Source organism: Orcinus orca, chromosome 18, assembly GCF_937001465.1.
Source record: "Orcinus orca chromosome 18, mOrcOrc1.1, whole genome shotgun sequence".
In the NCBI taxonomy this organism is placed as follows: Eukaryota; Metazoa; Chordata; class Mammalia; order Artiodactyla; family Delphinidae; genus Orcinus; species Orcinus orca.
The window spans coordinates 60,369,012-60,945,727 of record NC_064576.1 but is presented as its reverse complement, the minus strand read 5'-3'; the positions used below and the strand labels follow the sequence as shown (position 1 = coordinate 60,945,727).

At 40.0% G+C, this 576,716-nt stretch overlaps 8 protein-coding genes, 1 long non-coding RNA gene, 2 other non-coding genes and 2 pseudogenes across 46 annotated transcripts; 5 read left to right on the top strand and 8 right to left on the bottom strand.

The window, feature by feature from the left end:
• The first annotated feature begins 45,043 nt into the window (after window positions 1–45,043).
• On the top strand, window positions 45,044–136,714 carry KPNA3 (karyopherin subunit alpha 3). 4 transcript variants are annotated; one of them, XM_004274610.4, is made up of 17 exons: window positions 45,044–45,777; window positions 95,600–95,644; window positions 106,624–106,713; window positions 106,907–106,936; window positions 107,023–107,075; window positions 107,215–107,310; window positions 110,566–110,651; window positions 112,674–112,760; window positions 113,126–113,295; window positions 114,691–114,735; window positions 127,671–127,802; window positions 128,730–128,858; window positions 131,047–131,151; window positions 131,250–131,321; window positions 131,481–131,643; window positions 133,665–133,759; window positions 134,164–136,714. In XM_004274610.4, exons 1-17 carry the CDS (start codon window positions 45,709–45,711, stop codon window positions 134,260–134,262), a joined length of 1,566 nt encoding a protein of 521 aa, XP_004274658.1. In that variant the 5' UTR covers window positions 45,044–45,708; the 3' UTR covers window positions 134,263–136,714. The 4 variants fall into 4 exon arrangements, with proteins under 4 accessions (XP_004274658.1, XP_049557021.1, XP_033292767.1 ...); XM_049701064.1 differs by lacking the exon at window positions 45,044–45,777 and adding an exon at window positions 51,102–51,195; XM_033436876.2 differs by lacking the exon at window positions 45,044–45,777 and adding an exon at window positions 61,305–61,703.
• LOC117203134 (U6 spliceosomal RNA) lies at window positions 115,583–115,689 on the bottom strand. Its single transcript, XR_004485777.1, has one exon. It is a non-coding gene; the product is annotated as a U6 spliceosomal RNA (small nuclear RNA).
• Window positions 136,715–143,575: 6,861 nt separating the features above from the next.
• On the top strand, window positions 143,576–239,232 carry EBPL (EBP like). 5 transcript variants are annotated; one of them, XR_007473045.1, is made up of 12 exons: window positions 143,576–143,982; window positions 178,612–178,681; window positions 186,275–186,413; window positions 186,637–186,706; window positions 188,503–189,300; window positions 196,424–196,568; window positions 196,717–196,857; window positions 215,107–215,207; window positions 221,974–225,058; window positions 225,573–225,725; window positions 226,748–226,875; window positions 238,876–239,232. XR_007473045.1 is itself a non-coding variant. In XM_033436873.2 (5 exons), exons 1-4 carry the CDS (start codon window positions 143,812–143,814, stop codon window positions 186,674–186,676), a joined length of 420 nt encoding a protein of 139 aa, XP_033292764.1. In that variant the 5' UTR covers window positions 143,576–143,811; the 3' UTR covers window positions 186,677–186,706; window positions 187,695–187,832. The 5 variants fall into 5 exon arrangements, 2 of the variants coding, with proteins under 2 accessions (XP_033292764.1, XP_004274657.1); XR_007473046.1 differs by lacking the exon at window positions 186,637–186,706 and having other exon boundaries at window positions 143,577–143,982; window positions 238,876–239,139; XR_007473047.1 differs by lacking the exons at window positions 186,637–186,706; window positions 188,503–189,300 and having other exon boundaries at window positions 143,578–143,982; window positions 238,876–239,139.
• On the bottom strand, window positions 208,397–215,577 carry ARL11 (ADP ribosylation factor like GTPase 11). 2 transcript variants are annotated; one of them, XM_004274634.4, is made up of 2 exons: window positions 215,421–215,577; window positions 208,397–214,633 (listed from the first exon to the last, which is right to left on the bottom strand). In XM_004274634.4, exon 2 carries the CDS (start codon window positions 214,613–214,615, stop codon window positions 214,028–214,030), a length of 588 nt encoding a protein of 195 aa, XP_004274682.1. In that variant the 5' UTR covers window positions 214,616–214,633; window positions 215,421–215,577; the 3' UTR covers window positions 208,397–214,027. The 2 variants fall into 2 exon arrangements, with proteins under 2 accessions (XP_004274682.1, XP_033292762.1); XM_033436871.2 differs by lacking the exon at window positions 215,421–215,577 and adding an exon at window positions 215,279–215,410.
• Window positions 239,233–241,277: 2,045 nt separating the features above from the next.
• On the top strand, window positions 241,278–291,480 carry RCBTB1 (RCC1 and BTB domain containing protein 1). Of its 9 annotated transcripts, none has more exons than XM_049701057.1 (14): window positions 241,278–241,615; window positions 257,219–257,294; window positions 257,433–257,579; window positions 258,339–258,489; window positions 267,354–267,520; window positions 270,172–270,330; window positions 273,269–273,376; window positions 273,874–274,016; window positions 275,040–275,230; window positions 278,741–278,927; window positions 280,668–280,733; window positions 281,049–281,200; window positions 281,981–282,111; window positions 289,215–291,480. In XM_049701057.1, exons 3-14 carry the CDS (start codon window positions 257,454–257,456, stop codon window positions 289,353–289,355), a joined length of 1,722 nt encoding a protein of 573 aa, XP_049557014.1. In that variant the 5' UTR covers window positions 241,278–241,615; window positions 257,219–257,294; window positions 257,433–257,453; the 3' UTR covers window positions 289,356–291,480. The 9 variants fall into 9 exon arrangements, with proteins under 9 accessions (XP_049557014.1, XP_049557013.1, XP_049557011.1 ...); XM_049701054.1 differs by having other exon boundaries at window positions 241,283–241,615; window positions 257,413–257,579; XM_049701053.1 differs by having other exon boundaries at window positions 241,287–241,615; window positions 257,410–257,579.
• On the bottom strand, window positions 261,344–261,450 carry LOC117203136 (U6 spliceosomal RNA). Its single transcript, XR_004485778.2, has one exon. It is a non-coding gene; the product is annotated as a U6 spliceosomal RNA (small nuclear RNA).
• Window positions 291,481–298,010: 6,530 nt separating the features above from the next.
• Window positions 298,011–379,001, bottom strand: SETDB2 (SET domain bifurcated histone lysine methyltransferase 2). 8 transcript variants are annotated; one of them, XM_033436852.2, is made up of 22 exons: window positions 378,359–378,962; window positions 372,383–372,748; window positions 366,287–366,412; window positions 365,196–365,261; window positions 362,061–362,157; window positions 350,846–351,409; window positions 346,468–346,584; window positions 345,550–345,719; window positions 343,812–344,031; window positions 343,169–343,268; window positions 341,710–341,803; window positions 322,676–322,797; window positions 313,697–313,804; window positions 309,486–309,619; window positions 306,324–306,358; window positions 306,059–306,130; window positions 304,675–304,730; window positions 303,733–303,915; window positions 303,241–303,292; window positions 302,388–302,519; window positions 300,769–300,840; window positions 298,011–298,842 (listed from the first exon to the last, which is right to left on the bottom strand). In XM_033436852.2, exons 2-22 carry the CDS (start codon window positions 372,396–372,398, stop codon window positions 298,703–298,705), a joined length of 2,676 nt encoding a protein of 891 aa, XP_033292743.2. In that variant the 5' UTR covers window positions 372,399–372,748; window positions 378,359–378,962; the 3' UTR covers window positions 298,011–298,702. The 8 variants fall into 8 exon arrangements, with proteins under 8 accessions (XP_033292743.2, XP_033292742.1, XP_033292738.2 ...); XM_033436847.2 differs by lacking the exons at window positions 298,011–298,842; window positions 300,769–300,840; window positions 302,388–302,519; ... (6 more) ...; window positions 313,697–313,804; window positions 322,676–322,797 and adding exons at window positions 330,909–334,528; window positions 335,118–335,206; window positions 338,894–339,219; window positions 376,226–376,368 and having other exon boundaries at window positions 378,359–378,998; XM_049701050.1 differs by lacking the exons at window positions 298,011–298,842; window positions 300,769–300,840; window positions 302,388–302,519; ... (6 more) ...; window positions 313,697–313,804; window positions 322,676–322,797 and adding exons at window positions 330,909–334,928; window positions 335,118–335,206; window positions 338,894–339,219 and having other exon boundaries at window positions 378,359–379,001.
• Window positions 379,002–379,038: 37 nt separating this feature from the next.
• On the top strand, window positions 379,039–479,342 carry CAB39L (calcium binding protein 39 like). Of its 9 annotated transcripts, XM_033436853.2 has the most exons (13): window positions 379,042–379,168; window positions 393,183–393,330; window positions 393,945–394,020; window positions 418,490–418,688; window positions 429,143–429,249; window positions 430,936–431,076; window positions 435,737–435,901; window positions 441,187–441,305; window positions 454,590–454,758; window positions 458,723–458,782; window positions 462,334–462,399; window positions 469,249–469,392; window positions 477,878–479,342. In XM_033436853.2, the coding sequence occupies exons 6-13, from the start codon at window positions 430,975–430,977 to the stop codon at window positions 478,055–478,057; spliced, it is 1,005 nt and encodes a 334-aa protein (XP_033292744.2). In that variant the 5' UTR covers window positions 379,042–379,168; window positions 393,183–393,330; window positions 393,945–394,020; window positions 418,490–418,688; window positions 429,143–429,249; window positions 430,936–430,974; the 3' UTR covers window positions 478,058–479,342. The 9 variants fall into 9 exon arrangements, with proteins under 9 accessions (XP_033292750.2, XP_049557031.1, XP_033292744.2 ...); XM_033436859.2 differs by lacking the exon at window positions 429,143–429,249 and having other exon boundaries at window positions 379,039–379,168; XM_049701075.1 differs by lacking the exon at window positions 418,490–418,688 and having other exon boundaries at window positions 393,948–394,020.
• On the bottom strand, window positions 396,764–397,106 carry LOC117203122 (60S ribosomal protein L37-like; annotated as a pseudogene).
• On the bottom strand, window positions 401,456–402,478 carry LOC105748226 (protein ILRUN-like; annotated as a pseudogene).
• A 7,376-nt stretch (window positions 479,343–486,718) lies between the features above and the next one.
• Window positions 486,719–568,710, top strand: LOC117203105 (uncharacterized). 3 transcript variants are annotated; one of them, XR_007473049.1, is made up of 7 exons: window positions 486,719–491,163; window positions 527,821–528,081; window positions 554,255–555,651; window positions 558,115–558,377; window positions 558,634–558,726; window positions 561,878–564,450; window positions 567,611–568,710. It is a non-coding gene; the product is annotated as an uncharacterized LOC117203105 (long non-coding RNA). The 3 variants fall into 3 exon arrangements; XR_007473051.1 differs by lacking the exons at window positions 486,719–491,163; window positions 527,821–528,081 and adding an exon at window positions 539,945–540,030; XR_007473050.1 differs by lacking the exons at window positions 486,719–491,163; window positions 527,821–528,081 and adding an exon at window positions 540,039–544,016.
• Window positions 499,360–539,853, bottom strand: CDADC1 (cytidine and dCMP deaminase domain containing 1). 3 transcript variants are annotated; one of them, XM_004274604.3, is made up of 10 exons: window positions 539,721–539,853; window positions 538,891–538,988; window positions 532,170–532,244; window positions 528,363–528,540; window positions 524,435–525,004; window positions 518,458–518,507; window positions 515,041–515,210; window positions 513,156–513,345; window positions 508,893–508,953; window positions 499,360–502,799 (listed from the first exon to the last, which is right to left on the bottom strand). In XM_004274604.3, the coding sequence occupies exons 1-10, from the start codon at window positions 539,800–539,802 to the stop codon at window positions 502,726–502,728; spliced, it is 1,548 nt and encodes a 515-aa protein (XP_004274652.1). In that variant the 5' UTR covers window positions 539,803–539,853; the 3' UTR covers window positions 499,360–502,725. The 3 variants fall into 3 exon arrangements, with proteins under 3 accessions (XP_004274652.1, XP_033292734.1, XP_049557022.1); XM_033436843.2 differs by lacking the exon at window positions 532,170–532,244; XM_049701065.1 differs by lacking the exons at window positions 538,891–538,988; window positions 539,721–539,853 and adding an exon at window positions 531,230–531,336.
• Window positions 566,812–571,281, bottom strand: MLNR (motilin receptor). The gene is given in 4 exon segments (XM_004274632.3): window positions 566,812–569,370; window positions 569,372–569,483; window positions 570,276–570,590; window positions 570,593–571,281. Coding segments are annotated over 4 exon segments (1,320 nt in total). The 5' UTR covers window positions 571,173–571,281; the 3' UTR covers window positions 566,812–569,057.
• Window positions 571,282–576,716: the final 5,435 nt, after the last annotated feature.

Below are 576,716 nucleotides of genomic sequence, written 5' to 3'. Positions count from 1 at the left end.
TACTGAAACATTTAAATTCCTTTCTCGTTTCTTTTGTGTATATTCTTCAGCAATATTCTTTGTAGTTACCATGGAGATTACATTTAACATCCTAAAGTCATAACACTCTAATCTGAATTTATGCCAGCTTAACTTCAATAACATTAAAAAAAAACTCTGCTCCTTTACAGTTTCATCCCAAACCCTTTTGGTTCTGGATGTCACAAAATTACATCTTTATATACTGTGTGCCCCAAAACATAAACTAATATTTCTTTTAAATGATTTAGTCTCTTAAATTATATAGAAAACAAAGTGTAGAGTTACAAACCAAAGTTAAAATAATACTAGCTTTTAGACTAACAATTGTTTCATTAAAATGCATCAGTCTCAGGGTCCCTGGTGGTGCATTGGTTAAGAATCCTCCTGCCAATGCAGGGGACACAGTTTTGAGCCCTGGTCCAGGAAGATCCCACGTGCCATGAAGCAACTAAGCCCGTGCACCACAACTACTGAGCCTGTGCTCTAGAACCTGCGAGCCACAACTACTGAGCTGCATGCCACAACTACTGAAGCCTGTGCACCTAGAGCCTGTGCTCTGCAACAAGAGAAGCCACCTCAATGAGCAGCCCATGCACCACAACAAAGAGTAGCCCCCGCTTGCTACAACTAGAGAGAGTCTGCACACAGCAACGAAGACCCAACACAGCCAAAATTTTAAAATATATAAATGAATAAATAAAATTTAAAAAATTAATCAGTCTCTTAAATCACATAGAATACAAATAGTAGAGTTACAAACTGTCATTACAATAATACTAGCTTGTGTAACTGTCCATTTATTTACCTGTATTGAGGTCTTTATTTCTTCATATGACTTCAGGTTACTGTCTAGTGCCCTTTCATTTCACCCTGCAGGACCCCTTTGAGCATTTCTTGTAGGGCAAATCTGTTGGTAACAAAGTCTCTCAGCTTTTTGTTTATCTGGGAATGTCTTAATTTCTCCCTTATTTTGAAGGATAGTTTTGCTGCATATGATTCCTGGTTGGTTGACAGGTTTTGGGTGTTTTTTTCTTTTTTTCCCCATTTTAGCACTTTGAATATGTTGGCCTGCTGTTCTAGCCTCCAAATTTTCTGATGAGAAATATTCTCATAATCTTAATGAAGATCCCTGTACGTGACAAGTTGCTCCTCTCACTGTTTTCAAATTTTTATCTCTGTCTTTTGAAAGTTTGAATATAATGTGTGTTGGTTTCTTTGAATTCATCTTAATTTGAGTTCATTGAGCTTCTTCCATGCTTATATTCATATCATTCAGCAAATTTGGGAAGTTTTCCACCATTATTTCTTCACATATCCTCTTTGCCCCTTTTTCTGTCTCTTCTCTTTCTGGGACTTCCAGGATGTGTATGTTGGTCTGCTTCATGGTAAGCCACAGGTCCTTTAGGCTCTGTTCACTTTTCTTCTATCATTTTTCTTTCTGTTCTTCATCTCAATAATTTCCCTTGTCTTATTTTCAGGTTCACTGATTCTTTCTTCCACCTGCTCAAATCTATCTTTGTATCCCTCTAGTGAATTTCCCATTTCAGTTATTGTACTTTTCAACTCCATAATTTTTGTTTTATAGGTTTTCTCTTTACTAATATTTCCATTTTGTTCACAAATCATCTTCTAACTTTCTCCACATCTTCCTTTAGTTCCTTGAGCACGTTAAATACAGCTGTTTAAAGTCTTTGTCTAGGAGATCTGCCCATCAGTGCCATAAAGTTTTTTCAGGGACCGTTTCTGTTGTTGTTGTTGTTGTTGTTGTTTTAAGGGTTATACTTGCCTATTTCTTTGTATGCCATGTGCTTTTTTTTTTTTTTTCCCGTAAACTACACATTTGAATCTACTAATGTGGTAACTCTGGAAATAATATTTTTACATTTCCTTAGGGTTAGCTGTTTTGTGTTACTATTTTTGCTTATTTTTTATTGTTGTAGGGTGTCTCAGTGCCAAGAATCAGCTTGAGGTGTAAACTTGAGGTATTTTTAGGTCTTTGGTGAGCCTGCACCTTTCCCTGAGCATGTGGAGTCACTTTCTAATTTTCCCTGTATATGTAGTTGCTTTTCAATGTCCTAGTCTTTAATGTCTGTCTCCCAAAAGGGAAAAAGAAAACTGAAGGGGGGTGAGAAATGGTGCCAGTCCTTTAACTCCCCAGAAATCACTTCAGCGGGGTAGGGGGAGCTTACAACAGTGGGAAGAGGTCAGCAACAGTGACAGCCCGTCTCTTTACCTGCATCTCTGTGATGAGAAGCAGCAACCAGTGATCAGAGCACAGATCCCCAGTATTTGGAGATCAGGGTGCTTTTTGCCCACCTTGGCTCCCACAAGCTGTGTATAAGTTGCTCCAAGAACATGTGCACAGCTGCCTTCAAAGGTGCTGAGCAGTGGGAGATGGGTAGCTGCTACTGTGCTAAGAGCTTAAATTGACCAAAATTAATTGCATTTGATGACAATTACTGTCCAAGCCTTCCCTTGGAAGTTGCAAACCTTCAGTAGATTCCAGAATTACATCACATGGATTCTGCCAGTGCAATTGTTGTCTAAGAGGGGAGACAGGTTCCTGGTGATTCCTACTCCACCATCTTCCCAGAATCTTCTCCCCAATTTTGAATCTTATGCCACAAGTTTCACTGACCCTTAATGAGAATCTATGAGTGAAAAAAAAAAAAAATGAACACACTTGCTTAGAGAGTGCAAAGTGATTACCCTGTTCAGAGTGACAGGGAGAACATTAGTGAATATTCAAGTACTACTTATCATAATATTTAAGTTAAATATATATTCATTCTGTAGCTAACCATGATGTAGTTGGGTTTCTGATTATTTAAAATAGCATTCATGTCATAGTCAGAGTTTAATTTTAATAGTTCTCCTCCAAGGACTGTTGACTTGTAATCTTGAAACTGTGCATATTTGTTAGAGAAAATTGCACTTGTTAAAATCCTTGTGGTAAAGAATGTGATTGTTTACTTAAAATTATCACCACTATGGTTTTTTCAGAAAGTTGAATTTTCTCACCAGCTTCATCATAAATACCTGCGAGTAGTCCTTACTGATCTAGTTACAATTAATTCAACCAGTGTAAGTTCAACAGAAAACTGTCCATTTTCTTAATTAGACAGGGGAAGTATTTGAAAGTATCTTTCTTATCTGCAAAGGGAATTTTGCAGTGGTAAAAGTAAAGTAAGTCAGTGGTTCTAATAGATTATTTTTAAAGCACAAATCAAACTCTGATCCTTCTACATCTGTGTAGATAGTTTGTGTGAGATTGTTCAGGAAGAGTGGAGAATTAGAGCAAAAGAGGGCCTAGAGCAGAGCATGAGGAGCATTGGCTGTTAAAATGTAGAACTACCATACAACCCAGCAATCCCACTCCTGGGCATATACCCTGAGAAAACCGTAATTCAAAACGAGTCATGTACCACAATGTTCATTGCAGCACTATTTACAATAGCCAGGACATGGAAGCAACCTAAGTGTCCATCAACAGATAAATGGATAAAGAAAATGTGGCACATATATACAATGGAATATTACTCAGCCATAAAAAGAAACAGAATTGAGTTGTTTGTAGTGAGGTGGATGGACCTAGAGTCTGTCATACAGAGCGAAGGAAGTCAGAAAGAGAAAAACAAATACTATATGCTAACTCATATATATGAAATCTAAACAAAAATGGTTCTGATGAACCTAGGGGCAGGACAGGAATAAAGATCCAGACGTAGAGAATGGACTTGAGGACATGGGGAGGGGGAAGGGAAAGCTGGGACAAAGTGACATATATACACTACCAAATGTAAAATAGCTAGTGGGAAGCAGCTGCATAGCACAGGGAGATCATCTCGGTGCTTTGTGACCACCTAGAAGGGTGGGATTGAGAGGGTGGGAGGGAGATGCAAGAGGGCGGAGATATGGTGATATATGTATACATATAGTTGATTCTCTTTGTTATACAGCAGAAACTAACACAACACTGTAAAGTAATTATACTCCAATAAAGATGCTAAATAAAAAAAAAAATAAAGTTTTACATTAAACAAAAAACAACCAAAAAAAAAAGATCCAGACTTAGAGAATGGACTTGAGGACAGGGGGAGGGGGAAGGGTAAGCTGGGATGAAGTAAGAGAGTAGCACTGACATATATACACTACCAAATGTAAAATAGATAGCTAGTGGGAAGCAGCTGCACAGCACAGGAGATCAGCTCGATGCTTTGTGACCACCTAGGTGGGTGGGATAGGCAAGGTGGGAGGAAGATGCAAGAGGGAGGGGATATAGGGATATACGTATGCAAATAGCTGATTCACTTTGTTATACAGCAGAAACTAACACAACACTGTAAAGCAATTATACTCCAATGAAGATGTTAAAAAAAAAAGTATCAGTGTATCAGATGCCTCTGTGCCTGCCTCACATCCTCCTGGCCCACCTTTTTTTTTTCAAGTTTAGTCATTCCTGCAGCAAACAGGCACATATATCCCACCAGCCCCTCCCCTCAGCTGCCTATGGAATGTCTAGATTTCTGTTGGGGCGGAGGTGGGGACTTCTGTGCCACCACCCATGCCTGTGGGGACCTACTGAGCCATTCAGATATGTGTGAAAACTTGGAGGTACTAGGAGTTACCCACCTTTAGGCAACCTTTGAGCAATTGGAGGCAGCCTTACAATTCTGAAGTCCATTTTCCCTAGCAACTCGGCATCCCCAGTGGATTCAAGTCCCAGCTGCCCACAGCAGTGACTGGCTTCGTAGTACAGCTTTGGACTCATTCTCCCTCCCAAACCCCACTCCCATTCCTTGGAGCCACTTTATAAAAAACTACACACATATCTGTCTCAGGGTCCAACTAGTGAATTAGAAAGCACTGTGTATTTTATATTATTTTTATTTTGGCGATGCCACATAGCATGTGAGATCTTAGTTCCCTGACCAGGGATCAAACCCATCCCCCCCTGCAGTGGAAGTCTTAACCACTGGACTGCCAGAGAAGTCCCAGCACTGTGTATTTTAAACAGAAAGATTTATTCAGAGAAATGGTTGCATGTGTGATAAGAGAAGTTGAGATGCCCACCAGTGCAGGGTGGGGAGACAGACCACAGCCTGAAGTCACTGACACCTCTAGGTAGGAGGGACAAAGGACAGAGGTGATGTCAGCAGGGCCTAGAAGACAGAAGCAGCACAGTGGGCCTGTCCAGCAGGAGCTGGAGCCATAGAGGAGATACCTTTACTGCTGGAGGTGCTGCCCTCTGCCCGCTTCTGGCAGAACCCAGCCAGAAGCCAGCGGACGTGGGAGCCTAGGAAATGCAGCCTTCAGAGGTTAGCTCACTGCAGCAGGGAGTAGAGCAGGGGCAGGCAAGGAAGGGAGGGAGGACAAACTGGTCTGGACTGGCACAAAAGAACTGGCAGGGGATAGACATCAAAAGAGACTGAGAGTGAAGAGCCAGCCAGAAGTCTAAATTGTTCTGATTTTCTAAAACGTGCTTTTTAAGATTAAAACAATATTCCCAGTTAGGATATCCCCATGTTTCCTTGCTCTGTCAACTGAGGGGGCCTGGAAGCAACAACACTGCAGTAGCAGTGAGCACATCGAGTGCCCAGATCTTGGTTTACAGTACCATTCTTCAATGAAAGGAGCAAGGGGTCCTCAGAGAAATGGCTGATTCTAGGACTAGGCAAGAGACATATAAGATGAGCCTGGAGCATCTTGTAGGGCTAGAAAGTAACGTGTTAAACACAACAAAATAAAACAAATTGCATAATGGTGGAGGTGTGTGAAAGGGACAAAGGAGTCAAATAAAAGAGCTCCCAATGGCCAAATTTGGAACACTCAATCAACAAAATAAAGTAGTACTGGATTATAACCCAAAGTATAAAATAAATATCCAGGAGTCCATACTTATAGATGATTGAATAAATAATTACATGGGAGTGGATAGACACATCTCCCATGCAAAAGAATTCCAAACAATTTATGTAGACACCCAGCCCTCCAGGAGGTGGAACATAACTCCCACTCCTTCAAAGTGAGCTGCACATCTGACTTTCTTCCAAGGAGTACAGTGTGAGAAGGTAGGGGGGTGGGGGGATGAGTACCTTTAGAGTGGAGAAACCTGACAAACACCACCTTAGCCAGGTGATCAAGGTCAACATCAACACTGATAAATCACAATGATAGTCTGTACCCTTGATATGGTGTGATGAGAATGGCACTTTATCTCTCAGTCTTCTTCCCCGAAACCCATAACTCCTGTCTAATGAGAAAAAAAACATCAGGCAAATAACAATTGAGGGTCATCCTACAAAACAGCTGACCAGCACTCCTTTACAGTCAAGATCATTCAGTACAAAGAAAGTATGAGAAACTGTCACAGACAAGAGAAGCTTAGAGAGATAACAGCTACATGTAATGTCAGATCTTGGAACAGAAAAAAGGACATTAGGTAAAAAACAAAGAAAAATCGGAATGCAGTATGGACTTCAGTTAATGATAATGTATCAATATTTGTTCATTAATTGTGACAAAAGTACCATTTGTTAAAAAATTTATTTTATTTATTTATTTTTGGCTGCGTTGGGTCTTCGTTGCTGTGCGCGGGCTTTCTCTAGTTGTAGCGAGCGAGGGCTACTCTTCGTTGCGGTACACGGGCTTCTCATGGCAATGGCTTCTCTTGTTGCGGAGCACAGCCTCTAGGCACACAGCCTTCAGTAGTTATGGCACATGGGCTCAGTAGGTGTGGCTTGCAGGCTCTAGCGTGCAGGCTCAGTAGTTGTGGCATGTGGGCTCAGTAGTTGTGGCACATGGGCTTAGTTGCTCCATGCCATGTGGGATCTTCGGACCAGGGCTCGAACCCATGTCCCCACATTGGCAGGTGGATTCTTAACCACTGCGCCACCAGGGAAGCCCCAAAAGTACCATATTAATGTTAGATATTAATAATAAAGGACACTAGACACAGGTCATATGGGAGCTGTTTGTACTATCTTTAGAATATTTCTGTAAATCTGAAACAGTTCCAAATTTTAAAAATTAAATATAAGGGCTGCTCAAGTGTAAAACTGTGTATCAGTTAGTTCTACAGGCATTTATTGAATGCCCTGTCTAGGCAGACCTGGGCTATAGGATCTGAAAACACAACAGATTCCTGCCCTCAGTAAACACACAGCCTGGTATGATGCAGGTATGTACCAATAAATACCAAATATGCAATAATAGAAATATATACAAGGCACACAGCAATTTAGAGGAGGGAGTGATTGAATCAGAAGGAGAAAAATTGTTAACCCAAATAGGATTTGAGAAATGCATATGATTTTGCTTGAAAGATAAGAGAGAGGAGAGACTTCCCTGGAGGGTCCAGTGGTTAAGACTTCGTGCTTCCACTGCAGGGGGCATGGGTTCAATCCCTGGTCCCTGCTGCATGGTACAGCCAAAAAAAGAAAGGTAGGGGATATTGTCATCTAAGACTTGAACCTTGAACACTGAGAGGACAAGCATTCGACCTATATATACCTGAACATAAAAATGAATACACTTAAGTCCTCTCAGAGATCTGTAGCATACTGATCTCTGGTGCTCTAGTCCTAGAGTCAAAGTGTCTGGATTGAGATCATCTCTCCATCTCATACTGTTTGTGTATATCAGATGCATCTCCCAGCCTCACTTGTCTCTTCAGCCTCTTGTTTTGCCTCAGCTGCCATACATGGCCCACACAAGTCTACCACCTGCTACGTAACTAGAGTTATGGTTTCTCCCACCATTTCCAGGCTTTGATAAAGTACCAACCCACAAAGCTGGGATCTAGCTTCCCCAGTGACTGCTAAAGAGGCCCGGTGACACCCCGGAAGTGTCGGGTTATTGACTCCCCATGGGGCAAATTTTAGTCAGTAGGAGAAAGACAGGGGAGAGCTGACAGCAAACGCTCTCCTCTTGTCCTTCCACTGGACCCTTTGCGTTGTGGTTTTTCCATGCAGCCAGTGTGGAGGTCATTCCACGAGCCCAAGCAGCTGCTCCTGCTGCAAGACAAGTTGAATTGCTTCATGGCTCATGGTAAAGTAGTAGCCAGTGTGGTAACACATCACCTGGCATTTGCTTCCCGACTTTCCCTGCCTCACTTCTCTTTCCCCCCACTCTCGTTGCCCTGGAATTGTACCTCCCAAGAGCATTAGCTCTTGGCCTTGACTTAGATTCTGTGTTTTTCATAGGAAACTTCAGCAAGTTATAGTTTCTCTGGGCCTCAGTTTCCTCATCTGTAAAATGGAAGAAATAATAGTACCTACCTCATAGGGATAAAATGAAATAATTCACGAAAAGCACTTAGGTCAGTATTTAGCATATGGTAAGCACTTGATAGAGCTGAGCTATTGTTATCTAGAGCAAGCCCTCAGTTTTGCAGCTGTGGCTTATGAGGATTAGAGAGCTTGAGTAACTTGCCTCAAATCACTCAGTGATGAAAAGCAGAATTAGGGTGAGAACCTAAAGTGGTGTACCTGAGTGAACTCAAGAACATAATGCTGAATATTAATGTTTATAAACTAAACAACTAATTGACTTTATATTAATGAGCAGGTCTTGACCTTAGGCTACTGTCTCAACAGGAGCACAACAGACACATCAAGGTGTAGCATCCAGAGCCCTTCATCCAGGCATGCTCAGTAAGAGATCAGTATAATTTCAGGGAAACTGGGAAGGTTGTTACCCTCTAGAATCTTTTCTCATTCATTGTTTGCTACCTAAAATTCTACCTTCAGTATTTTTTTTTCCAAAAGGTCTTGACTCCTGTTTATGCAAGTTTAATAAGAAAAAATGGTACATTGAAGTTTTTATCTAATAGTTATCTAGCACAACTATTTATACATAAAAGGTCTTATGGAATAAATATTACTGAGTTAACAAATTTGTAAGAGTGCCTGTTTATACCCTGGTGAATATGTCATATAATAATGGTCCCACGGAGGATGGCTTATAAGAGATGAAGAGGCTCCAGAGTACTGAGAAATAGAGTTTGAGGGAGATTTAGGAGGTACTATCGGGCTTCCCTGGTGGCGCAGTGGTTGAGAGTCCGCCTGCTGGTGCAGGGGACACGGGGTCGTGCCCCAGTCCGGGAAGATCCCACATGCCGCGGAGTGGCTAGGCCCGTGAGCCAGGGCCGCTGAGCCTGCGCGTCCGGAGCCTGTGCTCTGCAACGGGAGAGGCCATAACAGTGAGAGGGCCATGTAGCGCGCAAAAAAAAAAAAAAAAAAGGAGGTACTATCAATGAAAAGGTGAAGATGGGTAAGCTGAGGGCCTGAAAATTAATGTTACTCTATAAATGTTTTCCTAGTGACAATAGCAAAATTTTCTATTGCAGTACAGCTCTTCTAGATGTTATAGATGTCCAGGAAAAAGGAAAAGGAATTTCAGAGGTAGACTTTCCAAGCATGAGGAAACTCCCCACAGTACAGGAAGGGAGCAGGAAGGCACATGAAGAGGCAGTGACAGACCAAAAGCAGGAGCAATAGATAATTCTGCTAACTGTTGCCAAGGAGGAAAAACAACAAAAAATCAATGATTAGTGGATATAATTTGGACAGATTGCAAAAGAGCACAAGATTTGGAGGCAGAGGCTTGGGGGATTTTAGGTAAAGGACTTATTCTCCTGAATACCAAGTTAAAATAAGGATGATGATGATGATACAATACTTAGCTTATTGGGTTACATGGATTCAAATCACCATCCTAATTTTTCTCGTCATCAGTCTCCAGTTTAGATATTGGAAACTCACTTTCCTTTGAAGTATCCTTTTTCTTGGGATACCCTTTGCTGAAGTTTGTGTAGGACTCCTACTTGTTCCAACCTCAGGGCTGGCTCTGTGGGTCAGGATGATGCAGACCACTGAGGATGCCCACCTTCCAGCAGAGGGCTAGAAGCACGTGGCCAATAACTGGACAGTGCTTTCATGTTATCTGATAAAAAATAGAAGGACACGTGATTGAGTAAATAAATGGGGGAGAGGAGACAAACTTCCCATCCAAATAATCTATGTAGATACTCCACCCTCAAGAATGTGGAACATGGACTTCCCTCGTGGTCCAGTGGTTAAGACTTCGCCTTCCAATGCAGGGGGTGTGGGTTCAATGCCTGGTCAGGGAGCTAAGATCCCACATGCCTCGTGGCCAAACAAAAAAACATAAAACAGAAGCAATATTGTAACAAATTCAATAAAGAGTTTAAAATGGTCCACATCAAAAACAAAAAACAATGTGGAACATAACTCCCCACTCCTAAGTGTGGGCTATGCATAGGGACTTTCTTCCAAAGAGTACAGTATGGAAAGGAGGGGTGATAGGGAGAGTAACTTTATTGTGGAGACACCTGACAAACAGCACCTTAGCCAGATGACCAAGGACAACATCAGTAGTCAAAAAGCATGTAGATAGTATGTACCCTTGATATGATGTGATAAAAATAGCATTTTGCATCTGTGATCTTATTCCCCCAAACGCATAACCCCAGTCTAATTACAAGAAAAAAAATCAGACAAATCCCATTAGAGGGCCATTCTACAAAATACCTGACCAGTATTTCTCAGTACTTTCCAATGTCATCAAAAATCAGGAAAGTCTAAGAAACTGTTACAGCCAAGAGGAGCCTAAGGAGACATGATGACTAAATATAATGTGGTATTCTAGACAGAATCCTGGAACAGAAAAAGGACATTAAGCAAAAACTAAGGAAATATGAATAAAGTATAGACGTTAGTTAATAATAATATACCAATACTGGTTCATTAAATGTAACAAATGTGCCATATTAAGTGAGATGTTAATCACAGGGCAAACCAGACGGGAGTTATGTGGGAAGTCTGCACTATGTTTGTAGTTTTTCTATAAATCTAAAACTGCCTAAAAAATAAAGGTTATTTTAAAAGTTTAAAAACAGGGACTTCCCTGCTGGCACATGGTTAAGAATCCACCTGCCAATGCAAGGGACATGGGTTCGAGCCCTGGTCCGGGAAGATCCCACATGGCACGGAGCAACTAAGCCCATGTGCCACAACTACTGAGCCCGCATGCTACAACTACTGAGCCTGCGCTCTAGAGCCTGCAAGCCACACCTACTGAGTGCATGTGCCACAACTACTGGAGCCTGTGTGCCTAGAGCCCATGCTCCGCAACAAGAGAAGCCACCGCAATGAGAAGCCCACGCACCGCAAGGAAGAGTATCCCTTGCTCACCATGGCTAGAGAAAGCCCGCGTGCAGCAACGAAGACCCAATGGAGCCAAAAATAAATAATAAATAAAATTTTTAAAAAAGAAAGGAGAACAAGTCAAAAAGAAAGAGATGTCCCAGTACAATATACAATTGACAAATTATAGGGATTATAGTTCTGAAAGTTCAGTGGAGGGAGAGAGATCACTTCAGGCTAGACTTGTCAAGGAGTATGTTATGGAAACAGTGGGTAAAAGACTGACAAGCTTCTGCTATTCAGACTAGTTTTAAGTAATTTGATTCTTTTTAAGCAGAGTAATTAGGGGGAGGGAGGAGAAACAGAACGTCCCATAAAGGAACTTTTGAAGCCTTTCAATATTTACTCTAACCCCTTAGCATCAACTCCTCCCTAAATGGTATATGTGTCGGGATTTGCAGCATTAATAATTGCAAGTAACTTGTATGTAAAGGATATGAGTAACTTACATTTCCGTTCCAAAAGCAGGGAATGCAGTTGTTACATTAGAGCTGCTCTGCCCCACTCACAGTATCTTGCTATTACCAACTAATGCCAAAAGAATGGTTTTGTAATAAAATGATAGATGTATTCTTAAAAAAAAAAAAGACAAGATGTTTACAAATATAAATTGAACCAATTTATTTTATGAGTAATTGTAATATCTTGATTAACTGATGAATTGTTCTTTAAGTCCAAAAGTAAGTAAAGTAAATAAACTTTAATATTATTACTAGTGAGTAATATATAAGTACTGACTTTATAAATCTTAAGGTCAGGCTTTGAATGCAAAGAGAAGTTCCTTGTTTGTGTTCTTTCTTAAAAATTTTTTTAATTTAAAAATAAAAAATGTAAAAAACCCTTGGACAAGCCTCTATCTAGATTTTCCATAAGCAGAAGAAGAGCAGTAGCTATTTCTCCAAATAGCAATTAGTAATGAAGTAATTCAGAATAATGGAAAGAGACAACATATGAAGCCGCATGAGGCTTGGCATATCTTTTGTTTTGTTTTTGTTTTGGGGTGGTTTTTTTTGGCATATCTTTGTACCTGCAGTGCCTAGCATAATATTCAACTCTCCTGGTTCAACCCTAATCTTTTTGACCCTTTCTTCTCAATCTCTTTTACTGCCTGCTCTTCCATCTGCTCAATTAGGAATCAAAAGTGATATAGAAGAGATATAGAGAACTATAAGAAAATCTGTGTAACACTCCAGCAATATATTTGAAAATATAGAGAAAAATCAATGGCTTCCTAGTAAAATATAACTTACCAAAATTGATCCCCAAAAAAGTAAGAAAATCTACACCAATCAAAACTCGTGGAAGAGATTAGAGGAGTGATTTCAATCTAACCTTTGAAAAAGCAGTGGGCCAGTAGATCTGGGTTCTATCTACGGTTTGATGCAGTGTTACTGCAAGTAGCCAGTGATGAAACTGTTACTGTCCTGCAAAGAGATAAGGAGCTTATGCCAGAACATACATCAACATACTACTCGTCAAGAAAGTCTTGCTAAAAACAAACAACTGATTTTATTAATGGTGTCCTGAAATGACCCCTTTGAATTGAGTAAGTCAACCTGGGGGTCCCAGGAAATATCAGAGAAGAGAACCTCTGGAGCAAAATGAACGTTTCGTATATTGGGATATATATTTTCAAATGAATATAGGCATATTCATTTGAATATTAAATGTGTTAAGGCCTTGTTATATTCTAAGCTGATGAGATTGGTGTATACAGCAGTTTTGTACTTTGTATTGATCTTGTTATAGGTTGGGGGGTAAAGGTAGTTTTTAAGAACAACTTTCATCTAGCCACTCAGAATTAAGCACTATTAGTATTTTGGGATATATACTTTGAGAAAATTTTCACATGTAAATGTACATGAGCCGACACGAGGCAGGGTTATTCTCCCCCAAATTAAATACTACACAAACTATTTTGCAATCTGCTTTTTTCACTTAAAAATGTGAAAGACCTCCCATATCAATTATAGATATACATTATTTATAATAATTGAATTATATTCTATTGGTTGGATGTATCATAATTTAAAAATCAGTTCCATGTCAATAATTTGAATGTCTTGGTTATTTTATTTTATTTTTTTTGGAACACACAGCTCGGCATGCAGGATCTACTTCCCCGCAACCAGGGATCGAATCTGTGCCCCGTGCAGTGGAAGCGCAGAGTCTTAACCACTGGACCACCAGGGAAGTCCCTTAAACTTTTATATATTGTAAATAGCATAATGGAGAACATCCATTATGACCATTCCAGTACCCCCCTCCTCATTAACTCTTCTAGAACTGTTGCAATGGCTTCATAAATAATATCATTTTGTCTGGCACACAAAAAAATAGGCTGAACTATAAACTGTACATTTAGTGACAAAGTTGATTTGCATTTTCGTGCCTGCAGATCACGTTTTGAGTAGCACTGCTTTAACAAAAAGATAATTGATGTGTTGTTTAAACTACAGTTAACCCTTGAACAACACAGGTTTGAACTGCAACTAAGTGCGGGGTGCAGTTATAGGTGGATTTTTAAAAATAAATTCATACTGTATTACCTGATTCAAGGTTGCTTGAATCTAAGGCTGCGGAACCGCGGATTTCAAACAACTGATGTGGGACTTGAGCAACCACGGATTTCAGTAACCATGGTGGGTCCTGGAACCAATTCTTCCGAAGATTCCCAGGGATAAGGTATCCTTATTTCAGGCCATAGGGGAAAAAAACCCCTAAAAATCTCTAAAACATGTATGAGGTTACCATAATCTTAAAATCCAATCAATATACTAACCCCCCCACCCCTGAAAAAAAGAAGCAGGAAAGGAAGGAAGAGAAGACCTCTAGGCGCGGGAGACCTAGTAGGAAACAAGGCAGAGGTCGGGCTCTGTAGCAGATCGCACTCTAGAGGAGGGGGATTGGCTGTAACATGGAAACAAAACACTGACAAATGCTAAGAAGATAAAGTAGAGCAATGTGGTGGAGAGTTCCAGGGGTGGGGTAAATCTGCTTTAACTGCTGTAACAGACCTTTTTTTTTTTTTCTGCAAATCTACACCCTTCTCTCTTTCCCTTGATCAATCCACAGCTTAGCACTTACCTCTCAGATTGTCACTGAGGCCCTTTTGTTATCGGAAAACTGGGTTTACCTCTTGGTGGGTGTTGAGCCAATAGACACAACCAAGCCAAAGAGCAGGAGAGGGAAGGATTTATTACTTGCAGCGAGGAAGGAGAACACTTTCCCAACACTGCTTCCCCAACCGCAAAATTGCAGAAGTTTTAAGCTAAGGGTACATGCATATTCACGAAGGAGCTTGAGCAGAGGAGAATTCAGCATAGAATTGGGGCAAAGGTTGACAGAGTCCAAGCGTTAGTTGACTGATTCGGAAGGGTCAACATCATTCCATCCTCCACCTGAGTGGGGGCCTTAATTCTTTCAGAACTTAAAGATTTATTGTTTTGTATATTCCTTGAAGAACCAGAACCCTGCCCCAAGGCTGCACTATTGTTTTCTTGTTTGTTCATCCCCTCCCTTAAGATCATTAATTACTGAGACCTGTTAAAGGGCAAGCATTGTGGCCAGGCTTAGATCACAAAATGGCTTAGGCCAAAATGGGCTCTCTTATGTCAAGAAAACCATTCCCGCTACTCTTTTTCTGGGGAGCCCCCCTAACCGATCTGCCTACACTTTAGCAAAAGGACTGGTTTATCCCTCTTCCCATCACATGATAGTTGCTAAAAAGAGATGCTGATTAAGTTGCACAAAGGGGGCTTCCCTGGTGGCACAGTGATTAAAAATCCGCCTGCCAATGCAGGGGTCACGGGTTCGAGCCCTGGTCCAGGAAGATTCCACATGCCGCGGAGCAACTAAGCCCGGGTGCCACAACTACTGAGCCTGTGAGCCTAGAACCTGTGCTCCACAACACAAGAAGCCACTGCAATGAGAAGCCCTTGCACTGCAACGAAGAGTAGGCCTCGCTCACCACAACTAGAGAAAGCCCGCACGCAGCAACGAAGACCCAACGCAGCCATAAATAAATAAATGTATATTAAAAAAAAAGTTGCACAAAGGCTCTCATTTGATTATAACACTGAAGTAGCCATTAGTGTCTTCCTTTACCAAGGAGGACACTGGTTCAATTTGCCCAGGGTTGTTGGACTAATAATAGAGTTGGGATGCTAACCTCGGTCTTTCCCACTCAGTAACTCCATCCAGGTCACTAGAAATGCTATTGATAGGAGGGGTAAATTGAAGGGCAATCCATAAACCATCAGTGATTTGGTTTTAACTAATATCTTTCCCTCCTTTTCTCTTTACCTCTCTTTCTCCACTCAAAGCTAATGGACAGCTTGGTTTTAACATGATTAAAGCAATTCTAGAACGAACAACCAGAAAGTAACAACTAGATTGAGGTTGCTTCCCAGAATAAGATTTTATTTGGATTAAATCCCAAATTCAGTCTGACCTGACGCTGTGGGTCAGCCCCAGGATAGTTCCCAAAGAATAAACCAAGTTCCTCTCTATTTCCCACTCCTCACCAAGATGGCAAGTACTGGAGATGAAATGTCACAGACTTGAGGATCCAAAGCCGCCAACTCCTCCTCTCTTTGCCTGGGCTCTGAACCTCTGTGCATTCTCCCCATTCCCCTTCAGGAAAAGACAAACAGCCTTTGTTGAAGATGTGCATGAAGTTGACACAACCCTTCAAGACTGCAGAGGAGACTCCTTGGACAATCTTCAGAACTGGAGGTAACTGCCCTAGGCTTTCTAAATCAGCTCATTCTCACCTCTATAATGGTATCACAGCTAGGGTGTAGTTTCCTAAGTGTCCGAGAGCTTAAGTACTTCACAAGTTCTTTCAAGTGCAATTGTCTCTGGGTGTGTGTTGACACCTTTTCCACTCTCCTTATCCCAAGCCTGCCCCCAGCTTTAAAACCTTTCCCTAGGAGATCAATGTATCCCTCTAAAAGCACTCCCTTATTCAATTCTTAACTACAAGTCCACCTTGGAAGGCCAAGATCAATCAATCACATGAATAGTATTGATTTCCTAAGTGCTTTCTTTAGTTTTTTTAAAATTAGTTTTTGAATAGATGATTTATGTACATTCTAATAATTGCAAAACAACAAAAAGGTATATAGTGAAATACAAGTCTCCTTTCTCTCTCTATACCAATCTGTCACAGATTCAGAAAAGTTCTGTGCCCTCTTTTTTTTTTGTTTGTTTCTTTTACACAAATGGTAACATAATAAATACTCTGCTTTTCACCTAATATGACTAGGGGATGGCTCCACGTCCATTCAGGTAGATTTGTGTAAAGGTTTTTGTGGCTGGAAATCATTGCATTTTATGGATCGACTTGTTACCAAACAAAGTTTGTGTCGCCAGGGCACAGTGAGGCCAAATAAACCAAAACATCTGAGTTTGGAGCAGAGAAAGGTTTATTTCAGGGCCAAGCAAGGAGAACAGGTGGCTCATGCTCAAAAACCCAGAACCTCCTTATGGTTTGGGGGGGAAAGTTTTTATAGGCAGAGTTTGGGGTGAGAGCTGCAGGGTGTATGACTTTCTTCTTTTTTTTGTATTTATTTTTTTGTATTTATTTATTTGGCTGCATTGGATCTCAGTTGTGGCACACGGGATGGATCTTCATTGCAGCACATGGATTTCTCACTAGTTGTGGTGCACAGGCTCTAGAGCAGATGGGCTCAGTAGTTGCTGAACACGGGCTCTAGAGCACGCGGGCTTAGTTGCCCCGCAGCATGTGGGATCTTAGTTCCCCAAGCAGTAATCAAACCCGCATTCCCTGCATTGGAAGGTGGATTCTTTTTTTTTTTTTTTTTTTTTTTTTTTGCGGTACGAGGGCCTCTCAGTGTTCTGGCCTCTCCTGTTGCAGAGCACAGGCTCCGGACGTGCAGGCTCAGCGGCCAAGGCTCATGGTCCCAGCCGCTCCGCAGCATGTGGGATCTTCCCGGACCGGGGCACGAACCCGTGTCCCCTGCATCGGCAGGCAGACTCTCAACCACTGAGCCACTAGGGAAGCCCTGGAAGGTGGATTCTCAAACACTGGACCACCAGGGAAGTCCCTGTATGATTTTCTAATGATTGGCTAGTGGTGAGGCAATAGGGCTGTGCTCCAGGAATTGTGCTCAGCACCAAGTTACATCCTCCACTGGGATGGGGCCTTAGTTCCTGCAGGTGAACTCAAAGATATTGTTATGTAAGTTCCTTGAGGAGGAACCAGGACTCTGCCCCAAGGCTGCACTATTGTTTCTTGACTGTTCCTCCCTTGTTTCTGCATCCCCTCCCTTCCCTGATTAGCAACTGTTTGAACCTGCCCTTTGGAACTCAGGCACAGATAGGATTTGTACCTGGGAGCCCAACAGGGTCCTGCTTGGTTTCAGACTAGGAAACTGAGGTCAGGGACTCTTCCCAAACCTGACTTCATATATTGCACTGTCTTGCAGTAGATTTGTGGGTGATACCTTAAGGGCAAAAATGTTTGATTAGAAACCATATAATCAGTTTTTTGATTATAAGAGGCTCAAGGAGATAGCTCTGGTGAAGGAATATGCTCTCCTTGTATTTGACATGAAACATTAGGCTAAGTGTCAGGGTCCCCTCATCCCCCTTCCCTACCTCCTTATAGTTTTGGAGGCTATAGGTACTTATGCCCAAGGGAAAGGGCCAGGTGGGGAATTAAATGTGTTCCACTAAAGGAGAGATTTGTCTCAGTCTTACCTGTATCAAAGTGATCATGGTTTTCCATTTTATTTATTTTTATTTTTTATTTTTTTGGCTGTGCAGGGCGTGTGGGAACTTAGTTCCCCACCCCCATCAGGGGTTAAACCCACGCCCCCTGCTGTGGAAGCTCAACGTCTTAACCACTGGACCACCAGGGAAGTCCCCATCATTGTTTTCAATTATCATGAATTTCCTTTAAGCTATTGACCTTTGTGTTCCCTGTGGAGAGGCTGAGGCAGTCAAAGCTTGGGGAAAAGTGGGGTGGAATGAAGATGTGAGGCGGAGGGCTCCCTGGTAAAGGCTGATAGGAAGGCTGCTAGTTCTGACGTGAAATAGGATGGGAAAGTGGGGAGAAGCGGATATTAGGTGCAGGCAGATTCCAGGTAGGGTGGCTAGGCCCCCCTCCCCCACCCCCACCCTCCCCCACCCCACCCCCACCCTCACCCCCCCCACCCACCCCACCCCCCCACCCCTCCCCCACCCCACCCCCACTCCCCCACCCCCGCAGGTACTGCCACGCCTCCACTTTTAAGGCAGCCCATTCGACCTCACCTGTCCCTCTGAAGCTGCCCTACCTCCCCTTAACACCCAGGTGAGGGGGGCATCTCCCCTGGAGTGGTGTTTCCCAGGAACGAAAGACACTTCTCTAACCCTGCCTAAGGGGATGCTCTGGTTTTCCAATGTCTGAGATGGCCTGAGTGTTACCCTGAAGATCAGAAACACCAGGCTGCATGCTCCCCACTCCGGTCTAGGTAAGATTGGGCCATATCGTTGCCCTCCATCCCATAAAATGTACCTGGAAAAACCTTGTCATATTGTTTATGATTTACTTTAAGATAAATCAGCGTGGGGAGTGGGGTATGTATTTGTGTGCTGGTTTTAATTTATCCCCTAGGGATGGTTAGTTACTATCTTTATTTTTTTATTTTTTATTTTTTTGGCTGTGTTGGGTCTTCGTTGCTGTGCGCGGGCTTTCTCTAGTTGCAACAAGCAGGGGCTACTCTTCGTTGCGGTGCACGGTCTTCTCATTGTGGCTTCTAGTGTTGCAGAGCATGGGCTCTAAGTGCGCTGGCTTCAGTAGTTGTGGCTCGTGGGCTCTGGAGTGCAGGCTCAGTAGTTGTGGTGCACGGGCTTAGTTGCTCCACAGCATGTGGGATCTTCCTGGAGCAGGGATCAAACCCGTGTCCCCTATGTTGGCAGGCGGATTCTTAACCACTGCGCCACCAGGGAAGCCCCAGTTACTATCTTTAATCCAGTGGTCATTTTACTTGACCTATCAGCAGCATTTAAGGCAGTTGCTCACTCCGTCCTCCTTGGAACAGTTTCAGAACAATGTGTTCTCCACAGTTTCTGGCCGCCTTCCAGGACAATCTTTCTCAGCCTCCTTTGCTGGTTCCTCCTCTTCCCCCGGACCTTAAAGTACCCAAGGATCAATCCTGAAACTTTGTCTCCATTCTATCTCCTCTCTTCTTGTTGTCTCAAGGGTTTAAGTGCCATCTCTGCACTGATGACTCCCAAATTTATCTACCCAGGCAGGACCTCGCCTCTGAACTGGAAACCCTTCTAATTGCCCAATTGACAGCTCCAATATCTCACTGGTCTGTCAAAACCAACAGGATTTGTCCCTCAAAACCTGCTTCTCTCATTTTCTTCCCCATTTTGGTAAATGGCAACACCACTCTAAAAGTTTTGGTTTTGGCTCCAAACCCCCCAGACAAATAAAAACAAAATAACACAACCCTGGAGAGTTGTCCTTGACTCCTGTCTTTCACACCTCCTGTCTTACTCAGCTTAAAAACCACAGTCCTTACAATGGCCCATGAGGCTAACAATTGTGGGTGTGACTGAATTTAGTCCCGTTTCCAGACTTGGTGAGATAATGGGGCAGGGTGAGCTTACATTCCCCACAGACCTCTCATTTTTGGAGGCTACAAATGTTTGCCAAAAGTGTCTAATAACTGAAAGACTGGATGGGCTAAGATCAGTCACAATAGCCTTATTTCCTTGCAATTAATTTCTTTTTTAAAAAAAAATTTTTTTAAGAAATTTATTTATTATTTATTTATTTTGGCTGCGTTGGGTCTTCATTGCTGCGCACAGGCTTTCTCTAGTTGTGGCAAGTGGTGGCTTCTCTTGATGTGGAGCACGGGCTCCAGGCACGCAGGCTTCAGTAGTTGTGACACGTGGGCTCAGTAGTTGTGGCTTGCAGGCTCTAAAGCACAGGCTCAGTAGTTGTGGCACTAGGGCTTAGTTGCTCCTTGGCATGTGGGATCTTCCCAGACCAAGGATAGAACTCATGTCCCCTAAATTGGTAGGTGAATTTATAACCACTGCACCACCAGGGATGTCCTGCAATTCATTTCTTTCTTTCTCTTTAAAATTAATTAATTAATTAATTTGGTTACACCGGGTCTTAGTTGTGGCACACGGGCTCAGTAGTTGTGGCACATGGGCTTAGTTGCTCCATTGCATGTGGAATCTTCCCGGACCAGGGCTTGAACCCGTGCCCTCTGCATTGGCAGGCAGATTCTTTATCCACTGCACCACCAGGGAAGTCCTGCAATTCATTTCTTCAACAGCTATTTAATAAGCAGCTACTCTGTGCCAGACCCTGTTCTAGATGCCAGGGATACAGCTCTGAACAAAACAGACAAAAGTCTCTGCCCTTTTGGACTGTACATTCTAGTGAGTAAATGGATGGCAGACAAAATAGCAACCAGTAAGTTACATAGTATTGTGCTGGGAGAAAGCTCAAGCAGGGGAGAGGGGTGAAGAATATTGGAGAGGGCAGGGGATCTGTGTTCTGTGTTGGATGAGGTGTTCAGGATGGTCTCACTGAGCAGGCAACATTTGAATAAAGGCCTGAAGGACACAAGGAGTGAGCAGCGGTGTTTGGAGGAGTGCATGACAGGCATGGGGAACAGCAAGGGCAATGACGTGACCCTCAGCAGGAGTTGCCTGTTCTCTTCCTTTTAGTGGCACAGTGAGCAAGGACGAGAGCGTGCTCGGAGTGAAGTCAATGAGGGCAGTAGGAGGAGATGAAGCAGAAGTGGGGCCAGTCTGGCTCTGGCCACTGAAAAGACCTACTCACATGGCAATGCCAGGAGCAAGAAATACCCCTGGCACCCAGAATATGGTCCCTCAATTCAATTGTGGTCACTAAAGGGAACCAGGGCTTCTGTGGATAATCACTGATTCCAGAGCTAGGGCAAGAAATGAGCATTTTGTCATACTAGAAAGCAAGGAAGCTTTCAGAGATGACTGTGTTATGTCCCAAAGACTCAAGTCAGGAGCCAATGTAAAGAGACTCTCAATGTTCAAAGATGGAATAATTTGAGCATCTCCAATGGATTGAAATTCATCAAATATATTAAAATCCATGAGTTTATAATTATACCAGAAAAAAAAACCTCCTCATAGGTCACCTTTACAGGTTGCTAGGGAACCAACTCATCACTCTAAAAACTGGTTTAAAAAGGGAAAGAATTGAGCATTTGTCTTGTCTTTTCTACATGAACTGTATCTCAGGATAGCTGAATTGTTGTTAAGGAAAAGTTCTTGTTTCAGAAGCTTTCCAGCTTGCAGATGAAGGAAGAATTGCAGAATTAGGATACCATACTTTTCTAATCCCTAATGAAATAATAGATCTAAACAATGATCATCAATGGCTATTTTTAAAATGTAGATTTATTTATTTAGTTAGTTAGTTGCACCAGGTCTTAGTTGCAGCAGGCATGCTCCTTAGTTGCAGCTCGTGGGCTCCTTAGTTGTGGCATGCATGTGGGATCTAGTTCCCTGACCAGGGATCGAACCCAGGCCCCCTGCATTGGGAGCACAGAGTCTTAACCACTGCGCCACCAGGGAGGTCCCATCAATGGCTATTAAAAACTATCGGGGAAAAGCTTATGGGGTACTTTTAAATGAATGGATCAGGCTGGAAATGCCTGAATTCACTAATCAATCCTAGCATCACAGAAGAGGAGACAATCAGACATCATGTGATGCTGATGTGATGCAGTAGGAGGTTCACAGCACCAGCTATGAAGTATCCTTGTCAAAAAATGGAACCTGAACTAATCAAGATCTAACCAATACCTTTCAGAAAATACAGGGCTTGAGGAAACATGTTGAATGATGCCACAGGGATGCAGTCAGGAAAATGCAGAATGTGGGAAACTACAGAACAGATAATCCAGTTTCTCCAACAAATAAAAGGAAAAAGAAAAAAAGGCAGGGGACCCTGTAAGTTAAAAAAGATGAAGAAGATATATTAACTGCAATGTATGGACCATAAAATACTAATTTTAAAAAACTTAATAAATAATGAGAAATTTGGAACGTTTGAACACTGACTATTTGATAATATTAAGACTTTTTAAGGTATGATAATGACATTATGGTTATGTTTTTTTTTAAGAGTCCTTATCTTTTAGAGACACAATACTAAAATATGTATCGATGAAATGATATGAAATCTGGGACTAATTTCAAAATAATCCAGTTAGGTGGAGGGAAATAGGATTTCCACACGTTAATAATTGTTGAGGCTTGGCAATTGTCCATTGCACTATTTTCTCTGTTTTGTACTGTTTGAAATGTTCCATAATATAAAGTATATTGAAAGGGGGCGGGGTGGGGGACCATGTACAGAGGAGTCATAAAGAAAGACTTACCATGACAAATGGGAATAATAATCCCTATTTTCTAACTGCAGGGCCAACAAATAAGTCATTTTTCAGTATAGGTTCTCCTTTAGTAACCAGTAACTTAGAGTAGACCCTAAAGAACTATTTCAAAGAAGATACGCTTCCTTTTGTGGAGGAAAGGGCTTAAAAGTCAGTCCTTTTGTTTTGGAATGTGATTAGTTGCAGTGTGGGTAGAATTTTCAGGTACCTCAGCAATAACAGGGCCAACGCTTGGCTGGAGGATGAAACCAGGAAAGAGGCATGGAGTGCTCTGCACCGCCCTCCTACTGCCCCTCTCAATTCTTCCTGCTGCTTTTGTATTGCTCTGCCACTCCCAGGAGCAGGGCTACTTTGTAAAGCTGGGCAGGCTGTGCACTGCACGACTCCAGGGAACTACAGAGCCTGTGTAAATGATGCCCTCTGCACTTCTGCAGCATGGCAGCTTCTGGCAGGAGCCTGGTCACCTCATGTCATCTCTGAGTTTAGACTCCTTAGTCCTAACTAGGGCTATTTCCTCAGGACCCTTCCTTTAGTCTCTGCTAAGGTCAATGGGTAATAATGGCGTAAGTCATATTAGCTCTTTAAAATTGGTATTTATCTGGTATTTCTACGAAGATCTTTTTTCCAGTGACAAAATCCCCATGTGTATTCATCAGGATAAGCTGACAAACAACTCCCAGATCTCAGTAATTTAACAAAGTTAAGGTTTATTTCTTGCTTCTATCACAGTCCAATATAGTGGTAGGAGAGAAAGGGGATCTGGCCTCTTGCTCTTTCAAGCTCCATCCATCCAGGGCCTCTGTCATCATCTCCAAAAAGTCCTTCACTGGGTCTGCTGCAAGGGAAGAAAGAGCATGAAAAGGCTTCTCCATCTGAATGTCCTCTGACCAGAGGCCACACATACAACCTTCACTCACATTCCATCAGTGAGAACAAGTTGAGGAGCAGAGTGCCAAGGAGGCAGTGCTGATGTTTGGGAATAACCAGCTAGTCTCAGCCACACTATGTGAGGTAGCAATGCCTTACTGCAGTTAAATTAAGAAGCCTGTACTACAGAATACTGTATAGTCCCTGGCCCCTCAGAGAGGTGAGGGAGAGGGAGATTTCTGGTGGGACACCTTCCTGATGCTTTTAAAACTTCATGTAGCTACATTCCTTAAGCCACCTACCAGGTGGTAATTGCTTTCAGGACAGGAAAATTTGGAAGAGGAATTATTCAGTTATATCCCTTTTAGTAGCTGGAGGCCCAGGAGGTTTTAATTTGAGAGAGGGAATCCATGATGTGCTTCAAAGATTTGGTGATTCCCTGGAGACCATAAGTAAAGCCTGTGTTTGCAGGGTTTTGGGGGAGGTTGGGGGGAAGGACCATAGTTTGGCACATAGAAGGCATTCGTTAAATATTCCTTCTAAAAACTCAAAGAGGACTCTGTATTACTCAGTGTTCTCCAGAGAAACAGAACCATTAGGATGTATAGATATAGAAATTTATTTTAAGGAACTGGCTTACACAAGTCCAGAACCTTCAGGGTGAGCTGGCAGGCTAGAGACCCAGGAAGAGTTGATACCATAGTTCAAGTCCAAAGGCTATTGGGCTGGAGAATTCCTTCATGCTCAGGGGAGGTCACTTTTGTTCTATTCAGGCCTTCAGCTGATTGGATGAGACCCACCCACATTACAGAGGCAATCTGCTTTACTCAAAGTCCACTTATTTAAATATTAATCTCATCTAAAAACACCTTCATAGAAACATCCAGAATAATGTTTGACCACATATCTGGGCGCTATGACTCAGCCAAGTTTAGGCATAAAATTAACCATCACAGGGTCCTTGAACCAAACAAAGGGTAGAGGTCAGGAACTACGGTTCTAAGAAATTTGCACCATTCTCCTTCCTTCCCTCTGGTCAGGCTTCAGTGCTCACCCCAGGTTCTGTGCCTAGCCCTAGAATAGGTTACTTATTTTGGCGGCATGTAGAAAATCCACCTAACAATTCCCTTCTAGCGGCTTCCTCCTATTCCACATTGAAAGAATTGGCTCAGGAATTCCCAATTAAGCTTTAGAAAATGTTAAATAATGTTAAAGAAAGCATTACTTGGGATTTCCCTGGCAGTCCAGTGGTTAAGCCTCTGTGCTTCCACTGCAGGGGGCACAGGTTCCATCCCTGGATGGGGAACAAAGATCCCACATGCCACGTAGCCCAGCCAAAAAATAAAATAAAAAAAAGAAAAGAAAACATTACTTTTCTCCTGGAAAAAAAAAAAGTTTTGACAAAACCTCCAGAAATGTTGCTTAAGGAAAACACTTTAGCTTTCCAACCCTGTATATGTCAATGATAGTATGTCAATGGCTACGGTATATATCTTTAATGCTTATATCTTACATCCCTGCTTCTAGTTAGTCATTGTTTGAATAAATCCTCCAGCAAAATGAAGTACCTCAAAATCACAGATTATTATTATTATTTTTTTTTTGTGTGTGTGTGTGGTACGCGGGCCTCTCACTGTTGTGCCCTCTCCCGTTGCGGAGCACAGGCTCTGGACCCGCAGGCTCAGCGGCCATGGCTCACGGGCCCAGCTGCTCCGCAGCATGTGGGATCTTCCCAGACCAGGGCACGAACCCGTGTCCCCTGCATCGGCAGGTGAACTGTCAACCACTGCGCCACCAGGGAAGCCCCAGATTATTTTTTATTCCTTTGCAGTTCTCTACAGTGTTGAAAATGCTACTGGCACAGGCAGGAACACCGATTAACGGGTGGTGTCGTCACGTTCTGTTTTATTTGACTCCACTCATGTTAAACCACCAGCTAGCCCTGGTAATAAAAATAGCCCAGGATTTATCTTCCAGGATTATCACCCAACTTTGACATCTCTACCATGCTTCCACAGAAAGAGCTTCACATAAAGAAAACTGAGGCAGGTTTGGGAGAAGAATCATCTTACTTTGTGGCTATTTCTTACCATAGGTAAAGTCTGGTGATTTAATGCAGGTATTTTCTCCCATCCTTCTCAACCTAACTTAAATTTCATCTGAAAGAGTCCAGTAGGTTCTGTCTGCAGGAAAAGGGCTCTTTCTACCCCTGCTTCTGCAATGGCCCCTACTTGTGCTGTAATGCAGTATGGCTGAGACCTCTATTCCTTGACCTGGGAAAGAAAGGATGTTCTGTTTTGTAAAGTACTGAGGGACCTAGATGGGTCAACACTGCTCTATTAATATAAAATGAGATTATTCACCAGCTGTTGTTTCACTGTTTTCAGCAGAGCCACTGAAACAGTTGCAAAATAGCAAAGGGTTCCAGATGGGAGCGGCCATTGTTCAAAATCCAGACAACCCAGTGGGCACGTCAGGTAATGGGCTTTGTGCCTGACCGGTGCAGAAATTCAGTAATACATCAAGGGTTTTGCATGATGGGTCTGTGCCATTGGGAAACCACAGCACCCTCCTTTTCCTTCCCACTGGCTTCTTTTTCCCCATTATTTTCCCCTTTTTCTTGTATGACCATAGATCTCCCTAAAAATCTGTTTGAGAGGAGTTACTAGATAAAGTAAAAACAAATCCAGTTAAGGAGATAGTAAATGTTGTTTTGACATAAACTTTGTCTTTTAGAGCCCATGATATGACCTACTGTGTGTTTGATTTTCATACACTCATAGAACATCATCCAAGATGGGAGGGAGGATGCCAGGGAAAGGGATCTATCTGGAGCAGCGCACTCCTCAAGCTTCATGTGCACATGAAGTAAGTGGCCATCCTGTGAAAATGCAGATTCTGATTCAGTAGGTCTGGAGAGGGACCTGAGAATCTACATTTCTGAAAAGCAGTCAGGGGATGGACAGCTCTGAATGGCAAAGGTCTTGATTCAGTGTTTTTCCCATTCACATTTTGCAGCACATCTTGCCCAAGATTTAGAAAATACAACCCAAACATATGATCAAGGTGGCAAAATTGTTCTCCTTAAAACTAAATTCCTGGGACTTCCCTGGTGGCGCAATGGTTAAGAATCAGCCTCCCAATGCAGGGGACACGGGTTCGATCCCTGGTCCGGGAAGATCCCACATGTCCACGGAGCAACTAAGCTCGTGCACCACAACTGCTGAGCCTGTGTGCCACGACTACTGAAGCCTGCATGCCTAGAGCCTGTGTGCCACAACAAGAGAAGCCACCACAATGAGAAGCCCACACACCACAATGAAGAGTAGCCCCCGCTCACCACAACTAGAGAAAGCCCCACGCAGAACGAAAACCCAGCACAGCCATAAATAAATAAATAAATACATAAAATTTTTAAAAAACTGAATTCCTTAATAAATACTTTGTTACAGAAATACATATGAGAATAGAGCATCATACAGTATCCATTTTTTAAAAAATGGTTCTCCTCCCCTTTCTACTGATGGATCATTCAACCTTGATCGTCACTTTTGTTAATTTTCTACTGAAGTTTAAGCACGGGATACCTATTCTCTATTTGGATACAGTTTACTAACCTAAAACTAACTTTCCCACGAAATAATGTGTTTTTTGAGAATGAATTTCCTAGATGGCATCTTGGTCGTGTGACAGGAAAGGTCAGAATCTGGCTCTGCCAATTAGGAACTGAGAGACTTTGGACAAATTGCTTAACCTCTCTGATCCTTAGTTTCTGCACCTAAAAGGATAAGTGAGGAGGGGAATTAAAAAATTAAAAAGAACATTTTTTAAGTGGGAAAATAGGACTATCTACCTCACAGGATTATTGTAAGCTTTAAAACAAGATAATGTACTCAAATTACTTACTACATTACATGAAGTAAGTACATAAGCCACGTGACGTGTTCCATAAACTGAGCTTCAAAACAAACAAAACCCTGAAATTTACATTTAGAATTGCTAAAATGTTTTCTTGTAAACCATTTTGGAAGGAAATCTTTCCAAAACATTTCTCACCCCCTACCTTGTGTACAGTGTATTCTGAATCTAATATAGTTCTTTCCTCATGACTCAGGGTCCTTGTTGTGGACATGAGTGACTGCACTGTCCTGGAACACAGCCATGACCTCAGTCAGGGCGATGATGATCTTGGTCTTTCTAACATCCACCCTCCTGCCCCTTCCCCGACTAGCACTCCCTCAGCCCTCTGTTCATACTTCCACAATAGCTCTTACCACACAGAGGCCAAAATTATGTTTACCCAGTTTTTTGGCCTCAGACCCCCTTTCTTGGGGCAGAGGCCAGGTCCTCAGTAAATGCTATTGAATAAAGATCTCCCCAGTCTCCACTTAAAGGGTTGGGTGTCAGGAACTCAGAAGCACGGCTTGTGTTCATTCATTCAGACACTTTAAAACGCCTCCATGTTCTCAGCAAAGTGCTAAAAGCACTGCTCTATTTTATCTTTTAAAGATAGCCAAAGACAGAAATTACATTCCTCCTTAGAATCTTGTAATGGTTTTTAATTATTGCAGGGCCAAGAAGTTATTTATCCTTCTGGTAAATTTTAAACCCATTCTTTTTTTGTTCTTTGTTCTTCTTTCACTGGCAGTAAGGTCATTGAAGCCAGGCAGCCCTGCATTCAAACATGGATCTACAATGTGATAGTTGTTTGACTCTGGGCAAGTCACTTCAAGACTCTGCTGCTCAGTTTCTAAATCTGTACAACGGGGTAATAACAGTCTGCAGAATTGCTGTGTATATGGAGATGGTAGTAAAGATATTTCCAAAAGTCCTCTTGGGGAGGCATTTTAACATCCTCTGCTTTGATAATCCCACTAGGGTTAAGGGTAGGGGTGGGTCTCTAAAGGTCCTCCCTGAGTAATACTAGATGGCTATGAACTAGACTTCCAGGGAGCATGGCCTGTTAACAGTCAGGCATTTTACTTTGCAGAGCACAGAAGTGAGCAGGATACCAAGCTGCTTTGTATGGCCAAGACTAGTGGATCACTTCTCAACAACCATTCTCTCCCCATACTTTGTCCTTGTTGCCAGAACCCACTTTCCAACTCTGGAGGCTAAAAACACCAATTAGTTACTACAAGCCTGTAACCCCACCCTAGTGGATGAGTTTAAAGATAAATCTTCTGAGATATTTCTGGGAAACACTTTCCTTTCTGATTTAGGGTGGGAGGTAGGGGACACGAAGAGAAATGCTCCTCTTTCTATCTTTAGATGTAGTTATCTGCAGATATAATTCCTGGAGCTATGGCAGCCATCTTGTGACCATGAGGGACAACTCAGAGGATTAAAAATCTACCTGCTGTGGATGGCAAAGGGAAAAGGCAGAAAGCACCTGGGTTGGGTGGTTGATGACATTGTTGTGCCTCTGAATTAACCAAACCTGGAAATGATACCTCCAGCAATAATGAACCTTATTGTTTAAGTGATATTTAAGCTATATTTATATTACATATTCTGTTACCTGTTACTTTATTAATATATTACTATATATATTATATTACTTTATTATACTTTACTATATATATTATATTACTTTAATATACTTTACTATATATAATATTTCTTTAATATACTTTATTATATTTATTATTTTTATTATATATTATATTTTATTTTATATTTTATTTTATATTTTATTTATTTTTTATTTTATTATATTTATATACTTTATTATATTTATTTATTATACTTTACTATATATATTACTTTATTATACTTTATTAATATATTACTATATATATTATATTACTTTATTAATATATATTTTATATATATTAAATTGAGGCGGCTGAGCCTTAGAAGTGGGAGAAAAAGGAGACCTGCTGGTAGCACAGCAGAAGAGGTGGTCAGAGAAAAGCCAGTTCTGTTGAGGATTTTGACTTCTACTGGATGTGCAGTGTAGAACTCTGTTCCACTCCTTTAGGGACGCATCAGTAAATTTCACATTGCTTGCGAATACTTTTGGTGCTAATGGATTGTATGAGGGACTTGAAGAAGGGTTGAAATCTACATCAAGAATGGTGCTTGATGGGGAATTCCCTGACAGTCCAGGGGTTAAGACTTGGCACTTTCATTGCCGGGGCACTGGGTTTGAGGGAACTAGGATCCTGCAGGCCCAGCGGCACAGCCAAAAAAAAAAAAAATGTGCCTGATGAAAACAGAGACACACCTGGAAATAGCAATACTTCTAGGTTATGTAAGGATTAGAGATCCTATCTGTCAGACATCTAGAATGATGCCTAGAATTTAGGACATATGCAATAAGTTATAGATGCTATTATTACCTTGTATTACCAGTAATTTTTATTTTTTTGGTCTCGCCTTGCGGCTTGTGGGATCTTAGTTCCCTGACCAGGGATTGAACCCAGGCCCTTGACAGTGAAAGCGGGAGTCCTAACCACTGGACCACCAGGGAATTCCCACCAGTATTATTATCTCAGCTCCTGATTTGCATCCAGAAAGGAGGAAGAAATTAGATGCTCATGGGTGGGGCTGTACTTGGGGGCAGACCCAGCAGTAGGCTTTGAGAAGAAGCTCTGTGACAAAGACTGTATGAAGACAAAAAGGAGCCAAGCATTGCTGGCAGGAGCCCTGGCAGGTGGGCAGGGAAGTCCAGCTGAGCTACTGTGACCCTACAGATGGGGCAAAAGGCTGGATCCAGAGGCTGGAGGGAGAGGGAAATGGGGAGTTATTGCTCAAAGGGTATAAAGTTTCAGTTATGCAAGATGAAGAAGTTTGGGAGACCTGTTCACAGCAAGGGCATATAACACTACAGTACTGTAAATTTAAAAATGGTTAAGATGATAAATTTCGTGTTTCTTACTACAGTTAAAAAAATAGGGAGGATCCCAGTTACTAGAACTAAGGCCTACAGTCAGAACAGGCTCAACAGAAGCCTGAGAATTGTTTGGACAGAGGCTTCCTGAATTTCCCCTGATTAGAAAATTACTGGAGATAGCCTCATCCACCAGAGGGCAGACAGCAGAAGGAAGAAGAACTACAATTCTGCAGCCTGTGGAAGGAAAACCACATTCACAAAAAGAGAGACAAAATGAAAAGGCAGAGAACTTTGTACCAGATGAAGGAACAAGATAAAACACCAGAAAAAACAACTAAATGAAGTGGAGATAGGCAACCTTCCAGAAAAAGGATTCAGAATAATGATAGTGAAGATGATCCAGGACCTCAGAAAAAGAATGGAGGTAAAGATCGAGAAGATGCAAGAAATGTTTAACAGAGACCTAGAAGAATAAAAGAACAAACAGAGATGAACAATACAATAACTGAAATGAAAAATATGCTAGAAGGAATCAATAGCAGAATAACTGAGGCAGAAGAATGGGTAAGTGACCTGGAAGACAGAATGGTGGAATTCACTGCCATGGAACAGAATTTTAAAAAAATGAAAAGAAATGAAGACAGCCTAAGAGACCTCTGGGACAACATTAAACACACCAACATTCACATTATAGGGGTCCCAGAAGGAGAAGAGAGAGAGAAAGGACCCAAGAAAATATTTGAAGAGATTATAGTCAAAAACTTCCCTAACATGGGGAAGGAAATATCCACCCAAGTCCAGGAAGTGCAGAGAGTCCCAGGCAGGATAAACCCAAGGAGAAACACGCCAAGACAAATGGTAATCAAATTGACAAAAGTTAAAGACAAAGAAAAATTATTGAAAGCAGCAAGGGAAAAAAGACAAATAACATACAAGGGAACTCCCATAAGGTTAACAGCTGACTTCTCAGCAGAAACTCTACAAGCCAGAAGGGAGTGGCATGATATATTTAAAGTGATGAAAGAGAAGAACCTACAACCAAGATTACTCTACCTGGCAAGGATCTCATTCAGATTTGACGGAGAAATCAAAAGCTTTACAGACAAGCAAAAACTAAGAGAATTCAGCACCACCAAACCAGCTCTACAACAAATGCTAAAGGAACTTCTCTAAGTGAGAAACACAAAAGAAGAAAAGGGCCTACAAAAACAAACCCATAACAATTAAGAAAATGGTAATACGAACATGCATATCAATAATTACCTTAAACGTGAATGGATTAAATGCTCCAACCAAAAGACACAGGCTCGCTGAATGGATACAAAAACAAGATCCATCTCTATGCTATCTACAAGAGACCCACTTCAGACCTAGGGACACATACAGACTGAAAGTGAGGGGATGGAAAAAGATATTCCATGCAAATAGAAATCAAAAGAAAGCTGGAGTAGCAATACTCATATCAGATAAAATAGACTTTAAAATAAAGAATGTTACAAGAGACAAGGAAGGACACTACATAATGTTCAAGGGATCAATCCAAGAAGAAGATATAACAATTATAAATATATATGCACCCAACATAGGAGCACCTCAATACATAAGGCAACTGCTAACAATTGTAAAAGAGGAAATCGACAGTAACACAATAATAGTGGGGGACTTTAACACCTCACTTACACCAATGGACAGATCATCCAGACAGAAAATTAATAAAGCAACACAAGCTTTAAATGACAGCACAGACCAGATAGATTTAATTGATATTTATAGGACATTCCATCCAAAAACAGCAGCTTACACTTTCCTCTCAAGTGCACATGGAACATTCTCCAGGATAGATCACATCTTGGGTCACAAATCAAGCCTCAGTAAATTTAAGAAAATTGAAAGCATATCAAGGATCTTTTCCGACCACAATGCTGTGAGATTAGATATCAATTACAGGGAAAAAAATGTAAAAAACACAAACACATGGAGGCTAAACAATATGTTACTAAATAACCAAGAGATCACTGAAGAAATCAAAGTGGAAATAAAAACATACCTAGAGACAAATTACAATGAAAACACGATGATCCAAAAGCTATGGGATGCAGCAAAAGCAGTTCTAAGAGGGAGTTTATAGCAATACAAGCCTACCTCAAGAAACAAGAAAAATCTCAAACAATCTAAACTTACACCTAAAAGAACTAGAGAAAGAAGAACAAACAAAACCCAAAGTTAGTAGAAGGAAGAAGTCATAAAGATCAGAGCAGAAATAAATGAAATAGAAACAAAGAAAACAGTAGCAAAGATCAATAAAACTAAAAGCTAGTTCTTTGAGAAGATGAACAAAATTGATAAACCATTAGCCAGACTCATCAAGAAAAAGAGGGAGAGGACTCAAATTAATAAAATTAGAAATGAAAAAGGAGAAGTTACAACGGACACCACAGAAATACAAAGCATCATTAGAGACTACTACAAGCAACTCTATGCCAATAAAATGGACAACCTGGAAGAAATGGACAAATTCTTAGAAAAGTATAACCTTCCAAGACTGAACCAGGAAGAAATAGAAAATATGAACAGACCAATCACAAGTAATGAAATCGAAACGGTGATTAAAAATCTTCCAACAAACAAAAGTTCAGGACCAGATGGCTTCACAGGTGAATTCTATCAAACATTTAAAGAAGAGCTAACACCTATCCTTCTCAAACTCTTCCAAAAAATTGCAGAGGAAGGAGCACTCCCAAACTCATTCTATGAGGCCACCATCACCCTGATACCAAAACCAGACAAAGATACTACAAAAATAGAAAATTACAGACCAGTATCACTGATGAATATAGATGCAAAAATTCTCAACAAAATACTATCAAACAGAATCCAGCAACACATTAAAAGGATCATACACCATGATCAAGTGGGATTTATCCCAGGGATGTAAGGATTCTTCAGTATATGCAAATCAATCAATGTGATGCACCATATAAACAAACTGAAGAATAAAAACCATATGATCATCTCAATAGATGCAGAAAAAGCTTTTGACAAAATTCAACACCCATTTAGGATAAAAACTCTCCAGAAAGTGGGCATAGAGGGAACCTACCTCAACACAGTAAAGGCCATATATGACAAACCCACAGCAAACATCATTCTCAATGGTGAAAAACTGAAAGCATTTCCTCTAAGATCAGGGACAAGACAAGGATGTCCACTCTCGCCACTATTATTCAACATAGTATTGGAAGTCCTAGCCATGGCAATCAGAGAAGAAAAGGAAACAAAAGGAATACAAATAGGAAAAGAAGAAGTAAAACTGTCACTGTTTGCAGATGACATGATACTATACACAGAGAATCCTAAAGATGTCACCAGAAAACTACTAGAGCTAATCAATGAATGTGGTAAAATTTCAGGATACAAAATTAACGCACAGAAATCTCTTGCATTCCTATACACTAACAACGAAAGGTCAGAAAGAGAAATTAAGGAAACAAACCCATTCACCATTGCAACAAAAAGAATAAAATACCTAGCAATAAACCTTCCTAAGGAGGTAAAAGACCTGTATGCAGAAAACTATAAGACACTGATGAAAGAAATCAAAGATGACAAAAACAGATGGAGAGATATACAGTGTTTGTGGATTGGAAGGATCAATACTGTGAAAATGACTATACTACCCAAAGCAATCTACAGATTCAGTGCAATCCCTATCAAATTACCAGTGGCATTTTTTACAGAACTAGAACAAAAAAATCTTACAATTTGTGTGGAGACAGAAAAGACCCCGAATAGCCAAAGCAGTCCTGAGGGAAAAAAAAAGGAGCTGGAGGAATCAGACTCCCTGACTTCAGATTATGCTACAAAGCTACAGTAATCAAGATAGTATGGTACTGGCACAAAAGGAGAAATATAGATCAATGGAACAGGATAGAAATCCCAGAAATAAACCCACACACCTATGGTCAGTTAATCTATGACAAAGGAGGCAAGGATATACAATGGAGAAAACACAGTCTCTTCAATAAGTGGTGCTGGGAAAACTGGACAGCTACATGTAAAAGAATGAAATTAGAAGACTCCCTAACACCACACACAAAAATAAACTCAAGAAGGATTAGAGACCTAAATGTAAGACTGGACACTATAAAACTCTTAGAGGAAAACATAGGAAGAACACTCTTTGACATAAATCACAGCAAGATCTTTTTTGATCCACCTCCTAGAGTAATGGAAATAAAAACAAAAATAAACAAATGGGACCTAATGAAAATTAAAAGCTTTTGCACAGCAAAGGAAACTACAAACAAGACAAAAAGACAACCCTCAAATGGGAGAAAATATTTGCAGACGAATCAGTGGACAAAGGATTAATCTCCAAAATATATAAACAACTCATGCAGCTCAATATTAAAAAAACAAACAACCCAATCCAAAAATGGGTAGAAGACATAAATAGACATTTCTCCAAAGAAGACATATGGATGGCCAGGAAGCACATGAAAAGCTGCTCAACATCACTAATTATTAGAAATATGCAAATCAAAACTACAGTGAGGTATCACCTCACACTGGTTAGAATGGGCATCATCAGAAAATCTACAAATAACAAATGCTGGAGAAGGTGTGGAGAAAAGGGAACCCTCTTGCACTGTTGGTGGGAATGTCAATTGATAGAGCCACTATGGAGAACAGTATGGAGGTTCCTTAAAAAACTAAAAATAGAATTACCATATGACCCAGCAATCCCACTATTGGGCATATACCCAGAGAAAACCATAATTCAGAAAGACATATGCACCCCAATGTTCATTGCAGCACTATTTACAATAGCCACGTCATGGAAGCATCCTAAATGCCCGTTGACATATGAATGGATAAAGATGTGCTACATACATACAGTGGAATATTACTCAGCCATAAAAAGGAACAAAATTGGGTCATTTGTAGAGATGTGGATGGATCTAGAGACCGTTATAGAGTGTGAAGTAAGTCAGAAAGAGAAAAACAAATGTCATATATTAACACATATATGTGGAACCTAGAAAAATGGTATAGATGAACCAGTTTGCAGGGCAGAAATAGAGACACAGATGTAGAGAACAAACGTATGGACACCAAGGGGGGAAAGTGGCGGGGCAGGGGTGGTGGTGGTGTGATGAATTGGGAGATTGGGATTGACATATATACACGGATATGTATAAAATAGATAACTAATAAGAACCTGATGTATAAAAAATAAATAAAGTTCAAAAATTCAAAAAAAAAAATAAAGAAAATTACTGGTTCCAGAGCTCAAGTTGAGGCTTACCCTCAACCTGCCATGTAGAAGTCAAGTTGCTTCAAGAGTGGTATAATACTTTAAGATTCCGTGCTTCCACTGTAGGTTATGTGGGTTCCATTGCTGGTCGAGGAGCTAAGTTCCCGCATGCTGCGTGATGAGGCCAAAAAAATAAAAAAGAAAGAGTGGTATAATACTATGTGTGTGTGTGTGTGTGTGTGTGTGTGTGTGTGTGTGTGTATACATATAAAATTTCCTCCTCTCTGTGCTTGTATGTGTGCAAGTATGTATCTCCTTACCTTACTTAACCTCTCAGAAGGGCCTTGGGTGTCAACCTAATTTATCCTGACGGCTATGAGGAGCCTTCAAAGCAAGGCACTTGCTTTGGTCAATGGGGTGTGAAAGGACATAGCACAGACACCATTTGAACTGAGGCTTTAAAGGCTATTGTGTATGTTTCCACCTATTTTCTTGCTCTTTGCTGTTCTGGCACAGGAATGGCATGTCTCAAATAAGAGCTACTCCTGCAGCTTTGGTCCCAGAATGTGAAAACACACGGAGCAGAAGCACAGCCTTCACCAATATGGTGGCAGACATGATAGCAGAATAAGGAGCACTGGTTGTTGCGAGCCCCTGGGAGTCAGGGAGTCATTTGTTAGTTTGCTAAAGCTAATACATCTGGAGAATCAGCTATTGCCAACACACAGAAGCAGGAAAAATAATAAATCGTTTTCAGCCACTGCATTTTAGGATCCTTGTAAGGCAAAAATAGATAACTGGAGCATCCTGTAAAGAAGTGATGCCAGCTTAATCCCAGGCAGGGTAGAAAGAGAGAAGATAAATTTGAGAAATATTAAAAGGGTGTATTTGAACTCTTTCAATCACTAATGATAGAATTCAAGCAAAAAATGGAATCTATTGGCTAAAGGCATTGAAAATGATTGAGGACTCAAATGATGTCCTTGTTGTTTCTCTCCATCTCTTGACTCTACCTTCCCTTGGTTGGGTTGGTACCCTGGACTCAGAACAGTGGATTCCAGCAACCTTGAGTACAGCATCTCCAGGCTCATGTCTTTCAAGGTTCAAGTTCAGTTTTCTACTGAGCTTCTTTTCTGGTCCTGCCCACAAAAGCCTGAGATCCACTCTGAATAGACTGGCTGAGGTCATAGCCCACCCCTGAGACAACCCCTACGGCGGGGGGGAGATGGCAGTGGCTGCAGAAGAGGATATGTATTGGTTATTGGGTCTTTCTTTTTTTTCTTCTTTTGGCCGCATTGCAAGGCTTGTGGGATCTTAGTTTCCTGACCAGGGATTGAACCCGGGCTCTCAGCAGTGAAAGCACAGAGTCCTAACCACTGGACCACCAGGGAATTCCCAGTTATGGGTCTTTCTGTTGAAACTCAACCAGGTTTTTTGAAAGGAAAATTTATTCAGTTATATAACTTTAAAAAAAATAGAAATTTTCATGAACTATTCCAACTTCAGGTGTAGTTTGATTTAGAGCCAAAACAATGTGACTAGGATTCACCTCTTGACTTTTAAAAATTACTGCCAGCTGAGATACTCTTCCTACTGAGGATTTTGAAAACCAAGGAGAATTGCGTTTGGTGAATAGACTACAATCAAGCGTTTGGGGTTTGGGGCTTCCCTGGTGGCACAGTGGTTAAGAATCTGCCTGCCAGTGCAGGGGGCACAGGTTCGAGCCCTGGTCTGGGAAGATCCCACATGCTGTGGAATAACTAAGCCCAGTGCACCACAACTACCGAGCCTGTGCTCTAGAGCCCGCAAGCCACAACTACTGAGCCCACGTGCCACAACTACTGAAGTCCGTGTGCTCTAGGGCCCGTGCTCCGCAACAAGAGAAGCCACGGCAATGAGAAGCCCACACACTGCAATGAAGAGTAGCCCCTGCTCGCCGCAACTAGAGAAAGACCATGTGCAGCAACAAAGACCCAACGCAGCCAAAAAAAAAAAAAATGTTTTGGGTTCTTTTTAACTGGTTTCTGCAAACATCCATAGCTATAAGATATCAGTTTTTTGTTTGTTTGTTTGTTTTTGCAGTACACGGGCCTCTCACTGTTGTGGCCTCTCCCGTTGCGGAGCACAGGCTCTGGACGCGCAGGCTCAGCGGACATGGCTCATGGGCCTAGCCGCTCTGCGGCATGTGGGATCTTCCCGGACGGGGACACGAACCCGTGTCCTCTGCGTCGGCAGGCGGACTCTCAACCACTGCGCCACCAGGGAAGCCCCAAGATATCAGTCTTGATGTATGATCATAGGTTTGTGAGTAGTAAGGAATTGTTCTTTGTTTAAGTTCATTATTGTTCCAGCTGCCCACAGAGGTAAGAGTGTGAAATGAATCCAGATCACCCAAGCTTAGATCCTGGCTCTCACACTGATTAACTGTGTGACCTAGGGCAAGTCATTTTAACTACTCTGTGCCTCAGTGGATCCATCTGTAAAATAGGAAATGGTATTATCTACCTACCTTGTAGGGTTGTTGTTAATAAGTGTGAATCACTTAGAACAGTGCTTAGAACATGTTAAGTAATTAATTATTCTCATTTCTACAGTAAACAAATGGCTACTAATGAAGACAGGTTTTCAGAATTATGGCTATTTCAAATGGCAGGGCGTGGCTTGGTTCAGATTTTGCTTTGGCAGTTAGTGACTGGAACTGTATTTGCTCATACTGTGGGTCAGAAAACATTCTTATGGTATTTTTCTATGTATTTTCAATGTATTCATTTGTCCCAGCCATGTTCCCATCAGTCACTGGGCTATAATCTTCTAAGAGAGATGACTCCCTTTATTGGGCTTCTTTGATATGAAAGAAAACCTGAGCAAAGCTCAACTAAATTCTAAGGAGAAACAAACTAAAGTTTTCTTTAATTAGAATATTTTGCAATCCAGCTTTGAATAGTAAGGACAGAGTATTGTCCTCTATCTTTTTATCATCTCATTGCATAATCTTGCTTCTCATTTTATTTTTCTTTGAGAAACTTAGAAAAACCAAAATTTCCAAATGAGTGTGACGTTAGCAGTTCATATCATGATGAGTTGTAAGTTACCCATAGCTTCTCCTGGTTATTTTTGTTTGGGTTGTTTTGTGATTCATTGAACAATTGTCCTATGAGTCTGGAATCTGGCTGATTGCATTCCTAACTGTAATGTGTCCCTCTGTGAGAGTGGCAGGGATTAAGCTCTGTGGGCACATTATCCACAGCTCACTCTTTCAGTTTGGGATGCTGTTATACAAGGCTCCAGATTGATCTGAAAGTGGGGAGAGTGGGAGGGGCTGGAGAGATGCTTAGATAAGTTGAAGTACTTTCAAAAGTCCTGAAGTGGGGCTTCCCTGGTGGCCCAGTGGTTGAGAGTCCGCCTGCCGATGCAGGGAACACGGGTTCGTGCCCTGGTCTGGGAAGATCCCACATGCCGCGGAGCGGCTGGGCACATGAGACATGGCCGCTGAGCCTGCGCGTCCGGAGCCTGTGCTCCGCAACGGGAGAGGCCACAACAGTGAGGGGCCCATGTATCACACACACACACACACACAAAAAGTCCTGGAGTGTGCAACTAGCATGGGTTTTATCTCCAAGCTAAAGGGTGGTGGGGAGGGGGGAGTGTGAATTTTGCCTCACTGCTCTGCAAGCCAGACTTAGATCACCAACAGACATCCTGTTCAAATGCAGACATTTGCTGGACATGTTCCTGAATTAAATTTTAGGGATGGTTTGGGAATCAGAAATCTCCTGGGTCAATTTATGGGTTTAAACAGCTACCCACACCTTAGGTTTCTCCAGGGCAATTCAACTTGTTGTTTTCCTATAGAAGTTTGATGTCATAAATGAAGAAACAAACATATGTGTATCCGGGGACTTCCATGGCAGTCCAGTGGTTAAGACTCCACGCTTCCAGTGTAGGAGACGCCGCAGGTTCCATTCCTGGTCTGGGAACTAAGATCTGGCATGCCGTGTGGCACAGCCAAAAATTTAAAAAAAAACAGACAAATAAACAAAAGTATCCTATGATGTTTTTAATTTTTTAAATCTTTTTGAGTGGCCAGCAAGATTTATTGAGTACTCATGGTATGAAGAAAATATTGGTGTCGAATATTTGAGTCTCAAAAGCTTGAATTTTTGATACCTAAGCATTAATAATAATAATAGCTTTATTAAGCAATTAAAATGTGCTGGGCATTAACTGACTACTTTACAGGTGTAGGTATTTCTAGCTGTACTTTATAATGTAAATAACTGAAGCTTTGAAAGTTTAAGAACTTCCTGTGGTCACAAATCTAGTAAAAGATGGGAATTAAACACAGGCCTGTCAGTTGCTAAATCTGTGTTCTTTCTAAGGCAGTGCTGTCTCATGGAACTTTCTGTGATAATGTTCTATATCTCTGTGGTCCAATATGGTAGACGCAGTATTGGTGGCTAATGAACACTTGAAATGACACTGTGTGACTGAGGAAATCAGTTTTAAATTTTATTTAATTTTAATTAAATTTAATAGCCGCATGTGGCTAATGGTTGCACAGCTGTAGGACATCACATTGCCTGGTCTATAAACACTCAGGCTACCGTGATTTCATGCATGGTGGATCTGGATATCGAAGAGAGCAAATGTGAACAAGTAGTTGGAGAAAAAGATAACCTTTTATCCGAATCAAAGTCATTTAAATTACAGATTTTAAAGGAAGGTAGACCTCAAAAGGCTCACAAAATTTAGGTAGGGAGAACTTCTTTTGGCAAGCTTCTATTGTATATTTTACTTAGGGATTATTAATATATCGACAATGTTGATTATAAGGGACATAGCAACTTGAAAACAGGAAAAAAGTTGTGCCTAGAACTGTAGTCTTACTGCAAGATTCAGTTCTTTAGGCGTTTTCCAATCTAGGAAATCACGAATAACCCAAGTAGTAAGGACAGAGGAGTGTGTTTACAATCAAACTAATTAACCAAGCTTTTTTGATTTCTATTTTCAGGAGTCTCCTGCCTCCAGTTATCCTGTTTTCCGTGAATGGTTTAGAGCTGAATATTTACAAACTGGAGCCTTTACTGCTCAATATTAATAAACAGACTAGGTCTCCTACGAAGGGTGATATGCAAATGAAACATAGGTGCCTACTTAATAGAAGTCTACATGATAGCCCCTTTTTTGTCTGACCTCTGGATTTACGGTTTGTCTGGATAGGTTCCAGCTCTGCTGACTGGATTGTAAAATCTCTTTTCACTAGAGACTAACTTTTCACACTTCTTTAATTCTTTCCTTGGTAACCAGTCTACCTAGACTTTTTTTTTTTCCTGACAATTGACTATAACTTCAGTGTCCTGTGGAAACCCTTTCATTTATACTCGATGAAGGCAGTGTCTCCATGTGTTGTGGGCCAGAACAAGGCACATGGCTCTCAGAGGCAAGGGTCCTGCAGGAGACGGGTAAGCTGGCCAGACCCTGCAGATGCCCCAGCTCCAGGCTGTGGAACTACTCCTGTCCCCATCTCTCTGTGCATCTACACTCAGAAAAACAAATTACCAACATGGGCCCTGGAATCAAATTGCCTAGACCCTGTTTCCTCGTGACCATGAAAGAGTTACTTGACGTTTTTTGATCTGACCATGGGGAAGGAGTCCATTCATTCACTTGTTAATTCATTTATTCATTCAGAAAATGCATGAGATCCAGTTATTCTCGGCTGGGGAACACAAATATGTACAAGCCATTTTAAGGGTTTCCAGGTGAGTGAGAGAGACAAGACTCAACACAAGTTGCAGCAATATGGAACAGTAGGTAAGCTCTTCTGAGGATCAGAGAAAGATATGGGTCCTGGTTGGAAAGAGAAATAACTAGGATGAACATAGCAATTTCAAAGCACTTCTGCATGCATTTTAGAACTTCTTACGAAAACCGACGATTCAGAATCCTCATTTGTAGATGAGAAGATGATTCAGGGAAGGTAAAGTGACTTGCCTGGCTTGCTCTGGTAGGTAGTCCGCCCTACGGTCTGAGTTTTCAGATTCTGAAGTTCTCTCCACTGTACCATGCTGGGAAAGCTTCAGGGAGAAGTGACCTCTTAGGCTGAGTCTTTAAAGAGGGACCAAATTTGACAGGCAGAGATAGGCCAGGGCCTTCTAGGTAAGTGAAAAAGCAAAGATGTGAAAGCTTGAAAGATTAAGACATACTTGGGAAAGGGTGAGTAGAACATGTTAGCTGAAGCATAAGCTATGTGTACGGGAGTCAGAGGAGAGAAAAGTATACTGCAGTATGACTGCATCACACGTGGTCTTAACCACTAGACTGAGGAGTTGAGCAATGATTTGACAGTCACAGAGGGAGTGGAGTGTACTGAATACTGGGAGAAGAGGTAAAATCAGGAAGATCTGGCAAGTGAGTCAGACTGTTGTGGAGAGGATGGGGGAGGCAGGGGAACCTGTTAGGAGGTATTGGGGGAGGAAGAGCTGGATTCAAGAAGTATTGAATGGTGAACTGACATGGTGACTAGGTGAGGGAGTTGAAAAAGGCAGGGAGTAAAGACGGTTAGCTTTGAGTGGAGTCCCTGAAAGAATGTTTATGCCATGAGCAGAGTTGGTGGATTTGCAGAAGGAGTTGCCCTAGGGGGAGAATCTTGAGCTCCTTCTTGGATCTGTTGTGTTTGTGTTGCCTTCTGTGGATTGTCACCTGACTGTCCACTGGGAAGGTGGGTAGTGAGTCAGAGGAAGAAGAAAAGTTTGACTGACTACCCAGGCAGAGGGGCCTTCCTTCCTGTCTCTGCTCTGCTCCCCACCCCCCTGCTCTTTAATGTAAGTGCCTGATGAATACAATGTTTGGTAGATGGTGGACACTCAAAGTATGTTTGGAAAAGAAATCCATTTGAAAGAAGAGTTGTCAGAAGTTTTGGGACAAAGGCAAAGACTAGAGTGAGGGAAAAGAGATGGTGGCTAACGGTGACAAGCCCCAAATTTGAGTCACTGGAGACAGTCATTTCCAAGAGATGAAGGACTTCAGAAGGCCTGGTGGGGTTTCAAGTGGTAGAAACCTGGTCTAGTTAAGAATGTGGAGGGACTCTGGGGTCAGGGTACTAAATGTGTGGATGTTGAAGTCACCAGGAATAATGGCAAAGAGTAAAATTGACTAAGTTAGACTTGGGCAAGAAGGGACCCTGCTCTGGACCCTGCCCTTTCTTTTTTTTTCCTGTGCTGCACAGCTTGTGGGATCTAGTTCCCCAACCAGGGATTGAACGCAGGCCCTTGGCAATGAAAGCTTGGAGTCCTAACCATTGGACCGCCAAGGAATTCACGACCCTGCCCTTTAGAGGACCTGACTCTGGCTCTCTTCTGCTGCACTCCTCCCCATGGGAAGTCCATGGAGCCAAGGGGTCATGCTCACTGGAACCTGTGCTCCTAGACCCAGCTCTGGGTACCAGGGCTCTGGGATTCCCTGTTCAAATGGCCAAGCCTGCTTCCAGGGCTTCTTCCCAGGCTTCTTTTCTGGGTCTGTTTTCCTGGGGGCACATGATGCCACAGTTTTGCACACTTTAGGCCTGAGCAATGGCCAAAGGGCATCTCTTGCGGAGCGTAGGGGGATGTGAATAGAGCTTTGGGGGTGAGTGGGTTGGAGCCAGGACAGGGAAGAGAAGGGGAACAGAAAGTGGGCTGGGGGCTGGCTTCCATCCTTCTTTGCACGGTCACATTCTGAAGCAGAAGTCCAAGAAGTCAAGAAATTTAAATTCAAACCCAGACTTCCAGGTTGTAAAGGAAGCGCATTTGTCAATATCAAAGGTTAGAAGACATTTTGAGTTTGTAAGCTTGATTTATAACTTTTAAATTTTAGATATGTGACATGTAGAACTCTATTTGGAATCTTGCCCTCACACATTAGGAATCAGCAGGTTATAAGGATCTTCATGCTGTGAGCCTTGACACCCATAACACGTTTGGGGTGATAACTTGTTTTATTGTCTGTCTACTCTGATAGATATGAAGTTGTGTGGAGGCAGGATACCAGGCTGCCTTGTTTACAAATATATCCCAGTGTTAGTACGACTAGCCCATGGTAAGTGCTCACTAAATATGCTTAAAATTCTAAAATGGTAACTTACATGATTGGTGATAGCAAGTGGGTGAAGAGAAGAGGTACAAAGGGGTAAAATAATCTGAAAAGAGAAGTTCTTGTTAAATTGTAATGGAGATTGAGCAACAGTCTGGAAGTTTCTCTTCAATCAGGAGGAGTGGCAAACATGCAACTTCTATCGCCTTAAGAACTAGAGTTGAAGTAATCTATTTATTCATTCTAACCTTTAGGTGTTTTTTCTCCCCATCAACTGAGTGTTTGGACCAGGATCACACAATGTGAGGGCCTGGAGTTCTTAAGTGACTGATTCCCTAAAGTCCAGTAAAAAATATAAATCGACATTTTTAAATGAAGAAAAAAGAACCCAGCTTTTTGGTTTCCCTTGAAAAATGGGACCTTTGTCAAGACCGGCCCACGGTCCAATATGGCAACAATGGTCTGAAGCCTTTAAATGAGCCTGTGTTTATCAACAAGCCACCACCCACCACTCACAAAAGTGGCCCAGACATAGCCAGGCCAGCAAAGGCCTCTTAATTCATGACCCCTGGACCTCGGGCTCTCTAAGTCCCCTTTGCTTTGAAAGAATATCTTCTTCAATCTCTTCATGGTTATATTTCTCCCAACCTTTGAATGACCTCAGTGTCATTTGAACTGTACTATAAGATCACTTGTATCTGCCAGAGATTCTGAAACTAAATTATTTCACATACATTCAGAGAAGCCCACCTGCTCCAGAAAGCAACTATTAGCGTTATGGATCCAAATTTCCCGTGATCATTCCTACGATGACCCTAAAAGGAGATGCTAGACTGGAGAGTCTGCGGATCAGGGCTTGACTACTTCCTGAAGGCTGAGAAGATTATATGTGGTGGCAGAACGGAGGTATTGAGGGTACATAAATGCAGGAACTGCCAGAGTGGAGGCTGCAGAACGGGGCTTGGGAGGATGATGAAGAAACAGACCCTAGAGCGCTAATCTGTTCAGGTATTTATTGATTATTCACGACGTGCCAGGCACTGTATTAACAGAGGGTTTCAGCAGTAGACCTACCAATGTCCCTACTTTAACTGAGCTAATTCCGATGCAGTAAGCCAGGTAACACGCACACATAAACACATATATCACATAACATACATATGTACATGTCAGGTGGAAATAAATGCTAATTATAAAACCAAAGCAGAGCAAGGGAACAGCGAATGAGGGTGGCTGCTATTTCAGGAGACTCCCCCCACCCCACCACCCCCACCCCCACCTCGACCCAAAGAAGCAAGGGAACAAAGCACGAACCATGGATTCGTTTCTAATTTTCTAGGCTACGGGGAGAGAGGTGCGCCTCCCAGGAAGCCCCGCCCCCTCCCTGTCAATGGGGCGCAAAGTACCAACTCCGGGGAAGCTCCTCCCACTCCACCCCGCCCAGAGGCGGCCTTGGGGGCGGAGTCTCGCGCCCAGGCGCTCAAAGCGCAGCGCGCAGAAAGCCGCGCGCTTAGGGTTCCCGACATTCTCCTGGTTCGGGAGAGTTATCCCCGCCGAAGAATGGCATGCTGGGAACTGTAGTTTCCTGCCGCAGCTCCGCGTCTCGGGGGCAGTAAAAGCGGGTAAGTCTGGCTCCATTGCTGGCACATGACTTGCAGCTCCGAGGGGTTGTGGGGAGTCCTTGCTGGGGGGCGGGCGTTGGCGGGGGTCATCCCGAGAACCATCGGGCACATCCAGCCGGCTAGCATCCAGGCCGGAGGCCGCCTGCGTCACGTGACTCAAGGCTCTGCAGGCGCCCGCGGTTCCTCAGCGCTGTTCCCGCCCCGCCCCTCCCGTCTGTCCGCCTGAGCCTCCCCCGGCGCTGCTGCCACCTCGCGCTCGGAGGCGTCACGGAACGTGCTCTCCTCTCCCCCTCCCCCTCCCTTCCCTCCGGCCCTCCCCCACCTCCCCCTCCCGCGCCGAGACTCGCCGCCGCAGCCGCCGGAGTAGCCGCCGCCGGAGCAGCGCGCAGCCATGGCCGAGAACCCCGGCTTAGAGAACCACCGCATCAAGAGCTTTAAGAATAAGGGCCGAGATGTAGAGGTGAGTGTGCTTCCGCGGCTGGGGCCCGCCCGGCTCGCCCGCCTGGCCGCGCCGGCCCCGAGGCGGCAGGGAGGGGCGGGGGGCCGGCGCCGGGCTGGTTCTTGCCGGCTCGCGGTGGGTCGGAGTTGGCCGCCGCCTCTCGTCATCGCGGCTAGGGGCTGGGCGGAGCGGGCGGCGGGACGCGGGCCGGGCTGCAGCCGCCCCCCGGAGCTGCCGGCGCAGAGACCTGGAAATACCGGGGTTTTCGGCCCCGTCACGCGGGCGCGGCCTGCTGTCGGCGAGGAAGAGGTGTGGAGCTGAGGCGGGGTCCGCGGGCCGGGGCCTCGCGGGCCGGGGATGCTGCCGCCCGGATCTGTCGACCGCCCCACCGAGGGGGCGGCCGCGGCTCACGCCCGCTCCCCATGCAGCCTTCCGCCCGGCGCAGCCCCCTCAGTGCCTCCCGCGCTGCCGCACATGGAGACTCGACTCTGCCGGTCCCCGCGCCTACCTTCTGCGAGCCGGGCCCAGGCGGGCGGTGGCGGCCCGCAGAGGGGGGTGGGGACCAGCCGGGTAACTGACTTGTCGGAGGGTGGTGGATGGGGGAGGGTAGGATGCGCCAGGACCGTTTTCTAATATTCCGGTGCGGTTCTCTGGAGCAGTCGTGCTGAGCTTTTCCAGCTCATACTCTCCTTACTGCTGGCATTTGGAGCAAGCTGAAGGTGGACAATAGTTTACCATCTATTGTGTGGAGGCTTTGGAAGAGACGTTGTTCCGACCTCCGCGCACAGGACCTGTTTTCTGAGCCTTTTCTTGTAGTGGGGGTGTGCATAGGGTGATCATTTCTTTGACACGTTTTACTGAAATAAATTGGATACGTACGTTCATACGGCCTTGTATATATTTCTTGCTCCAAACTGGTGGAATTTCCAAATGATTGCAAAACTGTAAACATTCATCGTGGTCACTCTGTTGCTACTCAGCATGTTGCCATTGTCTCATTAAGGTGACATTAGCAGGTACTATTTGCAAACTCGGCTTATCCAGGCAGCGCTAGAGGTCTCTGCAGCTACCAAAAGCAGTGTAGTTTAATGCACAAACTTCACTGGGACTCTCACCTCTGGATATGTTAGGGGGAAAGTGTTTCAAGTCCACAGCCTCCTTTTCTAATACTAGGTGACATGATTTGCAGTTTTGTCATTCTTGCTAAGGGGCCATTGTGACTAAGAAGTGTGCATTTTATCCTGTCCTAAAGAGAGAAGGTGGTGAGGGAAAATAATGCCAGTCAGCGTTCTGTTTTGTAGAAAAATAGAGAAAACACAGGCCATTTTTTGGAGCTATAAAATTACATACCAATTAGGAAATACTATGGAATTCCCATTTGATTGAGACAAATAAAGTTCATCTATCTCTGTCTTGGTCATGGCTAAATTTCTTTTGTGAGAAATATTGATACTTATAAGCAAAAGTGAAACCTAGGAATAGCAACAAGAAATTTTGTAACTGCCTCTTGTTTTTGGTCCACTTGATGATAGGAGTTAAGTTTGAATTTTGCCCATCAGTATTTGTTCTTGAAGCTAACCCCTATTATAAAACAAAAGTTAATGTAGTTTGAAAAAATACGTGTATTGTTTGTACAGAAAAACTAATTAACAGTCTTTCCTCTCTTGGATACTGGTACAAGTTTTTGTCTTATTTTTTGCCCCTATTGTTTCTGGCAGCTCAGTGATACATAGTAAGGACTTCTGCACATAATAGGCACACAGTAAATATCTGCTGATAATCAGAATGTAACCAGTGACTTCTGGATGCATGCTTGCTAAGCCTTTCAGCCTGAAAATATTGGTGACATTACAATTCCCAGGATTCAGGAGGGTAACTAAGGCATGAAATAGCAGACATTCAAATGGTAGTTCCATGTGTCAGACACTATACTAAGAGCTTCATGATACCTCTTTTAATCCTGTGACAACTTTATGAGCTAGGTGTAGCATTATCCACACTTTACAGGAGGAAAGTACTTTAGATGAGGAAACTCAAGACTGTGTGTACAGCGTGCACAAGGTCATGGAGTGGGTATGAGCATTCATTCATTAATTGTTTATTGGGTATCTAACATTGTTCAGTCTGTACCTCAAGGAGTTTACCTTTACAGTTCTGTAGGAGTGTAGGAAAGTAAACTGATAATTACAATGCAATACATCAGTAAGTGTATTCTGAGAATGTGTGAGAAAATCCTGACTTGGAGCTGAGCAGTCAAGGGAGATGTTCTGGTTGATTCCTAGTGGATGAATGGGAGTGAGCTGATCCTGGATGAAAGAAAGTTGGCCTGGGAGAGGGAGAGAGCAAGGAAGGGGCATTCCAGACATCAGGGAGTGGTAATTGAAGAGTCCTGAGAATGTAGGACTCTTCAGTTACTGCTGTAGTAGGACTGCTGAGAGAGAGGGATGCTAGAAATGTGACTAAAGGATGAACTGGGGTCAAATCTGATCAAGTGACTTTATTGTAGAATTTGGTATAACTGAGACTAGACACCATATCTAGTTTAGTCTTACCCATTTTAGAAACTATATTACACTAGAAACTTATGTTGCAGCTTAGCTCTGTGACTAAATAGCAGTGATTATCAGGCTATTTCAAAAACAGTGAGATGTACTTTGATGAGATAGCATTCCTACTTTTTCACACATAGGATAGATAAAAGATATAAATTATACAGCCAGCTGATACACAAATAAGATGCTAGGCGCAAGAATAAAATACATATTTTCTAAAAATAAAAGTGTGGGGTTATGCTAGGGAATTGTGAGTAGGGAGAGGGTTCAGGAAGAAAGTAGTTTCATAGTCATTCAGTTGGGAATAGCTTCATAGAAGAAAGGTTGGTGAATTTTATAGAAAGTATGGACTAAACTTGAACAGGGCACCTGACAAATTAGTGAATAAAGATCCAGGTGAAAAAGAAGAGATTAGATTAAGGAGTGAAGAGATGAGACTTCCAGGTGGCTTGTGGTGGTCTGAGAATATTTTTGTGGCAAAGAGTTGCTTGGAAACTTCTTGATATAGAGATCTGAAGGAATTTATTCTAGAGTAGAGTTAGGAGGTGTAGCATGATTACAGGAATGGAAAAAAGGTGACTGGCAGTAATATCTAGAATTAATTGTGGAGGAATGGTACTGTTATCCCATATGTAAGGAGGAATTTTCCCAAAAATTGAGATCGGGGATGGTCCTAACATGGAATGAGGATTTGAACCTCCTCCTCTTCCCTTGTTCTCTTCCTCTTCTGTGTGAAGCTCACAGGAGAGAAAAGGGATAACGCTTATCCTGAGGTTTATAGATGGAGGTAGGGGAGGGAGTAATTATCATGGACAGCAGTTCAAGGCTTGGGTAGGGTGAATGGATTTTGTAGCTACCACTAGGAAATACATAGTTCCATTTAGTAAATACTTAAAAATCAAACATGCAGGTAACTGCCATCCAGGTCAAGTTTTTCTTGCTCCTGTACACTTCAAAGATATGACATTTTCATCAGTGACAACTAATAATTATTTGAAAATTCTTAACACTTACTGAATGTTTACAGTCAACCTGTACCAAGTACTTTATATGGATTATTTATCTAGTCTTCACAGTCCTGTAAAGTATGTATGTATTATTATCCACATTTACTTCCAAGGAAATTTGAAGCCTGCGGTTCTGAACTTACTAGCCCCAAGTCCTAGGTGGTTTAAGTGGCAGAGCCGAGACTTAAAGTGCAGCAGCATGACACTAAAGCCAGAACTCGTGCTCACTGTGCTTTGCTGTCTCTTCACTGAGTGGAGCCTAAGACTTGGCTTGTATGGATGCACATCTGAAGGTTAATTAATGGGGAAAATATTTAATAAATCTTGACTATATCAGGGAAATTCCTATTTTGATATTTTAAAACCTTGCAAATAAAAACTTTTGTCATCCTATTTATCATTTGATTTATTTACCTTCTACTTTTTCACTTTTGCAAAGTTTCCTTATTAGTAAGAAGCCAGTTCATTGGTTTCACTGAAAAATAAGAACCCATATCTTTGGCCTTAACACTTAAACTTTAGGCTTCAATTTCTAATACTAGGGATAAATAAATATCTTCTCATTTGTAAATTCATCTAGCACTACCAAACTTGCTTCTCTCTTTGGAACCTTTGTTGGTAAGAAATACTACCTAACTGTTCAAGCTTCAAACCTTATCCTTGACTTTGACTCCCTTCTTCCCTTCCTTCACTTTTCTGTGTTAGTCATCTGATGAGCCCTCATATTTTTACCTTTGTTACCAACCTTACCACCCTGCCCTAGTTTAGGCCCCTATCACTGTCTCCTATACAGGTGTGATAGTGCACCTGGTTTCCCTGTATCTTCCCTCCCCGGTGAACTTATGGATTGATCTTTCTGAAACCTTTTTGTGTTACTTCCCTGGCAAATCATCCCATTGCATTCAGGATAAAATTAAAGGTCCTTAGCATGCCTCACATAATTTCATAAAAAGGTCTGCCTTGGGCTTCCCTTGTGGCACAGTGGTTGAGAGTCCGCCTGCCGATGCAGGAGACACGGGTTCGTGCCCCGGTCTGGGAGGATCCCACATGTTGTGGAGCGGGTGGGCCCGTGCGTCATGGCCGCTGAGCCTGCATGTCCGGAGCCTGTGCTCCACAACAGGAGAGGCCACAACAGTGAGAGGCCCGCGTACCGCAAAAAAAAAAAAAAACACCTTCAGAAATTCTCCACAGGGCCTTTCCTGACGAATAACATACTACAATCAGTCCCTATTTTTTCCCTTCTCTCTTTTTTTTTCTAAGTGAGTTTTCCTTTACCTCTTTGGGATAGGTTGCTGTGATGTACAACAAATTCTGTGTGTGTATTGCACTTGTTAAAGTATGTGGTCTGTCAAGAAGCCCACTCATGGTAGGGACCTTGGGTCATTTAGTGACCAGTATATAAAATTTAATAAATACTCTTTAAAAGAGACTAGATAATGTACTTGGGAGTGAAAGGTACAGTATTATTCTAAAATATTAATAATTTCTTTTGTTATTGACTTTATGGCATTGATACTGTTGCCTACAACCCTCCTTTGACAATCTCTTCTGCTATAATGTATTTATGTAACATAAACTCATTCTTGCTTGAATGATAAAGAGGAATGATGTTAGTTCATGCAGAATTCATGTTGGTTGATATTTGATTTTTACCAGCACATTAACTATTTAGCCCTCCCAAGTAGCAGCAGTTGAACACAAGTAGCTGAAGTACAGAAACAGTTGAAAATAGCAAGCCCAGGAGTATGCCTCTTGGCTCCAATTAACCATATGTTCTGTCTTAAAGGTGCTGATTGCTCCAACCGTCTTGATATATTTCCCTCTTTCTTCCTAATTTTGCAGAACATGAAGTTTTCAGGAATCTATACGTCATATAGCAGGTACACTTATAATTATCTTTTCTCAAATTCACTATCTGGACATACAATCTTTCCTGGTCCTTCTGCCTCATTGATTACTCTTCTTTGGTTGGCTTTGCTGGTTCTTCTTTCTTCCCATTGATTATAGGCATGCCTTGGGATTCTGTCCACAACTCACTTCTCTACTGGCTTTTTCTTACCCACATTAGCAGTTCCCTTAGTTTGAACGGTCACTTCAGTGTGGGGAACATAAATCTGTTTTAATCATCTGCTGGAAATTAATCACATGAGCATCACATCAGCTTCTCAAGCTCAAAGTGTTTAAAGCCTTTGTTTTTTCTTTTTTCTGTTTATGGCATCATCACTCTCACTGTGACCTGAACTTGAAATTTGAGAGGTTTCTTGGACTCCTTCCTCATCTTCCACATTCAGTCAGATGCCAGTCATGTAGCTTGAATCTCTGTGCTGTCTCTGGATTTGGGCCCTGCCTCTCTATTCCACTGCCTCCAGCCTACTTTCAGCCTTATTACTTATCATCTAGCAGTTTAAAAGTTGCCTCCAAAGTGGTGTTCTTCCTCCAGTTCATGAGATGTTTTAGTGAGCCTGATACCTGGTTATTTTTCAAGGTTCTGTGTCCATCCGCCACCCCCCATCCCGACACCTTTAAGCTCTAGCAACACTGAACTTCTTATATGCTTATACATAATCTGGAATCCGGCCCTCCCCTGCTTGCCAATTCTGTTTCTATTCTCAGGGTTATCCTGCTGACTGGAATATCCTTCCCTCCCTCCTGTTGCCTGGTTAATTCCTACCCCTCTTAAATACTCACCTCTGGATTTAGCTCTTCTGAGAAATCTTTCTGAATCTCCCCTCACCCCCCCAGGTTGTTAGGAAACTTTCTTCCCTCACTGTGGTTAGATAATATATTTTTATTATGTTTTATCTGTTTCTCCTATATGTACCTCCATTACCTAGTTCTTAGTACAGTGGCAGAGCAAAATAAGCACTAAAATATTTCTTAAATAAGTACCTTCATTGTAAGTACCACCAGCACAATAATTTTCCTAAAATATGCTTTTTAACTGAAACTTCTACTCTTCAGTGCCTTTTTTTTTTTTTTTTAACTGCTTCCCAAATCAAGTCCAGACTTTTTATTGTGATAGGTAAAATATTGGGAGATTAAGACACATTTATAGAGAAATAATTTTTAAAATTTTCTTATATGTCAGTCATGACAATTTACTCCTGAAGATTTACATACTTCTCTAAAAAATAAGAGTGCATTCTTAAATAAATACCACATCACCCTGACACAATTAATCATTTCCTAGTAACAGCTAATGTAATCTACATTTAAATTTCCCCAGTTGTCCTTTAACTTTTTTTTTAACTTTTGGTTGTTAGAACCATGATTACACAAGATCTGATCACATTTGGTTATGTTTCTTAAATCTCCTTTAAGAGACTCCTCCCACCATGGTTTTTTTTTTTAACATCTTTATTGGAGAATAATTGCTTTACATTGTTGTGTTAGTTTCTGCTGTATAACAGAGTGAATCAGCTGTATGTATACATATATCCCCATATCCCCTCCCTCTTGCGTCTCCCTCCCACCCTCTCTATCACACCCCTCTACGTGGTCACAAAGCACCGAGCTGATCTCTGTGTGCTATGCAGCTGCTTCCCACTAGCTACCTATTTTACCTTTGGTGGTATTTATAAGTCCATGCCACTCTCTCACTTCGTCCCAGCTTACCCTTGCCCCTCCCTGTGTCCTCAAGTCCATTTTCTACGTCGGTGTCTTTATTCCTGTCCTGCCCCTAGGTTCATGAGAACCCTTTTTTTTTTTTTTTTTTTAGATTCCATATATATGTGTTAGCATACAGTATTTTTCTCTTTTCTGACTTTCTTCACTCTGTATGACAGACTCTAGGTCCATCCACCTCACTACAAGTAACTCAATTTCGTTTCTTTTTATGGCTGAGTAATATTCCATTGTATATATGTGCCACATCTTCTTTATCCATTCATCTGTCGATGGGCACCTAGGTTGCTTCCATGTCCTAGCTATTGTAAATAGTGCTGCAGTGAACATTGTGGTACATGACTCTTTTTGAATTATGGTTTTCTCAGGATACATGCCCAGTAGTGGGATTGCTGGGTCATATGGTAGTTGTTTTTAGTTTTTTAAGGAACCTTCCTACTGTTCTCTATAGTGGCTGTATCAGTTTACATTCTCACCAAAAGTGCAACAGGGTTCCCTTTTTTCCACACCCTCTTCAGCATTTATTGTTTGTAGATTTTTTTTTTGAATTTTATTTATTTTTTTATACAGCAGGTTCTTATTAGTTATCTATTTTATACATATTAGTGCATACATGGCAATCCCAATCTCCCAGTTCATCCCACCACCACCGCCACCCCAATCCCTGCCACTTTCCCCTCTTGGTGTCCATACGTTTGTTCTCTACATCTGTGTCTCTATTTCTGCCCTGCAAACTGGTTCATCTGTACCATTTTCTAGGTTGTTTGTAGATTTTTTGATGATCGCCATTCTGACCGGTGTGGGGTGATTGTAGTTTTGATTTGCATTTCTCTAATGATAAGTGATGTTGAGCATGCTTTCATGTGTTTGTTGGCCATCTGTATATCTTCTTTGGAGAAATGTCTATTTAGATTTTCTGCCCATTTTTGTATTGGGTTTTTTGTTTTTTTGATATTGAGCTGCATGAGCTGCTTGTATGTTTTGCAGATTAATCCTTTGTCGGTTGCTTTGTTTGCAAATATTTTCTCCCATTCTGAGGGTTGTCTTTTCATCTTGTTTATGGTTTCCTTTGCTGTACAAAAGCTTTTAAGTTTCATTAGGTTCCATTTGTTTATTTTTGTTTTTAATCTCCATTTCTCTAGGACCACCATGTTTTTTATTGTGGTAAAGTATACATAATATAAAATGTACCATTTTAACCTTTTAAGTGTACCATTCTGTGGCATTAAATACATGCACATCATTGTGTAACCATTCCCACTATCTGTCTCCAGAACTTTTTCATCTTCCCCAACTGAAACTCTGTCTCCATTAAACTAACTACATTTCCACTCTCCCCAGCCCCTGGCAACCTCTCTTCTTTCTGTCCTTATGAATTTGACTCTTCTAGGAAGAGTAAGTAGAATCATACAATGTTTCTCCTTTTGTGACTGACTTATTTCACTTAGCGTAATATCTTCAAGGTTCATCCATGTTGCAGTGTGTGTCAAATTTTCCTTCCTTTTTATGACTGAATAATATTCCATTGTATGGATATACCACATTTGCTTATCCATTTATCCACTGATGGATCCTTGGGTTGCTTCCACCTTTCTGCTGTTTTTCCCCACCATTTAAAAAATGCTGTTAATTTTGTGAAGAAGAAATCAGGTAAGTTTCATGTGTGTGTGTATATATATATATATATTTTTTTTTTTTTGTATGCGGGTCTCTCACTGTTGTGGCCTTTCCCTTTGTGGAGCAGAGGCTGCGGACACGCAGGCTTAGCGGCCGTGGCTCACGGGCCCAGCTGCTCCACGGCATGTGGGATCTTCCCGGACCGGGGCACGAACCTGTGTCCCCTGCATTGGCAGGCGGACTCTCAACCACTGCGCCACCAGGGAAGCCCCAGTTTCCTTATATTAAGTCAAGCCACGTGAAATTGCCATTTTTGAGGTTCAAAACAGCCAAATATCAGCAGTTTCATATGGTTCAACCTATCAGACTGTCCTAATTACTGGATATGTCTTTCTCTTTGTGGTGTTGCTTAACTTGTTCCTCCTATTTCTTACGACCCTCTGAATTTTCTGTAAACTGGGGGTTAGTTTGAAAGGCTTAATTATCTTTAGTTTAAGTATTTTTGATTTAAATAAACCTTCAATTGGTGATGCTGTGTGCTTCAGAATATATCCCAATATTGATGTTAGACTGATCAGGCGGTTCAGATGATAAAGAGTAGTTTAATGTCATGATGTCAGAGTTACCATATTTGGTGAAATGAATTTTAGTTGTTTGGGTGAAATATGATAGACTTGAATAATATTCGAAGTGAAAAAGTCACCTGACTTCTTGCGATCCAGTAAAGGAGTTAGAAAGTGTATCTAGAAAATCTTTAACTTCAAAGTCAGTGATATTCTCTTTCCATGACTGATAGCATCCCTAAGTTGACTTTGTTTTCTTAGCATAAGGTTTGGCTATATTCTCATTTCCAAGTCTCTATTCCTTTACCTTCAAAGTAGAGCAGTATTAAATATGTAAGGAGGATGTAGCTATACTTCGTCATTTTGCCATTAAGAAAAAATTTGCCACAGCTTAGGATACGAACATTAACAATTAAAACATGGTAAAATGAATCATGACTATATTAACTTGGAATTAATCATTCTGAACTGTTGAGTTTTCTGGGTTATAAGTTTATTTGTTTACATACCAAGTTTTCTTTTATTTTGAAATGCCAGTGTTTCTAAAAATGTCCTATGCATGTCTCTGCCTTCTTAAGTAGAATATAATTTAGTTATTTTCTTGGTTCTTGAGAATCATCGTTATGCATATGGCTATTACTTTTTGCTCTTATGTAAGTGATGCCTTCGAGTTCTTAGGTTTGTCAGAATTTTGGCCTTAATTTCTGTGCTTATGGAGTTTTTGCTCTTCATAATTTTTTTTGCCTGTCATTCCCTTGCTCTTAGTCTGTCAGCTTTTTCTTTGATATTGTCAGCATGTTTACCTGTAGTAGCTCCTTTCTTTCCTTTTAGTTTGTTGCTTCATGTAGTTTTTATCCTAGTGACTTAGATAACAGATTTATTAAACACTTATGTAGCATTTGCTATGTGCCAGGGAGGCATTGTTAATTCCGAAGACTGTAAATACGAATAATGCTGTCCTTGCTCTAGGGAAGTTCAGTTTGGTGGGAGAGACCGATATCTAAGCATATGCTTAATGTGCAGTATGATAGTTCTGTGATATAGGTACATAATTTGCAAAGTACTATGAGAGCATGTAGAAAGGGAGTGACTATATCTGGGGGAATTGAGTAAGGTTACGCAGAAGATCACCCTTGAGCTAGGTCTTGAAGGAGGAGTTTGCCAAGACAGAAAGAAAAATAACATGAATAACAGTGACTAAAGTCATGGAGTGTTGAAAGCATAGCATGTTCAAGCAACAGTTGATATGGTGATCTTTTATCTGTTCCCCTTTCTTTTGGAAACAGCATTCTCATTTCGCCTTTGGAAGCTACTCTTCTTCCATTGGATACCTCTTGGTGGAATTTTTCATCTAAATGCTCCTGCTTTTTTTGGTTAATTAAAGTGCTTCACTTTTTCTGGATAGTACAAAATAGGCCCATCAGATGCTGTCCCCTGGCATTTAAATCTTGAGTGAGCTGATACTGGGACCTAAGTGATTCATCCTGGCAGAAGTACTGTGAAGAAATCTTCCATTAATTTCTGCCACCTAGATCTTTGGAGTTGCTTTCATCCTGATTTTTTCATAGATCTGATTCTTTAGCTTTTCCTTTGGTTCTTTGAATTGTGCTGTATTTTTCCAGTAATTCTCCTGTCTCCCTGCTTCCCGTTGTATCTTAAATTAACTCAAATCTGTTTTTTATTGTTTGCAACATATCTCTAATTTAAGGTGAAGACTGTCCTGGTTTGGTTAGGACTGAGGGAATTCTCAGGACACAGGACTTTTCAGTGTTCAGACCAGGAAAGTCCTGGGCAAACCTTAACAGATTGGGTACTCTAACTGAAACAGTTCGGAGTAAGGATAACAAGTTTTGGGAGCCAAACGTTGTTCAAATGGAAATATTCAGTATGCAGCTGAAAATAACGTGTGCAGAAATAGCTTGCTCCAGTTATTTTACTCAGAAGTTATCTGAATTCTGAACTAAGTGTGGGGGATAAAACAATGAAAATAATGATAATCAATGATTATCGATATCAATAATCAATGACTGTTGAGCACTTACTATGTACAAGGTACTCTGCTTATAAGAATAATCTTAAATAATCCTTACAAAATTGCCATTATACAGATGAAGAAAATGAGTTAAGTAATTTGCTTAACAATTTATTGACTGGAGATGTATTAACACGTCTTTTGTTATCCTAACTTTATCAACTGGAGATGTACCAATACCTTTTTAGAGAGTGATACAATTAACATCACCATGCAAAGTTTTTAGAACTTAAAATTGATCAAGGGTTCATTATACAACTTAATGATTGTTGTTATTCACATTTTGCTCCGTTAGGTTTTTGTTCCAACCTTGTGTATATTATAAATGCAATTTTCAAAAATGATGCATCGCGAAATTTTGAGTGAAGAAGAATTTTTCAGGTGAATTTTATGCAGGTACTTTCTCTGATTGTCTGAGCAACATATATACTGGTGTCTCAGAAGATGATAGTTCTTCAGAATATAGTTCTGATTCAGACAATGTGAATATTAGATGGAAAAAAGACAAAAAAACCTTAGTGATTGATTCTGATATGGAAAGTGAAAATGAAACTCATGGTGCTGGAGAATGCTCCTTTGTTTCTACAGAAGAGTGGATTGAAGACGACATTTCACGAAAATTAGAAGACTTTAATAGGCGTGTCAGGTATAGCTTTTTTTTTTTTTTTTTTTTTTTGCGGTACGTGGGCCTCTCACTGTTGTGGCCTCTCCCGTTGCAGAGCACAGGCTCCGGATGCGCAGGCTCAGTGGCCATGGCTCACGAGCCCAGGCGCTCCGCGGCATGTGGGATCTTCCCGGACTGGGGCACAAACCTGTGTCCCCTGCATCGGCAGGCGGACTCTCAACCACTACACCACCTGGGAAGCCCCTAGGTGTAGCTATTGAATGTAATAACCCTCAAAGTGTTAGTGAAATAGCAGAATTAATTTTTGGTAATGACTTTGTTGAGTTGGTCACTTCCCAAACAAACGTGTATCACCAACAGAATGAAAAATCATATAAAAAGTATGATAAGGCTTTTCAATGAACTGATGTAACCAATAGTGAAATGAAGAAGTTTCTTGGATTAATAATTTTGATGGGACAGATAAAGTCACACTGGAAAGAATATCCCGACTGATCCCTTACCTGAAACACCTATCTTTCCAAAGATTATGACAAGAAGAAGGTTCAAACAAATAATGACATTTCTTCACTTTAATGATAACTCGGAAACTCCACTTCTGCAGGCAGAATTTCAAAAGTTAAGCCTCTTCTGGATTATTTTCTACCAAAATTTCAATCGATTTATATACCCAAACAAGAGCTATCACTTGAGGAGGCAATGATAAAGTGGAGAGGATGACTCAGATTCAAAGCCTGTAATACGGGATAACTTACAAAATGTGGAATTTTGGTCAGGATGGTTAGCAAAAGTGAAACTGGATATATATGCAACCTTGAGATTTACACAATTGAAGGAAAGAAACTGCAAGAAACAGTATTATCAGTCCTACAATCTTATCTTGGTTTGTGGCACCATATTTACCAAGACAGTTATTACAATAGTATGTACACATCTGAAATATTGTTGAAAAATAAAATCAGTGTTTGTAGACTATAAAAGAGAATTGTGGTCTACCAAACCAGTTAAAGGAGAAATCTAAAAATCTACAGAGGGGAGAAATGACATTCTTACGGAAGGGAGAAGTGATTCTTCTTATATGGAAAGATGAGGCTAGTCTGCATGGTGACAACTATTCCTGAAGCCTCCGTAGCATCTACAGGAAAGGAAGACAGGAGGACTGGCCATCAGGTAACTAAGCCCACTTCTGTATTAGGGTGTAATAAATGTATGAAAGGAGTTGATCAATCTGATCAATATCTGGCAAACTTCAATATCCTCCAGAAAACTCGAAAATGGTATAAGAAAGTGGGTTTCTATCTGAGCAATTGTGGTTTATTCAATGCGTTTAAAATTTATTGTAGCCTTAATGCACAGAATAAAGTGACTTACAAGCAATTTTTGTTAGCAATAGCTAGAGAATGGGTAACTGACTGTTCTGGTGAATGTAGTGGTAGTCCCGCACCTGGTCCTTCTTGTGGCATTTCCAAAAGAACCCCCCACTGGGACTTCCCCGATGGTGCAGTGGATGGGACTCCTGCTCCCAATGCAGGGGACCTGGGTTCGATCCCTGGTCAGGGAACTAGATCCCACATGCATGCTGCAACTAAGTTCGCATGCCGCAACTAAGGAGCCCTGGAGCCACAACTAAGGAGCCCACGTGCTGCGACTAAGGAGCCAGCGCAACCAAATAAATACATAAGTAAATATTTAAAAATAAATAAAGAAATAAATACAAAAGAGCCCCCTACAGAGATCCACCTTGTCGACTATCAGGTAAAATAAAAGAACATATTTTAGAGGAAATAATATCCACAGGACTAAAAAAAAAAATGCCGTCAGAAAATGTAGAGTCTGTTCTTCCAGGGGAAAGTGCAGTGAAACACGGTATGTTGTAATAGATGTTCTGTTCCCCTGCACAGAGGTGCCTGCTATCACACTCTAACGAAGTATTAGGTGCCTGCCTATCACACTCTAACGAAGTATTAGAATGCTTTAGTAAGACATGGACAAAGTTGTTGCAAAAAGTTGTTTGCAAAGTTGCAAAAAAAGTTGTTGATATTTACTCAAACATGGGTGTTTCAGTATTCACTTACAGAACAAATCGCTGGCCGCAGGAGTTAGTTTCTGCAAAAATACCCTGGTCAGTAATTTGTTAAGAACGTATAGGCGAAACTGGCATTCAGTCCTAGATTTCCTACTTTAAAATCCTGTGCCCTGAATAACCATTCTCCTACTTTGCCTCAGGGTCCCTGCTCAAGGAAGATTAGTCTGGAAATGATGTAAAAGCAAACAAATAATTACTATAATGGAATTATGTAGAGAGTACAGTGGGCACATAGGGAAAGAGCGTGGGTGAGTCAGAAAAGGCTTCATGGAGATGATTGTGCCTAAGCTGAAGCTAGAAAAATGTGTAGTTATTTCTTTGGTAGTAAACCTTTGGTGGGCCTGGAAGTAAGAGACAGCATCATATGCTCTGGGGAACTAAATTCATTCAGTATTTCTTACAGGTGGAGTGATTAGAAAGTTGGAAAAGATAGGCTGGGGCCAGATTGTGAACAAGCTTTACTGTGGGGAAAATTTTAAATTGGGAAGTGGGTTTTGTGCATTGAGAACTATTGCTTTGGTTGTACTGTAGGAGATAGACTGGTGAGGGTGGGAAGAGAGCTTGGGAGGAACAGTTAGAAAACTCTCAGGGGTCTTAGAGATGGATGGTCTGACTAATAGCACTGGCATTGGGAGCCAAAGGCAGGAAGTTATCAGAACTATTTACTTGGTATGTTTTACCTTCTAGAACAGAGGTTAGCAAACTTCCTCTGTAAAGAGACATAATATTTTAGGCCTTGAGGGCTGTACAGTTTATGTTACAACTGTTCAACTCTGCTGTGAGCATGAAAGCAGCAAACACAATAGGGAAACAAAGCTTATTTAAAAAATCAGGTGGAGGGCTGGATTTGGCTCACAGGCCCTATTTTGCCTACCCCTGTTCTAGGATGATGTGACCAATGGTGAAGGTTGGGAAAATAGTTTAAACAGAAATTAGAGTGTTTAAGAGAATATAGATAAGGGCTCGTAGGGGTAAGAAGAAAAGAGGACTAGGAGGAAAGAACCCCAGGAACCACATCATTTTAGAGGACTAGTGAGTGCCACTGAAGAATGAGTCTGTAGGAAGCTTACAGCAAAGAGTCGCATCAGAACTTTAGGGGAGGAACTTCCCTGGTGGTGCTGTGGTTGGGAGTCCGCCTGCCAATGCAGGGGACACGGGTTTGATCCCTGGTCCGGGAAGATCCCACATGCTGCGGAGCAACTAAGCCCGGCACCACGACGACTGAGCCAGCGCGCCTAGAGCCTGTGCTCCGCAACAAGAGAAGCCATCACAGTGAGAAGCCTGCACACCACAACGAAGAGTAGCCCCCCACTCGCGGCAACTAGAGAAAGCCCGCGCGCAGCAATGAAGACCCAATGCAGCCAAAAAATAATACTAATAATTAAATTAAATTGAAAAAAGAACTTTAGGGGAGAAGAGTTTCCTGAAAAAGGGTTAACAGTTGCAGCATTAAATGCTGCAGAGGAGAGGTATGATGAGGACCTGAAATAAGCCGTTCATTGTGGTTGGGGGCTGGTGATTAAATGGAAAGCTCAGAGAGTGGTGGAGGCTGGGAGCTAGGTTATAATAGGGTGAGGAGTGAGTCAGAGTTGAGGTAGTAGATGGAACCAGTCAGTAGAAACTCAGTTTAAAAATTTGGTACTCATGGGAAGGAGGGACCACAGGTTAGCTTGAGGAGGAAGTATGCGTAAAAGAATTATTTTTGTTGTTTCTCGGTCGTTGAGAAGTATGGGATTGACTGCTGTTTGTGAAGAAACTGGAGCAAAACAGACTTAAGGACCTGGCTAGAAAAGGAATAAATGATTGAGCCTGGAATACTGGGGAGCTGTTACAGATGTGAAGTAAGAGATATATGTTGTGGTTAGGTTTTGAAGGGGCCTCAGTTGGAAAGGACTTGGAAGAAATAGAGATAGAAGTAAGGATGGGCTGCAGTAGGGTATGGAAACTGGAACAGATTATGCCTGATGGCTTCTGTTTTCTCTGACAAAGTTATCTCCAGAGAATAAAGAGTCTAAGAGAGGTAATACTTGAAGAAAAGGTGTTTGGGGGAATACGAAATATCTAGGAAAAAAAAAAAAAAAAGCTGAGATAAGTACAGTCATCCCTTGGTATTGGTTGGGAATTGGTTCCAGGAGCCCCCTTGGATACCAAAATCTGTGGATGCTCAAGTCCCTTTAAAAATGGTGTATGGGGCTTCCCTGGTGGCGCAGTGGTTGAGAGTCCGCCTGCCGATGCAGGGGACACGGGTTCGTGCCCCGGTCCGGGAAGATCCCACATGCCGCGGAACGGCTGGGCCCGTGAGCCATGGCCACTGAGCCTGCGTGTCCGGAGCCTGTGCTCCGCAACGGGAAAGGCCACAACAGTGAGAGGCCCACGTACAGCAAAAAAAAAAAAAAAAGTGCATGTAATACAGTGAATACAGTTGGCCCTTAGAATCCAAGCAGACTGACAGTACTATAGTGTTATTTTGGTAATGGCTTTGAACAGTTTTCAGTTCATTGCATCAAATTTAGCTATGAAAGCATCATGGATTATAGTTAGAATTGTTAAGCCAAATATAAAGTGTAGAAATCATACTCACTTGAATCATTAAAAGATTGAACTAGCAAGATGCAGAACTTTAGTCCAAACCCTTTTTCTCACAGATGGTGGAAACTGAAGGCGTAGAGAAATAATGAATATTGTCCACTCACCTAGTTGATAACCAGGTTTTCTGATTCTAGTACTTGGGTAACACAGCACACTTAAAAAGAAAAGCAATATTTTAGAAAACTTTGAAACATACAGTGGTAGAATAATACATGGAACTTCTGTATACCATTTTAAAATAGTTATAATTTTTGGCCAGTCTTGTTTCATTTCTTTTACTACCCACTATTACCCTTCCCTGGAATATTTGAAGCAAATTCCAGATATCCTGTTTTATATATCAGTATTTTAACATGTATGTCTAAAAGGTAAGTCTGATTCTGACAACAATTCCAGTGTGTGGATTTTTTTCCCCATACCAAGCAGTTCTCCGACACCAGCTGGGTTTCCTACAGTTCAGCTAAATTCTGATGCCACCTACCTGGAGATAGCCTCAGATTCCATGGGTTAAGGGTTCAGTCCTACAAGACTGCTCCCCACCCCCACCCCTGCCTGCCTTTGATCAACTGGCCATAAACCTCCTTGTGTTGGGTTACTTTGGCTCACAGACCCCGGGGAAACATTTTGCTTACTAGATTATCAGTTTGTTATGAAAAGATACAACTCAGAAACAGCCAAATGGAAGAGGTGCATAGGGCAAGGTATGGGGGAAAGGAGCAGACCTTTCATGTTCTCTCAGAGTGCACCAGTCTCCAGCATCTCAGCGTGTTCACCAACCTGGAAGCTGTCCAGACCCTCACCTTCTGAGTTTTTATGGAGGCATGATTGATTAAATCGTGGGCCATTGGTGGTAGAACTCAATCTCTAGCCCCTCTACCCTCCCCCGAGTTTGGGGGGTGGGGCTAAAAGTTCCAACCCTCTCATCACAGGTCTGGCATCCAGCCCCCAACCTTAGGTTACCCGAGGTGATCCCAAAGTTGCCTCATTAACATAACAAAAGACACCTTCACTGTGCTCTACACTTAGGAAATCCCAAGAGTTTTAGGAGCTCTGTACCAGGAACAGTGGACAAACACCAACTGTATATTTCATATTATAAATCACAATATTGAGGTCAGACATATGATATTATTATACTTAAACAAAAACCCAGACCAGTAATTGTCATGTCATTAAATACCCAGTTAAAAACACACTTTTGATATGAAATTTCAAAGTAAAAATACCCACTATTATACTGCACATTTATAGACCAAAAGGAACCTTCTCGGTCAGTTGTTTGGGGTTGGGATGTGACATAGGAAATTAATATTTTAAATAATTTTTTCCTCTCTCCAACTAAGAAGAGAAGTAAAAGAATAATCCTGTCTCTCTCAAAATAGTTGATGATAACAGGTAGTTAATTTGTAACTTCCAAAGATGGTATACAAATTATTATAGAATGAGGAGACTTTATGAAACTAAAGCCTTTTTGAAATGAAGATGACTCTAATAAATGCTATACTTTGTAAGAAAGTTGTTAAAACACTTTGTGTCTCTGAAACAGCTTGATGTATTCCAGTTTATTATACCTTGACTAAAAAAACACACAACAAAAAGTTTTCTTATTAAATGTAGAAGCGTTAAATTACAGAGAGACAAAGTGGGACACCAGTGAATTTGTGTTATAGACGCTTCCTTTGTTGAAATAGTGTATACTCTTTCTTTGCATTCCCTATCTTAGAATTGCGAAGGTAAATATCCAGTTTTCCAAACATCTTTGTGATGTTTTCAGAGGGTATTCAGGTAGACACTGTAGTCATTTTTCTTTATTTAAGATAACAGTAGAGAGACAGAGGTAGAAAGCTGAACAGAGAGAGTATGGAGGAAGGTAGCTGGACAGACATGGAAATAATTACATTGTGTAGTACATCTACATGTTCCTCTCAAAATTCAAATGTGCAAGAAAAAAGTAGGTAGCATGAAAAGGATGATCATGTTAACTAAGTATTGGGCTATATATATAGACGATAGAGATGCATACATAGATGATAAACAACCTAGCAGCTAGATGTTACACGGTATTAATCTGTGTAACAGAGTATCTTTGTAAATTTGAACTAATTTTGTTAATTTGAATCTAGTTCCATGAATATCATATATATGTATCTTGGTTTTGGAATAATGTATAATTAGGGACATTTATTGAGGCTTTTTTTCTTTTTAAACTTTGTAAAAATTTTTCATAACTTTAGCAACTGGTGTTTTAAACAAAAACATAGGCAGTAGATAGAATATTTGGGGAATGGTACTGCATGACATTAATTTGTATACTAATTCATATTAGTTAATTATTCACTTCTTAGTTATACTTCTATTTATTCTACTTACTATTAAAAATTAAATATTTTAAAGGGGAAGAGAAGATGAAAATACAAATCATGATTCTAAATAAGAAAATTTTAACATTCAGATATATTCACAAATTTGGGGGAGAAAGATTATAAACTGGTAATTCCAGTTAAGGCCCTCATATTGTTTAATGATAAAATGCAGATTTATTCTTGTATGAGAATAAATTCTCGTTGCCTAAAATCCTTTGGTAGGGGTGACAGTGATTTAAAATGCTTCCTTAATCCCCTTGGACAATTTAAAGTTACTGTTATGGACTGTGGCTGGTAGCAGCAGTGTTTTCAGTTTTGTGCTGAATTCTGGGAACATTGTTTTTGATTGGAATAAAGGAATTGATACTTGGATGTTAGAGTTCTGTAATGGCTGGACATTTTCTTTTGTTTTCTAAGTTTTGTGAACGTGGGGCTAATGCAAACTAACATTTTTGTGTATCCTTTGAAACATTGGGAAAGTGGAATATTTGAGAGTGTTGAGCTAAATCAAATTTTGGAATAGAGAGGGAGAAAGTACATGGTCTGTACAATGATTATGGTAAAATTCAAACAGCATTGTCGGTGAACATGACAACGCAACTTTAGATTTAACATTAGCTGTTCAAACTACCATTTTTTTGTTATTGTGGAGTAGAGGGAAATAAAAATGAATGAAACAAGATCTCTGCCTTCAAGGGGTATTTAATCTAACAAATAAATACAGCTATAGGTAACTATAAGAGAGATTGTGATTGTTTAATAAAAGTAAAGGTGGTTTGGGAACATAGAGGAGGGACTGGCCTTAAAGATTTGACAGAGCTTTATAGTGGAGATTACATGAACTGGGAATGTTTCATGGTTTGAACAAGAATTGTAGGTTTGATATATGTATAGCAGAAACAATTTTTTTATTAAGCTCATTTCTTGATGACAGTGTATCGATGACCTTCCCTCTGGTTTGCTGCAGTGACCCAGAGCATTAGCACGAGGGTCTGTTAGATCAGTGTTTCTCATCTCATGTGTTGCCCTAGGGGTGGCCAGCCAGGGATCTGAGTGGTGGAGCCCTTGCGGTCTTGTCCCTTAATCTCAGTCTGCTGTACAAATATTTGTGTGTGTGTGTGTGTGTGTGTGTGTGTGTGTGTGTGTGTGTATGTGCATGCGCTATGATGTGAAAGAGGCTGGGAAGCGCTATTTCAGATTACTTCACACTTCTCTTCTGGTAATAAGTTCTTTAGTATATTGTTTAGCTTTTGTGAAAAACAGCTAGAATATTTTCATAATAACACATTCTGGATAAATTGTATTAGGTACCAGTGCAGACAGAATCTTCTAGTAAACTAGACATTAGCTCCATGCAGTGATTAGGGGGCCCTACCAGGTTTTTTAATTCTCAGATTTGTATTTGTGAACATGATGGCATTAAGTGAGGATATGATGTTTGTGGTCATGACTACACTTTAAATATAATGTGACCAAAATATTCCTCTGTATGCTTTTCTTCTGGTAAACATAGTAGGTACTAGACCTATTTCTGAGAAAACTATACTCCTCTCCGCAGAACAGGTACTTGGGAGGAAGGGAAGTTGGGCAAATTTGCTTACAGTAGGAACAGCCTTGAAAGGAAGTCCAAAGGCCCCTCCCAGCAAGAGGCAGAAAAGGGAGAAGCAGAAGACAAACTTAGTTTATAAGTTCTGAGTTTATAACGCAGAAGAAACCAGGCATCTGGACACCCAGGCCTAGGTGTTACAGGAGTGCCCTAGTTGTGAATGCTGCCAACTGTTGAATTCAGGATATAGCTGTAGATTTGGGGGGCTAGTATGGCTTGAAATACCCTCCTCCCACCTCCCCCCCACCCCCATTGTACTGAAGAGGAGAAATAGGAATCCCAGCTTTCTTCTTAGTGAAGGGGACTAAGATGGTGGTAGCAAAGGGATAGTTTTGGTGCTACAGACTTTCGGAATATGGTTACTTTTTGTTTGTTTGTTGTGGTTTTTGTTAGTGAAGTAGAAGATATCTGGTGTCTTGGTATTATAGGATCTGAAGAAGGACTCAGCACCTTCCTACACTTCTTTTTCAGTTCCTCTGCCTAGTAAACTTCAATAATGTCATTTTGGCTATATAACAGTACTGTAAATAAAATCACTTTATATAAAATAAATAAGCATAGCATTAAGTGTCATATAAACATTAGTGTATGTTTTATTTATAACACTGTTGTGGGTTAGTTATTGACGGCTTATAAATTTTTTGAATTACAGGGAATATTTATCAACTGCTACAGTGGTGATAAGAAACAGATCCAGTGCACAATATAGTATTACTAGGAGAAAAAAATTAGACTGTTATTGGTAATTATATATTATAGAAAAGTAAATCTTTGAGGCAATTTAATTTAGGAAGGGTTTTAAATAATTTGAGTACTTCTCAGTAATGAACTGATTTTAAATTACAGGGGTAATACACATATTGATAATATAAATTCAAAGGAGAAAATGACACATGTCACCCACACCTGCCACCTCTCTTCCTGCAAGTAACAACTGCTTTTAATAAACTTTGCTTAGGTATATTTATCCATTTTAAGTGTTTAGCTTGATGAGTTTTGACAAATAATTACTCCCTTGTAAGCACCATCACAATCAAGATGCAGAATATTTCTGTCCCCCTCAAAAGTTCCCCCATGTCCCTTTTTTAAAAAAAATCAGTTAATTAATTTTTGGCTGTTTTGGGTCTTCATTGCTGCACGCCAGCTTTCTCTAGTTGCGTCGAGCAGGGGCCATCCTTCGTTCTGGTGCTCAGGCTTCTCATCGCGGTAGCTTGTTGCAGAGCATGGGCTGTAGGCGTGCGGGCTTCAGTAGTTGTGGCGCACGAGCTCAGTTGCCCTGCGGCATGTGGGATCTTCCCAGACCAGGGCTTGAACCCGTGTCTCCTGCATTGGCAGGTGGATTCCTAAACCACTGTGCCACCAGGGAAGCCCCCCCCGCCATGTCCCTTTGCAGTCAGTCCTCCTTTTCCCCCAGCTGCAGGCAAATACTAGTGTGCTTTCTGACATTATAGACTAGTTTGCCTTTGCAACAGTTTCATATAATGTAATCACAATACATACTCCTTTGTGTCTGGCTTTTTTGTTTGTTTAATATAACATTAATATCATTTTGTAAATCAAACTTCTTCTCAAGTGTGACTTAATACTGAGATATTGGGCTGGCCAAAAAGTTCGTTCGTTTTTTCCTGTCCACTGTTACAGAAAAACCTGAACGAACTTTTTGGCCAACCCAACATATTTATATTCCAAAATGCTAAAGGATGGTTTTCCTTCATTTCACACAACACTCCCCAATTCTTCTCTTAACGTCTCTGCCAGATGATCATCAAGTTTCTCCCATCAATGAGGGTCTCACAACCACAAGAGGCACTCATTTTGACAGTTCCAAATGATTTATAGTCCCTTTATGGATAAAACTGATACACAGTCTATTTGACATAAAATTCCTTCCCCACAACTTCCTCCTGGCATTTCCAAATACTGTACTCTGGATTTTCACATCATGAATCGGTTTTAATATCTACAAGGCAATTCCAAAAGCACCTTTAAAAAATAAAAATAAATCAAGCAGTTAATTTAAAAAAAACAAAAAAACCCCAGAACTAACAAACAAACAAAAAAATATTGGTTTGTTTACTTGGAGTTAATTCTTTTAAATTGCCGACCCATATTCCATTGTATGAATATATCACAATTTGTTTATCCATTCACTTGTTATTGGATATTTGGGTTCTTTCCAGTTTTGCACACTTATGAGTAAAACTGCTATGATATTTGTTTACAAGCCTGTGTGTGTGTGTTTTCTTTGGATAAAGACCTGGGAGTAAAATGGCTTGGTTATATGGTAAGTATGTCTTTAAATTTATAGGAAACTTTGAAACTCATTTCCAAAGTGGTTGTAGTATTTTACATTCATATCAGCAGTATATGAGTTCCAGTTGCTCCACATCCTCACCAGTATTTGCAGTCCTTTAAATTGTTGTCATTTTAGTGAGTGTATAGTGGTGTCTTGTTATGGTTTTAATTTACATTTTTCTCCTGTGTTTCCTTCTGAAATTTGTTAGTTTCACCTGTTACATTTAGGTTTATAATTCATTTTGAATTAATATTTGATATACTCTTAGATAGGGGTTGATGTTTTTCCAGCACTCATTGAATAACTTTGGTACTTTTGTTGAAAATCAGTTGATCGTATAGGTATGGATCTATTTCTGAACTCCATTCAGTTTTATTGATCTGTGTGTCTATCCTTATGTCATTACCTCACTGTCTATTACTGGAACTTTATAGTAAGTCTTGAAATCAGCTGATGTAAATCTTCTAACTTTGTTCCTCCTTTCAGGATTGTTTTGGCTACATAACAGACATCTGTATATCATTCATGCAACAGCAGCAGAATACACATTCTTCTCAAGTTCACATGGAATATTCTACAGGATAGATCATGTTACATTAGGCCATAAAAGAAGTCTCAATAAATTAAAAAAATATATTAAAATCATACTAAATATGTTCTCTGACCACAGTGGAATACAATTAGAAATCAATAACAAAGAAACTTGGAAAGTTCACAAATAATGTGGAAATTGAATAACACATTCTGAATAACCAGTGGGTCAAATAAATCGCAAGGGAATTAGAAAACACTTTGAGATGAATGAAAATGAAAACACAACATATCAAAATTTACTGGATGAAGCTAAAACAGTACTCAGGAAAATTTATAGCTGTAAATACTTACATTAAAATAAAAAGTATAGGGACTTTCCTCATGGCACAGTGGTTAAGAATCTGCCTGCCAATGCAGGGGACCACGGGTTCGATCCCTGGTTTGGGGAGATCCCATACATGCCGCGGAGCAACTAAACCCGTGTGCCACAACTACTGAGCCTGTGCGCCTAGAGCCTGTGCTCCGCAACAAGCCACTGCAATGAGAAGCCCACACACAGCAGCGAAGAGTAGCCCCCACTCGCCGCAACTAGAGAAAGCCCGTGCACAGAGACGCAGACCCAACGCAGCCAAACATAAATAATAAATGAATAAATAAAAATAATAAAAAAGTATAACTGAAATGAAATAGAAGAGAAAAACAATAGAGAAAATCAATGAAACCAAACGTTGTTTCTTTGAAAGTATCAACAAAATTCACAAACCTTTAGCTAGACTGATGAAAAAATTACCTTACAGAAATAAAACAGATACTAAGAATACTGTGAACAATTATAAGCCAGCAAACTACATAACCTAGATGAAATGGAAAAATATCTAGAAAGACACGTACTACCAAACTGACTCAAGGAAATAGAAAATCGGAATAGACTTTGTAGCAAGTAAAGAGATTCCATTCATAATCATAAAACTTCCCACAAAGAAAAGCCCAAGACCAGAAGGCTTCACCGGTGAATTCTACTAAATGTGGTATATCCATTCAGCAGCAAAAACAAGTACTGACATATGCTACAACATGGATGAATCTCAAAATCATTATGCTAAGTAAAGAAGCCAAACCAACAGAAGGGCCACATATTATGATTCCATTTATATGAAATGGCCAGGCAGTCAGATTCATAGATACAGAAAGTAGATTTGTGATTGCCAAGGGATATAGAGTAGGTGTATGGGGAATGAATGATAAAGGGTATGTGGGTTTTTTTGTGGTAGGAAAATGTTGATGGTTGCACAACTCTAAATATATTGAAACCCACTGAACTTACATTTCAAAGGTGAATTTTATGATATGTGAATTATATCTGAATAAAGCTATTACTAAAGAAAAAGGCAAATTATGCCTAATACTAGCACAAATTACCTTGCTTAATGAAGGCATTCAGAATGGAAAACTGCATGTAGTAATAAGAGTAACATGGCGTTCTGTCTTCCAGTAATGCTGCAGTACCTTAGAGTTATTGAACAACTATAAAGTCTGGACAAAATATATATATATATATATATATATATATATATATATATATATTTTTTTTTTTTTTTTTTTTTTTTTTTTTTGCGGTACACGGTTCTCTCACTGTTGTGGCCTCTCCCATTGCGGAGCACAGGCTCTGGATGCACAGGCTCAGCGGCCATGGCTCACGGGCCCAGCCGCTCCGCGGCATGTGGGATCTTTCCAGACTGGGGTACGAACCCGTGTCCCCTGCATCGGCAGGCGGACTCTCAACCACTGTGCCACCAGGGAAGCCCCCTGGACAAAATATATTAAAATTTTCACTTAAAGGTACTGATCAAAAGCAGGCAGAAACTGGAGGCGAGCCGCTTCTTAAAACATAACCATCTGATGAAATTTGTGAGTTAGTGGGTTTTAGTAAGAGGGTCACTCTATAATCGTCCCACTTCTTGGTGCAGAATACTACAGCCTTATTGGCTCAAAGTATAAGAGTACAGAGTTCCAGGCTGACAAAACAGCCAGAAATCCTGGAAGATCAGGAGCTATAAAGAGAGTGAGTCCTAAAATTTGATTGTAAGATCTGCCCAAATGCTTGGCAATCTGCTGTATTATGCATGCACATGTGGTGTGCACACGTGCACGCACGCACACACACATGCACAAATGCTGGGCCATTTAGTTTAAGTTGAGTAGTAGAACATTAATTCTATATAGATTGTTTAAAGTTAAAGATTCAAATTGTAATCCCTAGTGAGAAAACTAATAAAAAAATAAAAAGGCAAACCTAAAAGGCTAGTAGAGCAATCAAACAGAATACTAAAAAAAATTGATTAACCTAAAAGAAGGCAGGCACGTGGGAATAGAGAAACAGACAAAAAATAGATGAGACAATAGAAAACAAAAATAGGACAACAAATGCCTAATTTCAGCCCCATCAATAATTACATTAAATATAAATGAACTAAAGTACTCTAATTAAAAGGCAGAAATTGTCAGACTGGATTAAGAAGCAAGACCCAACTATATACTGCCCACAATAGCTGCATTTTATTTTTATTTATTTTTTGGCTGTGTTAAGTCTTCGTTGCTGTGTGTGGGCTTTCTCTAGTTGCAGTGAGCGAGGGCTACTATTTGTTGCGTGCACAGGCTTCTCATTGTGGTGGCTTCTCTTGTTGTGGAGCAGGGCTCTAGGCGCGCGGGCTTCAGTAGTTGTGGCTTGTGGGCTCTAGAGCACAGGCTCAGTAATTGTGGCTTGCGGGCTTAGTTGCTCCGTGGCGTGTGCGATCTTCCCGGACCAGGGCTCGACCTCATGTCCCCTGCATTGGCAGGTGGATTCTTAACCACTGTGCCACGAGGGAAGTCCCAATAGCTGCATTTTAAATATAAAGATACAAGTAGCTTGAAAGTAGAAAGATGAAAAATGATAATAGAGGTATGTACATTTTGGACCTTGATTTTGGTTATATATAAGGTAGATATGTTTGCTTTTAGTACTCACATTGATATTTGATGAGTTACTAAAGCATAAGTTTGAATGAATGGCTTATATATGTACACCTACTTTGTAGAGTAAATAACAAATCGTATTTCGTAGACATCATGAAGGACCATTTACTGCAAATACTTTCACTGTACTGTCCCAGGGAGATAGATCATGATATCTTCATTTCTTAAATAAGGAATCTGGAGTTCAGAGAGGTTAAGTAATGTGCTCAAGATCACATAACTAGTGGCACAACCATTCAGGTACTCTTTCCATTGCATCACTCTTGTAGCTTTAATACCTTAAAAAGGTACATAGAAATATGGTTTTTTAATAGTTTGAGTCATATTCACTAAGGCTTATTTTTTTAAAAGCAGCTCTTTGAGGTATAATTAACATACAATAAACCGCACATATTTAAAGTACACGTTTGATAAGCTTTGACATGTATATTCTCATGAACCCATCACCACAGTTAAGATATTGAATATATTCGTAATGTGTAACAATTCTCCTTTCTCTATTTTGGGTAGCATTCTTGCATTAAATTATTTCCTGGTATTGCTCTAAAATATAAAACTCTTTGAAACATAAAGACCTATCGTCTAGTCCTATCTTTCCAGCCCTCTTGTGTTAATCAGGAGAACTTATGTTTTAAAGGAATCCCATTGCAAAGTTATCTGTAAAGTGAAAAATTCGCTCAGTTTTTTAAAATGCCAGCTGAGTACTGGCACAAAAACAGAAATACAGATCAGTGGAACAAGATAGAAAGTCCAGAGATAAACCCACGCATATATGGTCACCTTATACTTTGATAAAGGAGGCAAGAATATACAATGGAGAAAAGACAGCCTCTTCAATAAGTGGTGCACAGCTACATGTAAAAGAATGAAATTAGAACATTCCCTAACACCATACACAAAAATAAACTCAAAATGGATTAAAGACCTAAATGTAAAGGTAGACACTATAAAACTCTTAGAGGAAAACATAGAATACTCTATGACATAAATCACAGCAAGATCCTTTTTGACCCACCTCCTAGAGAAATGGAAATAAAAACAAAAATAAACAAATGGGACCTAATGAAAATTAAAAGCTTTTGCACAGCAAAGGAAGCCATAAACAAGACAGAAAGACAACACTCAGAATGGGAGAAAATATTTTCAAACAAAGCAACTGACAAAGGATTAATCTCCAAAATATACAAGCAGCTCATGCAGCTCAATATCAAAAAAACAAATAACCCAATCCGAAAATGGGCAGAAGACCTAAATAGACATTTCTCCAAAGAAGATATACAGACTGCCAACAAACACATGAAAGGATGCTCAACATCACTAATCATTAGAGAAATGCAAATCAAAACTACAATGAGGTATCACCTCACAGTGGTCAGAATGGCCGTCATCAAAAAATCTACAAACAGGGGCTTCCCTGGTGGTGCAGTGGTTGAGAGTCCGCCTGCTGATGCAGGGGACACGGGTTCGTACCCCAGTCCGGGAAGATCCCACATGCCGCGGAGCGGCTGGGCCCGTGAGCCATGGCCACTGAGCCTGCGTGTCCGGAGCCTGTGCTCTGCAACGGGAAAGGCCCCAACAGTGAGAGGCCCGCGTACCACAAAAAAACAAAACAAAACAAAAAACCCAAAAACTCTATTATAGGTCATGTACAGATACCAAAAATATAGTCTTAAGTCTCCTAAGAAATTCAGTAATAGAGATATCAGAGAGTGACTATAAAATAAATATTTAATTTATTTAAAAAAATTAATTTGTTTTATTTATTTTTGGCTGTGTTGGGTCTTTGTTGTGCACAGGCTTTCTCTAGTTGCGGCAAGCAGGGGCTACTCTTCGCTGCACGGGCTTCTTATTGTGGTGGCTTCTCTCGTTGTGGAGCGCGGGCTCTAGGCACGTGGGCTTCAGTAGTTGCGGCACACGGGCTCAGTAGTTGTGGCTCATGGACTCTAGAGCACAGGCTCAGTAGTTGTGGCGCACAGGCTTAGTTGCTCCGCGGATATGAGATCTTCCCGGACCAGGGATTGAACCTGTGTCCCCTGCATTGGCAGGCAGATTCTCAACCACTGCGCCACCAGGGAAGCCCTAAAATAAATATTGTAAAATGATTGAACCATTGAAGGAGGAATCAGAAGCATTAGGGAAAAAACCAAGATACTACCAAAGTAGATTAGGAGTATTTGAAAAGGAATTTCAGCTAGAAATGAGAAATAAATCATTGACATTAAATACTCAGTGGACAGGAGAAGTGGTAGGATTAAAATTGGAAATGCTGATTACAACCTGTAGAAAAGGGAAATGAACATAGATGACTATACTTTGTGATACAAACTGTGCCAAGTTCTTTTGTAAGTATTCATTTTATCTAATTCTCAGAACCACTTTTTGAGTTTAATATCCCACTTTAAAAGAGTACTGTTGTCTACAGGTAGGGTAAAAACAGTAGGTGAAGCAAGATCAGTGAGGAAAATGATGAACTCAGTTTTGAATATGTTAAGGAACTTGTGGGATGTTTTGGGAAGTGATCCAGAAGACACTGCAGCTCAGGAGAGAGCTCTGGGCTTAAAGTTTTAAGGTGCTTAAATTCCGAAAGTTGTTGGACTAGCAGAATATATCAAAATTTGTGTATTTACAAATACAGTGGTTTATTTAAAGGATGCTGGCTAAAGGGAACTACAGTTGAAGGGATGATTCAAGCCTGACATCTGGAATTTACTGTCCATGTTGGCTGCCTTTTCATCTCAGAAATTAAGCCTCCTTACAGATAGTCCCTCCCTGTCCTCATCACACATTTTATTCATTTCTCATGAGTAGCGGCTTAAAAAAAATTTAGTTTTAATATAAACTATCATAAACTGGTAGGGATAATTCCTTTAACTTCATTTTAAACTAATTTGATATTGTCTTGGGGGATTATCCTTGAATGAGGTCTTCACATATGATTAGTAGTACTGTTTTAACAGTTTATCAGTCAAAAGTAATGGTTCGTTAATCAAGACTGTGTGGTACTGGTGTAAGGAAAGGCGTATAAATCAATGGAATATAATTAAGAATCCAGCAATGAACTTACATTTACAGTAAATTGATTTTTCAACAAGAGTGCCAGAGCAGTTCACCAGGGGGGAAAAATAGTCTTTTCAACAAAAGGTGTTGGGACAACTGAGCTGGACATCCTCATGTAAAGGAATGAAGTTAGGCCTCTACCTCACACTGTTAACTCAAATGGATCAAAGACCTAAATGTAAGATCTAACATATTAAAAACTGTAGAAGAAAAAAAGTAGGTGTAAATCTTTGTGACCTTGGACCAGGCATTAGTTTCTTAGGGACAACATCAAAAGCACAGGCAATCACATAAAAAATAGATAAACTGTACTTCATTAAAGTAAATATTTGTGCTTCAAGGGAGGTCATCAAGAAAGGGAAAGAGATCATCAAGAAAAGAAACCCACAGGGCTTCCCTGGTGGCGCGGTGGTTGAGAGTCCGCCTGCCGATGCAGGGGACACGGGTTTGTGCCCCGGTCCAGGAAGATCCCACATGCCGCGGAGCGGCTGGGCCCCCGAGCCATAGCCGCTGAGCCTGCGCATCTGGAGCCTGTGCTCCGCAACAAGAGAGGCCACAGCGTGAGAGGCCCGCGTACCGCAAAGAAAAGAAAAGAAAGGAAACCCACAGAACGCAGGAAAGTATTTGCAAATTATGTCTGATAAGGGACTTGTATCTAAAGTATATAAAGGACTCTTAAAACTCAATAGTAAAAGGCCAACCCAATTCAGAAATGGGCAATAGACTTGGATAGACATTTCTCCAAAAAAAATATACAGATGGCCAATAAGCTCATGAAAAGATGGTAAATATCATTGGTCACAATGAGATGCCACTTCACGAAACCTACTAGGATGGCTAAAATAATAACAGATAATTACAGATGTTGGTGAGAATGTGGCAAAACGAAAACCCTCATCATTGTTGGTGGGATTGTAAAAATGGTATAACCTCTTTGGAAAACAGTTTGGCAGCTTCAGAAGGTTAAACATTGAGTTACAATATGATGCAGCAATTCCATTCCCAGTTGTGTACCCCAAAGAAATAAAAACATTTCTCCACAAAACTTATTCATAATAGTAAAAAAGTAGAAATAATCCAAATGTCTGTCAGCTAACGAGTGGATAAATGTGGTATATCCTTACAATGGAGTATTATTCAGCAACAAAAGGAATGTAGTACTGATAAAAGGTAACAACATGAATGAACCTTGAAAACGTTATGCTAAGTGGAGAAACCAGTTACAAAAAAATATAATGTATGATTCTATTTATATGACTGTCCAGAAGAGGCAAATCTTTAGAGACAAAAAGTAGATAAATGTTGCATAGGGCTGAGGTGGGAGTTGGGTAGAATGGGGAGGTGACTGCTAAAGGAAATGAGGTTTCTTTTTGTAGTGATGAAAATACTCTAGGGACTTGCCTGGTGGTCCAGTGGTTAAGACTCCCTGCTTCCATTGCAGGGGGCAGGTGTTCGATCCCTGGCCTGGGAACTAAGATCTCGCGTGCCGTGCAGAGTGGCCAAAAATTTTTTTTTAAAAAGAAAAGAAAAAGAAAAAATACTCAAATTGATTTTGGTGGTGGTTGCACACTCTGTGAGTATACTAAAAACCATTGAATTTGTCCACTTTAAATGGCGCAGTTGTGTGGTTTGTGAATTTATATCTCAAAGCTGTTGTAACAACAGCAAGCAAAAGGAGCAATGGTTCCACTGTGATATATTGACTAATTGCAACCTAGACTCTACATAGGTAGGCAGAACACTATACTGTTTTAAACACCAGATAAAAATATTTCCCTATATTTAAAGATTAACTAAATGTTTCCTAATACATATGTTTATAACCTTACTGAAAAGTTGCACATCATTACGTTTCAGAATTCATCAGTAAACAAACCCAGATGATTCAATTATTAGTATGTAGTTGATAAGTGAAGCCATGGAAATATAATATTCTAGACAGAGTTTGTAGAGTGAGTAGATGAATGGCCTACAGGGTTATAGACAGAACATAAGGGAAGAACATCATGCATGGATGAAGAAGAAGGCCAAAGAGGATGGTATTATGGAAGTCAAGGAGGTAAGAATGAATGGTTAACAGTGTTCTCCTGCATAGATGCCACATAAGGACTGTGTTTCATGAATAGAAGATTGCTGATGATGTTAGCAAAAGCAGTGTAAATGGAATTTTATGGGAGCTGGCTAAGTGAATGGAAGTGAAGAAGTGGAAAACAGTGTAGACTATTCTTTAAAGAATTTTGGTTAAGGAAGACAGTAGTCAGAAGAAAATGTAGGTTGAGGAAGAGGTTTTTTTTTTTCTTTCTTTTTTAAAAAATATGAAAGAGACTTGAGTTGACTCATGATGTTGAGAAATAGAGGTTGAAAAATGGGAGAGGGGATATTTGATGAAGAAAGACCCTGTCGGGCTTCCCTGGTGGCGCAGTGGTTGAGAGTCCGCCTGCTGATGCAGGGGACACGGGTTCGTGCCCCGGTCCGGGAAGATCCCACATGCTGCGGAGCGCCTGGGCCCGTGAGCCATGGCCACTGAGCCTGCGCGTCCGGAGCCTGTACTCCGCAATGGGAGAGGCCACAACAGTGAGAGGCCCCGTGTACCGCAAAAAAAAAAAGAAAGATAGACCCTGTCACTGTGTTAGAATGAAAGGAAAGAAGGATGTTTGAAGATGCAGTTTATTGGGGATGGGATTGAGGAGGAAATGTGGAGGTGCAGTGCATGAAATGAAGTTGAGGGAATTGCTACTATCTAATGGTTTCTTTTTTCTTAATAAATAGAAGGCCTGACAAAAACAGAAATATTGATTAATAGAATAGGATGGAAAGCCCAGAGATAAACCCACACACCTTTGGTCAACTAGGAGGCAAGGATATACAATGGAGAAAAGACAGTCTGTTCAATAAGTGGTGCTGGGAAAACTGGACAGCTACACGTAAAAGAATGAAATTAGAACAGTCCCTAACACCATACATGAAAATAAACTCAAAATGGATTAAAGACCTAAATGTAAGACCAGACACTATAAAAGTCTTAGAGGAAAACAGGAAGAACGCACTTCCACATAAATCACAGCAAGATCTTTTTTGACCAACCTCCTAGAGTAATGGAAATAAATAAAATAATAAGTAAACAACTGGGACCTAATGAAACTTAAAGGCTTTTGCACAGCAAAGGAAACTATAAACAAAGCCAAAAGACAACTGTCAGAATGGGAGAAAATATTTGCAAACGAATCAATGGACAAAGGATTAATATCCGAAATATATAAACAGCTCATACAGCTCAATATTAAAAAAACAAACAATCCAATCAAAAAATAGGCAGAAGACCTAAATGGACATTTCTCCAAAGAGGACATACAGATGGCCAAGAGGCACATGAAAAGCTGCTCAACATCACTAATTATCAGAGACATGCAAATGAAAACTACAGTGAGGTATCACCTCACACCGGTCAGAATGGCCATCATCTTAAAATCTACAAACAATAAATACTGGAGAAGGTGTGGAGAAAAGGGAACCCTCTTACACTGTTGGTCGGAATGTAAACTGATACAGCCACTATGGAGAACAGTATGGAGCTTCCTTAACAAACTAATAGAACTACTGTGTATGACCCAGCAATCCCACCACTGGGCATATACCCTGAGAAAACTATAGTTCAAAATGGTGCATGTACCCCAGTGTTCATTTGCAGCACTATTTACAATAGCCAGGACATGGAAACAACCTAAATGTCCAACAACAGGTGAATGGATAAAGATGTGGTACATATATACAGTGGAATATCACTCAGCCATAAAAAGGAACGAAATTGGGGAATATCACTCAGCCATAAAAAGGAACAAAAATGGGTCATTTGTAGAGCTGTGGATAGACCTAGAGTCTGTTATACAGCGTGAAGTAAGTCAGAAAGAGAAAAACAAATATCGTATATTAACGCATATATATGTGGAATCTAGAAAAATGGTACAGATGAACCTATTTCTAGGGCAGGAATAGAGACGCAGACATAGAAAACAGACATGTGGATGCCAGGGGTGGTGGGGGAGGGAACGAATTGGGAGATTAGGATTGACATATATACACTGCCAAGTGTAAAATAGCTAGTTAGAACCTGCTGTATAGTATCGGGAGCTCAGCTTGGTGCTCTGTGATGACCTAGATGGGTGGGATTGGGGGGTGTGTGGGAGGGAGGGGGTATGTGTATACATATAGCTGATTCACTTAATTGTACAGCAGAAACTAACACAACATTGTAAAGCAGTTATACTCCAATAAAAATAAACAAACAGAAGGCCTGGTTTTCTGCAGAGAGGAAGGAGGGTATGGAAAAGGGGGCTTGAGAGCAGTAGCTTTTTGTACAAAACCTACCTAGGGAAGGCTGGTAAGATTTCCAAACAGCAAGCATTGAGAGTTTAATTGAGATTGGAGACCTATAGTTGATAATACCCATATTGGAGGTTGAGGTTTGTTTTTGTTTTCTCTTGCAACATTTAGCAGCCCAGCTTTTGCAGTGAGACTTGAAGTGACCCAAGGTTAGCTTTTTGCCAGGGCAACAAGATTGAAATACAAGGGGCAAAGGTGTTGAAGTATGAGGACTATGTGAGAATGAAGCAAAAACAGGAAGGGGTTAATAAATTGGGAGAAAGTCAAGGAGCTAAGAGACTAAAGTAATCTTTGTGGATCTAGATCAGTCTGTCAAATGGCTAATTAATGGGAAATTGTTTAATGCCTTAATTGGATGTAGGGAGAGTTTTGCCACTAGGGTCAGAGATTCTTCAAATTAGAGAACATTGTACATAGTGTTTAAGGGAAAGTCTACCCATTTCATATTAAAATGTTGACCGTTCCAGAGTTTTTGAATGAAATGTAAAACATCCAAAATTTATCCTGATTGGCCTGGCAGATCTCTGGCTGGTTCTTGATGAAAGGATTGCTGGAAACTTAGAAAAAAAGAAGAACCTGTACCTGGCCAGCCTGTTGAACTGGGCTGTTTGAAGTGTTGCTGAAGACACCAGGGATGTGGTCAGAACTTGGTTTGGAGAGGAAAACTAAGCCAGCTGCTAGTCGTTATTGATTATAAGGGCACTGGTGACAGAAATGAGAATGGGCACAAGGTGATATGGTTAAATGGTATAAACCTTTTCCACAGCTGGGTAGAAGCAGTGGTCTTGAAGTGGTATGGGGATAGATGCAACATTGATGCTGACACATGAGGAATATGGAAGCATCATTAATGATGATGAAGATAGCTAATATTCTTTGAGGGCTTTCTATGCCACGCACTGTTCCCATTATAAACATTTAACATGAATTTGACTCATTTGTTGCAATAATCCTATGAGGCACTGTTATTATTTCATAGAGAAAGAAGCTGAGGTAGAGAGACCAGTAACATTCCCAGAGTGTCATCAGCTTTGCGCGTGGGAGAGCCAGAATTTAACCCTAGACCGCTGACTCCAGAGCAAACGTTTCTAACCACTGTATTGTGCCATTGTAGGATAGTGCACTCATGTAATTTGTACAATATGTATTCAGTGTGTGTTGAATAATTTACATTAAACCTTAGAGGAAAATTGTTCAGTATAATTTTGGATACTTTCTAATTTAATGATAATTTTGTTGGATATTTTATGGAAGAAAATAAAACCTAGAGCAGTGATTAAGAGTGTGGTTCCTTGGGCCAGCAGCATCAACATCAGCATCGTCTGGGATCATTTTTATTTTATTTATTGATTGATTGATTGATTTTTGGCTGCGTTGGGTCTTCATTGCTATGCGCGGGCTTTCTCTAGTTGAGGCGAGCGGGGGCTACTCTTCGTTGCGGTACGCGGGCTTCTCATTGTGGTGGCTTCTCTTGTTGCGAAACACGGGCCCTAGTCACGTGGGCTTCAGTAGTTGTGGCACACGGGCTCAGTAGTTGTGGTGCACGAGCTTAGTTGCTCCACAGCATGTGGGATCTTCCCAGACCAGGGCTCGAGCCCGAATCCCCTGCATTGGCAGGTGGATTCTTAACCACTGCACCACCAGGGAAGTCCTCATCTGGGATCTTGTTTGAAACAAATTCTTAACCCTTACCCCAGACCTGTTGCTGAGAAATCTGGGAATGGAGCCCAGCAGTGTGTGTTTTAACAAAGCCAGTTTATTCTGATGCAGGCTAAAAATTTGAGAAGTACTAACCCAGAGCAAAGTGTAGTATGAGAAGGTGAATGAGAGTTTGAATTAGACTGGAGTGATACTGAGATTGTCAGTGTTTTCTGGATCACATTCTTAGGACTGAAATCTGATGGGGAATTATTAGTATTAGTTTACACTCTGCATGACTCCAGTTTGGTGTGTTGATGCTGCTGGTCACAAGTGAGATGGGAGGCAAAATGTCAATGGATCACAACTATTGACAACTCAAACGCATGGTTGTATATCAGTAGTGCTATTTTCTTTCTTTTAAACATTAAAAAAATTTTGTAACATTTGATATACAAAAATAGATAATGTAGATATAAGTTTTGAAGCAATAATAAAAGAGATATCCATGAATCCAGTACTCAATTTAAGAACTAGAACAAAAGCTATGTCTCTGATTCCCATCCCTAGCTTCCTAGTAATCCACGCCTAAGTAGTGACATTCTTGTTCAATTCTCCTGTCGCTGTACTGGCCATGGCAGGACTGGGGGACTTGTACCCTGGGGGTTGGGCCTCTGTGTTGTAGTGAAATTGCATGTGTGACTCCAGAGCCAGAGCATGTGTGATTTAATTCCACATATAAAAGAAAAAAAAAAAAGTAAGCCACTGTCATAAATATGTGTAAATCATTACTTTGCTTTTCCAGATTTACCATATATGTCTGTATCCTGAAATAACATAGCATTTAATTTTGCTTGCTTGTTTTTTTATATGAAATATTCATACTGTATTTGTAACAGGAAAAGATAAAAAAATTTTTTTAACATTTCTGGATTCATTTGTGTAGCTGTAGTTCATTCATCCTCGTTGCTGAGTAATTATTGTCTCACAATTCCATTTGTTTTCTTTTTAATGAACATTTGAGTTGTTTTCAAAATTTTTTGCCATTACAAACCAATGATGCCAGAAACCACTTATATATATCTCATGATGGGTATATGTAAGAATTTCTGTAGGATTTATATACCTTGGAGTAGAATTGTTGTGTACTTGGGTATTTTTCATCTTTACTATATTTTGCCAAATTTTCTCCCCAAAATGGTTGTACCAACTGACATCTCACCAGTTGCTCTACATCTTCATGAACACTCGGTGATGTTATACCTACTAATGTTTTGGCGATCTTGAGTGCAAAATGGTGTCTCACCGTGGTCTTAATTTGTATCTTCCTGAGTAATGAGGTTGACCACCTTTTCATGTTGGCATTATTGTTTTATCTTCTTTGAAATACCTTTTCTTGTCTTTCTCCTGTCTTCCCAGTGATGTATGAGTACTTTGTATATTCTGGATATTTATTAATTATTGTTCATGCTTCAAGTATTCTTCTGGTTTGGTTTCTTTTTTCACTTTCTGTGTGGCATCTTTCAAAGAACAGAAATTCTAAATTTTAATGAAGTTATTCTTCTGGTTTTAGCATTTTTGTATTCTGCTTTTAAGAAATCTTTCTCCACTTAGGGATCGTAAAGATATTTTTCTTTAAAAACTCACTGTTGCTTTTATAAATTTTCAAACCATCTGGAGTTGACTTTTCTGTATGGTGGTATAGTAGGTATCTAGATTCTTTTTTTCCCCCACATGGATAATTATTTGGCTCAGGACCATTTATTGAATGGCCTTTTTCCCAGTTGTCTGCAATGCCATCTCTATCATATCGAGTGTCCATGTATGTTTGGGTTTATTTGAGGGATATCTTCTATTGGTGAATTTATTTTCTACTCTAATCTGTATATACTTTATAATATATCTTTAAAAGTTAGTAATTTTTAAAATTACAGCTAAACATAATTAATAGTAGTAACTTAGTATTAAATATCCAGTGTTCAGATTTCCCCAGCTGTCTTTTATATATAACACACATGAACACGTGCTAATGTATGTATAAATCACATTATAGTTTGTTTGGATCAGTATCCAGATAAGGTCCATGTATTGTGATTGGTTGATATGTCTTTTAAATCTCTGTCAATCTATAGGTTCCTACTCCATTTCCCAAGCCACTCCCCCTTCCCCTTTTGCCTTGTTGCTTGTTGTTGTTAGAGAAATGGGGTTGTTTATCCTGAATTTTGCTGATTGCAACCTCTTGATGTTTAGTATGTCCTGTTCTTTTTATTTCCTGTAAATTGGTTGTTAAATTTAAAGGCTTTGTACCCTTCCTTCCTTCTTTCTTTCTTTCTTTCTTTCTTTTTCTTTCCTTCCTTCCTCCCTCCCTCCCTCCCTCCCTCCCTCCCTCCTTCCCTCGCTTCCTTCCTTCCTTCCTTCCTTTCTTCCTCGCTCCCTCCCTTCCCCAAGTCTGATTTGTATGTGGTATTATATACTATTAAAAAAACAAACATTTTGAGATATAATTCACATACATTTTCATATCTGCTCAGTATGCTTATTTTTAGCATATTCATACTAAATATGAGTTGTGCAACCATCACCATATCCAATTTTAGAATATTTTCATTACCACAAAAAGGAATGTTGCGTCCTTTAGGATTCATTCCCCATTCCCTCCTCCCCCCCCAACTAATCTTCCTCCCTTCCTTCCTTGCTCCCTTCCTTTCCGTGCAGCTAGGCATGTGGAATCAGGGATCAATACCTGTGCCCCCTGCAGTGGAAGCGTGGAGCCCTAACCACTGGACCACCAGGGAATTCCTTAATCTACTTTCTATCTCTATAGATTTGTCTATTCAGGACATTTATATAAATGGAATCATATAATATGTAGCCTTTTGTGACTGACTTCTTTCATTTAGCATAATGTTTTCAAGGTTCTTGCATGTTATTAGTATACGTTAGTACTTCATTCCTTTGTATTGCCGAATGAGTTTCCATTGTATGGATATACCACATTATATGTATGTATTCATCAGTTGATGGACATTTATTTCCACTTTTTGGCTATCGTGGATAGAGTTGCTATGAACATTCATGTACAGGTTTTTGTACAGGCATGTTTTCATGTCTCTTGGGTATATACTAGGAGTAGAGTTGCTAAATCATGTCATGACTCAATGTTTTTAACCTTTTGAGGAACACCCAGACTGTTTTTCAGTGGCTACACCATTTTGCAATCCCACCAGCAATGTATGAGAGTTTCCAGTTTCTCCACATTCTCACCAGTACTTAGCTGTCTTCTTTATTTTATCCATTTTAATGTGTGTCTCGTGATTTTGATTTCTGTTTCTCTGATTGCTAATTATGTTGAACATCTTTTCATGTGCTTATTGACCATTTGTTTATCTTCTTTGGAGAACTATCTATTCAGATCCTTTGTTCATTTTAAAATTGTATTGTCTTATTATTGAATGGTAAGGGTCCATTTATGTCATCTAGATACAAGTCCCTTATCAGATATATGATTTGCAAATCTTTTCTCATTCCATGGGTTGGCTTTTCACTTTCATGGGTAACATATAATTTTTATTAGGGGGTACATAATGTTGGGTTCTTTCTTTTTGTGATATTAGCAACCATTGATGAACATTGCCTAGATCCATTAATTTGTTAACTGTTGTAAAGTGGTGGTATTTAAATTCTACAACTCCTTCTTTATAAGAATTCTGAGTTTAAAGTTAATGTTCCTTCAGCACATTGAAGACTATCATTTCACTGCCCTGGGGCTTCCATTGCTTTTCAGAAGTCAGCTTTGGCATAAATACCTTGAAACATGAATGAACCAGTTGGTGGCAAATTTAGTTTTTATTGTCCCAGAGCTATTGTTTTCTAACTGTATCACCACTTGACAGGCCAATTTTATATCCTTATATAGCCTTCTACCTCCTTCTCCGCAAGTAAAATTTTTACATTTGCTTCAATTAGTGTATTTAGAAAAACAGACTGGGTAGCCCAAGGAACAAGTATATAAATATCTGTATTGTAGAGAATTTTAAAAACAGGGTTATTTAGGTATAGTTTATATATAGTATAATTTGCTCATTGTTAGTATAAAGTTTGAATTTTAGTAAATTTTTCAGTTGTGCAACCATCACCAAAATCCAGTTTTAGAATACTTCCATCACCCCAAAAAGTTCCTTCCTGTCCTTTTGTGAAATTATTTATTTATTTTTGTTATAGAGAGTCTTAACCTGGAGTTGATAGAGGCTTTCTGATGGCTCTAAAACCACATGAAATTATATGTAAACAATATGTTCTATAGGGCCTGTGTTTTTTGTTTTTTGTTGTTTTTTCTTTTGCGGTACGCGGGCCTCTCACTGTTGTGGCCTCTCCCGTTGCGGAGCACAGGCTCCGGACACGCAGGCTCAGCGGCCATGGCTCACGGGCCCAGCCGCTCCGTGGCATGTGGGATCTTCCTGGACCGGGGCACGAACCCACTTCCCCTGCATCGGCAGGCGGACTGTCAACCACTGCACCACCAGGGAAACCCAGGGCCTGTGTTTTGAAAAGGGCAAAATTTTAATAAAGTGTCAATTATACAAATGCAGGCTTCTCTTGTCTTTAGGGTTGACTGGGGATATACAGATTACTGTGTTGAAAAGTTACATAGGATAGTATGACTATGCTACCAACTGGATGCACATTTAGGTTCATAAATTTTTAAAAATTTTTATGGATTGCTTTTTCTTAAAGTTTAATTTTGTCATACACATATATAATTCATTTTCGTACAGTTCTAAAGTCAAATGTAGCCTAGTTTCCTTGAGCTCTCTACCTTATTTCCTCCCTATTCCCATATATTTATGTGTAAAATAGTTCTATGCAATCTATTTTATGTATTTCTTTCAGTTTTTTTTTTTTTTTTTTAGAGAAGGCTTTGAGTCTTTTTTTTTTTCCCTTAATTTATTTTTGGCTGCATTGGGTCTTTGTTGCCCCACGCGGGCTTTCTCTAGTTGTGGCAAGCGGGGGCTACTCTTCGTTGTGGCACATGGCCTTCTCATTGCGGTGGCTTCTCTTGTTGTGGAGCATGTGCTCTAGGCGCGTGGGCTCTAGGTGCGTGGGCTTCAGTACTTGTGGCACGTGGGCTCAGTAGTTGTGGCTCGTGGGCTCTAGAGCACAGGCTCAGTAGTTGTGGCACATGGGCTTAGTTGCTCTACCACATGTGGGATCTTCCCAGGCTAGGGCTTGAACCCGTGTCCCCTGCATTGGCAGGCGGATTCTAAACCTCTCCGCCACCAGGGAAGCCCTTTCAGTATGTTTTTTGATATTTTAGAAGGTTTATATTTTTGTTATGGTGGTTAGTTAGCTTTATTTAGTCCCTTCTCTTTTAGTTATTATCTACTGCTTCCCTATTTTGTGCATTTTGGAAATTGGTAGTGACCTCTTCTTCCCCTCCTCAGCATCTGATGTAAAATATACCCTTTTTTTAGAAAGGTTTTTTTTAAAAAAAGGTTTGCTTGTTTATTTATTTATTTTTGTGGCTGTGCTGTGCAGCTTGTGGGACCAGGGATTGAACCGTGCCCTCGGCAGTGAAAGCACTGAGTCCTAAACCACTGGACCACCAGGGAGTTCCCTTTAAAAGTTTCTAAAAATTGACCTTTATTTTGAGATAATTGTAGAATCACCTGCAATTGTAAAACACAATACAGAGAGACCCTTTACTCAGTTCCCCCAATGGTAACGTCTTGCAGCTTTATAGTAAAATATTGATATTTACACAGTCAAGATATAAAACATTTCCATCACCACAGGGATCTCTCATGTTGCCATTTTGTAGCCATGCTCACTTCCTCCCATCCTGCCCCCTCCTCAGCCCCTGTCAACCACTAATCTCTTCTTCATTTCTATAATTTTGTTACTCGAAGAATGTTACATAAATGTAATCATATGGTATATAACCTTTTGGCATTGGTTTGTTTTCTCTTAGCATAATTCCCTGGAGATTCATCCAAGCTGTCGCTTGTATCAATAGTTTATTCCTTTTATTGTTGGATAGCATTCCGTGGTATGGATGTACCACAGTTTCTTTAAACTGCGAAGAATGTCTGGGTTCCAGGTTTGGGTTATTATGAATAAAGCTTCTATAAACACTTGTGTACAGGTTTCTTGTGAACCTAAGTTTTCATTTCTCTGGAATAAATGTTCAGTAGTTGCTAAGTCCAGTGTATTTGCATGTTTAGTTTTTTTTTTTTTCTTTTTTTTGCATGTTTAGTTTTTTAAGAAATGATTTTCCGGGGGCTTCCCTGGTGGTGCAGTGGTTGGGAGTCCGCCTGCTGATGCAGGGGACACGGGTTCGTGCCCCAGTCTGGGAGGATCCCACATGCGGCGGAGCAGCTGGGCCCGTGAGCCATGGCCGCTGAGCCTGCGCATCCAGAGCCTGTGCTCCGCAACGGGAGAGGCCACAGCTGTGAGACACCCGCGTACCGCAAAAAAAAAAAATGATTTTCCAGGTATCGTTTTACATTCCCACCAGCAATGTAGGAGTTTCTCCATATCTTCCCCAGCATTTGTGTTGTCTCAGTTATTTAATTTAGCTGTTCTGATAGGTGTGTAGTAATAACTCATTTTGGTTTTAATTTGCATTTCCCTAATGACTAATAACATTGAACATCTTTTCATATACTTATTTGCCATCTGTATATCCTCTGATGAAATGTCTCTTCATTTCTTTGGCCTGTTTTCTAATTTAATTGATTGTGTATTCTAATTTTGAGTAAGAGTTCTCTGTATATTCCAGATACCAGTCCTTTATCATATATATGTGGTTTGCAGATTTTTTTTTCTGTCTCTAGCTTGTGTTTTCATCCTCTCCACATGGAAGCTTTCTCAGAGCAAAATGTTAACATTTTGATGAGGTCCAGTTTACCAGTTATTCCTTTTGTGGATCATGCTTTAAGGGTCAAGTCTGAGAACTCTTTGCCTAGTGCTAGATCCTAAAGTTTCTTTCTTAATTTTCTTCTAAAAAATTAGTTTATAGTTTTACTTTTAAGCATGATTCATTTTGTTTTATTTTCTGTGTAAGGTATGAGTCTTAAGTTGAGGTTCATATATTTGTCTATCAATATCTACCTGAACAGCATCATTTGTTGAAGAGTCTAACTTTCCTCCATTGAATTGCTTTCATACCTTTGTCAAAAGTCAGCTGAGCATACTTATGTAGGTCTGTTTTGTGTTCTCTATTCTATTCCATTGATCAGTGTATGTATGTCTTCACCAATATCACACAAGTGTTTATTACTATAGCTATATAATAAATCTTGAAGTTAGATAGACTGATTCCTCCCACTTTTTTTTTCCTCAAAATTATTTTAGCTATTCTAATTACTTTGGCTTTCTGTATAAACTTTAGTATTACTGGGATTTGAAAGCAATTATGCTAAGTCTATATATCATTGTGAGGAGAATTCACATCAAATTGAGTCTACCAATCCATGAACACAGTGTGTCTCTCTATTTTTTTTTTAGATTCTTGAATTCCTTCATCAGTGTTGTATCATTTTCAACATCTATATCTTGTACATGTATTGTTAGGTTCGTACCTAAGTATTTATTTTTTTGAGAGATTATTAATGATATTGTTTGTATTTTTAATTTTGATGCCCATGTGTTCATTGCTAGTATATTGCTGGAGGAATCAGACTCTCTGCCTTCAGACTATACTACAAAGCTAAAGTAATCAAAATGGTATGGTACTGGCACAAAAATAGAAATATAGATCAATGAACAGGATAGAAAGCCCAGAAATGAACCCACACACCTATGGTCAATTAATCTATGACAAAGGAGGCAAAAATATACAATGGAGTAAAGACAGTCTCTTCAATAAGTGATGCTAGGACTTCCCTGGTGGTCCTGTGGGTAAGTCTCCGCTCTCCCAATGCAGAGGGCCCGGGTTTGATCCCTGGTCAGGAACTAGATCCCTCATGCATGCCGCAACTAAGAGTCTGCATGCCGCAACTAAGAAGTCCGCATGCCACAACTAAAGATTCTGCACGCCACAACGAAGATGCTGTGTGCTGCAGCTAAGACTCAGCACAGCCAAAATAAATAAATAAATATTAAAAAAAAAAAAGTGGTGCTGGGAAAACTGGACAGCTACATATAAAAGAATGAAATTAGAATATTCTCTGTATTTTTAATTTTGATGCCCATGTGTTCATTGCTAGTATATAGACATACAAATAGATTTTTATATTTTTATCTTGTATCCTGTGACCTTGTTGGACTCACTTATCAGATCTGCCATATGTGTGTGTGTATACATATCTGACATCCAGAGGCATCTGTCTTGTCTTTTCTCTTCTCTTTTCTTTCTTTTTTTCTTTTTCTTTTTTTTGAAATCCATTAGTCTTTCTAATATATTATGGTATTGGTTTTTCTGGGTTGATTTCCCAGGTACATTGTGTGCTTTTTCAGCATTTTATTTCAAGTCTTTTAGTTTCAGGATATTTTTCCCTTTAATTATTATCTTTATTGTCACTTTAATTCTAATAATTTTCACCTTCATTTCTTTTTTATTAAAATTTTAGTTCTTTGCACATTCTATATCTCTTAAGCATTACCTGTTGTGTTATTGTTCTTGGTTAGGTTTCCTTTCTGAAATATTTTTTTCTTTTATTTCAGATTCTTTCCTGATTTCTAGTACCTCATTACTGAGTGTTTCTAATTCTGATTATAATGTTCTTTCACATCTTCTATCATTCTCTAGGATATAATTTTTACATGTTTTGTTGGTACAGCTTTTTGGTAGTCTTTTATTGCATCATTCTGCTCCTTGTGTCTTATGGCATAGAATTTGACCCCAACCCTTTTATATTGTATACTTTATAATAGGTTTTCCTGAACTCTTTGGAGTGAGTGGGGGGGTCAGAATAGCTTTTCTAGCTTTACCACTCTAGACCCCCTTCTGTTTTTTTTTAAGTGATTAAATAAAATATATATATATATTTATTTATTTATTTATCTTCCTATTTTCTGAGATCTGGCTCTTGTTTCACTAACCCACTTTGATCTGGATCCTCTCTTTACTTTGCCCCAATTGAGCATGTCTTCATCACTTGGAATTCTTTTTTTGTTTGTTTGTTTATAAATTTATTTATTCATTTATTTAATTTTTGGCTGCATTGGGTCTTCGCTGCTGCACGCGGGTTTTCTCTAGTTGCTGAGAGCGGGGGCTACTCTTTGTTGCGGTGAGCGGGCTTTTCTTTGCGGCGGCTTCTCTTGTTGCGGAGCACGGGCTCTAGGTGCGCAGGCTTCAGTAGTTGTGGCTCGTGGGTGCTACAGCGCAGGCTCAGTAGTTGTGGCGCACAGGCTTACTTGCTCCGCGGCATGTGGGATCTTCCAGGACCAGGGCTCGAACCCATGTGCCCTGCATTGGCAGGCAGATTCTTAACCCCTGCACCACCAGGGAAGCCCAGATCACTTGGAATTCTTTTCCCGGAAATTTATTTTCAGTTATAGGGCTTTTTCCAGGTAGGGGGACTTCAGCCCCTTGTTTTTGAGTCTACTCTCGTCATATTTTACAACGTTAGCGTGTGCAGAAGATCCCTTCCATTTGCAGCTATTCTCAAATTGCCTTTCTAAACTCTAACGATTCATGATTTGGGGTTCTCCTCCCCTCAAGTCCTTCAGTTACCCAGTAACTTCTGCTCTTGTGTTTCCTTCTGCAGATATGCTGAGCCCATGTGAGTCCTATAGTTGGTGATTTAACCAGATCCTTCTTGTATTTGAGAATTCGTGGGGTTACCTTGTCACCCAATCTTGTAGATTTTATCCATGGGGTTTTGGTTTGGCTGTCTTGGTAACTTTTTTTTCGGCCGTGTGGCATGTGGGATCTTATTTCCCCTACCAGGGATTGAACCTGCACTCCCTGCATTGGAAGCACAGAGTCTTAACCGCTAGACCGCCAGGGAAGTCCCATCGAGAGGTTTTATTCAAGAGAATGGCAACACAGGTTTGCATTAAAAAAAAGAATGATCTGGCTGCATTGTGGAAAACTGATTCAGTGCGTAGAAGGAGACTAGGAGACTAGTAGTGATCCGGGTGACATGTGACATGATGGTGGCTTAGTCTAGGATAGTGGCAATAAAGCTAGAAGGTTTGAATCCTATTTTGGTGACTCCATTGGATGTCAGAGAATGAGAGAGTGAGTAGACATGGATGATCTCCCAGGATGGGGGTTCGTGCAACGGTTTGGATGATTGCACTGTTTCCTAATATTGGGAATATTCATGGAATCGTAGGGGGTGTTTTTTTGGGAGGGGAAGATGGGGGAGCAGGTGTGATATTTAAGCAGCTGAGTTTGAGGCCTTAAAATTATCTGTCCTCTAATCCTAAACATACACACGTGCACACATATTTTAATTCTTCAGCGAGCCTTTTCCTGACCCTCTGATCATGTCTCCTTCTGGTATAGAACTTTGTTATTTACTTTCCTATCTTAACATTTAACAGACTCGTGTTACTGCTTATTACTACCATCTTTTTCCCTAGAACAGCTGCTGGCAAACTTTTTCTTAAAAGGAGAGATAGTAAATATTGTAGGCTTTGTGGGCCAAGAGACAAAAATTAAGTTAATGTAGACACAATATCATTTATAATGTAACCACTTAAAAATATACGAACTATTCCTGTGGGGTCCTGCAAAAATAGACAGCTTGCCAGAATTGGCCCATAGGCTGCAGTTTGCTCACCACTGTACTAGACTGTAATTGCTATACTTGCCTCCTAGTTGCAGGCATATTGCCCTGGAGCATTTTGGTTGAATGTAGTAAATTTTTATCAAATGAGTGAATATTATACTTACAGATTTGAAGCCCAGGCAAGAGAGCTGAATAAAGATAGATATTTGGGAGTGGTCTTCAAACAGTAATCGAAGACTTAAGAGTAGATGAGCTCACTTGGGAAGAATGTAAGGGAGGAGAGGCCCTAAGAAGAAGCCTTTTTCTGTAACTTAAACAGAGAGGAGAATGAGTGATGACTAACTCAATGGTACTTGTATCATAGATAGTAGTCAGTACCTGTTGTTAACTGACCTAAGCCATTTGGCCATTTACACTCATAGGTTCTTTTAGATGAATAGGAGGCCTTTATATAGATAGGTGAGGGCAATAGGTGGTTTTCCTTAGAAATTTTACTATCAGTGAGTTACGTTATTTTTCTTCTTTTTTCTTTTTTTTCTTTCTTTTTGGCCGCTCTGTGCGGCTTGTGGGATCTCAATTCCCCAACCAGAGATTGAATCCAGGCCCTTGGTAGTGAAAGTGCTGAGTCCTAACCACTGGACCGCCAGGGAATTCCCAGTGAGTTATATATAATAAAATAATAAAACAAGCCTTAGACAGAATTTGCTACCCATACAAACATGTATTAGCAAGCAGTCACAAAAAGTCATATAGCTTGTTTTATGGGTTTAGCTCTTTTAGACTCTACTACCTTGTAATAAAACTTCAACCCTCAGCAGATACCAGAAAGATCTGACTAGGATTAGCGGACAGAATCCTCGAAGATGGGGTGGGACACAGGATCAAAAGGAAACTTAGACTCAGAAACTTCTCTGAAGACAGATTGCAGGGCTTGTCAGATTCTTAAACCGCAAACAGGTAAGAATCAAGACACTTGTACAGTGTTTCTAGTTAATCCGTATATCTTGAAGAATTCCAGTTCAGCAATATAAAATTATTTCCAACATCTTTTATGCTAATTAACAAACACATGTCTAAATTCAGATGTCGATATTCAAAACACTTACTAATTGGGAGCTAACCTCTGATTTGGGCACTTCACATGCTAACTAACCCCCTGTGAAGTGTGGATTCCTAATTTAGAGTACTTCAGAAGTTAGCTCACCACTTCTATCCAAGCTGAAGTAGCACTTTAATGGAAATTACAGTGTAGCAGTAACTTGATCATATTTTGGAGGAGATAGGCTGCCTGGGTCTTTTTGTTGTGTACTATCTTATAACAATTTGTAAACAATTAAATGTAATAGTTATTGCAATGAAAATACTTTTTCTTCTCAGCTCTAGTAACAATTGGATTAGATGTTTATACAGGCAAATTTTGACAATTGGTGCAATTCTAATCTTCAAGTGAATAAAGACAGCTTTCTTTACAGAGTGATCAAATAACACTTCATTAATATTGGTATTTGATTGCTCAATATTTATTACAGTTTGTATGATTGATTTATACATAAAGCATTCTCTGTATTGATAGTGTTGAAGCCTAAATGCAGAAACATATTAAATATAGAATTAGATTCAGGGCTCTTTTTTGTACTTTTGAACCCTATTAGTGATAATAGTTTTATCAGTGCATCATTCCATCACATTAAATAAATGTTACTAATTTGAATTTTGTTTGGTAGTTTTGTTTATATTTAATATATATCTATATTTAAGCACGAGTTTATATCTAGGTTAATATTTCAATATATTTAACAAAGTTTGTAATTTGGGTTCCATGGGATATTTTTTCTCCGCAAAGAGATTAATTTATCACTGCAGTTTAAGAAAACTTGACAGAGGTACCATAACAAAAGAATCATTAAATAAAATAATAACATACTGAATCTAGCAGTATATTAAAATAATAATATACCATAACATGTAGCCTTTATTCTGAAAATGTAACCATTTATCATATTTGTATGTGTAATAAAGTAATGCATTATATCACTATGTCAAGGGGAGAAGGGATATCTAGTCATTTCACTAATTCCTGTTAAGACATTCCTGATAGAGCCTCTTAGTAAATTGTAGAAGGATACTTCTTTAACTTTTGATACAAAATATCTATCCCAAATTTATTTTCATTTTTATGTGATTTTAAGGCCATGACAATGAGGCATTTACTTTTTTTAAACATGAATCGTTTGCAATAGAATACATTAGTTGCAAGCATCAAAAATCAGCTCTGGCTGACTTAAGAGCAAAACCATAATTTATTAGAAGAATATGAGGTGGGGGTTCCTGGCAGACCCTGCCGACTCAGAGAAAGAAGAAGCCTCTAGAGACGGTGCACCTGCAGATGGAGCAAGGTGGTGCCTGCCCACAGGGCCCTGGGGCTCCATCCCCAGGAGAGGCCAGGAGCCGCTCCTTAAAGTCGGGGGACCCCTACAGGCTTTCTTACCTGAGGACCAGGGACGATGAGGACGACCCAGCAGGGCTGCTGTGAGAAGGGCCTGCCATGATGCTTGAGAAGTGCTCAAAAGGTGTCCTGGACTGCTGTGCCCCCGAGGACCCTGCTTCCTCACCAGTGTGGACTCTGAGGTTCCCAAACTGCTGGCCTGGAGCAAGACTCCTTGAAAGGATTGCCAGTACTCAGCGTCTCTGTTACCTTTGCTGGGTGCTTTTTAGAAACTATGGCGGCCTTCCCACCAGGGTTCCACCCAAGCACTTGTCAGGGTTTCTGGAGGCTTCCTTGTGGCTCGTCCGCCCGTCGGCACCTGGCCTCTGGGACACGCCTTCTTCGGGTCTCCTGTGCTCCACCCCCAGCCCGGCTGCCTCTTCCACCTCCTCTGGCTCTGTCCTGGGGCCCTGCCCCTGTGCACTCACCACTTGGGGTCCCATTGTTTAAATTACTCTCTGGGTGTTCTCTGTGCCCACTACTCTTCAACTTTTCTATTTCCATAATAAAAAGATGAAAAAAGTAGAAAAGTAAAATAAAAGAATATGAGGTGGTTCAAAGAATGAGTTACGGAAACCAGGTAACTAGGAACACAGCAAGTTCAGGATATAGGCATGGTTCACTACCTTGTCCAAATGCTTCCTTTGGAAATTAATGTGCTTTTTTTTTTCTTTCCATTTTGCTCTAGGTTTAGAGTTATAGGGGAGAGTTCTGCTGGCTGAGTTTAAGCTCATGCCCTGTTTTTGCTAGGAGAAAGTGAGATGCTTTAATAGATGGTTCCATCAAGACTGTACACAATGGAGAGTATATAATTCCCCATAGAAACCTGGGTGCAGTTAGGAAACGGGGATGGATCCTAGGCAGCCAAGCTCTACCTCCCACTCCCCACAAAACTAACCAACAGACATCCAGTAAAATAGACAGGAGTTTTGGCTTTTTAACCTCCTGTAGTTCATCATTTAAAGTCTAAACTGATTAATCCTTAAAAATAGAATCTTAAACAAATTTAAATCTTAAATGCCAGAGACCTTAATTTATGTACTAGCAGTATCAATATTTAGATACTTATGAAATTTTTGTTTTTCTTTTTAGACAATGCGAAGACACAGAAATGAAGTGACAGTTGAACTGCGAAAGGTAAGAGTGATTTGTGTTTAATAAAAAATAATTAGACTTTTTCTGATGTTAAAATTTTTTATAACTTGAATAATGAAAATACTATGGCAAATTAGTAGGCATCCCTAAAACTACACAGCATAAAAATATATCATTAAATAATTTATAATGGTATACATTTATAGAAACTTCCATTTATTGAGTTACCAGGCACTGTGTGAAGTACTTTACCACTGTCATTGAAATTCTCACAACATCTGATGAAGTTACCATTGTTTTTTCTTAATAACCTCTTTCTATGTGGGCTATGTGCTAGACAGAATTCCTCCACCTTCCTCATGTAAAAGTTAAATGTGCTTGTTAAAGACACTTTAGAAAAATAAAGTAGAATAATCTTATATCTTACCAGTTGAATGCAACTACTGTTAAAATTTCTTTTCTTCCATTATTTTTGAATTACCTTCATTAGATTGTATTTTCATGCAATCAGATTTTATTTTAAGCAAATTTTAATTACCAGTTAACAAAGTACACATAATAAATTCTGTCTATATACATATACATTTAAAAAAATAGATTTGAAACTTATTTCTAAATCTTTGTGTTTGTCTTAGATTAGATTTTCTTGATCTAATTCACTCCTAAAACTCATATATTAAATTATCATCTTGAAACTTTTCAGTTTTAGAGAGAAAGAAGGTCTTGATTCTGAGAGTACACACTCTCTCAGTGAGTCACTAGAATCAAATGGACCTGTGCATTTATTTACTCAATAAGTATTATCATACCCACTTTGTGTTATTAATTTTTACTCAGCATCGATGTTATGCTCCTTGGTATAGTATATAGTTCCTGAGATCCATTCTCCTGTACCCCCTCTGCTCCATTTTTTATTAAATTCGAAAAATACTTGCTAATCCCATGTTCTTTCAACTCCTTAACTTCATGGATACTTACAGATTAACATCAGTGCAAATTTTTTCAGCTCCCTGGGTCATTTGGACCAGAGAAGTGAACTAAACCTTAGCTTAATAAAGTAAGGTGAGCTCCTTGCCAGTCGTAACACTTTGGACTTAGCTTCTTTTTCTTTTCTTTCTAACTTTTTATTAACATATAACACACCTACAGAAAAGTCAACACAACTTAAGTGTACAGCTTGATGAATTTTCAAAAAGTGAACACATTTGTGTAACCAGCTCCTAGATCAAGAAAGAAACACTACCTGTATCCCAAGGCCCCTTCACAGTTTCTGCTTTCCCCCAAAGGCAACCATTATCCTGATTTCTAACGTTATAGATTATTTTACATATTTTGCATATTTTGAACTTTATATAAATAGAATGGTGTGTATCCTTTTGTATCTGGTTTTTCATTCATCATGTAAAGATCATTCTCTGTAATAGAGCTGATAGGAATAAAATTGGAATTAAGTAATTATTCATTTGTTGTTATCTCTTCACATTACACCAGCTCTCCCCAGATGTGAACCTTCACTTTCCCTTAACTTTTCATGCTTGGAATACAATTCTGAAACTTCTGTATTGGTCTTAGTATTACTCAGAATCCTCTCCTGTTTTAAGCTTTTTCGCCCTTCTGATATGCTTATAAATCTAAGCTATTCACTTATATTTATATTTGGTGATTTGTTCCTTTTATACTTGTGCTGCCCTCTGTATTTAATTTATAGAATTAAAATTTCTTGCTTATCAGAGTACATCTCTCTTTTTTTTTTTTTTTTTTTGCGGTACGCGGGCCTCTCACCGTTGTGGCCTCTCCCACTGTGGAGCCAGGCTCCGGATGCGCAGACTCAGCAGCTACGGCTCACGGGCCCAGCCGCTCTGCGGCATGTGGGATCTTCCCGGACCGGGGCACGAACCCGTGTCCCCTGCATCGGCAGGCGGACTCTCAACCACTGTGCCACCAGGGAAGCCCCCAGAGTACATCTTTTTAAATATTCACCTTGGTTTCTTTAGAGACCGCTTTCTTATCTCTTTTTTTTCCTTCTGGATAACATTATTTCCTTTCCAATTACTATGATTAATTCCTGAAAAATCCTTGTAGGAGGATCAAAATAAAATTAACTGAAGAAATCTCAAGCAGTTCCTTATTTCACATTTCAGAATTCCCTAAGTAAGCAGCAGAAAGTGACCCTTTCCTGAAACAAAGCCTATACTTCAAAGCTTAATTGATTTTGATATAATTCTCCAGAGGTGTGTAGAGCCCTTCAAAAGAAGATTCCTCCACTCTTTATGGTCAGAGTGTCTGCCTCTGATTTCAGCCTTGCTGTCTCTATTGCTCCATTGAGGAGACAGTCACAGCATTGTTATCACTGACATTGAGATTCTTGAAAATACAAGAAAGAGAGCTAGTTCCCAGTTTCTTAGATGAGCTCTACACACTTCTGTTAGATGGTAAGCTTCTAAAGTGAAGGTAGTAACCACACTCCCTGACCCAGCCCCGACCCCCAACCCCAGTACTCCCAGGTCTCTCTCCTGGCCCATCCCAAAATGCCCAGTCAAATTCTGGACATGTAGTTGGTACTCATTACATGCTCATGTTCAAGAATTTAATTGAATTATGATATCTTAAATTTTTACTTAAATTTAAATCATTTATTGAAGCTTTAAGAAAAACACTTTAGATATAGAACAGTGCTCAGAAGCACTGATCTGTGACAAGTCAGGGAGCTTGTGTCAAAATGTTAAACAAGACACTGCTTCCTTTACCACCAAAGTCTTCTGCCTAAATAAATGAATAATGGAACTAAATGGTGTGTTTATTTTCACAGTTGATTACTAACACAAGTTCCTTATCTTGTAGCAAACCTACAACAAATAATTTGTTCGAGGACATTTAGCCAGTGACCATACTTTGAATAACACTGATACTGATCTATAAAAATTGAGGGTGAAATCTAGTTATTAATATGTAGTGCTTTACTGGCCTCAGACTCTTTTTGTTTGAACTCTTTTCTTTTGTCTCCTTGATCTCTTGCTTTCTTATTTAATTAGGCCCTTATGCATCAACATTTACACAGAAGTCTGTATTTCTGTTTTATATCATTTTGAAAACAGAATTACATAGGAATTAAATAACTCGCATAAAGTCACACAGCTGAAAAATGGCAGAGCTGAGCTTTTAACCGTTATGCTATAATGCCTCTCAGTGTAAATGTTTAAGTGAATAATGCCTTATAAATTGAAAATTGATCCAAAACCTGTCACTGGCATTTATAACTTTGGCACATTGTATTAAACTTGATATAATCTTCTCTTGGTGATGGATCAGTCAGATATGCCATAGTACTTTACTGTCATTAGATCTGGGATTGGGGCAGGTTGAGTTCTTACATAAAGAAAAACACCACCAAAATGCCCATTGGACTGATCAGACCCAGTACTTGTTTTAGCTGTCTGACTTAAGTAAAATATCTCTTTTTAAAAATAGCCTAAAAACAAAAAAAGCCTAAATTCCCCATATTAACAAGCTAAAGAAGAAGCGTCATATGATCATATCAATTGATGCTGAAAAAGCACTTGACACCCCATTCCTGATAAAACTCAACAAATTAGACAAATTAGACAACAAAATAGAAGGGGATTACCTGGACTTGATAAACAGCATCTACAAAAAACCTCATAGCTAACATCATACTTAATGGTGAAAGACTAAATGCTTTCCCCCTAAGATCTGGGAACAAGACATGGATGTCCATTCTCACCACTCTTATTTATTGTAGTGCTGGAAGTTCTAGCCAGTGCTGTAAGTCAAGAAAAAGAAATAAAAGACGTAATTTGGAACAGAAGAAATAAAACTCTCCCTATTTCTAGATGACATGATTATCTATGTAAAAAATGCTGAAGAAGCTCGGTGCTTTGTGACCGCCTGGAGGGGTGGGATAGGGAGGGTGGGAGGGAAGGAGACGCAAGAGGGAAGAGAGATGGGAACATATGTATATGTATAACTGATTCACTTTGTTATAGAGCAGAAACTAACACACCATTGTAAAGCAATTATACCCCAATAAAGATGTTAAAAAAAATGCTGAAGAATCTAGAAAAAAGTTTCTAGAACTAATAAGTGAGTTTGGCAAGGTCACAGAAAACAAGATCACACATAAAAGTTAATCACTTATATATGCTAACAATGAGCTTGCAGAAACCAAAATTAAAAGCACAGCGCCATTTATAAGCACTCCAAAGAACATAAAATACCTTGATATACATTAAGAAAACATGTATAGGATCTGTATGCTGAATATTATAAAATGCTGAGGAAAGAAATCAAATAAGACTTAAGTAAATGGAGAGGCATATACTGTGGTCATTGACTTAGTAAAGATGCCTGTTCTCAAGCTTATCTGTTTTCAAACTCTCTCCAGGGTTTTTTTGTAGACATAGACAAGCTTATCCTAAAAGGTACATGGAAAGGCACAAGCTCTAGAAGAGCTAAAATAATCCTGATAAAGAGTAAAATAGGAGCAGTTGCTCTACGCAATATTAAGGCTGCTAGAATAGCTACAGTGATGAACACTGTGTGGTACTGGCAGAAGGATAGACATCAGTGGAACAGAGATAGAACCCAGAGATCAGCCCATACAAAAACACCCAACTAATTTAATGGACGAAGGATAGCGTTTTAAACAAATGGTGCAGTACTAGAACAATTGGACATCCATAGGCAAAAAGAAAAGAAAAAGAACCTCAACCTAAATCTCACACCTTATACAAAAACACAAAATGGATCCTAGATGTAAAAGTAAAGCATAAGGCTTTTAGAAACAAAAAATTGGAGGAAAATCATCAGGATCTAGAACCAGGCAAAGAGTTCTTATACTTCACCACAAAATCATAATCCATAAAAGGAAAATTGGATGTTAACAAATTTAAAAATTTTGCTCTGTGAAAGCCCATGTGAATAGGATGAAAATACAAGCTAGAGACTGGAAGAAAACCACATATCCATTACAGGACTGGTATCTAGCATATGTAATGAACTCTTAAAGCTCAGTAGTAAAAAAAAAAAAAACCCAAACAATCCAATTAGAAAATGGGTAAAAGATATGAAGAGACATTTCATTAAAGGAGATATACCAACAGCAGTCATGCTGCTGCTGCTGCTGCTGATTAATGCATCATTAGCCATCAGGGAAATACGGACTAAGACAAGCTAAAAGCATGTATCAGAGTGGCCAAAAAAACAGTGGTAATACAGAGAGTGGGGATACAGAGAAACTGGATCACTCATACATTGCTGGTGGGAATGTAAAATGGTACAGAACTCTGGAAAACACGCAAACTACTGATAGAAGCAGCAGCTTGCATGAATTTCCAGAGAATTATGCTGGGCAAAAAAAGCCCATCACAAAAAGATTATATACTGTACAATTACATTCATAGAATATTTTTCAAATGATAAAATTTTGGAAATGGAGGACAGATTAGTGGTTACTGGGGGTTGGTAGGGGCTGGGAGGTGAGAGGGCATTTTCTGGTTTTGGAACTGTTCAGTATCTTGACTATAATGGTGGATACAAGAACATATACAGGTGATAAAATTGTATAGAACTAAATACACATAAACACACATACAGTGAATGCAAGTAAGACAGAAAATCTGAATAAAATCCGTGGATTGTATCAATGTCAGTGTCCTGGTTGTGACGTTTTACTATAGTTTTGCAAAGTGTTACTATTGGGGAAACCTGGGCAAAGTGTACGAGGGATTTCTGCATTATTTCTTACAACTGCATGCAGATTTACAATTATCTCAATAGAAGTTTTAATTAAAAAACCCTGAATTAGTAAATTAGAATCCATTTGAAAAGAAGAAAAGCAGCCATTTGTTAAGATCAGTTAAGTGATTCTTCAGGAACAATAATCTGTGTTAGGTTGTCAGATTTTTACCTGATTGATGAACAAGTAATGTTTTTTTCCCTCCAATTTTCAGTTGAGGTATAACACATTGAGCAGAGTGCCCAAAATGTAAAGATAATATATAAAACTCCTGGGTGAATATTCATGTAACCACCCAGCAGTAGTATCACTTCATAAATGTTTATATTGAGGGGAAAATCTGTCTTGTGAGCATTTTTTTTCTACCTCTTTAGAAGCATTTAGATGCAACCAGAGTTGGACTACATCTTAAAGAAAGCAAGCAGTAGAATATATTTAAGAAACAGTCCCTGTAGCCACCACAGTCTCAGCTCTGCAGTCTCTGGGTTCAAATCTTAACTGATATTTCCCAGGTATATAATTTAGTTTAGCCAGGTTCTCTGTGTCCCCATTTATTCATCTGTAAAATAAAGATTTAAGTTTTACAGGACTAGCACTAGATAAAGATTTAAAACAATGAAGGTATTGCTGGATAAAAACAAATTTAATTACTTATTTAAGTTTGAAGTGTGGCTGGTAAATAATTATCTGTCCTTCATCACATATGTAAGAAGTGACTGCTGACTTGTTCCACATATTTAGGTATGGGATTGCAAGCCACATTTTCAAGATGGAATGAAAAAGAAGAACTTTATATAGAGATTAATAACAGAATTTATTAAGTCAAAAAATATTAGGTCAAGTCATAAGAAATTGCCTGTAATTAAGCTTTTTGATCTACGAAGTGGCAATTCCATGTGGTTCAACCAAATGTCAGAAAACAGAAGATCTAAAAAGTATTAAATACGTACATGGGATAATAGATTAATAATGGATTTCTAAAGGAACTTTAAAATGGATGTAATGTGTGTGTTTGTGTTTGGAGATAAGGTAGGTGTTGAAACTAAGCCAGTTTCCATATCCTCTGAGCTCCCCTCCCACTTGACAAAAGAAAAAGATACCTATTATAGGTGCTGAATTTATAGTACAATCTCAAAGAGGGTAAAAATCTCTAGGTGACAAGCAGAAGGACAGTTTAAGTTCCTGGTTTTGGTGACGCCTCCGTTAATGGTTAATCACATCACCAGAAACTTGCCCAGAGACTGATTATCTTAACTTGGGTTGTACATATTTTTTTGCTGAGAGTGAAGTATGATTTTCGTGCCCTAGGGTGCCCCAAATGGACTATGTTAGGATGTTTTCAGTTCAAATATGAAGGTTGTTACTTAATTTTTGATAAAAGAAACAACTTACTAAGAAGGTATAATAATAGTAAACTTGTGTATGCCCAAATATATGTAAGCCAAAATCGACAAAATTACAAGGAGAAATTTGTCAAAGACATAATCATTGTGGGAGAACTTTTGTCAACAATAAACACACTAGTTAACAGGAGATAGAAAGGTGTAAGTAGCTTAATATGTGAATATTATCTAATAAACACATATAAACCCCATGCATATTTGAAAATTGGTTTTGTGATAGTATAAAGCCATAGTTGCTACCCTGTACAGTGAGGTACCATGGGGCTCCATAGTGAATCAAAGGAATACCTTGGGATATTCTAAATTTTTGTGAGAAACACAGTGACACTTAACATTTCAGATACCACAGAATCATTAGATCTTGAAATAGTTCACAATTTAAACATTAGATTGCACTGTTTTTTTCAATCACATATTTTGTCTGAGTGAAATAAAATTATTTTCTTTTAACTTCTGTGTTTTTCCCCCCAAATTACTATTAAGTTGTTTAGACCTAACCACCTGATAAAGGAAACTGTGGGGTACTTCCTTTGGCCTACACTTAGGCCTATAGACTGAGAAACTTCGGGAAACTCTGGTATAAAGTAAATGTCAGCTAATTTCAGTGTTGTTCAGACTTCGTTCTCTGATCACAAAACAATTAAATGAGAAGTCAGTGAATGAGATAGTTACAAAAACCTCATAATTGTGGGAAAAAAGTAAGCACTTCTAAATACCTTGGGCATCAAGAAATCCTAATGGAAATTAGTTAATACCAAGATATGAACAATAGGAAGATGCTACATGTCAGAACCTGTGCAATACATTTGAAGTGTTAACTTTACAAGAGAAGTTTATAGCAAGTAGAGAATAAAAAAATAGGAATTTAAGGGACTTCCCTGGTGGTGCAGTGGTTAAGAATCTGCCTGCCAGTGCAGGGGATACGGGTTCGAGCCCTGGTCTGGGAAGATCCCACGTGCCACGGAGCAACTAAGCCCGTGCACCACAGCTATTGAGCCTGTGTGCTACAGCTGCTGAAGCCCGTGCGCCTAGAGCCTGTGCTCCACAACAAGAGAAGCCACTGCAATGAGAAGCCCACCCACTGCAATGAAGAGTAGCCTCCGCTTGACACAACTAGAGAAAGCCCGCACACAGCAACAAAGACCCAACACAGCCAAAAATAAATAAATAATTTTTTTAAAAAAGTACACCCGTCACTCAGCACCCAGCTTCCTTGATTCTTAGCATTTTCCGATATTTGCCTTATTCTCACTTTCTCTCTGATCTCTGTGTGTGTGTGTGTGTGTGTATGTGTATATATATGTATTTATATGTATATATATATATAGTGGTGTGGTGCCCCCATACACCCTTAATACATCATTAATACATCAGTTCATACACCTTTCAACGTAACCACAGTGTGTTTGTCAAGTTCACATAGATAAATTTCTACTATCCAGTCCTTAGGCCCCCACTCATAGTTTGCTAGTTTTTCCCAATAATGTCCTTTATAAAAAGATCCAGTCCAGGATTAGACATTGCAGTTAGTTGTCATGTTTCTTAAGTCTCGTTCGATCCAGTTCTTCAGTCTTTATCTTTTTTTTTTTTTTTGCGGTACGCGGGCCTCTCACTGTTGTGGCCGCTCCCGTTGCGGAGCGCAGGCTCAAGGCCATGGCTCACAGGCCCAGCCGCTCCGCGGCATGTGGGATCTTCCTGGACTGGGGCATGAACCCGTGTCCCCTGCATCAGCACGCGGACTCTCAACCACTGCGCCACCAGGGAAGCCCCAGTCTTTATCTTTTATGACTGTGTATTTGAAGAGTACAGACTGGCTTTTTAATAGAATGGCAGATTTGGGTTTGTTCGACTTTTCTCAGGTGGTTGTTATTACTACTACTACCACAACTATTATTGTCATTATTTTGGTCAGGATTACCACCAAGATGATATTGTTTTCTTGGTATATCAGACCAGAACGCATACCATGTTGATTTTTCCTTTACGCTTTTTTTTAAATGTATTTGAAAATTTTTTTCTTTTTAATTTTTATTGGAGTGTAGTTGATTTACAATGTTGTGTTAGTTTCAGGTGTACAGCAAAGTGAATCAGCTATACATATACATACACATATATCCACTCTTTTAGATTCTTTCCCATATAGGCCATTACAGGGTATTGAGTAGAGTTCCCTGTGTTATACAGATTCTTCCTTTACTCTTTTTTTTTTGTCACCTTTAAAAAATATATTTATTTATTTATTTATTGTTTGGCTGCATTGGGTCTTTGTTGCGGTGCGCGGGCTTCTCGTTGCAGTGGCTTCTCTTGTTGTGGAACACGGGCTCTAGGTGCATGGGCTTCAGTAGTTGTAGAACGCGGGCTTAGCAGTTGTAGCTCACAGGCTCTAGAGTGCAGGCTCGGTAGTTGTGGCACATGGGCTTAGTTGCTCCGCGGCATGTGGGATCTTCCCGGACCAGGGCTTGAACCCGTGTCCCCTGCATTGGCAGGCGGATTCTTAACCACTGCGCCACCAGGGAAGACTTCTTCCTTTTCTCTTGATGATAACCTTTGCCACTTGGACAAGATGCTGTCTGCCAAGTTTTTCCTCTATAAATTAATAAGTATTTTGTGGGGAGCCACTTGGGACTATAAAATGAGAGTTCATGGATTTTCATATTTGTGAGTTGCATTAATTTTTAAATAATGTAGAATTAATTATTTGAGTAGTTACTAAATAAGTATGCTGTGATATAATTTGAAGTTGGTAATCTCTTAAGGATTAACATATACATAAGCATCTGTTTAAACATGCTTACTTGTACATAGCACACAAGTAGATGTCATGCAGATAAGCCAGTAAGCTTCAGATGTCTATTTCTAGTTTTAATTTTCCTATTTGATCTGAATTTTAACCTCAATATCTCATCAGTATCTTTCTATTGTAATCAAACACTTCTGTAAATATTGTTTTGAAGACTAGAAGGTCTTGAAATTTTAAATTGAAAAGAATCTTAGATATCATTTAGTCTTTTATCTAATTTATTTTGACTTAATCCTGTAGACAAACTAAAATCTTAGAGGAAATTTTGGTTTAATCTATATATTATGTAAAATGGCACAGGTTGCCATTACAAACAGTTGAAATCCCATAAAATGTAGAAGTATCATGCTGTTGCAAAAGCCAGATAGGGGACTTCCCTGGCGGTCCAATGGTTAACACTGCGCTTCCACGGCAGGGGGCACAGGTTCAATCCCTGACTGGGGAACTAAGATCCCACATGCTGTGCTGTGCAGCCAGAAAAAAAAAGAAAAAGAAAAGGTTAAGATGATTAAAAAAACAAAAAAGAAAAGCCAGATAACAAGAGTTAAAATCTGAGATTATAGCAAATAGATAGCATTTATGCTAATGAATTCCCATTCCCCCCACTCCCAACAAACATACAAACCTTAACATTTGAGAAGTAAACTCTTTTTCATTAAGCTGACTTCTGAATAAGTTGCTTCAGGCAACCATTAGCAGGAAGTTGAAGAAAGCTTGCATACTTAGTTGAAATATATTTGCTAGACTTTTATAATAATAATTTAAATTTAAAAATTTAAATCTTCATTACAGATTAGGAGGCACAGTATTGGTCAAAAGAGTTGGTGCTTAATAAATTTGGTGTCTGTGTATGAATGCTGGCCTTTAAAGCAGTTAATTTTGTTATCAAATCCAGAATGTGGCCTGTCATGGGTTTGCAGTATACACATTTAATTCATATTATCCTTATGTAGAGATTTTGTGTTTGTTTCATAGTTGCCTGATAAAGTTGAAATAATTTTAGTGGATTTTTCATTAACAGCAGCCTTCACGACTTCTTAGCTATTTATTGGTTGTCTTTCAGAACAAAAGAGATGAACACTTACTGAAAAAAAGAAATGTTCCCCAAGAAGAAAGTTTAGAAGATTCAGATGTTGATGCTGATTTTAAAGCAGTAAGTTACCTTGTTCTTATAAGGTGTTTTAAAAATAATTTTTATAATAACCAGAGAACTTCATTCTCAATCTAAGACCAGTTTTACAATGATAATTAAGGTATATTAACTCTTATCTATAGTAAGTAGATTATTCAATAAATGTAATTTTGCTATTAAACTCTTTGCTGAACTATCTTTTTTTCTTTTTAAGCAAAATGTAACACTAGAAGCTATATTGCAGGTATGTTATTAATTTAATATCTTCATTTTGAAGTATTTTGAAATTGATTTTTTTTTAATTTCTGAAATTTACATTTGGTGTTGTAGAATGCCACAAGTGATAACCCAGTGGTCCAGTTGAGTGCTGTCCAGGCTGCAAGGTAAGTACTGATTTGTCCAGAGAGAGAATTAGGTGTCATGCCTAGGGTGTCTTAGCTCATAGTCTAGAAGTAGTAGATTGTTATTTCTGTTCATAGTTTGAAAATTATAGCAGTTAATTTCTTATATTTCTTTTTCTAGAAAACTGTTATCCAGTGACAGAAATCCACCAATTGATGACCTAATAAAATCTGGAATTTTACCAATTCTAGTGAAATGTCTAGAAAGGGATGATAAGTAAGTATGGATTTAACTCCCTATTCACTTTTTTCAGCTAACTGAAAATTTGTGATTATTATTTAACCAGTGGTTCCATTTGGTTTTGCATTTATCATATTTGTCATTTGTCATGTATTTTAATGTAATTTTCTTATTCTGTGATCATACTCAGTAGACCTAAAGTTCTTCTCTTTTTAGTTCATGAAGTGTGTGTATATTTTCTAGGAAAATTTTAGCGTCTGTTTATTGTCTATTCTAACTTATCTCAAATATTTAGTCTTTATTTGTTAGTTGGTTTTTTTTAAGTAATATTTTAAAACAACCCAAATAGTGTTTGAGTCACTCTTTCCTTATGAGTCTATATATAGATTAACCTCATGACTTGAGTCAACATGAATGGCTTCCAGAACTGAGTAGCTCTTTCTTACCCTGGGAATATTCCAGCTGATCTGCTGATACTCTGAGAAGTCTTTAACAGAACTCCAACCATGAGTAGTTGTCTATCATCATGGTTTTTATTTGTGGTAAATTAAAAATAAAAGGGCAGATTATAATTTTCCAGAATAGAAAGGGAAAAACACCACTTGGTATCTTTTGAGGTACTGGTCCCATTTCTGTTAGTGTTTAGAGAGATCTCGGTGTGCTATATCTTAAACTTCTTCAGTTTGAGATAAGTGGGGAGAATGTAAGTTTCAACTCCAAAATACATTAAAACAAAGGCTAATTTTGCATTTAAGGGGCGTTTAGACTTGAGATATTTTGTTAAGTGTTGTCTGTGAGATTTTCAGGTGACTAGATAAAATGGTGATATATAAATGTTTCTACTAAGGGTTTGCATTATTTAAAAATACTTCCTTCTGCTTTGATTATGTGCCACAACCATCCCTCCAAAAGCCCTTAACACTTTTTTAATACTATCATGTATATTTTCTATAACAAGATTTATTTAAGTAAAAATAAGTTTTATTTCAATTGTTAAACAAAAATTCTATTTACCTCTACTTTTAAGGCCCTCTTTTTGTTCTTGATTTGCTTTTCTTTCTTCTTCTTCTTCTCCTTCTCCTTCCTTTCCTTTTTTTTTATTTTTCGGTCTTTGGCATGGGCTCATTTGTGTGGGTGTATCTGTGAAATACAGCATATATACAGAAGAATATGCTAAAATGTATGCAGACCTGTGTAACTACCACCCAAAGTAAAAATAGAAAACTACCACTAGTCGGTGGTCTCGATCTGACTTGATGAATTTGTCATGGGAAATTGTGTCATAATCTAAAAGCCCCATAGACTTTGGAGCCAAACAGACCTTGGTTTAAATCCAGAGTTTGTTGCTGACCAAAACCCAAGTAGCATTTGAGCCTCAGATACCTCATCAATAAAATTTAGGTGGTTGTGAGGAATGAAAATAATATAAACAAAACACTATACAATATCAAGCATATAATACGTTTTCATTTATTATTTACTTATTGCACTCATTATTTATTTTTTCTGTCTTCTCTTTTTTTCAAATGACATCTTAGAAGACTTTCTCTAGCTTTGTAATTGTATTTTTTACGTCTTTATGTTTTCTCATTTAAGGCCCTCATTGTCAGTATTTTGCCAAACCACCTAGCCTAGTTTAATAACCCTTTCTTCTTCTAGTCTGAGACAACATAAACTGTCTCATCATCTTTGATCTTATCATCCCTTTATTTCTCCTCAGCCTCGATACCGTCTTATTTCTTGCCTTTTGCCAAAGTTCGTCATGTAGTTCTTGTCTGCTCCTTCATTTTCTCATCTGTTCCATCTTTTTAACCTCACCACTTTCTATATCGCTGACATTTATTCTCCTTAAAACCTTTCCCTTCTCGGATCTCTCTACCCTTTTGATATTAACAACCTCACTCTCTTTCTTTGATATTTACAGAGTTTCTCCTAAGTCCCTAACCTTTGGCTCCCCTTGGTTTTTGCTCACTACCACCCCCTCCTACCTTGGTATTCTATTTAAAAGAATGTGTGTTTTTCAGCTATCTATCCTAATTTAATGTAGATAATTTCTTACCAGATTTTTCCTACATTGGCCTTGAACCTTTTTTATCTATTCTGCATGGACTCCAACAGTGTTTTTTTTACTTCACTTTTCAGTAACACTCTATACTTAGTATGTCTGTAGAATAAATTTCAAGTTCTGAAGCCTGAGATTTGAGTCCTACTCCCCATACCACACACACAAACTTAGGTAACCTACCCTTCCAGTTTCATCCCATGTTATATTTTTTCATACCTTCTTGGCTTTAGCTCTCTTGATCCCTTCATAGTCATCTGTACACATCATGATCATCCCACCCATGATACTTTTATTTGTATTTCCAGCTGTCATTGCCTTTCTTTCTTTATCCCTCTTTGAAAATCTAGTTCAGTTTTCCCTTTCTTTGTGAGGTCTTCCATCACCATTCCAAATTATAATGATCTCATCCTTTCAGCAAAATTATGTAGCCTTGTAATATCTCTGGTATGTAAAGCAGATGGTGTAGTGGAATAAGAGCTTTAAGACCTGTCTAGAGGTTGTGGCAGTGATTCAACTGAGATGATGAGGGCTTCAGCTAACACAGTGATATTAGGGATGGTGCTATAAATATAAGAAATATTTAAGAGGTAAAATTGACATGACCCTATTGATTAGATGTCTGTGGGAGAGGAAGGAGTCAAGGAAAATAATGACTGGCTAAAAGTTGCAACTATCGGACTTCCCTGGTGGTGCAGTGGTTAAGAATCCGCCTGCCAATGCAGGGGACACGGGTTCGAGCCCTGGAAGATCCCACATGCTGCGGAGCAACTAAGCCCATGCACCACAACTACTGAGCCTGCGCTCTAGAGCCTGCGAGCCATAACTTCTGAGCCTGAGTGCCACAACAGCTGAAGCCCGAGCACCTAGAGCCTTTGCTCCATAACAAGAGAAGCCACAGCAATGAGAAGCCTGCGCACCACAGCAAAGAGCAGCCCCCGCTCACTGCAACTAGAGAGAGCCCATGCACTTCACAACAACGAAGACCCAACGCAGCCAAAAATAAATAAATTAAAAAAAAAATGTTGCAACTACCAATGGACGTAAAGAAGTAAGTTTATATTGACTGACTTTGAGAGCAAATGAGACATTCAGGTGGAGATAGCCAACAGGCAGTTGGACATAATAAGACAAAATTCAAGGACAAGGTAAAGGATAACCATATAATCTGCAGGTCATAAATGTAAATAGTAGTTATGTGTCTAAAGATTTTTTATTGTTTTTTACAGTCCTTCATTACAGTTTGAAGCTGCGTGGGCATTAACCAATATAGCATCAGGAACTTCTGCACAGACTCAAGCTGTTGTACAGTCTAGTAAGTAAATTAGTTAATTTAATTCCTTACTTGCTGGACCCTTTTTTTTTTTTTAAAGGGAAGGAAGTGGTGTTTTATTGTAAAGACAGTTTTATTTAAAAATTGTGAATATTATAAGTTACTTATGATAGTTGATATCTTTACTATAGCTGTCATTAATCTATCATTGAATAATTTTAATTGTGGTTACTAAAAAGTGAATAAGAGTTTTATCTTTTTGGGTCAAGACCATCTCCTAATAATAGGGTTTAAATTTTCTATTCCTAATGTCTCCAAGGTGCTGAGTAACTTACGTCTTTTAGCTTGTAACATATATTTTTAAAATTTTGCTTACCTCAAGATGGGCTAACTGTTATTAGCATGTTGACCCAAACTGTCAAAAGCTCTTTGAAAAAAACTGGATGTCACCAGGTAGTCTTAAAGTGTGGCACACTTAACTGACTTCAGGTGGTACTTAAGGTGATTCTAAGTAGTAAATGATACAACAATAAGTTACATTGAATCAAGTAGTGAGAATACTATTTTCTTTCACTTTTGTTTTAGATATTTCAGTAATGTCAAAGAGAAGATTTCTAGGTAGATGTTAGATGTAACAAAAAGAGAACAGCAGATTTTAGACTAGGGCTTTCAATAGAGACTAGTAGGTACAATTAAATAACAGTGTTTTGTTTTCATTTTTAATTTTTTGGTTATCTTCTATGTGTGGTGATTGATACTGGTATTCTATTTACAGAAGTGATGAATAAAATTAGTTAAAATACAAATGTGAGTCAGTTCAAACCCTCATACATTGCTGGTGAGAATGTAAAATAGTGCAGCCTCTTTGGAAAACAGTTTATTAAAAGGTTAATCATAGAGTTACCATATGGCCCAGCAGTTCCCCTACTACATGGAACCAAGAGATATGAAACCATGTGCATAGAAAGACTTGTACAGAAATGTTTGCAGCAGCATTACTCATATTATTCATAATAGCCCCCAAATGGAAATAACCCCAGTATCCATTAGCTGATGAGTAGATAAACAAAATGTGGTATACCATTGAATACTATTCAGCAATAAGAAAAAATGAAGTACTTATACATGCTATAAGATGGACAAACCTCAAAAACATTATTCTAAATGAAAGAATCCAAACAAAAAAACTACATATTATACAAGTTCATTTATGTGACATGTCCAGAAAAGGAAAGTCTGTAGAGACAGAAAACAGTAAATGGTTGCTTAGGGCTTGGGGAGAGGGTAGTAGGACTTCTCTGGGTATGGGATTTGGGGGTGATAGAAATGTTGTAAAATTAGATTGTGGTGATGACAACACAACTCTGTATAAATACTAAAACCATTGAATTGTACACTTAAACAGATAAATTATATTGCATATAAATTATATCTCAATAAAGCTATTAAAAGTGTGAGTCAGTTTTAATTTAAATGTTAAATAAATAATACAGGTAGTACAGAGATACAGCTAAAAATCCTAGAGGCAGTGCACAATTGACTGAAATTTAAGAAAAAGTGATCTAGCTTATGCTTAGTTTCTACAGGTAATGAATATGATACCAGTGTTTTGGAATTTGAGTTAACACATAAGTTATGTAAAGAGTAAGGATTATAATGATAAATTATCTTGAAATATAGGGTAGGCCTGATATGGGGATAATCATTTCTTTAGTTAATCCCATGTCAGCAATTGGATCATATTGACTAAAGTATTATATTCTAAGGTTACATGTTCTGGGTAGAAATTTTTTTAATGAATTATAGGAAAAATTTTATGCTGTTGTTTTCTTTTAATTAATAATATAATAGCAACTTCTAGACACTGTCAATAGGTCTGTTACTTGAATACTACTAGGGGAAAACACTAAAATTTATTATATTTAGGGTAAAGGTATTTGCCACATTTATTCATTCAGTGAATTATCACTGGGCAACTTATAGTGTGCCACACTCTGTATACAGGCTGAAATCTATGACTCTTCAACATTTTGCAGTGTAAATATTAGTTTTTCTTTATTATAGATGCCGTACCTCTTTTTCTAAGACTTCTCCATTCACCACATCAGAATGTTTGTGAACAAGCAGTATGGGCTTTGGGAAACATTATAGGTAAGTTGAATTTAGGTTTGAAAAGGCTCCAATTAAGTATCTTAATTAACTTTTCTCCTACATTGGCATAGCCATTACACACTATGTTTCCTCTAATTTTAATGTGGGTTGACTACCTTCTTGTTTCGTAAATACTAACTTAAGATTGTACCTCTTTGAAATGGATATGCAATTTGCTATGAGGATTGGTAGGTTAAATTTGTGTTCCCCAATCAAAATCTGGAGAGATAGCAACACTTGATGCCCTTGACTAATGGTGAGGAAACATAGAACATCAGTGTCCTAACATAAGCCATTGCATACATTTCAGACTTTCTCATCCTGAATGTAATTTTTTTTTTTAAATACAATTTTCATTTCTGTAGGTGATGGTCCTCAATGTAGAGATTATGTCATATCACTGGGAGTTGTCAAACCTCTTCTGTCCTTCATCAATCCCTCCATTCCCATCACCTTCCTTCGGAACGTCACATGGGTCATTGTCAATCTCTGCAGGAATAAGGATCCCCCACCGCCTATGGAGACAGTTCAGGAGGTAAATGAAGAAATGCAAAGGCCAGATGGTATATTTTCCCTATGTTTATGCCTTAGATTTTCATGCACAGGGAATGAAATAATGTATATACTGATTTCATTGCAGGTATGAGATATTTAAGTAATGTATCATACTTAATTTTGACTCCTGTGAAATAAAAGTTGAGACTCTATGGCAGCTGAGTGAATGTCAGTCCTCCCTAATTCAAGCAGAAAAATACAAAAGAAGAAAAAATCTCAGTTTTATTACTACATTGCATTGTTGGTTAACACTAAAAAAATAAGGGATTGCTACAGATAAAACTGGTCTACTTATATGCAAATGTTCTTGAGTGAATTTGCATTAAGTCCAATTGAAATTTCCCTTGATTCCTGACAAAATAATACTCTTAATATGTGGCATGCTTTGTGTTAAATCTGCTAATTAAAGCAAAGTAAAATCTTTGCTATTTACATATAATTTGTAAATGGATCTGAGTATTTTAAGTTTTAAAAAATCCTATGTAACCTTTAATCACTTGACTGTGCAGAGAGATGTTGACTGTGAATCTTTAATCTTCATAATTGATATCCTTCACAATCTTCTGCCACCTCTTGCCCTTATGGAAGGGGTACTTAGTGATTCTCCCTGCTACTGCCCCCTCCCTCTCAGGTTTAAAAGAAGATCTGTAATGCCTGAATTCAACAAACTTTATACTTTATACTGGTCATAATTTTCTTGGCTAAATCTGAGGTTGAAAACTTTAATTTGACTCAAGTAGCTAAATAAAATCTTATTTTTACTTTAAGCAGGTAAGTGAGACAATGACAGCAGTTTTAAGAATAGCTTTTTAATTTTTTTAAATAACGAACTAGTTTTTCTTTTTAATATTTTATTTATTTATGGCTGTGTCAGGTCTTAGTTGTGGCATGTGGGCTCTTCGTTGCAGCACGTGGGCTCTGTAGTTGTGGCACACGGGCTCAGTAGTTGCAGCGTGCGGGCTTAGTTGCCCTGTGGCATGTGGGATCTTAGTTCCTTGACCAAGGATCGAACCCACGTCCCCTGCATTGGAAGGTGGATTCTTAAAATAGCTATACTACATACTTGCATCTCCATTCTTTCCAGTTGACATATGTCATGAAGAAGGTTATTGAAAACAAATGTTTTTCCTTTAAGGTACATTAATCTCTGCCAGACTTAATTGAATATTTCAGTTAGACATCTGAAATATTTTTTTGGTTTTTCAGATTGAATTTATCATATTTTTATTTTCCTAATAGAGATTCAAACAAACTTAATGTTGTTTTTCTTGCCCTGCAAATAGTATTTACTGCTTTTTTTAATCACAGTTATTCATTTTTACAAAGACGTCTTCATCAAGTCTAGTATTATTTATTGTTTGTCTTCTTTCCTCAGATTTTGCCAGCATTATGTGTCCTCATATACCATACGGACATAAACGTAAGTAAAGCAGAAGCTTAGATTTGGGATTTTGCTCTGGATGGGACTGAAAGCGTTTTTATTATTATTTTTTAAAGGGTTATTTATTCTTATGCTTTTAATAAGTGTCAGCATATATCTTATTAACTTGTCAAGCTTTCACAATGTATGTGGTTTTCAGAAACAGGATTAAAGTTAAATTAAGTTTGTATCTTATATGATTCAGATAGCAAAAATGCTAGCTTTAGAGAAATGATCACATATGTAGTTAATTTAGTTATTTGTATCATAATAGTGTTTTAAAGTATTAATATTTATAAAGTGGTAAAAGCTTTATAAAGCTTCTTCATATTTTTTTAAAATCTCATTTAATTCTTAAAATAGGTAGGCTAGATGCTGTTGTCCCCATTTTACAGAGTAAGAAACTGGGCCTCAGGGAAACATTAAGTGACTTATCCAAAGTTGCAGAGCTTGTAAGGGTCACAGTCGGTATTTAAAACTGAGATCTTCTGATGACAGATCGTGTTTACTTTCTATGAAACCACACGAACGCCCATGCTACAACCTTTTGAGATACAGTATTGAAGGATATCAAGTATAATTTTATTTTTATTTTTTTAACATCTTTATTGGAGTATAATTGCTTTACAGTGGTGTGTTAATTTCTGCTTTGTAACAAAGTGAATCAGCTGTACATATGTCCCCATATCTCCTCCCTCTTGCGTCTCCCTCCCACCATCCCTATCCCACCCCTCTAGGTGGTCACAAAGCACCAAGCTGATCTCCCTGTGCTATGTGGCTGCTTCCCACTCGCTATCTGTTTTACATTTGGTATTGTATATATGTCTGTGCCACTCTCTCACTTCGTAAAAATATGGAATGCTTCACGAATTTGCATGTCACCCTTGTGCAGGGGCCATGCTAATCTTCTCTGTATCGTTCCAATTTTAGTATATGTGCTGCTGAAGCGAGCACTCAAGTATAGTTTTAAATGCAAAGGCATCTTTACATGATTTGTCCATTACATGAGATTTAGTTAAGCAATTACTATATATATGCTGGCAAATTTTTTATCAGGCAGTCTGAAAATTCTCCTGAATGTAGCAAGGCTAAAAGTTAAATTCTTCCACAGAGTAAAACAATGGATAGGGCTTCCCTGGTGGCGCAGTGGTTGAGGGTCCGCCTGCCAATGCAGGGGACACGAGTTCGTGCCCCGGTCCGGGAAGATTCCACATGCCGCGGAGCCGCTGGGCCCGTGAGCCATGACCGCTGAGCCTGTGCGTCCGGAGCCTGTGCTCCGCAACGGGAGAGGCCACAACAGTGTGAGGCCTGCGTACCGCAAAAAAAAAAAAAAAAAAGATAAATTTCAGTGAATTTAGAACTGATTCTAGCGTTGATCTAGCATTAATTTGGCTTCTGATGTTCCAACTAAGATCTCTTTCTGATTTGTTGTATGTTTGTTTTTATAATCCTATCTTTGTTTATACACACACACACATAATATGTATGTATGTGGGTGTCAGAATTATGTGTGATTTATCATTGGGATGAAGAAAATGCATCTTTGCTAACATTTCTCAAGAGGCAATGTATAATTCCTGTATAAATATTGAACTACACGTTTTGCTAGTTAATTTTAGGACTTTAAGTTCTTAGGAGGGTATCTTTTAAAGGCAACTAAAGTAACTTTTTATTTGTGAAGTGTTAGCCTGAACTGTCATAAAAATTAAGTGAAAACTGTTTAGTTATATACTGTCCTGTTTTCAAAATGGATGTAAAAGTGACTTAGCAACAGACATAAGATAATAAATATCTTAAAAGACAGGGGGAGGAGGTAAAATTCTTTTTATAAATGTATTTGTTGTTATTGAATGCTAAATTTAGTCCTAAGCTTTCTGAAAGCCAAAATTAAAAGGCAAATAAGCAAAATATCTGATATTTCCATCAAGTCATTTCCCCTAGGACATTATGGAATTGATTATAGACAAATAAAAGCTTCCATCACCTATTGGTCTTGTTTATTTGAAAGCTAGAGGTATTAAAGTGATGAAGTACTGTAGTTATATTTATTGAGTTTAACAAACACAGGTTGTTCCACTTAATCAGAATTGCACAGAGAATTATAGGCACAGAGATGAAGAAGACATAGAGGCCCTGCTCTCTAAGACCTCAACATTAGTAGCAGGTAAAAAGAGTGAATGGAATGAACTTTTGTCAGTTACTTGCTATACTAAATCTGTTTCTATAATCTCCTTTTATCTTACCAGCACCCTTATGAGATAAGTTTTGTTCTCTTATTTTACAAGTAAGGAGACTGAAACTTAGTCAAGTAAAATAACCTAACTAAGGTCATACAGTGAATAAAAGCCATGGCTGAGAATTGAAGCCAAGTCCAAAGCCTATGCTCTTTCATACCATGATCACATAAGCACACAATATGTGTGCAAACAAACAAGAAAAGAAAAGTAAAACAGAGGAATGACCAAAATGCTAGAATTATGAAAGCACATATTCTCTCTGGCAACCAGAAAGCTTCATTGAGGAAGTAACATTTGAAATAAGCATTATAAGGAGATGGTGGTGGAAGTGGTGATAGAAGTGAAGAAGATGATTATGTTAATAGTTGGCATTTATTAAGGGTTTTAAAGTGTGCCAGGCACTGTTTTAAGTACTTTTCATATGTTTACTCATTTATTCCTTATAAAAAATCCTATGTGATTGGTTACTATAATTATCTCCATCTTACAAACAAGGTAAAAAGAAAACAGTTAAGTAATTTGTCTAAAGTCATACAACTAGGATAAGAAGGATTTTGTCAAGTTGAAAAGGTCATTTCAGGTACATGAGGAGCAATAATAAGGAATCAAGAGAACACTTGGAGGGTGTGGAGAATACAGGTGGTTAATAAACCAACACGTTTGCTGGGGAGTTAAGTTTCAGGGTTTTGAATGCTGTTTTAAGGAATTTGGGCTTATCTTGTAATCAGTGCAGAGTCATTGAAGATTTTCAAATAGAGGAGTGATATGCTCATGTCCGTTATAGTCAGATAACTTGGAAGAGGCAAGGAGGGTCTGGAATGGGGAAAGTTTGAGTGTAGCCTGGCCTATTTTACTATCATAATACGTTTAAGGAAGTTGATGAAGGTATGAGCCCGAAGCTAATGGTTAGGAGAGAGAAAGTGAGTTAGAACTTCAAGAGGAAAGGATCAAAGAGAAGGAGAAGTAAAAATTACTTTGGTTTCTAATTTGGCAATCTAAATGGATAATAATGCCATGAACCATCAGGAATCAAGCAAACGGATGAGACTGGTAGAGGGAGATGATGGGTTTATTGTAGGACAGACACATTCATTCTGATTTATTTGTTGTTCCTCTGTAGTAATGTTTCCAGGAAGGAAAAGGCCATACATCTTTGAGATTTATCAGTACTTAAGAAATTCATGAAAATATGGACATGGAGTAAGATTCAGAAAAAGGGCTAAAAATTGAATTCTGAGGAATTCTCTGCATTTGAGCAGTGGTAACAAGGGAAAAGGAACCAGCCAAGGAGTTTTTTAAAGTAGAGAGACGGAAATATAAATTGTGAAGCAAAGAGTGGGGAAAAAAATAAGGCAGAGATTCAGCAGGTTCTAGATCATACAGAGTCTTGTGTACCACCTTAGGATTCATGTATCCTCTTTATGTAGCTGAGAGGGAGCTACATTATGGATTGATAATTTATACCAATTATGAGTGGAGTGTAGATTTTAGAGGAAAGTGGAGTTGAGAAGACAGATCGGTGTTGATTTTGTGGTGTGAATGAGAGAAAATGAGGACCAGAACCAGAGCTCAGACATTAGCAATAAAAAGACAAGGGAGGACTGTAGAAATGTTTAGATGATAAATTTGCTGGTTTTGATATGGGTGGTGAGAGAAGAGAGGAGTCAGGGATAGTACCCAAATTTCTAACTTGGGTCTTAGGGTAGGACACAACAGAAAAGAAGAATAGCAGCAAGGAGAGGTATAAAACAGCAGGACATGGGCTTCCCTGGTGGCGCAGTGGTTGAGAGTCCGCCTGCCGATGCAGGGGACATGGGTTCGTGGCCCGGTTCGGGAAGATCCCACATGCCATGGAGCGGCTGGGCCCGTGAGCCATGGCCGCTGAGCCTGTGCGTCCGGAGCCTGTGCTCCGCAACGGAAGAGGCCACGGCAGTGAGAGGCCTGTGTACCGCAAAAAAAAAAAAAAAACAGGACAGACTTCATTTATGAGACAGTCACTAGTGAGACTGCTGGAGAAGCTGCGTTAGGGTGTGGAGAGAATTAGGTGGTTTATGGACATTCGTATGCCTTTGTGACATTAGAAGGATCACTAAATATTGACCCCCGAGGACTAGAGAAGAAATCTGGACTGATTCAGGTCAGTCTGTGTTCATTTGCTTTCTAGTTATTGTGCTTAGAAAAGTTAAGGTGCAATTGCAGTGATTCTGTAGCATTTGGTTTTCCTGTCCTTTTTGAAGTTGTTCATCCATGGCTTGACATGCACAGATAATTTTGAGTATTATCTAACTTTTTTTTTTTTTTTTTTTTTTTTTTTTGCGGTACTCGGGCCTCTCACTGTTGTGGCCTCTTCCGTTCAGAGCACAGGCTCCAGACCTGCAGGGTCAGCGGCCATGGCTCACGGGCCCAGCCGCTCCGCGGCATGTGGGATCTTCTCAGACTAGGGCACGAACCCGTGTCCCCTGCATCGGCAGGCGGACTCTCAACCACTGCGCCACCAGGGAAGCCCTGAGTATTATCTAACTTTTGATACAAATCTACTGCTGTTACAAATGAAGTTAATCAGTTGTAGCAGATTGGTTACGTGCTGAGACTTGATGGTTAGTGACACTTGATGATATGTCAGGGGTCCCCGAGACCACCTTCAGGTTCAGTGATTGGCTAGAAGGAATCACTGAGAAACTTTTACACTCATGCTTGTAATTTATAGCAAAAGGATACTGATTTGTCTAGGGAAAACTCAGTCTTTTCCTTCCTGTATAGGGAAAAACCCAGTTCTTCCCTACGGTGCATATCTCTCCTATGTGTCTCCTTCACTACTTGTACAGAACACTTCACTGCTCATACTTCTTGTCACCAAATGTGTTGAGCAGGGCTGGGCGGGAGGGTTTTCCACAACAACAAGCAAGTCTCTGTGACCCACTAGGTGTCCTACAATTTAATTCAGTTCCAACACTACCCAGAAATAGTGTCAGATCCCACAGGTTAAGGACTCAGTCCCATGTGATGGCCACCTCTTCCCCCAGCCCACAGGCACACTTCAGATGCCAGTCACAAAGTCACAAGCCCTGTGCTTCTGACCGCCCAGCTATAGATTAGAGGTTTCAAAGACCCCCTCCTTGGGTTCTATTAATTTGCTAGAGCAGCTCAAAGAACTCAGGGAAACAGTTACATTTACTAGTTCGTTAAAGGATATGATAAAAGATACAGATGAACAGCCAGATGAAGAGATACATAGGGCGGGATCTGGGAGGGTCCTATCCCCGTGAAGTTGGGGTATGTCAGCCTCCTGGTGTGGGTGTGTTCGCCAGCCAGGAAGCTTTTCAAACCCCCTACTGTTGGGATTTTATGGAGGTTTCCAAAGGTAGGCATGATCAGTTGTTAACTCTGCTTCTAGCCCCTCTCCACTCTCTGGAGAGTGAGGAGCAGGGCTGAAATTTCCAGGCTTCTAGTCATGACTCGGTCTTTCCGGTGACCAGCCTTCATCCAGGAGCCCTCCAGGAGGCCGTCCAGAGTTACCTCATTAGAGCAAGAGATGCTCCTAGTGCTCATATTGCTTAGGACATTACAGGGGTGTCAAGGATGGGGTCAAAGACCAGATATTGGAACAAGAGATGCTCTTAATGTTCTTATCACTTAGGAATTTATAAGGTTTTAGAGCCCTGTGCTAGAAACTGGGGGCAGAGACTAGTACATTTCTTACCATTTCACAAGATTAAAATCAACAAAGGCTAAAGGTATATAGGGCAGAGTTTAGGAGGACCCAGGTGCAAGTTTCCAGTTGTCCTTTCCCAGTAGATTGGTAAGGACAATGCTTTATTCTCCCATCAACCATGTGTGGCAACACATATCAAGTATTACCAACCAGGAAGCTCCTGAACTTTGATGTGTCCAGGGTTTTTTCTGGGGAGTCAGTCACATAGGCTGACTGACCTTAAGTACTCAGTCTCTATCCCCTCCCAGGAGTCAGACTGATACAGTGTGGCCCAGGGTCTCAGGAATGCAATGTTATTAAGCAGGATAATCCCAGGACTCAGAGGTTATCTTGAAGGAGCTGATCAAGGACCAGTCCTTTCTTTGGAATGTATAGGATTTGAGCACCCTGAGCTTTACTCAGTTACCCTTTACTGCATATAAGGATAAGTATACAGTTTTAACTTGGTTCAGCTCTAGTTGTCTCTAAAGCATGTGTGATGTTAACATTCCATAGACATTCTACAGACACCTACTAGGAAATGGTATACATGTTAATAGCAGTTTTTGGTAAGGGTGCCTCCCTAACAGGACATTATTTGTTAGCATATTTACTGGAGGTGGTAAAAATTGGTAAAGCTCTTTGAGCTGAGTATATTATTCTTTGGAGACTTCGGATTGCTAGAGATTTTCCTTTGGTTCATAAGATACCAGTTTTCAAGAAGTTTGTTCAATACATTGACCCTTTGAGTTGCCTATCTTTTCCGTGTATATATGTGTCTCATACTGTGTGTCTAGAGATCAGCTTTCTAGCAGTCTTCAAGTACATGAAATATTGCTGAAGTAAAAAATTTTAAATGTTTCTAGCCCAGAAAAACAGACATAGTGAAAAATAAAGTAGCTCAGGATTGCCAAAGACTTCATTGGCACATGATTAATCTGACTATTAGCTGGAAGGAAAAGAGTATACTCATTGACTATTAGTGACTGTAAAAGCCAGGCATTTTACCATAGAAATCCAGAAAAAGGGAAAAACCAAGAAAAAAGAATATTGGAGGAGGTGTAAAATAGCAGAAGCAGCTCAGATGGGAAAAGGCAGCAAAAGGTAAAATTACAAATGTCAGAGACATTGAGCAGCTGTTAGCCTGATTATGGAGATGAGGAAAGCAAACTGATGAAAATAGAAAAAACTAGAATAGCCTGATAATCTTGTGCTGTGAATTTCAAAGTTTTAAAGCATTTTTAAAACGAGATTTTCGGTGAAGGCCCAATATATTATAAAACAAAATTAAAGAGAGACTAGAAGAGTCTTTACAGCTTCAGGGGGCCTGAGACCTAGCTATAGCTTACTTTCCCCCACCAGCCTTTGAGGTGGTGTCATGAAGATCTAACCAAAAACCATTAATTGATCTGAGCTTAGAAATCTTAAATATTTCATTTTTGTAGGCTACTGTATATTAGAAAAGAATGGTTTTCTGCTAATAGTAGGGAGCTATAATGGAAAAAAGTCTTTCATTTAGCAGCTTCCTAAAACATCACAGGCCAAGGCAACCAAGTATTGTTCTGCACAGTATTCCATTTTGTGGCTATGGTTTATTCAAACACACTATTTTGGGTAGGCATTTAGACCATTTCTTGAATTTTGCAAATATGAATAATGTAGCGGGCAGTAATCCTGTGTGTTTTCATATTACTGGAGATAATATTTCAGGGTAAATTCCTAGAAGCAGATTGCTAGGTCAAAGAGTGAATGCATTATAATTTTTGTTATACACTGCCAAATTCCCTGCCTTAGGGGCTGTGCCATTTGCATTCCCAGCAGCAACATACAAAAGTGACTTTCTTCATGGCCTTGTCCATGTGTTGTCATTTTAAAATTTTTGCCACTCTATGAGAAACTGTATCTCTTTTTTTTTTTGCGGTATGTGGGCCTCTCTCACTGTTGTGACCTCTCCCGTTGCGGAGCACAGGCTCCGGATGTGCAGGCTCAGCGGCCATGGCTCACGGGCCCAGCCGCTCCACGGCATGTGGGATCTTCCCGGACCGGGGCACAAACCCGTGTCCCCTGCATCGGCAAGCGGACTCTCAACCACTGCGCCACCAGGGAAGCCCTGTATCTCATTTTTAGTATGTGTTTCACTTGTTGTGAGTGAAGTTGACCTTGATTTCATATGTTGAAGAACCATTTTTACATCTTTGCAAATAGCCTGTTCATCTTTATTGCTCATTTTCCATCAGATTTTTGATCTCTTTTCCTTGGCTTTTAAGAGCTCTTTGTGTATTAAGGACATTAACTCTTTATTTATGATATATATATATATATATATATATATAGTCAAATATTTTCCTAATTTGTCCTTTGGCTTTGATATATTTTGCCATGCAGTTTTCTCCTTTTTATGTAATCAGATTTATCAGTCATTCCTTTTGTTGAATCTAGATTTTTTTCCTGAGTTATAGATGGTTTGTTTTTGTTTTTGTTTTTTGCGGTACGCGGGCCTCTCACTGCTGTGGCCTCTTCCGCTTCGGAGCACAGGCTCCGGACGCACAGGCCCAGCGGCCATGGCTCACGGGCCCAGCCGCTCTGCGGCATGTGGGATCCTCCTGGACCGGGGCATGAACCCGCGTCCCCTGCATCGGCAGGCAAACTCTCAACCACTGCGCCACCAGGGAAGCCCTATAGATGTTTTATTATGTTAAGGAAATATCCGTAAAATCCCATTTTGAGTGTTGACATCAAGAATGCGTGTTGGAATTTTTCAGTGTCTATGGAGAGGATTATATGATTTTCTCCGTAAGTCTATTAATATGACATACATTGATATTCCTAAAATTGAAACATCCTTGCATTCCTTGAGAAATCTCACTTGATTATCATATATTATTTTCTTAATGTAGTATGGGATCCTTTTCACTAATATTTTATTCAGAATTTTTACATCTCTATTCACATAAGAGATACTGGTCTACAGTTTTTTTATGCTATCTTTATTCGGTATTAATATTGTATTTTTATTGCATTTTGAAAGTTTAGGTATTAACATTATGCTTCATTCGTTTTCTATGCTCTGGAACAATTTATATAGCCTGAGGTCTATCGGATCTTTGAAGATTTGGTAGTTTCCCTCTTGAAACCTTTTGGGTCTTGATACTTGTGTGATTAGTTCCCTGATAATTTTCTCTATTTTTGCTATTGAAATTGGCTTGTTTAAGCTCTCAATTTCTAGTGAGGTTAGTTTTTTGTAAACTACTGTCCTAGGAAATTATTCATTTCATCTAGGTTTTCAATTTTGTTTGCATTTAAGTATGCAAAGTAATCTCTTTATGATTTTTTTGTTTTAATTTACTGTTTCAAGAGTTATTTTTTTCATTATTTCTTATTTTGTACATTTGTGCTCCTCCTACCACTTCTCTAATTAAGTTAACTAGGACTTTTTTTCAATTTTTTCAAAGAACTAGGATTCTGATTTTTAATTAGATCTGTGGTTTTTCTGTTCTTTACTTCATTACTTTCTACTTTTGTACTTACTGTTTCTTTTTGCTTTCTTTTGGTTTGCTCTGTTCTTTTTTTTTTAATTTATTTATTTTTGGCTGCGTTGGGTCTTCATTGCTGCGCATGGGCTTTCTCTAGTTGCAGTGAGGGGGGCTACTCTTCCTTGTGGTGCGTGGGCTTCTCATTGCAGTGAATTCTCTTGTTGTGGAGCACGGTCTCTAGGCACACGGGCCTCAGTAGTTGTGGCTTGCAGGCTCAGTAGCTGTGGCTCGGGGGCTCTAGGGCTCAGTCTCAGTCGTTGTGGCGCACGGGCTTAGTTGTTCTGTGGCATGTGGGATCTTTCCGGCCCAGGGCTTGAACCCATGTCCCCTGCACTGTGCCACCAGGGAAGTCCCTGCTCTGTTCTTTCTCTAGCTTTTTATTTGTGATCTATTTTCATTCTTTTAAGTTCTGTTGTATACATTTTTAAGGCTATGAACTTGCCTTTGAACACTGCTTTAGGTAAATCCCATAGATTCTGATACGTGGTGTTTTCATTATAATTTTCTAGAAATTTTTTTTCTGTTTTTTTTTTTTTTTTTTTTTTTAATCCACGAGTTGTTTAATATAAGGCTCTTAAATTTCCATGTGGTATTTTGGTATTTATTAATATCTAATTTTATTGCCTTGTAATAGTTTTATAATATTTCTGCTTTATGTAATTGATGTTTTCTTTGGACCTAATAATATTTTTGTGCTCCATTTGCAAGTTTATTATCTGTTACCAGGTTTAAATTTCGATGTATATTTATAAAATCTGTATCCTCACTTTTTATCTACTTGACTTCTCATACTGACAACAGTGTATGAAAAATCTTCTTTCAGTATATTTTTATTTTTTTCTTGCATCTTTTTATTTTCTCCTTTGTAGTGGTATTTACAGGGTTACTTGGTGAATAGATGTTTTTAACAGTTACATATTCATTATAAATTGTGAGATATAGCTTTACAAAGTAGCCTTCTTTATTCTTTGTAATACTTTGTAGAATGAATTCTACTGGTCTGCTAACAGGATTGTAGTCTCTGCTTTGTTATCATTTACTTGGTGTACCTTTGCTTGTCCTTTTACTTTTAGCCTTTTTAAATGACTGTTTTAGGTGTGTCTCTTGTATACAACATAGAATTGGGTTTTGTTTTAGGAGCCAATTTGAAAATCTTTTTATTGTTACAGGTGAGTTAAGCCTGTTTCATATTGTTTGATATGTTTGGTTTCAATTCTGTCCTGTTATTTTGTGTTATAATTTCTGTGTGTTTTATTTTCTACTTAGTGTTCTTTCTTCTCTCTTTTAAAAATTTCTTTTGGTATTTAGGAATGTTTGTTTTTGTTCTAATGTTACCTTTATACTTATACCTTTTATAATGCCTTTTGTTTTTTTATTGTCTGGTTTGATAGGTTTAAATGGTATTTTTTGACTCCTATCTTTACCCATACAGCAAGTGATGAGCTTATTTCTATTTTCTCTTTTCTCTCACCTCATTCTCCCATTTTTGAATCTAGGTTTGTGTCTTTTGCCCATTTTGGGAAGTTTTCCATCATTATTTCTTCAGATATTTTTTTCAGCTTCACCTCTCTTTCTGGGACTCTACTGACATAAATGTTATTATATCTTTTGTTATCATCCTACAATTCCCTAAAGCTCTGTTCATTCTTTGCAGTCTTTTTTTTTCTCACCCAATTGGATGATTTGTATTGATCTGTCTTTGAGTTAGTTGATTTTGTTTTTTCTTTCCCTTCTACTATTGAGTCCTTCCAGTGAGTTTTAAATTTTGGTTACTGAGTTTACTAGTTTTAAAATCCATTTGGTTCTTCTTTATTTTTCCTATTTCTTTGCTGAGACTTACTATATTTCATTTGTTTCAAATGTGTTCATAATTGTGTGCTGAAGTATTTTAATGACAGTTACTTTAAAATCCTGTCAGATAATTCCAATATCTGCGTCATCTCAGTGTTGGCATCTGTTGACTTTCTTTTCGTTTCTCAGTTGAGGTGATCCTGGTTCTTGATATTATGAGTTATTTTCAGCTGTAGCCTGCATTTTGAGTGTTATGTTATGAGACTCTGATTTCTGTTTAAATCTTGCTACCTGTTACTGCCAGACTTGGTAGTAGACAAGCTTCACTCACACACACAGCATCTGTAGACACCTTCCAGCAAGGAGGCTTTCCTTGTGGGGGTAGGATGGTACATGGATGGAGTTCTCAGGCATACCTTCTGTCCTCCCATTTGTCAAGTGCAATATTTCAATTTTTCTGGAACATATAACATTTAAATTATTCTTCCACTCTTATCCTCACATTTGTGTTAGTTTTTGATCTACAGTGAAATATTTCTTCGGTTATCTCTTAGTTGAATGAAGCTCATCCTCTGGTAAAGGTGTCAGCAGATTTTTCTGTAGAAGACAGTAAATCTTGTAGGCTTTTTGAGCCACATGGTCTCTGCCCCACTAAAGTGGAGTCGTTTTACTAGGATATGTTACCTTTAAGCTCTTCACTGCTCTTCTCTGAAGTCTCACATAGCCTTAGGGCAGGAGGTCCAGACAAAAGGTAGAATTTAGTTTTTTCTCTTCTTACAGGTAATTTGAAATTTGTAGCATTCTCAGACTCCTAGTAATGTTGAAGGTGCAGGCTATGTGTGGTTTTATTTGCTCTTGTTAATCCATATACTTTTCTGAAGGTTACATGGAGAGATTTGAATTCAGGTGGCTGCTGTTATTTTAGAGCAACAAATGTCTTTAATTTGAATATTCTAATAGGAAACATCTCTGGATTTCACATGAGATCAGGCCTGTGCTTACATTCCTCTGTGAAGACACCAAGGAAAACTACATATAAGCTCTTTGACTTTGAATGAGTCAACAAACCTGAGCCTGATTTTTGTTTTTTTATTATTTGCAAAATTAGATGGGTGTAAGGCAAGGTTGATACTGTATGCTCTTCAATTGGGACATTTTTCAAGAGATTTACAAATAATTATTTTTTTCCCCAAAGTTAAAATGCCAAGTCATTTCTTTTATGTTTACTTTAATAGTCTGAAAAATTACGTTGCTAAACATGTTTAAAAACTACTAATATGGATAAATGATCTCTTTGGGCTCTTCTAAACTGGAAGCAGCGTGATATATTGGTCTCATTCTATGTATAAAGTGTTTCCTTGTGATTATTGGGTATTTAGTTTGTGAGGGCAGGGAGAATTACTTTTCTGCCTATTTTTAAATTTATCTACCTAATAGATAGATATGGAAGTTGGGGTAGAAGTTGTCCCAGACTTCTTTGTCTCACTTTTGTGAAGAGTGGCCTGAGGTAGCCATTGAGAGAGTTTTATCTACTACGTAGTAGATGTATCAGCTTAGCAGATATTTTTGCTACCAAGCTAAAAAAATTCAGTTACTTTTTATGTCACCATTCCATAAGTGTATTATGTATCTCAAACATTCAAACAAATACATTAAATGGTAATTCATTTTTATTTCCTGAAGATTCTTGTGGATACTGTTTGGGCACTGTCATACCTGACAGATGGAGGTAATGAGCAGATACAGATGGTTATTGATTCAGGGGTTGTGCCATTTCTTGTGCCCCTTCTGAGCCACCAGGAAGTGAAAGTTCAAGTAAGTACTTAAACATTTTTTCTTACTTGTGTAAAGTTTGTATTTACTATAACCAGTTAACTTGTACAACCAGGCTTCAGTTCTGTCTATATGCACATTTCTTCAGTATTTCTTGTGCTATTTTACTGAATCTGCTTTTGTTGATTTCTAAATCTTCATCTCAACCGGATTCTTTGCTGAGTTGCAGACTCATGTAGCCAATTGTCCTTGCATCCTTAGACATATCCTCTAAGAACTCCATTGTCATTTCAACCAGACAGAAGTGAACATACCATCTTCTCCCACAAACCTGTTCCTCTTTCTATATCCCCTTTCAGTGGACAGCATAGTCCAAGCTAGAAACCTTGATATTCCTCCTCTTGTCTCCCCTCCATTACAAAACCCTGTCAATCCTTATTATATAGCTTTCAAATCTGTTTTCTCCTTGTATCTAGAGCCACTGATTTAATTCAAGATTTATTTTCTTTCCTCTGGATAATTGCAAAAGCTTCCAAACTGCATTTTCTCCTCTCCCTCTCGTTTCTCCTCACTCTAATCAGGGGTACATGGCTGATAGATCTATTCATCCCACTTCTGCCAAAGTGACTTTCTAGATACAAATGTGTGCCCGTTAGAGGCCTTTATTAAAATCTGTGGTACCAATTTACTAATAGGTAAAAATAGCTGTTAAAGAAGGACCTTTATAATTTTTATTTTAATATTTTTCCAACTATTTTCCACACAATTTTTCTATATAGTTCCAGTTTTCATAAAACTATTGTTTAAAGTTCAAAACTACTTTCCAGTTCAGTGAAATGATTTGTGTAAGAATGCAGTAAATTTTAATCATTCACCCTTCGCATTTTTACATTTTCTCAGGATTATAAAAAGCATATTATCAGTTTCATCATAAACAAATTTATAGAAAACATTTTATCCCCACCCCAGACAGCAGCACTCAGAGCGGTTGGCAACATAGTGACAGGTACCGACGAGCAGACCCAGGTTGTTCTCAACTGTGATGTCCTGTCACACTTCCCAAATCTCTTATCACACCCAAAAGAGAAGATAAATAAGGTAAGGCGTATAACAGCCTTGTAAGTGCATTTCTTTCTTTTTGTATATCTCAATTTTGACTGCCTTCTTGTTTCTGTTTCTATTCCTGTTTGCTTGTGATTCTCTTCAAAACCACTCTAGTTAAAGATGAGAATTATTTCAAATCACCTCTGCAGTTATTTTGTTTCAGTTGTTAATTGCTTGCTATTAAGTGCTGTCATGATCATCACAGAATAAAATTATTTGTATATTAACCAATGTTTTTATTTCAATAGATTGAGCAGTAGCAAATTAGTAGCCACTAGGTGAGAGTACATATGAAATTTTCCATTGGGTGGCCGGTATTTTTTTTTTTTTTTTTTTTTTTGCTGGTGTGTTTTATAAACAAATAGATCATAGTTTAATCTCCCTATGAAATGAGATTGAACGAAAAACTGCAGTGCCTAAATTAAAGGATCATTAAAATTGGTTTTTTTTTAAAAAAGATTTTAAGCTTAAGATACAATCTTACTGATAAATATGTGCTTAAGTACTTCAGTCTTCATGTCTGGCTTATTTCATATTGCATGTTTTCAAGGTTCATCCATGTTGGAGCATGTATCAAAACTTCATTCCTTTTTATGGCTGAATAAATATTCCATTGTGCCTATATACCATATTTTGTTTATTCGTCCATTTGTTGATGGATACTTGGATTGTTTCTACCTTTTGGCTACTATGAACAGTAATGCTGCTAGGAACATTGGTTTGAGTCCCTGCTTTTAGTTCCTTTGGGTATATATCTATGAGTAGAATTGTCAAGTCATAGGGTAATTGCATGTTCAAGTTTTTGAGGAACCACCACGCTCTTTTCCATAGGAGCTGCACCATTTTACATTCCTACAAAAAATGTTATAAGAGATCCAGTTCCTTTTTTTAATTATTATTATAGCCACCCAGTACTGTGAAGTGGGGTCTCGTGGTTTTGATTTGCATTTAATTTAATACAGTTTTATCTGCCTGAAATGCCACTATCCCTCAAACTAACAAAACTGATTTCTTCTTTGTCATAATTATATTTATATAGTTGCATGACTATAATTTGACAGTTGGATTCTTTTTTAATATTTATTTATTTATTTATTTATTCATTCATTCATTCATTTTGTCTGCTCCGGGTCCCAGTTGTGGTATGTGGAATCTGAGTTTCCTGACCAGGGATTGAACCCAGGCCATGGCAGTGAAAGCACTGAATCCTAATCACTAGGCCACCAGGGTACTCTCCTACAATCTTTTCATTGTAGAGGAGGAAGAAGATACACATTTGACACTAAACTTATAATAAACCTATTTGTTCGTGACATAAATCATTTAAGGTTACAATAAAATTTGTTATATAGACCATCCTAGACTAGTTAGAAGCTTAAGTTGTAAATTTATCTTGCAAGTAAAATTTTTTTAAATTATTTTCTTTATATTTTTGGCTGCACTGGATGTTAGTTGTGGCACGTGAGATCTTTGTTGAGGCATGCGGGATCTTCCGTTGGGGCGCTCTGGCTTCTCTCTAGTTGTGGCGTGCGGACTCCAGAGCATGTGGGCTCTATAGTTTTGTGGCACGCGTGCTCTCTTGTTGAGGCGCGCAAGCTCAGTAGTTGTGGTGTGTGGGCTTAGTTACTGCCCCATGGCATTTGGGATCTTCCCAGACCAGGGATCGGACCCACGTCCCCTGCATTGGAAGGCAGATTCTTTACCACTGGACCACCAGGGAAGTCCCTGCAAGTAAATATTTTTACAATAAAATAATTCACCTTTCTTAGAAGTAGTTTTAACACAAAGTATTAGGAAAGTCCGTCTTCTATTTATTTCTATCATCTGTCTTTTAGAGGGAGCTCATGCACAAAAAATACAAGATCCATGAGTAAAGTCTTTTGTCTGTTTTTTTTCACCGCCGTATCACCATTGTCTAAAATAGTGCCTCCGGTATAGTCCTAGGTATCTATATTATTGAAGGTTATGCTAGGTTAATGGGTCCAGATATTATGTATAGAAGTTTCCTTATATGTTTAAAAATGGGAGATTCTATATAACCTAATCACCCTTAGATGCGTTTCCCTTAATGCAGCTGAGGTGACTTGTTACTGTATATATAAACTACATTAAAATAAAAATATAAACACATTAAAGATACAGTTTTTCAAATAAAGTTGCCCTTTATTTTGTTCAATTATAGGAAGCAGTGTGGTTCCTTTCCAACATTACAGCAGGCAACCAGCAACAAGTTCAAGCTGTAATAGATGCTGGATTGATCCCTATGATTATTCATCAACTTGCCAAGGTCAGTCATTGTTATGAGTTCATCGTGTCTGTTAATATATTATAACCAAGACTGTTTGACCAAAAAATTCATTTTAACATTTCTTTTTTAACCTTCAGGGGGACTTTGGAACACAAAAAGAAGCTGCTTGGGCAATTAGCAACTTAACGATAAGTGGCAGAAAAGATCAAGTGAGTTTGGAAAAAAACTGTTAATAGTTGTTAATACTGGAAAGCATACTACTCTCTTAGGTTTAGGAGTTGTTGATTGTTTATTAGCCCCGTACTGTGTTCTTTTGGGGGAAAAGATAATTATATAAATAAGAGTATCTCTTCTCTTCTGTTGTCTAGGTTGAGTACCTTGTACAGCAGAATGTAATACCACCATTCTGTAATTTACTGTCAGTAAAAGATTCTCAAGTTGTTCAGGTGGTTCTAGATGGTCTGAAAAACATTCTGATAATGGCTGGTGATGAAGCAAGCACAATAGCTGAAATAATAGAAGAATGCGGAGGTAAGAGGGTTGATTAAAGAAAAATAGTTGAGCACTGGAACTCTGAAACATTAGTTCCTTTACAGACAGCTAATTAGAAAGAAAACTTAGGATATATTGCTATTAATATTAACATCATCCGAGGATGTTGCTATTCTTTGTTTGCTATATTAGTAGTCCAAGAAGATTTTCCAGAAAACAACCGGTTGTGAAAGTCACGCCATAACATTCCTAGAGATTGACAATGCTTTTCAGGAAACACAAATACTCCTGAAGTCATATTGCATAAGAGCAAATTAAAAGCTCTGAAAACCGCTATAATAGAGAAACTTACAGGCTTTGTTTAATTCGGCATTTCTCAAACTCCTTGACAGTAAAACACTTGTTTTCATGTTATACCTATTATCATGTGATTCTGTGGACCTCACTTTGTGAAATACTGTTCCATATATTGGAATAGGTTATGGAAAAGGTCAGTGATTTCACAGTCATCTAGATATTTTGTTTCAGTCTTATGATTGCTAGAACTCCATGCTAGGGTTATTACTACAGAAATTACTTTGAAATTTTAATAAGAAAGAACTGTGATTTGAAATACTATATAATTGTTTTCTCTGGTAATGACATATGAAGCATATATTTTAAAATTCTGTTTTTAAAGGTGCCTGTTCAATGTGTACTAAATTGCTCAAACCTTAAATTAACTTATCTTAATGTCATGTTTTATTTTATACGTTTCGTTGACTAATTTGTTCGATTATACTACCGAGTTTATTTTTTTAAGAGAAAACAAATGTGATAGCATCATAGAATGTTCAGACTGGAAGTATTTTCTTAATAACAAGAAGAAAATATTCTGGAGATGTTAAGGAGTTTTGTCCGTGGTCAGGGAAGTAGTTAGTGATAGGAGCATAATTAAAAGCCAGATTTTCTTACTGTACTACTGTTAATTCACTGTTTATTTTGTTTTAAGATGTTTTACTTTTTAAATAATTTGAAATGAACATTGTAGTCTGGTTCAGAACAACTTAACCCAGAGAGTTTGAGCTTGTTACTCCAGCTTTTTATCAAGATAGTTGCTTCTGTCTATGAGATAAATACTTATAATTAGGATACGTATTTACTTAGCATTTTATGATTTTATAAGGTACTCCACATCCATTATCTTTGACACCTATTTTCCATTTTTCTGGTTTGAATATTACTATATAAAAACTGAAACTATTTCAAAATAACTTAGCTAAAAAGACATTTCAAGGAAGAATATTTATTACTAAGGATTTAATAGACTTATGTACATGATACATGGAGTAAATATATTGGGAATATAAATAAAGGCATTCTATAGTTACTTTTCTGAAAAAATATTTCCCAGATTCACTGTAGCTATAGGACGTAAGCACCCTGTTCATTCTTTTTTTTTTTTTTAAGAAATTATTTCAGGGACTTCCCTGGTGGTCCAGTGGTTAAGACACTGTGCTTCCACTGCAAGGGTCATGGGTTCGATCCCTGGTTGGGGAAGTTCCACATGCCCCATGATGCAGCCAAAAAAAAAAAAAATTACTTCAAAATTTAAAGCTTTATCTTATATTTATATCAATCATTAAGTAACATTTGGAAAACAAAGAGAAGGATAAAAATTACTGTATGCAACAGTATGTTTATATTAAAGGAGTCCTGGGGCAGGGTGGTGGCAGAGATCTTGATTCTAGTTCTGTCACTAACTTGCCATGTAACCTGAAATAAATCCCTTTACATCTCTGTGCCACAGCTTCCTCATCTGTCAAATGGGGTATTTAGGTGTTTTTTAAGCTGCCTGCCTCAGGGACCAGGATACCTCTAGGGCTTCGAAAGAGGAAGAAATTAGTGGGATGCTGGCCCTCTAACCAGAGCAGCTCAGGGTTTTATCTGTATTTTAGATGAACTGTCATCTTTGGAGGGTGGTGGGAGGGTGTTCTGAGTTCTTTAGGATTTTCCATGATTACAATGAGCACAGTTTTTATTAGTATGTACCTAATTATTTTGACTTTTATTTTTATCAGGTTTGGAGAAAATTGAAGTTTTACAGCAGCATGAAAATGAAGACATATATAAATTAGCATTTGAAATCATAGATCAGTATTTCTCTGGTGATGATGTAAGTATGTATTAAAGTATGATATGTCTACGTGTACATTAAAATTTATACATAAAGTAAGTTTTCTAAGAGTTTTCCATGACTAAATTTATACTGTATTTCTGTCACCTTGTTGCTTTTGTGGTTTGTTAAATGGGAAGAAATGGTAATTATAGAAATGATGTATGTTCAGATAGGTAGAGTAAATCTACAGATACAGGAACTAAAGCATGGGGCAATTTTTAAATGTGTGTTCAATTTTTAATTGTTAGATTTCTTAATAACATTGTTGATTTACTTAAAATATTTTTTAGGTGACAAAAACATTCATATGGAATTCTCTCCTAAGAAGTAAATCAATTCCGCTTACACTGTAATGTGTAGTATCTTAACATAATAAAGATTTTTTTTCTTGTTTATTATAGATTGATGAAGATCCTAGCCTCATTCCTGAAGCAACACAAGGAGGTACTTACAACTTTGACCCAACAGCCAACCTTCAAACAAAAGAATTTAATTTTTAAGTTCAATTGAGTGCAGCATCTTTCCCACATTCAATATGAAGCACCACCAGATGGCTACCAAATGACAAGAACAACAAGTACAAAAGGCTCCAAAACATACATGCCTCTTTGTTTTGATGCTTCTAAAGCAAGCCATGTCTCAGTCACTTTGCAGTTGCCAAAAGTCACTATCCACATGGACTGTAAATGCATATGCATGATTTCCTAAACTGTTTTAGAATTCTCCTTAACAATCTCAACTACCCTATTTTTCCCTGTTCCCTGGTGCCACACGCTGACAACCGCAGTCTCCAGTTTAGAATATTCTGTAGTGGTGGCATGTCAGCTGCCCACTTGATATTCCTTTGGAAAATGGTGCGCTATGGATCAAGACACTTTGGTATGACACATACACATGTTGGAAGACTTTAAAGAGGTGCAGTCTGATCTGAGCCTCCATCATTGTCCTCCACAAACATATTTTCATACTCTTTATGTGGAAGAATAGATTTTAAAGTACAAGCCAAATGATTTTCATTGGTGGAACTGACACAAACAAAAAGTAACTTAAAAAAAAGAAACTTGGTTATTGATTAAACAGATAAGTTTTAAAAAACTGTACTTCATCTACCAGTAATTGATGTGTTTATTATCTGCCTCAGAAGCCAGGGTTGGAGGAAGAACTTTAGCTATGGATGGTAATGCTTTCGCCATTATACCTAATTTTTGAGAACAGCAAGCCCTATTTGACCACTCACTTCAGCCTGTGTGTTCCTGCTGTTTTGAAGTAATCAAATGCTGTGCATGGTATTTTACCTGAGCTGCAACCTGTTACGGACTTGAACTTCTGTTTAAGTTGAAAGCAAGAGTCCCTGACTATAAAGAAAAAAATAAATAAAAACAAAAACATAAAATTCTAAAGTACCCATTGGTGATATTAAAAAAGAAAATCTTGCTTTCAGCTTTCAGGAGTTAATATTTTTCGTTTTAAATTGATAATTGGGTATGGTTGATTTATATTGGGTTTAAACTGTGGAGCTTTCATGTTTACTGTAATTTAGTCTTAAAATATTTTTTCTTAGTAACCAGTGCTTTTGATAATGTGGTTGGCAACAAAACAACAACTATTTAGAAGTATCATAAAACTTCATTCGTTGATTATTGGAAAGTTCATTCAGATCCTACTCTAAAAGCATATTCACATATAAAAAGATTCAGACAAGGATCTGCATAGAGGAATAATCTGCAGTTTTTTAACATAAACCTGATTTGCAGTGATCTTTAAGTAATTCTGCAAAATCTGGTATTACTGTGTAAAGTCATTGCTTTTGGTAAATTGTCTGACCCAGCTATTCATGAAAGAATTTGAAATTTTTTAAACTGAATAATTTGTGCTGTCACAGGAATGGTTTTATTGCTATTGTTTACTGGGTATAATTTCCCAATGAATTGATGTGAAGGGATAGAAAATCTAAACTAATTTAGTTATCCGATGGGGGGGGGTGTGTATTTACTGTGATGAAGATGAGACAGATGCCATCAGAGCTTTGTGAATCAGCGGGGGTGTTTTCACTGATAAACAACACATAGCAGGTGTGCATTCATTACAAATATATGTATCTGCCAAGGTGGAGCCACTTTAAAGAGTGAGTTTTGTCTTGTATCTAAAGTGGATACAAGAGTATGTTTAAACTGCAAGATTTTTACTTGCTAGAGAATCTGTTTTAATATAGTGGTTTGGCCTCTGATTATTTATAGGTTTTATAAATTTTAGAATCAATTTCTCTTTAAGGTGGCTCAGATTTTTCAACTCTTGTGCACATAAAATTGAGTTGAAGTTCATTGTGCCTTTTTTTCTTTATCCAAATTTTGAGTTAAAGCTTCATATGGTAACTGCATCCTGTTCAGTAGTCTAAATTTTTGAAACTGTGTGGTGTTCACTAAAAGTAGGAATAACAAAGTCAAAGCTAATTAAGGTCACAAACTTCGGTGAAACCCTTGAAGTCCAAATCTTCTCAATATTGTGAATTGTACCCCTTCCAGTTTACTTTCTTCTGGACTCTCCATACTTACTGACAGTTACCTTTTAAATTTTGCACACATTAAGATTAAATTGGGCCTCTACTGTGCCGATTCCTATTTCCTCTTGTGTTTTAAGTGCAAACTAACATAAGTGAACATTAGCATCAAGTAGTGCAGACTTACGTATGCATTGGCTTGATCCAATTTGTTGTGACCTTATCAGTTTGGAAATGGAAATGCAAAATTTCGTAGGTAAAGGAAACTAAGTATATTGCTGCACTTTTAAGTTTTCAAAACAGTGTTGAAAAATTGCATTGTTTTTATTTTTTTTTAACTCGGTTAAAAAAGACTAAAACATTCTTTCAAAAGAGGCATCTAAATGTGTTCCTAATTTTGTATATGGGCTTAGGTTTTGTAACCAATAAAAAAGCTGCTATCAAATATGGTAAAACATTGAAGAACTTATCTTTGAAAGTATCTTAATTTCCTTCTGCCTTCATTCATCACATGGTGTTCTCTCTATGTATCTCAGGTTTAAATACCACAACTCATAGAAAGGCCATTTGAGATGATAGTGTAATTATGACTTTCATAAAACAAAAATTCAAGCTTTATTTAAGGCCTGTCTAATCCTTGAAAACAAGAACTTTGGAAGATAGTTATTGAAGTAAGGTTGAGGCTCTAAATGAAATCTTGGATTAATTGAAAGAACAAAGGAGCAGCCAAACTTTTTAGTATACAGGTATTTTTACTTTCATATAATGATACTTCAAAGTATTTTTGAAAGAACTCAGTATATAAGTAAATAAGTTACAATACTCCTATTTAATCTTGCCATAATTTACTTCAGAAGCGTTGTCCTTCTGAGGAGTTTAATTATTGCAAGTAAAAATTTGTGAATGTCAGTCGTCTTACAGTGATGGTTATGAATTTTCTTAACCCTAGTTGAACTGGGGGTTTTAATTAAATCTGTTTGGAGAAAGGGAGTATAATTTCTGTACATTAAGCTGTAAGTCTTAAGGCATATAGGCCAAGGAGTTCTCTCTTTTACCCACCAGTCATTTGTCTAAAGTGTAAAAGGAACTCTTCATATAAATGTTGTACTTAGTTAAATAACTGAAAAACAGTGGTAGAATGCTTCTCAAAAGCACAGTATATAGATGAGGTTCTATCTGTACATACCTATATACAGTTGACCCTGGAACAACATGGGTTTGAACTGCATGGGTCCACATATGTGTGGATTTTTTTCAATAGTAAATACTGTAGTCCTACACGATCGGCAGTTGGTTGAATCTTCGGGTGTGGAACCACTTACACAAAGGAACTGCTGTATGGGGAAACTGCGTATATGGAGCGCTGACTATAACTTACAGGCGGGATTTTTGAATATGTAGAGGGTCAGCACCTCTAACCCCTGCGTTCAAAGGTCAACTATATAGGTGGGCTCAGTACTCTATAAAGAGAAAGTGTTTAGGAAAAGGGATGTGGGAATGCAGCCTGTTCACATCCTTAGCCTCTTCATTTGCCCATGAAATTCCTCAACTAACTTTAACGTAAGTCGGGGTTTTTCAAACCCTTCAATATTGACATTTTAGGGAATTCCCTGGAAGTCCAGTGGTTAGGACTCCGCATTTTCACTGCTGTGGGCCCAGGTTTGATCCCTGGTCAGTGAACTGAGATACCGCAGTTGCACAGTGCAGCCAAAAAAAAAAATTGACATTTTAGGCTGGATAATTCTTTGTTGTGGGAGGCTGTCCTGTGTATTGTAGGATGTTTAGTGGCATCCTTAGGCTCTGCCCACTAGCTGTGGGTAGTACGCCTCCACTCTCCAAGGCAGGACAACCAAAAATGTCTCAAGACACTGCCAGATGTTTCCTGGGGGCCAGAACTGCCCCAAGGTGTGAACCATTGGCCTAAATCAATTCAGGTAGAAAACTTCTCCAAAGGAGAGAGCCTAAATCATGCCTTTTTGTTCTATGAATAGTGCCAGGCTTTTTTTCAGATACATAAGATTAAAAAATGAGACAAAAATGTGCCTTTTTTCATTCTCAGTTTTAGGAGAAAGCAGAGCTATACCTAACCACATTTCCCAAATCCCCTGTGGGCAGTGCTGAGCCCATCTACTGCAAAGGACTTGGATAGGAATGGGAATGTGGACAAGTTACCCTCTTAAATGTATCCCGTGGCTAAAAGAAGTGTGGAACAACCAAATGTGTTGATTGCCCTTTGTCTTCTCAGCACTGCCCTGTAGCAGTGGTTTTCAAACATTTTTAGTTGAAGATCTTGAAGTTCTCTGAGAAAGCTGGGGTTGGAGCAGAAAAATCACAGCATAGTTTGAAAAACACCTCTTTGAAGCATTATGAGAGAATGGCCTCATCAGGAGACTTACAAGTTTATTAAAAATGATTAAAAGCAGGGAATCAATGGCTGAGCAGAGCTATAAAGGATGTGTTCCCTGCAGGGAATTTCTTCTACAACATCCCTCTTCCCAACTCTGAAGAACTGCCTGCCATCCACCTTCTTGAGTAATTCCCTTTTTTAAAACTGTGGTCCCCGGAAGAAAAATGGGACCTTGTGCCAAGTAATGTGTGAAGCCGCAAGAGAAACCGGCCATCTTCACAGGACAGCCATTTTACTTGATAGTAAGGAAGACAGTTTTATGATACTGTAAGCCTAAGTGTTAGAGAGTAAAGGACACATTTTGCATAATGTCTTAAAGATAAAATCAGATTTTTTTTGAGGCAGGCCATTTTTATGGACACATTCCTACAGGACTAGGAGTCAGAAGAGTTTGAGAAGTAAATGGTGAGGCACTCACTCCAAGTGGGCCAGTTCTACTTGTGGAATAGCTTCAGTTGTGACCAGGTCTTTTCTTAATATTGAATAGAAGTCACCACTTTTTTTTTTTTTTTGCGGTACGCAGGCCTCTCACTGCTGTGGCCTCTCCCGTTGCGGAGCACAGGCTCTGGACGCACAGGCTCAGCGGCCATGGCTCACGGGCCCAGCCGCTCCGCGGCATGTGGGATCTTCCCGGACCAGGGCACGAACCCGTGTCCCCTGCATCGGCAGGTGGACTCTCAACCACTGCGCCACCAGGGAAGCCCAACCACTCTTAAATGACCATCATTATAAATGAACTGTTCTCGATTCTGAGTAGACTTCTAGTTATTCCCAAATAGCAGAAGACACAGATCTGTTTTTATCAGCTTCCTTCCTCAACCTGAACACTCCATGCATTTTAGCCAACCTGCTTATAAAGTCCTTCCTGGACCTGGTTCCTGTCGGCTTCGCGACTTCCAAGGACCCCATGAATAGTGTGTGGTGTGGCTAGTTTCTGGGTACAATGGAACGGGAACATTCCATTATCTGGCCATTTAATATTGTTAATGTGGAGGAGATTGTTTCAATTATTTTACAAGCTTCATCACAATTAGATTTGTGATCAAGTAACAGCCTCAGTTCCCTTTGTCTTCAGCTCTCTTCTTCCCAGTAGTTAGGCATTTACATTTTTCAAACCTAAATAGAAGAATGTATAAATTTCATTTTATTGATTTCAGCCCAGTTTTCTTCATAATAAGAAAAGATTCCATATCTATATGTATCCTTTCCATGTCTTCAGTCTTTTATAAGTAAGAATTTTGACTAAGCCTTTAGGAACATTCAAATATTTCTTGAGCATCCTGTCTCCAGCCAGGTACTGTGCTAGGGCGCAGGGTCCGCACACATGAATAATAGTAAAAAAGTTATGACAAATGTTAGAAAAAAGAGATACACAATGATACATAATAGAGGGAATCAGCCTCGTTAGGAAGGTGATAATCAGGCTGGCAGTGAGTTCTTACTACGTGCCAGCCACTGGCTTGAGTGCTTGAGAGAAGTACCAACTCGGCCCTCAACAACTCTGTGATGAAGGTTCTATTATCAGGCAGAGGAAAGTTAAGTTTGCCAAAAATTACATAGCTTATAGTGGTGAAGGAAAAGCAGAGTTAATAGAGCAGATTCACTGGAAACTTTTCTGGCAGAAGAAACGGTACATACAAAGTAGGAAGCAGCATGGGAGTCCAGGGAGGGAAAGAAAGTACAGCTGGAGCCAAGATGATAGTGGGGAGGAGGACTACCGGGGCAGGGGAGGGGCTGAAGAGAGAGGCAGGTGCTAGACCACACGCCTGTAAGTCATGGAAAAAAACTTTGGTGTTCTAAGAGCAATGGTAAATCATTATTAGGCAAGAGTGATGATAGGAGAATTGTGTTCAGTAACAATCATTGGCTGGTAAGGTAAGGACAGGAAATGTATTTTGGGTTTAGTGATGTGTCAGGTCGAAGTAGTGTGAAGCCCTGAAGTAAGAGATGGTGAACAGTGGGTGGGATCAAGAGATACTTGGCAGCTAAAACAGACAGGAGTAGGTGATTCTTAGATCTGGAGTTTGGGGAGAGGGAAGTATCAAGGATGATTTCTGTGTTTCTGGGTTGCTGTAACTGATGAATGTAAATAGAGTAAGATAAGCAACACTGAGGGGGAGTTCCCTGGTGGTCCAGTGGTTAGGACTTGGTGCTTTCACTGCCATGGCCTGGGTTCAATCCCTGGTCGGGGAACTAAGACCCTGCAAGCCTTGAGGCGAAGCCAAAATACAAAAAGAAAAAGGAAAAAGATAAGCAACACTGAGAGAGACTCAGACATAGGGAGTAGAGGGTGATGAATTCAGTTTGGATTGTGTTGAGTGGAGACATCCAAATGACGGTCAAGGAGGGCAACTGGAAATACTGGTCTGGGGCTCAGAGGAGGGAGCCGGGCTAGAGATTTGAATCCCCTATTTTGGTGATTAGTAAAGCAGGAAGTGAGGGTGAGACTGCCTGGGCTCAGCATTTGGAGTGAGAACAGGGCTTAGGACTGAAGTTCCAGCATTCAAGGGGCATGTAGAGGAGGATGAGCTTGCAAAGGAAACAGAAGGTATGGTTAGGAACGGGGGAAGAAAAGCTGTGTGTTTTCTCAGAAAACTGAGGGAAAAGAGATTTCAGTGCCCAGTGATGCTGTTGAGAGGTCAAGTAAGGTAAGGACAGGAAATGTCCTTTGGTTAGTGATGCGGAGGTCACTGGTCACCTTAGTGAGAGCTGTTATCACTGCAGTAATGAGGGTGGAAACTAGAGTAGGCAGGACTGAGGAAAGGGCAGAATATGAAGACAGTGAATCTAATCAGTTTCTTAGGCTTTTATTTTGCTCAGAAGGGGAACAGGGCAGGATAGTCGCTAAAGAGTGGTGTGGGGAAATTGATGGGGGAAATCCAGTTGAGAAAGACATTGAATATACAAGAGAAGAGCAGTCATCAATTTTCCAAGTTACAGGAGAGAATCCAAGGCATAGGTGGCAGGATTGGCCATACTCCTTCAGTCAGCAGTTATTTAATTGAGCAGCTAGTATATGTCAAACTCTGTAATAGGTGCCAGAGATACAGCAGTAACCAAGCCAGACACCTGGCCTTGTGGAGCTTATACTCTAGTGGCAAGAGACTAACAATACATGTATAAATAAATAATTTCATCTAGTGCTAACTGCTATGTAAAAAACGATACGGAGTAACTAAGGGGGAAAGTTTGAATTTGTGTTCAATGCCAGAAATCATTTTTTAAATTGTGTAAAATACACATAAAATTTCCCATCTTAAACATTTGCAAGTGTGTACAGTTCAGTAGTGTTAAGTGTATTTATATTGTTGTGCAACCACACTCCAGAACTTTTTCATCTTACAAAACTGAAACTCTATAGCCATTAAACAAGTCACCTTTTCTCCCTCCCCCTAGCCCCTGGCAAATACCATTCTATATTTCTGTCTCTAGGAATATGCCTACTTTAGGTGCTTCATATAAGGGGAATCATGCAGTATTTTTCTTTTTGTGACTGGTTTATTTCACATAGCATAATGTCCTCAAGGTTCATCCATGTTGTAGCATATCAGGATTTCCTTTTTATGGCTGAATAATATTCTATTAGATGTACAAACCACATTTTAAAACAACAAATGACTTTTTAGCACAAGTACCCTAGTTATATGCTGGTATAAGTATATACTTAAAATTTCATTTTTTTAAAAAATCTGAAATTCAGATTTATCTGGGCATTCTATATTTTACCTGGCTACCCCAAATTGAAAACACAGGCTTGATCAATAAGGGTTACAATCTTTTTAAACTCTGACTTCTTTGAGCACTTGAGAAAAATGTGTATTCTGTTGTTTTTGGATGGAAAAGGTTAAACATGGTGATCGGAACAAAGGGGCACGTCACTGAAGGAGAGCTATACAGTCGTCCCTCGGTATCCACAGGACATTGGTTCCAGAAGACCCCATGTGTACCAAAATCCGTGCACGTTCAAGTCCCATTAGTTGTCCCTTCCTATCAACAGATGCGAATCCTGCGAATATAGAGGGCCGACTGTAGTTGTCAATATATATTAAGTATCTACTCACACTGCAGGGTCAAAAAGCAAAGGCCTTGGGGACACCCATTCATGGGCTCTGGCCTCGGCCCAGCCACTGAGCGTCCTTAGACAAATTATTTAATGTCTGAGCCTCTTTTCACATTTGTAAAATAAGAAAACACTGAACTCCTAGGGTTGTTGTGAAGATAAGATACCACAGGTAAAAGCATCTAGTACCAAGCTGATGTGGCCTATTGCTCCTCTCCCTCATACTCTTGCTGCTTTTTGGATTTTTTTAAAAAAAATTTTTGGCTGCGTTGGATCTTCGTTGCAGTGCGTGGGCTTTCTCTAGTTGCGTCGAGCAGGGGCTACCCTTTGTTGCGGTGTGCAGGCTTCTCATTGCAGTGGCGTCTCTTGTTGCGGAGCACTGGCTCTAGGTGCCCGGGCTTCAATAGTTGTGGCACACGGGCTCAGTAGTTGTGGCTTGTGGGCTCTAGAGCACAGGCTCAGTAGTTGTGGTGCACGGGCTTAGTTGCTCTGTGGCATGTGGGATCTTCCCAGACCAGGGATACAACCCGTGTTCTCTGCATTGGCAGGCGGATTCTTAACCACTGCGCCACCAGGGAAGTCCCTGCTTTTTGGATTTTTAAGATATAGGGTCAGAGTAAGCCACAAGGGCTTTAAAATACCTAGTGGTGGTTGCTTGCAAGAGCCTAATTAGAACCTTTTGTCCCTAAAATTCTCCCCCCTCTATTGGCAAAATTTCCACCATCTGGATTTCACTTTGTGGTGTAAGGCTTTGAACCTTGTTAAAAATCACACTGCGTCAAATGGTGTGGCCCTATTACCAGCCCTTCGGGCGTGGTCTGGTAATAGGTTTGGTTCCGGCAGTAAAGCGAGGAGGTGAGCACGTTCCTGGCTTAAGAAAACCTCCGGGCTCTGGTAGCCAACGACTCGGCGGGGCGGCAGGGCGGCCGGGCGGCCCGGCGGCCAGGCGGAAGAGTAAGCCTCCGTCCGCTCCGCTCCGCCCAGTCCCGGCCGAGTAGCCCCGCCCCTTCGCCGCCCCGCTTCTCCCGCCGCACCGGGCAATCCCGGTTGTTGGTGCCCCGCGGTCGGCGCCGGGAGCGGGAAGCATGCGCGGCGACTGGGAACTGGGCGCCGCGGCTGGAGGCCCGCTGCTGCTGTGCGCCGCGCTGCTGGCCGTGGGCTGCGCACTGGGTCTGCGCCTGGGCCGCGGGCTGGGGGCTGCGGACCGCGGGGCGCTAGCCTGGCTCTGCTTCGACGCCCTGGTGCACTTCGCGCTGGTAAGTGTGGTCGCCTCGGCATCGAAAACGCGGGCGGACGCCGCCTCTCTTGGGACCCTTCCCTCCCTCGTCCCAGAGAGTTTCCAGAAAACGACATGGACGACTCGGCCGCCCCGTCCCCTGTGGCGGGAGACCCGGGAAACCTGTGGAGGCCGCGGTGCCCGTGGCCTTTGGCCAGATACTACACCTCTCCGAGGTGCCAAGTCTGTAAAAAGAGAGCGCAGCCTCCCTATGTTGCCAATTCCTCTACCAAAGAAAAAACAAAAAATCAGAAAACCGTGAAAATTGTTATTCGTGTACGGTGTTGTTAGTCGGTTTGTAAACTACAGAAAGGCCTGACTTACTTAACATCTTATCCTGCACATAAATGTTGAACGTAATTGAGAGAGTTTTTGAATGCCCCAGAGGGAGCAGGGAGAGGTGATGAGGCGTGCTGGGCCCGGGACCAAAACCAGCCCCCCGCCCCGCAATAGTAATCACCATTTGTTGGGTGACGACTGTATGCAGGCACAGTACTGTGTTTAAAATTTCTGACCTATGAACACCCCCTAAGGTACTTGTTATTGTCCCCACTTTACAGAGGAGAAAACGGGCCCTGCAAAGTTAGGTGACTTTATAGTGCCACACAACTGGCATGATTCAGAGTCAGGTTTAGTCTGGCTCCAAAGCTTGCACTTTCTTTCACGCCAGGCTTTAGGAAACATATCCTTAAAAGTTCAACTCACTTTATAAATGGCCAGGACGGTTGTATTTAAGGGATTCTATTGAAAATGCCCCCATCCCTGTGCACGCACTTCTTATTTTAAAGCTTTGTTTAAAACTATGCCACAATATATTTTTTTGCAAATTTGACCTTGCTTAAATCTAGGCAAACCTATAGCTAATGTGAAGCCAGAGTCTATACAATCCATCCTCCTCGGCAGCTGTGGATTCAACCAGTGGAGAATAGAAAATACCAGAAAGAAAAAAAAAATCCAGAAATTTCCAAAAAGCAAAACTTGCATTTGCCACCCTCACAACCTACTTCCCCGCAGCTATTTACATAGCGTTTCCATTGTGTGAGGCATTAAAGGTAAGCTAGAGAGGAGTTAAAATATAAGGGAGGATGTCAGGTTCTATGCAAATACTACTTCATTTTTACCTAAGGGACTGGAGCATTTGCGGATTTTGGTATCCCCAGGGGTCCTGGAAGCAATCCACCTGAGGATACTGAGGGAGAGATGGAGTATTGAGAAAGAAAGAGAAAGCAAAGTTTTGGATAATCATCTAGGGCTATAGATGTTTATCCGTTGGATATGTGCACATACCAGATGTTGCTGGAATGATGAAATTCCTTCTTTCCTAATAGTCAACTTGTGGAGACAACAGACAGTAAATACTTCCCTTAACTCCTTTATTTATAGAATTGATTTTTAAGCTGTCAGTGAACACAAGGTGTCCCAAAGAACAGGGGCAGTAAAACAGGTTGCTAGGCCCACTTAAGAGAGTATTATATTTTAGACACACAAAAAAGTTATAAAAACACTAAAACATATACATATATGTCTTCCACCTGGTTTAAAATTAATTATACTTTTCACTCACAGACTGTGACAGGTAGCACTACACACATCTCCATTTGTGGCAACTTAAGGTGTAGCCCCATGGGTGGAATCATTGCTCCACTCTCCCCCGTCCTTGTTCTAAAGGAAATGCCTCCCTGCCCCCACCCACGGCCCCATCTTGTGCCGTTTACCTGTCCCAGCTGCAAAACATCCCACTGTTTGCACCATATCTTAGTTCTTTAATTCTAAAATGTACATTTTTTCGCATGTTGCAACAATGAATGACATAACCACTGTGGCTTCTTTTGTTGATATTTTATGTCTCTGAGATTGGGATATATCTTACAATTGATGAAGAAATATGATAAATAAAAACAGGCCTGTTAATATTGGCTGGTTAAATTTACTATTTACACACTATTTCAACCAGCATCTTGGTACACAAGTCTTAGAGATTGGTGAGAAGGCACTTGACTAAGTGGTTGAGGCCTGCAAGACAAATGCATGTCCGTATTATCTTTGGGATAATTGGGCGTTCGTTGCAAGAATACCTAGAAATGTGGCAGGAGCTAAGATTGGAATGTAGAGCCTGGAGGAGATCTGAAACCACAACTCACTTGTTCCCACTAGAACCTAAGCTGCTTCTCCTCACCCCTTTTGCCTTTACTTCTCAAATAGAGGAGATGTTTGGGTTTGTTGGCCGCCATCAAATGCAGAGCTCCCCTATTGGACAGAGTTTCAGGCCAAGCATTCCCAGAGGTAGTTCACCTCCCAGATGTCCAGCCAGACTGTGGTTATTCGGGGCTGCAGAACTGACCTTCAGTTTAGTCAGCTATGGCCAAGATGAAGGTCTGGTTCGTTTCTCATCTGGTAGGAGCCATGGTGACATACGTGAGGAAATCAATGGCGTGACTCACCATCCCTCAAAAGTTGGCAATAGGCATTTCTTGCACTGGTGCTTCATGGGTTTTCCCTCATCTGCGATCTAAGTATAGCATTCTAGGCATGGCCAGAGCCTGGAAGCAGGATGTGTACTCCTATGTTTGGGAAACATCTGGAAGTCCAGATTGATTAGAGCACAAGATTTACATAGGGTAAGATTCCAGCAACATCTCTCCAACTGACAAACATCTACAGACCTAGATGATTATTGAAAACTTTGCTTTCTCTTTCTTTCTCAATACTATAATCCTCCTTTGGTATGCATGGTAGGTTGCTTCCATGACCCCTGAGGATGCAAAAATCCTCAAATTCTCAAGTCCCTTATATAAAGTGGGAGGACAGGCAGGAAAGGGAACTTGAATGACAGGTAAGACTTGGAGTTTTATTCTGTGGTAGGAAGCCATTGAAGGGTTTCAAGCAAGGAAGTATGGCCAAAGTAGATCTTGCAAAAGATAGTTTGGTGGTGGTATAAGTCAAACTGTAAGGGGTCTGAGATTTTACCCTTCTTACAAGTTAAACAAGTTAGCCTGTTTGATTCCCCAAGCTCCACAGGGCAATACAGTGAGGGCCAGATGATACCTGCGCGTGCTGGGGGTGCATTACAGGAGAAAACCCCCAAATTAGGCTCCTTTCTTATATGGAGCTGCTGGTGACCTGCTCGTACTTCTCTCGAGAGAGAGACTGTATCTTTACTCAGGCATGAAAACAAATCTTCTCTGGGGAAGAGGAGGCAAGGTCTTTTTCTCAGGAGGGAGATGTCTCTAAGCTCTACTTCCCTGGAATGTCTCCTTACATAAATATTCTTAAATTATGTGTAAATGCCTGTGCTCAGACATCTCAGACAGTGCAGGACTAGGAGATAGTCAAGGAGAATTGTCTCCCAACAGGTGCAGGGTGGATTGGAAAGGACAGTTCAGGGGCAAGAAGATCAGCTAAAAGCAATTGCAGTATTTTAGGAGTGAGAAGAAAGAGCTGAGCTAAGGTGATGCTGGAAGTTAAAACGGGGAGGAAAGATAAATACAAGAGACTTTGCAGGGGAGAATTTTTAAGTCAAATTGACCCCTTTTACATTGTGGGTGGAGATGATCTTGGGGTTTAGAACCTGGCCGACATGGATAATGTTGATAACTTTAACAAAGACAGGAAAGTCGGATTTTAGAACTGTGAATCTGGGGCTGGGGGTGTGGTTGAGGGGAAATGGCCAGAGGCATTGAAAATGTAAGACCTGTTGGGAAAACAGGGCAGAATAGAGAGTTGGAAGTTCTTCACTGCCTTGGAAGAGACAACAGGAAGCCCTGGGGATGAGTGATTTCTGAGTAAGAGAAAACAGAAAGGTGAAAAGGCTGAGGGATGACAGCAGAGTCTTTTAAAATGTCTGCATTGAACAATAGGGAGAGGAAGATCAGGAAGTGGAGAAAGTGGGAAAGACCAAGAACAGGATAGTGCTGGGTCCTGGGACCCAAGGGAGGGAATTTCAAGATCCCTGTTAAATGTGCAGCACCATTTAAAAAACTAAAATTTAACATTTAAAAAAAGGTGAAGGGGCTTTCCTGGTGGCGCAGTGGTTGAGAGTCCGCCTGCCGTTGCAGGGGACGCGGGTTCGTGCCCTGGTCCGGGAAGATCGCACATGCCGCGGAGCGGCTGGGCCCGTGAGCCATGCCCGCTGAGCCTGCGCGTCTGGGGCCTGTGCTCCACAACGGTGAGAGGCCCGCGTACCACAAAAATAAATAAATAAATAAAAATAAATTTAAAAAAAGGTGAAGGCTGAGCCAGGGCCTCTGGGACCAGCCATCAGGAAGTCAGTGGTAGAGTAGTATTGCTTGAATGGAGGGACCAGGAGCCAGAGGCAGGGGCTTAGCAGGTAGGATAGAGAAGAAGTGGAGGCTGCATATGCAAGGAGATTTGGTGGTGGGAGCAAGGAGAGTGTAGGAAGGCACCGGCTTAAAGAAAAATGGACAATCTAAGGGTTTTGAGTTTTATTCAGGGACCTTACTGAAGACTATGGGCCAGGAGACAACCTCTTGGGAGCTCTGAGGAAACTACTCCCAAAAGATGGGGGAGAAACCAGCTTGTTTATGGTTTTTGGCTTGGGAATACGTGCAGTCAGCCTACATCTTGGTAAAAGATCACTGCTAGTCGCAAAGAGCAGATATCTCCAGTTAATGATATCAGTGCTTTTCCATGTACAGGAAGATGCAAGGATCTGGCTCTTAAAAATTCTTCCTGAGATATGCGTCTAACTACCTATGGGGCCTGTTTTTCTGAAGCACAGAGTGTCTCACCCTGTCTTTCATCCCAAGTTCCTCTCAGGGTGCGCTGTCAGCGACTGCAGTGGCTATTGACTTAATTCTTGTAGGGCTGGGAGCTCAGCAACACCCTTTGTTCTTCTTTGTTTACAAAGGAAAGCTCAAAAGACAGGCAGGGGCAGGCAAGAGACTCTGGGTTTAAGATGGGAAAGTCTGAGCCTGTTTGTGAGCAGGAGCCTGGTCAAGGGGAGAGTGAAGGGCAGAGGCGTGTGCGCACAGACACCGTGTGCTGCCTGGCCCCGTGAACTGACCTCCAGCAGAGCTGCGTCTGCCTGAGTCTACCACTTGTCCTCTGCTCAAGCCCCTTGACTAGTCATTCCCACCTTTTCATCACTGTGGAGCACAACTTGGGCTTGTCCGTCAGGGTGCAGGGCAGTTGTCACAGAAAATCTGGGCTGGCTAGTCTCTCCATTCATTCTGCCTTAACACCCACGGGTAGTCTTTCTTCAAGAAATCCTGAGGCTGCTTAAGTCCCTATTGATTTGTGTATTTGGGACATTACCCTTTTCCATTTAACATCACCATCTGTTCTTCGCCTTCCACCACAATAACTTCAGCCTCCGACCTTGGGACTTTCTAAAAATTTCTTCCTCCTCCTACTTTACCATGAGGTCTGAAGTTGCCTTTTAATTCACCGTCTGTTACTGGCTCCTGTTTTCCTTTCCTTTTTTGGCATCGTCATCTTCATCAGTTCTACTCTAAGCTAGATATCCTCTCTGGTAAATGAATTTATAGTCCTTGTGCTCTTTGGTGAGCCTGGTGAATCACAGTTAGTTTAGGTGTGTATTAATGGTAAATGTTTATTATGGTTAATTTTACGTGTCAGCTTGACTGGGCCATGGGGTATCAAAAAAGATTTTTTTTAACATCTTTATTGGAGTAGAATTGCTTTACAATGGTGTGTTAGTTTCTGCTTTATAACAAAGTGAATCAGTTATACATATACATATATCCCCATATCTCTTCCCTCTTGTTTCTCCCTCCCTCCCACCCTCCCTATCCCACCCCTGTAGGTGGTCACAAAGCACCGAGCAGATCTCCCTGTGCTATGCGACTGCTTCCCACTAGCTATCTGTTTTACATTTGGTAGTGTATATATATCCATGCCACTCTCTCACTTTGTGCCAACTTACCCTTCCCCCTCCCTGTATCCTCCAGTCCATTCTCTAGTAGGTCTGCGTCTTTATTCCCATCTTGCCCCTAGGTTCTTCATGACCATTTTCTTTTTCTTTTTTTTTTTTTTTTTGCGGTACGCGGGCCTCTCACTGTTGTGGCCTCTCCCGTTGCGGAGCACAGGCTCCGGACGCGCAGGCTCAGCGGCCATGGCTCACGGGCTTAGCCGCTCCGCGGCATGTGGGATCTTCCCGGACCAGGGCACGAACCCGTGTCCCCTGCATCGGCAGGCGGACTCTCAACCACTGCGCCACCAGGGAAGCCCCTCATTGTAGTTTTGATTTGCATTTTTCTAATGATTAATGATGTTGAGCATTCTTTCATGTGTTTGTTGGCAGTCTGTATATCTTCTTTGGAGAAATGTCTATTAAGATCTTTTGCCCATTATTGGATTGGGTTGTTTGTTTTTTTGATATTGAGCTGCATGAGCTGCTTGTAAATTTTGGAGATTAATCCTTTGTCAGTTGCTTCATTTGAAAATATTTTCTCCCATTCTGAGGGTTGTCTTTTCGTCTTGTTTATCGTTTCCTTTGCTGTGCAAAAGCTTTTAAGTTTCATTAGGTCCCATTTGTTTATTTTTATTTCCCTTTCTCTAGGAGGTGGGTCAAAAAGGATCTTGCTGTGATTTATGTCAAAGAGTGTTCTGCCTGTGTTTTCCTCTAACAGTTTGATAGTGTCTGGCCTTACATTTAGGTCTTAAATCCATTTTGAGTTTATTTTAGTGTATGGTGTTAGGGAGTGTTCTAATTTCATTCTTTTACATGTAGCTGTCCAGTTTTCCCAGCACCACTTATTGAAGAGGCTGTCTTTTCTCCACTGTATATTCTTGCCTCCTTTATCAAAGATAAGGTGACCATATGTGCGTGGGTTTATCTCTGGGATTTCTGTCCTGTTCCATTGATCTATATTTCTGTTTTTGTGCCAGTACCATACTATCTTGATTACTGTAGCTTTGTAGTATAGTCTGAAGGCAGGGAGCCTGATTCCTCCAGCTCCGTTTTTCTTTCTCAAGATTGCTTTGGCTATTCAGAGTCTTTTGTGTTTCCATACAAATTGTGAAATTTTTTGTTCTAGTTCTTTGAAAAATGCCAGTGGTAGCTTGATAGGGATTGTACTGAATCTGTAGATTGCTTTGCGTAGTAGAGTCATTTTCACACTGTTAATCCTTCCAATCCAAGAACATGGTATATCTCTCCGTTTGTATCATCTTTAATTTCTTTCACCAGTGTCTTATAATTTTCTGCATACAGGTCTTTTGTTTCCTTAGTTAGGTTTATTTCTAGATATTTTATTCTTTTTGTTGCAATGGTAAATGGTAGTGTTTTCTTAATTTCACTTTCAGATTTTTCACCATTAGTGTATAGGAATGCAAGAGATTTCTGTGCATTAATTTTGTATCCTGCTACTTTACCAAATTCATTGATTAGCTCTAGTAGTTTTCTGGTAGCATCTTTAGGATTCTCTATGTATAGTATCATGTCATCTGCAAACAGTGACAGCTTTATTTCTTCTTTTCCGATTTGGATTCCTTTTATTTCTCTTTCTTCTCTGATTGCTGTGGCTAAAACTTCTAAAACTATGTTGAATAATAGTGGTGAGAGTGGGCAACCTTGTCTTGTTCCTGATCTTAGTGGAAATGATTTCAGTTTTTCACCATTGAGGATGATGTTGGCTGTGGGTTTGTCATATATGGCCTTTATTATGTTGAGGTAAGTTCCCTCTATGCCTACTTTCTGGAGGGTTTTTTTTTTATCATAAATGGGTGTTGAATTTTGTCAAAAGCTTTCTCTGCATCTATTGAGATGATCATATGGTTTTTCTCATTCAGTTTGTTAATATGGTGTATCACATTTATTGATTTGCGTATATTGAAGAATCCTTGCATTCCTGGGATAAACCCCACTTGATCATGGTGTGTGATCCTTTTAATGTGCGGTTGGATTCTGTTTGCTAGTATTTTGTTGAGGATTTTTGCATCTATGTTCATCAGTGATATTGGCCTATAGTTTTCTTTCTTTGTGACATCTTTGTCTGGTTTTGGTATCAGGGTGATGGTGGCCTCGTAGAGTGAGTTTGGGAGTGTTCCTCCCTCTGCTATATTTTGGAAGAGTTTGAGGATAGGTGTTAGCTCTTCTCTAAATGTTTGATAGAATTTGCCTATGAAGCCATCTGGTCCTGGGCTTTTATTTGTTGGAAAATTTTGTTGTTGTTCTTGGAAGATTTTTAATCACAGTTTCAATTTCAGTGCTTGTGATTGGTCTGTTCATATTTTCTATTTCTTCCTGGTTCAGTCTTGGAAGGTTGTGCATTTCTAAGAATTTGTCCACCACTGGCATTTTTCACAGAACTAGAACAAAAAATCTCACAATTTGTATGGAAATACAAAAGACCCCGAATAGCCAAAGCAATCTTGAGAACGAAAAATGGAGCTGGAGGAATCAGGCTTCCTGACTTCAGACTATACTACAAAGCTTCAGTAATCAAGACAGTATGGTACTGGCACAAAAACAGAAATATAGATCAATGGAACAGGATAGAAAGCCCAGAGATAAACCCACGCACATATGGTCACCTTATCTTTGACAAAGGAGGCAGAAATGTACAGTGGAGAAAGGACAGCCTATTCAATAAGTGGTGCTGGGAAAACTGGACAGCTACATGTAAAAGTATGAGATTAGATCACTCCCTAACACCATACACAAAAATAAGCTCAAAATGGATTAAAGACCTAAATGTAAGGCCAGACACTATCAAACTCTTAGAGGAAAACATAGGCAGAACACTCTATGACATAAATCACAGCAAGATCCTTTTTGACCCACCTCCTAGAGAAATGGAAATAAAAACAAAAGTAAACAAATGGGACCTAATGAAACTTAAAAGCTTTTGCGCAGCAAAGGAAACCATAAAGAAGACCAAAAGACAACCCTCAGAATGGGAGAAAATATTTGCAAATGAAGCAACTGACAAAGGATTAATCTCCAAAATTTATAAGCAGCTCATGCAGCTTAATAACAAAAGAACAAACAACCCAATCCAAAAATGGGCAGAAGACCTAAATAGACATTTCTCCAAAGAAGATATACAGAGTGCCAACAAACGCATGAAAGAATGCTCAACATCACTAATCATTAGAGAAATGCAAATCAAAACTACAATGAGATATCATCTCACACCAGTCAGAATGGCCATCATCAAAAAATCTACAAACAATAAATGCTGGAGAGGGTGTGGAGAAAAGGGAACCCTCTTACACTGTTGGTGGGAATGTAAATTGATACAGCCACTGTGGAGAACAGTATGGAGGTTCCTTAAAAAGCTACAAATAGAACTACCATATGACCCAGCAATCCCACTACTGGGCATATACCCTGAGAAAACCATAATTCAAAAAGAGTCATGTACCAAACTGTTCATTGCAGCTCTATTTACAATAGCCCAGAGATGGAAACAACCTAAGTGTCCATCATCGGATGAATGGATAAAGAAGATGTGGCACATATATACAATGGACTATTACTCAGCCATAAAAAGAGACGAAATTGAGCTATTTGTAATGAGGTGGATAGACCTAGAGTCTGTCATACAGAGTGAAGTAAGTCAGAAAGAGAGAGACAAATACCGTATGCTAACACATATATATGGAATTTAAGAAAAAAAAAATGTCATGAAAAACCTAGGGGTGAAACAGGAATAAAGACACAGACTTACTAGAGAATGGACTTGAGGCTATGGGGAGGGGGAAGGGTAAACGGTGACAAAGCAATAAAGAGGCATGGACATGTATACACTACCAAACGTAAGGTAGATAGCTAGTGGGAAGCAGCCGCATAGCACAGGGAGATCAGCTCGGTGCTTTGTGACCGCCTGGAGGGGTGGGATAGGGAGGGTGGGAGGGAGGGTGACGCAAGCGGGAAGAGATATGGGAACATATGTATATATATAACTGATTCATTTTGTTGTGAAGCTGAAACTAACATACCATTGTAAAGCAATTATGCTCCAATAAAGATGTTTAAAAAAAGAAAAAAAGAAAAAAAAAAAGAATTTGTCCATTTCTTCCAGGTTGTCCATTTTATTGGCATAGAGTTGCTTGTAGTAATCTCTCATGATCCTTTGTATTTCTGCAGTGTCAGTTGTTACTTCTCCTTTTTCATTTCTAATTCTATTGATTTGAGTCGTCTCCCTTTTTTTTCCTGATGAGTCTGGCTAATGGTTTATCAATTTTGTTTATCTTCTCAAAGAACCGACTTTTAGTTTTATTGAGCTTTGCTATCATTTCCTTCATTTCTTTTTCATTTATTTCTGATCTGATCTTTATGATTTCTTTCCTTCTGCTAACTTTGGGGGGTTTTTGTTCTTCTTTCTCTAATTGCTTGAGGTGTAAGGTTAGATTGTTTATTTGAGATGTTTCTTGTTTCTTAAGGTAGGGTGGTATTTCTATAAACTTCCCTCTTAGAACTGCTTTTGCTGCATCCCATAGGTTTTGGGTCGTCGTGTTTTCATTGTCATTTGTTTCTAGGTATTTTTTGATTTCCTCTTTGATTTCTTCAGTGATCTCTTGGTTATTAACTAGTGTATTGTTTATCCTCCATGTGTTTGTAGTTTTTACAGATTTTTTCCTGTAATTGATATCTAGTCTCATAGTGTTGTGGTCGGAAAAGATATTTGATACGATTTCAATTTTCTTAAATTTACCAAGGCTTGATTTGTGACCCAAGATATGATCTATCTTGGAGAATGTTCCATGAGCACTTGAGAGGAAAGTGTATTCTGTTGTTTTCGGATGGAATGTCTTATAAATATCAATTAAGTCCATCTTGTTTAATGTATCATTTAAAGCTTGTGTTTCCTTATTTATTTTCATCTTTGATGATCTGTCCATTGGTGAAAGTGGGGTGGTTAAAGTCCCCTACTATGATTATGTTACTGTCCATTTCCCCTTTTATTGTTAGTATTTGCCTTATGTATTGAGGTGCTCCTATATTGGGTGCATAAATATTTCCAATTGTTATATCTTCTTCTTGGATTCATCCCTTGATCATTATGTAGTGTCCTTCTTTGTCTCTTGTAATAGTCTTTGTTTTAAAGTCTATTTTATCTGATATGAGTATTGCTACTCCAGCTTTCTTTTGATTTCCATTTGTGTGGAATATCTTTTTCCATTCCCTCACTTTCAGTCTGTATGTGTCCCTAGGTCTGAAGTTGGTCTCTTGTAGACAGCATATATATGGGTCTTGTTTTTTTATTCATTCAGCCAGTCTATGTCTTTTGGTAGGAACATTTAATCCATTTACATTTAAGGTAATTATCGATATGTATGTTCCTATTACCGTTTTCTTAATTGTTTTGGGTTTGTTATTTTAGGTCTTTTCCTTCTCTTGTGTTTCTTGCCTAGAGAAGTTCCTTTAGCATTTGTTGTAAAGCTGGTTTGGTGATGCTGAATTCTCTTAGCTTTTGCTTGTCTGTAAAGGTTTTAATTTCTCCGTCAAATCTGAATGAGATCCTTGCTGGGTAGAGTAATCTTGGTTGTAGGTTTTTCCCCTTCATCACTTTAATTATGTCCTGCCACTCCCTTCTCGCAGAGTTTCTGCTGAAAGATCAGCTGTTAACCTTATGGGGATTCCCTTGTGTGTTATTTGTTGTTTTTCCCTTGCTGCTTTTAATATTTCTTTTTAATTTTTGATAGTTTGATTAATATGTATCTTGGTGTGTTTCTCCTTGGATTTATCCTGTATGGGACTCTCTATGCTTCCTGGACTTGATTAACTATTTCCTTTCCCATATTAGGGAAGTTTTCAACTATAATCTCTTCAAATATTTTCTCAGTCCCTTTCTTTTTCTCTTTTTCTTCTGGGACCCACATAATTCAAATGTTGGTGTGTTTAATATTGTCCCAGAGGTCTCTGAGACTGTCCTCAGTTCTTTTCATTCTTTTTTCTTTATTCTGCTCTGCAATAGTTATTTCCACTATTTTATCTTCCAGGTCACTTATCTGTTCTTCTGCCTTAGTTATTCTGCTATTGACTCCTTCTGGAGAATTTTTTTTTATTTTTTTTTATTTTTTTGGTGGTACGTGGGCCTCTTACTGTTGTGGCCTCTTCCGTTGTGGAGCACAGGCTTTGGATGCACAGGCTCAGTGGCCATGGCTCACGAGCCCAGCTGCTCCACGGCATGTGGGATCTTCCTGGACCGGGGCACGAACATGTGTCCCCTGTATCGGCAGGTGGACTCTCAACCACTGCGCCACCAGGGAAGCCCCTTCTAGACAATTTTTAATTTCCTTTATTGTGTTGTTCATCACTGTTTGTTTGCTCTTTAGTTCTTCTAGGTCCTTGTTAAACGTTTCTTGTATTTTCTCCATTCTGTTTCCAAGATTTTGGATCATCTGTACTATCATTATTCTGAATTCTTTTTCAGGTAGACTGCCTATTTCCTCTTCATTTGTTAGGTCTGGTGGGTTTTTACCTTGTTCCTTCATCTGCTGTGTGTTTCTCTGTCTCCTCATTTTGCTTAACTTACTGTGATTGGGGTTTCCTTTTTGCAGGCTGCAGGTTCGTAGTTCCCGTTGTTTTTGGTGTCTGCCCCCAGTGTGTAAGGTTTGTTCAGTGGGTTGTGTAGGCTTCCTGGTGGAGGGGACTAGTGCCTGTGTTCTGGTGGATGAGGCTGGATCTTGTCTTTCTGGTGGGCAGGACCACATCTGGTGGTGTGTTTTGGGGTGTCTGTGGCCTTGTTATGATTTTAGGCAGCCTCTCTGCTAATAGGTGTGGTTGTGTTCCTGTCTTGATGGTTGTTTGGCATCGGGTGTCCAGCACTGTAGCTTGTTGGTCGTTGAGTGGAGCTGGGTCTTAGCATTGAGATGGAGATCTCTGGGAGGTTTTCACCGTTTGATATTACGTGGAGCCGGGAGGTCACTTGTGGACCAATGTCCTGAACTTGGCTCTCCCACCTCAGAGGCACAGCCCTGACGCCTGGCTGGAGCACCAAGAGCCTGTCATACACATGGCTCAGAATAAAAGGGAGAGAAAAAAAAAAGAACGAAAGAAAGAAGAAAATAAAATAAAATAGTTATTAAAATAAAAAAATAATTATTAAAATTTTTTTTAAAGTAGTAAAAAAAAAGAGGGCTTCCCTGGTGGCGCAGTGGTTGAGAGTCCGCCTTCTGATGTAGGGGATGCGGGTTCATGCCCCAGTCTAGGAGGATCCCACATGCTGCGGAGCAGCTGGGCCCACGAGCCATGGCTGCTGAGCGTGCGCGTCCGGAGCCTGTGCTCCGCGGCGGGAGAGACCACAGCAGTGAGAGGCCCGCATACCGCAAAAAAAAAAAATAAAAAAGAAGGAGAAGGGAAGAAAGAAAGAAGAGAGCCATCAAACAAAAAACAAATCCACCAATGATAACAAGCGCTAAAAACTATACTAAAAAAACAGACAAACAAACAAAAAAATAATGGACAGAACCCTAGGTAAAAGCAGAGCTATACAGACAAAATCACACACAGAAGCATGCGCATACACACTCACAAAAAGAGAAAAAGGGAAATATATATATATATACATATATATATATATATATCGTTGCTCCCAAAGTCCACCTCCTCAATTTGGGGTGATTCGTTGTCCATTCAGGTATTCCACAGATGCAGGTACATCACGCTGATTGTGGAGCTTTAATCTGCTGCTCCTGAGGCTGCTGGGAGGGATTTCCCTTTTTCTTTGTTCACACATCTCCTGGGGTTCAGCTTTGGATTTGGCCCCGCCTCTGCGTGTAGGTCGCCGGAGGGCATCTGTTCTTCGCTCAGACAGGACGGGGTTAAAGGAGCAGCTGATTCGGGGGCTCTGGCTCACTCAGGCCTGGGGGAGGGAGGGGTACGGATGCGGGGCGAGTGTGCGGCGGCAGAGGCAACATGACATTGCACCAGCCTGAGGCGCGCCGTGCGTTCTCCCGGGGAAGTTGTCCCTGGATCCCAGGACCCTGGCAGTGGCGGGCTGCACAGGCTCCCAGGAGGGGAGATGTGGATAGTGACCTGTGCTCGCACACAGGCTTCTTGGTGGTGGCAGGAGCCGCCTTAGCGTCTCATGCCCGTCTCTGGGGTCCGCGCTGATAGCTGTGGCTCGCGCACGTCTCTGGAGCTCCTTTACGCGGCGTTCTTAATCCTCTCTCCTCGCGTTCCAGAAAACAAAGAGGGAAGAAAAAGTCTCTTGTCTCTTCGGCAGCTCCAGACTTTTTCCTGGACTCCCTCTCAGCCAGCCGTGGTGCACTAACCCCCTGGAGGCTGTGCTCACGCCGCCAACCCCAGTCCTCTCCCTGCGTCTGACCGAAGCCCGAGCCTCAGCTCCCAGGCTCCGCCCACCCCGGCGGGTGAGCAGACAAGCCTCTCGGGCTGGTGAGTGCTGGTTGGCACCGATCCTCTGTGAGGGAATCTCTCCGCCTTGCCCTCCGCACCCCTGTTGCTGCGCTCTCCTCCATGGCTCCAAAGCTTCCCCCCCGGCCCCCCCACCATCTCCCCTAGTGAAGGGCCTTCCTAGTGTGTGGAAACCTTTCCTCCTTCACAGCTCCCTCCCAGAGGTGCAGGTCCCGTCCCTATTCTTTGGTCTCTGTTTTTTCTTTTTTCTTTTGCCCTACCCAGGTACGTGGGGAGTTTCTTGCCTTTAGGGAGGTCTGAGGTCTTCTGCCAGCGTTCAGTAAGTGTTGTGTAGGAGTTGTTCCACATGTAGATGTGTTTCTGATGTATTTGTGGGGAGGAAGGTGATCTCCACGTCTTACTCGTCTGCCATCTTGAAGCTCCTCGGTACCCAGATATTTTGACAAACGTTATTCTGGGTGTTTCTGTGAGGGTGTTTTTGGATGAGGTTAGTATTTAAATTGGTAGAGTAAAGCAGAGTGCCCTCCCTAACATGGGTGGGCTTCATCCCATCAATTGAAGGCCTGACTAGAACAAAAATCTGGCCTTTCCTCAAGTCAGCAAGAAATCCTTCTGCCTGACTGTCTTCAAACTGGGACCTTGGCTTTGTACTGCCCTCAGACGTGAACTGAAAAAATGGCTTTTCCTGGGTCTCAAGCCTGCTGGCCTTCAGACTAGATCGCCACCATTGGTTCTCCCTGTTCTCAGGCCTCTGGACTTAGAACTACATTAGCTTTCTTGGGTCTCTAGCTTGCTGATGACTCACCCTGCAGATGGTGGGACTTGTCAACCTTCATAATTGCAGAAGCCAGTCCCTTATGATAAATCTCTTTAGATAGATAGATAGATCTAGGTAGATAGATAGACCTATATATACATATAGATTTAGTTACAGATATAATCTCCCAGTGGTTCTGTTTCTCTGGAGAACCTTAGTATAAACTTAGAAATGGTGCCTAATTAAAAGCCTAGGGAATGGCACCCATAATGACCCACTGTCCATTATTTAGGGTGTGGGTAGACAGCCCTTGCACTTCTGCAGACCAAAATTCAGCCTGCTTTCTAACATCATGAAGAAGGATGTTCCTTAGCAATAGGGATAGCTGTCTATGTAGCCACATCTCAGAAATGATGGATTTTTCTGTTGTTCCTCATTTCCACAAAATTTGAGTGCCCGCTGGGGTACTTGCGTCTTGCTGTGCTAGATGTAAACAAAATGGATGGCCCTTGTCCTCTCAGAGCTTATGGAATAGCAGAGTTTTTCTCCTATTGTTTCATTTGGAGAATAATAGTTACTAATATCACTCTCAATGTGAAACCCATATGAGAAATTTCTTTCACAGATAAGTGCTAGGAGAAGCTTAATTTCTCCTAAAAAAAAAATTGGTCTGTTTCTCTCTGAAGCAAGAACAATATAAATGTTTCTCCTTTTCACTTTGGCTGCTTGGAAGCTCAGAATCACATTAAGCTCTATAATAACAACAAAAGATGGTCTGCATATAGACATTCTTATTGACCCTGATCCAAATTCAGGGTAAATTATGTATATTTTACCATTTAATGAATGTTTTTTGTTGTAATTGACCTAAAATCTTTTCTATAAGGAGGAAGTATGTAAATACTTCAAAAAATTTTAATGCAAGTAAAATTTATTTCCTTTGAAATGGAAAAGATACTCTAGGGAAATACCTTTTTTCCTTTATAACACTGAGCACAGTTTGTAGCTATTTTTGTCTTCCTCTGTCTCTAGTACCTGGCATGTTTGCCTGGTTTGTAGGAGCTATTATGGAATATTTGTTAATATTGAATGAATGGAAGAATGATTCTATCCTTTCAATTTATAGCAGTATCAGTCATTTACATTTTAAGCCTCAAATTGCTCAGATATCTAAAATGTCAGTTCTTTTTCTATGTCAGACAGTCTTTTAAAACAAAATTTATTTAAATCGTATATTCCCACAATCATTGCAAAACATAACATTTATATATCTAAAAGGAAGAAAAAGATAAAATTGCCTAGAGATAATTATTGTTAGTATTCTTAATAGTCTTCCAGGGACTTCCCTGGTGGTCCAGTGGGTAAGACTCCGTGCTCCCAATGCAGGGGACCCAGGTTTGATCCCTGGTTGGGGGAACTAGATCCCGTGTGCATGCCGCAACTAAGAGCTTGCATGCCACGACTAAAAAACAAACAAACAAACAGCTCCCACATGCCACGACAAAGATCCCGTGTGCAGCAAGTAAGACCCAGCACAGCCTAGATAAATAGATAGAAAAATAATCTTCCAGAATTTATATGAAAACATATATCCAGATAAATATATTTTTCAGAATTCTGTTTACAAAAATGGGATCATATTATTCATTCTTTGTTACTTTTTTCATTTAACTATGCCCAGTGACCATACAGATCAGTCTATTGAACTACCTCATAATTTTAAATACCTGCATAGGATTCCATTATACTTTATGTGTAATCTGTTTAACCGATCCCTAATTGTTGGACTTACAGGCTCTTCCCAGTTGCTGGCAATTATACAGAATACTCTCTGTACATTTTCATTCACTTGTCTTAAGTATTTACACAGGATGAATCCTGGAAGTGGAATTACTGACCCTAAGGGAAGCCAGTTTTTAAAGATTTCAGAAAGATGGTACCCATTTATATTCCCATCAGCTACTTTCTCACACTCATCCAGTACGAGGTATCAATATTGTATCAGATACCTCTTTTGCATCCTCTCGGATCTTCTTGGCTTCATCGGACCCTTGACAGTATGCTCTAGTCCTGCCACCATGACAGCGACCAACTCCAGCTTCGTTGGGGCCCAGCCAGGCAGCACTTGCTCCCACCTCCTGCCCCAGGCCCCTTGGATGCCACTCGGGTGTGAGATCCTGGGGACCCACTCAGCTCCCACACACCTACCCACAGGCTGAAACCTTTGACTGTGGTCTTTGGGAACTACAGGATAAATTCTTCTTCCATCCTCCCCCAAGATGAATTCCCCAAAGAAGCAGTAGTTCATAAAATCTCTAGAAAAATGTAAGGTTGAGACATCAGTTAGCTTGTTACTAAGCAGCCTTACTGAGTTACTAATCCCTGTAATGCACCCTCATATCTGATTCATCCTTCTTTGTCACATTTCCCCTCCTCTGCCTCCTTGGGATAGCAATCCCCATAATAGTAGTAGAACATAGCATGATACTTTCTGGGGGACCCGGGTCAAAATATCCTTTTCCCATAGAATGGATATACCATAATTGAACCAACCGTGCAACCTTCAGTTTTGGTTTTGTTTTTTTTTTTAATAACTTTATTTATTTATTTATTTTTGGCTGCATTGGGTCTTCATTGCTGTGTGCGGGCTTTCTCTAGTTCTGGGCTTCTCATTGCAGTGGCTTCTCTTGTTGCGGAGCACAGGCTTCAGGCACAGAGGCTCAGTAGTTGTGGCTTGTGGGCTCTAGAGTGCAGGCTCAGTAGTTGTGGCGCACGAGCTTAGCTGCTCCATGGCATGTGGGATCTTCCTGGACCAGGGCTCGAACCCGTGTTCCCTGCATTGGCAGGTGAATTCTTAACCACTCCACCACCAAGGAAGCCCAGGGTTTTTTTTTTGGTTTTGTTTTTTGCTCCTAAAAACAAACAAGAAACTACAATAAACACTCTTGAACAGATGTCTTTTCTTCTGTAGGACAAATTTCAAACATTCACATTATAGACATTAAATATCTTACAATTTTATTTATTTATTACAATTTTATTTGTCAATTATACCTTAATAAAGCTGGAAAAAAAAGAAAATAAATTGAATTGGCAACCTCCTGTCCTGCCTGGGAGTGGGAAATAACTTTGACCTCAGTTATTAGGGGTCTTCTCTCTTTTGCAGAGTCTCATGAGAACGCAGGAGACTTACATGATTCCCAGAAAAAAAGGAGTATCTAGTCTTTGCTCCATCCTCATCACAGCTGATACCCTCAGTGCCTGAGCCTCATGTTTTCTTGAGGGAGGGCAGCTCTGCTGTTCTCTACCAGGCTTTGGGACAGGAATCTGGGGCTGAGTCCTGGGTCCACCTCCTATACCCTGTTTTTCTTTTTCTTTTTCTTGTGGCCATGCTGTGCAGCTTGTGGGATCTTAGCTCCCTGACCAGGGATCGAACCCTGGCCCTTCGGCAGTGAAAGCATGGAGTCCTAACCACTGGACTGCCAGGGAGTTCCCTATAGCCTGTTTTCCTATGAGGCTGTTCATCTTTTCCTTATTGATCTGAAAGAGATAGACATATGTTAGTGCAAATAATTTTACGTTTAAATCATAAATGTATAATTTTACATTTTATTATACACTTTTCTTGGGGGGGAGCAAGAAAGTATCTCAACTTCATTTATTGAATAATCCATTCTTTCTCCACTTACTTGAAATTCCATTTTTATCATATGCTGAAATCTTTTATATGCATAGATATGTTTGGGATTTTTTAAATTTAGTTTTATTTTATGAATCTTTTGGTTTCAGTTCTGTTTCTTACTATTTTAGCATTATAGTGATTTTTATTTTTTTTTAATTTATTTATTTTTATTTTTGGCTGCCTTGGGTCTTCATTGCTGCGCGCAGGCTTTCTCTAGTTGCAGTGAGCTGGGGCTACTCTTTGTTGCAGTGTGTGAGCTTCTCATTGCGGTAGCTTCTCTTATTGCGGAGCACGGGCTCTAGGCGTGAGGGCTTCCGTAGTTGTGGCTCGCAGGCTCTAGAGCTCAGGCTCAGTAGTTGTGGCGCATGGGTTCAGTAGTTATGGTGCACGGGCTTAGTTGCTCCGGGGCAGGTGGGATCTTCTCAGACCAAGGCTCAAACCCGTGTCCCCTGCATTGGCAGGCGGATTCTTAACCAGTGCACCACCAGGGAAGCCCCTATAGTGCTTTTGAATAGCCAACGAAGTGAACTCATCACCCTTTTTCAAACACGTTACTATATATCCTTTGAACTCATCACCCTTTTTCAAGCATGTTACTATATATCCTTCCAGATGAACTTTAGATTCATTTTTCCAAATTCTAAAATTAGGTATTTTGATTTGGGATTTTCTTTTTTTTTTTTTGCTGTACGCGGGCCTCTCACTGCTGTGGCCCCTCCCGTTGCGGAGCACAGGCTCCGGACGCGCAGGCCCAGCAGCCATGGCTCACGGGCCCAGCCGCTCCACGGCATGTGGGATCTTACCGGACTGGGGCACGAACCCGTGTCCCCTGCATCGGCAGGTGGACTCTCAACCACTGCGCCACCAGGGAAGCCCTGGGATTTTCTTAAATGTATAGATTAATTTGAGATTAAATGATATCTTTGCAATACTGAGTCTCTTCTAAGAATTGAGTGGGTCTCAATTTGTTTAAATAAATCTTCTGTTATAGTCTCTTAAAATTTACTTCTAAATATTTTATATTTTTATTGCTACTATGAGATTTTTCTCCTTTGTATTCTAACAGACTATTGTTGTGATAAGTGAAAATTACTGGGTTATATCTATATCTATATAGTAACCAGCCACTTTTCTAAATTCTCTTTTTCCCCCTCCAGCTTTATTGAGTTATAATTTATATACAATAAGATTCACCCATTTTGTATACGGTCTGATGAATTTTGGTGATTGTATAGAGTTATGCAACCAACCACCATCACAGTAACAGTATAGAACATTTTCATCACTTTTTAAAAGTCTTCTTATGCCCCTTTGTAGATGATCCCTGCCCTGACCTCTGGCCCCAGGAAACACTAATCTGATTTATTGTCACTAAAGTTTTGCCATTTCTAGAATTTCATATAAATGAAATCATACAGTATGTAGTCTTTCATTTAGCATGATCTGCTGCTGACTAGTATCCCAGCTATATTCCAATTTATTTATCCATTTACCAGTTAACATTTGGGTTGTTTCTAGTTTTGGGCTGTTATAAATAATGCATCTGTGGGTATCTACTTCTAAGTCTTTGTGTGGGCATATATATTATTTCTCCTGTGTAAATGCCTACGAGTGGGATTCTTTAACTAGAGTAGAAGCTGCCAAACTCTTTTCCAAAGTGGCTGTACCATGTTCCATTCCCACCAGCAATACTTGAGCATTCCAGTTGCTCCACATTCTCACCAGCATTTAGTGTCTTAGTCCGCTAGGGTTGATATAACAAAAATATCACCGACTGGGTGGCTTAAACAACAGACATTTATTTCTCATGTTCTTGAGGCTGGGAAGTCCAGCCTCTACCCATATCCATGTGGGTTGAATATGGGTTGAATTGTGTCCCTACCAAAAAGACCCATGTTGGGGTCCTAACCCCCATGACCTCAGAATGTGGCCCTATTGAGAGATCTGGTCTTTACAGGTGTAATTAACTTAAAGTGAAGTCATTAGGGAAAAAATGAGGTCATTAGCATGGTTCCTCACCTAATAACGACTGGTGTCTTTATAAAAGGGGGGAATTTGGAGGTAGGGACATATACATGGGGGAACACTATGTGAACATGAAGGCATAGATCAGAGTGATGCTTCTGCAAGCCAAGGAATGCCAGAGTTTGCCATCAAGCCCCTAGAAGGTGTAGAAGGAGGGGCATGGAACAGAGTCTCCCTTGCAGCCCTCGGAAGAAACCAACCCTGCTGACACCTTCATCCTGGACATCCAGCCTCCGGAACTGTGAGACAATAAGTATTTGTGGTTTTAAGCCACCCAGTTTGTGGTACTTTTCGGTGGCAGCCCAACCAAACGAATACACCATGTTTCCTAGTAACTTGAGTTCATTCATAATGTTGATTTGTTCTTGGCCTCTCCTGGCCTCTCCTGACCTCGCCTACATATTAATTTTCAGAATCTGATTGGATTCATTCCCTGTTTCTGAATCTGTGTTCCAGAGAGTAAGAGTTTCAGGAGCCCAGCTCCTCTGTGTCTGAGTGTGGCATTTTGGATAGGCTTCTGTAGGCCAGGCCCCAGCCTATGCGTTGTCTTCCTCCTCGTCCCTCCTGATCCTCTCATCCAATCACCTACAGCCAAAGGAGTGGCGGTCACAGTGTAGAACACGGTCCAGCCCATGGGAACTGGGGGCGGAGTCATGCTGGGCACAGCATGCATCGGGACCCACACATCTAAAGGAGCACCCAGGGACTTCCTGGCGGTCCAGTGGTTAAGACTCTGCACTTGCAATGCAGGGGATGCGGGTTCAATCCCCGGTCAAGGAACTAAGATCCCACATGTCCCGTGGCCAAAAGATATTAAGAAAATAAAATAAAATAAAGGAATGCCCAGTACTGTGTGTGGAAGGGGAGAAAGCTGCCATAGTTGAGGCCTTTAGGAGCCAGGTAGGCCAGCCTCCCCCTTGTATAGGGATTTTACTGATAGTCCAGACAGATGTTGGGTCATCCACCCTTTGCTTGAAAACTCTGTCAGTGCCGTCTTTCCAAAATAGAATAGCTCTAGTTACAAGAAAATGTTTCCTTATGTTGAGCTAAAATTAGCCTCCATGTGACTTCGACTTCTAGGGTCCTACTTGTGCCCTCTTGTGTAACCCAAAGGGAAGTTGAATCCCGGGTCTATGAAACAGCTCCACTGCTTCTCACGACATGGTTTCCTGGTGCTTCTCTGTCCTGTCACTCACCCTCACACACGCCACAGGCTGCCTTTCAAGGGCGGTGCTGGTTACGCAGGGCTGTTACAGAGGAGGTCTGACTGTTATTCAAGAAGCCTGGGGCAGAGTGGACAGGTGGGAAGAGTATGGCCTTTGGGGTCCAACGGTGCAGCTGGCCCAGCCATTTCCCACCTGTGAAACCTTGGGCAGCACCCCTTTCCCTGCTGAAAACCCTTTCTGTCATGCGGAGGGGAAGGAAGGACTATATGTGCATTATGGAATATATGTGCATTAAACGTGTGTGAGAAGTACAGGCTGAGGAGTCTGCAGAGCATGTACAGAAAAGTCAAGATTCTCACTACATTGAGAATAGTAAAAATGTACAACTATTTATTTCATAGTTTGCTAAGACTCGTATTTTGCATTAAACCCTTTAGGCAGCAAAGAGAAATGAAAAGCGAAATGTATGTTTAAAAAAAAAGGAAGAAAGGACTTTTTTTTTTCTGTCTTGGTTTCCTTATTGTGTTAATCCTTTCAGGCTGCTGTAACAAAATACCACAGACTGGGTGGCTTATAAACAACAGAAATTTATTTCTCACAGTTCTGGAGGCTGGAAGTCCGAGATCAGGACACCAGCATGGTCAGCTGAGAACCTGCTTCCTGGTTCATAGCTGGCACCTGGGTGGATGGGACTAGGGGTCTCTCAGGAGCCTCTTTTATAAGGCATTGATCCCATTCATGATGGTTCCACCCTCAAGGCTTAAGCACCTCCTAATACCATCATCTTTTGGGGGAAAGATTTCAACATGAATTTGGGGGCCATGTCTGTAAAGTATGGAAATAATATTTTCTTCAAATGGTTATTATAGGATTAAATAAAGCTTTGTAATTTAGGGCCGTGCTTCTCAAACTTGACTGTGCATAGTAATCACCTGGGGATCATTTTATAATGTAGACTCTGACTCCATAGGTCTGGGATAGGGTCTGGGATCCTGCATTTGTCACAAGCTCCCAGGAGGTGCTCATGCTGTGGTTTGTGGACCACATTTGAATAGCAAGGATGTAGGGCACCGGCACAGTGCCTGGCGTTTAGCAGAGTTCAGTAAATGTTAATTCTTCCTCTGTCCCTTTTGTGACCCCTCCTCGCCATACCCTTTAGTTGGATTAACTTTTAATTTTCATCCCATCCCTATGTAATAATGTGGTAATACACATGTCCAATTAAGATGAGCCTTGGAAGGTTTCAAATCTCTAAGAAGTCACAACTGCCTCAGCAGAGAAGGGTATATTCTTAAAACGGGAGAAATATTCTTTAAGTCCTAAATCAAACACTAAGCTGCTATGTTGTAGGAACAATAGGACTTGTGTGGCTGTATGATTCCTGAAGTACACAAAAGGGCCAGCATGGTCCATTGTTAATGTCAGGCGACAGCCCATCTGCTAGGACAGGTTCCGTCAAATGGAAGTCGTCATCTCATTAAGTGGATGACAGCTGGGCAGCATGTATTTATGAAGTCACTAAAGCCTTGTCATTGAGGTGCTGTAGGAGGCTGAAGCAGCTGATCCTTCCAGAAACAATGATGTATGCTGTTGCCATGATATGGAAAAATCAAGTCTGATTAGACGGAGGTTTTGTGAGTCAGATCAGAAAATGCTAATAAATTTTGACAGGATTTATGTACTGATTCTATTCTTATTCCACTTTTTTCTCCCACTCCTAATTCATGTTGCACTGTTTTTCTGGTTCTTCATCCAAATGCACTTTAAAAAAAAAAAAACTTACAAATATATTTAAGTATAAGTTCAGCCTTTACAAATACAAACACAAATTACAAAACAGAAAATGTATGTTCTCTTTTATTTCTATAAAGCCTTTTTGCTGCTAAATTTTTCTTTAAGGGTGAAATGAGTAAACTGAGCATTCTCTACAAAGTGGTCGTTGAATTATAGATAGTAGAAGCTTGCCCAGCTCAAGCACCCTTTTTTTTTTTAATCTGAGCTTTGACTTGTAGCTGTCTTAAAGTCTATAAAATCCTTTGTTAGAATTACATGTCTGGAATACCTTAAGTGAAAAATAGACTGACCTCTGTTACTTAATTTATTTGCCATGATACATTTTAGCTTTTAAGCTGATTTTGTTGGCAACTCAATTAGATAGGTATAGTTCGGTCACAATTTAGAGCATCTAGTATGAACTTTCCTATGTTTTTTAAACCAAAATTCCTGATACACAGAACTTAAAAAATTTTTAAGTCAATAAACATTGTGGAATTTTCCTCATCACCCTCTAGGTTAACAGTAGAAAAACTGATGGCAGGGAGAAAGTATTTTAAGTATTTGTAGCTACATAATAACATATACATGAAACATTTCTTGAAGGCTACTGTGGAGCTCAACAATGGTATCTCATGAGGATGAGATTGGGGGTCAGGAGAGAGACTTTTACCTTTCACTTTATAGGCTTTCGTAATTTTTTTTTAACTTTCAGCATGTATCCCTTTAATAATTTTTACTAGTTAAAATAGTAAATGTACACCACTAGAAGGGATGTCAGAGAGTAAAGAAAGATCTGTTGGAAAGTTAGCATGCCGTGGGTGTTGGGAGCACCGACATTGGGTAGGACAGGTGAGCTGTGACAGGAAAAGGCCCTTATCGGCGTGATTTGCAAAAGCCCACTCTGCACAGCTTCTCTGCAGACTTAACTGGACAACAAGAGAGAATTCTCTCAGCGTGTCACCCAGAGCCGGACACCAGGGCTGGCATTTTGATGGCTGGTCGTTCACCAGAAGGGCATAGGTAGTTTGAAAACGGAGTGTGAATAATGAGAGCTTTTTTCCCTTTCTTTTTTTGGTCATGACCATTGGCTCTCCTTACTTTTTATCCCTTTTGTGCAAGTGTCCGTGTGTCCGTGTACGTGTGTCTGTGTGTGTGTAGGACACTGTGGGGCTGGCAGAAGGTGAGCAGGTTTGCCCTGTGGTTTATTGAGGCTGGAGTAATCTGGAGACTCATAGCAGTGACTGTTGAAACACCGGTTTGTTTGATATTAAAGTGCATCCGAAGGGGAAAAGGATAGCAAACGGCTTACTGCTGTGCTGTGCTCGCTCTGCATGCAGTGTGCTGCACCCCTCATCTGGTTTCACCTCAGCTGTGCCAGCCCCGGTTGATCCAGACCCAACACCCAGGCTGCTTGGGGTCTAGAGGGGATCCTGGGAGAGCTGAAGCTCAGGCTGTGGAGTCCCAGGTGCTCCTGACCGTGGTCCGGGGGCCCCACTTGTGTGTTAGAAGCGTGAAGGCCAAGGGCCTCTGGGACCACGGGGTCCTGAGTCAGGAATCCGGAAACGCGAGGGGCAACAGTTCTTTTCTGACAAGGTGCTATATATCTTTTTAAAATTAAGTTTTACTGTGAAAAATTTCAAACATTCACAAATGTAGAGATAATAGTATAATGAATAGGTTCGGCGTTTTCAAATTTTGATGCACTTGCTTTTTCTTCTTCTCCCTCCCTCCCCCTTTTTCTTTTGTTATTGCTCAAGTCCTTTAACGGGAATCCAGACCGCCTATCATTTTGCTCCTACGTCCTGAGTAAGCCTATCTCTGAAAAGTCACGTTGTGCTTCTTAGGGGACAGGTGTCTGCCTCTCAGACGATGGTAGGAATTACTACAATAATAGCACAGGAATTCTTGAAGACATCCTCATGCCCAGCCAGTCATTCAGGGAATCTACCCTGGAGGTCGCCACGAGCTTGCTCTTCCCAGGGCTGATGAGCACCGGCAGGTGTAGGACGCACAGCCCGTTCCCACTGGAGAGGCTGGGGCTTAAACAGGCTCTGACCCCAACATCCTCCATGGGGCCCCTCCCTCCACACCCGACCCTCTCCTGACAGGCACCCACACAGGCCGCTGCTCATCGACCTCACCAGTGAGGTCAGTGGAGCAAGTGCTGCACTCCGGGCTTCCAGTCAGTAAGAGGCACTCTGAAAAGGTGAAGATGGGGATCTAGTCTAACACTGCTCACCACTCTTTCATTCATACATCAAACATCTGTTGAGAGCTTTACTCTGTTCCTTTATGTTGATTAGGGAATTGAAGCTCAGCGAGGTCAAGGTAGCAGGGACTGTAAGAAATAAAATCTACTGTCCCTGTTTTTGCTCAAGCTCACCCAGCTCTCCAGCACGCAGCACGGGGCTCTCACCCGTACACCGGTTCAAGCCCTACTTCCCAGTTATAGCAACACCCTCCCGACGGCCTTTGCTGCTTGCCAGGCTCCTTTCATCTGATCCTTAAAATCTCCAGGTAGCGGTTGAGCTCAAACATGAATTTTAGTTCCGATTGGCTAGTTCTTCACCATACACTATGATTAAAGACTTTTGGAGCTGATAACCTTCCAAGCTTATTCTGCAAGTTAATATAAACTTCGTGTTCCAGAGCCTAGAAATAATTTTAAGGGGGAAGAAAGAGTGCTTTATGGCTCATTTGATATAAAATGTGAATTCATGGGAGGAACTAAGTCTGTTTCCATTCTCTACAGATAATTTTGGCCCTTGGCAAATAGCAACTAATGTTTCCAGGGACTTCCATCTCAGGCCTGTTTGGTTAGAACAGATCTGGTTCAGAAGCCCCCAAAGAATCTTTAGGCTCATAAGAGCTGGTCTCATTCTGAAGCTGGACCACTGCCTTGTGGCCCTGATTTGCTCAGTTTTGCATTGAGTCTACTACTGGTGGAGATTCAGCAGCAGATAGTAGTGGGCCTGTGTTTGTCAATTTACGTTTCTCATGGTGAGTTCCTTACAGGATAAGATCAGACCAAGCCTAGAATCACAGAACCTTCCAGAGATGGAACATCAGTTCCCTGGAACCCTGATGTTGACACCTTACCCCTTTTCACTTTGTTCTTTTCCTGGCTTTAAATTCAATGTCCTTCCTGTGGTGCGACATACCAGGACTTGGTGGTGTAGGGAAGGGTTAGAAGCCCTTAGAGTTGTTTTGGGGGAAGAATCAGGTAGTTGCTAATGCTAACGTTACATGGCCTATGTCATGAAGGAAAGCCACGTGTGTGTGCCTCTGTTCGGCGCCCTTTTTACATAAAGCACAAGGGCAGGGTTCCTGTGAAGGCCCATCACACCATCCAGGTCTACACTGACCCACCAGACCTGCCCCAAGTCTGCGGCCATCCTATTTCTCCTTTCACACAAGAGCATTTTCTCCATATAGAGAATGTTTTACCCAAAGACCTTTGAACACCATGTGTCTGGATCCATTTCATCTCTGTTATCGCTAAGAAAAAACTGCAGACAGAGAAATTAGGAGACCCGGCCAATTCTACATGATTCAAGGATAGCTGTACAAAGTTTGCAGATTCAGCCTAGGATTGTCTGTTAAAGCTCACCATCCATGTATTCCAGGTAAATTACATTAATCAACACCTGGTCCTGCCATTGAGCTTTGCTAGAAGGAGAAACGGACAGAAAAAAATAAACCATTATTGTGCAGTCTGGTAAGTGAGTGGTAAAATTGTGTCCAGGTCAAGAGGTAGCACAGTGGAAAGAAGTCACTGGGGTTTTAAAGACTGCAGAGGTGGGCTTCCCTGGTGGCGCAGTGGTTAAGAATCCGCCTGCCAATGCAGGGGACACGGCTTCAAGCCCTGGTCTGGGAAGATTCTACATGCCACAGAGCAGCTAAGCCCGTGAGCCACAACTACTGAGCCTGCGCTCTAGAGCCCACGAGCCACAACTACTGAGCCCACGTACCACAACTACTGAAGCCCACGCGCCTAGAGCCCGTGCTCCACAACAAGAGAAGCCACCGCGATGAGAAGCCCGTGCACCGCAACAAAGAGTAGCCCCCGCTCGGCGCAACTAGAGAAAAGCCCGCGCACAGCAACAAAGACCCAGTGCAGCCAAAAATAAATGAATGAATGAATTAATTAAAAATAAATAAAGACTGCAGAGGAGTTTATCAGGTGACAAGAGAGTAAAGGCACTCAAGATTCGCTGCAGACCCCTTGCTCCCCATGATGGACTGGCAGATCTTGCCCTTTGATAGTGGCCCCTACTCTGCGCTGCCAAATGCTTTGACTTTAGCAGAATAATTGGTTAATCATGCCCATGGGGCAGTCTAGCCCATCAAGTTCAAGTACCAAGTGGTGATCTCTCCACTGAAAAATATTTATATTCTCAACAACAAATAAACAGTTAAAAAATGGGCAAAAGATTTGAACAGACATTTCTCCAAAGAAGATAATACAAATGGCCAATAAGCCATCAGATCAGTAGTCATTAGGGAAATGCAAATCAAAACCACAATGAGATACCACTTTACACCCATTAGGATGTCTATTGTGAAAAACAGCAACAGCAAAGGAAAATAACGAGTGTTGGCAAGGATGTGGAGAAATTTGGAACTCTGGTGTACTGCTGTTGAGAATGCAAAACGGTACAGCCACTGTGGAAGATAGCATGAGGGTTCCTCAAAAAGTAAAACAGGAACTTCCCTGGCAGTCCAGTGGTTAAGACTCCACGCTTCCGATGCAGGGGGCACGGGTTCGATCCCTGGTCGGGGAAATAAGATCCCAAATGCCGCGTGGCCAAAAAATAAATAAAATACATAAAAAATTAAAAAAAAATTTTTTAAAGGTCAAATTAAAAAAAAAAGGTAAAACATAGAATTACCATATAATCCAGCAATTCCACTTCTACCTGAATACCCAAAGGAACTGAAACTAGGGACTCAAACGGATACTTGCACACCAGTATTCATAGCAGCTTATTCATGGTAGCCGAAAGGTAGAAACAACCTACCTAGATGTTCATCAGCCGATGAATAGATAAACAAAGTGTGGTGTATACATACAATAGAATATTATTCAGTCTGAAAAAGACATGAAGTTGTGACACATACTACGACATGGATGTACCTCGAGGATATTATCCTAAGTCAAATGTCAGACACAAAAGATAAATGAGGTACCTAGAGTAGTCAGAGTCCTAGAGGCAGAGATAGAATGGTGGCCACCGGCGGCTGGGGGGAAGACAGAGTGGGAAGTTATTGTTTAATGGGCACAGAGTTTCAGTTTGGGAAGATGAAAAAGTTCTGGAGATGGATGACGGTGACGGTTGCACAACAGTGTGAATGTACTTAATATCACTGAATTGAATACTTAAAAGTTAAAATGGGTAAAGTGGTAAATTTTATGTTATGTATATTTTACCGTGATTTTTAAAATCCATAATATTTACATACTTTTTGGGGGGGGGGAAGCCAGGCACGTGTACTCTAGGTGGAAGAGCAGCTTGTACACAGGCCTAGAGGCCCGCTTCCTCCTGGAAGTCTTCCCTTACTGTCCCAGCCACTGCTCCCTCCTCTTTCTCCAATCGTTATTGAGCAGAATGTCAGTGTAACACAACTAGATAACAAGCTGTCTGAGGCCAGGACCCAGCTTACTCTAAAAAAAAAAGTCCTGACGATTTTGTTTAATGTTATTAATTAGTAATGTTACTCTTTCTTCCATGTCTCTCTTTCTACCTGTCTGGGTTTTTTTAATAATTTTTTTTAGAAATAATTGACTTTATGGTCAATTTAGAGATTGATGTACAGTTGTTAAAAAATAACAGAGATCCCTTGTGCACTTTGTCCAGTTTCCTCCAATGGTAATGTTTTTCAAAACTATAGTATAATATCACAGCCAGGACACTGACATTGACAATCCACTGACCTTAATCAGATTTCCTTAGTTTTGCTTGCACTTGTGTGTGTGTGTGTGTGTGTGTGTTTGTTAAGTTCCACACCATTGTACCAGGTAGGCTGGTGTATTCAACCACAGCAGTCAGATACCGAACAGTTCCAACACCATGAAGATCCCTAGTGTTTTTCTTTTGTAACTACCTGCACTTCCCCTCCCTCCACCCCTTAACCCTGGAAACCACTAATGTGTCCTCCGTTTCTAAAATTTATCATTCCAAAAAGTGTTATATAAATGGAATTATAGAGTATGTAACCTTTCGGGGTTGACTTTTTCACTCAGCATGATTCCCTGGAGATCCATCCAAGGTACTGAGTGTGTCAGTAGCTGGTTCTTTCTTATTGCTGGGGAGTAGTCCAAGGTATAAATGTACCATGGTCTATTTAACCATATACCTTTTGAAGTACATTTGGTTTTTAGCTATTACCAAAAAAGCTGCTGTCAACATTTGTGTACATGTTTTTGTGTGAACATAAGTTTTTATTTTTCTGGGATAAATGCCCGAGTGCAATTGCTAGATCATATGGTAATTGCATGTTAGTTTTAAGAACCTGCCAAACTCAGGTTTTCCAGGGAGGCTGTTCCGTTTTCATCCCACCAGAAATGTATGAGTGATCCATTTTCTCCACATCCCCATCAGCATTTGGTACTGCCACTATTTTTTATTTTAGACATTCTGACAGATAGATAATAATATCTCATTGTGGCTTATTTATTTATTTTTGGCTGTTTTGGGTCTGTGTTGCTGTGTGCGGGCTTTTTCTAGTTGCGGCGAGTGGGGGCTACTCTTCGTTGTGGTTGCTTCTCTTGTCGTGGAGCACGGGCTCTAGGCATGTGGGCTTCAGTAGTTGTGGCATGTGGGCTCTGTAGATGTGGCTTGCGGGCTCTAGAGCGCAGCTCAGCACTTGTGGCGCATAGGCTTAGTTGTTCCGCGGCATGTGGGATCTTCCCAGACCAGGGCTCGAACCCATGTCCCCTGCATTGGCAGGCAGATTCTTAACCACTGCGCCACCAGGGAAGTACTCTCATTGTGGTTTTAATTGGCATTTCCCTGATGGCTAGCAATGTTGAACACCTTTTCATATGTTTATTTGTTACCTGTATATTGTCTTTGGTGAAATGTCTCTTCGTTTCTTTTGCCCATTTTCTAATTAAATTGGGTTTGTGTTTTGTTTTTTCTTTTAACTCATTCCCTCCACCCTTCCTTTTATTTCTTATTCTTTTAGTAAGCATTTATTAGCATGTCCCATCTATCAGGCATCTGGAATACAGAGACAAAGGCAAAGACTTACCCTAAAGAACTGATGGTTTTGAGGAGGAGACAAATAAGTAGGATTCTGTTCAGGAAAGACATCTACCTCCTATCAAGAGAATTAGTGAAGGCTTGTTTCCTGGAGGAGGTAACATCTGATCAGCATTTGGAGGGTGGATATGTTCATTATACTTTATATGCTATACTGCCTTTACACTTAGAGTAGTAATACAGTAAGAAATATATAGTGCCTTCTAAAAGCCCCACAGGGCACCTTTCTTTCTAAGTAATTCATTACGTGGACTTGTCATTAAATCAAGGTTAGCAGACACAAAATATCACCCTGGGTTCTTGAGGATTCTAAGACAGAGAAGACAACATCCCAGGCCCCCAAGATGTATGATCTAATGGGCACTGGAGATCCACCACCAGCAGACAGTTGATTACAGAAACACAAATTTAGTAACAAGGGAGAGGGAGAAATTAATTTTTACCAGGAAGTTTGGGAAGGTTTCTTGGGAAAAGGAGGGTTTGAGCTGGGATTTGAAAAAGGAGTAGAACTCCAACAGGTAGATATAAAAGGGAACAAATTTGGTATACACTCCTGGGTCCCTGCATGTTATAGATTCCAGGTTTCCATGCTGCTCTTACCCAGGGAATTGCTTCTGAGGAAAGATTCTAGACTGGACATCTGTGTCCATGTTTGCTGATGGCCCCAGTTGAAGAGGCTGCTAGTGGAAGTCGCATCTAGTTTTAGGGTGAGATCAACAATCTAATTTTGGGAAGTCCTTCATCTCACAGATAGATGTACTGAGGCCTAGAGAGGATCAAATTCAGCTCAGTCTTGTGGCCCCTACTGGCTGGTCAGTGGATGTGTTTTGTCTAGAAAGTTCCCAGGTCATGCCAGGGAAGTGGTGTGGATTTCCTATGGCTCTGCTAAAAATAAAAAGATCATGGGCTTCCCTGGTGGCGCAGTGGTTGAGAGTCCGCCTGCTGATGCAGGGGACGCGGGTTCGTGCCCCGGTCCGGGAGGGTCCCACATGCCGCGGAGCGGCTGGGCCCGTGAGCCATGGCCGCTGAGCCTCTGTGTCCAGAGCCTGTGCTCCGCAACGAGAGAGGCCACAGCAGTGAGAGGCCGGCGCACTGAAAAAAAAAAAAAAAAAAAAGATCAATTGGTGAAAATAAGGAGTTGCAGAGTGGATGGGGAGTACTTCTTGTTTAAAAACATTGTTTATCTCACATGTAATTTTTTAAAATCTCCTTTAAGGAATATAATTTTTACATATGCTCTGTAATAAACCACACTTACCAATTAAGTAACTTACAGAATGTCAAGAAAAGAGAAAATAAACCAGTTTCAAAGCCTCTGTTCAGCAAAGATTGGAATGGATAAAAAGCTGGAAGATGTATTAATGAGATGGGGAGAAAGTCAGGTTTCTTCTCTCAATTAGAGAAGAAGAAAGGCAATTACAAACTGTAGCATAAACAAAAATATCTTATAACAAAGTCATGGCCCAGATATGAAGCAAACTAAACTGTAGCATGAAACAAATAAAATAAAATGTAGCCTGATTTTGAGAAATGTATGAGTGTAAGAAAAAATATTCCATTTGCCACATTCTTCTTAAGTGACAAAAATACGGGGTTTGTAGAGGAAGAAGTTGTGGCCCATTGCAGTGAACACTATTTACATAATCACCATGTTGTAAATGCTGTTGATTGAATGGAAATGCAGTCAATTTCAACAACATACAAGCAAAGTGGACAGAGGTTGAGAGTTGGAAATGGGGAGGAGAGGGAGAGAGGATGGTGGGTGTTCTCATACTTGTCTGATATCGTAAGAAGTCCAAATACTGCACAATATTGATGAGTGGGTAAGCTGAGGCTTTAAGTTTTACTTTTTTTTTGTTTTTTGGCCACACCAAGCGCCTTGCAGGATCTTAGTTCCCTGACCAGGGACTGAACCCATATCCTCGGCAGTGAAAACAAGGAGTCCTAAGCACTGGACCGCCAGGGAATTCCCCAAAGTTTACTACATAAGTTACACATTTGGATAACTAATAGAAGAATTAAAGAGAATTCATATAGGGACTTCCCTGGTGGTCCAGTGGGTAAGACTCCAAGCTCCCAATGCAGGGGGCCTGGGTTCAGTCCCTGGTCAGGGAACTAGATCCTTCATGCCACAACTAAGAGTTCGCATGCCACAACTAAAGATCCTGCATGCCACAACTAAGACCCGGCACAGCCAAAATAAATAAATAAATAATTTTTTTTTAAAAAAAGAGAATTCATATAGCTATTAAAGGGATTCAGAATATGCTACTCCAAAATATACCCCTTTGGCATATTGATTATTTTGAACTGAAGGCAATTGAGAAACTGTAGATGCAGGAAGGGCTCTCTGACCTCCCTCTTTCTACCTAAAATCAGGTCTTTGAACTTCCCATGAGAAAGGTGCCCTCCCTTTACCAGGAAGAAAAGAACATTCTTATCACTGGGGACTGGGTGTCAATGCTGAAGTGGTCCTATACAAATAAACCTACCAAAATAACCCTTGTCTTCCATTACTTTCTCCCCATGTATCTCCTAGTCACTTTCTCACAATTTACTGTCCTCAGCTCAAGGCCCTTGGTCTTGTCACATCCCTGCGGTTTATTGTTCTTTGTGTAAAAAGGCATATAAGTTTTGGGGCGTAACAGCTTATTCAGGTCTTCATTTTCCCTTCAAAGACTCCCATGTACATGTAAAAATATTAAATATGATATGTATGCTTTTCTTTTTAATCTGTTTATGTCGGTTAATTCTTAGGCCAGCTACAGAACCTAAGAGGGTAGAAGGAAGTTTTTCCTCCCCTACTATCAAAAATTGGAAGAAGGGAAGGGGAAGGGGAACAGCGTAAATTATACTGTAATTTTTCAGGATGGGCTGTCAGTTGATAATGTCTAAAGAAATAGTAATATAAGTATATTACATGTTATGAAAATGGTTGCCAGAACTACAGACAGAAGTGGTTAAATGTGGTTGCCTCTGGGAAGTTGTACTAGAAGTGACCTCGGGGATTAGGCGGAGACACAATTTTGATGTCACATAAGTGATTGTTTTGGTAAAAAGAAATGAGAAGGGTTGTATTGACCAGGAACAAAATTTGTTCAAAGTATAATTGCAGCTATTTCATTACCTTAAATTTTCAATATAGCCTGTAAGCATTTCTAATTTTCCTAAATTTGCCCTTGTGCAGGAAAAAGAACTAGTTCGGCTCTGATATAGATATTTGAATGCCACTTTTGTTAAGAGAGATCTTGGATTTTTTTGAGGTGAGACAAAATGAAGTACTGTGAGGTGCTTCTCAATGGTGTAAAATCCCTGGATTAATCCAGAGTCTAGCTTCTTTAATATACAATTTAAGCTCTTTTCTTGTGCAAAATCTTCAACTTATATTTTCCCCATCAGGAAACACCTCTGATTTTAAAATGCCAATCATTAAAAACTGACATTTATTATATATAAACATTCCCTTTGGACATATCCATTTCCAAGTTCAGGGAGCCAGGCTCCAGGAACCCACGCACGCACACCGGGACTGTGTGGTGTGGGGCAGGGCAGGGGACGCTGGCCACACTGTGGTACCATCCTGTGGTTGTGATGCTAAATTAGAGCATGTTTTCGTTTTCTTCTCTCTAGGAAGGCCCTTTTGTCTACTTGTCTTTGGTAGGAAACATCACAGATTCTGATGCCTTGATCGCTTCATTGTGTAAGTAATTTAAAACGTTTGCATTTGCCATGTTTGAGGGATTAATTGCAAGTATGGCTGTCAATTAAATGAGTACCTGTACCCATGCTGTATGATTCTATTTACATGAAATATCCAGGTTAGGCAAATCTATAGAGAAAAATTATAGATTAGTGGTTGCCTGGGTGTGTGGGGAGGGGGCGGGATCATAGGCCAGAAATGGGGAGTGACTGATAATGGGTACACGTTTCTTTTTTGGGGTAGAAACATTATAAAATTACACGATTTGTGGTGATTCAAATCTGAGAATATACTAAAACTTGTTGAATTATACACTTTAAACAGATTTAAAAACACAGGTCTGGCATGTGAATTATATCTCAAAAAAGCTATAATTTCAAATTTTTGTTTTTATTTATTTAATTTATTTATTTTTGGCTGCACTGGGTCTTCGTTGCTGTGCATGGGCTTTCTCTAGTTGTGGCAAGCAGGTGCCACTCTTCATTGCAGTGTGTCGGCTTCTAATGGCAGTGGCTTCTCTTGTCGCAGAGCACGGACTCTAGGTGTGCGGGCTTCAGTAGTTGTGGCTCGCGGGCTCAGTAGTTGTGGCTCGCAGGCTCTAAAGCACAGGCTCAGTAGTTGTGGTGCACAGGCTTAGTTGCTCCACGGCATGTGGGATATTCCCCGACCAGGGCTCGAACCCGTGTACCCCTGCATTGGCAGGCGGATTCTTAACCACTGCACCACCAGGGAAGCCCTATAATTTCAAATGTTTATAGTGAGTGCAGATTGAGGAGTTTGCAGTATTTAAACTGGGTGTTTTCCATATTTTTATTATTAACTTTCATATATATACATATATATATATATACATATATATGTATATATATATGGTCTTGTAGATAATTTCCAGAAATCTTCCTGCTCTGCAGAGATATTAACTAGTTTTCCCTATCTTCGTCATGTTGCTGTAAATCAATCAACATTCAGTCAGTCAGTATCAACTACCTCCAATGTGCTGTGTCAGTACTGACAAATAAATGAGCTGTGCAGCAACTGGGTTCTTTGCCACTATTATAGAGCTGCCTTGTGCAGGATAACTTCTTTCAGATTTTGCATCTGAAAATCTGCATTGTTTATCTCATTTCTCCCACAATTCTGAAATCGTGTCCTCCAGCCAGGATCTGGACTCCTGTTCACCACTAGTGTTGTAAAACTCTTCTAGAGAATTGAGTCAGCCACAATTAGTGCTTCCCAAAGCAAAACACATGTTATCTTTGATGTCCGTCAGGTCCTAGCCATGGTAGCTCAGGGCGCCTGAGTCCCACAACTTTTTTTTTTTTTTTTTTCGGTACACGGGCCTCTCTCACTGTTGTGGCCTCTCCCGTTGTGGAGCACAGGCTCCGGACGCACAGGCTCAGCGGCCATGGCTCACCGGCCCAGCCACTTCGTGGCATGTGGGATCTTCCCGGACCGGGGCACGAACCCGCGTCCCCTGCATCGTCAGGCAGACTCTCAACCACTGCGCCACCAGGGAAGCCCTGAGTCCCACATCTTGAGGCCACCCGCTCAGTTCCACGGGCTAAGGAACATGCAGCTGTGCAGCTTTCTGGCGAGTCTGCCAGATTAAACTGTGCTTGAGAATTGCTAGGGAAGTCTGGGGTTGAGAATTCCAGCTCAAGTCACTGTCCTCCTACCCCGGCTGCCCTGCTCAGCCTCAGAGAAAGCAAACAGCCCAGATTTGGCTCAGTCCCATGAAATGCAAATATCTAATTCGATCTTTATCAGTCATCTTCAGTCTACATTTTCACCTTCAAAAAATGAAAACTCGGGCTTCCCTGGTGGCGCAGTGGTTAAGAATCCTCCTGCCAATGCAGGGGACACGGGTTCGAGCCCTGGTCCGGGAGGATCCCACATGCCTCGGAGCAACTAAGCCTGTGCGCCACAACTACTCAGCCTGCACTCTACAGCTCACGAGCCACAACTACTGAGCCCATGTGCCACAACTACTGAAGCCCGCACACCGAGAGCCCGTGCTCCACAGCAAGAGAAGCCACCTTAATGAGAGGCCTGTGCACCGCAACGAAGGGTAGCTCCCACTCGCTGCAACTAAAAAGAAAGCCTGCGTGCAGCAATGAAGACCCAACGCAGCCAAAAATTAATTAATTAATTAATTAATTAATTTTTTTAAAAAAAGTGAAAATTCATTTAATGGAGGTACCCTTTATTAGTGTGAAAGTGAAAATCTAGTAGATAATGTCAAGTAGTGCTTCTTGGACTTTAAAGTACACAGATTGCCTGGGGTTCTTGTTAAAATGCAGATTCTTATTCAGAGGGTCTGGGGTAGGGCCTCCCATATATTGATCTGTGGACTGTCCTTTGATTCAGCAGGTTGTAGAACTTGTTAAAGATGGTAAGGAAGACTTTATTCAAGAGGGACTATGGCAATGGGAGAGAGATTGGGCTCAACTCTAAATACAAGGACAGGTGGAGATTCATAGGCAAGGAGCAGGGTTGGGGTCAGTGGATGGAAAATTACTGAGAAGAAACATCAAGGCTGTGGGACTCTTGATAGACTGACTCAACAGGATCCTTGCTGAAGGCAGGCCAGGGTATTAAGATACAGAGGGTGGGAGATGAGGAATTTGATCAGATATCAAGATTATCTACACTCCCATGTTCGTAGCAGCAGTATCTGCAATAGCCAAGACATGGAAACAGCCTAAGTGTCCATTGACAGAGGAGTGGATAAATAAGTTGTGGTGTATATATACAGTGGAATATTATTCAGCCATAAAAAGAAGGAAATCCTGCCATTTGTGACAGCATGGATGGGCCTTGCAGACATTATGCTAAGTGAAGTAAGCTAGACAGAGAAAAACAAAAACTGCAATATCTCATATGTGGAATCCAAACAACAAACAACCCAAACTCATAGAAAAAGAGATCAGATTTGTGGTTACCAGAGGCAAGGACTGTGGAGTGGGGGAATTGGATGAAGATGTTCAAAAGGTACAAAATTCTGGACTTCCCTGCTGGTACAGTGGTTAAGAATCCGCCTGCCAGTGCAGGGGACACAGGTTCGAGCCCTGGTCTGGGAAGATCCCACATGCCGCGGAGCAACTAAGCCCACGAGCCACATCTAGTGAGGCCCGCGTGCCACAACTAGTGAGGCCCGCGTGCCTAGAGCCTGTGCTCCACAACAAGAGAAGCCACCGCAATGAGAAGCCCATGTACCACAACGGAGAGTAGCCCCCACTCGCCGCAACTAGAGAAAGCCTGCACGCAGCAACGAAGACCCAACGCAGCCAAAAATAAATAGAAAAATAAGTAAATTTATTTTTTAAAAAAAGGTACAAACTTCTAGTTCTATGATAAATAAGTACTAGGGATGTAATGTACCACATAATTAACACTACTGTATGACATATTTGAAAGTTGTTAAGAGAATAAATCCTAAGAGTTCTCACCACAAGGAAAAAAACATTTTTTCTTTTTCTTTTTTTTTCTATCTATATGACATGAGGGATGTCATTAAACTTATTGTGGTAATCATTTCACAATATATGTAAGTCAATTCATTATGCCGTATACCTTAAACTTACACAGTGCTGTATGTCAGTAATATCTCAATAAAACTGGGGGTTGGGGGGAGTGATCAGATACCAAGAGTGAAGGATTTTCACTAAACTTACGCAGCAGGATTCTTGTTGAAACTGGACTAAGTGGGCCAAGCACAGAGCCCAAGGTCAAGACCTTTTGGAGAAGAGGGCTTGGAGGAGGCTGCCTTGAGTTTGGTCAAGAAGAGTTGTGCCCCTAATCTCCACTCTGTGGCAAAGGGCACAGCCGTGGCTTGGCTACTGGAAACCTCCAGCCCTTCGTGTGCATCTTTCCCTCTAAACCTCTTCCTGAGCCTGGCAGTCAGTCACAAAATAAAGGATGAGGATCACATCATTAGGTTTATTAATGCTCTGTTTGCCCTTTCGCTGTTGTAGGTGTTTAACCTGCAAAGAGTTGGTCAAGGTTAAGCAGTAGATGAGGAGATGCCAGAGGCTTGATCCACTGGGGCCAGCAGATAGCAGGGCCTGCTTCCAGTGCCTGTCCCCACCCCCCTCCCCCCCACTTTCACGTACACACACGCTGTCTCCTTCAGCTTTGCTGAATTTCCTGCAGTTTCAGACACACCGAGCGCTCTCAGCCCCAGGCCTTTGCTCAAACTCCTCCCCGAGATACCCTCTCCCTCACCCAGTTCAAGGCTTGCCTTTTATGATGTAAGCCCTGAGATTTTTTTTTTCGTGCAAATGTGCTTTATTTCTGTAATTTAGAAGAGACCTTTTGGTTTAGGGGATGGGAGCTGTGTTTCAGTTCATACATATCGTCACACACTTCCCCAAGGGGGAGCAATTGACAGGCCACACGGGGGTCCTGTTATATGACACCCTCATCCAACTGGCCCTTGAGACTGGACCAGGTGCCCTTCAGGACAGAAATCAGGATGGGCTGCCCGCTGATCTTGCCTGCTGGTCATCCTCACCTCCATCCCAATCCAAAGCCTTGATTTCTGACACTGTGGAAGGTACGGGACTAAGAGAAAGGCCTGAGATTAAGATCCCAGATTATGTGTGCCTTGACGTCTGGTAAAATCCAGAGGGCCTCAGATGTCGTAAGCGCCAGGCCCCTCTGCACCCTGCTTCCTCATATCAGGTCCCTAGACAAGCAGCCCTCCTGGTCTCCGGAACCAGCACGGTGCCTGCATACCCCTGAGGAGCCGGCTTCAGTTCCCTGCCAGCCCTCAGAATTACTCAGACAATCCTATCACATCCTGCCGCGGGGACCGGGGGTCACCCGCCCTGGTGTTACTGCAGAGCCCACCTCCCACAGTCCCTCCTCATTCACTCCAGTTCCTAGGGCAGCCCCACGCGGCACAGTGTGCTTCTCCCCGAGCCTGCGAGTGTTCTGTGACTAAGGAAGGGCCATCATCTGCCCAGTGTCACCTGTTGTGTGTTAAGCCACCGCATAAGCCCAGGGCGGGAACCCTTCCCTCGCATGTAGGGTGAAGAGGAAGCGATCAGAACACCTCATCTCCTAGCTTGTGCAGTGCCTTTTCTCCATGTCCCTATTCTCTGTCCCCGTCACTTATTACATGGTTTGAGCTCGCTACAGTATGAACCACCAGCAGCAGACTTTGTGTCCTGGTCGCTGCTGCATTCTTGAGACCTAGCATAGAGGCGTCTATACGCTACAAAATAATTGTTGAATTAAAGAATGAATGAAGGGGACTTCCCTGGAGGTCCAGTGGTTAGACCCTGTACTTCTAATGCAGGGGGCATGGGTTCGATCCCTGGTCAGGGAACTAAGATCTCACATGCCACGTGGCCAAAACATAAATAAATCAAAATTTTTTTTAAAAAAGAATGAATGAATGGGGTTATTTTTGTGAATGTCTAAACACCCACTAATCTCTTAGCTCCTAAAGCATTGACCTTTTACTTGTGATATTTTCTTAGATTTTGGCTACACTAGATAGTATATTTCACCTATTGTATCTATGTGTTTTTTTTAATTAATTTAATTTATTTTATTTATTTATTTTTGACTGCATTGGGTCTTTGTTGCTGCGCCCGGGCTTTCTCTGGTTGCAGCGAGTGGGGGCTACTCTTCGCTGCGGTGCGTGGGCTTCTCATTGCAGTGGCTTCTCTTGTTGCGGAGTCTCCATGGACTCTAGGCACGTGGACTTCAGTAGTTGTGGCGTGCAGGCTCAGTAGTTGTGGCTTGCAGGGTCTAGAGTGCAGGCTCAGTAGTTGTGGCACACGGGCTTAGTTGCTCCCCAGCATGTGGGATCTTCCCAGACCAGGGCTCGAGCCTGTGTCCCCTGCATTGGCAGACAGATTCTTAACCACTGAGCCACGAGGGAAGCCCTGTATCTATGTTTAAATTTATAGGGAAAACTTTTACTTTCACTATGATGTTTTCCAGTTAGGTCATGGCAGGCAGTCGGCTAAGGACAGGCTGGACGGCTCTGCCTTGTCTGCCAGTTGCGTCTGGCCTTTCACAGAATCTCTGCTCAGCGTGTGTCTGTGTGTTATCTCATTAAATAGCTAATCGTGTTTACTGGCGTGTCCTTTCTCTGGGGACAGCCTTTCATGGGAACCCTTTGTCCCTGGCCCTGGAGGGATCCTAACTCTAACCATTAAGAGACTATTGCTTCTTTTTATGGCTGAGTAATATTCCATTGTATATATGTGCCACATCTTCTTTATCCGTTCATCCGATGATGGACACTTAAGTTGGAGGGGGAAGGGTAAGCTGGGACAAAGTGAGAGAGTGGCATGGACGTATATACACTACCAAACGTAAAATAGATAGCTAGTGGGAAGCAGCTGCATAGCACAGGGAGATCAGCTCGGTGCTTTGTGACCACCTAGCGGGTGGGATAGGGAGGGTGGGAGGGAGGGAGATGCAAGAGGGAAGAGATATGGGAACATATGTATATGTATAACTGATTCACTTTGTTATAAAGCAGAAACTAACACACCATTGTAAAGCAATTACACTCCAATAAAGATGTAAAAAAAAAGAGACTATTGCTTTGTGCTGCTCAGACCAATCAGATCACGCAGCTAATTTTTGACCATTCATACCTTTTCTAAGTAATGTGAGAACAGTAGTTAAAGGGAGAGAAGAGGGTTTTGGGGTTTTTTTTCCTCTGGTTATTTGAGATCTTAGGACCAGCACGTATTACTTTGTTAAAGTAAAAAGGAAAGAGAGACAGAGAGAAAGAGGTGGGGGGGGGAGGTGGGGAGGAAGGAAAGAGAGAAAGAAAGAAGGAAGGAAAGAAGAGAGAAGGAGGGAGGGAGGGAGGGGAATATGACTTCATCTAGTGCATGGCCCTTGGTCCTTCACTAAAAAGACTATCTGACCTCATGGTGCTTCCTAGAAGTAAGCATCCTGATAACGGGGCCTGGAAAGATTTCTTAGGGCACACCTGCTCCCTGGTCAGCACAATTTCGTGGTAGCTGTGTTAGTGAATTCTGTCCCTGTAGCAGACCGAAATGCTCCTTTGCCCATTTAGGATTCATTCTGTAGTCCAGGCTGTGTTACTGTCCTCCCCTCCCCTCCCTGCTGCCTCCCCAGCACTCAATTCCTCTTCAATCCCTAATAAACATGTGTCTTTTTATAAACATTTCCTTAATAATAATTTTCCCACATCTAACTAATACAGACTTCATGTTGAAATTTTGACGTAAGGAATTATAATGCATTTACCAAGATAATTATTAAAGATTATCTTTGCAAAGTCTGACTGTGTCAAACTGATGTAGAATTCTGCTGCTTACGATGAAAAGGGAGAGGGTGAAGAGGGCACACGTGTGAAAGCACTTTGGAAAATGCAAATCATTTTACAAATATAACATGATATTGTTGTTATTACTTGTGTCCGGTGGCAAATGCGTTTTCGTCATAGGGCCTCTCTTGCCTTCCACTAAGGCATAATGAAGACTACAGAGAGAGTGGTAGTTACTCTTTTATCTCCTCCTAACGGGGAAAAAAAGGTCATTTCCTCTGTCATAAAAATGATTGCCAGATGAGTAACAAAATGTATTTTGTTTTCAGGGAAAGAATATGGCAAAGCTGACGCAAGATGGCTTTATTTGGATCCAACCATTGTGTCTTTGGAAATTCTGACTGTCGTCCTGGGAGGGTTTCTGGCATTGGTTCTCATTTATGCCGTCGTCAAAGGGAAACATTATCGGTAAGTGCTCTTCTCCTGTCCTACGGAAAAGAGGAGGAACATTAGCTGTCCCAACGCCAGTGTGACATTTGGAGGGGATAATGACCAGAGTTCTTTGTTAGACAAAAAGTAGACTAGAAACAAAAATTGTTAGATATTAGTTAAGGATCATGGTGCCACCAGGATAATCTCAGACCATTCAAAATAAAAAAATATGAGAAATATGATTGTATTGACAACCTAGGTGCTGTATAGACAAGCACAGTGGTGACAGCATTGGATGATTTGCCACCAATATTTTGGAGAATCAAAAGGTAATATTTGCATCCTTTCCCTCCAACTCATTCTAGAAAACTCCCATTCTGCTTGACACAAAGAAAAATCTCTCATGTAATTCTGAGGTAGACATGCAAGATAAATAAGAAATCTTTCCAGAAGCAGGCTATGGAGGGTATGAGGAAAGCAGAAGAGTGAGGAGACGAAACAGAAAGATGGCAGATTAACCATCCATCAGTCAGACCCTGAACTTTGAACTCCGCTTCCTCCCTCCCTTTCCTTCCTCTCCATCTTAGGGACGGGGTGACCTGGGACAAACAGATTGCTATCCTGGGGATGATTCCCTAAAACAGTGTCAAGTAGGCACAACGGCATTCCATTTTCCACCATCTTGGATCAAAGAAGAAGTCTTATGTAAAGCTTCATCATAAAATTTCAGATTTGAAAGAGACCTCAAAGGTCATTTAATCCAATTTCCCCCACCCAGTTTTACATAGAGCGTTGGCAGGAAGAATTAAATTTCTCCTGGGTGCCTTCCATGTCTTTGACTCCATGATCGTGGTTGTAGATTTACTACATGCACCCATTTGTTTATTATTTCAAACATTTAACACATATGCATTGTTGAATATGTGCCGGGCACAGTGCTTTATCTACATATCTCATTTAATCTCCACAATATTATTCGAGGAAGGGACTATTATTCTCCCTTTTACAACAGGTGAAATTGCGGCTCATAGAGAGATTCACATCCAGGTCTCTCTTTACCGGGTCAGTTGTGACCTCACCAAATCTTCCGAAGAATAGGACAGGATACCCAAGAGACCTTCTTTAACTCTGAGGATAATCTTCTAGGAAAGGCACTATTGCTTCTCCAAGGAAAGCATGGGTCTTCATTAATTATCAATTTGCCCCATCAAAGGAGCTCTACGTAAAACCTGAGGTCCAACTTCAGGGAGGTTTTCTGCCGTGGAAGACTGTTGATGCTGCTGGCGGTTTCATCCCTTGTCTCTTTCTCTCTAACAGGCATTTCATACAGATCACCCTGTGTGTGTGTGAACTGTATGGCGGGTGGATGACCTTCTGCCCAGACTGGCTTATGGGAAGCCCCAACCTCAACACCAACAATTGGCTCTACTTTTGGGTCTACCTGGTATTTTTCAATGGTGTTTGGGTTCTGATCCCAGGACTGTTACTGTGGCAGTCATGGGTAGAACTCAAGAAAATGCATCACAGAGGATTCAATTCAGGCAAAAAGTTTCAGTGAATTTTCAAAATCATAAACACCGTCAGCATGCTTTATGAGCCAGAATGAATCAAACCTGTTTGTTGGGCCAGAATGTAATACATTCCAGTGTATACTTTTCTTTTATATTGTCATTCTTGAACAAGCTAATTGCTTTCAGTTGAATCAATTTCAAATGGACTGTAAGGTTGACAAGTTTTGGCTGTTGTTTTTTCCAGTTAAATGGCAATACAGGGAACAGAGAATAAATTTTAACTTGTAATAATAACACATGTAATGATATACTTTTATGGCTAGCATTAATTGTTCTACGTTAATAAAGCCAATTATCATGAAATGCTGTAGAGCATGTTATATTAATTTTTTATTTCAAAGAACATGTTGTTGCCTCAACCTTTGATCTTCCCTTCAGTCTTCTGGTTACCAGAGTGAAACCAGGAATGAAATGAGTGCTTCTGTTTTGTACTTTATCAAATTTGTGAAGCCAACAAAAATGATAGTGGAAGGAATCTGTGAGTGGGGTAACTCCTCATGGGTGAACATTGGGGTTTCACACAGATGATTGATTTATATCTGTCCTTTTTTAAGGAGGAAGATTTAAGATACCTTACAAAAATACGATAAAAAGTAAATCAGGGGGGCTTCCCTGATGGCGCAGTGGTTGAGAGTCCACCTGGTGATGCAGGGGATATGGGTTCGTGCCCCGGTCTGGGAAGATCCCACATGCCGCAGAACGGCTGGGCCCGTGAGCCATGGCCGCTGAGCCTGCACGTCCAGAGCCTGTGCTCCACAACGGGAGAGACCACAACGGTGAGAGGCCCGCGTACCGGAAAAAAAAAAAAAAAAGAAGTAAATCAGGAAATAGGAACATAGGGAAAATGAGTGAGAAACAATAAGATGAAGGTAAAATTAATATGCAGAATGCATGCCGTGACGTCGTATGTAACTGATAGAAGTGAAGCATAAATGTAACACTTACCTTCAGTACCAAGAGGGAGACGTGATCACCCTATGTTTCAGAAAACACTCGTTTTGGCAGATGGCTATAGCACTTCCGTCAGAGGTGGGGAGCGGGTACTCACATTAACTTGTTCAACACCTGGCTTTCTTACTAGCCTGTTAGCTCACAGATGTGTTCTCCGCCTGGAAGGGTGCCCGGCCTATACACCAGGCACTTGGTTGGTTGTGGTGGATGCTGTCACTTAGCTCAGTCTACATTCCCCCTCCTTCTAGGTGTCCTCTTATCCTGCAGAGAGCTGCAGGTTGTGGTCCTGGATGCAAAATTGCTGTCACCTTTCAGAGGTGCTTGTGAGCGGTTTGGAGGGTGAAAGCATGGAGACCGTTTTCAGCTGTTCCTTTTTTACTTTTGCTGTTTTGTGGCGACAGGTGATGTCTATGACTATGGAAACGTGAGGGTTTGGAGCGTTAGCACATCGAGCGTTCAACCTCGTGGGTCCTGAGAGGCAGTTGTGGTTGGGGCAGTGGGAGTAAAGGGTTTGCGAGCTGAGGAGCTCCAGTGGTGGCCTCAGTGGCAGTGCCTGCCTTGGGAGGGTCCATCTTGTGGACATTTGGGAGCCATTCCTAGAAGCTGAGCCAAGCACCTACTCTTGGAGTCCTCTAGTGATTTTTATAAGCATCCTCTATTAACTCCTCCTGCTTAGAACACCTAGAGTAATTGCTGTTTTCTGTGCTTTTATCCTGAATGATACCTGACTATGATATTCATTGAATATTGAGTAAGTCTGGCCAAGTAAATTTGAGGAATATTACGTTAGCACATTAAAGACTTTAGAAGTCCTGCAGTGAAGAAACTAGATTAACCTGTTTAACTCAGCTTTTCCCAACATATTTAGCAGACCACTTTAACAAGTAGGATGGTGTTTCATGGAACATCAGATAGGGAAGCACTGAGTAACAGAGTTCCGTTTTCATGGGATTAAAAACAAACCAGTTGCCAATAAACGATTAAAATAGAATTTTTAAAAATACCATTTACGGGCTTCCCTGGTGGCACAGTGGTTGAGAGTCCGCCTGCCGATGCGGGGGACACGGGTTCGTGCCCCGGTCCGGGAAGATCCCACATGCCACGGAGCGGCTGGGCCCGTGAGCCATGGCCGCTGAGCCTGCTCGTCCGGAGCCTGTGCTCCGCAACGGGAGAGGCCATGTTGGTGAGAGGCCCGCATACCGCAAAAAAAAAAAAAAAAAAAAAAGGAAAAAAAAATACCATTTACTATAGCATTAAAACATTCTAATATTTAGGGGAAAATTGAAAGATATTAAGGCTTACACAGAAAACAAAAACAACTATAAAACATTGAGAGAAGTTAAATAAGACCTAAATAAGTAGAGAGATATGTCATGTTCATGGATTGGAAGGCTCAATATTGCAAAGAAGTCAGTTCTCCCCAAACTGAGCTATAGATTCAATGTAATCCCAATCAAAACCCCAACAGATTTACCTATTTGTCATTTTTTAAATGGTAACAAGTTGATTTTAAGATATTTTATGGCAATGCAAAGGGCCAAGAGGGCGAAGACAATGTTGTAGAAGCATAAAGCTGGAGGACTTGCTCTACCATACATCAAGTCTTAATATAAAGCCACAGTAATTAAGGCAATGTGGTATTGGCACCAGAAAGCCAACAGACGGATAGACCAATGGAACAGACTAGAAAGTCCAGAAACAGACCTTCCTGTATGTGGACACTGGATTTAGGAAAAACGTGCCACTGCAGAACAATGGGGAAAGGATGGTCTTTTCAATAAATGGTGCTGGCTCAGTTGCATGTCCATGTGGTAACAATGAATTTTGATCCTTACCTCACATCATGCACAATATCAACTCCAGGTGAATTGTTGATTTTAGTTTTTTTAATTAATTTATGTATTCATTTTTGGCTGCGTTGGGTCTTTGTTGCTGCGTGTGGGCTTTCTCTAGTTCCGGCGAGTGGGGGCTACTCTTCGTTGTGGTGCGCGGGCTTCTCGTTGCAGTGCCTTCCCTTTGTTGCGGAGCACAGGCTCTAGGTGCATGGGCTTATTGATTTTAATGTGAAAGGCAAACAATAAATCTTCAAGAAGAAAAAAAAGTAGAAGAATATATTCTTAAAAAGGATACAGAAAGCTGCAATAATTTTGGCTGCATTAAAATCAAGTACTTCTGCTCATCAGAATTCACCATTAAGAGAATAAAAAAGGAAGCCAGAGACTTCCCTGGTGGTGCAGTGGTTAAGAATCCACCTGCCAGTGCAGGGGACACGGGTTCGATCCCTGGTCTGGGAGGATCCCACGTGCCGCAGAGCAGCTGAGCCCGTGTGCCACAACTACTGAGCCTGTGCTCTAGAGCCCGCGAGCCACGGCTACTGAGCCTGCGTGCCAAAACTACTGAAGCCCACACACCGAGAGCCTGTGCTCCACAACAAGAGAAGCCACCGCAATGAGAAGCCCGCACACCGCAACTAGAGAAAGCCCACAATCAGTAAGGAAAACCCAACGCAGCCAAAAATAAATTAAGAAAAAAAAAAAAAGCCAGAAGGTAGAAGATATTTGTAGTACATATAATTGACAAAAGACCTATCCCAATGGGTAAATCAATTAGAGAAAGACAATCTAATAGAAAAGTTGACAAGATATTTGAATAAATACTTCACAAAAGAGAAGGCAATTCAGGAAATGATAATTAAGGCCACAATAAGATGTTGCTATACACCTATAAAAATGGCTAAAAGTAAAAGGACTGACCATTATGAGGGTTGGTGAAGATGTGGAACCACTGGAATTCTCATACACTGCTGGTGGAATGTAAAGTGGAAAACTACTTTGAAATTAAACTGAACGTGTGCAAGCCCTGAAACCCAGCAATCTGACTCTTAGGTATACTTCACAGAAGTGCTTTACCATGTGTACCAGAATGGCAGCATTATAACCCCAAGCCGGAAAAAACCTAAATGAGTAAATTGTGGTATATACATACAATGGACTACTGTACAGTGAAAATTACAGGAATGAAAATTAACAACCTACTTCTCATAACAACATGGATGAATTAGTGATGATAAGTGAAAGAAGCCAGACTAGAAGGATACATATTGTATGATTCTATTTTTGTAATGTAAGGTTCAAAACCAGATAAAACTGTGATGTTAAAGATCAGGACAGAGATTGCCTCTGGGGAAGAGGGTGGGTATAGTGATGGGGAGAAGCCATGAAGGGGCTTCTGAGGTGCTGGTAATGTTTTATTTTTTTCCTTTGAGCGGTCGTTACAATTTGCGATAATTCATTCAGCTGTACCTTTATGAATGGTGTGCTTTTGTCGATATATGTTATACTTCAATTTAAACATTTTATTTTTAAAGATTCCTGGTATGAAGCCCTGAAATATGTCTCCAGTGGGTCCTCACGAAGAGGACGCTATGTCCTTGACGACAGGATTTAGTACAACTCGGGCTGTTTGTAACAGTGTCCCCCACGTGGGCTGAAGGCAGGACGCCAGAGAGAGAGTCTGTAAAAACCTTTCTATGAGGGATTACCCAGTTGTTTCCAGTACTTTGCTCTCTGCTGATCTGGCTCAATCTGAGGGTAAACAGAGTAGAGAAAAATGGATGGGCTGCATATCCTGCAGACAGTCCTGAAAACACGATTTTTTTCTCAACTGAGTTTTTGCTGAGTATTGGATGGGAGAGAAATGGAGATTATAGACTCTGACAGGAACTTGGAGGACAGATACATTCTACTGCCACGTAAGGACAGATCTAAATGTTTTAACCCTTAAGTGAGTTGGAAGGAAGATTGATGTCCCCATATGAAGTCTAACAGGTCACTGAGAATAGAAGCCCATCTCCCTGTGACAGGGAGGTAGGGGCAAGGTGACATAGGTAATACTGTATTTCATTAACTCTAAGATAGATATTTTCCACCCACATTTTAACATTTTAAAAATTAGAATGTATTTTACAGTTGATGTGTCATAATTGAGTTGGCAGTGTTTTTTTCTTACAAAACTAGAATCCATCTTATAATCTGATGGCATCTTAGATTCAATTAAATAAGTCACTGCCTTCAATATTGTTCCTCTTTTCAAGCCTCGATATCTCCAGCTACTTGGAGGTGATAGTTCAAATATATTTTAAATCTAAATTTTGCTTGGGACCTCAGGAATCATTGACTTCCCTATCCGCCCCCCCGCACACCCCACTTCTATCACATTCGTTTCCTAGGAGCCAGCCATAGAAGGAATATTTGGATGAACGTATCAAATGATTTGCATAAGCAAAATGATTGCTTATGTGGATGGTAACTGGATTCCTTCAGACTGTCCATCACTCCCCAGTATTGTTTACACTAGAAATTTCCTCTGCATGCTCTGCCTTTCCAGATAATGTTGAGGCAACTGTCGGCATAACCCATCTAAAATCAGTCTAAATGATGACGTTTTCTTGTATTTAATCATGTCAGCTTTACAACTCCTGAAGTGCTGGCACTGAGGCTCCAGGAAGAATCTGCAGACTGCAGTATGAAATAGTAAAATAAAACTTTGTCCAAACAAGGCTTGATGGAAACCAAAATGCACAGAGTTTGGAGAAGAATCCTTTGTTTTCTTTTTTTTTTTCAAATTATTCTTAAAATCCACGAGCACTTTTTTCTTTATTTGGTTGGAAAGCTGGAGTTTGGATCTAAAAATAAATAATTTATAATGAGAATAATTGGGCAAAACCATGAATGAGAAAGGTTAACTGTTGCTGTCCTTACTTTTAATAAAATGCCCTTGAGGTAATAGGGAGGGGCCTGGCAGGCCTCTTCCACCCACTGTGCTTTTGGAAACTCTACATCCTCTCTCCCTTTCCAGTGGCAGACCCGACCTAACAAAATCCATATCCCACTGCCACTTCACTGCAGGAAGCAAATCATATCCATTAATTCACATTAAGATGCTAATAACTGATAGTGGTTTGAGGTATTATCTGTCCCGAATATATTTGCATTAAAAAATATACAATTGATTCATGTCCGTTGCTGAAAAATGGAAAATCCAGATAAGCAAAAAGAAAAAAATAATCATTACCCCCAGTATCATCAGACAGAACCACTGTTACAAATTTAGTTTCCATTTCTCAAGCTCTTGTCTGTGCTTGTATTAACATTTGGGGGAGGCTTTTAACATTTGAAGAAGGACTTTAACCTCCCCCCTTCTTTCCTCTCTGTCCCTTGCCCCAGATTTATCATCTAAGAAGTAGCAGTTGTACATATACACACAAAACCGACCGGATAGTATTACAGAACATGCTCCCATTCTTGAGAAATTCATGCGCTTATAGAGGTTGATAGGTAGCAGTTATCGTTTATTTTGTTTATGTCCACACAGATCAAGTTGACATCTTAAAATATTGGATTGGCCACCTCCCAACTCTTCAAGGGAGGGATCCAGTATGCTGAGCGTGCTGCAGTGTTACTTTTTAGGTGTTTAATCCCTTCCCCTCCAGAAGCCTTCCCTCAGTCCCCCAGGAGTCAGAAGGGGGAGGACTCTGAATTCCCGTAGCCCTTGCCTGTGTCACTTAAGTGGCCCTGTATTGTTTTGTTATTTTTGACATCCACCTTCCCAGCTACACAGGGGCCCCTCAAGGCCATGCTTAGAATCCTAGAATCATGTGTTGTTTAAAGGGGCCTTGGACAGGTCCAGTTCATATACGAGGAGACTGAGGCTCAGAGGGGTTAGATAACCTGCCCAAGGCTACAGAGCTTTTCAGTGAACTAGAACCTAGTTCACTTAAAAGTACTCTTTCTAGCCCAACAGTGTTAGGCATGTTCCCAGAAGCCTGCAAGCTATGAAAATTATTCAATTTTATGGAAACAAAAATTTAACCTCAGCACATTTCTGATCATCTAGGTCTATTCGTTATACTTGAGTAGGCTCTCAATTTCATTGTTTTGATTTTGTGTTTTGTATCGTCCTGTAAGTATTTTTCACTGGTTGGACCAAGTGGTCAGGTTGCAGCAGTTAACTTTAATGCTTTGGTTTTTCTAGGGGGAGGGGTGACAAAGTGGAGGACGTGCTCTCAGGGTCCCCACTTTTTCAAATTTGAGCAACACTCCAGACAGCACATAACTTCTTGTTCCCCACAAATGTGTTTGCTGATGATGCATTTTAGTTTAAAAATAAACTAAATATTCTGTCTTGGCCTCCTCATTTCTGATTCACTGTATTGTGCTGAAAGTAACTGTGAACAGGTTTTTGGCATTTCTTGGTTGCATTTTGGGAGTCGGACTGATTTTGGTCCCGGGGGTGGGGATGGGAGGGCGGGATCGAATCACTAAGAACTGGAAGCAGGAAATGGATCTCACTGGTGTGCCCCGAGTGCCCACAGTTTGAACTGTCTCCATAAAGCCAGTGCTTGTCCGGAGATGGGACCACAAATATTCATGCCCCCTGCAACAGTGACATCTGGTGGCCCTGGGGTAATAGGACAGCAGTCGAGTGGCTGATCTGTGGATTTTGATGAGATGACCTTATTCTATATATACTTGTCGCCGTAGGAGCCACTGCCCGTTCCTAGGGAGCCCCGTTTCCTCCTGTGATACACCCACCTCCAATCACCCTACACCCAGGAAGCACCTGCAGCAGTGCCTCTGCTTCCTGGGGGCACTCTCCTCCCAGGCCCCCTGGCCGCCGGGCTGGGAAGAAGTGGACTTGCCCCATCTGGCGCGTGTCAGCTGCCAGCAGCCACGTCAGGCCAGGCCTGGCCTGGATTCTGGTGTTCGAGGGCCAGTGATTTACTGCCTGCCTGGGCAGCAGGTGGCTGGGGTATTTTTAGTGTGTGGAGCCTTTACGAGTGGGATTGGGTGTGGGCAGGAGGCAGCGGTGAGGTCTGGGGGAGTTAGCTCTTCCAAGGTTCAAGTTGAAAGCCTCCTAATTGTGGGGGGGGGCTGTCTGTTTCCTAACCTCCTGTAGGCTTTCAGGTTCTTGGTACGTCTTCTTGAATCTGTCTGCCTTTTTCCTTTGCTTGGTCAGTTTGTAAGCATGAACTAGAGAAAGTGGAAACCTTTGGGATGCCAAGTTGTTTGGTATCTAGGAAAACACTGGGTCCTATTAACGCCCTGCACCTGTATTCATTCCACTTCAAAGCTCTTTTCTGTCCGTTGTATTATCTGATCCTCACGATAATCCCTCACGCTCTGTGGACGGGGATTATCATCTTCCTTCTACAGAAGAAGAACTGGCCACGAAAGGTGAGCATCTGTCCCGCGCCACAGGGAGCACACGGGACAGAACCCGGAGCTGAGCTGTGCCGGTTTTGCCGCTAAGCGGTGCTGAGTTCGAACCCACTGCCCCGGCTCACGTGCCGTGGGATTTGGGGCCCAGCTGCTTGGCTCCTGAGTCTCCTTATCCAGAAACGGAGTCGTGGTACCTGGCACACACTCCTGTGAGGATGAGCACATATCAAACACTCCACCCGCTGTTCTGATCCAAGTAAACGCTTCCACGTTTATTTAGCTTTTGACTGGGTCTGTTGTCCAGGTTCTGAACATACGACATCGCCGCTGCCTCCGTGTGAGAGACAATCTCAGAATCAGCAATTAAACGTTCCAGGCGCCCAGGCCTGGAGCAGAGCAACCGGCCGAAACCTGGGGCTTCTGAGCAGGCACATCACAGAGCATAAAAGGTAAAAATTAAGAAGCCTGTGGGCCGGGAGGCTTTGTCCGTCTGACCATCTGAGACCGAGTTTGAGTTACTTTCCCGCTGCTGCTACTTGGTGGCCTCGGGGCTTTTGTGATTCCTTGTCCTCGGAATCTTTTTGTTTCCTTTCTAAGGAAACATTCTGCTTGTGCAGAGAAGAGGCATTTTTGTCAGCACCTGGATGGAACGTTGTCAGCACCCGGAGAGACCAGAGGAAACTGGGAAAACAGGTGACAGAGCCTCCTGCGGTGCGGGAGCTGGAAACAGCTACGACTGTGAGTTGCCGACTCCTGCATTTCACCCAGACCAGCTGAGCTGGACCCCTGGGGTTGTCCTCTCCGCGGCTGCCCCTCCCATGTCCAGAGACAAGCCTGACAAGGCCTGAGCCTCGAGGTCTATCCCCAGTTGGGGGATAGGGCCGCTGCCAGGCTGATCTTAGTTTTGGGTGGGGCTGCCATGGGTCTGTGGGCCCACTGGGCCCCAGCCTCCCAGCTGGGTGCCTGGGTACCTTAGAGCTGGACCTCTGCCTCCGTGGCTTTGTGTAGGTAGCACTTCAGTTTGCCATGGGGATAGAATCTGTCGTGAACCTCAGTTTATTTGCCTGTTGGCCCTGAAACTCTAAGTGGTGTTAGAGGGGCTTGGCGGTGGTGGTGGAGGTGACACGTGGGAACCAGGTCTTTTTCCTGTTGGTTCCGGCTTCAGTAGTTCAGTAAGAAAGCGTCGTCAGTAGTTCACTAGTCTGAAGTCACGTTCTGTGTTGAAAGGGTTCCGTGGTCATGATGAAAAGTGCTATACCCTGCCCCCGCCTGCCTTGCTTTAGAGAGCGCCTATTCCCATCATCGTATTCAGGGCTCTGAGATGTCCTACAGTGGAGAAACCTGTGTAATTCCATTAAGCCCACGTTTCTCAAGCTTGTCGGACCATGGAACCCTCTTTTCAGGCCAGTAGCCCTTCGCAACCTTCAGAGCTAGTGTTTCACAGATCCTACCTTGGGAAGCACGGGCACAAACCATGCCACGGCCATGAGAGCTGAGAGCCGTGAGAGCTGTCAGCTGCCTTAACTCGTGGCTGCATCCACCCCCGATGACACCTCCTCGGACACTGATCCCTCCTGAAAGCGAACCTTAGCTCATCCCATCATGAGTCAGCCCCGCCTGGCCCATCTCCCCACTGCTAATCCCACTCAGCCCTGGCTTTCTACCACCTCCCAGTTGGCCTGGTAGCTGAGCCGTCATGCGGCAGCAGGTGGGGGAGGATTCCCCTGTGTCTCCAAATCCTCCCAGAGATGCCACAGCCATCTCCCCCGTCCCTGCCCCCATCCACACCCAGAGGTGCCGCTCACCTCGAGGCCAGGAGCCCCTTGGGCGGCGATCTTCTTGCTTTTCCCTCCTTTCCTCCCTTCTGGTTCCTCAGCCTGTGCTTCCCCACATCTGCTTAGAGCGCCCTGGGCCTGGGAGGAGCCTTTTATTAAGTGAACCCGTCCCACACACAGCCTCAGTCCTGATTTGGAAGACTTCAGCCCTGGCTACCCTGGCCATTCTGAGAATGTATTACCCTATTTTTTATCTTAAATCCAAGCAAGATGTCAACCAGAGTCCTTGAATCTACCTGTCCTTCATCCCTGGTTTCCCTCCTCTTCACATCCCCAGACCCCCAAGTTTCGGTGGAGTCTCTCCCAGCTGGCAGCCCCATTCCAAGCAGAGGAGACACTGCAGTCAGGACGAGGGTGGTTTGTTACAGGACTGGGTGAGATTAAATCCCAGGGGGTCCTGCCCAGCTAAGGTGCATTTTCCCCTGTGCGTTATGATGTTTTCCTCCTCTCTGCTTTGGTCAACGTCCTACAGGAGTCACTGCTTTGAATCCATTCTGGGATCTCTGGCTTTTAGAACCCATTGCCTGCTCCTCATTCTTTACTGAAACCTGCTCTCAGCATAGCATTGATCAGTACATTCCCATTAAGTTAGAATCAGCTAAACACCCCCAAGATGGGAGAGAGTTCTGTGGGCAGGGACTCCTCCTGGGAGCATGTGAAATTGGGAAACTAAGGAATCTAAGAAGTCTAATATGCAATTTCACACAACTTATAACTGAGAAGTAGCCATTGTCACCGCACACTCACCCTCAACATCTAGGGGTGCATATCCCCCCGGCGTGGCCACATTTATGTTAGACTGTCTTCAGTAAAAAGTGTCAAAGCATATGCTAAGTAAGTAGGACATCTCTGTCATCCACCACACCTGTCTGAGGTTAAAAGTTCTTTTCCTTAACTCGTAAATGATTAAAGACTCAAGCTCTTTTTATGATTTGACCTTGGGATACCACCCCTGAGCATTATTTTATAAACCTGTGAAATCTTGGTATAAAACTGTAGATAGGTGGTTTCCAACATTTAGTGCCTGTGTTAGTCACCCAGCACTGAGGGGGAAAAAAACCACAGAAATCTTCTCAGTGGCATATGCAGCAATAATCGTTTGTCTCCAGAGCTCTGTGGGTCATCCGGGATTTGACTGATCCAGGCTGGGCTCAGCTGGTCGACTCTGCTAAGGCTGCAGTGGCTCAGTGGCTCTGCTACTCACTTCAGGTCTCTGGACCACTCGGTGGTTTTGCGCTACATGCCTCTCATCCTATCCTCCTTAGACAGCAGTTTAGCTGAAGCTTGTTCTTCTGATGGCAGAGGCAGAAGAGGGTAAACCCCAGTGTGCAAGCACTTTTCAAACCCCTGCTTGTGTCCGTCTACTGACATCCCATTGGCAAAGAAAGTCATATGACCAACCCCAGTATCGACAAAGAAGGACATTCCATCCATGATGAAGCCATAGCAAGTGTGTGGATGGAGAAAGGAGTGAAGAATTGGGGCCAATAATACCACCATGCTCACCTGTGGCACACAGGGACGAGATGAAGGGTTTCTTCTGCCAATTGCTGCTAGCAGAGTTCTGTTGCAACAAAGATGCTACAGGGAGCCTAGCAGTTGGGGGAAACTTCTGAAGGTTAAACAGCCCACAGGCTCCCTGTGACCAGAGAACCAGGTGACCATCCTGATCAGTCCAACTCAGGTTCTGGTGGGGGTGGGTAGCCCAGGAGCCCAAATGAGGAGAGAGTAGGCAACGGAAGTGCAGAGAGTGGTGCGGCCACCAAAGTGCCCTTCCACGGCTAAGGGTGCGAACCGTTATGCTCTGACATACAGATGCCAAGGAAAGCACTGAGGAGGTCAGAACTGGGGCCAGCCAGGGGAAGACCAGCTTTACCCAAAATCAGAGCAGGAAGGAATACCAAATAGGCAAGGTTGAGACCCTGACTCGAGCCTACAGTTAGTTGGGTTTATACGCTTAAATTAACCATTGGGTAAGCAAGGTTACCCGTGATGTCCTGGTTGCTCATGCCTTATTTATTTATTATTTAAAATGTAGTTTTTATTTATTTTACTTTTTAAAATTTATTTGTTTTTGGCTGCGTTGGGTCTTCGTTGCTGCGCACAGGCTTTCTCTAGTTGTGGCGAGCGGGGGCTACTCTCGTTGTGGTGCGTGGGCTTCTCATTGCGGTGGCTTCTCTGGTTGCAGAGCACAGGCCCTAGGCGCGCGAGCTTCAGTAGTTGTGGCTCGTGGGCTTTAGAGCGCAGGCTCAGTAGTTGTGGCGCACGGGCTTAGTTGCTCTGCGGCATGTGGGATCCTCCTGGGCCAGGGATCAAACCTGTGTCCCCTGCACTGGCAGGCAGATTCTTAGCCACTGCGCCACCAGGTAAGTCCCTAGTTTTTATTTTTTTATTTTTTATTTATTTATTTTTTTCCTAGTTTTTATTTTTATAAAAATAACCAGGTATCTAGTTTAAGAAGTGAAATAAAAACAGAGGCTTATAATGGAAAACAACAGTCTTCTGCTCATCCCTACTAAGCCCTGACTGCTTCTCCCCAGAAACAACTGTTTTAGCTGTGCCTTCTTATCTTTTCCCTACATTTTTTTTCCAAATTTGTGTGGCTGTTTCTTGATTTTTCAACCTTAGACATAATCTTTTTCTCTTCCTACCTTGGAAAATGAGAATTTAACTCTCTTACATTCTCCCCCATGCTCTACCCACACACATATATTTCCCTTCCCCGCATCTTCCCAATATAGATATTTTGGTTAAATGAATATTTTAGTATTTACATTATTATGACTTATGTAAAAAATTTTCACAACTGAGCCATTTAGTATACTGTGATTACAAAAAGTGCAACTTTCGTTTCCCTAGGAGCTTTTTTCTTTTTTTTTTTTTGGTCTGTTTGCTTGGTTTTCTACATACTTATCAATAATACAACCCTAGAGGGACTTCCCTGGTGGCACAGTGGTTAAGAATCCGCCTGCCAGTGCAGGGGACACAGGTTCGAGCCCTAGTCCGGGAAGATCCCACATGCTGTGGAGGAACTAAGCCCGCGAGCCACCACTACTGAGCCCATGTGCCACAACTACTGAAGCCGGCGCGCCTAAAGCCCGTGCTCCGCAACAAGAGAAGCCACTGCAATGAGAAACCAGTGCACCACAACGAAGAGTAGCCCCCGCTCACCACAACTAGAGAAAGCCCGCACGCAGCAATGAAGACCCAACGCAGCCAAAAATAAATAATAAATAAAAAATACAACCCTAGACTGTCAAAACTGAAAATTTCACTGATACAATCAAACAGATAAGATAAACTATTGGGTTTTTTGGTTCGTTTGAGACATCCTTCTGGGAATGTTGTTCTGAAAACTCCTTTGCTTCCCTCTGGTGGCGAATTCCACATTGCCTGCATCCCAGGTGTCCATTTTGGTTTATTCTCTTGAGGGAGCATGACTACCAATAGCCTTCTGATAAAAGAAGCATGTGTTCTTGTTTGTTTGAAAATGTCATTATTCTATCTTCATGATTGATAACTAGATTGGGTGTAAAATTCTGTGTTGGAAATAATTTTCCCTCGGAATGTTTTAGCTTTTCTTTTTTATTTTGTTTTGCGGTACGCAGGCCCCTCACTGTTGTGGCCTCTCCCGTTGTGGAGCACAGTCTCCGGACGTGCAGGCTCAGCAGCCATAGCTCACGGGCCCAGTCGCTCCGCGGCATGTGGGATCCTCCCAGACCAGGGCACGAATCCGTGTCCCCTGCATCGGCAGGCAGACTCTCAACCACTGCACCACCAGGGAAGCCCTAACTTTTCATTTGGAAATAATTCTAGGCTTACAGAAAAGTCCAAAAACATTACAGAGCTCTATCTAGTGCCTTTACCCAGCTTCCCCTAATGGTAACATCTTACATAGCTATAGTACAGTGATCAAAATTAAGAAATTAACTAAAAAAAAGGAAAGAAAAGAAGTTAACTCTGATGTACTTCTCAGGGTACAACATCAAAAAAAAAAAAAAAAGCAAGTAAGTAATTAACGTTGCCACACTACTGTTAACAAAGTGACAGACTTTGGATCTCACCAGTTTTTCCAGTAGTGTCGTTTTACTTTTCCAAGATCCAATCCAGGATCTCACATTATATTTAGCTGCTGAATCTTCTTCATCTCCTACATCTAGAACACATCCTCAGTCTGTCTTTAACAATTTCGAAGAATACTGGTCAATTATTTTGTAGAATGTCCCTCAGTTTGGATTTGTCTGATATTTTCTCATGATTAAATTGAGGTTATGGATTTGGGGCAAGAATACCACAGAGATGATGTGTCCATCTGAGTGCATCCTATCAGGGGTACATGATGGTGCTGTGTACTACTCAGGGTATTCATCTTGATCACTTGGCTAAGTAGTTTAGGCCAGGCTTCTCACTGTCAAGTTACCATTTTTCCTTTTATAATGAGTAAATATATTGGTAGACATAATTTAAGACTATGCAAATATCTTGTTTATCCTCAAACTTTCACCTACAGATTTTAGCATCCATTGGTGAATCTTGCCTACAATTATTACTGTAATGTTCTTAATGATAATTTTCTATTTCTCTCATTTCTTTTACATTTATTAATGAAATTCTTTTGTAAGATAGAGCTGTCCCTTCTCCTCCATGTACTTAGTCATTCATTTATTTACTTGTATCAAAATGGACTCATAGATATTTATTTTATTCTAGAGGTTATAGTACAATTTTATTGTTCAAATTGCCTTCTGAATTTTGAAGGCTTTGCTCTGTTATCCTTTGGATTTCAGTATTACTATTAAGAAGTTTAATAGTAGCCTGATTCTTGACCTTTCATAGTGACCCATTTTTCTTTTTTAGGATGTTCTGAAATTTTACAGTATTGTGCTTTTTTGTTTATCTTTATAACATGCATTTGTATTGGGCACTCCATAGACCCTTTCAAGCTGGAAACTCATGTGTTTTGGGGAAATGTTCATATTTTATTTATTTGTCTGATAATTCACCCCCTCTACTTTTCCCTTCTCTTTTTTTTTTTTTTTTTTTTGTGTGGGATACCCATTATTCTGATGCAAAACTTTTGGACTAATCCTCTAGTTTTCTTATGTTTTAATTTCCAATTTTTCATCCTTAATCTTTTTATTCTACTTTTTAGGAGACTTTTGTTTCTACTTTATCTTCCAACTTTGTACTGGATTTTTCAGTGGAGATTTCCAAGAGCTCTTTCTTGCTTTCTAAATATTTTTTATAGCCATCTAGCTTCATGGCTGTGATATTTTCCCTTATTTCTAAGGAGATTTGCCATTTGGGGGAAGTTTTCTTTTGCTTCCTGCAGTGATCACTCTTTCCTCTGAGTTGTTTTTTTCCTGCTTGTTTTTGTCTCTCTCTCTTATGTTGGAGACTTTTTCTCAGTTGTCCTGTCATCCTTTATTGTCTGTTCCTGCAAGGCGTTGAGCAGGATATTCACACTGTGTCAGGTATTACCCAAGGTCCCTTCACGTTGGAGTGATCCAGCAGCCACTGCCTTTACCAAGACGTGGAGCTTTGCTTCCCCACTAGTGAGATAAGCAGAAGTTGTCTCCTGATGAGATGCAGCATGAAGTAGAGAATGTTACCTATGTGTCTTACCAAAAACATCTGATCTGAATCTAATCGCACCTTTAGATCTAACTTCCACTTGACAGGATTTACAAGAGATGTGGGGACAAGTTCAAAGACAGAAGACCCAATCAGACAAATCAGCTGTGAGACACTTCTTCAGTTAATGGCCTGGTCCCTTCAAAAAGTCAACATTGTGGGGCAAACAAAAGGAAAGAGGACTGTTCTAGGAAGGAGAATAAAGAGACGTAATAACCAAATGCAATGAGATTCTAGGGACAGTGGGGGAAATTTGAATGGATTGAATGGATTTTGAATTTTAAATGGATTTAATATTAGAATATATTTGGAAGCTTTTTTTTTTTTTTTTTTTTTTTTTTTTTTTGCGGTACGTGGGCCTCTCACTGTTGTGGCCTCTCCCGTTGTGGAGCACAGGCCCCAGACGCACAGGCTCAGTGGCCATGGCTCACGGGCCCAGCCGCTCTGCGGCATGTGGGATCTTCCCTGACTGGGGCACCCGTGTCCCCTGCATCGGCAGGCGTCACCAGGGAAGCCCTGGAAGCTATTTTAAATTTTCTTAGGTGTGATGCATTTGGGTTATATAAGATCCTTATTCTTTGAATAGAGATACTGAAATATGTAGAGGTGAAATATCATAATGTCTGCAGTCATTTTCAAATGGTTCAGAAAATACTGTACGTACACCTATATCTAAAGATAAAGCATATATGTTAAAATATCAACAATTGTAGAACTTAAGAGGTGGGTATATGGGTGTTCATTATAGTATTTTTAAAATTTTTCTATATGTTTACATTTTTCCGTGATAAAAATGTAGGTGGAGGAAGGAGGGAGATACCAAAAAGCTGCTAGAAGTTTGTGTGAGTCCTGGTACATGGGCAGGAAGGGCTCCTCAACTGGTGAGGCAACTGTTTCATCCAGAGACCTTCACATGTCAGTGTTGTGTGTCTTCTCTCCAGCCAGTCAGTTCCCGGAGAGGGGCTCCCAGTGCCTGCCTCAGTGTGTAAACCTCACGGCCAGCCCCTGCGAGCTGAATGGAGAAGGGGTCCAGGCAGCCTCTCCAGTCAGTTCACAGACTTTGACGGAACTTTTTCATGGATGTCTCACCCCATCCCCAACTGGGCAATGCCTCCAGAGAATAAACTGAAGGTATCCTACCAGGGAGCAGAGGGGCAGTCGCCTGGGCTGAGTAAAATAGGGGAAGGAGCCTGAGAGTATGTCTCTTCATACAGACTTTCCACCAGTTCTGCTTCCTGCCCCACTTTGTTGCTGCTTGATATCCCAAGTCCTGAGATCCCCTGGGGTTTGGGTCAGAAGGGCTTGCTAATCGCGGTGAGGCTGTGTAGAGCATGGTTTGTGGGCCACACCCCTGCAGAGGTTCACATTCTGCCGTGTGACCTGGGACAAGTTATTTAACTTCTCTATGCCTCACCTGCAAAATCAGGTTACAAACTTTCACATTGTTGGGGGATTACGTAAGCTAACACACCTTCAACATTTAGACCAGTGCCCGATACAGAGTTAAGTCCTTTGACTAACACACACACACACACACACACACACACACACACACACACACACACACACACACACACACCTCCCAGCCCCCACCAACTTAGGTTTCTACTTTCTCTGATCTGTGAGGTCTCTTTGTATCTTCTGTAATTTTAGTGCTATCTCAAGCCTGCTATATGCACTTCGGCTTTCTTTTTCCTTGTGGGGTTTGGCCTTTTTTAAAAAAATCCCTTTACTGTCCCTCCAGTCAGGTTTGGGGAGTTAGCAGAGTTACATGTATGTGTGCATTTCACAACATCAAACCACAAGTCTCAACAGCTTTCTTTCTTTCTTTGTCTCTCCTAAAGCCCCCCTTCCATACATTCATCATATTCTAGCCTGAACTCACAGAGTGTTGCAGGCAGAGCCAGGGGAGTGAACGCCAGGCTTCTTAGATCGGAACCAGCTCCTAATGTTCTATCTAGAAAATGCTGAGAAGCACCTCAGGATAAACCTGCTGGTTGAGTGTTCCATGAGCTCCTTTCCGGAATCTCCTGAGTCACCATCACTGGCAGAGGGGAAGGAAGGGTTTGTGGTGGAGCCACCCTGAAGCTTGTGTAAGAAGCTGTGGCCCATGGCTGTGTCAGCACCAAACAGCCAGCAGGCTTCTCGCCCCCCCACCCAGAGCTCCTGATTCCTAGGGGTCACCCGATCGACCTAGAGAACTTGATCCTGTCTTCACAGTGGTAGAAGGGGCACCTTTGTGAATGACTTGCTTGAAGAGTTTGGAATGCTGGTTTAAAAGAAAGAATTCCTCCCCAGGTAGGATTAGGCCTACGGAGTTTTGTGATCCTCTTCTGCCTGGGTCATGACGTTGCCCTTTTAAACTCAGAAGCCCCACTTGAAGTGTAGGATACATTTGAGGGAGAGTGGCTTCTCCAGTTACATCTGAAGCCGCCTTCTGGCTGGTCGTCCCTTGGACTTTAGGGCTTTCTACTGAACGGTGATAAAGAGCTTGGGCCGCTTATTTCCATTTTCCATTCCCCTCCCGACCCCAGATCCATTCTGCAGACCTGCCTGCTCTATTCCGTGCCCTGGGAAGGCAACTGCTGATAGAGACACTGGACTGAGATGAGAGGGTGGGAGGAAGAAGAGGCCAGATGATTCTCCGCCCACTCTCAGCCTAAAGGGGTGCTCCTGGCCCAGCCCCCTAGTTCTGCACTCCCTGGCTCGAGGCCACCTTTTCCAAGTGCCTGAGAAGATGGTGGTCCACACACCTAGACCCTCCCTCCTGGACCTTCTTTCTGCATACAGTAGGTCCTTGCTGTGTGTACAGTGAGGGGGGCGGGCACGTTCATCCCAGCCTCAGGCAATCTGTGAAGTCTGGTTCATTCCTTTTTGGCAGCCCCCGGCTCCGCGACCACACTTTTTTTTCTTTTAGCTGCATCACAAGGCATGTGGGATCTCCTTTCCCTCATCAGGGATGGAACCCATGCCCCCTGCATTGGGAGCGCAGAGTCTTAACAACTGGACCTCTAGGGAAGTTCCCCCACCTCCTATACTTCTTTCAGCCGTTCTCAACATTTAGCTTTGCTTCCTTTACACAACCTCTTCTGAAAAGACCCTGACAATTCATTCACATTACAATGCCAATAACTATCCCTGCTACCTTTCTTCTAGGGATATTTTCTTTGAAAAACCGAAGTCCAAGGGATGAATCTGTAACTGTTGAATTTCAGAGAGGAATAGAATTGAGGGTGGGATTCAACCCCCCATCTTCTCAAATCATTCGTCTGTCTATTCAGTCCACCAGGCTTTGCAACGGGAGGGTGCATTTAAAGTGCGTGGAAGAGATACTAACTCTGGGCTTTGGCTACTCGAATTAAACGTGCTCTGGCGTGGGAAGGCCAGGGGAGAAGCTCTAGAATGGGGATGTTAAATAGAAGTGGTAGGGAAGAGGGTAGAGGCTAAGTGTCCAGAGTTCAGACATCAGAAGAGCAGTCTAGGGCTCTGCACCCCTAACCCCTGTACCCTTCCACCAGCCTTGGCCCCCTCTTCACCCCAGAACAAGTCTGAGTCTGGAGAATTCTGAGGGTGGGAGAGGGATCTGCAAGAAAAGCCTGGGCCCCCAGAACTTGGCTTCATTTGCATTTGTAGCGTGCTTCAGTGTGACAATATTAACCGCTGTCCCTTATTGAAAGCTAGACTGTATGTCGAGGGCAGGGACAGTGCCTGTATCTCCTCCATCCTTGTAGCCCTTGCACATTGCTCAGTGTTTTGCACATAGTAGGTGCTCAAGAGATACAAGCTGCCTTGATGAACACATTATCTCGCTGAATTCTCATAAGAACTTTGCGAGGTGCCCCCTATTATCACTCCCATTCTGTAGATGAGGTGGCTGGGGCGTAGTTGGGTTAAATAATTTGCCCAGTTGGTGAGTTATAGAGTTCCTGTTCTAGTCCGTTCTGACTGACTTCAAGGCCAGACTCGAAGCCTGTGGGCACAGGCCAAGCGCATTTAGACGGCACCAACTTGAGCAGAGGATGGGGTTGCGTCTCCATCTTGGTAGCAATTCTCTCATGGAAGAATTTTCATAACCCTGAAAATCCTTATATATGTTTCTCTGAATCCTTTATATTTCTCCTCCAGGCTAAACCAACGCTTAGTGCCATATGAAATTGAAGTTTGTGGAATATGAAAAAAGGTAGAACAAACATTGCAAAATGATATGGTGTCATGTTCATAATCCGGAGATAATTTTTAATAATGTTGCCTCCTTTTTTGGGAAGAATTGGAAGTGCTTTGATGAGAATTAATTAGTTTAGGTTTGTAATTTCATGCTTGAAGTAAGCTGCAAAAATGCCCATGGGTCCCAGGTTGCTGGAGGGGACCAGGGTGAGGGAGAAGGATTCATTATTAGGTTTTTAGCTTGAAATCTGAGGCAGAACAATACCATTTCTCATGGAAAAATTTTAAATACTTTTCCATAGCCAAATTTCCTTGGGGGTGAATATATCAGAGGAGTGGAAATCAAGACAATGAGGTAAAAATAAAAGACTCCTTTTTTCCTTTCTAAAATTATTTTGTTTTTCCTGAGCCACTGCTTTTACGAGACGTGTGGGAAGGGAATACAGGGGTAACACTTCAGTGCACCGAGAAATGCTTCTCTCGGTGAGTTCAGAGGCAATCACAGGATTCTGATCACAGGTTTCCATAATCCTGTGGGAGAGGAGTGCCACAGGTATCATTCCTAATTAAGTGCCCTCCAAAACCTTCTAGGAGGCATTCGGGGTGATTACTCTTCACCCATGTCTTGTTACTAATCATGGGTGTGATCAGGAGCTCACAGAGCCAGGCCAATGGGATCTGTTAGGAAAAGAGAATTAAAAACAAATCTGCCAACCCAGCAAACCTTCTCCACAAAGGTAGGAGAGAAAGAAAACAGTTTTGTTATTGAATAGGCATCAAACCAGAATGCGATGTGCAGCACAGGCAATCAGCTAAGAGACTGCAGAGACAGACAGGAATCTCAGCCTTTTGTACAGGCAGGCAGACACAGGCCCTTACCTACACAATAACAACCAGTCCTCACACCAAGTTCATCCTGGATTTGCCTGGTAATTGGGGTCACCATCTGTGTTACCTAATTGGCTTTAACCTAAAGAAAAACCAGCTTCTCCTATCTTTATGACAGGAGGTAGTTTTGCAACAAGGAGCAAGGCTCCCACCCTCCCACAGAGATGGGAGAGGGGCCCTATCTCCCTTGATGATGGCATTTCAAAGGGATGGCTCCCTGGTCCTTGAGAAAGACAGTCCTAAAGCTGGCAGGAGTCTGAGTTAGCTTTTTAAAAACTTTACATACCTTTCAAAGAGACAGAGAAAAGAACTTAGAGTTACCAGTTTTCTCAAGTGAATGCTCTAAAAAGAGGGAGGAAGGAGAAGCATCTTCCCTTATTTTCAACAGGGAGAGCTAAGCCTCTTATTTTTCATCTGTATTTGCCCTTTCAGGCCCAAGAAATGGCAGGAATGGGATCCCCATCTCCCGCTCACTCAGGGACTCTCCCACCTTGACCCAGGCTCTGTGGCAAGAGGCACAGCCTGGACAATCTCATTGCTTGACTGCCTTGCCTCTGTCCATCTTTGGGGCTGGGGCTTCTGGAAGGGAGCAGTACCCCGCTGGTGTTGAGTTGCATCAGGTGGGTTCTGGGGAAAGTACGAGTCTTTTGTGAGGTGACCTCACCGTACCACCTGAGGTTGCAGCCAGGACACTTGAGGTGTCGTGCATTCTAAAATCTGCCTGGAGGACGGACACTTCCCTGGTGGTGCAGTGGTTAAGAATCTGCCTGCCAGTGCTGGGGACATGGGTTTGATCCCTGGTCCGGGAAGATCCCACATGCCGCGGAGGAACTAAGGCCGTGCGCCACAACTACTGAGCCTGTGCTCTAGAGCCTGGGAGCCACAGCTACTGCGCCCATGTGCCACAACTACTGAAGCCCGTGCACGCCTAGAGCCCGTGCTCCGCGACAAGAGAAGCCACCGCAATGAGAAGCCCACGCTCAGCAATGAAGAGCAGTCCCCCGCTCACCGCAACTAGAGAAAGCCCGCACGCAGCAATGAAGACCCAATGCAGCCAAAAATAATTAATTAGTTAAAAAAAAAAAAAACCTGGAGAGCGAGAAGGAAGGCAAGGTCCCAGCTCACCACGTGCTGAGGATGGGGGCCTAGCCCACTTTAAAGAACACAGCTTCCCCCAGCCCCAGTGGGAGGAGATGAGTGTGGAAATCTGTGAGGATGGACAGCTGAAACCCAAAACTCAGCAGGACCAAACTAAACCCCAACTCCTGCAGTTCTTACTTTCACCAAAGGATTGCTTCTATCCAAGAGGGGAAGGAGAAACATCTTCAGAATCAATGAGTCAGAAAGGGAGGAACTCAACCCATATTCAAAGGGGTAATCAGCTCTCCAACGTGGAACAAATCTCACTCTATACAGTGTTTGCGGAGAAGAAAACCAGATTCCTTTATATATAAGGAGGAAACAGATTCGTGCTTTTCAGCCACATCTGCTCACGCACCTCCTCACTCCCGCTCATGGGTTAACGGGAGGCTGATGGACCTGAAAGGTGTGGGTGAATTGGAACACGCAAAATACCCCTCTCATAAGGAGAGCACCTTTTAAAAAACAAAACAGAAGGCATGATTTGTTTCTTGCTAAGCTTCCCTGTGCTGTAGCTCTGTGATATAAGTACCTGTATACGTACATATGTGTATGTTTCTCTCTGAGCAGAAGAGCAGGAGGGAAGCCCCTCTGTCTGCCCCCACCATGTCCCTGGCGGGCTCTGGCTTGCCTTGGGTGGGGAGGCAAGGGCTGAGGCTACCCTACTGGCCCCTGACTGCCCTCCCCTTCAGTTGGCAGTGGCCATGGGAGTGGAATTCCCAGTCCTACGGGCCAGCTTTGTCCCGTTGCTACTCTTGCTCCCGGCAGGCAAGGCCAGCTACCCCATGGTCTTCAGGGAAGTTTCTGAAAGAGGATGGGATTTCACCCTCCTTCCAGAGCCAACATTACTGGAATGGGAGAAGGAAGGATGAAAGAACTGGAGAGGGCAAAGCCAGGCCACTGCCTGTGTGCCATGGAGCATCCTCACCTCCTCCCTGGCACTGGCTCTGGGCCCTGTGTCTGCTCTCTCTGGCCACCTCTGTGGGCTCAGCCTTTCCCAGGGACCCTGGCAGATGCCTAGTGACATGGCAGATGGACCCTTTTCCACTGTGGAGTCATAAGTGTTGGGTAAACTATAATCAAAAATAATTGTTTTAATGTAGGCTGCCCTTGAGCAAAAAAAAAGGAAATCCTCAAGTGGCAGAAACCAGTTGAAGAGGGAAACCACAGCTGAAGCAGTTGAGTGAAGCCTGGAGTCCAGGGGGATCTTAGAGGAGCCCAATTTAGGCTCGAGGGACCAGGCTGTAGTCATAGCACCTGTACAGGAGATGTGGCCTCACTCTTGCTTGGAGGAGAGAAAATTTTGATCTGAGCTCAGCAAAAAAGCAAGAGCATTGAAGTGGCACCCCTTTCTTAAAAGGGGATTGGAAAATTCTGCCCGCCAGCTCAGCCAGCCATGCCAAAACAAACGGTCTATGTTGGGAGTGCAAAGAAAAACAGTTGCCTGTCAGAAACCGAATCCCTGGGGCCTGTGCCATGAATGAGCACAGAGTTCAAATTCCTACTACCTGTGAGGTCCGTGAGCCCCAAACAGAGAAACTAACATAATATTTGGTCTAAAACAATTGAAACCTCCAGGATCCTGGTAGACGCTAATGTGAAACCACTCTGTGTAAAAACTGTCATAACCCAGAGCACACGGGAGTCACACAGGAAAAACAAATCCTACTGAAGATGAGCTCACAATAAAAAATGACAAGTCATGTGAGGAAATGAGTCTCCATGAGCAGAAACCAGCAGATGCCTCCAGAGGGTCCTCAGTGCCTCAAACTCTGCAGATAACGGAACAGTCTGAAAAGAGCTATAAACACATTCGGACCCAGCATTCCAAAAGCAGGGTTCAGAGGTTCTAGCCCCTTCGCAACCTGCCCCTCCTGTGTCCACCTTCTCAGTTCATTCCAATCCCACCTGCCACACAGACTCAAAATCTTGAGCACCTTCAAGTTCTTCCTTTCTCAGCCTTTTGTCTTAAAAATGGCTCTCAATGTCCTTGCCTCCCTCTCCTCTCCTCTGTGACCATGATGGGCATCTAGCTGGGCTGTCCACTTTTCCGTCCCCAGCGTCCCCCCTTCTCTTTATTTCACCTCCACACTGCCACTAAATTAGCCTCTTAAATGGAAGCCAGATGGTTTCACTTCTCTGAGACAAACTCCTGATTATGAAAGTCTAAGCCTTCCTTAATTTGGAGCTAAACTTTCCAGTTTTGTTTCCTGTTATAATACATCCCACCCCTCACCCCAACCTCGTGTTTCAGCCTTTCTGGTTTGTTTGTCCTTCCTACACTCTCCCTCATGCCTCCAAGCTGTCTCTTCCCTCTGACTAGGCTGCTCTCCCATCTCATCTGCCTACTGAAGGTCAACCTTGGCTTCAACCTTCTAGAAGCATGATGTCGTGGGAAAATGCAGGCATCATCAGGGCTAGAATATCTGGTTTCAAATTCCAGAAATATCACTTAAGAGCAGTGCCTCAGGCAAGTCACAACCTCTCTGAGCCTCAGTGTCTAATTATATAAAATGGGAATGATCCCTACTTTGCAGAGTTGGGAGAATTAGAGATAATCTCTGTAGAGCACTGAGCACGGAACCAGCCCCAGTACGTGATCAGTAAACAGTAAACTCTCAACCTCTCCTTTTTTTTATTTTTTATTTTTTTGCAGTACGCGGGCCTCTCACTGTTGTGGCCCCTCCCGTTGTGGAGCATAGGCTCCGGACGCACAGGCTCAGCAGCCATGGCTCACGGGCCCAGCCGCTCCGCAGCATGTGGGATCTTCCTGGACTGGGGCATGAACCCGCATACCCTGCATCAGCAGGCGGACTCTCAACCACTGCGCCACCAGGGAAGCCCAACCTCTCCTTTTTTATGGGAGTCATGTCCTCCTGCTTCCCCATCTAGAGGACCATGAGGCTGGAGTCTCCGTTGTCTTTGCATCTTTGCCCTTTTCTGTGTCTAACATAGGAAGTCTTGAAACACATTGATTGACACATGGTGGAAAGAACTAGGCACACCTAACTTGATGTTAGAAGGGGAGACTTTGGGTAGAGGGACCTCTCAGATGTTGGAGTGATTGTGTCACTCCAGAGAGGGCAGAACCACCATCAGGAGTTCTAAGGAGGCTGATGGTAGCCCAGGATGGGAAGGAATATCCAAATTTAGAGCTGTTTAACACGAGAATAGGTACCAAATGGAAGTTACTTGCCATTAAAAAGTATAGAAAGCATTCCTGGGTGGAATGAGGTATAAGACCAGATCAGTGATTCTTATCTTAGGGAGTCACAGGTACCTTTGAAAGTCTCACAAAAGTTATGGATCTTCTTCCCTAGAAAAATGGCCCAAAGCGTAACATTTTGCAAATAATTTCAGGAGCTTCATGGATCTTAGGTAACGTCACCTGAAAACGCTTCGGCTTTCCCTTTCACTATTAATAGTGAGAGGTGCATTGCTGTTATACATATCTTCAAAATTCACACCTGCCATCTGGAGGTCCAGCTTCATATCTAAAGCTCATTGCCTTTTGCCACAGATTCAATACTCGGCATATTTTTTGATAAAGTGAATAAATAAATGAATGAAATCATTGATTAATCTGATCTTCAAGGAAACCTGTGTGCTTGAAGGAGAGAGAAAGAGAAGGAAAACAGAAAGAAAACAATGAAGGGTTTTAGAGAAAGACCAGTACAGGATAACAAAAAGTTGGAGAAGGGTTAATCAGGGTCAAAGAAGAGGATCAATTTTGGAAGGCCTGAACTCCTGGCCTCCGCCCAGGGCTGAGCGCCCCGTTGAACTTCTAAACCCAAGATCCTGCAGAAGCAGACTCCATCCTGCTGGCCCTGACTCCTTGCCCTCAGAGTGATGGTGACACACACCCAGGGGCTCCTGGGGAAAATCACTCATAAGATCATGCCCACGTCCAGGTGATATTCTGATTTGATTTTGAAATCTCTTTCCCTCTGTGAATTTAGGTCTTAATTATTCTGCAACCACTTTTTCTGTTATTACAATTGCTTAGTTCAGACGTGGTAATGAGTTACTAAACGAAGTATGCTGAGGTTTGCTTTTTCCCTCAGAGTATCATTATTCAAAGAATAGTTGATTTTCAACACAAACACCGGTGACAATAAGTCCCAAGAGGAAAATATGCTGTCCGAGCGCAGGGGGATTCCTTGTTTGAGAAACTGAATTTGAGATTCTCCAGGATTAGCTGGTCTTCCGATCCACATGAGCGAAGAAGACAGGCTGCTCTGCCCCGGTCAAGGCCTCTGGCTCTCCCCACAGCCTGCCCCCTGCGCGCACCTGGAGTTACAGTGGTTGTGGGATTTCAGGAGGCGCCTCAGGCTCTCCAGGGCCTCGGGCAGCCCCTCTCCGGTGAGGGCGCTGCAGCCCTGCAGCTCCCAGCAGTGCCCCTGGAACCTGTGCAAGCCCAGCCTGTCTCTGATCTCAGGCAGCGGCAGGGCGTGGGCTGCCTCCTGCTTGTTGGCCAGCACCAGGAGGGGCACGCTGGCCAGGTGGGGGTCAGCCAGGGCCTCGGTGAGCTCAGCCGCTGCCTCGGGCAAGCGGGCTTCGTCTGTGCTGTCCAGCACGAAAATGAGGATGTCCGTGCCCTCCAGGTAGTCCTTCCAGCTGGCCCTGAGCTGGCTCTGCCCCCCGACATCCCAGAGGGTCAGAGACATGTGCCCAGGGGCTTCAAGAGGCTCCACGTTGAAACCCACGGTGGGCAGGGTCTCCACCAGCTGGTCGCCCTTCAGTTTGTACAGGAGCGTGGTCTTGCCGGCCAAGTCCAGGCCTATCATCACCACCCGGGCTTCTGCCTTGTGGCCTCGGGAGTTCACAGACCCCATGGGGGCCACTGCCAGACCCTAGGGGAGAAAGGCCGGGTGCACACATCAGCCATTCTTTTCAGAAGAAACACAAATCCTTGCGGGCACATGGGAGAAGAGCTTCTACGCCCGAGTAGGAAAGTATCTTTACAGTGTCATATTTCAAACAAAGGCCTGGGCTTCGAAAGGGCAGGGAAGTAGGGGTGTGTGAGTCAGCATCCGCTGACCTATCTCTGGGGGGTGCCCGCTGCAGAGAAGAGGGCAGGGCCTCCCCCTAAAAGACACGGAATGTGGGCTCACATTCCTTGGGAGTTAAAGCAGGGAGGCACAACGAAGTTCCAGTTAAACAAACTGAAAGATGTTTCAGTTCTTGCAGGTCTGTGGCTTCTAGCCTCTGTTTTCCTCCTGTAAGCCTAAACCCCGAAGGGGAAGCTATCTTGGGGTCAGTGCACTGATGGAGGAGGGCAGTCGGCTCATGGTAACTTCTGCTTCCTTTGCCCCCCCCCCCACAGGACCAGGCCGCATCCTGTAAACAGTGCTATTTATAAATACTGTTGACCTTGGACACATGTACGGCTCGGAGCAAAGTGCTTTCCTCCAGTGTCTTACTAAGGTAAATTCCCTCCAGGACATTACACAGGTTTTTCAAGAATCTCAAATTTTAAGACTAAGACCTGTTCCCACCTTAGTCCAGGGAAAACTTGGCTGGAACAGGGGGAGAGACATCTCACACCCAGGGGAGTATATTTCAGCTGCCCCTGGAGGAAAATAAGATAGCCTCTGTTCATTCCTCATGCCAGGGGTAGAAGAGTGAAATTAAAGTTACCTCAGTGTTATTAGGCTGCGGCCGAAAGCTCCCCCTCTGTGGTGGTCTTGCACCTGCAGCCGCGCTCAGTCCTGAGAGCGAGATGGGAAACGAGTACAGTGACTGTGGCCGGTTCTCCCTTTTTGTGCTTCCTTTTCCCAGATGCTTGGGGGTGGGGCACAGGCTCCGCAGCCCCGCCCTCACCCCTGGGGCTCCCTGAGCAGAGCAGTCCTGCTGAGGATGTGCCACAAAGATGCCCCCAGCCAGGCCCAGAGCCGACTCCCCGGTTCTTGGCCGTTCAGACTCCATATGTAGGAGGGAGGGCACCCAGCTCAGCACCGTGCCGTGGTCCGCTGATCTCCTGCTGTTCCTCTCACAATCCTGGGATCCCCTCGGTGGAGAAATCTGAGAATCAGACCTCTTCCTTCAGCTCATGCCTCAGTGTGTTTCTGGTGCCTGGAGATTCTTTCATTTGCTTGTAACTATATGTGCTTAAAAACTGCCTAAGTAGGATTAAAACATTCTTAAAAAATAGGTTTAAATGTTGAAGGTAAACCAAAATAGGTATATATATATATACTGAAGGTAAACCATAAAAATCAAAAAGTTGTGTTAATGGGTAGAACTATGCGTGATTAAGCTCATTGCTTAAATTTTTTTCTTGAACAGTGTAATTATGTTTCTCCCAGTAAAAATGATGCCTTCAGAAAATAGAATTTTGAAAAAGTTGGCCAGTCAGAAGCCCTTGTTTCTGTAGCAGATTCTGATTTGCATCTGGAGCTCCAGTGATTTGGCTCTCGTAACCAATGACAGTTCTCCTTTCTGGCACATTCTTTCATTACAATGTCAAGAACCAGGTTGGGGCGTGTGATTCTCTCATCTTACCAACGAAGAAACAGGCTCAGACAGGATACATTATTTGCTCATGGTCTTGCTGAGATTTATAATTCGTCTCTTTCTCTTTCACCATGTCGTGTTACTCATGGAGAAAGTGCTTTGCAAATGGCAAACACCTTATTGTAACGGTTGTCATTAGGCTGCTATATTTTAATAGGAGGAAGCGATTGGGAAAAATCAGAAACCCGGGCGCCACTGTGTCCTGTTGATTTATAGCCAAGGAGCCTAGGGCTGTGGTGTCAGTGGATGGAAAATTAGTAAGAGACATCATCGGAAAGGGGGGTTCTGGCTAAACTGACCTAACAGAGTCGTCACTAAAGACAGGCCAGGGTGATCAGACATCACCTGGGGGTTGGTGGAGAATGAGGAACCTGGTCAGATATCGAGGGTGGAAATTCTCATTAAACAGACTTCGCAGGGTTCTTGCTAAAACTGGATTTTATAAGGAAGTGCACAGTCTCAAAGCGGTAAAGGACTGTCTGGAGGGGGGCTTGTCCATCTCACGCATGTGCTGGGCAGTTAGATGAAGCCGTGACCCAGCCCTGTCCAGGCCTGGCTGACAAATCAGTGGGAATCCTGCAAGGAATCTGCCAGGACTTTGTAGGAGGATTGGGGCCGGCAGAGGATAAGGATATAGCGGGATAAGGATAAGGTGTGCATGGGGGCTGAGGGGCCAGGGATGATACTCTGGCCCTGGTTCCCCTTGTCTGAGCCCAGGGGAGAAGGGAGTCTGGCAGACTGAAGAAGCCATTGACTTGAGGGGCTCAGAGGCACCATACCAGGCTGCTTGGGTGCTAAGTGCCCCCAGGTGACACAGTGAAGGGAGAGGCACTCCCCCTGCCTCCTGCCCTGAGGATTCCAGGGAAGCCTGGGGCCCCAGGGCCAGCATGCACGCCATCTGGAAGCCCGGCTTTGGTACTGACAGTCAGGCTCTTAGAGAAACATCGCCCTCTAGGGTCTAGACAGGCATTCAGGGGGAGGACCCCTGAGCACTGACCAGTCTCTCCTGGAAATAAAGGAGCCTTTCCTGAGGGCTAAGGTCCCTATAATCTGGAGAAGGTGAGAAGCAAGGAAACAGCGATTACGTTGAATGGGGCTCTAGTTCTACCCGGAGGCCGTGTGGCCCGAATTATCCCTGTACATTCCAACCCCATCCCTTTGGCTCAGCAAGCAGGAAAGCTTTTCATTGGACGCCCTCGTGTGGGGAGCTATAGAAGGGCTGCTGATAGAAGGGCCGCTGACCTGGGAGGCAATGAAGAGCAGAAGGTAACAGAGTGGGTTTTGGTTTGGGACCATCTGGGGGCACACTTGGTCTCCACTACTTATTTGCTGTGTCACCTCATGCATGTTCCTGAATTTCTCTGTGCCTCCGTTTCTTTATCTGTAAAATGGAGATGATGATAATACTATGGTACCTAACTTGAAGGGTTATTGGGAGGATTACATAAATTAAGGCACATCACTAATTACTCACGTCAGGGACCTAGTCCCAGGTTAGTACTGTGAAATAAGGGAAGGGGAGCCATCAAAAGCAGAGGCGTGGTTGGAGAGGGACATGCAGCTCTGTAAGCCTGTGACTGCAGCTTCTAGAACTATAATAAAGACGGGTGTCTCTTCTGGGCTCACTGATACCAGGAGAGACAAGGGTCATGGGCCCCCACCTCTACTGTCCCTAGAACTTAGGACTTCCCATGATGGCCACTGGATAGCGCCCCATGGTTCAGAGAACGAGTTTAGAAATCTATTTTTTGCCAATTCTTGGGCAGATATTCAGGCCCGGAGGATCAAGGCATACTCTCTGCACTCACAAAGAAATGATTTATAGGCCAGAATGCTATTTCTTACATTTCCAATGGGATCTATCCGGCCCAAGATCAGGGACCAGTTTTCCATGCAGCACACCTGGAGAAGGTGTGGGAGGAGGGGAGACGTGGCGGATGCACAGGTGAGTACATCAACCGTGGAAGCTGCGTCCCAACAGGCTGTTTGGAAACAATGGAAAGTTGGTGGATTTTAAGGGACTGTTTATCATGGAACAGAGCCTGGTGACGGCTTTCTTTTCTCCTCTCTACAGTTAGGTTCAAAGGGAGAAAGTGCTAGAATCAGAGCTTTGTTCCCCTGGAAAGTGCTGGAGAAACACTGACAAATTCCTCCTTCCAGCCGTCCTTTTCCTGGGCTGCATGGGGGACCCTGGCTTTCTGTCTGTCTGTTACAGCCTCATCTTTCTCTAGTCTCTCACTTTCTCAACTTGGCAATACCCAAGTAAGTAAGTGGTTTCCAAGGACTGCATCTTTCGAAGATCAGGTGGGGTTTTTTTGGTTTTTTGTGTGTGTTTTTTTTGCGGTACGCGGGCCTCTCACTGCTGTGGCCTCTTCCGTTGCGGAGCACAGGCTCCGGACGCGCAGGCTCAGCGGCCATGGCTCACGGGCCCAGCTGCTCCATGGCATGTGGGATCCTCCCGGACTGGGGCACGAACCCATGTCCCGTGCATCGGCAGGCGGACTCCCAACCACTGCGCCACCAGGGAAGCCCCGAAGATCAGGTTTTATTCATTTATATTTTCAAGCTCTCCATACAAAATTCAAAAGGTACAAAAGGGTCAAGTGTCAAGGAAGTTTCCCTCTCACCCCTGTCCTCCTGCCATGCAGGTGCTTTCCTGGGAAAAGAAACCCACATCATCGGCTTCTTAGATATTTTCCCAGAGACAGCCTGTGCACATGTAAGCAAGTATGATACATTAGTTTTTCATGGTTTTCCTTTCTTTCTTTCCCCAAATGGTAACATACTCTGAGGCATTTAATCTCTTGAGTAAATCTTCTCTTAATCACTTTCTTAGGCATCGGCTCTGTCAAGGGTCAGTGGGAGAGGCAGGGAGGGGTTGCAGCCAGCAGCCCCACCCCCAGTGGGTGATGTGAGGGGCGTGTGAAATACCCCAGTGGGGTATTGTGGTGGGAATCAACACTCCAACCATGCTAAAAGTGGAAATTCTCTCAGACATTTAACTCCATCTGTGACTATCCTTTATTAGGCACTCCCGTGGAGCCCTAAGCAGTGTATCTGAATTTGGGGTGGTTACCACAGGTGCAGTGTGTTTATGGGAACCTGGTTACAGGTAGGTATGGCCATGGGTAGGCTTTCCCCAGGCTTGGAGAAAGTGGGCAGAGAGCACAAGGTCGACGGATAAACTGAGACCAGTGACTCCCAGTGGCAGCACTTGGAAAGTTTGGTGAGTGCACACTGCTGGCATTCAGTGCGTGGGGACCAGAGATGCTAGACTTGCTACAGTGCCCAGGATAATTCTGCACAAGAAAGAATGTTTCTTGAATTTGAATTCAGCTTTCGAATGCCCCAGACATTTCTGTCGTTTTAAAAGCCCACTATTTGTAAAAATTATCTGATCCTAGAACCTAATTTTGTTTTATATGTAAACCCAGACAATTTTCTGCATCGTTTCACATACATGACGTTTTCCAGAAATGTCACTACTCTGTGAATTGAGGAAAGCTTTGTTTTGTTTGGAGTTTTAGCGTGAGCTGTTCACGATTTTAAAAAATCACATCTCTGACAGCAGCAATGCCTGCGGCATTTAAGTTGCTGATGAGACACAGGAAAATGCTGTATCAGGTGCCAGTGAGGCCACAGTATTTCTTTTTAAACATTTTTTTAATTTTTAATTTATTTATTTTTGGCTGCATTGGTTCTTCGTTGCTGCCTGCGGGCTTTCTCTAGTCATGGCGAACGGGGTGCGCAGGCTTCTCATTGCGGTGGCTTCTCTTGTTGCGGAGCACGGGCTCTAGGCACGCGGGCTTCAGTAGTTGTGGCTCGCGGGCTCTAGAGTTCAGGCTCAGTAGTTGTGGCGCACGGGCTTAGTTGCTCCGCGGCATGTGGGATCTTCCCGGAGCAGGGCTTGAACCCATGTCCCCTGCACTAGCAGGAGGATTCTTAACTACTGCACCACCAGGGAAGGAGGCCACATTATTTCTATGTTTAGGTGCTGTGATTGTGCCTGAGCACTTATGATGGAAACAGAGATTCTCTTACTACCTTTACCTTCCTTTTATTTATTCCTTATCTTTTAGTTAAAGCATTGTATTGATTTTCTTTCAAGACCATGTGGGCAGGTAGATTCTATCATTTCTGATTTTCATTTCTTGATTTTAAAATATTGGACATTGTAAAATATGTGTTATGTAAAACAAAAGGTGAGTTGCTGTTTGGGGCCCCTCCCATAGGAGGAGATAGTTGGATAGAGGAAAGGATGAGTGAGGACCAGTCATGGGGGAGCCAGGTGGAATGACAATGGGGGACCCCACATCAGAAGTCATAGATGGTGACAGCCAGAGGGTACAGCTTCTTGCTGTCTGATCAGTGAAGTCTGTTCCTTCAAGGCAGTGTGCAGTCTCACCCTCATGGATTCTGGCTTCTAGTGTCCTATGGACCCCCTTGGAGCAGAACAGTGTCCCACCATATGCTCAGTATTGCACAGGGGCCAGGTGCAGGAGCAAGTCAACCACCCTAAAACTCCACATTCATCGTGGGTGGGAATTTTTGTGTATGAAGATCTAAATCAGGCATAAGGTACAGTAGATACTAATTGCAAAGATATTTATAATATATAAATATTTTTATTTTATTTTTTCATATACCTTTTAAAGAGATATATCTGTGATAGCTCTGTGCCTTTCCATGCTTTTCCTAGGCAATTGGTTTCATGGAATATTGCTGATATATTGCCCTCCACAGATCTTCCCAGAACACAGAACTCTGTCTGCCTATGCTTTTCTAGTACTTTCACTACACATGAGGCTCTCCTAACAGAGGGTGAATCAATAGGAAACATTCTACAAGAAATATTTATTCTGCAAATGGCCTGTGGAAGCTGCTTCCCTGTGTTCCTTAAATCCTGGGTTTGGGATGCTCTGTGCCTGCCTCACAGCGTCTGAAGAGCTGGGCTGACTTCCCGGTACATCTTCCCCAGTGCCTACGTGGAGTGTCCTAGGCCTGGGACTCCTGATGGGAGGCCTTCCCAGAGCACAGCTGTGGGCCCACATCTGCATCTCTGCTGCCCGCGCCTTCAGCTCTGGGCTCAGCCGCCTGGATTATTTTGAAATCCGTCTAATGGCCTTAGTGGAGAGAAGACAAATGCCCTTTGTGTGCCCCACTACTATCACTCATATTTTCTCATCTTTCCTCCCTTTTTTGGCCAGAGTTTCTTCAACAATCCACAGCCCCCTTATTTCTTGTGTTCCGTTGCACTTAATAATCGGTTTGCCAGTTACAGTCCGGCCTAATTATAGCTGTTCCACGTGGGTGTAACCAGAGTGTACATACCCGTCTGTATTCTGATTTATTTCATTTAAGTCTATATAGAAAATTACACAGCCTTACCCCTACATAGTCTCCACTAAAAACTTTTGTGTTGGCTTCATAACTATATTTCATCAAGGAGAAATACTATGATTCTAAAATAATGCTGAATTAAAGATTTTGTGAATAAAGTTTTTCTCTTCATTTGGATTATTTCCATTGGCTGAATTGCCAGAGTTGGTATTTCTAGGACGGAAGAAATGAACGCTTTACGGCTTGCTCAGATCTGACAATATGTCATCATGTTGCACTACGAGTTACGCCTTGATTTTACAAGTTGGATTTTTCTTTTTCTTTTTTTCTTTTACAGACTGTCCAGCCCTCCAGTTCCCAGGCTCAAAGCACCCATGCTTTGAGTTCCTCAGCCTTCAGAGAGGAGGTGGTAGCTGGATGTACCGTCCCCAGACACTGTTGTGGGGAAAAGCTTCCAGGTGCCGCAGAGATTGGGGAATAGAGGAAGCGTTCCCACTGTTGAGGATTTTGATGTAATGATGAGAATGGTAACGGTACTGGTAGGCACCATTTACTGGGTTCTTTATGTTAGGCGTTTAATGATCTCATTTCCTCCTCTTGACCACTGTGCCAGGTAGGTATCGTTATCACCATTTTATTAAGAAAAAGCTGAGGTTCAGAGAGGCAAAGTAACTCTGCTTTCAGCTGCAAGTGGCTGAGCTAGGTTTTCTTATGATCTCACTCGACCGTAGGTAAGGAGGGAGGAGGTCCCAGGTTGGTTCAGCAGCTCAGCAGTGTCATCCGGGAGCCAGTCTCTCTCCACATTTCTGCGTTGGCATCAACTTCTGGGTGATGTTTCCTTTCCTCGGTGCAGCAACACCAAGCTTCTCATCCTCACACAACCAAATTCAAAAGCAGGAAGAAGGGAAAGGTGGCAGTCTTCTCATGTGTTTGTGTGCATGTGTGTGTGTGTATTTATTTTATCAGGAAGGAAATATTCCCCCAGAGCCTCCCAGTCAATTTTATCTGATATCTCATTGTCCAAGAGAATGAAATGACTTGATTTGACCAGGCAGGGTTCACCTCTGAGCGTACTGTCTCTGTCTCTTGATAGCTGAATACAATTGCACTATTCTTAGTGAGAAGAAAGTGGGAATAGTGTTGGGTGGGCAACAGTGTCGACTGCATTTCCCCAGCATTCCATGGTAGAGGGTTGTCTTCTTACATACATGCTTTCTTCCAAGATCTCTTTAACATGAGCTAACAGTGTGTGTGTGTGTGCACACGCGTGTGTGTGCCAGCAGGCACGTCCCAGGTGCTCACACTTGGTTGCTTGTGTAGCCTGGTCGAGTCCAAAGATAAGAAATCAGTGGAAATGCTGCAGTAATTCTTGCTTGCTATCTTGCAAATGAGAGACAGGGCAGGATAGCGAGGCTGGGTTAGTGAGGCACCATCATGTATTAAGGAAGAAGGCAGGTTGAAGAACGAGGAGATCTGGATTCTAGCCCCAGATCTGCTACTTTCTATCTGTGTTACCTTGGGTAGGTTATTTAATCTTTCTGAACCTCAGTTTTCTCATCTGTAAAGCAAGAAGGTTGGACTAGGTCATCTCTAAATTTTGTTCAGCTCTAATATTCTATAGTTACAGTGCAGTTTTTACTAGGCAGCTATGAGCAGTGCTCTGTACAGTCTATCACATTATTTTTTTTACATTATCTTTTTAAAAACCTTTCAAAATGCATCTGCATGCCATATGAATGGAAGAAGTCAACATTATTCATGTACATGGAGACTAGGACATCATGTAACAGAATTACATATAGAATATAGTATTCCAGACTCTTTTTAAATGTCTTTATTTTGCATTACAAATTGTACTTTGAGGTATTATCACTTTAACTGGCTTCTGTTTTACATTTACAGCACAGCTCATCTTCCAGAATTTTTCACTGTTTCGAGTTTCCATTTTATTGGAAACACCATCTCTTTATAACTGAGTAAAGAACATGGCAGAGTCAGGGGAAAGCTTTGCGCCTGTCTCTTTTTACTCTCTCTCTCTCTCTCACTCTGAACATAAATAGTATCTTGACAGCTGATCTTTGTCGTTTCAAAAAAACACATGAAAAGGAAACAGCAGTGGGTGATCTGCTTTCTGAAACAGTGTAAGAAAGATCTGAAGAGTATTAGCTCTGCACAGAAGCTCCTTCAGCTTCTGCTTTTACAATATTTGCAGGAAGTTTCCTGACACTAAGGGGGAAAAGAAACAGTGGCCAGAGACTGTCTCCTGAAAATATGCAGGAAGGATAATATGGAGGCCAAGACGGACGTGTGTGATGAGCTCCAGCCGTGCCTCAAAACAGGAACTGATGACAGGGAGGTTTTGCTATTTATCTTCCAGGGTTGTTTTAATATGCAAAGTAGGTCCTCAGCGGCAGCTGCTATTCCGTCAGCCACATTTCCTGAACTGGATAGTGTATTTTTAGTTGACAGGAAAAAAAAACCACTTGGTTAGGAAGGAGCTCGGATGGTCACGTCTCAGAAACTCAGATCAGCACTTGAGACTTTACTACATTTCCCAGATGAGTTACTGTCACTCTGGGCAGCAAGCAACAGAGTGTTTACTTCAACTCTCTTCCTTTTATTAAAAATCATTATATAAGGTATGATGAATATATTTTTCTGTATGAGCGTCAAACAACATAAAAGTCTACAGGGTGAAATTCCTAAGCTCACCGTCCAAATCACTACTCCCCTCCTTAGAGATAACCCACAGTTTGATGTACATTTTTACAGCGATATTTCTATAATATACTCACATATTTTGGAGCAGATATTTTATTATTTTTTTTGTTTGATTAGGTCTTTTTTTAATGTAATTGTGATATCTGTAACATTTCATTTAACAATGTTGCAGTGATTTCTCCATGTTAGTACATATAAGTCTACCTTGGTTATCTTTTGTTACTATTTTTAAAAATAATTTATTAAATATTGAGAAGGCCATAAGAAGTATAATACTAAAACAGGTGAAATTATGTGACCCTAGAGATTTTCAGAATCTGCAGGAGACCTTTCTAGAACAGGGAGTGCTGCAGCTTCCCCAGGCCAATCTTATGCGGCTGCACAGGTATCGATACGATGGGAGATCAATGGCTGCTCTGGAGGGAAGGCAGAGCATTCCCCAAAGAATGGGTGTTTACACAACATAGGATTGTTCAGATACTTTTGGCCCCTAGCAAACATTGCCTAAGTGGTGTTCTTGAGGTTGGTACATACCTATGCTTGGGAAAGATGTGGAGGCTGGAGGAGGTGAGGAGATGGGGCGAAATCTGGAGTGTAGAGAAGCTTGGATTTCCGTTGACACACTTTTTTTTTCCCCTAGAGAGATACTGACACACAGTCACTGGATTAAATTGATGCTCCCATCTCAATTAACTCATTAGGTAGGAATAACAAATTTACATACCATTGTGTGGGCTTATTCTCATGAACCCTCCATCCAAAAAAGTAAAAAAAGAAAAGAGAAAGGGAAGATGTGGGGTTTTTTAAACCCTCAAACACTGAAAACTTTTCTTCCCTTTAACTGCTTTCCCCAGTCACATCAGGTGAGTTATATGTGAAATTGATATTTCAGAGTTTGCCGTGGTAGAAAAAGAAAGAAGTAGGAATAAGACTTTAAGAAAGGAAAGAGGGACATGTAAAAACTATATCAGGATATGAATACCAATGCCCCACCCCTAATCATTTGAAATAAGTGTTAGAGGCAGCAGCAATACCGGATTTCCATTTAGTCACCCGCTAGATCTGTTGCCTTTTAAACAACTTTAGATACCATTTTTATTTTGATAAATGCAGGGAGAGGGCAGGAAAATGTCTGCCTGGCGTGTTACAACATATTAAGCTAAAACTCTAGGAAATGGTGACTCCTGTATAAATTCTGATTCTCCTTCTTCCTAGGGGTGTTTTATCCATACCTGAAGACTCCTTGGAGATCCCTATTGTAAGATTGGGAACTCTGCCTTCTAATATGGCTCATTGATTCACTTCTGAGTGGACTGAGACAAATCCTACTAATTGTTGAATTTGTTTCCTTGTTTGTGAAGCACTGAAGTAAGTAATCCTCTTGTGGAAGTGCCTGGGCCACCTTTTAAAAGTTGGTCACCCCTGTAGCGGGATCGGAAATATTGCAGTTATTTTTGGAGTTGGATGAAGAAATGTATCTTGAAATTAAAAAGTAGTTAAACCTATAGCATTTACCATAGCTGGGTTTGAATTTCGTATCAAAGACAGTGTCAAATCTAGGTTGGTTAATAAACTAGAAGCAAACACAATAAATGGGAATAAAACATTTAACAGATATTAAGTTTGGCTCACGCCACACGGTGGCAGGCTTACTCTGTGTTGTGCTTCCTTTTCAAGCAGCAAATCTAAATGCTGGCATTTAACTACATTAAATCTTTTTAGAAAGTTATCTTTTAGAAAGTTAACTTTTAGAAAGTATGACATAAGTTATTAATTTGTCAAGATTATATTTTCTTATAAAGTGTACTTTACGTTGTATGATACCTGAGCAGCAGTGATTTGAGCCTTCAACAGGACATTCTACCTCTAGATCTCAATTACTTCATCACTAAAATGATGGGCTTGGGTTACTTACAGTTCTAAAATTGTCATACCTCTCCTATAACTAAAAAAAGCCTAAACATTCTTCTTCAGTAACAAGAATTTCAGTCATATTGCAGTTAACTTGATAAGGAATATAGTTTTTTAGTTAGATTGCCTAGATTTGAATTTGAGTTCTGTCATTTATTAACCGTGAGGTAAGGAACTTCACAAATTCCAGTTTCCTCACCTGTAAAGTGCTATAACTTATACTACATATCCAACGGGGTTGTTAGGATTAAATGCGGAAAAATGTATGTGTGGCAGAGACTCGCAAACTGTTCACCAAATCATTTCTTTTTTTTCCTGGATAATCAGCTAAACCACATTTCACATCGTCACCTGCAGTTAATTGTGGTCATAAGACTGAATTCTGGACAATGGAATGTAAGAGAAAGAAATTCATGTCACTTCTAGGCTCAGCTCTCAAAAATCTCCCATTGTGATCTTTGTTCTTTGAACTTCTGCAGTTTCCCCGGAAGCTACTTGTTAAAGATGTCAGGACAATGATCTTCAGGAAATGGAAGGAAACTTGGTCCCGAAGCACGGTGTGGAGGAGAGCTTTATGCCTGTTAGAAACACTCGTTTTGGACTTTACGTAAGTGAGAAATAAACTTCGATTTTGTTAAGCCACTGAGATTCTGGGATTTATCTGTTATGGCAGCTAGCATTAACTAAAATAGCATGTAAAGCACTTAGCACAGTACCTGTTTAATAAATATTAGATGTTATCAATATCATGACTCTTAATAACACAGACCAAGAGCCTAAAACTCTGAACTTAAAACACAAGCAATAGTATGGAAATCTCTTCTGCAGTATACAAGACTTGGCCCCCCCCCTTTTTTTAAAAAAAAACTAGAGAAATAAAGTTGCGTGTAGAAGTAGGAAAAATCTGAACAGTTCACGTATGTAACTTGTAGAAAGTCAGTGTTTTGTATTTATATTTGCTACATACACTTTGGGGAAAAAATTAACAGTATAAAAGAAGAAAAATTGAATTAAAAATTTAAGTTGGTGCTATCTTTAAAATAATATATTTTAAAAATTGAAGTATAGTTGATGTACTATATCATGTAAGTTTTAGGTGTCCACCATAGTGATTCACAATTTTTAAAGGCTGTATTCCATTTATAGCTATTATAAAATATTGGCTGTATTCCCTGTGTTGTACTATATATCCCTGTAGGTTACGTATTATATACACAGTATATTTTATACATAGTTTGCACCTCTTAATCCCTTACCCCTATTTTGCCCCACCCCCTTTCCCTCTCCCCACTGGTAACTACTAGTTTGTTCTTTATATCTGTGTAAAATAATATTTTAAATTGTTTCTTCCTTCTGATGACTTCAGTGTTATGATTCATTCAATGATTTCTCTTAGTACTTCACACAACGCTTATCTTTCTTTCTTGAAAATGTCTTTTCTTGGCTCCAACACTTTCCGATATTTTAACACTTTTGCTCATGCCTATTCCCAGTTCTCTTAAAGCCCAGATCAAATTTCGCATATTCAAAGACTTCCAAGACATCCTGGTTGGAAAGGATCCTACTTACACTGAACTGTAACATTTATACAATCCCAGGCTCTTAACCATTTGCTCTCTTCTATAGTAGGGTTTATTTTCAGGTGGGTTTATAGAGCTTGCTTCTCCTTAACAGACTGTAAACTACCTGATGAGAGAGACGGTGTTTTTTGTTTTGTTTTGTTTTGTTCTAACATCTTTATTGGAGTATAATTGCTTTACAATGGTGTGTTAGTTTCTGCTTTATAACAAAGTGAATCAGCTATACATATACATATATCTCCATATAGCCTTCCTCTTGCGTCTCCCTCCCACCCTCCCTATCCCACCCCTCTAGGTGGTCACAAAGCACCAAGCTGACCTCCCTATGCTATGTGGCTGCTTCCCTCTAGCTATCTATTTTACATTTGGTAGTGTATATAAGTCCATGCCTCTCTCTCACTTCGTCCCAGCTTACCCTTCCCCCTCCCCATGTCCTCAAGTCCATTCTCTACATCTGAGTCTTTATTCCAGTCCTGCCCCTAGGTTCTTCAGAACCATATTTTTTTAAAATTCCATATATATGTGTTAGCATACGGTATTTGTTTTTCTCTTTCTGACTTACTTCACTCTGTATGACAGACTCTAGGTCCATCCACTTCACTACAAATAAGTCAATTTCGTTTCTTTTTATGGCTAAGTAATATTCCATTGTATACATGTGCCACATCTTCTTTATCCATTCATCTATCGATGGACACTTATGTTGCTTCCATGTCCTGGCTATTGTAAATAGAGCTGCAATGAACATTGTGGTACATGACTCTTTCTGAATTATGGTTTTCTCAGGGTATATGCCCAGTAGTGGGATTGCTGGGTCATATGGTAGTTCTAGTTTTAGATTTTTAAGGAACCTCCATACTGTTCTCCATAGTGGCTATATCAATTTACATTCCCACCAACAGTGCAAGAGGGTTCCCTTTTTTCCAACCCTCTCCAACGTTTATTGTTTGTAGATTTTTTGATGATGGCCATTCTGACTGGTGTGAGGTAGTTTTTGTTTGTTTGTTTGTTTTTGTTTTTGTTTTTTTGTGTGTGTGAGGTAGTTTTGATTTGCATTTCTCTAATGGTTAGTGATGTTGAGCATCCTTTCATGTGTTTGTTGGCAATCTGTATATCTTCTTTGGAGAAATGTCTATTTAGGTCTTCTGCCCATTTTTGGATTGGGTTGTTTGTTTTTTTGATATTGAGTTGCATGAGCTGCTTGTAAATTTTGGAGATCAATCCTTTGTCAGTTGCTTCATTTGCAAATATTTTCTCCCATTCTGAGGGTTGCCTTTTCATCTTGTTTATGGTTTCCTTTGCTGTGCAAAAGCTTTTAAGTTTCATTAGGTCCCATTTGTTTATTTTTGTTTTTATTTCCATTTCTCTAGGAGGTGGGTCAAAAAGGATCTTGCTGTGATTAATATCAAAGAGTGTTCTGCCTATGTTTTCCTCTAAGAGTTTTATAGTGTCTGGACTTACATTTAGGTCTTTAATCCATTTTGAGTTTATTTTTGTGTACGGTGTTAGGGAGTGTTCTAATTTCATTCTTTTCCATGTAGCTGTCCAGTTTTCCCAGCACCACTTATTGAAGAGGCTGCCTTTCTCCATTGTATATTCTTGCCTCCTTTATCAAAAATAAGGTGACCATGTGTGCATGGGTTTATCTCTGGGCTTTCTATCCTGTTCCATTGATCTATATTTCTGTTTTTGTGCCAGTACCATACTCTCTTGATTACTGTAGCTTCATAGTATGGTCTGAAATCCGGGAGCCTGATTCCTGCAGCTCCATTTTTCTTTCTCAAGATTGCTTTGGCTATTCAGGGTCTTTTGTGTTTCCATACAAACTGTGAAATTTTTTGTTCTAGGTCTGTGAAAAATGCCATTGGTAGTTTGATAGGGATTGCATTGAATCTGTAGATCGCTTTGGGTAGTTAGTCATTTTCACAACATTGATTCTCCCAGTCCAAGAACATGGTATATCTCTCTATCTGTTGGCATCATCTTTAATTTCTTTCATCAGTGTCTTATCGTTTTCTGCATACAGGTCTTTTGTCTCCTTAGGTAGATTTATTCCTAGGTATTGTATTCTTTTTGTTGCAGTGGTAAATGGGAGTGTTTCCTTAATTTCTCTTTCATATTTTTCATCATTAGTGTATAGGAATGCAAGCAATATCTGTGCATTAATTTTGTATCCTGCTAACTTTACCAAATTCATTGATTAGCTCTAGTAGTTTTCTGGTGGCATCTTTAGGATTCTCTATGTATAGTATCATGTCATCTGCAAACAGTGACAGCTTTACTTCTTCTTTTCCGATTTAGATTCCTTTTATTTCTTTTCCTTCTCTGATTGCTGTGGCTAAAACTTCTAAAACTATGTTGAATAATAGTGGTGAGAGTGAACAACCTTGTCTTGTTCCTGATCTTAGTGGAAATGATTTCATTTTTTCACCATTGAGGACGATGTTGGCTGTGGGTTTATCATATATGGCCTTTATTATGTTGATGTAAGTTCCCTCTATGCCTACTTTCTGGAGGGTTTTTTTTTTATCATAAATGGGTGTTGAATTTTGTCAAAAGATTTTTCTGCATCTATTGAGATGATCATATGGTTTTTCTCCTTCAATTTGTTAATATGGTGTATCACATTGATTGATGTGCATATATTGAAGAATCCTTGCATTCCTGGGATAAACCCCACTTGATCATGGCGTATGATCCTTTTAATGTGCTGTTGGGTTCTGTTTGCTAGTATTTTATTGAGGATTTTTGCATCTATGTTCATCAGTGATATTGGCCTATAGTTTTCTTTTTTTGTGACATCTTTGTCTGGTTTTCGTATCAGGGTGATGGTGGCCTCGTAGAATGAGTTTGGGAGTTTTCCTCCCTCTGCTATATTTTAGAAGAGTTTGAGAAGGATAGGTGTTAGCTCTTCTTTAAATGTTTGATAGAATTCTCCTGTGAAGCCATCTGGTCCTGGGTGTTGTTTGTTGGAAGATTTTTAATCACAGTCTCAATTTCAGTGCTTGTGATTGGTCTGTTCATATTTTCTGTTTTGTCCTGGTTCAGTCTTGGAAGGTTGTGCATTTCTAAGAATTTGTCCGTTTCTTCCAAGTTGTCCATTTTATTGGCATATAGTTGCTTGTAGTAATCTCCCATGATCCTTTATGTTTCTGCAGTGTCAGTTGTTACTTCTCCTTTTTCATTTCTAATTCTTCTTGGATTCATCCCTTGCTTATTTTGTAGTGTCCTTCTTTGTCTCTTGTAATAGTCTTTATTTTAAAGTCTATTTTGTCTGATATGAGAATTGCTACTCCAGCTTTCTTTTGATTTCCATTTGCATGGAATATCTTTTTCCATCCCCTCACTTTTAGTCTGTATGTGTCCCTAGGTCTGAAGTGGGTTTCTAGTAGACAGCATATATAAGGGTCTTGTTTTTGTATCCATTCAGCCAGTCTATGTCTTTTGGTGGGAGCATTTAATCCATTTACATTTAAGGTAATTATTGATATGTATGTACCTATTACCATTTTCTTAATTGTTTTGGGTTTGTTATTGTAGGTCTTTTCCTTCTCTTGTGTTTCCTGCCTAGAGAAGTTCCTTTAGCATTTGTTGTAAAGCTGGTTTGGTGGTGCTGAATTCTCTTAGTTCTGCTTGTCTGTAAATGTTTTAATCTCTCCGTCGAATCTGAATGAGGTCCTTGCTGGGTAGAGTAATCTTGGTTGTAGGTTTTTCCCTTTCATCACTTTAAATATGTCCTACCACTCCCTCTGGCTTGCAGAGTTTCTGCTGAAAGATTAGCTGTTAACCTTATGGGGATTCCCTTGCATGTTATTTGTTGTTTTTCCCTTGCTGCTTTTAATATTTTTTCTTTGTATTTAATTTTTGATAGTTTTAGTAATATGTGTCTTGATGTGTTTCTCCTTGGATTTATCCTGTATGGGACTCTCTGTGCTTCCTGGACTTGATTAACTATTTCGTTTCCCATATTAGGGAAGTTTTCAACTATAATCTCTTCAAATATTTTCTCAGTCCCTTTCTTTTTCTCTTCTGCTTCTCAGATCCCTATGATTCAAATGTTGGTGCCTTTAATGTTGTCCCAGAGGTCTCTGAGACTGTCTTCAGTTCTTTTTTCTTTATTCTGCTCTGCAGTAGTTACTTCCACTATTTTATCTTCCAGGTCACTTATCCGTTCTTCTGCCTCAGTTATTCTGCTATTGATCCCACCTAGAGTATTTTTAATTTCACTTATTGTGTTGTTCATTGTTGCTTGTTTCCTCTTTAGTTCTTCTAGGTCCTTGTTAAATGTTTCTTGCATTTTCTCGATTCTATTTCCAAGATTTTGGATCATCTTTACTATCATTATTCTGAATTCTTTTTCAGGTAGACTGCCTATTTCCTCTTCATTTGTTTGGACTGGTGGGTTTTTACCTTGCTCCTTCATCTGCTGTGTGTTTCTCTGTCTTCTCATTTTGCTTAACTTACTGTGTTTGGGGTCTCCTCACAGGCTGCATTTCGTAGTTGCCATTGTTTTTGGTGTCTGCCCCCAGTGGCTAAGGTGGTTCATGGGCTGGGTAGGCTACCTGGTGGAGGGGACTAGAGCCTGTGTTCTGGTGGATGAGGCTGGATCTTGTCTTTCTGGTGGGCAGGTCCACGTCTGGTGGTGTGTTTTGGGGTGTCTGTGACATTATTATGATTTTAGGCAGTCTCTCTGCTAATGGGTGGGGTTGTGTTCCTGTCTTGCTAGTTGTTTGGCATAGGGTGTCCAGCACTGTAGCTTGCTGGTCATTGCGTGGAGCTGGGTCTTAGCATTGAGATGGAGATCTCTGGGAGAGCTTTTGCTGTTTGATATTACGTGGAGCCAGGAGGTCTCTAGTGGACCAGTGTCCTGAACTCAGCTCTCCCACCTCAGAGGCACAGGTCTGACACCCGGCCAGAGCACCAAGAGCCTATCAGCCACATGCCTCAGAAGAAAAGGGAGAAAAAAAGAAATAAAGACAGAAAAAAATAAAATAAACTTATTAAAACAAGAAATAAAAAATAATTATTAAAAATAAAAAAATTTAAAAGTAATAAAAAAAGAAAGAAAGAAGAGAGCAACCAAACCAAAAAACAAATCCACCAATGATACCAAGTGCTAAAAACAGTAATAAAAAAAAAAAAAAAGGACAGACAGAACTCTAGGACAAATGGTAAAAGCAAAGCTATACAGAGAAAATCACACAAAGAAGTATACACATACGCACTCACAAAAAGAGAAAAAGGAAATATATATATATATAAAGGAGGAAGAGAGCAACCAAATCAATAAACAAATCTACCAATGATAATAAACTCTAAATACTAAACTAAGATAAACATAAAACCAGAAACAAATTAGATGCAGAAAGCAAACCCCAAGTCTACAGTTGCTCCCAAAGTCCACCACCTCAATTTGGGATGATTTGTTGTATGTTCAGGTATTCCACAGATGCAGGGTACATCAAGTTGATCGTGGAGATTTAATCTGCTTCTCCTGAGGCTTCTGGGAGAGATCTCCCTTTCTCTTCTTTGTTCGCACAGCTCCTGGGGTTCAGCTTTGCATTTGGCCCCCACGCTGCATGTAGGTCGCCTGAGGGCATCTGTTCCTGCTCTTACAGGACGGGGTTAAAGGAGCAGCTGATTAGGGGGCTCTGGCTCACTCAGGCCGGGGGGAGGGAGGGGTATGGATGAGGGGCGAACCTGCGGTGGCAGAGGCCAGAGTGACATTGCACCAGCCTGAGGTGCGCCATGTGTTCTCCCAGGGAAGTTGTCCCTGGATCACGGGACCCTGGCCGTGGTGGGCTGCACAGGCTCCCGGGAGGGGAGGTGTGGATGGTGACCTGTGCTCGCACACAGGCTTCTTGGTGGCTGCAGCAGCAGCGTTAGCGTTTCATGCCCGTCTCTGGGGTCTGAGCTGTTAGCCGCAGCTTGCGCCAGTCTCTGGAGCTCGTTTAGGCGGTGCTCTGAATCTCCTCTTCTCGTGCACCCCGAAACAATAGTTTCTTATCTCTTAGGCAGCTCCAGACTTTTTCCTGGACTCCTTCCCAGCTAGCTGTGGCGCACTAGCCCCCTTCAGGCTGTGTTCATGCCACCAACCCCAGTCCTCTCCCTGGGATCTGACCTCCGAAGCCCGAGCCTCAGCCCCCATCCCCTGCCCAGCCCGGCGGGTGAGCAGACAAGCCTCTTGGGCTGGTGAGTGCCAGTCGGCCCTGATCCTCTGTGCGGGAATCTCTCCACTTTGCCCCCTGCACCCCTGCTGTGGCTGTGCTCTCCTCTGTGGCTCCGAAGCTTTCCCCCTCAGCCACCCACAGTCTCCGCCCGCAAAGGGGCTTCCTAGTGTGTGGAAACCTTTCCTCCTTCACAGCTCCCTCCCATTGGTGCAGGTCCCGTCCCTATTCTTTTGTCTCTGTTTTTTCTTTTTTCTTTTGCCCTACCCAGGTACGTGGGGAGTTTCTTGCCTTTTGGGAAGTCTGAGGTCTTCTGTTCAGTAGGTGTTGTGTAGGAGCTCTTCCACATGTAGATGTATTTCTGATGTATTTGTGGGGAGGAAGGTGATCTCCACGTCTTACTCCTCTGCTGTCTTGAAGGTCTCCTCGAGATCTTCTGTGGTATTGCCCACAGAAAAGAGTAGAGTTTTGTGCAAATAGTTATTGATACTAGACTCACTGGTATAAAAGCCCCAAGTATATGAGAGTCCCCCTAACATTTTAGTATCTATCTTCCATGGAGTTTTATAAGAATGAAGAGCAACAGCTGAACAATACTTTATAATTGGGGAACAATAGTGGCAGAGATGGTATTTTATAGTCAATGGTTTCGGTTAGAGGAGGTTTACAAAGAATACATTGGTGCCTGATTTTCCATTTTGAAATGAGGATGATTTTATATGTACTACTGGTTAAACTTATTTTGCTTTTTTCAGTCCATCCTAACTATTCATTTTTTCCTTCGTTTTTGCATATTTGCTTAAGATGTTTTCCTTAAAAATATTAAAAGTAATAGATAAATTTTTTAACACTGTATATGCAACATCATAAGGACCTTAGAATGTTAAACTCTGAATCTTGCCTTTCATCTTCAATGTGATTGCTGTGTAATATCCTAGTTTCACCCTGTATTTACCCTCTAAAAATTAGTAATTTTTTATAGTCAGTGTTTACTTAGATTTACCAATGTATCTACTGATTTCTTTGCTCATTATTGATTCTTGCATTCTAATCCTTCCTCCTTGGTTTATTTTTCTTCTTTCTGCAAGGGTCTGTGAGTGGGAAATTCTCTTAGTCTTGGTTTGAAAATGTCTTTATTTTATCCTCACCTTTGAATGTTAGCTTAACTGGATAGAAAGTTCTAGATTAACAGATATTTTCCCCCATCATTTTGAAGATATTATTTCATTATCTTTGGCATCTATTGTTTGTAATAAGAAGCCAGCTTTGTATGTGTATTGTTTCTTTGTAGGTGAGTGTGACCTTTAGGCCCATCCTTAACATTTGTAGAACCCAGTGCAAAATTACAAATGGAGGCCCACATATCATATGTCTAAAAATTTATGAGTTAAAAATCAAGCCAACAACTTGAATAAAATATATTCTATTGTGTCTTGACAAATACAGCTTTTTAATAACCTGGATGGCCAAGCCTTCAATTTAGAATTCTTGGAATCTTTGGGGTTCCATATTGGAACTTGGCACAGCAGGGAGGGAGTACCATCCTGGTCCCTGTCCCAGAGTTCACCTCCCATCTTTTCCAATCCTGGCTTCATCTCACACTGCAAGGAGCTTTACACATATGCTTGGGGACACTCAACTTCCAAGCCCTACAACAGTCCCTCCCTGACCACCCCATGGCCCTAAGGGTGTGCAGTCTGTCTTAGGGGGGATGGATATAGGGAAGAGGTCCATGCAGATCCTAGAAGTGGACTGGGAATTCCAGGGTCTTGGGCACCTGGAACATGGTTTGGAGGGAAGGGGCAAACTTTGGGTGGGCATGTTTCTTGATGTTGCAGTGACATCCTTAATGGTTTCTTCCCATCCCGTCTTTTTCCTCACTATCAGAGAGAATTTTTTAAAAGTGCAAATCACAGCATTTTACACTCCTGCTTAAAAACCCTTTAAAGGCCTCCCATTGCATTTGAAAAAAAATCCTTTAAAAGGACTAGAGATCTCTGGGTGGTACTTCAACAGGCTAAGCTCTTTGGGAAGAGCCTTTATCCAAGATGTTTCTCTTCCTAAGACACGCTCTCCTACCTGCTCTTCCCATGACTTCTATCGTATAATTTTTGGCTTAAATGTCACCTCCTCTCCAAGTACACCTTCCCTGTGTTTGCTATTACTGCATCTTGCTCATCTCTTTCAGAGTACAAGTCATGAATTTATTTTACTTGTTTAGTGTCTTCTCCTTCAAACAGCAATCTACACTAAAGAGACTGTCAAAGATAAGATTTCCTGGGAAGTCGACTCTGAGATGATTAGCACATAGAAAGTTTATTAGGAGGGACTCTAATTAACACCTACTGAACAAAAGAAAGTAAGACTGAGCAGCAATCATTCAGGGGAGGCTGGCTTCCCAGAATGGGGGTGACTTTCAGCAAACCAGTTCTCTTCAGCTGAAGCGATTCCTAAGAGGGCTGCGGCTGTGTTCTGGGCAGGGCGGTATCACATGCAGGACGGTCCATGCCTTGCGCCACTCAGATCCACTTCCTTCACACGAATCTAAGGAGCAGTTCCTTCAGGACACTGGGTTGCCATTTTTCCTTGGGAAACTTATAAAGAGGAAGGTTAGTAAGATGAACTACAACCCCCCTGCTGCTGCAGTTGGTCTTGAGGCTGCAACCAGTAGCCATCCTCTCCCTCCTCACTGTCAGTTAGCACCTCTGAAGGTTTAGGTGATTTACCCAGTGGAGTGACTCAGACTCTCTAAACCCATGGGTTCCAGTTACTGTTTACCATGCCCTTCTCAGGCTGCACCTGCCGCTCTTGTCCATTTGTCATCAAAATTGCACAAGGCAGTACTAAAAGATGTCTAAGTTGATTATCTGGGTGCCCCAAACACATGCTTCCCTGCCTCCACTGTGTAACAGTAGCCCTACTGCCTTTTGATGGTAAGAGACAATTACGCCCACCAGGATCTTACTCTTGCCTGCTGGTCCTTGAAACGAGGGGCCCAAAGTGCCTGGGTGGTGGTGTAGCCTAAAGTTCAATGGATATTCCTGCTGTGTTCCCTGGTAGAAATGTTCCCCCTCTGAGAACCAAGACCTTTAAACCTGTGGTTACAGTTGTGAGGATGAAAAAGCAGAAATTCCCCAAGTGGGTCACTGGAATTGATGGTAAACAGGGACACTCCTGCTTCCACACTTGGATCTCATTCCCAGGTATTCTGGGGATACAGCACCATATAATGGTGATTGATTTAGAGCATTACTACATCCTTGAGGGTAGCACTTTATCCTCATAGGGTATCATCCCCAAGATGACGATTCAGCCAAGCTTTCAACAGGCTGCTCTATTGCTTATTAGGCCAGTAGCTTCTGGGTGTTTTGCCAAGGGATAGGTCCAGTGGATTCCACAGCCGTGTGCCCACTGCTACCTCTCCTTTGTTATAAAGTGGATTCCTTGGTTGAATTCCATATTTAAGAAGCTCTTTCATCTGACAAAGGGCAAGGAAGCAATTCTAAACGGAGTGTATTGGATCACTTTTACACATAAAGGTGATCTTATGTGGGAATGATATTGATACTATGAGAGGAGCAGTCTCATGCCTGATCCAGGGAGCAAAGCAGGTTTATCTTTTTATTGTTTATTTTTTTAACATCTTTATAGAATTATAATTGCTTTACAATGGTGTGTTAGTTTCTGCTTTATAAAAAAGTGCATCAGCTCTACATATACATATAACCCCATATCTCCTCCCTCTTGCGTCTCCCTCCCACCCTCCCTATCCCACCCCAGGTTTATCTTTTTATGCCACCTGTTCAGCATAGCGTCTGCCTCAGTGCAGGTGAAGATATGAATCAGCAGAGTAGTCTACTTTAGCCAGGGCTAAGATGCTTGTTTGTTTATTTAATGTGGTTTCATGGTGAGCAAAGGGAATTCATCTGGTTCTTGGGGTGAGGGAAAAAAGGAATTAGAATTAAAATTCTTTTCCTAGTCTCCATTATCACTTCTCTCAAGCTTCCCCCTGCCCTGCCCTGTTTTATGCCATGTTTATTTATCCCAACTATAAGAGCAGAAATTATCCCCAAAGTAGTTTGATCAATAAGGATTGAGGTTGTAAAACTCATTGTGACTGATCATGTTTACCTGTTTGGTTAAGCTAATTGAAAATCACGGTGGAATCTCCCTCTAGATAGATTCTATATTTTATTACATTTGCAAAACCCTAAAAGTTATGTCATTCTCAATTCTCAGAAATAATGATGTTTTTGAGAATGTCAGACAGATTTCCTGACTATGAATTATATACACAGGTAAACAATCTTATATAGTGACCTAAATATTCCCTATTTAGCCGTGGTAAGAGTTGGTGGTCCTCTGGCTTATCTCTCTCAATCTTGACCAGCCATGAGAAGAGGGAGGGGCAGAGAAGAAAAGGTGGAGATAATCTGAGTGCTCCCAGCTGTTTTCATTCTCTCAGGAGAAATAACATTCAAGTCTTTGAGGAAGTAACTGAAATCCCTTTTATTTTTGCTTGCTGACTGTCAAGAACTTTCTAGTGACGCGTGAAAAACAAGTGTCCGCCTAGGGGGACCTTCAGAAGATTTTCTTGGCAGAGAAAATTGTGTAAGAGGTGCACTCAATCAAGTCCAGCTGAAGGAAGTGGGGCTGGATTGGCTGACCCACACCTGCCCCAAATGACACCTACAGGAGAAGAGCACAGTGGAAGAAAAGGGAGCAAACAAAAGATGATGTTCTAATTTTCCATTTACTGAGAGATTACCTTTTGAAATGAACTTCTGAAGCCTCTAAGAGTGATTAGAATTGTTCTGTGTCCCACCCACCTTAACCCTTATGTTAACTGTGTTTCCCTAGGTTCTTGACAGATGCTTTTCACCAGCATGGTCCTGTATTAGCGTGAACGCCAGGAGGAAGAGTCCTCGTCCTCGCGCGCCTTGGAGATAGAGCCCAGTTTCTTCTTAAAGTACTACTTGTAAATTGACAGCCTTTTGCCCTGTAGAAAAAGGTTAGAGAGCTCTAAAATAATCTTCTTTGGAACAACTAATTTTGCTGTTTTCAGATAACAATTATAGAGAGCTTCTGGAGCTGGAAAAAAAAAAAGTAATAAAAAAAAAGAAATCACCCAGCACTAGTGCACAGGTCAATTTTAGGTGAAGAGCCTAGGATTTGTCTAATGGAAAGTTACTCAGTCCAATAAATGATACTAATAAATGGCTAATTCTTTCAAGTACATTAACATTAACCTAATTAGGTTTCCTTTGTTCCAGATGTAAATGAGGTAATCAAGTGCAGCCAGTCAGGTGTTACTTGCTTTTCTTAAATAACACTGTTTCAGGCTTCCCTATCTTTGAACACACTGCTCTCTCTTCTGGAAGAGCCTTCCCTCCCTTTTTCATCTAACTACCACTTGTCCACGAAATTCACCTTCCCAGGAAGTTTTTTCCTAACCCCCTGTATAATTCGTGGTCCCCCATATGTGTTCACTTAAGCATTCTGTATCACACTTTTCACCCTGGACTGGAATAACCAGACTACACCTTCCTTGAGATCAGCAACCACGTCTTATTCAACTTTTCATCCTCCAAGATGCTGCAAATACAGCATCAGGCACACGATAAGCAGTGAGTGCTCAGGAAGTGTTCGATGACGCAAACCCCCATTTTTTCTCAAACATGTTTTATTGAAGTAATTTTGATCAGGTTGATACCTAAAGAAACTGACTTCAGTGTTTTGAGAAAAGTAGGCCTCTTTTAGTAAATTCACTGAACCGCTACCTTGGTCAAGCCACTTCGTTCAGTGGATATTAAGGGTCTATCACGTGGACCTTCACTCAGTGGATGTTGAGGGCCTACCACATGGACCCTCCTCATTCAGTGGCTACTGAGGGCACAGAAATAAGCCCAGAAGTCTTGTTTTAAAGAGTTTATAATCTAGGGAAGAAGATAGGGATAGATAATTTACTTCTTAGAGGAAGTGAACAGTACATTTTTGAGCAATGTGAGATTTATGTATCAGAATATGTACAAGGTCCTGGAAATCAGGGAAGGAGTTACATCTGACACCATCTGAATGAACTTCAATTGCCGATGCTGTTGAATCAGGAGGAGGATGCAGGGTAGGAAGACAAGAGTAGGTGGTATTTGACCTGGATTTTGAAAGATGAGTAGGAGACTGATGTGTACCTTGGCGTGTTGTTAAAGATAACAAGGGCTCAACAGTGGTTAAAGCAGTAAGAACAGAGTTTATTCAGGAACTATTGCAATAGGGGAAAAGAAACCTCAGTATACAACTGGGCTCAGTTCCCCTATTGCAATAGTTTTTGATTAAAATCTGTTTTTACTGCCTTAACTACTGTCTGGTTCTGGTTTTCTTTATGGGAGGAGAGGGTGCTGACTCAAGGCATTTCAGGCTGAGGCAAAAGAATGAACAAACAAAGAGGAGTAAAGCAACTGAGGGAAAAAGTAAGTAATCTAAAGAAAATTGAGCAGTCAAGGAAAACAGGAATTCTCTGCAGCCAGAGCCTCCAGGAGTACTGCACAAGCGCTGGAAGATGAGGAAAAGTAGGCTTCTTTTAGCTTAGAAAATGCTGTGTTTTCCTATTTAAATGGGGAAAGTTTAAACAAAATTGCTTGGAAAGTTATGCCAAGAAGTTGGGACTTTATACTGTAGAGCCAGGGAGTTTCCAGAAAGCTGTGCAGTACTTTATAAAGATGACTGTGGTCTCAATAGATGTTAGGCTGCATGAAGCACCAGGAAGCATCTCCACTCCCAGCCTCGGTTTACTCATTTATAACAAGAAAAAAAAATGGGTCTTTTGCTGTCTTAGGTCCCTTCCAATCTTGACAGCCTGCTTCCCCGAGGTACCGCTTCCTTCCTTCCATTACCTGGGCCCTGTGCCTCACTCCCTCCTTCCTTCTGATCTTGGTTCAGTTGCCACCTTCTCTATTCCCGGGCCTTAGGGGCTTTTCGACCGGTAGATAAATGGGGGGATGGTGGGGGCGTTTCTGGAGTAAAACGAGTCTCTCCTCCGAGGCCCTTTGTTCCCTGCAAGCACCACCTCAGTAATGCCCACGTGGGTAGGGCGCGCTATGGAGCAGGGAGAGGAGTTTCCAATTGCATGTCCGTCCTAGGTCCCTTTGGGGTGGCTGGACGGCCCTCCCAACGGCCAATCAATCATCCAGGGAGGGCGGCAGGAGCCCGCCCCTCGCGCGTCCCTGGTTCCCAGAGAGACAAAAGCCTTTGAGTCTCGGCAGCCACCGAGCGCGAACGCGACTCTCCGCAGAGCCTGGGGGCGGATTCGGACGGCCAATCGGCTTCTTGAGGAGTCCCGTGCCCGCCGGCCCAGGGCCGAGAGACTACAGGATCCCAGCCTGCCCGGCGAGCGGATTTGCCCGGGGCGGGCCGAGCCAGCTGGGAGGCGGTATCACGTGAGGCGGCCTGGACCACGTGACCCGGCAGCCCGGCCCCCGGCCCACTCGCCAGCTCCGCCTTTAAGCCCGCCACTCGCTGGGTCCCGCAACGCTTGTGAGGTCCTCCCGGCGCTCCCGGCTGCTGGGCCTACATGGACGGCGCGCGGCCGCGGCTGGCCTCCCAGGTAGCCGTGGGGAAGGGGGGGCGCGGGCCCGAGCTCGCGGAGGCCCCTTTCGCCCCTGCCTTCTCCTTGCTCCCCCTTCCCCGCGGGCCTGGCCGGCGCGCCCTGTTACTCCTGCGCCCTCCCTCCCGTCCTCCGGCCCGGGTCCCCCGGCCCCCCCGGCCCCCCGTCCGCTGGGCGCTGCATCCGGGCGGGTGATGGGGCGGCCGGCTCCGCACCGTTAGCGCCTTTGCTAGCGTTTCTTCCGAGGAGGAGGGGGGACAGGGTTGGGAGAAGGTCGGGGAAGTTTTCCCTACTCCCTCTCTTTTTTGAGCTTCAGGGACGCGGTTTTGCTCGTAGCTGAAGTCTGTCTCTGCTCTCGACGCTGTTTGCGTGAGAGGAGACCTCCCCTCCGACTCTCCCGGTCCTCCCTCGGCCCTTAGCATCTCTTCCTCGCCTCCGAATGTCACAAACTATACTCTACGCTGTTTCCCTTTCCCCCACACCACGGAGTCCACCAAGGGGTTTCACTTAATAGGGACTTTTATCCAGGAGTGCGATGAACCGAATGAAAAGACATTTCTTGTCCTGCCTCGGGTAGACTACCTACTCTATTATATTTGAGATGAACATCTAGGCACGCTCTGGTCTGCTCTCGTAAGTAAGCTTTTTGTTTATATTTATTTGTATGTGAGACTCTCCGAAGTCATCTGCTGCAGAAGTCTGCACCTGGGGATTACAATTTTATAATTGTATAAAATTATATAATTATATAAAAATTATATAAAATTATATAATTTTATAACACTTAACCCCCCCCCCCCCAGATTCATAGTCTTATTTGTCTTTGGCCTTTTCTTTTTGGGGGAAGATTATAGCCCTTGGAGGCAAATACTATGAGTTGCTGAAGCTGGTGTGCGTTGTGAGCTAGTAACATGAAAATACCAAGGTATATAATGCTGAAAGTAATGGAAAAATGATTTAACCCTGACAACAGTTTATAGTGTGCTTTAGATTTTAGAAAGTATCCATTTGAAGTGGGCGCTGGTGAATTTCACCTTTTTAAACTGCTTTCAGGGTTGAATATGTAACTGTATATTTAGATTCTATTAATATAGCAGTTGATCTGTGGAATGGGTCTCTTTTAATCCATTGTGAAAATACCAGTCCATTTATTAATACTTCTAGACAGGTCCTTTTTTTCTACCCTCCAGCATTTCTCTTGAAGAGGGGATATTAATCTCTAAAGAGATTTCTCCCACGGTGGCTTTTATGTGTGATCCAAATGATCAAGTTCTGAGAACTTCGGAAATCAAATAGCCATAAAAACCAATGCAATCAAGTTTGTAGCTTTAAAAAAATTCTTTTAAAATTTTTAAAGCGTTGCCTCTGTGTTCCAACAAGAGCTTGGCTACATCTTAATAATCAGCAGTTCAAGCTGAGGAGTCTGAGACAGTGTCCTCCTTTATCTGAAAGTCAGTGGGGAAGATGAAACTGAAGGGAAGTCAAAGACCTTTATTATTATTATTTTTTTTTTGGAGAAAGCATCGCTCTTTATTTTTTAAAATTTTTTTGAATTTTATTTATTTAATTTTTAAGACCTTTATTATTATTATTATGCTGTTCCTTCTGTGTGTACTACATTAAAGAGTAAGACAGGCATGGGAAACAAGGTTTGGACCCTCAAGGAATCTAGAATCCAAGCAGAAGCATAAAGAAGAATGTACATTACATGTAATTTATATCATCTAAAGATAACAAGTTAATATTTTGGGGTGTAAGCCCTTTTTTTAAATTAATTTATTTTTGTCTGTGTTGGGTCTTTGTTGCTGTGTGCGGGCTTTCTCTAGTTGCGGTGAGCGGGGGCTACGCTTTGTTGCGGTGCACGGGCTTCTCATTGCAGTGGCTTCTCTTGTTGCAGAGCACGGGCTCTAGAGCCCAGGCTCAGTAGTTGTGGCGTATAGACATAGTTGCTCCGCGGCATGTGGGATCTTCCTGGACCAGGGCTCGAACCTGTGTCCCCTGCATTGGCAGGCGGATTCTTAACTACTGCGCCACCAGGGAAGCCCTGGCGTGTAAGTCCTTTTTATGAGACAGATTTACTGGGTTGCTGTGTTCAGATAGTGAGATTCCAGATTGTAAGAGATACTGTGATATCCAAATCTAGTTCATTCCTGAGCCTAGGAGAGCCAGTTACAAAAGTTTGAGTATTGAAGAATTTATCCAAATCTATTTGCTTCTTGAGTTTAGATAGAGTTTGGATAGCAAGAATTCAAATAGTTGGGGAGACCTCTATGTTTTCTAGTATTAGATATACTTTAAAAAATGATATCATACTCATGCATACATAATATATTGTAAAGTGTGAAATGACTTCAGAAAATGATGAGTCTCATCTGGGGAAGATTATACTCAGACCGTTCCTGAAGGATGGTCTCTATTTATCCCACAACCCCAGAAAAGATTCCATGGCTTTTCTAAGCTTAGCATTCCATGGGGGAAAAAGAATATTTTGCCCAGGTATTCTTTTTCATGCTTAAGAAAAAGTTCTAGTTTGGGAAATAGACAAAGTCTATCCCCTCTCTAGTGCTTCAATCCTGAACTCAAGTGGTATTGTGTAAAACATTCAGTAATACTGTTTACAGCTGTGGTAGAGGTGTTTTCCAAAGATGACTGCCAGCAATTCCTCCCATCCCTCCACTACTGCTTCTCCTCCCATCAAGAGATGCCGTCTGTTTCTGCTCCCTCTGAATCTAGGCTGGCCTTGTGACTGACTTTGACCAGTAGAATGTGGTGGAAGTGATGTGTGCCAGTTCTGGACCTAGTCCTTAAGAGGCCTGGCAGCTCCAGCATTTACCCTCTTGGAGGCCAACAGCATGTACAGAGGCTTGGGCTAGACTAGGTGGAGAAAGAGAGCCCACCTGAGAGAGAGATGCGAGCAAGGCCTGTTTCAGCCCTAGTTAGTCAAGTTCCCAGTGCCTGTGACCCCAGCTGAGCCCAATCAAAACACAGAATTGAGAGAAATAGCAAATTGCCGTTGTTTTAAGCCACTGAGTTTCAGGAATGCCATATTACTCAGCAAAAGGTAACAAACCCTGGGTATAAATGTGGTTCACATGTAAGTCAGTTCCAAGATGGGATCCCTGAGCACAAAATTGTGGCCAGCATATGCAGTGGCATGCTTTAAAGATAAATCTCTAAATGAATTAAATCTTTACTTCATATTAACATAGGGTTGTACTTACTGAATTGATTAAACTGAAGACTGGCTATGTCGACTACTAGGTAACTGGTTAAGTCAAAAGTCATTTTCTTTTGTGTAGTTGGTTATTATTTGTATATATGATTGTTACTATCAGTCTTAACACTTGGTGATAGGAGTATCTGACATATTTTAAAGGAATTGCCAATTGTTGAGATGACAGATGTGTGGTGTTCCTTGCAGTTGGCCATTTGCTCAATTTAGCACCATGCTTGTAGTCGTAAGTCTTGACAGTACAGATGTAAGATCTGCAGTGAACACATGTCTTGAGAGGTGCTTTGCTCTCAAGGGTCAAGGAGAGTGAATCTTATGCAGACTGTCGTTTCTAATGGATATGTTGCAGGACTTTAAAAAATAACTGATGGATTTTTCAGGGGCACTTCTTCCTGCCTTTAAATGAAAAAGTTCTCTGAGCAACTTTCCATTCCAATTCTGGTTAGTTCGGTTTAAAAAAAAACCCAGAAAACCAAAAAAACCTCTTTTCTGGGAGAAGAAAAGCTCACAGGAGATCAAATGGATGCCTTTATAGACTTATGGTCTCCAACTCCCCCCGGGCTCTGTCTTAGCATCTTTTTAGGTTTCCCTGGTCAGTGCTCTTTCCCATCCTCCCTGGTGGCTGCTTCAGACTTGAGACCCTTGTTTTTATTGCTTCACCCCATTTTCTGTTGCTACCTCCCCTCTTGTTCTCAACAGTAAGCCTTCCATCTTCCTTCACTGGGAGAATTGGTGACCTCAGGAGAGAATGCCCTCAAATGCAAATCAAACCCACAATGACCTACCACGTCACACCCACTAGGATGATTATAACGATAAAGACAGACAATAATTAGGTGAGGATATGGAGAAATTGGAGCCCTCATAAATTGGTGGTGGAACTGAAACATGCAGCCTCTTTTAGCAGAGTCTCAATAGCAGAGAGAATGCTAAAGAAAGAAATTACCTCCAACCTCTGGTTCCCCAACCTTTAAACTCCCTTTCATCGTATCTGTCCTTCTCTTGTGTTGTGTGGAAGATTCCCCAGCTTTCTATAGCTTATGTGCACCTCTGCTTCAGATCCCATTCCCTAGTCTTTCTCAAAAACCTCATTTAGTTATGTCCTCTCCTCTGTCTTTCTACTGACTCCTTCCCAATAACATTTAAACATTTTCAGGTCTCTAACATGTTTGGAATAAAAAGATCATCCAAAATATGTCCTTCAGCTCCAGCCCATTTTACAGTTACTACCCCCGTTCTCCTTTTTCCCTCATAGTCAAATTTCTTTTTCTTTTTTTAAATAAATTTATTTATTTTTGGCTGCGTTGGGTCCCTGCTGCTGTGCGCTGGCCCCCTCCAGTTGCGGCTAGCAGGGGCCATTCCCCGCCGCGGTGCATGGGCCTCTCATTGCGGTGGCCTCTTCCGCTGCGGGGCACAGGCCGTAGGCACGTAGGCTCAGTAGTAGTGGCATGCGGGCTCAGTAGTTGTGGCTCGTGGGCTCAGTAGCTGTGGCTCGTGGGTTCTAGAGCGCAGGCTCAGTAGTTGTGGCGCACGGGCTTATTTGCTCCACGGCATGTGGGATCTTCCCGGACCAGGGCTCAAACCTGTGTCCCCTGCATTGGCAGGCGGACTCCCAACCACTGCACCCCCAGGGAGGCCCCTCTTCACAGTCAAATTTCTTGAACAAGTTCCATTCACTGTTTCCTCCTCTTCACCTTTCGCACGCTCTCAACTTGCCGCAGCCTGGCCTTGTCCATCCACAGCCTCATTGAAACTCTTCTTAAGGTCAGCAACAATTTTTGTTAAATCCTGTGGACCGTTCTCTGTCCTTACCTTGTTTGGCCTCTCAGCCGCGTCCGACACTGACACTGCCTCCTCTGTGTGATGCTCACGCCCCTGGGCTTCTGTGTCACTGTTCTCCTGTATCTTCCTATTCTGCCTGTTCCTTCCGTCTCTGTTATGGAGCACCCATTGTCCCTTTGCTGTCAGAGTTCCTTTGAGTTCTGTCCGATATCATCTTCTCTTCTTACTCTACACACTTTTTCCTGAGTGATCTCATGCCAAATTGCCAAATCTCCAATCCAGATCTCTTTCTTTTTAAAATTATTCTTTTTATTGAAGTATAGTTGATTTACAAATATTGTGTTAGTTTCAGGTGTACAGCAAAGTGGTTATACATATATGTATATATCTATACAGATCGTTCTTGATCTTCAGATTTATAAATATCTATTGGACATACCTACTTTTTTTTTTTTTTTGCTGTACGCGGGCCTGTCGCTTTTGTGGCCTCTCCTGCTGCGGAGCACAGGCTCCGGACGCGCAGGCTCAGCGGCCATGGCTCACAGGCCCAGCCGCTCGGCGGCACGTGGGATCTTCCCGGACCAGGGCACGAACCCGTGTCCCCTGCATCGGCAGGCGGACTCTCAACCACTGCGCCACTAGGGAAGCCCTGGACATGCCTACTTTGATATCCCACAGGTAGCTAAAGGTAAAATGTCCAGGGTAGAATTCCTCATCTCCTCCTGAAACTAGCTGTGTTCTCTCTACCATAGTAAGTGGCATTACAGATCGCTCACTGCCTAAGCTGAGCATCTGAGTGTAAGCCTTGGCTCTGCCTTTTTCCTTATCCCGCTCCCTCCTCCCATTCAGTCAGGTACAGAATGCTTTTGAGTCTACCTGTTTTCCCCACTTGCATTTCCCTGGCATAGGCTTCCATTCTTTCTTTCCTGGTTCTTGCAGCCGCCTTAGGCTCTGAGTATGTCTCCCCCATCACCCCCATCTAGTCTGTACATTCTGCCAAAGTATCTTTCACAGACATACATACCTGATCACGCCACTTCCCTGTTTAAGATCCTTCAGTGGTTATGTGTTGCTCTTTGGATAGTCTTAAGTTTTTTGGCTACAACTGTGCTGAATTTCTTTCAGTTCCTCCACCAGACTTTTACCTGGCATATATGTTCACTGTTCCAGGTGCTTGCCTTCTCTTCAGGTACTTGACACCTCCTGATTCGGGTGATTCAGTAGCATCCAAACCTCCCGGTCAGAGCATGGCCACACTGTGGTGAGCATCTGTTTATGTGCCTAGACCCCCCGATCACATGGAAGTTCTGCTGGAGGTGAGAGGGTGATGTTGGCTGTGTGTCATGTTTACCTAGAGGACTTTCAGTAAACATTTACGGAGTGAATATAGTGTGGTTCTGCCTGTCTATTGCTGGAATTTTAGTTTGGCTTTAGGCCATTACAGGGCACAGTTGATACTTTTCATGCAGCAGAGACTAGTAGATGAAATCACTTCAAAGATGTCCCCGTAGGAGAGGTTCATGATACCATAAATAGGTTTGAACTTGGGCCCCTCCATTCCAGCCTTGGACTTATTAGGAAAATAAAATGAACTATTATTGTGTTCTATCCATTTCTTTAATTGTTGACCCATCTATGTAGTCTATTTTACAAAGTCTGTATGTTTGGTGCAAAAAAAACACAAAACCATAGAAGAAAATTATTTGTAATCATGGAGGTTTTTTTTTTCTGGTTTCCCTTTGAAAATAAAAGTGTTTTGTAAAAGCAACATAGTCAGCTTCACAACCCTGAATGTTATTCTTTTTTGTTGCTAATGCTTTTGCCACTTGGGTTGTTTGCTTTGCTAACCCGAACACTTGGCTTCAGTAAAATTTTTTTTGTCACTTACAATGAGTGGTCAGATTCCCGACTTCCTAGAATTGCCTAAAGCTTCTGTGCAATGAAATGAAAGCAGCCTGTTGGATGATGGGGCTTAAGAATTGCTTCCTGAAGCCATTGTTGCAAATTGTGCTTCGAGTTAAGTAACCTGTTGGTGGTTGGGAGGTGACAGTAGTCTTCTTAAATGAGTGATGAATTTGAAGGAAACTGATGAGGCAAAGGGGAATCACAGTGAGTGTTAGGAAATTCTAAGACAGCAGCATGTGGTCTTTATTTTATTTTATTTTATTTTCCGGTACGCGGGCCTCTCACTGTTGTGGCCTCTCCCGTTGCAGAGCACAGGCTCTGGACGGGCAGGCTCAGCGGCCATGGCTCACGGGCCCAGCCGCTCCGCGGCATGTGGGATCTTCCCAGACCAGGGCACGAACCCGTGTCCCCTGCATCGGCAGGCGGACTCTCAACCACTGTGCCACCAGGGAAGCCCAGCATGTGGTCTTTAAATGAAGCTAGGAGGGTTACCTTACCTTGTCACCTGTACAGCTGCATCTTTATGAAGGACGGCAGAAACTCCTCTGGAGAATGCTACATTCTTAGAGTCCCTTAGTCTTTGTGGAATATGTCAAGTATTCAGGACATTCTTTCGTTTTCATTCTTGCAGTACAGTAATATTGCAGAAAAGAGAAGTGGATGACAGCTGTTCTACCTGTAACAGCATCAGTGTCTCAGCAAATCTCTGAAACTTTGCTCCTTTGATGTAGTTATACCAGAGAATAGGTGAAATAGTTTTAAAGTGTATTTTTATTTAAAAGACTTCTAGGCCGATTCTTTCAGAGGCTTGTCTGGACCTGGGAAATACATTTGGTGTCCAAATCAGAATTGTAGCATCTGCTCAGTCTCAAAAAGCTCATCAGAATAAGTATGGAGGAAAATGCTATGAGTAACATGTGGCTCTTCTGTAACTTGAGAGGTTTTTTGAATTGCTTTTGCTGTAGCGTGGATATATGACAATGAGTTGTAAAGTTGTGCCCCAGAAGTTTACCCCAAACCCTATTCCTGTTTCCTCTGTTTGAAAGTTTTCTTAGAATTGAAATATAATGTACTCAAAAATAGGGAAAGATGGCCACACCCTTAAATCTTTTGTCTTCAAATGGGAACTTCTGTTGGTGAAAAAGGAAGAAGGCTATGAAAAAGCACTTGTTCCTGCAGGAAACCCGGATGATCTTCACTGAGGAAATGCTTACATTTTGTCATATGCTTACAATACTGAGAATTTGAGTTCTGGGATTTCATGTAACAGTTTTCTGGGAGACATAATTTTTATATAGTAATTGTTGTGCACAGATTTTTTTTCCATTCGCATGTATCACGTGGGCTATATGTTTGCATGTTGCATCTCATTGCTTGCTTAGTTGTTTCACTTGCATTTGCATTCTAGGTTTCCACTTACTAGGATTGACTTCCTGTTAGTCCTGAAGTTCCTCAGAGGCAGGGGCCATGATTGTATTGCTTTATGATTTCCCCCAGCATTATTGTATATGGGGTCATTGTCAGAAGAATTAATATATACTATCATTTTGTTCACATTATCATAATGGTAGAGGTTTTTTTTGGCAAGGCATCTTAGACTTTATCGGTAGCTCATTAACTATAAATTCCTATTGTAAGGTGGGTTAGCAACTAAACTGGTAAGTAAAATCATCACCCATCCAGTTTATGAAAATAGAGAAACCTCTATTAGGAATCTTCAGTTTATGTGTAAGTGCTTTAATTAAAGTTTTTTTGCAATTAAAAAATCATTTTTCATATTTCACATTGCTGTTTCAAATAGTCTAAACCTGGCTATGGCTTGTATGCTGAGGAACGTACAGGCCATTTTCAATGGATTGTCCCAACATTCAGAGTCCTTCCTGTTTCCTGTGAGGATATCAGCTTCCAAGATAAAGAATGATACAAGTTCACTTCATGCCCGAAGGATGACACCAGAAAAGCAGTCAGAATCTCGGGGCTAACCAGTTCTGGGTTGCTCACTCTGTTTTGACCTCTTTTCCTTAGCAAGCTCTTAGGTCAGCAGAACATGGGTTAGGAGGTGTAAAGTCTCATCAGTAACATCAGTCTCCTTTGCGCCAAATACACCTGGTTAGAATTTGGGCGTCGAGGTCTCTGTGAAGCCACGTGCTGGCTTACGAGGCAACCCTAAATTTCTGGTATTGTTTAGTATTGAGACCATTATTTCATCAAAAACAAAGTTTTCCTATATTATTTTCTTTATTTCATGTTGTTTTTTAAACTCTCTAGACATATTCAAATATATTTTTGTTGGATCAGTAAAACAAAGCCTTCCCCTCACCCTCTCTTAACACTTGGTTCTTAGGGGAAGGGAAAACAAATGTGCTCTTAGAGGGTTCAAAAGATTGGCTGCTACATTGCTCCTTCAGACTTCCAGTTCTAGATGTAGATTTCTAAAGTTGGAAGGTCTGTGTTTGTCCTCTTGATTGAATTTGCTTTCAGAGTGTAAAATGAAATAACCTTTTCTTCCCCATGCCACCAGCTCTCTGAGGGACAGTGCCAGTCGCTAGGAAAAGCCATCCCAGGGAATGGGATATAGATCTGTAGTACTAATGGACACAGAGTCAGTCTGTGGGAACACAGGATGTATTTTCAAGTGCCAAAGAAAATACGGAGATCCAAGTGGGTTGGCATATTATCCTTTGAGAGCATTAAACTCTTTTCCAATCTCTGCTTCCATTTTTCTTTTCTGTTCTTCTGTCCTTGCTTTATCTCCATAGAGCAAAAAAATCATTGATTCACCTGTTAATGCATGAGTGATAATTCAGTCTGAACATGTCAGTGCTATTTATGAGAAAGTATTTCCTAAATAAAATAATGAATAAAAATAATGCAAAAAAGTCACTGTCTCATTGAACTTCACAAGTTAACTAACATAACTGACATGCTAATTACAACTCATTTTTATGATTATCAATCAAGCCCTGGAAGGACCTGTTCATCGAGGCAATTCGTTTGGTCTAGTTTGAATTGCTGTAAGTTCTGGAAAGTTCTAAGAAGGTGATATTTCTTTTAGAAATGTTCCATTCAGAATTTCCCTAATCTGAGCTTGCCTTCCCAAGACAGAATTATGATTATACTTTCCCAGAATTATTTTTTAGGTCTGAAACTTCTACATTTAATTTTTAAAAATGCATCTTTGAGTTTATTAATACAGGCTTGATAAATGCCCATGGGATCATTATTTGATTTTTAAAAGTTGTGGTAAAATATACATAACATTAAATTTATCATTTTAACCGTTTCTGAGTATACGGTTTAATGACATTAAGTTATGCCAGTGTCATCGTTCTCAGTCTCCAGAACTTTCTCATCATCCTGACTGAAATTCTGTATCTATTAAATAATAACTCCCCAAACCCATACCACCTACGCCCTGGCAACCTCATTCTACTCTGTCTCCGTGAATTTAACTACTCTAGGTACCTTGTGTAAGTGGACTCATACAGTATTTATTCTTTTGTGTCTGGCATATTTCGCTTAGCATAATGTCTTGAAGGTTCATTCCTATTGTACTGTGTGTCAGTATTTCATTTCAAGGCTGAATAACATTCCGTTGTAGGTAGATACCACATTTTGTTTATCCATTTATCTGTTGATAGATATTTGGGTTTTCCATCTTCTGGCTGTTGTGAATAATGTTGCTTTGAACATTGGTGTACAACTGTCTGGAGTCCCTGCTTTAAAATCTTTACACTAGGAGTGGAGTTGCTAGATCAAATGGTAATTCCATGTTTAATTTTTTGAGGAGCTTCCATAATGTTTTCCATGTTGGCTGTACCCTTTTACATTCACACCTTCTACATTTAAGTTTATATTAAAAACTCATTTTACAGATTTGCCTGAAACATTCTGCCACCCTAGGTTGTGAATTGAAAGCAAGAATACCTCTTAAAACTTTTAACAGCTTAGGGGGTAAGCATAATTAAAATAACTAAGCTTTAGTTTCATTTAAAATACTTAGGACAGGAATAAAGATGCAGACGTAGAGAATGGACTTGAGGACACGGGGAGGGGGAAGGGTAAGCTGGGACGAAGTGAGAGTGGCATGGACGTATATACACTACCAAACGTAAAATAGGTAGCTAGTGGGAAGCAGCCGCATAGCACAGGGAGATCAGCTCCTTGCTTTGTGACCACCTAGAGGGGTGGGAGGGAGACGCAAGAGGGAGGAGATATGGGGATATATGTATATGTATAGCTGATTCACTCTGTTATGCAGCAGAAACTAACACACCATTGTAAAGCGATTATACTCCAATAAAGATGTTAAATAAAATATTTTTGATCACAAAGTGTATGTTACAGAAATTTGGAATATATTTAAACAGAAGAAAATATCACCTCTACTCTCTCCAGTGAAGTACATTTTGGTGTGTGTATATCCTTTTTCTTTATACGTTATACTTAAAAAAATTGTATTCACGTAGTACACATTGTTTTTTAATATAAATTTATTTATTTAATTTTATTTTTGGCTGCGTTGGGTCTTCGTTGCTGCACGCAGGCTTTCTCTAGTTGCGGCAAACGGGGGCTACTCTTCATTGTGGTGCGCGGGCTTCTCATTGCTGTGGCTTCTCTTGTTGTGGAGCACTGGCTCTAGGCGCACGGGCTTCAGTAGTTGTGGCACGCGGGCTCTAGAGCACAGGCTCAGTAGTTCTGGCGCATGGGCTTAGTTGCTCCACCGGCATGTGGGATCTTCCTGGACCAGGGCTTGAACCTGTGTCCCCTGCATTGGCAGGCGGATTCTTAACACTGTGCCACCCAGGAAGTCCCAGTACATATTGTTTTATAACATACTTCAGTCTTACAGAATACTTTTGGTTTTTGTGGGGTTTTTGGTTTGTTTTTTACTTGAGAATAAGCACATAGTTTAGCTTTTTGTTAGCATCTTCCCTTTTGATGCACAGTAACATGGGAAGGGAAAACATTGGATTATCTTTCTTTAGGCACTTGGTTAATTACTGCTGAATCCTACTAACTTCTTGAGTTGCTAGCAGTAAATTTGTTGCTTGGCCAGTGTTACTGCCTTTGTTGTTCTCATGTGTTCATAAATCCACATAACTTCTTCCTTACATGTTTAACATAAAATTGTAGATTTTTATAGAACAGCTTTTTGGGAAACTCAGGCTCAGGAAGGTTATCATGGTTATTTTTGATTAAAAGTAAACCTGGGGGGCTTCCCTGGTGGCGCAGTGGTTGAGAGTCCGCCTGCTGATGCAGGGGACACGGGTTCGTGCCCCGATCCGGGAGGATCCCACGTGCCGCGGAGCGGCTGGGCCCGTGAGCCATGGCCGCTGAGCCTGCGCGTCCAGAGCCTGTGCTCCGCAACGGTAGAGGCCACAACAGTGAGAGGCCCATGTACCGCAAAAAAGAAAAAAGTAAACCTGGGACTAAAACCCAGTCCTCAGCAATCTCTGTCCTTTCTACCAGGCCAGGGGTACTGGTGATGCTTTCTGATTTTATGAAGGGTGTGGACATGGAAGATATATGACTTGGCTTTTATATTGACTCTCAAGTTACAAGTGTTTGGAGAAATGTCTTGTTAAATAATGCTTCAAGTAATTTAGCAATGGGTAAACTCAGTTTGTATAATAAGCCATCATTATGCAAGTTAGCTTGATTATTTTTCAGCAGATTACCAAACCCTTAGGGCAGAGTTGCCTGTAAAGTGATTAATGACTTCAGAATGATTATAGTGCTGTCAGGAAGTTGTATAACTTTGAATGGTAATATCCTTTTGTGTTGTAATGTTAAAGGTGGTGAATCATATTTTTGGCCAATGTAATTATTCCCCCCCATCTAAAATGTAATTGTATATTACCATAAAATATTAAATTTTGATACACTTTGATACAGGCTTTTATACAGTTCATATTCTAGGAAAATAGGCATCTGGATTTTCTTGGAATTTATCTACCTGGTTATAGATATCCACATTGTTTCATTTCTTATGTTTTCCCCCTCTGTTGTTTTTTTTTATAAATTTATTTTATTTATTTATTTTCGGCTGCATTGGGTCTTCATTGCTGCGCGCGGGCTCTCATTAGTTGCAGAGAGCGGGGGCTACTCTTCGTTGTGGTGTGTGGGCGGCTCATTGCAGTGGCTTCTCTTGTTGGGGAGCACGGGCTCTAGGCGCGCGGGCTTCAGTAGTTGTGGCTCGTGGGCTCTAGAGCACAGGCTCAGTAGTTGTGGTGCACGGGCTTCGTTGCTCTGCAGCATGTGGGATCTTCTCAGACCAGGGCTCGAACCCATGTCTGCTGTATTGGCAGGCAGATTCTTAATCACTGTGCCACCAGGGAAGCCCTGGGGGGCATCTTTTCTATTACTTCTAAAAGCATTTAAGACAATCTTCTTACCATACAAAGAACATTTATAAATCAAGAACAAAGAAAAGAATGGCAGTCCAGTAGGAGAAATAGGGACTTTATGTAAAAGAATGGCACCTGGGCTCTTAATCACATGAGACCGAGAGGTGAAGGGTACACATGCTGGCTTCGGGTGGCGTGGCTTCAGGTCCTGAATCTGCCACTTACTAGTTTGAGCAAACTCTTAAAGTCTCTTTACCTCCATTTCCTTGTCTATAAAGTGAGGATTAAATGAATTAATAAATGTAAAGTACTTGGAACAGTGCTTGGCACATAATACTCAAGAAGTGTTAGTTATTATTGTTGCTATGACTGTGATTATTTTTAAAAAATTATCCCAACCTCACTCATTATAAGAGAAATTAAAGTTTAAACAAAACTGAGACACCGTGATAATACACTGAGCAAGGATGCAGGTGAAAGGGGCTGCCAACAAGGATGGTTCTTTTATGTACTGCTTTAGTTTATGTACTGCTTTATGGTACTGCTTTAGTAGAGGACAATTTGAAATAGCCATTAAAGGTAAAACAGCTATTAGACTTGGACCCTGCAATTCCATTTTTAGGAATTTATGTTAGAAACATATATTAAAAAGACATGTATATAATGTATGCAAACAGTAGTTTCAGTATTGTTCATGTTAGCAACAGACTGGAAGTGACTTAAATGTCTCCCAGTAGAAACAGGTAAGCTGTTAAATCGATGTCATGGAATGCTCTGTAGAACCATTGAAAAGAAATGAAGTAATTCTTATATGTGCTAATAGGAATGATTTCAAAGATGTACTGTTAAGTGGCAGCGGGGGAAGCTTCCACACACTCACACATATAATGCTATGTCAGTCTACACTGTGGAAGGAATTAGAATCAGCTGTTTCAGTGGTTTCCTTTGAGGAGCGGGTTGGGGAGGGATGATAGAGAGACTTACTTTCCTCTATCCTTTTGTACCATTTGAAACAAAAATTTTTTAACATGTTTATGTATTAGTTTTTACCCTCCCCGAAGTCCTTTATCTCTTCCCACCAACACACACACACACGCACGCACGCACATACATACACATTCATGCACACTTTTCAGAACATTCAAATGTTAGTCCAGGAGTCTGGCTATGCAGTGATAGGGACCAGCCTGTCCTGATGGGGTTTAATGCTTATTGAATATGCGCTGTGATCCTTGGGGTATTGCAAGCATCTGGTCCTTGTCATCCAAACTGGTGCTGATGGATAAAACCTCCCTCGGCGGTGGAAACTGAGGCCCTGGCTAAGTAAGCCCAAGCCCCAGGGATCTCTTCTATAGGTACTGTTGGAGGTTCTGAGGCCAGAAAGACCTTGGCTCGCTTGGCTAATTTTAGAGGTCTGAAAAGAGGGTGGGCGGGAAGGAACTTCCTGAGTTATCATGAGTTATGTAGCTCATTAGGAAACCCTGGTTGTGTTTATCAACTGCTTGGTTCTGTTTTCAGTTTCCAAAGGTGAGAGCCAGAATGGAAACTCACTTGGCATGATAGGTTTTGTGTTTTGTGCAGCCCCCTGGACTTTCTAGAAATACTTTTTAACTCTCGAAGAATTGGAACTATGACCAGGATTCTTTGTGTAAAACTTCTTAAACAGTTCAAATTTAGAGTTTTGTGGAAATTTATACATATCTCTACATTTTATAGGGTGCTCTTTAAGCTAATTGCTACTTGCATGAAATCTGTAGTCATCAGCTCTGACACCAAGATGAGGGTGAATTCTCTTACCCTTGTTCATGTAACTTTTCTCCGTGTGAAATGAAATGTCCATGTATATATGTGGTCATATAAATTAGGAATAGAACATAATACTTTCTTTTATGTTTTCATCCAGTAAATCTTAGGCTACTTCTTCTTAATGTTTTTGCCGCTCCAGGCTATCTGAGGGATGTCCCATTTCTATCATTAAACAGTGGCTCAGTGTGGCAGTGATTTTCTACAAGGGATGAGGGTCTTTCAGGGCATCCTGTGGGTGGTAGTGGGAGAGTCGGGAGGTAGAAATAACGATTCTGATTTTTATAACACACACACACTCCTAGTTGAGAATTAACTACCTTAGACAAATGAGTATTGTAACCTTTAACTTTATCTCAGTACCCTGGAGGGGAAAATACCTGACAAGACCTTGGTTTCATCTAGTTGGCATGTCTTCTCTCCATTGTCTGCTGTCGGGTTGCACATAAACATGTATGTGACAGATGAGCACTGACTTGTAAGTGGGCAAGACAGACAGTTGGTTCCAGCACGTTGTTCCTCCCGTTACAGGAAAAGGCACAGGTTTGAAGGTAGAGGAAGGATTGGACACGTTGCTGGGGCAAGTGAGCGATCCATTTAACCAAAAGTAGGTGGTTTATTCTGAAATTAGCTTTTGTTTCCTTGTATTAACATTGTCTTTTTTTGTTCTAGTTTAGTGGTTATTTAATATTTTATTTTGGAATTTTGTTTGTTTGTTACAGCAGAGATGTCGGCTTATTTTTAGGAATTACTTGAAACCAGAGTCATGGTGGATGTAGGAAAGTGGCCAATCTTCACTCTGCTCTCACCTCAAGAAATTGCATCTATTCGGAAAGCTTGTGTCTTCGGCACCTCAGCCAACGAAGCACTGTATGTTACTGACAATGACGAGGTAAGCATCTCTCAAAACCCAGGGCTTAATTTTAGGGCTTATTTGGGGTTGAGCTTTAAAGTGTGCAATGTGAAGACTGAGAAGCAGTGGGGCATGAAGAGAGCCTAAAATCCAAAAAGATGGTTGTCTTTGATAGAATTTGTCTTTTCTTTCAGTTTCTTGATTTAATACCCCTCATCCCGACTACTCTTTGAGTTTCATAGTATAGCCAAATATTCTAAGACTTTAGTCAGCAGAGGTTGAATGTTTCTTTTTTCTTTTAATAGATTTTATTGATTGATTGATTGATTGATTGGCTGCATTGAGTCTTCGTTGCTGTGCGTGGGCTTTGTCTACTTGCCGCGAGCGGGGGCTACTCTTCGTTGCGGTGCGAGGGCTTCTCATCGCGGTGGCTTCTCTTGTTGCCGAGCACGGGCTCTAGGCGTGCAGGCTTCAGTAGTTGTGGCACATGGGCTTCAGTAGTTGTGGCTCGTGGGCTCTAGAGCGCAGGTTCAGTAGTTGTGGCGCACAGGCTTAGTTGCTCTGTAGCATGTGGGATCTTCCCGAACCAGAGATCGAACCCGTGTCCCCTGCATTGGCAGGCGGATTCTTAACCACTGCGCCACCAGTGAAGCCCTGAATGTTTCTTAACCATGTCAGTCTCTTCCTAGCTACTGAGCTGTCAAACTGAGTTTTAGTGTGTCTTATATTCAGAGTGGAGAAGGGACCTTTTGTGTAAATGTAGGCCAAGTGACTCAGACAGAACTATTTGTTTCCCAGGTCTTTGTATTTGGACTGAACTACAGTAACTGTCTAGGAACTGGAGATAACCAGAGTACACTTGTGCCCAAAAAGCTGGAAGCCTTATGTGGAAAGAAGATTAAGAGCCTTAGTTATGGGAGTGGACCGCATGTTCTTCTCAGCACCGAAGGTAAAGTGGGAATAAGTCCAGCTTCTGTTTGTGGGAAATCGAGCAGTTAATTCTAAGCTAAGGGGTGGTGGGTTTGTATCAGATATTGGATTTTGAATGATCTGTGTCTTAATTTCTGAGCGGAAGTACACAAAACAGGTAAAAGTTAAACACTTCAGGCTCCCTCTGGAACAGCCATAGGATGACTTGCAATTTAAGCAAACTTTTGAGGCTTTCGACAACTTATGTAAAGTTGTGGAAGATGAACTATAGCAGATGAAGTGGTCCTTCAGCCTAATTTTTCAGTGAATTGTTGTAGCAAGGCAACGTCCAGGTTTTACTCGGTACTTTTTTTTTTTTTTTTTTTGGCTGCGTTGGATCTTTGTTGCTGTGTGTGGGCTTTCTCTAGTTGCGGCGAGAGGGGTCTCCTCTTCGTTGCGGTGCATGGGCTTGTCATTACAGTGGCTTCTCTTGTTGGGGACCACGGGCTCTAGGCACGCGCGCGGGCTTTAGTAGTTGTGGCTCACAGGCTCTAGAGCGCAGGCTTAGTAGTTGCGGCGCACGAGGTTAGTTGCTCCGTGGCATGTGGGATCCTCCCGGACCAGGGCTCAAACCCGTGTCCCATGCATTGGCAGGCGGATTCTTAACCACTGTGCCACTAGGGAAGCCCACTTGGTACATTTTTAAAAACACAGTTAGTACTGGTTTTCCTTGTGTGAATCTTGAATTCAAGAAATCTCAGTTCTTTCCTTGGCATTCGTGTGGGTGCCATATGGAAAGAATGTGGGGTGGATTCTTCTTTTCCTCTCTGCCTCCCCAAGATCACCAGAGGGGCCTGCGCATTCTTCCTTGGTGATTTATCTGTACTGTGGGCACCCAGAGCTCTCTGAAAATCTGTCGTATATAACCCAGCTTCTTCCCTTTATGTTTTAGGCACATTAGTTCTTGCTCTCTAGCCTTTTGTTGGGTAAACTGTAGGGCGCACGTGGGAGCGTTTGCTTCTCCGCCTTTCTGTCTCTAGCCTGGGGAATCACAGCTTCCTTAGATGTTGCCGTGGGTCTTGGTATTGAGCTTTTTAACAGCCTTTAACTTACATCTGAATCTACCCCCAAGTTCTCCACATCTTTCTCAGGCTGTGAGATCCAGATGTGAGCATGATTGTCTGGTAAGAGTGGAACTGGTGTGGAGTATAATGAGGTGATTATCTTGCCTCTGCATTGTGTCATCATGCCTTCCGGCATCACACGGGGTCTTTCAAGCAGTTGCTTCTTTGCAGACTGGTTCAGCTTGTCATCCATTGTGACCTGATGATTTAATGTTTTCCTAACACATGTTAATTTTAATGAGGCATTGATTTCTGACCATAAAATACTGAAGCAGTTTTTTCTGGAGCAAACATACAGAAACACATGCATTCGGATTCTTGGTTTTCTTCAAAGTAATGACCTTGGGCAACTATAACTTTTCTTCTGGAATTATTTTCAGAGTCCAGATCCTACAGTTTTGACTGTCTTGAATGTTACAATTAAGATATAAATAAACATAAAACACAAATATAAATAACTGTTGTTTTTTTTTTTTTTTTTTTTTTGCGGTACGCGGGCCTCTCACTGCTGTGGCCCCTCCCGTTTTGGAGCACAGGCTCCGGACGCGCAGGCCCAGCGGCCATGGCTCACGAACCCAGCCGCTCTGCGGCATGTGGGATCTTCCTGGACCGGGGCACGAACCCGCGTCCCCTGCATCGGCAGGTGGACTCTCAACCACTGCGTCACCAGGGAAGCCCAAATAACTGGTTTTCTTGTGGGAATAGTCTTCTTTTTGTTTTTAATTCAGTTTTGATTGTTATAATACATTTAATACAACATACATATGATACATGATATATAGGATGTTTAATGTATGTATGGTACATATATTTGTGTGTATTTTATAAGTATTACAAATAGTCACATAGTTTAAAAACAGTTTAACACTTTAAACCATCAAATAGTATATGGGTTTTAGTAGAAAACAGGACTCTGTCTCACTCCTCCTTACTCTTAGAAACTGCTATTCAGGTGGAATTACTTTTTAACTCCTTCAGGTGTTTTTTTCTGGTATTTACTCTCATATTTTTAAATTAACATGCTTATACTGCTATTTCTGAATTTTTTTACTTTAGATATTATCCTTTGACTTTTTGTAACAGCAGATAGAATTTAGCTCTCTTTCTCCTACCTTCCCTCACCTTATTGCGTCACTATAGGGATATCACCACTTTGGTTAAATCAGTATGCAGTGTTCACATTACTAGGAGTCGATAAGTATTATTTATAGCTGAGCCATCTCCTTTCTTATACAACTGTTTGTTTTCCTGGGCTTACTTGTTTTTCATAAATGTATGCTGGAACTCTTCTATAGCGCAGTATTTTTTTTTTTTTTAGCATCTTTATTGGAGTATAATTGCTTTACAATGTGTATTAGTTTCTGCTTTATAACAAAGTGAATCAGCTATACATATACATACATCCCCATATCTCCTCCGTCTTGTGTCTCCCTCCCACCCTCCCTATCCCACCCCTCTAGGTGGTCACAGAGCACCGAGCTGATCTCCTTTTGCTATGCGGCTGCTTCCCACTAGCTATCTATTTTACATTTGGTAGTGTATGTATGTTCATGCCACTCTCTCACTTTGTCCCGGCTTACCCTTTCCCCTCCCCGTGTCCTCGAGTCCATTCTCTAGTAGGTCTGCATCTTTATTCCCGTCCTGCCCCTAGGTTCTTCGTAACTTTTTTTTTTTTAATTCCACGTATATGTGTTAGCATACGGTATTTGTTTTTCTCTTCTGACTTACTTCACTCTGTATGACAGACTCTAGGTCCATCCACCTCACTACAAAAATATGGAATGCTTCACAAATTTGCGTGTCATCCTTGCGCAGGGGACATACTAATCTTCTCTGTATCGTTCCAATTTTAGTATATGTGCTGCCGAAGCGAGCACCAGTATTTTTTTTTTAATTTTTAATTTTATTTTATTTTTGGCTGTGTTGAGTCTTCGTTGCTGTGTGCGGGGTTTCTCTGGTTGCAGCGAGTGGGGGCTACTCTTCGTTGCAGTGCCTGGGCTTCTCATCGTGGTGGCTTCTCTTGTTGCAGAACATAGGCTCTAGGCGCGCAGGCTTCAGTAGTTGTGACGCGCAGGCTCTAGAGTGCAGGCTCAGTAGTTGTGGCGCAAGGGCTTTGTTGCTCTGTGGCATGTGGGATCTTCCCAGACCAGGGCTCGAACCCGTGTACCCTGGGTTAGCAGGCAGATTCTTAACCACTGCGCCACCAGGGAAGTCCCTATAGCACAGTGTTGCTTCTGGGCACCTCTGAGCATATCAGTACATCTCCGGAGTGTTCTATCGCCCTACTCTAGCCTGGACTGGTCACTCTAGGCTGCTGCACAGCCGTCGGCCTAAAACTTCATTTCACCGTCATCCTCGGATGTCCCTTCTTTGTTCTTTCTGGATCCTTTGTCCTTTCTGGATCCTTTGTCCTTTCTGGATCCCCTATTTTTTGTGTCCTGTGTCTTCCTCCTTGGATTATACCCTCATTTGGGTGAAACACATCCCTAGTAGCTTCTCAAGGAAGCAGGTGTGAGAGAAATCTTTGAGACACTGTTTTAAAATGCCTTTATTTTACCCATGCCATTGATCAGTGATTTGTCTGAGCAAAAAGAAAAAAAAGGTACAGTATTTTCTGTTCCAGTCCTTTATACTATTTTGAGTATTTGCCTCTACTACCTGGTATGCAAGGCTCAGTCCAGAGTAAAGGATCTCTTCCTGTTAGGATCCCATTTATAGCCCCTGAGGCTACTGGCATTGCTCCAGTGTAATCCCCTTGCTAGCTCTGGGGGGGGGGTGGCCTTCCCCCCGGGGAGTTTTCCCCATAGCCATCTGCAGTCCCTGGCTCTCTTGTTGACAGAATGGTTCTTGTTGGCATTTTGTGCCTCTCAAAGTGCAAGAGAAATATGTCTAGATTCAACCCACCTCTGCATTGCTGCAGCCCCACCGTGCCCATTCATTCCATGGGCCCAGGTGGCCGCGTCAAGGGAGTGCACCAAATGGTCCACTTGGTGGTTCCAGTCAGCTTCTTGTGATGGGCATCGTGTCCTACTTTAATGTGCCTCTTAAATTCCCAGAGTGATTCCATAGGGCCATGCCCCGTGTGGGCATCCCTTTAACAGTCTAGTTTCCATTGCTCATCTACCTGACCATACAGCCAGGCTATTGGCTATAGCCCATGAGTTGGTAAAGACCCAAACATATGGGTTTTTACCATTGCTTAATTCTTCCATCACTGCTCGGAAAACAGCCTGCAGTTCAGCCCACTGCACTGATTTATTCTTGACTCCTTCAGTCAGTCCTGCCATCCACTGGTCTTAACGTGGGCGCTCTCCAAATGGGATATTGTCCGTTCACCTTGGAACTGTGTCTGTAAAGCAAGCGGCTCTTTGGTGTTCAGTTAGAGCTTCACAGGGCATGTCCACAAGGCAGTGGGTTCCAGCAGCTCCTCAGGCAGCTCCAAAGTCGGTCCTAGATGAAAAGAGGCTCCCTGCTCACTCCTGTCTGCATCCCCCCAGCAGCACGCTCCCCTGTAAACCATTTCCGTTTTATTACGAAACTCTTCGGGGCACCGCCTTTCTTATTAGAGGGCTTCTCCGACACCACCCAGGATGTTATGGGCATCTGAGGTCTCATGATTATTTTATGTCCTTCAGTCATTGAGGCAGTCTCAATTAATGCCCAGGCTACTAATTTTCTCTCAAATGGTGTGTACCAGACAGCGGCATCTGGGAATTTTCTGGTCTAAAATCCCAGTGGTCACTGCTGGGAGGTGCTCCCGGGTTTGCCATAAGCTCCTCTTGCGGAGTGCAGGTGGCAGATACCCTCAGAATCATATCTGATGGGGCCGTAAAGCCCCATAAGCCCTGGGAGAGCTGCCGCCCTCTGCTAACTCAGACACAGGCTGCTCTTGCGCAGGTCCCCACTCAGATACAGCTGTCTTTCGGGTAACCTTATAGATGGGAGCTAGCGTGGTTTCCAGATGTGGAAGATGCATTCTCCAAATGCCAGGTAAACCACCCACATGCTGGCTTGCTGCTGCTGCTTTGGTCCTAGGGGTGGGCGGTGACAGCAGTTTAGCCTCTGGCGGAATGTTCTTCGTGGCTTCGGCAGGTTATTCCTAAGAATTTTACTGTTGGGGAGGCCCTGGGACCTCTGTGGGATTTATTAACCAGCCCCAGTGGGTCATGTGTGTCACCATGGCATTCACATCACTCCTTGCCTGCTCTTCAGTTTCCAACATGGTCATAATGTCATCAGTATAGTGTATGATTGCACTTGAGACCTGTGTCAAGTCCAGATCCCTTCTGACCAAATTGTGACAGTAAGCTTGTGAGTTCAGATAAACCTGTGATGACACAGTAAAAGTAAACTGGGATCCTCCCCACATGAAGGCAAACTGCTGCTGGCTTTTTTCTGAGATTGAGAAGGAAGCACATGCAAGGTCAGCCCCTGGGTTCCGGCTTCTGCTGGCCTGCTGCATCTTCTTTGGGGCTGAAGCCACGACCGGAACTGCTGAGGCTGTAGGCGGCACAACTTTATTTACGCCTCCATAGCCTACCGTTAGCCCCTAGGAGCCACCTGCCTTTTCCCCAGGCCTCACAGAGCTACCGTACGGTGAGTGCATTGGTACCAGTGTTCCAGCTTTAATTAAAATGGTGAGCTCTTTCTGTCCACAAGGTGTTCTATATTTAAGTTCAGCACCTGTGCAGGCTCAGGCGGTTCTAGTGGTTCCCATCTAGCGCCCAGTAAAACCGGCCTGAGGGCAGATTTACACGCCTTGTGTTTTACAATGTTAGGTTGGGGAAGCAGTCCCCAGTCCGATGTAATATCCATCCCAAGACTCCGTTCAGGTGAGGGGGATGCGTCCACATCACACAGAATCTGTTCCAAAACCCCAGTTTTCATTCAGATGTTCACTTGAGTCCCATCAACTGTTAACCATCTGTATCCCCCATTCTAACCTTAGCTGTTAAGACTTCACCAACAGGTTTTGGAATCACAGTGCATTGGGGTCCTGTATCAGAAAAGTTTCCTCTCCTCCCCATGGCTGTTTCACCCACACATGTGCTTATGCCCTTGGGTGCCTTGCTGGGGGTCGGGCCAGAAGATCCTGGCCTTTACGTCAATCTTTATCTTGATTAATCTTCCTTACCATTGCCCCAGGGCATTCCTGGTCAATTTTCTTATCTTAATCTTTACCTTCTGGCTTTTTAATGCCTTCCAAGCTGGGATAAATAGAGCGGACTTGTTTGGGGCCCTTTAATTTTAGAGACCAGCATGGGGTCCCATTGGTTCACCAGTCTCTGGTCGTGCTGCAGCCACACCTTGGTTTCAACTGCATCAGCATCCGATTTATTCATCCCACTTTGTAACAACCGTTTGAAGACTTTCGCTCTGCTGGGGTGAGTCCCTTGATTCTCCCCCCTTTGTCTTTCCCTATTTTCATAATTAATGTTCTTAGTAAGGCCCCTATGGGGAAGTTGAGATAGCAAATTTGATAAGGTGTCTCAAACTGTTTGATTTTGTAGCAGTGAAGTTACATGAGGTGCCCATGTAACAGGGACCCCCTTAATCACAGCATTTACCATAATCTGGGTAATGGGCGTATTCAGTGGGTGAACATCCCAGTCATCATAAAGCCAGTCCCCCATGGCTTGCATACGAAGCATCTCAGCTGCTTCATCTGGGGTGTTCCATCTGGCATCAATAGGGAGAGCTGGGAAATCCCTCTCATCAGGATAAACAGACTTTACAGCTGCTTTCATCCAGTCCACCAACCTGGCTGTCTGCTCGGGAATAACCTGAGTGTCTGGATCATGTACAGCCGCCTGTGATTGTTCAGTAGAGAGCAGTGGGTCCTGCATCAACGCAGACATGCTCTTCCACCCTGCAGCCTTCAATGTCAATGACACAGCCCTTGAATTAGTTCCTCTCACAATCCGGTTCAGTAAAGGTTCCTCAGGAAGCTGCTGCTGCTGCTCCTCAAAGCAGGCCGGTTCCTTCACACTATATCCCTTGCTTTCAGTTGTTTCTTGTTTTTGCCCTTCTCCTATGGGAACTATTTTCTTGGCGACCCAGAGGTACTCGAGGTACTTTCTGTTGCATAACATTTCCCTTTCTAGGCAGCTTTGAGGCTATTGGCTGGAGCTCAGATTGACCCAGATCTGAGCTTGAATCAGCATCAAGGCCAAGCCCTTTGTTTTGTTTTGGCTCTTGCATATGAAATAAGCGGGGAATTGTTTATTTATTGATTTAAAAGTATTCATTTATTTATTTGGCTGTGCTGGGTCTTAGTTGTGGCACGCAGGAGCTCCGTTGCTGCATGTGGGATCTTTGTTGCAGCACATGGGATCTAGTTCCCTGACCAGGGATTCAACCCGGACCCCCTGCATTGGGAGCGTGGAGTCTTGGCTACTGGACCACCAGGGAAGTCCCAGGAATTGTTTATTTAGTGTGCTTCTTATTTTGCATTTCCTTATATATCCATTGAGCCAACTCCTTGGGAGTTGCGTCTGCTCCCATTTCTAAACGGCATTGGTAACTTTCACCTTTAGTAACTGATTGCACCACAGCTGCAGTTTCATACCATGGTGACTAGGTAGCCATCTGGGAATCAAAGGTTCCTCATTCCTTGCCCTTTTATCCTTTGTCTTCAAAAACCACGTGTCTGTGAGCCGGGGCTGTTCTTGCAAATCCTGTTTCTGACATCAACTGAATAGAGAGTTCCTGGACCCAGTTCTCTGTGTGTGTGTGTGCGTGTGTGCATGCGTGTGCATGTGTGTGTGTGCGCGCGCGCGCACACATCCCCCAGCAAGAAGTAATTCTCGGGTACCAGCACAGTGTCCAGGAATCCAACACAATTCTGATACCACCTATCCAGAGATAGAATCAGATTCCATTGGTAAAGGGCTCAGTCCCACAAGACCACCCTCCACTTCAGATGTTGGTCACAAGCCCAGGTTGTTACCTGTGCTTCTGATTAACCTGCTGCAAATCAGAGGTTCCCGCGACCCTCTCCTTGGGTTTTCCTTTGTTTTGGGCCCCGCCATGTGGCACGTGGGATCTTAGTTCCCCGACCAGGGATCGAACCCGGGCCCTCAGCAGTGGAAGCACAGAGTCCTAACCACTGGACCGACAGGGGGTTCCTTCCTTGGGCTTGATTAATCTGCTAGAATGGCTCCCGGCACTCCAGAAAATCCATTTACTCACTAGATTACTGATTATTATAAAAGGATATTAAAGGATATGAGTTAACAGCCCGAAGAAAGGACCTTCTGTCCTCGTAGAGCCTGGTGCCTGGCACAGTGGCACATGTAAGTGTTCTGGTTCCCCGACATGGCAGCTCTCTGAACAGAGGCCAGAATTAGCTGTCCTCTTGGGTTTTAATGGAGGCTTCATTACATAGTCATGATTGTCTAAGTCATTGGCAGTCTCAGTTAATTCCGCCTCCAGCCCCTCTCCCCTCCAACCCTCTCATCTTGTGGTTGGCTCTTCTGGCAACAGACCCATCGTCCTTAGGTGCTTCCAAAAGTCACCTCAGTCACATAACAAAAGATACCCTTATTGTTCTCAACACTTAGGATATTCCACCGGTTTTGGGAGCTGTGAGACAGGAACTGTGGGTGAAGACTAAATATACAAGATAAATGTATTTTTGTAATCTGGATGACCAGATACGTATTTCTTATAAATCACAATGTCACAAAAAGAAATTAAGCTTGGAAGATGAGTTGAGCAAAGTACAGGGGTTACTGTTTCTTCTTTGAGCTGATTCTTTGTGTGCGGCCATCCTGTATAGATGGAGTTGTTTATGCCTGGGGCCACAATGGATATAGCCAGCTTGGGAATGGGACGACCAACCAAGGCATTGCTCCCATCCAAGTCTGCACCAACCTCTTGATCAAGCAAGTGGTTGAAGTAGCTTGTGGCTCACATCATTCAATGGCTCTGGCAGCTGATGGAGAGGTAAGTGCCCTGCCTTTATTCTTTATTTTTAAATTGTGGTAAAATACATGTAACATAAAATTTACCATCTTAACCATTTTTAAGTGTACAGTTTAGTGACAAGTATATTCACATTGTTATGCTACCCTCGCCACCATCCATCCACAGAACTCTTTTCGTCTTGCAAAACTGAAACTCTGTACCAGTTAAACATTAACTCTCTCTCCTTTCTCTTACTCCCAGCCCCTGGCAAGCACCATTCTACTTTCTATCTCTAAGAATTTGACTACTCTAGGTACCTCACATGAGTGGAATCATACAGTATTTGTCCACTGTGACCGCCTTTATTTCACTCAGCATAATATCCTCCAGGTTCATCCATGTGGCAGCCTGCGGCAGAATTTCATTCCTTTTTAAAGCTGAATAATATTTCATTGTCTATTTCGTTTATCCATTTATCTGTCGATGAATATTTGGGTCATTTCTACCTTTGGCTATTGTGAAAGTGCCTTGCTTTTCAAAAAAAAAATGACCATATTTGTACTTGGATATGGTGTGAACATAGCAGCCCCGTGTGCGTCGCTAAGAACAGTATGGGAATGAACCTTTTTCCTAATACAACTTATATTGTGTGATCAGGACCACTCTTTTGAAGACAGTAGAGTTAATTCTTAAGGCAATTGAGTCTCATGCTTTTTGCTAAGATTACAAATCAGATGTGTATGACAGTGTTCTATACTTTTGTTTTTTTAATGACCCCCATCCCCTAAGGTCTATTTTGTTTTTCAGTAAATGTAATGATGTCATAGAAAATAACTTTACCAACATTCCAGTAGGTTCTGAACAACCTGTTCACCCCCCAAGGTCCATGCTTATCTTAAATGTTACTCATCCTGTTGGTTCTACCTTCCAGTCTTTTGTATCGTCTTGTTCCTCTCCATCTCCATCACCTTAGGTCAGGCCTTGTCATCTCCTGGACTGTTGCCATGGTCTCTTTTATTCTATAGCTTTGTAGTTGGTCTGCCTGTGCAGGATTACTTCTCTGCCCCCTGTGATTTATGAAATGCAGATCAGATCAGATCGTTCCCTGTTTAAAGTCCTTCAGTGCTGTTCCCGTGATTTTACTAAGTAGGGTAGGTTATGGGTGAACAAACCAAAGCACCTTAGGGAGATCAGGGTTTCATGGCTGGGATGTGCTGGAGCCAGGCCTAGCAGGCTTTATGTGCAGAATCTGCTGTTCCTAGTCTGTTTCTTGGTTAGTGGAACCCTCGTCCCCATTTTTAAAATAAAAGGCAACTGCATTGGAAGGGAACTTGGGATATTTGAAAAGAAGTGCAGAAGAATGATGGTTGAAATTAGAACTTGCTAATTTGTGCAGCCTGGATTCCTGGTTTATTTTAACCTGAAGCATATGCTACTTTGGATAAATATTTGCATTATTACACTAGCTAGTCCTGTGAATCCACTTTCAGGAAGTATGGCAGGTTATTTCTTTCGTGCCTATGAAATGAACCTGTAGCACATATTCTTTTTAAGACATCAGCCGTGGGTTTTAAGACATCACGTGGGCAGCCTCAGACACGTGAACTTAGATAGAAAGTGCTGGCAGAGGAAAAGAGAATTGTGGAAGCCGGAACTCAGGATGTGTGAGGACCACTTCCCACAGGCAAGTGAAGGGGGTGAGGGGGTCCTTACAAATTCTCCTAGTGATGGAGGAAGTTATCTCCTCTGCTACCAGCATCCCCCATCCTCTGTAATTCTTCTCTCTGGTCCCACTCTTGTTTGATAGGCTCAGTTAATAATTAACTTAAAGTGATTTTTAGTTTTGTTTTTCTTCTTTAACTTTGCGTAGAGCTCTATTTGTGTCTCCCTCCCTTAGAAATCTGGTTTTCAGGTTACGGCCGATCACAGGCCAAAAGTAAGCAGGATGCAGTTGAGGAGGGGAGCTGCTTGGAGCTGACAGACAGCAAACGAGAACTCAGAAAATGTCATCAAGAATAGCCTAACAACCCCACGTCATTCCTGTAGGGACAGCATCTCCTTAGTACTTGTGAGCATGACTGTGTTAGGACGTGGAACTATGATTGATAATTACAATGATGGTAGGCTTGTGTCATCAGGAAAATTTATATAATGTCTCCTTTTGGTGATTAGTGAGAGAGGGAAAAGCATAGTGTGGTTTCAAAAGTTTCGATGAAAAAAAATGACTATTTGTGCCCAGAGAGTTAGGCTGATTTTTTCATATCACTGTGGCATACTGACGTGGCATATACCCCATTTCCTATTGATGCCGGATTAAAAATCCTATATAGCTGCCGTAATTATAGTGGCAGTATAACGTAGTGGTTAAGAGCGCTGCTAGACTGACTGGGTTCCGATTAGTAGTAAATTCTGCTTGCTAGCTGTGGAGTCTCAAGCAAGTCACTCAACCTCTGTGTTTCTATTTTACGTGTATAAAATGGGGATGATACTAGTACCTATCCCAGGGTCATCTTACAGGATTACTATGAGGATTAGATGGGTTAATGCATGTAAAGCACTTAGGACCATTTAGCACGTTGTAAGTACTCATTAAGTGGGTTTATTTTTATTTTATGATTGTTACTGTGTGTTAGAGGTAGAATTTTCACCCTTACTCTTCTTTCTTTTTCTTTTCCCCTTCCGTTGTGTAGGTGTTTGCTTGGGGCTATAACAACTGTGGCCAGGTGGGATCAGGATCTACAGCAAATCAACCAACTCCTCGCAAAGTTACAAACTGTTTACATATTAAGAGGGTGGTTGGCATTGCCTGCGGTCAGACCTCGTCCATGGCTGTTCTGGACAATGGTGAGGTGAGCGATGTCTGCATCCCCCTTTCTCCTCCTACCTCCTCCTTCAGTGAAATGTCCTTTTCTTTCCAGGTAGATTCTGGAAGGAAGAGTGCTTTGTTTTCATAGCTCCTTAGACAGTTAACTGATTGAGGTGGTAACCACAGGATGTTTGCTCCTCATCATGAATTTTTAAATTCCAAGATTTATCTGCAAGTAAAGGTTCTAATGTGTTTTTGCCAGATCCAGATAGCCCAATGCTTATAGGTATTTGTTTGTGGTTTAATGTAGTAGATAAAAGAATTTAATACTACCTCTTTCTTCCAATGAAAAAGTGAACTATGCACTCTTTTTTTTTTTAAGTGAAAGGTTTATTTAGAGAGATACTCATTGCATAGAGAGAATGCGGTCCATCTCAGAAAGTGAGAGCAGCCCTGGGAGAAACACACTCCACTGACAGAGTGTGCAGGCCATCTCAGAAGGCAAGAGGCAATGTGCACTCTTTAAAGTTAGCTGGGGATGTTTATAAGCAGTAACTCTAATGGGCGTGAAGGCTCTGTACCCTACATCTGGAATGTTTGTCCACAGGAAGAAGCAACTTGCAAAAGGAAAATTTTTGGTCCTGATTGTTATCGGCTACTTTTAAAAACCCACCTTTCAGTGACCTTCTACCATAGTCACCTTTGAGCTGATCGTTATTTCTATAAAATAATTCTGGTTGAAGCTTCTGTGTCAATGGACTTGTTACCACCTGTGCCTGTTTCAGTGCACAAAAATTATTCAAAGATGCTTCTTTGGACACAGACGTACGGCGTCCTGCATTGGGGTGCGAGGGTGGTTTAGAGTTTACTGAATGCTCGGCTTTGTTAGCTCACTTTTTTTTTTTTTTTTTTTTTTTTTGGCCGTACGCGGGCCTCTCACTGCTGTGGCCTCTCCCGCTGCGGAGCATAGCCTCCGGACGCGCAGGCCCAGCAGCCATGGCTCACGGGCCCAGCCGCTCCGCGGCATGTGGGATCTTCCCGGACCGGGGCACGAACCCGTGTCCCCTGCATCGGCAGGCGGACTCCCAACCACTGCGCCACCAGGGAAGCCCTAGCTCACTTTTTGAATCAATCCTGATATCACGCCAGAGGGCTTCCGAATTCCTTGGGATAGTCATCTAACATCCTCCATTCCAGTATTTTCCACTTCTTTATTTTAAAAAATAAATTTAATTTTAAAATTATTATGTGATTATTTCAACAAAGGAAAACAAATGAAAGATACAAAGTAAAAAGTGAATACCTTTCCTTCAGTTTTGTTAATAGTTTGATGTATATCCTTTTGGACTTTTCTCTATAGTTAGTTATGTACGGTTGAGTATAAGTACCTTCTTTAAACAATGGGATTGTTATACCTACTGCTTTTTTCGGCCAGTCTGCAGCTTTTCTGCTTAACAACGTATGTTTTACCTGAATCTATTATCAGACCATTGATAGTTGCTTCCATTATAATAGTTGCTTAGTTTTCTTTGTATGGGTGTTGGTTTTCCTTGTGCACATGACCCGCATCCAGAGCTCTCCTGATGGGCCTTTCAGTTGTTTTTTATATTTGTTTATAAACATTGTTGCACTGCTTTTCTGTGTTACTGTTTGTGAGTGTGTATATCTTTGCACACTCATGCAAGTATGTCTATAGAATAATTTCCCAGAAATAGGATTTCTGGGTCAGGGAGTATGTCATTAGAATTTTTGATAGCTATTGCCAAATTTCTCCCCAGAAAGTTCAAACCTATTAGACTTCTGGCATTGAAAGTGCTTGTAACCATCTCTTGTTAGTACCCTAAACTCCACGTCCCCTTTTTCCCTATGTCACCCTGACTGGAAAGGCCTCGCCGATGCCCGTTTGCCCTGTGTTGCCATGGGGCTTGTTGCCACCCATATCTCATGTTTCTGATTTGAGCCAGGCCTCTTGTCTGTTCCTGACCCGTACTTTACCCATGTCCCATGCTGGTCATTCTAAACCTTTAACACTCGCTGTCAAACCTATGCCCAGCTCTGCTGCTTTCAGCTGATGACCCCCTCTTGCTTAGGGCGTCTAAGGGATCGCCACATTCCCTTATGTCTCCTCCTTTAACCTCTTTCCTGGTCCCTCTTGTGGTGCCGCTGTCACCGCCTTCATTGGACCCTCATCAGAGCTCACCTGTTTGCTGATGGGAGATGAGGTTATATGTCGAGGTCTCCCTGCCTCTGGTCTTACACGCCGCAGTCACCCTTCATGTTGCCGCCAGCGTGATCTTTCCAGAATACAAACGTAGTCATATTGATCTCAGTTTTGGAATATTTCAGTGGGAGATGCACAGATGCATTGCACTTTCCTCGGTTTGTGTTTTGGCCCTTTGGGCCCTTACCTTTCCTTCTATTCTCTCCCCAGCTGCCACCCCAGCTGTCTCCAGCACATTCTGTGCCCTCCCCATGAAGTGCCTTCAGCCCTGCTCAGACCTCTGCTTTCTGAAAAGTCTTGCCTAAACTTTCTTCTGTGGCTAAATCCTTTCTCCTCTCTACCTGTAGTGCCTTGATTATCTCTCTATTATAGCACTTGCCGCCTGGCTGCAAAAAAATTGCATGTGTCCGTCTCTCCTGTTAAACTGTTTCCAAAGGCTTATTCCTAGTACCTTTCACAAGGTCCTGAGATACAGTAGGTACTTAGTAATTGTTAATGAGCCTCAGCTTCCTCATGCCTAAAACAAGAGTTCATGACTTGCCCAAGGCTATCCAACTAGTAAGCTATGGAGTCTGCTAGATTCTGTCATCCCTACCCCTAAAGTATCTTCTGTTTGGAGATCAGTTGTAGGGTCACATTTAGTGGAATATGAGTGTTGGAAGTGAAAAAAGTATCTGATTTGTTTAGATGGATGGCATTTTTAGCTCTTCCCGCTTACCAGCAGTTTTAAAAGCCTGTTCTCCCCCTTTCTCTGTCTAAGGTGTACGGCTGGGGCTACAACGGCAATGGTCAGCTAGGCTTGGGAAACAACGGCAATCAGCTGACCCCCGTGAGAGTGGCAGCTTTGCACAGCGTTTGTGTGAACCAGGTATGTATGGTGGACCCTTAGGTGCTCGTCCCCATCTATCTTCCATGCTCTGACTTGGCGGAATAGTTGCAGGCTCTTAGTTCCCCGACCAGGGATCGAACCCATGCCTCCTGCAGTGGAAGTGTGGGGTCCTAACCACTGGACCGCCAGGGAATTCCCAGAGATTTACTCTTTAGTAAGTCTTTTTGAAGAGTACCCTGGGCCTTCATCTTCCACATTTAATATTATATCTTTCCTAAATTCCCATGATGGGAAGCAAGACCATGGTGCTGGCACACTGGTCTTGATAAGTAAAAATAAATAAATAAAAGAATGGAAAAATATCGAGTAGTCTCAGGCATAGGCTTTTCTAATGCTTTTTTAATGTTCCAGAGAATGTCAGCCCACACCTGATGATGAATTGGCATTCTGCAGAAGCTGGCCCTAATCTTTAAGTAGATGTTTTCCCTGCCCTTCCTGTTCTCCTGTTGATGGTAACCATTTAAATTTACTTGCAGATTGTCTGCGGCTATGCACATACTCTAGCACTAACTGATGAGGGCTTGCTCTATGCCTGGGGAGCTAACACATATGGGCAGCTGGGAACTGGCAATAAAAATAACCTGCTAAGCCCAGCACACATCATGGTGGAGAAAGAAAGGTAACTTGTCAGTACCATGTCTTGGAATTGTGTGTGCATTGGGACTTGGGACTGTGTGTGCTGGAGCTGTGGTCTTTGGCTTTGTAGCTCTTCTGTTTATTAACATTCTCATTTTGAACAAAGGAGTGTTGTGCCAGTCAGAATGAACGTGAAGTTGACGTGATCCTTACACAGCTTTCTCAGATAACCACCTGAGATTGGTAGGCAGGCATTAATGCATCTGGGTATAATCCCTGCAGCTTCTTGTTGCCTGTTTAGTAGGGAAGAAAAGTAAGGTCTGTCACCATATTGAAATTTAAAGCGTAGTATAAACTCTTCTTTTTGAGCCAACTAAAACAACTTTTAAACAAATAAAATCTGCCCTTGAAAGGGCATTATCTGTTTAAATATTGATTTGATTTAATGTGTGTTACTAGAATAGATGCTTAATGTTTGTTCAGCCATATTGTAAGGTCTTACCCACTCAGTGTTAGAATGTTGACTTCTGATTCTGGGACCCTGCCTAAGAAGCATACGGAGAATGTAGTAAGTTTGGCTTGATGTCCATTTGGATTGGGACATTCAGAGTCCATGACCCCCGGACCAGTGCCTATCAGCCTACTGAGTGTTCTGAGCACTGGTAGGGGGTGAGAGATAAAGTTGTATTTGTAAGGAAATGGTATATTGAATACCGTATTTTTTGCTACTGTCTAAGCCTCCGGAACTGTCAGGACATTTTTTTCCAGTGTCCACTTCCCTCATTTACTTTGGTTTCTATTCCCTTTATCCAGGTTTTCTTCAACAGTATGCATTATTTATCCTAACTCAGAATGAGGTTAGCGTGAGAAGTGGGGCAGCCAGGAAGGGAGACACACAGTACTCTTGCTCTAGTCTTTTGCTTTTGTCAGTATGACTTGCTAGCTAAAGTCCCTGGATCTTGGGCTTTTTGAGGTGTTCTTAGCATGAACTTTTTATTTACCTTGTGTGGCACGCTTAGGCTTCTGTGAAAAAGAAGTGACGTGCATTTTTCTGAAAACTTCCCAGGGTAATAGAGATTGCGGCCTGCCACTCTGCCCACACGTCTGCAGCCAAGACGCAGGGAGGGCACGTGTACATGTGGGGCCAGTGCCGGGGCCAGTCGGTGACCCTGCCTCACCTCACCCACTTCTCCTCCACCGACGACGTGTTCGCCTGCTTCGCCACGCCCGCCGTCACCTGGCGCCTCCTGTCTATAGGTAAGGAAGCTCAGGGCTGCTGCCCCCAGCGAGGGGTGTCATCAGCTGACGGGTGTTCCTGCACATTTGCTGGCTGTGGGCTTTTTTAGGTTCAAGATGTTTTATCCTCCGTTAGCTTTAATACCTTTCCCCAAATTAGATTTGCATAATACAATTTATTAAAACGTTATGGAATATTATATGGATGTATTATTTTCTCCCCTTCAGTGTTTTCAGTTTAATTGAAGTGAAATTCACGTACATAAAATTAGCCATTTTTAAAGTGTACGATTCAGAGGCGTTTAGTACCTTCACCATGTTGTGCAACCATCATGTATATCAAGTTCTAAAACACTTTCCTCACCCTAAAAGAACACCCATTCTTTCTTTCCCCCAACCACTGGCAACTACCAATTTGCTTTCTGTTTCTATGGATTTACCTGTTCTGGGTGTTTCATGTAAGTGGAATCATACAAGGTACAACCTTTTATGTCTGGCTTTTACCCAATGCTTTTGAGACCCATCCAGGTTGTAGTACGTATCAGTACTTCTTTTCTTTTTATGGCTGAGTGGTATTCTGTTGTATACGTAGACCACATTTTGTTTATCCATTTATTTGTTGATGGACATTTGGATGGTTTCCACCTTTTGGCTATTGTGAATAGTGCTGTTATGAACGTTCATGTACAAATTATTTGTTTGAGGAACCTGTTCTTAAGTGCTTTTGTTATATTAAATTTATTACATAATCTCATATAACATGAACCAAAAATGAACTTAAAAAAAAGATGAAAAACTTGTGGTTTTGTTAACTTTGTGGAGTTGTTAATTCCAATTTCTTTCCCTATTTTTCTTTCAATGAATCTCAAATACTTTTTTGGGGAGGAGGGGATCAAAACAGAGGTATTATAAAGGATAGTGGGGGACTTCCCCTGGTTGTCCAGTGGTTAAGACTCTGAGCTTCCACTGCAGGGGACCCAGGTTTGATCCTTGGTCAGGGAACTAAGATCCCACACGCCGCACGGCCCGGCCTTAAAAAAAAAAAAAAAGGATAGTGGATTCAGGTTGATGTTTGGTTATATAATCTGTCCCTTTCCTGAATATTGTCTTCTTCAAGGGTCCATTGTTGATTGAAAATGTTAAAATGTAATCAAGCTGAGTAGCCATTAACATGATGATTTTAATCTCTTTTTCTTTTATTTCTTGTTTATTTCTACCTTTTTGCTAATGTATTTCTTCTAAATCATTCTTTTGTTTGTGATGCAGAGGAGATAAGTGTCATGATACCCTGTGCTTGAAAATTAATATAGCTGTTGACAACATGGGGTTTGGGTTGCTCAGCAATTGATATTGAAGGTCTTGTAATAACATGTCATGCTCAGGTGTGTCAGGTAGCTGGAGCTGTCCTGTCATCAGGTGACCAGTCTATATGGTCATGGGGGCAAGAGTATGTTTAGGAAAAGTGAAACTGCTGCTCAACTTAAAGTGAAACAAATGGAACTTTTTCAGGTTCTTTATAATACAGTATTTTTTTTGCAGTGAATATTGTGATCAAAGAAAATTTAGTTCATGGAATGGGACTCTTTGGCCGTAATCACACCTATGTATAGACCCTGTACACATCTCAGAGTCCCATATACTGCTTAACCTGGACCTGTTTATAAAAGGCTTTCCTTATCCCTGGTGGCGCAGTGGTTGGGAGTCCGCCTGCCGATGCAGGGGACACGGGTTCATGCCCCGGTCCAGGAAGATCCCACATGCCGCAGAGCGGCTGTGCCCGTGAGCCATGGCTGCTGAGCCTACGCGTCTGGAGCCTGTGCTCCGCAACGGGAGAGGCCACAACAGTGAGAGGCCCGCGTACCGCAAAAAAAAAAAAAAAAAGGCTTCCCTCAGGTTCTTGCATTTTAAAATCCTAATCCTGAAAAGTCATTCCTTTCAGACCAAACATCCTAATACTTTCTGTTATTAAGTTTGGAAAAAGTATGGTTCCTGAATATATCTCCCAGGTGATTTCTTTCGCACCCACCAAAAGTCAGAAGTGTTTGTTTCCTCTCAGTTTCTGATCTCAGCTGTGTGTCAGGAAGAAAGTCAGAGGATGAATTCACACCTATGAAGAACATTTCTTCTCTGAAGGGAGGTACTATTCTTGTTGCCAGAAACCAAGATGGTCCAACTCTTAGGTCTAGATGCAGGAGTTAGGCACTGATAAGAAGCTGTTTTTTCTGTGGGGAGGTTGGTAGCAATCTAGACTCTTGGACTCTGCCCATCTTAGTTATTTCCTTCCTTTCATTCACTGGGGTTTCAGGTTACAGGGTCAGGGAAAGCCTGGTTTTTGAGAGCTTGTCCACCTCTCCTCCACAGCCAGGGGAGCTCTGCATTATCAGGGAAGGGGGAGGATGTACGTTAAGGGAATAGGGCTTAGGCAAATGGTATTTCCTTGGGAGATTCTGATAAGCTCGTGGAAAGCTCCTTTGTTAAGCTTCAGCCTAGTTTTTAGCAGTTGTCCCTCCTCTAAGACGTGCCCTGGTAACAGCAGCTGCTGAGAATCACCTTCTCACCTCGGGGGACATGGAAATCTGTCTCCTACATCGATGGTACCTTCATTCAGTGCCAGCGGTGGCTCTCTGGACTTTAAAAATTTCCCCGTTAGCCTTCTTCTACCTCTTTCCCTTTGTTCACACATGGAAAGCACAGGAAAGTGTTGCATGAGTTTGTACAAGTGCCTTTACTTTTCTTCATCATAGCACAATTCTACTTAAATATAAGAATTACATGTACTTACACCTTCCTGTCAGGCAGTGTGATCATGGTTTTGTAAAGCTGTTCTTTCTAAGTATACATTCCTACTAAGTAAATTTGCTCTGCTTTTAGATAGCGTGTAGAGATTATTGCTTGTACTGCATTAAGTTTTAGCGTTAAGAAGGACGTTTAGATTCCAGATATCGACGGAAAAGGGTCACCCTGTGAAAGAACACACTCTTAGCCTAAGTGGTGAGTTTGTTTCTTAGGACTCCTTGAGTCAAATTTACCAACTCCTTGAAGCAGAGCAAAGGTGTCCTTAGAGTTTCTGTCAAGGAAAATTGATAAATTCTTAGCCTTAGAAGAGCACCACTCAGTTTTTGAGAGAAGTAGTTACCTAATCATGATGATCTATAACTTTCTCTTTTTTAAAAAAAAATACACGTTTTTAATGTCTAACTTAGCATGTCAGACTGGTATTTGGCCTTTCCAAATATGTATTTTTTTCTGAAGTTTATACACTTAGGACACTTAGGTAACAGCAGCTGCTGAAAATCACCTTCTCATCTCAGGGGACGACAGCAACTGTCTCCTGCATGTATAGTACCTTCATTCAGTGCCAATGAGGATCCCTGAGATTTTGTTTCCCCATTAGCCTGTGAAATTTAATTTAATTTCTGTGACATTGATTTTAATTTAATACTGTGAAATTGATTTGTTGAGTAAGGTCTGAACTCTTCTGAAAAAAATCTGATGGAATTATCCATCATGCTAATCATTATCTTTCTGAAGTCTTTCAAAGCTTGAACATGTGTCCTGAGCTTCCTGTATTAATGTGCTCGTTTCCTTCAGAGCATGAAGACTTTTTAACAGTTGCAGAGTCACTGAAGAAAGAATTTGACAGTCCGGAAACTGCCGATCTGAAGTTTCGAATTGATGGGAAATATATCCATGTCCATAAAGCTGTTTTGAAAATCAGGTATTTTCGCATGAGTTTAGAGTCATCAATAACCTTACTTTCTTCTACAATCTCCATTTCTTTGTTATTCCACAAAATGGGGACTAATAAGAAATAATCTTGGTAGTAGAAAGAAATGGCACAACTCAATCCATTTATTACGAAGAGTTTTGCGTGTTATGTGTGTGTGTTTGTGTGTGTGTGCACTCATGTGCCTTTTAGAAAAAGTGTAATGTAGTATTTTTCTGTATTTTTTTCAAATGAAGGAGATCGTGAATACTTATTTTGATCAAAAATTTGTATATAAGGTTTAAGAAAATATAAAAGATTATCAGTGAAAAGCCTATATGTCTTTTTTTACTCTTAATTAAAGATTCGTTTTCCATAAGCAGAAAACTCTTAGGAATACTGGACTTCCTAGCCCTGAGAGACATTGAATTCCCAACTAAAGAAATGTTTTTAAATATAGTGAATGGCAGGAGTTCTTTATATAAATGTGAGGGAACTTTGTATTTATTAGTACCTGGACCATTGCTCACTGAGGCTGCCATTACAGAGAAAGAGGCACATAAAAGCAGACCATTGAGAGTTAAACTAGCCACTTACAAGTCTTTTTTGAAAATGTAGTTAAATATTTATTTACAAAAATAACAAGTTTTAAGGAACTGAAAAGCTATGTCATTCATTACTTTAAGGGAGTAAGTATCTGCACGAAAGTATTAACTGAAAAGGTGAACAGGAAATGTTTCTATCTGTGAACCTGTGGCCATCCAGTCTGTTCCTTTCCTGTATAGTTTTCTGACCGATTTCATCTATTAGTTCTTGCTTAGACAACTGCATCTTTTTACTTCCCAGATGAGGTAAGTTCCTTTGCAAGTGGAGCCATTCTTTTAGTATTCTGAGTGGATATTGAAAGTATTTTTGTGTTTATAGTGTGACTCATTTTAAAAGGATTTGAAAAGGTGATTTTTAAAAAATTATAAAGTATATTGTACTTGAAGAAAATTGAATATTCAGAAATCAGTTCCTCATAGGGACTTCCCTAGTGACGCAGTAGTTAAGAATCCGCCTGCTAATGCAGGGGACACGGGTTCGATACCTGGTCTGGGAAGATCCCACATGCTGCGGAGCAACTAAGCCCATGCGCTACAACTACTGAGCCTGTGCTCTAGAGCTTGTGAGCCACAGCTGCTGAGCCTGTGCTTTGAAACGAGAAGCCACCACAATGAGAAGCCAGCGCACCTCAACGAAGAGTAGCCCCCGCTCACTGCAACTAGACAAAGCCCACGTGCAGCAATGAAGACCCAGTGCAGCCAAAATTGTAAATAAACAAATAGAAAGAAATCAGTTCCTCATATAGGTGGATTTGTGTATGAAATACAGTACAAAAAGACCTATTTAGGTTTTCTTGAAATATGTGACTATTCTAGTGAATGTGTTTTATAAATAAATTGGTAACTGGCTTGGGAGGAGAGGGAGGGGAGCAGGTCAGAGCAAAGGAACAAAATAGGGGTGGTGGCTGTTTTGAAGATGAGTCAGAAAAGAAGGAAAATTGTCATGTAAGGTAATGAAAAAAAATCTTCTTAAATGTCATTCAGTTAACATTTAAAACAGTTTTAAGAATATGCTGATTACATGACACACAAAAAATGAATCATTTGAATGACATGAACATATATCAAAAGTTTGAACACTCATTTCTGAATTTCTTTTAATTTCATTGTTTAAAATGCCCTTCTCTACAACATTTTTTAAAAACAGCAAGCAAGCAGAAAGACTTGATCTGACTGGGGTCTATCAGATGCAAACAGTGGTACTGTTGAAGTGGTAGGTACTTCCAGGCTCCATGTATAATTCTTACTATTTAATAGGCAGTATAGAAAATGAAAGTGAGTGGACGTAAAAGGTGAATGTAAAAGCCCTTGCCTGCGGAATATGTTTGGGTTCTTGTACATGGAATGAATGTATCGGGTTGGCCAAAAAGTTCATTTGGGTTTTTCTGTAACATCTTATGGAAAAACCCGAACAAACTTTTTGGCCAACGCAATACTACTCAAATATTAGTAGTTAAGCATACTTGTAATATTTGTTTATCCCTGATTTCATCAACTTAATTAGGTAACTTTTGCTGTTCCGTTTTAGGTGTGAGCACTTTCGATCCATGTTCCAGTCTTACTGGAATGAGGACATGAAGGAGGTGATAGAAATAGACCAGTTTTCCTACCCAGTGTACCGTGCCTTTCTCCAGTACCTCTACACAGATACAGTGGATCTGCCGCCTGAAGATGCCATAGGTACCAGCCACATTGGGACTGGCCAGGGCACAGGGTCAAAAATATAACTCCCTGTATTCTTACAGTATTGAAATGTAAAAAGTTTCAGGTTTATTGGTTTTTACATGGTTTTTAAGAAAGATTTGAAGTAAATGCCTTTAAAAAATAGTACTGTATTTGGGAGAGGGATGGACTCAGAGTTTGGGATTAGTAGATGCAAACTATTATATATAGGATGGATAAACAACAAGGTCCTACTGTATAGCACAGGGAGCTATATTCAATATCCTGGGATAAACCATAATGGAAAAGAATATAAAAAAGAATGTATACCTGTGTATAACCGAGTCACTTTGCCATACGGAAGAAATTAACACAACATTATAAATCAACTGTACTTCAATAAAAATTGTTTTAAAGATAGTATTGTATCGATATGGTTAATAATTATGGACACTATACGACTGTGGTCTTATTTTACTTTTTTAATACTGAAGTATAAGTTGCTAATGGATTTAGCGTATCATTTTGGAAACAAAATGAGGGGGGATATTCAATTTTTTCCCCTTCCTTTGTACTACAGAAGAAATTGTATAAAGTGAGTATAGGAGAGGTATGTTTGGGAGGTGGGGAAGGGGTGGACTGAAAAAGAGAATTTATTTAATAAAATTCAGAGTGTTATTCCCTAAGAAGCTTCTGCTGATTTATCTACATAACTCTTCACCAAAGTGAAATATATATATTTATAAATGATTGGAAATTACTGTAACCTCAGTTAAGCTTTCCACATTTTACTTTCAGGTCTTTTGGATTTGGCGACATCGTACTGTGAAAACAGACTGAAGAAACTTTGTCAGCACATTATCAAGCGAGGAATCACCGTGGAGAATGCCTTTTCATTGTTCTCTGCCGCGGTCAGATATGATGCAGAGGTAACATAAAATGATAAGCAGAAACACAAACCGCCCTTAACACCCCGTGAGCACGTTGCTCCTTTCTTGTGTGAGACAAGAAGCGTGATGAGTAACTTCACTTCTATGTAGGGAATCATTGAACTGACTGACCCCTAAAAAATGAAATCTGGCTTGCTTTATTCTCTGTTCATAGTTTCAAACACAGTTGTTTCTCTACTTATATTTTTACCTAAGCTAGGAAGCTAACTGAAGTCCCAGCAGCTATACTGCAGGTTGGAATATAAAGTGCCATACCTAGTGGGACTAACAAACAGCATATTTTAGTTTCAAGTGTTTCTCCAGGTCAGCTTAATATATTTTTCTCAAGATCCACTTTGCTGTCTCCCCAGCTCTCCCCTGTCGTAAACCAACGCTGCCCTGTGATTTATAGCTAGCTGTGTGTGCTCTGAAAATTCTGTCATCGTCTAATTATCACTCACAGTTATTCATGGGTGAAGAGCTTGCTCTGGACTCCTTTTTGTTTGTTTGCTTTTTATATTGGATTGATTGATGGATCTCTAGAGAGTCTCTGAATGAATGAGCTTTTGGGAGTCTTGTGTTTCGGACATTTATGTACATTTTCTTTAAGTTAAGAGCCACGATATCATCAGATTGTAAGCTCCCTCTGAGCAGGAACTGTATCTTATTCATCTGTGTGCCTTGTGCCTGGCACATGATAAATGTTTGTTGAACTGAATGAAGATTGTACCACGTGAAGGATACATGAAGGATAATTAGTGAACTCAAGGCTGGTATGGTTGGTTCTACATATTCATGAAGAATAAAAGTCAAAGAGCAAGAGTTTTGGAGTTACAGATGTCTAGCTAAGGTGTGCACCCTAAATGGAACAATTAGTCTTTCTTATAGGTATTTTGTCATCATATGATGAGGCAGATTACCTGGTATCAGGGAATTTACCAGACACCTGCAAAGATCTGCAGCTGTGGCTTTGGAGATGTGGTGGATAGACTTCATCTTTGTCACATTTGGGGATCGAAATGGACCATTATGTCTTGCGTTTTCAAAATGTACCCTATCTTTATTTCAGATTATGTTATGATTATAAATATTTGGTAAGGTCAGATATAGCTGATTTTCTCTGTGACCTTTTCAACAGATGGAATGATGATCAAAGTCAATCATTTCTCATGGGAAATGGAAATATAGTTTTTTTCCTACCCTTTCTTTGTCATCGTGAACATTTTTATTAGAAATGCTGTTTCTTTAGATTTTATTTCTGCCCAATGATGTAATTTTAAATTGGTCCATGGCTTTTCTGTCCATTTGGTGATTGACTTGAGAATCCTCTGTGTCTCACCATACTCCTCCTCAGTGCTGATGAGTTCCATATTCTTGGGATTAGCATCTTGCTGACCAAAACCAGTCAGAACCACGTGGGCAGAGGCAGATATCTCGGCTTGAGTTGCTGGAAATTTCTTCTGCACTTTCAGCTTTTCTACCCCAGAACGTTTATAGAAAATGCCTTATTCCACTTCTACCCAGGCCGGTTGATCATTTCCTTCAGTAGTTTTCACTTTTCTGATATCAAGTATAGATACATTAAAAGCTGTCCCTTGTTTGAGACCACAAACACATGTGCTTCCACAGAGTCTGTCACAGTGCGGGCATATAGTTGGCACTCAGAAATGTATGTTGAGTTAAATGAACGAATGAATGTGTAATATTTGAAACACCTCACCATGAAGTTCTGCTTTTTTAAAAAAACAAACAAACCACAACTCACAACCCCACAAATATACGTTCACTGTAGAAAAATTAGAAAATAGAAGGCAAAAAGCCTTCTTTCTAGGTTGTTTGGTTTTGATTGTGTTGGGAGTTATGTAATCGACTAATGTAGCTTTACGTTTTATTTCCTTAATACTGTAGAATGTAGAAAGTAAATAAATGAAGTCTCTAGAATATAAAAATAAAACCCACTTACTATATCTATTAGTTGATGGGAAGCTGCTCCTAAGACAGATTGGAAATTAGCTGCAAAATCCGTTGTTTTCAGACATTGAACTTGGGGACCCTACTTGACTTTCCCTTCACTCTGTTGGTTGAAATGCTGGGAGGATGGAGACTACTAACTGCCTCTCATGCTTCTTCTCTTTGCTATAAAAATTACTGTGGTTCCTCCATGCCTCCTTTTTTTTTTTTTTTTTTTTGGTGGTACGCGGGCCTCTCACTGTTGTGGCCTCTCCCGTTGCGGAGCACAGGCTCTGGACGCACAGGCTCAGCGGCCATGGCTCACGGGCCCAGCTGCTCTGCGGCATGTGGGGTCTTCCCAGACCGGGGCACGAACCTGCGTCCCCTGCATCGGCAGGCGGACTCTCAACCACTGGGCCACCAGGGAAGCCCCATGCCTCCTTTTAACAAGAGAATTTTGAAGCAAATGGACATACATAAAAAGAGCGAAAATGTATTGACTCAGTAGTTGTGGAGATTTTAAAAAGTAAGCTAATTGTTGTGGAACCCTTGCATTAATGAATGCATTGTCAAACTTTCTGCATGTCTTTATAAAGTAAAGAAGGACTTGGAGAAGGAGCACTTAAATATTCCTCTAGTACAAACCTGAATAAGTATCGACATCAAGGGAGAAAATGCATATAAAACATTGTCTCGTGATATTTCTGATCACATTATAAACTTTTTTTTTTTTAATATTTTGAAATGCTTCTATTTATACTGTTTCTTTTCAGGAGATTTTTGTTTTCTGTGTCTATTTGAACATTAGAAGAAACAGTTGGGGATTTTTTTCTGTTTAACCAGAATAGAGAACTTTCCAGAAAATCCTACTTTCTGAGCAGCTATGTCTTAAAATTTTGCTTTTGGTGGGAGAAGCAATAAATATGAGCCAGGAATCTAATTCCAAAATTGATTTGGGATATGAGTATTGGAAAGCTTCACGCTAAAGCCAGATGGTCAGCATTTATTTCTTTTTTCAAGGGGTTAAATTAAAAGTTTTTTGTGATCAGTAGACTGTAAAATACTTTTTGGGTAGTGAGAGAAGACACCTTTAAAATTTTTTTCCAGTACAGTGAGACACTTAAATACATTCTAAAAAACAAAATCAAAACCTACTTTGATGTGGAATATTTTGTGCTTGATATGCAGTTGACCCTTGAACAATGCAGGGATTAATCGCGTATAACTTACAGTCAGCCCTCCATATCCCTGGTTCATCCGCATCTGCGGATTCAACCAAACTTAGATCCTGTAGGGCTGTAGTATGTACTATTGAAAAATATCCTGGGTAAGTGGACCCGCGCAATTCAAACCTGCGTTGTTCAAGGGTCAACTATACTATCAAGTGAATTAGAGACTATAGTGTTTGGGTTTTGTTATCTAATTATTTTAACAACACGTTTGGACAGTTAGGTGTGGTTCTCGGTATCTGCCGTCTCAAATGTGTCTCAAGGGTGGCCTGTGACACAGAGGTCTCACCCTGGCCAAGTGTCCTCCCACAGGAAGTCTTAGCACTCTCATGTATTTTAGATTTTAAGGCTGGATAAGAACTCCGTTGAAGGCTGCATTAGCATTTTTAAAATGTGGATATTAAGACCATCAGTTCTCTGTGTTTTGTTTCTAAAGAAAATCTGTGGAAAGGAAAAACAACTTATTTTCAGAGTGTGTAGAGTTATTGGAATAATTTAATTTAAATGCTTAAAGATTTGGAGCAAATTTGTAAATTTAGAATAGCAATATTTTATTTTGATCTTCCTTATTAATTATAACAAATCTGATATCTGATTTGCCCCAGAACCACTTACAATAATTTCACCACAGAATGTCATAAACATGGACTTTGGTTTCTAAAACAACAAGAATACCATATTAGACTCCTTGATTTTACACCCTTCCCCACTTTCTTATTCCATGGCCTTGAGAAGACTCTTAGGAACTTTTTTCATCTACTGGTCAAGTGGTCCTTCTCATCCTTCTTAGAAAATTTTTTTTTTTAAGCCCAGCAGTCCTGTTATAGTTGACTTATTAGTTGGGTAAGAGTTGCATTTTCTTCTGGGTAATTGAAGATCTGATCGTTTGCAGCGTGAGGTGAACAGATCATGTAGGTTTTTATAGTATTTAAGAATTATCAGAAGGGTGTTTATCTAATCCACACGTCAACATCAATAGCACACTGGCTCAGGTTGCGACGTGAATGTGCTTGGCTGTGCCACTCTCTGGTTCAGGCAAATGAACGTGCAAATTCCAGTTTCTCTCTTCAAGTGTGTTCAATGCTTCCTTTTCCCAAGTTCTGCCTTATCCAACGTGTAATTAGTTATTTAAACAACCCAGATTTAGATTATTTTCAGTATTCTTGAAACTGTTAAACATTTGTTGAATACAGTTGACCCTTGATCCACACAGGTTTGAATTGCACAGATCCACTTACATGTGGGTATTTTTCAGTAGTAAACACTACAGTACTACATGATCCACAGTTGGTTGAACCTGCGATTGTGGAGGGCCAACTATTAATTGTACTTGGATTAACCCCTGTGGTTTTCAAGTATCAACTGTACTGAGAAATCTTTCCAAACTAATTGGAGGGGAAGGGAAGGCAGTTTGATAAGACTATTTTCATAGGTATATGAACTGATTTGTAATTAGAAGCACCATTTGTATACCTGTACCATATAAAAAAGTTCTTAAAGTTTATACTCAAGGTAATCTATACAGTAGGTAAACTGAATAAACTCACTTTTTCATTATACTACCAAGGTCTTTAATTCCAAATAAACAGATATAGAAGTGGTAAGGTTTTGCAGTGTCAGAATTTAGTGTCCTCTCTTTCTCCTTTGAATTTGAAATTATATAATTAAAACTTAATATTTAAAGATCCTTATCTGATACATTACATGGTTTGAAGAACTTTTTGTGCTATGACTGGCTCCTTCTTCCTAAGTGATATGTAGATAAACTAGTTTTCTATTTTTGATAAACAAGATTAAAATATGACTTTCATCTTTCCGTGGGGTATCATTTAGTCCCTAGAGCTATTTATTAACCATTGGGTTATGATACCAGGAGTAGTCCTTTTTCTTTAATAATAATGTGAGAGAGAAAATGTTTTCTATTGTTTAACATTTTAGTTTATTGTAATACACCCGAGCATTCAGCTGTCCACCCCACTGGGAATCTCTTATTAAAAAACACGGATTCAGGTATTGTGCTAACATGTTAAATGCATTTTCAATTATCTGGAGAATAAAACTCTGACAGTAGCTGGCTGAGAGACATTAAATGTGGTTTATCTCTTACTGGTTATATGCCTGGAGGGGAGGGACGAGAGACTCTTAGAATAAGGAAGTATTCGTTTGCAGGGGTCTGAAAGGGGTGTTTCTGTATGCGGATGCGGCCCTTCCCCACCCTGCCTAAAATTCTCATTTGGTGGTGGCTGGGAAACACGAAGCCAAGACCCTACAGTTTAACAGTTGTTGAGATCCTAGTTTGACAGAACCCTGAGTACTGACCTTCAGTATTGTTGGCCACATTACAGAAACTGAGCTCTTAGACTTCATCTTTGTGTACATTCCAGGTACCTAATTGATTTAGTAAATATGTTCCTTTTTTTTTTTTTAATTTATTTTATTTTTGGCTGTGTTGCGTCTTCGTTGCTGCGCACGGGCTTTCTCTAGTTGCAGTGAGCGGGGGCTACTCTTCATTGCAGTGCACGGGCTTCTCATTGCGGTGGTTTCTCCTGTTGTGGAGCACGGGCTCTAGGCACGCGGGCTTCAGTAGTTGTGGCTTGCGGGCTCTAGAGTGCAGGCTCAGTAGTTGTGGCGCACGGGCTTAGTTGCTCCGTGGCATGTGGGATCTTCCCAGACCAGGGCTCGAACCTGTGTCCCCTGCATTGGCAGGCAGATATTTAACCACTGCGCCACCAGGGAAGCCCCTGTTCCAATGCTTGAAGGGACAAACAACAATATAGTAGAGTTTTGCTGGAGATGAAAGCATGTCTTAGCATAGGTAGAAATAGATCTTTTTTAAAAAATTTATTTATTTATTTTTGGCTGTGTTGGGTCTTCGCTGTGTGCGCGGGCTTTCTCTAGTTGCAGCAAGCAGGGGCTACTCTTCGTTGTGGTGCGCGGGCTTCTCATTGTGATGGCTTCTCTTATTGCGGAGCACGGGCTCTAGGCGGCAGGCTTCAGTAGTTGTGGCACACGGGCTCAGTAGTTGTGGCTCGTGGCCTCTAGGCACATGGGCTCAGTAATTGTGGTGCATGGGCTTAGTTGCTGCGCAGCATGTGGGATCTTCCCGGACCAGGGCTTGAACCCGTGTCCCCTGCATTGACAGGCGGATTCTTAACCACTGCGCCACCAGGGAAGCCCAGAAATAGATTTTTAAATTGTTCTGGTTTGCCACTTGTGTATGTTACTCTCCCTCTGAATGTTGGTAGTTGGTAACTTCCATTGTCTAACTGAAAAGTCAAGTCTCTGTGACTATTCTTTTGTGGATTGACTATCCGAGAAATTAGCATGGTGGAAGTTGTAGTATAGTATTCTTTGTGGCTTTAAAAATGAAGGCATTTTTATATAGGAGAGCATGAAAGTGAATTTAAGGTCTTTGGAAGTTTTATTTTTAATGTGTCACTTTAGGTTGACCATTTCTCTTCATCATTTTTCTGTTTCTTAAAGTCTTCGCTTCCTTGGACCAAATGACCCACATCTTAATTCTTTTCTCTGACTTCTTGAATGTGGTAAAACATATGATATGGACAAAAGTTGTTTCAGCTTTTTAAAACCATGTCTTTGAGTGACTAGACTATGTGATAACCGTGAGGAAATCACCCCCCACTGTGTGTGTGTGTGTGTGTGTGTGTGTTTGTGTGTGTGTGTGTGTGTGTGTGTGTGTGTGTTTTGAAGAGTCAGACTTGAGTAGGGGAACCATTGCTTTTACTGTGTGGTGAGTAAATAGTTTGTATTTTTCTGACATGTACCTGTGGTCACTTGTTTGCCTAGTTTGAGGTTTCTGGCCTCAAATCTCTTCTGGGGGAGGGTGAGGGAGCTGGAGAGAAGTAATTCAAAGTTAATTTAAAAAGGCCTCTTCTTGTTTTTATTTTTGTTGTGTGTGTCCAGGATTTAGAAGAATTCTGCTTTAAGTTTTGCATCAATCATTTGACAGAAGTTACACAGACTGCAGCATTTTGGCAAATGGATGGCCCTCTGCTAAAGGAATTCATTGCTAAAGCCAGTAAATGTGGAGCCTTTAAGAACTGAAGCCCAAGACTGCTGGGTTTTGTGTGAGTGCTCTGGGGCTGCTGGTGATGGTGTGTCGTTTGTGCTCTATGGGTGATGTAATTCTGCAGGTAAAAGAGCCCATCAGGTTGATTTGCTCACATGGAGATACAGTTCTCTGTGTAAGGATACAGGAAGGGTGTACGGCTTTTCCTGAACCCATTTTAAACAACCCTTATTTCCAGATGTGTATATTTTAAATGTGACCTTAACGTTTGGCTGGGACATTGTACAAGGGTGAAAGTCTAGCTGGTTGTTTGATTTTTGTTTGGTTTGGTTTTGATTAGAGGAACTCCTGAAGTTGGAAAGGGGGCTTTGCGGCAAGTCTCCTGGCTTGCATATCGACAACCCTTTTAACGCCAGGGGTTGGGATAGGGTGCCAACTGTGAGAGGTGTAGAGGCCCCACTGGGAATGACAGATGCTGACTTGGGGGCTTGTTGAAGGGCTGCATTAGTTGCTAGTTCAGTAGCTTCACTGTGAAGGAATAGTTAAGATTGTCTGAGGCTTTTGTTTGTGTATTTGCATTATTGATGACTTTTTTAACTTCAAAATAATATTCAATTTAATATAAGCCTATTGAAATTATGTGAAGATGAATTTCTAGGTTAGTCGGGGTTTCTCTTAAGACTTAAGTACGTAAAGAGTCGTAATGTAGAACTATCTGTGAAAACTTGATAATGAAAGAAACTTCATTTGGGTGAAAGTGGATATTTTATAACTCAAGAGTCTCCACTACTAACAGTGTTTTCTTAAGGTTAAATTTGAGAACCCAAATTTAAATCCCCCCACCTTTTCTCCTATAAATGCTAATCATATAAGAGGAAAATAGTGATATATTCAATGTACTCTTGCCTTCCTGAATTGTGGTTGCTGAATCATCAGATCTGCTACGTCCGGCTCAAATAAGTGGTTCTTAAAACCAAGTTTCTTACAGGACTTAATAGAATTTGTTTTTAATCGATTTTTATCTATGCCAAATGCTGTCACACATTTTGCTTATTTGAAATGTCACCAGCTTTCACGTTTGATTTTCCTTTCCTTTTAATTGTGTTAGGTAACTTTGAAAAAGGATCCAAATTATGAGGGTGTTTTTTTGGTCTGGTTATGAAATGTGACTTTGGGAAGTAAGAGTGTTCAACTCTGAGTTTTATCACGTGTGCCCGTTGAGCTTGCTTCAAGGACAAAGCTTTGTTCTGCTCTCTGGCCCACGGACTCATTTCCATTTGTGGGGGCTCCTTTAGTGAACTGTGTCATGTTTGGAAGGTCCTCCATCTGAAGTTAGAGACCGAATCCATTTTCAGACCCCAATTAAAAAGAGGGTGAATAGATGCTGCAGCTACTGTTTTTAGCAATGTTTCTAAGTGTATATTGGGGGGTGAGGGCCCAAAGATGGAAATTCATTGATAGATGAAATAAACCCGGAAGTCTCAGCCTCCTTTTCTTTACCATGTTGCAAGTGATTGAAGCCCAATGAGTTATTAGGTTAGAATTAGTTCTGCAACATAATAGAATTTTCTTACTAGGTTGATAAATGTACATTAATTTGATTATTAGCTATGATGGGTAGTGTTTCTAACAGTCACTGTCTATAGGCTTATGATCTGGACAAAACAAGAACTTCAGTAAATTTACTATTGCTCTTACTTGAAAAAAAACTTTAAAAAAGCACAAATTAACATAGATCCATTTCCATAGATAGTTCATTCGCTAAACAAATATTTACTGAGTTCCCAATAGGTGAAGAACCACTTCTCATATTAGATTACTGAGTAATTTGTATGACTATATTTTCAGTGAAGAGAACAGAAAAAAGTCTCTCAGAAAGTACTTGAGTATCTTGTGTTGGTTTTTTTTTAAAAATAGGCTCTCTTATTTTTCTACTTGGTTTTGTTGTTAATCATAGCAGGAGATGAAAACTATTCTTTGAATTGTTTTTTTCATCTGATATAATAGTGAAAGCCAAAATATTGGTATTTCTTCACATAGCCCTAAAATGTACTCTTGAACTTCCTACTGGAACAAGGTTTGATACGCTAGTTATATAGGTTGTATATATGTAATGTTTAGAGTGACATATTAATAAATAAAGCAATCTGTTAAAATAGGCATGTAGAGTTATTTTTTCCCTCTCAAAAATCAATAATCTGGCAGCCTTAAAAGGGAAGGAAATTCTGACACATGCTGCAGCTTGGATGAACCTTGAGGACATTATGCTAAGTGAAATAAGCCAGTCCCAAAAGGACAAGTACTGTATGATTCCATTTACATGAGGTCCCTGGAGTAGTCAGATTCATAGGAAGTAGAATGGTGGTTGGCAGGGGCTGGGAGAAAGGGTATAAGGGGTTATTGTTTAATAGGTACAGAGTTTCAGTTTTGCAAGATGGAAAGAGTTCTATGCGTGGACGATACACAACAATGTGAATGGACTTAACGCCACTGAACTGTACACTTTAGCATGGTTAACATGGTAATGTGTATTTTGCCACAGTTTAAAAAAAAACCAGTACTGTGATTCTTGGGTATCAGACTAAAAACAGGTACCACCATGAACATGCTGTTTCTCAATTATCCTTCCCACCCCAGAAGATATGCTTTGGTTTTGTTCCTGCCGAAAGATACTACAATTGAACTGTCACAGTAGAAAAACGTATCTGGATCCTTTTGGGGACTTATAAATGAAGGGAGAGACATGGTCCCTATCCTCAAGGAATGTAAAAATTATTGGGAGAGAGGAGAGAGGTTTAGGAATTAACAACATAATAACATTTATAAACAGCTTTTCGTTAAGTCATTGAGAGGAAACCCAGTAGGGTTAGTATGAGAAGCAATTGTTCTGAAGGTCATGTTTGTGCAGCATAGGGGGCAACACAAACGTCCTTTTAGCTCATTTCCAAAACAACAGTCAGTGGCCCAAGCAAGGGCTTAGAGGTGGTTCGGAATAATGAGCCTTCCAGAACTTTACCATAAGCAAGTTTGTTTGGTTAGAATGGGAAAATAAACCAGGGCCCCTCAGGTGGAAATGTTGGCAAGGGGAGGGCATGTGTTTGTGTGTGTGGTGTGGATGAGAACATTTATTTCCCACAATGCCAGGCATTTTAATGCCCTATGCTTCACACGCATTTTCTTTTTTAGTGCCCATATTTTGTACCGTAAAGTAGGCAGAATTAGTCTCATATTAAATAATTGTTTCAGCAGTGACACAGCTAAAGTAAAAATCCAGGTCTGTTTTAATTTGCCCGATATTTGCCACTTGATGACAAATACATGTTGCTCCCTTGTGCTGAGTTACCACCATGAATGGTGAAATTTGAAAGTAAAGTGGTGGACAGAGGGTTTTTTTAAGAAATAAACATCATGACATCAGAACTGTTACTCAGATAAGCTTTGCTATAGGATGTATCATCAGGGAGGGAAGCTGAAGTTACAGCATCATCTAGACCAGGGGAAATCTTTATTCAGTGGGTCTGGGATGGAGTCTTGGTTTTTTTTTTTTAATTGAGGTATAGTCGATTTACAATATTATCTTAGTTTTAGATATACAACATAGTGATTCAAAATTTTTATAGATTATACTCCATTTATAGTTATTATAAAATATTGGCTGTATTCCCTGTGCAATACAGTATATCCTTATACTTTATTTATTTCATACATACTAGTTTGTACCTCTTAATTCCCTACCCCCACCTTGCCCCTCCCCCCTTCCCATACCCCACTTGTAACCACTAGTTCTCTGTATCTGTGAGCCTGTTTCTTTTTTGTTATACTCAATAGTTGGTTTTATTTTTAAATTCCATATATAAGTGATAACATACAGTATTTGTCTTTCTCTCTCTGACTTACTTCACTAAGTATAATACTGTCCAGGTCCATCCATGTTGCTGCAAATGTCAGAATTTCATTCTTTTTGATGACTGACTAGTACACACACACACACACACACCACATCATCTTTATCCATTCATCTGTTGATGGACACATGGTTGCTTCCATATCATGGTTATTGTAAATAATGCTGCTGTGAACATTGGGTTGCACATATCTTTTCGAATTAGTGTTTTCATTTTCTTTGGAGATATACCCAGGAGTGGGATTGCTGGATCATATGATAGTTCTATTTTTAGTTTTTTGAGGCACCTCCATACTGTTTTCCACAGTGACTGCACCAATTTCCATTCCTACCATTAGGGTACAAGGGTTCCCTTTTCTCCACATCTTTGCCAACATTTGGTGGTATTTATGGTTTATTTATTTATTTATTTATTTATTTTGCCGCTTTGTGCAAGTTGTGGGATCTCAGTTCCCCAACCAGGGATTGAATCCGGGCCACAGCAGTGACAGCAGTGAATCCTAATCACTAGACTACCAGGAAGCTCCCCTATTTGTGGTCTTTTTGATGATGGCCATTCTGACAGGTGTAAGGTGATATCTCATTGTAGTTTTGATTTCCATTTCCCTAGTGTTAGCAGCGTTGAGCATCTTTCTGTGTGCCTGTTGGCCATCTATTTGTATGTCCTCTTTGGAGAAATGTCCATTCAGGTCTTCTGCCCATTTTTAAATTTCGTTTGTATTTTTGATGTTGAGTTGTATGAGCTGTTTATATATTTTGGATATTAACCCTTTATCAGTCACATCATTTGCATATATTTTCTACCATTAAGTAGGTTGTCTTCCTGTTTTGTCAATGGTTAATGTGTCATTTAAGGCCAGTGTTTCCTTATTGATTTTCCGTCTGGATGATCTGTCCATTGATGTAATTGAGGTGTTAAAGTCCCCTACTATTATTGTGTTACTGTCAGTTTCTCCCTTTATGTCTGATAATATTTGCTTTATGTATTTAGGTGGTCCTATGTTGAGTGTATATATATTTACAATTGTTACATCTTCTTGGATTGATCCCTTGATCATTATGTAATGTCCTTCTTTACAGTCTTTTTTTTTTAATAGATCTTTATTGGAGTATAATTGCTTCACAATACTGTGTTAGTTTCTGTTGCACAGCAAAGCGAATCAGCCATATGCGTACACATGTCCCTATATCCCCTCCCTCTTGGGCCTCCCGTCCATCCTCCCTCTCCCACCTCAAAGTCTATTTTGTCTGGTACAATATTGCTACCCCCGCTTAATCTTTTAATTTCTATTTGCATGGAATGCCCTTTTCCATCCCTTCACTTTCAGTCTGCATGTGTCTTTAGATCTGAAGTGAGTCTCTTGTAGGAAGCATGTGTACCGGTCTTGTTTTTGTGTCCATTCAGCCAGTCTATATGTCTTTTGATTGGAGCATTTAATCCATTTACATTTAAAGTAATTATATGTATGTAGTTACTGCCATTTGTTAATTGTTTTGGGGTTGTTTTTATAGTTCTTTTTTGTTCTTTTCTTCTTCTTTGTTCTTTTTCCTTGTGATTTGATGACTATCTTTAGTGTTATGTTTGGATTCCTTTCTCTTTTTTGTCTGTGTATCCATTATACATTTTTGGTTTGCAGTTACCATGAGGTTTTTATATAGCAATCTGTATATATATATGTGATTATTTTAAGTTGCTGATCTCTTAATTTCAAATGCATTTTAACAGCCCTACATTTCTACTCTCTTCCCCTCATGATTACTGTTTTTGGCATCATATTTTAAATCTATTTATTTTTTGTATCCCTTAACTGCTTATTGTGGATGTAGACAATTTTACTACTTTGTCTTTTAACCTTCCTGCTAGCTTTGTTCATGGCTGATTTCCTATCTTTACTGTATGTTTGCCTTTACCAATGAGCTTTTTCTTTTCATAATTTCCATGTTTCTAGTTGTGACCTTTTCTTTTTCACTAAAAAATTTCCTTTAACATTTCTTGTAAAGCTGGTTTGGTGGCACTGAACTTTTTTAGCTTTTGCTTGTCTTTAAAACTTTTGATCTCCATCAGATCTGAACGAGAGCCTTGTCAAGTAAAGTATTCTTGGTTGTAGGTTTTTCCCTGTCATCACTTTAAATATATTGTGCCACTCCCTTCTGGTCTGTAGAGTTTCTGCTGAAAAGTCAGCTGATATCCTTAATGGAGTTTCCTTATAAGTATTGATAACTTGTTGCTTTTCCCTTGTTGCTTTTAATATTCTCTCTTTAATTTTTGCCATTTTAATTATAATATGTCTGGGTGTGGTCCTCTTTGGGTTGATCCTGTTTGGGACTCTGTGCTTCCTGGATTTGGGTGACTGTTTCCTTTTCCAGGTTAGGGAAGTCTTTAGCTACTGTGTCTTCAAATATGTTCTCAGGCCCTTTCTCTCTCTCTCTTCTCTTTCTGGGATCCCTGTAATGTGAATGTTAGTATGCTTGTTGTTGTCTCAGGTCTCTTAAACTGTCCTTATTTCTTTCTATTCTTTTTTCTGTTCAGCATCAGTGATTTCCACTACTCTGTCTTCCAGCTCACTGATCTGTTCATCTGTGTCACTTAGTCTACTTTTGATTCCTTCTCGTGTATTTTTCATTTTGGTTATTGTATTCTTCATCTGTTTGGTTGTTATGTTTTCTAACTCTTCTTTAAAAACTTCTAACTTCTTGTTCTGTTTATTCATTTTTATTCTGAATTCTTTGATCAAGTTTATGATCATTACCTTGAACTGTGTCTCCACTTATTTCTTCTTCTGGGGTTTTATCTTGTTCTTTCGTTTGGAACATATTCCTCTGTCCCTTCATTTTGCCTAACTTACTGTATTTATTTCTGGTATCAGGTAGGTTGGTTATGATTCCTGACTTTGGAAAAGTGGCCCTTTGTAGGGGATGTCTTATGTGTCCCAGCAATGCACTCCCCTCTCGTCACCGGAGCTATATGCTATAGGGGCACCCTCCATGTGGGCTGTGTGGGTCCTTCTGCTGTGGTGGGCTGACTACTGTGGGCAGCCTGGTGGGTGTGGCTGGCCTCTAGTCTGATTGGTTGCCAGGCCCTGCCTTGTATGGAGGAGCCAGTCACTGGTTGGCAGCGTGGATCATGAGGTGGCCAGCTGTGGAACCCCGGGAGGCTGGCCCTGGGGCTCGTGCTGGCTCACTGGAGCCAGGAGTCAGGTCCGTGAGATCTGGGGCTGGTTCCCACCCACTGGTGGGTGAAGCCAGGTCCTGGGGTCTCACTGCAGGGCCCAGGGGTTCCAGAGCTGGTGTCAGACAGCTGGCAGGTGGGGTCATCTCCTGACACAGCTGGCTGCAGGGCCTGGGGTGTCTTGAAACTTGAGTTTACCTCCTGGTGGGCGGGGCTTGGGCTCAGGTGGTCCCAGGACTGGTGCTGGCCTGCTGGTGGGTGGGGCTGGGGCCCAGGGGATTCTAGGGCTGATGCCTGCCCACTGGTGCACAGAGCTGGGTCCCAGGGTGTCTGGGTCTGTTGCCTGTGCACTGGTATGTGGAGTTGGGTCCTGGGCCCTCTGGTGGGCAGGGCTGTGTCCTGGGACGGCTGTGGGCTCAGGGGGTCTTAAGGGGGCGTGTATGCTCCACCCCAGTTGTTCTGCCTGAAGTATCCCGGTACTGGTACCTATAGGTTAGTGAGCAGGGGCACAGCTGGATCCTGAGACTAATAAGCTAGAGGGAGGATTCCAGAATGGCGCTTGCAGGCACCAGTGTCTCCATGGTGGAATGTGCTCCCAGAAATGGCCGCTGCCAGTGTCTTTGTTCCCAGGGTGAGCTCCAGTTGCCTCCTCCTTCTCTGGGAGACTCGCCACGATCAGTAGGTAGGTCTGTCCCAGGCTCCTTTCAAATTACTTCTTCTGCCCTGGGTCCTGGAGCATGAGTTTTTTGGGTGCACCTTTTAAGAATGGAGTCTCTATTTCCCCCTGCCCTCTGGGACTCCCAAAGGTAAGCTCCACTGGCCTTCAAAGCCAAATGTTAATAGGGCTTGTCTTCCTGGCACAAGACCCTTGGGTTTGGGGATCCAGATGTAGGGCTCAGACCCATTGTTTGCTGGGAAGAACCTCTGCAGTTGTGATTATTCTCCCATTTGTGGGTCGCCCACCCAGTGGTGTGGGTCTCGACTGTATTGTGTTTCTGCACCCCACCCCACCCCCTGTCTGGTTGTGGTTTTCTTGGTATCTTTAGTTGTAGAAGATCTTTTCTGTTTGCTTCGGTCTTTTTGATCCATAGTTCTATAAATAGTTGTAATTTTGGTGTGCCTGTCAGATGAGGTGAGCTCAGAGTCTGTCTCCTCTGCCATCTTCCAAAATCTTTTTTTGGCTTCTGTAGTTTTTTAAGTGCCTCAGGTGATCCTGATGTGTAGCCAAATTTGAAAACCACTGAGATTTTGCCCCTCAGTTATTAATGACTTGGGCTGGGGTTGCCATTACAACAGGAATGGACATGTTCTTTCGTTTATATCATATTCTTCAGCAGATATTGAGCATATTATGTGCCAGATACCATGTTGGAGACTCAGATCAAACTCATGTTGAAATATGTAGCACTACTGTGGATCAAAGTAGTGTGGTAGAAAAGTAGAAATGTGAAGTTTTCAGAGGTCAGACATGGTAGTAGGGCATACAAATCTTAATTGTATATTGTTAGGTTGAGAAAAACCTTCAGAGAGACCATCCAGTTTTAAATGTTTGTTTTGAAGATGATGTTATGCCCATGTGCTGTGGCTGAAGAGAAATTTTAAAAACACACAGGTATGTTGGGTACAGGTATAACATTCAGATTTATTATATCAAAGAAACATTAAAGGGCTGGAACTAGTCTCAAAAGATAAAAACAGTTTATGCATTTTTTCAACATTTTTTGAGCATGCTAGCTGCTGGGAATGTGATAGGGAGGAAAACACAGGAATAGTGAGTTTCTGCCCTCAGACTGCTTATACTCCAGTGGTTTGATGTATGATAGAGTGGCTTACACCGAGAAAGGGATATGAAGAGAAAGTACTCTCAGATGGAATAGGTATGAGGACATCAGCAGGAGGAGCAGTGAAGACTTCACAGCAGGATGTGCAAAGGCCCTGGGGGCAGGAGCACCTGGAATCCACTTAGCTCACTGTATTGGGGGTGGGGGAGGGGGGAACTAAAAATCTAAAAATCCACCAAAGGATTTTTAGAGCGATGGGAGGCATGGCCCAATTTACTCAAGTAGAATCAGAAATATTTTACTGGGGGGGAGGGGTAGAAGTGAGATGATGATGAGGAAGAGGAGGCAATAAAAAGGAATAAGATGCCAAATCAGCAAGAACAGTTAAGGGCTGGTGAGGATCAGAGTTTGAGGGCCAGAGAGACACGAGGGCCCTAGTGCTAAAGATGTGTGGCTTTCACAGGCCCGTCTCCAGCTTTCAGCCTGTTTGCAACTGTGCTTGATTCCTGGCTTACGAAATGGTCATTCTTAAGAAGACAGAGAAGAATCTGAAGTAGAACTTGACTGAAGCTCAGAGCACAAGGTTTGTTTTAAGCCCTGAAGTAGCTCAATCTCGTCCTTCAGCTGCTGCTGCCTTTGTTCAGATAGATGAATTTTATTCTCTATTGCTATAATAAGAAAATTATTTCAGGTTATTCAGTAGTTTTATACACAATGCACTATTTCTAGCCTCTTCTGAAAGTGCATAGTACACAATGCGGTGCCCCAAATGAAAAGGATCTAGGGTCTTGTGAGCAGGAATTGATGCTTTTATGCTTTTGCTTCCTCTTCTAGTTCAGGATACAATTCTAGTATTTATCACACATAAAGCTGGTCTGTAAATCTTTAAAATTTTGTATACATTTATAGCAGAAAAGGCACTTCTGTATACTTTTGAGGATTTGAAAGCAGCAACTAAATAACCTTCGTGCTACACAATATCCATGTTGACAGGATGCCATTAGACTATCAAGAGTTAAGGGCAAATCTTTCAGAGAAATGCATCCAATTTTTAATGTTACATAAAAGCTTTCGGTTTTATTTAGAAATAGGAATGCTTTCATTGTGGAAACTAAGAAGCTACTTTAGTTAGGCGTTATAAACTATAATATTACTCAGTGGCAATTTTTTAAACACCTCAAGAATATCTGTATACCTGCAGTTAACTTTCTGGAACACTGAAAAAGATGAATTAAGCAAAAGAGTCTTTATCAGTTGGGGTGTGAGAAGTTAAGTCTTTTAAGTTGGTTCTCATGTGATTCCAAATAGTGTCACCCCCGGGAGCTCACACCCCCCCAAATACTACACTATATTGTATGTACTCCCAACTAACTTAACCTAGGTAGTGACATGTTCCAAACATGTTACTTTTATATGAAAGAAAAATAAACATACATGAAAGTCACCTACAAAATAAAGCTTTTTAGAAAAAAAATTTAAAGGCCTCTTAAAAAAAAAAAAAGGATATTCCCATAAGACGTATGCAGACATTCTCAAGAGACTGGTAAAAAAACACACTATTGTTGACTTTTTCTGCTGATTATAAATGTAATACAAAATTCAAATAGAAATGTGTAATATGAAAACAAAAATGAGAAAGGCTTATGTATACTGAGACAGGAATATGAACTAATATTTTATCCACAGGGAAAATCTATTTTCCTAATATACTTGCTGGAAAGACAAATACATCTCTGGAAAAGAACAGAGTTTAGGGCACTGTTTGTGTACAACTTCAGGGGGAGCCATCTGCCTTAAACTCTGTGTCAACCTGTGCCCTCCACTCCCACCGGGATGTGCAGTGCACAGCCTGCCCAGCTGTGTGGGGCAGCCTTGATGGAGAAGTCAGGTCAGACTCATCAATGTGGAAACTTAGCCTGTTTTGAAGGCATCTGAAATAGTGGTGAAAGGACCACTGTTTGATGTTTTATGGAAAGGTTAACTCTCTGTTTCCACTAGGTTTTCTTTTTCAAAAGTTTCTTGGCTATTCTTTTTTTTTTTTTTTTTTGATGATGAACTTTAGAATCAATCACAACCCTTCCTCTCCCATTAGATTTGAAGATTAATGTTGAAAGAACTGAAATTTATACACATCATACCAAGTGAGAGGGAGACAGTGCAGCATGGTTTATCACAGCCTCACCAGTTCCTGCTGATTTCCAAACATGGTGCCCAAATACTTCCATTTTGCAATTAATTTTTTGTTTCCACTTTTTTAGATGAGTTCTTTTTCTGATTACAAAAGCATTGTGTGTATGTATAAAATGTGGAAAATACAATGAGCACTAAGACAAAAGAAATTACTATAATCCAGTCACCTACAGATAACTACTGTTTCCATTTATGTGCAGTTTTTCTGTGTGCATGTGTGACCCTGTGTATATATATTTTTTCTTCTGTGTGTGAGGGCTCATATTGTTTTGTAATGGGCTTTTTCATTTAATGCAAGGGTGAACATTCTTCTAAAATAGGATTTTTATCACCTGAATAGTGTTATTTTAATAAATATATATGATAAATGTTTATAAACTTTGCTGCTCAGTTATAACTCTTACCTGCTTGAATATTTACAAATGCATCTTCAAACAATCTGCAGTCAAAAAGTGAAGTCCCAATTTCTTCATAGTCTGGAGGAAGAAGAACATTTTCAGTTTTAATTTAAATAACTTACATAGGCAGAAACACCTCACAGAATAACCCTCAAAAAGGAAAAGCACACAGAGCAGGCATCCCCTGTGGACTGCAGTGGCAGCAGCCTCACCAGGGAGCTCGTTAGAAATCCAGATTCTTAGCACCTTTACTAGATCAGAACCTCCAGGGATGGGGCCCAGCCATCTGTTTTAACAAACCCCCCTGGTGGTTCTGAGGGGCATGCTCAAGTTCGAGATGTGCTTGGTCTAGAGACAAGAGTAAACGAACAAAAGAATGTCAAATGTCTGTTTGCTCTTAACTGCACTTTTTGGTTTTGTCCTGTAGAAAAAAATCCCTTTCAAATAATCATATATTTTACATTGTTACCCAAAATACAGACTGTTGAGGTTTTTCCTTCTAAGACAGCTATACAGTCGACCCTTGGACAATGTGGGGTTAGGGGTGCTGACCCCCGTGCAGTCACAAATCCAAGCATAACTAACTTCACAGTCAGCCTCCCAAATATGTGGTTCCTCTGTATCTGTGGTTCTGTATCCACGGATTGTATAGTATTTTATTGCATAGTATTTATTGAAAAAAATTCAGGTATAAGTGGACCCGTACAGTACAAACTCATGTTATGAGTCGACTGTATTTATAATAAAGTTTTTAAGCTCCTGACACAGGTTATGAGAAGACTAAGTGGCTGTATACCTGCATGTACAAATGGAACTTCAGCGTCCCGAAGAGCTCTTTCTGAAAGGCCACATTTAACTAAACCAAACATCAACCAAAACATTAAAATTACTTCTTTCTTCTATACTTTACAGTATAAAAAAAGGCACTTGCTTGTTTAAGGAACAGAATTAGAGTCAAATCAAAACTAGCATAATGAATGCCATTCTCAGATCTTAGCAGCAAGCGTGCTCAGCCGCAGGGAGCGGGGGGAGCGCAGGTGTGTGACTGAACCTGGTTCTGAACTTGCCCGTTCTCTTGATGGTCACTCTCAGTTATGAACCTCTGGAAAAGACATTAAAACTTTCAGGGAATCAGGGTATTTTTTTTACTAAAGTAATGATTTTGTCAATTACCTACCTCCTGTTGATTTATAAAAAGACAAGAGATCTGGAACAATAAATTGTATTAAAGAATGAGATAAAGGATGTGAAGGCGATCTGGCGGCGACATCTGTCACCCCACTGATCGCCAGGGTTGATGCGGCTGATCTGGCTGGCTAGGCGGGTGTCCCCTTCCTCCCTCACCGCTCCACGTGCGTCCCTCCCGAAGCTGCGCGCTCGGTTGAAGAGGATGACCTTCCCCGATAGAAGAGGACCGTTCTTCGGTCAAGGGTATACAAGTAGCTGCACTCCCCTGCTAGAACCTCCAAACAGGCGCTCAAGAATGAGATAAAGAAGGAAAAGAAAAAAGAAACAGCGCAGAAAGAAAATGTTTACTTTTTTTTGGGGGGGGGGGGGTGTTGGTTTTGTTTAACATGTAGGTCTGTGAGAAGTCTCTATATGTAGAAATTCTGTTATTTCAATACCTGATTCTGAAGTGGTGTCATCCCTGAGTCTTTCGTGAATCAAATGAAGTTTGTCTACTATTTCTTCAAATAAAGCATTAAGAAGACCCGCTTCTTTACATTTCTTAAGAAAAGGAACTTTCACAATTGCATCTAAGAATAAAAAAAACATTTCAGAAGGAAATCGTCTGTCTCAGGACAGCTATCATACATCACTTTATGGTCACTTCTTCAGACTTTGCCTAATGGTGGATGAGCATTATTAGGTAATACGTACAGCACCTTTATCTTTTCTATTAATTGTAATTTCATCATACCTCATTTTTTTCAAGCTGAAACAATGAAATGTTATAAAAAGTGAAAATAAAAACTTCTCTGCTTAGAATAATTATATGAATAAAGAGAATTTTCTAAAATTTAGCTTCAAATCTTTGAGATAACAGCCTCCCTCATTTTTTTCTGTCACCGTTGACTGTTATTATGGAACGTCTGTTTCCTTAAGAGAAAGTTACAATTACTGGCTTAAGCTTCTTGGCGGGGGGTGGGGGTGGGGTCACAGTGTGAGGGGTGGCATGTCATTGGATTCTGAACTCAGGCAACTCTGGCTTCTATATCAAGAGCTGTATCCTTTCTTAATACTGAAGAGCAGTTGGACCATCCCAACCTGTTATAAGTTATTTTGATCTGTTGGGGTTATGATGGAGTGAATAATTATGATAAAAGATTTCTATTCTTATAATTCATTACTACAAGTCTAGAATAATAAAGTGGGATACCAACTCTGAAATTCTAAATAATAAAGTGGGATACCAGCTCTGAAATGGTACTAAGTACTGTAAGTCATATTCGTTAACAGACAAAACTTATAGCAAACCTGTGTGTCTGCCATCCTTTTCCTTCCTATCCAATTCCATTCTTTCCGGTGGCTAAAAGGAGAGAAAGATCAAGATTACTTTACACTAATTTTTTACTGTTGACATTTAATACAGTGAGTCCTCTACATATGAATGAGTTCCATTCTGAGAGCACATTTGTAAGTCCAATTTGTTCGTAAGTCTAACAAAGTTAGCCTAGGTACCCAACTAACACAATCAGCTATATAGTAAGTACTGTACTGTAATAGGTTTATAATAGTCTTCACACAAATAATACATAAAAAACAAACAGAAAACAAAACATTTTTAATCTTACAGTACAGTACCTTGAAAGGTACAGTAGTACAGTACAACAACTGGCACACAGGGGCTGGCATCGAATGAACAGGCAAGAAGAGTTACTGACTGGAGGAGGGAGAGGAGGTGGGAGATGGTAGAGCTGAAGGATCGTCAGCAATAGGAGATGGAGGGCAAGGTGCAATTTCACTCACGCCTGACGGTGATGGCACAGGTTCTGGTTCCTTGCTGGATTCAGTTCTCTTTACCCTCTTGACAAAATGATCCCTTGATGTCTGGGTAGTAGCTCTTCTTTTCCTGTCATAGATGACATGGGAGCACTGGGTTGCATTCTTAACAGCTGCTGCAGTCTTCGTGTACTGTTCTACGTTCGGGTCCTGTGCTTGAAATAAAGTTACTGTACTGCTGTATACAGTACTGTAGAGTACACAAAAGCACAACCACTTGTAGAGGATGCATGCGTGTGACAATGTACTCCAGACACATGAATGTGATTAGACGTGTGAATGCACGTTTGCATCTTTGAAAGTTCGCAACTTGAAGGTTCGTGTGTAGGGGACTTACTGTATTGCATAAAGTGAAAACCAAATTCAGTGATATGCTTATGGTGAAAATCATGTTCCATGTTCATATGTAGATGTAAACATCAAATGTAGTTTTGTTTTTGTCTAACAAAACATTAACAGGTGTAACAAGCACCTCTTGTATAAATAGGGTGAGAGGTTGCTGGCTCATATTAATTAAAGCTTACACGAGCTGTTGCAAATCCCCAAAACATTTTCATATGCTTTACACAGAATAGGAATCCAGAAAATTATGAATCACAAATTAGGTCAAATGTGGATCCTACAGCCGGGAAATACTTGGCTAGGTAAGGATGTTCCACTGCACCTATGCCTGTTTTAAGACCATAAACACCCTGTGGGCTCAGATCCTCTCACTGATTTGGTACCCAGGGATGCCAGGAGCCAGGGGACAGTCATCTCCTGGAGGTTATGTGCTTGGATACCCAAGACACATCCAACTTCTCTTTAATATTCATCATCATCTATCATTGTGTCACCTGAAATTCAGAAGGTTAAAAAAAGACATTGTATGGAGAAACTTAAAGCTATAATGAAATTAATTCAGATTACCTGTACAGGATTGCCTGTTGAGAGATGTTTTTTCCTCCCCCTTTTACTTTTCACTCCTGAAAAGTAAGCAGAAAAGTATAAATTATGTAGATACTGGAATCCATAAAGGAAAAGACTGATGCTGGACTACAGAAAACGTACAACTCTTATATGCCAAAGGTTATAACAAAGTCAAAAGATATGTCAAACTTAGATTAAATGTTTGCAAAAAAAAAATGACAAAAGGCCAATTTTTAAAATATAAAAGGACCTTATAAATCAATACAAAAAAGGCAATTGGGTGGAAAAATGGGCAAATGGGTGACTCTGGAGAGAGGGTTCATTAAACAGAAAAATAAATTGGATCACAGGGAAACAATATAATTGATCAAAATATAGGGGAGTATACTCAGTTTCACCCATAAATAAAGATATGCAAAGTAAAACAGAATTTTTCATTGATCAGATTAAGATGTATAATATATAACGTCTGCAAGGATTTGGGTCAGTGTGTACTGCTGGTGCGGCCTCTTTAGAAGATAATTAGCCAACAGTTACCCAAAGTTTCATTGTTTATACTCTTTGACCCAGCAATCTACTTACAGGAAGTCTTTCTAATAGTATTGTTACATAAAGGCACAAAGATGAGTGGAGAAAAATGTTAGCTACAGTATTAAATGTGATTGAAAAAAGCTGGAAATAACTTACATGTCAGTCACGCAGAGACTAGTTCAACTGTGGTTCAGCTATACAACTGAATAATATACATAGTGGAATACTATGAAGCCTTTTAAAAATGAGGCAAGATCTACTTATACCCACTGATAGAGAAGAATTTCTAAGATATACTAAGTGAAAAAGCAAAATATAGTAGTAGGTATGTTTCTATACACAGAACATTTTTGGAAGAATTCGAAAGAAACAACGATGGTTTCCTCTGGGGAGAGGATTCGTTATAGTGTTATAATCTGCTTTTTAAAATGAATACATTATTGTCATCTTTCCCTGTCAGTGAACACTGACTGACAGCAATGTTTTTGATAGTATTTGATAAGTTGCAAGGGGGATGGCTGAAGGGTAACGCTATTGTTTAGAGAGCGTTGCTTACACCACAAAATGCAGCTGGCATGACAGGGAACTAATAAGCCTTTCCCGAAGAGGGCCGACTCCTGTCCACAGAGAGCATTCCACACCTTGTGTTGGCAAGACTGCTCTTCCGGCAGTACACAAAGGTCAGGTAACCCCAGGTAGCCAGGACCCAATTTTCCTCAGAACGGAAAGGCTAATCATGCATTCTTAGGAGAACTGCATTCAGGGAACATACAGCACTTTATCAGTTTTATCTACTGAAGATTCTGATAGTCTTCTCAGAAGACAAGTAGTCACAAAAGTCAAAGCTTCTTACCATGTTTTGGTCCGGTCAGCTGACTGTAGTGAGAATGGAGGACACCAGACAAAGGCTTCACTGAGAGTAGGTCTAGTTCACGAAGAAGAAAAGTTTAGTTCATTATACTGCACACTGCACAGGGACTGACAATTTTAAAAGTATGTAACATTTTGACTCAAAAATTTGTATTTTAACTTAGTGAGGCCAGTAAATCAGATTATTCCATGTCTTACCAAAGGTTTACCTTTCTTTAAACCCACAACACTAAATTTCATAGACTTACCATTTTGAAGGTCAGCATGTTGTTGGCACAATACTCTGAAAACATGAAATTTCAAAGAGTCAAATAATTGTATTTACACTTTTCAAATATTATGCCTATTGCACTGTAATTTAAAAGGGAACTAATCTTTTTCATGCGGGCTTAACCTTAAATATTTATTTGTTAAAAACAAAATTGCTGTTCAAGCCTGTGTAGTTACTGACAGACATCAAGTGTAGATGGACCCTGTGCCAGCGTCCCCTGTGCCCTTGAACAGGTCAGCGTGCTCTCTGCAGGGGTGAGTGCTGACTACATATTTTGAACAATACTTGTTCATATACAGTGGTAAGATTTTACTGTATAAAGAAAATACTTACGAGATCCAACAGCTAAGACACAAGTTTTCATCTGACTACACAAAGTTCTGCTGACTTTCAACAATAAGCACAAAATTGCATGCATTATCTGACGGGAAAGTAGTTTTCTAACTCAACAGGCATCTCCCCCAGATCTTAGATTTGAACTGCATGAGCTTAGAACTAATCAGTGCCCTAGAAGAGAAGGAAGAAGCAGAGCAGCTAGAGCAAAGAAGTGCAGTGAGTAAACCTGAAGGAGCTGCTCAGGCCCTGTTTTCTCTCCAGCCTTTCTTCCTCCGCAGCCTCCAGTTCCCTTCCTTACGGTGCTGACCCTCATGATGCAGGGTCCCCCTCACCTAGGGGAATGTATGAACTCTTCCTGTCGTACATCAGTTCCCGCCTCCTCCATGCAGTCCTCCCAGCACCCCACCCACCCACCCCCAATCGATATTAATCTCCTCACCCTTCAGATTCTGGTTTCTCAGCACTTTTGTTTGCCAGGTACTTAATTTTTTTTTTCAACCATATATAAAAGTGGAGATGTGATGAACTCCCATGCCCCCAACCCATCACCCGTTTTCAACAATTATCAACTGAAGTCCAAGCCAGTTTCATGTAAATCCCCTCCTGCTCCCATCAGGCCACGTGCTCCTACTAGGTTTGACCTTCTGGTCCTCCTGTGAGGTGATAGTTTTAGTTCACATCTTGTTTCTCTTTATATTCTCACTATACCTAACAAGGGGTCTCGTGCATGACAGCCACTCCAAATGTTTAAATTCAATTTAAAAATGAAAAAGTTCACCTGATACTTGATAAAACTATGACGAAGATTTATTTTATTCATTGGTTCTACTAATATATGATCAGTATTTTTTCAGACTTTAAGGTATAGCAGGAACTTGACTCCTTTTTGTTTGACCTTATAGCTCTGCTAATAGTCTTTTTAGTGGGTGTTTTAGGTCTTTGGAGAAGTCATAATAAAATAAGCTCTTTGGGAAGGTAGATAATAAAAGTGAAACAGAATATTTCAATTCATGAGTTTCTCAGCAAATCAAATATAAAAAGAATATAAAATTAACATATTTACACATTTCCTGTCTAGTCTCAAGCAAGAAAATACCTGTGTAAAATCAGATTTTAAATTATTTAACAAACTTCTTTGAATGTTAGGCTTGCCCACATTTTAGGATATATGGCTGCTAAGCTTAAAGAGGATATGGTGTCAAAGAGCAAAGACTCTGGAGCCCTGAAGCCCAGCTCTGCCTCTTACCAAATGTGTGGCCTGGATACAAATTACTGTCAGGGCCTCAGTTTCCTCATCTTTAAAATGGGGATAGTAGTACCTACCTTACTGGGCTATTAGAGTATTAAACGAAATAACATTTGTAAAGTACTTTGAAGTATTCCTGGCATAAAGTAAGTGGTTAAAAGATAAAGTAATAAAATAAAATCGTTCTGGAACACACTGATAAAATTGGGGATATATGCCCACAGGGGGAAAAAAATCTACCCTCCATATGGAATTTTAAAGTATCATTTAGGAATGTAACAGATCTTACAAAAATCATATTAAAAATAATCCTCTGCAAGGGATAAATTTGGAGTTTGGGATTAACATATACATACTACTATATATATCAGTAAAATAGGTAACCAACAAGGACCTACTGTATAGCACAGGAAACTATACCCAATATTTTGTAATAACCTATAAAGGGAAAAGAATATATATATATATGGGTATAACTGAATCTCTTTGCTGTACACCTGAAACTAACACAACACTGTAAATCAACTACTTCAATTAAAAAAATAAAAAAATAAAAATAATTCTCTCATAACACTAATCCTATTATTCAGATACTATGCCTGAAAAAAAATGTATATGTTTCACTGAAATTTAAAATGTCCAGTTCAATCAGAATCTATTCATATGCCCCAAAGAAGTGAGAAGTGTCTGCCTGGCTCGTCAACATTAGACCATCATTCTCTGTTTTATTCCATCTCATAATTTTAAAAAGGTCAAACCTAACCTTTTGACTGTTATTTCCTTCACCTTTATATGACATATTCTAGACTGCATCTATGTACAAAAAAGAGTTCGCTGAACATGACCTGAATCAATTAAAAACTGGGTTACTGATTTCTTCTGACTAAACTGTATAATGACTTAACTGAACTGACTTCTTTCATCAGAAGGAAGATCACGTTTCTTCCTGGATAAAACAAATATACTTGTTTTGGACTTGAAATATGCCTTACTGGATCAAAGTTAACATTAAAGAATTATTGAAAAACAAGGAGCAAGATTTCAAAGCCAAAGGCAACACAAACAAGGTGTAAATTTCTTCAAGGACTTAATGACTGATAACTGTATTTGCTGCATAGTTTCTTTATCATTTTTAGAGGCTATTTATAGTTAAGAGGGTGGTGAGAGTGATGGGAAAATACATTCATTTGGAGACAAGATGGGTAAAGCATGGACCTAGAACTAACAAGTCAGGCTCCTTTCCTGTTTACAGAAAAGAGCGAGTGTGAACTGTTCCCAGCCTCGTGGCCACTGTTAGGTTACTTGTGCTACCATGTCAACCAGTGCTTTCTATGAGGAAAGAAAGGATGCAGGGAGAGTAAAACCCAAAACAAAACCAACCCTGCTTCTTTTCTTCCTATGACACTTAGGGAAGGTACTTTCAAGTTACGTTCCCAGCTGGGCATCTCCCAAACCACATTCTTACTTGGAAATCATTTGCATAAAATTAGCTTTAAAAAGTCTCCTTGTCCTTATTCCATCCCCCAAACGTGGCTTTAAAACTGTTTTATTAGATACCTGTAAGTTCCTTTAGATCCATCAGCTTGTAGAACTGCATGGTCACTCTTGGCACAGAAAAAGTGGTAATTCTTGAGACAGGATTTTAAATCACATCCCACGGTGGCTCCTGCTTTCCCACAAAATGTGCATTTCTACAGAAGAACAGATTTTACTGAGTAAGCACCTGATTTTTCAGAATCTTTGTTAAAATTTAAAGTTAAAGATGTCATCAAATATTATTTTTAAGTTGGCAGTCCTAATGTCCTCAGCTACAAACACCTGGTCCTGACATTCAGCTGCTCATTTTGAAATTTCAGCAAAACCTCAACTAACTGGAATGTTTTGTAATGATCTGATTAAAAGCAGAAAACCCTTTTTGTTTCCCAAAAAAACCCCTCTCCTCTCTTTTTAAAAGAGATTTCTAAAAAGCAGGGTTGGCAACACTGTCCAGCTCTAGGCAAGAGGTTCTGTTGGGGACACTGAGCCTGTGGCCAAGGTCAGCTCCTGGCAGTGCCACTAACAGCTGTGTGATCTCAAGCCAGTCCCTTCCCCTCTCTTAGACCCGAATTCCTCCCTGGGGATCACAGTGCCTGTCTTACAGAGGCACTACTGAGGAGACGTGAGAGAAAGGAAGTGAAATCTCTTTGGCATCTATGTAGAAAGGCCAAAAATGTAAAAAAAAACAAAACAAAAAAGCCCCTGAGGAATGTTTTTTTCTTAGCTCAATTCATTTGATCTCTTGCTTTTATGTATCAGTCTATTGGTCTGCTAGGAAGGTGGCGTAGAGATGGCTAGGAGGAAAGTACGTGGCCACAGAAACCTGTTTGGGGGAATCTGAGCCATGACCACAGCTGGTTTATATCATGCTCCGGCTGAATGACGTGGGCGCACAATGAAACCACCTAGCAAAACAGGAGGTGACAGCTCACACAGTATCCCAAGGTCAGCACAAGCAACTATATAAATAAAGGAAATTTAATTGTGGGTGAGAAATTAGATTGTGCAAAAGGCAGAATTTGAAGTCAGAGCACAAAGAATGATTTAATGTTGGGGGGCCATCTGACTATATGTATAGGAAAGAAAGTTAGATCCCTACCTCACAATATATTCCCAAATAAACGCCACGTGGATTAAAGCTTTAACTATATAAAAAAATAAGTATTTTTAAAAAGCTGCAAAAAATTAGAAAATATAAGAGAAAGAAGAAAAGGACAGTACTGAGGCTTTCTAAGCAAGGCAGGAGACACCTTGAAAAAGAAAAAGACTGACAGATTTGACTATATAAAAAATTTAAGCTCGACTTTTAAGGTGACAGATACCATTTAAAAAAAGGGAAAAGACTGTTTGCTGCATAGTAGATAAAGGGTAAGACTCTGATAGCCCACAGAAAAATGGGAAGAGAATACAAACGGGGATGATGGCGGACAAATGATGTGCTGTTTACTGAGGAGAAGTGAGCAGGTTTGGATGGATCGTGTGTATGAGTGTATAGGGGATGGAACTATTCTCTTCCGGCCAGTTTAACATGTGAGGCTATTACCTATCCAGGTAGGTATGTCAGGTTGGTCATCGGGGCTGGAGATAAGAGTCTCGGCATAAGAATGGTATTGAAGCCATGGGAACTGGATGAGGTCATGTAGGAAGGATGTTCAGATTGAGGAAGGAGCCCAGGAAAGAGCCTTGGGCACTCCAAACTGTAGAGGTTGAGCAGAGGAGGAAAAACAGCCAAGGCACCTGAGAAGCAGCAGCCAGAAAGGTAAAAGACATACTAGCAGTGTATGTCCAGGAAGTCAAAAGAAGGAACTACTTCAAGATGCAGGGCAGGGACCACTGTGTGATGATACTGCTGACAGGTCAGCTAAGGTCAGACAAGTGACACTGTAAATGACCAGTTCTTTGTGTATAAGGGAGAGTTTTTTTTTTTTTTAAAAGATGACATGATCAGTTGATCATGTTTATATGCTGACAAGAATAATCAATTAGAAAGAAGGGATACTGATGTGAGGGGGTAGAGGAAAATGCAAGAACCTAGTCCTTAAGGAGGGAAGGAGGACGGCTTCAAAGCCCATGTGCAGGGTTGGCTTTGACAGGACGGAAGTCTGAGAGTCTGGGGACAGGCTGGTGGGCAGTGGTTTGGACAGTAGGGGTTCCTGTCTAGTCGCTTCCATTTTCTCGGTAAGAATCTGGCAAAGAAATGTACAACACCGGGAGTGAACCCTAATGTAAACTATGGCCTTTGGGTGTTTCTGATGTGTCAATGTGGTTCATCAGTTGTAACAAATGTCCCCTCTAGTGGAGGGTATTGATAAAGGGGAGACTGTGAACGTGTAGGGGCAGGGGGAATACAGGAACTCTCTGTACCATCCCCTCAGTTTTCCTGTGAACCTAAAACTGCTCTAAAAAAGAAAGTCTATCCAAAAAAAAAAAAAAAATCAGGGATAGTCCTCAACTTGGCAAGGAGAAGTTGGGGTGGAGCAAGGTTTTAAAGAGAGATGATAGGATGTGAAAGAGTAAATGTGGAGGGTGGAGGATGAAGTGCTGGTTGTCTGTCTGAGGTTTATGGCCATGAATCTAAGATCAGTCAAAACATCTGTGGGTTTTTCTCCAGTTAACTGCTCAACTACCAGCGCTACTCAGCTCTTGCAGACATCAGACAGACACACTTCCCCAGGCTGGGGCTCTGCTCAGTGAGTAAGGAGGGTGTCCAGGGGGTTTGCAAGGGAGTGACTGCTATGCTGGACCGTGGCCAGGGATCACTGAAGAGCTGCTGGAGCTGGGTGAGCCGGGAGGATTGGGATGATTACTAAAGAGGGGTAACGTGCAACCTCTCCAGTGATCAGGGAAACGCAAGGGAAAACTTTCTGAGACTGGCAAAAATTAACGAGGTTTGAGATGTTCATTTTCGTCACAGGCTGGGAGAAGTGCTCTTTCATCCACTATGTACAGAAGCATAAAGTGGTACAGTCTTTCTGGGGGATAGTTTGTCAGCATGTTTCAAAGATTTTAAAGGGAATTCTCTTTGACTCAGCTGTTCCACTTCTAGGAATGTGCTGTATAGCACCAATCAAACCAACACACGAGGATAATGCACAAAGATTTTTCTGCAGCATTCACTATCACAGTGAAAAACTGTCAATTCATTATCTAAGGGCAGGGAATGGCTTCACGCCTTCCAGTACATCCTGTGGAATTCCATGAGGTCAGTGAAGAGAATGCCAGGGACAGTCCTATGCTTATGGTTTCATGAATGTGCCACATCTTCTTTCTTGCCTTCCACGCTTTTGCACACCCTGTTCCCTCTCTCTGAATTTCCCCCGTCCCCATCCTCATTCCCCCCCACATTCCCAACTAGGAAGGCTTCCTGAGCCCCAGCTGTGCTGATCTGCCTGCTCACTGAGCGGCCCATGCTGACGTTTCTCAAAGCACATCAGGCGATGTGGAAATTGCCCATGTATATGCTGACATCCTGCAAGGACTACAAAAATGTTTGTTCCAGGTCACTAACCTGACTGTGGACTGTGGTGGTGGGTAGGGTGTTAGCGCTCACGCTTGCTGTACCACTGATTAAGCTGCGAAGGGCCTGTCACAGAGGGAGTCTACTACAGCAGACCCAGTAGAGCAACTACTCAGCATTCTTCCTTCCCAGGGGGAGCTGGCCCCAGCTCCGAGGGTAGATACTGATTAGTTACGGTCGCCTCTAGCAATCGGTGCAGAAAGAGGGGTGTGGCCTAATTAAACTTTCAGAAGGGCTCTTAATCCATGCTTGGGGATGAACTTTCTCTTGTGATAAGAGCAAGAAAGCCTGATGCTTCAGCCGCTGCCTGTGGCCACCCTATGATCACAAAGGGACCAGCTGATGTTGTGGACAGGAGGGCAGAAAGGATGATGGGCATGATCCATCATTGAGCCACTGAATCAACCAACTGCGAAGTCAATTTTTCCTCTAAGTTAAGAAAATAAGCATCACTTTTTTTTTTTTTAAAGCCAGTTTGTTCCTTCCACTTATAGCCAAAGCATTCTAACTCATATCTACTTTGCCGATGAAGCATATTGTAGTTTATTTTAAAATATTAAAATATTCAACTGAATCTAAGTTTCCAATATAGGTCCTACTTCTTTCATCTCTCCACGTTGCATCTCTATCCCCTGGTTTATCAATCAAATAGACTTTCTTTTGAAAGCATCACCAAGGGTCTGTTCATCTGAGTAACAGAATCATTTATACTTACCAACTTCCTTCCTCTCTTGACTTCTTTCTTTACCGATTCCACATCAAAATTTCTATCATGATTGAACGGATCATGATCCTCACATTCCACAAGCGCGGAGGAATACAGCTGCAGATTGGGAAAAGAAAAAGCCAGAGTATGCGCAAAGTAATGTTGAGAGCTGCAAGTCAGAAAATGGTACCAAAAAGTACTCACCAGGAGTGGAAGATGGCTTGCGCGTAGAACAGTGACCACCTTTTGGCGTGTGTGAGCAGATCTCAAGTCACCCTGCTTTTCTTTGGGAGTTGTCCTGATCCCCAGACATGTTTTATACTGCATAACCCTGGCCCCCAGTGGCTAACTGGACCTGGTCGGGGCCCTGACCCCAAGCTGGGCCAGTCAAAGTCCCTATCCTAGGGGACTAAAACAGGCTCTGAGCCACATGGTCAGAGCAAGTCAGTCAACAAAGAGAGGAAAACAAAAATGAGGGCTAGAGAGGAAATCCTGGGTTCCTGATGGCTTCCCAGCTCCTGTTTCTTATACCCACCTGTGTGCCTGTCTTCAGGAGCCAGAAATTGCCCCTGCAACTTATTGCAAAGCCCCTTTTATACTTAGGTTGGCTCGCGCTTCTAAAAGTTTCTTGAAACCAAAAGAATCCAAACTACCTCTGAATGAAAGATCAACATACACTTAAATAATAAAGGGCGTGAAAAACATAAGATAAAAAATTTTTGACACTGGCACAAAGATTTCTTATAAAAAGCAGAAACTATAAAGAAAAAGTTATTAAGTTGGAATTCACCAAAATTAAAACTTTTTGCTCTTTGAAAGACATTGCTAAGAAAACAAAAAGGCAAGCCAGAAATTGGGAGAAAATATTCACAATTCATATATCTGACAAAAAAATTATATCGAGAATATAGGGAAAACTCTTGCCACTCAGTAAGACAAATAATTCAGTTAAAAATGGGCAAAAAACCTGGACAGACTCTTCAGAGAAGGAGAGTTACAAATGGTGGATAAGCACGTGAAAAGATGCTCAAAATCATGAACCCTCAGACAAATCAAAGCCACAATGAGATACCAATACACACTCACTAGACTGGTTAGAATTAAAAGGACTGAAAATACCAAGTGTCAATGAGGGTGTGGAGCAAATGAAACTCTTACACATTATTGTAGAAGTGTAAAATGATGCAATTACCTTTAAAGTTAAACATACATTTACTTTTTGACCCAGCATTCCTCTTATAGGTATTCACTCAAGAAATAAAAGCATTATTGTCCACATTTAAAGAAGGTAACAGTATACAATGGAGAAAAGACAGTCTCTTCAATAAGTAGTCCTGGGAAAACTGGAGAGCTACATGTTAAAAAATGAAAGTAGAACATCTTCTCACATCATATACCAAAATAAACTCAAAATGGATTGAAGACCTAAGTGTAAGACAGGACACCATAACACTCCTAGAAGAAAACATAGGCAGAACACTGACATAAATCGTAGCAATTTTCTTTTTTGGATTTATCTCCAAAGGCAAGGAAAACATAAGCAAAAATAAACAACTGGGACCTAATTAAACTTAAAAGCTTCTGCATCAACAAACCATTGAAAAAACAAAAAGACAACCTACTGAATGGGAGAAAATATTTGCAAACGATATGACCGGTAAGGGGTTAATATCCAAAATATACAAACAGCTCATACAACTCAACATCAAAAAACAACCTGATTAAAAAATGGGCAGAAGACCTGAATGGACATTTTTCCAAAGAAGACATAAGATGGCCAACAGGCACATGAAAATATGCCCAACATCACTAATCATCAGAGAAATGCAAATGAAAACCATAAAGAGATATCACCTCATACCTGTCAGAATGGCCATCGTCAAAAAAGACACAAACAAATGTTGTTGAGAGTGTGGAGAGAAGGGAACCCTCCTGCACTGATGCTGGGAACGTAAACTGGTGCAGCCACTGTGGAGAACAGTATGGAGTTCCTCAAAAAACTAAAAATAGAGCTACCGTGTGATCCAGCGATTCCACTGCTGGGTATACATACAAAGAAAATGAAAACACGAATTCAAAAAGATATATGCACCTCAGTGTTCATAGTAGCATTATTTACAGTAGCCAAGGTATGGAAGCAACCTAAGTGTTCATCAACAGATGAATGGATAAAGAAGATGTCGTGTGTGTGTGTGTGTATATATATATATATATATATATGTATACATACACACACATACACATACATACAATGGAATACTATTCAGCCATAAAAAAGAATGAAAGTTTGCCATTTGGAACAACATGGATGGATGTGGAGGGTATTATGCTTGGCGAAATAAGTCAGACAGAGAAAGACAGATACTGCATGTTATCCCTTATATGTGGAATCTAAAAAAATTAACTAGTGACTATAACACAAAAAAAGTGTATGTCCACATGAAGACACATATTCAGATCTTCACAGATTTATCCTAGTATCTTCAAACTGGAATTAATGTCTATCAACAGGCAAGTGGATAAACAAATTGTGATAGAGCCATACAATGAAATACTGTGCAGAAATAAAAAGGAACAAAATACACATACAAGAAACAACATGGATGAATCTCCAAATACTGTAATGAGCAAAAGAAGCCAGACACACAGAATACATACTGCAGGATTCCTTTCATGTGAGATGAGAAAGACAGGCTCAAGCTATAGAAGCTGGGGTGGGGAGGAAGTGGCTGCAAGGAGGCATGAGGGATCCTTCTGGGGTAATGGAAATGTTCTACATCTTGATGGTGGTGGTGGTTACGTTGGTAAATACATGACTTAATACTCTCTGAACTGTACACGTAAAGTGGGTGCTTTTTTTTTTTTTTTTTTGCGGTACGCGGGCCTCTCATTGCTCTGGCCTCTCCCGTTTTGGAGCACAGGCTCTGGACGCGCAGGCTCAGCGGCCATGGCTCACGGGCCCAGCCGCTCCACGGCATGTGGGATCTTCGCGGACCGGGGCACGAACCCGTGTCCCCTGCATCCATCGGCAGGCGGACTCTCAACCACTGCACCACCAGGGAAACCCAAAATGGGTGCTTTTTAAATGTAAATTATACTGACAACGTTAACTAAAAATAGCAAATTAACATTAACAGTATATTAGAATAAAACATCACAATCAAATAGTGTTAATCTCCGAATGGTTTAACAGCAGAAAATAAACAAGCACATAATTTATCACTAACAGATTAAAAGGAGAAAATTTGAGACATGAAAACCAAATGTAACCTGTGAATCGGAATCTTTTGTTATAAAGTTATTAGGACACTTGAACCTGAAACCTGGGTGGTTTGAGGACTAGATCGTAGTAATATATTAAACTCCTGATTTTGATGGTTACATTGTGATTATGTGAATGTCCTTTGTATAAAATACATACTGAAGTATTCAGGAAAGATAACACATCATGTCACAAATTAATTTCAAATGGTTCTGTAAACGAAAATAATCACTAAACAGTCTATAATAAGAATAGAAAAGAGTTTTATTTGAGCCAAACTGAGGACTACCCTAGAAGCCCACTTCCCAGATTACTCTGAGAAACTGCTCTGGAGAAGCATTGTTTCCAGCACGGTTTTATATCTTGTCAGAACAAAGAGCAATAAACGAGTCAGGGTTACATTTCTTCAACATTAAAAAAAAAAAAAAAGAACAGACTAGCATGTACACAGTGACTCAGTATGGCCTTGGAACCTGGGAAGGGAGTTTTATCATCAAAGGAGTACCAGCATTGGCATCCCAGGAGGAGGGGCATATAATCTTTATTTTTAACATGGACATTCTTTACTTCTGGTCAATGTGTCCTTTTCTCTAATAATTAAAGCAAATGTACAGTGTATATTCGATAGGCCACAAACAGGCTATTTTAGTTAGCATAAAATTCAAGTTAACTCATGTATAAGCCAGAATGACTTCCCTATATCTAAATATGTGAATATTTCTTTCATCAGTTCCAACAAAAAAGGTACTTTGTACTGTATGTGCAACTTTTCTGTAAGTTTGAGATTAAAAAAAGTTGTGTATATAAAAAATAAAGCATCGGACTTCCCTGGTGGCGCAGTGGTTAAGAATCCGCCTGTCAATGCAGGGGACACATGTTCAAGCCCTGGTCCGGGGATCCCACATGCCGCGAGCAACTAAGCCCGAGAGCCACAACTACTGAAGCCCGCACGTCTAGAGCCTGTGCTCTGCAACAAGAGAAGCCACAGCAATGAGAAGCCTGCACACCGCAACGAAGAGTAGCCCCCGCTCGCTGCAACTACAGAAAGCCCGAACGCAGCAACGAAGACCCACCACAGCCCAAAATAAATAAATTAATAAATTAAAAAAAAAAATAAAGCATCTAGCATTGTGCATGGCCAGAGAAAGAGAGTGAAAGAAGCCAGAAGAGCATTACAATAGATGCAGAAAAAAGCATTTCATAATATTCAATACTTTAACTTGTAGCAAGCTAGAAATAAGAGGAAACTTCCTAATTTTAATAAAGTAAAAGTATTAAAAAGTATGCACAAATTTAATGATAAAACCTAGAAGCATCCCAGTAATATAAAAAACAAGACAAGGCTCACTAAAATGCTTTTAATCACCACTATAACACAATGTTCTAGAAAAATGCAGTAAAATAAGAAAAAGAAATTAAGAGGCCCAAAAATTTAAAGGAAGAAAAGTCATCTTTATTTAAAGATGAGGATCGTCCAAATAAAATATCCAGGTGAATCTTTTAGATTTGAGAGTTTGGCAAGATCGTTGGATGAGATAAAAAATAAATAAAAATTGACAGTTTTTGTGTATACCAATAATAGCTCACTTTAAAAATGTATTAACAGGGACTTCCCTGGTGGCGCAGTGGTTGGGAGTCCGCCTGCCAATGCAGGGGACACGGGTTCGAGCCCTGGTCCGGGAGGATCCTACATGCCACAGAGCAACTAAGCCTATGCGCCACAGCTACTGAGCCTGCGCTCTGGAGCCCAAGAGCCACAACTGCTGAGCCCATGTGCCACAACTACTGAAGCCTGTGCGCCTAGAGCCGCAACTAGAGAAAGTCCACGTGCAGCAACGAAGACCCAACGCAGCCAAAAATAAATAAATTTTTTTAAAAAAATGTATTAACAAAACAAACAAAAAAACAAACCCAGGAATAGGCCTAACCCAAAGTTCTAGACCTCTATAGAAAAAAAATTGTTGGACATTTTTGAAATTCATAAAAGAAGACCTGGGCTTCCCTGGTGGTGCAGTGGTTGAGAGTCTGCCTGCCGATGCATGGGACACGGGTTCATGCCCCAGTCCGGGAGGATCCCACATGCCGCGGAGCAGCTGGGCCCGTGAGCCATGGCCGCTAAGCCTGCGCGTCCAGAGCCTGTGCTCCGCAGTGGGAGAGGCCACAACAGTGAGAGGCCCGCGTACCGCAAAAAAAAAAAAAAAAAAAAAGCCAGGGTTTATCATAAAATCATAGTAATTAAGGGTGTTGTACCAGCTCATTAGTCACTGATAATCTGCCTGTTTAGATGGCCTGTTTGAACTCTCATGCTTTGGAGACCTAACTATTCTTCCAAAAGATAGCATTGAGAGTACCATGTTACACTCTGTGTGATCTCTGCTAATGGCACTTTGGAATTGTATTAGTTAAGTCATTTTAGACATAACATCACTGTGGATCCAACTGTCAGGTATTGAGTTATCAGCAATTTGAAGAAATAAATTTTGAGGAGGTATCGGAGGAAGGAATACGTTTCATAAAACATTACAATGAAGCTCATGACTGACTTTTGAATAGTAGGAGTTTTAAGTATGCTGTTAAAAATCTGTAAGGGACAGTTAAGAAAATTATCAGATTGTAAGAGAAACGTGTGAGCTCGCCAAACAAGGATTTCAGTGTAGATTCTGTCTTTATCAAATGAAGTTAAAGGAACAAGTTATAGTTAAAGTTTGAATGGAAGAGCCTGCCATTGTTGTTCCACATCTGGTTGTTGCTGTTTACATTCCTTTACTGAGCCTACATCTTCATAAGCTTTTTGGCAGGTATACATTGAACACTTCTGTTTCATGGTCAAGACAGGATCAGAGGCCATGGATACTGACAACTGATTTGTCTGTTTTCTTCTTTTTCCATGACTGTATCTACTGCCTCATCTTGATTTACAAGCAAAACCTAGAAAACCTACAAAAATAAGTGTTTTGTGGTTTATCTAGGAATAATACAGAAAATATTCCTTGTTATTTTTGGTGAAGAAAATCAATTTCGTATAGTTTATTTCAACCTAAATAAAATGCGAGTTTTGTTTAAAAGAAAAAAAAAAGAGTGTTGTACCAGCTCAGGAATACACAAGTGACCAATGGAAGAGAATGGAGAGCCAGAAAGAGATCTGTGCACGTATGACAATACTGTTAGAGCAACGGATTAGCATGAGGGTTTGAAACTAGATAGCTGGGTGAGAGTCCCGGCTCAGTCACTTACAGCCCTGGGACCTTGGGCAAGTGATTTAATTTCTCTGTGCCTCAGTTGTTCCACCTTTAGTTTGGGCATAATTATAATACCCACCTCTTAGGGTAGTTGTGAGGATTAACAGTTAATCCTGTTAATCTCCCAGAGCTCCTAGGTTAAGCTCCCAGAACATTACCTTACACAGTGAACACCAAATAATAACAACAGTTATCATTATTATCACTACAAATCAGTGAGGAAAGGATAGATTTTTCAATCATAGTGCTGGGGAAGGTGGTTAATCGCATAAAAAAAAAACTAAAAGTAGGTCTGTACTTTACACTATAATCCAAATAAATCCCAGTTGGATCAAGAAGCTAAATGAGAAAAGCAAAATTTTTAAACGTTTTGGAATAAAGACAGAACCTTAGTTCAGAAAAGAATTTCTTAGGGGAAAAATCCTACAAATTATAAAGGAAAATAATGATGAATGTTAATTACATCACAAGCTTCTGTATGACAGAAAGCACCATAAATAAAATTAAAAGCAAACATACATAATAAAGCATTAGAATTTATTTATATGTGAATAAATACATATAAGCAAAACTAAGATCTCAAAGATAAAGTGTAGTCTATGAACACAAGTCACAGAATCGAAAAAAGAACCACACAGGAGCACAGCAAACGAGGTGCAAGCTCACTAAGTAATCTAGGAACTGCAAATGCAAATAACAACGAGAGACCATCTCACACCCATCAGAGAGGAAAACATGAAAATCTCATAGTATCATGACAGACACCAAACCACAGATCCAGGGAGGCACTGTAAAGAGAATGAAACGAAAAGCCACAGATTAGGAGAAAATATTGGTAAAATATATCTGATAAAGGACTTGTATCCAAGATATAGAGAGCTCCTAAAAGTTAATTATAAGACAACCCAATAAACCCAATTAAACAATAACAACCCAATTAAAAATTGGACAAACGATCTGGACAGACAACACCAAAGAAGATATACAAATGGCAAATAAGTATATGAAAAGATGCTCAACACCACATGTCATATGTCATCAGGGAATTACAAATTAAAATATGAACATCATATATACACTAACATGTATAAAATAGATAACTAATAAGAACATGCTGTATAAAAATAAATAAATAAAATAAAATTAAAAAAAATACGAACAACATGAACTCTCATTCATTGCAGGTGGGAATATAAAATGGTACAGCCACAGTGGAGGACAGTTCAGCAATTTCTTTCAAAATTAAACATACTTTTACCATACCAAAAAATAAAATAAATCTCATAGAATCAAGTGTTGACAAGGAAGAAGAGAAGCAAACTCCAAAATAGTGGAAGTCAAACTTGGTACGATCCCTTTGGAGAGCAATCTGGCACATTTAGTGAGGTGCAAAATGTTCCCTTCCTGTGTCCAGCAGTTCTAAGTGCCCTAGACCAGAGAAATTCTCCCGTGAATTAGGAGACCTGTACAAGGATATTTATGACAGCTGGTCAGTAACATAAAAAACTGGAAAACCATAAATGGTCATTCACAGAATACTTTAATGGTGATTATAGTCATAAAATGGAATAATATAACATTTAAAATGAAAGATTAGAACTACATTTATCAACATGGATATATATCAATAATCTACAGAATCTGATAGAAATTCTATAAAGTCCAAGAACATGTAAAACAATATATTTGTTTATAAATACTTAAACGTGGTGGGAGCATAAAATTAAAAACACAAGATAATAAGAAACACCAAATTTGTGATGGCAATTACCTCTGGGGAGGAGTGGAGAGAAGGGAACAGAGAGAAGAGAGAGTCCTTAACTATCTATGTTTTTTTTTTTCTTAAAAAAAAAAATCAAGCTGAGGCAAATATCATATACTATCATGATTTTATAAATCTGGGTGAAGTGTCTATGGGTATCTGTTATATTTGAAATAATTAAAGTATCTTTAAAGGAACTTCATCATAATTCTTTGTGTGTTTGATCAGTTATAAATAAAACTGAAAGTAATCATAAGGTGTTAAGATCTGAAACTTTAAAAAGGGAAAAATATGCTCCCCAAATCCCCACTTAAAAGCCCTGGTGGCGCAGTGGTTGAGAGTCTGCCTGCCGATGCAGGGGACACGGGTTCGAGCCCTGGTCTGGGAGGATCCCACATGCTGCAGAGCAACTGGGCCCGTGAGCCACAACTACTGAGCCTGCGCATCTGGAGCCTGTGCTCCACAACAAGAGAGGCTGCAATAGTGAGGAGCCCACGCACCGCGATGAAGAGTGGCCCCCGCTCGCCGCAACTAGAGAAAACCCTCACACAGAAACGAAGACCCAACACAGCCAAAAAATAAAGAAAGAAATAAAGAAGCTTTCATTAAAAAAAAAGCCCAAGCCATGGGCAGCCAACGTGTTACTCTTTGTTGTATCCAGAGTACATTTATCTATTTTGGTATGTCCTTCCCTAAAAGGACTCATGTGTTTTCAAGTAACTTACCAAACAGTTTTCATGAGCAGCTATATTCTCTGACTGTGCAAAGTACAGGACACTACACTCGAGGTCTTTGGGGCAAAGTGCGCATATCCTTTTTTGCAACCTTTCTGCAACCTGAAAGACACCTATAAAGTAACATCCCTGATGAGAAATGGAAAAGTGGAATTTCTTGGTGTCTGCAACTCCTCCACCCATCTTAAAGTAGAGGGCAGGGAACTTGTTTTATCAGAGAGTCTCAACTCCCAGGGAGAAAAAAAATTGGGACCCAAGCAGAAAAGCAACTTTGTATTTTCTTAATGGCTTAATGAAAGAAAAGAAAAAAATGTTTCATTTAAAATGTCTAAACATGAGGAAAACCTTTACTTAAGAAACATAAGCAGGAATTTAAATACAAAGCTCTCAAAGCATTGCCTTGCCCATAGTAAGCTCTCAATAATGATTACTGACATTATAAATCAACAAGAAAACAATGGTGTATTCAAGAAATAATGCTCTGATTAACTACCTGTAAAAAATAATTTAGATCCCTATATCATACTATATTCAAAAATAAATTTGGGAAAATAAATAAATAAATTTGGGGTGAATTAAAGAAGTAAATGAGCAATATACTTTAAATGTGCTGTAATCTAGCATTATAATAAATTAGGAGAGAAAGATACACGAAGGCAGGAGTTTTTTTTTTTAAGAGCGGAATAAAGAAAGGAAAGAAGTTTAAGAGAAGGAGAGCTAGGAAGAACAGGGAAGAGACAGGGGGAAAAAAGCCAGCTGTTCCCAATATCCACTGGGTGCATGGGTGAGAGGCAATCTTCTCTAACCTATTAGTTTGCTATTAATTTGGCCACAAGCATCCATTTAACATTTCTTTGCCTTTTCCAATGCTCATCCTGTTATTCATTTAGTTTTCTGTGGCAGAAAGCACTTTCAATTTTACCTTCAAATTTTAGTTTTGAAACAAAAATTCATTTAACCATTTAATGGCGAAAGGTTTAAATTTAAATGAGGTTAACCGCTTAAGCGCTTCCTAAAAGTCCTTTTTGTTACTTAAAAGTGTAAGGTCTCTTGATGTCTCTCTTAAACTACATCTTGCATCTCACAATGTCAGAAGACCTCACTTTGGAGCTAGCATTTCTTTCACATTCAGATGAGTTTCTTCCTTAATTAACGTCTGTCTCCTGGATTTGGGTCCTGCTTATTAGTAGGGCTACAAATTAGTAGTCCTCCTGCTCCACATCAACCAAGAAAAAGGGGGGAGACTGAGACAAAACTCCTCAGATGAAATGAAATGGGCGAACTGCTGCTCTTCATTCATCTCAAACCACCACCGAGTTGGGAGCTCCTCTTGTAGGAGAGTCACCGCGCTGAGAGCTCTAGACCAGCGCTGTCTGCAGAAACATAGTGTGAGCCACAGGTGCAGATGAAGAATTTCTAGGAGCCTCATTTAAAACAGTCAAAGGAAATGGGTGAAGTTAATTTTAATATGCTTTATTCAACTAAACATATCCAAAATACTACCCTCTCAACATTTAATTAAGGAAACAATTAATTCATTCTTTTGTACTGAGTCTTTGAAGCCCAGTGTATTTTGTGCTTACAGCACCTCTCGACTGGACGAGCCACATTTTCAATGCTCAAGAGCCATATGTGGAGAGTGGCTACTGTACGGAAAGGCACAGCAGAGCATATAAAAAAAACATGAGACAGAACTGTTGCCTGCAAGAAGCTTACAAAATAAACAAGGAGACCAAATAGTATTCTGGAAAATAACAGAATACGTGGCACAAGTAACTGCTGAGTAGGAAATACAATATACGCTATGGACAGAGGAGGAAGTGCTCCTTGTGGGACGGAGTTCTGTCAAGGACACTTCCTTGAGCTGGTACAACCTTGAGATGGAGAGGAAGCAGGGTCGGGGTGGGAGGGACATTGCAGACAGAAGCAGAGATATATAAGAGACCAAGAGGTCTGACTGGGAGACAGAAAACCAGCCAGGCTGAAGAGGAGAGTTCATGCAAAGGAAGCTGGAAAAGAATTTGAGAAACAGATGGTGAAAGGCTGCCAGGAAGGATTTTTTGAGCAGGGGGATAACATGATGAAAGAGTTGTTTTAAGCTCCATTTCAACATGGAGAGAAATACGGTGCACCTGGATAGGAAGGCTGGACATTATAATGCTGTCAACTCTATCTCAGATAAGTGCGGACAAAAAAATGTTGCCCGACAACAAGCCATCAGCCACTGCAGCAAACCCTGCCGCCCCAACAATGTGTGTCCTGAGGGGAATTCAGGATCGAGAAAAAACAGGATACTGGCCCTAGACAGTTACCACACATTTCTAAGGAATAATTTCAACGAGCCCAGACTCTTGCATCTTCCCATACTTAGAAAAGCACTAAAATCATTAACTTAAGAGGTCTGTTTTTTGTTATTAGCAGTAATTGTTTGATGTCTAACTACACGTTTGTTTTCAGCAAAAACTCCTATATATCCTGGCTCATTCCTTACCTCTTCCGATCAGTTCCTCAGAGCGGAGAGCCTGTCTCCCAGGCCACAGTCTTCAGTAAGCTCCCCAAATAAAACATCTCGCAATTTTTAGGTTGTGTTTTTCTTCAGTCAACATAAGTTTTAGATTTAATGCCATTTCAACTTAAATCCCAAGAAGGTTATTTTAAAGAACTTGAAAAAAAATATTATTTGGAAGAACAAATGAGCAAGGGCAGTAAAGAACACTTTCAAAAAAAAATGAAAGGGTGTCTACCTGATTTAAAAACATACTATAAAGGTACAGCTGGGACAGAAGGTTAGATGACCATGTCAAAAGAAAGAACACAAAGTGCAGAGAGAAGTGGATCATAATCTCTAATTATGAATTTAAGTTACCATAAGGTGGCATTTGCATTTCTTCTCTGGCACTGATGTCCTTAGCCCATTTTTCTATTGGTTTATTCACTACTTCCTTACTGATTTATAAGAGCTTGTAGTGTATCCAGGATACTCACTCTTTGTTAGTCAAATATGTGGCCTTTTAACTTTGTTTATAATGTTCTCTGATATACAGAATGTTTAAAGGTTTTGTTTGATGAAATTATATCAATCCTTTATCACTTCTCACTCTTGGGTAGGGGGAACATAACTTAGAAGACACCTCTTCTTTTCCTCTAGAATTTTATTTCTTACATTATAATATTAACGTGGAATTTATTTTATTGTAAAGTATGAGATGGAGATCTAACTTATATTCATAATGGCTAGCCACTAATTTAAAATCTTTTTTCATATATTTAATTATTACATATATTTAGATTTGTTCTACATACTTCTATTTGTTCCACTGATCTGTCACTTCCCCCAATACAACACTTTACAATTTTCAATGTTTTAGAATATATTTTAATATTTGACCACACAAAGCCTCCATCCTAGGATGAAAATGGGAAAAAAAATCCCCAAATTTTATTCACCTTGGGCCCAAAATCTACTTCGACTAAATACCGTGCTCTTATTTAAAAGAACACTCAAACTGGACATTAAAATTTGTAAAGCATAGGCTAAAAAAAGTTTCAGGCAGTTAAATTACTAGTGCTAAAATTCCCTAATAAAAAAATATGATAATGTTTGATAGGCTATGCAGCACTCCTTGTGTAAGAGCTAGGTATTTTTGCCTTGTCACCCTTTCCTGTGCAGAGCTGCACCTGCAGACCGGTGAACTGCATTGGGCTGAGCTATCAGGCCGCTGATACCTGAGTGTGGTCCCCTGTGCTTGCTCTGGGGACTCTGCCTGTCTGAGCTACACTCCCAAGTCTGCAGGGTCTTGGCACTTGGGAACACAGAGGTGGTGGCAACGTTGCTGTCCTCTGATCTGGAGTTTCCAGTGCTGATGGACAGAAACGCAAGGTGGACACACAGGCTCCACCTAAGAGTTTTTTCCTGCTAAAACACCCCCTCATCACAATTTTCTAAAAGAGCTTGGCTATTTTAACTTGTTTATTCTTCTAGACTGGGGGATCACAGAACTCTCTGTAGTTGGGAGAGTAACATTATAGGCTTTTACACAGACAGGCATCCCTCACATCTGATCGTTTGCTACACATTATCTGAAACTCATGGACCAAATACATAGTTTGATATTCCTCACTATCTGAACTCAGGAACTGTATAGATTCAGACAGTGAGGGACAGGTGTATCATGGGGGCTGGGAAGAGTCCATTGGTCTCCATCAGTAGTTGAGACCAAGAACAATGAAGATATGTAGGTCTCCCCAAGGTCTTTCTACTGGGTCTAGCAGGCCTAAGGACTCACAGAGACTGACTCAACGAGAATTCTCAAAAATGAAACTGGTAACCAGGAAAGGTTCTATAGAATGAAGCCGAAGAAAAATTATAAGCCAAGAATACGTGAACTACAACTAACTCAAACCAACAGTGGCAGTCTCGCCAGCAATCTCCAGGCTCAGCTCCACCTGGGAAGGGATTGTTAAGGCCACAGCCTCTGCAGGGGTGTCTTCCCAATGCTTCTCTTCCAAGAGACGGTCTTAAAGCTCACCAGACAAGGGCAATCCACCCAGAGGATTGAATCTGGGGTAGTCGGATAGGATGGCCAAGGAACATGTTCCACCACTAAAGAAATGAGTGAAACTGATAGAATGAGATTCACTAACCCTATACTTCCATTTACAATCCCCTTCCAATAGGGTATGGTCTATGCTCTGGACTGGCAACCAATTTATGGTGCTGGCTTGGAAATTCTTTCCTCTTTTCTCCTTTGATCAATAGTTTTCATTGCAGTTTACTATTTTAGTTCTGCCACTGTATATCAGATGTGTAGACGTTATTACTGAGTCCAGTGACTGCATACCTGAACTGACCAAAACAGAAGGGGAGTAGATATTACCTAGAGGCTTGGTAATGGACTTGGAAAATGAATGGCTTTATCACATTGTCTCTGGATGGTGTGACTGGACATAACTTTCGGAGATGTTTGGCAGGAAGTATATTTGGGATAGCCAGAAGGCATTACTGGGGACAGCTTCAGAATGTGAAAAGAGGAATAAGGATGTCTGTGTTGTAAGGGAGGGGTGGCAGGCAGCCAGGGAATAGGATGTTCAGTGGACTTCCTTAGGGTATCCATTTGACTCACAATCATACACAGGGATAAGCCCCAGCAGGTATGTTTATACTACGTGACTCTCTTTCCCTACGCACAGCTGACAGTCCCAGAGGACCAACCTGCCCATCTCCCACATATACAGAATTCAGAATAGAAGATTTTAGTTCAGATTGGGCTGGTTTCTTGAAGATGTAAAAACTGAGAAGCTGTGAGGGTAGCCATCTTCTATCCCATTATCACGAAAACTGGACCAAAGAAAGAGAACAAAGCAGATATTCTGAGTGCTGTCAAAGTTTATGACGGCTTCTCAGGCCCTATTTCCTGGCTCTTTCTGATAAATGCTAATAGCATCCATGTTCCTGGGGTCTGTGTGTGGTCTCCCTGCTTTCCAGAACAAACATCCCTTTTGCTTAAATGACATCAAGTTGATTTTGTACTATTTGTAGCCAACAAGTCCTAATTAACACAGGAAGTACCATGACCTGATCTGTGTGTAGGCACGTGTGAACGTATGTGCGTGCGCACATGTGCACTTGAGAGTGAGTTTCGGCAGCAGCGTGGACAGTGGACTGCCCTGCCTTCACTGTTTTCTACCTGGTTCATTCTGATGATCTCATTTCCCTCCTTCTGCTTTCCCTGTCATGACACCACTTCATTCTTCACGTTGCTGCCAGAGTGATCTATCTAAAATGTACATTTGCCCATGTTTCTCTCCTGCTTAAAAACCCTTCTCTATCACCTAAAGATCAGAAGCCAAGCTCTTTAGTGCTACATACAACCCCGTTCATTCCTTCAACATATACTTAATGTAGAGTTTTAGGCACTAGAAATAAAGCAGGGAATAAGATGTGAATTTCAACTCTCATGGAACTTACATTTTAGTAGTACAGAGACATCAAACAAGTATTATTTCAGGATGTGGTTAAGTGCTATGAAGAAAGAGCAGGGGAAGGAGATAGAGATTAATGAGGGTGGGGGAGGGCTCTTCTAAACAGGATGGGCAGGCAAGGCTGTGGAGGGTACATTTGAGCAGATATTTGAATATGGTGGGGGGCTTAGAGGACTCACAGTGCAGTGAGGGGTAGCAGAGTCATCAAGATGGGTAGGGGCTGGATCAGATCAGGACATGGGGTACACTGTAGCCACAGTAAGATTATTCTGAAAGTAATGAGAGACTATTGGAGGGCTTTGAGTAGGAGAATCACACTTACTTTTTGTTTTTTAAATATCATTTTGGCTACTGTGCAGGCTTGTCTGTATGAGAGGCTGGAGTGGAAGCCAGGGGACCAATAGTCCAGGCCTGAGATGATGGTGGCTTGGATGGCAGTGATGGAAGCGGTGAGAAGAGGCCAGGCTTGAGATATATTCTGAAGAAAGAACTGACTGGTCTGACTAATGCATTAGTTGGGAGGTAAGGAGGAAAGAGAGGCACCAAGAGTGGCACTGGGGTTTTGGTCTGAGCAACCAGGTGAATGGAATGGGGAAGGCTGGTAGTGGCTGAGCAGGTTTGGAGTGTGTGGGTGTGTGCAGGCAAACAGGAGTCTTCTTTGGGACATATTCAGTTTGAGATCGTTCCTGGCATTAATGAAGTTGGTTACACAAGTCTGGAGTTTGGGGAAAAGGTCAGGATGTAACCTCACCTCCGGTAACTCCTCATCTTGCATTCTGTATACACACTAGCTAAATGAAATAGTCAACTGCTTGGCTTGTGGTTGCCACATCTGATGTTTTATGGCTGGTGCCTTTTTTCGAGTCTTCACCTCTTTCTGGACCACCTTTTCAAGCTTTGTATCTCTGGGTGACTCTTTCTCTTTAAAACTAAGGATGTTCCTTGAACACCAGGCTGAGTTGGAGGAGCTCCTCATTTGTGATTCTGTGGTTCTTAGCAGGTCACACAGGAGTTGCCTATTAGACTCTCCAGGGCAAGGTCTGCCTAACTCGTCTCTGCATCCCCGGCACCTGGTGCTGAGCCTGCACAGGGTAAGCGCTCTACATCTGCTGAAACGCAGGGAAGGAGCCCAGCCAGAAGGTTGTTGCCTCACTTAATGGGGAGGGCCACAGACTTGAACTACTCATGGAAAGGAGGGGATGGTTCCAAAACGTTACATTCTCTGTGGAAACTTCTCAAACTGCTTCCTGAGACCTAGCTGACCACTTCTCTTCAAGAGGGGTCCCCCTCCAGCCTTCCTCCCTAGAGCATTTCTCCGACTGCATTGTTTTAGGGGTGGGTGAAACCGCGCTGGGAGAGTAAACTCCCAGGCATTTCCTTCGGTTTTCCTTGCTGGCTGTATTCCTAGCGTTGTAGGACTGTAGCAATGGGCTGTTCCATTAGCAGTGGGTGAGGTAAACGGTAAATAAACGGTAAACGGAAGGCAAACCCTCTCCTTACGAGAGGCCCTGGGCAGCGGTCTGGGAGCAGGGCCGCCGGCGGTGGACGCCCAGAGGCCGAGGGGCTGCTGAGCCAAGACCTCAGCGCTGTCTCGGGAGGCGGGTTCGCGGGCCCCCAAGCGGCGGCGGCCGAGGGGCTGCTGAGCCAAGACCTCAGCGCTGTCTCGGGAAGCGGGTTCGCGGGCCCCCAGGCGGCGGCGACCAGGGAGCTGCCCTGGGCCCCGACTGCCCCTGCCGCCCCCCGCCCCCCGAGCAGTACTCACCGGTTGGGTGGGGGACCCCGTCCCGCCCAGCCCGGGCCTCGGACCAGCTGGCGCCGCAGCTCGACTCGGGCTCGGGAGGTCCCGCCGGCTCCATATCTGCGCACTGCGCCCGCGCAGCCGGAAGTCCGTTTCGGCGAAATCATGATGATTGATCTCCCCTACCCGCGGGAAAAGTCCCGAGCAGGAAGAGACCCGTCGGCTTTGTAGATGCAGTTCTCAAACAGAAATTCGCAACTTCTCCAGATCTGAGTCTGAATTTGAATTGCTTTTTTTAAAAAAAAAATCATGCCAGGAGCTCCCCACCCTGCGCCCACTTAAGCGATAGTCGGAGTAAAGGTGGCCGAAGCCCCTGGACTCAGCTGGAGAAATGATTGTTCTTCTGAGGGTTTATCCATTATTTTCTAAAAACTGTATCACACCAAGTCTGGCCTAAACAGGTCTATCATAAACGGACGCAGAATTAACTGACAGTAATTCCAGTTGCAGTCGCAAGCCTTTATTTAGCACCCATTGGGTACACAGCACCATACAAGACAAGGTTTTTGGTGCATGGAATACACATGTAGAGAACACAAACGCATATAATTAAATTACAGTTAAAAAATAAGTTGCTCTGTAAAAGCAGCATGTAATAGCTGGTGGTTTGCTGAGGAACTAATCAAAGGAAAACTCCTGGAGGTCTTGCTTTTTGAGATTTTAAAGAGAGGAAAGGAGGCAAACTGGGGACAGAAAAGAGAACAATATTAAAAAGGATAACTTGGATAGTCTTGACAAACACAAATGGATTACAGAAGCAAGAGTGTGGAGATGCAAAACGGGAGAAAAGAGCACGCTCTGGCAGCAAAGTTTTTTTTTCTTTCAAGCAGTAAGATGGAAGAGTACACCTTGCCAGGCCAGAAAGAAAGTCCTAAAGAGACTGGATAAGAAACTGAAGAGCTCAGCTAGGTCAGGTGAAGCAGTTGAAGAGCCCCTTACCCCGCTCTCAGTTTATAATCTCAGCTTTTCAGTGTTCCACTCTTAAGAATGAGCAGACTTAACACACATATATGGAATCTAAAAAAAAATGATTCTGAAGAACCTAGGGGCAGGACAGGAATAAAGATGCTGTCCTCTATGCAGACATAGAGAATGGACTTGAGGACACAGGGAGGGGAAGGGTAAGCTGGGACGAAGTGAGAGTAGCATGAACATACATACACTACCAAATGTAAAACAGATAACTAGTGGGAAGCAGCCGCATAGCACAGGGAGAGATCAGCTCAGTGCTTTGCGTCCACCTAGAGTGGTGGGATAGGGAGGGTGGGAGGGAGACACAAGAGGGAGGAGATATGGGGATGTATGTATATGTATAGCTGATTCACTTTGTTATACAGCAGAAATTAACACACCATTGTAAAGCAATTATACTCCAATAAAGATGTTAAAAAAAATCCTTTAAAAAAAAAAAAAAGAATGAGCAGACTGCCAAGATCTAACTAACTAACTGAGGAAAGCCTAAAACATGAACGACAAAGACCAAAGGACACATACAGGGAAAACACAGAAACAAACCTTGCAGGTCACAGAATATTCAGGAAAAAGATAATATAGATATGAATGCCTGTATGTATGTTACACTATATAAATAGTATTTTCAAAGAGATAAGATACTGCAACCATGAACCAAAAATAGGATATTGAAGAAAAAAACATTCAGAGAAGAGAGCTCTAGAAATTTAAAATGAGACCAAAAAAAAAAACCTAACCAGAACAAAACAAAACCCAATCCCCACCCCGCAAAAACCCCCCAAACAAAAACCCAACACAATAGGCAAATTGTAAGATTAAGTTGAGGAAATCTCCCAGAAAGTAGAGCAAGAAGACAAAGCTGGAAATTAAGAGAAAAGATAAGAAAATGAGAGAACCAATCCTGGAGGTCTAATGTCTAGATAAATAGGAAGAGACAACAGATAACAGACAACAGAACTATTTCATTAAAGAAATATAGTTCAAGAAAATTTCTCTGAAGAACAAAGTTTTCAGATTGAAAGATCCCTCCCACCAAGCACCTGGTATGAGGTATGAAAACTAACTCTTACTGGGAACAGAACATTGGGACAAAGAGAATGCTATAAGCTTGAAAAAAACTGGCCACGTATACAAAAGATAAAGAACGGCTTTATCTGACTTCCAACAGTCACCCTGAAGGCCAGAGGTGAGAACATTTTCAGACTTCAAAGCAGCAACACTGGAATGTAGCAGATGTGTTCAAAATTGGGTATGGAAGCTACTCACGAACTGAGTACCCATACCCTGCCAAAATAGCAATCAAATGTAAGGGTAAAATAACATGTTCAAACATACAAGGGCTCAAAATATTCACCTCTCATTTTTCCCTTTCAAAAGCTACTGGAGGATGTGCTTCACCAATATGTGGGAGTAAATCCAGGAAAGGGGAAATAACGGGATTTAACTGGCAACAGACCTGACATAGGGAAGACAAAGGGAATCTCTAGGATGCTGACGGAAGATGACAGCTGTGAACCAGTACAGAATGAAGCAGATCAAGATGTTGATTTCTGCACAAAAACATTTTCCATACTTATCAAGTGTCTTCACTTTATTTTAGTGCATTGCCTAAAATTCCTGCATCTTTACTGTGAATAAATGGACTTCTCAACTTTCCTCATCTGTCTACAGGCTGTTTGGGTTATAATATTTTGCTCCCTTTCCTAGCTCTTTGGTTTCCCACTCTCTAAACCAATTTCAAGTTAAATTTTTATTTAGTTCAATATTTTAAAGAAATTAATCGGGTCCAAACTTAGAAGAGATTTTTGTTTGAAAGGTAACCAAACTAAACCCAGAATCAAGATCAAAAAAAAAAAAAAGAAAAAAAACCCCTCAAAAACCAGAACTACTTTTAATTACTCCTTTTTGAGCTAGTATTCCCATCCTGGTTCCTAGTGGGAAGTTCCTGGCAGCCAAATGTATATCTTTGTTATAGATAAAATTAGTTTTAACTCTTGGAGATTCTCATCCTCTTTCCACTAGACAATCATGGTCAGGTAACCTAGAGCAAAGTAACTTTCTCTAGGAAAATAATTTGCACATCATGCCTAGGAGAGTCCAAGGGTCTGTTTCAGACTTTGCAGTTCAGTAGAATTGTTTTGTTAAGTGAAATTCTTGCCCAGCACAATCTCTTCTGGCTTAAATAAGCCATGTCTGACTATTTTCTAAGTTTCCTTTTCATAAGGCTCTATCTAGAACAAAAATATTCTAATTCCTCCAAGTTTCTACTCCCTCCTTTCCTGTCCATGTTTATGTGGAAGGAGTGAAGAGAATCTGTGGAAAAGAAATTGAATCGCAAAGAGTGTGCCAAAACCTTCCCCACAGGAGAGCTTCTACCCCTTCTCATTCAAACGGACTGATGGGACACTTTCACGGAGCCAGATACAGCTTCTCCAACTAGCACTAAAATACTTGGAAGTAATATGCATGAAGTGAATTTCGACAGATGCTTCAGGCTCTGTTGCCCACCTTATGGTTCACAATGGTAAATTATTTGCCAGGAATTAAACATAAATAAATTTTGTAGGTAAAGATGTGAGCTTTGGCCCTTTGGGGCCATGAAAGTCAAAGATAATTCCAAAAGCAATAAGAAGTGCTGAAATCAATTGTGACATTTGTCTTTCTTAATATATAATTTACAAATAAGTTACAAATTATATAGCAGTATTTCATATAAAATATACACTTCCATCCTACTCATGTACAGTTGAACAGCAGTAAGAATAAAGAGATACCCTATGCATATGAAAATGTCCTTATTTTGTTCCTAGCGTTTCTAAGTAATGCAAATGGACCCCCCAACAAGGGTAAACTGAGAGGAATTCTCTTGATGGATCATAACCTAAATTAATGCCACTGACCACTGGGGTTTCTTTTGCATGACTCTAATTTCAGCTTGATAAGCTAATTTCATGAACAGGCACTAGCTACAGATTTATAATATTTTTTTCCTACACTTATTAAACCCACATTGGCAGAATATTTCTTTTTCAGGCATAGTCCCAGCTTCATAACCATAATCCCACGTTAGTTCTGTTCTTGCTTTCACATACCTAGAAAGTAGAAATTTTAAAAATAATCATAAATTACCCTGAATAACTACCAAATGAACCAAGTTTGATTATATCAATTTTCATATTAACATCATTAACCATCCTCAAAAATATGGTTTTCTCTCTCTCTCCAACAACAACCAATTAGGAATGCTCTTTTATTAAGAATAATCACTTAAGTTTTATTTCAAATCTACTAAAATCATAAGTAAGAAGAAACTTGTCAATATCCACAAGGAAGGAAGTGTGTTTTGCAAACAGTGGAACCCAGTAATGTGATGAGGCATGTGGTGTGGTAGTTGGGGGCAGTTTGGACTCAAAGATGTAGCATTCTGCATCATTTATCCTCTGAACTGAACTGGCTGAGGCCTGCCATCCTTAGCCTTTTCAGGCATTAACTCTAAGAGGAAATAAGAATGAAAATTTCAGCTATTTAAAATTTTATTGACCACAAACAGTTTGGGATAACTGAATATTCTAGGGTGCCAGATATGTGGGGCTATAGCATATATCTTCTCTTAATATTTTTCTATTGTTATTTTTAAAGTCACAATTTCAAAATGAAATCATATAAAAAAAATTTTCAAACCTGTTGGTGAAGAACGCCACCAATGGAAAATTTCTGTCATGTGTTTCTACAAAAACATTCTGTACCAAAAGATTTGGGCAACAACTATGCTGTTAAAAAAATAAACACAGAGGTTAGACATAGCATCAAGTTTGATACCTTGTTCTTTGCAGCATTAGAATACCATTCTGTTTCCAACACATCTAACTTATTTTTGTTTATATCTTTTTTTTCCTGACTAGTATATAGAATATCATAGCTCATTACAATTTTGTTGACGGTAGGAATCCATTCAGAAAAGCCCTGTTTTGACACTCTTACATCTTTCCAGTAGAAAGGCAAAATGGTGCAAACCCCTATAGAAGATAATCTGTCAGTATTTATCGTTATTATAGATGCATATCTTTTGATTCAGCAATCCAGTATCTGGAAATGTATCCGACAGATATATCTGCACATGTATCCATGTGTAAGATTATTCACTGAACATTGTTTTTAACAGTAGAAGTTTGGAAACAATCCAAATATCTATCTAAAGAGGATTGGTTACATGAACTTTAGGATATCCACACATTGGAATTCTATGCAGCTATTAATATAAACAAAAAGAACGAGGAGCTCTGTGTACTGATTAGAAAGATCTCCAGGGCACGTTGCTAATTAAAAAAAAACAAGGTGTAGGATAGTAAATATAATATGCTATCTTTTATGTAATGGGTAGGAATAAGAACATATATTTATATTTACTTGTATTTGCATAAAGAAACTATAAGAATACACAAAAAAGTAGTAAAAATGATTTAACTATAGAGGGTGGAGTGGGGGCCGGGTGAATGTGGGCACAGTACATTTTTTTTAAACAAAACAAAAAGTTTAATATGAAGAATGTATATGACCTGAGTTTTACAACACAGTCAAACAGACCTGTTGGAAAGGGTACCTGTATACGTAACTGATTTCTCTGCTGAACATGACCTTCTCCTTTCTCCAAGGCTTCTAACATGATGATACTATTTCCTCCTATTACCACCATTCCAATATTGTTCTGTTGCCCACTAGCTGCCACCTCTACACATTCATCTAACACCAGATTCATAAAGGGATCAAATCCCAGCAATTTTCCTCAGACATATTTGCCACCATTAAATTTCAATGATAACTTCCTGTCCACACAGTTTTTTCAATTTGGGCCTGGTAAGCTTTACTCATGGTGCCTACTTGGCAGGGTCAGAGCTACCTTGATACAGAATTCTGTTTGGCTGTATGTATGTATGTAGGTATTCTCTAAGGCTTTTTATTTTATTTAAACTTTGAAATCTTGTGAATGTATTATCTAAGTAGAAAATTAAATTTAAAAAGAAAGAAAAGCCCGTTTTTTTCCTCCTATAAAGAAGGGATGGACCCAGCTGGTGAAACCAACCATATAGTTCTAGTGCAGCCACCATTCAACATAACCTACCATAAAGGAAGCCACAACAGTCCTTTGCTAGAGATCATTCTTTTTTTTTTTTTTTTTTTTGGTACGTGGGCCTCTCACTGTTGTGGCCTCTCCTGTCGCGGAACACAGGCTCCGGACGCGCAGGCTCAGCGGCTGTGGCTCACGGACCCAGCCGCTCTGCGGCATGTGGGATCTTCCCGGACCGGGGCATGAACCCGCGTCCCCTGCATCAGCAGGCAGACTCTCAACCACTGCGCCACCAGGGAAGTCCTAGAGATCATTCTTTAATGATCTTCTGGCTCTCCTGGCATGTTTAATAGCTCCTAGCATGTTTGGCAATAGTGTAGAAGTAGTGAAAGTGGAATAGAGAAAAGCAGTTGTAGGAAAGAGGAAGGGAGGAGAGGATTCTGTTCCCTGTTAACCAAGTATCCTCCTAACTAGGACAGAGAAAAAGAAAAAAGCCAAATAAAGATTTATCTAGCAAGGAGAAAAGCTCTTTGGTTTTAAAGATTTTCCGACTTAAGAGTATTTTCTCTTCTGATGGCACCTGAATTACATGTAAAATTATCACTGAGGGCTTCCCTGGTGGCATAGTGCTTAAGAACCCACCTTCCAATGCAGAGGACACGGGTTCGAGCCCTGGTCCGGGAAGATCCCGCGTGCCACGGAGCAACTAAGCCCGTGCGCCACAACTACTGAGCCTGTGCTCTAGAGCCCACGAGCCACAACTACTGAAGCCCGCATGCCTAGAGCCCATGCTCCGCAACAAGAGAAGCCACCGCAATGAGAAAGCCCACGCACCACAACAAAGAGTAGCCCCTGCTTGCCCCAACTAAAGAAAGCCCGCGCGCAGCAACGAAGACCCAACGTAGCCAAAAATAAATTAATTAAAATAAAATAAAATAAAAATAATCACTGAACGTCAACTTCAAACTACTCAAAAGTCATTTTAAAGAGGTGTTGAGGAAATTCCCTGGTGGTCCGGTGGTTAGGACTCCACTTTCACTGCTGAGAGCACAGGTTCGATCCCTGGTCAGGGAGCTAAGATCCCGCCAGCTGTGCGGCGTGGCCGGTGGGGGGGGGGGGAAGGGAGTGTTGAGCTTCGCAAAGGGAATGCATAAAAGAATCATGGGCCATGCATGCTTCCCATTACTTTAAGGGAAAAAGCAAAGCTGCCCATCCCACTAATTCAACCCCAGAGAGGAAGAAGAGCTCTGATACAGATCAAAGAGAAAAATTAAGGCCATATCCAGGGATCAGAGTACTAGAGTGGACCTTTCCAAAGATGTGTGGAGGGTCTCAAAGTTCCCATCCTCCTTCCACGACTCCTCTTCACTCTCCTGGATAGGATAAGCAAGGACAAAGTGGAGCCCAGAGAGTACGGGGCATACAGGTGGCTTCCACATGGTCCAGTTGGCCAAAGAGAGTCTATATACACACTGGGACTAGAGGTTGAAGCGGATTTTTTTCCTGTAGGATTCCTGAGACCATACATTCTTTGATAAACATGTATGACGGTAGGAGGCAGGATAGAATAGCAGTATGATGGGAAAGCTACAAGGTAACTCCACACTACTCAGTAGTTATGGCCAATAATACAAGTTATCCCTCTTATCATGAAGATGCCAGGAGTCTTAAGTCTTGAACCTTAAAATCAGAGAAATCATAAATATTTCTCTGTATAAACAAAAATAAATCTCATTACATATATCCCAAACATACACAGAAACAGAAAACGACTATGGTTTAGGAATAAAAAAGGAGTAAGATAGTAAAATGCAATATTCTGATAAATGTACTGGTTTTCTGTACTAAGCCACTAAACCACTCAAAACTTAGTGAGAGTAAGCAAAACATAAGTACTCCCAACTGATTTTTTTGGATAGAGGCATTTCACTGTATTATATAAGACACAAAAGAGAAGCTTATTCTATGAGTCCCATTGTGATATTTTTTTGAAGTAATGAATCTTGAAAACCTTTCAATAAACATATATGATTTTCTTACTATTTCTTATAGCTTTCTCAAGCAAATGTTTACTGTGTGCCAGGTACCTTTTAAGCACTTTATATATAATACATTTAATCTTCATAACGTCCTAGACAGTTATTATTATCTCCATATTATAGGGGTGGGAAATACAGCATAGAGAGGTCAAGTAACATGCCCCAGGTCATGTGTGGAGGACTGGCATTTTTAAAAAAATTTTTTAATTGAAGTATATTTGGTTAGGACTGGCATTCTAATCTAGGTAGTCTGGCTTTGGAGTCTTTTAATCATATTTTCCTCATGATTTTGTTAAGAAGCCTAGGAAAAAAAAAATGTGTTTAGACATAGGAACCTCAGCCCATATACTCACATTAAGGAAGCGGCCCACATTTCCTTCTTTTGTGGCATCCAATAAAAACACACTCCCTTTATTGAACTTCTTTAGAGAATCAGATGAAGCATTCTTGGTTTCACTTGGTAACTCTTTATCACAAAAGACCTGCTGGTTTTGACATGCTGGAGATTTTTCCTCTTGGGGCTTTTGTATTTGAATCTCATTCTGATCATCCAGTGTGACTGTTTGGTGACATCTGCCCCCTGGTGGAGTTTCTTCTCTACATTTAGTTATATCTATCACATCTGATTCAATCACAGGGTTGTCTTCAGAATCTTCAGCTTGGTTTGAGCTTGAGTCCTCTAATAAACGTTGTGGAAGGAATTGTCAGGAAATGTAATTGGCTGAGCAACAGTGGTGAGAGTAACAATTCTAATTAAATGCAAGCTGTGCTAATTATTGCTAATCCTTACAATGTATTAAGGTAGACAGTACTCCAATTTTACAAATGAAAACTTCAAGCCTCTGAAGGCTTAAGGGATTCACCTAACTAGCAATAGTAATGAGAAGTGGGGTAAGAAACCCAGAAATATCTGACCCCAAAGCCTGCCTTCTTTCTACTACATAACAATGCCTTTTTATGAATCTGTATACATGTTGCTTCCTGTTACTGTATTTAATCTCTACTCCTTAGAAACTGACTTACCTCTCTTCAACTTTGGAATCTGCATTTAAGTGTATTCTAAACAGCTGTAACAGAGAGGGTATTTAGGGAGCACTTTAGGCCTTTAATATACCAATGAAAGGCCTGAGGAGACCCTGATGGAGTCACCCTCTATAAGTCCCAATAGTAATAACTATTGCTATGGGTTTTGTATACATTAATGTTTGGAGTTTTTACTAGATGATCATTCAATAATTACACTTTTACAAACAACAGTACTTTAGAAGAAGATGAACTACTTATTTTTCTTATCGAATAATGGAAATAATTTTTTGAAAATATTCAAAAGTATGAATGCATGTCAAATGGAATAAAATGATTTATTTTTAAAAAGTCATTTGTGTCACCTAATTCAGTGGCACGAAGAAATTATACTTCTCTAAAATTAATGTTTTTGATGTAATCATCACTGTTGCTGGCTGCTACTCCTACATGCACTCATATTTTAATCATGGGTTACTTGTGAGCCATAATAGTACATAACTAATTTTTGTGGTGCCTGCTATATACATTGTAGTAGTCAATGGAAATGACAAAAGAACCAAAAGTAACAGTAGTCGTATGGCTCACATGCATTAAATGGTGATATATCAGAATGTCATCCCAAAATATGCATCTCTGACATAAGGACTATTTTGAGCTAAGGGCAATTAAGTAGCAATACAGGAAAAGCTCAGCCCTCCCCCCATGTGTCTAAAAGCAGGATATAAATTTACAAAGGTGTCCCTCCATCTATAATACTAGGAAGGACAAAAGTTAATTACCAGAGATAACTATAGACCTTTGTCAGCTTGGAGACTGAACCAAAGCAATCTACATAGCATACTTGACTAACTAGCCTTTATCTACCATTGGTTTCACATATATCTGGGTTCCCACAATTTCCACCACGAGATATTCAAGGCCCTTTTCCTTTGTCTTGTTATTCCTCTAAAAATTTATTGTTCTTTGACTAAGATACTAGATAAGCCAGAGTTCTAAGCCACCTCTCTGAGTTACTCATCTCTGAGTACTCATGTGTTATGTGTATAATATGCATACTAATAAACTTTTGTTTTTCTCTTGTCAGTCTGTCTTTTGTCAGTCTAATTTACAGGGCTCTGGCTAGACAGCTTAAGATGGGTAGAAAGAGATTTTCCTCCTCTACAGGTGAAATTATTATAAGTGCCCTTTCTTGATAGACCTTTTCTGTCAAGGAGCTGCCTTGCCTCCCCCAGTCTCCATCCTTTAAGACCAGGTGGGGAGGTGGGGGTGCAGATGCAAGGAAGCCCAAAGGCAGAAGAGGCAATGGTTGGTCAGTTCTTCACAAAGGGTCATGTCTCAGCAATGCCTCTCCACTGAGGGATATATTGAAATGCAAATGAACAAAATCCAAGTTTGTCAGGTTGTAATATTAACCATGGCAGGTCCGGTAACACTGAAAGATAAGCACTCAGGGTAGCAATATTTACACTTTTTGCTAAGCATCCCCTGCAGCAGCACTGGCTGGAATACTGCAGGAGAATGATGTGTCTTTATTTTTAAGGAGCCTAAACGAAGGGTTAGTAAATAGCTGCATTGGACAATGCTTCCAAAGCCATACATGGACTATGCAGACTTGGAGCTGACCACCCCATTCTCCTGCCACGCATCAAGTCATGGTTGGCATCTGGACCAGGGGTCAGCAAACTTCTTCTGTAAGGGGCCAAACGGTAAATACTGTAAGCTTTGTGGGCCACATGGTCTCTGTTGTGACTATTCAGTCTGCTGCTATAGTGTGAAAGTAGACAGAGACAACATGTAAAACGAAAGAGTGTGGCTCTGTTCCAATACAACTTTATTTAGGAACACTGAAATTATAATTTCCTATAATTTTCAAGTGTCACAAAGTATTACTTATCTTCCCATTTTTTCTCAGTTATTATTTAAAAGGTAAAAATTATCTTAGCTCATAGGCTATACATAAACAGGTAGTGGGCTGGATTTGGCCCACCAATTATAGTTTGCCAACCTCTGATCTAAACAAGTAGAAACTCTTGTGATGAATGCCACATTTTTGTTATGGAGTCTGAGAAAATGAGCCACAAGTACTGAGCAAGAGAGACAAAAAGGCAGAAGAGGCAGGCAATCAGACTGAAACAAAGCCTACCTCTCATTTCCTTGGCTTTAGAGTTCAGATGTACTTGAGTTGGTTTAAATCCACCATTATCTTCTGAGGTGACAGACTCTGAGGAAGTAAATCCCTTAAAAGAAAACAAGGAAGATGTCTTTACTTCCTAGGTCAGGAAAAAAAATTTAATTTAGCAGTAAGGGCTCTTTCATCAAGTGTCAATCTTCACAGGCTATAGCTACTAGATTAGTTTTGAAAGCCTCTCTGAAGTGATGGAGCCCTTATGGCTGTATTTTACTCCTAGGCACTTTAGTGAGCAACAGCTATGAAAATTATAAGGACTGTCAAGACACTCTTTAGGCATTATAAATTCAAAATAAAATTCAAACACACCTGTCTGTATCCCTCAATTCTGATGCCAGATTATAAATTTGGCTTCAACTATAAGATATGCAAAGATTAAAAACACTCTTTGGCTAGTTACTTCAAAGAAAAGGTTAAAGGAATTGCCTGTCTCCATGAGTTGCAGACACTGCAGTCACTTTAAATGGTAATGATAACTTTCAAAAAGGGGTATATGCTGAGCACAATGCTTGGTACTCAACTAAGTGCTCCATACATGTTGACCATTATTATTATTATTTATGTACTTCAATGGTCAACATGTGTGGAGCACTTAGTTGGGTGTCAAGCATTGTGCTACACAAAGTTTCTGATGTTTATCTCATTTAATCCTCTTAACTCTGAGACAGATACTATTATTCTCATTCTACAGATAAAGAAATGTAGACAGAGAGATGTCAAGCAGCTAGTAAGCTGCAGTGCTGGAGGGCAAACCCAAGCCTATGTGATCCCCCGGCCCAATCTTTTCATAATCATGTGGTACTGAGGAGGTACCTACTGAATGTTACTAGGCAGAGGGCAAATATTTGCACACCACCTAGGGCAGAGTTTTTATTTTTCATCAACAAGCCTTACCGTGAACTACCATTATGTCTGCCTGTTCTTTTCTTCCTGCATCATTCTGTTTCGAAGTTACAGTCTGACTATTCTTCTCAGTACAGACTGAAAAGTGTACCTTCAGAGGCTATCATGTAAAATGTTGCTTTCTTGATGATTCTTTCATTAGGCTGCTTCTCTTCTTTCTCCTACATCTCACACCATCTCTCCTTAACTTAAATTACTCCATCCTTTTTTTCTTATTATGTAATACTATCAACTCTTGAACACTTTAGCTTCTTCTACAAATTCTTAGACTGGATAGGTCTCAGTAGAATACACTGTCAGATCATGACCAACATTCTCCTTATATATCTAAGTTGGGAACATGCCAACCACCATGGAAGATACTAAGTAAATAAAACATAGTCCTAACACTTTAACAGCACCACATTACAAAATAATAAAAGAAATCCTACACATTATTAAGTAACACAATTTGAACTAAGTAATAGTTAATGTTCTCAGAAGGGCACCATCTACATTTTGCAGTTTTTACCATCTTTTCCCCATTGTGTTGAATACTGGCCGTCTTGGTTTTAGGACTTCTAATGACTGAATGATACTGAATTCTTGAAATATTGTTACATTTCATTTCTCTGAAAAGGAAAAAAAAGTTATTCTGTATATCACTAAAAATGCTCTTTATTGTGCCCTGAAATATAGATAGCTTCACTGTTACATAAATATCCATTAGAAATTAATCTAAGTTATAACATCTATGCCTACCCCTCACTAGAAGAAAAAAGTATAATCATATTTTAAAGTCAATCATTTTTGAAGTATATTAAAAAACTGAAGAAAACCTAAGAAAAGCTTTGCAAATAAAACAGTAATAGAAAATAAAAAGAACTGCAAAAGTTACGACATCCATAAAGAACCTGATTAAAGTCAAAGTTTTTAAAGGTAAAACTCCACAAATGGAAACTGAGGAAATAAAGTATGTTGGCTAGATTTTTAAATCTAAGTGCCCTAGATTTCTCACAGTGTTAAACTTACAACTGTGAAGCAAGTTGACATACAGGAGATACATAGGAGTGGAAGTGGAAAGTAAGAAAGAAAGATGAAAGAGAAAGAACTACTCTTGATCAATAGTATACAGCATAGATCAATCTTGATTGGGTTCATAAGATCTCACTCACATAATGGGCTCTTTGGGATTATTATGGAGCTTAGGTGGACACTCCTCAGTCACAGCACTTCTAGGATATGTCTCCAGTTCTAATGGGATAACTTCAACCTCACAATCTGCAACTTCTATTTTCCTCTTTTTTGAAAACATATTTTTCATAATATTCTCTTCTTTTCCATTTTCATCAATAGCATCAGAATTCTCAGTGTTAGATCTGCTTAGTAATCTTCCTAAAAGAAAAAGGTAAAAGAGCTTAACACAACAAAAAATAACACAATTACTAGCAACAAAAGGGCATCTCTTCTGCTCCGTTACTAAAGAAACCTATAGGGTATACCTTATTTCTAGAATGAAGATAAACACTAACTCATCCTAGAAAGCTATTGTAAGAAATAATATATAAAAGACCAAGAAGAGATTTCGTATCTCCCAGTACATGAAAAAATATAGCGCATCTAAAAGAAGTATTTGTCTGTTGTGGTATAACATGAAAGAGAAGAGATTTAGCTACAATAATATAAAACAAAAATACAGATCAGAAAGCATTCTAGAAAATTAGAGAGGTGAACTCTAGTCTTAAAATTTCAGCTTTTGTGTCTAGTTATAAATGCTTTATCATTTAAAACCTTTACTCTTTTTATAAAGTGACCTATTTAAATCTGTAGTGATATGTGCCTATTCTCATATTAAGCCCTAGTGTAATTAAAATCTTCACCTGAAGCTTACGCATTTTCTTTCAAGGAACTCAAAATTATAGTTAACAAGTCAAAATTAGCAACTAGATCAGAGAGATAACTTAGGTGCATTTTCTAGCAATGCAGATAAAGCCAATGAATGATACTTTCTGGACACGATTTGGCATTTTACGGGCAGCATCAAAGAGTTATTTTGAGAAATACGAGAGATGAATTGTCTAGGTAAGTCGTGTAGTATGTGTGTCTGTAAGTGGTATGTGGTAGGGATCCAGGTGTGACTATTCTGAACTCTGATAATTCTTGCCCTCACTGAAGTGAACCTGGAATTTCAGATGAGGAGGGTTGCTCTAGTCCCTGCTGCCTAGCACATTTCCTTTAGATGGCGTTGAGAGTCGTGTTTCTCCAACCTTTCTCATTTCATGGTACGCACAGAAAGTGAGGATTTTTGCCTGACACTCTGGGGTAAAAGGAAGAGACAACTAGAGACCAACATGTCTGGCCTGTGGGATATGGCCTGAAAGAATCAGTAATTGCACAACTGTAACACACTGGTTGGAAACTTTCACTCAGAACATGGGCAACTCTCTTGAGTACCTGAAATGGAGTGAACGGCTTTGCCTGAATCATCATCTGAAGGTATTTATTACAATGTTAACCTATTAAATTCTAATAGCTCAAGACACTGAACAAGACAGTCTTTGATTAATAATCTTTATCTTAGCAAATCAGTCATTTAGATTTCCTATTTAAATAGGAAGCTTTCTTACCTTACCCCAAAGCATCTGCAGCCACAGAGACCAAAAAATGTGCCTCACACAATAACCCAAGTTTTATCCCTCAGCCTTTCTTTTCTGGAACACCTGATACCTCCTCCTAAGGCATTTCATCCCTTCAGTGCTCAATTTCCCAGTCACCTGTCTTCCTCTGATGCTCCTCCTATATATTGTTGCTCTTGTCCTTGCTATAAGATCTCAGTGGCCCTGACTAGTAAAATGGAGATTCAGAAATGTAGATCTTACTATAGAGTAATGTGAAAGTAAACCTTTGCTTTACCTGAATAGATGCAAACAAACGTCCCTCTGTCAATGTCATCTAGGCAGCGTACTCCCCATCCCTTCTTCTCAGTTTTGAATACTTGTAGCCTCACTTGAGGTCCATGTTGGACAACTCGGTTTTGACACATTCGTCGATTACATTTGCACAACAGGCTGCATTCATAAATGCTGTCAATAAAACATACAAGAGAAAAATCAATCAGACATCTTAAATTAAAAGCATAAGCACTTTATATTGCTACGTCACTAATAATTACCAAGAGAGACAGACTAAGTGTGAAGGCTCCTACAGCTAGACTGCCTGGTTTCCATCATAGCTCCAGCATTTACTAGCTGCGTGACCTTGAATTTAACCTCTCTGTACTTCAATTTTCCATTTTTAAAATGGGGATTATATGATACTACCTACTTCTTGGGGTTTTTTTGTGAAGATTAAATGAGTTGGTATCTACAAAGTGCTTGAGACAATGCCTGGCACATAGTAAAGGTTAGCTCTTTAAAAATGTCTAGCAATGTCTACGAAGGAAATGTCTAGGAAGGGAAAGTCTAGGAAGAAAATTTTCTGTTTATTTTTATTAATAACACCATGAGAAGTTGAAAATTCCCAATTCTCAGACAAGCTTTGCACAGTATACATCTTAATGGGGAACCGTCTACCCAAAGTAAGCTAACCCTAGCAGGGAAAGAGTCAGACTCAAAGCAGATGAGTGTTAGAAACAGTCTGCATGTTACATGTGTGCTCTTTGACTTCCATTTCCAAGAACAATATACAAGTTTGTTTTTTTAATTCCTTAATTTAGATTTTTGGTATAAGAAATTAAGATTTAACAACATTTATAAGACTACAGGCCACAATGATAAAGTACCCTTCTTCAAAGATATAAACACCCTGCAACGGATCCTCAAGGTATCTTACCCAGTAGGTATCTGTCTCTGTAGTCTTTTATATTTATATCCAGTGGTTATTTTACTACTTAACAAGGGGCAAGTCTTGGCATTCCTCGCTGTCAGTTGAAGACATGCACATTTTGTTCTAAAAGGCAACGGATGGAGAAGTCAGAATAAAAAAGCACCAAGTTAAGAGACTATCTTGACAAAAGTGTAAAGGATGTAATTGTATTTAGAATAGTTGTTTGGTTCATGGACTATTAGACTTCTTCCCTAAATAAAAAAGACCTCTTTGAAAGATAACATCTACCAAAAATTTATAAATAATTATAAACTGCCCTGTACCTCTATTTGCTCATGAAATACTTAACTTTATGAGTTTTCTCTAACTTTTCAAAATGAATTCCTTTCATTTCCTATTCTGCAAAACCTTCTTTGTAAAAATTCTCCTATGTCTGCTCTCTTACAATGGATAAACTTATATGTGTCAAACTCAAAAGGGCATATTGCATATGTCTTGTATTATCTCTCCCTCCAGTGACATGAAAATAAATTGGGGAGACTGATGCTGGGTATCTGACTACTACAATCTGTTTTTCATAACATTGCTAAGCAGTAAACATGCAACCATAAAAAAATTTTCCCGGGCTTCCCTGGTGGCACAGTGGTTGAGAGTCTGCCCGCCGATGCGGGGGACACGGGTTCGTGCCCCAGCCCGGGAAGATCCCACATGCCACAGAGCGGCTAGGCCCGTGAGCCATGGCCGCTGAGCCTGCGCGTCCAGAGCCTGTGCTCCACAACGGAAGAGGCCACAACAGTGAGAGGCCCGCATACTGCAAAAAAAAAAAAAAAAAAAATTTCCCTCTAACTATTTAGATAACTATCTAACATGACAGGGACTTGTAACTCGATACGGAGTAAAGAACCTGGTTATCTCGGCTATAAACTAGGTATGTAACCACTGGTAAGCTGGTTAAAATCTCTGAATCCTGTCTCGTATGTTGAATGGTAAGTGACTTTAAGGTCTTTTCCTCTATGATTTGCTTCTGCATTTTTCTGTTTATACACAATACATGTCAGAGTGGTAACTACTGTTTGCAACAGAAAAAAACAAGCAATAAATTCATTAATTTGGATTCTATTTACAGATGTAGAAATCTACTGTTGCTTTTTTTAGTATGACTTTGCAAAGTTTAAAAAGTACAGAAAAACACAAACAATAATACAATAAACACTCATATTTTGACCATATAGAATTAGGTGTCATCATTTTGTCTAGTCCTTTTAGTTGACCCTTGAACAATGAGTTTGAACTGCATGGGTCAACTTATACATGGATTTTTTTCAAGAGTAAATACCACAGTACTACAAGATTCACGGTTGGTTGAATGCTCGGATGTGGAACTACAGATGTGGAACCGCTTATATGGAGGGCCAACTATGTTATATGTTATATTTTCTATTGCATGGAGGGTCAGCAGCTCTAACCCCTGCATTGTTCAAGGGCCAACTGTAATTTAAAACATATATACTGTATATATGATCTTCCTTAAAAAAAAAAAAAAGCATTACAGATAAAACTAAACTCTCAAGAGGTTTGGTGAGGCATCCTTTATACTTTTTACATACATATTTATCTACAAACAATATATTGTATTTTTTTAAAAAGTACTATAGTTATTATCCTACAACTTTTTTCATTCAATGTTTTTGAGACCCATCTGTGTTATATACAAATCTAGTTATTTCCTTTTAACTTTTCCACAGCATTTAGATTACAATTAAGTTGCTTGGTATACAATTAAGTTGCTTCTAGTTTTCAATACACCAAAAATGCTACAACATCCTTATTCTTATGCACATGTGTAAGCATCTCTAGGGTAGTAGCTTTCAAATATTTTTGACTATGACTCACAGTAAGAAATATATTTTCTTCACAATCCTACAGAGGCATGCATATTTATATGTGTATGCATACAAGCAGAAATAACAGTGGCATGAAGTACCTTATCATGTGTGATGCACGTGGGCACCTTCTATATGATTTAATTTTTAAAATGCTAGTTACAAGTGATTTTACATCCTACTAAACCTGTAGCTTGAAAAACAATGCTCTAGATAGACTTAAAAGTACTATTGCTAGAAAGCAGTTATGCATGTCTTCAACTGCTGTGTAATTGTGTAAGAACCCTCCTCCCTCCCCACAAATGACCATCTGGGTTGGTACAGAATTCTAGTTTTACCTTTATTTTCCGTCAGCATTTTAAGCTAATATGCCTCCTTTTTGTCTTCTTTCTGATGAAAAGTGTGTTGTCAATCTATTCTTCCTCTTTTCTATCTGATAGTGTGAGATTTACTCTTTGCCCTAGATACTTTTTAAGTTGCATCATGATATATTTAGATATAGTTATCTTATTTTCCATTTCTAGTATACAGTGGGCTTTTTCACTCTGAAGACTCCTGTCTTTCTTCAATTCTGGAAAATTCTCAGCTATTATCTCTGAACAATGCTCTTTTCTTCTCAGATGTATGTTAGAATTTTTCATTTATCCTCCATATTTTTTAACCTGTAAATTTATTTTCCCCATATCTTTATCTCTTTGCATTCTGAGGGAATCTCTTTAGTTTTGCCTTGCAATTCACTAATTCTTTCTCCAGCTCTACCAATGCTTACCATTTAGTCCATCTATTTAGTTTTTATTTCAATGACCATATATTTTATTTCCCATATTTCCAAATGGTTCTTTTACATATACAGTATACTTAAAAATAATCTCCTTTTCTTGTTTCATGGATGCTAATATTTTATCTCTTTGGACATTTTAAACATACCTATTTTAAAGTCTCTTTCAGTCAGATTCTACATTTACCTCTGATTCTTCAGGTGTGAATGCTGCCAGTTGTTGGGACTTATGCTGCCTTCATGGTCCTAAATGTCTTTGTGTGTTCTGACTGTTTGAAATCAAACTTTTCGTGGAATTTACTCCTGGGTGCTCCTCTACACTGGCTGCTTTCCTCATTGCTCTGGCTCTGACCTATGGGTTTCACAGCTCTAAACCCAGTTGTTATTAACACAATTCCAGGCCCTGTGAGTTATTAGCCTGCTTCCCAGCATTGTGCAGGTCCCTGTTTCTGTCCCCCAAAAGAGCTCAGTGCCCACTCTCTGCCATGCATGGAACATGTTTAATTCCCATCCTGTCAGGATTAGAATCCCTGGCCCCAGTGCTCATGTCCAATTCCAGATCCCAGTGGGCTTCAGCTTTTGCTTATTTTGTGACTTCTCTTGTAATTTCTGACCAATAGATGAAAATATATATGCTGGTGGTGCATGTTACATGGGGGTTACTTTCTACAGTCTAAGGCAAGAATCACAAACAGTCAAAATTATTCTTTAAAAAACCCCACTAAACTGACCATAAAGTATAGTAAACACTGTCCAACAGTTAGTTTTTTTCCTCCATCACTGAAAGAGATTGGGCTTGGCCAGATGTAGATGGGTTACGTTTAGAGGCAATGCTGAAAAAGCAACAACTTATATTTAAACAGAATAAAACTTGGCACAGTGAGAGGTTTCCTCTATGACAGATCTAAAGGAACTGAGCCAAACTGAGGTAACAGCAGATTGATATCTCATCTCACACTCCTTCTGAGAGGATGGTGAGAACTATGTATATAATTTAAATTATTTCTCTTTATCTCTCTCATGCTTTTTCTTTTTCCTAGTAAAGGCAGCTAAATTTGCATTAAATTAAATGTACATATAATGCAACTCCGCTCTACATATGCAAACCTACAAATACCAATAAATTACACACCCTGAAAAAAAACCGTTTTTCAGTCTTAATATATTAGAACATGTTTTCATTTTTTTTTATGGAATGTCAATTTTATGATCAGGAGAGGCACCATTAACTTTCTAAAAAAAGTAGCAAGGAAATGATTTGCAAAAGTAAAATACAACATATAACATAATGGTTAAGAGCACGGGTTCAAATTCTGGTTCTTCAATTTGTTGACCTTACACTTGGCTTCTCAACTTCCTCATTTGTAACATGGAAATAATATTACCTACCCCATGGGGTTTTGTCAGAACTAAACAAGAAAATATATGTAAAGCACTTGTCACAGTGTTTGGCACAGTTCCATGGCATTAGCTGTAATTGCTGCTATTAGGAGTATGGTACTAGATTAAAGGGAATACTTATCCTTGGAAGAAATAATTCCCAAATTACTGAAATAACTGGCAAAGAGTTTTCTTTCCTATTGCTAATGAGATGCATCTTTCTATTTTAGATTCTCGATGAACTGGTTTTAGATAGACAGACAAACTGATACACAGCAGGACTTCTTGACAAGTACCCCTACATTCAGAAGATTTTTTTGAAATGCCATGTTTTTCTACTCACATGTCTATGCAGCCCTCAGAACAGTCACAAGAATCAGTAAACATGTTGGAAAAGCTGTTTAAATAATATGCTCGTGGCCACATAGTCTTTCTGTACTTAAACTGTGGAAGCTTTCTATTGTCAATTTCATTACAGAAAGAAATGGGCACTGATTCCACTCCATTGCTAATATCCGTATCAGAAACAATTTCTTCTTGCCTTGGGTAATTCCGAGTCAACTGAACATAGGTATTGAAAGAAAAGTTATCTGTAAATAGAAAGTTACACTCTGTCTCAAGCAGGTAACGAAAAACTTCCTCCATGTTTCGTAGACTCCTTCCACAAGGGGTTTTATAACTCACGTGGAGTGCTGAAGAATGAGAGTTTGTCTTTGCATGTCGTCTTTGGAAGTGGCATTTGATTGGTAGCTGCAGAGGGTTTTCTCCCTTGAAGGTAAGTGGCATTTTCATCAGACAGGCACTAGAGCAGTCATGCTTTTGGTAAGATAAATTTGAAGATGATTCTTTTTCTCTAAAGTCTGCAACTTTATTTTCCAGAGGGGGAATTTCCTTATTTTCTGTAGATCTGTTTAAAATTAATTATTTATTAGTATCTCAAATGTATAGCACAATCCCCATTTTTTAAAAAACACTGCACACTAAGGTGGTATTCAACTCCTATTAGCTTCTTCTTAGACAACACTAAAATAAGCCAGACTCTGAAATCAACATCTTACTATGTTCTGCAGCCACATAAAGTTACACCTGAAGGGTTGTTTTTTTTCTGGACATCAAATATGTGGTGTTTTTTCCAGCACCACTTCTTCAACTGGGTGTCCAATAATTCAGTTCAATTCTGACACTATCGACCTAGAGTCAGCAACAGATTCCACAAGTTAAAGGGCTCAGTCCCATAAGACTGCCCCCATGCTAGATGCCAAATGCAGTTTCCAGGTCACCCACACTCTTGACAACCCCTTTCTCTAGGATAATGTGCTGGAAAGATTCAGAACTCAGGAAAGCATTTTAATTACTATTACCAGTTTATAATAAAAGATACACTCAGGAACAGCCAAATGGAAGAGATGCATGGGGCAAGGTAGGTAAGAAGGGGCATGGAGTTTCCATGCCCTCTCCAAATGCACCACTCTTCCAGCACCTCAAACTGTCCACCAACCAGGAAGCTCCAGGAGCCCTGTTGTTTAAAGTTTTTTATGGAGGGTTAACTGCTTAAGCATGAATGATTAAATCATTGGCCACTGGTGATTATCTCCACCTGCAGCCCTTCTCCCTGCCCTGGAGGTTGGGAGGTAGGGCTGAAAGTTTTAGGCTTCTAACCAAGGTTGTCTTTCTGGCGTCCAAACCCCATCCTTAAGTTAACTAGGAGCGCCTCACCAAGTCATCTCATTTGCATGCCAAAGACATTCCTACCACTCAGGAGATTCCAAAGGTTTTAGAAGCTGTGTGCTGGGGACCCAGACAAAGCAAGTATCTTTATTATATCACAGTCTAATTTCAGAGTATTCCAGAAAGCTGTGATTACAGTGGTAACTTTTTGCTACATCTACACCAATAGCACCTAGCAAATTTAGAGTTCATGTAGGACATGAGTTCAATAAAGACCTGAGGAAGGTTATATCTTCAGACAAACTTGGTTCAAGCAAAAAACAGTAAAGGCTAGGTAAAAAAATAATTAATTAAGAATCCTTTATGCTGTTTTTTCTTTTTACCTTCAACAACTGTACCAAGTGAACTTTCCCCATAATATGTAACCCACCTGGTCTCATACACATCTGAAAATGGTAAACTACAGGAGAAAATGGAGAGGTTATTGACTTTAAGAAAAAAACTCTGTGAAGATTCCATGTGTTCCAAACTCAGGTTTTAAACTTTCACACACACAAAAAAACCTGTTTTGTGTTACCTAATATTTTCAATCTATCTCTAGGTATCTGTTATTTATTATAAAAGTAATATAGGTATTTTAGAAAAATTTTTATACTCACTATATAAAGCAGCACTGTCCAACAGAACTTTCTGCATTGATGGAAATGTTCTATATCTGTGCTGTCCAGTGGCATAGCCACTAGCCACATGCGGCTACTGGACACCTTTAAATGTGGCTACTGTGACCAAAGAACTGAATTTTAAATTTCATTTTAAGTAATTCAAATTTAAATAACCACATGTAGCTAGTTGGTACCATACTGAATGCACAGATATGAGGTGCCCCATCCTTTTTTCAGCTGTATAGTAATCCTCTACATAAATTCCACAATTTATATAACTAGTCTTCTATTGTTTTCAATCTTTTGCTATTACAAATCATGATGTAATAAAAAACCTCATATATAATAATTTCATACATGTGAAGATATCCCAGAAACCGGAATGCTAGGTCACAGGGTAAATGGATTAGTAATTTTGTTAAGATTGCCTAATTGCTCTCCATGGGGTCAGCCTCTCCAGCAATTTATGTGAGCACCTGCTTTCACAGAGGCTCTTGATGCTTCCGGATTTCTGATAATCTAGGAGGTGAAAGGATGTCCTATAATTTATAAATCTTTTAATGTTGGAAATATTTGTTTCCAATTTTTCTGTGTTACTACTTTGACGAATATCCTCATACATAAGTCCTTGACCAAATTTCTTTCTTTCTTTTTTTTTTTGCAGTAAGCGGGCCTCTCACTGTTGTGGCCTCTCCTGCTGCGGAGCACAGGCTCCGGACGTGCAGGCTCAGCGGCCATGGCTCACGGGCCCAGCCTCTCTGCGGCATGTGGGATCTTCCCGGCCCGGGGCATGAACCTGTGTCCCCTGCATCGGCAGGCGGACTCTCAACCACTGTGCCACAAGCGAAGCCCTGCAAATTTCTGATTACTACCTTAAGATACATTCCTTTAAGAGGAATTACTTGGTCAAGGGGAATATACATTAAGAATAACTTCTTATTAAAAAACTTTCAAACATACACTTAAGAGTATTCTTTTCTCATAAAGACTGATATACTGGAACCTCATGTACTTGTAAGAACTCCAGAACTCCCAGCACATAATGACTCTGTCCAACCCTCTGCGCTGAGTGATAACCAAACTCTAGCAAGGCTTCTAGCAGCATAAGGACATGCATGTCCCTAGGATAACCCCAGCCTCTCAACAAAATGCCTCCTTGAGAAAGCTCAAGGCTGTTTCTTCTAGCCAACACCTAAAGACAAGCCCCTGACCTTTCTTAGAACATTTACGAAGAAGGTCTTAAAATTATGAATCTTTCCTGGGTCTCTCTGAGATGTATATGTTTCTATAACTCAGGAATATTTTTCTCAAAAACCTGAAAGCCATTCTTTTGAAAGGTAATCATCAGGAAGGACAGGGTCTCTGTCCTCCAGTCTCTGTGGGAGGACAGAATCCTAACTTGATGACTGCCAGCCAGCACACACAGCTGGCCTCATGGGCATTCACAGTGATTAACCTTCAGTAAGTTTTCACTTGAGCCCCAGCTTGTACTCCCTTCCTTACTCCCGCATTGCCCTTTAAAACGCCAGTCACCTCAGCACAAATCGCGATGGAGCTCAGCTCGTATTCGTACTGTCAGTAGTTAGTGAATAAAACCTGTTTTCACCACTACAGCTAATGTCTGGCTTTATGTTTGACACTTATTACCAGGTTTTAATAATTATCAATATTTTGCCTATTTTATTTAATCTATTCTCCACCCCTCTTGCCCCACCCTGAAACACTGGAGTATTTTAAAGCAAACACTTATCTGAAATAATTCAGTATGTATTTCTAACAAATAAGTCTTTTTAAAAATACATAATCTCAATGGCTCATCTTCACATTTCCCCGATTGTCTTAAAATCTGTTTGAATCAGAATCAAACAACCCCTACACTCTGTATTTGATTCAGGTGTCTTTTATGTCTCTAACCTTATGTAGTGCTCCCTCCCTCTTCATTAATGACATTTATTGGTTAAAGTTAAATAAATTGTGTCACTTGTCCTATAGTAGTTCCCACATTCTGGAATCTGGCTGATGCCTTCCATGTGGTGTTGTCATTTAACTCACCCCTTCCATTCCTGGCAAAGCAGTAGTCAGTTCTAGAAGCCTGATTTGATTCAGGTTCAATTTTGGTGGGGGGTCAGGGGAGATAATTCACATGTGGTGCTATGAATTTCCTATTGCATCACATAAGGAGACAAACAATGTCTGATTGTTCACATTTAGCGATGCTTAGATTTATAAGTGGGTTTGGGTGTTTCCATCCATTTTAAAGCTCCTCACTTTCAGTTAACAGTTTTGGCATTCACTCATGATCGTTGTCTAGACCAGTGCTACGTTCAGGTGTGGTGGTGCCAGTTCCCAGTGGTTTTTTAACAATTCATGGTAAGTACAAAAATTGAAAGTGCAAAAGTTTAGAAACTTTTACAGCAATTTAACATTGCTGCAACATTTTATGCATTTTACAAGAGCATCACTCCTCAATAAGTTAGAAGTTTAAAACAAAACACCTGTTCTGACCACAATTCATTTGAGACCACTGGGCTAAGGCCACTGTTTCTTTGGGGTGTGGTGGGGTGGGGGTAGTAGTTGTAAAAATAACAATCTTCTAATTCTATTATTCCTACTGCATTTTCCGGCTAGAGTGCTTTCATAAAGAAATTCATCAATTCTTGGGTTATCCTAAAATACAGTTAGTATAAGCAGGCAGATAAATGCTTGATTCTTTTCTTTAATTACTAATATTCAGAATGATGAGTTGTATCCTAGCAACTACCAAAGTGACAGATTTTTTTTTGCTTTACAATGGTGTGTTAGTTTCTGCTGTATAACAAAGTGAATCAGCTATACATATACATATATCCCCATATCCCCTCCCTCTTGCGTCTCCCTCCCAACCTCCCTATCCCACCCCTCTAGGTGGTCACAAAGCAGCAGCTGATCTCCCTGTGCTATGCAGCTGCTTCCCACTAGCTATCTATTTTACATTTTGTAGTGTATGTATGTCCATGCCACTCTCTCACTTCGTCCCAGCTTACCCTTCTCCCTCCCCCTGTCTTCAGGTCCATTCTCTATGGCTGTGTCTTTATTCCCGTCCTGCCCCTAGGTTCATCAGAATCTTTTTTTTTTTTAATTCCATATATATGTGTTGGCATACAGTTTTTTTTTTTTTTTTTTGATAGCTTTTTTGCTTTCTATCACAAGATATCTCAGGTCTGGAATCAGCCATTTCTCTAAGGGACTACGGTTCCATTTAATGAGAAATGGCATTTACAGACTACGATCATGGTACTAGGAGGTACACATATTTTAATCAATAAAAGATGCCAAACTGCTTTCCAAAAAGGCTGGACCAATTTATACTCTCATAGCACGGATGAATGCTCATCTACCTGAATATTATTTTAAAATTTTTCATCAATTGGATAGGTGAAAAATATTTTATTACCTTAATTTTTTTCTCTAAATAATAAGGAGTTTGAACATAATTTCATGTTTATTGATTTTTTTTTTTTCCTTTTGGCTAACTGTCTATTCATATGCTTTGTCCATTTTCCTACTGGGGACTTGTTCATTCGTTCGTTCATTCATTCATTCATTCATTCATTCTTCCATCAACGATTTCTTGAGTGCCTGCTATGTGCCAGGTGCTACGGAAAAAAAGATGAGAGCTCTGTAATCTCAAGGAGCTTACATTCTAGGCAGTGAACTAAGTATTTATAATAAAGTATAAACAATATTATGAATAATGCCATGATACATAATGTTATAGAAAGATATCTAATATTTATTATTTTTCTGTTTTTTAGGGTTCTAATTTTATAATTAATTTTTCTATGGTTTGAGAGTTCAGTTTCATCTGGAATTTATTTTGACGTAACACAAAGATCTAACTTAAATTCTCCAAATGATATCCAATTGTTCCAGAGTCTTTTACTGAATACCTCCTTCTTTCACCTTCTGACTTTTGACTTACTAGCTTAATCATATCTCAAGTTCTTAGAAATACATAAAAATGTCCTCTTATTTTCTAGACTTATTCTGCCTTTTGATCGAACTGTTAATTCTTATACCAATATAACATTGTTTTCCATACTATGATGGAACATTTTGATATTTCTCAGGGCAAGTCCTTCCTCACTATTTTGCCTTTTAAACATGTTCTAGGTGTTTTCTGATTTTTTTATCTTTTGAGATTAAATTTATAATGGCTCGCCAAGTTAAAAAAAATCCAAATGCGTGGATTTCATATGAAATTAAATCTATAAATTAATTTGGGAAGAATTACCATTTTTACAATATGCAGTTTTCCCATCCAGGCACATAGTAAGTTTATCCATTCATTAAAATCTTTAGAATTAATTTTCCTCAGGTATATACTTCTTGTAATTAGTCTCATTTATTTTACTTTCTGGTGTTGTGAATGGGGACTTAATTTCATATTTTCTAAAGGTATAGAGTTTCATATTTTTATTTTATGTGACTATGTCACTAAACCCTCGTTTTAGCTTAATAATTTTACACTTGCATCTTAGATTTTCTAGAAGGATAAGACTATCTACAAATAATTTTACTTTGTACATTTCAATAATCATATTTTCTTTTACATTCTATTATACTGGCTAGAATTTCCATAAAAATACTGAATAACAATTATGATAGCAGGCACTTCTGTCTTAATCTTTATTTAAAGGAAATGTCTCTAAGTTTCACCAGTATATAGGACAGGGATGCTGGTTTAAGAAACATATTCTCTCCCACATTAAGAAAAAATTCTTCAAAATGGTACAGATGAACCGGTTTGCAGGGCAGAAATAGACACACAGATGTAGAGAACAAACGTATGGACACCAAGGGGGGAAGCTGTGGGGGTGGGATGAATTGGGAGATTGGGATTGACATATATACACTAATATGTATAAAACAGATAAATAATAAGAACATAATGTATAAAAAAATTAATAAAATTCAAAAATTAAAAAAAAAGTTCTATTTCTAATGGTTCATATTACTTTTAAAAGTCTTTTGGCATCTTAAGATAAGCTTTTTTTCCTGTGGTTTACTTCTGTAAAATAATATATTTCCTAATACTAAATCATTCTTGCTTGACTAGTGTAAATTCTAAGTCATCTCGTTAATATTTCTCTGGATTAGAATTGCTAAAATTTTATTTAGAAGCTCCATATCCACAATAGTGATATTTTAAACTTTTTAGGGCCATAAACCCTTTGACAATCCGATGAAAGCTATGAACCCTCTCTAGAAATACACTATAAACATAAAACTTTGCATACCATGCAGGGCCTCCATTGTCTCTAGTTTAAGGACTCATCTTTATTATAGTTAACTCTATATTTAGATGGTTTCTATGCCACTGCCATTTCTTAAATACTGTATCTTATACATTCTGACTCCTCTTTTGGTCAGCAAGAGGATTTTCGAGAAAATTTCCCAGAAGGTTATGTATATAGATGTTTTCTGAGCTTTTGCAAAGGTGCTAGCCTGATTTTTGCTGTTTTGTTGGCTTTTTTTGTTTGTTTTGATACTTGTAAGATATTTATACTTTAAGACTGATATTAAAACTTTTTAACAATCAATACTTATCTATTAGTAATTTTCATTTCTGTGGTATTTGGTAAAACCTTTTGCCTCCAGACTTGATATTTCCTTATACTCAGAAGTTACCTTCTTTGACTATTGCTTCTGCTTCACTTATTCTAGCTTCTTGTGTTTTTGTTCATTTGTTTGTTCTAGTTCAGAAAAAACAGGGCAGATTTTTCCAAAAGCAATGATTCTGTTAGGCAAGTTTACATTATTTTTTAATATATTGAGAACATCTACATTTCATATTTATTTAAGTACCAAATTTTTTAATGGAAAATATATGTATTTTCATTTTCTAGCTGCTGGAACAATTCTGAATCCTAGTTTAGACATTGTGATTTCCTGCACTGCCTTTGTAAGCAGCAGCACATTGGTCCTAACTCTGTCGCCTTAGCTTGAAATTCTTAACATTTCGTAAAGAGCATTATAACATATGGATGATCCTGAAAATACTTTACAGTGTTCACTAAAATTGTTGGTTTTCTGCTAATAGCTTCTTTTTTGAGAACATTATTCATCATTCTCTTCTTTTTCTCACTCATTTGCCCTTTTCTTCTACATTTTGGGTAATCTTTTTTTTAAAAAATAAATTTATTTATTTATGGCTGCATTGGCTCTTCGTTGCTGCGCAGTCTTTCTCTCACCGCAACGAGCGGGGGATACTCTTTGTTGAGGTGTGAGGACTTCTCAGGCTCAGTAGCTATGGCGCACGGGCTTCGTTGTTCCGCAGCATGTGGGAACTTCCCGGATCAGGGCTCGAACCTGGGTACCCTGCATTGGCAGGCGGATTCCTAACCACTGCGCCACCAGGGAAGTCCTGATTTGGAGTAATCTTAAAGATCCCAGACTATACCTTTAATTTCCTTAATTGACTTTCACAATGAATACTTTCTTAAAAGAAAGGCTGGGATAAAACTGATCACTGCACTACTATTTGTAACAGTAAATATTTGGAACAATCTAATTATCCATCCTTAAAGGAATGGAATTAATAAAATGTATTCTCACATGATGGAAATCCAAACAAGGAGATGAAACAGATCTATAACACAGAAGCAACATGATTAGATCTCAAAACTAATGCTGAGTAGGGACTTCCCTGGTGGCACAGTGGTTAGGAATCTGCCTGCCAGTACAGGGGACACAGGTTCGAGCCCTGGCCTGGGAAGATCCCACATGCCACGGAGCAACTAAGCCCGTGCGCCACAACTACTGAGCCTGTGCTCTAGAGCCTGCGAGTCACAACTACTGAGCCCATGTGCTGCAACTACTGAAGCCTGCATGCCTAGAGCCTGTGCTCTGCAACAAGAGAAGCCACCGCAATCAGAAGCCCACGCACCGCAACGAAGAATAGCCCCCACTTGCGCCGCAACTAGAGAAAGCCCGCCCACAGCAATGAAGACCCAACGCAGACAAAAAAATTAAAATAAATAAATTAAATTAAAAAAAAAACTTTCAAAAAACTAATGCTGAGTAAAACAAGTAAGAAGGTACATATATGAATATTTATGTAAAATTTAAAAACTATAATAGCACTATATATTATTTATGGCTATATAAATATTAAAAAATGAACTAGAAAAATAACTGATGATAGTGACTGCTCCTAGAGAAGCAGAGAGGGCAACGGAACTTTGTCATGGTGAGAAGTTAGGTATGGCTCAAAGAGATTATAGTGTTTTGTTTTCTTTTTAAAAAAGAGACTGGAAGCAAATACAATGAAAGGTTAATAGCTGTTAATTCTGGATGGTGTGAGTATGGGTTTCTGCCATCTTTAAGATTTCTTAAAAAGGTAGCAAAAAATAGTGGATGAGAATGCAGCTAAAAGATCAATGCAAATCCATCACCACCCATGGACTACAAGGCAGTAGCAACTAATACATTAAAAATGAGGGGGGAAAAAAAGCAGAAAAAATGAGGTAAGGTTATGTTTTCCCTTAAATAACTTCAGTCTGTTTTAGTATTTTTGAAACATGCTGGGGGTACATCCCATAGTAAGAAATATATTCTATAATGTACTTTTTGTTTTGTTCTTCCATTTAACTTCTATCTTCTTTAGCCTAGTCTACTATAATACGTTTCTGTTTTTATTTATTTATTTATTTAGGTATCCAATATTTCCTTGTTTTTTGAAGCCTGTGCCTGGAATTGCTTTTCCCCTATTATTAAGTGCCAAGTTCCTTTCTACCACTTTTTCATTATAATGTATTCTGAACTATAAGCAGTACTATTTACTTGTCTACCTAAGATATAGATCCCTTTGTTTGGTTTCACTCAGTATTCACTGTAATAAATTCTCTTAGGCTCTCACAGCTTTGTTCTTTGTTTTGATATAGGCTAATTTACTCTCAAGTAATTTATATAGCTACAGTGTTGTACAACCAGTAAACTGAATGTTTCATTTCCCTTTTCAGCTTGACTTAACCAACTAAATTATGTTCCAAACTGGGTTCTGTGGCATTCTTTTCTACAAATGTCATCATTTGATTTCCCCTATTTTGGGGGAAGGGGACTATGAAATACAATTTGAAGATTCAAAAAGTTCTTCTCTGAATATGAAGGGATTAACTTAGGGTATATGCAAGAGAGAAAATTGTATATAAGCTATCATTAGTTCTTAAATAAAAACTAAAATTTGTACAGTAATTTACAGTTTACAATGTATTTTTATGTAATTTCCTCATGTGACACTTAATAAGTACAGCTCTGTTAGTCATTACTGGAACAATAGACAATTAGAACTACTTACGACTAAAATGTAAGAGTAAACATGCTGGTAAAATCTGTAATTTGGAATTTAGGGTTTCAAGAAAGTTAGCTAAGCTGGCTTACAAGTACTCTTCTGGTGACTAATTTAATAAAAATCAAGAGGTGTAAGGCTCAAGTTATCAGGCAATTAACAAAGGAAAAAATCTTTTTATATTTATAAAGAAAAGTTAGAAAAACATGGAAATGAAATACTGATATGAACGTCAGAAGTGATTCTTTTCCTAAAAATTAATTTAAAAAAAAAAAGAAATGATTCTTTTCTTATCTAAGCTTCATTTCATAAAACAAATGAAAGAAAACCAACCTACTACAAATCTCAGGAGTTAAGTAACCTAATTTCAATCCAATTTTGTGGGGAGGAAGATCAACTTTCTTACATGTATGAAGATACTTTACTGGAAAAAAACAAAAATAAAGAAAACCAATCCTATGCACAGTGCTGTAGATCTAGTTACTGACCCTGCAAAAACACAAAAATGCTGTAAGTAAACAACGGATACGTAGGTAAAGCAGGGTTATCTGGTATTGTCTGCATCTTTCTGCCAGTCTCTGGGTAGGGGTAAACTGATGATAGTGACTACTTCTATCAGTCACTATAGGGGCTTCTCTGTTTTTATCTGGCTTGAGAACTGTTTTGTCATTAGACACCTTGAACTACAAAGCAGAACATGGCTTCACAGAATGCCAACTGATTTCCCAGCTCTTGACAAGTCTGATGTACATAAAATACACAACTTTTAAAACTTTTGATGGGAAAGCATCCTTTTTTATATATTTTATCTACTCTTACGTCAAATGATTAGCAACAGTAAATCCCTTTTTGGGAGCAAAAGCATTAATGACATAAATAAATTTAACTTATATACATACAGAGAGGTATAGTCTTCTGGAAAGGAGTCTTCATGTGATGTAGAGGGCAATGAACTTGATTTGTTTTCCTGTGCATTCTGGGTCACAGACGTATGATCTACATGAAAAAATTACAAACTTAACAAGAATACCAAGTTAAAAATCACTCACTGTAAAATCTAAATAGTATCTTTATTGACTAGATATATATATAGCCCTTAAATCTGAAAACATATTACGATTTCAAGATTGAGCCAAAAAATTAGGTGTCAACATTTTCAAAAACATTAAGAAAATAAGATAGGATAAAAAAAAAGACTTAGGATAGAAGAGATTTCTGCTGCAGAAATTGTAGTTTGGCCGACCTTTATCTGAATTTTAATCAACCTTTAAAGTGAAACATCAAGTATCCCTATTTCTGCTTGTATTTTACAAAAAAACATAACTCTTAAAGGCTCTATTAAGGTCACAAAATTGAAAGTTTATGTATCTTTTGTTTTCTCATTATTCTATTACTATCTATTTTTGGGGGAGAGAGGGAGGTATTTGGGTACCTCTTTTTGTCTTTCCATTTGTATTTTCATATTTCTCTTAGTTTCTCCTATATCTTTCCACACTTAATTTCATCTCATTTGTTGTCTCTTCTTTTTCAAGTTCATCTATTCTTTCTAACATGACTTCACTATAGAAATAAGCTATGTATTTAATGAAAAAGTTATAGATTTCCTGCTCCTATTTTGAAAAAAATGGATACGTAGAATAGTCTGTTTGGCTTTAAAAAATTGTTTTTAATTGTGCTTCTTCCTATGTAGTAGTGGACCTTAAGGAAAAAAGTGATTCTCATCCTGCCTTAGATTATTAACTTGCATTGGTCCTTTAGTGCACACCACTCTTATTAAAAAGAAAAAAAAAGTTTAAGTAAATAAAAGAATAGTTTAAGTTGTAATCCAAAGTCATCCTTGGCTAATTAGCATAAAAAACCCTCTTTAGTTATACAGGTGAAAAAAGAAGATTTAAAATCTGATAGTTGAAGAGAGCTGAGTAAATAATATAATAACTGATTAAAAATTAAATAAGTTTAACAAGTTAAGAATTTCCCAGCTAATTTCTTTGAATGAGCCATATAAAGCCATATTAACAAATAGGAACAAAACAAATAAATATAAGCATAGTTAGAAATAAGATTTACTAAAAAACATGGAGATTTTAAATTAACTATTAGATAAGGGGAGAAAGGAGAAATAATAATTTCTTTCCAGAAAACAGTATCCAAGTCTTTGTATGGGGATACAGCAGATATTTACAGAATTATACACAATCAAAGAAAATTAAAGGTAATTAGTGGTTTGGAGAATTCAGGCTGGATCTGGAATGGCTTGTTTTGACCTCAACACCAAGTCCTTTTGTTTCCCCCAGTCTCAGTATTCCTTTTAATATAAATACTAACATGAATCTTTATTACTAGAAAGTGTTTAATCCGTACATATGCTAGCAATGTCAATTACGTAACTCCCCAATTACTTTTAAAACATTGCTCTACCACTAGCAAACATATACTTTTATTTTGATAAATTTGTTACACTTCAGATGAACTATATAAAAATATGAAACTACAGTACTCAGTATTTCTACTGATGAAATCTTTACTTTAAAAGAACCAAAACAGGGCTTCCCTGGTGGCGCAGTGGTTGAGGGTCCGCCTGCCGGTGCAGGGGACGCGTGCTCGTGCCCCGGTCCCGGAGGATCCCACATGCCGCGGAGCGGCTGGGCCCGTGAGCCATGGCTGCTGAGCCTGCACGTCCGGAGCCTGTGCTCCGCAACGGGAGAGGCCGCGGCGGTGAGAGGCCCGCGTACCGCAGGGAAAAAAAAAAAAAAGAATCAAAACAAAACCCAACCTATATTCTTTTAGTGGGAAAGATTGTTTCAGAAAGAAAAAAAAAAAAAAGTTGCTTAGAATTAATTCCTCTTACCACCTCCTGCATTTAAAAGCTTCTCTTGCAAAGCAAATGTAATCCCTTAAGGATGTGTTGATTCCAAGTGCTGTTGAAGGATACTGAAAGACTGTTTTCTTAAAGAATCTACTCTTCTAAAACTGTACATTAGCTACTGAAATTGAAAATACTTTTGAATAACAAAAGCTTTCTTTAAAATAAACTTGGGACTTCCCTGGCGGTCCAGTGGTTAAGACTCCTCTTTTCCACTGCTGTGGCATGGGTTCAATCCCTGGTCAGGGAACGAAGATCCCGCATGCCTCGGCACAGCAATCAATAATCAATCAATAAATCAATAAAACTAAACTGATGATGTTAAGCCATTTTTCAGAGATTTAAAACCTTATGGCTCCAAATTATGAGTTAAAATAATTATAATTTGTTGAAATATTTACCAATATTAATTAAAATTTAGTAAATGTACCTCCTCAACACTTTAGCAAATTAATGATAGTCTAAGATTTATAGGACAGTGATTCTGATAAAATAACTTGCTTTTTAATTAAAAAAAATTTTAATTGACATATAGTTGATCTATAATGTTGTGTTAGTTTCTGGTGTACAGCAAAATGATTCAGATATATATATATATATATATATATAAATATATACAAACACACATATTTTTTCATATTCTTCTCCATTATGGTTTATTATAGGATATTGAATATAGTTCCCTGTGCTATACAGGACTTGTTGTTTATCTAAAATAACTCTTCAATTTTTCTTTTTATAATCCTGGTACATTATCTTTGTTCAATTACTTCTAAAATAAATTTGTTAGACTGATGGTCTAATAATAATCTAGAAATGAAAAAAATTTCCATCAATTTATCTATACCAGAATGTGCCTTTTAGTATTGTTCTTTACACAAAGTATCAATAGGTTTATAGTGGTTTGGAGTCTTGGAATTCTATTTGCCCTTCTTATAGTAGAAGCGTTTTTGAAAAAGAGATACAATTCTTCCCAGAGAGGTTTAGTAGAGTATGCATTTCCTATGGGGTAGGACTTTTTGTTTACTAGGGAAACACTGATTTCCATATATGGATCTTACAGTTTTATTTTTAAACTGTCTTCAGTTAACTTGACATAATTAAGGCTGGCTTGCTTCAAAGCAAGAAAACAGCAGAGAATATTCTAGATTGGGATTAGAAATGTACATACCCCTTATCAAAGTTGAATTATTATTTATAGTTGCTTCCTTCACTAGAATCATTGCTTGGATGTATTCTGTTAAGGAAAGGAAAAAAGAATGAAAACAATCAGCATCAGTATCATCTTCACTCAAGATGTCAGCTACTGTACTAGGCAATTTACATATTTTATCTAATTCAATCTTCACAACTCCTCTAAGAGGTTCTTATGATTATCTACTAAATACATTAAAGACAAAGAAATTAAGGCCTAGTGGTTAAGCTGTTTATTCCAGGTCAATAAGCTAGGAAGTGGCAGAACTGGATTCAAACCTAGATATATCTGATTCATGAAGGAATGAGAAGGAATATTAAAATGAAAAATACTATTAATTTAGTGGACAAGCACATCATAGATTAATGTCATAAGAACATCCATAAAGTATTAAGAATATCCTGGGGAAAAATAAAGGATAGTCAGGGGAGATTTTGCTTGAAAATCATATGTTCTGATGGAATGAAGGAAATTTCCATATAAAAGTCTATGTTCTACAACCACTTAGGTTGAAGACAAAGAAGCAGAAAAAATACTGGCTTGACTGAACTGACTGCCTATGTAGAACGCAAGGTTTGCTTTCTGAAGACTACTAAGGCAAGTTCTGTTTAAAGCAGGCAAAATATATTTATATATTTACTTTTATATTAAAGAAAATAAGTTATCTCTGAATGATTGGGTAATACATAATTTCTGTTATATTCTTCTATATGTACCAAATGTTCTACAATGAGTTTTGCAATACACCCCCCAAAAAAAAGATAAAATGAGGGAGAAGAAGGTAGCCTGAGATAAATAGAGATAAATCCAGCAGCTATTATTCAAAGTAACCAGCTTCATCCAGTTTTACAAAATGTCCACAGTATGGTAAAAACAAGTTTTTATAGAAGCAGGACACACACACACACACACACAAAAAGCAGGTAGAACTGATGTTAGGTTCTTAAAAAACAAAATAAGTTATTTGACTTTTAAAACAAACAGCAATACTGGAAACAGAATTATATTATATTATCAGTGGGTAATATTCAGCATTAAATGTACTGAACGTTTTTATTGCTTCATACCTTTATTTGTGGCAGATCCATCTTTGATCTTTCGTTTCAGTGACTGCAGCACATTTTGCACTTGTTCAAATATGAAATCCACTTTCCCATCATCTTCTAGCTCCATCCAGAAAGTTTTTGCATCACCTAAAGAAAAAATAATAGCCTAAGAGCTCAATAGACATAATTTTCCTAAGGCACATGTTATTAAAAATATACTTGGTTTCTAAATAAAAATCAAAATTTAACTGGCCTATTACTTTCCTTGAAGAAAAAGATTTTGGTCACTGTTTCTTTACAACGACCTACAAGCAAAAAATATGACCTGGGTATCTCACTTATTTCTCATAATTAAAAAAAAAATGTGTTGAAAACTTCAGTGACACTTTTTTTTTAACTTTAAATGCCTAAACAATTTATTTTTCTTTCTGTGTAGTGACACTATTTCTTGACTGGAAAACAGCAGGAATGACTTCATTCTAGGGGTGGGAGTGGGTGTATTTATAGACACATTCATTTTAAAAAGTTTCAAGGACATAACCTCCATTGAGTATGGAAGTGGAGGGTTCCAGAAGGAAACATCTAAACAACTGTTGAAATAACTAAATGTCTAACAATAATGCTTTAAAAACTATCTTTGATAGTAACTTTTTAATAATTATGTTGACTGAAAGAAAAACACACAAACTACAAGTTGCACATTATGTTTTATTTGGCAAACTACTGAGGACCACAGCCTGGGAAACAGCCTCTCAGACAGCTCTGAGGAACTTCTCTGAAGAGGTAAGGGAGGAGCCAGGATATACAGAAGTTTTTTGCTGGGGGGAGTGGGGGCTGGGGGGTGGTGGTAATAAAACATGTAGTCAAACATCAAAAGATTACTGCTAATCACAAAAGACAGACATCTCAGTTTAATGATTTTAGTGCTTTTCTGTGTCTGGGGAGATGCAAGAGTTTGGGCTCATTGAAGTTATTCCTCAGACATGCATCTTAACTATCTAGGACTAGTATCCGGTTTTTCTACACTCTGAATTCCCCTCAGGGCATGCTGCTGGGGGGCAGATGCAGTGGATGATGGCTTGATGGCAGGCAATATTCACTGTTTACTGAAATGGCAGGTAACATTTTTTGTTCACACTTACAGGAAGCAAAATATGTTTAAAGCTTTTATAGATAAAGTTATATAGATAAGCCAACATTTCAGATGCCCAGCAAGCTAACACCTTAATCAAAAATTTTCTAGCGAAATCATCCTTTCAAAGCTGAAAACAGAAATACGAGAAATGCAATTAAAATAAATTGGCGAAAGTCAAATCTTACACCATGTTTAAAAGTAACAGGGGCTTCCCTGGTGGCGCAGTGGTTGAGAGTCCGCCTTCCGATGCAGGGGACACGGGTTCGTGCCCCGGTCCGGGAAGATCCCACATGCCGCGGAGCGGCTGGGCCCATGAGCCATGGCCTCTGAGCCTGTGCATCCGGAGCCTGTGCTCCACAACGGGAGAGGGGCCACAACAGTGAGAGGCCCTCATACCGCAAAAATAAATAAATAAATAAAAATAAAAGTAACAAAAAATACCTAAAATGTTAAACACAAATTATTTATAAAATATATAAAATTAATGTATAAAATGTTTAAAATGAATAGGGCCTTAAGCAAAGGAGAAACATAACAGTAACTGCACTGTAGAAAGGTCACTTGAGAAGCCATTGGGAGGATTAATGAGCAGACAGCGTAGTAAGTTTACAAAAAATACATTTTCCTTAATATTAAAAATTAAACCCAGAACCTCCAAGTTGGTAATGGAGTGAGATTCTTCAAAAGAGCCTTAGGACTCAGAGTCCCAACTCTCCCTGGCAGTCATCTAACCAAAGGGGGACCTCTGGCTAATTAGGGCTGCTGCTACCATAGAAGCCTCAGGAGGGGTGCTGTTTCCCTGTTAACTCTCTGGCCTGATGTGTACTACACAAGACTAAGCCTACTTTTCCTTTTTCCCCATAGCACAGTTCAGACAAAGGTTTCAACATTTGAAAAAAATGCAATGTGAAAGGACAAAAGGAATGAGAAATTATGTTTTAGAGACAGATAGGGGCTGACATAGCCTTGAGTGCCATGCTAAGCAACTTTATTTTTATACGGAAGTCTATAGGGAGCCACTCAAGAGGTTTAAGCATCTTATTATGTTACTAATTTTGCTTCTAAAAAATCACTAAAGTGGCAGTGGGAAGAGGGACGAGACAAGAATGATTTCTATATTTCTGACTCAGGCAACCATATGTATAATAATGGTATCCACTGCGATAGGGAATAAAGGGTAGAGAGACAAGTGAGAAATTCAAGTAGGGTGAGTAAACTGGATGCACAGGCTCCAGGGTAAGATCTGATCCAGATATACAAATTTTGGAGTCAATAGCACACAAATTCTTGCTAAAGCCACAAAATAGATGTGATTAGAGAGAATCTGTAGAATGAGAAGAGGGTCTTCTGTAGAACATCAACATGGAGTGCTTACTAAATACATCGATAATGACCTAGGTATGTGTACATGTATATATCTATATTTCTCCATCCATCACTTGAAGAGCTTCAGGACATTGGTACAGAGAATCTCTGGACACCTTTGAGCCTGTTATCAGCAAACTGTAGTCTATGAACTCCTGGGAGTTCCCAAATCCTTTCAGACAATACGCTAGGTCAAACTATTTTAATAGTAATATCAAGACATTATTTGCCCTTTTCTTCCCTATATTGACATTAACTGATGGTTCAAAAGCACTGGTGAGTAAAAATGTTGGAGCCTTAGTGTGAATCAAGGCAGTTGCACCGAACTACTAGTAAGTCATTATTATTATTTACCACCAATTTCACTTAAGAAGGTCTTTGATAAAGCAACATAAATAATTACCAAAAAAAATAATAATTACCACAGTACAATGGCTGTTTCAAGGAAAAGCACTAGGGAGATTGTTTGAGTTGTAAGCTAAACTAGCTGGGTTTTTTTTTTTTCATAGAAAACCATTTTTCCTTAAAAGAACCACTAATAAAAATTGTTTTTTTCCAACTTGGGTGTTTGGTACACATTTTCTCAAACATGAATAAAGGGAGCCTATCACTTGAAGGACAAAAGTAACAGCATTTGTTGCTAATGAAAAATTCAAGCTATCAAGTTGAAACTGAAAATTTAGAAAACTTGCATCTGCCATGGTAAGCTTGAGAGCTTCTCAATAACTAATCACTTTTTGATGAGATTGGTAGCAATATTAACAAATGTAATTTTTAAATACTGAATGATTAAATGTGTCAACATTTGGAAAAATCTGCATAATTCATTGAACCAATGTTTTCCAAGTGGCCAATGCATGATGTTATAAAATCATACATGTGTAAAAGGCCCATCAAAGTGCAAGACAAACCAATGGATTTTTAATGTAACTGTAAAAAAAAGCTCACTGATAAGAATTCAGATTCCACACTATAACTAACCTTGAAGGAATGACTACTTGTTGAGTTTTGTAGTTGTATCAAAGAAAAATATCCATAATTATCTGAGAGGCTATTAAAATATTCTTCCTTTTTCTAACTTCTTGTCTGTGTGAAGCTTCATTTTCTTTATACATTTACACCAAAGCAACATATCACAACAGACTGAATGCAGAAGGAGATCTGAGAATCTCTCTTCTATTAAGCCAACTATTAAAGAGATTTGTAAAAATATAAAACAATGGTTTTCTCACTAATTATTTTCATTTCAGAAAATAGTTATGTCTCACAAAAATGTAATTTGTTAACATGTTGGGTTTATTATTTAAAAAAAAATAAGCCAATTACCATTTTTGAAGCTTCTCAGTTTTCTAATACAGTAAATATGAATAGATATTATCCACATAAACAAAAGCTGTTAGGGGTTTTAAACACTTTTAAGAGTATAAAGTAGTCCTGAGACCAAAAGAAAGTTTGAAACCGCTGGCCTAGATAACTGTCCAGTGAAATTAGTACTACAATCTGTAAACAATCCGCATATTACAAGTATGTTAAAGGGTGGTGAAACTATTCTGTATGATACTGTAGTGGTGTATACATGACATTATGCATTCGTCAAAACCTACAGAACTCGAAAGCACAAAGAGTGAAGCTTAATGTATGCAAATTTTAAAATATCATTTAAGAGATCAGGGATCCCAGGAAGGAATGTATACACAACCTCTCTGAAGGGCTGAGTGGAAAAGGTGCTGACCTAAATAACTTTGGAAATAAATGGACTCTGTAAAACTATAGGCAAAAGGAAGTTGCACAAGCACTGAGGTGTCACACCTGGGAATAAGTTTACAGTACTTCTGATACTGTTATACACATATACTAGAATCGAGCAATTAAATAAATGGATAACAGATAATGGGAATTTATAGATAAGCAAGGAGAGTAAGCTAGAATAATCCATGTGGTAATGGATTAGAGCCAGAAACATCAGTATAAACTCATGTTTAGCTCAATACAGATACAGATGGTTACATATAGAAATATTTATAGATATGTGTATATACAATTATATTTATATATACTTTGCTCTGTCAGCTGAGAGGGCCAGAAGCAAGACAACCCAATAACAAATGAATACACCTACTGCCCAGATCTTAGTTTGTAATACCATTCTCCAATAAAAGGAACCAGGAGGGCTCATTCAAGAAATGGCTCATTCTAGGACTATGCCAATATACAAGATGAGCCTGGAGTATCATATAGTACCAGAAAATAAGGAAGTGCTAAAAACCAAAAACAAAGAACAAAACAAAAACCACTTACACTGATGGGGGTATGTCAAAGAGACAGGAAGCTGACCGAAAGGGCTCCAAATGCCTAATCCTGGGACAATTTGAAGAACAAAATGAAACAGTACTGGCTTATAACCCAAAGTATACAGTAAGTATCCATGAATCCATACTGATGTAAATAAATGATTGAATAAAACATATACTGGGGAAAGGAAACAAATCTCCCTTGCAGAAGAATTCTGAAAAATTAATGTAAATATTCTGTTCTCAAAGAGGAGGAGCATAAATTCATGTTCCTTAAGTATGGGCTACACACAGTGAATTCCTGTCAAAGAGTATAGTAGAGAAAGGGAGAAAAAAAGAGAGTAGTAATTTACAGTGGAGAAGCCACTTAACACTATGTCAGCCAGGTGATCTAGCTCAACAACAGCAGGTGAGAAATCATGTTGGTAACATGCGCCCTTGATATCATTTCATAAAACTGACACTTTACCTCTATGGTCTTCCTCCCCAGAATCCACTACCCCAGTCTAATCGCGAGAAAAACAAAAATCAGTCAAAAAAGTCCAATGAAGGGGCATCTTACAAACACTTGGATACAAAATCTTACAAAAACAAGGGAAGTCTGAGAAACTGTCATATGCAAAAGGACCCTAAGGAGACATAAGTAAATGTAATGTATCCTGGATGGGATCCTGGAATAGAAAAAGACATAAAGTAAGGAAATAAGAATAAACTATGGACTTCAGTTAATTATAATGGGTCAATAATGGTTCATTAATTGTAACAAATGTACCAGCCAAATGTAAGATTTTAAACACAGGCAGAACTGGGTGCAGAGAATATGAGAACTCTCTGTACTATCAATTTTTCTGTAAATCTGTAAGTTTTCTAAAAAGAAGAAAGTGTATTTTTTTTTTTTTCGGTACACGGGCCTCTCACTGTTGTGGCCTCTCCCGTTGCGGAGCACAGGCTCCGGATGCACAGGCTCAGCGGCCATGGCTCATGGGCCCAGCGGCTCCATGGCATGTGGGATCCTTCCGGACCGGGGCATGAACCCGTGTCCCCTGCATCGGCAGGTGGACTCTCAACCACCGCGCCACCAGGGAAGCCCAAAGTGTATTTTTAAAAAGTACTTTAAGGTACTGACTTAGTATTACAGATACACAACTAATTATAAAGACAATCAAAATTGTTGCTACATGAGAGTAAGTCCTATAAATCCTATTAATTCTTTCTAATTCAGAAAAGTTACTTGCACAGAAAAACCTTGAAAATTCCACAATTCAGCTTCATTAAGTAGTCTATATACTTTTAAACATAAAGTTTAACAATGGTTTTTCAACCTACCATTTTTTTCTCCCATCTTTTGGTGTTGTTTACAAACATAAAATTCTTCGAAATTAACTTTATCAAAGAACTGAATCACTTTGATTGTAGAATATAACTGGAATCCAGCTGTGGTCTCTATGAAATTTGCAGTACTCAGAGAAAATACATCATTATACCACTCTAAACCAAATATTCTTTGATACTTGAATTTTCAAGTAGAAATTGTGGTTGAAGAAACTTTCAGAAATGATCACTAGTCCAACTTAATGACAAGTCCATGCATCTTCATCAAGTGAATACATATAGTCGTATCAGATCATTGACAATATTATTTTAAAAATAAAAACCAACTCCATCTTTCGGTCCATGAATGCATGAAACATTCTGTAAGGAAAACAATAAGGAATGGTGCATATTGGTAAATAATAAAATATATAAGAAAAAAGAGATTGTTATAACAATAGCACTATCTTTTAAAGCAGCATGAACTATTATGAAAAAAGAATACATATTAACTGGAAAAACATGTAAAATATCAATATTAGGAAAATTACGGAAAAATTAAGAATCATCTACTTAATATGTTAATTAACAGAAAAATTAAGAACTATCTACTTAATATATGTTAATTAATATAAATTAACTCCATTTTATAAAACTTTAAAAAACTTTTTAAATGGGGATAATAATGCTAACTACCTCAAAAGATTGTTGTGAGGTTAAGACTTAATCACCTAGAATACCTGGCACATTACAAAGGACTCAATAAATGCTAGCAATTATTATTATTCTTTCACTATATATACTTTTAAAACAAATTTTGAATTTTAGTATGTATAATTTTTTATAATCTTTCATTGATAATATATCCTGTACTTTCTCTCGTCATTAATGTTTTCCTGTAATATGACTTTTAAGTGGCTGTATAATGTACTTTGGTCAATAATCCATATATTAAATTACACTAAAGAACAATTATTATGTTCTTTAGTGTAATATGAACAATTATAAACAATAATTATGCAATTATTAAAATTTAATAAGTTAATAATTAGTACTATAAACCTGTATAGTGTACATTTAGATTATTTCTATTTTTCCAGTATAATAAATAAGGCTGGAATATATCTTATGCATATCTGATTATTTCCTGAAGATATACACCTAGAGGTAGAACTAAAAGGTCAAAAAGAGATCAGCAATTTTAGTCTCAAGGTGTTAGTCAACATATACATTCTTCTCCCACTGCCACACCAAATCTGCAGAAATGGTAATTTTTTTTGTAATTAAAAATATAAAGTCATGTTGAAAACAAAAAGGGAATTCTCTATAGATTGAGTCTGTGCGACCTCTCTGGGGAAAGGAAACAGATGGGAAGTTGCAGAGATAATGCCAACCACAAACACACCACGGCAAAAGGAAGAGTAAATCCTCTCAGAGGAGATGAATACACAACCAAGAACCATCAAACATATGAAGAAAGCTACACCATGAAAAAGACTTAACAAGCCTACCAAACTGATGAACTTATATTAAGGAGGAGAATTAATAGAGCATCCTGAAAATAATTTTAAAGCAAATACTGTATTTAATATCAAAGAGCTAAAGAAGGAAACCTCATCTATGAAAAAACATACAATTTTTTAAAATAACCAATTGGCTATCTTGGATATAAAAACAGTTATTGAATAAACTCAATAGATAGATATAATAGCATAGACTCAGATGAAGAGCCAGTTAGTAAACTGAGAGACTGAGTTGAGTAATTCACTCAGAACACAGAGCAAAGAAAAAAAAGGAGGGATAACTAGAATGAAGAGGCAATAATGACCAAAAAATTCTCAGAACTGGAAAACACATTAGCCTACTAATGTGGCTAGTGTGGGTAAGGGTCCATTGAGTATCAAGCAAGATAAACTTTTTAATACATACCACTAGACAAACCATGGATAAACTTCAGAATATCAAGAAGAAAGACAAAGTCTCAGAAACTTTCAGAAAATCTAGATTATCTAAAAGGAATGTTTATTAGACTGGTACTCAGACTTCTCATCAGAAATGCCAGATGCAAAGTGTTAAGGGAAAATAAGTCTGAATCCAGAATACTATTTCAGCCAAGGTATCTTTCAACGTGGGGGTTGGGGGGAAGGCTTTTACAGACACTCAAAGACTTTGAAAGAAATAAAGAAGTACTTCATGAATAAAAACTAACGTAGAAGGAAGTACTGAGGTAAAAGAAGCAAAAGTGAGCAAATAAATGAGTAAAACACATTAATGCTAGATAATTACAGATTAAAAATGGGTTTTAATGACGAAACCAAATTGCTGGAAGATATAACCATAGGAAATTTACATTCTTTTCTGAAGGAGGGATGGAAGAGGATTCTTGCAAGATCTGAGAAAATAAAGGAGACGCATACTAAGTTCTTCGTAGGGAGGATATCAATACAAACGAAATGCAGACTTTGTTAGGAAAATATAAATTTAATAATTGTGTTAAAAATGTAAAAGTAGGGACTTCCCTGGTGGTCCAGTGGTAAAGAATCCGCCTTACAATACAGGGGACGTGGCTTTGATCCCTGGTCATAAAACTAAGATCCCACATGCCGCAGGGCAACTAAGCCCTCTCCCTGCAGCTACTCAGCTCAACTAGAGCCCGCACACCCTCGAGTGTGCAAGCCACAGCTAAAGAAGCCCGCGCAAGACAACGAAGGGCCCGCGCGCGCCGCAACTAAAACCGACGCAGCCAAAAATAAATAAAATTTAAAAATAATAAATAAATCTTTGGAAAAAAATGTAAAAGTAATCTATGAAAAAGAAAACAGAACAAAGAAAACCTCAATTAAAACCTTGGGGCAAACCTCAATTAAAATGAGAAATGGAAAAATATAAGATATAAAGGATACAATGGGAAGCAAGGTAAATAAGAGGACAAGAAAAAGGCCAATTATGTTAATAATCACAAAAAAGGTGAATGTGTTCGGTCTTACTTATTAAAGGACAGACTCTCAGATTAAATTGCAAGCAAAACCTAGCTATATTTTAAAATAAGGGACCCACTTAAATCTCACAAAATGTCATCAAAAGGTTGAAATGAAGGGATGTGAAAAAGAGACATACCAGCAAATACAAGAAGAAACATTCATATCAAACAAAATAGAAGTTAATAATGAAAACCAATAAAAGAGACAAATATTTTACACTGACAGAACAATTCACCATGAATATCTAATTGAACTTATTGACTACCAACTAGGCTCAAGAAAAAAAGAAAAAAAAAATTAGAGGGATAAGTACAAAAAGGAAATTAAAACAATTAAAGATCTTACCAGAGCTGCATGCCACACATCCCCATCTCTCACTCCCAGTATACCAGGTCCAAAAAGTTTTATAGAAGAATTCTACAAAACTTTCAAGGAATGGATAATTTCCATAGTATACAAACTGTTCAAGAGCAGAAAAAATATGGGCGGCTACTCAACATTTTTTTGAGGTTACTGTAACCTTGACGCATAAGAAAAGAAACTCAAGGCCAAACGCACTTCTTGGTATAGAAGCAAATATAGTAAGTAAAAACATGCAGCGGTAGAGTAAAAGTATGTTACCAAAGTATGGTTTATACCAGGAATACCCAAAAAGTTTAGCATTGTAAAGTTACTCAATGTAAATTTCTACATTAACAGATAAATAGAGGAAAACTATCACCTTAAATACAGAAAGACACACAAAAGAATTTCAATAAAAGTCAACAACTATTCTGGGGTGGGCCGGGGGCCGTGGTGGGGGGGCGGTGGGGAAGACAAGGACTCTTGCAAACTAGGAATAAAAGAGAATTTCTTTAACCCGATAAAGACTACCTACCAAAACAAAGAAGTAAATATCATATTCAATGAGGAAACATCAGAAGCATTTTCGTTGCAGTCAGGCACCAGATGGGGACACTTGCCACCAATGGAAGTTTGGTACTGGAAGTCTTAGAGAAATACAGTAAAATAAAAAGAGACCTAAAGATTGTAAAGAAGAGAAAACTCTATCTGTAGAATAAATAATTGAAAACTAACAAACTTAAAATTTTAACTTAAAGTTAAAAGTCAACCAAAGAGTTGGGAGAAAATGTCTGTAACATTTTTTAACAATGGTAACAAAAAGTGGACAGAGCCACAGACTCTAAAGAAATTTTTAAAAACTATACAGGATACACAGTAACCAGGATGCAAAAAGAACTCCTCAAATCATTAGGAAAAAGATAATTCAATAGAAAAATGGGCAATTTAAAAAAAGAAATTATAGAAACATATATATTACAGGTCAATAAACATATGAATAGATACTGCAGTTTTACTGGTAATCAGAGAATGAAAAAAATTTTTAAATGAGTATAATTTTCATCCATCAGATGGACAAAAAGTACAAAGATAGTATCTCATGTTGATCTAGATTGTAGGGAAATTGAACTGTCATACTTTGTAGGATGTGTAAATTAGTAGAAGTATTTTGGAGGCAAATTTGGCAATGCCTATTAAAAATGTTCATAACTTAAAACCAAGCAATTCCACTTTTAGGTATATATTCTTGAGAAACAGCACATGTGCACAGCAAAACAAATAAAAGGATATCCCTGCAGCACTGTTTGAAAGGTGAAAAACTGAACAACCTAATGTCCATCAAGAGGAGAATGGTAAATAAAATGCGCTACATAGTACATATCAAACAAAATATAATTTAACATGAAAATGAGACAAACATAAATATTTTACATTAACAGAACAATTCAGTCATACATTGGAACACTATCGAGCAGGTGAAAGAAACGAGCTGTAAATAACATAACAAGCTATAAAATAACACGTTTACACTGCAAAAACACTGTCAAGTGAATAAAATTACAAAATTATATAGTATGATACCACTTCGATTTTTAAGAATTACAAATGCATATATGCACCTACAGAGAATATGTAAGTGTAAAAAAGGACTTGAAGGCTCTGCATCAAAGTCTTGAGTGTGGAATGGGAGAAGGGGGTAGGTAATGGATTGTGGATTGTGCTCTGTATCTGTAAGGTTCTAATTTCATAAAAGGAGAATGTAAAAATGCACTAATTTAAAAATTAAGTATATAACTTTCAAAAAGGGACTGTCCATTTTAAAGCCTTCTGGAGCATATTGCCAAACTGCCTTCCAGAAATGTTCTACCAATTTATACTTCCACCTGTAGCATATAAGCACACTCAGTAATAGCTTCGTTTTAAAGAAAGCTCTCACCAGTGTTGTTCATACCTTCTGAAAATTTAAAAGTAACTGAACTTACAAAATTAAAACATGTTTACTGAAGAAAATTTGCAAAATATAGTAAAGCACAAAGAAAATTTAAATCACTCATAATCTCATCATCCAGAGACAACCAGTGTTATTTGAGAGTGTAACAGGATTTTAAAATTTGCTCATATTTTTCCCCTTCTTTTTCATTTTGGCAGAAAAATAGTCTGTTTCGCTTCATTTTATGGTTCCTTTTCGTTTTTACAAATAGGCTCTTAGGAAACTGTGACCATTTCCTGTTATGTTTTAATTGTGATGACAGTAATGAACATTTATTGCATATAAAACATGTGACAGGCAGGCTTCTAAATACTTCACGTGTTTGTATTAATGTGCCTAACAATCATGTGGGATAAATTAGCATGCCCGTTTTTCTCACAAGGAAGCTAAAGCCGCCACACTGTAAGTGGCAGAGAGCAACTAAGGAACCAAGCAGTCTGATTTTTGAGCCCGTTTTTTGATTATTTCAATCTACCGCCTCATTAATACATGCAGAGCTCACTGCAGGTTTCCACGTGCCGAAGAGCACAATTACATACTGTTCCTTATTTAACTACCTGTTGGGGATAATTTCTTATTGGATTGTGGTTAACGAGAGTCAGGAGCTCTTAGGATCTGACCTCAAGTCCGTGATCTTGGGTAGATGATTTTACTTATTTAGGGTTTGTGTGGTCTTACCTGTGAAATGGGTCAGTGGTTAAACCATCAAATTCTGCTTCTGGATTTTGGACTGCAGTCCACTCCCCGCAGCCCTTTTTACAGCCTCAGGTTCCCCAGCTGCTTAGGAATCACCTCACATGAAGATGTGCACCGGGTGACAAGAGACTGGAATGCGGGCTGAGAACTCAGAGCGCCCGCAGTCCCTTCTCCAGCCCGGGACTGCACGTGGGTGAAAGAAGGGAGGTGACAAGGGCTGGGATCCACGCGGCCGAGAGCTCGGCCGCGTTCCCGGGTGCTGGGCCGAAAGAGCCGTCGGGAGGGCCAACCACGACCGTGCCTCGGTTACACCGGCTCGACTGCGGTTTCCACGCCTCCCGCTCCGTTGGCGAGGCTGGGTTCCCCCGCGGGTCGGACTCCTCTCCCACTGCACGCCACCGAGACCCCACGGACCCAGGTACCCTCTGGCCGGGAAGTACTTCACCATTTACTAGACCTCACCTCAACAAAAACAGTCCCGCCTCGCTTCAGCAGGGACGGAGGACCGCCCAAACCCTAACGGCCAGGCCTAACGCGAACCCAAAATGGGAGGAGTCGGACACTGAAGGTTCCCACCACCTGGCCCGGAGCCCATTGGCTGCACACCCACTGGGTCCACGCCTCAGAACTTCCGCGCGCGTACCGTCGGCAACGCGGGAGCGCCGGAGCGCGCCGTCTCCCGATTGGCTGTCAGAACTCTCGGGTTGTCTCGCGCTCTCTGGCTGGACCAATGGGGATATCCGCAGTCGAGAGGACGGCATCGCTGGAGTGGTGGCTCAGCTGTTTCCTCTGGTAGGTGGTTGGAGCCATCTTGGGTGTGTCTGGGAAGGGGCTGCTTGGTGGTTGAAAGCGTACTTAGCAGCTCAAGATGTAGAGGTGTTCTGAGGGAGCAGTGGAGGAGAGGAAGCGCCTGAGGAAACAGACCTGGCGCCTTCTTACTTCCCTGAAAGGGAAAGGTTTTCCTGGTCTGAGTCTCAGCCCTGGCTAGGAAGAGCGATAAATGGTGGCGGTGATGGGGAGCGCAGGCTTTGGTTGGTTTGTTATTGTCGGGGCTTGGCGAGGACTCTGATGCCTTAACAGTGATACCTTGGGTTCCAGGGAACTATTCCAATAATCTTTGTCTCGAAAAGATTCTGACCATCAACCCTCTTTACTGACAAAGGAGGTTGGCTGATGGACTGCCTGATTCAGAAAGGAACAAGGCTGGTAATGGAAGGGGACAGGGGGAGATACCTCACGACTGTCCTCAGATTCGAAAGAGACGTCTTCATTTTCTGTCGTTTGCAAGGGAGTGACTGCTAAAGTGTTTGCCCTACTCGGTAGTTAACCTCTGACTAAGGCCCTCTTTTGGTAGTAGTGAGCGCCAGGTTCTGCGTTAGGGCAGTTTTATTCATTAAGTGTACAGCCAGCATTCCTGCAGTGGTCTTTTTTTAAAAGCAAGAAAGTAGTTGATCTTTGCAGAAACAGTGGAAATGAAGGAAGAATTTTGTCAAATTTTGGTTTTCCTTGTTACAATCTGCTAAAGATTTAGGAATCTCCGGGTTTGCCTTGGCATCCTTGGTTGCTTCGTCATGGGTAGGGAGAGGTTTTTATAAGAAAAAGCATCTTAACTTCTCAGCTCTTTGGGGATGGGAGGAGGGAGACAGGAATTACCTCCTTTTCCTCCTTATTATTTTAAAAAATCGAAGTAGAATGCACGCATGGTCATTCATTTGAGGGGAAATTTTATCGGATCTGAAAACCTAGCTAAAAGGTTAATATTTTGTGATTAACTTCGGCAGTTTTGACACTCATGAGAAGAAAGCAAAGACACTTATTGCCTTGAGTTTAGTTTTCATTTATCCAAGGTTAACTGGTAACCCAACTCAAAAGTACCATGGCAGGAATACCAAAGAGAACAGCAGTAAAATAATAATTGAAAATTAATTTTCTTTTACAATTTTACTTTTTATTCATGAGTCTTAAAAACTTAAGTTGCAAGAGTTCAGTATCAGTAATTTAGTGGTGAGTTGATGGCTAAGGTACTATGTACATAAGGAATGTTGGTGTCTGCGGAGAGTTTTGGAACCAACCCTGGGCGGATTTCCAGGGAGGACTGTATAGGCTATCAAAGTAAAGTTGGTGAGAATTCCCTGGCGGTCCAGTGGTTAGGACTCTGTGCTTCCACTGCAGGGGGCACGGGTTCAGTCCCTGTTTGGGGAACTAAGATCCCGCAAGCTGTGCAGTGTAGCCAAAAAAAAAAGTAAGCGATTGGTGGCTAACAAACAGCGATAACACAAAGGAGCTGCTCAGTAAATGTTTGCAAAAACTTTTGGATAGCGTTCACATATCATAGTTACTGGCATACATTCAAAAGTGTAATTGTTGATTGAATACATTTAAAACATACAGTAATTGGGAGGTATGGATATATACATTTTTTTAGCCTAACTGAAACATAATTTTTTAACCTGCTTTCTGGAAAACTTGACCTTCAATTTGTTTGAACTAAATTTATTTGTTGCTTCCACTTTATACATGTGAGTAATAATGACAGGTTCATAAATCTTTTGTGAGGTCTGTTTATGAGATCCTACTATAAGGAAATTTAGATAATGAAAATGAATCCTCAAGTAATAATGCTGTAGTTGCATTTTTTCTTGAAAGCGTACAATCTCAGTAAATGATACCAAACATTAGTGCCTTCGATCTCTTCTGCTGAAGAAAATTTATTGCTTTTCTATTTTTTTTGTTTTATTTTATTTTTTTATACAGCAGGTTCTTATTAGTTATCCATTTTATACATTTAGTGTATACATATCAATCCCAATCTATTTTCTTTTTAACACAACTTAAAGTCAAAATACTACATTTACATTTACTATATTGCGTAAATATGTTCTGTATGTAATTTTAAAATAACAAATTAGGTAACTGTCTTCAAATTTTTCTTTGAAGAATACAGTTCTCTAGATTTCATAATATATAATCTGAAGATCTGTAGAAATTTTTTAAAATATCACTTTTGCATGAACAATGTTAAGTAACTAAGTAAAAGTCATTTAACTTAGATTGATATGTTAGAGATTATTTTTTTTTGCAATCTCATATATACAAATTTAGATTTTTTCCCCATTATCAAGTGACGCACCGTTTAATTATAAAAGAAAAAATTTGATGATACCTTTTAAATGAATATGTTTTGTGACAGAATGTTTATTAGAATCTCTTTATCTAATAGAGCATAAAAAAGTCAATAAAAACTGCTCTCAGAACCTGTTTGGAATTCTTGTGTTTGGTACTTAAAAAATTCAAAAGATTTTATGAGTGAAGGTTTTAGAGTGATTATAAGCACTTCTTTTTTATTATTATTAAAGTATAGTTGACTTATATTATTTTCAGGTGTAAACCACAGTAATTCAATATTTTTATAGATTACACATCATACAAAGTTATTATAAAATATTGACTGTATTTGTTATTGAACCAAACTTGAGTCTGGTCACCTGCCATGCAGCAAAGCCTATTTATTGACACTGGGTATGGTGAAGGAAAGTATACCATTTATTGTAGGGCCCAGGAAGGAGTATGGGCAGCTCATGCTCAAAAGACCCAAACTCCTGGATGGTTTTCAGGGGATCAGTTTTAAAAGCAACATTTGGGGGTGAGAGCTGCAAGATTCATGACTTTCTTCTGATTGCTTGGTGGTGAGGTAGCAGGATGACATTTCAGGAATCTCAATCATCAATCTTCTGGTTCCAACCAGTCTGGGGTCTAGTGCTTGAGAATGTAATCACTGTCCTCCACCTGTGTGAGTGGGGGGCCTTAGTTCCTGACAAAGATATCTGTCAGATTGTTATGTATATCCCTTGAGGAGGAACTAGGATTCTGCTTTATTGCCGAATTACTGCCATTATTTTTCTTGTTTAACTGCTTTTCCTTTGTTTCTGCATTCTCTCATTTCCCTAATTAGTAACTGCCTGTGCCTGCTCTTTGGAACTCAGGGAAAGCCTGGAAGACTAGAGACATTTTTTACAAACAAAAAATGGGGGAAATGGAGGGGCTTTTGTACACAGGAGGACCCCCCCCCAGGACCTGTTTGATTTCAGTACCCCCTTTAGTTTGATATTCTTCTATCTTGAGAGGAACAGGTGTGGGACAAGAAATGGAATAAAGTTTTGGATAGAGAGGTTAATAATAAACTCAGCAGAGGAACTCAGTTTTAGGGGGACTCAGTTGCATATTCCCTGTGCTGTATATTACATTCTTGTAACTTTTTAATTTTATACCTAGTAGCTTGTACCTCTTAATCCCCTTCACCTACTTTGCCCCTTCCCCTACGCCCCTCCCCTTTGGTAGCCACTAGTTTGTTCTTTGTATCTTTGAGTCTGTTTCTGCTTTGTTATATTTGTTCCTTTGTTTTATTTTTTAGATTCCACATATAAGTAACAATACAAGCACCTCTTTATTTAAAAAAAAAATTAAAATGTGATAGGTTTTCCCCTCGTACTAAATTGCATATAATAATCATTCCTCTTTTTAAATTTATTTTTGAAGTACCAGAAATACCTTGCTGGGCCTCGTAAATAATTTTGACCATACAAATGTCACTTTGGGGGAACATTTTGAGATTTTCAGAAATATTTCTATATTCCTCCTTAATTTGGTGTGTTTCACCATTATTTTTCTGGTATTCAACCAATAAGGTCCATTATGGGAATAAATAAATGATGTGACTAAAAATAAAAAATGACTTAAAACTATATAAAGATCATCCTACTGCATAGCACAGGGAACTATAGTCAATATCCTGAGATAAACTGTAATGGAAAAGAATATAATAAATGTATATATGTATAACTGAATCACTTTGTGGTACTGTAGAAATTAACCCAACATTGTAAATCAACTATACTTCATTTTTATTTTTTAAGAAGATTTATTATTTATTTATTTAATTTATTTTTGGCTGCATTGGGTCTTAGTTGCGGCACACGGGATCTTCTTTGAGGTATGCGGGATCTTTCCTTGCAGTGTGCAGGCTTCTTTCTAGTTGTAGCACGCAGGCTCCAGGGCATGTGGTCTCTGTAGTTTGCGGCACGTAGGCTTAGTTGCCCCACAGCCTGTGGGATCTTAGTTCCCTGACCAGTGATTGAACCTGCATCCCCTGCATTGTAAGATGGATTCTTTACCACTGGACCACCAGGGAAGTCCCTATACTTCAATTTAAAAAAAAAGAAAAACAAAAAAAACCTATATAAAGATCAAAATGACTACTGCAGTTTGTGGTGTTCAGCTAATCAATGAAATTGATTGGATGCCTGAATCATGAGAATGTCCATTAACTACTGAAAATGATTGTGAGGTAAACACATGGGACATTCATATTTCACTTAAAGGAGTAAACTTTAAATTATTATATATATATATTTTTATTTTTTTTTGCGGTACGCGGGCCTCTCACTGTTGTGGCCTCTCCTGTTGTGGAGCACAGGCTCCGGTTGCGCAGGCTTAGCCATGGGCCTAGCTGCTCCGCGGCATGTGGGATCTTCCCTGACCGGGGCACAAACATGTGTCCCCTGCATTGGCAGGCAGACTCTCAACCACTGCGCCACCAGGGAAGCCCTATTTTGTTTTTTTTAAAGGATAGGGGAACTGAAACACTAAAGTTTTGCCTTTACTGTGACTTCTCCCTTTGAAATCTCATTTGTTCCTGCTGTTTAAACCATCATTTTTGTGCAAATGAGCCCTAATTCTAAAGTCAAGTTCTGCTCTCTTAAGCACTTAACACACATTTCTCACAGCCTTTTGGACAATTCGATCTACTCAATTTATATACTACTCTTCCTCTTTCATGTTTCCTATCTTGATTAATGGGATAAGCATCTTCTGAGTGGCTCAGATGTAAAACTTCAAATTCTTACCTCTCCTTTTGCCCAATTGTATAATCTGTAGCTTTAGCCTCCAAAATGGCTTTCTTCATTTTCTGCTCTCACTGCCACTGCCCTAATTTAGGCCTTCCTTTTCTTTTTCTTAACAACATTTTATATGCAATTGTATGATTGACAAAGCCCATACTCCTTAACTTGAAATTTGTATTAGTTAAGATACAGGTTTGGCTTCTGTGATGGAGAAACTGAAAAATAATTGTGGTCTAAAATAATATTTTTTTAATAAAATAAAAAGTTTATTTCTTTCCTGTGTAAAAGTATGAGCTGACCAGGTAGCTTTGCTAGAAAAAGTTGTCAGGGGCCCAAGCTCTTTCTAACCTGTTGCTCTGCTATCCTCATACAGCTCCATCTTGTGGACCAAGATGGCTGCTTCACTTCCTGCCATTATATGCCACAGGCTTTTAACTTAAAGGCTAAAATATATGGGGGCGGGGAGTGGGCAGAATATTTGCAAGTGGTAGTAGGAGTAGGATTTTACTTTCAACCTTGGGTTTTAGAAAGTTATTTTTAATATCTTTACAAAATAAAGTAACAATTTCATCATTTCTGTTATGATTTCATGAACTTTTGATGATTCTGTTAGGTTCCGTCAGTTACATTTGGGAGAAGTAAGGTGGGTTGCTGTGACCCTCAAATATTGTGCTCATGGCCTATCACTTGCAGACCTAGGGACTGGTACTTTCCTTTTCTCTGTGTGTAAAAATGATTTACATTGTCCAAAATTACTTTCTTTTGAAAGTAATCAATGCCTAGCTCAACTTCCTCTTAAAGTATAAATAGGTTTCATTCAATCACAATCTCTTCTAATCATGCTGTATTCAAATTGTGCATTTTATACAATGGTACTTGCTTCTTACAAGCTTGTGAGAAACAAAATAACTCCCTGGAAGGCAAGACTACTTCCTGAGTCTGATGAACACATGTTTGTATGTAGTTGATATTCGATAAATGTTTGTTCATTTGAAGTATATTTCATTTTTCAAATAGAATAAAGAATTGAGTGGGGAGGTCAAAGGTAGGCCTATATTGCTTTACATGTGAAGTGTGGTCTATACTTTTGGCAAATTCATTTCTTACAAATCAACATATAAAAACATCAGTACCCGACAGAAAATGAGCAAAGGACATGGACTCATGGTGACAAAAGTACAAGTACAAACGGCTTCCATGAAAAGTATTTAACTTGTAATTAAAGAAATAAATACTTAAAGCAATTTGTTGGAATGCATCAGAGACATAAATATGTATACTCTTTGACCCTTTCTAGGAAGCTTCTGTGAAAATGGAGATGGAGTCAAAACTTTTTGATCACAATGTAATTTTGTACTTGTGAAAAATTGGAAATAAAAATTACCTAATGGTGGAAGAATGGTTTTATAAATTACGGCACACCCATCACAATAGGCTATATTTCAACCTTTTAAAAGGATTGTTTTCAAAGGGTATTTAGTGATACAGCCTATTTAATGACATAGAAAAATGGTCATTATTTTTGTTACATGAGAAACGTATAGAATAGTAATTGAGGAAATGCAGTGAGATTCCACTATACAACCTCTTAGAATGGCAAAAAACAAAACAAAAAGAAAAAGAAGAGAACACAGTGATGGCAAGGATACAAAGCAACAGGACTCAAATCTTGCCAGTGGGAATGCAAATACTATAGCCATTTGGAAGACTGACAGTTTCTTATAAAATCCAACATACCTTTATTATATGACCTAGCAATCCCACTCCTAGATTGAAATTTTCCAGCAAGATATGAGAGCTCCGTTAGCTTCTCTCTCTTGCCAGCATTTGGAATTATCAGTTTTTTTTTAAATTTTAGCCATTATAATGAGATATGAAGTGACATCTTATTATGATTTTAATTTGCATTTCCCCCACAACTGCTGTATGCTTTTCTTATGAAAAGTGAAATGAAAACCTGTAGTCTCCCCTCTGCAAATATTTATAGCAGTTGTATTTGTAATCACCAAAAACTGGAAACAACCCAGATATCTCAACTGGGGAATGGATTTTTAAAAACCGAAGTATGTCCGTACAATGTGACACAGGAACGAACCTCTTAGTCTAGGATAACATATAAGTATATTGGAAAAGGGACTATGAGATAATTACATACTAAGTTATCATAAGAAAAAAAACCAAATGAGCCATGGAGCATTGCATCATATAATCAAAACACACCAGAAAAAAAGTGGCCAAAGAGCAGATGAAAATGGTAATTAAATATTTCAAAATAAAGCAAAGAGAAATTAAGGGAAAGATGAAACCTTTGAAGGAACCACACAAATCAGAAATAAAAGGAGCTCAGAGATGAGGTGAATAAGCTATATAGAAGGATGTGAAATGAGAGCTGGCAGAACTCCAGAAAGAATTAGAAAAAAGGATATTTCTAATGATGATTAAATTAGAAAGAACACAAGAGTGAATATACATCATAGAAAGCACAATAAGAGAAATAAAGAGTAGATAAGAGAAAATTGAAGAAAATCAAACAGATAAAGTTTTTTTAAAAGGGGCCAAAAGAAAGTGACAAGACAGGGACTTCCCTGGTGGTCCAGTGGTTAAGACTCCACACTCCCAATGCAGAGGGCCTGGGTTCGATCCCTGGTCAGGGAGCTAGATCTTGCGTGCCTCAACTAAAGATCCCGCATGGCACAACAAAGATCCCACGAAGATCCAATGTGCTGTGCCTAAGAGCTGGCGTAGCCAAATAAATAAATATTTTTTTAAAGAAAAGAAAGTGACAAGACAAAGAGAGCCAAAATAAGTGTATTAGGAATGTATTTGGTTTTGTTAAACCAAAGCATAGAGGTGATGATTATGTAACATTAACAAGTATATTGTGAATATACTTAATGCCACTGGATTGTATACTTAAAAATGGTACGTTTTATATTGTTTATTTTGTTGTTTATTATTGTTGTTTATGTTGTTTATTTTACCATGATAAAAAAATTGTAAACCAATGCAGTGGAACAGAACAACTATTAGAACTATAATTCAGGAAAACTTTAAAGAAGGTTTAAGTCTATATACGTTGAAAGACACACTGTGCATCTGGGGAATTCAACCCAGAACAGTCAGTTAACACAGAAGGATTCTTGTAGAACTGTTGGATTTTAAAAATAAAGAAAAAAAATCTTTCTGCACCCATGGAAAAAAGACCAAGTAAACCTGGAAAGAAAATTAGACTGGATTAGATTTTTTTAATATAAAAATTTATTTATTTTTATTTATTTATTATTTTTGGCTGTGTTGGGTCTTCATTGCTGTGCGGGGGCTTTCTCTAGTTGCAGTGAGCGGGGGCTACTCTTCGTTGCGGTGTGCGGGCTTCTCATTGTGGTGGCTTCTCTTGTTGCGGAGCAGAGGCTCTAAGTGCACAGGCTTCAGTAGACGCGGCACATGGACTCAGTAGTTGTGGCGCACGGGCTTAGTTGCTCCGCGGCATGTGGGATCTTCCTGGACCCGGGCTCAAACCTGTGTCCCCTGCATTGGCAGGCAGATTCTTAACCACTGCGCCACCAGGGAAGCCCTGGATTAGATTTTTTTAGCAGCAACATTTCATGCCAGATAATAACAAAGCAACATTTTTTAAATATTCAAGGAAATAAATATTCCATATCTCACCAAATTATACTTCAAGAATTCAGGCCATTAACAAGCATATATGAACATGAAACAACTCAAAGAATATTGTTGCTATGAATCTTTCTTGAAGAATATACAGACAACCAGGAAATGACTGGAGAATCTTTGACATGAGGTCAGGTGGTAAGCACTGAGTATATCTTGTGTAGCACTAAGATTGTAAGATGGGAATAATTGTGGTAGAATGGTATGTAAATGTTGTATAATCTGATGATGTAGAAATAGCATAGCCCACAGAAAAAGGGAGGGGGGAAGGGGAGTATAAGTGAAAAGTAGAATTAAGTGGTTGTTTGCCTCATAGGAATTAGCTGTAAGGAAAAGGATAGCACTTGAAGCTGACTGATGGACATAAAATACTATAAATAAGTATGTATACTTAGATGTGTAAGATAAAACGCTAATAAAAGTAATACCCGTGATCAAAACTAGATGGTGGGGGAGAAGAGGAAGTTACTAATTTTGTTACTGCTAATCGCAGGGAACAGTATCTTAAAAAGAGGGGAGGGGAATGAAGAGTATTGTATAAAGATATTACTATAGAGTTAACCCCAATAACAAAAACTTTCCTAAATAACAGTATCTTAAAAAGAGGGGAGGGGAATGAAGAGTATTGTATAAAGATATTACTATAGAGTTAACCCCAATAACAAAAACTTTCCTAAATACTAAAAGAAATACCCTAAAAAGAGCAAAGAGAACTATGTAATGATATGCACACATTTTCTATATGTATTTATTTTCTATACGTACTTATCTGTACACACACACAAAATGAATAGAACATGAATCATTATCACAACACTAAATATATCAGGTGTATTAATAAATGTATATGGGCTCAACTTAATGATCGCTGTATGCAAAAGATACAGTTGTAAAAAGTATGAATAATAAAAGGAGTTCATAAGAAATGAAGGATAATTTTAAAATAACAATAATAGAGGGAAGAGTGAAAACATATCAGAAAAATGCAAATTTTAAAAAAAGCAAGGTTCATCATCTTGGTATCAGACAAGCAGAGTTTAGTTCAAAAAGCATTAAGATGAAGGATACTATAAAATAGCCCATATAAAGCTAACGGTTATATTTACAATGAAGATTTTTTAAAATATCTATTTACCAAATGACACATCAATAGTTTTCATAAAGTAAAAACTACTAGATGTAAAAAGAAATAGAAACCTGCTAATAATAGACGACTTTAACACACCTCTCTCAAAATGTCAGGTTAAGTGGACCAAGAAAATTAGTCATTATTATACATAATCAGTAAGGTAGATCTTACAGATTTGTATCAAAGTCTGAATCCATTAATAGAGAACATGTCTTCTCAAATGCACATAGGACAGTTATAAAAATCTATTATGTATTAGACCACAAAGAATATATCAGTTCCAAAATATAAAAAGTCAAAATTTTGACCACATGTAATAAGACTAGAAAATAATTTAAAAATTTTTAAATTAAACCTGGGTCAAGTTTTCTGTAGGATGGTGGCAACTGTCTAAATCCAAATCTCTCCATACATCCTTTTAAAAAACCATACAGGGCTTCCCCGCTGGTGCAGTGGTTAAGAATCCACCTGCCAATGCTGGGGACACGGGTTCGAGCCCTGGTCCAGGAAGATCCCACATGCCGAGGAGCAACTAAGACCATGTGCCACAACTACTGAGCCTGCGCCCTAGAGCCTGTGAGCCACAACTACTGAAGCCCTTACGCCTAGAGCCCGTGCTCTACAACAAGAGAAGCCACCGCAGTGAGAAGCCCACACACCGCAACGAAGAGTAGCCCCCACTTGCTGCAACTAGAGAAAGCGCACGCAGCAACGAAGACCCAATGCAGCCAAAAATAAATAAATAAATAAATTTATTTAAAAAAAAAACCATACAGATCTGTAAGGAGAGCAAAGTATATCACCACCACCCTTGCCTAACTAATGTAATTTCAAATTATGGTTATGTAGGCAGATAAACTGAAATGAGCAGACTCAGCTCTGGACCCCATGCTGAGGTGACAAGTGAGGTTGAGACTTCAGAACAGAGAAAAAGGAAGCAGGAACTGGCATCAGTAGAATGCAAGTAAAATAACTCCAAAAAGAGAAAACCCCACCCTAAGGAGGGAAATACTAAGGTTTAAGACTCCTTAGACAAAAGGGACTTGAAAGTACACAGGATCAAAGAGGCCATCTCAGAAAGGTATTGCTTCTGGCAACAGAATGACTTGGAAGGGTCACCATTTACCTGGAGGCTCGGTGGTAAAGAGAATGAAGAGGTAGTAGAAATTAAGGATCTTGGTGAAACAGAATAGAAGATAGATGAACCCCTTTTCACCCAAAAAGGAGTCACTGATTTTTAAAAGTCTGTACTTTATTAAACCAACAGAAGGTGCTGTTGAACTAAAAAAATCCAGTATTTCTTCCAAATCCCTCACTCCTGTCTATGTACCGTTGTTAATTAGTTTAAGAAAATTGAAACCCTTCAAAATGAACAGAAAATGGCAGGCAACACCCATATAAGGTTACTATAAGTAGAAAAAATAAAATGAGAATCAAAATATTTCAGCTGATGGAAAGTCTCCCCCAAAGCTTACTCAACTAAAGAGCTAAAGAAAACTACCTGAATTAAATACTCCTAACTGAAATACCCTTAAACAAGCATTTGCAGAGATAAAGTCTCAAATTCAGAACCCCAAGACAAAAAAAGAAGGGAAGAAATGGAAGGTGAATTTACTGAACTCAGGAAACAAAATGAAGACAAAAAATAATCATCTTTTAAAATGAAGCTGAAGTCCAAGATACCTAATGGAAAGAATATAAGGGGCATTGAGAAAAAATATGAAGACAGCCAAAAGAATGAAAATTAAATGAAGAAAGGTGAAAAGTCAGAAAATGATTTATATAGATTATATGTAAAATTAGAGTTCCTAAGAAGAAAAAAACAGTAGCTGAGGCAATATTTAAACTTAAATCCATGAAAACATTCTGGAAGTAACAGAAGATTTAAATCTATGTATTGAAAATGCTCCTTGTGTACTGGGAAAATTGATCCCAAGTAGTCAACACTAAGTCATGTCCTAATAAAACTATTGGACTTTGAAGATAATGAAAAGTACCTCTGGGCTTCCAGGCAGAAAGAAGAGTTTAGCAACAAACTTCTCAATGGCAACATACAAAGCAAAATAGGCATGGAACAAATTTAAAGTCTATGAAATTGTAAGCCAAGGATTTTATAACTATGACTCAATCTCAGAAGAAAATTAAAACTATGATAAATTCCACTATATTAAAAAAATATTTACATGGTGAAAAATGCCATGAACAAAGTCAAATGACAAGTGACAAACTGGGAAGAAATATTTGAATATACAGCACAAAGAGCTCATTTCCTTAATGAAAATAACCTCCAAAAATCAAGGCAAATTACCATCAACCTGGTAGAAAAACAGGCCAAAGATATGAAAATAGATTTCATGGAAAAAAATGCAGATGACAAAACATATAAAAGATGTTCAACTTCAGTCATACAAAGAGAAATACAAATGAAACCTATGCTAAAAACCACAACTACACTAAAGCCTTTCTCACCAAAATCTGTAGTTATATAAAATATTCTATGGACTGTGGGGAAACAGGCACTTTGATGCATTTCTGGTGGGCATACAAAAGCACAAAGCCCAGGAGGGAATTAAGTAGTATCTGGCAGAATCACATATGCATGTGTCTTTTGACCCAGACATAGGAATCTGTTCTAAGGACACACAGGCATAAAATATAAACTGGCATTTGTATCAATTTAGTCACAACAGAATTACTTGTATTAGCGAAAGATTGGAAATAACCAAAATGCCCATTAATAGGGAACTGATTAAAGTACATACAACAATGGAATAATCTTCAGGTTGATGGTGTCCCTTCCAAGTCACCCTTTTCACTAGAAGGCATAAGGAGAATGTAGAAAGTCTCCATGTACCAATATCGGGTGATCTGCAGAATATATTACAAAGTGGAAAAAACAAAGACACTGAAGAGTAATCTATTAAATATGTAGAAGGAAGGAATGGGAAAGGTGCCAATGATAGAGTTCTCTAATTATAACTTGTTTACATGGTTTCAATCTTAGAATCATGTATGTTTACATATTCAAAAATTAAATTAAGTAAAAAGGTAGAAAGAGAAGAAAAATCTACAAAGGAAATAAATTTACATAACTATATAGAAGTTTGGTGACATAGCCACACAAGAAAAGCAACAATTTTAGTGACTTTAGAACATAGATTTTGGACTGTACATTGGCCCTCTGTATCTTCAGATTCTCCATCTGCAGAGTCAACCAACCATGGATCGAGAATATTCAGGGAAAAAAATTCCAGAAAGTTCCAAAAAGCAGAACTTGAATTTACCCCTTACTGGCAACTATATATCATGTACATTGTATTAGGTATTATAAGTAATCTAGAGATGATTTAAAGTATATGTGCAATGTGCATAGGATATATGCAAACCCTATGCCATTTTATATAAGGAACTTAAGCATCCGTGGATTTTGGTATCCATGGGGGGATGGAGCTGGAACCAATCCCCCATGGATACCAAGGGATAACTGTATCTTCTTAGCGGGGTATATTCAGTAGTATAATTGTTGTATTGCTTTTTTTTTTTTGCGGTACGCGGACCTCTCACTGTTGTGGCCTCTCCGGTTGCGGAGCACAGGCTCCGGACGCGCAGGCTCAGCAGCCATGGCTCACGGGCCTAAGACGCTCCGCGGCATGTGGGATCTTCCCAGACCCGGGCACGAACCCGTGTTCCCTGCATCGACAGGGGGACGCTCAACCACTGCACCACCAGGGAAGCCGATGTATTGCTATTTTTAAAGTATTTTATGTCTATTGTTGGGTAAAATAAGTGTTGCAAAATGTTAATTGTTGAACAAAACCACAGTAGTTTATCAGGGCTATGACTTAGAAAATTTAGTCTGGAAAGTCCTTTGATAGATTGAGCAAAGTGGAAATGAAGTACAAAATTACACAGAAGGACAGCTAACATAACAGAGTACAGGTTACGTAGCAGGCTTTGTGCTGGGCACTATATATATGCTATATAATTTGGCTCGTGCAGCTACCCGTTGAGACTTGTGATATTATTTTCCTAAGAGGGATGTTGAGATTTAAACCCAGATCTATGTGATTCCAAAGCCTGTGTTTTTTCTACTACATTATTGCAGGATATACATCAAATATTGAGAAGAAAGAACATCCAGAGCTAAATGTTCTGTTTAAACCAGTAGTTGCTGCTCAGAAAATAAAGATGCAGACCCAAAGTCAGTTGTTTATACGTTCTTCATGCAAGAGCATTGTATTAAAGGAGAGAGTGTAAGTTTTCTCTTATTTCTAATGGGAAAATGTAAGCATACACACATGCACACATACACGCCATCATACTGATGTTGGAGATAGAAATTTTATAAAAGTTGCCATTGATGACTGAAATTAGTGACAGATGTGAACTAAAATTATGGCAAAGCAGAAAAAAAATCTAGCAGGCATGGGTTTTCATGATGCTGTCAAAAGCAAAAAACCTTTCAAAGCTTCCCTTCGTGACACTTTAAAGCTCTTCTAAGCTTTGCACAACCTTTTTGTATTGGCCTTTAAGATACTAGTTTAGATAAGGTGGTTTCCTCCTGTGGAAGGTTAGGGCTGATAGAGATGTCAGTGGTGCTAGAGTTCCCCTCATCTAAGCCACCCCTTCACATTTATACTGGTTTTCCCTAATGATGAAATATTTTTATTTGGTTCAGTACTAATTTTTAAAAAGTCTGCCACTTGAACTAATTGGGGTAGGGAGATATTCGTATTTTAATTTGATTCATTTTTATATGATTCTGATGGAAATTCAATTTATAATTCTATGTACATGATAATAAGGAAAACGTTGAAATTTCTATAAAGATTTTTTAAATTAATTTTTAAGCTTTTCTTTTTGTCAGAAGCTGTGTTGATCAGTGACTTTGGTGAAGGCTGAGAAAGTTGAAGAAAATTTGCAGATGATACACAACTTCTAAGGTAAGCTAATATAATAACTCAGTCAAGATTATAAGTACCCTTGACAGACTTATAGACTACAGTTAACACACTAAAATAAAATTTACAGGAGTAATTATTATATCCTGATTTAAATTTTAAAAAGCAATTGTAGGAGTATTAAATAGACTTCCATTTCTGGTAGTATGATAGACAAGACATCCACCAAATATGTAAAATACTAGATTCAGTATTTTAAAAATCCTTTAAAATGAATGGATGAACCTATAAGAAAATAAGGGAAACTTTCTGGGGCTAGAAACCAAGCAAGTATATTCTGTGAGGTAAACGAGTGCTGAAATCACTGAATACTTTGAGGGCATCCATCAGTTTCTTTTGGCATAGAAACTTGTGCATGGAGAAGAATGGAGACGGAGGAAAATTCCCTGCGTTCTGCAAAGTGAAGGGGGCCTATCAGAGACCATCCTGGAGAGTCATACAGCTCTGGGTGGAGTTAAAAATCTCCCTGAATAATTCCTGCTTACATTCACTTGGATTTGATGCCTTATTTTATACTATTTTCATGATCCTTAAACTCTACAAATTGAGAGTTTTAATTTAAAATAGACTTGGGTCTGTAACACTCTTCAGTACCTGCCAGAAACAATCACAAATCCTCCATGGAAGGAATTATCAACCTAGTTATCAAATAATCATAGTTAAAATTCTAACAAATAAACTCATTTTTTAAAAAAAAAACCACAAAACATACAAGGGGAAAAAATCAAAACACTATGAGCAAGAGTCAGCAGAAATCACAACTGAAACAGATCTACAGATATTTCAGCTATTAGAAATATCCAATACATAAGATAAATATATTTAATAAATAAAAGAGGGATTCTAACCAAATGTAAAATAGATAGCTAGTGGGAAGCAGCCACATAGCACAGGGAGATCAGCTCGGTGCTTTTTTTTTTTTTTAAATAAATTTATTCATTTATTTATTGGCTGCATTGGGTCTCCGTTGCTGTGCTCGGGCTTTCCCTAGTTGCAGTGAGTGGGGGCTACTCTTTGTTGCAGTGTGCAGGCTTCTCATTGCAGTGACTTCTCTCGTTGTGGAGCACGGGCTCTAGGCGTGCAGGCTTCAGTAGTTGTGGCACACAGGCTTAGTTGCTCTGCGGCATGTGGGATCCTCCTGGACCAGAGCTCAAACCCGTGTACCCTGCATTGGCAGGCGGATTCTTAATCACTGCGCCACCAGGGAAGTCCCCAGCTTGGTGCTTTGTGACCACCTAGAGGAGTGGGATAGAGAGGGTGGGAGGGAGACACAAGAGGGAGGAGATATGGGGATATATGTATATGTATAGCTGATTCACTTTGTTATACAGCCTAAACTAACACACCATTGTAAAGCAATTATACTCCAATAAAGATGTTTAAAAAAAGAGGGATTCTAAAACATAAATAAAGAGTAATAGACTATAAAAATGACAAGGCACATTAAAATAAGAATGAATTAGAATATCAGAAATGAAAAATCCCATAATAGAACTTAAAAATTAAATAATATGTTAAACCAGCATATAAGGCACAGTTAAAAAGAGTAAGAAACTATAGTTGACCCTTGAGCAACACAGGTTTGAACTGCACGGGTCCACTTATGTGTGAATTTTTTTCAGTAAATACGTACTTGAGTACTACATGATCTGCAATTGGTTGAATCCACAGATGTGGTTACCGCAGTTATGGAAAGCTGATTGTAAAGTTAAACATAGATTTTTGACTGTTGGTGGTTGGTACCCCTAAACCTCAAGTTGTTCAAGGGTCAACTGTGCATGGAAGGCCATACACAGAGAAAAAAAATATAGGAAAAATAAAAGAGATGGCGAGATGATTTAATCAGAGTAGCAGGATACAATTTATGAAGAAAGTCAGTACTAAAGTAGAACACTTCAGAGTAACCTAAGATGAGCTTCTCTAGAGAGAAAGCATCATCCCCTTTGTACGGGCAGGAATAAAAAAACAAAACCAGAACTAATTTGTTTTTAATGGGTTCCCCAACTCATCACTTAAAAGTCAGCACTTCCTCTTTGTCTTACTTTTTTTTTTTTTGCGGTACGCGGGCCTCTCACTGTTGTGGCCTCTCCCATTGCAGAGCACAGGCTCCGGACGCACAGGCTCAGCGGCCATGGCTCACGGGCCCAGCCGCTCCGCGCCATGTGGGATCTTCCCGGACCGGGGCATGAACCCGTGTCGCCTGCATCGGCAGGCGGACTCCCAACCACTGCGCCACCAGGGAAGCCCTTACTTTTTTATTCAAGACAAAGAATATAGTAGAACAGGAATGTGATTCATAATTTTAAAAAATCAATTGGAGATTTATTCACAAATATTTGCTGAGGATAAAGCAGTGAACAAAACACAAAAGTTCCCTTCCTTCACATTAGCTTATGTTCTAGTGTCATTAAAGTTGTCAGTTACGGACTAAAAATCAGGACAACAGCAAACTTATTCCTTTCCTTTTCACTCATAACTTTCCTCAACATGGGGTTATAATGGAAACTCAGGGGTATGCAGAGTTCACCATAGTCATAGAATACAACAGTGTAGAGTGTATACATTATATATATCAGAGCCTACATTTTAAAAAAAATGCCTATTTCTTGTGTCAAAAAAATTAAAAATGCCTGTTTATAGAGAAACGTAGCTGCTGCTTTTAAAAAAAAAGAAACATTTTTTTCCACTTATGAATGCTATGGTTGAAAACTTGATTTTTTTCTTTTTAAACATTTGTTGAGTGACTAATTATTGAAACCCTTAAGGATGAATTGGATGCTACAACAGCTGCTCTTTTGGGATTAGGTGATGTTCTTCAGGGAATTCATGCCTGAATCTACTGTATACAATTTTTAGGTGCTTTATTCAACCAGTGCCAGTGGCATTTCATCTTTTAACCTTGGCACTCCAGTTATACTTTCTCTTGCACTTGGGAGGGTAGCCACATTTGCCACAGATCGACTTATGTCGGTGGTAGGCCTTAGAGCCACAATAGCGGCACAGCATGTGTGTCTTATTGCTATGCTTTGCAAATGACGACATTCCCTTCCTCATCTCGCTTCTGATCATTACAGAAAAGAATAAAAGAAGAAAAAGTAATCAATCCTAACACCCAAAGAAAATTACTTCTAAAATTTCATTGTACTTCCTTCTAATTTTATCTATGTAAAATTATATGTGTGTATGGACACACAAATAGTTGTGTGTATATATATAATTTAAAAGTGAATTTGAGGGACTTCCCTGGTGGTCCAGTGGGTAGGACTCCACCCTCCCACTGCAGGGGACACGGGTTCGAGCCCTGGTCCAGGAAGATCCCACATGCCATGGAGCAACTAAGCCCATGTGCCACAACTACTGAGGCTGCTCTCTAGAGTCCACGTGCCACAATTACTGAACCCACATGCCACAGCTACTGAAGCCCTCACGCCTAAAGCCCGTGCTCCGCAACAAGAGAAGCCACCACAATGAGAAGCCTGCACACCGCCAGAAGAGTAGCCCCCACTCAGCACAACTAGAGAAAGCCCGTGTTGTGCAGCAACGAAGACCCAACGCAGCCAAAAAAATTAATTAATTAAAAAAAAAAAGAACGAGCACAGCCAAAATAAATTAAAAAAACAAAAAAAACCAAGGGGGTAATCAGCTGTGTCAGATGAGTGAATCAAAGGGATGGATAGTGTTTCAAAGCAACACTAATAAACTGCTCACATTTAAAAAATAAAATAAAAGTGAATTTGAAATACTCATATTTATTCTATTTTTTTATTTTTATTTAACATATTTTTCTTATATGAATATATGACACTTTAAAATATTATTTTGACACCTCTATTAAATTTATTATAAGATGGTAGCATAGCATAATTTATTCAGCCATTTCTTTTTGTAAACATTCCAGGCTTTCCTATTATAAATAACATTACGATAACATCGTTGACTATCTGGCCATATCTCTGATTATTTTCTCAGGATAGCTTTCTGTTAGTAGAAATAGTCTGTTAAAGAGCATGAATATTCTGATAAATTGTTTTCTAGATATATTCTTAGTGATTTTATTCTACACAGCAGCATATGAGATTTTGTCTCACCACATTCTTGCCAATGATAGTTTATATTTTAAAAAATCTTTCTTCTATTTCTTAGGAAGATTGGTTCTGTTTCTTATAACAGTTATGCTTCTTTTACTAAGGTGAAAACTTTTCATCTGTATTTTTGATTTTGTATTGAGATGGAGAAATTGTCGGTCTTTTAGTAGTTGGCACAAGAATTTTTTTTTTTGCAGAAAATGCTGAATTTGTTTGGAAGAAATGCCTTGATAATTCATTTGTGATGAATATTGAGTCTACAAGGGGCTTGTTCAAGTGTGAGAAGATGATTGTTAAATTGGTTTTTTTTTTCTTTTTGCGGTACGCGGGCCTCTCACTGCTGTGGCCTCTCCTGCTGCAGAGCACAGGCTCCGGACGCACAGGCCCAGCGGCCATGGCCCACGGGCCCAGCCGCTCCGCAGCACGTGGGATCCTCCCGGACCGGGGCACGAACCCGTGTCCCCTGCATTGGCAGGCGGACTCCCAACCACTGCGCCACCAGGGAAGCCCCTTAAATTGCTTTTTAAAGAGGTGTGTTGTGTCCATTGGAAGGGCCTGTTTTGTTAAGGTTCAGGATGAGTTACGTACACAGATTTGGAAGTAGAACCTGGGACAGAAATAATGGAAAGAAAAAAGTGAAAGGTACAGGGAAAACCTGGCAGGAGGGGAATGGGAACCCTCGAGAGATGTTAGATGAGACTTTCCAAGTGAAATGCTGTATATTGTGTAATGTGACTCTCACTGTGACCCCACAAATAAAAACGTATGGAAATTAGGAAATCCTTGGTGTACCTGGATTTCTTGCAGAAGCCAGTGAAGGGGCTGAATGCTAAATGTTGGTTGATATGCGACTAAAACATTTGGCCAAGTGTTTAGGGAGCAGCTACCATTTGGGTTACTTCTTCCCTCTAGGAGATATCTCTGTGTCTCACTGTTCTCTTCACTCTTTCCTTTACCACTGACTTCTTTTCCCACTAGGATCTTTTAGTTTTACCTCTCCCCAGGCTTCTTCCTCTGACAGTAAATATATGTGCCTAAGCAACAAACAACCCTCCCTGCCCACCACTCCATCTCAGAAACTTTTTCCTGTATGCTTCTGTCTTAACCATGATTTTCTTTTCTCCCTTTTTCCTAGTTCTCTTTCTTTCCCCTTTCCTACTGTTTCCCCTTTCTTTTTTCATGCCAGTCTTCAAGATTTTCCTAAAACATTTTCCCTTGCCGGGAGTATCTTCCCCCCCTTTTCTATCTCCCTATTCAGATCCTAGTACTTTTCCAAAGTGCATCTAAATTCCCATTTCTTCCATTAGTTCTTTATCTTTTCTCTCCTCACTAGGTAATCTCTATATTGTACCTTATAATACTTGGTCCCTTGGTTATTTTTTCTTCCCTTTACATTTTCTCCAGTCTTTATATTCTGGTGTAATTGTTTCATATACGTAAATAAGTTTTTTTCCCCAAAAGTTGTAAGCTCCCTGAAGGCAAGTCCTTTGTGAAAGACTTATTTTTAATTCCTTAGACAACGCCGTACTACAGTAGGCTTGTAGAAACACCAATAAAGAGTTGTTACATGTAATTGAGTGATAGTGGAGAATTAGGCTATAATGTGTAGTTAATTTGAAAATCAGTTATATTTGAAAATTTTCAGAGTTATTGATAACACTGCATGGAAAACAGTGACAACTTTTGTATATGATTATCAGTGATGGAAGGCCAAAATCTTTATTTAAAGTAAAAAAAAGTTTATTACTATTAGATGACCACATTACAGCTTCTTTCAAAGGAGAACTGGCATCATAATTTTAAATCCTAATTTATACTTGTATTATCAGTGAGTAAGTTAAAAATAGATTATAAGATAGAAGGGGCGGGGGAGCAGCAGCTACTGTAATATCTACATGTAGAGAAGTGGTTAACAAAATTGGTACACCAATATTAAGGAACACTATGCAGCTCTTTAAAAAGAATGAAGTTTTGGGGCTTCCCTGGTGGCGCAGTGGTTGAGAGTCCGCCTGCCGATGCAGGGGACACGGGTTCGTGTCCCGGTCCGGGAGGATCCCACATGCCGCGGAGCGGCTGGGCCTGTGAGCCATGGCCACTGAGCCTGTGCGTCCGGAGCCTGTGCTCTGCAACAGGAGAGGCCACAACGGTGAGAGGCCCAAAGAATGAAGTTTATCTATCAAATCTGGCATGTAAAGAAATCCAGGATCTACTATTAAGAAAAACAAATAACTTATAAAACAGTATGTGTGGTATGATCCCATGTTTTAAAAGTTGTGTGTATACTCGAACAACATGTATGTCTGTCTGTGTTTGCCTGGAAACAAATGTCAGGAAGAATAAAACTAAACTATTATTAGTAGTTAACCTTGGGGAGTGTAATTAGAGAAGAGGAAGGGAGGGGATTTTCAAACAATAGAGAAGCATATAAAATTAAAAGTTCGTTGTTTTTTTTTTTTACAGTGAGCATTTATTTTGAAATCAAAAGGCTAAAAGATATAATATATATATAAATTTTTTTTTTTTTTTTTTGCGGTACGCGGGCCTCTCACTATTGTGGCCTCTCCCTCCCGTTGCGGAGCACAGGCTCTGGACACGCAGGCTTAGCGGCCATGGCTCACGGGCCCAGCCGCTCCGTGGCCTGTGGGATCCTCCCGGACCAGGGCACGAACCCGTGTCCCCTGCATCTGCAGGCGGACTCTCAACCACTGCGCCACCAGGGAAGCCTTAAAAGATATATTTTTAAAGAATTAATATAGCAAGAAAAGTACACTAGTTCATATTTTATTTGTAAAACGAGATACCATTCTGTGTTTGCATTTATTAAAGGTATTTTTCTGTGGTCAGTAGTTATTAATAGATTATAATCATTTCTCCTATTCTAGATCATGTTTTATAAGTCTTCAGAGTTATGGTAAAATGTGTTTTATAAAGATAATGAAATCCAACTGTAGTTACTGAACTAATTCCATAGAGATTTTTCCATTCAGTGAATATGTTTTATTATAATTCTATGTGTTGTTTGCTGTCAATGTCTTTGAGTCTGAAAATTAAATATCTTGTCAAAAAGTACTTTCCATTATCAACAATCTTCAAACTGTAGAAAGAGATACTTTGAGACTAGTTTCCCGTGACATTTTATTTTATTATTATTTTTTTGTGAATGAAAACATATTATTTAAAGTCCTACAATGAGATGAAGGATGTTGGTTGAGTTTGACTTTCCTTTCATTAAAGACTTCAGAAAAGGCTATTCGCTATTTGAAATTCTAGCCCCCAAGATCTCATGTAATAGCAAGTGTGCTAGAATCCAGGTGAGATGCTGGCAGACAGAGCTCTCTCATGGCCATCTCCTAGGGTAGAGGAGATTCCTTACTGTAAGTCACTACTGATAAGTTGTTTGCGTGACTGCTGGGGGAGAGATTTACAGAGTTCTGTGAGAGTCTATTCTCATCTTGCTCGGTTTGGTCAGGAGCGGGAGACCATGTGTTTTTGCTGATCGAGTCGAACCTGGAACCCCCAGGGTCTTTTAAGTTGTTTTCATCTGATTGTTGGTTCTTTTGGGGAGAGGCAAACGGGTTGAAGTTTCTTCTACCCTGTGATGTGGCTGTGTGTTGAACTCCGTTTCAAAAGATGACAGCTGCTGTGTTACTCCTAAAAGTCCACCCACCTCCACACGGAGAATGACCCAGATGACATCTACATAGTAGAGTCCTGTAGCAGTGCACATCTGTCACTGTCCCTGATACATTCCTGCTCTGCTGGGGTTGCACATCTGGACGCTGACATCTGCAATCACTTGGGGCTCTAGCGATCTCACCATTAACCATGTTCACATGTCCAAATTGGTCTTCCCTGACATATTTAAGACAAACCCCTGGAGGCCAGACCTCTGCCCCAGAATTTTGGATCCGCCATGTTTTTATAAATTGAGTATCAGGAGGTATCAACTCCCCTTCTCCTATGGTGACATCTTCAACAAAGGACATAGAGGGCACACTGATGTTTGGGCTCTCAAAGTCATAATAGGCGCCAATTGCTGCTTGTAGGTTCCAGTTGGTCATGTCCAGGAAGAGGGCGCAGACGGCCGGGTTGAGCTGGAAGCCGAGCAACCGCTGGAACTCAGAGATGAGCACGTCCTTGTCGGTGGTGCCCAGGCAGCTGAACTTCTGCATCAGCTCGGGGTCCAGGTTCATGTCCATGCCCTCCATGACTGGGGCCGGACACTCGCTTCCCCTCCTCCTCACAACTGAGCCGACACCGGGCCGGGGCCCGGGAGGGGCCCGTTGCTAGCTGGCGCTGCGACCCCGCTCCTCAGAGGTAGGCCCCGGGCCTCTCACCAACCATAGGGATAAACTCACTCAGCCGCTCACTCACTCTCGCACCCCACCCCACCCCCGCGCCCCCCTAGTGCCGCCGCCAACGCCTCCTCTCGCTTCTCCCTCCCAGGACATTTTAAACTGAATAATTTATAACTCAAGGTCTTCTGTCCCTTTATTCAACCTAATTCTCTCTTTGTCCTTTCTGTGTTCTTTTTAGATCCTGTTTTCCTTCCTGGTTCTAAAGCACCAGCTTACAAATTGTACTTTTAAAGAGTTATAACAGAAATAATATGATTTTCCAACATAAAATTTTTTGTATAGCTCTGATTTCAATAATTTGTAGCAAAGTGAAAGTTTGTAAAAACTCAGAAAATTGGAAGATGACGTACTTTATAAAAAGAGAACGAACATGTGTCAGTTCTTGATAGGATGAGAGTTGTTCTTTCATTAAAAGCTATGTTGTGTTCTTAATTGATTCAAGGAAGAACTTTTCATACAAGTATCAACTGTGGAAAAAAACAGAAAATAGATCCATCAAAGAAGGGCAGGGAAATAAGAGAGTCATTACCATCTGACTATGGTTATAGCACTAAGCCCATTTTTGTTGGTTATGATGATATTGTATTGATATATTGTATCTGAGGATTCCATGACTTCTTTCTTACCTCATTCTTTGTTTTTCCTTGAATTGGGAAGTTGGAGGAATACCATAGCATGTATTTCACCTGGTTATTGTTTGTGCTGCAATTGTAAGTGGAATTGTAACTATTCAGCTTAGAATTTGATGTATGCAAGTTATAGCCTTTAGCTTTTCTTCTTACTACATTTATATGATTTTTTAAAATTATTATTTATTTATTTATTTTGGTACCCCTTCATTTCTTTTTTTTTTAAATTAACTTATTATTTATTTATTCATTTTTGTCTCTGTTGGGTCTTCATTGCTGTGCAGGCTTTCTCTAGTTGCAGCGAGCGGGAGCTACTCTTCATTTGTGGTGCGCAGGCTTCTCATTGTGGTGGCTTCTCTTGTTGTGGTTCCGGAGCACGGGCTCTAGGTGCTCAGGCTTCAGTAGTTGTGGCTCACAGGCTCTAGAGTGCAGGCTCAGTAGTTGTGGTGCACAGGCTTAGTTGCTCAGCAGCATGTGGGATCTTCCCGACCAGGGATTGAACCCGTGTCCCCTGCATTGGCAGGCGGATTCTTTTTATTTCCTTTTTATTTATTTATTTATTTAATTTATTTTGTTTTTGGCTGTGTTGAGTCTTCGTTGCTGTGCTCAGGCTTTCTCTAGTTGCGGCGAGTGGCGGCTACTCTTCATTGTGGTGTGCAGGCTTCTCACTGCAGTGGCTTCTCTTGTTGCAGAACACGGGCTCTAGGTGCGCAGGCTTCAGTAGTTGTGGCTCTTGGGCTCTAGAGCACAGGCTCAGTGGCTGTGGCACATGGGTTTAGTTGTTCCGTGACATGTGGCATCTTCCCAACCAGGGATTGAACCCATGTCCCCTGCATTGGCAGGCGGATTCTTAACCACTGTGCCACCAGGGAAGTCCCTATATGATTTTTGATAACATCAATTTTCACTCTGCTCAAATGCACATTCTATTACTCCACTCTCATTCTCTTCAGATGATCTTGAGTTCTTCTTTTCTGAGAAAATGGAAGCAATCATGTGCTTTCTAACTTTATTTCTCTTTACCTGGACAGTTTATTTTACTCATACTTTCTCTTCCTTTTTCATTTTAGAAAGATATATATCATTCTTCTTGGGGGTTAAACTTTCCACTTATGTTCTTGATCCCATATTCCGTTGTGGGCTTAAGACTCTTGCCTCACTAATTATCCTCTTATCTTGCATCTTTCTGATATCTGTTCCACCCAATCTACTGAGAGTTTAAAAAAAAAAAGCAAGCAAGCAAGCAACAAAAATACCTTTCATTAGTCCTTCAAGCTCTCCTTCTGTTCCTTATCAAAACACTTGGAAACAGTAGTATATGCTCATGCCTCCATTACCTCATCCCTAAACTCTTACAATCCTAATTTTGCCCTGGAATATTTGTTGTGTGTCAGGGACTACTACTCCAACCTCTCATCCAGTGTTCAAGGCAAGTCAGTTGAGCCATGCTACCTGGATCAGAACGAATATTACCAATTTCCCAGAAGGACTGGCTTGGAGTCCTCTGCCTGCTTTATGCTTTGCTGTAGTACCATATGCTCTGGTGATCCCAGCCTGGCTTTGGCCTCTCTATCAGCCTATGTCTTTAGGATTTTAGGGGAATATGAATTCTTAAAGGTCCTTTTCCTTGTCCTAAGTGGTTCTCTGAATATACCTATTTCCCCTGATACCTTTGGTTTGTAAGAATTGAAAGAGGGCCTTAGAAATTAGATTACAGGTTTAGGCAGGATGCTCATCACTGCTCTACAGTATTCCATATTGTTGCACACTTCATATTCTTGATGTTCTCCTTTTTGTTCATAGTGATAGTATACTTTTCTGGTTCTCCTGTCCTTCTCTAACTACTGTTTCTTTAGTCAGTTTTTTCTATCACAACTTATAGACGTTCCTTAAAGGTTTGTTCTTGGCTTTCTTTTTGGTCTCTCATATTGCACTGGCAGAATGAGTGACCCCCAATATATCTCTGGCTCTGTTTTCTCTCCAAGTTCTATGCTATGTGTTCAACTGCCTCTGTAGGCATCTATATCCAGAAGTCTTGCTGGCACCTCAAACTTGTTACATATCAAGCAACTGGTTATTTTGCAAAAATTTGTTTTTCCTTCGTTGGTCCTTATTTATTTTGAAAATATTACCCATCTACTCTTTCACACAGGCATGGAAACTCATCATATTGTCTCTTCTCTCAATTACCATCTACATTTATTCAGTTGCCAAACCTATTGTCTCTGATAGGTAGACTGCCTAGTTACTTTCATTGCCATCCTAGACTAGTGCAATTGCCTTTAATTTCATCTCCTCCTGTCTCTCTGCCTTCTTGATTCTTCTTACACACTGCCACATTCATATTCATGAAAGAGAGTCTGATTACATCATGGCTCCCTTTTGCCCACAAATTGACAGTTAAACTCATTAACCTAGTATTAAAGCTCTTCATAATCTGATCCCAACCTGTTTTTTTTCAGTTTTTTTTAGTGTCATTCACATAGCATTTGCTTCTGATAACCTAAATTATTGCTTGTTATTTATATCTTGTACTTCCTAATACTGTGTTCTTATCTCCATGTGACCAAATCACACCCATCATTCAAAACTGAGTTCAGTGCACCTTTTCTATGAAACCTTCTGTGATTCCTCAAGGTATGTTTTTTTGGCTCTTCTGAATTTTTTGGTATTTCATTAGTCTTTTCATTTGTAATTCATAACTTTTTGCCTTACACTCTATTTATTTTTAGTACATGTCTTATATCCCCTAATAAAATATGAATTTCTTATTTTACTCTGTACCCCCAAAGAGCAGATTTCCCTCAGATGGTTGGATGAATGAATCCTATACATTGAAGTGATAAGAAAGTTGTAACAGAGCCTTGCCATTGTCAAGTGTTCAGGGCCATTGTATTTAGTTGTATGGCTTGTCCACTGCCCAAAGCCTCCTAGCCAGGGAAGTGAGTGGGGCCTGAAATCCAGCTCACATCCCCACTTCTGTCACATCAAACTATGTGCCAGGCTGGTGCAGGGCTGCATCTGCCTGTGAAAAGGGTACTTGTTCTTTGTATGAAGGTGCTATCTGCTGGTTAATCTATGCGCCTGCTTGACTGCACCTGTCCCTTTTTCTGACTTTTACCAAAGTACCATATAAGCTAGTAGCAACCCTGAAAGTATGGACAGTATTAATTGAAGTTCATTATGAAAACTACTTTGTGTGTCACATAGAAAATACCCTCAAAATGTTTGTTAGAATGAAAGATGTGGATTAATCGAGTGTAAAATAAAGCATTGTTATAGAGCATCTCCTTGATAATTCGCTATTAATCTCAAATTCACAAATATTCTGGAATCCCTGCACCGCTTCTGGAACCTCTGAGACTTCTTGTAATTTTCTTACTTAGATCAAATGGTTAAGGGTCCCGTTTCCCTTGCCCCCACCCCAACTCTGTCTTTTGCTTAGAGTAAATTAGACTAAACTCCAGGGTTTCTGTACTCCTATCCTATGCTTTTTAAAAATGCTGCATTCAGGGAATTCCCTGACGGTCCAGCGGTCAGGACTCTGTGATTTCACTGCCGAGGGCCCGGGTTCAGTCCCTGCTCAGGGAACTAAGATCCCACAGGCCTCGTGGTGTGGCCAAAAAAAAAAAAAAAAAGGCTGCACTCAAAATTCTTTTAACGGAATTCTTTTGGTCTAGTTGGTATATAAGACAAATTTAAAAGTCCTTAAACACATAGTTAATGACTTGTTGGTGTGTGGGTTATGAGTATCTCTGGAGCACCTACTATAGCACTTTGCATCTACTAAGTGTTTCGTAAATGAGGTTGACTACAAACTGCTTGTGACTCCTCCAGTGGATTTGCCCCATTCAGGAGTAGTGATAGAGCAACTGCAAGTTGGATGATGTACTTTTAATATATGCTAGAGTTTTTTTGTTGTTGTTGTTTGTTTTTTATGAGTGGAGCAGTGTCTAACATTTAACAGTTAACTGAGTCAGGCATGTATGTATATTATTTCACTTGATGCTCACAACTAGTCCTGGAGTATATACTGTTATCTCCAATTTAAAGATATGTTACTTACGTACAATCTGTTTTCATTCAAATCTGGGTCTGCCTAATTTCAAAGATTTTATGGACTGTGAAACTAGGCACTTGATATGAGAAGAGTGTTCAGAATAGTTAATCACATAAAGGCCTTCAGAGACTATATACCTATATTTATTTATTACTAAATAGATATATGTAGAGATATATTTTATCTTGGCATTAGGGAAACAAGGCAGTCATTCCTTGGACTGGCATAGTAGATGTTACTGCTGAGGGCCAAATATTGCAGCTGCCACTGCAGTGCAGTACCAGTAGGGGGCCAGAGTAGCACTAGAAAGTGAGAAAAAGATTGATGGTCTCAGCTTTGAGAGATTGCTCTGACATTTTGGAAATACAGCCAATGGGCAGGGGTGTCACCTAAATTTTGTAATTCAAGCTTCCTCCTTCCTAAAAAAAGCAGAAGGTGGAGATGGAAGCAGAGTTAGTATAAGAGAGAAAACAGACTAATGAAGAAGATTTGTTATCTTGCTGAAGTTAAGAACTTTTAAAGATTTCCAAATTTGGCCAAGGATTAGCAATTAATGGACAATTGGAAATGTGTTTTCATTCTATCAATTAACCCCTATTTCAGTGCAACTTGGACACCTCTAAAGCATTTGTCCTCTGGCATTTCTTCTGTATTCTGCTTTTATGAAAGCAATTTGAGTATCTTTAAGCAAGTTCCAGGGCCACGATGTTAATTCTGTCTGAAATGGGAATTATGAGAAGAACTAGAGATATCTATGGTACATGGATAGCATGACAAACTCCTAAGATAATAAATAGATTCTTTGCTTTGGGTCTCCCTTTTTGGCATAAGACTATTGAAGAAAAGTCAAATGTTATTCCTGGGCTACCTGAAGTTGTAGCTGTGGTATTTTGTACCTATACTGTAATCTTTAGGAAGAGAGAAAAATAGAGAAACAAAAGCATAGATGAGAAGCGAGGAGAAAAAAACAGTGAATGGAAGCAACCTAAGTGTCCGTCGACAGATGAATGGCTAAAGAAGATGTGGCACATATATACAATGGAATATTACTCAGCCATAAAAAGAAACAAAATTGAGTTATTTGTAGTGAGGTGGATGGACCTAGAGTCTGTCATACAGAGTGAAGTAAGTCAGAAAGAGAAAAACAAATACCGTATGCTAACACATATATATGGAATCTAAAAAAAAAAAAAGTGGTTCTTGTGAACCTAGGGGCAGGACAGGAATAAAGAACAGACATAGAGAATGGACTTGAGGACATGGGGAGGGGAAGGGTAAGCTGGGACGAAGTAAGAGTGTAACATTGACATATATACACTACCAGATGTAAAATAGATAGCTAGTGGAAAGCAGCTGCATGGCACAGGGAGATCAGCTTGGTGCTTTGCGACTACCTAGAGGGGTGGGATAAGGAGGGTGGGAGGGAGACGAAAGAGGGAGAGGATATGGGGATATACATATGCATATAGCTGATTCACTTTGTTATACAGCAGAAACTAAAACAACACTGTAAAGCAATTATACTCCAATAAAGATGTTTAAAAAACAAAACAAAACAGCGAGAGTAAGAGGTAAATACCACTTAAAAAAAAAATCTGTAGTTACCCAAATTAGCAAAATTACAACAATAGGTTCACAGTACTTGTTAGCATACTCAACATATACATATATTTTACAGTGGTAAAAGAGTCATTTCTGCTTTTAACACTTGTTTTGAAAACACAAATTTGTTCCAATATGATTGACATATTAGGAAACATTTGAGCATAATGCAGATTTCTCATTTGCTTTTGTACAGTTTTACGAATGCAGAAAACCACCCAGCTGAACCAAGCCATGGAGAAATGCACAAAACATAAACCATGGAGAAATGCACAAAACATAGACATGCACACACCTCAAGCATGTACCAGCTGTCTCTGTGTACCACATGTTATATGAGTCACATTCATCCATGTTTGGTGTTACAACTCTCCAGCTGATTTCAAATAATCCTATTTCCACTATTTTGAAATAATTTACAAGCTATAAGTCTCCTAACATCCACCGCCATAAGCAAAATGTCAGGTCTTTTTCAAGGAAAAGTACCATATTTATTGTGGTATTTATGTATTTTTTTAAACCACTTAACATGTGTAAAAGTGTGCTACTATTTTTATTAGGTTCCTACTTTAAGAGAAAAAATATGTCACTGATGAAATTTTTGAGTATTGAGCTCCAACCCGGTTTTCCCCAGAATTCCTGTGGTTCTTATTGCATGATATTGCATAGCATGGAGATTTTTAGGAACACTTACCTCATTGTGTAGCAAAACTGACTGTACATGTTAATTTTAGAACATTTGGAAAACACAAGAATGTATGAATGTAACCACTGGTGTTCCAACTAATGTTAACCTTTGGTATTGTTTCCATGTCCAAATAGAAGGAAATATTTATGTAAAAAATAGAACAAAAATTGGGGGCTCATATTCTTTACTAAGTTTAGCATCTTGGAATTTTTAAACTTGATATTATGCAATAAATATATCCCCATTTCTTTAAATGTTCTTAAACAACTTGACCGTGTTATTCTGTATTAATGAATGAACCCTGCTCAATATTCAGTAGGCATGCTGAATGGCCTGCAACTATGCTGGTTGTTTGGACATCTGCTTTGGTTGGCCAATGCCCATGCCACATGGACCCCAATGATTATAATCAATCACATACTTTGGACTTTAGTTTTGGGGTTTTTTGCTATAAGTAGTGTAATAAATATCCCTGTATATTCTTCCTTGCATACTTATTCTTAGAATAAATTTGTAGACATTGAATTACTAAATAAAAAGGAAAATGAATATTTTAAGCCTTTTGCAACTTATTGTTAATATCCCTACAGGAAAAAGTTATGTTAATTTACACTCTGTGTTAAAGTACTAGAGTTCTTGTTTTATTTTACCCTCACCAACCTTAGAAGTATAATTAAAGCAAACACAAAAACAAACTTTATTATCTATTTAGGTAACTACAGTGTTATTGATCAGGAGAGAAGAACGTGGGGGAAATAGAGGCTGACCCCTTTCTATAGGGAGTTAAATATTGAAGTGGACCATGGGAAGTGGAGTGATGGATAGAACTGATAAATAGGAATTTATTTAAGTAATAAATGAGTGTACTAGGCTAAGAGGTCTTTAAGAAAATGCACGCAAGGTAAGGGTAAAAGGAGGCTATAAAATTTCTGCCTTCTTGCAATAAAAAATGCTGAATGAAAAAAAAAAAGCTGAATGACCCAATGATATGAGTAAAGTAGAAAAAAAAGGCGGGGTGAGGGGGAGAAAGTCTATTTAAGACCTTCCAGACATCACTTCCAGTTGCCAGATTTTAAGCCACCCTCCTCATGATAATGATATTGTAAATAAGCAAAGTCACAGGTTAATGAAATGAATCAATCATTCAAGTGGAGCAACATGTGATTTTGCAGAGCTCCACCTGGGTAGAATTTGAGTCAAAGGATTCTGAGTAAGAGATAATGAGCTCATATGGAAAAGGATAACTAAAAAGGCATATACAGAACCTGAGAGCCTAAGAACTTCCTAAGCATTATGCCTGCGTATTTGTCTCTCCAGTGTGATCACAGTCATGAGCTAAATTAGTTTGAGCAAAAGTAGGGAGGCACAAAGTGTGAGAAAGATAAGATTAGAATCTAGGAGAAGCCTGAAAACCCAAGCATCTTTTTCTACTTCTGCCTTGTGGGGCAGTCAACCCCGAATACAGAGCAATCTAATAGGATGCAGCCTGGGTGTAAGGGGAAGTTCTCCCATTTTTTTGGAAGAAGAGACCAAGAAGGAAGCATTTTAACCTGGGGGCTTGAGTAATGGGCAGACCAAGGAAGCTGGTTAGAGACAAAAATCACAACAGATTCAACAGTTTTTGGCTTTGATGAGTAGAAGACAAAAGGCAAAGTGATTAAAAGCCAAATGATAATCCAAGACCGTTGTATTGTCAAAGAAATTCAAGCCTGAGAAATAAAGTTCTGTCATCCCTTGGCAACTCCCAGACCCCTAAATCTGGCCCCCAAACAGGTAGACTGGCTTCAGCAGGAAAGCTGTCAGTCATGAACCATCCACAATGACCCTCTCAAATGTGACGTTGGAGGACAATTGATAGGGAGGATTCTCCCAGGGATTAGAGAGATTAGAACCAGGGGCAACCAGTTTGGTAGCTAAGGAACTCATCCCCAGGCAGGGAAGCTTGCTTTTCCTGTCCAGCAAAATATCATACATATTATAGATTAATGTTTCCTCACTTACCCTTTTTCATGTGGGAGTATTTATTCCTGGTATCCTGTGTTCCTTTTGCCTTGTTTATTAGATGTCCTGGGTGGGTGGGGGAGTAAATTTATAATTGAGCCATAGAATGCTAGACCATAAGGAGCTACTTCAAATTTGATTAAAAAGCATAAAACCAACAGAGATCTTGGAGCTGGATGCAGTAAGTAAACACTTTTGAGCAAGGGTAAGTGCACTGTTCCTTACATTTGGAAAACTTCTCTCTGGAGAAATGGCCCAGATCTGGGAGAAAGTAAATACAAGGTGAGCCTGCACCATTGTGTTGAACAAGAAAGCAATGAAAGTTCAAGGATTATTGAAACTGTATCAGAAGGATGTAGGAGCTATCTTGAAAGGACTCCCGCTGGCCTAATTTGTGGAAGTTTGAGCAATTGTTTTAGATACCTCTTATATACCATTGCAGATCCTCTAGGACTCACTTGTCTCATTTCACCTCTATGCAAACCCTCATGCAGGCATAACCTAATAGCTTCATCTCCTGTCATTCTGCAAGCCCTTTGCTACGTGTCACAGGGCTTCCATGTGGCCACTGCTCTGGGGTCCACTCAGTGCCCAGACCCACACATGTGCAACCGGGAAGAATAGAGGAGTTAAACTCAAGTGTAGGGGAGTTAGTTCCCTTTGGGGAAAGACTTTGATCAATCCAAGGTAAGAACCAGTAGATAAATTCTTCCTCTTCCTTTCCCACCCTCCCACCCCCGAACCCTAGGGGTGATCCTGAAATGCAGTTCATATAGCTTCTAAGAGTTTCAGTCTGATAGATTTAACAGGTGGCCAGCTTGATGATGCATTGTCATATTGGCTGACATATTCCTTCTTTGTTTTATTCCCCTATTTCCTCATTCCTGCTCATTGTGATTGGATTTCTTATTAAAATAATATTACATGAGGCTTTTGCTTCAGACCCTGCTTTTGGGGGGCAACCCAGGCTACAAGGACAGCACCAAAAAGAATAATGCCTGTAATTGATTGAAACATTGAATTTGTAAAAATTTGTGAACCTATAGTAATATTCAAGAGAAGAGAAAGACTTCCCCCACCAAAAAAACGTATCTCTCTTTGCCACCATTGGAAGTGAATATTACTAGCTTCCTACTCTCAAAATTGGTAATTAAATAAAGAGAATTAAACAATTAGAAGTATAGTTGAGGAGAAGCTCTTCTCTACAAAACAGTGCCAGCCAATATACATAGAAAGAATAGAATTTGTAAAATTACCGGTTTGCAACCCTGGTGAAGTAATTGATTTAGGGAAGGATCACCAATGAATACTAAAATCATTGGAGGAAGCACTGAGAGAGAATTGCATATTTGCAGGTTGAAAAGAATATTAGTCTATACCCTACTAGCTAGTCAAAAAGGGAAATGTCTTTTCAATAAAGAAATGTGCTATTATTACACTAACTCAGTCATCAAACATAGATCACTAATAGTGGGACAATGAGACTGTTGCCTCTTGGTGTGATTCATTATGAACTTATCTTGTAAAAAATGTTTATGTTTTATTATGCTTTCAGAGCTAACTTCCTTTTTATAGGAAATACAGGGGATAGAAGAACAAGTTAAATGGCACCACAAAACACATTCTCAAAAGTTTCTGTAACAGAATTCTCTTGGTCTTTTGAAAAGTCCAGAATCAGTTTTTAAAAAGGAAGAGGAGGGAGGGCTTAACAAATTAAAACATTATTCTTAAATAGATCTGGTCTGAAAAAACTATCTTACCCAGAGATCAAATAAATATCAGCATTTTCTCATAGCTTTTTTATGGTTTAATGTTTCATTCCTGATAGTGATATTTTTGTCTTTTTTTCTTTGTCAGTCTTGTAAGATGTTGAGCAATTTTATTGATCTTTTCAAATAATCGGGTTCTGTTTCATTGATTTTTTTCATTGTTTTTCTGTTTCTAACTTTATTGATTTCTGCTCTTTATTATTTTCTTGGTTCTACTTGCTTTGGGCTTAACGCCTCTAGTTTCTTCAGGTGGAAGCTGAGGTCATTAGCTTGAGGCATGCTTTCTTTTCTAATATAAGTGCTTAATGTTAAACACATCTCTCTAAATACTTCTTTACCTGCATCCCACAGATTTTGTTGTTAGGTTTTCCTTTTCATTCAGTTAAAAGTAATTTCTTTTCTTTTCCTTTTTAATTTTTGGCCATGCTGCATGGATTGCAGGATCTTAGTTCCCTGACCAGGGATCGAACTTGGGTCTATGGCAATGAAAGTGCCCAGTCCTAATCACTGGACTGCCAGGGAATTCCCCCAAATAATTTCTAATTTCTGCTTTTATTTCTTCTTTGACCAATAGATTACTTAGTAGTGTGCTATTTAGTTTCCAAATGTTTGGGAATTTCTCATATCTTTTATTATTGATTTCTAAGTTAATGTGATCAGAGAACATATTTTCTGTGTTTGTATGTTTGATATATATCAGATCAAATTGGTTTTAGTGCTGTTCAAGTCTTTTATATACTTACTGATTTTCTACTTTTTCTATGAATTATTGAAAGAAGAGTATTTATATCTTGGACTATAGTAGTAGATTTGTATTTTTCTTCTTTCATTTCTCTCAGTTTAGTTTTCATTAAATTAGAAAATTTTTGGTCATTATTTCTTCAAACATTGTTTTCTGTTTCCCCTTTTCTCTGCTCTCCTTTTAGGACTCAAACAATGCATACATTAGGCTGCTTGAAGTTTTCCCATAGTTAGGAATGCTCGTTAATTTTTTTTTTTTTTGGTCTTTTTTTTCCCTCAGTGTTTCTTTTTTTTTTTTTTTTTTTTGCAGTACGCGGACCTCTCACTGTTGTGGCCTCTCCCGTTGCGGAGCACAGGCTCTGGACGCGCAGGCCCAGCGGCCATGGCCCACGGGCCGAGCCGCTCCGCGGCATGCGGGATCCTCCCATACCAGGGCACGAACCCATGTCCCCTGCATCGGCAGGCGGACTCCCAACCACTGCGCCACCAGGGAAACCCTCAGTGTTTCATTTTGATAACTTCTGTTTTGTCTTCAAGTTTACTAATTATTTCTTCTGCAGTGTCTAATCTGTTCATCCTATTTGGTGTAATTTTTATCTCAGAATTGTAGTTTTAATATTTAGAAATTTGATTTGTGTCTTTTTAATATATTCCAGGGCTCTCCTTAACAATACTTATGCTTTTTTATACTTTCTTAAACTTATGGAGTATATTTGTAATAGCTGTTTAAAGTCTTTTTGTACTAATGCTGTTACTTGTGTCATTTCTGAGCTATTTTCTATTAAGTTTTTCTCCTTATTATGCATGTGTTTTCCTGCTTTTGGCATGCCTGGTACTTTTTGACTGGATGCTAAACATGTGGATTCTATGTTGTAGTGTGCTAGATTTCTAAAAATTTTTAATTCTTCTCTAGGATACACTTAAGTTATTTGGAAACAATTTGATCCTTTCAAGCTCTCTTGTAACCTCTATTGGGGGGGACCAGAACAACCTTTAGGACTAATTTGGTCCTGCTACTGAGGCAATATTTTTCTGAGTACTCAACCCAATCTCCCATTTATTATGAGATTTCTTTATTCTGACTGTTGGGAACATGACCTATTTATTCTCAGCCTGTGTGTGTAGTGGGAATTCTTCAGCCTGCTTCTTTCCAGTGGTTCTTTCCTTGGCCTTGGAGAGTTTTCTCATGGACGTGCACTGATCAGTTCTCAGTGAAGATTTGAGGGGAACTTTTTGCAGATCTCTGGGGCTCTCTTTGTAGCTCTCCCTCTCTGGTATTTTGCCCTGTGAATTTTAGCCACATTGGCCTTCTTGAATTATCAACTCTGTCTTTTGAACTCAGGGAGACTGCCATGCTCTGCTTGGGTTCCCCTTCCTGCTCTGCAAACTGGGACAATTGTGAAGCTTACCTTTGTTTGTTTCCTTTCTCTTAGGGATTACTGGGCTGAGCTGCCCGGTGTCCAGTGTCTGAAAACCATTGTTTTATTAATTCTGTCCAGTTTTTTAATTATGTAAGATAGAAGAGTAAATCTAGTCCCTGTTACTCCATCATAGTCTGAAACAGAAGTCCCTATAATTGTACTTTTAATTCTCTGTCCAAATAATTTTTGAAAGAATGTTCTTTTTTAATTTTCACGTATTAATAGGGTATTTTTAAAGAACAGTTTGCTTATCTTCTGAAAAATTTAAAAATAACTTCTAGTTTTATTGTGTTGTATTTACAGAATGAAGTTTGCACTATTTCTCCTTTGAAAATTTACTGATGTCTTTGTGGCCTAATATAAGGTCACTTTTTGTGATTTCTTTGTATGCATCTTAAAAAATGGTATTTAGTAGGAATCAAATGTAAACATACATTCATATGCAGACAATCTGTTTAATTATGTATTAAATGCCTTTTCTTTATTTTGTGCCTTAGACTCCATCACAGATTGATATAAAGTCTAATTTTAAAGTGACTTTTAAAAAATCAGCCTTATAGTTATTCTAAATTCTACCCTTACAAATTCTGAACTTCTTCAGTTATACCAGAACTCTTTGAGTATAATCTTAAGAAGACAGTAGACTCTTAATACCCTTTAGGGTTTTGGGATAATTTCCATTTATTGTTTCTTTAAAAATAGGAAATAAGATTCCAGATTTACAGAACTACTAATTTGAAGTAACAAACAGCAGACTAATCTCTAGGCTTCTTTTATTTATTTACTTATTTATTTTTGGCTGTGTTGGGTCTTCGTTGCTGCACACGGGCTTTCTCTACTTGCGGTGAGCAGGGGCTGCTCTTCGTTGTGGTGCACAGGCTTCTTACTGTGGTGGCTTCTCTTGGTGCGGAGCATGGGCTCTAGGTGCATGGGCTTCAGTAGTTGCAGCATGCAGGCTCAGTAGTTGTGACTCACGGGCTCTAGAGCACAGGCTCAGTAGTTGTGGCTCACGGGCTTAGTTGCTCTGTGGCATGTGGGATCTTCCCGGACCAAGGATCAAACCTGTGTCCCCTGCATTGGCAGGTGGATTCTCAACCACTGCACCACCAGGGAAGCCCTAGTCTTCTTGATGCCTAATTTTTAGGTGTTAAAATTTCCTTGTAACATATTTAAATTTCTAAACTGTACTTTAAATAAGCCAGATAAAGAAATATATTTTAAAATAAGTATATATGTTAAGAAATATATATTTAATATATATGATATATAGATTAAGTAATAAAGCCAAGATTTATTCACTTATTTTTCATAAGGATAAACAACTAAGTACAAATAATTACCTTTCAATTTATTTAAGCTCATATTCTTAAGCTCATATTTTAGTTCTGCAGAGAGTAAGATTAAAGTAATAATAGGTCTAACAACTATTTCTGTCAGCTCTATAATTGGGAGATCTGTTAGAAGAGCACAAGACTTTTGAGTGGAAACATAGTGGGAGACAGAGAACCTAAAAGTCTTTGGCACTAAAGAACTGGAACAGAGGACTTCCCTGGTGGCTCAGTGGTTAAGAATCCACCTGCTGATGCAGGGGACACGGGTTCGATCTTTGGTCCGGGAAGATCCCACGTGCCGTGGAGCAACTAAGCCCGTGCACCGCAACTACTGAGCCTGCGCTCTAGAGCCCATTGAGCCACAACTACTGAGCCCGCGTGCCACAACTACTGAAGCCGCACGCCTAGAGCTGGTGCAGCAGGAGAAGCTACGGCAATGAGAATCCCACGCACCGCAGCGAAGAGTAGCCCCTGCTCGCCACAACTAGAGAAAGCCCGCGCACAGCAACAAAGACCCAACACCAAAAATAAGTTAATTAATTAATTAATTAAAAAAAGAAAACCCCAAAGCAGGCTCTGACTAGCATGCTCACAGAGCTAGCATGTATTCCAAGCTTACCTTTTAACTCCAAAGAATCTAATAAAGGCCATCTAAGCCTGTCACTAGCCATCCCACTCAGCCTTCTACCTAATTCCTCATCCTCAAACGTTGCAGAAAGATCCATAATTTTAAGAAATTTTACTCTATAATTATACATGTATATTAATGAAAAAATGTTTTTTGAAACCTTTAGCTTTTAAAATTCTCATTGAAGAGGTATTACGTATCCTGACAAATAGTGCTTTTGTGTGATGGGGTGGGGAGGGAGGGGGAGACATTCTACACCAAATAGTTACATTTGGTTTGCACATAAATGGTGTAAGCTGCTCCATTTAATAGTTTTGGTGTTAATATTTCTCTATGTTCTTTATAATTTCCTTTTTATAACTAAATTGATTCTAAGTTTCAAAATATACCGTATTTTTTAATAAATTAAGTTTTCACAAAATTACACTGAAATTAAATTATGAATATTCATTCTAACACCTCCCTTGCTTTTTAGAATCTTCTGATCTGTAGTCAGAGGTGTTATCCATTGTGCCAACGCCCCCTCCCCCCCACCTCCCTTGCTTTTTAAAATCTCAAGATTAAATTAATAATACTGTGTATTTACTTGCTACACTTTCTTATTATGATTGGGAATAGCATCTTCCCTGGGAATCTAACATATTAGCAAATGAATCTGTTATTATCACTATCAACATGCCTTTGTTATTTAAATTTTTAAACAAGATGGTCAGGCCAATTTAATTTGTTGAGAAAACCATGCATGAACAAGTATAGGACTTAAAAGGAAAAAATGTGATGAGAAAAAAATTTTGTTTATACCTAGACTCTTTTGTTTTCCTTTGGCCAAGAATTAAATTTGCCTCAACTTAATTGCTTTACACACATTCTTGTGATATTGCATGATTGGGAAGGAGGAAGAAAAAGAGGGAGCTGTGACTGTGTGGTATGTATCTAAAAGAGTGCATTAGAGGAGGAGAGGAGAACGCATAAGCAAGCTGGTTTGACCAGAAACAGAACTGCCTGTGACAGATTAAGAGACAAGCAAGGCTTGGAATCTGAGAGCAAGCAAAGAGAGTGGAAATTTACAGCTGCCCTGTGTGAGTGTTCAGTGATCATTTTCTGCTAACTTTTTCCGGTGGTAACTTACTCTTCAAAGAGGGAGACAGAAAGTCAAGACAGGATTGTGGAAACTCTTCTCTGCCACGCTTTGTAAATAGGAGGCACCCTCTATTAAATGGAAGATAAAGGCTACTTCATCTAAAGTGCTTTGAGCCCCAGAGAGAGCTGTCTTCAGCACCTCACCACGTGTCTACTTTTCGTTGCTTAGGCGAGCCTGGGCTTTTCTGTAACATTTGGTGAGTATCAACCAGGTTACCTATAATGGTTCACAGAGATGGAATTAATATGATAACCTTTAGTTTAGCTGAGGTTTTACAGTTATTGCTTATATTTTCATTTTAAACTGTGCTGTTACCTTGTTTCTTTGTGCATGATAAACTGCTGTTACTAGGAGAGGTTTTAAAAAACAACTACAAAACAATACTTCTCTGTTGCCTAAGGCACTTGAATCATTACCAACTATTCCGTGTCCATGGAATATCTTATTTTGGAAATGGGTTTTTATTTACAAAGAGTTTCCAAAAATAAAATAGTGGCAGGATACCATTTTTCATGTTTCTCTTTCAACTGAATAAAAATTCAAAAGTTACCTCGTTCCGTCTATTTTCAGTAAATTTAAAATAATCATTGTGATGTTTGATATTATCAATTACAGCATTCCCTCATAATTCAATTAGAAATGTTAATGATGCCATTAAATAAAGGGATATGTAATTTGAATGTTGAATGCTTCTGTTAGAGCCAATAAGTGACACATGATTTTTTACAAAGTTCTGGAGTGAAAATAAAAATTAGACAATTTACATATCAAACTTACCATTTGATACAAAATGAATGCACATTTCAAATTAAGGAATAAGGCAGTTATTTTGTTCTTATAGCTGGCACCAAACTCTTATATAATATTGTTGTTCTGCTGAAGAACTATTTTAACCAGATGCATATATGTATGTAAACAATAGAGAAGAGAAAAAAGAAAAAACTCTTAAAATATATATTCACAGTCCAATAAAAACTTCATTTGTACAATCTTAACTTGGGAGATTGTATGCTAATTTTATATGTTTTTTTTAAAGGCATCGATGGAAGGCATGTAATCATTCTTCTGTGTAAGAAGGAAGTATATATTGTTAGCTGCAGAAGTGAGTCATTGCTTAAAGATGCATCATTCTAAGCAATGTTTCTAGTTTGCCAGCCTCAAAAAAGATGTCCTTAGTTATTGATTCAAGTGAGTCCTTTAAGGCAGAACAACTTAGCAGAAATGAAAACTTAAGCAAGGTGTCAATGAACCTATTAAAAGGGTTTGTACTCTAGATATAATGTAAAACTACTGTACTTTCTCTAATATTTCCTGTATGTGTGCAGAAGCCTGTAGAACAGGTTTTGTTTTGTGGAGTTTTTTTAACCTATTGACCAGTGTATAAAAAGAAACTCAGCTTGTCTGTGAAAACCTTTTTAGGACTAGTATCTTATACTTGAAGTCAAAAGTAAATACAATAGAGATTATATCACAAACCAAATTTTACTTCTTTACAGAATTTCCCACACTCAGTCCTTAGACTGATGGAAGATTTACACATAGCTTCACAATCTTCCAAATAATTTTTTATTTTAAACTAGTAATTCATTGGTATTATCTTAGTAGTGGCACCATTTCTTAAGCCTATAGGATTGTAAATATAGAAATAAAAAATAAGCCATCCCCAATTTCCAAGTGTTTTGTACCTTAGAAGTTTATTTGTGAGTGGGTTGTTGGGAATTTGGGAACCATCTTCTCTGGGAAACAATTTAACAAATAATGATTGCTTGGTGTTTATTATAGCCTAAGTTTATATTTCACTTACACAATAGAAAAACCATCACCACCCTGAAAAATATTAGAAAATCAATTACAGTGATGAAACTAAATATAAAAACAATTACAAGTTGAATAAGACATTATTTTTCCTAAATATTAATACTTGAAGAAAAACAGTATGTTTATAAACAGCATTTCTAGGTACTTTTATGAGCTTCCAAGATAAATTGCACTGTTTATGAGATCTAATCTTATATTAAAATCAGTGATTTTTCTTTTCCTTGCTACAGGAATATTTCTAGCCATTGCTTTTATGCTTATCAGCCATTTCTGAGATCTAGCCCAGTGTCTGGCATATAAGTAGGTACCTAATAAATAGTTACCAGATAGGGACTGAACTCTTTCTTTGGTTTACAAAAATGGAACTGAGTAGTTTTTCCAAGGTACCCCAAAAAGGAAAGGGGTTTAGGGGCACACAGTTTTCATTACGAGAAAGAGAGAGCCAAGAATTGAATTTTAAGAAGCAAACAAAGCAATAGTAGTACAGAATAGGCCTAACTGTTAAGAGAAAAAGAGAAGACTGTGGTGTAACTTGGGGGTAATCGTGAATGAGTAGGGATGATGATGAGGGGAGGCAATTTACAAGCTTGGTATCTTGAGTACATGGGACATTCTGAAGTAAGGTGTCAACTTTAACTCAGAAGAATTATGTATTTGCATATGTGTACTAGGACCCATATGAAGAAATGTGGCCTATTCGGAAAACTCAAATTAGGTCTATCCAAATTAAGTTTAGTTACGCTGGCCCTAAAAGTTTCTCTACAATAATGGATAATAATCTGGAAAATGTATATATATAGATATAACTGAATCACTTTGCTGTATACCTGAAACCAACACAATATTGTAAATCAACTATACTTCAATTTTTTAAAAAAAGTTTCTCTAAAAGGCCAAGATATAAAATGTTAAAGTTAGTACTGCAGTAAACATATGTAATGAAATAAACAATACAATGAATGCAGATTATACTTAGATGATTTTTAGTGGCAGAAAAACCTTTCCATCTGATCAAAAAATACTTTCTATGTTCTATTTCAAATCATATTTTAAAAGTAATGATTTTGAGTAGTTCCAAGTGGCATATAATAGGTGCTTAATAAATATTTGTTGAATGATTGAATGAAATAATGTGGAGTAGTTTGGACAATTTTCCATTTCTGAGGTATGGATGTCTGTGTACATGCATGTATAGATTTATAATGCAGCTTAAAGATAATATTTAGCTGAGATTCCCTTAACAAGGAAAAAATCTCTGTTAGCATGCTTTTTAATTATGGACATACTTAGTGTTCCACTGGTAATTAAAATAGTTGGTTTAAGATGAAATCTTTGCTGTTTCTAAATGAAATAATAAATATTTAATTTTATGACTTATATGTCTTAAATTTCCAGCAGAAACTCATCTAGTCTCTTCCAGCTGTGGAAGGATGAGAGGTCATATTAACTTACCCATCCAGAAGAACTTTACAATCCTGGAAGTCTATAGGATGAGAGATAATTTCAGCTAAATCACATGCATCTTTACTCTCCCATGTTAATGTTTTATAGATTGAGAGTTCATAGATAGGCACAGGGCTTACTGAAGCTATGAAATGGTTGTATTTCACACTGTAACTATAAACTTTGCCTTAATACCAGTAACAGTATCTAACCAAAATTTGATGATTATTTTGTATATGTATGTGCTTAAAAGAAAGAATTACAAGTTTCCCTTGATAATTCTGTTGTGAAAAATAGCCATTTGTGAATTTCAGTGAGAACTGATGCTTTGATTACACTTCCTAGTCTTTGAGAATACTGACCTAGCTTCAGATCTCTGCTATAAATTGAGATTATGAAATTCAAATGTAAAATTATTATCCATTGACAATCTTTATTAGCTAATAGATGTAGAAAATTTTAACTCCAACAAATGACTGGAGCTGTCAACAGAAACATTACTGTGAATGAAGTTTCTGGTTGTTTTTCCTGGAACAGTAGTCTAGTAGGTTAATATTTATAATAATAAATTGGTAGTTGTATGTCTTCCTAATTTCATAAACTAGTTCTATTTTTAAATTGTTTCAGTGGTTACAATACATTAGAATTAAGGAGCAATTCCCAAGGACATGGGTTTTTTTCTTGTAAAAGAGTTTTTATTCTGATGTAAGTCTGATCAAGGCTTCCAAATGAGTAAGGGTACATAAAACACTTCTTACAAGTTTTTCATTTCTATGTAAATTGTTCATTTTTGAAAATGGTGCTCCCTCAAACTCTGTTAACAAAACTTATAAAAACAGGTCCATTCTTAGTCATTTTGAACTGAGAAAAAGGATGATCAGTGAAAGTTCTTATTTATACTTTGTCCACTGATTTTCACTCGTTTCTATAGGTCTTCAAGTACAAAATGCAATTGTGGTGTCTTCTAATTACATCTAGGAAGTATATTTTAAAATGGAATGGTTGAGGGATAGCGGGCATTGATTGGAAGGTACTTTGACATATGTAATATGTTTTATAATGGATTTGATATCATAACATATATAACAATAATGATATGCTTTGTAGTTTATTATATCTGTGAAGGTAATCAATGATTTTGTGGTGGGAAGAGGCCTATTTGGGATGCAACAAATACAGTAGAACGTTTAGGTGTACTTTTTTTTATTTTAAAATTTACATTCAATGAAATGTACCCATTTTAAGAGAACAGTTCACTGAATATTGACAAATACATATACTCATGTAATCTCCATCCCATTGATTTTTAAAAATGAATCTTATTGGCCCAACTATTTGCCATAGGTGTACTTTTTGATTGCATTATTTCTATCTGTGAGTCCTATTTGGAATAAAACATAAAAGAATGGTAATTTCTGAACTTTCTTGAAATTTATTTTAATGTGATGGTTTAATTTTCTTAGTTTGAGCGAAGGTACCTGTGACTAAGTTTAAATTAGCAAGCTCTGTGAAAGGCTTTTGGAAATCTTCCTTTCTTACTTATTGTTCATTGTAAAATAACCTATGTGAAGGAAAACAAGGCTCATTTTTGAGTTGACTTTCTTACAATGAGTTAGCAGTTTGGTTATGTTTTTTATGGTTTTACCTATGGAAATCTTGAGACTTCTCTTGTCTTCAGTGATAAATTTCCCACTCCATTAAGCTTTCGTGGAAAATCTTTGAACTGAAAACTATTATTGAACAGCACATTTGGAGGTTAGACATAAAGGCCTAGAGATACTCATTAGCCACCTACAGATAGACATTTATTCCCCTTTAAAATACTTTAAGGGATAACAGTGAGGGTATTTAATGCCCCAAATGACCTCTTCTCCTAGCTTCCCTTTTCCTGGCCCCCTTCAAACACACTCCTCTCCACTTACGTCACTGAACATGTTCAGATGAGGTATTTGAGTGATTGACTTTGGGTCATCTTTAGAGGCGCTCACACATAAGTTAGGAATATGAAATATTCTACTGTGCCTTAGGAAAGGGAATGCTGCCAAGCTGGCAAAGTCTACTAAAAATCTACAGGGCCTGAGTTCCCTGGGAGCAGAGCTGAAGAATTTTTTTTGGCTTTCTCTCCAGAATCTGAGCCAAGTGCTACTCTTAATGAAATTTCATAGCCAAGTAACAGAAATCATATTTGTTTGACTAGTGCTTTGAAAAGACATGATGATCAGATATTCCACAGTTTGAACTTTAAAAAATGGTGATTTAGTCATTAAAAGTATCATTTATGAGAAGGTGTTTCCATTGTAAAAACATTTGCATGATCTATTGAACAAAGTTTGGGGACAAAAGAGAAACTTTGAAGGAAGAAGAAAACTAAGTATTTATAAGCCAGCTACCCAGAGGCAATCACTGTTAACTTTTTTAAATGATTTTTTCTATGCATAGGTTTTGTGTATTTGTGGTTTGGTTTGCTTTTACATAGTTGTAGTTATGCTCTATATTATGGGATGGTGTTTTTTTAACATGTACATTTTATTTCACATTCTTTGTAAACATTTTCATAGCCATATACTATATTTCATCAAATCTAAGAAGCCATTGGTTGTAAGGCATATACTCTTGTACCACTAAGAAAGAAAAAAAACAAAAACAAAAACAAACCCTGCCAGTTAGTATAAGGTCCCATCAATTGTAAGACACATGCACATTTTAGAGATGTTAAAATATGGAAAAAAAGGTTATAAAGATAAGCTTTATTAGTTTATTTTCTTAGGACAGATTGATAGAAGCAGAATTACTAAAGTCAGAGGTTGTGAATATTTAAAGGCTCTAGATCCATATTGCCAAATTATTATCCAATTTATACTTCCACCAGTAAGAAAAGAGAGGGCCTGTTGCATCTCACCATCAATAGAATTGAATTTTCTCAAAACAACAACAAAAAACTTTGTTATATGATGGGCAAAATAGTCCTTCACTTTAAGTTTGCATTTTTCCATTATAGAGAATAAACATTTACTATGTGTTTAACTGTATTTCCTCCTTTGCAGTTTTCTAATATCTATGCATTATTTCTTAATGATTTTCTTATTTGTCTTAGATCTCCTTTTATAATGATATTAGCCCTCTGTCTTTCATATTCATGTCACAGAATTCTCTTATTTGGTGTTTGCCTACAATGTTTTTATTATTTTATCCATAAAAATTCAAAACAATTTATTAGATTTGTAACATATTTATATTAACTGATTTGTCAGTCTTTTTTTTTTGAGATTTATTTCATCACTTCTAAAATTAGAGAAATTATTTTACATCCAGAAGTTTGAAAGTCACTTATAGTAACATCTATATCTGGCCTCTTTTGTTCCATTGGTCTGTTTTTCTTGTGTCACTTTCACTTATAGCACTTGATAGCACGTTTAATTTCATTCCCTCGTAAGAAATCTTCCTTTTTAAAACTCGTTATCCTTGTGAGTTTTTTTTGGTATTCTTGGCTTAATTTAGTTACTAAAAACTTTTTTGGACTTGTGACTGGAATTGTATCAAATTATGGACTTTAGGATTATTGACATTTTAATGATATTCAGTTTTTCTATTCAAAAACAAAATAGGTTTTTCTATTCGGTTCTTTTCTTAGTTACATGGGTTTATTCCCCACTATTATAGATAATACAGAAAAATATCAAGATGAAAAAATTTTAGATGTATCACAAATCTCATTCAGATAATACCATTAACATTAGCTGAGCCACATTCCAGAAATAGTTCTGTGGCTGTATACAATTAAAAGGGTGGCTTGCTGAAGGATTGAGTAGACAAATAGACACATCTTGTACATCTTTAAGTACGTCTTTCATTTGTTAGTTTTCTACTTCAGGAACAGTAATTATCCTTATGTTGGATTATCACTGTCCATTTTCCATAGTGATGGATTCTTTATTTTTAACTTTTTATTTTGAGATAACTAAAGATTCACATGCAGTTATAAGAAACAATACAGAGAGATCCTGTATACCCTTCATCTAGCTTCCCCCTGTAATGACATCTTGCATACTAATTAGCAGGTAGTGAATTAATGGATAATGATCAGCACTTTTAAAAAAAATAATGTAGGATAGAACAGATAGAACAGAATGGAATCTATCCAGAGGGCAAGTATTGTTTCATGAAACAATTATACAATCATTTATACATTCCTTTGCTCTGGATCACAATATAAAATGCATTTCTTACTACAAGTCACTATTTAAAAAGTTGAAACCACTGCCCTAGAGAAATTCTCATACAAATGTATAAGTAGACTGGCAAAAGAATCTGTGTTATGATCATGCGTGTAATAATAAACAATTGAAAACAATTAGAACTCGGAGAACTGATAAATAAATTGTGGTATAGTCATACAGTGAGATGCTATATAGCACGTAAGATAAACGTGAGATTTGTGTATTAACACAAATAAATCTCATAAACACAGTGTTGAGGGAGAAAAAAAGAAAGTGGCCATGTAATACCATTTCTATAATGCTTTAAAGCATACACAACAATATCACATATTGTCTGTAATATTAGTAGAAGTGTGAAAGCATATATAGGTAAGGGTAATGATAAATAGGTACAGTATGAGCCAGAGGGAAATGGGATCAGAAAATTGTACCAAGAGCGTTGCTTTAGTTGTTTTATTTTTTAAGCTGGGTGGTAAATATACAGGAACTTGTTACATTGTTCTCTATTTCTTCTTCTAGATGCCCTAAATATTTTATTTAAACTAAATTAAATTAAAATACCTAGGGGAAAATGTCCTGTTGAAGCATTTTGATTAGCTTGATGGTGTCACAATCCATTTGTGAGCCAATTGCTGTAGCCAGGGCAGTGGAAGGAATACTCTGGCCCCGCCTGGGTCATGTTCCCACCCTTTTGGTAGGGTGGGGTGGGAAGGAGAGCAGACAGGTCTAGCACCAGAAAAAACAGGCACCAAAAAGTACCAGAGATTTTCTTTTACTTTTCTGATTCAGTTATTTCTAATTCTATTGTTATTTCCATCATTCTTTTCTTGAGATTTTTGAGGCAGTTTCCTTTTTAACTTATTTAGTTGAATCCTTATTTATTTTTATTCCCACATGAATGCATTGTAGATTTGCACCCTCCCAAATGTTCTGCCAGCACTATCAAGGCTCCCTTTCAAGAACTATTTCTGGTTTTTAGCATTTATTTTCTTGAACTCTTGTGGGTTTGACTCCATCTCATCTTTTTGTAAGAATTTTAGTAGGTGTACACAGTCTATTCACACATAAATATGTTGGCTAGAGACTGAATTGTGAGGTTATAGACTTGCCCTTTCAGAACTCTGTAGATTCTCTCCATGGTTTTATGACATGTAGTTTTATGGAAGTCCAAAGACAACTTAATTTTTATCCTTTTTGTTGTTAACAGTCATTTTGTAGGAATGAGCTTTAAGAGAAGAATGTTGGTTTCTTCTAAAAGCCACAAGGCACTGAATTTGGGGTCTCATCATTAATCTCAACTAGAAAAATTCTGTAAATGACCACATTTAGATCTTTTTTTCTGCTTAGGCTGTTTTATCTTTGTTGTTTCTCTCCATTTTTTAGTTCCTTTTGCATTTGTTGTCTTCCTCCACCTCTTTTCATTGTTGTAATACCCGTTTTTATAGATAGAACACTGTATCTTCTCCATATTTCCATAATATATACTATACACACATACACACGAACACACACCAAGTACCTTTTCTCCATCATTTAAGTTTGTTTAACCTTTTCTGGCATTCTGGCAAAACCCTTTGTGTGGCTGTGTCTCCCACTACATTGTGCACCCTCTGAAGCTTATTTTGCATTTACTAGTGCAACGCCTCACACCTTACAGGTGCTCAGTAAATGTTTTCTGAATGAATAAATATAGACTAACTAATTGTGTACCTTTTGGTTGTCCTCAATCAATTTTCTGTGGGGTCATTTCTGCTGTATGCAGATTTGGATTGCCATGCTGCATTTTGGGGTGTTTCTGTATATGTGTGTATATTATGTGTTTTTGATCTTTTATCTTGACCAACTCTCTTTTTGTCTAAGTTCTTCTCTTCCTTTTTTTAATTTTTTTTTTACCAATTATATCTATTCTATCTCCTACAGAGAATTAATTTTGGAAGTAACCTTTCCTGTCGAAATCCACAGGGCATTTCTCCCCTTTGTTTGTGCTTTTTTTTTTTTTTTTAGTAGAAACTATTTATTTGTTGTTTATTCTATTCACTTACTTTGGAAAGTGGAAAAGTACAATAGGGCCCATGTCAGTCCTCTGATATTTGTGTGCTGCATGGCCTGCTGTCAGCACTAACGCTGGAGGGCAGGTTGATGTGTGCAACCCCACCACAGCTTTCAGTGCCCAGGAGGCATTCACCTGGTGTCAGTCCGTTGGACTTAGCATGGCGTCTTCTCCTGTTCCTGCTTCTTGTGTTGTTGAAATATAACGTGTGTTCTAAAAACTCTGACATAGAATTTATTACTATTACCACTTTATCCCAAGGAAGCACCATTTTCAGGACTCCATCTTACACACTTTATCTTTGGCCTTGATGGAGTTAGAATGGGTGTGGACCAGTGATGAATATGCTAGAGCTCGCTGTATTTGGCCTATCTAATTCAAAATATGATGCTCTATCTTTCTTTAAGAATCCCCCTTGCAGTATAAAGTTTCCTCAAAAAATTAAAAATAGAACTACCATATGATATAGCAATTCCACTTCTGGGTACTTATCTGAGGAACATGAAAATGCTAATTCATAAAGAAATATGCACCCTCATGTTTACTGCAGCATTATTTACAATAGCCAAGATATGGAAACAACCTAAGTGCCCATCAATGGATGAACAGGTAAAGCATATGTTCTGTGTGTGTGTGTGTGTGTGTGTGTGTGTGTGTGTAATGGAATATTATTCAGCCATAAAAAGAATGAAATCTTGCCATTTGTGGCAACATGGATGGGCCTTTGAGGGCATTAAGCTAAGTGAAATAAATCAGAAAAAGACATATATCATATGATCTCACTTATATGTGGAATCTAAAAACACCAAAAACCAAGCTCATAAGTACACAGAACAAATTGGTTGTTGCCAGAGGTGGAGGGTGTGGTGTGGATGAAATGGGTGAAGGGGGTCAAAAGGTACAAACTTCTGGTTACAAAATAAGTGAGTCATGGGGATGTATTAAAAAATAAAATAAGGTAACTAAACTGGTACTAACAAATAAATATAATGTATCTGGGCTTTCCCAAAACATTTGGCAAAATTTTTCTTGATATCTTGGTGAATGAGATGAAAAAAAATATGAGTTAAATGATATGACTAGGTGAATTCACAGTTAAAAAACAAAACACTCATTTTACAGATAGAGCAAATGACATGCAGAAAAGGGTGATAACTTCAGAATCATAGTGGATGAATTACCAACTCAGAACAATTTGGGGGTTTAAGTACCTCCTGTTTGTTTAGCAGGTATGTTGAGTGCCACTTAGCATTATTCTTGACCCCAAACAACAAATACTGAAGAAAGTTTTTGAAAGCGTATAAGGTAACTCAGAGATTTGACAGAAGTCCTAGGGAACCAGATTTGGGAAGTAGGAGTCTAGGGAGATGAAGTAAATATTTAGAACCATAGCCAAGGATATGCCAGAGGAATAACTGTTTAGAGTATTGCTATCGACTGCTGTGTACATTTGTGTGTAATATTCTTTATTGATTAATTGCATCATTGTTAATAAGAAAAATATGAGGAAAAATGGAATTAACCCAAAAGTCTATCAATAAAGGTATTGGTAAAAAAAAAAAAATAAAGGTATTGGTAAAATAAATTATATAATAATTTAATAAGAAATTACCAAATACTAGAAGTAATTACATAATATGTCTGTATAATGGATATTGCTATAAAAATATTGTAGTGCATCTAAATATATACTCATAGAATGATATTCAAGATATAAAAAGTGGGGAAAAGTTGAAAAATACTATATTTAGTATTTATTCTATTTTGGTTTTAAAAACTATATTTTTATATACATAGAAAAAATTCAGGAGGAATATGTATCAAAACTGATAATAGTTGTTGCCTCTGGATGACTGGTTAATGGGAGCCTTTGATTTATCACATCATATTTCTGTAATGTTTGAAATATTTTTGCTAATAAATGTAAAGTAAATAAATATGCCTCTACTAACTGGAGCCTTTAATTTTAGATTTTTTTCTAAAAAAAAATAACACATTTTTAGTGTAAATAGGGCAATGACAGCTATATTTGGCTTTCTCTGCTCTATGTAAATAGATGTTCTCAAAAAGAAGAACTGATTTTCCTGTTCCCCTCCCACCTCACCCCCCATCATGGTAGTCCTCATTTCAACAGTGAGTATGCCAGCTGAATGTTTGAAGAGTAAATAAAAACCAGATTCTAAACAATTTTACATTGTAATTTTGTGATTGCTGTGGAGTGGCATGTTTTTAAACATTGCTTTACCAAAGTATGTGGATCCTAATCCCACTTTTGTTTTACATGTTTTATTTTATCTATGATTATTATTATCACCATCATCATCATCACTCTCTTTAGTCAAAATATCTAGTTTTAAATATCAGGTTATTCTCTAAAAATACTCCTTTTCCCCTTCTTGCATAAATCTTGAATTTCTATTTTAGGAAAGATTTTAAACTTTGAGTAAAAACTTTTAGGTAAACTTTAAAAAATATCTTTCTTAAAATATTTTATATTAATTTAAATTTGGCACAAAACTTGGTGAAACTTGTTTTATTTTTTTAATATTTATGTATTTATTTATTTGGCTTCGCTGGGTCTTAGTTGCTGTACGCAGGATCTTTAGTTGCAGCATGCAGATTCTTTAGTTGATATGTGGGATCTTTAGTTGTGGCATGGGGGACCTTTAGTTGCGGCATGTGGGATCTAGTTCCCTGACCAGGGATCGAACCTGGGCCCCCTGCATTGGGAGCACAGAGTCTTAAATGCTGGACCACCAGGGAAGTCCCAATGAAACTTGTTTTAGTTTGACTGATTTTAATGTTTCATATTACTGAATTGGTTATTGAAAACTTATAAGACATTTTGGTATAACAATTTAATCATGTTAAGAATTATAATTATAATTTTTGTTTATTTGTTTGTTTGTTTTTAGCATTCCACATTGGAAGAAGAGATTTCTATAGATAAAAAAATGCCTTTGTTTAGTAAATCGCACAAAAATCCAGCAGAAATCGTGAAAATTCTGAAAGACAACATGGCCGTTTTGGAAAAGCAAGACAGAAAGACAGATAAGGTATGAGGTAAAATAATAACATTTTTATTAAAGTACATGAATAGACCAAAAAAGCTAATGTAAAAGCTTAATGAAGAATCCTAAACATGGTCTGTGATGCACTCGTAGGCTCTTTGTAAGTACGTTTAAATTGATTCCGGGTTTTATGCAACTGATAATTGTTGAGTCTGTTGTCTTGAACTCTTCGTTCACTTTCTAGAGCCTCTGACCAACCTTGGATCCCTCTAGACTTAAACTAAGGGGTGACACCCCACCCTCTACCTCTGGCAACCACCAATCCATTTCAGTTATAAAAAAGAATGATATCTTGCCATTTGCAGCAACATGGATGGACCTAGAGGTCCATTATGCTAAGAGAAATAAGTCAGAGAAAGGCAAATACTGTGTGATTTCACTTATATGTGGAATCTAAAAAACAAAACAAAACAAATGAACAAATATAAAGTAGAAACAGAGTTATAGATACAGAGAACAAACAGGTGGTTGCCAGAGGGGAGGTGGGTTGGCGTTGGAGGGGGAAGAAATTGCTGAGGGAGATTGAGGTACATACTTCCAGTTGGCTGTGAAAGGTACAGTGTAGAGAATATAGTTAATAACTATGTAATACCTTTGTATGGTGACATATCATAACTAGACTTATTGTGGTGATCATTTTGGGTTTTTTAATATATATATTTTAAATATTTATTTATTTATTTGGCTGCGCCAGGTCTTAGTTGCGGCGCACGGGATCTTCACTGCGGTGTGCGGTATCTTTTAGTTGCAGCATGCAGGCTCTTAGTTGCGGCATGTGGGATCCAGTTCCCTAACCAGGGATTGAACCCGGGCCTTCTGCATTCAGAGCTCAGAGTCTTAACCGCTGGACACCAGGGAAGTCCTGTGGTGATCATTTTGAAATGTATAGAAATGTTGAATCACTGTGTTGTAAAACAGAAACTAACAGTGTTGTAGGTCAATTATACTTCAAAAACAAACAAAGAAACTCAGAAAAAGAGATCAGATTTGTGGTTACCAGAGGCAGGGGTACTGCGGAGAGGGAACTGGATGTAGACAGTCAAAAGATACAAACTTCCAAGTGTACGATAAGTAGGTACTAGAGGTGTAAGGTACAACATGATAAATGTAAGTAACACTGCTGTATGTTATGTATGGAAGTTATTAAGAGAATAAATCCTGAGTTCTCATCACAAGGAAAAATATATTCTTTTCTTCTTTGTTTCTTTAATTTTGTATCTATATGCAATGATGGATGTTCACTAAACTTATTGTGATAATCATTTCATGATGTATGTAAGTCGAATCATTATGCTGTACACCTGAAATTTATACAGTGCTGAATATCAATTATATTTTAATAAAACTGGAAGGAAAAAAACTCAGAATGAAAAAAAAATCTAAGGGGTTATACTGGTATATAATATTATACTGACATGGAGGGTAAAATGTTTATATTTAAAGATCAACTGATAGTTTCTACTACAGTGCAGCCTCTTTTTTTTTTTTTTTTTGGCACACCACGCAGCATGTGGGGTATTAGTTCTCTGACTAGGGATTGAACCCGCGCCCCTTGCAGTGGAAATGCGGAGTCCTAACCACTGGACTGCCAGGGAATTCCCAGTGCAGCCTCATTTTAACATTGTTTTAAAGTCCTACCAAGAAGGGCTTCCTCAGAGGAAGGGGTTTTTAGTAATTCAGTTATTCCTTCAAAGGGACATTGAATCCTACATATATAATTTGTCTCTAAAGGGACTAGTTTATGGCAAGATTCAAGATATCTGTAAAATAAATACCCTTGAGTTAATGGTATCTTTCTGTCCCAGTGAATGATACAATATTGTATTCTTGTAATGATGTAGAAATATATTTTTTATCCTACATCTTGTAAGGAATGTAGAAATATATTTTTATTTCTAGTGTACTTTGTAATATTGAGCAAAATATTGGCTCAATAGAATGAAGAAATGACCTTCATATAAGAGTGAATCTAAATAACAAAAGAGAGGAAAAAGGAAAAGACATAAAAAGACACTAATTTTCATTAGTGATCAGGAAAAGTCCAATTAGAACAACAGTAAATTCGTATTACATTCCTACTATCTTGTCAAAAATGAAAAATGTCTGATGGTATTAAATGTTGACAAGTGTGGAGAGCAATAAGAACTTTCATTCACTATGAGTGATAAAGTATAAATTGGTGTTTGGAAATGAGTTAAGTATATTATCTGTTAAATATGAAGATATACATGTTCTAAGACCCTGCAGTTCCCCTCCTAGTATAAACTCTAGAGATGTTCTTGCAAATATGCACCAGGATGCATGTCAAGAATGTTCGTAGCATTGTTGTTCATAGTAACCCCTCAGTGGAAACAACCCTGATGTCCATCAACAGTAGAAGTGAGAAGTTGTGGTCCAGCCATTGATGGAATACTACAGAGCAATGAATGTTAAAGAACTGCTGCTACATGCAGCGGCAAGGATGAACCTCCCAAATATAGTGTTGAGTGAAAGAAGCAAATCATAAGAGGGTACAGGTACTACTCCAGATCAGCAGAACTAAACTATGTTGTTTTGGGATACAAACATAGGTGAGAAAACTATAAAGAAAAGTAAATAAATGATTGTCATCAAAAACATAAAAGTATTTACTTCCGGCTGAAAAGGCGGCATTTAAGTGACTTCTGGGATGCTAAAAATGTTCTATTTCTTGACCTCTCTTATGGTCACACTGGTGTTTGCTTTATAATTATTCTTAACTCTATATATGTTTAAAGTAATCTTCTGTGGATATATGTAACAATTTAAGGAACTTCCAACCTTTAATAAATTAAGGATTGCTTTAGCAATATCATAAAATGTATCTGGAAACTAATTTTTTAAGTAGTGTCATGCTACTATGAGTTACTTTTATTATTTTGCCTTATTCTCCTCATTTCCTTCTTCAATTATAATGATTAGAATACAATACTTGAAAGTAATAAAACTATATTTCTTTAAAAACAGTCAGCAAATTGTTAACTAATTGGCCTGTTTTTTTTCTTCACCTGTTTTTTTTTTTTTTTGGTAACCCATGCTTGCTTGCTTGCTTTATTTATTTATTTTGCGGTACGCGGGCCTCTCACTGTCGCGGCCTCTCCCCTTGCGGGGCACAGGCTTCAGACGCACGGGCCCAGCGGCCATGGCTCAGGGGCCCAGCCGCTCCGCAGCATGTGGGATCTTCCCGGACTGGGGCACGAACCCGCATCCCCTGCATCGGCAGACGGACTCTCAACCACTGTGCCACCAGGGAAGCCCTTGCTTTATTTATTTATTTATTTATTTATTTATTTATTTATCTTCACCTGTTTTTAAAAAAATTTTCTATTGAGTGTAATTAAGATACCATATAATCCACCATTTTAAAGTGTACAATTCAGTGGTTATTAGTTTATTCACAAGGTTGTGTGACCATCACCACTATCTAATTTCAGAACATTTTCAGCACCTCCTTCTCCCTTACCCAAGCCCTAATACTCACTAATGTACTTTCTACCTCTATGTATTCTCCTATTATTCTTTAAAATGCAATGAGGGCTTCCCTGGTGGCACAGTGACTAAGAATCTGCCTGCCAATGCAGGGGACATGGGTTCGAGCCCTGGTCTGGGAAGATCCCACATGCCTCAGAGCAACTGAGCCCGTGCGCCACAACTACTGAGCCTGCACTCTAGAGCCCGAGAGCCACAACTACTGAAGCCTGCGCGCCTGGAGCCCGTGTTCCGCAAAAAGAGAAGCGACCACAATGAGAAGCCCGTGCACCACAGCGAAGAGTAGCCCCCGCTCACCGCAACTAGAGAAAAGCCCGCGCACAGCAACAAAGAGCCAACACAGCCTAAAATAAAATAAATTAATTATAATTTTTTTTAAGAATTAATAAAAGCAAAATTATATGTTTTTAATAAAAACATATAAAATATGAGGCCATTTAAAAAAATGTGAGATCTTTTGCTTCTTTTTTTTAAGTTTCATAGATAACAAAAAGATAATGGTTATGTGTGAGGGATCAGTGGATTGACAAAGGTTATGGGTTTTGACAATGTATGATTTTGTACCTTCTCCATTAAAAAAACCAGAATAATAGGGATTTGTTGAAAAACATTAACAAATGATTTAAATAAAGACTACTAGCTACTGATAAGTCTTCAAAATGGACTGAATTTAATTTATAAATTAAATTTGTAATTAATTACTAGTAAAATTCAGTATGAGTATGATTTAAGGAAGTTCATGGGGGCTTGCCTAGCAGTCCAGTGGTTCAGACTGCACACTTCCACTGCAGGGGGTGTGGGTTCGATCCCTGGTCAGGGAACTAAGATCCCACGTGCTGCACAGTGCAGCCAAAAAGTAAAAACATTTTTTTAATTAAAAAAATTTTTTTTTAAATAAAGGAAGATCATTTCAATTATTCTAACTAAGTAGAAATACTGAAGATCTCTCTTTTATAAATTAACTTTAGTTAACATTTTCTGAAATAAAAAATGCAGTGCCTACTGAATGGTTTTTGTTTGTAACTGTACACAGTTCTTTAATCATAAATAAGCAGGGCTCAATAAGTGGTTTTTGTTTGTTTGTTTATAACCTGAAATTTTTTATTACTCAACTATTAGCATACTTTTTGGTCACTAGGCTTCAGAAGAAGTGTCGAAATCACTGCAAGCAATGAAAGAAATTCTGTGTGGGACAAGTGACAAGGAACCCCCAACAGAAGCTGTGGCTCAGCTAGCACAAGAACTCTACAATAGTGGGCTGCTGGTGACACTGATAGCCGACCTACAGCTGATAGACTTTGAGGTAAACTATCTGCAAAAGGATGACAATTCTGCTTTTCAATTTTTATATACATACCAATATTTGACTGTAATTTTTTATTATTACTGTTTATATATTATTTAAAATCCCATTTTCCCCTGAAAGTTCTAAAATCATCTTAATCGTTTTTTTAAAAAAGCAAAAGGTATACTGGAATTAAGTTTTATGCAGCTAAGTAAGAAACTTACTGGTCAATAATAATAATAATAATAGGTAACATTTGTTGAGTGCTTACTGCATGTTGTACAGTTTCCAAGCACTCATCTCATTTAATTCTGAAAGCAACCTATATATGATTGGTACTATATTATTAGTCTTGTTTTACAGGTAAAGACCCTAAAGTTCAAAGATATTAAGTAATTTCCCCTAAGTCACTCAGTTACTAAGAGCCTAAGCTGAGATTCAAACGTATTTTCTCCAGACCTGTTTCTTTAATTGAAATATTTATACCAATGATTTAAGAAACTTGTTAAATGCAACTAATATAGGATATTTATCTCATTTTGAAAGCAATTATACCTAATTGCCTAAATAATAAATAAAACAACACCTAGAAACATAAGTGGTGAATATGTGTAAGCATTTTATTATCAGTGGTTTTTCAATGAAATATATATACGTAAGGCACATTTCAATGATGGAAGTCTTGGTTTTGATTTGTTTGCTGTTTTGTTACTACTATCAGGCTTTTGATACTCTCAGGTAAGTGCTTGGATCTCCATTAATTCTCAAAGATAGAAGAGAATGGAGATTTCTGAAGTAAATTGCTTTGTGTTTTGTCACCAAGGAAGTTAAAAGAAACTCATTACAGTGATTAGACCAAGATAAGGTCAGGGCTCTGGGGATCTGTGGAAATACTAGCCCACAGCTCTCTGGATGGCTTAGATAGGGGAAGATTTTGGCCGACTGGAGCAGAGGAGGAGGAATGCAGGGCAAGACTGCTCTGGACAGTGAAGTCAAGTGTGTTGACTAGAAACTACACTGACTGAGGGCCTCTCAGGGCCCAGACTTCAACTCAGCCTTCCTTTCAGAAACACCTGTTTTTTTCTTTCCTTCCCTCTCTTTATCTGTTTCTCTAACCTTGACATTTTCTGCTCAATAATCTCCTACTTTTTCCTCTTGCCTGGCTTGTCACTCTCCCTCCCCATCTTACTCCCCATTTCCTTTTTAAACCTGGCATATGTGGAATTAAAGTGTAGTTTTATCATTGTGTTTATATACTTTCATGTTTTTTAAATTTAGTTTAAAATGAGGTATTATGGACATTTGTAGGAGCTGTGCATAGTGGAAAAACACTTGACTTGGATTTAGGATTGTTTATAGAGTCCCTGCTCTGCCATTTGATAGTTAGTATCATAACCTGTTTGAGACTAAACTTTCTCATCTATAAAACAGGAATAATATGAACTTATATCATTGTTTTTAAATATTAAACAAAGTAAAATATATATACATATACATGTTATGGAAGAACACTAAATACATGTGCAGATATATACAGATGTCAGATAGTATATTTTCATCTTCTCTCTTTCTCAAACTTAAGTTAAATGTAAGCTGGTTTATTTTTGTTATAACCTTTGATGTTTGTTTCTGTGTTTATTATTTTAGTTTTAAATTTAGTTGGTGAGTGACCATAACTGGGAAACTCCCTGCTCTTGGAATACAGTATTATATTTCTATAAATCTCCCCTTGTTTTGCACATTTCCCTGAAAGCAGCAATGTATTAAACTATTATCATCACTAATTAATATGTTAGCTTGAGTTAGTTTATGAGATTAGCTTAATTTGCAATGGGATGCTGGAAGGAATATGACCAAGGTTGGTTACGTTTTGAAGAATGAGTCAGGGATGAGATGTCGTCAGGTCCAGTGACCTGGAGAAGCCTTGAGCGACCACAGAATAGCATAGGTTCAAAGTGCTCTCCAAGAATTGGGGAGGTGGGAGTAGACCAGAGAAAAACTTAGGGTGCCTCACAACTTTGTGCAGCTTTGGCTTAGAAAACAAAAGAAGAACAGTAAGAAACACTTATGCAAATTTCCCTTATTTTACATGGTATACTAGAAATAAATATAGAGAAGTTTACTTAAAAATTATTTGGGGATTAAGACATTCAACTGCCTAAAAATTGACTTATACATTATCAAGTAGAGTAAACTTTTATTCTCTGGAATCCTTGGGGAAAAAATTATCTTTCTGAATATGTGCATTTTCCATGTAGCTAAAGATTAACTCTTCAAATGAAGAAAGTTAAGTAGATTACTTTTGTGGATTACTTTACATTTTCTTTATAACATGCATTGTATACTTGCCTCTCCTCCAAAATTATATACTAGATGTAATCATTTTTTACTGATGACTCAACACTATCATTATGAAGGTCTATTATCATGATAATTGCAGACAGTTCTTTTTTTCAGCTTTATTGAGGAATAATTGACCAGGTGGTTCTTGACTTTGTTCATTTAGTTGATGCCTAGAACATAGTTATAAATGAATGTGATATTCAGTAGGTGAAGCTGTCCTCCTCAATCAAACCCATAGCAAATAAATACTTATAAATACTTCTTGGTTGAATGAATGAATGAATAAAAACAGTTAAAATTGAAAATGGTTCAGTTTTAAGCATTCCACCAACTATATACTCATAGTATTTTCTGGAAAGATGCACCATTACTAGCATTATGAGCCCACTTGCAGAAATGTGCTGTGTATTTCTATGGACTGGAAGCATGAATGATCAGCCCACAGGCAGCAACTTTCCTTCTCAAGCTTAAAGTATCCATATAAACTAGTGACCATTTGATAAAACTCCCCCTAACTTCAAAACTCAGTCTAATCACACAGAACCCCACCCTCCTCATCTCTTGGTTCTTAGGTAGCCCTGGTACAGCTCGTTCTGGATTGAGAGTATCTTGAGTACTAGGACTGCATTTCCCATGCCTAGTTCCATATCCATTGGTTGGATGAATGAATCAGTGTAGGTATGAGAATGAGAAATAGAAGCAGAGGTAAGGGAATTGGAGCAAAGGAAGATGTCCTGAAGCACAGCAGTAAGCCACTTTTCTTAAAGAATTAGTAAATGTGTAGAGCATAATTCAAGAATAATGATAATACTTCAGTAAGTGAATAGCCTCTCCTGGGGCTTCTTTGAAGAGTATAACAGTCATTTGACTGTAAAATCTTTGTTATATTTTTATAACAGGAAAGGAAAATTATTACTTTACGGAAGGGCTGCAGCTTTTGCCAGATAACCTAAAAGGATGGAGCATTCCTTACAGAAAAAAAAAAAAGAACTTTTGTTTAGAAGACACCCACATGGGCTTTTTTGTTAGTTGTGAAAGGTGAGGTCTCTAGGCAATGTTTGGAAGGAAAAAGACTGAAAGAAAAGAGCTTAGATTCCCTTTGCAGAGTAAAATAACAGAAATTTGAGAAATGCCGTCTCTTTGGCTAAATTTGATAGGAGTAGGAAATAGAAGAGAGATAGGAGAAGGGTCTGGAGTAAGGGAGAGAGAAGGCTCCAGAGCCATGACAGAGGAAGGGGCTTAAGGAAAAAGATGATCAGGAATGCTGAGGAATCTTTAATAATCTTTAATTATGATGTGTAGGATTCAATTTGAAGTTGTTTCTGCACTGTGCTATAATTACCCTTTGTTACCCTTAAACCCTTGATAAAAGAACTATGTACTAATAGTATATGTCAAATGAAGGAGAAGAGGTGGTTTTCTATACTTGGATAAACAGTATATAAAATAACTAGCTGAGAAAATAACTAGTTGTAGAAGGCAAGACAATGAACAAGGGCTGAGAGGAGCTAGGAGCAGGGATTTGAAATCCAGAGCTGACAACAGTGATGGTGGCCCAAGGCATTGGTTTAGATTGGGTAGCAGAGACTGACTCAGGAATCTGTGTGGCAAACCCATTTTCTTCTTCAGGAATCAAGAGGAAAGTGGTCCATTGGGGTGAGGAAAGTATTGGAGGATCCTGCTGTTACGTGAATAACGGCTAGTTAGAAGACAGACCTTTGGGTTAAAATTGTTTGAAAGAAAATCTCATTACTTTATAGCCATAAATTTTTGTCTAATCCTTTAAGCCTTAAAATTGCTGACGAAAAGAAATACTTCAGCATATTCTAATGAGGTAAAAAAAAAAAAAGAGTTATGGCTGAGATTGCAAAGTTTCTGATTTGTGGGCTCAGGATCAAACTCAGAGCTGTGTTTTTTGATGTTTGGGCACTATTCAAGACACAGCTTTAGACTCTTTGATGTTTTGAAACACAATGTGATAAGAGATCAAAGGATGAAAATGTATTGCATGTAAGAGTTGATGCATTCATTTTAAAGGCAGGTGTGCCTTGTGAAAATAGGCTGGATGCAAAGTCAACTGTTCAGTTTGAATTAGAAAGCAGCTCAAAGAAGCAGAAAACTTCCTAGGGAGGGTGGTAGGGAGATGCAAGAGGGAGGGGATATGGGGGTATATGTATACGTATAGCTGATTCACCTTGTTATACAGCAGAAACTAACACAACATTGAAAAGCAATTATACTCCAATAAAGATGTTTAAAAAAAAAAAAGGCAGAAAACTTCCTACTGTGATAATTTAATCTCTAGGCTTGGGGATAGCAGACTATCTTTTGTCTCCCCTTCTCTATCTTTCTACTTTACCATCTTGAATCTAGCATGCTCTTCTAGTCCATCTCTAATTTAATCTCTAATCATTATTAGAGATTGCTACGTTTAAAAAAAATAAGCTACGTTTTTTAAAAAATAAGCAAAATAAGCACTCCAGGATCAGCTTCTCAATAAACCATTTTATGGTCCTAAGTTTTTGAAAATTTCCATTCCCTAAATGTCCTTTTCTGTTCCCTGGCCCTCATTAAAAAGTGGTCCTTAACCTTTGGTTTTATTACTATAAAAATGAGAAATCAGAAAGCCTTGAGACACAAGCTTTGACTGTACTTCATGCATTTAACAGTTTGAAATGCTTACTATATGTGTAGGGCATTGATTTTATTTGATCTTGATTTTTTTGGTTGTTTATATATTTTGTACCTATCATTAGACAAATTAAGTCAAAGAATTCACAATCTCAGGTGGGAAAATACTATGTCATATTAAATGGAATGTGTGTGTATGTGTGTGTATGTGTGTGTGTGTGTGTGTGTGTGTGTGTGTGTGTGTATAAACAGCTTTTGAAATAATTCACATGCCATGCAATTCACCCATTTAAAGTATGCAACTTAATGGTTGGTTGTTTCTTTAACAGGGAAAAAAAGATGTGACCCAGATATTTAACAACATCCTGAGACGACAGATAGGCACTCGGAGTCCTACTGTGGAGTACATTAGTGCTCATCCTCATATCCTATTTATGCTCCTCAAAGGGTAGGTGCGTGCTTTCCTTTAAAGTAGGTTTGAGTTTAGAAAAGTTGTTAAAAGTAATATATAGCATTAGCCTCATTTGAGAAAACGATCCCTTTTGGATTCATATTTGCCATGCTTGAAGTTAGCCCTCCAAATCTATGTCTCTGGGATTACTCAGGCTGCAGCAAAATCCTTTTTAAATAAATTCCCTTCCACTTACTGCCTCTCTTTCCTCCACTTTCCTGTCATCTCTTCCTATTACATTATTGCTTGTGCTTTCCAATCTGCCCTTTTTCTAGCTGCCCACGTAGCCTCTTTGCATAAGACTGAATCCCCTCATTACACAAATACACACACACACACACACACACACACACACACAAACACACACACGATATCCTTTCAATGGCTAGCATCTACTATGGTGACATGCTTCACTTGAGGATAGAATAAATATCACTGTATGTATATGGGACCACAGGGCAGCCAAAAAACTAAAGTCGGGTCAGATAATAGAATTCCTGATTATTACTTTTTATGTATACTCATTTACAAATGTTTCTTGGGCATTCTGAGGCTGCTCCAACTCCTAAAACCAGAAATATGGATGTAGAAAGGCTTGGGGATAGCAGACTATCTTTTGTCTCCCCTTCTCTATCTTTCTACTTTACCATCTTGAATCTAGCATGCTCTTCTAGTCCATCTCGTCTGTGTTCAATTCCCGAATCCTTTCTTGTACATTTTAAAACATTTTATTGTATCAAAATAATACATACCACATAGTTTAAAAATCAGAAATATCAACAAACATCAGCTCTTTGTCTCTTCCTTCTCTATTCCTCAGTCCCATTGCCCAAAGACAACCACTTTCATCTTTTTTATTTGTTCATCTGGTATTTACCTCTATATTATCAATAATGGGCTTTTACTAACTTCTGATTTACCAATTTTAAAAAATATCTTTTAACTTTCTCATAGACTAGATGACAATTTAGTATTTCCACCACCACTGTTACTCCATTTTCCTTCTCTTAACCCTCCCAATATACTTTATCACAATTTTTAATTTTATTAGTCACATTTATATTATTATAGTTATGTAATTATTATTCATTGTTGAACAAAGTAGTGTACTATAATTATTTGTTTTTTAGTACAAAATATTGTTTTTACTGGAGAATTAAGTCTTTCAGTTCTGGAAAGGGAAATATACTTGTATCATGTATTAGTTAGGGTAGGCTAAACTTATAACAAACCTTAAGCTTTATAACAAATGGACCCCAAAATAGAGTGGCCAACTACAAGGTAAATTTATTTCTCACATGATAGAGAAGAACAGATGTTCTAGGTCAGCAGGGGTTCCTTCAACATGTGGTTCCTAAGATCACTTTGTTGATTGCCATTTCAGCCCACAAGAAGGCAAAAGTACTTGGGAGAATTTATGAGCCAGGCCTGGAAATGGCTTGCATTACTCACACTCACATTCCATTTGAGAGCACTTAGTCACTTGACCTCTTAATTCTTAAGGAAACCTGAGAAATGTAGTTAGTGCCCAGGAAGAAGAGGAGAAAGGATTTCTGTGGACAGTTAACATTCTCTGCCACATACTGTTTCTTTGAAAATTTATTCCCTTCTATATTCTCTGTTCTCACTTTCTCGTTCTCCTGTTAGTCAAAGTTAAATCTCTGGGGTTGATTTCATATCTCTTCTATTTTCTGTTTCTTTGTCCTTTTGTTTTACTTGTCAGAAGATGTTCTTTTTTTTTTAACATCTTTATTAGAGTATAATTGCTTTACAATGGTGTGTTAGTTTCTGCTTTATAACAAAGTGAATCAGCTATACATATATATATCCCCATATCTCCTCCCTCTTTCGTCTCCCTCCCACCCTCCCTATCCCACCCCTCTAGCTGGTCACGAAGCACCGAGCTGATCTCCCTGTACTATGTGGCTGCTTCTCACTAGCTATCTATTTTACATTTGGTAGCATATGTAAGTCCATGCCACTCTCTCACTTCATCCAAGCTTACTCAGGAGATGTTCTTAATTGTATCTTCCATTGAAGATAAACTCTACTGAATTCTCCTTTCAGCGACCCTATTTTTAATTTATAAGAGCTCTTTTTTTGCTCTCTGATTTTTCCTGTTTCTTGTCTCTTCCACTTCTTAGCTCTGCGACTTTGGGCAAGTCACTGCACTTTTCCAAGCCTCAGTTTTCTTATCTATAAAATTTGTAATATTACCTTTGCGCTAAAATAATGTTGCATTATATGCCTTAGACTATGCATTGTCAGACCGACCTGTGTGTTCAGTCAGGGTTCTGCTATTTACTTGCTAAGACCTTGGGTAAGTTACCTAGCTTCCTTAAGTCTTGATTTCCTCATTGTAATATGAAGACAATAATAAAACCTACTTCAGTATGTCATTTTGAGTCTTTACTGAGGTAGTTCTTGCAGAGCATAGCACCAAGCACATGGTACTCAGTACTTAGTAACTACTAGTCTAAAAAATTATTATCCCTATCCCTCTTAAGAGCTGCAGTTCACATTGAGATATATGTACAATTTTAAACAAATACAATTAAGACCATACCCAAGTGTCAGAATAATATTATAAAGGGAAGTGTTTGTTTCTAGCTCAGGTAAGATCTACAAAATGTAATGGGTTATGATCTGCCCAGCTGGTCATTGGTGGATAAGGCTGGAATGATCAATTTGTACCCCCTTCTGGAGATTCTAAAATGTTAAGCTAAAGCATTTGACATTATCCTGTAGGAAATGGGGAGTCATTGGAGAGTTTGGGAAGAAGAATATCAGATTTGTGTTTCAGGAAGTGAAGATAAATTAATAATCATTTAAAGTTAGTTTGTAAATAAATGATCCCTTGAGAATGCTAAAATGTGTTGTCCTAAAAATATATCGGAGAGCCCGTCAGCTGATGTGGAAGAGAAGTTGTGTGGATGTTCTAAAACAGTATCTTCCACCATGGGGTCGTTATGTGAAGGATACACGCAACTCCACAGACTTCATTCCTGGAGTGGGAATTATTTGTTTGGAGGATCTCCTTCATGTAGCTGCTGTCACTGAATAGCAGTCAGGGGATGGCAACTGCCTTGTATTTATTTTGTCAAAGAGCTGCACCAGATACAAGTGGCTCTGCTAAAGATATGAATTTAGTGTCTTCTTACCAAGGAAATTATAAACACATGAAAATTATTACTGTTAAGCTTTAAGAATTCAGATAAAAGCAATCCAATAAATTATAAAGTATGGTTGTAGGGTAATTTTTTCATTCCTTTTATATATGATAGAATATATATACATTTTAAACATTGACACATTATATATGCTTTGTGGAAGATGTGAAAATTTAGCGTAATGGGATATTTATTTTTTAAATTAAGTTGGTGAAGAATTACAACTTATATTGGAGAATATAACTTTATTTTCCCTTTCTAGAAATAACGAGACAAGATAAACAACTAATTCTAATTGTTATTCATTAATAATTTATCTGCTGGAACATATTACAGATCTGTAGTGAGCCTTTATTATTTGTGATGTGCACAGGATTCATTAATGTGTAATTGTCCCCTATATTTCTCCCACCCCTTCCCCTTTTTCAGTAGAGAGAGTTGAGAAAAAAACCTAGTGATAGGAAGCCAGGCAAGGGAATTAGACTAAGCTAGAAGGTTATGTCCACTGGCACAAACAAGACTTAGAGATGAGGAGGAAGGAATCAGAGGGAGAAAAACCACTAATATCAGGAGAGGGTTTTGGAGGTTTACTAGTGGGAGGCTCCAAAGTAGCTGCAGAGTAAATTAGAGGAGGGAAGGGAGTTTGAGAAGTGGTGCTGTAAGTTATAAATCAATAATTTTGAGAGACAAATGATAAAGGTTGGAATCTCTTTTAATAACTTTTTCCTACTAGATTATATTTATTTATATGTGATTCTATAAAACATGTGGGGCATTGGCACTTTTGCAATTATGATTACATATAAAATTTACTGAGTATGAATAATCAGTATATCTTTATTTTATCTTTAATTATTTGAAAATGTGTCTCTGTCCTATTTGGTGGTGAACTTTGTGATGAATTCAAATGACTACTATTCTTTTACAAATTAGTTGTTGCAAAAGATCACTCAGTTTCTGAACAAACTATTAAATTGATGTAAGTAGAAATTTTCCTTATATTTCAAATATGAACTCTTCTATTCATTAATCACCTGTATTTACCAGGAATCCTATTATAATGGATAATTTAATAATAATTATATGTCATTTTTTCTGTATTTAAGAAAAAACTTAGCTTTCATTTGTTTTGTAATATGTGGAAAAAGTAATTTTGAGTTATTTAATTTAAAAAACACTTTCTCAAAAAAAAAACACTTTCTCAATATACAGATTTCTGACTCCATTTTCATGTAATTATAGCACACAATAGAAAAATAGGAATTGTTTATTTTAAGCATAACTCCCTCAAATCTGATTCATCAGGAAAGTTTTATAAACCGTCTTTCCATATCTTCTGAAAAGTTAATAATTAGATTAGTTTGTAAGGCTAAAACTGCTTATTAGTTCATTTATTAGGGGTCTACAATAATAATAGCACTAATAATAGTAAGTATAGTAATTGTAGTAGTTAACATAGTACTTAGTATATGTCAGGCCCTGCTTTGTATTTATATAATAGTCCTGTGGATAGTTATTGTTGTTTTTGTTGTTGTTATTTTTATTATACCTATTTTATAGAAGAGGATACTGCAGCCCAGAGAGGTTAAGTAACTTGTCCAAAGTCACATAGCCGGTATACTTTAAACTCTAGTAGTCTGACTCCAGAATCTGTGCTCTCAGAACAATATCCAGCTTTCCAGTCTTCAAGCAGTTATAGTCTACAGTGAGCAGAGATAACTCATTACAACTCATTGTTGTTTCTTTACCAGTATATTCTGTGGGTGCACAGATGAAGAAGTCATCACCTCTGCTTAAGATGTCAAAAATGAAGCAGGTCTTAAAGTAGAAAATTTCCAAATAGGCACAGAGAGTAGAAGGATTAGGTACCTCCCATGCAAAGCCACAGAGGCATCAAATTGCACAATGTGTTTGGAGGATGACAAGAATTCTGATGCAGCTGGAACCTAGTGTGAATGGAAAGTAGGGATGAGGATAAAGCTGGAAGGGCTAAGACCAAGTTATGAAGAGTCTTTCATAAGTCTTTCAGTCCTACCAAGGAGTCTAAATGTTATTCTAAAGGCAACATGGAGCCATCCAGGGACTAGATGTGATGAGTTCTGGTGGCAGTATAGAAAATGGCTTGGAGAATTGGGGGTCTGAGATTCCAGCTTGGAAGAGTCCAAGCAAGGGATAATTAGGGCCAGAACTTTAGTGGTGATATTGGGGATGAAGAGGAGTAGATATTTTTATTTATTTATTTTCTTTTTTATATCGTTATTGGAGTATAATTGCTTTACAATGTTGTGTAAGAGTAGATATTTTTAAAACATTTTATTTTTTCTGATTCAAAGTAATACATGTTTATTATTTAAAAATTCAGACATTTTAACACAATATTGTAATTCAACTATACTTCAATACAAATAAATTTTAAAAATTCAAACATTTTAGAAATCCATAATATAGAAAGGGAGTGCATACCATAATCCTTCCCAAAGAAACCATTATCAACAATTTGGTGATGACTTCTCTGGTTTTTATCCTATATTATAATGATTCTTCTTTTATTTTTTAACCCAAACTTTAAACTCATTGCCTCACATCCTGTTTTATAGATACCATTTATTGAGTGTTTGCTGTGTGCCAGGCATTACATTCAACGTCTTATGTTATTTCATTTAATCCTTCTAACAATACTATGAGGACTAGGTATTATCCTTACCATTTTACAGATGAGGAAACTGAAACTTAGAGTAAGACTATTGCTCAAGGTTATAAATACAGCTAATAAGTAACAGAGCCAATTTTTCAATCCAGATCTGATTCTAAATCCCATCTTCTTAACCATTAATACGTCCTTAATAAGATTTGAAGCCCTTGAGATAAGAAGGGAGAGGTAATTATAGAAGACCCTGAGGACAGAGTAGACAAGAAGCCCTGAACGGAACCAGCTTTACCCATTACCATTTTCTAGGTTAGCTAGAGGTTTAGCTCTTTGTTAAAAATCAGCATTTTTACTGAATTATCTCTTGTAAAGTTGCTTGAAAACTGGGGACATAATTTGATTGGTGCATTCAGATATCAAACAGTGATGTCATTTAGGTAAACAAATGGGACCTAATTAAACTTAAAAGCTTTTGCACAGCAAAGGAAACCATAAACAAGACAAAAGACAACCTTCAGAATGGGAGAAAATATTTGCAAACAAAGCAACTGGCAAAGGATTAATCTCCAAAATATACAAACAGCTCGTGCAGTTCAATACCAAAAAAACAAACAACCCAGTCAAAAAATGGGCAGAAGAGCTAAATAGACATTTCTCCAAAGAAGACATACAGATGGCCAACAAACACATGAAAAGATGCTCAATATCACTAATTATTAGAGAAATGCAAATCAAAACTACAATGAAGTATCACCTCACACCAGCCAGAATGGCATCATCAAAAAATCTACAAACAATAATTGCTGCAGAGGGTGTGGAGAAAAGGGAACCCTCTTGCACTGTTGGTGGGAATGTAAATCGATAACAGCCACTGTGGAGAATAGTACGGAGGTTCCTTAAAAAATTAAAAATAGAACTATCATGTGATGCAGCAATTCTACTACTGGGTATATATCCAGAGAAAACCATAATTCAAAAAGACACATGCACCCCAGTGTTCATTGCAGCACTGTTTACAATAGCCAGGTCATGGAAACAACCTAAATGTCCATCCACAGAGGAATGGATAAAGAAGATGTGGTACATACATACAATGGAATATTACTCAGCCATAAAAAGGAATGAAATTGGGTCATCTGTAGGGATGCGGATGGATCTAGAGTCTGTCATACAGAGTGAAGTAAGTCAGAAAGAGGAAAACAAATATTGTATATTAACGCATATATGTAGAATATGAAAAGATTGGTATAGACGATCTTATTTACAAAGCAGAAATAGAGACACATGCGTAGAGAACAAACATATGGATACCAAGGGGGCAAAGGGGGTGTGGATGAATTGGGAGATTGGGATTGACATATATACACTATTGATACTATGTATAAAATAGATAACTAATGAGAACCTACTGTGTAGCACAGGGAAGTCTACTCAATGCTCTCTGGTGACCTAAATGGGAAGGAAATCCAAAAAAGAGAGGATATATGTATATGTATAGCTGATTCACTTTGCTGTACAGTAGAAAGTAACACAACATTGTAAAGCAACTATATGCCAATAAAAATCTAAAAAATAGGGGCTTCCCTGGTGGCGCAGTGGTTGAGAGTCCACCTGCCAATGCAGGGGCCGCAGGTTCGTGCCCCGGTCTGGGAGGATCCCACGTGCCGCGGAGCGGCTGGGCCCGTGAACCAGGGCCGCTGGGCCTGCGCGTCTGGAGCCTGTTGCTCCGCAACGAGAGAGGCCACAGCAGTGAGAGGCCCACGTACCGCAAAAAAAAAAAAAAAAAAAAATCTAAAAAATAAAAAAAAAGAAAAGAAATGCAAAAAAAAAGAAGATTAGACAGTGGAGTCAGATGATGACTATGGCTCAAGATGGAGGTCAGCATTATTCTGTTAGTTGAATTGCTCTTTGAAATTACCTCAATTCTTCAAACATGTTAGTAAGAACATGTCTCAACAGAACTAAGTGCTTTGCCACTACTATATATTAAATGATAACTAAAAAGAAACTCCTGTGCAGCACAGGGAACTTTACTCAACACTCTGTAATGACCTATGTGGGAAGAGAATCTAAAAAGGAGTGGTTATATGTGTATGTATAACTGATTCACTTTGCTGTACCACAGAAACTAACAACACTGTAAATCAACTATACTCCAATAAAAATAATAATAAAAAATAAAAAAAGACAGAAATCATAAAAAAAATGATGTCATTTAGGGATATGATAGTAACATGCTATACTGGACCTAAGTCTAACCATAAAGAATGTAAGACAGAAAGAAATTGATTCTTGTCCATCAAGGAGAATCATTTGGATATGGGATACAAAACACAGTAAAAGGATTTGGAACCCAAATTTTATGAAAAGATCATTAAAAAGGACTTTCTCACTTCAAACGAACTTTTCTCCTGGCCCACGCAAATGACATTTCAGGGTACTGAGAGAACTTGAGAGTGAGGTCACTAAACTGCTCTCAGTGATCCATAAGGAACCATTGCCCGTGGAAGATTTTCCAGAAGTCCAATATTAAAATAATAAATTTCTCCTAATAATCTTATTTGTAAAAATTTTATTGCAAAAATTTTCAACCATATACAAAACAAGACAGTGCAAAGAAATCCCATGTACTCATCTCCTAGCCTTAACAACCGTCAGTGTTTTGCTGTGTTTATTTCATCTGTCTTCCCAACACCTCTTCCCTTGTTTTTTCTTTTTTTTTTTCTTTGACTGGAGTATTTTAAAGCAAATCTCAAATCTCATGTAATATCATCATATCAACCCTAAACACATCAATACGCATCTCAAAAATAAGAATTTTTACATAACTACAATGTAATTTTGCACTTAAAAATTAATAATAATTCATTAATAACTAATACCCAGTCCATACTCAAATTTCCTTGATTGCCTCCCCAAATTTTAGTTGGTTTGTTCAAACAAGAATTCTAATAAGGTCCACTTATTGTATTTGCTTATAATGTCACTTAAGTCTTTTTTAAGTCCCTTTTCATTTAAAACAGCACCTTCTCCCATGTTTATGCCATTGACTTGTTGAAAAACTGAATCAGTTATCCTACATAATTTCCTTTATTCTAGGTTTGTCAGATTGCTTCACTGGAGGTTATATTTAAAGGCTTGATTAGATTCAGATTCAGTTTTATTATGGCAGTCATATTTTGTAAGTGGTGCTGTGTAGTTTGTGTTTCATCACATCAGGAGACATACATTTAGTAATGCTAAGACTGAGCAATGAGTTCAGATGGTGGCAGCCTAATCCATTATAAAGTTCCCCATCAACTACACTTAATTGTTTTATCATCCACTGATGAACATTGCCTGATTCAGTCATTTCCTTAGGGGTTACAAAAAGGTGATTTTCTAACTTTATTATTCCTTATGTATTTATTGACTGGACTAGTTTTATAGAGAATAACTTTCCCTCTTCACCACAATTTAACTAGTCTGAAGTACAGTCCATACTGGAGAGGAAGAATAAATGCCTAATTCTTTCCCTTCAATTATCAGTTTAGAAAGTAATAAATTGTTAACCTAGGAACTTCCATTGGTGTCCATTTATTTATCTCTCTCTTTCCCCCTGTCTTTCTCCCTCTCCCCCTTGTTCCTCTCTTCTTCTCTCCTCCTCCTCCTCACCCCTGTATCCCTGTAGTATCATTATGAACTAGTGGACTTAGTGTTTTTTCATACATCTTAGATAGTCGTACTTAAAAAAATTTTTTTTTTTGCGGTACGCGGGCCTCTCGCTGTTGTGGCCTCTCCCGTTGCGGAGCACAGGCTCCGGACGCGCAGGCTCAGCGGCCATGGCTCACGGGCCCAGCCGCTCCGCGGCATGCGGGATCTTCCCGGACCGGGGCAAGAACCCGTGTCCCCTGCATCGGCAGGTGGACTCTCAACCACTGCATCACCAGGGAAGCCCCTAAAAACTTTTTTTGATGCTTGATTATCTGTCTGTGGCCTCTTCAAGTTGACCTATGTCCTTTTGATATCACTCCCATTAGTTTGTGAGAGTTTCCTTGCTTTCTGGCCCATCTTGTACATTTTCTAATACAGACCTGGAATTAGCCATCTCTACCAAGGACTCTTTCTCGTTTTAGTTAGAAATGGTTCTTAGGGACTATAATCTGGATGCTAGGGATGCTCATTGACATTGGATTGTTATTGCTTCTAGACCTTTTCAGTGGACAGAGTTAGCTCACTATTTTTAAAGTAAGCAAATGTTTCTAGGTTAGAAGCAAAACTTCTTGATTATATTGAGGAGGCCAAGTGTTTGCTGAATGGCATTTTACAAAACTTTTCCTAGTACTGGCTGACGTTGTTTCTTCCATCAGTAACAACAAAAGTCATTTTTCTCCTTACATAATATAATCTGTGTTCTTAAATTGAGATATTCTTGCACAAGATCTTTCTTCTAACCATTTTTTGTGTAATGTTTACTGTAGCTCACTGCTAGATGAGATCATTTCTCTTACACTTTGGCTTTTATTAAATTTGAAACAGATCTTACACACTGTTATTATTTGAATAAGCATGCATAAAAGTAGTGTGCATTCTGCACAATGACACAGTTAATTATATAGTCTGGACTATATGATCCAAACTGCAAATCAGTAGGAAGATATGATTCAATTCTATAAAATAGTGATTCAACATTCATTGGATTAACCTTTATCAGCAACCTGCCATTAAGTTAATTGTTATGGAGAACATAGTGATTTGTCGTGGTCTTTTGTCCTTGAGACACTTATCCACAAGTAGAATAAAATAGATGAGGTAAATATTGATTCTTTTTTTTTTTTTTTTTTTTGCGGTACACGGGCCTCTCACTGTTGTGGCCTCTCCCGTTGCGGAGCACAGCCTCCGGACGCGCAGGCTCAGCGGCCATGGCTCACGGGCCCAGCCGCTCCGCGGCACGTGGGATCTTCCCGGACCAGGGCACGAACCCGTGTCCCCTGCATCGGCAGGCGGACTCTCAACCACTGCGCCACCAGGGAAGCCCAAATATTGATTCTTTACCAAACCTAAGTATATTAATGTTCTTGGGATTTGAAACTTAAGGTAGGCTTAACTTATGGAGCACTTCTTTATATAGTAGGCAATAAACTATCAAAAGTCAATATCCTAGAGGGTAGTCAGGTTGAAATGATGTATGTGAATTATAAATTCCTTAAAGGTTCTGAGGAAAATTAGGACTTTCCTTATATATCCCAATATATTCCTAACTTTAAGAAGTTGTCATCTCAGAGAAATGACAGTTCCACTCTTGGGCACAAACTACTAGGATGGGATGACAAGTGTTCTGACCTAGAGTAGCATCTTTTAAAATATTCTCTTGGTTCTCAAGAATAGTCAGTGCATCACAGATGGTTCCAATAAACTTCACCAAATGAAAGAAAAAAGAGAACTAATTATACACAAAAGTTGGAGTAGAAACCTTTTTTATAGATAGTTTCAGTTTGACGATTGAATTAAGAAATGAGAAAACATTGGCTAGAGATCATACAGCTTTTTCTCTAAGCCAAAGTTTGTGTCTCATTAGAGTCCTCTAGTATTAAGAATTTTAATCAGAGTTTGAAGTTTATTAAATTCATTATATGCCTTTGTGAAAAGCATTATCCTAGGCACTCTTCGGAGACTGGGGTAGGGATGGGGGAAGGTAACAGTAAATAAGACATAGGCACCATATGGAGGAGAGGAGAAGGTAACAGGATAAGTAAAACATATCCTTAGCAATTAAGTTGTTTGTAATGAGGTAAAGAAAACAGATTTATAACAATTAATTGCAATGTACTATAGTGTAGAATGAGAAAAGTGCTGAAGTAGAATTACAGACAAGCTGTTGTAGGAGTATGAAGGAAGGGGAGAGTGATTCTGAATGGTAGGTGATTGGAAACACTTCAAGGAGGAGGTGGCATTTGAACTAAGTCTTGAAAGACGAGAGAGAATCTTAGAGGTAGAAACTTAAGGAGAAGGGCATTCTAGGTTGAGAGAATGGCATACCCCAAGGAATTAAGGAATGTGATGAGAGATGAAATTGAAAAGTTAAGTTTAAAGCAAAATTATGAAAGTCCATAAATATCTTACTAATAAGTCTGGATTTTAATTGTCTGCCCCTTAGGTTCTTTCTCTAGGTCAACAGTCTTCATTTTATATTCTCCTAAGTACTCTATTAATAAATGATAGTGTTTTTCTCCTTCACATTTCAGAAAACGTACCCATCTTTATAACATCTTTAATAAAAACCCACCTTATAACTCTTCCATGCATGCCAATAAGCTGATTTTCAAATTCTTCTGATAAGAGAAATTGCTAACACTATAAATTGGCATTTTTTAATATTCTGCAAAGAATAGTGCCTATCTGAATATATTAACATTTAATGTCAATATGAGTTTTTCAGGGAATATTCAGATGATATTTGTGAATATTATTCCACATAAAAATGGGGAAAAAAATGGATAAATACCACACTGGTTTAATGAATTCTCTCAAATACCTTTCTTTGCTATTTTCCCTACTGTATTTATAAATTTGATGTTACAAAGTAGCCTGTTTCCTAAATTGTGGGAAAGAGATTTTATTCTTGATTCTGAATTTCATGTAAATATTATTTTATTATTCTTGAATCCTCAATTTCCCTCACCCCAAATTTATTCCTCACCCTACCCCAACTACAACATATACAAGTTTTGTTGACTCTTCCCCTGAATAATATGCATGACCTGCCCACAGTCCTCTATTCTACTACTATTCTACCCCAATCCAAGTCCCCATCATCTCTAGCTGGGCTTCTGTTCCTCCTAATAGCTAGTCTCCCTGCTTCCACTCTAGCTCCCCAGCTCATTCTTCCCTGTTTTACAAGATTCTCCACAGGTAGCCAGAGTGATCTTTTTTAAAGCATATGACAGACTGTGTTAATTGCTTTCTTTAAACTATCCAAAGGCTTCCTATCACACTTAAAAATGAAACTCCTTACCTTGGTTTACAAAGCTGCTGGTTCTTTCCTTGGAGCCTTTGCAGTTAGTTCCCTTTGCCTGAATGCTTTGCCTCTTCCCTGACCACTCAGTCTAAAGTAAAGCAAATTAAGTATACTCTATAGTATACCTATTTTATTGTCTTCAGTTTCACAGCACTGAAGTATATGAAATTATCTTTTCATTGTTTATAGTCTGTCTCCTCCCCCACCAGAAACATTTGCACTAAACTGTGAATGCTAGGAAGGCAGTGACCTTGTCTGCTTACTATTCTGTCCCCAACATCTGGAATAGTGCCAGGCACATTGTGGATATTTAGTGGGTATTGAAAGAATGGTGTTTGAATGAACTGTGACAAATGGTATCTATGCTTCCATTAACAGTAGTATTGAAATGGTCCTTTTGATACCATTAATATTATTTTGTTAATAAAACAACATAGTTCTCTGTTTCTCTTTCGTTTATGCTTTAGATATGAAACCCCACAGATCGCCTTACGTTGTGGGATTATGCTGAGAGAATGTATTCGACATGAACCGCTTGCGAAAATCATCCTCTTTTCTAATCAATTCAGAGATTTCTTTAAGTATGTGGAGTTGTCAACATTTGATATTGCTTCAGACGCCTTTGCTACTTTTAAGGTAATTTTTTCTGAATCAACTGGGTTATTTAACTTCAGCATTTAGTCATTTGGCTCTAAGAGGCAGTTTAACTTTTAAAAGCAGAAAGTTGTATTCCTTAGGTCAGAGCATAGCCAACTGTGTATGATGTGGATCATAAGAGGATTCAGTAAGTAGAATGCAATTAGACCCGTCTGTCACACTGTGGAAAAGGCAACTCAAAATGCTTGTCATAAGCTCATAGGGGCTTATGAAGAAGACAAAGACACAGAGTAAGGAAGAAGAAAACCAGTGAGAAGAGCAAAGAGTGAGGGAAGGAAGGAAAAGAGGAGGAAAGGACAGGGGACAGACTCTAAGGAGAGTTGGCGGTGGGTGGAGAGAAGAGGAGCAGCGAGGGCAAGAAACATGGACTTGTGCTCAGGGTGTTGAGAAACCCCAGGAGCCTTCTCTGTTTCATAGGCAACAAGTCTCACCTGGCAAAACAACAGTTGTACAGTGGCTACAGATGAAGCCCCCAAGAGTATATCTAGAACACATGGTAGGAGGGGCCTTGGTGCATCAGATAGGAAGAAGGACATTTAACACAAAGGATGGTTCCATTTCTTTCTAGCAAATATCTGTTCCTAAACAACTGAGGAGATGTTCTCTATTAGTAGCTACTGTAGTGCCATTTTTTTCCTTTTCAAATCTGATGACTCTTTGCTGTCATGGAAGCAAGTTAGTTCCTTTTTTAAAAATCCTTAAATAAGACTTCACAAATAACTGTAAACATAGAACAACTCAATGGAGGGGGAAGATTAAATTCAACTGAGCATTTATTTTTGAAAATTTCCCCAAAGATTTTTCAACATTTAATAGAATAAACTATACTTGATAATAGTGTCTTGCATCATATGTTCAGCTCAGTTTAATTTTCAGCACAATATTGAATCACAAAAATAAACTATGGTGATTTGTACATGAGCATATTTTCCGTTGAACTTAAGTCCTTGAAAATCTAAATAACCTTAAAAACTTTCCTAGTATGCTACTGATATTGAAAATGCCTATTATCTATATTTTACCAAAATGCTCTGGTTAATATAATGTAATGACCATAAGTCACTTTTTTTTAAGTAGCTGGTTTCAAGGGGATTTGTTTACTTGGTTGGCTGGTTGGTTTGGGCTTTTGTTTTTAACTTCTTAGGCTTAACCTTTTTTGTTTTGAACTGCAAGATGACTACTGCCCAGTTAGTCATTGGTGTTTTCACATTGTTGGCTTATGTTTTTGTCATGGTATTGTCTACAAATTGTCCTTTCCCAAAAAAGATTCCTTACAACCACAATCTCTTTCACCTCTCCCTCTAAGAATCAACATGATAAGAAGTGGTATGAATTCCATCTCTCTCTGCACCTGACTTGCTATATGTCCTTCATCTGTGAGATGAGGAAAATAATCTCTGTTTTTGCAGAGTTGTGAAGATTAGAAATAACGTATGTAAGGTGCTCGGCACACTCTCCAGCACGTAGTAAAAACTCAATAAATGCAGCTGCTGCTGGCTGATGTAGTATCGTGTCCCTGCCATTGCATGTCTGCCTCTGTCATTGCACCCTGAGTTCTCCCAAGCTGTGAAGAATTCACTAAAATGTCAATATCAACATTTTTTTAGCATTATACTTAGACTATGCAGAACCTAGCCCTGTCAAAACAATTGTTAGGAGGTGGGATGAAAGAGTACACTATTTCAAATACTTTTTTTTAACTTTGAATTCTTTAAAATTTGAACTTTATTTTTCTTGGCAATTTTCTGCTTTTTCATTTTGGGGTGGGATCTTAGCAATTTTTCTCCCACTCAGTTATTTGATCTATAATAATGCAACATCTGTATTTGTCTATGTATTATATTTATATACATGTATTATGTTATATATGTGTGTATATATATATTGTATAATCCCTCCAGTTTTGTGCATACATTTATTATGTATATAAATTGGAGGGTATATCTATGTATATATAATGTATACACACTCAAGTATAAGAGTGTATGTGCACGAATCACTTATTGGCTGTATCCATCATACACGTGTGCTGGAGGAATTCTACCCTACCATATTATATTTTCTATTATTGGATTTTAAAGTTATTTTTTTCCCTTAGAATTTGAAGGAGCTGCTACTAACAGAACCCCCTCCTTATTCCTCTTTCTTTAGTGTAACACTAATGCATAGTGAATGGAAAACCTTTCCAAGCAGCACTCATCTGCAAAGTACTCTTTCCGTTGCCACCATCAGGGTATGTGCAGGGCCTGAGGCCATGGGAGATCATGGTCCTCATACCTGAGGCTGATGACTGTCATAATAGATGCAGAACCCCATGGGTGCAGCCATCCACAGTGTCTGCTGCAGCCCATGGAGAGAACTTTCTAACCTGGGTCAGCTTAGAAAATCACTGATACTGCTCAGGAGATTGGGGAAGAGAGTATCTGAAAACTAGGCATCCCGAATATCCACTTAGAAAAAGATTAGGGACCCCAAAGGATGCTGTGGAACTACCTTACTCTCTGAGGTGTCCCCTGACATAGGAACTGGTTTGAATTTTGACCTGGGATGGACCAGGAATGAATTCCTTAGAGGATTTTCCCATTTTAAAATTGTGATTCCAGAACAGTATTACATGTTCCCCTGAGGAAAAAAGTACATTTCTCCACTGATAGGCCCAATGGTCAATCAAGTTGTGATGAAAGGTAATATGAAATGAAATTAATAGCCAGTCTCATTATTTTTGAACTTGAAAATTGTAGTGCAAACTAATGAGGACCTACTGTATAGCACAGGGAACTCTATTCAAATAATCTGTAATGACCTATATGGGAAAAGAATCTAAAAAAGAGTGGATATATGTATATGTATAACTGATTCGCTTTGCTGTACAGCAGAGACTAACACAACATTGTAAATCAATTATACTGCAATAAAAATTTTAAAAAATAAAAATAAAACTGAAAAAAAGAAAATTGTAGTGCAAAGTGCTTTAAATATTTAACTTTTTATTGAAATAGAAATAAGTGAGTTTTACCATTGCTGCTGCCTTCTTTTTCTCTGTGAGGTTATGTTGTGTATCTTGTATATGCTTTTAAGAAGCTTTAATTAAATATGTATTAAAGTATAAGAATTTATTTTTGAAAACTTGAAAATTCTTGTTAGGTTTTTAATTAAATTCTGCATAGTACCTAGACAGGGTATTTAGCCCTTAAGCATGTTAAACGGATTAGCTGACGCTTGTTTTCTTCCAACATTAAGGTGAATTAAGGATATAATTTAGGTGTGAATTTTCAGTCAAACATTCCTTTATGCTTTTGTTCAATTTTCCGAGAGTTATGTCTGTAGTTAGATCAGGCTACTTGTCTTCAACTTTGAAAGGGTGCATTGTGCTACTTAGTAACTGAACAACACTTCCCAGCCCATTAACCCAAGAGCAGGATGATGCTGAGATGGCCCTGTTAAACGTCATTCTTGTGCTTCCCAGCATCCTAGGCACTTACGTTTCAAAAGTGGTTAAGAAAAATTAAAGATTAATCATTGAAAATCTGTTAACTTGTGAGATATGGTTTTAGTACATTCAGAGTTCTTTTTTAAATAAATGGTTATTAATGACATTTTAAAAAGATAGTCATAGACTTTATTTGAATATTTATTATATCATTTTCACAATGTAGAGTTATGGCTTGAAGAAATATACTGTACACTTGTCTGTTAGGTGACATTTGTTTCACTAGTTGAATTATTTCTATGGTATGAATTTAAAGCACTCTGCTGTTTTTAGCATGAAACAAATTGTATTTCACATCTTAAACTAAGAATGGAAGTAATTTAATGATGTAAATGAAAATATTCTGAAACTTTTATGTTTCAAACTAATGGACTTGGAAAATCTTAGAAGAAAAAGATTTATAAAATTTGTTACCTATAATAATTTTGTTTCACTTGACTTTTCTTTTTCTAGGATTTACTGACCAGACATAAAGTGCTGGTAGCAGACTTCTTAGAACAAAATTATGACACTGTAAGTAGAAGTCATTTTTAAGTATTTACCTCATTCTCTCTTCCTCTCTCTCTCTCCTTCTTAGATCTGTTAGCACTTACTCCTATTTATGATACACAGTTGAAACCAACCATACACCCGATTGGTTTATTACCTAGAAGTCAGGTCATCAAGAAACTATGGAAAATAGAGGATGGCAGGAGATCAGGGCTTTCTTGTTTTTCACATCTCTTCCTGTTGTGCTCTGGAGCTCCAGGAAACAACTAGTACCTGCTCACTTTGATCTTGACTTAAGAGCATCCATGTTGCCCTTAAGAGGCAGTAGGAAACTCCAAATGGAAGAGCACCCCATCTTACTAATATAAATATTTTACTTGGTTTGATAACTAGTTTTACTTACTAGTAGAAATACCAAAATACATATATGTCTTCCAACTCCCTTCTCTAAGGGTGAATCCATCTCAACCTTTTGATAATTAGCTATAATTGTTACTGAACCAAACTCACCCGACATGCAGCAAAGCCAGTCTACTGACACCGGGTTGTGATGAAGGAAAATTCAACATTTATTGCAAGGCCGAGCAAGGAATGTGGGGCGGCTAATGCTCAAAAGACCCCAATCCCAAATGGTTTTCAGGGAAGGGGTGAGGGTTGCAGGGTGCCTCATTGGCTCATGGACAGTCTTCTGACTGGTTGGTGGTAAGGTGACAGGGTGGTATTTCAGGGGTTAACATCATCAACCTTTTGGTTCCAACCAGTATGAGGTCTACATGCCTGTGGACAGTATGCAGTTAACTTCTTCCACCTGGTGAGGGTTTCAGTATTTGCAAAACAACTCAAGGATATGGCTCAGGATATTATCTATAGACCTTGAGGAGGAACAAAAGATCCTTGACTTTGTTTTATGGCTAAACTATTATTATTTTGTCTTGCTTGGCTGTTTTCCTTTGTTTCTGCATTTTCTCACTTCTCTGATTAAATTTGCTCTTTGAAACTCGGGGAAGACCTAGGAGGCTGAAGCTTTTTTACAAACAAGAATTGGGGGACTCAGGAGGGTATGTTCCTGGGAAGGCCCCTCAGGGTCCTGCCTGGTTGCATAATGTGACTCTTCTAGGAAGCTTTCTGTAATCCCCCCACCCCCACACACACACACACACACACACACACACACACACACACACACTCTCTCTCTCTCTCTCTCTCTCTCTCTGTCTCTTTCTCTTTCTCTCCCCCTCTCCCTCCCTCTCTCCCTCCCTTTCTCCCTCTCTCCTTCTCTCTCACACGTTTTCCACGTTGTATTATTATGGTGTGTCTTTATATCTTCCTGACTGGTTCTTAAGCTCCCTGGGAGGCAGGAACCTTATCTGTCAAACACAGTGGTTCAGAATACAGTATAGACTTTAGTATCCACTTGCTTTGCTTCAGGATCCTGCTCCACCTCTTACTAATTGTATGATCCCGGACAAGTTACTGCACTTACCAAAAAATGAAGATATTAATAATACCTGCTTCATAGGATTGCTGTAGGAATTTGACAAGATTTAAAGTTTTTAGGATAGTACCATGTATTAATTTTTATCATTATTACCTACATCCCTAATACCTAACTCAGTGCCATACATTTGGTGGTGTTAAATGAATATTGAATGAACAGACCCATCCAAGAGCTGCTTTGCTTTTGCTAAGTGTATCAGCAATAGGAATAGCATAATTAAAGTGAAACGTAGCACAAACCTAGAAGCAAAACTTTATAAGGTTTATTCCAGTATTAGTTTAGCTGCTTCAGACCAGTACTGTCCAATTGAAATACAATGCAACCCACTATGTAAATTAAAATTTTCTAGTTAGCCACACAAAAATGTAAAAGGAAACAGATGACTCTGGGAAGATATGAAATACCCTATCAGTATCCTATGTCTTCATACATCCAAGTCACAGAAATTAAACTATGGATTTTTTATTCATAAGTTGTTTGCTGATCTTCCTTTGGTTTGAGATTAAGAATTATCAATATAATCATGAAATCAAAAGTGATTTTCATATCCTAAAATTATCAAGAGAATACCCATGGGATCAACTGGAGAACTTTGATCAAAGTGTAAAACATGAAGGGAGAAAAAGATTATTGCCAGAGATATCCAAAAGCTTCAAGATTAAAAGAAAATCACGTATTTTTGAAGTTAGGAAATGAATTGTTATTATAGTTTAGTTGTTCAGTAACTATAGATACTGGATGGAATGTTAAAGACTCATTAGATGTTACATTTATAATAAATGAAAATAAAGAGGGCAAAGATAGTTTATGACAAAACCTGTAGTGTTAACTACTAATCTTTTCTATAGGATGAGTGAGATAAATGTGTTGTGCAGTTTGCATTCAAGGATAATAAGCAATAATCTGAGAGACCATAAACTCATTCTCTTTGACTCTTATTTACCTAAATTTGTCTCTGTATCTATAGTCACTTCATGTGTAATTTAGTAGTTTCACAGATGCTGAGCCTGCTACACTGACTTGAACATTAGCTTTGAGAACTCATACTCCCTAAACATTTCATACTTCTTGAGTTTCATATTTCTTTAGCAGTAAACCTGAAGCTGGAGAACATGATATATGACCTAAAATAATGAAACTGGTAGCTTGGGGAGTCAACAATACCTTATCTGCGTGTATTTGCATTTTACAGTTACAATTAAAATTAACCACGACATTCGTGTGACAGATTTAGTGAAAAATCCTCCTTGTGTTCCATGACAATTAGAATAAACAAGTCCTTTATGTAAAAGAGTATAATTAGTGTGACTTTAATGTGAGCTACATGATTTTGTTTTTACTTTTCACTTTCTTAATTCTCTATCAGGAATTATCCTCAGTGTGCACAGCTTCCCCTCATCACGCACACGCACACACACCTGGCACTTGCTCCTCTGAGGACCAGGACCCTTTTCTACCCTCCTCAGCCCCTGAGCTCTCTTGCCTTCAGTTCTCTGCCAGGCTTGCTCCTCCCACCTGAGTGGTCTCCGAGTGTGTCTATGTGTGATGGGAGGTTGACACTGAGCTTTGCCAGCCGCTGGCACTCTGTGTTCAACCAAAGGGACTGGGCAGTGATTGACGACCGATCACATTAGGAAACGGACCCCAATCACCAGTGTCCCCTAGCTTCTGGGGAGAGTGGAAGTGCCCCAGAGAGGCCACTTGGGATTAACATGGCCATTATGTGGCAGAAGTAGCCCTATTCCTCTACCCGTTCATGCTATGAATTTGACAGTTTGATTCTTTATGAGTTGCTAAGTGTATTTAATCTTTTCTCAAATTATTCACAGACTAATAGCTATCAGCAAGACTACATAAACAGATTTCTTTAAAATGTCATAAAATGAGTTATCCTGTAGCTCATTAAATGAGTTAACAGATGTTTTATTTAAAGTGATTTATTGGGAGGACTCAATTACTTCATTTTCTACTCAATTTCTAATTTACAGAACTAAAATAAAACAAAGAGAAGTAGCAAACTTAATGCAGAGAAATCACTGCTGGGTTTACACTCTAATATTTCTTTTCTTTTCATTAGATTTTTGGAGACTATGAGAAATTGCTCCAGTCTGAGAATTATGTGACTAAGAGACAATCTTTAAAGGTAATATCAAATTTCTTTAAGTTAGAGTCTCCAGAAGTTGATATTCTTGTTAGTAAATGACTAAGGTTTAATAGTGGACAAATAAATAGAGAAAAATTATTCTCTTTTATTGTAACTTGAGAAGTACATTCAACGTTATGACTGTACTTTGTAGCAAAACGAGGTAAGTGCCCTGCTTCAAATACTTTTTGGAAGTAACAATATAAGTAATAAGTACAGAATAAATACAGGATGAGGGGTATGTTTTTATTTGTATGTAACCAAACGGCATTTCTGATTTGAGATTCTATCTCCTATGAAATGCCTGTTGAAATGCCTCTCTCCCTCATCAGACAGGGACCCAGCAGAATTGGGCCACATCCATCTGTGAGTGGCCTTCCCTCCCTCAGTGAAAAGGTGCCTGGAAGTAGCCATTTGGTCAAGAGGAGGTGGGACAGCTCCTGAGGGAGTAGGACATTGGCTAGAGCTGCATCTCTGCCCTTCAGATCCTACTCAGATATTCAAAAGAATGTTTTTGGCAGATAATAATTGGCTGTTTTTAGTCAAGCAATTTGTATGATGCTTGAGCTTACTAAATATTATTTTATATTATTATATATTCATATTATTTTATATATTAATTATAAAAATATAGTATTATTTTTTAAATGTTGGAATGATGACATTGTAGAACAATGCATTTGTTTCTAAATATTTGATAGTTTTAAGCTAAAGCAATAAATTAAATCTATTTTGTACCACATATTTGTGAATTCACTTTCCCCATGATTATGTGTCAGCCTTGACCACTCTCCCCTGTACTTGTGCCCTTGCTGCTCCAGCTTTACCTGTTGATGGAGAGGTCAGTGTACTATTTTCAGCCAGTCATTCAGCACTCTTGATTGAGTTTCTCCTTGTGCAGAAACCCATACAGAGTAATCCACATAGAAGAAAAATATCATGGGTGTGCTGCTGTCTGTGCTGGAGCCTGAATTAATGAGATGGAGCTCCAGGCAAAGGCAGAGACATCAATGCTGTGCTCTCCCATGTCCAGAAAGCTTCTTAAAAGCAGTTGAAGATAAGGATACATCCTGTTGGGACAGCCGTGTACTTAAAGAATAGACACAAGGACAGTCAAACCAGGAAAGCTTGTCTGTGTTACAGAGGTAGTCATCCTGGCGGGGACTGGAAATTGGAACAGTAAACAGAGGTAACGATGCTCTGAAGGGCCAATATATAGCTAACTGCTCATAAATTTTCCAAGTCCTTCCTATTTTCAGTGGAACCTGTCAGATACTGGGCCAAAGTAGAGGGGTTGATATGAACTAAGGTGACTGAACCAAACTGGGATCAAGAAAGCTGAGGGTCATGGACTTTAGAATTTATCCTTGTACCATTTTCCACAGTGATAAGAACTTGTGACAAATTTTTCTGTGATTGACTGTCTCTAGGGCCTTAGGCAAAGTTATAAAGCTTACAGTTTTTTACCCAGACATTTCCCTTCTTGGCCTTCTTCCTGCTTTTCTTTCCTGCTGTCCCGTCATCCCCTCCTACCCACGTGCCCATTGCCCTCATTCTCTTCTCAGGATGCCTTCAACCCCACCTTGTCCTGTTCCCTTGTTAATATTTGTAAAATGGTTAGAGCAGAACCTACCACATGGTAAGACCTGCATATATTTGCTAAAGAAAATTGAAATAAATTTCATTAATAAATATTCCTCGTCACTGTCCCCAGAGTTCAGTCTCTGGACTGAAGGCACTGATCTATTCTAAATAAATAATTGGGACTAGGGTCTGAGTTAGACTTTTTCCTACCAGGATGCATTTGCATTTAAAAATCGAAGCCTGTTAACCCAGTAGATGTATGATTCGTACAACATGTAATACAAATTTAGCGGGTAGCAAAGGGGAGCAAGAAAGACTCATTTCTCACCTCTGTCTGCTGCCACCTGGCTGTCCACCATCCAGCCTCTCTTCCTCTTTTCACATAGTTCTCCAGCTGAAGACCTCAGCGCTATTCCAGTGACATGGCAAAGAGCATCTGACTTTGTACCGCATGTGGTATAGAAAGTCTCCTTTAAACTCTCCCTTTTCAAGCTGATTGTTTTCTACTTATTTACAGATGCCCCAGCCCACTTCATAAGGCCTCTTTCTTTATTAATGCACCCACACATACTACATGAGCTGCTATTCCCACTTAAAATCCTTTACAGTTGACTGTCTCACAGATATTTGATTTACAATGTGGTAAAACCAAGCACTGGTTAGACAGTGAAAAGCACTAGTAAAAGGTAGATAAAGTATATCAAGAATGTAAAAATTGCTAAAATCGTTACTGAAGAGTTGGCCTTTTTTGAATGTTGGATTTAGGCAGAGATATTGCTAAGATGGTCTTGTATCAGTCTATTCAAGGAAAGAGCTCCTTAAGTATTGTTTGCTCTTTTCTTCATCAGAACATTGTCTGCAGAGCTCCACTGTGTGCTGTTGGGTTTTCCTTTGGGTAATTAGATCTGTGGTAGCAGTATCTTCTATTTTGATTTTACTATGGTTATATCTCTGGATTCTGTAATATTTTGCACATAGATGTTTCATAATTTTAGAAAACAAGAGAGGTTAGATTATTGTAACAGTGTATTTACTAGGCTATTTTCTGATTCCAAAGTAGTTGCTACCTCCTGCCTTTTGTTAATCAAATTCTAAATTTTTCTGAACTATCTTGGGGTGCTTAGGTTCCTGGTGTCAATAAAAAATAATTAACAGAGAAATTCCTTTCACTATGTGACATAGCTTAGGAATTTATTTCTTATCTTCTTCAGAGGCCTGGTGTTTGATCACTAGAAAGATTATAATTCAAAAGAAGCTTGGTGGAATTCTGGATTTGGGGAGAGCTCTGGTTAATATCATTAAAACACAGAGTTTTTAAAAAACTCATTATTGTGCGTGGTTTCACTGTATACTATGAAGCCTATAACATGAAACTAAAGAAGTAAAAAATATGAATTTTTTTCCTTTTACTTAGTATAGTATTGCTGTATAATGCTTTGTATTACTATGAAATGCAGCATTTTTCACTGTCAGTATTAATTAATAGATTAATATTTAATGGCTAAAAGATTCAGTGTTTTTGGCCAAATGATTTAACATAATTGATTGTTTCCAAAAAGTAGTGAAATTATATAAACAGAGCATAGATTGGGTAGAATTTATATATAGGCATCCCCATGTAATAAGAATTGAAGTGACTTAATCTGAACTTAACTCATAAATGTCACTTCAACAAATATTTATTGAATGTGTGTATGTATACAGATATAAAATTTTTTAAATGAAATTGCTCTGTTGCTATAAGACCTTTTGATATGTGTATGTGTGTATGCTTTGTATGTATTTTTGGCCACACCACACAGCATGCAGGATCTTAGTTCCCCAACCAGGGATCGAACCCATGCCCTCTGCAGTGAAAGCATGGAGTCTTAACCACTGGACCACCAGAGTTATATTATAATTATATTTTATTATAACATATAAAATATGTTATATTTTAAATAAATATATATCTACATAGAATCTATATTTACATAGATGCTACATATATACACATGTGTGTATATATATAAAGATATATGTGTGTGTGTATGCATATATATATATATATATATATATATATATATATATATATATATATACATACACACACACACATATATATCTTTAGAAGCTTCTTGTCAGCTTTACAACCCAGAATGTTTTTTGGTTTGTTTTTTTTTTTGAGAATCCGGGAGCCATCCTCCTGGAGTGTAAACATCTAGGAAGATAGCTCTCCTTCCTCTCTATCACAGGAAAATTTAACCTTGATGCTCCTCTCCAAGCTGTAACCATTTGCTTGTCAGAGAGATAAGAGAAGTTTTATTATTCTCCACATTAGTTGGATAAAAGCAATGAGGTAAAACAAATGGCTACTTCAATGGCCAGGTGAATTCAGGGTGAACTATGAAAGGGTGCACAGCAAATGGCGCTGTCTGGTCCTCTTATAGGGGACCAGTTATCTTTCATCTTGAGAGTATATATATGTACTGGATTGTAGCTGCTTGGTTGTATAAATAAGGTAGAATTTTATGTCTTCGTAATGCCTTTTTTGTAGATTACCTGCAGTGTTGTGCTCTGAATACGCGTATTCGATAATAAAACTGCTTTCTTTCTTTTCTACACTTTGTAGAGAGGATTCTGTGTTGCTTGGACTTTATTTCCCCAACAATATCCATACACCTCACACAGTTAGGTTATAAGGGATACAAACACTAGTAGCAATTGACACATGCCCTTATGGAGCTTATATTCTAAATAAGCTCATGAGTAACTCTGCACTGCAAGGCAAAGTGAGTACAACTAGGAGAAAACAAAGAGCACAGAGGCAAGAGAGGAAATTCAGCTGAGGAGAAGAGTTGAACTATAGAAACAGAAGGTAGAACGGTGGTTATGGGTGGGGGGCAGGGGGATGGGAGATGCTGGTCAAAAGGTACAAGCTTTCAGTTATAAGATGAATAAATTCTGAAGATCTAACATACAGCATGGTGACTATAGTTAATAATACTGTATTGTATACTTGAAAGTTGCTGAGAGTAGATCTTAAGCATTCCCACCACAAAAAGGAAAAGGGTAACTATGTGAGGCTATAGATGTGTTAATTAAATTGTATGTGGTAAATATTTCACAATGTATACACATATGAAATCTTCATGACGTACAATTTAAATGTACACAGTTTTGTCAGTTATACCTCAGTAAAGCTGGGAAAAATTTGGAGCAAGGGTAGTGAAGCCACAGAAGCAGAAGAATGAGAAAGAATAAGTGAGAGGGCAGAGGAAAGGATGCAGTAGAAATGACTCCAGTCACAGTGGGTTTTGAATGCCAGACTAAGGACTTCAATTTTTATCCCCAGTTCAAAGGAATCTAGATACTTGTTTGTTTATTCATTCATGTTATAAGTGGCATTAGTAACATGAATAAGGCTGATCATCAGGAAGATTCATTTGACATAATGTGCAGAATGGGTTGGATTGGGTGAAGACTGAAAAAGAGACCATTGTGTGTGCTGTTGCAGTAGTCCAGATGGAAGGTAGGAGGGTCTGAGTGAGTAAAAATGGAACGAAGGATGTTCAAGACATTTAAAAACAGAAGATTGGCAGATCTTAGATATAGATTTGGTATGAGGAGTAAAGGAAGGAAAAGAGCTGAGAAAGATTTCAACTCTCTTCCCCAGGGGACTAGCAGATCATGATGTCATTAACAAGGAGAAGAAAGGGAATTGGTTGTAGAGATGTTGAGTGTGATAGGCCAGCTAAGTGTTCAACCAGGGCTTGGGGTGGGGGGCGGGGAGTTAAAAATGTGGGTATAGAGTTTAGGAAGGAAATTAAAACAGAGATGTATAATAGATTTGGGAGACATCTTCCTGGATGTCATAGTTGAAGCCACGGGCATAGATGAGATTGTTGGGAGATAAAGAGATAAAATACAGCTTGGAAAATCCCTGCATGTATAGTGCCTAAAGGGAAGGGGAATCAGTAACAGGCAGCATAGGAACTCGCTTCAAGCGGTAAGAAAAGAGAAGAAAGCGGTGGCCTTGAAACCAGGAACAAAGAAAGTTTCCAGGAGAGTATCCAGTTAGCTTTAGATGCTGAGGAGAGATTAAGAAAGATGAAGACTACAAATTTACACAATTGCTATTGCATATGTTTGAGACTAACTGGTGACCATCTAACATCCAACACTGGTCATCATTAAGTATATCATATATAAAATTATGTTAAGGGTACATTTCAGCCACCTGGTTGCTGAAGCTTTAGGAATTGCTACCACTACAGTGAGAATAAAAGTTCAGCCATATGCTGCTAGGGGGTCTTCAACTATTCTCACTCTTGGTATTTTTATTTTGTTTTGAAGTGTATTAGCCTGTTTGGGCTGCTATAACAAAAATACCATAGACTGGATGCCTTAAACAACAAACATTTATTTCTCACAGTTCCGGGTGCTGGCAAGTCTGAGATCAAGGTGCCAGCAGCATTCCGGGATCTCTTTTATAAGAGCACCAAACCCACTCATGATGGCTCCACCCTCATGTCCTAGTCCCCTTCCAAAGGCCCCACCTCCTAATACCATCGCACTGTGGATTAGGATTTCAACATATAGATTTAGAGGGACGTAAACATCCAGTTCATAACATGGAGTAATGCTGCATTTTAGGAATTAATAATTTGTCACCAGAAAATGTTTTGCTTTACTTTTTTATAAAAACTTGCTGCACATATTAAATTTCATATGAATTCAGGGTCAGAGTTTTTTTCTGGCTCTATATCAGGTTTTGTAATAAAATTTAGGGAGAAGGTAAGAGTCACTTAATATAACCTGTTTTTCCAGCAAGCTACTAGAGTATATTTATTCAGATAAGGAAGGTATAATTGTTAAGTCAATTTTTTTATTCTTATCCTACCTCAACGCCTAAGGAGCAGTACATTACTGGGAAGCACATTAAAATAAGGGATGAAAATAATAAATTTATTTATGGCTAGCTCTTGATGAGGGCAGTAGAGAAAGCTTTTTTAAGCAGTTGCAATGACTGGCTTAAAAAAAAAAGATTCAGAAATGCATTAAGCACTGACTTTAGCAAAACTGTATGAAAAGTTTAAAAATAACTTAATAATAACTACAGCTTCCATGCCTATGCTTTAAGATGTACTTAAGGACTCTGAATTTTTTTCATATCAACATTCATAACTCACATTTATATTTTGTTTTCCGGTGTGAAGAAGTGGGATATATTTTGAATAAGATGACTCTCGGACAGATTCTACTTTGATTCTGTGTTTTTTGTAGCTGCTAGGTGAACTGATCCTGGACCGGCACAACTTTGCCATCATGACAAAGTACATCAGCAAGCCAGAGAACCTCAAACTGATGATGAACCTCCTCCGGGATAAAAGTCCCAACATCCAGTTTGAAGCCTTTCATGTCTTTAAGGTAAAGTGCAAGCTGCAGAAATAATGTGGGCATTTGTTTTCCAGTCGCAAATGGCAAACTCCCTACTGTGTACCCTCCTTTATACTTGAGAGAAAATTAAATAGGCAGTCTTTCTGTTTTGCATGACTTAGGTGAAATTTTAGAGTTATTTTAATGAATGCCCATTTGTTTCTAAAAGATTTGCTAACTAATCCATATCGTGACATATTTTCATTTTTTTCACTGAGAAAATAGGGGAATACTGTTTCCCAAAAGTTACTAAAATAATCAGTGATTGAGTTGAAGCCGAAAACCTGTGTCAGAATTTGAATGCTTTGCTTCTGCCTGAAGTGTTTCTTTGAACTTTAAGTGAAACCTAAAGAAACACTGAGTACTACTTGCTTTGTTACTTGCTTAGAAATATTTTAATTCATTTTGAAAGAAAAGTAGTCCATATAACACCTGCTTTTTCTTTCTAATATCTTTTCTTTGATGTAAGAGTAATAAAATCATCTCCTAGAAACTTTAAACAATAGATTTGTTTAAAGTAGGGTAGGTGGAAGAAATCTAATCTATAATCCCATACCCCTGACTTAACTATTGTAAAGATTTTAGTAAATTTTATTTTCCTGTGCACATATTTGAAGGTTTTTTCTGCAGCTGTATTTACATTGTACACACAATTGATACACTAATTTTATCACTCAATGCTATACCATAAGTGAACATTAATTCACTGTTGTTATATATAGTGTTTAAAAAGAGCCAGTAGTTTTATTGGCATTATAGTTTTCATTGGGTATACTTACTCTAGTTTACTTAAATATTCCGGTGTCATTTATATTTAGGTTATTTTCAATTTGTAGCTACAATGAGCATTTTATGTATTCAGCTAATTTTTTCCATATTTAGGATTATTTTCTTAGGATAGGTATCTAGAGTAGAATTAAGGATTCGGAGAGTTCCAGGCTTTTTTTTTTTTTTTGGCCTTTATAATGTATATTCAGTGATTGAATTTATAAGTCTATAAATGGGAGACATGGCAGTTTATAAGGTATGTAATTGTTGCTTTGAGAGGTAAAAAACAATTTTAGTCCATCTTTCAGCCACCACATCTTTATTGTCCAAAAGACCACTAGAGCAGTTCAAATTCCAAATTAATTTATGAATTCCATTTAATTACAATCAAAATCCCAGCAGAACTTTTCCTGGAACTTGACAAGCTGACTCTAAAATTTGTAAGGTAGAACGATGGCCTGGGATTATCTATGGCAATTTTCAAGGAAAACAAGGTAGGGAAATCCATCCTACCATATATTAAGACTTATTATGGATTTATAGTAAATGGAGACAATATTGTATTGGCATAGAGATAGATAAATAGAACAACAAAACAGAGTAAAAAGCCTAGAAATAAGCCTGTGCAAATATGAAATTTGATATTTCATAGTGGAGGGATTGTAAATCAGTGAAGAAAGGGTTACTGTTAATAAATGGTTCTAGGGTAATAGATTATTCATATAGAAAACCCTACTCTCCACTATATTCAGAAATAAATTCTGGTAAAGATCTACACTTGACAAGCAAAATTTTTTAACTTTTAATAGAGAAAATAGGAGACTTTTTATGATGTTGGGGATGGAAGAATTTTTAAAAAGAATTAAAAATCACAAAACATAATAGAAAATAAGTTTGACTACATTAAAATTTAACACTTCTTTTTGAAAAGACATCATAAACAAAGTGAAAAACAGGACAGAATGTGACACATGTAACTGGCATATCATTTAGAAAAAGACAAACAATTCAATAGAAAAATAGGCAAAGCATACAAGTTGGTAATTTACAGATGAGGAAACCTGATTGGTCAACAAATAGGTGAAGATGCTCATCTTAGTAGTAATTGTGGAAATGGCCATTAAAATATCAACGAGATATCACTTTACATTTTTCATATTGACAAAAATGTTTAAGTCTGACAACATCAAATTTTGGTAAGGTTGGAGGGCAGTAGGTCATACACTGTAAATTGGTACAAGCACTTGGGAGAGCAATTTAGCAAAATAAAGTACTGAAAGTGTCCATACTCTTCAGTCCTGAAATCTCATTTTCTGGCAATTTCCTAGGAACAATTTTGCTCACATGCATAAGGAATCCTGTACCAAAATGTTTATTGCAACATTGTTTCGCATGTTGTAAAATGGAAAAAAAAATGGGTATCTACAGGAGACTGGGAAAATAAATTGTGATGTATTCATACAATAGCATATAGTAATGGATTAAAATTAATAGAGTTATATGGATCAGTGTAGATAAGTATCAGAAACACTGAGTGGGATAAGCAAATGTTAAAAGGATGTTATTTATTTAAAGTTTAAAAACATGCAAAACAATGCTATGTATGGATTCAGACATATACAGTTATAGTCTAAAAACCTGCATGGGAATGATAAATACCAAATTCAGGATAGCAGTCACTTCAGGGGAGGAGTAGGAAAGAGAATGATATCATGAAGAAATGTCTAATAGCCTTTAATTATATCTGTAATGTTTTATTTTATTAAAATTCTGAAGGCAAGTTTGGCAAAAATGATAGAGCTCTATGGTGGGAACTTGAAATCTCATATGTTATTGCTGTGCTCTTCTCTGTGTTAGAATTATTTAATAAAGAATAAACACAAATTGGATGAGACAAAAATAGGCTCTTGTAGGACAGCAAAATGCCTGCAGAGTATAAAATGATAGGCCCTCTTAAGACCCTTGCCTTTTGACTGAGGAAATTATAGAAGGCTGTGTGTCTTGTCTTTCCAGCTCCCACAGAATTTTAATATATCATCCTAGATGAGAACATGCTTCATATAACTTGGTTCCAAAATGCAGTATTATGGAAGTATTCAGTGGGTGGCAAAATAGAAATAACCTACTTCCATCCTCTGAGATCAGAATTTGGATCATCTCATTATTGGACAGAATAGGTGCATTTAAAAAGAGTTGACTACTTGTTTACTTGTATGTGTATAAACTGGACTTACTCTGGACCCTAACTATGTTCGTTGCACTGAAGGGCAAACTGAATTGTTTACTTGCCAAAAATATTTTGTTATTTAGAAAAAGTAACAGCTGAGTCCTAGAGTTTTCTCACAGTTCTTTATTAATAGTCTTTTTCCCCAGGTACCTTTCATAAAGTACAGAAAATATGGAACACATGACTAAAAATGTCTTTGCCAGATTATTAGTGGCCAATTTTCATTAGCTTGCTTGAAAAGTTCAAGGACTTGAATGAGTTGCCATTTCATGTTTTCTCTGCTATTGGCGAACAGGATGGTATGATGGGAAAGGACTAGATGGAAGTCATGGAAGTCAAGAGACCTGGGTCTTTGTTGTGGCTCGGTTGCCACCAGTGACTTTGGGCAAATCCATCTGGATCTGCTTCCTCACTTGCAAAATGTTAAATTAAAATCAAAAGTCTAATTCTAAGATACTAGGTTCAGGAGACCTTTGTCTCTGTGATCCTGCCTCTTCCAGAGATATGGCCAACGTGAATTTAGGGATCAGCTATGAGCTGATCTTTCTTTCCTTTCCCTGTTAACATCCTTAATAGCAAAGGACCATGTTGCCACTGTCTTTCGAACCTAGAGGGTGGGGATGGCCAGTGCCTTTTGGCTCACCTCTCAGAGCTGCTCGAACTCAGGCATGGCCATTGCCGAAAATGGGTCTGAGTGTACTGCTCTGTTGCTCAGATCCTAGCAGTTGGCCACAATAGCCATTTCCATGAAAACAAGAAGCTCCACCCTAGCTTATTCCAAAATCCAAAGGCCAGCTTGACAATTCACCTGAAAAAGTATACAGAACAAGAATGGTTGTCCTCATGAAAGGTTCATCTCAAGCTTTGATTTCAGTGTCCCGGATGCCCCAAAGGAATTGTACATTAGAGCATTAGTCACCTCTAATCAGCAACTACCTTTAGAGGCAGCAGAGTTCAGAAGCCATAAAAAAATAAAAATAAGGAAAAAATTTAAACTTGAAAACAAATTGAACATTTTTTTAGGTCTGTTGTACAGTGTACGGATTCAGTAGAGTTGATCCAGTGATGCCTTGTCTGCAAATTCCACTACGTTTCACATTTATTTTGGATTCAAACAGAGAAGCTTAGTTTGTTCTATATATTTAATCTTCTAAAAAAATTTTTTGGGAATAAAGACTGTTATGAGTTATTGCTGTCGTTACCACAAATGCCAGACAGTTCCTAGCTAAAACTTCCCAGCAGCTCGCTTGTAAACTAATGGTAGCCAGAGGAGCCACACGTTTGGCTCCAGTATGTGATTTCCTAACATACTAGGTGTTCTGTAAACATCAGGCATTTTGTGTAACAATGTAAACGAGCCTGGGGTACTTTTTTTTAATAAGTAACAATTTTAATTTATGGTAGTAAAGTTCATATAACATAAAAATTCACCATTTTGACCATTTTAAAGTGTACAGTTCAGTGGCATTTTGAATTTACAGTGTTATACAACTGTTACTACTCTCTAGTTCCAGAACATTTTCATCCCCCCAAAAGGAAACTCTATACCCATTCAGCAACTACTCCTCGCTTTCTCTTACCCACAGCCCCTGGCAATCACTAACCTGCTTTCAGTCTTTGTGGATTCATCTGTTCTGGATATGTGATATAAATGAAATGATATAATGTGTGGCCTTTTGTGTCCAGTTTCTTCTATTAGCATAATGTTTTTAAAGTTCATCCATGTTGTAGCATGATCAGTAGTACTTCATTCATTTTTATGGCTGAATAATATTCCATTTTAAGGATATATCACAATTTGCTTATCCATTCATCAGCTGATGGACTTCTGGCTATTGTGAATAGTGCTGCTATGAATATTCATGTACAAGTTTTTGTTTGAACAAATGTTTTCAATTCTTTTGGTATATACCTAGGAACAGAATTGCTCAGTCTTATAGTAATCCAGTGTGTAACTTACTGAGGTACTACCAAACTGTTTTCCATAGAGGCTGCTCCATTTTACATTCCCACCAGCAGTGTACAGGGTTCTAATTTCTCCATTCCTCACTTGTTATTGTTAGTTTTTGTTTTTTTTTTAATTGTAGCTGGCCTAGTCTCATTGTGGTTTTGATTTGTGTTTCCCTAATGATCTAATGATGTTGAGGATTTTTTCACATGCTTATTAGCCATTTGTATATCTTCTTTGGAGAAATGTCAGGTCCTTTGCCCCTTTTTATTTTATTTTTTAATATTTATTTGTTTGTTTTGGCTGTGCCAGGTCTTAGTTGCAGCACACGGGATCTTCGTTGTGGCATGCAGGATCTTTAGTTGCGGCCTGTGAACTTCTTAGTTGTGGCATGCAAACTCTTAGTTGCAGCATGCATGCGGGATCTAGTTCCCCAACCAGGGATCAAACCCAGGCCCCCTGCATTGGGAGCGCGGAGACTTACCCACTGGACCACCGAGGAAGTCCCCCTTTGCCCCTTTTTAAAAAAGGTTGTTTGTCTTTTTGTTGTTGTGTTGTATGAGTTCTTTATATATTCTGGATACTAGATGCTGATCATATATATGATTTGCAAATATTTTCTTACATTCTGTATATTGTCTTTTCACGCTCTTGATAGTGTCCTGTGATACACACAATTTTTAAATTTTGATGAAGTTCAGTTTATCCATTTTTTTTGTTGTTGCTCATGCTTTTGATGTTGTAGCTAAGAAACCATTGCCAAATACAAGGTCATGAGGATGTACCCCTATATTTTCCTCTAAAAGTTTTATTAGCTCTTTTTTTTTTTGCGGTACGCAGGCCTCTCACTGTTGTGGCATCTCCCGTTGCGGAGCACAGGCTCCGGATGTGCAGGCTCAGCGGCCATGGCTCACGGGCCCAGCCGCTCCGCGGCATGTGGGATCTTCCCTGACCGGGGCACGAACCCGTGTCCCCTGCATTGGCAGGCGGACTCTCAACCATTGCGCCACCAGGGAAGCCCTATTAGCTCTTATATTTCGTTTTTTGATCAATTTTGAGTAAATTTTTGTTTATGGTGCAAGGTAAGGGTCCAACTTTATTTTTTTGCATGTGGATATCTAGTTGTCCCATGTTGAGTGTTTATTATTATTATTATTATTATGAAAAGGTGTTGGATTTTGTCAAATACTTTTTCTGAAATGATCATATGGTTTTCTTTCAATGTACTAATATGTCATCTTAGTTTCCTAGAGCTGCTATAAGAAAGTACCAAAGACTAAGTGTCCTAAAACTACAGAAAGTCACTGTCTCAGAGTTCTGGCAACTAGAAGTCCAAGATCAAGGTGTCAACAGGGTTGGTTCCTCTTGGAGCTTTCAGGGAAAATCTATGCCTCTCTCCTAGCTTCTGGTGGTTGCCAGCAATCCTTGACATTCCTTGCCTTATAGATGCATAACTCCAATCTCTGTGTCCATCTTCACATGGCATTTTCCTCTGCGTATCTCTGTGTGTTTCTGTGTCCAAAATTCCCTCTTCCTCTAAAGATACTAGTAATTGGATTCAGGCCCAAGCTAACTCAGTATGAACTGATCTTAATTTGATTACATCCTATTTCCAAATAAGGTCATGTTCACAGGTACCAAGGGTTAGGACTTGAACATTTATCTTTTTAGAGGATGCAGTTCAGTCTAGTACATGTGGTGTATTACATCGATTGATTTTATTATGTTGAGCCATGCTTGTATTTCTGGAGTAAGTCCCATTTAGTCATGGCAGGTAATCCTTTTAATATTATTCTGGACTTCGTTTGCTTGTATTTTGTTGAGGATTTTTGCATCTTTATTCATAAAGGACAGCGATCTGTAGTTTTCTTGTGATAGCTTTGTCTGGCTTTGGTATCAGGGTAATGCTGACTTCATAGAATGAGTTAGGAAGTATTCCCTTGTCTTTTATTTTTTGGATGAATTTGAAATGGATTGGTGTTAATTTTTCTTTAAAAGTTTGTAGAATTTACCAGTGAAATCATTTGGTCCTGGGCTTTTGTTGAGAGGTTTTTGGTTACTGATTCAACCTCCTTGTAGAAATAAAAAAGATTATAAGAGAATACTACAAATAACTGTACATCAATAAATTAGATAACCTAGGTGAAATGGACAAATCCCTAGAAATGCACAAACTACCAAACTGATATTAAAAAAAAAAAGAGAAAATCTGATTCATGAACTCTCATTTCACCTACACCATGAGCCCTTCCTGTTCCAAACTCAGAAATCTAATGTTATCTCCACCTCCTTTGAACCTCCACAACTTTTCATTTCCCTCTCATAGGTCCTTTACATCCTGGTGTAGTTTTTCCTTCCTCATGCTTGCTGGATTGGAGGAACCTTGAGGGTTCAACCTTGTAGCTCCCACTGTCTCCATAACCGATCACTGGCCACAGTGTGTTCGGAGTAGAGTTGTGCACTGTTGGAGGTTCAGGAAGAGGAGGCGGTGTGCAGAGGGGGCAGTGTGCAGAGGGGCTGGTGGTGAAGCACTCAGCCCTTCTGAGGAGGGGGGAGCCCAGAACATGAAACCAGAGAGCTATATAGCAGTCAACAGTTTTATGGATATTCTGGTCATGTCATTATATATATAGCATCTAACTAGGAAGTGTGTCCTTTGCAAAATACTGTACCAGTCAGCATTATAGTTTTTCTTTTTTTTAATATGCTTGGTTTTTTCTTTCTTTTTTTTTTTTTTTTTGGCCACACCTCACAGCATGTGGGATCTTAGTTCCCCAGCCAGGGATGGAACCCACGCCCCCTGCAGTGAAAGCACAGAGTCTTAACCACTGGACCACCAGGGAAGTCCCAGCATTATAGTTTTGAGTTATTGTGTCTTGTTATTACAGTTGTCACTGTCTTTTATAGTACAGCTGAGTTATTAGTCCAGGATCATGGTTTCAACTAGCAGTACACATAAGAATCTTTGTGGAACTTTATAAAAATACAGAGAGACAGACCTCCCCTCTAGATCTACTGAACTGGAGTCTCTGGGAGGTGGGACCTAGGCAGTTATAAATTTTAAAGCTCCACATACATAAGAAAATAATAACATTGGTGACCTCCAGGGAGAGGAGGTGAGAGGGGGACTTTTCACATTTGTCCTTTTTGAATTTTGAGCCAGATGAATATATTAAGTATATTCAATATATTATATATATTGAATATTTATATATATATGGTTTTATATTTATATATTATCTATTTCATTATATAGAATTATATGTATTTATTTAATTTTATAATCACATATTTAGTTATAATGGTAATTTTAAATATATGATTACATATATAATTTAAATATATTGAATATATTTGTATATTCTCTGTAGAAAATGGATATGAATGGGGAATGACTCATTTTCCTCAATAAGGAAGTATAATCTGGGGCTTTCTGTATTTTACTAACACATGTAACAAATGAGACACAGGTGGGATCCGTGTTTTCCCTGATGTGCATTCCTTGTCCTAGGTATTTCTTTCTCATGTTTCAGGTGTTTGTGGCCAGTCCTCACAAAGCACAGCCTATTGTGGAGATTCTACTAAAAAACCAACCCAAACTCATCGAGTTTCTGAGCAGCTTCCAAAAAGAAAGGACGGACGATGAGCAGTTCACCGATGAGAAGAACTACTTGATTAAACAGATTCGAGACTTGAAGAAAACGGCGCCTTGAAGTCTCACCCAGTTTCCTGCCACCGTCACTGTCTCATTTGTTCAGTTTGTACAAAAAGTGTCATTTCAAAAAGTAGTCATTCTTGGGAAGGCTTTGGAGGTGGCTATTTTTTTCTCAATTCATTGTTCAGGGTAGATGGAATATAAATGTCTGAAAGAAAAAAATTAATTTAGAAATATATATTTATCTTAATTGAGTCTGTGATTATTTATGTGAAATCAGAGCCATTGTTTTAGACATTCATAGAAGCAATTTTAACCCTTTCTTGATGAAGGGCAACAAGGCTGTGGGCTTGCAGACCTGAGCCCTCAGTCACCACGAGCCACCAAGTAGTAGGAGCCCAAAGAATGGGCGTCACTGAGTCCTCGAAGAGGATTAAATTCTTAGAGAACTGGGCATGGGGGCAAGACGCACAAAACTGTTTTGCCCATCTGTACTTGAACAAACAAATTTCTCAAGGTACCAAGACAATAAGATCCATGTTTTCAGTCATTACGTATTCTGTTCCCTGCCTATATCTTTTAACTGTAATCATTCATTCCTAACTTCCTAGGGAATTGATGCCCACCTTTCTGCTTACTGCCCCACATTCCACCCCAATGGATCTCCTCAGCATGACCAACTCATGGTACACACACAGACACACACACTCCTCCACTCTGACCAGGTTAGCATGGGACCAACTAAGTCCAAACAGGATGGACTAACAAGAGTCATGGGCGTAGAGCACCCACAGGGTAGGACCTGCTTACTTGAGAACTTGGAACAGATGGGTAAGAACCACAGCTCTAGCGAAAGTCACTGCTGTTTCCCACAGACTTCTGTCGGGTTAGTGAATGTTTGGAATATTTCATTCATACTTCTCATTATGGGAAAAAAGTTTTGTGGTGAAAGTGTGTTTTAGAGTAGGAATCATTGCATTGAGATGCCTAGCGTGTGCAAAACCATGGGTCCAGAGGGTTGCACAGGCCTTTATAAATAAGGGAACGTTGCCGTTGGAAGCGCAAATGATTAAATGCATGAAAAAAATCCTCAAAGGACTAAAAATTTTCTCCACTTTATTTTCTAATAAGCTGTCGTTCTAATTTCACATCAAAATCCTCAGTGAAAAGGTAGAAAACTTATAAAAATGTTGGTCTCAAATACTCTCTTGCATACTAGGATGGTTAAGGAATTAATTTGTGTTTTTTTAAAAAGGCCATGGTTTGTTTTCAGACATCAAGTGTATAAAACGGTATTTTAAGCGCTATTTACAAGACATTAAAGGTACAATTGTTAATCTGTATTTTTTTCATAATTCTGTTTCCAAATCATGAGTTATGGCTTCCATAGGAATCTTCACTTTTTACAACATTGGGTACTGTGTTCTTCAACCAGATATTTCTCCACCCAGAGAGGGAAAGATCCCTCTCCAGGATCAGTGCCCTTGTAGATGTAGCATCTGAAGAATCACCTGGTGCGGTTTCATCCTTCTTGGCTGTGTCTTTCCGTGTCCAGCGTCAGATCCTGAGGCAGATGCTGCAGGGCCTGCGGGACCTTCTTGCAGCAGCTCTGGTCAGTGCCGGGCCGTCTGATGACCTTCATTCTTCAGTCACTGAGGTCAGATTATTTTTATAACATTCCCTGACAGTCCATAATCTCTTCAAATTTGACTTTTCTGATTTTATTTGTTTAAGAGAGATGAGTGTAAATATTTCTTTAAAAAAAGAAGGCGGCGCAATAATGACCATTGGAAATGTATTTCATTGCTTAAATACTGTTCCACACATCATGGGACACATCTTTTCAGTTGGAAAGCAAGGTCTTGTTATAATTCTTTTTTTTTTTTTTTTTTTTTTTTTTTTAGCAGTATGCAGGCCTCTCACTGCTGTGGCCTCTCCCGTTGCGGAGCACAGGCTCCAGACACGCAGGCTCAGCGGCCATGGCTCACGGGCCCAGCCGCTCTGCGGCATGTGGGATCCTCCCGGACCGGGGCACGAACCCGTGTCCCCTGCATCTGCAGGCGGACTCTCAACCACTGCGCCACCAGGGAAGCCCCTATAATTCTTTTTTGATAAATAAAACATATTTTATTTCCTCTGAGCTTGAATTAGCTCGTTCCTAGCAATCCCTTATCCTAGCTTAGTACCTCACAAACAAAACTAGTCTAAAAGGCAATAAATGAAGTAGCTGGGATTTTGCTGTGATACAAATTTGTAGATTATTAACGTGAAAGAGGGAGCAAGAAGCTCACAGTTAAAATATGTTTGCATAAAAGTCACTGTAAATATTGTGAGAATTGGGTTTTGAAAAGGTCATATTTAATAAGCTATTTCAAAAGCACACATTTAAATAAAGACTGACTAAATGAAAAGGTGCCACATATTCCTTGGTCGGTTTCATTCCTCTGCATGTCCCGCCTCTCTGTTCTTGTCACTGCTCCAAACAGGGAAAGCCCCAGGCGGAGGGCACCCCAGGCTGCCCAGAGGCCCCACGCCCACTTCCCCTGTCCTTGGCTGTTCCATCCTCCCAGTGAGGCTCACTGCCATTGACCAAGGGCCGCCTGTCAGGCAGTATAGAAACACCTCACGTTATTGATTGATGCTTCACCACAGCCAGAGTCATTCCCATTTTATATTTGAAGAAACTGAGGCTCTGAGCAGTTTATCCCAGACAATGTGGACTAGACTTGGGGTACAAAGCCACGGTGGCCGGAGGCCAAACTCCTGCTCTTATTCATTTTTTCATCCTCAAGGCTGTGAACGAGGGGAGGTCCTGGGAGTGGGGAATTATGTCGTGCCCTCCCCCACTGCTGCCTGGGAGGCTCCCGGGGGTGAAGGTCCTAGAATGAAGCCAGGATGGATTGAAATCATAATGTTCTTGGACGAGGCTCTGGGTAAAGTCAGGCATCTGCCCAAATGTTGGGATTATTACCCTGGGCGAAAAGGCCGAGGGGCACTCAGCCTTTGAGCAAGCGTTCTAACTGCCAGCCCTGTGGGTTCTCATCCTGGAGGGCTCTGGGGAGCAGTATATGCTGAGGAAGGGCAGCAAGCTTTCCAAAGCCTCTGTTGCCAGCCACACTGGTTGGTCTGTGTGAGACGCAGCTGCTCTGAGCCATAGTGCCGTCTGGAAGCTACACAGGACTTGAAAGTGATTGTAATAAAGTGAAGGAAAATGAAATTCAAAAATCACTAGGATTTTTTTTTTAAATATGAAAAGATAGTTGTTTCAAAATAGGTTTACAGATCTTTCTAGTCTACTATACTAGAGGAAATTAAGATTTATATCTTACTTTTTTTTCTGTTTTATCCAAAAGAATATTGTACATATGGCACGTACATCTTTTCCTGCGTGTTTTTTCAGGAAGGTTTTGGCTATTTTAATGAGGGCCCATAGTTAGATAAAGGCTGGAAACAAAAAGAGACCTGGAAAAGCTAGACTTAGTCTTTCTAAGAAGATTGAAAAGACAGAAGATGGCTGTGAACAAGGATGTGATTTTGTTTTTGACATACAGAAAGTGCTGTTATGTGACTACCGTAATTAAAGCAAAGTATGACAAAATGATCAGCCTGGCCAGCACTAAGCCTCTTCAGAGACCCTGTCGTGTCACTCTTCACTTTATGGAGGAGAGCACTGGATCGCAGAAAGGGTGAGTAACTTATCCAGGTCAAACAGCTGGCAGCAGAGCCAGGATTGAGGGCCAGTCTGAGTCCATGTCTTCGGAGACTAGGCTGCATGTCTGGGCCGCCTCCCGCCAGGCCTGCTCTTTGACTCCACCCCAGGGGCAGACACTTCGTTCATCATGGCCCCCAAGGAAAGGAGGAAATATTGCATTCCACCTAAAGATAACTCAATAGAAAGATTTCAAAAGCTAGTTTCATTTCAGGGGGTAACTTTGCTTCATGTGGTTGTCTGGTGTTGGAAGATCAAATTAGACCTCTGCATGGGATAAGGGATTCGATCTTGAATTTCTGTATCATTTTGAGCAATCTTTTGACTCTACACAGGTGTTAATTCCAAACCACTCTTCTGCATATGCTTCTGTTTTCCTGACTTACTTCTGCAGTTGGACATAATATCAGCTTAGATTCCTGATAGATTGGTTGCTGCCCAGCCAGCCGTGCCTCCATTTCAGATTCCTCAGCGGCCCAGCACCACGGGGCTACCACAAGGCAGACGTTCTGATGCATGTACAAACGATCCTGTTGAGATCACCAAGTCCCTCATCACTCCCTCCCAGGAGGAAGGTGTACAATTACCAATACCCTGAAAGTCACAGAACCATACAAAAAGTCCCAGTCCCTTTACCATCAATTAACTCAATATCAATTGTAATTTAATCACTGCCCTGTGAGCCATCTATGTTATGTGAAAGCTGTGATCACAGGGGCCTTTTGGAAGAACATGTTGTTGTAATATACATTAATAATTTATCCATTAGCGAAGGTTGAAAAAATGAGTTCCCCTCATTTTAGTTCTGAAATTTAAAGCCTAGATAAAGCAACCAAAATCTTTATTTATTCAACCAACATTCATTGAACTCACTCTCTGTGCCCGTCAGGGGTTGATCCACAGAGTTACTGTAGGGGGTTACTGTAGGGGTCAGACCTATGTGCTGTGGGGGCTGGGTAAGTGGCCTTCATAAGCCTGGCCCCTGCGTCTGGCACTGGGCCTGAGTCAGCAGGGAAGGGAAGATAGATTGAAGTGGGCACCCATGAGGACAGCTGGAATCCATGGATATGATCTGGAACCCACACTGCCTTCCCGGCCTCCCAGCCTCCACCTCCAACGCCGTGGCTGACTGTAAGACCGCACAACTCACTGTACAGCTCCCCCAGCTGAGCCCAGATTTGGAGCAGCTGACGGAGGAGGGGCAGGGAGGCTGGGGCCCCAGCGGCAGGGTGAGCCAGCAGGCCTGAGGCAATGTCCTGAGCTGTGATGGCCTGACCTTCCCGGGGAAAGTGTGGCTGCCACCTCATTTCCACTTGCAGCTGCCAGCTTTTTCTTGACCCCAGCCCTAATTCATCACCATGCAGGAGAGGAGACTGGGAACGTGTTCCAGCTAAACGGACACATCCCAAGCCCACCACTTATGTGTTGCACTGGAGGAGGTGTTTCCACATCCTCTTAATGTCTTTCCCCCCTTGAAGACCTCTGGCCGTTTTTTCCTCTTAAGCGACATGAGAGGTTTGTGCGGTGTCAATGGACCCATGTAGACATTGGGGACAGCCACGCCTGGACTCAATCCCAGCTCCACTACAAGTGTTTGATCTTGAGAATCACTGACCTTCGGTTTCCTACCTGTAAAATGAGGCAAAAAGAGGAGCTGCCTCACAGGGAATCAATGAGGTAAAGTCTGTGATGTGCCGGCCCGGGGGACGCTCCCATGTTGAACTCCCTCAGCTACCCTGCGGGGCTCACAGCCAGTGGGAGAGGGAATTCCACTCCAGTGTGGGATCTGGGCGAAAGGGGCCATGGGCATGAAGCATGTGTGGCCAGAGACAGGTGTGTGCCCTGAGTGTTGGGCGTGTGGACACGTGGAGGGAACCGGGAGGAGAGCCTTCAATGCCACCCAAAGGGTCTCGGGCCACCATGGAGGCAGCTGGCCTTTCAGCAGGAAGTGACATGCATCCTGCCTGTCAGAGCACGGTCGGTCAGGAGGAGAGTGGCCTGGCATGGGGAGCACTGAGTGAGGGGATGCAAGACAGTGAGGACCCCCTAAGAACATCTATGGCCGAGCTGGTGCCTGCTCTGAGAAGGCCCTGTTCTAGGTGCTTCACAAATACTAAACTCAAACCTTAGAACCACCTGTGAGGCACGTGCTCTTATTATCCTGACTTTACAAGTGTGGAAACCGAGGTGCAGAGGGTCACCGGCCTGATTGTCCACTGAGCCCATGGTGGGGCAGGATTCAAACCTAGGGCTCAGAGGCAGGAGCTTTAGAACCTGTGAGATACTTAGGACTTAACACTGACTGGGCTTAGTTCCACAATACATGCACCCCAATGTTCATTGCAGCACTAGTTACAATAGCCGGGACACATCACTTTTAAAAGATCAGGGCGAGTGTGGACTCAGGGCCACTGTGCCTAGGCTTCTCTGCTCTCCATCAAAGAACTTCCACCTTCCTTTAGTGGCCCCTCTCACTTTTGCCCCCAGTACTCAGCAAGTTTTCTTGCAACAAATGATTAGTTCTTCTCTTCTGACTTGTGGGGCTCCCTGCCACAGACAGCACAGCTCTTGCCCGGCTGAACCCCACCCCTGCTTCATCTCAGTTCTGCATGGGCTTCACTCTTCCCACTTGTGGAAGGGAGGCAGCTCAGGGACCACCAGTGGGGGCCCTCTTGAGACACTTCCACTCTGATTCAGAAACACACTCCTCTTTACTGTTAACTCCTACAGATGCAGCCAGCAGTTTCTGGGCGCTTCTCTCAGCAGGTGCCTCATACTGGCTTCTCCGCTAGGGTTTCAGGACAAACTACCACGGAACTGCCTCAGCCTCCCCCTTCCCAGTCCTCCCCCCCTCCCCCTTTTGTCTAGAAATCACTTTGGTTTATCATCAGGAACTGAGCAGGTCCAAGACCCAGGCTTCCGCTTCTGCCCAGGCCAGTACTCTTTCTTTGAGGTGAAAGCCTTAAAATGTAGCTCCCTGGCCCTTGATGGGAAGCAGTATGGAGTGAATAAGCATGTTTTAATTTAGGCAGGCTAGTTTGGGATACCTTTAAAAAAAAAAAACAAAACAAAGCCAGATATAAAGGTGTCTGGCAAGATTAGAATCAGAGTAGGTGATTTGCTTCTTAAAATTAGTTTCAGTGAGTCCCAGGGACTAATTAAGGTTTACTTTTAAAAGCGTCCCCTTGGTACGCAGCCACCTCCTGCATGCTGTGCATGTTATTGGGACTCGTATATAGGAAATGGTATGTGAGGATCCAAACAGGACTCTGCTGCCATTCTCCTTGTCGTCTCTGATCTTCATCACTAGACCCAGCAACCCTCAGCCCTCCCTGCCACCTTCCCTGCACCTCTTGTTTACAGAGGCAAATGGGCCTCCAGCCACAGAATATAAAGTCTTGGGCTGTTAGAGGAGTCCCCTCCTCTTTGCCTGCTCTTTCCTGTCCCTTCCTTGAATACTCTCCCCCATTAGTGCTGCTGGGAAACACATAGGACAAGCAAAGCAACTATTTAAAACCTTGTAACTGGGGACTTTCCCCTCCTCCCCTCACTTCTTCCTTCCATCCTGTTCCTCCTTCTTCCTTCAATGCCCTTCCTACCCACAAGGAATTTTCCTATCACTGTGAACTTTGCTGGTGCAGAGGAACACCTTTTTTTTTTGGACCGTGGACACCCAACCATTTCTTAAACCTCCCCAAAATTTAAAAAAAAAAAAAGAGTCCTTATTGACCTGGTTGTTCAAAGGATAAGAATAGCTTTATCCTACTTAGTACCAAACCCACTTCAGTACCCTTACTGAGGCCATGAGAGCCTAGGGGTTTCTGCCCAGGACAGGAGCCATGGCATGTTGGCAGAGACCAAACAGGGACCAGGAAAAGGGGTGATGTTCCCTTCCCACACCGCCTCCAACCTCTGTCAGCAATGAGCTGCCCTGAACAGTGGCAGGAACTCCCCCTCTGCACAGTAGCTGGTCAGGGTTGAGTGCAGTCCTGGGAGCCAGGGGATAGCATGCCCGGTTGTGTCAGCTGAGAGGATCTGTGCACATCTTAGAGCAATGAGAAGCCCACGCTCCGCAACGAAGAGTAGCCCCTGCTCACCACAACTAGAGAAAGCCTGCACGCAGCAACGAAGACCCAACCCAGCCAAAATCAAAAAAACAAAAAACAAGTCAGGATTCAGAACCTAAGAAACATGTTACTATTTGCAGCCTGGTTTAGTGCAGTGGTTCTCAAAGTGTGAACCATTTTGTTTTAATTTCTAATACAGTACAGTAAATGTTGATAGATTTAACTCAAACAGATCTTTTGGGTCTTTAATAATTTTTGAGAGTGTAAAGAGTCCCTGAGACCAAAAACCAGAGAACCTCTGGTTTAGCGGAAGGACTGTACATTTTGGAATGAAGTGGTTTTTATTTTGTCTCCTCTGTCACCCACTAGCTGTGTAACCCAAGCCAAGTTATTTCAACTCTCTGGTCTTCCACTTTCTATGGATTAGGCTAATTGCCCTTATAATTATCTGCTCAAGAATGTGTCCCTGATTATGTCTGTGGGGTTGGTTTCACATCCTCAGAGCCTAGCACAGCGCATGGCATGATACACGACGGGGTCTCAATAAATAATTACGAATTGATTGGCGGGCCGGGTGAGAGGATTAAGTAGGATAATACGCGTAAAGTGCTGCTGAGGTGCCTGGCACACGGCAGATGTCACAGGTGCTCAGTAGATGGCAGATCGCTTCCTCACCACCAGTGCTGTTCTCCACTGTACCCCCCAGGAGAGAAAATGCACAGTTTGTCTAAGTGAATCGCTAAGTCGCCGGTTCTCAGCGTGTGGTTCCCAAACCAGCAGCATTAGCATCACCTGAGAAACTGTCAGAGAGACAAATTATTGGGCTCTAATACTAGACCCACCGAATCATAAACTCTGGAGGTGGCGCGCACGGATCTGTGTTAAATATTACTGGAACGTACTGAAAGGGAGGCGGGGTGGGGGAGGGGGGTTAGGAGGTTGAAAGGCTGAGTCCCAGCGCCGCAGGTCCAGCCCGGGGACCCCCCGCCCCCAGCACAGCCCTCCCAACCCCCCTCGCTTCCCCGCCGTCCGGAGGAGGGGCGCTGCGACTCCAGCGGGACTCTGGGCCTCCCCCTCCACGATTCCCCCGGGACGCGCAGGGCGGGGGCCCCCTCCCCACCCACGCTGGGCCTAGCGAGACGGTGGGAGGGCAGGGGCGAGATGAAGGACTAAATTCCCCAGACTAGGATGCTGCGCAGCTCTTCCTAAACAGGAAGACGAGGCAATTTGGGCCAGAGAGTCAGAAGTGCCCTGTAACCAGCTTCGCCTCTCTGGGCACCTTTTTGGGGTTCCGCCAACCCCATCTCCAACCCCAACTCCCAGCCTTGGAGGTCGGGCCGGGGAGCCGCAGGGGGGATCCTCCGGTGCTCTGGTGCCCTCTAGCGGCCATAGGCTCTAAAGCCAACTCTCAGTCCTTCCTCCTGCCTCTCTCCCCAGCGCGCCGGGGCTGCCCTGGCCTTCGGCACCTGCCAGCCTGATTCCATTCCTCCTCTCCCTCTAAGTGCAATGAAATGCCCTACAGAGGTTTAGGATCTCTCGGAGAAGGTCTTTTAGTCAATACACTTTAACCCTGAGAACGTTGTTTCTAGAATAAACCTGAAATACTGTATTTTTCTCCATGTGTTTCCAAGGAGAAACAGCCCAGTGTGTGCTGGGTCCCTCGCTGAGAGCAGTCTCTGGGCATCCTGTCCTCCCTCTTACGGCGTCCTGGCTTGTTAGGCAGGGAAGGCTCCCAGCGCCGATGCCTGGGCCTCTCTGAGGGACGCTGACATGTGGGATCACGACGGCTCCTGGGAAAGTGGAGAGAGTGAGGGCTGGGCATCTGGTCTGCATCAGACCCCAGCGCTGCCCCTACCAGCTGTGTGACCTGGAAACATTCCCTGACCTCTCTGTGTCTAGCTTTCCAACCGTGACAGAGGATTGCTGTGCTTGGCACACAGGAGGCCCTCGACCAGAGGAAAAAGCCAGTCTCCCCAAAGAACCACTCCTCTTACATGCCCAAAGCAAAAGGCATGTGCCACTCATCGCAGAGCTGCTCCTTGGCCAGCAGGGCAAGGGCAATCCAGCAGCTCCTCCCGTCCCTGCCTGAGGGCTTTCGCTCCTCAGTGAGGGTGACTCGGAGCAGGTCTGGCGTCCCAGGAAGTCTGAACTGAGTTTCTGTGACTTGGGGGAGTTCCCTGTTCCACACAACTTGGTTTCCAGATCGTTCCAACAAGGAACAAGAGCACCTGCTCAGTGTTTCAGCTGCAAGGTCCTCCCTTTAGAAGTTGCTCCATCACTTTGGGGCTGGGAGATGTGAACTCCACAGCGCATGACCATCTGACTGATGACTTCAGGGGAATTGTGCCTGCCCACCGCTGCACTCCGCATGCCGCCTCCTAGAAGAGGGGTTAGTGATCCCCGGCCACGTGCAGTTTTATCAGAACACAGCCCTGGCCACTACTGTAACCACATGTGTGAGAAATAGAGGATCCCGAGTGCCTGGACCCCCGTCACCCAGAAAGCAGAAGTCAGGGCAACAAACAGAAGAGGAGAAAGTACTTGTAGATCATATATCTGATAAGGGGTTAACACCCAAAACGTATAAGGAACTCCTACAACTCAACAGCAAAAAAATCAAGTAATCCAATTGAAAAACAGGCAAAGGAACGGAATAGACATTTTTCCCAAGAAGACACACAGATGGCCAACAGGTACATGAAAAGATGCTCAACATCACTCATCATCAGGGAAATGCAAATCAAAACCACAATGAGATACCTCACACCTGTCAGGATGGCTGTCATCAAATAGACAAGAGATAACATAAAATAAAAAGGACTGTCCTTTGTATACGAAGGCAGTAGTCCCAGCCCTTCAGCCTCATTAACGCAGACCCTTTTAGATGTGCGTTTTACTCTGATCCAGCCACGCACATTCACCTGGTTCCTTTCAGGGACACGGGTGTACGATTTGAAAGGGACCAGCTTCTTTACTGGCTTGTGGTCCCAGAAGAGGGAGGGGGACCAGGTGGTGATGAGTGACCCTCATGAAACATTCTAACGCATGTCTTTATCGCCACCAGCAGACCCCTTCCTCCACACTTTTAAGAAGCTGGAACTTCATCCTTTATCTTGGCCCTCACACTTCTGTACACTACTAAATGACACTATTTTTTCTTTTTAACCTTATAAGGATGCATCCTCTTCTGGAATTCCTCAAATCACAAAGTCTCACTCTCAAGTTCTTGAAAATGAGAGCGGTTCCTGAAAGGCAGGTAAAGCAACTGAGGACAAAAGAAAATCGTAAATCGTTTATCAGTCAGAAGAACTTTGCTAAAAATGCTAAAGCCATAATTTAAGCCTCATTAGGTGCAAAGCAACCAGAATAAAAGATTCAAATGTGTTTTTAGCTGAATGGAAATTCTAAAGTTAAGGAAAAAGAGATAAATGGTCTGCAAGTCTTAAATAGTAGGATACGTATACAGAACTCAAAAGTTTTTTTTGTTTGTTTTTGTTTTTTGCATGAACTTGCCTAAATAGGACTGTGCTGTTGATAGATAACACTTCCTGATATTTCCCTGTGAAACCAGAACCGCTATCTTGCTGACTGAACTAACAGGGGTCACAGGATTTAAGGGTGCTAATTGAATCAAAGAAGGTCATGGGATTTAAGGCCGCTGATAGATCTAACGGTGGTCACGGGATTTTAGGAGGCTGCTTGATCACACAGGGGTCACAGGATTTAAGGGGGCTATTTTAATCAAAAAGGGTCATGATATAAGGGAACTTAATGAATCAACAAGGGTCACTCGATTTAAGGGGGCTGATAAATCAAAGGGGGTCTCAGGATTTAAGGGGCCTGTTTGATCTACAAGGGTCACGGGATTTAAGGGGGCTGATTGATCGAACGTTTTGTCAAGAAGAATTGCTCATGCACAGTTTTAGCTTTCTCTTTTAAATGTCACAACTGAATCAATCAAGTCCAGAGGGATTTTATGTGTTTACAGTTCAAGGAATCTGCAGGGGAATCCTTTATTCTGTCTTCAATGAAAGGTCCATTCAAAAAGAATAAACTTTCTAAAATGTTGATTTTCCATCTGGCTCACAACATCGTATTTACAACTTTGTATTTCTTTTGACTTAGAAAACTAGAGCTCTCTCTTCTTGGAAACACATGGAGAAAAATACAGTATTTCAGGTTCATTCTAGAAACCACCTTCTCAGGGTCAAGGTGTATTGACTAAAAGAGCTTCTTTCTTCAAGAGGTTCTAAACCTCTGTAGGGCACTTCATTGTGCTTAAAGGGAAAGGAGGAACAAAATCAGGCTGGCAGGTGCCCAAGGCCAGTGCAGCCCCCAGGGCTGGGGAGGGAGGCAGGAGGAAGGGCTAAGAGTTGGCCTTAGAGAGAACGGCCGCTAGAGGGCGCCAGAGCACCGGCGGATCCCACCTGTGGCTCCCGGCCAGACATCCAGGCTGGGAGACGGGGATGGAGGAACCCCAAGGACGTGCCCAGAGAGGAGGGGTTGGTAACCGGGCGTTTCTGACTTTCTGGCCCAAATTGCCTCGCCTCACACAGAGGACAGAGGTCTGCCCCTTCAGCATCCGACGGGGCACTTCCAGCCTGGTCAGGTGGCCCAGTGGCTGGACAGCCTCACAGGCTGTCTGCGGTGTGACTGCCCTTTGCTTCTCCAGAAGCAAGACTCTGGACCCAGAAATACCCGGCTTGACTCTTGGGCTTGCAGTTTGCAAGCTGTAAGCCTGCGTGGGTGTTGGCATCTGGGAAACGGGGCTGGTGGTCCTGTAAAACGTGGAGCCTGTAAAAGCGGTGGTATTTTGGTGGGTGGGCTGTGCTCATACCTGTGCCCTTCCTCTCTGAGAGTTTTCCCCCAACTTCCTTCTTCCCTTTCCATCTGAGCCTCCCCCTCCTGTCCCCACACCCCTTCCCTCAGCAGAAGGTTCTCGCTTATCCATCTGTTGTACATTGATCCCAGCCTTTACGTCAAAAGTTATGTTAGGTGCTGGGATCAAGGAGAAGTTTCCGACTTTTGAAGTTTCAGGCTCGAGAGGCAGAGTGAGTGGAGCCGGGTCACATGACTAGAAGCCCGCCACCTGCCCTAAATCCGGGGCACCTGACGTTTAGCGCCCGGGGTGGGGCGAGGAAGGGAACGGATAAAAGGCCCTGCAAGTGACTGAGGGCCCAGTGCCCCAACGCCCGGAATGGAGCCCGTGTCCCTGCGGAGCCCGAACTCCCTGCACGGCCTCTCTTTAGTCCATCCGCCCTAGCTGAGTTGCCCGGGAGGCGGAGGGGAGGGCGGCGCGACGCGGACCCAGTCCACGGCCGCTCGGCCGCTGCGCTAAGACGGACCGCGCCCGCTGAGGCCCCGGCCGCCCCTGGGGCCTCCGGCCAGGTAAGCTGGCCCACACCCTGCACCTCCTGCGGGGGCGGGCGGGGGGTCGCGAGGCCAACTTTCGAGCCGCAGGGGTTCGCTCGGAGCTGCGACTGCTCTTTAGGAAGAGCTGCCCCTTAGCACCTTAGTCCAGAGGAATTTGGGTCCCTCATCTCGCCCCAGACCTCCGCCCGGCTTGCTTGGGCCCCGGGGTGGGGGTGGAAACCTGAGCGTCCTAAAGGGAATCGGGGAGGGGGAGGTGCAGAGCCCCTCCTCCTGACGGCGGGGAAGGGGCGGGGGCGTGTCTGTGCGGGGTCCTGGGGCGGGACCCGCTGCGGCGGGACTCCGCCTCCTAACCTCCCCTCCCGGCGCTTACAGTGGGTTCCAATAATGTTTAATTGCCTCTCGCGCTCTCGGGAGTAAAACTCATCCACAGGCTCGCAGGTTTCCTGATTTAGCCATGTGCCTCTGCGCTCCTTCCGCTATTAGATAAAGTACCGGGGGGAGGGGACGGGGGATGGGTGCCTCAGCCGACTAAAGAGGTCGGACCCATGCTGTCACAGACGCCCGGGGACCCTTAGGGTGGTCGAGGACAGCAATTACTTGTAAATGGAATTATTTTATTTCTTTCAAATATTTTGTTACTGTTGCATATAATGCAACTGGCTTTTGTATGTTGGTTCTATGTCCTGCAACTTTATTGAATTTATTTTCACCATATTGGGGGAGAGGAGAGGTCGTATGTAAGATCATGCTTTCTGAAAACAGAGGAAGCTTTACTTTTCCCTATCCATTTTGAATGCCTTTTTATTTCTTATTTTTGTGTCATATTGCTCTGCTTAGGACTTCAGTACTGTCTTTAATAAGAGTAGTGAGGGTGGATACCCTTTATCTTGTTCCTGATTAAAAAGGAAAAGCTTTGAATTTTTCACCATTCAGGGTTACAAGGTACAGTACAAGGTTAGTTGTGGATGTGTATTATATGGTCTTATTTTGAGGCATGCTTCTTCTGTTCCCAATTTTTTGAGAGCTTTTGTCATAAAAATGTTTTGAATTTTGTCAATTGCTTTTTCTGCATCTATTGAAAGGATCATATATTCATTCTTTTAGCAACGTGTATCACCCTTATTGATTTATTTAGACTTTTGCTGAGAATTTTTGCATTTATGTTCATCAGGAATATCAGCCTATAGATTTATTTATTTATTTTGCGGTACGCGGGCCTCTCACTGTTGTGACCTCTCCCGTTGCGGAGCACAGGCTCCAGATGCGCAGGCTCAGCGGCCATAGCTCGCGGGCCTAGCCGCTCCGCGGCATGTGGGATCTTCCCGGACCAGGGCATGAACCCGTGTCCCCTGCATCGGCAGGCGGACTGTCAACCACTGCGCCACCAGGGAAGCCCCTAGATTTATTTTCTTGTAGTGTTCCTTATCTGGCTTTGGTGTCAGAGTAATGCTGAACTCATAAAATGAGCTTGGGAGTCTTCCCTCCTCAATTTTTTTGGAAGAGTTTGAGAATGATTGGTGTTATTTTTTTTATAGATTTAAATTTTTTATTTTTTTTTTTTAAATTTATTTTTAGTTGCATTGGGTCTTCGTTGCTGCACGCAGGCTTTCTCCAGTTGCAGCGAACGGGAGCTACTCGTTGTTGTGGTGCGTGGGCTTCTCACTGCGGTGGCTTCTCTTGTTGTGGAGCACAGGCTGTAGGTGCGCGGGCTTCAGTAGTTGTGGCTCTCCGGCTCTAGAGTTCAGGCTCAGTAGTTGTGGAGCATGGGCTTAGTTGCTCCACGGCATGTGGGATCTTCCCGGACCATGGCTTGAACCCGTGTCCCCTGCATTGGCAGGCGGATTCTTAACCACTACGCCACCGGAGAAGTCCAGTTTTTTAATGTTTGATAGAATTCACCAGTGAAACCATCTGGTCTTGGGCTTTTCTTTGTCGGGAGGTTTATGTTTGTTGTTTCAATGTCCTCATTTATTATTGGTCTGTTCAGACTTTCTCTTCATGATTCAGTCTTGGTAGATTCATGCTTTGGGAATTTATTTATTATAATTTATCTCATTTGTTGGTATGTAATTGTTAATAATATACTCTTATGGTCCTTTGTATTTCTTTGATGTCTCCTCTTCCATTTATCAGATTTTTTGACTTCTCTTTTTTCCTTGGTTAGTCTAGCTAAAAGTTTGTCAGTTTGCTTTATTTTTTAAAACCAACTCGTAGCTTGATTTTTTTTTCTAGTCTCTTTATCCATTGTTTATCCTCTAATCTTTGCTCTTTCCTTTCTTCTAATCTTGTGCTTAATTCTTTATTTTCCTACTTTCTTGATGTGCAAAGTTAGGTTGTTTTTGAAAACTTTCATTTTTTAAAATGTAGACACATAAGAACTACTGTTGATGTATTCCCTAAATTGTGATATTTTGTATTTATATTTTTTCAAGATACTGTCTAATTTCTCTTTCGATTTCTACTTTGACCCACTGGTTATTCAGGAATGTGTTGTTTAATTTCCATGTATTTGTAAAATTTCCAGACTTTTCTCCTATTGATTTCTAGCTCCATATCATTGTGGTTGGAAAGCTTTGAGATAAGATTTTAGTCTTAAATGTGTTAAAGTTGGCTTTTTGGCCCAGGAATGACATATCCTTGGGAATGTTTTATGTGCCCTTGAGAAGACTGTGTTTTCTGGTGCCCTTGGATGGCATGTTCTGTATATATCCGTTAGGTTTACTTTTCTAAAGTGTTGTGCAGGTCAATGTTTTCTCATGAATTTTCTACCTGGATGATCTATCCACATTTACAAATGGGGTATTGAAGTACCCTGTTACTTTATTGCTTTTTCTGTATGTAGTTTTGTTAATATTTGCTTTAAATGTCTACATGTTCCAGTGTTGGGTGCATATTTATACTTGTAATATTCTCTTGATAATTTGACTCCTTTATCACTGTATAGTAACATTGTCTCGTGACTGATTTTGATTGAAAATATGTATTATCTAAGTATAGATACTCCTGCTCTCTTTGGGGTTGCCATTTGCATGGAATATATTTTTACATCCTCTCACTTTAACCTATATACGTCCTTAAAGTTAAATTGAATCTCTTGTAGACAGCATATTGTAGGTTCTTTTTAAAATTATTTTTTATTTTGGCCACGCCATGCTGCCTGCAGGATCCCTGTTCCCCGACCAGGGATTGAACCCAGGTCCCCGGCAGTGAAACCACTAGACCACCAGGGAATTCCCTGTAGGTTCTTTTTTTAAATTAATTCAACCACTTTGTGTCATTTAATTGGAGAATTTCATCTGTTAATGTTTAATTGTTGATAAGGACTTTCATTATTTTCTGTTGTTGTTGTAGTTCCTTTGTATTTTTTTGATGTGATATGAATTAATTCTTTTTAAAGAAAAAGGATTAATCTTTTGTGTAACTACAATAGATTTTTTTCTTTGTAGTTTCCATGAAACATATATAAAGTATCTTGCATGTAAAATATATTTAAGTTAATAACTAATGTTTTATTTCATAAAATAACTCTATTTTATGTACATTTTATATTTTTTCTCATTTTATGTAAATAAATTATCTATCCCCAGAAAAACACTTGTATGTGTGTGTATATATATGTATACACATATACACACAAATATATACATACACATATACATATTGGTTTTTTTTTTTTTGATGTTTAGATTCTTTTTTTTTTTTTTAACATCTTTATTGGGGTATAATTGCTTTACAATGGTGTGTTAGTTTCTGCTTTATAACAAGGTATATTTTTCTCTATATATGATTTCTTATTTTATTTAAGGAAATCGATTTTTCCTTTTCTTCAAATCTGTATTATCTATATAAGGAGTTCATGATAATTTTATTCATGTAGGCTTTTCACGTGTTCTTATTTTTATTTTGTACTTTAAAAATTGCAGCCTCCCTTTTAACATACCTGGTAACTGCTTGCGATGTGTCTATATGAACTGTGTACTACATGCTTATGTTATAGTTTTTAAAATATTTTATTGTCTTATTTTCTGTAACAAATTTCCAGTTGTTCTTTGGGCTTACTAGATATATATCCATATGCTCTGCAAATGGAGATAATTTTAATCCTTCTTTTCCAGTGGTATTTTTTTTTTTTTTTTTTACTAATACCTCAAAGTGTTAAGTAAGTTAGGTGTTCATGTCTCCTAGTGATCTGACAATTAGAGGAAATTAATCTATTATTTCTCTATAGGTGAACTAGTGTTGTGGGTATGTGACATTTCTTTGAGTACATATGCATTAATATCATCATTTCTATAATTTTTACCTGTAATATTCTACCATGCTACTTTATTTGCATCTATCAAGTTGGTCACATGCCTTTCCTGAATTTGTAAGCTGATTAGTTATATTAATATACTTCCTAACAACCAAAACATTGGAGTCCTGGCATAGGATTCACTTAATCTTGCTATAAAGTTTTTTCCTAAGTTAGGTTTATTAATGTGTTATTCATTTATTTATTTAAGTTTTATTGAGATATAATCGACATACAGCACTGTATCCAAGTTTAAGGTATACAGCATAATGATTTGACATACAGACATCATGAAATGATTATCACAATCAGTTTAGTGAACATTCATCTCATATAGATACAAAATTAAAGAAATAGCAAAAACGTTTGTGATAACTCTTAGGATGTACTCTCTTAACAACTTTCATATATAACATACAGCAGTGTTAATTAAATTTATCATGTTGTACATTACATCCCTAGTACTTATTTATCTTGTAACTGGAAGTTTGTAACTTTTGGCTGCCTTCGTCCAATTCCTTCTCCACGCACACACTGCCTCTGGTAAGGACAAATCTCTTTTCCTGTGAGTTTGTTTTTGAACTATAATTGACCTACAACACTGGTAGTTCCAGTTGCCCAACATAGTGATTTGATATTTCTATACATTTCAAAATGATCAACACAGTAAGTCTGTTTATGATATGTCACAATACAAAGACATTACATAGTTACTGACTGTATTTCCCAAATCTCATACCCAAGACTGTTTCTTATTTGCATCTGGAAGTTTGTACCTCTTGATCTCCTTCACCTATTTCTTTCCTCCTCCCACCCCCCCTCTCCTCTGGCAACCACCTGTTTTTTCCTCTGTATTTACAAATCTGTTTCTGTTTTGTTATATGTTCATTTGCTTCGTTTTTTAGATTACACAAATAATTGAAATCATAGTTATTGTGTGTGTGTGTGTAACTTCTTTATCCATTAATTGATGGGCACTTGGGTTGGCTATTATAAATAATGCTGCAGTGAATGTAGTGGTGCATATATATTTTCCAATTAGTGTTTTTGCTTAATACCCAGAATTGGAATTGCTGGAACATATGGTAGATCTATTTTTAATTTTTTTTGAGAAATAGCCATACTTTTTTTCCATAGTGGCTGCACCAATTTACTTCCCACCAACAGTGCACAATGGTTACCTTTTCTATACATCGGTGTCAACATTTGTTGCTGTCTTTTTGGTAACAGAATATTCTGACAGCTGTGAGATGATATCTCATTGTGATTCTGATTGGGGTTTCCCTGATGACTGGTGGTGCTGAGCATCTTTTCATGTACCTGTTGGTCATCTGTATGTTTTCATTGGAAAATTGTCTATTCAGATGTCTGCCCATTTTTTTTAACTGGGTGCTTTGTTCTATTAATGTTGATTTTTATGAGTTCTTTGTATATTTGGGGTATTAACTCTTTATCAGATATATGGTTTGCAAATAAACTTGAGCCTGAAGCCACCTAGTGGACCAATTCCAGCAGAGATGAGAGTTAAACAAGAACCAGAATAAATGGTTAGCCTGGTAAAGTGTTTCTATTTTCAAGCCTTTTAAAATATACAATCAGAAATAGACACCCAAATGCTATGATGTTGAACAAGATTTAATTCTTTATCCCCAAAGGTTGTGTCTTAGAAAATCCGTAGTTTTCAGGTATTCCTCATCTGCATCAAGTCTTAAAAATAGCCCTAAGCAGAACACATGCTCCTCTGACACAATATCTTTGGGGCTTATCCCCAAGGAAAAGATACATAATGATATTAGGGGGTGGCTATTTATACTAAATATATTAATAAAAATGTTTAAAATGACTGTGGGAAAGGAATTTCATGCTTAAAGCCAAAACATTACAGAAAATACAAAAATGGAAGTGAACAAACATTAATTTACCTCTTTTTTCTCCCCCAAACTCATAAAATGAAAGTAAAGGAGTTGTGTTTTAAACATAAACTTATAGGACAAAGAGAAAAGAGGACTCAATGGTGGCATTTTGGAAGCCGTGCCTGTGACTGTGAGGTCTCGGGAGGCTGCTGTGGTGCATGAGGCTGTGCTGTGTTCTACATTGTTCTAAGCATCTGCTGCCAAGTCACCCTTGTTGATTCTTTTTTTATAAATTTATTTTTATTTTTGGCTGCATTGGGTCTTTGTTGCTGCACGCAGGCTTTTCTCTAGTTGCAGCGAGCGGGGGCTACTCTCTGTTGCGGTGCGCAGGCTTCTCATTGCGGTGGCTTCTCTTATTGCGGAGCACGGGCTCTAGGCGCACGGGCTTCAGTAGTTGTGGCTCGCGGGCTCTAGAGCGCAGGCTCAGTAGTTGTGGCATGGGCTTAGTTGCTCCGCAGAATGTGGGATCTTCCCGGACCAGGGCTCGAACTGTCCCCTGCATTGGCAGGCAGATTCTTAACCACTGCGCCACCAGGGAAGTCCCCCTTCATTGATTCCTGTGAGTCTGATTGACAACCCAAACCTTGAAACTTATTCTAGTAGTGTAACTAGGATCATGAAACAATGCCTTCAAAATTCTGAGGGGAAGTTATTCCCAATCTAGAATTCTACACCCAACAAACTATCAATTAAATTGAGGGTAGAATAAAGACATCTGCAGATACTCATAGCATCAAAAATGTTCCCCAACAGTAGTCTTGTCTGACAGTCATCCCACCACCATGTACCCTTTTCTCAGAGCCCTTCTGAAAGATATGCCCACCAAACTGAGAAAAAGACTGGATCCCAGGAAACAGGTGTTCCAATTCAAGGAGAGGGTGAAGAATGTCCCCCAACTCCCTCCAGCAGAGCTGTGGAGGAAGACCCTGGGAAGCCAGCAGTGCAGAATGTCTAGTGACCAATTAGCCCAGGCTAGAGGTGGTCAGAGGCTCTAGGAGGGATTTCTTCAATAAGAAGAGCTTTTTAGGACACTCAGTGTGCTTCAACATACTGAGAGGTCACACAACTGGGAGAAGAGTTGGTCACACAACTGGGAGAAGAGTTTGGCTACAGGTTAGCAATAAAATACAGAAAACCAAGCTCCCCCCCTTCAAAAAAAGTCGAGTTTTAAATTCAGAAAAATAAATTTTATAAGGAAAGGGAAAGTAATCACAGTACACAACATGACAAACCTGTGAGTAGCATTTACATAGTCATAATACCAGACAATGAATATTGATGCCACCAAAATAAAAGAATGTGGGGAGGATGGAAAGATGGAAGTGGGTGGAGAGAGTGAGGTGAAAGAAAGCTCTTTCATAATGGTAATTCAAAAGAAAATACCTAAAACTGAAACACTAGTAAGGAACATGTGATTTGGAGATTTGGAAATAAATACAAAATAATTCAGCTAAAATAATTGAGCCTGGTGGCCTCTGGGGTGGGGTGATACAGAGGACAGCGTGAGACTTACTGTTTCAAAATAAGGTTTATAGGACTATTTGCTCATTTAAAATGTGTAGGTGTAATTTTACTAAAAAATAATTTATAGTAATGGAAGTCTTTTATTACTGTCATATACATGTTAAAATCAGCCAACATGTCAACATGTACAGGACAAATGTGCACTTACATTAAAAGCAAAACTGAAAATGGACAAAAAAACCCTGATACTGATTTAGGCCCTTGTGACATTCTGAACTAGACTTGAAGAAATCATTCACCTTCTGGATGCTTCTGTTTCCAGAACTATAAAGGAGTATTCTAAACAGATGAGATCTGAGTTCCTTTGAAATCTGACTCTATTTGAATGCAATTCATTGAATAGAGTAAATACATTTTTATGGACAAGGTTCTAAAGGGTATTCCATTTTAAATGGGTCTCATTTTCAACTGATACTGATTAATGGGGCTTTTAACTTTTCTTGTATATCAGAAATGTTATAATTTTAAATGATAGCAAAAAAAAAAAGAAAAAACCCTGAAGAATATTACACATGAAATGAAGGTTCTAAACTGTTGCTTAATCCTAAAAAGCAACAGTAATAGCCTCAGCTAAATGCCAAGTGGCCACTATTGGCAATACCAGAACTTCAAAAAATTGCTCTAAAGTGGGTCAAAAGCAGATTGTTGTGGCAGATCTTAAAGCTGAACTGTTCACGTATAAAACGAGGAAGATTTATGAGAGAAGGTATATTCTCAAACTCAATAAGTAACTGAGGAAGAGAAACCCATAGAAAAGCTGAATAAAAGAAAAAGCTTTGGCAGTGATGCAATGAAACAGTACATGTAAACCTGCATGCACTCTACCTGACAGCTGGGTGGCGAGCCAGGCCCACACTCACCCCGCCTCCAGGTGGCATATTATATTGTCACTTGGCAGTAAACAAATGCAGAGCTCTTTTTTTCAAATTATGAATTCACTATTATCCTCCCCATCTTTGAAATTAAGGATGATGTATTTTTAAGTGCAAATTTTGATTTCTCACGCTAAGGGATGAACCCTCTTGACTGTGAATTCCTAGATTTTAGGCAGGGGGCTACCCCAGGGCGTTCTTGGTACAGCTCAGCAATCTTTGTGCGAGTCCCTGACACTTCCCTTTCCTGCTTCCCAGTGTGACCATCTATCTCCATTACTTTCTCCCAGAAGTTCATCTCACCCCCACTGTTTGCCTGGCAACACCCTGTAGCCCCTTCAGGACCTCCACTTCTACAAGACCCTTTCTCCATGACTCACCAGAGTGTATGCTTGTCCTCTTTTGTGCCACCACTGTTCCTACAGTTACATCCACAGGGCGGTTCTCAACCTTGAGGGTCATCAGAATCACCTGGAGGGAATGCTGGGCCCCGCCCCCAGAGTTTCTGACTCAGTAGATTTGGGTGGGCCTGAGAACTTGCACTTCTAATGAGTCCCCAGGTGAGGCTAATGCTGCTGGTCCAGGGACCCCCTTCTGAGAATCACTCTATTGCTAGATTTCATGCCTGCAACTTCCGCTAGACTGTGAGCTTCTTGAGGTCAGGACGCATTTCTTACACATCTCATCTACAGGGTCTAGCCAGAGTCTAGCAGTCATTCAGTCAATCAACAAATATTTATTGAATGCCTGTTATGTGCCAGACACTGTTGTAGGTACTGGATTCAGCAGTTTAAATACACACGTGCGTGCGCGCGCGCACACACACACACACACACACACACACATACATACACACACACATACACACATCCCTACACTCAAAGAGCTTTCCTTCTGGTACTACATGGTAAACTCTCAATAAATGTTGAAATCCAGCCAGTTGTACAGAAGAAAATATGGCATTATCATGACCATTTTAATAGTGCTACAGAAATAACCAGTTTTCCATTTCCTAATCATAGCTCTTCCCATTTGTATGTTTCTCCCTTCTGATATTCCCCACTATGTCCAACACATAAATCCACAAAACTGGCAAAACATTTGCTCATTGATTTACAAAATAGTTAATGTAGCTGACATCAGTTGAAAACAACACATCATATAAGATGAACTTAAGCATAATGTAAGCAAATCTCAATATTTAATATCGATAAATGTTAAAGAATAGCTTAACCACTGGTTTTCAAATTAGCCTTAGTTACCTCTACAGGCATCTTTACTCCCATCCCTCTCTATTCCATGTCCTACATCTGTGGTGAAATGTTTACAGCAGTTCTCAACTGCCAGGTATGATGACTAAACCCCCGGAGGACCTAAGCATGCTGCTGTCCAAGCAGGGACATCGGTCAACATGTGGACTGTCCTGTGTAAAATTCTGAGAAACTGATAGGAGGCCTTGTGATGATATGTGATGCCCTGGAAAGGGGGCAACAGCAGAGGCGAACCTGATTCCCCACATATAACCAGGGCAGTCATTCCTCAGCATGTCACACCCCAGGCCTGCAGGCCACAGGCCATGCAAATCCCTCTCTGACTCGGGCTAATTTTCTGAAAGTTTCTCAGCAAATAAAAATGAGAGGACTCACGAAGAGCAATTTGGAAAATAACTGAACTGACCATAACGTTTACTTTCAAGACTGTCAGTATTCTTAAGGTTTGCAAGTGTTTTTATAAGGCTTTCCATTCAAAGCCATGAGACATTCTGTGCTAATTATATGAAGGGAATAATGGGCAGCATTTATGAATGGAACTTGAAAAAGGCTAGTTTCGGTGTTCCAGACTAAAATATTTCTTCTCTGTTAACATCATAACCAAATTTGAAGTTTGTTGTTAGTGGTTTAAAGAGTCAGTGATACCAAATAGTGATACTGTCTCAGAATTATATTCTCTTCCTTTTGCTACCCAAAATCAGTGATATAAAAACACCCTAGTCCAACAAATGATCGTGATTTCTACATATCGAAAGACTGAAGAAAAATTAATAACCGTGTTAGGAATGTACTTTTATAATGGAGACCAGGTCCACCAACTTCATTTTTATGACTCAATCCTAATTAAGTAAATTCTGATTATTAGAAAGCTTTGAGTATAAATGGGAACTTTTTGTGAGCCACACACTGACTTAAAAATAGCCAGGCTGCCGTTTATTTTCCTGGAGTAGTTTACTAATTATCACCTTCATAATCCAAAAGAATTAATACTTCTGGGCTTCCCTAGTAGCGCAGTGGTTAAGAATCCGCCTGCCAATGCAGGGGACATGGGTTCAAGCCCTGGATGGGGAAGATCCCACATGCCGCGGAGCAACTAAGCCTGTGTGCCACAACTACTGAGCCTTCGCTCTAGAGCCTGCGAGCCACAAGTACCGAAGCCCGCATGCCTAGAGCCCCTGCTCCACAACAAGAGAAGCCACCGCAATGAGAAGCCCGCGCACCGCAACGAAAAGTAGCCCCCGCTCGCCGCAACTAGAGAGATCCCGCGTGCAGCAACGAAGACCGAATGCAGCCAAAAATAATAAATAAATAAATTTATTTTTTAAAATTAATATTTCTGAAAAGATATGTAATTCTTTGCTGAGATGTGTGATCCAATAAACCAGCCCCTTTCAAACTGGTTAATGTAAAGCTAAGACAAGGAGAAATCAATCTGTATGGCCGATTGAACTGGGTCTCATTAAATTATTGATACCTCATTCAGTGTAATAAAAAAACACACCACTATACTCTGGAAAACACACAAATCTAAAATAAAAATATTCTCATTAATATCATTCATATGCTAGTAATAAATTAGCTTTCTTTAAAAATTTTTTTCAATTATATCCAAAATCCATTCTTATTTTCTGAGTTAAGAAGGCTGGATTTTAAAAGTGCAATAAAAATTCTTGAGGCCTTCACCCTAGTTTACACAAGACTTCTTAGTGGTTTGCAAGACGCAGCTTCTTGTTTTGGTGCTGTTCTTCATCCCGGGGTATGGGTCCCAACACACCATCTAGCGTTCAAGAATAACGTAACGTCAGAAAAATGTCACTTCAAATAAATGACTATTTGTTAAAGTCACAGAGGTTGTAAGATCAAAATAATGCTTAAGTTAAAAAGGAATACTGATCTTATCTTAAAATAATTTTCAACTGTTGAAGAACAGATTCTAGATAACTCACTCAGGTAACACAATATCTGACCTTTTAAAAACTGGATTCATTCAACAGTGTATAGCCAACAATTCATAAAACTGTTTTGGGGGGACAGTTATTAGGCTGGAGGAAACAAAATGCACCTACTTGTTTCTCTCTTTCTGACATACTTCACTCTGGATGACAGTCTCTAGATGCATCCACGTCTCTACAAATGACCCAGTTTCGTTCCTTTTTATGGCTGAGTAATATTCCATTATACATATGTACCACATCTTCTTTATCCATTCATCTGTCGATGGGCATTTAGTTGCTTCTATGACCTGGCTATTGTAAATAGTGCTGCAGTGAACACTGGGGTGCATGTGTCTTTTTGAATTATGGTTTTCTCTGGGTATATGCCCAGTAGTGGGATTGCTGGGTCATATGGTAATTCTATTTTTAGTTTTTTAAGGAACCTCCATACTGTTCTCCATAGTGGCTGTATCAGTTTACATTCCCACCAACAGTGCAAGAGGGTTCCCTTTTCTCCACACCCTCTCCAGCATTTCTTGGTTTGTAGGTTTTCTGATGATGCCCATTCTAACCAGTGTGAGGTGATACCTCATTGTAGTTTTGATTTGCATTTCTCTAATAATTAGTGATGTTGAGCACCTTTTCATGTGCTTCTTGGCCATCTGTATGCCTTCTTTGGAGAGATGTCCATTTAGGTCTTCTGCCCATATTAGGATTGGGTTGTTTGTTTTTTTAATATTGAGCTGCATGAGCTGTTTATATATTTTGGAGATTAATCCTTGGTCCTAAGATTCGTTTGCAAACATTTTCTCCCATTCTGAGGGTTGTATTTTCGTCTTGTTTATGGTTTCCTTTGCTGTGCAAAAGCTTTGAAGTTTCATTAGGTCCCATTTGTTTATTTTTGTTTTTATTTCCATTACCCTAGGAGGTGGATCAAAAAATATCTTGCTATGATTTATGTCAAAGATTGTTCTTCCTGTTTTCCTCTAAGGGTTTTAGAGTGTCCATTCTTACATTTAGGTCTCGAATCCATTTTGAGTTTATTTTTGTGTATGGTGTTAGGGAGTGTTCTAATTTCATTCTTTTACAGGTAGCTGTCCAGTTTTCCCAGCACCACTTATTGAAGAGACTGTCTTTTCTCCATTGTATCTCCTTGCCTCCTTAGTCATAGATTAGTTGACCATAGGTGTATGGGTTTATCTCTGGGCTTTCTATCCTGTCCCATTGATCTATATTTCTGTTTTTGTGCCAGTACCAATATTGTCTTGATTATTGTAGCTTTGTAGTATAGTCTGAAGTCAGGGAGTCTGATTCCTCCAGCTCCGTTTTTTTCCCTCAAGACTGCTGTGGCGATTCGGGGTCTTTTGTGTCTCCATACAAATTTTAAGATTTTTTTTTTCTAGTTCTGTACAAAGTGACATTGGTAATTTGATAGGGATTGCAATGAATCTGTAGATTGCTTTGGGTAGTATAGTCATTTTCACAATATTGATTCTTCCAATCCAAGAACATGGTATATCTCTCCATCTGTTGGTATCATCTTTAATTTCTTTCAACAGTGTCTTATAGTTTTCTGCATACAGGTCTTTTGTCTCCCTAGGTAGGTTTATTCCTAGGTATTTTATTCTTTTTGTTGCAGTGGTAAATGGGAGTGTTTCCTTAATTTCTCTTTCAGATTTTTCATCATTAGTGTATAGGAATGCAAGAGATTTCTTTGCATTAATTTTGTATCCTGCAACTTTACCAAATTCATTGATTAGCTTAGTTTTAGTTTTCTGGTGGCATCTTTAGGATTCTCTATGTATAGTATCATGTCATCTGCAAACAGTGACAGTTTTACTTCTTTTCCAATTTGTATTCCTTTTCTTTTTCTTCTCTAATTGCTGCGGCTAAGACTTCCAAAACTATGTTGAATAACAGTGGTGAGAGTGGACATCCTGTCTTGCTCCTGATCTTAGAGGAAATGCTTTCAGTTTTTCATCATTGAGAATAATGTTTGCTGTGGGTTTGTAGTATATGGCCTTTATTATGTTGAGGTAGATTCCCTCTAGGCCCACTTTCTGGAGAGCTTTTATCATAAACAGCTGTTGAATTCTGTCAAAAGCTTTTTCTGCATCTATTAAGATGATTATATAGTTTTTATTCTACAATTTATTAATATGGTGTAGCACACTGATTGATTTGCGTATATTGAAGAATCCTTGCATCCCTGGGATAAATCCCACTTGATCATGGTATATGATCCTTTTTTTTTTTTTTTTTTTTTTTTTGCGGTACGCGGGCCTCTCACTGTTGTGGCCTCTCCCATTGAGGAGCACAGGCTCCGGACGCACAGGCTCAGCAGCCATGGCTCACGGGCCCAGCCACTCCGCAGCATGTGGGATCTTCCAGGACCGGGGCACGAACCCGTGTCCCCTGTATCGGCAGGTGGACTCTCAACCACTGTGCCACCAGGGAAGCCCGGTGTATGATCCTTTTAATGTGTTGTTGGATTCTGTTTGCTAGTAGTTTTTTGAGGATTTTTGCATCTATATTCATCAGTGATATTGGTCTGTAATTTTCTTTTTTTGTATGTATCTTTGGCTGGTTTTGGTATCAGGGTGATGGTGGCCTCATAGAATGAGTTTGGGAGTGTTCCATCCTCTGCAATTTTTTTGGAAGAGTTTGAGAAGGATGGGTGTTAGCTCTTCTCTAAATGTTTGATAGAATTCACTTGTGAAGCCATCTGGTCCTGAACTTTTGTTTGTTGGAAGATTTTTAATCACAGTTTCAATTTCATTACTTGTGATTGGTCTGTTCATATTTTCTACTTCTTCCTGGTTCAGTCTCGGAAGGTTATACTTTTCTAAGAATTTGTCCATTTCTTTCAGGTTGTCCATTTTATTGGCATAGAGTTGCTTCTAGTAGTCTCTTAGGATGCTTTGTATTTCTGCAGTGTCTGTTGTAACTTCTCCTTTTTCATTTCTAATTTTATTGATTTGAGTCCTCTCCCTCTTTTTCTTGATGAGTCTGGCTAATGGTTTATCAATTTTGTTTATCTTCTCAAAGAACCAGCTTTTAGTTTTATTGATCTTTGTTATTGCTTTCTTTGTTTCTATTTCATTTATTTCTGCTCTGATTTTTATGATTTCTTTCCTTTTGCTAACTTTGGTTTTGTTTGTTCTTCTTTCTCTAGTTCCCTTAGGTGTAAGGTTAGGTTGTTTCTTTGAGATTTTTCTTGTTTCTTGAGGTAGGCTTGTATAGCTATAAACGTCCCTCTTAGAACTGCTTTTGCTGCATCCCATAGGTTTTGAATCGTCGTGTTTTCATTATCATTTTTCTCTAGGTATTTTTTGATTTCCTCTTTGATTTCTTCAGTGATCTCTTGGTTATTTAGTAATGTACTGTTTAGCCTCCATGTGTTTGTTTTTTACGTTTTTTTCCCTGTAATTGATTTCTAATCTCATAGCCTTGTGGTCAGAAAAGATGCTTGATATGATTTCAATTTTCTTAAATTTACTGAGGCTTAATTTGTGACCCAAGGTGTGATCTATCCTGGAGAATGTTCCGTGCGCACTTGAGAAGAAAGTGTAATCTGCTGTTTTTGGATGGAATGTCCTATAAATATCAATTAAATCTATCTGTTCTATTGTGTCATTTACAGCTTGTGTTTCCTTATTAATTTTCTGTTTGGATGATCTGTCGATTGGTGTTAAGTGAGGTGTTAAAAGTCCCCCACTATTGTTGTGTTACTGTTGATTTCCTCTTTCATAGCTGTTAGCAGTTGCCTTACGTATTGAGGTGCTCCTATGTTGGGTGCATATATATTTTTAATTGTTATATCTTCTTCTTGGATTGAACCCTTGATCATTATGTAGTGTCCTTCCTTGTCTCTTGTAACATTCTTTATTTTAAAGTCTATTTTATCTGATATGAGTATTGCTGCTCCAGCTTTCTTTTGATTTCCATTTGCATGGAATATCTTTTTCCATCCCCTCACTTTCAGTCTGTATGTGTCCCTAGGTCTGAAGTGGGTCTCTTGTAGACAACATATATATGGGTCTTGTTTTTGTATCCATTCAGCAAGCCTGTGTCTTTTAGTTAGAGCATTTAATCCATTCACATTTAAGGTAATTGTCGATATGTATGTTCCTATTACCATTTTCTTAATGTTCTGGGTTTGTTTTTGTAGGTCCTTTTCTTCTCTTGTGTTTCCCACTTAGAGAAGTTCCTTTAGCATTTGTTGTAGAGCTGGTTTGGTGGTGCTGAATTCTCTTAGCTTTTGCTTGTCTGTAAAGCTTTTGATTTCTCCATTGAATCTGAATGAGATCCTTGCCGGGTAGAGTAATCTTGGTTGTAGGTTCTTCCCTTTCATCACTTTAAGTATATCATGCCACTCCCTTCTGGCTTGTAGAGTTTCTGCTGAGAAATCAGCCATTAACCTTATGGGAGTTCCCTTGTATGTTATTTGTCGTTTTTCCCTTGCTGCTTTCAGTAATTTTTCTTTGTGTTTAATTTTTGCCAGTTTGATTACTATGTGTCTCGGCGTGTTTCTCCTTGGGTTTATCCTGTATGGGACTCTCTGTGCTTCCTGGACTTGGGTGGCTATTTCCTTTCCCATGTTAGGGAAGTTTTCGACTATAATCTCTTCAAATATTTTCTCGGGTCCTTTCTCTCTCTCTTCTCCTTCTGGGACCCCTATAATGCGAATGTTGTTGCATTTAATGTTGTCCCAGAGGTCTCTTAGGCTGTCTTCATTTCTTTTCATTCTTGTTTCTTTATTCTGTTCTGCAGCAGTGAATTCCAGCACTCTGTCTTCCAGGTCACTTATCTGTTCTTCTGCCTCAGTTATTCTGCTATTGATTCCTTCCAGTGTATTTTTCATTTTAGTTATTGTATTGTTCATCTCTGTTTTTTGTTCTTTAATTCTTCTAGGTCTTTGTTAAACATTTCTTGCATCTTCTCGATCTTTGCCTCCATTCTTTTTCCCAGGTCCTGGATCATTTTCACTGTCATTATTCTGAATTCTTTTTCTGGGAGATTGCCTATCTCCACTTCATTTAGTTGTTTTTCTTAGGTTGTATCTTGTTCCTTCATCTGGTACATAGCCCTCTGCCTTTTCATCTTGTCTGTCTTTCTGTGAATGTGGTTTTTGTTCCACAGGATTGTTCTTCTTGCTTCTGCCCATAAAGGCTTATATTTCCTGATTTTTCAGAGTAGTCAAATCATTGTTATTATCAAGAAAATTTTACTTATTATACTAAACTTCTACTTACCTTGAATTGAATTCAAACAGAAAGATAACATGGCTCATATTTTAACATAATATTGTACAATTAATAATAATTAATGTTCCAAATTATGTGCCTGAGGAATTGCAAGATATCCCAAAGATTGTATTACATTAAAAATATCTGGTTAATATGCAAATAATAAAGCTCTGAAGATTACTAATTAATTTATGGTAACTGTGATGATTCTTAATTAGATTATTCAAATAACCAGAATATTTCCACTCTCTGACCAATCTGAGCTAATGTGGCTTTACTCTAATAAGAATGTACATACCCTCATAATTTGGCCCTAGATCCATCTGTATTAATTATATGTATTTTTCCTTTCTAACTGCCCAAGAGGCTTTTGTTTTGGTATAGAAGAGCACTGTTGTCTACTTTCTCATGTAAATTTAATTTATAAATTCAATTTGTTCATGATTATTTGTATTAAACTGCAGAGCCCATAGGACTAGTCATTAATCAGCAGTTTCCATGACACCTAGCAAATAGTAGATACACAAACGTCTGTGAACAAATTGAATGGCAAAAATGTAACCTGCAAAAAGAATATACTCCATCTCCAACCACATCAATTTCCAACACCTGATCATTATAGTTCACTATGTTTCTTTTCTTCTTAGCAGCAAAGTTAACCTCAGTTAAGGACTTGTAAATACTTACTTTCTCTGCTTTCAGGCTCATTTTGCTCAAGAACACAAGTTCTTGATGGATTCATTTGCCACTGTAAAAGGACACAAACATTTTATTTATATGTTTAATAAATAGCATTTCAGGGCTTCCCTGGTGGCGCAGTGGTTGAAAGTCTGCCTGCCGATGCAGGGGACATGGGTTCGTGCCCCGGTCTGGGAAGATCCCACATGCCGCAGAGTGGCTAGGCCCATGAGCCATGGCCGCTGAGCCTGCGCGTCCGGAGCCTGTGCTCCGCAACGGGAGAGGCCACAACAGTGAGAGGCCCACGTACCGCAAAAAAAAAAAAAAAAAAAGTAGCATTTCAGCACTGTGCTTTCAAATATCAAAACAGCTTAAAACAATGTAAGAAAAAAGAGTTAGTGTGTCGTACCAACCAAGCCCTAATAATGACTCTGAATGACCCTGAATGATATGACTTCTGGAATGAGAATCAATATTCTTAGAGAAGGAAGTATAAAAATCCTCCTTTACCTTCGTTTTACAGGTAAGGAAGTGGAAGACCAGAGAAGCATAGTGACTTGCCCAAGGTTACATACTGACTAAAGACAGCAGTAGCACCAGAACCTGGGTCTGCCCATGCCCAATACTATAGAATTTCCACCACTTCATATTCTAGCTCCAGGTCCTACAGAATCTTATAATAGCTAGAGAAGGCCTAGATAGAAAGAATGAAAATAAGACAAAGACTATCTTGCCTTTTAATATACTAATATAATATATACTATTATTTTTATCATAGCATACCATTTATTGTATCATATCATATCATATCACATCTCCTCTGATTATAGTTTTCCATCTCAATCATTCAGAAAGAAATACAGAAGCATGAAGATTCTCAGATATTACAGTGAAGACTGGAGCAGCAGATAAGAAAAACTGAGTGTAATCAATATCTCAAAACACACCCTTCCTTTCTTATTTGCCTAGAAATCCCCATCATCAGAAACACTAATGACTTAACCAAAAAAGCCCCACTAGGGCACTCTCTCCAGAAAGACACAATTAAGTGGATAGTTCCTGGGGGCCTCTTCCAGAAGCATCAGTTAGTTCATCAGATGAAGTCATTAATATCATGGGCCTTGAGGGAGAATGAGATATAAGACAGACATTTTACCATGCATAAAAAAGTCCTTGGAAGGGGAAGACATCTAGAACTGGTTGGTCACCTATAGAAATGGGATGGTTAGGATTAGCACCAGGAAAAAGGAGGATTTCCAAGCAATGGGAAGATATATGTGAAATTAAAAAAAAAAAAAAAAGTCATGTTCAAAACATGTCAAACCATTAAAATCTATTACTTTGGGCAAAGTAAAAACTAATAACCTTGAATTTACATTTAAGGATCATCATAAAAAGACTATGTCTAACTGTGAAAACTTAGAAGCAATCTAGGTGTCCAACAAAAAGGGAATGGTTAAATAAGTTATGTCCATAGGTTGCAATACTGTGTAATCATTAAAAATTATTTCTGAAGAATTTTCAATGACACAGAAAATACAGCAACATGTTAACAGTGGTATCTATGAACTGTGGGATAATATCTGTTCTTTTTTTATTTTCATCTATATATCTGTTCTTTTTTCTATTTCCTCTATAATGAGCATACATTACTTTCACAATTTAAAAAAAATAATATAACCTAAAAAAGAAAAATTTACATGTATTAAACAGAAAAAAAAATAGTTTCTTAGTAAATGGACTTGGGTTTACACAGGTAAAATATATTCTTGGAAATACTGTTGCCCAGCCCTAGCCTAGTCTGCAACAACCCCACAGAACAGAACCTCTTATCTCAAGGCATATGGTAACACCTCAAAGAGAAAAGAAAAAAATTTTCAAGCAAAATTAATTTCAATTGGTTTAATGTTTAAAAAAATGAAATTTACTGGTACTCATGCTACTTTTGACAGTCTAAAAGCAATATAATCATTATAAAAATTCCAATGTGGAACAAATACTAGTTCGTGTTAGTTACTGGTATTTACAAAACTAGGCATTTAGCTATAACCAAGTAGTTTAAATCGTTGACATAATATTGCAAGCCAGGCCAGATGAGGGAAAGGATGAGAGGGTGGAGAGCTAATCTTCACTGGAAGGAGTACAGAGAGACCAGGTGTACCTGAATGAGGGCACTCCTGGGTGGGTCTTGGCCCAACAGGTATTTCTGAATCCCATCTCTGCCCGAGGGGCCTTCACTCCCTTTGTCTTCCTGTCTCTTCCTGCTTCTCTTGCCCTGTCTTACATTCTTCTGATCTCTTCATTCTCTTTACGGTGGAAAAGCTACTAAAATCCACCAGTAAGCAAGATATTTCAGAATTCACTTAACCCAGCACTCACAGTCCTGAAGAGCTAGGTCACTTACACTTTATAAAGAGAATTATTTCCTCCCAATCTTCAGGAGGAATGAAGGAACAGAAAACAAAAATACAGAACTGGTGATTTCCCTTTTGATTAGATGGATACAAACTTGTTTAGTTTTACAAAAGAGGCATCTGTCCCATCTCTCCCTTCTTTCAGTGCCCCCCTTTTCTTTTTAATATCATGTCTTTTAAATAAGACAACTGGAAATAAAAAACAAAAATATATGACAAAAATGAAAAGGATAAAAATATATGATTCTTCACACACAAACTAGAAAACTAAATAATGTGTTACTATATTTTTTTAAATAAATTTTTAAATATATATATGGTTCAGTAAGTAATTTTTAGGTGCCTTGTATGTTCCAGGCACCCTGGATTCAAACAGAAAAGTAAAGTTGAAATTTATAAACAGTTCTATCATATGCCTTTTGTACCCACTGCAAACTACCGTATATAAATGTTATATTAAATGCCAGAATTATGGGACTTCCCTGGTGGCGCACTGGATAAGACTCCGTGCTCCTAATGCCGGGGGCCCAGGTTCGATCCCTAGTCAGGGAACTAGATTCCGCATGCATGCCACAACTGAGTTCACATGCCACAACTAAGGAGCTGGCAAGCCGCAACTAAGCAGCCCACCTGCCATAACTAAGGAGCCTATGTGCTGCAACTAAGGAGCCAGCGAGCTGCAACTAAGACCCGGTGCAACCAAATAAATAAATATTAAAAAAAAAAAAAGCCAGAATTATCAAAGCAACATATGATTCTGGACAGGATCCTTTTTGCTTTATAGAACTTTATTGGGACAACTGGTAAACGCTGACTGGACTCTGGATTAAATGGTAGCAACATATCAATGATAATTTCCTGAGTTTTGTGGTGGTTATGTAGGATAATATACTGTTTGAGGAAATATACAAGAAAGTATCTGAGAGTGATCTGGCATCATAGCAACAACTTAACTCTCAAATGTTCTGGAAAAAAAAATTATTTGTAGTATTTTTGTAACTTCTGTATGCTTGAGATTATTTCTAAAAAGAAAAAGGTTTTTTTGTTTTTTTTTCCGGTACGCGGGCCTCTCACTGTTGGGGCCTCTCCCGTTGCGGAGCACAGGCTCCGGACGCGCAGGCTCAGCCGCCATGGCTCACGGGCCCAGCCGCTCCGCGGCATGTGGGATCTTCCCAGACCGGGGCACCCACCGATGTCCCCTGCATCAGCAGGTGGACTCCCAACCACTGCACCACCAGGGAAGCCCAAGAAAAAGTTTTTTATAAACCATTCTTTGTAACTTTTCTATATGCCTGAGATTATTTCTAAAAACAAAAAGTTTTTGAGAAACCAAAGTAGTAAAAAAGCACAAAGAATTAAAGTTCTGAGTTTTCCACAAACCACCCCCAGCACTTTTTTGGAAATGTCAAATATTAAATTCTTCTTATTTTTTCCTGGTTTTTCTTATGAGAAATGCACACGTGTGTGTGTGTGTGTGTGTGTGTGTGTGTGTGTGTGTGTGTGTGTCCGTCCCCTTCTTTTGGGTAATCTTAAACTACTTTCACCTCTGTCTACCACTTCAATCCAGAAAGAAGGGTGAGGGAAGAGGTGGGTCAAGGATTTTCTTTTGTTAGCCACCAGATGGCACCAAAGGACTAACTAATTCAAGATCTGTAAGGTCAATGCACAACTCTTGATAGAGATCTATATTCATAAGGCAGATGCTAAGCTGAACATTTGTAGTTAAGCAAGTGCTTGCACATAAACATAAACTCAATGATAACTCTTTAAAAGGGTAAGAATCACTAATTTAAAATATGCAGCAGAGTACCTAACAATATAATAAAAAGTATATTTGAAAAAATGTGTATCTACTTACTGTAAATTTGCTAACGCCTTCAAGTTCCCCAAATCTCATGTAAGAGATGTCTGCCTTCTTTTTTCCAACATCTACATCCCCTGCATAGATTTGTTTTATGCCCGCACCTTTAATTAAAGGTACACATTCATCACATGGGCACTTTGTCACAAAAATCATACTTCTTTCTTCTGGTTTTATCTCTTGACACCTACAAAAAATATATATAAAGTATCAGGAAGATAGTTTCTAAAAGGGTAAGTTATGTTTTAGAAAAATCTTTAAACATTAAAATTGAGCTGCTTTAGGATTTACAACATTATACACAATAATGATCAAGCCTTATTCTTGCTGAATTAGTCAATGGCAAGATTTTCAGTATTACATTACAAAGGAAATGAAAATAGAGAGAGAGAGAGAGAGAGAGAGAAAACAATGCTTTCTAAGTAAGTAACTCTTTATAATGCCAGAATTAGGGGCTAGAACTAACACCCTCCCTAAGAATGTACCATGTGTGATTAGACATTAAGTTATCATGGTAGCCAAAAGGTCTACCTCTTATCTGGTAACTAACAGATATTTAATAATGCTTACTAAATTGATAAATTAATATTAGAGTTCTGTTTTGAGTTACAGTTCCCTTACTCCCTTCCCTAACACAGGATAATTTTATTTAACAAGCATTTGGATTTGACAAAACGAAGCAAGTAATCTGTAATGAAGAGCACAAGGAAAAAAACCAGAGGAGTTTGGTGAAATTTTACATGCCGGGGGTAGTTTAGGACTAAGGAATGCTTCACCTGAGGATACAGGAGTTGTACTTCTGGGTTCTATGGTTTACACTGCTCTCAGTCTTACATTCCCCACCACCAGCCTTCTGCACCCATGTCCTTAGTTCAGATTCTCATTCTGTTCCCTTGTACTAGGGCAGCAGAATTGTATGCATCTAGTCTGTTCAAACAATATGCCTGCAACCTAAGTAATCATTAGTGTGGCTCTGTCAGTGTCATTCAATTTCTCCACTACCTACCAAATGAAGTCTAAACTCAAAGTCCTCTCGTCAGTCCCAACCGATCCCATGTGCTCCATGGTGCAGCCTAAGTGAAACATCTGTGTTCCTAAACACACAAGCATTTTCCTACTTCTAGCCCACTGCTATGCCTGAAGCAAGAATGGTTTCCCTTCAAGTAAGCATCTCCAATGGCATAATCCTACCAAACCTTTAAAGCACAGCTCAAATGCCAGTTTCTCCATAAAGCTTTGCCCTCTCACTCCCCCTCCATCCGTAGCAGCCCTTGAATTTCCACCCACTTTGTGTTGGCCTTTCCCACACAACTGACCATGTTAGGTTGAATACAGTCTTATATCCCATACTGTGTTATAAGCTCCTCAAGGACAGAAACCATGACGTATGCAGATTTAAATCCCCTAAGATCACCCACTTAATGGTAAATGCTGAGAAATGTTTGTGGAAATGATCTAAATTAACATTAGAAGGAGGTAATGCCAGTTATAATCTCTAACAAAAACTATGTTAAAGCAATTTGATTCATAATAAAATCTATATATTCATAAATATAAATATATGGGCTCTACATTTAGAAAAGAAAACTGATTATATAATGCAGAAATATGCAAGACCCTAAGGACAAACTTCAAGCAGTTTTATACTGGACAGAGAAGGAAGAAAGGAAAAAAGACTTGCTCAATAAATTTGAAAGCCTGCAGGATCCCTGACAATGGCTTCAGGTCAGGTAGCAAAGACCAAGTAGGACCAAAGTTATACTTCTGAAAAGAATATTTCTTGGAATTTTTTAAAAAGGCAATAAATTACAGCTAAAAGAAAACTAATTTTAACTAATCCTTGCTACATTTTATAGAAAATACATGCGAACAAATTTCATACCTAAATGTCAAGGCATTCTGTTCTGCGTGTACAATGTATCTGAATTTCCTTATTTCTCTGTCTTTCTGTTTGTCATCCATGTGCGGGAAGTCAGCATACTCAGATCCAACAGGAAAAGCATTATAACCACATCCTATGAAGTACATTGCTCCTGTTCCATCACAATTTCTCTATGAAAAGTAAGCAAACCAACAAAGCTGTTTTCAACATTCTGAAAAGGCATCTTACATTGTATCTTTAAAGCCTAGTATCATACTTATAATGAATTCACTTTTCCATGATAAACTGAGCCATCAGAAAAATACAATATTAGATTTTCCTGCCACAGTGTGGTCTTGTCAAAGTTAAATTTCAAGCAGCCTGATCATCTCTAGTATATAATCTCAAGGCAGTCCTTTGTTTTAGCAGTTAATTAAATAGTAGCTTAATTCACAAACTGTTTCACTTGATTCAGACACCTCTCCCTGAATAGGTTATAAGATCCTAGAGAACAGAAACCATGTTTTATACCTCCTTTCTGCCACTTAAAGTAGACCTATTACAGTGTTCCATACACAGCAGGTACACAATAAATTATTGTTAATTTCTTATATGCTCTGTGCTGTGCTACTGGTTAGCAAGTCAGAAATCCTAAAAATATTTTGAACAGACAATTTCTGTTTTGGGCTAAAAATGTGCTAGTGTATACAGTTGGAAAATAAATAATGCACTTTCCTTTTCATGTTTACTGAGCCTCTACTGTGTTTTTGTGTATATGTGCGTGTACGTGTGTGTGTGTGTGTGTGTGTGTGTGTGTGTGTGTGTATGTAATAGAACTTCCTACTTAAGTGTTTTTTTTTTTTAAGTGTTTTTTTTATTTCTCCTGGTCAGTGGCATATTAGGTGTCAATATGAATGTTTTATCAACTATAAAAGTAAAATATTTTATAAATCAGAACTGTTTATAATAGTTTGGAATATGCCATAAACCTCACTAAATTTCAATATATTATACATAGTTACTCATGTGATAGTTTCAACAGACTCAGTACTATAGCAGCTTGATAAAAATCATTGTTATGATGAGCCGACAGAAGCTTACAAATAATATATTATCTCATTGATAATAAATTATCCTTGAGCATTCACTAAAGGTTAAACATCATGCTCACTTTTATATGTGTTACTTCATTTAATTAATCCTCACAACATCCTAGACAGTAGTACTATTACTATTCCCATTGTATAGATAAGGAAACTGAGGCCAAAAGAGATTAAATAACTTGTCCAAAGTCACAAAGCTGGTAAGCAACATAGCCAGAATTCAAGGATGGGTTGCTTGACTCCAAACCCATGTCCTTCCACTTTACCATGCTGCCTACACTCTAGATAATATAACTGGAAACCTAAATTCTCCAAAAAGTAGTTGAGAACCAGGTGTTAAGCCAAAAGGCTGCTGAGCATTTATGTGAATCCAAGGGAGAGTTCCAACCATAGGCCAGGCCCTGTGCTAGGTTCTGGGAATACATTGGTAAATGTGACAGAGAATCCCAGCCCTCATGAACCTTCTGATCTGGAGATGATAAGAAACTGGACATGTAAATTTAACTGTGATGAGCGTCACCACGGAGTTGTACAGAATACTATGGGAGTTTCTGGCAGAGGAACCTATTCTAATAGGTGCTAACAATTTGGGAAGAAATAAGAGTCAAGAGATAGTCTGAAGGTGGAATTCACAGCATTTGGTGATCGATTGTTTGAGTGGAATGGCGAATGGGATGGTGACCACTAGTGAAGGAATAGGTTAGCCGGGAAGATACTGAATGTATTGGCTAGGTTGAACTTGAGGGGCTCATGACATATCGAGCCAAATAGTAAAATTACTTGCTATAAAGTCTGTTGAAGGACACTTAGGCCCCCCTACTCATCTTTTAGTCATCCTCATAGTTACGAAGTATCTCTTGGTTCCATGCCCTCCCAACCCATCCACAGAATTCCAAGTCCTCATCATCTCTTTTTATTAACCTCCCTAGTTCCTGTCTAGCCCCACTTCATTTTTTACATGCAAATCTAATCAGATCATTTTCCCATTTAAAATATTCTTGGATTGCTCTGTCCGGTATAGTAGCCAATAGCACCATGTGGTCAGTGCAAACTGAGAGGTGCTATAAGTATAAAATACATACAGGATTGTGAAGAATCAATACTCCCCCCAAATGCAAAATATTTTATTTAAAACATTAACAAATATTTTTATATTGGTTACATGTTGAAATGATAATATTTCTGGACAGACGATTAAGTAAAATACATATACATATATTTTTTGGCCACGCTGCATGACACGTGGGACCTTAGTTCCCCAACCAGGGATCGAACCCGTGCCCCCTGCAGTGGAAACGCGGTGTCTTCACCACTGGACCGCCAGGGAAGTCCCAAGTAAAATATATTCTTAAAATTAATTCACCTGTTTCTTTTTATTTTATTTATTTATTTATTTATTTATTTGCGGTACGTGGGCCTCTCACTGTTGTGGCCTCTCCCGCTGCGGAGCACAGGCTCTGGACGCGCAGGCTCAGTGGCCATGGCTCACGGGCCCAGCCGCTCCGCGGCATGTGGGATCTTCCCGGACCGGGGCACGAACCCGTGTCCCCTGCATCGGCAGGCGGACTCTCAACCACTGCGCCACCAGGGAAGCCCTCTTTTTATTTTTTTTAATGTGGCTCCTAAAAAAATTTAAATCACGTATGTGGCTTGCCTTTTATTTCTGTTGGCTAGCACTGTGCTAGTGTATCCCACTGTCTGATGGATAAAGTCTAAACTCTCTATGTGGTATACAGAGTTCTTTATGGTGCAGCCCAATTTTTTGCTACTCTGCTAGACACAGGACCCTGGACTTCAATGTGCCAAATTACTTGCATTTCCCCACATTCTCTCACGCCCTACCTCTGCATGTTACCCTTCTAGTCCCACTAACTTGCTCTGCCTGATGAACTCCTACTCATTCTTCAAGACTAATAGCACCTGACCTCCCCTAATAGTATTTTACTCATTTCTCCAAGCAGAGTGAAGGTGCCTCCTCTGTGCTCTCATGGTATCAGGTTATAATTACAGTTATATACCAGTCTCTTTTTCACCTCTGTCTCCATCACTAGACTATATAAGGCTATGAAGGGTGGACTATGTGATCCTTAACTCCCCATTGTTCACTGCGGCACAGAGCCAACCCTGTGGCAGGTGTTTAATAAATGTTCACTAAATGAATAAATCTATATAAAAAAACTGTTGAGAGAATATGCAAATGTTTATAAAACTTAATAAATACACCAATAAGAAATATTAATCCCCAGGGGTCAACAAAATGTCATGTACTTAACATCGAAATATGTTTAAACAAAGTCAAGTTTAAATGTTTATAAAGAATTATTTTCATACTCACAGATTTTCCTTCTGCCCAGATGACTGCTCCAACTCCTGTTTTATGATCCTCTGAAAGATACATGGCGTGTAACTCAGTAAAAATCAATGATTTGTTAGTTTCAGAAATACATTTTTTCCAAAAATAATAAACATGCATTTATTGAAATATACTTCATAAATGTAGCAGCAATCCTTGACAACCTCACTAATTACGGAAAAAGTATGAAAATAAATATTGTCAAGCATAGACTATATGGGAGCTAGGTACGAACTAACTATAGACAGTATCACTACCAACCCAATCTCACATGATCTATGTGCAGAGATAACACAGTGGCAGTGCCCGCACTCAGGTGACTTCAAAGCTGTAACCAGAACTGAGGGTAACTTTATTGAATTTCCACCAACAAGTCAGTTTTTAAATGACTATTTCTAATAGACGATGAAATCAATTAAGAAAGAAGTTTCTGAACTAATGGATTTAGTGTAATAACCATTCACAACAATCAAATCTGTCCTCTCCTAGCATTTTTTGCACTCTAATCATGGAAAATACATTTCATGAAAGTGTTCTTGCTATGAAAAATGTTCAAACTCATAATACAAACATAAACAAATCTTTATGGGCTTTCATATATATATATATATACACATATATACACACACACACACATTTTTTTTTTTGCTGGAAGGTACATGAAAGGAATTTTGATTTAAATAAAATGATGTCCTTTCCCTGACCTTCACAGTTTACCTTGAGGGGAAAAGAATGCCAAGTTAGTGACATGATGCCCATTTCTAAATCAACTGGCAGAAGTCACAAATATAACATTATAATTTCCCTGCAGAACCAACCTATTTACTTTGCAACAAGAAAGGCTGTATTTCTTCAAACTATTAACCTTCAACAGAAAATACAAAACCAAAATAGAAATTCTAAATATTAAGAACTGACTTTTTCTTTCTACTACTACTAAGGGTGAGTTAAAAATTTCTAGGACAATTGTACACAAATTATAAAAACCATAGTATTTGTCAAAATCTTAATAAGAGACCAATATAGTTAATTAGGTACATTTACACAGAGAAAGTGAAAATTATCTGTGAACTTGCCCTGAGGCATTTTCATATTGCTGAGGATTAAACGAAACTGTGGCTTCACCCCACAATTTCCTAAAAGATAATCCTTCCAATAATAACATATTTAAATACTTTTCTAGTAAAAGTACAAAGAAACATTATTCTACCTATGCATGAAAAACTAGGATGCCTGATAAAGTTAATTTTTAAAGAAAGTTATGATACTATAATGAAATTCCCCATCTTCAGGTCAAGCAAGCTTGGGTTTTCAAAATTATACCACAAAGCATTTTTATAATTTATTTTAAGCACTTGTTATCCATTATCTCATTTTTATCCTAAAGGTAAAGCAGACAAAATTTCCTTTTCTAGATGAGAAAACAGGCAAAGAAATTGACTAAAATTTAGCCCTCCACACCCAACCGGCTTGCCTCCCTCCGATGTGAAGAATTTTGTAACAAAGGTTCCCCTTTACTGAATACCTGAGTGCCTATACTCATGAAGCTTATGGTCCAATGGAGAAAGAAGATGGTAACAAGGAAACATCTAAGAACCTAGGTGCTGTGCTGGGCTATGAAGGAAAGGAGCAGGATACTGAGGAACAGTGTATGGGAGAAACATACTTTACAGAGTGGAGACTGTCAGGAAAGGAATTTGGGGGTAAAAGTTTTGTTCCTTCCAAGATTGTCAGAATACAACATGAAGGGAAAAGAATATAATTATGGCTTTATGCTCCTTTCTAAGGTAAGCAGTATAGAAGTTAAAAACCTAAGATTATATTTCATTTATATTATAAATGAAAACCTTTAAGTAAAATTGTACTTAATACATGTATAAATCTGAAACAGAATATGAAAAACTCAAATAGAAACTCTTCATATCAAAAGTCTACTTTTCCTACCATTGATACTAAGTATTTTTCATATTATTATTTTTTAGTCCAGGAGCCACTTTTTCTGTTTCAGTCTAGGGACAGCCTAAATCTTGTCAGGAGGAAAAAAAATGTGATTTTTTAAACTAAGCTCAGGGACTTCCTTGGTGGCACAGTGGTTAAGAATCTACCTACCAATGCAGGGGATAGGGGTTCGAGCCCTGGTCTGGGAAGATCCCACATGGCGCAGAGCAACTAAACCCGTGCGCCACAACTACTGAGCCCTCATGCCACAACTACTGAAGCCCACGCACCTAGAGCCCATGCTCCGCAACAAGAGAAGCCAGCGCCATGAGAAGCCCGCGCACCGCAACGAAGAGTAACCCCACTCACCTCAACTAGAGAAAGCCTGCGCGCAGCAACAAAGACCCAACGCAGCCAAAAATAAAGCTCTACTGCTTAGCTAAGGCTAGTTTCACCAAGAAAATATTCTTTACTACATGTCTTTTGAAATCAGAATAAAATTTCATCCATATACGATGAGTAGATTTCACCCAGCCCCCAAGGTTGGATGACAGATGAGGTAATTTCTCAAAAATCTTTTCACATCAGTAATTTTTATGTAAAGTTTCTCAAAAAGCTTTCATGTCTGTAAATTGCTCCCCAGGATCTGGTCATTCACAGGATTTTCTCTGTATACCCTTGAAGGAAAGGTCAACTTAAAATCACTGAGCCAAATTCCTGAGACTCTTCGGTCACTGAAAGTCAGAGGACTCTTTATCCTATGGTTCTGGAACACAGGCATGGTTATTTTAGCTCCCAGTACTGTGGTCATGTCAGGGTTTGTCCAAGTGTGGTTCACAAACCAACTGCATCCGAATGACTGGACGCTTGTTACAAAGGCAGACTCCTGGCTCCCATGGAAATTCCATGAATCAACCTCTCCAAGGGAGGCGGCAGACTCAGGAATCTGTACTTCTCATGAGCATCACCTCTGATTCGTAGGCAACTAAAAGTTGAGAACCGCTGAGTTATGATTTGAAACAGTTAACTTTCTTGGCTACTCCAACCTACTTTCATCATTAGCGTTGTGGTTCAGAAGGAAGGCATAATCGTCAGCTTTGGAAAACGCCTAGTCTAATGGGAAACAGGACATAAAAAGAAATCAAAACTCACACTTAAACCAGGTAGGTAAGATGTGATGCCCTCCTATCTCTGTTTTTTTCCCCTAGAGTCTAAACAAATTTTGTCACTTTTTTGCTACCCTCAAAGTAGCTTAGAAACATATTTTTAATGACACCTCTGTGGATCCTATTTACTCATCATTCAAAAATCAATTATTACCTACTTTCAATTAGTTTCAGAACTCTGTTAGAAGTTTTGGCATTCTTTTTAATCATATGTATATTTTTAAATGAAATGGTTTAACGGAATGATTTCTTCACCTATTAGAGTGAAATAAAGTTACGTGAGCTGAACAGCATAAAATTTAGAGTTATTAGAAACACACTAAGTCAAGGGGATATCTACCTTGCTGGATTGTCCTCAATGTTAAGTGAGGTACATATATGTCACCTAGCTCTGTGCCTGACACATAGTAGGTGCTCAATAAATTTATTATTATTATCATCAATGAGGAGTATCAGTCCAGAATTCCTTATCTGCAATCCCTTATATCAAGTTTTTTTAAAACAGCTTGACACACATACATATAGCATGTACATATTATTTTTCTAAAATCTGAAAAATTCTGAATTCCTTTTCATCTGGCTTCAAGAGCTTTGGGTAGGGGACTGTGGACCATTTATCTTTGTATATAAAAATATTTCTTTTGTGCTAAGGAAAAAACAATGATAAGGACATGGTCTCTCCCCTGGAAGAGCTCACAGTGGAAAGGAGCACATGACATAAGAGTCTCATTCTATTCAGGATTTGGGTTCCAGGCAAGAAAGTCATACATAGACAAAAAATTAACCTTGAAAAACCTAAATCACCCATCAAGCGCATAAGTACAAAACTCTGCATAGTAACAGCAGATAAATTTACAATACTATAACTATACTAGTAGAGTATCTAATAAAGAATATATATGCAAATTTATATCTATACATTACTGCATAGTGAAGCCATACACGGTATTGTTAGGTATTAGGAGAGGAGCTCCTGAGATTAAGTAAAAAAACAGACTCACACCTCCCATCTTACGCTCACTCTGGAATCTGCTGAATTCTAATTAGCAAATGAGAATTAGTGAAGTATAGCTGTAACAGCTGTTTCCATTTATGTTTCTGTCCTTCCAGAATGGTTGGGAGAAAAATTCTTTATAAAGCTGGAGTTGGCAGAGACTAACATAGAGCCCACGATACAAGATACTTACATTAAGTCAGACCTTTACAGAATACAGTTGTTTGGCATCATGTAGTTTGTGCCTATAGTAGAATCAAATTCTTTAATAAGAATCAAGTGATTATTAACCCTTCTGAATGTTGGAATCCCTTACAGAAAGTTAAAAATTCACAGACCTAGGACATACCCTTAGGGACCAGGTTTAGTAGGTCTGGGTTAGAATTTGAGCATTCTTACTTTTAATAAAAGTTTCTAGGGTGATTCTAACATGCTGCCATTTGAAAACCTCCATTTTACTGAAATTACTTCAACCTGTGGTCTTTGTTGAGCAATACTGCAGACGAGTGGCATTTGTATGGACTTTTTCTGAAGATTTTCTCTCTTCTCCTTCTTTCTTGGGATAAGTTTAAAAATTCCTACTATAGCCTACTCACCAAATCTTACTCTACTGTTCCTCCTGCCTGCATTTTCTTTTCCTTATTTCAAAGTTGCATTTTAAAAAGTGATCATGTGGGGAGGGGGAAGGGTAAGCTGTGACAAAGCGAGAGAGAGGCATGGACATATATACACTACCAAATGTAAGGTAGATAGCTAGTGGGAAGCAGCCGCATAGCACAGGGAGATCAGCTTGGTGCTTTGTGACCGCCTGGAGGGGTGGGATAGGGAGGGTGGGAGGAGGGAGACACAAGAGGGAAGAGATACGGGAACATATGTATATGTATAACTGATTCACTTTGTTATAAAGCAGAAACACACCATTGTAAAGCAATTATACTCCAATAAAGATGTAAAAAAAAAAGTGATCATGATTCTACTTTGAAAAATGTTATGTCTGCTGAGATGTAAAAACACTGTTCTATAATTGGAAATACAGATACCGCCTTTTATCATGATAGAGAAAATTCCCAAGTAATATTTTCCTTTTTCACATACTTACTCAGGTACAACTTAATATAATAAAGTAAAAATGTTTGATTTCTCCACTTGCTGATTGAAGACATACCAGAAATTGGAAGAATATGAAAAAATTCTCCTTTACTTTGATTCTATTTGTTATTTTGAATTCATATTTTTAGTTTAAAGATTTTTTTTTTTTTTTTTTTTTTTTTTTTGCGGTACGCAGGCCTCTCACTGTTGTGGCCTCTCCCGTTGCTGAGCACAGGCTTCGGACACGCAGGCTCAGCGGCCATGGCTCACAGGCCCTGCTGCTCCGAGGCATGTGGGATCCTCCCAGACGGAGGCACGAACCCGTGTCCCCCGCATCGGCGGGCTAACTCTCAACCACTGCGCCACCAGGGAAGCCCTAAAGATTTTTTAAGTTTTTACTAAATACTGAATACCTACAGAATATTGAAGAGTTAAAAAAAAAAAGAGTAATTCTGGTTCTCTCTCCCCTCTCTTTTTGTCCTATCTAGCGGAGGGCTCATTCAACTGTGAAATGATAAAAGCAAGAAGCAGAAAGGGCCTAATCAGATCCTGATTTATAAATGTAGCACCCGATATAGGCCACAAGAAATCCTAAAACTACTCTAAGAGTTGTCTACTCAAGGGTCTCACTAACTTCTCTTTATTTGTATGACCAACAAAACCTTAGTATCTAAGAGTCAATAAACGCTACCATAGATGAAATGAATACTTTACTTCTGAGACAAATACGACCCAAGCAGCCCCGATTTATGAACTAAGTGTATAAACTCACCAGTTCGATATGCCAATAACCTTGCCTGAACCATGCAGTGCCTTGCAATTTCTTGCGGCAAACTCTGATTGTGAATTTCATTAATCTGTTCGGTATTGCTACAATAAAATCCGTAGTGTTTAAAGTTGGGCACACTGGAAGCTACTGTGGCCAAAAGTAGGATAAGGTCTTTCATGTTCTGTCTTAGATTGCTAAAGTACGGATTTTCACACAGGTTCTCCAAACCTATAGTCATCAGTATTTGCTTATGCATTTCTTCTCCGGAAACCAAAAATATCATTTCATATTCTTTTATTCTTTCTTGTTTACATTCAGAATAAAAGTCAATGGTAGTGTCCGGCAATGTTTTTGAAATTTTTTGAATAAAGTCACATTTGTAAGAGGTCTCCTCTACAAACTGCACCATGTAACACACCAAAGGCTGAAGTAAGACACACACATGGGCCCGACTGTTTGACTTCAATCTTTCCACTGCTTTGGCATCTAACTTTGCATCTTCAGAACTAGAAGCCTCAGTAAGCAAGCTTATTTCTGGATCAGCAGGCCAATATGAAATTCGGTTAACTCCAGCTGAAACACAAAATATGAACGGTAGTTATCAGATGCATGCTGAAATTAAGGCTTTTCTTGATAAATCCACCATATCACTGCAGTAGGTCCAAAGGTCCCAATATAATAAAAGTCTATTACCAAGTCACCAATAATAGAGCCCAAGTGCTGGCAAACTACGGCCACAGGCCAAATCTGTCCTGTTGCCTATTTTTATACAGCTTGCAGGTCAACAATGGATTTCGCAGTTTTAAATAGTTGGAAAATCAAAAGAAAACTATTTTGTGACATGAAAATCATATAAAACCCAAATTTCAGTGCCTATAAAGATTTGTGGAAACACAGACAAACCTAATCTTTGACATTGTCTCTGGCTGTTTCTGTACTACAATGGAGTAGCTGAGTTGAGAGCTGAATGGCTGTATGGATACCCTACGGCTTGCGAAGCCTAAAATACTTACTATCTGGCTCTTTATAGGAAAAGTTTGCCGACAACAAAACCCATGGAAGGTATCTGTGGAATCACTACCTCTGCTAAGTGTGGTCCCAAAGCCCAGAGATAGGACTATATACCAGAGTCCTCCAAGTAATCAAATGGCAGCTTTTAGAAATACCATAACATAACTGATACTGGCTAGAGTTTTGTACCTGAAACAAACAATTCATCCACACATGAAAAATGTACCTGTACTCTAAACTCTTCCTCTGGGAAGCTCTTCTAAGAAAATATTTGAAATAAAGACAAAAGAAAATTCATGCATGCATATGTTTAGTGCAGCATTGTTTAAAACAGTAAAAACATAGAAAAAATCTAAATGGCCAAAATAGAGGAATGGTTTAACACATTACAGTTTTCCTCATAATAAAATATGCAGTTATCCAAAACGTCCACAAAGAATTTGTAATGTGAGGGCAGCAGGGAAGCGGGGGGAGAGGAAGCAATATTAATTGTTTTTAAGTCCACAAAATTGAAGACAAAACAACAAACTAGAAGGAACATTTTTCAATAAATGTAACAGAGAAAAGGTTAGTAATCTTTGATATACAGAGATTTTAATCCACTAAGAGCACATATGAATTGACAAGAATAAAGCCTCCAAGAGAGGCAAAATATATGAACAATTTACAAAAGAGAAAACAAAACTGGGTAACAAATATGAAAAAAAGTTTTTAATTTGTGTTTGAGAATGAACGATGAGATGCCTTATACAAAACTAATAAGCACATAAATGTTTATCAATTAGTTACTATTTTACTAGTGTCTCATGTAACTTCTGCTAGGAGAGGCATTTATGTTTTTGATAATTGTGCCCAGAAGTGAACAGGCAGATGGCCCACACGTTTTCTTCATTCAAAGATATAGATGAACTAAAAAATTCGAGTTAAACAAACACACATTTCTATCTACTCCCTCCTACTACTGACCCTTAGTGTGCCTTGGGCTGTAAAGTAATCTTGAAGGCCTCAAAGCTATCAGAATGTTTCCTCTGGCTGTTTCTTTCTCCCTCTGTTGGAGTTCTCATAATTCATTTCCTAACCAGCAGTAATGATCAATCTTTCATCTAAGCATTCTGGTTGCTTCTAGTAATCTTGATTCAAGAAGAGGGGATGACCAATGTTTAAACGTATTTTCATGTACTAGTAGCAGAAGCTACAGCAAAGGTTCTCTAATAACTTATCATAGGTACCTACTTACCAGCTTGAAATACTCGATGCAGGCCAGGAGACTCTAGCCACATGACCATTTCTTCTGGAAGTGCTTCCACTTGTAGCTTAAGGGAACTGCCCTGATCACCGATCTGATCATTACTCTTAAGACTTTGATATAAACAAAAACAGCTCTTCCTCAAAGCAAATTTAGCAACTCTGTTCTATAAGATAAAGCCCAAAGGCCAGACAGTTTTTCAAAGTTCTCCATTAAGGCCCCAACCTATCATTATAATCCTTCTGCCACTATTCTCTTCAAGAATAATTTTCCACCCCGAACACTGACCCCCAGAACCCTGCTTCTCACAACTTGATGACCCCGCATGCATTGTCCTCCTGACCAGGAATGTGTTCCTCCTCCTCTACATCTGACCCATGATGGTTCAGCTTAAGCCCCAGCTATTTATAACATGCCAGCCTGCAGGGATCACTTGTCTCTCCTCTGAGCTCATATATCATTTACAGCTGTTATTACTCATTTGGTATTACATGATGTATTACATTAAATTGGTTTTTGCCCCTTTTTGCCCCCAAATAACAGCTTGAGGGAAAGGATTAGGAACTACATTAGCCTTTTTTTCCCCAGAAGCTCTCTGAACCGTGTCCTTTTGGGTTTTAAGGAAGCTTCATTACATAGGCATGATTGTTTAGATCACTGGCCATTGGTGTTTGAACTCAAACTATAGCCCAGCTCTCCTCCCCAGAGGTCTGGTGGGGGTGAGGCTGCAAGTTCCAACCCTCTAGTCACCTGGCTGGTTCCCCTGGCAACCAGGCCCCATCCATAGGGGATTCCCAAAAGTTACTTCATTAACATAAATTCAGTAATGGTGGAAAGGGACTTGTTATGAATAACAAAAGACACCTTTCTCATTCTTAACACTCAGGAAATTCAAAAGATTTTAGTTGCTCTGTGTCCAGAATGGAATGAAGACTAAGTATATAATTCATATTATAAATCACAATCATCACAGTGCCTATGTAAAAGATATACTACTTTTTAAATAGGAAAGTGGTCTGAATACTTACCTGGGTGCAAAATAGAATCATAAGCACAAAGAGGATTAGTGAGTAGCCCAGAGTGGCAGAGATAGATAGCTATATGTTAATACTTTGTTCTCCTCCTTCCAAAGGGTAAAGTAGTCATTGGGAGGCAGCCGCCCAGCCAGAAACTACAGTTCCCACAATGGATGTGAACAGAAATGATGTCTGTGACTTCCAGGCCAGGGTTTTTAAGAAGCAGGTATGCCTTCTCTACTCTCTGTCTCTAGATGCAGGAGGCCAGAAGGATGACAGTAGCAATAAGACAGAAGATGCCTAGGCCCACGGATCAACCACATGGAGAATAGCTGTCTGCTGTTCAGCAACACTTGCACTGGACTATTACATGGGTGGTAAGTATCTAGTGTATTAAGCCACTGAAATGTTGATGTTTATTTGTTATAGCAGCTAGTATTAAATCTACCAATACACTGAGGGTCATCTAACTAGTTAGTGACAGAGCTGAGACCAGAATCCATGTTTTCCGACTCTTCTTCTTACAGTACATCAAACTGTCTTCAGATATATATTTATATTTTTAAATTATCTCTGTGGTATTTAGGCAATTTGTTCCCACTTGATTTATTCTCAGATAAATGCTATTAATCTCCAACAAAGTCTTATCTGCACTTACCATTTACAATCATTTTCAAACAAGCAGAACATGGTTTTCTGGAAAAATAAAGATCACAGTTTTTCAACCTTGACCCATGTTTTATCAGAGCGATTTTCCCAGCATGTAAATCTTCACTTGAACAGTGGAGACCAACAATTTTCATGTTTTTCACCACCACAAGACCAGTTCTCTTCACCTACATTAAGATACAAAATAATAATTTATTTTATAATTTATGTGATTAGTTATAATATCTAATGATCGTATCATGAATTATACTTGATTTATTAATAAAATGAAGGTTTTGTTTAATTCTTCATCTGAACACAGTTTGAACAAAAGCACATTTCTCATTAGGTCCAAAAATTTTTCTGAAAGTTTAATGTTGACTTTCTACCAGAAATTTTCTAAATCTAGGCTTTATTAACCAAACAATTATGCATTTAATTATCATAAATTTACCCTAGTAAAAAATGAATACATTTTAACCTAGTAAAGAGCAATAATGAAGTCGATTTGACTTGTTTCTTAATCTAGTCTAAGACTACTTAGTATTAAGCTTCTAGATAATAAGGAAAAACTTGGAAAACCCTGTGATTTTACACATGAATAAGTGAAGCCCAGAGTTTACATGATTTTCTGAAAGACCCATAGATGGTAAAAGGCAGAACTAAATCAGAGGTCATATTAATTTTTCAAAAAAATTTTTTTTATTGAAGTATAGTTGATTTACAATGTTGTGTTAATTACTGCTGTAAAGCAAAGTGATTCAGCTATACATATATATACATTTTTTTTTAAATATTCTTTTCCATTATGGTTTATGATAGGATATTGAATATAGTTCTCTGTGCTATACAGGGACCTTGTTGTTTATCCATTCTATATACGATAGCTTACATCTACTAAATTTTTAAATATTTTAAATACTAACTAAAATAAAGATAATTCTCAACTTCTTTCTAAAAATTGACTCTAACAATCTTTAGGACTATGGCAGTCTAGCCTAATGTGGTAGGACCCACCTCCTACAAATATATAGATTATTTATAATTTTAAAAATGTTTTAAAATGCATAGTCAAGCTCAAAAGAAAGGAAGACATAACCCTCAGGTGTTAGAAAGGAAGACAGAACTCAAAGCATAAGCAGTAAAGTGCAGCTATCTCAGCAGTTTCCCACCCACAGTAAGGGACTGAGCCGACTTTGCTTTAAGCCCCAGAGGCTGAGCACTGGCTGGAGTTCTGAAGAGTGGTTACTTTAAACCTAAAGTGTCGTAACTTACACAGATACTAATCAAATAAGCTTCTATAACAATATTAATATCAGATAGAATAGACTAAGGTTAAAAATCAGTTCTACAGGGCTTCCCTGGTGTTGCAGTGGTTGAGAGTCCGCCTGCCGATGCAGGGGTCACAGGTTAGTGCCCCGGTCCGGGACGATCCCACATGGCGCGGAGCGGCTGGGCCCGTGAGCCATGGCCGCTGGGCCTGCGCGTCCGGAGCCTGTGCTCCGCAATGGGAGAGGCCGCAGCGGTGAGAGGCCCGCGTACCGCAAAAAAAAAAAACAAACAAAAAAAACAGTTCTACATAAGCCACAAAACAGTCTACACTGTTTCCACAGCAAAAGATCCTGAAGTAAGGAATGTAAACCTAATCCTTGGGTTCATAAGGGATTTTACAATATGAGAGGGACTTGGGCTGAGAACAGTGTCCATTATTCCCTACTCCCTTTCAAAGGGATTTTACTCTACAGTTATTCCCAATAGGACACATTTGAAATCACTTTAAAGATCAGACCAAAGCTGTATTTACTAAAATAGTCAAGTTTCGGTTTCAATTATGAGTATAAATTTTTGAAACTATGGAGAATGATACTTTGTGAAATGTGAAGGAACAGAGAAGATTTCATAGAATTCCCTTTCAGAGGTAATCAACCATCTCCTAAACATTCTGGACATTTAAAAGGAATATAAAAATCCTTCCCTTACAAAATATATGTCCAAAAACATAGATTAAATATGAAAGACCTGCCTATACTGGCTTTTAAAATAAGCCTTAAATTTACCTTGACTCCTTTCCCCTCCCTATCCCAAAATTTCTTAAGAGTTTTATGTTCCTCAAACATAAAGTATATGTTAGTATCTACTTCTAAATACTTCCAGCAAGCTTTTGAAAAAATTGCCACCGATGAGGCCTTATCAAAAGATCTCAGTAGACTAGAGCTCCTTTTATTTAAATGAACCAATTGTGACCAATGGAAATGGCTGCAATTAAATGATTCTAGCTTTAGATTTTCTAAGTAGTTATGCAGACAGAAATAAAGCCAGAAACCCTGACCACAAAAGACTTTAAAAAAAATTATTCCTAAAAAATGGGAAACATACTCAACAATTTATTTTTTTATTGGAACAATCTTTTAGGCCAAGTTTATCACTTTTTTGTCTAGAGTCCTTTTCACTTCAGAAAATATCTTTTTTTTTTCCATTTTGTTTCTAGTTAAGGCCAAAATATCAAGTTTGAGACCAAGATTTTTCCATCCCAAACAAAACAAAACAAAACCAATAAAAGCCTAAGTTGCATTCCATTTCGATACTTCCACTTACTCCAACTCCCAGAAGACTGAATCTTTGCAGTGAATCACTGTTCTGGATGCTGATTTTGCTTCACTTCACTAACATCTTGGCAAGTGTCTATGTAATCCTAGTCACAGAGTTTTACATTAAAACGTAGGCAAAAGAGGACAGTCTGGTTTGTACATGAAGTAGTACATTTACTTAAATGGCAATTCATGACTCTTTTCCCTTTTGCCTTTCTTATAATTAAAAACATCTAACTATTCTAAAATAAATTATTTCTATATTCTTTTGGGCATTTTAGAAACTCACTCTCAAAAATAGTCAGGAAATCTCCAGGAATGTATATCAGAATCATCAAGGTAACTTTTTTCAAAATATACATGTCTCCACTTCACACCCAATGAATCAGAATCTGTCTGGAAAACTCGAAAGATTAAAATAGCAAGGAAATACTATGCAATATTAAAAAGAACAAGGCTCATCTTGCCAGGTTTGGGCTTTGATTTTACTGTACTTACAAGCTAGTAAGTTAGCCTGTTACTGTTTCATGGATGCTAGCAGAAGACATGAAACTCCTGGGTCAGAAACAAAGGACTTTATGGTTCACAGCACAGCAAGCCATGTGACATCATGTTTGTGATGGTTCGCTTGCCCCCAAGGCCCACAAGGGGTCATGCAGATGGGTCCATATGGATTCCTGGACATGAAGCGGGTTGTGTTACAGGAGAAGAACACTGAGCTCGGGAATCTGTTATGTTTTATTGCAAATAGTGAGCAAACCTGCTCTATGTCCCAGAGGGAGACATTATCTCAACCCTCAAGGTTGCTTGCGGCAAACACAACTCTTGAGAAATGGCCTAGGTAAAGAACAGTTAGGGCCTTGCATTCTTGGCAAGACCAGCAGGATGTGTTGGAGTTTGAAAGAACATGAAGAGTGTTTCTCAACACATCTATGTAAACTAATATGGGAAGGTGAGAAGAGTTAAATTTGAAAAATTTTAAGAAAGAGCAAGATGTAGGAACATATTACAGAATACATAATCCCATCTGTTCTCCCTCACCACCCGCAACCTTTGGAGAGACATGTATAGTCTTGTAAATGTATGATTTTTAGAGAGGATACAAAAACTCTCTTGGAAGTGGGAATGGGGAACTTGAGTATAAAAGAGACTTTTATTCTACTTTATACCATTCCTTTTGCTTTGTTATTATGAGCCTATGCTTTTTTTTTTAAATCATAAAAATTCACCTGTTTTTTGTCAGTAGATACTCTGGCCGTCTCTTCATTATCTCCTAAGGGTCCATGCTTTCCTTCCTCCCTTTCCTAATTAAACGCAGATTAAGGGGGGAAAAAAGATTAGTACATAAGATGTGATTAATTCAATATTTCCTATTTAAAGACTGGTTTCTTTGGCTGTGGCCATTTATTTTTTTCCTCGATGAAACTGTGTATCGACTTCCTGCTTTGTTCAGGTTCAAGTTCAGGCTACTCAACCTAGTAAATAAGGCTTTTATAATCTGGCCCCTGAATACTTTTCCAAAATACAGAAGAACTGAAAATAAAATTCTGTAGTTTAAGGTTTCAGAGTTGGGGCAGTTTTGAGCAATGGAAAAGTCCTAATGTGGCCATGGCTAAGAAGGACAAAAGGGGAATAGAGGTAAATTACCTGGCACTGGGAAGGTGAAGAACTATGTAGCAAGGATATGAACTATGGATTGTGGTAGGCAGAATAATGGTCCCCCAAAGACCTCCCAGTCCCAATCCCTGGAGCCTGTGGCTATGTTATATTACATGGCAAGGTTGCATACGGAATTAAAGTTGCGAATCATCTTGAGATGGGGAGGTTGTCCTGGATTATCTGGGCAATGTAATCACATTACCAATGTAATCACAAGGGTCCTAAAAGTAAAAGAGGGAGGCAGGAGAGTCAGTGCTAGAGGGATGCAACATGAAAAAGCCTCATCCCGCCATCGCTGGCATTGAAGGTGGAAGAAGAGGTTCACAAGCTAAGGAATGTGGGCAGCTTCTAGAAGCAGGAAAAGGCAAGGAAACAGATTCTCCCTGAGAGTCTATAGAAGGAATGCAGCCCTGGCAACATTTTGATTTTAGTCTAGTGAGACCCATTTTGGACTTCTGATCTATAGAACTGTAAGAATATACATTTGTGTTGTTTTAAGCCATGAGCTTTGTTGACACTAATATAGGAATGTCCATAAGTCTCCTCTAAAAGTAAAACTTGAAGTAGAAAGTTTTGAACCAGGGGATAATTTCGTTCATCCATCCATCCATCCATGCAACCAGTTTTTGAACACAAATTTTCTTAGCAGATTTATTTTTCATTTATTAATTCAACAAATATTTATTGAACCCTTTCTATGTGCCAGCCATAAACCCAGTTGCTCAGGATGCAGCTCTTACAGAGCTTATGATTTAAGAACACAGGAAAGTGATTATGAGGTAAGTAGACGACAGAATGAAACAGCAGAATCCTGTGAGCCCCAAAGTAGGTGTGATATGCAATAAATTGAAGAAAGTTTGAAAGTGGGAATGACAAACTCGGTGTATGCTGACCTCTTGGTTTTCTGAAACAAGGGCTGGATGCTAGAAAAGGAGTAACGTCTAAGAAATTTACAAGAAAAGCCATGTCCTGGGAATGAGGTTTCTGTTCAAGTAGAACAGGAAGTGGAGGAAGTAATTATGTTGGTAATGTAATTATGGGGGTGTGGATGGTAGTAGTGGTGATGATGATTATATGTATGATCATAATAATAATACCTAACATTTACTGAGTGTTGGCCATGTATCAGGCCCTAAATTACCTCATGTAATCTTTACAAAAGTAGCTATGATTATTCCCATTTTGCAGATGAAGAAACTGTGGATAGAGATTAAATATCTCAAACATGGTTACATAACTAATAAATGGGTAAGCAAGGATCTGAGCCCCAAATCCATTGTCTTCACTGTTATCCTATATTACTTCTGTTCTGGAAAAGTATGTGAGGTCTTTCAGCATAAAGATAAGGTACAACACCAGAGGACACAATGGGAAGAGCTGGGAGAGAAAGACAAATATGTGATGTGCAGAGAAATATGAGGGAACAATGCAGTTATTCTAATTCTTACTAAAGTAACATTCAGGCAATTTAGGTAAGTCTTACTTAACTGAAATTTAAAACTATAAACCAGTAGGAGAGAGAACTATTTTTTTTTTTTTTTTTTGCATTACGCGGGCCTCTCACCGCTGTGGCCTCTCCCGCTGCGAAGCGCAGGCTCCGGACGCGCAGGCTCAGCGGCCATGGCTCACGGGCCCAGCCGCTCCGCGGCATGTGGGATCCTCCCAGACCGGGGCACGAACCCGCGTCCCCTGCACCGGCAGGCGGACTCTCAACCACTGCGCCACCAGGGAAGCCCGAGAGAACTATTTTTAAATGACAGCCATGTTCAACAGTACTCGATTTGTACTTCAAAACTTTTAAGTACTTACTTAAAAGTAAGTACTCAGAAGTCTCATAAATAGTTTCTCTCCTACTCATTTATCTAGTTTTAGACTGGATTATTAAAAATTCTTTTTCTTTATACTCAATATATAACTTGCTGAACAATCCTCAAGGCACACTCATACACTGTAAATATCTGACAACATAGAAAATTCAGATAGTAGTTATATTCTGAAGTGGTTGAAGTTAATAATTCCATAAGACTGGTAAAAATGACAGACAATTTAAATGTTCAGTAATAAGGGAATAAACATGTTACATTGCTACAATGGACTGTTATGCAATCATTAAGAGGACGATAAAATGATAATAAAAACCATACAATTCCTAGAAGAAAACAGGTGGTAAGCTCCTTGACATAGATTTTGGCAATTTTTTGAATCTGACACCAAGAGCAAAAGCAACAAAAGCAAAAATAAACAACTGGGAATACAACAAACTAAAAAGCTTCTGCACAGCAAAAGAAGCCATCAAGAAAACGAAAAGGCAACCTACTGAATGGGAGAAAATATTTGCAAATCACATATCTGACAAAAGGCTAATATCCCAAATATATAAAGAACTCATACAACTCAATAGCAAAAACCCAACAAATCCAATTAAAAAACGGGCAGAAGATCTGAATACACATTTTTCCAAAGAAGATATACAGATGGCCAACAGGTACACAAAAGGACACTCTACATCATTAATCATCAGGGAAATGCAAATCAGAACCACAGTGAGATACCACCTCACACCTGTCAGAATGGCTATTATCAAAAAGACTAGAAAAGTGTTGGGGTTAGGGTGTGCTGAAAAGGGAGCTGTCAGGCACTGTTGGTGAGAGTGTAAGTTGGTGCAGCCACTATGGAGAACAGTATGGAGGGTCCTCTAAAAATTAAAAATAGAACTACAGTATGATCCAGCAATTTCACTTCTGGGTATTTATCCAAAGAAGATGAAAACACTGACTTGAAGAGATATATGCACTCCCAATGTTCACTGAAGCATCATTTACTTACAAAAGCCAAAATATGAAAACAACCTAAGTGTCCATCAACAGATGGATGGATAAAGAAATTGTGGCATATATATACATACACACACAGTGGAATATTATCTAGCCATAAAACAATAAAATCTTGCCATCTGGAACAACACACAGGGATCTCAAGAGCATTATGCTAAGTGAAGTAAGTCAGACAGAGAAAAACAAATACCATATAATCTCTATTATATGTGGGATCTAAAAACAAACAAAAACCCCCAAGTTCACAGACACAGAGAACAGAATGGTGGTTGACAAAGATAAGGGTGGGGGTGGGAGAAATTGGTGAACTTTAAAAAAAAATTTAGTTTAAATAAACTGAATTTAAAAATAAAATAAAATAAAAATAACAAGCACATAAAGTACATAGTATATGCCAAGCACTATCTAAAACCTTTACAAATATCAAGTCATTCATTTTTCAATAGAAGTTCCATGTAGTATGTACCAGTAACACTCCATTTTACAGATGAGGAAGATGACACAGAAAAAGGTAAAGTAATTCACGCAAGGTTACACAACTAGTAAGAGATGGAGCCAGGATTTGAACCCAGGCAAGCTAATTGCGAAACCACTGGCTACTCCCAAAGCATTAGACTAAGTTGCCACTCCAGTGTTTATGACAGTATTACAGCATGAGGATTTTCCTATGTTAAGTGAAAAGGGCAGGATCCAGAATTAAATGATATCAAATGAGTAAAGGAAATAGAGAAAAAAGATTGAGAAACAACACAAAAATGTTAGTAGTCTCTAGGTGGTGGAATTATGAGGGATTTTTTTTCTTCTGTCAATTTTATAAGTAATAAACATGGGGCTTCCCTGGTGGCGCAGTGGTTGAGAGTCCGCCTGCCGATGCAGGGGACACGGGTTCGTGCCCCGGTCCGGGAAGGTCCCACATGCCGCGGAGCGGCTGGGCCCGTGAACCATGGCCACTGAGCCTGCGCATCTGGAGCCTGTGCTCCGCAACGGGAGAGGCCACAACAATGAGAGGCCCACGTACCGCAAAAAAAAATATATAATAATAAACATGTATTACTTTCATAACACATAAAAATATTTTATTTTTAAAAAGACAAAGGTTTGTAAAGTGTCAGAAGCAATGTTTCCAATACAAGTACTTGTGAAATTGCATCTTAGAGTTTCTGTGACTTAATTTGTATAGCAAAAGCAGGATAAGTAATTTAAGTGAAACAAATTTATTACTTTAGCTTAAAGAACATTTTTCTTCTCTTAATAGGAAAAATATCTTAATCAACTTTATGAACATCATGTGCAATTAATAGTGGACTTATTTACTTAATTTAATGTGCCTTTGCTGAAAAAGAACAGGATATATTCTTGGTGTGTGTGTGTGTGTGTGTGTGTGTGTGTGTGTGTGTGTGTGTGTGTGTGTGTGTGTGTGTGTGTGTGTGTGTGTGTGTGTGTGTGTGTGTGTGTGTGTGTGTGTGTGGTGTGTGAATGAATTAAAATGAGACCAAATCTTGATACTAAAAAAGGTTCTTCAAAATTATTACTCAATTTGTAAAAAGCCCAGCTTTTAATTAATTAATTTATTTATTTTTGCTGTACGCGGGCCTCTCACTGTTGTGGCCTCTCCTGTTGCGGAGCACAGGCTCCGGATGCACAGGCTCAGCGGCCACGGCTCACGGGCCTAGCCGCTCCGCGACATGTGGGATCTTCCTGAACCGGGGCACGAACCCGTGTCCCCTGCATCAGCAGGCGGACTCTCAACCACTGCGCCACCAGGGAAGCCCTAATTAATTTATTTTTAACTGAAATATACTTGACATATAACATTGTGCAAAATTAAGGTGTATAATACATTAATTTGATACATTTATATATTGTAATATGATTGCCATTGTAGCAATAATTAGCACCTCTAGGGACTTCGCTGGTGGTCCAGTGGGTAAGACTCCACGCTCTCAATGCAGGGGACCCAGGCTCAATCCCTGGTCAGGGAACTAGATCCCACATGCCGCAACTAGGAGCTCGCATGCCACAACCAGCAAGCCCACATGCCGCAACTAAGATCCAGTGCAGCAAAAAATAAAATAAAATAAAATAATAACAATAATAATAATTAGCACCTCTATCTCTTAGCATGTTTGATGATTATAATACAATATTGTTTTCTACATTCACTGCACTGTGCATTAGATCTCCAGGGCTTACTTACTACTCATAAGTTTGTACCCTTAAACAACATCTGTCCCCCTGCCCCAGCTCATGGTAACCACCATTTTACTCTCTCTGAGTTTGGCTTTTCCAGATTCTACATATAAGTGAGATCATACAGTACTTGTCTTTCTCTGTCTGACTTATCTCATTTGGCATAATGTGCTCAAGGTCCATTTACAGTGCTGCAAATGGCAGGATGTCTTTCCTTCCCGTGGTTGAATAACACTCCACTGCAAAGCCCAGCTTTTTAAATGCACTTTTAAAAGGCTTAAATCTCTAAACATTTGCTTCTAATCTGTCTCTTCAAGAGAAATTTCATCAGCAAAACCCAAAACAAACCAAAAAAAGAAACCCAACAGCTTAGAAGTCTTCTACTTTCATAAAATAATACTAAGCTGTTAATAACTAGGAAGAATAAAGGACTTCAAAATCCATGAAGAAAATGAAGAACTTTCTCAAAGCCATTAATAATATGTGGAGCCAGGGTGGGGGTTAAGGGAGTGGTTGAAAAATTGGGAATAAAAATGCATAACATTTTAAATAATGTTTTATTATTTATAAAACATTTTACATAGGTATTGGGAGAAAACTACTCCAAGAGATATCATTGTATCATGAAAAGTGAATTCCTTATCTACACACAGACCTTACACCCTTCACAAAAACTAACTCAAAATGCGTCATAGACCTAAATGTGAAATACAAAACTATAACACTCCTAGAAGATAACCATAGGAGAAAACCTAGGTGATCTTGAGTATGGCGATGACTTTTTAATTACAACACCAAAGGCATGATGCATGAAAGAAATCAATGATAAGCTGGACTTCATTAAAATTAAAAACTTCTCTGCAAAGGACAATGTCAGGAGAATGAGAAGACAAGTCACAGACTAGGAGAAAATATCATAAAAGACACATCTGATAAAAGACTGTTCTCCAAAATATATAAAGAACTCTTAAAACTCAACAGTAAGAAAACAAACAACCTGATTAAAAAATGGGCCAAAGACCTTAACAGACACCTGACCAAAGAAAATACAGATGGCAGTCTGAGAGGGTAACTACATATTCTACTTTTAGACTGGAAAGAGAAACTATCACAGCTATGAATTACAAGTATCACACTAAACCATGAAGGTATTTTGCAAATTTGAAGCCTTGTTGAGTTTAAGTGTGACTGAAACTAGAGCAATAAAATCAAATTTTAGACCATCGCTTGTCTAAGGGGAAAAACTGTCCAAGGAAACAAATTATACCTGAGACTTTTGTCTTTGACTTTTGACTGATGGGAAGAGCTCCATCCAGAGACTGAGCAGAGTGAAAAGGTTGACTTTAGAAAGCCTTGGTATTTCACCTGCAAAAGAGAGGGCAAACACTTTAACATTTTACTAATGATGAAAATAAGAACTAAGCTCAGTGCCACTTGGGTGCTGCAGCCTTAGCTCAGCTGTTTTAGCAGGAGGCAGAGAAAAAGGATTCGTGTGCAAGAGAATCAAAGCACTTTCTTATCAGGAGACTGATTTCAACCTCCTTGCCGGCAACGTCTTCCAGCACTTTCCAAAGTTGGGCCCTCTTTCACCCAGCAGAAAAAAATAGTACAGCTGATACACGTAGCTATGGGAACACTCCAAAAAAAGTTATGAAAAGTCCTTGCATCTGAGATCATCGTGGAGCAACCTTTACTTTGGACTGTGATGAAGCGTTGCAACAAGGGCAGTGGTTAGAACCCAGACCTAAAAATACGGTGACCTTAGAAGGAAAAGCAGTTGAAATATAGGAAAGCGTCGCGTGCGGTTAATTTTGAAATCGAATAAAAAACACAGTTTGGGGAATTTTCAGGCTCGTCGATCCCAGCTCCAGGTCCTGGGAGGAAAAGTAAAGGGGAGTAGTGAGCGCAACTTCAAACGCCAGTGCAGCCGGGCCAAGGGATTCCAGTGACCGAGGTGGGGACGCGCCCAGGGCGGGGATGGGACACCCAGGAGCAGAAACGCAGGCGAAGACGGCCAGGCAGGGAACCCAGAGTGAAACGGCGGGAGACGCACAGAGGGAGCGAAAGGCGAGTGGCGGGAGGATTCGGGGCACTCACCGGTCATGCTGCCAGTCTGGGTGCTGACTGACCGTCCGGCCCCCTCGCTCTCCAGATTTTGCATCTGCCCTGCTTCTTTCATCGCCAGCCCAGCGGCCTCTGCTGCCCAGGAAACCTCTCGCTGTCCTGCATGATCTTTGCCCCTGCTACCCCACTTGTCGCCTCCTCCCAGCAACTGTATAGCAACAGCCAACTCTGCGCGACCGAATGACGTAGGAGCCCGGCGGCCATTTCCCGGCGCCCTGTGTGACGTCACGGCGAGGCGTGGATGAGGCGACACAAGGCTGCTCCTCCGGCGGCGGCCGTGTGGGTAGGAAACACAACACCATAAATCATTTGACACTTGTATTTGACTGTTTTCGTAGGTTTTGCTGAAATCTGGTCTCTTGAGGATGTCTTGGCTGGGAGTCCCAAGTTGCGCAGACTCTCAGAGGGTGATGAGGGTTTCGCATACGTGAGAGTTTTGGTCAGAGAGCGAAGGAGAATTGAAATGGAAACCTGCCCAATCTGTCGTGGTCAAGGTCTTGGAGAATTTGGGAGACAAACGGGGTGGGAGCTGGGCAGTCCAGATTGTTATTATCCTCAAAGATTGGCCAGTCCTGGGGAACTTAGTGCCAGGGACCACCACAGGAACGTTCTGCTTCTTATTAAACACATGAAGACACTAAGAGGTAGAACTGTAGCTGTGGGAAAATTGAAGATAGGAGGAAGTGGCCCCTGGAAAATCTGAGAAGTACCTGGCATTGTGGACTTGTGCCCAGTGCAATTAATTATTTTATAAGTGTCCTAGGCATGACTCAAAATGAAGCCACTCCCTCCACCAGTGACTCAGAGCCTGTTTTCCATCACCAACTTGCGCTATCACAACTTGAAATACTTAAAAATAGTGAGACACAAAAACTTCTCTGAGACTCTGAAAGCAAAAGCCAACATTATGAAAGTACATTATTTTGTAAAGGATTAAAGAGAGAATTTTCAGTGTTGATGGGTATGACTGTGGTTCATTAATTGTCACTGCTGTATAGTATTTTATTGTAGCCATATACCACAATTTATTTATCCATATTTGAGTCAAAAGACATTTGCACTGTCTCCAGCTTTTTGCTATTGCAAGCAATGCTGCTTTAAACATTTTTATATATGTTCCTTATGTTCATATGGAAGAGTTTCTTTAGGGACTACACTTAGGAGTAGAATTCTTGAGTTGTTGTTGTCAAGTTTCCCCGATAATGCTGAAAATTTTTCCAGAGAGATTGGGCCAATTTACATAGCTGTATATCCCCACTAATTCTTGGTATTGTCAAACTTTTAATGTTTACCAATCTGGTTGGCATAAAATGATATCTTGTGGTTGTGATTCCCCCTGATTTCTACTTAGATAGATTGGCTATACATGTGTCCTCTCTATGAAATACCTGTTAACCATTTTCTATTTGGTAGTTATTTCTTATTCATTTGTAAGCATTTTTTATACATCCTGGATATTCATTCTCAGTTGGGTATGTGTACGGTAAATATCCTCTCCCCATTTGTCACTTGCTTTTTCACTTAATGATGTTTCTCAGTGCATAGTTCTTTAATGTGCTAAATATACAAATAATTTTCTTAAATGGGTTTTGTATCTTTTTAAAAAGCATTTTCTACCCAAGGTTATAAATTTTTTAAATTTTTCTATGTCAGTTATACCTCCATTTTTAAAAAATAACTTTTATATTTCCTCTAAAAGCCATACATTTTTCCTTTTATATTTGTATCCTCATTCATCTAGAATTTATTTTTGTGTATGATGTAAGGTAGGGATCCAGTTTTTTTTCCACTTGGATAATCAGTTATCCCAGCACTATTTTCTCATTGATCGACAGTGTCACCTCTGTCATGTATCAGATTTCCATATACACATGAGTCTGTTTCTGGGTTCTATATTGTATATCATTGGTTGATTACACCTCTGCCCCCTTACCACCCGCCCCAAACACCTTATTTTCTTCAGGAATATCTTGGTTATTCTCTCTCTTTTTTTTAATGTTTTAAAAAATATTTATTTATTTATTTAGGCTGTGCCGGGTCTTAGTTGCGGCGTGCAGGATCTTCGTTACAGCATGTGAGATCTTTAGTTGTGGCATGCAGGCTTCTTAGTTGTGGCATGCAGGCTTCTTATTTGCGGCACGCGGGCTTCTTAGTTGCGGCATGCGGACTTCTTAGCTGTGGTGTGTGGACTCTTAGTTGCAGCATGCATGCAGGATCTAGATCCCCAACCAGGGATTAAACCCAGTTCCCCTGCATTGGGAGTGTGGAGTCTTAACCACTGGACCACCAGAGAAGTCCCTCTTGGTTATTCTTGACCCTTTAATCTGCCATGTAAGTTTTAGAATCATAGTGTCACATTCCTCAAAAAGTTCCTCTGACATGTTGATTGGAAGGGCATTGAATTTATAGATCAGTTTGAGATATAGAGGCTTCCCATCCCTGAACATGGTGTATCTGTGTTAACTTTGTATATTGGGTTTTTCAAAAGGTTTTAAAATTTTTCTCCACAAAGATTCTGCATATATTTTATGATTTAATCTTATGTTTTGTTGCTATTATAAATAACATCTTTTTAAAAGTTGTATTTGTATGTATTTGTGCCTAATATATAGAAATGCAAGTGATTTTTATATATTAATCTTATATTAAGCAATCTTGCTAAATTTTATTAATTCTAATACTATTTATTTTTAGTTTCTTTTGTTTTCTAGACTGAACCTATATTATCTATAAATAATGAAAATTTTATTTGTATCTTTTGAATCTTCAAACCTTTTATATCATTTTCTTGTCTTACTGCACTTTAGAATCGCTAGGGAAATGTTGAGTAGAGATAAAGGCACAGGCATCATTTCTTGTTCCTGATTTTAGAGGAAACTATTTTAATGTTAAACTTTAAAGTATGGTTTTTGCTGTAGGCTTTTGATAGCTGTCCTTTATCATATTATGCAAATTCACTTCTATTTATTTTTTTTTAATCAGATGTTGAACTTTATTAAATGCTCACGGTAGATGCCTCTAATCAGCTTAAGAAAGGTCCTTTCTCTACTGTCTTGCTGAGAATTATTATCATGAATGGATGTTGAGTTTTATCAAATGCATTCTCTGCATCTAATAATATGATCCTATACTTTTTCTCCCTTAATCAATTAATGTGGTGAATTATACTAAAAGATTGCTTAATGTTAAACCAGCGTTGTGTTCCTTTGGTAGACCCATCCTGGTAATTATGGGTTATTATTTTATTCATTGCTGGATTAAAATTTCTAATATCCTATTAAGATTTTTGAATCTGTGTTCATGAGTGAGCTTAGTGTGTAATTTACCATGGTCTCTGGTTTTGATATCTTGATTAGGGCAACCTCTTAAATGAGTTGGGTAGTGTTTCCTATTTTTCTTTTCTCAGGAAGAAGTTGTGTAAGATTGGAATTATTTGTTCCTTGAATGTTTATTAAAATTCTCTTGGAAAAGCCATTTGAGCCTAGTGTCTTCTAAATGGAAAAATATTTCATTACTAATTCAATTTCTTTATTGGTTAAAGGACTACTCAGACTGTCTATTTCTTCTTGGTCAGTTTTTGGTACGTTATATTTTTCTCAAATTTTGTACATATTACTAAATTACCCACCAATCATGGCTCCTTTGCCTGCTACTTCACCTCTTGTCAGTACAAAGAGCTCCCATATCTTCTCCCCAAATTTTCAGTTTTCAGCATTTTACCACATTTATACTATCTTTTGTAATTCTTTCTCTCTCTCTTACCTTTGCACACCACTCCCCCTCATTCTTTTTTATGAATCATTTGAGAGCAGGTTAAAGACAGTATACTCAATTCCACCCTGCCCCCAAATAAGGACTCTAACTCATGCTAATTCATCCATCCAAAACAAGAAATCACCATGGATTGGACACTACTGTTCAACCCACAGGCCCTTTCAAATTTCAAAAAGTGTTTCAACGTGTCATTTTCCTTTCTGGTTCAGCATCCCATCCAGAATCACTGAGTTTTGCATCTTGTTAGTTTCCTTCAACCTGGAACATTTTCCTCAGTCTTTCCCTCTGTTTCACAACATTAACAGTTTTAAAGGGTACAAGCTTTTCATTCTGTAAGATTTCTGTCAACGAGGGTCATTCTGAGGTTTCCTCACAACCAGACGCAGGTGGGAATGCTGCAGAAGATGCTGTGCTGTTTTCCATGGATGACTTCAGGAAGCAACTCTGTGTTAACTCATCCCACCCCTGATGATGCCAACCTCAATCATCTGGCAAGTTAGTGCCTGTCAGTTTTCTACACCATAAAGTCATTATTTTTCCCTTTGTAATTTATAAGTATTTTGTGGGGAGATACTCCCAAAACTATACCAATACCCTATATGTTAAACCCGCATGCACCAACTTTTACATCTATTGGTGATTCCCACATGAATTAACTACCATCGTGACGGTTGTCTGATTGTGATTTTCTGTTTCCATCATTTCTTCTACATGTAGTAGTTGTCATTCTACTATAAGGAAGAGCTTTTCCCTCCTCCTCATTCATTCGTTTATTCATGTATATCAGTATGGATTTGTGAATTCCTATTTCATTCAGTGGCTTGTAATCTGTTATTTATTTTAATCCTCAAATTGTCCCACATTTGGCTGATAAAATCCCCTACAAGTTGACTCCTTTACTCTTTTGATGTGACCCTATCATTCTTTGAGCATTTTCTTACATTCTGGTGTAAGAAGATGCTCCAGGCTCATCATGTTCCTTCCCTGCCCCAGACCTGGAATCAACCATTCCCCCAAGTAGCCCTGGTTCCTCTTAGTGTTTTTTTTTAATTTTTATTGAAATATAGTTGATTTGCAATGTTGTATTAGTTTCAGGTGTACAGTAAAGTGATTCAGTTATATATTCTTCTGTTTTTTTTAACATTCTCTTCCATTATAGGTTTTTACAAGATATCGAGTATAGTCCCCTGTGCTAAACAGTAGGTCCTTGTTGGTTATCTATTTCATATATAGTAGTATGTATATGTTAATCCCAAACTCCTAATTTATCCCTCCCCCTCCTCTTTCCCCCTTGGTAACCAAAAGTTTGTTTTCTATGTCTGTGGGTCTGTTTCTGTTTTGTATATAAATTCATTTGTATCATTTTTTTTTAGGTTCCACATATAAGCCATATCATATGATATTTGTTTTTCTCTGTCTGGCTTACTTCACTTAGTATGAAGTGAATCTCTAGGTCCATACATGTTGCAGCAAATGACATTATTTCATTCTTTTTTCTATGGCTGAGTAATATTCCATTATATATATATATATATATATATATATATATATATATATATATACACACACACCACACCTTCTTTATTCATTCATCTGTCGATGGACATTTAGGTTGCTTCTATGTCTTGTAAACAGTGCTACTGTGAACACTGGGGTGCAAATATCTTTTCAAATTATGGTTTTCTCCGAGTATATGCCCAGGAGTGGGATTGCAGGATCATGTGGTGGCTCTATTTTTAGTTTTTTAAAGAACATCCATACTGCTCTCCATAGTGGCTGTACCAATTTACATTCCCACCAACAGTGTAGGAGAGTTCCTTTTTCTCCACACCCTCTCCAGCATTTATTATTTGTAGACTTTTTGAAGATGGCCATTCTGCCCGGTGATACCTAATTGTAGTTTTGATTTTCATTTCTCTAATAGTTAGCGATGTTGAACATCTTTTCATGTGCCTTTTGGCCATCTGTATGTCTTTTTTGGAGATGTCTATTTAGATCTTCTGCCCATTTTTTGATTGGGTTGTTTGTTTGTTTGTTTTTGATATTGATCTGTATGAGCTGTTTGTATATTTTGGAGATTAATCCCTTGTTGGTTGCATCGTTTCCAAATATTTTCTCCCATTCTGTAGGTTGTCTTTTTGTTTTGTTTATGGTTTCCTTTGCTATGCAAAAGCTTTTAAGTTTAATTAGGTCCTATTGGTTTATTTTTGGTTTTATTTCCATTACTTCAGGAGATGGATCCAAAAAGATATTGCTGTGATTTATGTCAAAGAGTGTTCTGCCTATGTTTTCTTCTAGGAGTTTTTTTTTAAATTAATTACTTTATTTGTTTTTATTTTTGGCTGTGTTGGGTCTTCATTGCTGTGTGCAGGTTTTCTCTATTTGTGGCAAGCAGGGGCTACTCTTCATTGCAGTGTGCAGGCTTCTCATTGTCATGGCTTCTCTTGTTGCATAGCATAGGCTATAGGTGCGTGGGCTTCAGTAGTTGTGACATGTGGACTCAGTAGTTGTGGCTCACAGGCTCTAGAGCGCAGGCTCAGTAGTTGTGGCGCACGGGCTTAGTTGCTCCGTGGCATGTGAGATCCTCCCGGGCCAGGGATCGAACCCATGTTCCCTGCATTGGCAGGCGGATTCTTAACCACTGCACCACCAGGGAAGCCCCTCTTCTAAGAGTTTTATAATATCTTGTTTTACAGTCAGGTCTTTAATCCATTTTGAGTTTGTTTTTGTGTATGGTATTGGAGAATGTTCTAATTTCATTCTTTTACATGTAGCTGTCCAGTTTTCCCATTACCACTTACTGAAGAGACTGTCTTTTCTCCATTGTATATTCTTGTCCCGTTTGTTGTAGATTCGTTGACCATAGGTGTGTGGGTTTATTTCTGGGCTTTCTATCCTGTACCATTGATCTATATTCCTGTTTTTGTGCCAGTACCATACTGTTTTGATTATCGTAGCTTTGTAATATAGTGTGAAGTCAGGGAACCTGCTTCCTCCAGCTCCATTTTTCTCTCTCAAGATTGCTGTGGCTATTCAGGGTCTTTTGTGTTTCCATACAAATTAAAAAAAATTTTTTGTTCTAGTTCTATGAAAAGTGCCATTGGTAATTTGATAAGGATTGCATTGAATCTGCAGATTGCCTTGGGTAGTATAGTCATTTTGACAATATTGATTCTTCCAATCCAAGAACATGGTATATCTTTCCGTTTGTGTCATCTTCAATTTCTTTCATCAGCATCTTATAGTTTTTGGAGTACAGGTCTTTTGCCTCCTTAAATAGGTTTATTCCTAGGTATTTTGTTCTTTTTGATGCAGTGGTACATGGGATTGCTTTGTTAATTTCTCTTTCTAATCTGTTGTTGCTAATGTATTGAAATGCAACAGATTTGTATATTAATCTTGTATCATGCAACTTTATCGAATTCATTGTTGAGCTCTAGGAGTTTTCTGGTAATGTGTTTAGGTTTTCTATGTGTAGTATCATGTCATCTGCAAACTGTGACAGTTTTACTTCTTCTTTTCCAATCTGGATTCCTCTTATTTCTTTTTCTTCTCTGATTGCTGTGGCTAGGACTTCCAAAACTATGTTAAATAAAAGTGGCAAGAGTGGACATCCTTGTCTTGTTTCTGATTTTTGAGAGAATGGTTTCAGCTTTTCACCATTGAGTATGATGTTAGCTGTGAGTTTGTCATATATGGCCTTTATTGTGTTGAGGTAGGTTCCATCTATGCCCACTTTCTGGAGAGTTTTTATCATAAATGGATATTGAACTTTATAAGAAGCTTTTTCTGCATCTATTAAGATGATCATATGATTTTTGTTCTTCAATTTGTTAATGTGATATATCACACTGATTGATTTGCAGATATTGAAAAATCTTTGCATCTCTGGGATAAATGCCACTTGATCATGGTATACGATCCTTTCAATGTATCATTGGATTTGGTTCGGTAGTATTTTGTTGAGGTTTTTTGTGTCTATGTTCATCAGTGATATTGGCCTATAATTTTCTTTTTTTGTGGTATCTTTGTCTGGTTTTGGTATAAGGGTGATCGTGGCCTCATAGAGTAAGTTTATAAGTGTTCCTTCCTCTGCAATTTTTTGAAATACTTTCAGAAGGATGGGTGTTAACTCTTCTCTAAATGTTTGATAGAATTCGCCTGTGAAGCCATCTGGCCCTGGAGTTTCATTTGTTGAGAGTTTTTCAATCACAGAGTCAATTTTAGTACTTGCAATTGGTCTGTTCATATTTTCTCTTTCTTCCTGGTTCAGTCTTGGGTGATTGTACCTTTCTAAGAATTTGTCCATTTCTCCAGGTTATCCATTTTCTTGGCATATAGTTGCCTGTAGTAATCTCTTATGGTCCTTTTTATTTCTGTGGTGTTGGTTGTAACTTCTCCTTTTTTATTTCTAGTTTTATTGATTTGGGCCCCCCTCCCTTTTTTTTCTTGATTAGTCTGACTAAAAGTTTATGAATTTTGTTTATCTTATCGAAGAATCAGCTTTTAGTTTCTTTTTTTTTTACATCTTTATTGGAGTATAATTGCTTTACAATGGTGTGTTAGTTTCTGCTTTATAACAAGGTGAATCAGTTATACATATACATATGTCCCCATATCTCTTCCCTCTTGCATCTCCCTCCCTCCCACCCTCCCTATCCCACCCCTCTAGGTGGTCACAAAGCACCGAGCTGATCTCCCTCTGCTATGCGGCTGCTTCCCAGTAGCTATCTATTTTACGTTTGGTAGTGTATATATGTCCATGGCACTCTCTTACTTTGTCCCAGCTTACTCTTCCCCCTCCCTGTATCCTCACGTCCATTCTCTAGTAGGTCTGTGTCTTTATTCCCATCTTGCCCCTAGGTTCTCCATGACCATTTTTTTAGATTCCATATATATGTGTTAGCATACAGTATTTATTCTTCTCTTTCTGACTTACTTCACTCTGTTTGACAGTCTCTAGGTCCATCCACCTCACTCCAGCTTTTAGTTTCATTGATCTTTGCTATTGTTTTCTTCGTTTCTATTTCATTTATTTCTGCTCTGATCTTTATGATTTCCTTCCTTCTATTAACTTTAGGTTTTGTTTGTTCCTCTTTATCTAGTTGCTTTAGGTTTAAGGTTAGGTTGTTTATTTGAGATTTTTCTTGTTTCCTGAGGTAAGTTTTTGTTGCTATAAACTTCCCTTGTGGAACTGCTTTTGCTGCATCCCATAGGTTTTGGATTGTCATGTTTTCATTTTTATTTGTCTCTAGATATTTTTCTGTTTCTCCTTTGACTTCTTCAGCGATCCATTGGTTGTTTAGTAGCATGTTGTTTAGCCTCCACGTGTTGGTGTTTTTTGCAGTTTTTTTCTGTAGTTGATTTTTTTGTGTGTGTGTGTGTGGTACGCAGGCCTCTCACTGTTGTGGCCTCTCCGTTGCAGAGCACAGGCTCCAGACGTGCAGGCTCAGCGGCCATGGCTCACGGGCCTAGCTGCTCTGCGGCTAGGATCTTCCCAGACCGGGGCACGAACCCGTGTCCCCTGCATCAGCAGGCGGACTCTCAACCACTGCGCCACCAGAGAAGCCCCTCTGTAGTTGATTTTTTAAAAAATATTTATTTATTTATTTGGTTGCACTAGGTCTTAGTTGCGGCTCACAGGATTCATAGTTGCAGCTCGCGGGCTCCTTAGTTGCGGCACGTGAACTCTGAGTTGCGGCATGCATGTGGGATCTAGTTCCCTGACCAGGGATCAAACCCAGCCTCCCCCTGGAGTGTGGAGTTCTATCCGCTGCGCCACCAGGGAAGTCCCTTGTAGTTGATTTCTAATCTCATAATGTTGTATTTGGAAGAGATGGTTGATTTCAGTTTTCTTAAATTTACCAATGCTTGCTTTGTGGCGCAGCATATGATCTATACTGGAGAATGTTCCATGTGCACTTGAAAAGAATGTGTATTCTGCTGCTGTTGGATGGAGTGCTCTATAACTATGAATTAAGTCCGTCTGGTCTAATGTGTCATTTAAGGCCTGTGTTTCCTTATTGATTTTCTGTCTGGATAATATGTCCACTGATGTAAGTGGGGTCTTAAATTCCCCACTGTTATTGTGTTACTGTCAATTTCTCCTTTTATGTCTGTTAACATTTGCCTTATATATTGAGGTGCTCCTATGTTGGGTGCACATATATTTCCAGTTGTTGTTATCTTCTTCTTGATTTGATCCCTTTATCATTATGCAGTGTCCTTCTTTGACTCTTGTAACAGTTTTTATTTTAAAGTCTATTTTGTCTGATATGAGTATTGCTACTCCAGCTTTCTTTTGATTTCCATTTGCATGGAATACCTTTTCCCATACCCTCACTTTCAGTTTCTGTGGGTCTCTAGATCTGAAGCAGGTCTCTTGTAGAGAGCATATATACAGGTCTTGTTCTTGTATCCATTCATCCAGTCTATGTCTTTTGGAAATAGAGCATTTAATCTGTCTACATTTAAGGTAATTATCAATATGTATGTTCTTATTGCCACTTTGTTAATTGTTTTGGATTTGTTTTTGTAAGTCTTTTTTCTTCCTTTCCTCTTTTGTTCTCTTCTCTTGTGATTTGATGTCTATCTTTAGTGCTGTGTTTAGGTTTCTTTTTCTTTTTTGTATGTATATCTATTATAGCCTTTTGGTTTGTGGCTACCATGAGGTTTTGATATAGCAGTCTATATATATATAATTGTTTTAAGTTGCTGATCTCTCAATTTCAAATGCATTTCAGATATCCTGCATTTGTACTTTTCTTCTCTCAGGATTACTGGTTTATATATCACTTTTGTGTGTGGATGATTTCCTACCTTTACTGTATGTTTGCCTTTACTGGTAGTTTTCCCATTTAATAGTTTTCTCTTTTTTATTTTATTATATCTTTATTGGAGTATAATTGCTTTACAATGTTGTGTTAGTTTCTGTTGTGCAGCAAAGTGAATCAGCTATATGTATACATATATCCCCATATCCCCTCTGTCTTGAGCCTCCCTCCCACCTCTCTAGGTCATCACAAAGCATTGAGCTGATCTCCCTGTGCTATGCAGCAGCTTCCCACTAGCCATCCATTTTACATTTGGTAGTGTATGTATATCAATTCTACTTTCTCACTTCGTCCCAGTTTCCCCTTCCCCTGCTGTGTCCTCAAGTCTGTTCTCTACGTCTGCATCTTTATTCCTGCCCTGCCACTAGGTTCATCAGTACCGTTTTTTTTTAGTTTCCATATATGTGCGTTAGCATACAGTATTTGTTCTTCTCTTTCTGACTTACTTCACTCTGTATCACAGACTCTAGGTCCATCCACCTCATTACAAATAACTCAATTTCGTTCCTTTTTATGGCTGAGTAATATTCCATTGTATATATGTGCCACATCTTCTTTAGCCATTCATCTGTCGATGGACATTTAGGTTGCTTCAGTGTCCTGGCTATTGTAAATAGTGCTGCAATGAACATTGTGGTATGTGTATCTTTTTGAATTATGGCTTTCTCAGGGTATATGCCCAGTAGTGGGATTGCTTGGTCATATGGTAGTTATATTTTTAGTTTTTTAAGGAACCTCCATACTGTTCTCCATAGTGGCTTTATCAATTTGCATTCCCATCAACAGTGCAAGAGGGTTCCCTTTTCTCCACACCCTCTCCAGCATTTGTTGTTTCTAGAGTTTGATGATGGCCATTCTGACTGGTGTGAGGTGATACCTCATTATGGTTTTGATTTGCATTTCTCTAAGGATTAGTGATGTTGAGCATCTTTTCATGTGTTTGTTGGCAATCTTTTTGTCTACTTTGGAGAAGTGTCTATTTAGGTCTTATCATAGTTTTCTTGTTTCTAGTTGCAGCCTTTTCCACCTAGAGAAGTTCCTTTAGCATTTGTTGTAAAGCTGGTTTGGTGGTGCTGAATTCTTTTAGCTTTAACTTGTCTGTAAAGCTTTTGATTTCTCCATCAAATCTGAATGATAGTCTTACTTGGGTAGAGTATTCTTAGTTATAGGTTTTCCCCTTTCATCACTTTAAATATATGATGTCACTCCCTTCTGGCCTGCAGACTTTCTGCTGAAAAATCAGCTGGTAACCTTATGGGTTTCCCTTGTATGTTATTTGTTGCTTTTCCCTTGTTGCCTTTAATGTTTTCTCTTTATCTTTAATTTTTTTTTCAATTTGATTACTGTGTCTCAGTGTATTGCTCCTTGAGTTTATCCTGCCTGGGACTCTCTGTGCTTCCTGGACTTGGGTGACTGTTTCCTTTCCCATGTTAGGGAAGTTTTCAGCTATTATCTCTTCCAGCATTTTCTCAGGCTCTTTCTTTCTCTCTTCTGTGTCTGAGACCCCTATAATGTGAATGTTGGTGTGTTTGTCATTGTCCCAGAGGTCTCTTAGATTGTCCTCACTTCTTTTCATTCTTTTTTCTTTATTCTGTTCCATGGCTGATTTCCACCACTCTGTCTTCCAGCTGACTTACCCATTCTTCCGCCTCATTTATTCTGCTGTTGATTCCTTCTAGTGTATTTTTCATTTCAGTTATTGTATTCTTCAACTCGGTTTGGTTGCTCTCTATATTTTCTAACTCTTTGTTCAAAACTTCTTGTAACTTCTCCCTCTGTGCATCCATTCTTTTCCCAAGTTCTTGGATCATCTTCACAGTCATTACTCTGAACTCTTTCTTGGGTAGATTGTCTAGCTCCATGTCACTTAGTTGTTCTTCTGGGGTTTTATCTTGTTCCTTCATCTGAAACATATTCCTCTGCCATGTCGTTTTGTCTCAATTTCTATTTGTATTTTTATGTATGTGGAATGTTATGTTTTTCGACCTTGGAAAAGTGGCCGTCTGTAGGGGATGTCCTATATGTCCCAGCAGTGCACTCCCCTCTTGTCATCTAAGGGCCAATGACCAGCTGGTCCCAGGGTAGGTTCTGACTTGCCTTTGCAGACTCAGTTCGACAGGCTGCTGGATTGTAGTTTTCTTGCTTCTGGTGTCTGCCCTCTGGTGGATGAGGCTGGTCTAGAGACTTGTGCAGGCTTCCTGGTGGGAGGGGTCAGTGCCTGCCCACTGGTGGATGGAGCTGGTTCTTGGCTCTCTGATGGGCATGGCCATGTCTCAGGGCATGTCTAAATGTGGCTGTGGGCTCAGGAAGTCTTTAGGGAGACTGTCTGCTGATGGATAGGTTGTGTTCCCGCCCTGTTGGTTGTTTGGCCTGAGGCACTGGAGCCTACAGGCTCTGGATGGAGCCAGATCTTGGTGCTAATTACCCAAGCAAGATGTTTGCCTCCAACAAGAGTTCAAGTAGATGAACACTCTCTGATATTTCTGCCACTGGATTTTATGACTCCAGAGAGAGCCATGGCCACCCTCCCCGCAACCCCCTCTGAGACCAGCATGTAGGTCTGGCCCAGACTCCTATGAAGTCACTGCTTTTGCCCTGGGTCACAGTGTATATGAGACCTTGTGTGCACCCTCCAAGAGTAGAGTCTCTGTTTCCCCCAGTCCTGTGGAGCTCCTGTGATCAAGCCCCACTGACTGTCAAAGCCAAATGCTCCGGGGGTTCATCCTCCCCATGCCAGGCCCTCAGGCTGGGGAGCCTGACATGGGGCTCAGAACTCTTCCTCTTGTGGGAAGACTTCTGTGATATAATTATTATTCAGTTTGTACGTTGCTCCCGGGAGGTATAGCATTTGATTAGATCACACGTGCGCCCCTCCTACTGTCTCATTTGGTTTCTTTTTTATGTCTTTGGATGTAGAATATTTTTTTTAGTAGGTTCCAGTCTCTTTTATTGATGGCTGTTCAGCAGTTAGTTGTGTTCTTGATGTTGTCATGAGACCTTGAGGTGAGCTCAAGGGCCTTCTACTCCACCATCTTGTTTCCAATCCCCCGCTCCTTAGTGTTTAAAAACCTAAGATCTAGGCAGTAAGTGTGCTCATTGCTACTGGTATGTCATTACCACTAGACCCTCTGAGAGGCTAGATCTACAAAACATTTATATCTATATATGTGTGTATAAATACATGTACACACACTCATATAACTGGATCTCTCTCAATAGCTAGCTAGCTAACTATCTAAAAGAGTTCACACCAATACCTTCAATTCCAGTCTAGCACACCAGGGTTTTTTCTAGCCTTCCCCCTTGCCATACTTGCAAATCTCTTCTCCAAACAGCAGGAAACCTGGCTCCCATTATTCTCAGTATAGTTTTTTTCCCCCCCACTCAATTCCCACTATGTGACCAATCTCCCTAGCACAGTGGCTACCTCCTTGGCTTCCCAGCCCCTGTGCTGCTGCCTCTACAGCCCCTTCTGCCTTCAAGGGAAGGGAAGGGAGGGGAAAAGGAGGGGAGGAGAGGTTGTCAAATGGCTTTGTGGGTTTTTTTTGGCCACACTGTGCAGCATGTGGAACTTCCCTAACAGGGATTGAACCCACACCCCCTGCAGTGGAAGTGCAGAGTCTTAACCACTGGACCACCAGGGAAGTCCTGTCAAATGTTTTTTTTGACTGAATTATTCAGAGAGGGAGAAAAGAAGGAAGGAGGGACGGATAGAGGGGATGGAGGAAGGGAGGGAGGGATATATGTTTATCACAAATTTTCTTGAAAACTAAATGATTCCAAGTAGCACAGCTCCTGCAAAGAATAGGTGCTCAGCATCATTAATTAGTATCCCTCCCCACTTTGTGTTTCATTTGCTTATTCTCTATAGATAACCCAGATCTTTTCCTTTTATTCTAGGTCCTGTTGGTTGGGAATCTTGGTCCTAGCAGTGTGTTTATTTGGACAGAATCCTCTCACAGCAAAACAAGCTGAGGTCCCGTGGAGCTCATCATCCATACATAGAATCTATACTGGATTTGTTGATGCTGGTGATGTTTGGCAGAGACTGAATACCTGGCTTGTAGAAGAAAATGTACCTCACACTCGGTCTTGCTCTCGTACGTGGAAGGCACACATGACCGGTGACCATGTCTTCTGCATGCCTGGAGATAAGGCGGCCACAGGACCAATAGGGACTCCTGGTGGCCAGTGCACCCTTGTACAAAGGATTGGCCCTAATTTGGTCATTTCAGGCAAAGATGTAACTATAAACACCACCCTGAATCCAGAAATTAAGGTTTCCCAAGCAGTTCTTGGAAGGCAGTTCCTGGCAGCACTAAAACCCCAAAGAAGCAAAGAGAAGCCAAAACAAAATCCAGATACCCTTCATGGAACGTTTGCTTTGTTATGGAGGGCAGTGCTGCCAAAGAGAAATGACTTCTCAGGTTTTCCATATATTGTCCCTAATGGTGTCCCCAGAAAAGTAAACTTGGTGCCACATAGATTAATGTGCTACAAAGTAAGACTGTCCAGGAGCCCTGAGAACGTCTGTGCCCCATGAGATGGGAAGGACAGGCAAGCCCACTTCCTATGTTACCCTGGGTCACTCTACCATAGGCAGCCTGGGAGTGGGCAGGCACTGGGCCTGATACCACGGTCCAAATGGGGTCAGAGTCCCCATTAATGTGGCATGCTCTGGACTGGGTTTGGGCATTTCTGAATCAGCAGCCTGAAGAGGTTCTCTAATTAGACATGTTAGAATCAACAGAATTTGGAGGGAGGGGTAGGGATGAGAGGACAGGTAAGAGGAAATAGAGAGGAAACTAATGCTGATGGAATAGCTGCTTGCATCAGTCAGCTTATGTAACAATGATGATAGTAATAATAATGGTATCTTACATTACTCAGCATTTACTATGTTCCAGGCTCCGTTCTAGCTACTTTACATATATTATCTCATTTACTCCTTTCCGCAACCTTATTATGAAGTGGGTATTTTTATTATTATCCCTGCTTATAAGAACCAAGACATTGAGTACCTTGATCAAGCAGACACAGCTTGAGAGGGGTGGGAGCAGGATATATATGTTCATCACTTCATTTAATACTCACAACAACCCGATGATATAGATTTTCATCATCTCCAATTTACAGGCAAGAAACTAAGGCCCTTGGACCAGCAACATCAGCATCACTCAGGAGCTTGTTAGAAATGCAAAATCTTTGGCCCCACTTCAAACCTACTGAGGCAGAATCTGGACAGAACCACCGGTCTAGACCAGAGGGCCCAGCGAGTCCCAAACTTGCACGTGCATGTGAGTCGCCCAGAGACCGTGTTAAAACCTGGATTCCTGGGCCCCACCCACCCTTGGAGATGCTGAGTCCCTGGTATTTAGCAGCAGTATTTTGGCCCTCTGTAGAGTTGCTTCCATAAGTTGTTTTTGGCATCACATCATCTACCAACATTAGCTGATATTGAAAAGCAAAATTTTCATACCAGTTTAGGAACACCACCCTAATAACTATAAACACCAGGAGTCAAAGTTTCATTTTAATTCAGGGGTTGACAGACTTTTTCTGTAAAGGCCCAAACTGTAGATATTTTACTCTGTATGGGCCACTGGGTCTCTGTCATGTCACAGAAGCAGCCATGGCCAGTACGTAAACAAATCAGTGTGTTTGTTTTCCAGTAAAACTCAATCAACTCCCCCTCCTTTAACTCAGAACCAAGGGAACCTCTGGTGATGGCAGCATGCCCTAGTGCAGAGCGGATTTGAAGAATGGGGATCTTAACATTTGGAAAGGAGAGGACTAAGTAAAATAGCTCATACTGTAGGGGAGGAAAAACAGTTTCCCCTCTACTCTTCTAGGTTCTTGGCTGAGACGCCCTTGTAGCAAAATACAGATTAACAAAAGAAAAACCATTTTAATTACTATGTAAGGGAGAGCCGCAAAGACAGGAGACTCAAAAGGCAGCCAGGCAACTGAGGCTTATATACCACCCTGAGCTGAGAAAAGGGACAAGGGTCTGGGCCTTCAAATGGAGGAGGGCCATTCATGGGAAGAGGAGAAGAGCAGATGTTTGGTGAACAGATGTTTGCCGGAGGTGCAGATAAGTCTCTCAGAAGAAAAAGTGATATTGGGTAATAGCTCTCTTCCTCGTACAGGGCCCCTTTCTAATTTCTTTTAGGCAGTTAAGAGGGAGGTAAAAAGCTTTTTCTGAGTCTGCTGGGTCTTGACTGCTTTCAGTTCAAAATAATCCACATGTGAAAGTGGTACTTTTTAGGGCAGCCTGTTCTGAACCCCCTCCATACCATATGCCTAGTTAACTTTCTTCAGGCTGATTAAACCATAACACCTTTGGGGTAACTTTTCTACCAGGCTATAAAATCCTAATACTTTATCAGTTTCTGCAAACCTCTCATCTCACAGGCTATAAATTGTCACTGTTTTTTATCATTTGTGTTATTAATTAAAAAAAAAAAAAGGTGTGCCAACAAATTTGCCTTCCCCGAGAATATCAAGTGAGAGTTCCATTTGACAAGGTCCTGCTTTTACTCAAGCAGCCATATTATTTTCTAATAATAGAAAAGGCATTAAAAAAAATCAAGTAATCACCTTCTATCATTTTCCAAGTGTGGGATAACTTTTCTCATTGGCCTGATGAGAAAAAGCCCCATGGTACTCAGTGCTGATTGCTGTAAGGATTACTGTTGGTTATTATTATGCTGTAAAGATTATTATGGTTTTCTAGCTTATAGGATGTCATCTTGGAGTCCCCACAGGATAAACTCTCCTGTCTCCTGTGAATCATGTGACCTTCCTAACCAGACACCAAGGCATGAGTTTCGTGTCCTCACTTTCTCTCTGGTGTTATAATCTTATGTTACCTACACTAGTTTTTACTTAGTTTCTACTTTCTCCATTTCCTTAATGTTTGTCTTATTTGGGGGCATTTTTGTAAATTGTCTCCTGTCCTTTTTGGAATACAAATTCATTTAAATCAAAAAGAATGTTCAGGACTTCCCTGGTGGCGCAGTGGTTAAGAATCCACCTGCCGATGCAGGGACACAGGTTCGATTCCTGGTCTGGGAAGATCCCACATGCCACGGAGCAACTAAGCCCGTTTGCCACACTACTGAGCCCACGTGCCACAACTACTGAACCTGTGCTCTAGGGCCTGTGAGCCGCAACTAATGAGCCCATGAGCCACAACTACTGAGCCCATGTGCCACAACTAATGAAGCCCATGCACCTAGAGCCTGTGCTCCGCAACAAGAGAAGCCACCGCAATGAGAAGCCCGCGCACCACGACGAAGAGCAGCCCCCACTCGCCGCAACTAGAGAAAGCCCGTGTGCAGCAACGAAGACCCAATGCAGCCAAAAATAAATAAATTAATTAATTCACTAAAAAAAAAAAAAGAGAATGTTGAAATTTGAGGATTCTTTAGTTCAATGTGCCTTGAGGATGAAGGGGAAGTGAAGCTGGTATCTGCATATTTAGAAAACAACACATGTGATATCTTAACACACCAACTTAAACATAAGGTACTCACATTTAGATGGTCACTTGTATGACCAAAGGTGAATGTTCTTGGCTGACATGTGCATCCCACCTATCTCACCTCATCCCGCCTAAGAACTCTAGACAGTTACTCTACAGTGCTACTTTTTTGTTTTGTTTTTGAAACAAAATCCACATTTTATTAGATTGAAATAAACCGCAAAATTGTTCATCTTCACCAATAAGAAAGCAATATTTTCTGTATTCTTCCTAGGTAAACCACAAAACTCCTGTTTTTGCAGAAGACCAGTTTTCCTGGTTATGCATATAAATCAAGATGAGGAAGCAGATATGTTCATGGAAAAACACCCAAAGGAAAACAGGCAAAACCAGACAAATCAGTCATCAATGTCTCCGAACTCAGATTCTGTCTTGCCTGTGAAACAGTGTTCATGGTACATCTGCTAAAAAGCTGATGTCCAGTTCGGTGGACTTACATTCCCTTGAGGACAAAGCCTACACTGAAATCCTCTTCAGGTGAGCACATGGCTTCTTTCACTTTCTGGTAACTTCCACAACCAGCCATTACAGATTTTTAACAACATACTCCAAACATAATGTACTTAAGTCAGAAGCACCATTGCGCTTTATAAATGTGTTCTCCTCCCTTTTCACTCCCTACCTCCTCAACATTTATTTCTTCAAAGAACTGATAACTCAAATCCTGGTCATTAGATCAATGATAATAAACATCATGTCCCAAATGACTTCAGCCCTGCCATTATGCCATCAGGGGGGAATCTCAAAGCAGCACTTTCCATACCGTCTTCTGGGAGAACACAGAAGTCTTCAAAGTCTGCAAGTTCAGATTGTGGCTGTTCAACAGGTGAGTGGTCAGTGGCTGATGGATTTGGTGAGAGGCCTGTTGGCAAATTTACCTTCAATGACTAAGTGGCCTGCATGTACCTTACAACTTTGCCTCCTAATAAACCAATAAAAGGCACCTTTAAAAATTCTCTTGGATATTTTCAGTGATTTCTGAATTACTTTAGGAAGCTCTGACACATTGTGTAGAGTTTTCTGTGTGTGTCTCATGAAATCCAGATCATGTTTTGTATTAAGAGTTACGTTCACAAAGCCCCGTGACTTGACCTCTGTTGAGTCAGTGTTTGGGAGTGTGTTTTGTGATGCTTGCATTCGTGCTTCCTCTCCATCTTCATCCTGGGAAGAATCCACAGGACCTTAAGCAATACGGAAGCATTAGGAAAAATACATAAATATCAGGCAGCTGTAGAGCATCATAAATTGTGGACAGAAGCACTTTATCTTTTCCTCTTTTTCCACTTGAGCCTCTGGGAATGAATCTCCACAGAGTGTCAGGATTGGTAAGTCACTATACGTGTTGGCACAGTGCTCCTCTGACATGTTGAGCTGGAGATGATCCGTGTCTTAATGTGAGGGCTTTGAGGTGCTGATCTGGGAATCTTTCTCCAACTTGCTGAATAATGTCCTCCACTTTTGGAACATTGTTTATAATAACCTCAAAGGTTAGTTGAGATTCTAGGTTACCTTGACAAGCCCTGCAGAACTTCCCACAAAGTTTCATTTGAATATCGTGTTTAGTGACCAAATCTGTGGCTTCCTCAAACCAGAAATCATAATAAAACTCCCTGTTTTCCATCACTTCATTTTTGAATGTGACACAGTAGTCGAGCAGCTGGCTGCCAAGAAGATGCCAGAAGTTTGTCGCTGGATTTTTTTCCCCCAACAGCTCTTGTTAAGATGGGACATTTTTAAGAAGGACAAATGAAACCAATGAAATAGAAATCTGTTAACATACTACAGAGCACAAATGCTTGACCAGCTATAAAGCTATTCCCTCCAGCCTGTGTCATTCTTTATACTGTCTTTATATAAAACAAAGGCTTACAAGAGCTCCACTTACATTTCAAAAGCACAATATCCTCCTGCCTATTGAAGAAGGCCCATTTCCTTCAGTTAGTATACCTTTTTCCACGCTCTAAAAATGGCAGCTATTACATTGTCAAATCCTATAAGCAGCTGCAGCGACTGTTGAAAAAGAGAACGGTCTTCCTCAGGTGTTCTCAATGCAATAACAATAACAAGCCCTGACTTTCCATGAAGAGCAGAGTGTATAGATACCCTGGGAATATTTCTGTAAAAGCTGAGTGGGCAGGACTTTCATTTTGGAAAGCAGTTCACTGGACACAATATATACCTGACCACATCACTACTCCACGATCAAGCTCCACTGTGTGTATGGAGGACATTCTGGACAGGGAGAAAGAGTGATTCTTTCTAACGAGGGAAAGTTAGTAGCATATGAACTGAGGACAATAATGCTAGCTCACACTGAGGATTACCACATGCTGAACGGTGTGCCAAGTACATTTTATTATTATAAATACATTGCAATAATTATGTAATTAAACATTCAATTATAATATTGCAATGCACTAACTTTTTAAGAAATCAGTCTTTCTCCCTGCTCAAAATGTGTAGTATCCTCTATACACATACAAGTACTTTTATTAAGTCCTTACTACGTGCTGGGCATGGTGCCAGATTCTATACATACAGTTAAATATTACTTCATTATCTGTGGTCTCAATTGTCACACAGAGATACATTTTTCCAGAATGAGAATCCCCCCCTTCAACCTTGTGAATTAATCGGTCACTTAACAAAATTTTATTTTACTCCACACCTTTGCAGAAAGAAAAATAAATAAGGCCTTTCAAAGTTGCCAGGAATGGATTATATATAAATTAAATGCGTTCAGTTCAACACATTTTGATTACATACTCTGTTTCAGGTGGTTCTGAATCAGACACATTTCTTCAGTTTTGTGACTTAAGAACATCAGTGCGAGTTGCAAATACTCAGCACACAAGTGCCCCGTGCTCCCAGGAGCTTGGGCACAAGCCACAGCAAGAGAGACTGGCTCTTGGCCTGGGGTACAGTTAGGGCAGAACCAGCAGCAAAGCCCTTTACTCAGCTGCTGGGATCCCTTTTCATGGAAGCCCCAAGGCAGGACCACCTCAGCCCTGTTCCACAGCCATTTCCTCTGTAACTTAGCAGCTTCTGGCTCCTGCCCTCAACACTCCATTGAAAGGTTCTCCAAGTTCCTTCCTTTTGCCAAATCCTGGGGCCTTTCCATTACCCTTCCTTTAGGGATACCAGATTTAACAAATAAAAATACAATGTCCAGTTAAATTTGAATTTCAGATAAATAACGAATGATATTTTTAGTACAGATCTTCCCTGACTTGTGATGGGGTTACGTCCTGATAAACCCATCATAAATTTAAAACATCATAAGTCAAAAATGCATTTAACACACCTAACCTACTGAACATCATGGCCCGGCCTAGCCTACCTTAAATGTGCTCAGAACACTTATATTAGCCTATAGTTGGGCAAAATCATCTAACACAAAGCCAATCTTATAATAAGTTATTGAATATCTCGCGTAATTTATTGAATACTGTACTGAAAGGGAAAAACAATAGCTGTCTGGGTACAGAATTGTTGTAAGTGTACAGATTGTTTACTGTCGTGATCACGGTCTGACTGGGAGCTATGGCTTGCTGTCCAGCATCACGAGAGAGGATCATACTGCACATAGGTAGCCCGGGAAAAGATCAAATTCAAAATTCAAAGTATGGTTTCTATACAACACGTACCACTTTCACACCATCATTAAGTCGAAAAATCATAAGTCGAGTCATGTAAATTGGGATTAAGTACATCATTTGTATACTTATTAAACTTATACTAAAAAAATCATTTGTTGTTCATCCAAATTGAACTAGTAATCTTGTATTTTATCTAATAACCCTACTTCATTCTCTTTGTATCCTCTGGGTACTTGATCCCTGAAACTCTCTTCCTTTGGGTAGTATCAATTCATCACTTTCCCTTTTTCTGCTCCTCCTGCCTGGTTCAGTTGAGTTCTCCAGCCTGTGCTGTAACATCAGCATGTAACCCTAAGCCTCTTCTTTTCTCTCTCTCAGCTTTCTCCTTGGAGAGGTCATCTATTCCTGTCACTTACATCAGTGGCTCTCCAAGTGTGGTCCTGGACTAGCAGCTGCAGTATCACCTGGAAACCAGACAGAAATGCACATTCTCAGGCCCGGATCCAGGCATACAGAATCAGGTCTTCTGGGGTGGGGCCCAGCAATCTGTGTTTTAAGAAGCCCCTCAGTTGTTCTGATGCACGCTAAAGTTTGAGAACCACTTGTTTAAATGATCACTTCTAAGCTGTTGACTCCCCAATCTTTATCATTAGCCCTGATTTTATACCCACACTTCCCTCTGGTATTTCAAACTGGAGTGTTTTGTGGAATGTTACAAAATGGGAGGAAAAAAAAACATAGCTCTATGGTCAAAAAGAATTTCCATGGGGGAATTCCCTGCCCTCCCCCCCCCCCCAAAAAAAAAACCAGTTTCCATGGTATTGCAGCATTTCTTAAGATTTGACTATTGGGACCTATTTCCCAGTGGTTGTGGGAGGATGCAACAACAGGACGGCGTCACTGGAAAAGAGATGCATTGAAATGGAATTCAAACTAACAATATTGTAAATCAACTATACTTCAATTTAAAAAAAAAAAGGAATTCATTATTGTCCCCTGCTAAACCACCTCTACAGCCTATTTCTTTTTAATTTTTTTAAGTTGAATATTTTATTATTAAACTTTCTTATTTTCCTGCAAGGCTGTAGCTTCACTGTATAAAAATAGCACCAGCAAACACAGTATGTTGCAAAATTAAGATAGTATTGTTCTTCATCTGACACTGTACAACTAACAAAAACTTTTCTCCACCTCCAGTTATTTCCAATGGGAAGATCAGTAAGTTTTGGGGGGTTTTTTTTGTTTTTTTTTTTGCAGTACGCGGGCCTCTCACCGCTGCGGCCTCTCCCGTTACGGAGCACAGGCTCCGGAAGCGCAGGCTCAGCGGCCATGGCTCACGGGCCCAGCTGCTCCGCGGCATGTGGGATCTTCCGGAACCGGGTCACGAAGCCGTGTGCCCTGCATCGGCAGGCGGACTTTCAACCACTGCGCCACTAGGGAAGCCCTCATCAAGTATTTTGACCCAATCCAGGGATGACTGTAAACTGTTATAAGGCTTAATATAACAATGTTATCTTTGAATTACATAATTTTTATAACTAGTTTTACTACAGATAATTTCAGGAATTCTGAGTATTGTAAACTGGAGCCTAGCCTAAAAATCATAGGGTGCTGTGGAAAAGATGCATAGTGTTTATCTGCAGTCATTAGGAAGTTAGGGGGTATTCTGGTAACATGTTGCAAGTAGTTTCCTTTGCTACAAGTTGCTTTTTAAAAAATCTATCCACAACTAATTTAAGACAACTATGCTAGATTGTTTCATACTAGTTTATTTAGGGGTTCCATTTTCACTCAATAGATTTTATGTGTTTCTCATACGCTTCTTCACTCATTAGTTCATCTAGTTCTGAAGGGTTACTGAGTGTCACATTGATCCGCCAATCATCTTCATAACAAGATTTTTGGACAAGCTCTGGATTTTCTGCCAGAGCTTCATTAATTTCAGTTACTTCTGATGGAGGAAGAAGAGCAGACAAGCAGCTTTCAAACTTTCTAAAGCACCAAACTCCTCTTGTTTGTTCAATTTTGTCCCAACTTCAGGCAGATTACAGTATGCAACATCTCTCAAAGCTCCCTGTGCAAAATTGCTGATTCCCGCTGCTGCAACACCGTTTTCTGTTGTGATCTGTCCACGTCCGCCTGTGAATTGACGCGCGGAGAGCGGAGCTGGGACTGGGCGCGGCTCCCCGCAGGGCCAGCGCCCCCAAGGCCCGGGCCGCCGCAGAGATTGCGCGCGCAGGCGCAGACGGCAGACCTCGGCGCGCACGCCCCGCGCCGCTCGTTGCGCCAAGCACCCGGGCTTCTGGCCTCCCTTTCCTTTCAAACAGACCTCAAATGTTGGAGTTCTGACTTCCTCTTCTCCCTATGCAGTCAGCCTCTGAGTTTTAGGGACTCAGTTACGATAACGTTGAAAGGTTGGAGACCTGACGTGACTTTGGAGCGTGAAGCAAAGCTCTTGTTGAGACTTCGCAGAGTCAAGGCCCGCTCCCTGGGACCCGCAGCCCGGCCCGTCCGCCCGGCTGACCTCAGTAACCAGCACCAGGCACAAGTCCTGGGGCTGCCCCCCAGGGCCACAGGTGACATGGGGTCTCACCTCCGAGAAGGCCCCAGGAAGAGCTGAGAAGGCCTTTTCTGGAGGAATGGAGGAAGAGCGCAAGGAGCCAGTCAGGACTTGAGGGAAAGGAAGAATAGAAGATGTCTAGAAGAGCAGGAAACGGGGTGGAGGCCTGGTGACAGAAGGGAGCAGTCGAGGAGGCGTGGGCGCAGCCTGGCCCGTGCGTGGAAGGACCTCGGCGTGGGCGGGAGACGTTAAGGGGACCGGGGGGGCTGAGGAGTCAGGGACCCATCGCCGGACCACAGTCATTCCACAGTTTCTGCTGGAATATAAATGACTTTCCCATGGATCCACCGCCCAAAGCCACCTGCAGTATCTTTGTTTCCTTTATCCTGAGGTAAATACGGGGAAAGGGAGGAAAGGGGTGGGGCGGGGGAAGAGGGTGGAGCGAGAATGGAAGAGATTTCGATGAGGGAGAGCCTACTGATGGTTCGCAGTCTTGTCTGCACATTGGAATCGCCTGAGGAGCTGTAAAAACCACGTCTGGGTTCAACCCCCAGAGATTCTGATGCCGTCGGTCTAGCCTCTCGACTGGTGCTTCTCAAACTTTAATGTGCGTTGGAGGCGCCTGGGGCTCTTGTTAAAATTCAGGTTCTGACTCAGAAGGCTCCGGGGTGGGGCCTGAAAGTCTGCATGTTAACAAGACGCCAGGTAATGCGCATGCCACTGCTCTGTGGCTCACATTTTCTGTAGCAACCATCTACGTAGAGGCTCCCAGAGGGTGGTCCTCAGACCATCAGAATCAGCATCACCCGGGAACTTGAGAGAAAGGCACGTTCTCGGGTCCCAGCCCAGACCCGCGGAATCTGGAATTCTGGGGATGAGGCCCAGCAAGCTGTGTTTTAACTCTCCCTCCAGGTGATTCTCACGCGTGCCAAAGTTTGGGAGCCACTGCTGTAGAGAATTACAGAGGGGAATAAAAAGCCTGAGGGAAGGGCGCTAATAATCACTGTAATGACAAAGTAATGAATTATTGTGGAAGTAAGACAGAAAGAGAGATCACGTGGAGCCCTATGTATGTTCCAGTTATGAACAGGTATAACCATTACAGTAAAATTAAGACACCACGACTTTGAAAACTGCAGGTTTTCAAAAAAAATTTTTTTTAAGTTTTTTTTATCTCTGTATCATCGTAAGTCATAGGAATTATTGGAACATTTTCGAGACTTGCACACTCACTGCAAAGATGAGGGAAAGGAGATGTCATTACTGGACCCGTCATGCTGTGGGCCTGCCTGAGCTGGGGTGGGGCGCAAAGGCACAGATGCAGGAAAATAAGGTGGGGATGCCTGGCACTGGGGATTGAGGATGGGGAAAGGGATGCTCCCTGTTCTGAGGCCACGAGGTTGCCGGCGTCTTGGTGATGGGAGGTGCTGAACCTGGTTGTGTTACTGATCCAGTGTCACCACTCTACCCCACGAGTGCCCTGTGCCTGGATTACAGTACCTAACTGGTCCCAGCTGGCCTCTCAGGCTCAGCCTTCCCAGACCCTGCTTCATTTGCTTTGCAGGCTCCAACTCCTGATTACACCAGTGCCCTTGCCTCCCTCCTCTCTTCCTCAGAGCCCTGTCCTCTCCTCCCTTCAGCACCCACGCCCCCTGTGTGCCATTTTCGCCCCTGTCCTGTGCTTTCCCTCTGGCTGACCGATGGCTCAGAATGGACGTCCCAGTCATCTGCTTACTCAGCCTCCATCTCTGTCCACCCACTGGGGTGAAGATCCCTGTCCACTTGAGTTCAACACATATCTACCTGTGGGCAAGAGATGCCAAGGGGGATAAAGCACAGTCTGTCCTTAGGGAGCAAGTTACAAACTCTGGGAACCAGTCCCCAAGACGTGACAGACCAAGTGCCGTGAAAAAGATTCACGTAGAGCATCGCCTGACTGTCTGCCCACACTCAGCTCTCCTGGTCCTGATGGCACTTTCTGGCCCCTTATGACACAAGCGTCTGCTAATCTTTCGAAAGTGTGTGTGTTGTTTTCCTAAGAAGGTGGCCAGTAGAGTCTACCTCTGTCACCTCCTTGTAGCTTACACAGAGTGAGGGACATGCTGAGTGACTGCCACAAAGCATGCCACCCACAGAGCACACGCCTCTCAATGACAAAGGTTCCTGTGCTCCTAGGAGCAGGGATGCTGATTTTGGAAGGCTGCTCAGAGTTGACTAGGTTCTTTGTAATATTTAGAGTTCTGAATCTTTAGAAAGTTGGCTCACAATAGAAAATGGCCCCACAGTTTATGAAAAGCCTTTTATTAAAGCTCCACTTAAAACACTTGTACAATCACTAATACTTATATGTGAATGGTTCCACATACTAGCAAATGTTACTGTTACTTGGGTAGAAATTGTAGGAGAGGCCATGTTCAGACTTTCAAACATCAGCAACACATTGCTCTCATGTCCCCTGGACTCCTGGGTCCTCGGAGGTGCTGTGCAATTGCTTCAGAAGTGGGAAAGTCTCCTATAGAAAGGTGGAGGGAAGACGTGTAGATGACACTAACCTGAAATTCTGCAGGTCCGTCCGATGTGAGTGCTTTTATTGGCCTGTGAGCTGAATCTGAGGTTAGTCTAGATGAACAATCACACATTTCAAGGCAAAAAAGACCATTAAAAATTTGATTGATTTCAACACCATGACATGTACTAATGTTTCTAGAGTATTTTGACATACACGTCTAGCACTTAGCAGTTGCTTGGTGAATATTTGTGGAGTGAATGAATGAAACACAAACCCTTCCCCAAGGTTGGTGCCTCACCTTAAAAAAGCGACTTGGCCTACAGAAAGAGCCCTGCAGGGACCCAGCACACATCTTCGTCCGAGGGCAGCGAGAGGTCCCAGACACAGCATCCAGGATACCATCTCCAGGGTGGAGGGAGGCCCACAATCCAGCCATCCCTCTCCAGTGATCCCTGACTTGGCCACCCCGAGTCTTCCCAGGATGCCCCTCCCCTTTATAGCCAGTTGTCAACACCAGAGGACACTTTCTTCTGTGGTAGAGAACAATTTTAGACCTTAGAACAGCTTTTCAAATATTTTTGACCATGACCCACAATGAGAATATATTTTATTTTACGAACCATGAAAGATACCAACTAATATATAATTGAAACAAAAGTTTCACAACACAACAGTTAGCCTTACTACACATGATGCACTGATTCTCTATTCTATTCGCAATCCAATAAAGAAACATGTGACACACTCCACTCATCTCACAATCCACTAATGGGTAAGATCGGCATTTTGAAAACAGGTGCACAGCAATCCACAGGAGGGATGGAATTCAGATACTCCATCTCAGGGACCCAGTGGCAAGAAAGGATGATCCTTCTCTGCCCACACCTGGGAACACACCTAGGTCACAGGAAAGGGTGATGCAAATCCCTCTTTTCTAGAATCTGAACAAGAAAACTCAAAGGAGAGGTCTTTGCTTCTATATCTAAAATATTATACTACATATAACATTATCAGTAAGTTTCTTAGCCATGATTTTCTACAGGGAAGAAGCCGCTTCTGACTGTCCCAGAGAGGAACTCCTGAGAGAAGAAAGACTGTGTGGTTGCATCTCCAGGACGTCCCCACTTAGTGCCACCAAGCAGGGGAGTGGCTGTGGCACAAGGCTGGCACCTGCACCGTGAGACCCTCCATCAGTGTCCGCAGCAACAACTTCTCAGAGCCTCTGATGGGATATTTTGTGTTGTGACTCTTGGGAAGGTGGGTACAGCATGCACTGTTCTTCTGCCATATGTGACCACAGAATCCTTTTTTCAAATACTCCCTGAAAATCTGCAGAACACAGTTTAGGGACCACTGCCCCAAGTTGGAAGGAACAGTGTAGACTGGGGAATTCTTCACTGCCACACCAGTTGAGGGCAGGGCCAGGGTGTTAGGACACTTCAAGGGGACTTGAAGGCATCACTGTACATAGTCAATCACATGAAAAAGCAAAGGACCTTGTCAGGTGTGGAGCGGACCCTTGTTTATGGAGTCACCATTTGTAGTTTACAGCTGACCTAGTTGTATCCTGCCTACCTCCAGGGGGCGCCATTCATAAGACCCTGGGTTGACTGAGGCCCTTTGGAGTCCAGCGAGGCAGTAGGAGCCCTCCAAAAACAGGTTTATGTTTTAAACTGTAAAAACTAAAACAGAGTTACAGAGCTGTTGGCCAGAATGTCCAGCACAGTCTCTCTCACCCTTGAGTACATCCATTGACTCTCGTTTTTTCTGTTAGTGCAGCTTCTCGGGGTGGGAGTGGGTAAGGCTCTTAAGTTTTCAGACTCAGACCCCAGACTTGGTTCCATCATTGCTTATCCCACCAAGCTGAGGCGAATAAGGCGTATTAAAGCTCTTATCAATGTGATCAACAGTCGCTTTGTGGAAGCTACATCCTGCTGCAGCTCCCTGCCCTCAGACTTCGGTACCCAGGTTCTGAAAGAGGGTACTGTGCCTAAACTTAACGATTTGCTCTGAGCCTGAGAGAGGCGGGACCCCTGAACACTGCACTCTACCCAGAATTCCTTTCACTTGTTTCTAAACATTTTTTGCTGTCATATATAAGCATTAAGTAATTTCTTGGATTAAAACTCTCATCATCCTGGATTCCTTGTAGATGCACCATCACATTTATATCCAAAACATAAAACAAAATACACCTCTGACCTCACAGGTGACAATTTTTACGGGAGCATCTCTCTGGATCACTTGTTAACTGGAAAATGAGTGGTCATATTTCCCCAGAGTAGAAGAATGAGGACTTACAAAACCTCCCCAGAGAACATTTTGTGATGTGGGATATCAGGAGGATAAAATGAACGTCCCCAGGGGGGTACATGAAAGGAAAACCAGAGAGACTGGTACAGTTACATTTCATACCTTTGTTTAAAAAAAAAAATCATGCTAAGTTGCTGACCAACTTGCAAAATGTCAACCACTCTTTCTAATTCTCCCTAACAGCTTCGGTTCCCCCCCTCGCAGTTCTTTTCTTCCTGCAGACCTGTTTTCCCTTCAGTCCCAGAGCTGTGGGATGAGGCGCTGTGTTTGGCCATGCTGGTTGCTGGTGTCTGTACATTAGCGCTGGTCTCGGTGCAGCCAGCCATGTCTCCTCCAGGGTCCCCTCCAGCCTCCCTGCTTCTGCAGAAACCTCTCTGTCTGGACCGCCTGGCTAGCAGCAGTTTCCAGGCCGCTGCTCTATACTTCTTTGAAATGAGGTTGTAGAGGATGGGGTTGATGGATGCGCTTAGATAGAAAAGTTGCAGGGCACAGTGTTAAAGTACTATAGAAGTACATCATCCCGGAATCTTTGTTATTTATGTAAATGATTCTGCCAACGTGGAAAGGCTGCCAGCAAACTATAAATGCCAGAACCACCACCACTGCAAAACAAGACATAGGCGCCAGAATTAGCTAAAGCATCCGAAAACAAAAAAGCATCCCCAGGAAACCATCTGAAATAATAAGTAAAAGCAAAATAAATAAAACTCTTGCCTAGCCAAATCCCCACCCCAGAAAAACTACCAGGTTGCAGACAGCATCGATATTAGCTTTAAAGCTGAGTGTTCGGCTCATACATTTACTATCAAGGCCTGACATAAACCAGAAGGAGTGATTTCTACTAACAAGCTGTTCTGGCAGGCTTCCTTCCACAAACCCACTTCGTTGACATGTTCTCTGTTTTCGGTTGAAAAGAACTCTGCAACAAGTCTGCACAATCTTTATTTTTTTGATATGGGCATGATTCACTTTAGTCTTCAGGATAACATAATATTAAGTAAAGAAAGTTTATCTTAACGTGAGCTATCCCGTCTTCTCCAGGGTTCTGTAATTCCATAACTGCAGCATCAAACAGAGACAGGCAGTTCGCTTAAGAGCCTGCAATTATCCATCTTGGATCAGCCCAGCTCGCTGATCACAGAGGCTTTGGGAAATAATTGCTGCTTACAGGACTCGGATATCCCACTCTCAAGGGACGCCTGGGGTGACCCAGAGCCCTTGGAGGACGGGAGATGGTTTTCTCTGGAGACTAGAAGGAGAAGCAGGTGGAGGCTGGGGTAGAACGACAGAATGAAACGTGGCCAGAAGAGGCGCCGAGGGCTGGGAGACCAGGGGAAGGCGACACAGCCTGGACCGTGGGTTGGGGTGTTTGGAACAGAGGCGGCGCCACTCACGCAGGACGCGGACCGTCTGCTGGTGTCCCTTCTCCCGAGCGGAGGTGGCCGGGCCTCGCAGCGGCCCGCGCCTCCTCCACAGCTTCCGCCCGATGAGCCCGTAGAGGACGCTGAGGCACAGGAAGGGCAGGAAAAAGTAGGCGGTGGTGACCCACAGCATGACGCACAGCGCGCCCCGCTGCGCCGGGCTCGGCCGGCACTCCTGGCTGAACAGCGCCGCGGCCGCCGCCGCCTCGGGCCCCGACGGCGGGGACAGCGGTGGCGCCCGCGAGGACCCGAGGAGTGGCGGGGGCGGCGGGGCGAGGGGGTGAGCTAAGCGGTGCCGTTAAGGTCCTGGACCGAGTAGCGGCCGGGGTCCTGCTCGACGCCCACCAGAAAGAAGGGCCCGGCAGAGAGCAGCGCCACGGCCCAGAGCGCGGCGATGACCACGCGGACGCGGCGGCGGGTGACGAGGACGCGGGCCCGGAGCGGGCGACAGATGGCGAGGTAGCGCTCGAGGCTGAGCGCCGTCATGTGCAGCAGCGTGGCGTAGGTGCAGCCCTCGCCCACGTAGAGCGAGAGGCGGCAGAGCAGCGTACCGAACACCCAGGGCCGGGGGCGCCAGAGGCGGTACAGGTCGAAGGGGAGCCCGAGCAGGATGAGCAGGTCAGACACGGCCATGCTGCCCAGGTACAAGCTGGTGGTGGTCCGCATGTCCCGGTAGCGCCCGATCAGCAGCACCGTCATCACGTTGCCGCTCACCCCGACGGCGAACAGGCCCAGGCACACGGCGGTCACTGGCACCAGCGCCCCCAGGGGGAAGGGCGAGCAACGGCGCTCGTCGCAAGGCAGCAACTCTGCCCACGGCGGCTCCCCCACGCCCTCCGAGCCGTCGCTGCGGTTCTCGGCGCTGCCCATGGGCGCGCCGCGCCCCCGGGCCGGGCCAGGAGCCTAGCGCCTGGTCCCAAGGCAAAAGCGCTTCCTTTGGCGGCCGGTGCGCGCTGGGCGCGCCAAACCCCTGCCGCTTGTACAGCCCGAGCCCAGCGGCACCGCGCGCGGGAACGTGGCTCTGCAGGGTCCGCCTTGAGGGCTGCCAACCGGGCGAAGCGCAGTCCCCACCCCCAGTCACCGCCCGGCCTGCCTCGGCCCCGCTTCCGCTCCCAGGCCCGTGGTATTCCACGTATTCCAGGCGCTTCCCTCCCCACCAACTGAACGCGGGAGGCGGTCGCCGCGGACGAGCCCCACCCAGACGCGGGAAGCGATTCCTGAACCCCAGCGAGGTTGGTTACAGGACCCAGCGGAGCGTGGGCTCTTTTGTAGATTGGGTTCAGAGGGGAACCTTCTGAGGGACCTCGGCTGGTGGCTCCGTCTTGACGGTTCGGGAAGGTGCCGCAATACCAATAATAGGAGAGGAGCCTAGACCAGAATCTAGACCCCTCCCGGGTTCTGGTCGCGGCTCAACAACCGAATCATCTCGGATCAGTCCCAGCCTTGCTTGCCCAGCCAGTTCTCCTCTTCTGTAAATTTTCAAGCGGTGATGGAGTTGACCGAGTAATTTCAACGATGTCTATGACTCTGAAATCTATGGATATGACCACGTCTATTCATTTTAAAGAACAAGGCTTAAGTATTTACGTTTACCTCTGCGTACTTAAACGTGTGCTGTTTTGTTCCTGTGTACAAAATATGCTATAAATGTAATAAAGCAGAGTATTGGCCAACACCAGAAAGAACTAAAATTCTGGGGAAAAGACTAAAAACTGGTTTATGAGTCAATTCATTGTGGTCCTAATGACAATAGCTGACACTGAGAGCTCAGGATGTATTTGGTGCTGTGCTTTCCATTTAATCTTCAAGTCCTTAGAACAGAGTTTTTTTTTTATCTCTTCATGGGTAGACGCTCCTCTAGTGGTTTTTCCATCCATCCGACTGTGGTTTAAATCCTCAACTTCTTTTCCCAAGGTTCCCTTCCTCTTTCTGGAACTGAAACCAGGCTTTGCTCTAGTGCCTCGCATCCCCACCCCGTTCCCCGTGGTCCTTTTTCACAAGCAGAGCCATGGGCTGCGAGGAGGGGTACCTGTCACTTTCCTCATCATTGCTCTTCCCAGCCATCCTAAAACCTACGTTTGAATCTAACTTCCTCACAGTCTGCCCTCTGCAGCCCCCTCCCCAACCGCTCACCCTCATTCTTGAGAATTTGGGTGCCTGACCTTCACTCTCTCAAGCACTCCTCCTAAAATTCACACCCCTGCACAATTCCCCTGCCTCTCCTTTCTATCAATGGTCTTGTCCTCCCCCCCATCTCAGGCAGCGGTTCCTGTGTACATCCCTTACACCTTATCATTACCAGTACCTGGGAGCTCGCCTTCATCTCAGTTTCAGCCCTCCCAGATTCTGACCTTCACCCTCTGTCTTTCTAGCTCACTTTCTCTAATACCTCAACTCCTACAATCCTTCAACCGCGCTGGGACCTCCATTCGGCTTCTCCTCCTACATTTTCCTTGTCCCTCACCTGCCTCAAGTCCACGCTTCCCCACTTTAATGGATTTAAACTCCGAGAGCAATACTAATCGCCCCAAGGAAAACACCCTCAATTCCCGTGCTCTTTTCTCTGTTGTCATACTTGTCTCCTTACGAGAGCACAACCATAACCCTGGTTAAGTGGAACCCTCTGCTTACTCTGTGCAGTCTCCCAAGCACCTAGAGTTGTTTCACTTGAAATTCACAACCTCTAGCTGGATGCTTAGTTTTCTCCCACCATCCTCATACTTATCCTATTTAATTCGCTCTCTCGCTCTCCAAACCACTCTTTTGTACATCCTCCTCTCTCCTTAATCCCCAAGACCTCGTCCCCATCCTCGCTCTCAGGTGATGATCTTGCATTCCAATTCCTGGAAAGAATAGAAACAGCTGGAAGAGGACTACATGCTCCCATCACCACCACCCCCCTCATCCACCCCCTGGACAGATGAATGAGTGGATGGTACTTGTGCCTGAAGTGAACTCTGCCCCTCAGCACGTCATTCACCTCCTCGAAATTCTAGAAATCACTTTAGAAAGTCTCTCTCTCTCTCTTGCATCATCAAGTTTTCTCCCTCTTCTGGATCATTTCCATGTTTTCAGCAAAACTCAAAAGAGTTTCTGCATTCACTCTCTCCACTTTTCCTCCCTCCCTCCTTCCCTCCTCCTCCTAAGCAGCGGAAATGTAATTTCTCCATCTCTAGTTGATCTCAACTTGCCTTGGACTCTCACCTACTGGGTAGCAAGAAGCAATTATCCAGCCTGAGTAAAGCACTGTCCAGCTGGATGAATTAAACAGCTCCTCTGGGTAGTGTTCAGTCCTCTTGGATAATAACATCCTCTCCTCTCCAGTGGCTTCCTCCCCCTGCCCTGTCTTTCCCTAAGGGGGCCCAGGTGGATGGGGAGGGAAGGTCAGGTGGCTTAAAGGCCCTTAGGAAACTAGGAGGGAGAGGGGTACCTAGCTTTGTACCAGTTCCTGGGGGGACCGGGCTGGCATGTGCTAGACTCCAGTTCAGTGTCCCCTTCCCGCTTGGCCACCAGGTGCTTTGCTAACCCAAAGGCAGAGGTCTGTGGCCAATGAATTTGTGGTCTCTTTCTTTGACTCAGGTGATGCTCCTGGGAGCACCTGGTACCTTCCCATTGGCTCTCACAGGCTGCAGCCCGCTGAGTCTCTTTCCTTTTATCCATTCTGCTCCATGGCCTGGTGGCCTGCCCACCTCTACTGAAGGCTCCCTCACCCCTCTCCACCACCACAGCAGCTCTGAGAAAGGCTAACTGGGGCTCAGACAGTGTCTGCACCATCAGGCTCACGAATGCCAACTCTACCCTCTCTGACCTGTACTACACACCCTCCATTCAGACACTCCCCTGTTCTGCTGTTTTTTCTCTGTATAGCTTATTGCCAACTGACCTACTATTGAATTTACGTAGCTCTTTGTTTGTTATCTGCCCCGCACCATCTCCTGACATCACATGCTCCAGGAGGCAGGCTTTAATCTTTCCCTAGTGCCTGGTACTAAGTGAGAATTTAACAAATATTTGTTAACTCCGGGAATGAATAAGCTTCTGCAGAACCAGGTACCATTATTTTCTTTACAATTCCCAGCAGCTGAGAACAGTACTCTGATTACAGTGGGTGCTCAGCAAGTGTTCCTTGATAACCTGGTTGGACATAGAATACTGATACGGAGAATTAGATTCATGGCTGGCTTTTTGTTATGTTTTGGCTCAAGCATGACTTGCCCCCTAGAGCAGATCTGAACCCTATTATAACGGCTTGGCCTTCCATGTTTTAGGAAAAAATGGGATCAGACATCTGAAGAATGACTAAAGCCTTTTGTACTTTGTATTTCTAAGTCATCCACCAGCTCATGACTTCATACTTCGTCCGAGGAGAGGAAGAGGAAGTTCTCAGTAGTCCAAGGTGTGTGGATACCTTTCTCCTCTACCTCCACACTTGGTGATCGTGCGGGGCAAAACTGAGTCTAGGTCTGGCCTTGCTGTCCCCCTGTTAACCTGGAAGCAAAGGGTTGGTGTCCTCAATAGGCACTTGGCCCCTGGCTGGAGACCTCACAGGTTGGAATGTTCTGGAGAAAAATAAATCTAACACATGCTGTGAGCAAGGCACTGTTTCAAGTACCTGCATATGGTAACTCGTTGAGTCTTTAACAACAGCCTTTTGAGTGGGTGCTTGTAGTACGTCCATTTTATAGATGAGAAGACCAAGGCACAGAGAAGCTGCCTTAGGTCATGCAGCCAATAAATGGGAGTACTGTCTGCTTCATGAGGCCATGGGCACAGGACCTCTTGCTATGTAGACCATAGCACAACTAACCTTAGGAGTGGCTGGTGTGATCGGCTTCTGCTAGAAAAGTGTTTTTCAGCTCGGATTCCAGAAACCAGATTTTGTGGACAAATGGAAGAAAACGGAAGTTTGGTTTCTTTTTTTTAATTTGAAATATAGTTGATTTACCATGTTGTGTTAGTTTCAGGTGTATAGCAAAATGATTCAGTTATATATATATATATATATATATATATATATATTCTTTTTCAGATTCTTTTCCCTTATAGGTTATTAAAAAATATTCAGTATAGTTTCCTGTGCTATACAGTAGGTCCTTGTTGGTTATCTATTTTATATATAGTAGTGTGTATATGTTAATCCCAAACTCCTAATTTTTCCCTCCCCCTGCTTTCCCTCTGGTAACCATAAGTTTGTTTTCTATCTCTGCGGGTCTATTTCTGTTTTGTATATAAGTTCATCTGTATCATTATTTTTTAGATTCCACATATAAGCATATCATTTGTCTTTGTCTGGCTTACTTAATTTAGTATGATAATCTCTAGGTCCATCCATGTTGCTGCAAATGGCAACATTTCATTCTTTGTTTATGGCTGAGTAGTATTTCATTGTATATATGTACCACATCTTCTTTATCCATTCCTCTGTCGATGGACATTTAGGTTGCTTCCATGTCTTGGCTATTGTACATAGTGCTGCCATGAACACTGGGGTGCATGTATCTTTTTGAAGTATGGTTTTCTTCAGATATATGCCCAGGAGTGGAATGTGGAGAAAAAAAGGAACCCTCCTACACTGTTAGTGGGAATGTAAATTTGTGCAGCCACTATGGAAAACAGTATGGAGGTTCCTTAAAAAACTAAAAATACAGCTATCATATGATCCTGCAATCCCACTCCTGGGTATATATCCAGAGAAAACCATAATTTGAAAAGATATGGAAGGTTTGAAGGGGCGTTAGGAATTGCATTACATCCATAAATTTCAGTGTACCTGTTGAAACTTGCAAAAACTCCATAGGTTTTATATTCTTTTCTCCATAGAAGAGGAGGATATGAGGCAGAGGTTGAAAAGTGAGTTTGTACAGCGGTTGACCCACATCTCATAACACTCTGAGCCAACCTCCTAGAGTCGGGGAACTTCACGTGGAGTTCCAGATTTCCAGCTTGTCTTGCAAAAGGGGAAGATCTGCTCTGGTCCCACACTGCCCACATGCCATGGAATCCAGGCTGAGTGGCAGCTGTCCCCGTGGACAGGCCACCTTTGCCTGCCCCCTGCAGCCCTCCTCGCTTGCACAGAGGTGGTGTGGGCTTCACGCCCAGCCCCTGCTTCCTTGGCATGACCTGCTGACATCTCTAGACTCCAGGTGCTAGCAAGCAGCATCTTATTTAATCCAGTGCTGAGATGGCAAAGCTGGCCTTGGTGGGGGAGCCTCTGACAGAGAAGACCAGGGGCCAGCTGTGGCCAGACCTCACCTCCAGGACCTGATGGATGCATGAAGCTGGGGCCTCAGGCTTTCCCAGGTTTCTCTTTGCACAGCAGGGACACGGCAGGGCAAATTCAAGGCAAGACTTTGGGGGCCTATTGCTCTGCAGCTGTTGCTTTAGCAGTTTCCTCTTGGTCTCCATTTCTTCTAA

What these genes read in the sequence shown, in the direction of transcription:
- KPNA3 (XM_004274610.4), top strand. Translation starts at nt 45,709, where the DNA reads ATGGCCGAGAACCCCGGCTTAGAGAACCACCGCATCAAGAGCTTTAAG. An exon ending in ATAAGGGCCGAGATGTAGAG is followed by an intron (nt 45,778 to 95,599) that starts GTGAGTGTGCTT and finishes TTTTCTTTTTAG; the next exon opens with ACAATGCGAAGACACAGAAA. An exon ending in TGTCTAGAAAGGGATGATAA is followed by an intron (nt 107,311 to 110,565) that starts GTAAGTATGGAT and finishes TGTTTTTTACAG; the next exon opens with TCCTTCATTACAGTTTGAAG.
- EBPL (XM_004274609.4), top strand. Translation starts at nt 143,812, where the DNA reads ATGCGCGGCGACTGGGAACTGGGCGCCGCGGCTGGAGGCCCGCTGCTG. An exon ending in CCCTGGTGCACTTCGCGCTG is followed by an intron (nt 143,983 to 178,611) that starts GTAAGTGTGGTC and finishes TCTTCTCTCTAG; the next exon opens with GAAGGCCCTTTTGTCTACTT. An exon ending in TGCCTTGATCGCTTCATTGT is followed by an intron (nt 178,682 to 186,274) that starts GTAAGTAATTTA and finishes TTTTGTTTTCAG; the next exon opens with GGAAAGAATATGGCAAAGCT.
- ARL11 (XM_033436871.2), bottom strand. Translation starts at nt 215,389, where the DNA reads ATGAGGAATGAACAGAGGCTATCTTATTTTCCTCCAGGGGCAGCTGAA. An exon ending in CAAGTTTTCCCTGGACTAAG is followed by an intron (nt 214,634 to 215,278) that starts GTGGGAACAGGT and finishes TTTCTCCCCTAG; the next exon opens with GGTCTGGCAGTGGCCCCCAT.
- RCBTB1 (XM_049701057.1), top strand. Translation starts at nt 257,454, where the DNA reads ATGGTGGATGTAGGAAAGTGGCCAATCTTCACTCTGCTCTCACCTCAA. An exon ending in CTCTGGCAGCTGATGGAGAG is followed by an intron (nt 267,521 to 270,171) that starts GTAAGTGCCCTG and finishes TCCGTTGTGTAG; the next exon opens with GTGTTTGCTTGGGGCTATAA. An exon ending in CGGTCAGATATGATGCAGAG is followed by an intron (nt 282,112 to 289,214) that starts GTAACATAAAAT and finishes GTGTGTGTCCAG; the next exon opens with GATTTAGAAGAATTCTGCTT.
- SETDB2 (XM_033436852.2), bottom strand. An exon ending in AACACAATGGGGAAAAGATG is followed by an intron (nt 341,804 to 343,168) that starts GTAAAAACTGCA and finishes TTTTCTTTTAAG; the next exon opens with GGATTTACTTCCTCAGAGTC. An exon ending in CTGCTCATGAAAACTGTTTG is followed by an intron (nt 313,805 to 322,675) that starts GTAAGTTACTTG and finishes CCCAATCTGCAG; the next exon opens with CTGTATTCCTCCGCGCTTGT.
- CAB39L (XM_049701074.1), top strand. Translation starts at nt 430,975, where the DNA reads ATGCCTTTGTTTAGTAAATCGCACAAAAATCCAGCAGAAATCGTGAAA. An exon ending in CTATTTATGCTCCTCAAAGG is followed by an intron (nt 441,306 to 454,589) that starts GTAGGTGCGTGC and finishes TTTATGCTTTAG; the next exon opens with ATATGAAACCCCACAGATCG. An exon ending in CTAAGAGACAATCTTTAAAG is followed by an intron (nt 462,400 to 469,248) that starts GTAATATCAAAT and finishes TGTTTTTTGTAG; the next exon opens with CTGCTAGGTGAACTGATCCT.
- CDADC1 (XM_004274604.3), bottom strand. Translation starts at nt 539,802, where the DNA reads ATGAAAGAAGCAGGGCAGATGCAAAATCTGGAGAGCGAGGGGGCCGGA. An exon ending in GTCAAAGACAAAAGTCTCAG is followed by an intron (nt 532,245 to 538,890) that starts GTATAATTTGTT and finishes GCGTTTAATTAG; the next exon opens with GAAAGGGAGGAAGGAAAGCA. An exon ending in GTTATTGGCATATCGAACTG is followed by an intron (nt 518,508 to 524,434) that starts GTGAGTTTATAC and finishes TGTATCTTTCAG; the next exon opens with AGGATCATAAAACAGGAGTT.